Source organism: Lemur catta, chromosome 5 (assembly GCF_020740605.2).
Source record: "Lemur catta isolate mLemCat1 chromosome 5, mLemCat1.pri, whole genome shotgun sequence".
In the NCBI taxonomy this organism is placed as follows: Eukaryota; Metazoa; Chordata; class Mammalia; order Primates; family Lemuridae; genus Lemur; species Lemur catta.
The window spans coordinates 42,538,246-43,043,445 of NC_059132.1; the positions used below are offsets into that span (position 1 = coordinate 42,538,246).

Genomic DNA, 505,200 nt, shown 5'->3' on the forward strand with positions numbered 1-505,200 from the left:
AAAATATATATAACATGAAATTTACCATTTTAACCATATTTAAGTGTACAGTTTAGTGGCATTAAGTACGTTCACATGATTGTGTAACCATCACCACTATCCGTTTTCCAGAAGTTTTTTGTCATCCTTTACTGAAATTCTGTACCCATTCTTCCAACCCCCTGGCCCTGGTAACCACTATTCTACTTTATGTCTGTGAATTTGATTACATATTTTTTAATTCTTGTCCACAATGATTGCCCAAACCAATATATAACTGATATCTATGTGTCTATGGGGATAACCTGCTTTAAAATGACTGTAACCTAAGTGCATAATTGCCTTATTTTGAGAAATGGTAGATACTTCTTGTTAAGGATCTGAAACCATTCGATTTAGTCCCTGCTCCTAGCCATCACTAACCTTACATGCTCACCCTGAGTCAGGTCATTTTTCTCATTTAAAAAAGAATAATTCTAGAAGATTACTTTTAAGTGACAGGTGGTAAAATTGACTTTCTTGCATATGTGCCTGATACTCCGAACTTTTTATCAGTCTCTATTGAGAAAGGCAAAAAGAATCAATGACAGTTATTTAGTATTTTTAGTATTTCCTAGCTTGTCAGTATAATGTCATTATGAACACTAGGCAACCATGCAAAATAAGTACATTTAAACTTAGGAATTCAAGATGGCTTTTTAGTCATTTAGTGAGCAATAGGAATTTTGGGAATTTGAAGGAAAGTGTTACCTTCACCAGATGACCTGCTCTATACTGCTGTGGGTACATCACTGTGCTCAGGAGACTAAGAAACAGAGCAGGAGATGCAGCCCTGGAGGTGAGAGGCTTACCATTGGTATGCGTGCTTAGAAGCAGCAGCAGCAGCAAGTGGGCATGTGAGGTAGCCTGTTGTAAGGGCTGTAAAAGAAACACACTGTCCATGGCATTCAGAGAAGGGAGCAGCCACTTCCTGAGTGGATGTTAGGGAAAGGTCCTGAGGGAGGTGGTATTTATGGTAGGCTGAAGGCCATAAACCGTTTTAGGTAGCGCGCATGGAGAAGGGAGAGTCACATGACAGGGGCATTCCTGACGGAGCAGACCACCAGTGTTTAGGATTAGTGGGGGACAAATAGCTGTTGTTCTAGTTCCGTTCAGCTGGAGTGTGGGGTGTAGTCCCTGGGAGGAAACGGAGCACTTTGATAGGCCAAGTGGAGAAAACTTGTGCTTTAGAAAGGTAGATCTGGGAACGGTGGCTAAGGTAAATCAGAGAAGGTAATTATTTAAAAGGGAAGGTGGTTAAAGGCTGTTTTTAATTATCTAGGAGCATATCTGAGGGTGTCCGCATTATGTCAGTTGTGGTGAGAGTAGAAAGGCAGGCCAAATAATAGGTAATGTCAAGACAGGGGTCTTACCGACTGACTGAACGGAGGGGTGAAGGAGAGAGTGGCCATAAAGCCGCTAGGCTGTAATGCATACTGAATAGCAGTCAAAAGGTATCAACGCACGTATGATGAAAAGTAAGCCTTTCTCCTGCCTGTGTCCTTCAGCTGCTACCAGTTCTTATACATTTCCTTATACACGTGTGTATATGCATAACTTACATCTATATTCCTTTTCTAAAAAGTGTAAGCTACCATGTACTTTAATCAATATCTTATTTTTGTCATTTAACAATACATCCTGGTGATATACTATACCAATACATGTAGAGCTGCCTTATTCTTAATTTAGTCAGTCCCTAATTAATAAAAAATTGTTTGGCTTTTACAAATTGTTTAGTGAATATCCTTGTTTATGCATCATTTTGCACACATACAAACATGTTTATCTCTAGGTTTAAATTACTATTTGCTGAATTAAAAGATATGTGCATTTAAATATTGGTAGATATTGCCAGATTGCCTTCTATTAATATAAAGTTTTTACCAGCAATGCTTCTTTCTTAGATCCTTCCTAATAGTGTTATTAGATAATTTGATATTTCCCAATCTATAGATTAAAAAATAGTATCAATTGTCATTTTAGTTTGCATTTCTCTAATGAGTAAGATCGAGTATTTTCTCATAGCTTTGAAAGGCATCTGTATGTAATTCCTTTTGGGGGAACTTCTTGTCATTAGCTGATTCCCATTTCTCTGTTCAGAAGTTGGACTTTTATGGAATGCTTATGGTGGTTTCTTATAAATCATGATTCTGGAGTATTGGTAGATATATTAGAATCCACCATTTGGTGAATATATTAAGGCAACAGTCATCTATTTCTGTTTTTTTTTGTTTGTTTTAATCACGAGTGAATATTAACCTTTGTCAAATGCCTTTAGAGTGTCTGGGGGGCTGATTGTATGATTTTTCTCTTCTGATCATAGGGGTAAATTAGAGAAATAGATTTCCCGTCTTGAATTATCCCTGTATTACATGGGTGCCTGCCAGCTACCACCCCCTCTGGCCATGGAGTAGTGTTCCCTCAGGGGCTTCTGGGTTCTGTTTGTTAATGTTTTATTTGTGATTTCTACATACAGTTCATAAGTGGTGCTTATGAGCTTATGGTTTATCTTACTCATCACTGAAACAACTTTTCAAAGATTATCGATAACCTCCACGTGATTAAATTAATACCCCCCAACCTCATTTACAGTCTTCCATCCTTTTCATTTCTTTTGTGGCATTTCACACCCTGACCAGTGTTCTTATTTCATCTTCTTGAAATATTCTCCCTGCTTAGCTTCTGTGGTGCCAAGACCTGAGCTCTGTGTTCCTTGATGGCTCTTCCTCCTCTCAGCGCCTGTCTGTCTTCCCAGAGCCTCCCTCCATGGCCCCCCTACTTCCAGCATGCCATTGTCACTAGAGTGGGCCTCTCTCACACGTCGCTGACATGTCTATTCACGTGGCTGCAATCACTCAGTGTGTCTAAAACTCATTCTTTACCCCCCCCCAAGTGAATTTCTCCACTCGATTTGCAAAATAAGTACATTTAAACTTAGGAATTCCATTTATTGTAATCTCTAACATTTTCTTAATGATCCTGGCTCCCGCATGTGTTGAGTGCCTGCTGTGTGTCTGGCTCTGAGAAGCCAGGCAGCAAGTGGGACAGGTGGGAACAAAGGAGGCAGGCAGCAGATCCAGATTTCTTTTTCAAGCAACCTGAAGTGGCAGAGAAAAGGCCATAGTTTGGAGAGGTGAAGAGGTTGAGGGAAGCCAGAATTGTCTGAGGCGAGGAAGCAGTCAGGGTGAGAAGTGTCAGATGCAGGGACAGGAGCAGTGCCTGGGAGGTGGCTGAGGGAGTGTAAGCCTGAGCCTGGTGTGGCCACAGCCAGAGGAGCCGCCCAGAGGGAGCAGAGAAGGAAGATCCAAAGAGACTGGGGGTGAAACGCCAGGTGCAGGAATGTGAGTCCTGTGCTGCTGAAAAGGGTGAGGCTTTGTCCTTTAAAGAGAAGAGACATTTTCAGTCCTCTGAACGTTTTTCTTAATGTGTGCTGTATCTGTATGGGGAAAATCCCGTCCTCAGAGCTACTCTGGAGAGACTCTTAAGTCTGTAGGAGGGCATGGAGGACCGTCAGGGCTGGTCTTAGCACGTGGCAGACGCTCATGGTTATTCCTGGAGTATGAGACTGCAGCACCAGTGTGTTCTCCATTCGGGAGACTGCTTTTTATCTCTCCATGAGCAGTTTGACATCAGCAGCTTTAGGGCAGATAGAGAAGAAATTAATATCTCTCTAAGCGTCAGTCAAACCATGTAGGCCATGTTGGAATATTTTTCACAGTGATAGTGTCTCTGTGGGTAGCAGTGAGCTATGCACCCTGGTGAGCAGTTGCCCTCAGTGCTGGGGACGATGGTGTCGCCTGCACTCCGTGGAATTCCTCACAGTCTCTGTTGCTGCTCCTTTTCACAGGGCTCCTTCACTCCAGTTGTTTGCACTGATTGTTAAGATAAGTTCCTATGGGGAATGTGGTTCTTACATTTTTCTCTCTTCTTTCCATCCCTGGTCTCAGCTACCTGCCTGGAACATGTTTGGCTGTCCTTTTGCATAACAGCATTTCAAATATGATGGCTATAACATTCTTATGTCTCTGTTTTTGCTCCTGCTCTTCTGAATGCTTGATTAGCAGACACTTTACACTTTAATTTCTGTAGGTTTGCATTTGGTACATTTTACTGTGAATATTGAATTATTTTCAGTGAGGGCACATGACTACTTTTCTTCTTGTTCATAAATGGAATTATAATCTGTCCATGTTTTCCTATGGCAATTTATAGTGCTTATCATAAAGACATTAAGATTATACTTCTATTCAGAATATAAAGTGCTTTTTCCTACCTATGCTCTGTTACTCTCTATATAGAAGATAAATATATGTGTATGAGTGTATATGTGTATTGTATACATAATTATGTACAATAATGTATGTATAAAATATATGTATGATATATGTATAGAATATTATATATATAATTATGTGGATAATGTATTACATGCATAATTATATGTACTATATAATTATGTATATAACACATATGTGTTTGTACGTGTATGTGTGTGAGAGAGAATAGTTTCCACATCTTAAATAATTTCCAAATTCATTTTGATACCGCTAACTACGTCCTGTTTCCCCTCTAAACCCTAAGTACAAAAAGCCTAACCTCATCAGACCTAACTCAGGAAGAAAGGCTGCTCTTTTGGCCTCTTGGGTCTAGCCCTGTCTGCAGAGCACAGAGCATGGCTGTCACCCCATGGCTTGGTTCTGTTGAGGACTGCCTGTTAACTCTTCAGGTAAAGAGCCTGACAATGTCTTTTATTACTTGGGAAGCTAAATTTGGTTTTGGTGTCGATTCTTTCCAAAGCAAAGAAGAAAATTTCCTGGGTCTGGTAAAGTCCTTTAGCATGTGTTCATATTTGATTTTGTATGTTGAGCCCGAGGCATTCCTTTGCCTGACTTGGTTTCTCAGACAGCTTGGTGGAGAATCAGGCTGTAGACATTTGCTGTGGACTTTGTGTCAGAGGTGGGAGTGGGGTTAGTGAGGAAGGGAAGAGGAAGACAAGTGGGGGAATGGTACTAATTATCACCCTCTTCTGGTGCTTGTGATCACGACTGCTTGTAGAGGTGTCCTAAACCCTTCCCGCCACCTGTTCCTTCCTGGCTGCAGTATTGCCTCTCCTACCCTGATTTCCTTTTTGGCATTAAGAGTGGCCATTTTTTCATTGGCTACTTTCTTTTGCTCTCCCCCATCCCCAAAATTAGCCTGGCGCAAGCCCATTGAAGAGGCGTTCAGTCTCTGTTCCTCCACACTTTCTCGCACCTCATAGCTGTTCCCCCTTCCATAGAAAGAATCCTACGGAGTCGGCCTACTTTGTGTCAATGCCACCTCCTGAGAGGATGTTGCAGAATGCCACAAATTCTTTATCAAAAATAGCTGTGTTCATATGAATGGTTAGATATAAACCTCTTCCAGAAAAAAAAGTCACCATTAGTACCCATGAAGAATTCCTTAAGTTGCAGAGATCTTTAAACTAATTCCAGCCTCGTGTGTCTCCAATTCTTTTTTAAAGAGTTGATTCATCTTCATGGCCACACTTTGGAAAATTTAAAGCTGTTCACTCTACTGAAAGCAGAGAATACGGATGAGTAGAAAGGAGTCACAGAATACTCTGCTTATTAGAATATCAGACTTACCAATTGTAGGTATCTGTCGGGTTCTTCTATAGTATTTTCTTTCTTCCTCCTTTTTTCCTGTTTTCTTTCTTCCTCCTACCCTGCCTTGCTCCCAGAGCCCTCTTCATTTTTATCAGGGAGTGTCACTGCATCCAAGATGTTCTTTCCCATTGCTTATTGGCCGTGTCACAGTTATGACTGGGTGACGAAGATTTTCTCCTCTGGGTCTTACTTTCCATCTGTGCTAAACCCAGTGATTGTCTATTGTATCTTGTCCAACCATCTGTCCTGAGTTTTTGCTGTCTTCTCTTTTTGATGTTTCTAGTCAATAGTTAGGAGCAACTTCTTTTGATACCTTATTATGAGGGTAGGGTTACCCTTTGCTCTTGTGCCTTGTACTCTTCTCACTAAGTATGTTTTCTGACACTGTAGAGTTTGATGACAGCCATTCTAGGACACAGCCATGACCTGTGGTTTTGAATATATGTAGGGGGATTCTCCCATTCATCGAACAAATACACATGCTGTGCCGGGCACTGTTCTAGGTATTGGCAGTATGTGGAGGTAGCATGTGGGGACAGATAAAAGTCCCTGCTCTCATGCAGCTTACGTTCTTATTATGGAATTTAAGAACATCCTTTTAAAAGAGAATTAGAAAAATACTGCTTTATTGGGTTTTTAATATGTAGATGAGAGACAACAGCTACTGGTCAGTCTGTGCTATCACTTTACTGACTCTGATTTTAAGCAACCCAGTTATTGAATCTGTTTTCTCTATTATCAAAATGGTGCTAATTTTAGGATGTTGTAAGACATTTGTAGGTATAGATCAAGTCATTTATTCTGGGTTGAATTTCCAAGGTGTTTAACTCTCAACATTAAGATTGTAAAGGATATATTTCCTTAATTTGCTACATTTTCTTCACAATTGACATGCCTTTAGAGTAGGAGAATTTTTATGGTTGATTTAACAGCGATAATGAAATAGTTTTTAAAATGTAAGAAACTGTTAACAAAATATTTTGATGGCACATTTAACATATAATCTGAATCAAATTCCAGATTTAAGGTGAAACTGAAGGGATTATATTTAGGTTTTAATGCGTAGAAGTTTGAATATTCTATAGTTTCTACCACTGCCCTAAATTCTTACATCAGAAAAAATCCAAAGCAGAAGAAATATGCTACTCCTTTTTGCTCAGGGTCCTTCTAACTATACTGGCTAGTCAGAAAGTATAATATCTTCAAGATTGGTACTAACTGATGGTGTTTTTGTGTGTGAAATTGTTTTTAAAAAATTAAGAAATAGCTTGCTGCATATTACATTTCTTAAAACTACAGGAAAGTTGACTTTGGGTATATCTTTGGAATCTGGAACCTTCACTGGGAAGTCTTAAATCAGAGCTGTTTTAACCTCCATTTATCTGCTTTGTACCAATTATTATGGCAAATGACTTTGTGTGCGTTTGGGGGTATGGTAATACTTGACAATTAAGGCTTCCTCATGTAGATGTTTCTCTAGTGAAGTAGCATACTTTCTATACAAAGGTGGCAGGTTCTGTGAATGTGATAGCTCACTGACTGCCTTTAAATTACCATTGGGATTACAAATCCCATGGGATAAAATGTCATCAAGGTAATTTGGATGTGTACTTTATCAACACCTTAAAATGTACAATATATTTATTTCTAAATTTTTAAAGTTTGAAAACAAGAAAGCCTGGATTAAATAATATATTTTCAAGCCTAATGTGCTCATTAGGAATGTAGTTCAGTTTTTCTACTTGAACTATGCAAACTCTAGGTTGACATACTCCTGTTTGGATGACCTGTGGTTGGTTGATGAGATCAACCTTAGTTGGTAATATCCCCCTGGGGGTTGGTTTAAACAATTTTAGAATGGTAGCACTGTGCTAATCTTAGAAGGACAATTCCTTTCCAAATGACTTCTCAGAAGTATATACCATATACGAGAATCTACCTTTATCCTTCTTATTTTCATAAATTTCAGAAATAGGTATAGAAACCTATGAACCAGAAATATGGTATGATGTATGTTTACCATTAGGAAAAATGCTTTATTACCTACCAAGTGCTGAGCTATTTTGATTAATTCAATCTTGTTGATGTGATCTAATATAAGGAACTTGGTATTATCCAGCATAGGAAACTTCTGCTTAACCTTGATTCTTTCATTTTTCATTGGGATTTTAGTAGGGTACTGATTTTGAATAAGTTGAACATCTTTAATCTTTGTTCCAAAATCTAGTGCTGCTTAAAGCACTTCTCTGAAGGTGGGGTGCTAGAGGCTTGGACAGGAAGTGGGTGAAGATGCCCTAAGAGGCTGGTGGTGATCCCAACTCCCTATTCAATTTTCAGAAAAGAATCTTTTTGACTTTTAATAATTTGTAAGAAAATGAAGTTTGAGATCTCTCATGAAAAGTAACCATTTAGTCTCTCTCATACTGATAACAATGAGAGATTTATTTACCTTTTTACCCTTAGAATTAGATATTGAATATATTCGGTGAAGAATAAAATTTCTTTATGAATATCCATTTGTTAATTTTACAAATATGTGATAGTTGTATATACAAAGTCTAATAAGAAATTTTTCCTTCCTCCAAAGAGTGTATAGTTTATTGTGAGAGACTAATAAGTCAGCAACTACAACAAAAATCTTAATGTGGATGATCAATGTTAGATAGGTAAGACAGGTGCTGAGAGATTAGAGGGGAGGGTTACTTAACCTAGAAAAGTCAAGTCAGAGAAGGCTTTCTCAGAGGGGATTGTCAGGAGAACGAGTTAACCAGACAGAGAAGCTGGGAGAGCTTTCCTTGGCTGGAGGAACTATGCATGGACATGTGCTTCTGCATGGCTGATGTTTCAGGAGAGGTAGATGATGATAAGACATGAGGTTGGTCAGGTTTTCAGGAAATAAATTATGAAATTAAAAGACTTTAGGTCTTTCTGAGGAGTTTTAAGCAGAAAAGTGACCCTTTAAGACTTTTCTTTTAGATCATTTTGACAGCAGCTTGGAGAGCTAGTTAGAAGCACATGTGGTAATTGGTGGCAGAGAACAGTATTCATGGTATAGTTTGGTAATCTGGGTAAAGAATGATGGAGTCCTGAATTAGCAGCAAAGGATGATATGGAGAGATGGACAAATCCCAGAGAGATTTGGGATTTAGAAGCAATCAGGCCTGGCACCTGATTGGGTATGAGGAGTAAAGGGGAAGGAGGATAAAGGATGCCTTCCAGTTTGCTGGATTGAGTAATCAGGTGGTGGTTGGTAGTGTTTGCCCAGGTAGTAAATGTACGAGTTGGTTTTAGATCTGGGATGTATTGAGTTTAAGGTGCCTGAGGGACACCCAACTGGGGAAGTCCTGCATAGACAGGTACATGTGTAGACTGGAGCCCCTGAGGGATACTGGCATTGGAGATTTGAAGGGCCTTGGCACAGGACTGGAAATTGAAGGAAACTTACATTTGAAGGTATTAATAGATGGGGTCAAGAAAGGATATGTAGTAGAGGGAGAAGTGAAGAGGGCCAAAGATAGAATTCTGGGGTCACTGAGTAATAGGGATGATTAAAGGATATGAATCATTGAAGGAGACTGAGTAGGAGTGTTCAGAGAGGTGGGAAGAAGGCTGGAAGAGAGGCCATAGAAACTGAGGGAAAGCACAGTTTTGAAGACAGTGCAACCAATTGTGTCAATGGGTGCAGAGAGTCCAAGTCAGAAAAGCACTGAAAAGTGGCTATTGGATTGAGTGACTAGGAGGCCATTGGTGACACTGTTGGAAATAGCTCCAGTAGAGTGGTGGAACATACCTGGAGTTGACTGGGTTGAGCAGTGAATGGACGAGCAACTGAAAACAAGAAGTGCTCAGTGTTTATGTCTCAATGCCTTCTTGGGAAAGAAAGAGGTAAGGCCATGAAAGAGGGGCCATAGCTATAAAGAGAGGGTTGTCCAGAAAGGGGGTGCTTTTTCTTTAGTAGGAGAAATTTGAGCATGTTTAAGTGCTAAAGTGAATGAGTCATGAGGCATTGGCCTAAGCGAGAAGAAAACTTCCACTTGCATTGACACAGGATGCAAGGAAGAAAGAAGGGTGCCATGCAGTTAAGGGTGCATGTGTGCTAGGAGGAGAGGAGGTGGAGTCATTCTGTATACCTGTATTAAAAATAAGATAAGTTATTTAAAACCAAGACTGGGCCATGTAATTTTTGTGATCTAGAGACTAGATTTACTACATAGAAACTTGGATAATTTATACGTCCTTAAGCCTCAATGGAGGAAAAGTTATTATTTAATAATATCAAATTCATTTTTATTTAAAGAAGCATGGTAGAAGATGAATTAGAAACTCCATGTACCGGTTTTTTCTTTTTCCATCTGTCAGAGGGTTTGCTCAAATTATATTCCTGTCATTGGCATTTTGGAGTGGAGGACAACAGAACTGTTACAACATGAATTTTTAGAGCCAATTTTGACCACAGTGAAGTTGCTATGAAGGCTGAAGGTCAAGAGCATGATTGATTGGGTGATTAGAATTCCTTTTAAAACAAATTAGAGGTGGCAGGTCTGCCACAGGTGAGAGGTACTGCAAGGAAATGAATCTCATTAGCATATAAAACTTCTTAGATCATCAAAAAAGAAGTTTAATGTTTAAAATATAAACACATACACACACACACACACACACACACACACACACACACACACACACACGAGGAATGACCTGCATAGGAATTCCTGCTTGTGATTATTATACAACCTAATGTCTGGCCTGATTTTTCTGTGCAGTTATAAATAATACAGAGATATATTTTATTATTAATTAAGGAACTGGTATAGAGATATGTTTTATTATTAATTCAGGAACTGGTACCCTAAATGATAAGTGCATTTATTAGTTCCATTAGCCGCTTATTATATTTGCCTTTGTATTGGGGTTCTTCTAGATGATTGGATTTATGATTAGGAGGGCATTTTAGTTTGGGATCCCTGGCTTAGAAGGAGGCAGAGGGGGCAGGAAGGAACCAGGATCTGTGTTTAGGAAGGGAAAACAGGTGTAAGGGACAAAGAAAGGAGAAAGATGTATGTGGTGGTGTGTGTCTGTCAGTTTTGGAGAGCAGAGCAAGGCAGCAGTTTCTAGAGAACTAATATTTCTCAGGAACATAATACATGCCAGATGGCAAGCTATGACCTTTCACATATATTGCATCCTCACAATAATCTTGGCAAGGTAGATATTGACATTATATGTAGTTTCAAAGAAAGAAATGAAGGGAGGTGAGAAGATACCAAAAAAGAACTTTTAAAAGTAAAGAAAAATAGTGATGATGACTGTTGTTATTAAATTGAAATGAAAATTGCTGCAATGTAACTGCTGTGGTATTCTAATTTTTATTTTTTGGGGGGATTCAGTCTTAAGTGTTTGAGTCAAAAGGGTTAAAATTGGTTGTGAAGCTGGTTACATGGTGGCTAGCTGAACTCTATTTTTGTGCATCCTTGGAAATTTAATAATAAAACATTTTTAAAAGGATCAAACGAAGAAGTAAAATGCCTTGGTTATGATGAAAAGTGAAGGATTATTTATGAATAGCAGTGGGACTTTTTCTCTTCTTCCACTATCATATCTGTATGATAGCCTTAGCATAAGAACCTATTTTTGAGTCAAAATTATTAACATACCATTTAGGAAATAAAGACAATAAAATAAATTGCTTTCTATATGGTAATTTCAGCTTCACATAATGTGTGAAGACTCTGTTCAGAAATTTGGTGACTTCTTCATCTTCATTGGATTGCAGTGGGAGTTTTGTCAAAGTGAAGGAGCGTTTATGCTGGAAAGAAGCCCAGGGCTGGGAATGTTTCTTTGCAGAAAGTATATAGCTCCAAGGGGGCAGATCAGAGTCTAGTCAGTGAGCATCTTTGCATGTAAAACACTGTGGTGAAGACTGTAAGGAGGATAGGAAATAAGATAATGGCAATACCTATGGAGAGCTTACTCTGTGCCAGAATGCTCTAAATATACTTCACATATGTTTAATCTTTGCTGCAACTCTAGAAGGTAGGTACTATTCTTTCTTATTTTTTTAATTGTATACTTTATTTTAATTTTTTGTTACATAATATCTATACATATTTATGGGGTACATGGGATATTTTGTTACATGCACAGACTGTATAATGATTAAGTCAGGGTATTTAGGATATTCATCACCTCTAGTATTTATCATTTCTATGTGTTGAGAACATTTCAAGTCCTCTTTGCTAGCTATTTTGAAGTATACAATACATAGGTTGTTAACTGTAGTCACCCTATTCCAGTATCAAACATTAGAACTTATTCCTTCTATCTAACTGCGTGTTTGCACCCATTAACCAACCTCTCTTCATCCTCCATTTCCCCCAGTCATCTGGTATCTATCATTCTGCTTGCTACCTTCATGAGGTCAACTTTTTAAGCTCCTGCATATGATTGAGAACATGCAATATTTGTCTTTCTGTGCCTGGCTTATTTCACTTAACATAATGAACTCTAGTCCATCTACATTGCTGCAAATGACAAGATTTCATTTTTAATAGCTGCATAGTATTCCATTGTATATATACCACATTTTCTTTATCTATTCATCTGTTGATGGACACTTGAGTTGATTCCATATCTTGGCTATTGTGAGTAGTGCTGCAATAAACATGATAATTAATGCTGTTCAGCATTTTTTCATATAACTGTTGGCCATTGGTGTATTTGCTTTTGAGAAATGTCTATTCATGTCCTTTGCCCCTGTTGTTTGAGTTCCTTGTATATTCTGGATATTAGTCACTTGTTAGATGAGTAGTTTGCAAATATTTTCTCCCATTCAGAAGTTTGTCTATTCACTCTGTTGATTGTTTTCCTTGCTGAGTAGAAGCTTTTTAGTTTAATACAGTCCCATTTGTCTATTTTTGTTTTTGTTGCCTTTATTTTTGAGGTCTTAGCCATAAAATCTTTGCCTAGACCAATATCCTGAAGTGTTCCCTATGTTTTCTTCTGGTAGTTTTATAGTTTTGGGTCTTACATTTAAGTCTTTAATCTATCTTGAGATAATTTTTTGTAAATGGTGAGTGATAGGGGTCCAGTTTCATTTTTCTGCGTATGAATATCCAGTTTTCCTAGCACCATTATTGAAGAGGATGTACTTTCTCTAATATATGTTCTTAGCACTTTTGTTGAAAATCAGTTGGCTATAAATCTTTGGCTTTATTTCTGGGTTCTCTGTTTTGTTCCATTGGTTTATATGTCTATTTTTATATCAATGCCATGCTGTTTTGCTTATTATAGCCTTACAACATATTTTGAAGTCAGGTGGTGTGATGTCACCAGCTTTGTTCTTTTGCCTAGGATTGGTTTGGCTATTTGGGCTCTTTTGTTGGTTCCAAACAAATTTTAGGGTTTTTTTTTTTTTCTATTTCTGTGAAAAATGACATTGGTATTTTGATAGCAATTGCATTGAATTTGTAGATTGCTTTGGGTAGTGGGGTCATTTTAACAATACTATTTTTTCTGATCCAAGAGCATGGGATGTCTTTCCATTTGTTTGTATCTACTTCAATTTCTTGAGAGCTTGTTTGGAGGTTCTAGCAGGGGAGCACAGCTAATTGTATAACCTTGACCGAAGAATGGTCCTCTATTGGGGAAGGTTGTCTTCTTCAACTGAGCATGCAGCTTCAGGAAGGATGTACATGGAGCCATGAGGGAGGAAGGGGACACCTGTCGAGCCAGACGGATCAGCCGAATCAACCTTGGTGATCAGTGGGGAGACAGATGTCACAGTGAGATTGCCCTCACTTCTGCACTTCAATTTCTTTCATCAGTGTTCTGTAGTTTTCCTTGTAGAGGTCTTTTATCTCCTTGGTTAAATTTATTGTTTGGAAGTGTAGCATGTGAATATCTTCTCCCATTCTGTATGTTGTCTGTTTGCTTTAGTGGTAGTTTCCTTGGCTGTGCAGAAGCTTTTTAATTTGATCAGGTCCCATTTATTTATTGTTGTTGTTGCCGTGATTGCCTTTGGGATCTTCTTCATAAACTTTTTGCGTAGGCCAATGTCTATAAGAGTTCTTCCAACATTTTCCTCTAGAATTCTTATAGTTTCATGCCTTAGGTTTAAGTCTGTTATCCATTGTGAGTTGATTTTTGTGAGAGGTGAGAGGTGCGGATCCTGTTTCAGTCTTCTACATGTGGCTATCCAATTTTCCCAGCGCCATTTATTGAATAAGGATTCTTTTCCCCAGTATATGTTTTTGTCTGCTTTGTCAAAGATTAGATGGCTATATGCAGATGGTTTTATATCTGGGTTCTCAGTTGTGTTCCATTGGTCAATGTCTCTGTTCTTGTGCCAAAACCATGCTGTTTTAGTTTGAAGTCTGGCAAATTGATGCCTCCCAATTTGTTCTTTTTGCTTAAGATTGCTTTTGCTATACGGGGTCTTCTCTGGTTCCATACAAAGCATAGAATTATTTTTTCTAGATCTGTGAAAAATGATGTGGTATTTTAATAGGGATTGCTTTGAATCTGTAGATTGCTTTGGGTAGTATAGACATTTTAACAATGTTGATTCTATCAACTCATGAGCATGGTATGGTTTACATTTACCTGTTTACGTCCTCTGCTATTTCCTTTAAGATCATGTCATCTGCAAAGAGGAATATTTTGACTTCCTCTTTTATAATTTAGATGACTTTTATTGATTTCTCTTGCCTGATTGCTCTGGCTAAGATGTCCATTTCGTTGTTGAATATGAGAGATGAAAGTGGGCATTTTTGTCTTGATCTAGTTCTTAGAGGGAAAGCTTTCAGCTTTTCGCTATTCAGTATGATGTTAGTTGTGGGTTTGTCACAGAATGCCTTTATTATATTGAGGTATATTCTGTTCTTTCTGTGTCTAGCTTGTTGAAAGTTTTTATCATGAAGGGATGTTGAATTTTATCAAATGCCTTTTCTGTCCCTATTGAGATGATCATATGGTTTTTGTCTATCATTCTGTTGGTGTGATGTATCACATTTATTGCTTTGAGCATGTTTGAACCTTTCTTGTATCCCTTGTATTTATCCCACTTGAGAATGGTGTATTATCTTCTTAATGTGCTGTTGGATTCAGTTTGATAGTATTTTCTTGAGGATTTTGGCTTCTGTGTTCATCAGGGATATACTGGCTTGTAGTTTTCTTTTTTTGTTGCATCTTTTTGTGGTTTTGGTATCAGGGTAATGTTGACATCTTAGATAGATTTAGGGAGACTTCCCTCCTCTTTGATTCTGAAATAGTTTGAAGAGACTTGGTGTTAGTTCTTCTTTGTAAATTTGATAGAATTCAGCAGTGAAGCCATCCAGTCCTGGGTTTTGCTTTGGTGGAAGACTTTTTATTACTGATTCATTCTTGGTGTCCTTGATGGGCAGTTTTTTTCTTTCAGCACTTTGAATATATCATTCCATTCTTTCCTGGCCTGTAAGGGTTCTGATGAGAAATCCATTGTTATTCTGATGGTGGTTCCCATATAAGTGACTAGATGCTTTTCTCTTGCTGATGTTAGAATTCTTTCTTTGTGTTTGAATTTTGACAGTTTGACTATAATGTGCTATGTTGAAGAACTTTTTGGCTTATATCTATTTGGGGATTTATGAGCTTCCTATATCTGGATGTCTAAATTTCTTGCTATATTTTAGAATTTTTCAGCTATTATTTTGTTAAACAGGTCTTCTGTTCCTTTGGTTTTCTCTTTACCTTGTGGAACACTGAAAATTCAAGTATTTGGTTCCCTTATGATAACCCATATGTCATATAGCCTTTGTTCATTCTTTTTTATTATTTTTTCCATATTTTTGTCTATGTGGGTTATTTCCAAAGACCTGTCTTCAAGTTCTAGAATTCCTTCTTCTGCTTGATCTTGTCTGTTGTTGAAGCTCTCCAATGTATTTTTTATTTCATTTAATGAATTCTTCATTTCCAGGGTTTCTGTTTGGTTCTTTTTTGTGATATCTATCTGTTTGGTAAATTTCTTCTTCCTATCCTGATTGTTTTTCTGATATCTTTGTATTATTTATCTGTGTCCTCGTGTATCTCACTGAGCTTATTTAATATCATTATTTCGAATTATTTTTTTTGTCATTTCTTCGAAATTTCTTTTTCATTGGCATCTGTTGCTGGAAAATTACTGTGTTCCTTTGGCAGTGTCTTATTTCCTTGCTTTTCCATGTTTCTTGTGTTCTTACATCTATATCTGTGCATCTGGTGAAAGAATCTCTTATTCCAATTTTTTAGATTTTCTTTCCTAGAGGAGGACTTTTTCCTGAACATGTATGTATGGTGTTGGTGTGGTAGGGCACTTTGGCTTTGATTCTGGATGTGTGCAGTAGTATATAGTCTCTGTATATTTTCTTTGGCTATAAACAGTATCAGTGGTGTCTGTGATTTCCTCTGTGGCTTTGGATAAAATCATTAGTGTGGTAAAGTTGTGCTGGGGATCAGGACACCAAGGTCAGCCAGTCCTCAGGCACCGGTGGTGGCAGCGGTGGGCCAAGTGTGCCTTTCCTTGGTTCCCAGGGCAGTGTATGCTGGCACTGGTGTTGGTGGGTCCAAGCAGGCTGATTCTCGGGATCTCTAGATGGCTTGCTCAGGTGCCAGCAGGGGCAGTGGTAGGCTGAGTGGGTAGGCGGGTCCTTGGGCCTCTGTGCAGTAGGTGTGGTATGGGCAATGATAGTAGCAGTGGTGGGACAACCCTCTGGCTCTCAAGTGGTCTGTGCTGGTGTTGGCAGTGGCTATGAAGGGTTGGGCAGTCCAGTCCCTAGGCCTGGAGGTGATACATGTGGGTGAGTGTCAGCTGTGGTGGTAGCAGCAGGCTGAGTGGGCTCCCCTCAGGGCCCTGGGAGGTGTGTGCCAGTGCCAGTGGTGTTGGATGGGGTAAGGTGATCCTCAGGTCCCCAGTTGGCATGTTTGGGTGCTGGAGCATGGAGTCTTGTCCTCATGCTCCCTGATGGTGCGCACGGGCAGTGGCTGTGGTCGCTATGGGCAAGGTGATCCTCAGGCCCCAGGAGAAGTTTTGTGTGGAGGGAGCCTGCTCTCAGGGCATGTGCAAGTGTGCTGGGGTGCTGCTGCTGGGGAGGGTGGTATTGCTGTCTAGCAGTAGCAGTAGGCAGGTGGCTGGGGAGTATGTGCTTCAGCCCCAGGCAGCAGCCAACAACAATAGATGCTGGGTAGCCTGTCCTCAAGGTGTATGCAAATACTAGATGGTTTTGCTGTTGAGGGAGGCAGGTCACTGTCAGTGGCTTGTGCTTCAGCTCTGGTGGCAGCAGGCAGTAGCAGCAATAGCTGTGGGCAGGGAAGTCTGACCTCAGGGTGTATGCAAATGTGTGGTGGCACTGCTGCTGGGGGCGGTCAGGTCCCTGCCAGTGGCTCATGCTTTGGCTCTGGCAGCAGCTGCCAAGCAGTGGTGGTGGCCATGGGGGATGTCATTGGGTCGCCAGGGCTGCGGAGATGCAGGGGCTGTTGAGCCCAGGGTGGGATGCAGTCTGATGGGGGTGGGCTTTCAAAATGATATTGTGCTGTAGCTGTCAGGTCTGGGGTGGGGTGTAGGGCCCAGTGTGAGCTCCCTCTCTGGAGCATGCCTTCTCGTGGTTTCCAGGCAGCTGTGTATGTTGGTCTCAGCCCCCAGGGGGCCCACAAGGGTCAAGGGTCTCTCTTATGGCTAGGATTACAGAAGACTGTGCTGGGGACATGGACCACTGGGGATCTCTTACTTAACCTTTCCCTGCACCGGGGAGCCTCTCCACCCAGCAGGCTCCCTGTCCTTCCTTGTCCTGGGTGCTTCCTGTCACTTCTCTGTTGAATTCCAGTGTTGTCTTAGAAGATCTGTTGCTAGTGTGATTATCTACCTGCTATTTTGGTTCTTCTTTTTGGCGAGGCTAGTACCAGGTGTATCTAGTCAGCCATCCCGAAGGCCTTCCTAACTGTACATTTTTCTTTTCTTTTTAAAATTTTTTGTGGTAAAATGTAGAAATATAATAACTGTCATTTGGACCACTTTTTAGTGTACAGTTCACTGGTGTTGAGTACATTCATACTGCAACTACCATCCTTGTCTAGAACTTTCTTATCTTCCCAGATTGAAACTCTGTACCTATAAAACAATACCTTTCCATTCCTCCTTCCCCCAACCCTGCAACCACCGTTCCATTTTCTGACTCTATGAAGTTAACTACTCTAAGTACCTCATGAGTGGAACTGTACAGTATTTGTCCTTTTTGTCTGGCTTATTTCACCAAGCATGGTGTTTTCAGTGCCTGTGTCAGAATGTCCTTCATTTTTAAGACTGAATAATATTGCATTGTGTGTATCACCACGTTTTGTTTATCCATTCATCCGTTGATGGGCACTTAGGCTGCTTCTCCCTTTTGGTTATTTTGAATAATACTGCTATGAACATGGGTGTATAAATATCTCTTCATTGTGCTTTCCTTTCTTTTGGGTATATTTACAGAAGTGAAATCCTGGATCATGTGTTAATTCTATGTTTAATTTTTTAGGAACCTCCATACTATTTACCACAGTGGCTGTACCATTTTACATTCCCACCAGCAGTGCACAAGCGTTCCAGTTTCTCCACGTAGGAGGTAGGTACTATTTGTCTTTCAGTGTTACAGTGGAGGGAGGGAGACACGGAGAGGTTAAGTGAGCTCACACAGCTAATGTGCAGATCTCGATTTTAATATGCCAGCCCGACTTCAGAACCTTAACTCCTGTGACATACAGGTAAGGTGAGGCACAGAGTGTTTACGGGGCCTGATTAAAGGTCCCTGCCTAATAATGTCAGAGCTGAGATGCAAAGCCTGCCTTCAGAGTTTATGTTGTGAAGGACTTCTAGAGTCAGCCTTTTTTTTTTTTTTAAATAAAAGTGCTCTTTAAAAAAATATTAATCTTTGAACATTTTTATATGGCTTTTGCCTACCTTTTAAAATTTATGCTTTAAAGCATTCCTATTATTTAAAACGTTATCTTTAAAAATGTCTGCAATACATTTGATTTTCAAGTTTGTAAAATTTTTCCTTTAAATTTTTTGAGTAAATATACATTGATTCCAGTGGATAATTGTAAAACATCTGCACGGTACCATTCCCATCAGAAGTTTGCTTTCAAATGCAACCAAGCAACAGTATCTTAAGCTGGATTTAAATTGAGGGAAGTCTGGAGGGTATCTGGTAAATAGTGAGGACTTTTTGTATTCAGATAAAATGAATTTTCCAGCTTTATCAACAGAGGAGCAACCACTGAGAAGCTTATCCATTTCCCTGTATATGTTTTGTTAAGAGTGTGTGCGTTTTCCCTCAAAGATTCACAATAGGGCTGCACGGTGCTCTGAAAATAGTACCATCCCTAGGTGACACTGGCTCAGCTGGGCCATGTCACACGTGTTTCCAACACCTCTCACATTGCAAGGGAGCTGCCCCCTGAAAATACAGACTTAGGGGCCCCCTGGGCCGTGCATCATCAGAGTTGCTTATTAATGGGGAGGGGAAGTCTGGGTGTGCATGGTCCTCAGCTCCTCTTCCAGGGTTGCGGGTAGGTGGCTTATACAGTCCTCCGTCATAGCTGGGTGTTAGTTTTAGACAAATAATTTTTGTCCCAGAACATCAAGGGCCCACAATTATGCTTAGATGAACTCTCTGCTCTGGAAGATATCTTTGAATAATCTAATTCAGCGGTTCTCAGCCCTGGGCATACACTGCAGCTCACCTGGGAGCTTTAAAAAATAATGATGCCACAGTTCCGTCTCCAGAAATTCTGATGTGGCTGATCTGATGTGCTCCTAGACCACTGGGATTTTTAAAACGCTTCCAAGATGATTCTAATGTGTGGTCAAGGTGTAGAACCACTGTTCTAATTTCTTCTTAATACCTTGTTCTTTGGGCCCTAAGTAAGATTTTTACCATCACAAAAGATGCAAAAATGTTCTTTTCTCAGGGTGTCCTTATTACCTGAGATTGCTGGAAGTATTTCTCACATATTAAGGGAACCTCTATTATTTTGTTTATTTGTGGTGGAAAATTATTTTCATGTCTTTATGAAGTATGTCTTTATATTAATAAGATTTAGTGCTGGTTGCTATAGAAGATAGATTTAGTTGACTCTGCAGAACCTTGCGTTTAGGAAAACAGAGGGTTGGCTGTTTTTGCCTGCCTAGATTTCAGTGAAAGCTCCAGCTCACTTTCTGGGTTTTGATGGTACTTTCTTTTTGTAAACTGAAGCCTATGATGGATGACATTTGTGCTGATATTTCTTATAGTTCCTAAAGGCTTCTCATTTAGACCCTCACCTCCTCTGGTGTACATAGTACAGTGCCTTTTACCTCCTTGTGTATTAAAACATTTAGCCCTACCATTAAATTACGAAGTCTGGGTGCATCTGTGAGTAAACCACATGGTCAATATGAGGGTTCTTTGTTTTGTTGCAGTGCTTTGTCTAAGTCCCTCCTGGGCCCTTGGAGTTTTTTTAAAAAGACAGAGACCATATTTGGTATAGTCTTCTTTTCTATAATAGCAGCTGTGTTGGACTGTGGCTTTAAGGTTATTTGGTTAAAAGTTCTTCGAAGTTTGGAAATGCAATTTAGAGTTTGGGGGAAACAAGTGTTCTCCTGGCTTTGATTTTGTTTAAAAAAAATGCATATTTAGATGTAGTATGTAAAAATTTTTTTTTCATTATTTTTATTTATCTTTGAGAGGTCTGTCAGTAGTTGGAGCAGAAAGGATGTATGATCTGTGGTAGCTTTCCTGCTGTGTATCTCTTAGAGACCTCACTTAAGGGCAGAAAATGATTGAGTTACTCTGATAGATGAGGATAAGGACTTCTTACCTGTTCTAAAACCTTTTTTGATATAGGCAGAGGAAAGATATACATACATTCATGTGTGTGTCTTTGTGTGCATGTAGTATCAGTGATGTTATTATCTATTTATTTTCATATGTAGCTGCTGATTCAGAGTGACCTAGTAGACATTCTGTCTCACCTTTGACTTAGAAGGACTTAGAAGGAACATCTGTTGCTGGTCCTCCTTGGTTTTTTCAAAGAGAAACCTATTTGGGTTTGCTATGGCATTCCTGTTTAGATAATTTCATAACAGTTGTGGGGACTGGGAATATAGCTCTCTTCTTACCTTTGTGCATATTTTTCCCCTTAGTTAATTACCGAGGTGACAGGTGTGTGTAGAGGTGGGGGGTGGGGCAGGGGGCCCTGTTGGATGAGAGAGACAGATTGCTTAGACAACAGGCATGGGCATCTGGTCATTTCTGAAGTGGTAGAAAATGAAGGTTATGCTCCCCAAGGGGGACTTCCAGGGGCTCCTGGATCAGCTGGTATGACTTTTCTAGGCTCTACTCATTTATTTTCCCTGCTTTCTTCTCTGTAATTATTCCCTGTTTGTTGACCTCCAGCAGCTGGTAAATTATATATGTCACTAAGAAAAGTCAAGGGTTACAGAAAGGAGGCACTTAATTTTCTGATTCCTTAAGTTGGTTTTTTACATTCTAGAAGTTTGAAATGAAAATGGCGGATAACAGCAAGTTATCTTTAAACACCCGGCCCATTGCTTTTCAGAGGATGTTCTGCCAGCCCCTTCTCTTATCCCCACCCCACCCCAACTCCGAGTCTTTCAGAGCCGGTGTCATTTCTAAAGTAAACATTTTAGGAACCATTCCTTCTATTGAGGGCAGTTTTCATCTTCTTCATGTGGGAAGTATAGAGTTAAATATTATTTTAGGGTAGGGTAGGGAGGGGCAATTAATTTAAAATGATTGGTTTTTTTTGTAAAACAAACATTATTCTGGTTTTATTGAAAACGGTGATAAGTTGTTGGACTTCACAGAAGTAAAAGGTAGTGTCAGATGATTTTGGTGAACCATCTCCTCCATGGTGGGCATTCACCTGAGGACTCAAAGGTAAATACGACATGGTCACTACCCTCTGGGAGCTTCCCAAGGAGCTTTTTTATACTGTCGGCCATTTGTCTTCTTAGCCATGCCCTTTTCCACAGTTGTTGGTCAGGCCCCATCTACCCTCCTTGTCACTCACAGGCTCCAGGCAACAGTCTTCCCACAGCTTGGCACATTTTTCTACTTTGGAACTTTCCTCTAGAGCTTTTGTCCTCCAAGTGAGGTCCTAGGAACAGCAGAATCTCAGTTCCCACCCAGACCTGTTGTGGTGTTTAACAAGAACTCCAGGTGACTATGTCTGCAAAATGTGTTAAGATACCGGTTCTGTTTCAGCAAGTCTGGATGCGGCCTGAGATTCTGCATTTCTGACGGGCTCCCAGACAGTCCTGATGCTGCTCTGTGAACCACGCAGTGGGTAGCAAGGCTTTGCTCTGGAGGGCTCATATCTCTCTAGTGTCAGAGAGTAGCAAAACTGTTTGGGTTATCTGGTGATATGGGATGACGTAGCCTCACCAAATATCTTGGCCTCAGAGAATTGAAGTTTAAAAAAAAGTACCTGGTACCTATGTGCTAGCACAGTTCTCAGAACTTTACTAACACGCTGAATCCTCTCCCCAGTCTTAGGAGGTAGACACTGTTATTATCTCTCTTTCACAGATGGGGAGACAAGGCACAGAGAGGTTAAGTAGCTGGACCAAAGTCACGTGAACTGACGAGTGCAAGGGCAGGGGTCTGCACCCAGGCAGTGTGTCTCGGTACCCAAGCCGAGTCGGATCCCAGTTCTGAAATGAGAGTGTCTTGGTTTGGGCAGTGGAGTGGTTCTAGAAGGGAAGCTGAGTTCAGGAGTGTGAACAGTCTAAGGAAGGGTTGACAATAGGGAGTGGGGCTGTGCTGTTCATGTTCAAGGCACAGGGCTACGGGAGAAGAAAACACACAGGGCCCCAACTGCCGAGGCATGAGACAGTACAGACAGCAAACTTTTACTAAGCATTAATAAGGGTTGGATGCTGCGGTTTACATTCATTATTTCAATTAAACCTTATAATGATCCTATGGTGCAGGTGCACATTTTATAGAGAGGGAAACTGAAGTTCAGAGAGGTTAAGTAATTTTCCCCAGGTTGTACAGGGAGGAGAGCCATGTAACTTGAATTTTAAGACAGTACTGTCTGATTTCAGAACCTGTATCTGAAGCTTCTTTGCCCTGCTGCCTCCCTGGGCGAGGACTCAAAGGGGAAATTAAGGTATAGAAGAGAGATAAGAACTTGGTCATTAACACTAGAATATAAAGACCTCGTCTTTCCTCTTGAGCACAGGGATGAGGGTGAATGCACAAGAGCAGCACCTGAGACTGACTGATTAAAACTGGACGGGAGCTCCCAAAGGTCTCCCTGTAGAGGGCTGGTCCCTGGGTTGGGCACCGGGCTGGAATTGTGTGTGGGATTAAAGGGCCCCAAGGTGAAGTCAGTTTCCACCGGGTGGTTAACATTTGTTAGGACTGAGCACATGTCCTGACCTCCTGTGTCTTTATCCACACGTCAGCCAGGGAGAGCCCAGTGCTGCCCTCCCCTGACTCCTGTTTCTTAGACACACGCGTGTGTGGCTACACAGCTGTGCCCCAGCCCTCAGCTTCACTGGAAGTGGAAGGTTGCTTCTGCTTTCCTCCCGCATCTTTGTGATTATTGCATTTCTTGCCACAGACATTTCTCATTGCTCCCAATGTGAAAGTCTGGGCTCGTTACTTCACCCAAATGATTGTACAGCCCCGTGTGACCCCATATAAATTTTTTAAATGGATAACTAAACTGACAGCACATGAAGTGCCCTCAGGGAATCCTCTACCTCAGGATACTCGTAATGAAGGGAATTGACTGGGTTAGCAGATGGACACTGCTCATTTTTTGGCAACCACTGACAAGTACCCAACAGCTCCAGGTGGCTCTCTGTGAACTCCTCTGTGTGGCATGCCGTGGAATGCTGATGGCCTCTCTTCCTCCCTGGCCAAGATAGCAGACTGCACGGTCTGGTGTGGCCCCTTGGCTCTTTGTCCTTAAGATCAAAGGCATGCATGTCACTTTAAAATAAACGATTATCTTTTAATTATAGAATCATCGTAACAGTATTACAGAAAGCTTAGAAATAGAGAGGAAAAGACACCCACATTCCCCACTGTAAATCATGGTTATCAGTTTGTAAACATTTTTCCAATGACTTTTCATAGTTACATCTGTTGGTTTGTATCTGCATATGCCCTCGTTGCTGCATAACCTCCATAGGGACCGTTTTAAGGGTTGTGTAATCTCCTGCTGTGATCTACACCATTGATTATTTAACTCTGTTGTTGACATGTACATTTCTTCTACCTTTTCACCATTATTAATACCAGTGTGAGGTATACCTTTGTCCATATAGCTATTAATATTCCCATATTTTGAATTAGTTTCTTATGATAGAATCCCAGATGTGGCATTACTGGGTCAAAGAGTATGAACATTTTTATGGCTTTTAAAACATATTGCAAGATTGCTTTCCGGAAGAGTGGAGGCAGTTTATAATGCCATCAGAAAGGCATTTGTTTCCCAGGTGGCCAACTAGGGTTAGGGATGCAGCCTCTCACAGTAGGAGAGGAGGAGGAGCAGTGTGTGTGTGTTTGTAAGACTCATTGGTGCATATGTGTATTGATTTAAGCCCCATGACACCATGCATTGTCCTTGTTAATAGGGATGTACTAGGGGTCTAATGTCAATATAATAGTCATCCAATTTGGTGTTTAGTAGAGCAGTGTGCTCCATATGAAATAAAGCAAGTTATAGATGTTCCTGTTTCCCAGGAATTTGGACTTTCTAAAAAGTTGGCAAAGGTGAAGCGACAAAAACGTTCAGCTGTGTGACAGGTTCTTAGTGGCCTCCTACTTTTCAGGAATACCTAATAATTTGGAAATGAAGATGGAAGTCAAAGGAGGTTGATAGGAAATGCAGGGAGAGAGCATTGAAAGTACCTGGCATGTCTCAGGGCAGTGGCTAACCTGGACTGCGCAAGTGACTGCACCTCACCTGATAAGGACAGTCTTTTGGGTGCTGAATGAAGTGCTTGTATTGAGAAGGGTTTTGAGGTCTCACCTAGGCTCAGTTGGAAAGGTACTGCGGTTAATTAGCAATTTATTATAGATCTTTGTCATTGCAGTTTTCTTTGTTCATCTTTCCATTTGGATTGTAAACATTAAGTGCCTTTACAGTAGATCTGTGCTTTTTTAAATTATTAAGTTTTCTACCCGTTCCCTAAAGTTTTGTGTGTGATATATGTACATGGTAGTTTTGTGTCTCCTGATTGAATGATTGAGTAAATGAGGGAGACTCACTCATTGTCCCAAGCATTTTACCAAAGCCTTATGGTTAACTAACAGGAACCCCCAGTTCTTGTGCTCACACGTGAAACCTCCAGCAGACTTCGTAGAGTTTGTAAAGTAAGAGGAAATTTCAGCTGAAATTTAGGAAAGGTAATGCCACAAAAGACCTTTGACTCATCTGTATAAACTCCCAAATCATTTAATGGGACCTCCTTGTTTTACAGAGGAAAAAACTGAGCCAATTAAGGGTAAGTGTCTTCCCCAAGGTCACACAGATGGTGGGAATTCCAGGTTGGGTTGCTTGATTCCTGGTCTAGTGTCCTTTTCACTACACATGTTGGGAGAACTTGGGGTGCTTGTTTTTCTTACCCCTCCCCCACCGTATTCTCTACAGATATGTATATGAAGTTTTCTTTGCTCAGTGACCAGCCTTGTCCTGTCTTGTGACTTAATAGAAATGTGTTTAGAGATTGCGACCTCAATGTGGTAGTCACATGGTCCAGAGTGATAAAGGCCTGGAGATTTGTCTTGAGTGCCAAGAGACGGTGCAGGATCAAAATTCAACTCCATACAAAATTACAGCTTTTCATTATCTCCAGGTTTAAATGTAAACATTTTTTATTTTAAAGGGAGCAGGCACAGTGGTAGGCATGGTGCATGATTTGAGTGTATATTTGCCACAATTGTGATCTTAATAAAACTCCCATTAGGATCCATCTGCCTAGAGTAGAGATTTAAGGTTGTCAGGGGAGCACTAACTTTCTGTTTCTTGATTTCTCTTGTGTGACTGAAATCTAAACTTGAATATTGCATCAAAACTGTGTGGTTGTTTTTTCTTCCTTTCCTTCCATAACCCCCCACCCCCAATATGATGAGCGCATTTGGTTGTATAGTTGAAATTCTGAAGCTAACTGCATAAGCATGAGGGAAGCATTCATGGTGAATGTCAAATGAAACGACTGAGGAGACAAAGCAAGAAAGAGAAATAATAGTCTACTGGTTCTTTTAACAGCCATGTGATGTCTGCCCTGGGATTTGAATGATTTGTAGATGACTGGAACCTGCTCATTCCATGGTGGCTTGAGGCCCCTTGAAATTGATGTTAACCTCCTAAGCTGTCAGTAGTTACAGCTACTGGATAATCGGGTTTGGAATTTATGGATATTTACATTTCAGAAGGATTTTACTATGTTTCTATACCTTTGGATTAGAAATGTTTGTCCTTGATATGACTAAATTTTATGCATGGTACTAGAGTGTTTAAGCCCCTTAAACACTCCCACGTGTATCCCAGTGTGTAAGCTGCTTCCTTCCTGGAACAGCACAAAGATGATCTAGTTAATCCTACCAGTGGACAGGGTGATTTTTATCCATTTCCCCACTAAACTAGCTCCATATTGTCTTCTGTATAAATAACCTGACAATATTCCACACAATGACCGGGTAATATGGTTACACAGTAACAAGAAGTTAAGAGTCTTAATGACCTGCTATTGACAAGTATTTTGCTACAGCATGCTGAGGGAGGCACCTTTTGCCTTTGCTTGGTCTTGAAGGGATTAACATTTTTTCCATGATAAAGGAAATATAAGCTTCTGAAAAATTTAGAAAATATATAAAAATTGAAAGAGTAAACTTATCCAAAGCCCCTCCAACTGAGTAGTCTACTTATAACGTTTAAAATGTTCTTTCATTCTTTCTTTCTATATATAATTTTTATGTGGTTACAATCAGACTGTTTATGAAAATTTTGCATTTTAAAAATTAATCCATATTTTTTATTTGCTATTATGTAATTTCCTTTACAGGAGATTCATTTTTCATTGGACAGCATTTATGAAAATCTTCATTTGTTCTTTCCACATCTGGACGAGTGGCTCAGTCCTGTTCTCATCAGTGGGATGTCAGTGGGTGGTGACACTGCCCCATCAGTAATCATGACTAATAGGGCAGCTGTCTCTTCAGTCAGTAGTGACCAGGCCCCCTCTTTCATTTGAGAGTCATTGCTCTGAATTCTCCTGTATTTTCCCAGTTGTAAATTATCCTCTAGCAAGCTTTTTGTGCATGAAGGTTTGAATGTATTTAGGATTAGTTCTTTAGGGTATTTTCCCAGAGTAGAATTGCTGGCCAAAAAAGGATAAACATTTTGATATTTTGCATGTGTGCACACACACAGACACATATGCACACAATTTATGTTGTATTATGTCATGTATTAGTTTCCACAAGTTGATACTAGTAATGTTAAATATATGAAAGTAACCATCCACTCCACATAACATTGGGTATTATTGCTGTTTTAACTTTGTTGACCTGATAGGCAAAAAATGTCATCATTTTAAGTTTCTTTGCTTAGTAGTAAGTTTGAGCATTTCAGCACACATTTATTAGCTACTTGATTTACTGTCTTATGGATTACCTCATCTTGGCTTTAAAGTTGTAGTGGGTGAGAAGGGGTGGCACCTATCAGAACCTTGGTGGGCTGGTATCAGGCGGGCCACACTCTGGATAGCCTTGACTGAGACTATAGCTCTAACATCTGACAACATATTGAGTACTTTCTGGACCAAGCAGTGGCATGGTGCTAACAGCTGTGTAGTTCATTTGGGCTGCTATAGCAAAATATCATAAATTAGGTGATTTATCAGCAAGAGAAATAACTATGAGAAATAACTCATAGTTCTGATAGCTGAGAAGTCCAAGATGAAGTCACCAGCAGATTCAATGTCTGGTGAGAGTTTTCTGGTTTATAGAATCATAGAATCTTCTGAATGTTTATTATAGGTTTTATGTAATACAAATGTATTCATGAACAAACCAAATTTAGGTACATAAAGCTCTTTGACTACTAATGAACTTTTCACATATGTACAATGTCTGAAACTTATGAATAGCTAACGTGGGGCCATCTTCTGCAAGCAGTTCAGATTATGAATGAAACTGCAGGCCTTCTGATTGTGCCTTTAATTCAAAAGGATGGCAGTTTCATGCATAGCATTAATTTATTCCCAGAAATTAAAGTGTAAAAATTTCAATAAGAATTTCTTCAGGCTTTGCTTACTAGTAATCTATAGTAAGTCTCATAACATGCATTTGTGTAGTATTTTTTATATTTCAGAAGGCTTTTATCATACACTCTCACTTAAGCTTCATGACAACCTTGAGAAGTGGACTGGGAATTGTCGTTATTATCTGAGGACTTATTGTTTGATATTTGGGGACAATATTGCCAAGTTAGAAAAGACATTTGCAGTGGTGCAGAATATCAGAGTAAGACAGCAGAAAAAAAAGCATAGGAATATCAAAGCTTCAAAGATTTAGCTCAGCTGGGCATGGTGGCTCATGCCTGTAATCGCATTTTGGGAGGGTGAGAGGGGGAAGATCCCTTGAGGGCAGGAGTTCAAGATCAGCCTGGACAAATAGTGAGACCTTGTCTCTATCAAAAATTAAAAAATTAGCTTGGTGTGGTGGTGTGTGTGCCTGTGGTCCTAGCTACTTGGAAGGCTGAGATGGGAAGATTACTTGATCCCAGAAGTTGGAGGCTGCATGCAGTGAGCTATGAGCATGACATCATACTCCAGCCTGGGCAACAGAGTGAGACCCTGTCTCTGAAAAAAAACAAAAAGAACAAAGAAAACCAAAACAGCCCATCTCTGGGAATGTGCTCATTGAAAAGGGTTTTAAAAAGTAAGGTTACTTTGTTTTCAGGATATGCCAGAAAGTGCAGAGCTCTCAATTCTTGCCCTCTGTTCTGGGCTTTTGTTCCCTAAAGATTTGTCTCTTAGATTTTCAAGACCACAATGCCAATTTCAAGGAATCCAACCTGGACTCAGATAAAAATTTGAGTGTCCGCTGTGTGCAAGTACTGTAGTAAGTGCTGGAGACTCAGTGTTGAACAACAGTAACACAGTCCCTTTCATTAGGAGCTTACATCTGATCTGGTGCTTCCTGTTGGGGATTCGTGGTCAATAAGGTGGACATGCCCCTTCTCCCAGAAAACCTAGTGTCTGATGGGGGATACTGTAAGGTAGAAAGACAGCCCCAACACCTTGGGTTCCGTGTTATAATAGTTGCCAAGAAAGCACATAGGTGTGGCATCTAACCCAGATTTGAGAATTTTGGTATGGGGGTGTGCGTGTGTGTTTATTTGGAAGGTCGTGGTGTGCAAAGCAAACTAATCAGAAAAGTACAACCAACCAGCCCCCTAAAACAAACTTCATTGTTTACACAGATAATGGTTTATTGAAGGGTCAACAGATAATGTGTTTTTGAAAGATCATCTAAATCTGATGTTAGATATTCACCTGCCCCTTGTCTTCAGACTGGGATATGCCACAAAGTCTTTTACACAGGTATCAGGTTGTCTATCCACTGAGGGACACCCAGAGAGATGACCGTCAGCTAGTCCTGGTTTCCCAGTCACTTCTAACTTCCTGCTGGGTTTTATACATTGCTTTTTAGCTCATCCATGAATACCTATTGGATAAAGGCCAACTGATACAGGGCCATACTTAATCATTTTAGCTGATTCCCAGTTGTATTCACTGATTACACATCACAATGTTTACAATGCAGATCTGCATGTATTGCCATTTAATATGTGGTATGTGATTTTTTTTTTCCTTAGAGAGAGTCTTGCTCTGTCACCCTGGCTAGAGGGCAGTGGCATCATCACAGCTCATTGAAACCTCAAACTCCTGGGCTCAAGTGATCCTCCTGCCACAGCCTCCCAAGTAGCTGGGACTACAGATGTGTGTCACTATTCTTGGCTAATTTTTTCTATTTTTAGTAGAGATGGGATCTCACTCTTGCTCAGGCTGATCTCAAACTCCCAAGCTCAAACAATCCTCCTGCCTTGGCCTCCCAGAGTGCTAGGATTACAGGCATGAGCCACTGCACCTGGCCCATTTAATATGTGTTTTCCTTGGTAACTCGATTGGGTTTCCCCCAGTAGGCAATTTTTGTTAGGGAATTTTTTTAGACCTCTACTGTAAGTTGAGTTGAGCTATTCTGGGAAGTAGAATTGTACAATCCTTAATGGAGGAGGAGTGTTCAGGGAGAAGGAACAACCTAGGAAAAGCCTTAGATGCAAGAAAGCATGAGACAGTACTGAAAAAAGGGAAATGGTTTAGGCAAGTGGTTTATGTTGTAGGGGAGTGGTGATAGGTGAGTCTAGAGAGTAAGTAGTCATTGGTTCACTGGTTCTCAAATTTTGTTGCACAATGGAATCACCTGGGAATTAAAAAAATTAAATTAAAAAAATTAATGATGCTGGTTCCTACCCCCAGACATTGTGACTTAATTGGTATGGAGTATACCAGGGCATTGGGGATTGTAAATGCTTCCCAGATTATAATGCAAAATTTGGGGACCAAATTTTTAGCCAGTTTACTAAGGGTCTTATAAATTATGCTAAGGCATTTGAATTTTATACATAGATTTATGTCATCAAGGAACCACTGAAAGATTTTAGCCAGCTGATCTGTAAATTAGGAAGATAGTTCTGATTGCTTTGGGGAAAATGGATTGAGGAGTCTAAGATTGGAGGCAGTGAAACCAGTTAAGTGACTCTGAAGATAAAGGTGGCCTGATGGAGGGAATGGCAGTAGAGATGGAACAAGGTAGATGGATCCCTGAGATGCTGAAGAGATGGGCTCAGCAGAACTTGTGATGGGTGACATGGGTGTGATGGTGGGATGGGTGTTTGGGGCAGGGATGAGTTGAGTTGAGCTGGGTGGGAGCAGGAGCAAAGGGATGGTGGGGTAGGGATCGCCCTACCAGCCCTGCTGAACCATGGGCTATGCTGGTTTCTCCTTTCAAGAACTAGCTGGGGAAATCCATCAGCTCTTTGCTAAGTACTTACCTTACATGATAAACTGCCTGTAGTCTGTTTTCTGCTCAGGCAGAGGTGGTACCTTGTTCCTTCTCAGGTTGAGTGGGTGCTTTTCTCTAATGATTAATCATCTTGTACATTTTATTTGCGTGAGAGATCTATGATCTTATTTAAGGGGGATTCTCCTCACACTTATTATCCATGGAGGTCCTGATGGGTGAGGGGTTAGTGACCACTAGCTCAGTGGCTTCTAAACAACTTCAGCTCCCTTTTGCAAAGAATAAGGGGCAGTTACTCTTTCATATAGTTGAACTGAAAATTTATGTCACTTTTATCTGAATAGTTTTAGGGAAAATGTGAGGCCAATTTTATATAACAATCTGGAGTTTTTTGAGAAAGAAATACAACCTCTATAACAAAAGTTGAACTGTGTTCTATTTTAAGAAAATTTAACATACAAAAATCTGAATTTACAAAGCAATTACATTCTGGGTAGAGGTAATTGGTGGTTGATGATTTTGTCAGTGGATTCTTGACTTTGTGAAAAGATGTCCTTTAGGAATCTTGTAAAGTAAGGTTTCTATGTTCTTTAAGTGATTTAGATTTCAGGAATAATCTTTTGGAATAAGTATTAATAACAGCCTCTCTGGGTATTATATAACCTGCCATGCCCTATTAAGAGAATCCTGGACAAGCATTAGGAATGTTTAAGACAGCTTTGCCCCCACAGAATATGAGATAAAGTCAGACAAAGAGAATCTCCTTTACATATACACTGTTTGGCCTTTCTCCGTTATCGTGGCTTTAAAGTTTTCCCATCTTCTTCCTTGCATGCAGTGCCTGCAGAACCCCATAGTGAAATCAAAACACTGTGTGTAACATTTTGATCTGTTGCCATAAATGTGATTCTAAAGTCATAAATTATATGTAATAAAATTCACTGTAGATTTACCAAGGTAAATGAGTAAGTTTGGAAGCCAAAAATCACAAGGGAAAATGGGTCATTCATTTGATGGTGAAAAAAAGGAGCAAAGAGGAATTATCAAAACAAAGCCTGGCAAAAAACCCTACAATCTCACAAAAACAGCAAGACTTCAATATTAAATATTTGCAATGAAGTAATATCTTTCCCCTACCTTTCAAAGAAAGAATAATGGGATATCAGCAGTCAAACATATATTTCCCAAAAAACCAAAATATACTCTTGTCAGCATATTATTTTGAAAGTAATTTTTTTATTTGTTTTAGTTCTAAAGAGCAGATTGATTTTTTTTTTTTTTGAGAAGGAAGGAACATAGGACACCAGAATATCTAACATATTTGTGATGGGCTGGTTATAAATGCATGTTCAGAGGCAAATGACCATGATAAACTAACATCTAGGAAACCGCTCCATTTAAATGAAGTAATTTCCCTCCTGCTACCTTACGGGGCATCAACAAATGAGGCGTGCGTGAGGAAGAGAGCAGCATATTCTGCCTGGGCCCATTCTGTCATCTGGCAGGGGCTTCATTACAGAGAGGGATGCTGATGGCTATCCAGACGCTTAACTGGCAGCTCTGACTGACTAATGGAGCCATGTTCGTGTTGGCTGACATCTGGTTTTAGAAGTTATTTATAAAGAAAGGATCCTTGTAATCAAAACAGCCAGAGAGATTTTAAACATCAGATGTACTAGGAAAGATTCATGTGGGGTGACGGGCACAGTTGGAGAGATTAGCAACTTCTCTAAACACTTGTGTGTGCTGAGTATATTTTTACTGTGTGTAAATAGTACTTTCAAATAGCATGTTATAAGTAAACAAATTGAAACAAATCTACATTTTGGATGTTTTGAATATTATAAATGTGGAAGACTATTAAACTACCAAAACAACACATTAATAAGCAAAAAATATAATGAGACAACATGTCAAGAGCTTGGAAGTCTGTACTTCTCTCCTTGCAATGAGAAAAAAGCTGAGCAAATTGAAAATCAGTGACTCTTCTTAGACTCCACAGAGAACTGAGGTCACAGGGTAAACTGCTGTCCTGAGAAATGGAGAGACAGACGATACCGAGGATCACAGTTTACTAGAAACAGAAGTCCAGGAGCAGAACTCCATCCCTACCCCCACACTAGTAAGAGCAGCTAAACTGTGAATAAGGAATTGCTGGAAGCTCAGTGTGCACCAGCTTTGAGAGTTAAAGACTCTAAGAGCCCAGTGTCAGGGGAAGCCTCCAGGAGCCCCACTAGCCTCTCATAAAACTCCCCACCTGTTTCTGGCATTTTGAAAGAAACCCAGAGCATTCTGCTTTCCTTAACAAAAGGCTGCCCTCAAAAGAAGCTATTTATTTACCAAAGCCTAACTGCCTGGGTTTTACTGGGAGCCTAATTGCCCTGAGGGGTGGAAAATACACAACTCTAGCCCCCTCCAGCCTTAATGTCTCACCTAAGGGGGGAAAATAAAGCTGAGACCCACTTTTGAAGATCTCAGCTTAGGGGCACAGGCTTACTAAAAGACCAAGAACTAACCATAGGACTATAGCGGGCTTCCCCTCCCCTCACGGCTTACTTCCCCATCAGTCAGCCTCCTGTGTGGCAATAAGGGATTACACCTAAAAGAAGTGTAAGGCTTAGAGGAGATAAAACCAGGGACACTATGGGAAATTTTAGCCTCTGACACCTACAGTTATAGCAAATAGTAAACACAGCCTAAATCCTAGCCAAATAAATATAAATCCTCACACTAAAAGCCCATTTGCCTCAGTTTCTTTTATATAATACATCATGTCCAGTATTCAACAAAAATTACAAGACATTCCAAAAGGCAGAAAGCACAGTCTGAAGAGAGCGGGTATGAGACCCAAACTGAGATATAGCAGAGATTTTGAATTATCAGGCCAGGAATTTAAAATAACTGGAATTGATATGCTAAGGGCTCTGATGGAGAAGGTGGACAGCATGTAAGCACAGATGGGTAATGGAGGCAGAGAGATGGAAACTACAAAAACTCAAAAATTAGTGCTAGAAATGAAGAACACAGTAACAAATGAAGAATGCCTCTGGGCTCATCAGTAGACTGGACACAGCCAAGAAATCTGCAAGCTGGAAGATACATCCATACAAATTTCCCAAACTGAAAACCAAAGGGTAAAAAGGAATGAAAAAACCCACACAGACTATCCAAGAACCGTAGGGCACTTATTATAATAATACAAAAGGTGTGATATATGTGTAATGGGAATACCTCAAGGAGAGGAAAAATAGAAAGGAGCAGAAGAAACATTTGGAGTAATAAGGGCTGAGAATTTTCCAGAATTAATGGCACTAAACCACAGATCCAGGAAGCTCAGAGAACACTATGCAGGCAAATACCAAAAAAACCTACACTTAGATGTATCATATTAAAACTACAGAAAAATCCAAAACAAAAGGAAAATATTGAAGGAAGCCATACGAAAAATCACCTTACCTATAGGGCTACAAGGAGAATTACATCAGACTTCTCTTCAGAAACCATGTGAGCAAGAACGAACAAAATTGTAGAATTCTGTATATGGTGAAATTATCCTTTAAAAGTGAAGAAATAAAGACTTTCTCAAACAAACAAAAATTGAAGGAATATGTCACCAGATCTGCCTGTCAAGAAATGTTAAGAGAGACTGTTGAAAGAGAAAGAAAATGATACAGATCAGAACCCCAAATTTATATCAAGAAAGGAGGAGTGTTAGAGAAGGAATAAATGAAGGGGCTTCTTGGTCCCCTCCCCTGAGGCCCTGGTGCCATGCCCAGTACCTGGATGCCCCATTCATGCTAAGTAATATGGACATGTGGGTTGTTTCAGCTGTAGCCTCTACAGTTAAAGATACTGAAATGGACATAGCAGGTTGTCTGGCTTGTGGAAGGGAAGAGTGTATTCCAAAGAGACTGTGCAAAACTGTAATGAGGAATGAAAATAGGATGAAAGCTATCTTCTCTCAGCTTTTGAGATGTATTATGAGTTAGTGTAGTTAACAGGTCATGTGCAGCTGGGCCTCAGGTCATCCCTACTGGAGAGGTGACCCACATGGACAACTTAGCCAGCTTATTGTGTCGTATGCAAGGGGACGTTTTTATTTTAGTTTCATCATGCCAGCTAAGTTCTGGCATCATTTTGAGACTATTCAGAGTTTAAAGAAAAAGGAATTGAATATATTGACATTATGAGTTCTTAAAAGGTCAAAATCATTACAGCTTTTCAAACTGGAAATGAAAAGGCACTGAAGCATCCTGCAGGTTTTAATTTCTAATGAGGTAAATATTAATTGCCATAACCCAAATAAACAAGAAGACCTCTGGGATCCTCACCCCCTCTTTATTTTTTTGAAAGAGAAAAGGGTTGAGTCCAAAATTGAGAAAAGCACTACAGATTATTCCCACCCATGATCAGCCCATTTCTTGCTATGACCTCATGAGGAACCACTTTTAGGGAACTCCAGTCCCCTTTTCCAGTCCCTGGCTGTGCCTGGGCTTTTGGTCCTTTTAACGCAGGAAGCTGATTCTTGGTGATCTGAGCATCCTTGACCACAGTGAGCATTTTTCCTCTTTGGCTTTTTGACTGTTATTTTTTTTTCCTCCACTCTTTCTTTTTCTTTTTTCTTATTCTTTCCTTTTAAAATTTTGTTCTTTGTTTCTTCATTTCCTTTTTTTCTTATTTTCTCTTATTTTTTTCTCATTTTAAAATATTTTTGTTTTTCTCAGTTTTTTCTTAGGCTTTTATTGCTCTCACCTTTTTTCTTCATCTCATGTTTCCTTTATTTTCACTTTTTCTTATTTATTTTTTTCTTGATGTATATTTTTAAAAATTTAGGTTGGTAGTTAGCATTGCTAGTGCATTAGCAGGTCATATGCAGCAGGGCCTCACAGCCACCTCTGCTGGGGAGGAGACCACATGGACAGCTGCTGGCTCCTCGAGACATTACCCAGGGCAGTGTCCTTGAGGTGAGGCTGGCCCAGCACATCCTGACGGGGACCAAGGTGGCCATGAAGGTTCATAACAGGAGTCAGCAGAGCTCCTCCAGCCTCCAGACATGACCCCTTGAAGTCCAGAGCATGAAGCCCCTGAGTCACCCTAACATTGTGAACACTATTGGAGGTGACTGAAGCCCAGGCAACACTCTATGTTTGCTGTGGACTCTGCTAGTGGAGGAGAAGTTGTTCGATTACCTCCTGGTCCACGGCCACGTGAGAGAGAAAAAGGCTCGAGACAGATTCCACTGGTTAGCATCTGCTGTGCAGTACTGCCACCAGAAAGGGTTGTCCACAGGGACCTAAAGCCGGAGAGCCTGCTTTTGGACGCTGACCTGGACATCGAGGTTGTAGACTTTGGCTTCAGCAGTGAGTTCACCTTTAGAGACAAGCTAGACACCTTCTGTGGCAGCCCCTCTTATGCTGCCCTGTCACTCTTCCAGGACCAAAAGTACAGTTGCCCTGTGGTGGATGTGTGGAACCTGTGAGTCATTGTCTCTACCATGGTCACTGGGTCCCTGCCTTTTGTTGGAAAGAACGTTGGGGAGCTGTGAGAGTGGATATGGAGTGGAATATACTATATTCCTTTCTTCATGTTTAGAGGGTATGAAAACCTGTTCAAGAAATTTCTGATCCTCAACCCTAGTGAGTCAAGCACTTCTGTGGAAATCCTGAGGGACCCGTGGATAAACGTGGGCCACAAGGAGGAACCTGACATTGAGCTATTCCCTGACTATGAGGACCCCCTGGCTGAGTTGATACTGTCCACGGGGTACACAGCAGATGAGATTCAGGACTCATCTTTGAGCCAAAAGTAAGATGAAGCAGTGGCCAGCTCATAGATCCTGGGCTGCCACAGCACAGCTGGAAGTCCACACCATCACTGTGAAGCCCCTGCCTTCAGCTGGTCCCACCAACAGCTGCAGTCCTTCCTCATCTGCCAGCCCCAAACAGCAAGGTTGCCATTCTTACTCTTACTTTGTTTTCTAATGTAGGAAATCAGTGTCCTAGGGAGGATCAGGAGTCAGGGTGGAAGACCAGCAGAACAGCCCAAGTGTCTGCTAACCTCCTACCAAGCCTGGAGATGAAGACCACTCCCAGCCCAGCCCCCCAGCATGGCCTCCTGGGGCCTCCTCCTGTACCCACAGCACCGGCAGCAGTGGTGGAGCCCCAGCCAGAAACAGTTGCCCCCAGGGCATATCCTCCAAAGGAAACCTTCTTCATGGTTGGCAGCTCTGATTGGGACTAACAGAATTTGCTGGAAGATGTGATTCCCAGCCTTTCCCTCTAGCAACAGTCAGGGCCAGCAGGGGGCCACTGGGAGGGAGGTTCCTCATCTTCATCCACAGACACCTGTGTTTCAGGTGTGCTAGAAAGATCTGGCATGCAGCTCAAACAGTGGAGCCAATCAGACATCCTGTGTCTGTCCACCAGGACAAGAATGAAGGTGGGGAGATCAAGCTGAGCTCCCTGCACTTCACATGGAGCAGGAAGATCCTGAGCTCATGGAGCCTAAGCATGGGTGCAGGAGGTAAGCCAGGTCTGGGACAGAGATGGCTGATGTGGGAGCAGTGCAACAGACACATGCTACTGTGTGTGCATGGCCTGCCTCACCCAGAGGACTTTGTGCAGTGGAGGATGGAGGTTGCAGTCTGCCTTGTTCTCTCCATGGGTTCAAATTAAGAGGCTCTCTGGCACCTCATGGCATTCAAACCCATCATGGGGGAAAGAGCTGCTAGATTTAACTTTAAAGCACTGCCAGGAGTCACCTTGGGGCTAGGAGGGGAGGTGGCAGGTCCTAGCTGTAGGCCAGTCCCTATGCCCTGACCCAGGTGAAACTTAAGACACCAGGCTGTTTTTCCTGGGGCACTTCTCCCTCCCCTGCTATCTTCTCTTCCTCTGTGTTTGTGGGGAGGGGAGACTGCGGGAGGTGACTACTGATTTGAGTGGTTCTCCTTTATGTTTGTCTTAGAGAACACAGGAATGTCACTTCCCTCATTGGTTTGATAACAATGATGTTAACACTGACAATGACAATAGCATTTACTGTTGGTCAGAGATTTTCTATACCATTCCAGTTCATTTTAGCCACACATGCCCATCTAACAGATTGAGAAATGACACTGGAGGCGGTGAGTGGTCTGTTGAGAATCCCGGAGCTGCTGAGTGCAGAGCTCATGCTGTGAGCGTGTCATCTCACCCCAGCCTCCCTCGGTGCAGGCCTCTGGGCCTCTAGAGTCCTACTGTTGGCATCCTTCTGGGGTTGGTCATATTGTGTCTCTTAAATAGATAATTCAGTCATAGGAGGGATCAGACAGTTGACCGGTTTGTGTGTCACTTTTCAAGGCTTCCTGTGAAGTAATTTGTCTGTAGTCTCGTAAGTCCTTCTCTCCATGAGCAGTTCACAGTCCTGAAGTACAAATTCTGCCTCGAGACTGTGAAAGGAACATGAAGGTTCCAAAATGCTGGGAACACTGAGGGTGTGTGGAACCATATTTACTTGGCAGGATGGAGCCTTGCAGGCCCTTTCTTTGGTGCACAAGTTGACTGCATGATGTTGCAGCTCTAGGAGGAGCCTAACCCAGAGCTAACTTGGAGGGCGGGGGCTGGCAGAGTGGCCTCCCTGTGCTACCCTGCCTCATGTCAAAATCTTACGAGACAGGTAGCGAATGTGGAGTGATGCTTTCAGGATGAAAATCTCTTGCATGTTTAAAATTTAGTTATTAAACTGGAAGAGCCCCTTTTCCTATCCTAGTCATTTTTTATTAATATACAAATTAATTTATCTAAGTATAATAGTTAATATTTTGACTTCTAAAGAGATGTTAGAAGCTGGATGTGTCTATAATATGTTTTATTTGTCAGATGTGTTCATTGGGCAGCTATTATGTTCTTGCAGGGTGCTATACCTAGAAAGATGAGTAGAATATAATGCTTTGTCTTGAGCAGTAAACATACCAATGTAGTCTAAGATTCATTCACAAGTATTTATTCAGCACCTTCACTTGCTTAACATCAAGGAAATAATAAAGAAATACAGCAATACTGAGTAACATCACTTGTTCAATGTTATTTTGTTATAACGTTGATAAGAAAAAAATCAATTCCTGGCCAGGGCCACTATCTGCATGAAGTTTGCATGTTCTTTTCCCCATGTCTGCATGGATTTTGTCCAGGTACTTCAGTCTCCTCCTCTGCCATCCCAAAGATGTGCACTTTTGGTTCATTGGCGTTTCTATTAATACATTGTCAGTGTGTGTGAGTGTGCCCTGTGATGCAGTGGCATTCTGTCCAGCCGTGGTTCCTATCTGCTGCCCTGAGCTACTGGGATAGGCTCAGGCCACTAGACTAGAATAAAGGATAAATAATTATATTGTAAAATTATTTTTTCTGAAATGTATGTATAGTTCACATTAATTTCAGTGTTTAATATTAGAAGTTTGTTGGTCTTTATTTAGACATTTGGTGATGTTTTTGGTGACCAGAAATATACCTGAGGAATTTAGCTCTAGTTTATACCAATTAGCTTATGCTAAATTTGGTATGGTTGTATGTCATTTTGCTTAAAGTTACATGCAGTTTCCAAGAAAGAACCTATGGAAGACAGTAAGTGAGGACTTACTGTTTCTCTTCACTTTTACTTGTTGAGTGGTGGAGATAAGTACAGGGAAGGGGCTGTCAACCGAGCCTGGGGTGGAGGAGGTTGGTGGGAAGTGAGGTGATGGAAGGTGAGGCTTCTTACAGGAAGTGATGTCTGAGTGGGTGGATGATGGAAGTTAGCTGGCTAGGGAAGAGGGTGGGACTGGCCTTTAGAGACCTGGCACTAAGAGGACAGCAGAATGTGCATTTTAGGAGTGAGCAGGGCCTATGTGGGTGGTAACAGCACTCTTTTTACGTGGAACGATAGGGAAGAGGAAATAATTTCTGGCTGTGGGGAGCAAACAGAGGCAGATAGAACGCTTCATCCATTTTACTGAGTTGCCTAGAGTATAGACCCTAATCAAGACGATTTCAGATTTCAGATGCACAAACTCAGTGCTTTCCAGAAGATGTCCTGGACAGTGGTCCCCAACCTTTTTGGCACCAGAGACCAGTTTCATGGAAGACAGTTTATCCACGAATGGTGAGGGGGTCTGCAGGGGTGCGGGGTGGCGGAGCTCAGGTGGTGATGCGCAGCCCGGTTCCCAACAGGCTAGGACTGGTAACGGCCATGGCCCCGGGGGTTGGGGACCACAGCTGTAGGACACAAGATGCTTGGGATAAATGTCATTTGATAAATAGGTCCCAAGGTCTAGTTGGTTCAAAAAATGCAAATTCCATTTTGAATCTTAAAAGGGGTAAAGTCCATGGTTTTCTGGAAGTTTTGGACAGCTTTTCACCTAAGCATCTTGAGAACGAGTGCTCTGGGCACACTTGGGGCAATGCCGTGCCAGCGCTCATGTGACAGGGACGCTCCCTGGCTGGGAGAACAGGTCTGATTCTCCCTGAAGATCTGCTGCTCTCCTGAGACATCAGCACAGGCTCCAGGCAGCTGCCGGGAGGGGCTGCAGGTGTGTTAAGGATGGGAGACCAGAAATGGAGAGTGAAAGAGACTGTCTAGGCATCTGACCTTCAACTTACCCACTGCTCATCTGTTCTGTGCTGATGCTGTCAGCCCTTCTGCCCTGCAAAGTGCAGCTTCCTGTTATGGCTGAAAAGCGCTGGCTCCTTTCTTCCCTCACTTCTTTACATTCTTCTGACCTCTCAGGTTGGTACAGTGACTAGCAGGGATATTTAAATCAATACATGTTTTTATAGCTGGAATATTGGTGGGAGAAAGTAGGAATTCTTGATAGCTGTAGGAGATCTTAGGAAATAATTGATGTAGTTTGCTATCTCAAGACTTGAGAAAATTGTGCTTCCTAAGACTTATAGTTTTTAGAGTCAAAGGCAATGTCTTTGTTCATTTGAGCTGCTGTAACAGTACTCTAAACTGGGTGGCTTACGAACAACAGAAATTTATTTCTCACGGTTCTGGAGGCTGGGAAGTCCAAAGTCAAGGCATGAGCACATTAGGTGTCTGGTGAGGGCCTATTCCTCATTGATTGCACCTTCTAGCTGTGACCTCACATAATGCAAAGGGCAAGTGAGCTCCCTGGGTCCTCTTTAATAAAAGCATTAATCCTGTTTGTTAGAGTCCCCCCTTCATGGCCTCATCACTTGTCAAAAGGCCCACCTCCTAATACCATCACCTTGTGGGTTGGGATTTCAATTTATGAATTTTATGGGGACACAAACATTGAGACCACAGGAGGAAGCTAGTTAAATTTTTTAAAAAAGCTACATAAAATTTATCTGTCACCTATATTGGAAATGCCAGGGTTACTGTCGGGGCAGGTCATTCAGAAAGGATCTGACCACCTCTTGGCCATTAAAGGAATAAAACAGTATTAGATTTCTCCTGATTCCACAGAGCCTCTGTCTCAGGTCACCTGCATAAGGTGGTTATTTCCCCAGACACTCTCCTGGTGTCACTGTGTATCTCCTGAGTGTGAGTTTCAGTAAGTATTTGATTTATATTTTTCATGATGCTCATAGACTTTTAATATCCTGTATGTAAAAAGGCCATCTTGGATGATGTTGGATATGCACTGGGCTTGGTGTGTTCTTGCATTGTTTATAAAAGTAGCTTTTAAGGTGGGTCTAGAAGGAAGAGGAGGCCCTGGGTATGAGAAGAGGGGAGGAAAGAGTATGAGCAGAGGTGGAGGATGGAATATGGCATATGTTGGGGAGTTTCTTGTATACATTTATCTTTCCCTCTTGTTATAAGTGATGATGGCTTCTGTGCCTTGCAGGAGATGAGGTCAGGATGGTGCAAGGGTGAAGAGGTGAGAGCATTTAGACAGGGACATGTACAGAGAACAAGATTTTACGCTAAACTTTGTTGTATCTACTTCATCCCCATTTAGCATGTGTCTTCTGTGTTTAGGTTATGCCCTAGAATCATTTTTCATCCGTATAGAAATCTGTCCTATAAAATGTTTAACTTCTGAAAGGTTATGTTAGCTCTAAAATCAAATCTGGTGAAATGTGGGAACATTCAGTACTTCCCCCTCCTCCCTCATCTCCTAATTCCCTCATATTCAATGAGTGTCCTTAGGAAGTAAAGTAGTCTTTTCCTGTAATCATTAGTAAATATTAACTAGATACTTGCTCAGCTGCTTATACACGTATGTTTTGATACACAAAAAATAAAGGTATTCAGCCTTGGCACGATGGCTTGCCCCTGTAATCGTAGCACTTTGGAAGGCCGAGGTGGGAGAATCACTGAGGCTAGGAGTATGAGACCAGCCTGGGCAACATACCGAGACCCTGCCTCTACAAAAAAAAAAAAAAAAGTAAAATAAAATTAGCCAGGCATGGTAGCCTGCATCCATAGTCCTAGCCACTCAGGAGGCTGAGGGAATTGCTTGAACCTAGGAGTTCAAAGTTGCAGTGAGCTACGATTGTGTCACTGCACTCCATCCTGGGCAACAGCAAGACCCTGTCTCTAAATAAATAAATAAGTTTAAAAAATATAGAGCTATTCAAAATTTATGGTGTGGCAGAATGAAAATGTGTTGCATTATTTTCAATTATCTCTTGGTGCTGAAGCCTTGTGGTTTTCGTGTGTCCCATATAAGACCTGAGAAATTCATTAGTTTTGAAATTTTCATTTAAGGGGGAAGAAAATAGAGACCTTTGTGCACTTGAGTGAGTGAAAATTCAAACATCTCGTTCTGGCTTGCAATTTTAAGAGATGGGGGGATCGTGTCTTTAGTTTGGAAAGAAACTTTAGAATAAGTACAATATATTAACAAAACAAGAAAGTCTCAGAATACTACTTTCTTCTCCCTTTCTTCAGAGGGGGCTAATGACTTCGCATTCAGGGCTTTCTCCTTCATATTTCCCCTCTCTTTGCAGATGATGTCTCAAAGTTCTACCAAACACCCTCTCTGGTAGAGCTGTGTAGAAGTCACTCTAGTGCACCCATTGGAGCTGCTGGCTCATGTCTCCCTGGCTAGGGATCAGATACTATGGCTGATCCCCTCAGCTTATGTGCTGCCAGACTGTCCCCAGACATAGGGGACAGAGATCTCATTTAGGGTGGCACTTGAGCTTTTTCCAGAGTCAGACTGCTTGATGGTGTGGGGTGGAAGGGACTGGAGAGTTCTGGAAGGATCCTGGAGTGAAAATTTCATGGCGAGGTTTGTTGACATGTCCTCTAGGCTGAGGTGCAAGCCCTTCTGGCATGGACTTTCTTCTGAATATGTCTAGCACAGTGCCTGACACATAATGGTGTTCAATAAATAATATTTTTCTTCTTTTCCTTGCAAGTGAGGTACCAAAACAAACAAACAAAAAGCTAGAGGGAAATTTTAGAAGAGAGACAACTATGTACCTACCACTGAGGTAAGGATCAGAAATATTTTGTAGATAGAGTTGATTTGAGCTAAGAATTGAAGGATAGGTTCCTTTATTCACCAGATGCTATTGATTACCTATGAAATGTCTGGTATTGCTATAGAATGAGAAATAATGGTGACCAAAAACAAATGCAAGCATTTATAATCTGATGAGTTAGACAAACATTTATCAAATAGTCACATAAATATACATAAATTTGCATGGGAGGCAACCTAAATGTCTAATAGGAAAATGGTAAAATAAATTGTGTCATTTTGTTTTAATATTATGTAGCCATTGAAATTGTTTTAAAGAATTGTAAAATGATTTCAATAACACTGTATAGTTAAAAGTATGGAGTATAATCTAATCTCTCTTTGATAAAAACAATGCATGTTTACGTGTGCATAGGCAAGTTGGTTACATACCACACACTGAACAGTGGTTATTGCTCGTGATGAGATTAAGAAGCATAGAGCATGTTCTCATTAAAGAGTAGTGTTTTTTTTTTTTTTTTTTTTTTTTTACACCAGGGGGCAAATGGATTGTTTCCATTGATTGAATTTACTATTGGATGCTTTGCATGCTTTAAATGAGGAACTAAAACTTCAACTTATATTCTTTGTCTCTCTTTGGATTGTTTCATTTTGGTTTTGATGGAGCTAGAAGCAAGGTGAAGGTCCCCAAGGACTCTTCTTGTTGAGGGGTCTCGTGTGGTTCTGGTGAAGCCCTCTCATAGCAAGGCTGTGGCAGGTGTGATCTGAGGACACTAATTGTGCCTGCCTAAGCAGGGTTCATCTTCCTCTGGCTGCTGTTTGTCTTGTTTTGGTTTTTATCTGCTACATCTGAAGACGAAAACTTGTGTCCAAAGGGAAAGTTCTAGGAATGCTTCCAGGGATGACGGTGGAATTTGATTTCCAGGTGGGTGTTCCTGGGCATCTGATTAAACTCCTTTGTCAGCACTGAAACCCGGATTGTGTGGATTGGTTCCCTCATTCACAGGGGGAGCTCCTGTCTTCCACAGTCACTACCCAGAATGACTGTTTTGTTGGAAAGCTTTCTTTTGGAAGCTACAGATGTGTCATTATTTTTATCAATTTAACAAAAATTAAATATGTGTTCCAGGTTTTAGTTGTTTTTTATTAAGCATTTGTGCATTTTGAGGGAAAAATTAAAAATATTTATTTTGAAAATACTGATCATATAGGATATAGTTACTGGATAGAACAGGGCATATAATGTATTTGTTATAAGATGTTAAAATTTTAGGCCAGGTGCAGGGACTCATGCCTGTAATCCTAGCACTCTGGGAGACCCAGGCGGGAGGATCGCTTGAGATCAGGAGTTTGAGACCAGCCTCAGCAAGTACGAGACCCTATCTCTACTAAAAATCGAAAGAAATTAGCCAGACAACTGAAAATAGAAAAAAGTAGCTGGGTGTGGTGGCACAGGCCTGTAGTCCCAGCTACTCAGGAGGCTGAGGCAGTAGGACCGCTTAAGCCCAGGAGTTTGAGGTTCCTGTGAGCTAGGCTGATGCCACGGCACTCTAGCCCAGGCAACAGTGAGACTCTGTCTCAAAAAAAAAAAAAAGATGTTAAAATTTTAGAAGGTTGTTCTCTGATATAAAATATTTTCCCTCTCAAGAATGTTTTTCTTTCTTTATGCTTGATAACTTATTTAAAGACCCACTGACTCATTTAAAGTGAGATTTAAAGTAATTTAAATTGAGTCGTGTTGGAATGAGGATAATGATGCACACAGCCTGTCTTTTGTGCCATATCGGACTTACCCCTCCTTTCCAAATAGAGATACTAAGTGTTGTTGGCCTTATGGAGATGGGGGATATTTTTGCATTATAATTTGAGAGATGATACTGAAAAGACCTCCTACTTCTTTCCATATACCCCAAAATATACAAGTACAGATTTATGCTTTTAAGTCTTGAAGACTTTTCATCATGAATTTTGGTTAAACTGTGCATATATCTAGGATGGAAAGCAGCTACATCTAGAATCTCACCAGGGTTCCTGACACCAACTGAGAGGACAGAGTACAATGACCCAGTGGGGGAAGGACTGATCACTGCTGGGCCTAAGGGATGGGCTGGGGGAAGTTGGCTTCACTAAGGACTTTCTACAGCTGACCCTGATTCTGCAGTGACAGCTCCTACTGTCCAGGGCTGTGAAATTATTCAGAAGAGCCGGGAAAATGGTTGTACATTTCACCTGCTTGAAACTTGTTCACAGTTTATTTCTGGGATTTTTTTGAGCTTTGCCTTATCAATTAATGTATAATCTATCTACCCTTCTCTTCCCTTTCCTGCCAATCACTGTTCTTTTTTGCAGATGGTTGTGGGGAAGAGACTATAATATTTTTTACCAAAGTGTTTGTTACAATTCCATTCTGTTATTTTGTGAAACTGTGGATCCTCCCACCTCTCAACCATCACCCCTTCCCTTTCTCAATTCTTGTTCTGCTTCTTGCAAGTTATTTGAACATTTTGGTGAAATGAATTTCCACTTACCCACGTGCCAAGAGTACACATTCAGTGACCCAAACGTAGGTGTATGATAAACTATGCACAGTGTTAGAGAAAATCTAGCTGTTTACTACTACTACAACTCAATGAACTGACCAATGAACGTGAGCCTCTCCTTGACCTTTCTGGTGTCTGGTACCCCGGCTAGGAAGGTGTGTTCTAAGGTCACTGTGCATAGGAGGGAGAAGCAGATGGCTCTCCTTAGAGAACAGATCTTATGCCTCCTTTGTTATGTCCCTGCCTCCTGCCATTGTCATGTGAGAGACTTGCCGTCCTGCCACAGGAAGGAGTGTGTCAGCAAGCTCTGGCAAACATCTGGCTCCTTGTACTTCCTATGTACATACCCCACAGTTATAGATTTTAAGAAAGTTCACCATTTTTCAAAATCAGAGATGGCTTTCAATGTTAAAAATGTTTCTTTTTCGTTTTCTTTAGTGTTTTTAGTTACAAAGGAATAGTTGAACGTCACTTGGCTACTCCACAGATACACAGCATAGCAGTTCCTTTTGGATACCTCATCCTCTTGTAAACTGGCAGCTCTGGTGGATGCTTCTCAAATCCGTTTTCTTTTCCTCAGTCAGAAGAGCAAGGAATTTCTGACATACTGCATGCCAGAGCACTGAAGAAGCATAGCTCTTTCCAGCTTGAGTAGCACAGGTAAGGAATTGCCAGAGTGGTGCATTATGAATTTTGTTCCCTTGACACTGGATCCACCTAACAGGTGTGCTGAGTGCTGCCTTTTCTCTGCCCTCCAGTGGCAGGCAGGGACTGGCAGGGTCCCCTCTGCTCTGCCTGCCTCTGTCCACCCACCTGCGCAGGGGCTGGTGTCAGCTGCGTGCAGCCACCAAGCGTCAAGAGTACAAAAGGTCACTCAGTGGCCAAGGAGCCACAAGCATTTCTGGTAGTTTATTGTAGGCACAGTAATCTTCCTACAACTCAAGCCACAGGTTCTTAAACAAGTTCTAAATAGAATTACTTGCATACATTATCAAGCTAGCCATGAAAGAAATGGTTTATGTGTTTATGAAGGTGCCATGATTTATGTTTTTTTGGTGAAAATTTTAAAAGATTACTTAATTGTTAAGTACCACAGAAAGGGTGAAACCCAAATGACCAAATATTTGCAATTATATGCAGTACACATGATGGATAAACTAGTAAGAAAATAATCAACTCCCTAGTAGCAAAATGTCGAGAATAGGCAGTTAATAAAGGAAGTACCAAAGTTTAAAAAAATATAAAAATATTTTAAGCATCACAAATATTATGAATAAATATAAAAGCATATATTTATAAGCATCAGATTGACAGAGGTGGAAAAATCCCACAATACCCATGTTGGGGAGGAACTGGGCAAAGTGCCTTCACGCTTACTATTGGTGGGAGTGTTCACAGGGACAACGCTTACGTGTAGCTGTGTGGCGATGCATGATGACAATTTAGAATATGCACACTCATTTTCTGACACATGAATTTCCCACCTCTTAACTCATCCTGAGATAAACAAACCAAGCCCAAAGGAGGTCGGCCCGGATGGTTCAGTGCAGCGTCATTCATTTCACGTGCTGTTAACTGGAGAACTTACTCTGCCACCCGTTCCCTTCCATGCGTAACTCACTGGATTCTCAGCTATGTTTAGCCCCAGGGCAAGCCCCAGGTGCCCTGCTAGTGACCGTGCAGACATTTCTTTTGTTCTGGGTGGGAATATCCCATGGATGCTAGAGTGGGGCCCTGGCATTGGGTGAGGAGCAGCCACTTTGCGTTTCCCTGAACAAACCATTAACGTCCAGCACGTGGCAGTGGTGGCAGCTCCACAGAGGAAGCATCGCCCAGGTGGCTGCTGTCCCCAGGGCTCAGTGTGGCTGCTCTGAGATCCACCTGTAGGCCCTTATCCAGGGCAGGGCTGGTCTCTTCCACCCTGACTGGCACCAGCAGGGACTAGAGACTGGGATGACCTGAGGCTGCTGAGGAATCACAGGGTCCTCCTTTTTCTCCCTCCTCTGCCACCTTCGTCAGAGCTTTGGGTTCCAGGAACAGGAGCCTTGTCCCTCCACTCCCTTTAGACACATGGTCTGGGGCCTATTGTCCATTTGGGAGACCCGAGTGCCCTCACAGCAGCAGGGTTTGCTTGTGTGATTAATGGTGTCTCCACCCGCAAGTGTCATCTGATGCTCAGAGAGGTGTGTAGGCAGCATACAGCAGTCCTGTTGTGGATTTTCTTCTAGAGGCAACATTTGGAATTAGAAACCTATTTACATACACTTTGCATTAATTTGCATATCAGCCTCTGATAACTAACTCCAGATACTCTTCTATGAATTCAACTAATTAGTGCAGCTAACCAGTGTTGTAGCCCAACCCGGTTTGAAGGGCATTACACATGTGAATTACTGAATAGATTTGTAAAAACATAATCATGGTAATGGTGAATCAGCTTAGGCTGCTCACAGATGCAGCTGGCAATAGCTGTTGCTTAGCGCTGATTCCTTATGCTGAAGTGATATCTCACTTCACAAATTCCAGGGAAATTGTGCTTTTATACCTTTTGGCTGAATTAGCCCCCATCACCCTAGAAAACAAGGAAGGAAAAAGAAACTAACATTTATTTACTATCTTTCATTTTATATGCACCATGCTGATGCTAACATAGTTATTATTCCACATTTATTCTATTATTTAACAAGAAATCCACATTGTTTGTCAAATTGTTTAGGAAGAGTCAAAACACACAGAAAAGGTCATGTTGTGGATTTTGTAGATTATGTGAAGCTTGCCCTGAGGGTTTGCAGAGCAAGACCTGCAGCTCTGAGTTTACCTTTTCCTCCTTTTCTCCTTTCTTACCTGTTGTCCTGGAGTGACTAGACCTGCCTCACTGGAGCATTGAAAGTCCAAGGAGGGGGCAGCTCAGTCTTGTGTTGGTTCCCACTTGATGGGTTCCACTGGGCACTGATACTGAACTTCCGTGCTGACCACTAGTTGGTGCAGCTGACTTTAAAAAGCACTTGGGGAAATTTTACCCATTCAGAAATCAGGCAGTGGACAGGGGATCTATTTTCAAATAGTGAACCAGTACTTGAAATTCATGCTATTCTTTGAAGTCCTTGAAAATACTGATCTTAACAGTTCTTCAGTGACTAAATGCGTACCTTTTATTTTTATTGCTGTTAAAGCAGGTATTCATTTATACTAGATTGCAGTATAGGCCAGCATTAATGATGCCCACCTGTTTCCTTAATTAAATTCCAAGAAAATAAATTGGGAAGACTCTACATATTAGCTTTTTTTGTTCCTTTTTAAGGACATAGGAAAATATTTTAATTTTAGGAAGAGACTACTTACTCAGTCCCCCTTCTTATTATTCCTTCTTCTCCAATCCATTATGGGTCCTGTTGAGAATTTTGGTCTTGGGAATAATTTTATAGTCTTTCAGAGCAGTGGTATTTCCCCATAATTTTTGAACATGAATGATATAAAGATAGGAAGTTTTTTTTTTTTTTTTAAACATTGGTACCTTCTGTAGTTCCAGGGGGCTGAGGTAGAAGGATCACTTGAGGTCAGGAATTTGTGACCAGCATGGGCCATATAGTGAAACCCAGTCTCCAAAGAAAGCAAACCAAAACAAAACAACAGTGCTGCCTTGAATCAGCCTCTTTATTGGCAGTGTCATGTCATGAAAGATTGACAGCTTGAGATTCAGGAGACCTGTGTTTTCTGGCTGAGCTCTGTTCTGAAGAGCTCCCACATGGCAATAGGCAATCTCTGCCTCCATTTCCTTTGCTGATCCCTCTGGTCCCTGACATCTCTGAAACACACTAGTCTACACGTTTTCATTAGTTTTATTTTGTGGTTTGAATAAACCAATAACTGTGGCAGTGTATTTATGGTATCTTGGTGCCTCCTATTTTATTCCTGTTTGCTTTAAAGATATTATGGCCCATTGAGTTGGGAACCTTTTCCTAGTAAGAACACCTTGTAATTCCTTCTCTTGGTGAATAACTTTTACACTGCAGCCATAGGGTCTAGAACCTTCTGCTGTCAACCAGACTGCTAATATAGGAGACATTTACTTATTGTAGATGGGTCCAATTCTGTGCTAAAGAGCTCTTCTTTTCCCACAACTGTCCCAGACATGACCTCATCAACCTTCACCAGAGGGAAGTGGGAGTGCCCTGGCTGAGAAGTTACAGGGAGGGGAAGTCTCTTGTCTCTACTTCTTTCGAGAATGGTCCTATTCTGTGTGGTGGGTAGATTCTGAGGTAATGGAGTGCTGTGTTTAGTTGCTCTATGGCCTGATTGATTTCTAAACTCTCTGCTGAACATTTTTTCTGTATTAAAAAAAAAAAAAAGAAAAAATATATATATGGCTACCAACCAATTTATAAACAAGTTGGTAGAAGGTCATTCTTTTGTAATTTGAGGTAGACACATGTTGCAACATTTTAAAGTGAATGTAACATGCCAATTGGTAAAACAAGTCATGTGCTTTACCTTATTTAGTTTCTCCCAACGTCATAGTGATGGCTCAGAATTATGAATGCGATTGAAATCTAGAGTGAATGTGTCAGTGTCTTTGGAGTGACAATGCTCGTTGCCCTGCCATGGTTGATGTGCCTTTAAGCTTGCTTTCTTTTCCCCATAAAACTTGTGACACCAAACGCAATGCTTAGGCTCTTTTTCCTGATGCCAGCCAATCATTGAAATCTCTGGGCTCCAGCTGCGTGCCTTAGAATTGAGTTCTGACACTATCTGGACTTAGCACAGATCCCACAGGTTAAGTACTGAGTCCCACAAGACTGTCCCCAGTTCAGTCTGCAGTTGCAAGTCCCACTTTCCCACTTGTACTTCTCATCAATCAGGTATAAATCGAGGCTTACTTTGACCTTCTTTTCAGGTTTGATCATTTGCTAGAATGTTTCACAGAACTCAGGAAGGCACTTTACTTACTATTACCACTTTATTATAAAGGATCTAACTCAGGAACAGCCTAGAAGAAGAGGTGAGCAGGATGAGGTGTGTGTGGGGGGCCGTTATGCTTCCATGCCCTCTCCTGGCACGTCACCCTCTTAGTACTTGGATGCCTTCACCGGCCGGGTAGCTCTCTGAAACTCGTGGTGTAGGGTATTTTATTGAGGGTTAATTACATAGATATAATTCATTAAACTATTGGCTATTGGTGATTGCCTTATTCTCCAAACCTCTCTCCCCTTTCTGGAAGTCAGGTAGGGTTGAAAGTGACAAACCTTCTATTCTTGCCTTGGCCTTTTCTGGAGACCAGCGTCCATCCTGAAGCTGTCTAACTGCCCACTGAGGGTGGCCTTATTAGAACAAAACACACTCCTATTTTCCTGGAAATTCCAAGGGATTTAGGAGTTCTGTGTCAGGAAAAGGGGACAAATACTAAATTTTAGAAAAAAAGATACTCTTTTTACCCCTGTCACTCAAGATATTGCAAGGGTTTGAGGAGCTCCTTGTCAGGAAGCTGGGACACTGACCAAATATGTTTTATTATATTGCAATGTAATGTGGTATCCTCTGCTCTTCTAAATCTTACCTGTCCTCAGTTTTCTTCTTTGTGATTTCCCCTTCTTTGAGCATCTCTCAGACCTACCTTAGTGAGCACTGCCTTGCCATGTAGATTTTTGTTTTTCCAGTGTCATATCCGGAAACAGAGTTAAGTACCCTGAGAGAGGAGATCTATCTCACTCTGCTTTTGTTTTGTTAGCTCCATTTGGCTCCCTGTGATGTACGCAAAGAGGCAGCTCTGTTTCTCAAGCTGGGCCCCAGGTCCCCTGGGGGCATTTGGGGTGTTACTTTCCTTATAGCATAGTACAGGATAGTAGGATAACTATAGCACATCTTAATGAAGTTTTAATTTTACTCAAAGCTTTGGAAGAAATTATTTATATTAAAACATATACGGGAATATTATGGAGTGGAAAATAATTCACAAGCAGGTGGCCTTAATGAAATTTTATGTTCTTTAACAGACACCTTTGGATTATGCCTGTTTCCCCAGGGATAGTTTTGTTCACTCTACTGTGATGGGGTAGTTACATTTGAGTAGAAAAAATATACATGTATTTGAGTATACTCTGTAAAATCTAAAGGACTAAATGGTACTGTGGTAGACATTAAGTCATTAATTCTTGATTGATAATCTTATTCCCCATGTCTTTTGAGTCTTATTTCTCAGACGTTTTCAGATTTATACTTAGGTGGGCTTTAGTTAACAAATTTAATATTCTCTTATTTTGGTTGGCTGTCTTAATCATGGCCTTCTTCATCTTAATGTCACCTCCTACAGAATGTGTTTACTTGACTAATGAGTTATATAGTTTTAAAGTGCTGTGTATTTAGATATTCATAATGAGAGATTAATCAGAGCTATGGTTCATGTCCCTGGAAGCTTTCAAATGTCCCTGCATTCCGCATGTCTAGTCTGCTGAGTTACACCTCTTAGGATTCCCTGGCCTCAGATAAGGGCTTGAATAACAGTGTTCTTCTGGTGGCTGGGATTTTCTCCTGTCTGACCGTGTAAGTTAACTTACTTGAAGTCTTATTTACATTCATCTCTAGTTCCCTGGGTAATGTTGGGGCCAATAGTGGAAGAGCAAAGCTTAGATTTGAGTAAGGACATATGTAAGGGAGAACTGGAGATTAGCTGGCCTAATTTCACCTCAGCTGGAATGGTTACTGGGTCATAGTAGGGTAGAGTCAAAAAGGCATTAACATTGACAGAATTGGGCCAAAAGCAAGGTGTGGAAAATATAGCAGCCTGGTCAAGGCGAATTTCAGAGAGTATCTGCTGCTTGTTAGGGCCGACCCTCTATAGTCACTAACTTAATGGAAGTGTTGCTCTGGACCTGTTGCCTGACATTACCTGGGTCATTTGTGATCTCCAAGAGAACTTGAGTGAGGTTATGTGCATGGTCTGGTGAAAATCAGCTACGATTTCTTGAGCCCTAGTGTGCCGTGGCACAGCTGCTCTGCTAGTCACTGTAAACGCATTATTTAATTTAGTTTTCACAGAAACTCTGTGAAATAGATATTCCTGATTCCGTTTAGCTTTAGACAAGAAACTGAAGTCCTGAAAGGTAACTTGATTAGCTCTGGTCTCATGTTAAATTTGGGAAGTACCAGAGCTGAGATTCAAACCCAGGACCGAGTGACTATGGAGATATGCTCTCATCTTGCTCCAGTGAGGGACACTGAGCATTGAACATGCAGCCAGTGTTGGGCTGGGTGCTAGAAATACAAAGAAGAATTAAGCCACCCACACTCCAGGGGGATTGCATGTCATCTTCATTGGAATGCTAAGGAGGTTCCAAAATGACTTAATTGAAAGCACTGCATAAATGCATGACATTAGGCTGGCAGTGGTTTCCTGCCAATATATGGAGTGCTAAGAATCAATAGAAAGAAGTATATGGTTATAAAAAAGAAATGAGCAGAGCCATAGAAAGGCTAATTGAAAGCATAGAATGTTAAGAAACTAGCAGATTTATTTATGTGATGTTTGGAAGATGCTACTCTAGCAGTTTTTGGCTGATTTTGATGATTGATGATATACCTAAAGTAGCTGAGCTACTCAGCTTAACATCAGTTGCTATATTAAAACCGTGTTCACTCAGAGAGTCTTACTTTTAGTACACCTGAAGGTACATACCTATGCTATGTTGGGTATAAGCTGTCACAGAGTCAGAGAGGAAACAAATAAAACAAAGGCACTATGTGGTTTCAACGCCACTTACCAGTGCATTGCACATGGTGGTGTGCCCGGGAGGTTATGATGACACGTGAAGGGCAAATGGGGCAAGTACTTACTATAGAAGGATGATCAGAATCAAGATGCGGGATGAACTGTATTAAAAACACAGTGGCTCAGTATTAAGGAATAGAAAGAGCAGATACTAACAATTTGTTTTTATTGAGCAAAATGAATTATTTTTAGTTGAATTATTCGTAGCTGACTCAGCTCTTAGGTTCATAGGCCAAATCAAGAATATTATACTAATATTGATTTTCTTATATAATCTCTTGAATTTAATCCATACTTTTTCTTGGTATCGGTAACCTCTAAAGTATACCATTTTGCTTTCTGAATTGTCCTGAAGGTTTTCATCACCCAATATGTTTTTACTGTTTTAATAGGGTTATATCAGTAAAATTGTAAACTAAAAGATCTTGGGAGCAGTCAGTAATTAAGTGATAATATATATTTTGATCTTACTTGAGATAGATGGGAAGGGAGGAGAAAGAGATTTGTGTGTAGAACTTACCCATTGTGTGCCAGGCATTCTCCTAGATGCTTTATTTGTGTGACCTCATTTTGTCTGCATAGCATTTATATATCACTTTGCAGATAAGGAAATTGTGATTTTAAGAGGTTAAATGACTTGCTAGATAACACGAGGTCAGGATTTGAACCCAGGACTGTTTCTTGTAAAGCCCGTTCTTTTGCTGGAGTATGAGATAGTTTGAGATGACTGAACTGCAGCAGTGAGCAAGATTATAAAACATGAAGTGGGAACGCTGTAGTTTTGTTTTAGATTAACTTATTTTGAGCAATGCCATCATATTAAGTAGATATTTTCAAGAGAGTCCTGTAGAGACTCTAGAACATGTCTGAAAAAAGTCCCACCTTTCTGGGGAACAAGCCATTTACTGAGGCTATATTCACCTAGAACAAAGGCAGGTGTCTTTCTGAATTGCTGGTCTCTTAGTATAATTGATTGTTTAGATGTTCTTTTTGGCAGCTATTACTTTTGAAAATGTACTCTTTGGCCACTGTTTTGATTCTCTTGTCTGTCTGGCCTATTGGTAATTTGAGCAGTTCCTAGTCAGGTGTTAGATCAATAGTGTACCACGCAATTCTGTATTGACTTTGAACTCCGCTGTTGTGCATCTTGTTTGCACACCATGTACTGTATCTTCCTTGTTTGTTCCAGGCTTTCCAGACTTTACTCATCATTAAATACCCAGTTGGTGTCTTCCCTCTTCCATGAATGTCTTCCCTGGCATTCTCCCCTTGCTGTTCTTCCTCCTGAATCTCAGAGGGACTTGATGGCTGTTCTCTTATTAGTAACATGCTCTTTTAGAAATGTATTTATATTTTTCCCTGTGAATATGGTGGCCCTCTGGCTATATACATTTTAAAGTCTTTGAGCTCAGGGATGGTAATTTAAACAACAGTATTTGTGTGAAGTAGAACTTTTTTTTTTTTTTAAAGTCCTCTCACACATCATTTAGTGTAAGCAATTTTATTTTATTAAAACTACCTGGCAGCATAGAGGTAAAATAGTTTAATCATGAGTGTTGTTACAAAGGATGTCAGGAGTGTGGCACTCATACTTTGTTGGTGGGAGTCCTAACTGGTGCATTACCTCTTGGGAGATCCATTTGGTCCTGTCTGTTAAAATTTAAAGCACATAAACCATTTGACTAGTGATTCAACTTTTAGGAGTTTATCCTGAAAATGCTTCTATATGTATGCAAAGATACTTGTACAAATATGTCCTTTATAGAGTTATTCATTTTAGCAAAGTATTGGGAACAAGTTAAAGGTTTATCAATAGGGAAATGTCTAAATAAATGTGTGCTTTCATATGACGGAATGCTTTGCACCATTTGAAAGAATGAAGTACATCTGTATAGATCCGCATGCAATCCTGTACTACCATGGAGGGTCACCAATGCAAATTCTTAATTGACAAGAACAGAGACAGAGCAGTAGGCCAACACATATTTAAAATTCAGTATATGGGAGACGGGCATATATATACATTTGTGTATGTGCATGTACATGTGCACAATTGTATAACATAGAAACATGCCTGTAGGGAGGTTAAGGAGGCAGTGGAGTTTACTTTTTGCTGTTTACCTTTTCATAACACTTGAATTTTATTACCATATACATGACTTGTCTATGAAGAATATCTGATTAATGTTTTAAAGTCTAAAATACAGACTTGATATAGGTGCAGCCTGCCATGTCCTTGAACTTAGAGAGTGGGATGTCCAGCTTCCCAGCGGGAATCTTTGTACCGTCCACAACCAAAGAGAGAATTAAATATGGGTGATGTTGAGAAAGGCAAGAAGATTTTTGTTCAGAAGTATGCCCAGGGTCACACTGTGGAAAAGGGAAGCAAGCACAAGATGAGTCTGGGTCCAAATCCCCATTGTCTCTCTGGGTGGAGGACAGGTCAGGCTGTTGGATTCTCTTATACAGATGCCAATAAGAACAGAGACATCACCTGGGGAGAGGATATACTCATGGAGTATTTGGAGAATCCCAAGAAGTACATCCCTGGAACAAAAGTGATCTTTGCTGGAGTTAAGAAGGTAGAAAGGGCAGACTTGATAGCTTATCTCAAAAGAGTTACTAATGAGTAATAATTGGCCATTCCCTTATTTATTACAAAATGTCTCATGGTTTTTTTATGTGTACCATAATTTAATTGATCTCATACACCAGAATTCAGATCATAAGTGAGTGACAGAATATTTTTGTTGGACAGTCCTAATTTAACTAAGACTGGCTTGTGGTTAAAAGAATATGATCATTTTTTGAATTTTGATAGTAATTCCAGTTCAGTAAATGCTATTATTAGGTAGATAGTTAAGATCTCCCGCTCTTCTCCAGACAAGGGTTCCCTGCTTTGGTGCTGTTTCAAGCAATTGCTCCACCTGAAAGAAGGATAATGGGGGGCACTCCATTTTGGTGCTGCCCCATCCTTAATCCTATCTGGAGCAACTGCTACACTTGGGGAAGGTGCCAGCCCAGGCATGATAAGATTTAGAAAGTGACCTAGAGTAACCTAAGGGTAATTGTTATGCCATTAGCTTGAATCTGCATTGTGGTTCACACCGCCCCCCCACCAGGGGGGCTTTCTTAGAGAGAGCTCCTAGAGGCAGATGGAATTTTGAGGACACCTGTTGATGATTTGCTTACATCCCACACCTCTCTAGAGCTGCCTCCAGACTGGGCTAATAAAAGGAAACAATCTGAGAAGTCAGAGGGAGAGTGGGTGAGTTCCTTGGTCTGTCTCTCTACACTGGAGGAGACACACCTGTTTTGTTCTACAGTAAAGAGCTGCTCATGTGAAACTGCTTCCTGCCTGAGGTTATTCAGTTGCCTTGGCTTTGCTGGTGCATTTTCCACGCAAGGAGTCAGAGGACCAGGATAATAATCTGGACTTGACACTTTGCTGTGTCTGGTCATTCTTCGGCCAAGACCACACCAAGAACTGAGGGCAGACTCCCACCCTGACATTTTTGGTGCCATGACTCAGATTTCCCTGACACTCTCTGTTTTCCCCTTCTAAAGATAACGATTAGACTTGATTAGTAATGTTCAACTTTTCACAAAAATGGTAAATTGCCATCTCAAGACCTATTGAAGATTGGTTTTATATTTAGATTTATATATAATATGTGACTATATTTGAAATCCCTTCATTGTCTCAGAACCAAGCAAGACTCATTGGTGTTTTAATTTATGTTTGTTAGCCTGTTAAAGGTGAGGGCTAAAGATAAGGTAGCAATATCTACTTTATATTTTTGGTTTTAACTATGCCAGTCTAGTTCTCTATATCTACTAAAATGCTGCCTTTTACTTATTGGAAGGCACTTTAGTGTGGTGTGTGTATAATATCAAATAAAGAATATTTAACATTTAAAAAAATAAATGTACAGACTTAAAATAACCACATCTATAGCCGTAGCAACGGGTAGGTAGGATAACGCGTGTAACGAGTTCTCATTGTTCTGGGTGTACAGTGAGTATTCAGTAAATGACATGAGCAGCGGTCATGGTGGTAGCAATGTTAGAAGAGTGATTGTATGTCAGTGATTTTACACTGAGGAATCTCTAATGGCAGAGAATAGTGAATGTCCATCTGCTTCCTATCCTAACCTGGAGATCTGAGTAATCTTAAAGATGACGGTGTAAAGTGTGAAATATTTAGTAGGTCTTAGGCTTTGGTTTAAAAATGATTTTTTTTCTTTATTTTCCTCTAATATTTTCCTATTTGTTTTTAACATGAAATGATAATCTCCCCAGGGAATAAAAAATGTATTCAATGAAAATTTGTGGTCTTGGCAGATGAGCCATGTTTATCTTGTGGCAATGCGGAACCCCTGTCCACTGCCTCCTCTGTCTAGGTGCAGGCAGCCCTATTTTGAGAAGCAAGGCTTTCTAACTGCGAATGAAGTTTAGAATTTGATATTGCCTTTTGATGATTTCTATGATGATGATTCCTGTTAAGTTGATGGAACTGAATTTGGCTTCGAAGGCATGTCACCATTTGTTGACATTTGACCTGTGCAAGATCAGTTCTCTGACATCCATGACCAACTCTAGTAAGGAGTGGAGTCCTTCTCCACTTCAGTTCTGCCCCCATCTGGTCCTTTGTGACCCATTTTATAGCCCAGGCCCGAAAGAGGACAGGAGAGAGGGGAAATGGGAATAAGAAATGATTAAGTGCCAGGGAAAGATCCATAGTTAATCGCAGGGTGCTTTATGTTGACATTTCTTCTTCAGAATCCTGGAAGCTGTCTAGATTGATGAACTTTTTTTCATCTTTCTGTTTTGCACTTACATATAGATATTATTTTCTTGGCCCAATATTGAAATCTAGAGTTAATTTAATTACAGAGATATCATTCAGATAGAAACTATTTCAAGGTTTGTTTCGTCTGACCAAATATTTTTAGGTGAATATTAGCATGTTATTGAGAAATTAGTAATTAGTTGTAATGTAAATCATTTTTCTGTAGTACTTTATCACTGCTTTTAAGTGAAATCAAATTATATTGGGCGATTCAGTGTGTAAAAAGTGTTATGAATGAGTTTTTCACTATTTCTGGAGATTTAAGTTTTTGGAGAAATTGTGTGACCAGTAATCAAAGGCTGTAAAATACTTAACAAAGTGGAAAGTGAAAAATTGTTAACATTTGATATGTAAAGATAGACCTCATTTTCATTTAGTTATATTGTCAAAAAGTAAAACCTGTGCTTTTAACTCTGTTCTTTTTATACTTTTGGGGCAGATATTTTGCCTTTTATAGAGGAGAGCAGAGAGACAGGAATAGAGCGCCTTACCTGCTTACTGCCTTTCTAGTGCAGATGTAGAGGGGCAGTGGACCTGTTTCTTAAGCACAGAGCTCTTGGTAAAAGTTAATAGGAAAACTCGCAGAGGCATAAATGTACTTGAACATTCTCAGTTGTTTTTTTCCTATTGTGTTTTATTTTTATTTGTCAGATACTATATCCTTTAGGATTAAAACAAACCAAAAGGTAAAATTTTTTTTTTTTACTAAGAACACTCAGGGAGGAGTAAAAAACCTTAGTTCTAAATATATCACTTCAGGGTTATAAAATAAGACAGCCTTTTTCTCTGGAAGAACCAAGATGTGACAGTCAGGTGGTTTTTAAAAGTCTCAGGGACTTTATTTCATGCTCATGTAACTGGAAACTGTGAGTCTTTTCAAAGTGTTTCTAGAACCAAAGATATTTCTTCACATATGTGGGATCTCATAAATCTATGGGCAGATATTTTCAGAAGCCCAGATTTGTTTTTGAAATAAAATATGTGCATGTGTTTCTTCATTCACTGCAGGTATTTTCCCCAATTACTTTTTTACTCCTTCAAATCTTTTAATGTTTGTAAACATCAAAAGTTTTAAATTTTCATGTGGTCAAATTTATGTATGTTTCATTTGATTTAATTCATTTCTTTTGTATTTCTTTTGTAGAACAGTCATTCCTAACCCCCAATCAGTTAAAGAATTACCAATTTTTTTTTCTTTTAAAACATGTAAAAGAACTTTCTACAGTCTATTTTGGAACATGGCATGAGTTTTTTTACCCAAATACTTAATCAATTTCTTAACGCTATTTACATGTCCTTCTACATTGGTTTATGAGATCATATATATAATATGTATGTTTTATATAGCAAAGTCTGTTTTCTGTGTCAGTTCTTTTGCCAGTTTTCATTATTGCTGCTTTCCTGTTCTTCTTCTTTTTAAAAAATTCCTAATTCCTATTACCTGTTTAATTTTTCAAATGAATTTGGGGATCATTTTTGCAAGTTCTTCCCCTCACCTTCTCATCCCTCTGCAGAAATTTCCACTGTGAATTACATGAAAATAGTTTCAGTACAGCTGGCATTTTACACTACTCAGTCTTCCTATACAAGGTAAATCTCTATAAATTCTTTCGTGGTTTTTTATAAAGTTTTGTGATTTGCTTCAAATAGGCACCTTTATATATTTGTCATTATAAGGGATGTTTTTCATTATAACTTTATTTACTGTTGGTTATTGCTGGGATTTAAGAATACTATTGATTTTTTCAAATTCTTAAATTCATTCCCCTTACCAAGCTATTATTTGTTCTAATGGTTTCTCAGTCGATTCATTTGTGCTTTCTGGTGGACATACCATTATGTTGTGGCCAGCAATTGTGCTTTGCTTGCTTCCTTCCAGCAGTCATGTTCCATGACTTACAGTCTTATGTTCTTACATCTTCTAAAGTCCTCGAAACCTTAGAAATGATTGGGTGTGAAGTGTCTACTCTGTGTTGGGACTGACTGGAGACTCACCTAGAGATTGCTGGTTACTGTCAAGATAGGCTCTGGGCAGTCATAGCATTTAGCTGGTAATGATTAATGTTATCTTCTCATATTTTTGATAGAGTAACTAGAATTTTAGGGAAAACTTGTTAAAATAGTGGCCTTGAAAACTTATTTAAAGCAGATTTTAAAATAGATTATTGTATATTTTTATCCTTTTTGTATTTCTAGGTGGAAACTTGGTGAGAATGAGAAAGAGAAACTTAAAGAGTTAAAAAATAGGAACTCAGTGATTCTATAGTAAAACCCAAATTTTATGGATGATTGTTTTAATAGACCTGTAGGTTATATAGAATAAAATAGTGTGAATTTTTTCAGAGATTCAGGCAGAGTTATCGTTTTAAAAAAAAATATTCCTGTAACTTTCCTACTAATTAACTTGCTCTCATGATGTGCTGTTTTCTACCACCTGAATTGCGTATTGCGCTTTAGTTTTCACTCCTAACAGAAAGCTGAAACCATCTACCTGATTCCCCTCTGGTGTGTGTGCATCCTCCATTCTGTACCTTTCCTTGGATGCAGATACCTGTCTTCTTTCTTTTCCCCTCAGCAGTCTTTTGCACAGCCTTCCCAATGTCCTGTGTTCCTGAGTGGAATCCACGTGGAACGTGGCCTTGCCCACATCACTCCTGCTACAGTGACTTTCCTCATGCTCTTTCCTCTACTGCAAAACACCCTGCCTGCTTCCTACCCACCCAGCCCACCTGTGCAGGAGTTCACCTCTTTGATGGAGCATTCTCTGGTTACCTCAGGCACGAATTCCTGGATTCCCAGGGTGCTTTATGGTATTTATTTAGTGCTCTGTAGTTTGCATTCAGTATATTTGAGACACGTTGATAATTTGGCACAGTGTTTTCATGACTATATGGCATTCGCCATGAATGCCCAGTGCTTGGCACCACTTGTTTGTTGAGTGCAGGGCTGCCCGTGCTTTGGTGCTCGGTGCCCTGGAACATGCAGTTTTCCTGCGTTTTTTCTACTCCATTCCCAGATTACTAACCTTCCCTGAATATGCTGCTGTTCTCAAAAATACTGTCTTAACATTACTCATTATACATATAGTTATATCCTTTTCATTTTTTATTGAAATGGATCACGTATGGTAAAAATTAGGTGACACTGAAGTTTTTTTAAAATGGCTTTTTCATTAAAAAATTTTTTTTAATTACTCTAAAAATATACCAAAAAGACCAGAAAAATATGCAAGATGATAAAAATGCAAATGTGGCCAAAGCCAGAACTTTGTGACCAGTTATGTGGCTGTACTTCTGTCAATATTTTGCATCCTTTAATGAAACACTAGTGCCAATGTGTAACATTTTAGGAACTGTCATGTAACTGGGAAAGTTTTATCTCAGTAACAATCAATTATACCTAGCAAATATTCCTAACCAGCTCATAGATAACTATAGTATTTTTATCATGATTAATAATAGTAATGATAATGTCAAAAGTTAAATCAGATCAAGTTGGAAAATTTTTCAAGTTCATTATGCATATGGAAAAAAAAGTTCACAAACCAGGAGCCTACAAACAGATAGTGGTAAGGAGCTGCACTCACAGCAGTCATAGTACAGCTTATAAAGCGTAAATGAGGAAGTACATTAATCTCTGTTGTGATTGGCTATTATAAACTTATACTCCTTTTAGGGTAAATAGAGCTGTAAAATCTTATTTGTCTGTAGCTGATTGGTTTAATTTTATCGTGCTGACCAGGAAGAAAAGCATTATGGCCAGAGCCAGCATTTTGGGGAAATCAAGGTATGGGTGGTTGGCCTAAGGATACACCCAAACTGTGACTTCTGCTTGATTCTAACTTTAACAATGAAAACAGTGTTAATACCAGCTGAGCTGTTATTATATCCCTTTCACATTGACTCATCTCAGTAGGCCCAGGGTGATGTTGAATCTGCTTTGCTATTTAATGGTAAGGCCACATTTTGTGAAAAGGTGTGATAAGGTGACAAGTAGTCACCAATGAGATGTTTTTTCCACCTGCCCTTGCTTCTATCAGATACTCCAAATGCCCAGGAAGCAGGCTTTGTTACATGACTTGGAGTATCAGCATGTGTTCCAGGAGGAATGAGTGTGTGTACCTTAGAAATATCCCAGGCTCACTGATGATTTTTTGTTAGGTTAAGTAGAAAATCCTAACTAAGGTCTGCTCTTGATGAAAGACTTACCCTACTGCGTTATTATTCCTGAGGTCTCAGAATGCTTTAACAGGAATTTCCACTTTTTCCTCTCATCTCCATGATTTCTTGTAAATAAGTGAACCCATTTAGTTTGAAATGAATTTCCTTAAAAATCAATTTGAAATTCCTGTTTTTACCATTTTTAGCCTACATTTGGCTAATATTAGGGACCATTGGAGAACCAGCAAGAAAGATGCAAGTGGGTCTCAGGGAAATGGCTACAGTAAGCTCTCCTGTTCTTTCAGTAGAAACAAGTGGGATATGGTTGTGGGCATTGGGGTCATTCCCTGGTAGCTCCCTGTTGTTTCAAGTCAAGGCTAACCATCGTCTGTGCTTCCTGTCTGGCTGTTGCTATGGCTATAAATTAATTGGCTGTTAAGGGGAGGAGGAGCCATCTGCTTGGTGGCTTGAAAGGGAATAGGGGACAAAAAATGGATGGAGAAATATTTTTATTGACCCAATTTCATATGTGCATGTTGTTTTACTTTTATTTGCCTGCTATTGGCCGTGGGGAGAGATTTTTCTATCCCGTGATGGAAGTTGTTTTGGAAAGCTGTGAGGACCTTTTCCTGGGAGATGGTCGGTATTTGGCAGTTTGCTAGAGTGGTGTTCCCCCAACCTCGTGGACTGTGGTGACATTACTTTTTATTTTCATTTTCCCGTCTTGAGTATCTTCTACACTGACATCCATTTTTATTTTTTTTGTGGATTTTGTTACTGTCTTCAAACATGTAACCCCCACCCTAGCATTACATTTTATGTACTCCAAAAGTGAAAGAGTTATTTGAACAAAGGTAAACTATTGAAAAAAATTCTAAAAACACATCAGGGAAGTTTTCTTCCCTTAGCATCACATCACATCTTCAGACTGGCAAAATTTTCAATGCTGATATAGTCTTCTTTTTTTAAAGTTGATGCTGTAGCATTCCAAATGCAGTTTTTAAATTTAAATTACACCCATTTCAAGTGTATTGAGAATACAATAGAAAAGGAAAATAAAAGAGCCCTTGAATTCTTTTCATTTTCTGTGGAAATTTGGTTTTCTGTATGATATGCTATTTGACTGAAACGATTGTGTCCCTTTCCCATTGCCTTAGTTTTTAGGATACCAAATCTTGTGAATTAGCGATAAAGTAACTTCTTAGTTAGATGATCAAGAATGTCAGTTGTGTTTGGGAACCTTGATACCTATAGCTTTTATTATTTAAAGCATTTAAAATGAATGGGAAACCATTCACTCAACAGTATTTAGTGAATATACACACTGCTGCTATAATAATTAACAGAAACTTAGTGGCTTAAGACAACTTCTGTTTATTGTCTCACAGTTTCTGTAGGTGAGAAGTCCAGCCACAGCCTAGATGGGTTTTCTTTTTAGGGTCATACAAGGCTGAAACCAAGGTGTTAGTTGGGCTGCATTCTCATCTGGAAACTTGGGGTCCGACTCACATGATTGTTGGCAGAATTCAGTTCTTTGAGATTGCAGGATGGTAGTCCTCAGCTCCTAGAGGCTTCCCACAGTCTCCTCCCACCAGGACCCCTCCATAGGTAGTTCGTGTTGTAGCTCTTTGTTTTTTCAAGGCCAGCAGGACAATCTCTGCTGCTTCCAGTCTCTGAGCCCAGGGAAGACCCAAACCCTCTTATAAAGGGCTCCCTTGATTGGGTCATATCCACCCAGAAGAATCTCTCTTTTGCTTTACTCATAGTTAATTGATTAGGGACTTTAATTGCATCTACAAAATCCTTTCACCTTTGCCATATAATGTGACATAATCATGGGAGTGGTATCTGTCATATTCATACTCAAGGGATGGGGAGTATACAAGGATGGAGGTCACTGGGGATCCTCTTGGAATTCTGCCTGTGCATTGTGTTAGGCAGAGATTTAGGAGCTAAGAATATAGTAGATTTTTAAAAGATCACTCTTGCAACTATGTGGAAAACAAACTGCAGGGAAGTAAGGATGGGAACAGGGAGAGCAGTTAGGAGGCAATTGTAAAAATTCTCATGAGAGACATTGATGTCTTAGGTTAAGGTGTTAGCAGTGGAGATAAAATAAAGAAGTTAAAATCATGATATGTTTTGAAGATAGTGCTAACAAAATTGGCTCATGAATTCAATATGGAGTGTGGACAAAGAGAGAAACCAAGGGTGACTCCAGGGTTTCAGACTTGATCTACTACAAGAATAAGATGGGGAGGAGCAAATATGAGGGGATAGTACAAAATCAAGAGCTTAGTTTTGGATGTGTTAGGTTTTAAATGATTATTAGACATCCAAGTCTCTGATAGTTCAAGAAAGGTGAACACTGAGATCCTACCACTGAGATCACTAATGTGAGGTTATTGGTGATCTAGGCAGGAGCCGTTTTCTTGGTGTGGTGATAGGAAGAAATGCTTCATTGGAATGAGGCTGAGAGATCTCGAGCCGTTGAGTAATTAAAGATAGCAGTGTGGACCACTTTGGAGGAGTTTTTTGATAAAAGAGTAGAGATTAATGGGGTAGTAGTTGACAGGTGAGATCAAGAGAGGTAATTTCTAAAAGATGGAAATATTATAGCAATTTGTATGACTATATGAATAATCAGCAATAAGGCTTAAATAGTTCATTAGAAAAAAATAGTACAAAAGTCTGAGTCTAGCTCCACAGGCCACCAAGAAAGAAATAAGAGTTTATTAAAAATTTATAATTTTACCTTCTACTTCTTGGCCTTTTTGTGACTCTGTGATATTTCTGATTTTATTTTAATTATTTGACCAAATCATTCCATATGAATGGAAATCCTAGAGTCATTCTCTGGCTTCTGTGCAGATCCTGTTAATCCCGTGTGTTCTTTCATGGAGAAAAATCCATCTTCTTCCTTCATTTTTGCTTTCCATCTTGCAGTTAGGAGCTTATAAGTTAGGCTGACAGTGGCTGTGGTTATTTGCAGTTTGATTTATTTCCTTCTCTGCCTCATGAAGTTTTATTTATGATTCAAAAATAATTTCCTTGGATGTATTTTACTTAAAAAGGTAACTGATAATGAAATGTGAGTAGCCTTTAGCCACATTTTCCACAGAGTAGGAATGGAGTGGGAGAATGTTTACCATACCCATGTTTCACTTATCTGTACTCTTAGGAATCTGGAAATTCTGTGCCAATAACTGTGAGCAATTAAAAATGGTTTTTGTGTAGCCAAAGTAGGGGTCTCAGAGTCTATGCAGTCTACTCCTAGGAGCCAGCCTTGCAAAAGTGTGTGAAGATATCCTGCCCCATAGTCTGGGTTCTAGTCCTTTCTCTGTCACTGCAGGCTGTCCTTCACTTTCATTCATGATGAAAAAGATGAGAAGAATTTAGTGCACAGAAGTTCAACACTGGGTTTATATGTTCTGGAGTACTAAAAGAGTGTAAAGTTTCTAGTGACAAAATGTATATTTTTATATCCAACTGTTATACAATGTATGTATATTTTTATAACAACATCAAAAATATGTTAAACTGAAATGTAGACAGTTTTGTCAGCAGTAGCCCTGTCTCTAATCAGTAAAATAAATTGTGAATACTGCTATTAAATGTAAGGAGTTATTGATGGGAATTCATGAGGGGTAGAGCAGGGATAAGTGGTGTAGATTTTGATGCTGTCTTGTGTTTTTTCTTGTAAGGCTCTAGCTACCTTCTCTTGATGCATGGGTTTGTAGTAAGCCGTATACCTAGCAAAGACACCCACGAACCCCTCTGTATTAGAGTTCCTGGAATGTTCTATTGCTAGTTTTCATTTGGTATTTTAGCGATCTCATCTCCATTTTCTCTCACTCCCCCTCATCACTTGGGCAATCTTTAGACATTGCAGTCATGGTATTTGGGATATGTTTAATTTCTTCCCCTTACCTTTCACACTGAGTTGATCAGCTTATGTTCTATAACTATCTAGTTGGCTGTGTATCACCACTTTCCTATACAATGTCCATCTTGTCTCAGTTGTATTGTTGTTAGTATCAGCACTTGTATTTTTCCATTTCCATTTATTTTTAGAAACTAATATAAATAAACACACCAAGTATTCAAATAATTGCACAAATAAACAATGCTGGGCACAGTGAAACTGTTGATTATTATGCTCACTATGATAAAGGAACAGGATATGTGTGTTCATCAGGTGATGCATGAAAGTCCCCACTAGGCCTAGGAAAGGGTTTGAGGGTGTCTCATTTTAATGTTTGGAAGTGCCGATTGCATGGAAGTCATGCTGTCAAGTTGTGGAGTACCCATACATAGTGGCATTAAAACTTATAAGTTGAATCTTTTCTGGGTCTCAGTTTCCCCATCTTCAAGATGACCAAATTGCTCTATGATCTTTAAGATGCTTTCCAATGTGATAATGTGATTCTACTTGGGCTATTCAGATCCTTCCACAGAAACTGAGTGTTCTTGCTTGTGATGTGTAATTTGAACAAGTTTATTTTATCTCTTTTTTTTTTCTAACCCAGTCCATATAAGAAGCTGGGAATTATTGTTTATTTTTTGCCTTCCTCTTATATAATTGAAGGCAGCTTAAAACAGGATATAAAGTTATGATAAAATATAGAGTCCCAAGTAGGGAAATAGAAATGCAAGTGGAAAATAGGAGCCATATGAATGTATTGTAACCGTGTTGGCCATTAGGGGCCTGCACATGGTTTGTGGTGTGGGCAGGTCGAGAGTATTAGGGACACTGATGGAGGGAAGGAGTGAGCTCTGGTGCAAACCGGTGTTACGTGGGCCCTGTCTGTAGATTCTCATGGGAGGGAGAGGGCCTTTGTCTCCTCAGCTGTCTGCCCTGCAGATTCTTATGCCTGTCCTTCTAAGACTGTGGTGTCAGTTTTACCCCTTGAGAGTTTCAAAAATGAAGTTCACCTGCCTAGTCCCTGTAAAAGTAAAAAGTAACTTACCGCTCAAATACTAAACACAGGCATATGTGGTCCTTCTGCACAGTGATGACTGAGAATGAGCACCACTCTCTCCAGGCCGCTTTGCTGTGAGCTGCGTGACAGCTATGCCCTTTCATGCTTCTCTTCAGCGGCCTCCCTGCTTCTTTCTGGGTACGTCGTCAACTCAGATCTCGGTTCACCAAACGTCACAGAAGCCACTGCATTTGCTCAGAGTAAGCAGCCTGCAGGTTCAGTTCCTCTAAGGTTCAAGTCCTGATCCAGAAAGGGCCCTGCAGCTGCTGCTTGTGGAGAGTCTGGCTGATGTGTGCACGAGGACCGCGTACCCTGTGGGGAGGATTTGCTCACTGATACCATCACGTCACGGGAGTGGGGACGTGGAGACATGGAGACAGAGGTGGTAAGGGGCATACAGCAGGCATCACGGGCCCAGAGAAGAGGTAACGGGGATTTGTAACAGATCAGACAGATCTGAAGGAAAGCCCTGAGGTAGATAACACATGTTTTCACATTCAGGGTAGTTGCTACTGTTTCTCCTTATGTCTTGGGCAACCCGAGTCATTCTCTTAAATACACTGTACCTACCTAATCGGCTGGACTGAAAGGCCAGGTGCAGGCAGATGAACCTCTACTCAGCTTGGGTGGTTCAGAAGGAGGCCCTGTTATGTTAGAGTGAGTGGTCACAGAGGCGGCGTGTCTCCTTGAAGCTTTCATCTGTATGACAGGACACATTGCTCCACCTGATAAAAATCTATTCCACCAACCAGAAGCAGTGAAATGAGAGTGAGCAGGCTGGGCCTGGATAACTGAAATTAATCCATCGTCCAGATTCAGTGGAAAAATTATGGCCATTGGCGCTCAATCTGGTGTTCCAGTGCTTGTCAGCCCCACTTTTTGCTATGTAACCACAGAGCATCGTTTTCCTTTTCTATATGAGAAGTGACGCAAGAAATAATAATAAAATAATACTGTTATTATTTTTATTATCCATCTGTTCTTTTATCATACTTTTTGTTGGAGGTGTTAGTAAGAAGGTAAGTGGCTTTTAGAAATGTTCTTTGGTCTGCTATAGAGGTGAAACACCTTAAAGGCAAGCTGCTATTTTGATATTGGAAAATATCAGAAAGACACAGGACTGTATAGACTGTAAAAATGGTAGCTTACCCTAGAGTATATTTGACATGAGTGTCACCTCACCCCCAGGCAAATTAAGAGAGGCATCTTGATTATAGCAAAAGATCAACTCTAGGGCTCCGTTAAGTAGCAGTTTACCCACAGCTTCTCCGACATACGTGTGTAACACAAGGTGCATGTGCTCTTTGTTCAGAATAGGTAATAGAGATTTAAAGAGGAGCATAATTTCAGTTTAGTGTCTGAATTTTGTGTTTGAGAATACACAGACAATTAAATGCAGTAAAATAGCATAGGAAAGTGGCTTGAACTTTAAGAATGCTCCCTTTCCTCTGTTCTCTGACTTTATCCTGAGATTTTCACATTTATATTAATTATCTCCACAGCTCAAATTAGGTTATTCAATAGAACCTGAATTTCAAATAAATGTCAAAATAGAAAATAGGCCTATAATCTTTCACAGGCAGTTAGGAAGAAAATAGACTTGCTGAAGCATTTTTGTCATATGAAGCACAGACCTTATTTTTCAAATGCCTTGTCACCAGAATCACTAGAAAATCTCATTAAAAAACTCTTCAGGCCGGGCGCGGTGGCTCACGCCTGTAATCCTAGCCCTCTGGGAGGCTGAGGCGGGTGGGTCGCTCGAGGTCAGGAGTTCGAGACCAGCCTGAGCAAGACCCCGTCTCTACTAAAAATAGAAAGAAATTATCTGGCCAACTAAAAATATATATAGAAAAAATTAGCCGGGCATGGTGGCGCATGCCTGTAGTCCCAGCTACCCGGGAGGCTGAGGCAGTAGGATCGCTTAAGCCCAGGAGTTTGAGGTTGCTGTGAGCTAGGCTGATGCCACGGCACTCACTGTAGCCTGGGCAACAGAGCAAGACTTTGTCTCAAAAAAAAAAAAAAAAAAAAGACTCTTCAGAGGTACTGGGGATGTGGCAGGTTGTGGCGGTGGGGAGGAGTGCACGCAGGCCCAGCAGTGCCTCACGTGCCTGGGGGCCCTGTTCTCATGCCGACTCCTGGGAATGCCCTTCTCTCATTGGACGCAGCTTTCTCATCTGTAAAGCCAAGATGCTAAACTAGTTGATCTTTAGTGTTCTTTCCTGTGTTCTAGGTCTTTGTGTATACACATGAGGCACCACTCTGCATGTTTCACTCATCTGTTCTTGGACAAGACATGGGTAATCTGTTAGTCACTGAGGCCCATGGTACCTGTGCAGATAAAATTCACCATCGCCTCCAGCAATGGATTTTTGATTGTGTGTTTGTGTGTTTCTGTGCATCATTGGAGACATTACAGTTATTCTATGTGAATTACAAGTTTATGAAATATATAAAGTAGAGCTGCAGTGCTTTCCTCAGGGCCTGAGCCCTACTTTCCTGTCTCATTTTCATGCCCTGAGCATCCTCTGAGCCCCTTCCATGGAGCCCTAGGCTTTGAAAACAAGACATGCAGAGAGCTGTCGTGCTCCTGAGATATCGTTGTATTCTTGATCCAGTTCTTTGCCTACTTTTTACACCAACATTTTATTATGAAAATTTTCAGGCATACAGAAAAAATTGGAAAAATTTTACAGTGAAACTCCATATAGCCACCACCTGGATTCTACAGTTAGTGTGGTAACTATACTTGGTTTAACACATATTCACATATTCATCTGTCTATCCTCTATCCGTCTACCAGTCCATCTTTTTTCTTTTTGATAGATTTCAAAGTAAGTTGCAGACTTCCCCCTAAATGTAGATAACCAATTAGCTAGAGCTCAGTATTTGTATACAGTTCTTTTTTTAAAGTAAGATTTATATACAATGAAATACACAGATCTTACATATGTCATTCATTGAGTTCTGATGAAAGTATCTATCTGTGCAGTTCAAACTTGCTGTCAAGATACTCATCATTAACATCACCCCACGAAGTGCCCTCATGCCCCTCTCTGGTCAGCCTCCACCTACACCCTTCACAAAGCATTGTTCTGATTTTTTTTCCATCTAAAGATTAGTTTTATCTATTACTTTACATAAAAGAGAATCATACATACTCTTTTGTGACTGGTTTCTTTCACTTGTTATAATGTTTTTGAGGTTCATTCACATTGTGTGTATAGTAGTGTGTGTGTGTAATGGGATTCCATTATGAATATACCACTGTGTGTTTACCCTTCTCCTATTGATGGACATCTGGACTGTTTCCATTTTGGGGCTGTTATGAGTAAAGTTTCAATGAACATCCTTGTATAAGTCTTTTTCTTGCTGATGTTTTCTCTTGGTTAAATACCTAAAACTGGAATTGCTGGATCATAGGGTATGTTTAGCTTTACAAAACATTGCCTTCTCTTTAGGGACTGTAGCATTGTACATCGTCACCAACAAATGAGAGTTCTGGTTATTCTACATCTTAGCCAACTTTTGGTGTTGGTAGTCGTTTTAATTTTAGTGATTCTACTATAATAATAACAACAACAATAATAATGGTGGTAATAATTAATAGTGCTATTTCACTGGGTTTTATTTGCATTTCCCTGCTGACTAATGATGTCAGGCACTATTTCATGTGTTTATCAGCTATTTGTGTATCTTCTCTGGTGAAGTTTTCATTCAATTCCTGTGTTGATTTGTTTTCAACTGGGCTATTTGTCTTTTTATTATTGAGTTGTAGGAATTCTTTATATCTTCTAGTGGCCAGTTTTTGTCATATTCTTATTTTGCAAATATTTTCTGCCAGTCCGTGGCTCCCCTATTCATTTTCATAAAGGTGCCTGTTGAAGAATAGAAGATTTTAATTTTCAAAAAATCCACTTTATCAATAATTCTTTCATGATTATTGTTTTTATGTTCTAAGAACCTTTGTCTACTCCAAGGTGTGAAAGTATTCTCATATATTTTCTTAAAAGCTTCACATTTTGGTCACTTTTTTTTTTTTTTGAGCACAAAACCAGGTTTATTGAGGAGAGAAAGATAGGATTATAGAGGAAGAGCAAGATATGGGTTTACAGAGTAAGAGCAAGATACGTTTGCCACAGAATGGAGAATGGACCCCCTGTTGTAACAAAAGGGCTGGTCACTAGTTTTTATGTTTAGGTCTTTGCTAAGTCCTGAATTGACTCATGTGTGTGCTATGAGATAGGGCTCTGCCTTCTTTTGACCACTCCTCCAACATAATCTCTGCTGTTACTGCCCTGGCTGGCTGGTCATTCTTCAGATGTATATACATTGAGGAATACATTGTATTATTTTCTTCTTTATTTATTGAGTGCTTATTATGTGCAAGGGGCTTGAATAGGCATCAAGTATGTGGTGCTAAACAAAATATAAATCATGCCACTGTGCATCTGGTAGTCTAGTAAGGATAGACATTAAATAAATACAAATGCTTTTTTATTTATGTCTGGTAAAGTTCTATTTATTCTTTAAAACTTGCCTTCATTTAGTGTTTGACAGCCAGTCAATAGAATCTAGCATATCATCAGGCTAGAGAAGAAAAAAATCATATGATTATAGCAATTGACACAGAAAAAGCATTTGGCAAAGTCCAGTACTGATTTAAGATAAAAGCTCTCAGCAAACTAGGAATAGAGAGAAATTTCTTCAACTTCATAAAGAACATTTGTAAAAATCCTACAGTTAAGCTCATATTTAATGATGAAAGATGGAATGCGTTCCCTCTAAGATTGGAAAAAAGGCAAAGATGTCTGCTTTCACCACTCTTTCTCAGCATTATATTGGAAATTCTATCCGCTGCAATAAGGCAAGAAAAATAAATGGGGTTCAGATTCTAAAGGAAGAAAGAAAACTGTTTCTATTTGCACATGATATACTTGTCTACATAGAAAATCTCATCTGTCAAAAACAAAACACAAAACTCTCCTAAAACTAATAAGTGAGTTCTTCAGGGTCACGGGATATAAGATCAACACTTAAAAATCTGTAATATTTCTATGTATTAGCAATGAACATGTAGAAAACAAAATTAGAAACATAGTACCATTTATAATCACTCTCCTGAAAATGAAATACATAGGTATATATTTAACAAAACATGTTGAATCTGTATGTTGAAGATTATAAAAAGCTGATTAAAAAGAAAAGACCCAAATAAATGGAGAGATGTATTGTCCTCACAGTTTGGAAAACTCAGCGTAATAAAGATGTCAGTTCTCCCTAATTGACTTGTAGGTTTAATGCAATTCCTATGAAAATCCCAGCAAAGTTTTTTTTTTCACTTAAAAGTATGCTCGACGAAACAGTATTTTAATCCTTTAATACTTGCCTTTTTAGAAATATATATAAATATTTTAAAAAGCTTTTATTTTATACCAGTTCTTGATTTTCAGAAATATCGAGAAGATACTACAGAGAGTTTCCATGTATTCTACACCCAGTTTCTCTTTTTACTAATGTCTTAAACTTGTGTAGTACATTTGGTACAATTAATGAACCAGTATTGATATATCATTATTAAGTAAAGTCCATATTTTATCACATTGCCTTATTTTTTATAGAATGCCGTTGTTCTCCTCCAGGATCCCATCCAGGATACCACATTACATGTAGTCAGTAATCTTGTTTTGGCTGTGACTGTTTTTCAGATTTCTTTTGTTTTTGATGACCTTGACAGTTTTGAGAAGTATCTGTTTCAGGTATTTTGTAGAATGTCTCTCATTTGGGATTTATCTGTTCTTCTCATCTTTAGACTGGGTTATGTGTTTCTTTGGAGAAAGACCACAGTATTAAAGGGCCATTTTCATCACAACACTTCACAGTACCTACTGTGAATATAGCTTAATACTGTAGATGTTCATCTTGATCACATGGCAGGGCAGTGGTTGTCAGATTTGTCTACTGGTCAATGACTCTTTTTTCCCCTTTTTCCATACTGTGCTCATTGGAACCAGCAAGACTTTTTGTACACAAGCTTCTTCTAAGCTTTATATGAAAAGACACTGGTTCTAGAATAGCTTAAAATAATCTTGAATAAGAAGAATAAAGTCAGTGGAATCTCTCTACCTGATATTAACATCTGCTATAGCTATAATAACTAAGGCAATGTGGTATTGGTGGAGGGATTGACATAAAGATCAGTGGAACAGAATAGATAATCCAGAAATTCTCTATCCTAGAAAAAAATAGAAAGTTTTTGGGGACCTGTGGCTTGGCAAAGAGTCCTGACACCCAAAACACTATCTATGTAACAAAAACTTGATAGATTGGACCTCATAAAAATTAAAGACTTTTACCCTGAGAAAGACTTTGTTAAGAGGATGAAAAGATAGCTGTAGACTGGGAGAAATATTTGTAAACCACATATCTGATAAAGGACCACTATCTAGAATATATAGAAAGAATTCTCAAAACTCAACAGTAAAAAAAAGTACAACTTAAAATAGACTAAAAACATGAATGAATTTTTCACGAGAGGTACAGATGGCAAAAAAACACATAAAGAGATGTTCAACATCATCAGTAATTGGGGAAGTGAAAATTTAAACCACAGTGAGATATTGCTATACACCTTTCAGAATGATTATAATAAAAAATAACGCAAAGTGCTGGTGAGAATGCAGAGAAACTATATTGTTCATACATGGCTGGTGGGAAGTAAAATGATATAGCTGCTCTGGAAAACAGTTTGATACTTCCTAATAAAATTAAACATGCAAGTACCTTGTGACCCTGCAATTGCATTCTTGGGCATTTATCCCAGAGAAATAAAAACATATTTCCATAAAAAGTATACATGAGTGTTGGTAGGAGCTTTTTTCGTAATAGCTAATACCTGGAAACAACCCAGATGTCATTCAAAGGATGAATGGTTAAACAAACTGGAACATTTATACTGTGAATACTACTCACCAATAAAGTGAAACAAATTATTGATACACACAATAATATGGATGAATCTTCAGAGAATTATGCTGGTTAAAAAATCTAGTCCTAAGAGGTCCCATGTTGTGTAATTCCAGTTACATAAAATTCTTGAAATTATGGAAGTAGAGAACAGATTTACTGGTTACCAGGAGTAATGCATATGGTGGAGAGAGGATGGTAAATTTGGCTATAAAAGAGGGGCATGAGGAATCCTTGTGATGATGGAAGTTTTTTTTTTTTTTTTTTTTTTTTTTTAGGGATCTATCAATGATACTGTGTCAGTATCCTGGTTGTGATATTATGCTTTGGTTTTGCCAGATGTTATAACTGGGAGAAATTGGTTAAAGGTTCCATGGCATTGCTCTGTATTATTACAACTACATGTTAATCTATAATTACTCAAAAAGTTTAATTAAAAAAATTCCCTTAAAAGTTAATTCCTTTGGAGAGCTGGGTTGTCTTCAAGCCCATTTTATATTTATTCATTTAGTCGTTTATATACTCAACATTTAGTAAGTTCCTACTTTCTGCCAAATTCACTGACAGGTTCTGAAAATTCAAAAAGTGAGGCCAAGTCTGGATGTAAGTATTTGGGATTCAGAAGCACATGAGTGGTAGCCTATTACCCCAGGAGGATGTATAATTTCAGAGATCATCAAGGTTATATTTACTGTATTTATTCCTCATAGCTGTTGTCATCAGACTATGAGCTGGAGCATAGGGCTATTATTTATTCATCTTTGTTTTCCACCTACCTGCCTTTGTAGCTGGTGTATGTGGAGGCACTTAATGCAAATATGCTGAATGATTGATTGAATACATGAGTACAGGCTTTTACTTTTTATGAGGGCAGTGAGCCATCTGACCAAAGAAAGGAACTGGACAGGGAGATATAAAACTAATTTTTTTTTTTTGGATTGCAGGAGCGTATCTTTTCATAGTACTGTGACAGCTACTATTTGGTGGATCTGAAATTTAGCAGACCCAGAAAAACCAATGTCTACAAAAACCATTTTTGTGCCATATTTCTTGTAATAGCTTATAGAAGATTTTCAGATATACTTTGAGAGAATATTGACAGAAATTAACCGATACCCCCACAACTGCATTTGACTTCTTTCTCCATTACAAAAGGTCATTGCATAAAAGCATGGTAGGGGAAATCAGATGGAATGTCATAATTTCATAGTTAATTTCGTTATATGTTCTTCCAGTATTTTTTCTAGTATAAGACACACCTACACACATACACAATAAAGATGGTATCTTGATGTATGTATAATTTTTAGCTGCTTTTCTACATCATGACTGTTGCACAATATTAAAAAATATTCTTAATTTCTGTCTTACATCATTGCACTATATTTTATTTCACAAGCTCCCTAAGGGTTGGACACTCAAGCTGCTTCCAAATAGGTATAATCCCTATTTTCTTATTCTGCCATATTCACTTAGAGGCAGTGCACTTTTGCAATCTCTCTAAAAAGACAAGAATGTCATACCTACCAGACTAAATCTTTGGCGATAAGACTTTGAAAACAGCCTTTTTCCGCCTTTCCATTTGTATGGTAGGTCATCGACTGCCATGATGCTCCTTGAAGGTAACTTTGATTTCTGGGAAGGAGCCTTAAAAAAATAAAGCTCTCCTTTCAGAAGATTAGCATTGATTTTTGAAATCCAAAACCTAAAATAGTTAAAGTATATAATGCCCACTCTGCCTAAGTGTTTGCTTGCTACCGCATCAGTGCCCTGTGCTTGTGCTTTCCTTGTGAAGGAAGATACGGAGAACCCCACGTGATGAGGAAAGGAAAACGGAAGGCCTGTGCCCCGTTACCTCCAGTTGGCATGGCCTCTGCAGAGAAAGCCATCTCTGGGCCTCAGTTTCCTCATCTGTTAAATGCTTTGTGGTTGATCTAGCTCATCTTTAAGTTCCCTTTAACTGTACATTTTAAGTTTCTTTTGAAATGTAAATACTTGCTTGACTAGCCCTGAGAGGTGTCCTTTTTTCTGTTTTTTTTTAAATTTATTTTTTATTTTATTAAATTGACACATAATTGTACATATTTATGGGGTACAGTGAGATGTTTAGATACATACATATTGTGTAATGATCATTTTGATCGTCTCAAACATTCGTCCTTTGTGGTGAGAACATTCAAAATCGTCTCTTCTACATATTTGGAAATATGCCACACAATGTTGTTAACTATTAATATAATCACCCCTCTGCATAGTAGCACAGCAGAACTCATTTTTCCTGTCTAACTGTGACCCTGTGTGTGTTAACCATTCCTCTTTCCTCACTCTACCCTTTATTTCTGTGAGATCACTGTTTTTAGATCCTGCTATTTTGTCTTTCTTTCCTAGCTCACTTCACTTAACGTAATGTTCTCCAGGTTCATTTACGTTGCTGCAAATAACAGCATTTCATTCTTTTTAGAGGCTGAGTAGTATTCCATTGTGCATATATACCACACTTTCTTTGTTCATCTGTTAATGGATAGATGGGTTGATTTCATATCTTGGTAATTGTGAACAGTGCTGCAATGAACGAGAGTGCAGATACCTCTTAGACATACCAATTTCATATCTTTAGGGCATATGCTCAGTAGTGGTACTGCTGGATCATATGTTAGTTCTTTTTAAATTTTTTGAGGAATCTTCATACTTTTATCCATAGTGGCTATACTAATTTGCATTCCCACCGGTAGTGTAGAAGAGTTTCCCTTTTCTACGTCCTCACTAGCATTTGTTAATTTTTGTCTTTCTCATAATAGCCATTCTAACTGGGGTGAGGTGACATCTCATTGTGATTTTGAATTTGCTGATGACTAGTAATTTTGAGGATTTTTTCATAAACCTATTGGCCATTTGTATGTCTTCTTTTGAGAGATGTCTATTCAGGTTTTTTGTTCATTTTTAGTTGGATTATTTTGTTTTCTGCTAATGAGTTCCTTATGTGTTCTGGATTTTAACCCCTTTTCAGATGTATAGTGTGAAAATATTTTCTCTCCTTCTGTAGGAGAGAAAATAGGAGAAAATATTTTCTCTCCTTCTGTATTTTGCAGAGAGCTGTCCTGAGGTGTACAGAAAAGGGCTGTACAGAACAGCAGCCCAGGGAAGAAGAGAAAAATAGGCCTTTGAGTGCCTCCTCTTTGCTACTCATGGGTTTTTTTTTTTTAAGCGAATTCTTGTAACAATGGTCACAGACGTATATTTTAGTCTAAGTGATAAATTTTTTTCTCCAAATGTCAGTATGTTAACATCTCCTTCTTATCTACAGATTAATTTTCTAACCATGTCATCTTTCTGGAGCACAGCCCAGGACTCAGAATCTAAAGCCTCTAAGGATAAAACATGGCCATTTTAATCCTCCCATCCTACAACCAGGCACTGTATTCCTTAGGTCTTTACCCAGCTTTATTGAAACCTACTTAACATTCAGTTCTCATGAGCTTAATTATCTTGCTTCCCAGATAGCTTATAACAGCATGGAAGCCTCAGACTCAGAGAAGATGGCAGAGCTATTAGTACCACTGTTATAACAGTATTAGTAGTAGAATACCTGCTGGCCGAGTGAAATCAAAGAGACAAAAATGAAAAAAACACTGAAAAATGTATGATTGCACAGCAACAGATTTTCCTAAAGGATGACCATCGTTATTGAGGAAAGTTTATGTTTATAGCCTTGGTTTAATAGCATAGTAACATTTCAGTGTGTTTCTATACTAGTGGTTCTCAAACTGTAGCTGGCTTCAGAATCACCCTGAAGGGTTGTTAGGGAACAGACTGCTGGATCCCACCCCAGAGTTCCTGTTTCTTCAGTTGAGGGTAGGGCCTGAGAATCTGTATTTCTAACATCTTTTCTGGTGATGTTGATGTTGCTGGTTTGGGGACCATACTTTGAGAACTACTGTTGTATACAAAATTATTTTAAGTGTTGTTTAAAATAATAAGTTTAAATTTCCTGGGAGATAAAGCTCAATCCTTACGACATAATTATTTTTAAAGTATTTTTGTTTTGTATCATATTTCCTGTGGCCCCCTCTTTTGGGCTGTGCTTATGGTCATGGGATTATTTGGTTTTAAATAATTCTGTGAGCCATTTCCTCCCATGGAAGTCTACTCTCAGTTTTCTCAATGGAGAGAGACTCCAAATATTTGTGATTTTTCCATTTTTGAAGTCATTTTTATTTTCATTTTTCTTTATTCTTAATTTTATTTTGCTGCCTTTTTACTAGTTTAACCTAAAGCTTAATTTTACTTTTTTGAGATTATTAATTCTGTTTTCTCTGAGTGAGAAAACATACCTACACACTGTAAAATTCAAAAGGTTAAAAGGTCATATGGCAAAACATAAATTTCTCTCCCTCCTATCTCCCAGCCACCTAGTTCCCTTACTTGGAGGCATCTACTATTATCAATTTTTTGATATATACTACGTCTTCATTATTTATGGATTCTGTATTTGTGAATTTGCCTGCTCTCTAAAATCTATTTGTAACCTCAAAATCATTACTGTTGGTGCTTTCACTGTCATTTGCAGACATATGCAGAACAGTGGAAAAAAATGTGAGTTACCTGCTGTGCACATTCCCAGCTGAGGTTGAATAAGGCAACGCTTTGCTGTATTCAGCACTCATACTATAAACCAGTATCCTTTTTGTGGTCTATTTAGTGTCATGGTTTTTGAACTTTCTTGTTGGTGATTTTGCTGCTTAAAATGGCCCCCAAGTGTAGTACTGAAGTGCTGTATAGTGTTCCTAAGTGCAAGGCCGTGATGTGCCTTACAGAGAAAACATGTGTTAGAAACTTCATTCAGACATGAGGTATAGTGCGGTTGGCTGTGAGTTCAATTTTAGTGAGTCAACAATATGTATTAAATAAAATGTCTTTAAATAGAAACACACATAGGACAAGGTTATCTATTGATCAGTTGACAAAAATGTGACCAAAGGCTTATGAGAAAGTAACCCTGTATTTCCTCTATTTGATAACTTAATGATCACAGCAACTTTATGGAACATAACTACCTCATATAATGAGAATTGACTCTATGTACATGTGTTATTTCTTATACATTTTACAATTTTGATTAAATGCTTTCATGTACTAGCTAATTCTTACAACAGACCTACAAAAGTACAAACTGGAGGGCTAGTTTTTTTGTTGTTGTTGTTGTTTTGTTTTTTAACAGGATAATTTTAGCAGAGAGCACAATATGATAGGGCTGGTTGGGGCTGAACCGGGCTGATGGAACTCTGATATGTGGGTCTTTTCTTCTGCCATCTTGCCACTATGTTCAGAGTATGATTTTTCATGTACATAACAACCTTCTCTGTATTACGAATTAAAAAGTTGTTTGATTTCCATCCTTGTGAATGACTTGATAAATGAATTTCAGTGCTGTGCTTTGGTTTTTCAACTATATTATCATTATATCCACTATGGGAAGAGAATGGAGCTAAGGAAATGTCACTGTGAGTTAAATTAATGGTGTCTTTTCTCAGCTAAACAGCAATTTGGAAATATATAACGTAGATGTTTGTAATGGGTTTACTCCTTTTAACTTGGAAAAACATTCTTTTTAGGGACAAAAACATTGTCCCTGTCCTCCAGTAGCTTAAGGTCTAATGGATGTATTAGCATCCTAACTGATAATTTTAGTGAGTATTTTATGTGCCATGAGTGAAATGTGTATAGAAAAGAATTGGGAAGACCAAAAAAATGCCTCAGTTCTCCCTCAGAACAGTAAGGGGGCTACGACATGATTTTTATAGAGATCTATTATCCTGGAATTATGAATCATGTCAGTGGGAATATGTGTTTTAATTTGGAAAGAAATTTCAAAAAGAACTTATTAGGACTGTATCTATTGAAAAACGCTTACGAGAGGAGGATAGGCAATGGAAATAGCAAGGATGGACTAGAACTAGGTAAGAGTCAGAAGAGCTAGGTTTGAATCCTGTTGTTGCCATTTCAGTACTTTTGGTCAGTATGGATGATTTTGAACAAGTTAGTTTGTCTTTCATAATGACATGGTGAGGATCAAAAGAAAGAAAAGGCTTCTTAGAGAAGGTGATGTTACATTATCATTTGTAGGTAGAGAAATATTTCGTTCAGGCTGTTAGCCTCTACTTAATAATTGTGAGCCTAAAGACTGGCAAAGACTTTGTGTTTGTAATTTACTCTCTTCTACTATAGTCAAGATCTAGGATTTTATATGTAGCAACTTCATTTGGAGAATCTTAGATATAATCAGTTTCTTTAGAATATTTAGGAGAAAGGAATTTTTACCCTAGAGGCTATTTCTTCTATATAACAGTAATATTTCTAGTTGCATAAAATGTTTTTAATATGCAGTTTAGTGAGTTGATTTAAAGCAAGTTTTAATTTTACTTGCTGTAACCATTCTGCTTGCTAATTATTTCTGGGTGAAAACTTTATTCTTTTTCATTAGCTGAGTATTTTAAATTTTAAAACTGTTATGTACATGTGCATTAGTGAGATTATTATGCAATTCTTATAAATGCTGAATTTCATGGATAATTATGCAGTCATTTCCCAAATATGGAATATGTATATCTGTAGTTCAGTTAATACCTTTGTTAAAAGCAAAAATGAATGATGAGCAGTAGGGTTGATCTATGTTGAGATTAACAAGCAGTTTTGATGATTCACTTGACTTTGTTGAGATTCTGATGAACATGAATGATGATTTTGGCATTTTTGTTTTAGAGTGTGTGTGTGCATTGTGTTTTTTACATTCATTGAGAGGAATCTTTTCCCTGGTATGTTTGTTTAGGAAAGCATTCATTCTAATGGATATTGGTAACATGAACTTAATTTTAACTGATGATACTTTTTAAAAGTGAAAAGTAGCTGAAGAATGATTGGGAATCACTGCAATTCCAAGTGGTGTGACACCAAATACTTTCTCAAGGATATTTGTCTATTCTTGAATAATTAAATAATAGAATACCTTCAAATCTCTCATTCTTGGAAATATGGCATTTATTAGCAAAGAATGATATCGATAGTCATTTCTCAACTGGATTATAATGATGAAAAGGCATCTCTTCTGAATGGGAAGATAGCATTGTATATTCAGATAATTGTTTTTTGAATTGCTTCTCTCTCACTATGTATCTTCTCCCTTAGACTTAATTTCTTAAAAAGACATGATCTACACAAAAGGTAGCTATTACAAAAGAAGATTGGAGTGTCAAGGGATTTCTCAGGCTCTCTGATCCGTATGCCCTGGCACTGTCTCTCATAGGGCTTGCCCACTTTGTGTGGCTGCCAAGTTCTTGCATAATTGTCTTGAGAAGTGGCATACTCATTAATGCTATCATGGGCTTTTGGCAACCTGTGGAAGCCATGTGCCCGAGGCATCAAGTCCAGTGCCAAGTTCTTGCTGATAGTTATAAACCATGCCTTAAATACATTGTTGAGTCCACTGATGGATAGTCATTTGAGCTAAAAATTATTTACATTTATCCATGCGAGCCAAGAGCATCTGTGAATGGGAAGGGGCTGCTACTGTTTCTGAGCTGCAGACCCTCTTGTGTCTGGGAGCTGCAGCTTCTTACCTTGGGGGCTCTCCTTTTGTCACTTTTATGCTCCAGAATCAATGAGAAAAATACATCATGATGAATCATTTCAGAAAAGAGTTTATTCACTTCATGTCCTTGAAGGCTGTTAGAATGTCCAAGGCAGAAGCAAGGTCATTGTTTACCAGGACCAGGAGCTGGGTTTGCACAGTTTAATCTTTAAGAACGTTGTCCTATCTGACCAAGTTTCAACTGTGCTCTTGACTTTCTGTAATAAAGCCTGGTGACCAAAACCACTCCTTTGGTTCTGTAGCATTCTGTAGCCTAATCTTGTCAGTTTTTCTAAAAATGTCTTGAATATTGGCATTGATTCTTCTCAATTCAGAACATGCCCCTGCTACTTATGATATATTAATGGTTTACTTCTTCATTGTATTAAATTACATTTCCCTTTTGATCAATGCCACCTATCAAATAGTTGAAGTGAAACTGTTTTAATCGAGCCCAATTACCGTTCTGCCACATAATTGAAATTCTAATACATCTGGTAACATGCTTATGTTAATATATCAGAATTAAGGAAAATGCTATTTATGGAAGGTCCCAAAATCGTAGGACCATTTCCCGACATGTAGGTAACATGGTATGTGTTGTGGGAAAGAGTCCAAAAGGAGGCAGGAAAAGTAGTTTGGGATTGGGCTATAAAGAAATCTGGACTTAATATTGGGGACTCTTAAGTGTTTTCCAGCAGAGAAGTGACGTGATCGCCTGTGTATTTTATTAATAGGAGGGCCTCTTTGAGTCCACAGTATGGGCTGGAGGTGAAGGTAGAAAAGCCGAGGGAAGGGGCCAGATTGGGGACTAGCTGATGTGAAATAGTGGCAGTAGGACCAAGACAAACCTGAGCCCCAAACTCTTATTTGCAGTGCCAAAATCTGAAAAAGCTCTGAAAACTGAAGGCTTTTTATAAGTGTGGCGCCAAAATTCATTTGGCTGCAAAATCTGAACTGAATTGATCAGATGTGTGACTTGTTTCATTGCTGGTACTGCTCATGCCGATCTCTGCTGGTTCCTGATATTTTGTTGTTTTTTGTGTGACTTTGAATTGAATTGCACTATGAAAATGTGAAAACCAGTGAGAGGCAGCCTATAGGTAACAGTGAAAGGAAGAACTGGAGGATCTGTTATTTTCATTCACACAGGAAATAGTTATTATAAAACTGATTGTGGTGTGTTTGAGAGTAGCTTATAAATGTGAAACTCCACCATATACAACCTGAAGAAACAGAAAGGCAAGTTGTGCAGGTTTTACAATGACAGTGATGACCAAGAATGAGTAAGAAATAGGAAAACATTATGTAGCCAAAAAACGTGAAGATATTGGCAGGGCATTAATAGAGAGGATTGTACAGCAAAGAATTGAATTGTGTCCCTTACGGGTTTATTGATTATGGAATAACTTAGAATACACCATACACAACTGAATGTCAAAGGTGGGTGTGACTGTTCAGAGATTGGCTGCAGGAATTTAAGAATATCCATGGCATCTGAAGCTTTGTTCATCAGAAGCTAGCTGAAAACCTTATTGATGAATTGCTTTCTTATTTATATAAGAAAGTGTAGGTAGCCATAGAAATATTTTCTGACCAGTTCAGTGTTACTTTGTGCTAGTAACACAAGCTCACTAAAGAAAAACTGGACTAGGAGAAAAGTAAAATTTATTGTTCCTATATAACTGCTCCACAAAACCTCCTTTTCAACTTCTTGTGAAAAGTAATGTTTTTGGCATTCAGTTTCTCCACAGTATGACCCCTGTAATAAAGCCTGGTGACCAAAGAATTTTTTGTCCCCTGAAGAACAAGTCTGCACTTAGAAAACAAAACTGTATGCTTGCTGTAGTTAACATACTCCCAGGGTTCCAAGACCTTCGGAGAGAATTCAGCCTTAAAAATGCTATTTATGTAGTTGCTAATGCTTGAAATGAGGATGATAAATCAGTATTAACAAATGCTTGACACTGACCGTGGGCTACAGTGAAGTTTGAACATGGACCTGCAGAGAAGATATTGAAGGGTTTCATGTCACTAATGAAAAGATAATATCACACTTCTGTTCTTATACCAAAAGTCAGTCAGCCAGAATAGTAACTATGTTGAGGAAATGCTGAACTTTATAATGATGTACCTCTTGTACGTTTTTGAATGATGGAGAAAATTGCTGGAATGGTATTAAATTCACATAAGCATGAGGAGAGTAGCAGTAATGATGGTGGTCACATCATGAACACAGGTGAAAAGTCCCCATAAACTACACAGTGAAAAATGCGTCATCAGTTAATTACTGGCCTTTGAAAAATGTGTAGTGATAACAATAAGCAAGAGGTTACTCAATTCAGAAGCAACTACTTGGACAGAAACCCATGTTAAAGAGGCAGGAGACTGGAATAAGCCATCTGTCATAGGCCTGGTCTATCACTTGAAATGATGACCATGATGATAGTAACATCAATGTACCCATTTCTCTAAGATCCTGGAGCAACCCCATATAATAAGCTGCATGTATAGTATAGGTATTAGCTTAGTTTGAACTAAGTTTTAATGAATATTTTCCTTAGAAATAGGAAATATTTTATTCTTACTAAAATGTAATATAACATCTTAGCTTTAACATATATTAAAGACTTCTTTTATGGATATAATTGAGAAATAACTATTTGGTATAGAATCAGGTATTGTCAATTTCCTAGACAATCTAAATGTCTTAGACAAATAGTATTGAGTGATTGCCATCGTGCTCATGACAGTTGATTTACAGCTAGGAAAAAAATTTGGAAAGGCAAATAAGTTTTTTTTGTATGCCAGGCATTCTATCCACATTGTTATAAAAAACAATTGTTTAGCTGGTAATTGAACACAATTAATTAAACTACCTTTGGCAAAGTTATATTTACTTGGTATTTATTCTTGATATAATTATAAGTGGATTTAATACAGGTCATTAAAATGTCTAGAGCCCAACTTGACAGTTTTAAAATAACCTTTTCTTATAATAATTCAAGTATTTCAAAATGAAAAGTTTAAAATATAATAAATGTCTATTTAGAAAATTTATAAATATAAAAATGATTATGTTGGTACAAAAGTAATTGCAGTTTTGGACCATGACTTTTAAATCATTATAACTAGGCCCAAACACATTTTTATCAATGAAAATAGGAACCATTACAATCAACACATTTTTGCCAACAAGAAATAAGTGTGTTTATTCCTATAACGTAAAAATTTGTGCTTTGGGATTCGAGGAACTCTTGGAAAGCATTTTCTGCATCCTGCTGGTTGTGGAAGCGTTTTCCCTGCAAAAAGTTGTTGAGATGCTTGAAGAAGTGGTAGTGGGTTGGCCAGAGGTCAGGTGAATATGGCAGATGAGACAAAACTTTGTAGCCCAATTTATTCAACTTTTGATGGATTGGTTGTGTGACATGTAGTTGGGCATAGAAGAGAATTGGGCCCTTTCTGTTGACCAATGCCGGCTGCAGGCGTTGCAGTTTTCAGTGCATCTCATCGATTTGCTGCGCATACTTCTCAGATGCAATGGTTTCACCGGGACTCAGAAAGCTGGAGTGGATCAGACTGGTAGCAGACCACCAAACAGTGACTGTGACCTTTTTTTGGTGCAGATTTGGCTTTGGGAAGTGCTTTGGAGCTTCTTCTTGGTTCAGCCACTTAGCTGGTCATCGCTGGTTGTTGCATAAAATCCACTGTAAGTCACACGTCACAATCTGATCGAGAAATGGTTCGTTGTTGTGTACAAGAAAAGAAGACGACGCTTCAAAATGACAACTCTTTTGATTTTTCAGGCCGCTCATGAGGTACCCACTTATGGAGATTTTTCATCTTTCCAGTTTGCTTCAGAAGACAAACAACCATAGAATGGATGATGTTCTTTGGCAACTTCTCGTATAGTTGTGAGAGGATCAGCTCTGATGATTGCTCTCAGTTGGTCTTTGTCAACTTCCAATGGCCGCCACTGCATTCCTCATCTTCAAGGCTCTCATCTCCTTTGCAAAACTTCTTGAACCGCCACTGCACTGTACATTCGTTAGCAGTTCCTGGGCCAAATGTGGTGTTGCGAGTTGTCTCTGTTGCCTTATGACCTATTTTGAACTCAAATAAGAAAATTGCTCGAATTTGCTTTTGCTTTTTGTCTAACATCATTTCCATAGTCTAAAATAAATATAAATTCAGCAGCAAGTAATATGTCATTACCAAAAAAAGCGAGAAATGTGTATTAAAATGATGTATAACATAACCTCATTTATTGAAGAATGTATTCCTGTATCGAATGGCAGATTTCAACAATGCTAAAACTGCAATTACTTTTGCACCAACCTAATATAAAATAGAAAGTAAATACCAGGGATAATCACTATTAAATATTTTGGTTAGTTCTTCCCAGTGTTTCCAAATATAGTGTGCATGCATTTATAGGTAGGTGTATATTTATATAGTTAAGATCATATACATACAATTTTATATCCTATTTGTCACTTTATATAGTTATGTCATTAAAAAATCTTTGCAGCCGTTATATTTAATGGCTACATAATATTTTATTGTATGATTCTCCTATAATTTGCTTAATCATTCCCTTGTTGGACATTTATGTTGTTTGTAATTTTTTTCTATTATAAATAATACTGTAATGAAACTTCTTTGTGTTTAACTTCTATCTTCACTTACATTATCTCCTTGTGATAAATCCCTAGAAGGGTAATTACCCTGTCAAAGGGTATGAACAGTTTTAAGTCTCTTGGTAGTGCTGAATTACTTTCTAGGAAGGTTGTGCCAATAACACTCTCATAAGTAATACAGGAAAACGCCTGCTTATAGACATTTTCTTTGTATTCATACTAGTCAGCAGAAACAAAAACATACTCTTTACTTGCCCTTTTATGAGTAAAAGTTAATGGAAGCTGGCCATTACCGCACCATTATTTAGTAGAGTAAAATGTTTAACTGTTTGTTGACTGAACCAAGCTTCATTTTTCTTGATAGAAACTGTTTAAGTACTGCATCTGGAGGTCATGGAATGTGCTTGATCACTTTTGTAAGATGGTGACTGTTGGCCCTTTTCAGTAAGCTAATGGTGCTTTAGAGAACTCATCAGCCCAGTAGAGTTCATGTACTACTTAGTTTTTCCTTTACACACAAGAATGAGGGAGGTTGAAAGGACTGCTGAAACTGTTATAAAATTCATTCATTATAAAAACAAACATTTATTCAGTGTTTTAGTAAATTTATGTTGGTAAAGAAAGTTTACAGCATTTTCAATGTGGCCAAAAACCAAAACAACCAAAAGAATTCACGGCTAATCCAGGACCATATAACAGGTCCTTCAGATACCTTTTTTAATGTTCCTCCTTAAAGCAGTCTAATAGAGAAGTTGACTTGACCACAGCGCCCACTGTTTGGGCATGCTAGGCAGCTGAATCCCAACAGTAATGATAGATAATAATAATAGCTATCATTTTTGAGTACCTATTATGTTCCTTCAAGATACTATGTTATGTTTTTTACATTCATTGTTATTTAATGCTCTTACTACCAATGCAAAGTATGTTATTTTCATGTTGAGAAATGTAGGGAAAGTTCCAGAGAAACAGTAAGCAATTTACAGAGTCACAGAGCTTATAATAGGTGAGAGGGGGCCTGTCGATCAGGCCTGTTGGACTCCAGTGCCCGTGCCCTTCCCACTGCATCACACAGATCTCTGTGCAGTGGATGCGAAGAGTGGTCAAAAGAGTGGAGGGTGAGGCTCAGAAGGGTGGTGTTTTTATTGCTTAAAATTGCTTTTGCTATACGGGGTTTTCTCTGATTCCATACAAAGTGTATAATTATTTTTTCTAAATCTGTGAAAAATGATGTTGGTAATTTAATAGGGATTGCATTGAATCTGTAGATTACTTTGGGTAGCATAGACATTTTAAAAATGTTGATTCTTCCGATCCACGAGCATGGTATGGTTTTCCACCTATTTACATGTTCTGCAGTTTCCTTCCTCAGTGTTTCATAGTTCTCCCTATAGAGGTCCTTTACCTCTTTAGTTAAATATATTCCTAGATATTTTATTTTCTTTGTTGCTATTTTGAAGGGTATTGAGTCTTTAATTTGGTTCTCCGATTGACTGTTACTGGCATATATGAATGCCTCTGATTTGTGTGTATTGATTTTGTAACCTGAGACTTTACTGAATTCATTAATGAATTCCAGGAGTCTCTTGGTTGAATCCTTGGGGTTTTCCAGATGTAACATCAGCGAAGAGTGAGAGTTTGATCTCTTCTTTCCCTATTTGGACTACCTTGATTCTGCTTTCTTGCCTGATAGCTCTCTCAAGGACTTCCAATACTATGTTGAAAAGTAACGGGGACAGTGGGCAGCCTTGTCTGGTTCCGGTTCTGAGTGGGGATGCTTTCAATTTTTCCCCATTCAGTATGATGTTGGCTGTGGGTTTGTCATATATGGCTTGTATCATTTTTAGGTAGATCCCGTCTATGCCTATTTTGTTAAGCATTCTTATCATAAAAGGGTGTTGAATTTTGTCAAATGCTTTTTCTGCATCTATTGAGAGGATCATATGGTCTTTATTTTTGCCTCTATTTATGTGGTGAATTACATTTATAGATTTACGTATGTTGAACCACCCCTGCATCTCTGGGATGAAGCCCACTTGGTTGTGATGGATTATTTTTTTGATAAGCACTTGGATACGATTTGCTAGGATTTTATTGAGAATTTTTGCATCTGTATTCATAAGAGAAATTGGTCTATAGTTTTCTTTTTTTGTTGCATCCTTTCATGGTTTTGATATCAATGTTATATTGGCTTGGTAAAATGTGTTGGGGAGAATTCCATCCTTCTTGATATTGGAAAATAGTTTATGTAGGATGGGCACCAGTTCATGTTTGCATGTGTGGTAAAATTTGGGTGTGAACCCATCTGGACCAGGGCTTTTCTTTTTGGGAAGGTTTTTTATTGCTGTTTCGATTTCAGTTCTTGATATTGCTCTATTCAGGAATTCTATTTCTTACTGATTGAGCTTGGGAAGGCTATGTGTTTCTAAAAAATTATCCATTTCCTCCACATTTTCCAGTTTGTGTGTAAAAAGATTTTTGTAGAATTCATAGATGATATCGTGTATCTCTGTGGCATCGGTCATGATTTCTCCTTTCATGTTCCTGATGGAGGTTATCAGAGAGTTTTCTTTTCTGCTCTTGGTTAGTCTAGCCAGAGGTGTGTCTATTTTGTTTATCTTTTCAAAGAGCCAACTTTTTGTTTTATTAATTTCCCTTATGGTATTTTTGTTGTCCTTTTCATTTAATTCTGATTTGATCTTAATAATTTGTCGCCTTCTGCTGGGTTTAGGGTCAGTCTGTTCTTCTTTCTCCAGCTCTTTGAGTCTATTCATTAGGTTTTCTATTTGTAAGTTTTCTGTCTTTTTGATATAGGCATTTATGGAAAGGAATTTTCCTCTCAGGACTGCTTTAGCTGTGTCCCATAGATTTTGATAAGTTGTGTCTCCTTTGTCATTTAATTCAAAGAATCTTTTGATTTCTGACTTGATTTCTTCCTTTATAAAATAATTGTTCAGGAGAAGGTTGTTTAGCTTCCATGACTTTGAGTAGGAATGAGAGTTTCTGTTAGGGTTCATTGTTACTTTTATTCTGCTGTGATCTGAGAAGATGCATGGTATAATTTCTACTTTTTAAAATTTTTTAAGACATGCTTTATGTCCTAGGACATGGTCAATCTTAGAGAATGTCCCATGAGCTGATGAGAAGAATGTATATTCAGTGGACTTTGGGTAGAATGTCCTGTAGATGTCAGTCAGGCCCATTTGTTCTAGCATTCTATTTAAGTCCATTATTTCTTTGCTTATTTTCTGTTTGGAGGATCTGTCCTGGATTGTCAGTGGGGTGTTAAAGTCTCCAGCTATTACAGTATTGTTATCTATCATTTGGTTCAGATCAAGTAGAGTTTACTTTATGAATCTGGCGGCGCCTAAGTTGGGTGCATATATATTAAGTATAGTTATGTCTTCTTGTTGAATTGTGTCTTTCACCAGTATATAGTAACCATCTTTGTCTTTTATTAATTTTGTTGGTTTAAAAATTAAGTTATTGGAGATTAAAACTGCCACACCAGCTTTCTTTTGGCTACTGTTTGCTTGAAATATCAATTTCCATCCTTTTATTTTCAGTCTAAATGCATCTTTGCAGGTTAGGTGAGTTTCCTGAAGACAGCAGATACTTGGTTTGTGTTTTTGTATCCATTGGGCCAGTATATGTCTCTTGAGTGGGGAATTCAAGCCATTTACATTTATTGAGAGAACTCATAAGTGGGACAGATTTCTGTTCATCTTGTTGGGTAGAACTTCATTGCTATGTTTTCTCTCTTGAGTCATTGTGGTGGCTGGAATTTGATCTTTGGCTCTTGAGTAGTTTTACATTTGTGGGTCTTTCTTGTGCTGATCCGTATGTAACTCTCTTTTGAGTACTTCTTGGAGGGCTGGTCTTGTCTTGGTGAATTCCCTCAGTCCTTGTTTATCTGAGAATGTCTTAATTTCTCCTTCGTGTAGAAAACTTAGCTTAGTTGGGTACAAGATTCTAGGCTGGGCATTATTCTGTTTCAGAAGAGTGAGAATGGGGACCCAACCTCTTCTTGCTTGTAAGGTTTCAGTTGAGAAATCTGGCGTAATTCTAATGGGCTTTCCTTTGTATGTTACTTGTTTCTTTCTCCTTACAGCTCGAAGAAGGGTCTCTTTAGTGGGTATTTTGGTCAGTCTGATGACTGCATGGTGTGGTGTTTTCCTATTTGCTATGAATCTCCCAGGGGTTCTTTGAGCTTCTTGAACCTGTATATCTAGAGTTTTAGCAAGGCCTGGGAAATTTTCCTCAATTATGTCTTCAAATAGCTTATCCAGCCCTTGCTTATTATCTTCTTCACCCTCAGGAATGCCGATAACTCTCACGTTAGGCTTCTTCACATAATCCCACATTTCTTGTAGACTCTGATCTTTTTTCTTATTTCTTTGCTCTATCTCTATGACTGACTTATTTAATTGGATAGAGTTATCTTCAATTTCTGAGGTTCTTTCTTCTGTTTGATCTACCCTGCTCTTGAGACTTTCCACTGTGTTTTGTAGCTCCCTGAATAAATTCTTCATTTCTAGGAGTTCAGTTTGGTTTTTCTTCAATATTTCAATTTCCTTAGTGAATTTTTCTTCCAAATCCTGGATTTTTTTTGTGGTTTCTTTGTGTTGGTTATCCATTTTTTCTTGTATATTCAGCTTGTTTATAACCCATAATTGAAATTCTTCCTGTAACGTGTTGGTATTTTGAATCTGGTTTGTGTCAATTGGTAGAGAGCTGGTGTTTCTCTTTGGGGGTGAGATTTCCGTTTGATTCTTTGCGCACTCCATATTTTTCTGCTGAGCCCTTCCCCTCTGGATCTATTGTTAGATCTTTTCTTACAGCTTTAGTCTGGCTAGCAGCATGCCTTGTACTCTGTTCTTAGGCTGTGAAGCAATCTAGGTATGTTGCTTCCTTTATCAAGATGGGGAGACTGTTGTGTATTGTTTAGAGTTTTTTCTGTGTCAGTTTGGGGGCTGCTTCTGATGGGTCCAGCCTCAGGGGATTGGTTTGACCTAGGACCGGTTTGGTGAGTTAAGTCACTGTGTTGTGGACTTTCAGTTAGCAGGCAGGATTCACACTAGTTTCAGGCAGAAAGTCTCTCTCTCTCTCTCTTTTTTTTTCCTTCCTTTTCTTTGGTTCTTTGTCTAGAGGGGTGGTTTCTGCCTCTTTCCACAGGAAAGACACTGGCTAGGGGGAGGAGGCGGTGCCCTCGCTCGCTCAGTGCCCCAGCTGCTGCAGCTCCCACAGGCAATGGTCTGCCCTGTCCCAATGTCCCCAAGGTCCAGGCTCCACACTCTCACGTCTGGGGAAGCACTCAGTGTTCACACAAGGGCGGGGGGCCTAGAGAGGGTCCACGGACCAGCGGATGGAGCCGCCCAGGGAGCCGCCGGCACCCTATGGGTCTGCAGCAGCTAGGCTGTGGACCCCAAGATGGCGATCGCACACCCACAGATCGCCGGCGCTGGGGGAGAATGTTCAGAGTCCGGCAGGCACCAGAGCCAGGGGCCTGGCGAGCACAGAAGCCTGCAGTAGTTCCCCAGTAGAGGGCCGCCGAAGAAGAGAAAGAAGAAGAAGAAGAAAAAAAAAAAGATCTGTAATTCGGCGACCCTTCATGGCTTTTCGCCTTAGCATGGTTCTGCCCCTCTGCCTTTAAGCGCCAAGTTCCGGCGGAGATCCCCTAGAGTCTAAGCTGATTCCTGTTGATTTCACCTGTTCACAGAGCTCCACATCTCCTGTGGTGATTCTGCACCGACTTCAGGCAGATTCCTAATTGAGTGGGTGTGGAGGTCAGTGGGGAGAGGAAGCCGCTTTGCTGTGAGGCTGAACCCGCCTCACTCGTTGGTGAGGCGGGTACAGCCGTCCCACACTCTGCAGATTTTCTGGATCCTATTTCCCGCCCACCTCTGTTTTTTCTTGTTCTCTCTGTCCCACATTGATTCTCCCTGGGTTCACACCGCTGTTCTTGCGAGGGAGCGATCCTCTAGCGTTGTGGCAGGCTGAGATCTGTGCCTTCCTCTCTGGGAGCACGAATCCAGGACGTCACCTCCACTCTGCCATCTTCCAACTCCCAAACATGAGCTTTTGAATAAATGACTGGGGGGGGGTGCTTTCTAGTTCTTTAGTTTTGTTTATTGTTCTGAAGACTCCTTTATATAAAAGCTGAAATCCACATACTATGTTAGAAGCTAGTTTGTATATTCAGGCACAATCTCAGGAGTCAGCTTGATTGTTTTGGGATATACAATTCCCATTTTTCTTATATGAGTGTCTAGATCTGTCCTGTCTAATATGGCGGCCACTAGTCACATATGACTATTTAAATTAAAATTAAGTGAAATTAAATAAAACTAAAAATTAAGTTCCTCAATTGCACTGGCCACATTTCAAATGTCACATTTGACTCAGTAGACACATGTGGCTGGCTGGGGTGTCCACCATATTGGACAGTGCAGATACTTGACATTTCTAGTGTTTCAGAAAGTTCTCTTGGACAGCTTAGACCATTGTTTTTCGGTTAGAGTAAGCTCAGGCTTATTAAATAAGAATACTACTTGGCACAAAATAGATTGGAAAAGGCGTTCCAGTATCTGCTGGAAGTGTATCACTTAAGGTATGTTAGCTCTTCCTCTTCCTGCCATTTAGTTCCAACGTCAATTTTTTAGGAAAACCTTTTTCTGTCCTCCGTTCTGTCCTAAGTATAATGCTTTTGACACTTGAAGGAAATGAACATTAACCTCACTTAAAAATTTCACAATGTTAAAAGGTAATAATAAGTTCACCATATAATTTTGCTTTAAAAGTAATCACTGTACAGAGCTTCAGTTTGGGATGATGAAAAAGTCCTAGAGATGGATGGTGGCGATGGTTGTACAACAGAGTGAATGTACTTAGTGCCACCGAATGGTACACTTAAAAATGGTTAAAATGGGGCCAGGTGCAGTGGGTCATGCCTGTAATCCTAGCACTCTGGAAGGCCGAGGCGGGTGGATCGTTTGAGCTCAGGAGTTCGAGACCAGCCTGAGCAAGGGCGAGACCCCATCTCTACTAAAAAAAATAGAAAGAAATTAGCTGGACAACTAAAAATATATAGAAAAAATTAGCCGGGAATGGTGGCACATGCCTATACTCCCAGCTACTCGAGAGGCTGACGCAGAAGGATTGCTTGAGTCTAGGACTTTGAGGTTGCTGTGAGCTAGGCTGATGCCATGGCACTCTAGCCCGGGCAACAGAGTGAGGCTCTGTCTCAAAAAAAAAAACAATGGTTAAAATGGCAAATTTTATGCTACGTCTATTAGCCACACAAAAAATAATCATTCTGATTAGTAGGAAAAAGAGTGTCAGAATAAAATTGAGGAGTATATTGTATTTCTATTTTAGGAGGAACTCATGTTGAATTTGCCAGGAAGCAGATTCTGAGATGAAGGTTAGCATGCAGGTCACTTATTTTGTGGTGTTGATCTTGGCATCAGCATCTCTGGGCAAAGGGGGAGAAGGATTGGGCAGAGGGAAAGGTTGAGCTTCAGTGAAGTACCAAAGAAGATCGTAGCCAACTGCACGGAGAGCTGTTGTTGGCAGGGCCCATGGGCCAGGCTGTCCTGAGTTGTAACTCTGCATCCATAGTTGTGGCTGCCCCTGAAGGGTGTGTTACTTGGGGTAAGACAGTTTTCTTCAGGTGTGTCTATCCTCAAAAAAGACGTGAGGGGCATCTCCTGCAGCATTCTCACTGACCACATGGATGTGTCCTTCATTCCTGAAGGGGGATTGGGTGGTACAGCAAGTTACTCATGGTAACTGAACATGGAGTCAGAAATCTGTTTTCTAATGGCCCACATTATGTAGATAGAGGACCAGAAAGTAAGAGAGAAAGGGCTCTGGTGGTCTTAGGTAATTCATATAGCCACCAAAATCCAAGAATATAAGAAAGGGCAGCTTCTACTTGGATTTTGCATTTCTTTTTAAGTTTGGGTTAATTATTTATAATTTGTCTTTTTCTATTAATATGAGGTTATGTAATTGCTATAAGTTAAATATCATTTACAGAGTCATAATAATATTTTATGTCCTGTGATCTTGATTTGGTCAGAGTAGCCTCAAATACTGCGTGTCTGCATAAATTGGATGATGGAGTGAATTAGCCTGTACTTTACAGTGGGAGAAATACCACCCCATCTTCATTGCCGTCATCAACAATAGTAAGCAGTTTTTTATAGCACTCTCAGGTCCTTAGTCTAAGGCCAGTAGTATGATTTTGCTTCCTTCTGACTTTTATGGGAAAATTTATCAAGAAAACGAAAGTCAGCACAAACTTACCAGAATAGTCTTTTTAACAGAGTCTTGACTCATTCTAAGTATCTCAAAATGTCTTTGTACATTCTAAGGTAAAAAGGTAAAACATATGTTTTAGTAATATCAACTATATCTAGTATATTATTTTAAAGTCATGATTCAGTGAAAAGTACATAAAGTTCCTTATATAGCTAATGCATGACATTTTAATACTTATTTTATAGGACTAAAACATTTTTCCAGTAATTATTGATAGTCTTATTTACACTTTTGTTTTTGTGCCTTTTTTTGTCCATTTCTTATTTCTTTTATTGGGGAGCTTAAAGCAGCATGGAAAGAACACAGGATTTTAAAATGAGGAGACAAAGATTTGAGATCCATAGTTTTTATCTGTAGGAGCTGAGTTATGCCACTTAGGAACCAACATTTCTTTGTGAATTATGAATAATTTTGTACACCTCAGGAGGTATTGTAGGAATCAATAATAAAATGCATGTGAAAATATTTTGTAAAATGTGAAATGCTTTTGTTATTGGGATTATTTTTCCAAAAATAGCAACATTAACTTGATCAGAAGAAGTAGCACAATTGCCAGCTGCACTATTTGTTCCTATGAGAAACACTGACTTCAGATGATTTGTGGATCTAAAGGTGGGCCTAAAATCCGGTTAAGAAGGCCCTGAGAGCCAACGTGTGGTTTAAATTGACTATGATGAAGGTAGGCCAGGGAGGATAGATTGATCCAAGAAGGACAGATCAACTCCTGGAACTAAGCAGGGTTCAGATCAATGAACTTACCTCACAGCCACCAGCACCCATGGTTGGTGACTTCCCTGGACTCCTTGCAGAATATATATTAGTTTCTTATTTTGTTTTATTTTGTCTTTTAAATCTATGTCCTTTGAGTCTATCTAGAAAGTCTTTTAGTGACTGCTGCCTGCTGTTGGGTTGTTTCTGGATGACTGGCCACCAACTAACGTTCTCCCTGTGGCTGCTTGTGAGGCCCCAGAAACCACGTCAGCCATCCCCGTTCCTCCAGTGTTTCCCTACGCATACCAAATTACACGTTCTCTAAATCCACCTCCCTTTTCCTTTCCAAATTTCTTATATTTCTTCTAATTTTTATTTTCTACTAATAACAACTAAATGATTTCTCTTAATTTTATGTGTCATGCCATCCCTAGACTCCTATCTAATATTTATAACTTCTCATTCTAAACTATAGCATTCCTCTTTGAGAAAAAAAACACATTTACTTGGTGAATGTTAAGATTGTACAGAATGTTTTCCTTTGCAAATATTAAAGCTTTCATAGGGAGATGAGGGCCATCTGTTAAAACTTTCCTCAACTTACCTTGCTTTAGTAGTAGAAGTGTGTAAGACTTTTATCCATTCTCTCATTGGTACCCTCCTTTGTTTCCACGTACTCCATTCATTTCTTAACCCATCATGATCTGATGTCTGTCCTCACCCAGCCATTGAAATTGCCCTGTTGATGATCATCTTGTTAAATAGATCTCTTTTCTTTTTTGGTTTGGGGATGTGGATTGATGTTTTTTTCTTATTTATTTATTTTTAATTGAAAAATAAAAATTATACATATTTATCATGTACAACATGTTTTAAAATATGTATACATTATGGAATGGCCATTGAACTAACTAACGTGTGCATTACTTCACATACTTACCTTTTTCTTATGGTGAGAACACTTAAAACCTACTCTATTAGCAATTTTCAATAATACAGTAATATGTTGTTATTAACAATAGTCACCATGTTGTACAATAGATCTTTTGAACTTATTCCTCCTATCTAACTGAAATTTTGTATCCTTTGACCAACATCTTCCCAACCCCCCTCCCTACAAATCCCTGGTAGCCACTGTTCTACTGTCTGTTTCAATGAGTTCAACTTTTTTCGATTCCACCTATAAGTGAGATCAAGCAGTATTTGTCTTTCTGTGCCTGGCTTTTTCACTTAACAGCATGTCCTCTGGGTTCATCCATGTTGTCTCAAACGATAGGATTATCTTTTTAAAGGCTGAATAATATTCCATTGTATACATACACCACATTATCCTTATCTGTTCATCCACTGATGGACGCTTAGGTTGATTCCACATCTTGGCTGTTGTGAACAGTGCTGCAATGAACATGGGGGTGTAGACGGCTTTTTGACATGCTGCTTTCATTTCCTTTGTATATGTACCCAGAGAGGGATTAACTGGATCCTATGGTAGTTCTATTTTTAGTTTTTTGAGGAAACTCTATACTGTTTCATAATGGTTGTACTAATTTGCATTTTCACCAATAGTGTGTAAGAGTTCTCCTTTCTCAACATCTGGGCCAGCATTTGTTATTATTTCTCTTTTAGTAGTAGCCATTCTAACAGGGGTGAAGTGATATCTCACTGTGGCTTTGATTTGCATTTCTCTGATGACTAGTGATTTGAGGATTTTTTCATATACCTGTGGCCATTAATATGTCTTGTCTTCTTTTGAGAATTGTCTATATAGATCCTTTGCCCATTTTTTTTTTTTTGAGCTGAGTTCCTTATATATTTTGGGTATTAGCCCGTTATCAGATGTATGGCTCACAAATGTTTTCTCACATTTCATAGGTTGTCTCTTCGCTCAGTTGATTGTTTAAATAATTCTTTACTTTAGCTGCCCTTACCAAAAATGCTGCCCTTTTTATCTTGTTAGACCTTGCTGACCAATTTTCTTCCATCCTTTTCCCTTTCTTTCTTTTTTTCTTCTTCTCTCCTTTTCTACCTAGTGAAAATACAGTGCTAGGCTCTGAGTATACAAAGATTAATATAAGAGGGTGTGTGTGTGTATGTGTTCTGCTCTCAAGGACCACAAAGTCTAACAGGGTGACAGACAGTAGCAAATAGTAATAATACGGCTTGCTAAGCATTGTACATAGAATGGTATTTAATTTCACAAAAGGCCTTGATTTCCTACAAATCTCTTCCCCTGATACCTGTGATACTGTGCCCTTCAGTTCTCCTCTGTCTCACTCTTTATATACCCTGCCCTGAAATCTGATAATTTCCAAGTGCTCTGTCTTTTGCCCATTTCTATTTTTTTTGCTTATCCTACCATGCATTCTTATATACCCATGTGACATTAACTCATACCTCTATACAAATTACTTCCAAGGTCTACCTTTCTAGAACTAATCTCTTACCTCATTTCCAAACCATACCTTGAACTTCCTCATAGAAATTATAACAGGGCTATCTCATCCATACTAACTTCCTTATGTCTAAAGCTGTTTCTTTCTGCAACCACAAACACAGAGAAAATCATCTGAACAAACAAACAGACATCCATTCTGAGTTCCCTGTCTCAGTGAATGACTTTATTTTCTCTGTTATCTGGTCTCTAGAAATCTCTGGGTCACTTTTAACTCCTAATTCATCTTATCTCTTACACAGTTAAGAGAGTCAGTATCTTATGAACAGGATCTAGTTTAACCTTTTCACTATGAGATGGGTATTGTTGTCTCTATTTTACAGATGAGGAACTTTAGGTCCAGAAAGGTCAAACAATACATCCAAGGATGATATACAGTTCCTAAGAGGTTGACTTAGGATCAAACCTATATGGGTGTCTCTGCAAAGTCTGTCCTGTTGCCCATTATATTAATATTGTATTGATTCATCTCACAATTGGTCTCATTGTCTGTTTTATACCAATGCCAACATGCTTCATATCCATATTTGTACTTTTGCCACTTTGTGTGGCTCTACAGTCTACATATATTTGTAACAAGGATAATTTTATTAATAATATGGAAGAACTTTTCAGTGAGTTAAACTAAAACAGGGCTCAGCAAACTTTACCCATAAAGGACTAGATAGTAAGTCTTTTAGGCTTTATGGGCCATATAATCTCTGTGGACTAGTCAGTCCTGCCTTTGTAGTGAGAAAGCCACAACAAATGGTAAGTAAGCAAATGCTTATTACTGTGTCCCAAAAAACCTTATTTATAAAAACAGGCCATGGACAGATTTGGTCCTTGAGTCTTTTGTTAAATATTTATTTCATTTTCACCATCTAATGTGTTTTATTTTATTTATTTATTTATTGATACATTTGTTTATGTATTTAAAATGCATTGGTGTATAATCTAAATTATTCAGATAAAATAGAAGTTAAGGGAGGTGGGTGAAGAAATATAATTTGAATTTAACAGTCTTGGGCCTTTGAGAAATACAGTTGACCCTTGAACACCTTGGAGGTTCGGTGCTGAACCCCTACTCAGTTAAAAATTCATATATAACTTTTGGCTCCCCCCAAATTTAACTAGTTTGACTGAAAGCCTTATTGATAACATAAACAGTTGATCAACATATCTCATACATTATATGTATTATATCCTGTATCCTTATAATAAACTAGAGAAAATAAAATGTTATTAAAATCGTAAGGAAGGAAAATATATCTACTATACATTAAGTGGAAGTGGATCATCATAAAGGCCTTCATCTTCATTGTCTTCACATTGCATAGGCTCAGGATGAGGTGGAGGAGGAGAGGAGGGGTTGGTTTTGCCGTCTCCATGGTGGCAGAGGCGAAGGAGGTGGCAGGAGAGGCAGGAGAGGCAGGCACACCCAGGGTAAAATCTGCATATAAGTAGACCCACACTGTTCAAACCCGTGTTGTTCCAGGGTCAGCTGTACTTACTCAGGGTTCTGGACTTTACCTAATGGCTAAGCGTATGAATTTGTGCAAGTTACATGATCTGTTTGAGCTTTAGTTTCCTTTTCAATAAAATGGTAAAAATAATACTTACCTCACAGAGTTGGTGAAAGGATACAATGGAAGAGCACTGTACCAATAGACATATGACTGTTGTTGATGTTATCTTCCTGGGTCTTCTATACATTTCCAGATGAAATGTTTCTTATAGTGAAATTTGACAGAGGCAGAAGGAAAGGAATTCACTTCTCAGGTACAAGTGGGAAAGCACCCCTTGTCATTAATCTCTCTCTGTAAGAGATGATAATAGAAAGGAGAAATACTGGTTTGAGTGGGGAGAATGACAGTGGAGAATATAAGCAGGACTGGGCCGAGAGACCAAAGGACAAGAAAATGAGGACAAGAAAATTAAACGTTCACGGGCAAGCTGGGGATTGAGTGAGGCAAACAAGCAAGGGACCTGAGGAAGGGGCCCATCTGTGGGAGCAGAGCCTAGAAGTGGCTTCGGATGTGTGAGGAGCTGGAAACCGGGAAGGAAGAGTGTAGTCAGCAAGCCATGAATAGCTGCATCAAAAGCCCCTTTCCCTGAACGATTGTGAACTTTGTATAACAGCATATGCCTTTGGAAGGAAGAAGTGCTTTCTTGTGTTTTGCCAAGGGTGCTGAATTGGTTAGCTAAGAACCTAACAGTTTGACTTTGTGCTAAGATGTGTAAGGCTGCATATGCATATTTCAAGTTCATAGGCACTGCGGTGACAAGCCAGTGAACAATGTAGATGGGAAGACGTATTTCAGTTGCAGCTCAGCCAAAAGCCCTTTTGAAGCAGCTCTGACATAATAATGCTATAAATGAATAAATCCAGAGAGTTCCTGTGTGTCTTTGAAAACTTTTCACATGTTGACAATCTCAGACAAAGGTGCTATGCACAGGCTTCTACTGAGCAGTCACACACAAGTACAACAGTTTAACTTGGAGCTAGATATTCTCAGTTCCAATTTTGAATCAGGTGAGTTTTGCTGCTCACTAGGTATGCTTTTCATGGTTTCCTGGAGCGGTAGAATTCTCTTCTAATGCATCTTAATCTCATGAAGTTATGTATTTTCTTAGTATGGTTGTGTGGCCCTTGAAGTAAAATAACCACACAGTTGTATGCTTTAAAGTAGCCTCATAGATAAAAATTCCAAATTTTAGAAGATAGATTTGTGTGGTTTATGTTTATGAACTTAAATTATTTATGAACATTAGGATTTGACATCTAATGACTCATTACAGAGATTGCTGAGTGCATTTAAAACTGGCTTCTGTGGCAGTGTGGAGGACACAGTAGTAGTGTTCTGGAATCCTTTGTGTTGTCTTTTAACTCTTTGCCTCCTTACCGTAGAGCTTGGTCAGCTATACCTGAGTCCGGGTCACCTCGTCTGTGACATGAACAACTTAGACTAGATGAAAGCTGAGGTGACTTTCAGCTTTGAAATTTGGGGATCTTATTAAATTCTTGGCATTTTTCTTAACAAACCTGGGTCAGTACTCTGTCATCTGGCCGCTCTCTGTCCCTTCCCCAGTGAGTTTAGTCCTGCACCTGGTTTGTTGTGGGTGTGCGGTATTATAGAAATTTGCCATTTTACAAAACAAAGATGTAATTGAGAGGATGCTACAGTGCTATTAAGTTTAAATGACATGACCAGATGTGAGGATAGGAAAGGTTTGCATTTATAAAAATCGTTTCAGCTGTCTATTGGTATAGTCTATCACTTTGTATCACATTTCCTTAAGTTTTCTATTTCTAATTTTTAAAGTATTAAAGATAGCCACCATCTAAAGTGGTGTATTTTATTCAGAAAGTTTTTAAAATGGTATTAGTAGTGTCATTCTGTGATTTAATGAAGTAATCCAGCAGTCAGCGCCTGTCAAGGCTAAGCAGTACTCTGTACTTAGGAGGACGAAAGCAGAAGTGTGAAGGATGGCTATTTAACACATCTTCCGTTTTATTGTCCTTCAGAGGCCTGTATGTAATCACGTGCTCCCTTTAATTAATGAGGCCCTTAATGGGGTCCAACTAAGTCCTGTAATTTAGGTTATGCCTCTAAAGTCTTTGGTTCTAGAATATAGAAGTTGTCACATTTAAAGTTTTGTTCCATATCAGGAGTTCAGGACAATATGATAAAGGAAATTTTCTACAAAGCCAAGAATCTAAATGACAAAGGCAGGACAACTAGAGATTAGGAATCTAAAAGTGGCTTTCAAGAGTCTTTCAATTTAATGCAGTAAACGTGAAGCCTCTGTGGGTAGTTTTCTTTAATTGGATCTTACAGCTGTGTGGAGGTGGCCGTGGGAGAAACGTGTGTCAACAGGACAGTGAGGAGCTTGTGGGAGACACAGAGGACACACTTGGTTTCACAAAGTGAAACTTGACTTGTGCTTTGTATGTGTGCTCTCTCCAGAATCCGTGAGAAGTTTCTATGATGGTTGGTTCAGCTCTCAGGCAAGTCACCCGTGCATGTGTCTCCCTGGTGAGCAAGGCCAGTCCCGTCTCCAGAGGCCATCAGCATCAGGCCTGGGGCTCGAGGCCTGCTGCTTCTCAGCCTGCTGCCCAAGGAGCTCCCGGCCACGTGGTGGAGCTGCTGGGCAAGTCCTACCCTCAGGATGACCACACCAACCTCACCCGGAAGGTCCTCTCAAGGGTAGGTAGGAATCTGCACAACCAGCAGCATCACCCTCTGTGGCTGATCAAGGAGAGGGTGAAGGAGCACTTCTACAAGCAGTACGTGGGCCGCTTTGGGACCCCGCTGTTCTCGGTCTACGACAGCCTTTCTCCAGTGGTCACAACCTGGCAGAACTTTGACAGCCTGCTTATCCCAGCTGACCACCCCAGTAGGAAGAAGGGGGACAACTACTACCTGAATCGGATGCACATGCTGAGGGCGCACACGTCGGCGCACCAGTGGGACTTGCTGCATGCAGGGCTGGACGCCTTCCTGGTGGTGGGCGACGTCTACAGGCGCGACCAGATCGACTCCCAGCACTACCCTGTTTTCCACCAGCTGGAGGCCGTCCGGCTCTTCTCCAAGCACGAGGTGAGTCTTGAGACGTTTCTCACAGCTGAAGGACATCATGGGCATTTCATGTCCAGGTCACTAGCGTTTACCTCAGTAAAGTGAGCACATTCATCCTTGTTTGAACTTATTTTGCTTTGGTGAATCCATCTTTAATGATGTCCTTTGGACAGGCCTGCCTCAATATTTTTTGATGATTTGTTGTGTTAGTAACTGCAGAAATCAACAGGCTTTTGTTTTCAATCGTCTGTCCTTATCCTTTCTCTCAAAGCTGACCTGCCTTTCTCTGGGTCACTTCTCATGAATGGATAGTTAGTGGCTCAAATGCACCATTAATCCAGGATGGCTGACGAGACAACACTGAAACCTGTGGTCAGCTTATTCCAGCTCTCAGTTAGTAGAAGTTAATTATGTTTTCATGCTGTTAGAGATTAATAAATTTCTTACATATCTTAGGGGACTGGCGATTTATAGGCTTGGACTGTAAACTATGTTCTTGTCCCCGAGCTCTTTCCTTACCTTCCCCTGCTTTGCATGCTGGTGTGGGATGTCTTAATTGCTGCTATTCTTGAAGTGTATGTTTGAAGGCATAGAGTCTTTTTGATCAGAGAATCTGATATTCTGGCCATTTTCAAAAGCACTAGAGTCCTTGCATCTTTTAGATAATTGCATCTGATATATTATGTGCATCTTTTTTGGCAAATTATGAAAATCCCTAAAAGCTTGATTCCGTTTACTAAAAATTTGCAACACCACTTGCCCCTTATTTATGCATTTTTAAAACCGTGTCTGTTTTTATGTCAGAAACAAATGGCATTAAACTAGGCACAGGAAGTATTTCACTTTACTCCTTTAGCAATTCTTCCAAACATGTTCAGTGGAACAGGAGGAATTATTATTATCACAAAACTTCCTCCTGCAAACACAAGCTAAGTGGCTTGTTAGTATGAAAACATATAGTATAGGATCCTTAGGCTAATAAGTAACTGTTGTTTTGTTGTATTAAATAAGTCATATAGCAGGAGACAACTGAACAAGATTGTCCTCCTATTCTCTTCTTTTCTTCTGTTTGCCTTAGGTTGTGCTAGTATCCTATGACTCTATGATAATACAGTAATAGGTTAGTCTTACACAAAAATGCCATCCATGCTGAATCTCAGGGGAGCTTAGATGAACATTCTTACTCTTGGAATAACTGACTATTTTCTGAGTCAGAGATGATAACTATTTATAAGGATACAGATTTATTAGGAAACTAAAACAAGATGAACAAAGACAGGTCAAAGTCTAGGAAGTATGACCAAGTGATAGAATGTCACTTAAAATTAATGTGCAGGAAGAGCCGTGATGCCAGTAATGTGATATCCAGGTCATGGCAGCGGACAGGTGCTGAGCCAGCTTACCTCATTAAAGAATAAGAAAGGAACGCGCACACTGATTTGTAAGCCTGTGTGCCATGGAAGAGGCAATGAAGGCTGTGAGACGCACCTAGCATTTTAAGGGAAGGAAAGTCAAGGCTGCCACAGAAGTTGGGACATGGGAAGTGGATAGGAAGTTAGCCCTCACCTTGTTTCATATTAGCTTGGAGTCCAGTACAGTTTAGTGGTTAGCATAAATGGCTAATCTAATCTCATTATATTATTGTATATTCTGCCTTATAATTAAAAATTTATGCACACATGTAGCTATGTATCTAATCTTCTTATATGATAAGGTGCTTCTATGTTCATTGTGTCATTTATTCCCCTTAATAAAAATCTTGTGAGATAGATTATTTCCACTTCAACCATGAGGAATCTGAGGTCTCGGAAGGTTTAGTGACTTGTCCAAGGTTGCTTAAGCAGTTGGTAGCAGAGCTAAAACTGGGCTAGGTCTTGTGAATTCACTGCCCATTTTACTGTATTCAGCTTATTTCATGGAACTGTTTTGTAAACAGGACCAGCTTATGACCCAAGGGGAGCTTTTGTTCTAAGAATGGTGTGGGACAGGGGGAGAGGTAGTGTTTTCTGAATCCCTGGCCTCAACTAAAGTGTTGATGCTAAGTCTGACCTAATCTTAACTCTCAAGAAAATGTTTTTTTTCTTTCAGTTTATTCCCCTATGAATAGGATATTTTAGATAGTTGTAATCATGCTACAGATGTAATTTTAAAAATTATATTATCTTTTAAAGTTTTTCTGTTAAGCTTTTAAATTATTTTTTAATCACTATAAGGCATATATCAGCAAGTAGAAAAGTGAATGCAGAGGTACCGGGTAAGAGAAACAATTATAAACGTAGAAATGAATAAACTATAATAATATGTACATTTAACTATTGATTATGAAAAAACTCTTTTTTATTTTGAAAAGATAAAACAAAAACTCTAGCCAACAATAACAAGTTGGAGGGGGCAATCAATAGGTAATTTAAATCTCTTAAGGTTCTTATATGTGAGGAAAGGCTAGAAATGCTGAGTAACTTCAGATTTTGTTGAAAAAAAATGGATTGCAATACAATCTATACATTCCACATTGATGGAGTAGAAAAGTAAGAATGTATAAAAAGATCTCTTAACAGAAGTTGGGGAAGAAAAAGAAAGAAAAGAAAGTATGATAAATAGAAACCTCAAATTAAGAGTGTAGATATAAGTCCAAATAAATCAGTATCAGATTGGACATTTTTCAATTAGAGAAACCTGAAACAAAACCACACCAGAGGTTGAAAACAAAGGGCAGGAAAATGATATATCCAGCAAAAGAAAGTTGGTACAGCAATATTAATAATATTAGGTGAGATAGAATTTTTGGAAAAATGATAAGTAGGAATAAAGAGGGGATAATACATCAACCAAGAAACCCTATGAATTAAGAATTTTTATGCATTCAACATTATAGCCTTAATACATAAAGCAAAACGGAAGAGTTAAATGTTAAGTTTGACAAATTCGCAACCATGGTAGATTTTGAATGACCTCAATCAGAAACCAGTGAATTAGATAGAAAAACTAAGTAAAGATGTAGACAATCTGAAAAACATGATTAACAAGATTAATTTATATTTATTTTTATAATTTGGTAGCCATGTTTATTTACATGGCTTATATATTTATATGTGCGTATTTGTGCATGTGCATACACACACACAGACACACACAAAGTTCTATACCTCAGAGTCAGAAGTGTAAGTCACATGGAATATTTAACATAACTTATTCATTACTTGTTGACAGTTGAAGTCTAAACAAATATCAAAGAATCAATAACATAAATAGAACTATGCCTCCCTGACTACAATGTAGTTTATGTAGAAAGCAATAAGAAAGGATAATAAAAACTTTCCATATTCTCAGAAATTTAAAAATTTACAACCATAGATTCATTGATTAAAGGGAAATATTAATAATAAATTGCGAATTACTTATCACTGTCCACCAATGAAAATACTTCAAACTGACCAGATGTGGGGGAAAGTTCGTTTTAATATGGAGAAACTTGGTAGACCCCATTTAAACCGTATGATCACAGTTAACATTAAAAAAGTAAAACTGGTGGCATAAAGCTAAATGGGTACTTGTGGTACATTTAGCGTTAAATACATATATTTTAAAAATTTAAAATGAAAATTAGCAACTTAAGTGTTCAATTTAAGATGCTAAAAACAATTTTGTTCTAAAGTAGAAGGGAAGTAGGTATATAGTTTTTGAATATCCCCTAATCTTACCAAATGCATAGAGCAACTGGAATAGCAAATCAAAAAATACGCAGACGACATCTATAACACAGCTTGGTGACAAGGTCTCCCTAAAATCCTTAGAAATGGATGGTAAGTCACAGCTGACAGAAGTTCTACATTGTGTCGTAAACGAAGGTAGTATAAGGATGTAAAGGTGCCTGAGGAAAGGAGAGCTTCCTTAGAGTAATCTCAAAGAAAAAAAACTTCCCACAACCAAATTTACTGTTGAGACTTTGACATGAAGTACTTTAACAGTTCATCAGTGACTACTGTCGTCATAAAAAGAGGGACAACCAGACTTATGTGTCTCCTGATGGAAGGGTATAATACCAACTATAAAGTTTTTCCAGAAAAGTTGGACGTGAGTTTAATTCTCTAGATCCAACTACCATATTTGTAGAAGTGTGGAGTCCAGAGTAAGATATGAAACTATACCACAGAGATATAACAAGCCAAATCCAGGCTGTGGGAAATTCTGCAATAGGGCTTCTCAAACTGTGATTTGCAGAATGAAATAAAGAGAGGAATGAAAAGTAAGTACTGAGAAATGTTTAAGCAATGCTAAGTATGTAGACATGTTTAAGCCATCATATTCAAGTACATTATTAGTGGACTTCTTTTGTTGAACAGTGTATAGATGGGTTCAGGTGTTTTTAAATGCTCTTGGTTTGCCTGTGCGCAGTGTGTGTCATACTTGTGTGCAGTAGACCCATGTATCAGTTTGTGATCCACTGGAGTTTAAAATTGTCCCTTTGCCACAATTTGAGAACCACTGTTCTATAGGATAAATAATCTAATTTCTTTAAATAAATTGGAAGAAAAATAAAAGGAATGGAAATGACATCCATAGTTTAAAAGAAAGGTCAATTGATCACAATGTGCACATCTTATCAATATTTTTAAAGAAAAAAAAAACCCGTAACATCTGAGACCACTGGAAATTTGAACACTAACTGATTATTTGAAATGAAGGAGTTTATTTTTATTTTTTCAGGTATGATAATAGTATTATATTTTTATAAACTCTTTTTCTTTTAGAGATACACTTTGAAATACCTGTGTACAAAATGATGTGATATCAGAGATGTTCTTCAAAATAATGTGGGAAGGTGGATTAGGCATTTTGTGATGAACATAAGAGGATTAATAATTGTTAACTATTGAGGCTGGGTGTTGGATATGTGAGGAATCATCATTTCTATGTTTGCACATGTTTGAAAATTTCCTAATATAAGGTTAAAGAAAATGATTGAAGGAAAACGTTGGGATTCGTCAGTCGCTCAGCAAACATTGGCTGAGCATGTACTGGGAACCAAGACTGTACGAAGGTATCAGACAGTCATGAGATGGTCCCTGCTTTCCTTTGGAAGACAGCTATCAAGATTAAAAGAAAAAAAGGAGCCAGGAAAAATTAAAGATAAGAGCATTCATTGCATGCAGTAGAAAACCGAAAGCAATTAGCTCTGGAATTAATAGCCTTTCCTCTGTCAGTCCCAGATGATTTTACAAGTGAGTTACCAAATTGTGAAAGTCCTGTACAGTCTGTTTCAGAGAACAGAAAAAGAGAGACCTCTGAAGCTCATTTTATGAGGTTAGACATGTTAATATTCAAATTAGATAAAAAAGACCATCTTAGACATTTCATCTTTTTTTTATTTTATTTCAATGGATTCAGGGAGTACAAGTGTTTTTTGTTACATAGATGAATTGTATAATGCTGAAGTCAGGGCTTCATTGTACCCATCACCATACTAGTACACATTGTACCGGATAGGTAGATTTTTATCCCTCTGTTATCAGGAGCACTTATGTGGAAACTTCTCCCTTAGTTTTCAATGTTGATTATATCACTTTATGACCCATCACCAGAATAGTGTACATTGTACCCCATAGGTAGATTTTTATCCCTCTGATATTAGGGACACTTAAGTAGAAACTTCCCTTCTTAGTTTTCAATGTCCATTACACCACTCTATGAGTACATATATATCCCTCCTTTAGCTACCACTTATAAGTGAGAATATGTGGTATTTGTTTCTCCATTTCTGAGATACTTTACTTAGGATAATGTCTCCAGTTCCATCCAAGTTGCTATAAAAGACATTATTTCATTGCTTTTTATGTCTGAGTAGTATTCTATGGTGTGTATATACACACACATCCCACATTTTCTTCATTTACCCATCAGTTGATGGGCACTTAGGTTGATTCCATAGCCTTGCAATTGTGAATTGTGCTGTGATAAACATTGAGGTACAGGTGTCTTTTTAATAAAATGACTTCTTTTCCTTTCCCCAGTAGTGGGATTGCTGGATCGAATGATCTACTATTAGTTCTTTGAGGAATCTCCATACTGTTTTCCATAGAGGTTGTACTAATTTACATTCCTACCAACGGTGTATAAGCATTCCCTTTTCACCATATCATGCCAACATCTATTGTTTTTTGATTTTTTAATAATGGCTGTTCTGACAGGGGTAAGATGGTATCTCATTGTGGTTTTACTTTGCATTTCCCTGATGATTAGTGATGGTGAGCACTTTTTCTTATATTTTTTGGCCATCTGTTTATCTTTTGAAATAAATCTGTTCATGTCTTTTGCTCACTTTTTGATGGGGTTATTTTTTTTTCTTGCTGATTTGTTTGAATTCTTTGTATATTCTGGATATTAGCCCTTTATAGGATATATAGTTTGCGAATATTTTCTCCCATTGTGTGTTGTGTATTTACTCTGTTCATTATTTCCTTTGCTGTGCAGAAACTTTTTAGTTTAATTAAGTATGATTTATTTATTTTTGTTATTGCTGTATTTGCTTTTAGGTCTTAGTCATAAATTCTTTGCTCAGACCAATGTCCAGAAGAGTTTTGTCTACATTTTCTTCTAGAATTTGTGTGGTTTGTATGGTTTCAGGTCTTACATTAAAATCTTTAATTCATCTTGAGTTAATTTTTATTTATGGTGAGATATAGGGATCCAGTTTTATTATTCTGCATGTAGTTATTCAGTTTTCCCAGCACCGTTTATTGAATAGGGCTTCATTTCTGCATGTATGTTTTTGTCTGCTTTGTTGAAAATCAGTTTGTTGTAGCTATATGGGTGTATTTCTGGGTTCTCTGTTCTGTTTCATGGTCTATGTGTCTACTTTTTTATGAGTACAATGCTGTTTTGGTTACTATAGCCTTCCAGTATAATTTGAAGTCAGGTAATGTTTTTTTTTTTTTTTTAAGGATTGCTTTGGCTATTTGGACTTTTTTTTGTTCAATAAGAAGTTAAGAATTGTTTTTTTTTTTTTTAGATCTGTGAAAAATGATGTTGGTATTTTGATGGGAATTGCATTGAATCTGTAAATCACTTTGGGCAGTATGGACATTTTAACAATGTTGATTCTTTCAATCTATGAGCAAGGGATGTTTTTTCCATTTGTGTCACCTATGATTTCTTTCATCAGCATTTTGTAGTTCTCTTTGTAGATATCTTTCACCTCCTTGGTTAAGTATATTCCTAGGTATTATTTTGTTTATAGCTATTGTAAATGATATTGAGATTTTGATTTGACTCTCAGCTTGACTGTTAGTATATAGAAATGCTACTGATTTGTGTACATTACTTTTGTAACCTGAGACCTTACTGAATTTGTTTATCAATTCTTGAAGTCTTTTGGTGGAGTCTTTAGGGTTTGTAGATATAAGATTATGTTGTAAACAAACAGGGATGGCTGGACCTCTTCTTTCCCGATTTGTATGCCTTTTATTTTTTTTCTCTTGCCTGATTGCTCTGGCTAGACTTTCAGTATTGAGTTGAACAGAAGTGGTGGCAGTGGGCATGCTTGTCTTGTTCCAGTTCTTAGGGGAAATGCTTTCACCTTTCCCCATTCAGTATGAAGTTGGCTGTGGGTTTGTCATATATGGCTTTTATTATTTTGAAGTATGTTCCTTCTATGCCTACTTTGTTGAGGGTTTTTATCATGAAGGGGTGCTGGATTTTACTGAATGCTTTTTTTTTTGCATCTATTGAGATGGTTATATGGTTTTTGTTTTTACTTCTGTTTATGTGGTGAATTACATTTGTTGATTTGTGTATGTGGAACCATCCTTGCATCCCTGAGTGGAAATCTACTTGATCATGGTGAACTGTCTTTTTGATATGCTGTTGGATTTGGTTTGCTAGTATTTTGTTGAGGATTTTTGCCTCTCTGTTCAAGAGGGATATTGGTCTGTAGTTTCATTTTTTTTGTTATGTCCTTTCTTGACTTTGGTATCAGGGTAAAACTGGCTTTGTAGAATGAGTTAGGGAGGATTCCCTCCTTCTCAGTGTTATGGAACAGTTTTAGTAGGATAGGTGCTAGTTCTCGTTTGTAGGTCTGGTAGAATTTGGCTGTGAATCCATTTTGTCTGGGCCTTTTTTGTTGTTGGGTGATTTTTTTCATTAGTCTTTCAATCTCACTACTTGTTATTGGTCTGTTCAGGCTTTCTGTTTCTTCCCAATTCAAACTTGGGAGATTGTGTGTTTCTAAAAATTTATCCATTACCTCTAGTTTTTCTAGTGTATGTGCATAGAGGTTTTCATAGTAGTCATGGATGATATTTTGTACTGTATTGTTTGTGGGGGAAGTGTGGAGCCCCTTCCACACTGTCTCTTCCACATGCGTGGGCACCTTCCTTGTGTACCTCTGATCCTCCCAAGGCGTGTGCACCTTCCCTGTGTACCTCCAATCCTGCTGAGTGAGTTGCTCCACTTCTCTCTCCTTCACTTTGGGTTCCTCTCATCACCTCTCTGTTGGTTCCCAATGCTCTCTCTTAGATGATTGATCGATCTGAAGGTAAATATCTACTCACCAGTTTTGATTTTCTTTGTGAGAGTGGCATATGCAGGCTGCTTCTAGCCCACCATCTTGGCCCCTCTCTCCAGTTTCATTTTTATGAACATTGATCATTCTCTTTTTTAATGAACATATGTAGAATTATTAAATGAGTATTTGAAAATTTAATTCATTGCTTCACTATGTCCTGCTGCATTACTATTATATGTGTTTTACAGTATGCCATATTAACTGATACAAGGAGAAAAAGTATGTCATCATCTCAACAGATGTAGGAAAATACTTTGAAGGCATTTAAGTTTCATGACATTAATGACTCATGATAAAAACTTTTAGCAAACTAGGAGTAGAAGGGAATTTCCTTAACTTTATATATGAAATTTATTAAGCACTCACAGCAAACATCATAATAAATGATGAATTGTTCTAAACATTTCTATCAAAATTAGCCATAATTCAGGATTTCCTATCATCACTGTTCCTTTTTATCATTGTGTGGGATGTTCTAGCTTATGCAGTAAACCTGAAAGAGAAATGGGAGGTATAAGCATTGGAAAACATGAGATAAGGCTGCTTTATTTGCAGATGATATGATGGTGTACCTACAAATTTATAGAACATTCAGATCAGCTATTAGAACTAATAAGACAATTCAGCAAAGTTGTTGGGTGTTGATGGGGATAAGACCACTGGGGCTTAGGGACCCCATTTCTGAGGCCGTGGGAGGAGAGGAGGTGAAGGAATGCTGCCTGACCTGAGCAGGAGTCGGAGATAAGGGCAGAAGTTAACTGCCTAGTTGGGGGACATTCCAGCCATCTAGGAGTACAGCAAAGCAGTCTCCCACCTTAAAGCCTGAGAGGCCTCATGCCTAAAAAGCCGCAGAGTGGCTTGACATGAAAGCCACCCACGGCTGTAGAGGAAGATTGCAAAGTGTCAGCCTGGGATGTCAGGCTCCAATTCTTAAAACACCAGGTTGCATTCCTTCCCTCCCCTTTCTCAGTAGAACGCCTCGGTTAATGGGGAGCTCACCTCCCAGTAAGAAGGACTAATCTCTTTGTTCCTCAATCGGATGGGCCACAGCTGCTGAGTTCAGAGATACTATCTATACACACCTTAAGGCGTAGTTGTGCTTAGTAACGAGCTACGTGTTCCTGCTTCTATAGATAAAAGAGTAATTAGCTAAGGCATGTTGTGACTTTTAGGGGAGACTTGAAACTTCTACACATTGTAACTCATGAGCTTTTCACGTGAAATCATTGTAATCGATAGCATGAAAAAGAGAATAAAAGGGGGTGCTGGACTTCAGTCATGGGAATGCTGGTGGTCCCCTGACTTCCCCACACCCTTTCACCTTACTTTTTGTGTCCGTGTCTTTGTCTCTCCCATCTCTTGCAACATACACTACCCAGGGACCCAGTTATATTGGGGGTGTTGTGAATCCCTGATAGGGTGTAAGGGCAATACAGAAAAATTAATGTTTCTTACCTACAGGTAAAAACCAATTAGAAAAGGTAATAAAAAATTTCATTTGTAGTACTGACTAAATCTTTGAAGTACCTAGGTATAAATCTTGCGTAGGATGCTTTAGATACTTACGGATAAAATTATCAAATATTATTAAAAAATAGCAAAAGAGAAAAATGAGAGATTTACCATGTTTGTAGATTCATAGGTAGGAAAACAATATCATGAAGGTGGCAATTCTTCCAAAATTAATTTTATCTATAAATTCAGTGTAAATCTAATCAGAATTTCCACTGGGTGTTTTGGAAGAGTTGAGGGACTGATCTTATTCATAGGAAGAGCAGCAATGTAATAGGACATGCCTTAGAAGCTCTTAAGACTTATACTTCTATAGTTATTAAGATGGCTTAGTAATGGCACAACATTAATCAAATAGAGAACTTTGAAACAGCTCTACTCATATTAGGAAGCTTATTATAAACTAGAACTGATGTTAAATAAATAGGGAGATGATGGATTCTGCATTAATTGTTTGGAAACAATTATCTATATAGGAAAAAAATTGATCTCTACCTCACACCAAATGCAAAATTCAATTGTGGATTAACAATCCCTTTGTGAATAGGACATCTTTAAAACTTTCAGAAGAAAATAGAGAAGATTATCATTATCACTTTGGTATAATATAATATCTCAAACATGTGAATCCTTAAACAAGAAAAATCCATAAATGAAAAAGGTGTTAAAGGTGGCTATATTAAGGTAAAACCTCTGCCTGGTAAAAGGCTGCATGAACAGAGTTAAGAGATAAGCTACATGCTGGGTGGAGATGTTTGATTTTTGTATAGCTGACAGAAGATTGGGTTGATCATGTAAAAAAGTCTTAGGATGAAAAAAAGAATCCAGTAGGAAAACATCTGACCATACCAAGTATTTGCCAACACACGGAGGCATGGAATGCTCTGGAAAGTATCAAAACGCACACCTGAAATTCTACTCTCACATACGGACTTTAGAGGCATTCTTAAATGTTTTCCCTCTATCTTGAGATAGATGAGAAAGCTCATAGTATTATTAGTATTAGACAAAAAGGGGGAACACACCAAATTTCTACCACAAGTAGAACAGAGTAATGAATTTTGGTGTATTTACTGGTGACATGTGAGTGTCATGTGTCTGTGAAAATGAATAAATCATAACTATATGAATCAGCACGAATGAATATGAGAAGCAGTGTTGAGCAAGAAAAGAGAGCTATAGAAGCTTACATTGTATGATTAGATTTATGTAAAGTTGGAAAAATAGGCAAAATTAGCCATTATGTTATTTAGGGATTCATGTATATGCAGTTGTAAAGGAAAGCAAGGGAATAAGAACAAAAAATTTAGTTTTTACCTCTGTGAGGAGTGATGAAGGGTACAGGAGCAGGTAGGGGCATGAAGGGGCCTCCAGGTTTTTTGTACTGTTGTCTTTTCTGAAAATGGATGTGGGCGATGAGCATACGTGTGTGTGCTTTTATTATTTAAATATATACTTTTATGTATATGATTTATTGTGTATTTTTTTTTAAAGAAAGAAAAATTGGTCAAGAATAATAATGGCCTATTGATAGAAGAAGACACATGATTGGCTAAATTACCAAAATTTAATAACCTTGACAATCCCAAATGTTTAGAAGAACCTTACATCTTATACTCTTCTATTGGGCATGTCTATAGTTAGCACCACTTTGGAGAGTAATTTGGTAGTTTCCAATGAAAACAAAAATCGTATGTTCCATCATCTGGCATTTTTTTCTTTAAGTATTAAAATAAGGACTCAAATGTTCATCAAGAGGAACAAGGATAAATAAAATGGGCTCTATTTGTATATTGAACACTTTATAGCAATTATCATAAACAATCTATTCTAGAGGTACCTATGTCAACATGGATGAGGTTTCACTACAACGCTGAGGGAAACAAATATATTATGAATGATATCTTTTTTATGTGTATTTAAAATATGCCCAAGAATAAAATATGCCCAACAATGTGTGTTCTCATGTACTTGCTTGTGCCCTGTCTCTGTCTGTCACTGTATACACAAAATACAATTGAGTTAGATAGACATGTACATGGGTGTGGAATAGTAAACACCAAAATCAGGGTGGTGGTTATCTATGAAGTGGAAGAAGGGTGAATGGGATCAGGTATCACATCATTATTTGCAAATCATATAAAATGTTATGATTTTTAGGAGTATAGAAGGATTTCGAGACTAAAAAGTTTGAGAACCACTATGTAGCTTCAAAGCTAATTTTTATAAAACATTATTGAGACATTTATTTTGCCAAGAATGGCAGATTTCATATATTTGGCAGACCCACCAGAGGAAGCTCATACAAATCCTGTGTCTATTTAATCTGATTTTAAAATATTAATTGGAGCATGCATATGTGGACCCAGTGCTTGGAGAAACTCTAATTTCCTATTGTCCCTGAAGGTGCCTTGTCCTATTTCACCAGATGCACCGTGTGTACTCTCTGAAGATGTTCTGAGGAGTTGGTGGGAGACAGGCGTCCTGTAGTTTATTCTTCAGTCTTGGCTGCAGAGCCTCTGTTTTCTTAGTTTGTCTTCATTCTCCTTTGATAACATCCTCTGGGTCAGTTTCATGCAGGCTCTGTCTGTCATGTGCGCCCATATGTAGGCGGCACTTCCTCTCGAATTTAAGATGATTCATGATGAGCCTGCCTTCCTTTCTTCCTTTCTGTTTCTGTCTTCATTATTATTTTTAAATAACCATTTCCTAAATGCCTCTTCTTTTTTTCAATTTTATGTAAGAATGTGTGTATGTATTTTGTTCCTTGTCCTTCTGGCTAGTAGTTCTCAAACTTGAGTGTATTAACCAGTTCTGTTCCATGATGAAGTTTTTGTTGATCTTACAGGAAAATTGGAAATATAAGAGCAATGTAGGAAGTTTTATAAAGATATATATATTTATTTCAAAGGGCCCTCCTTTGTCCTGAGACGATTTCCTTGCTACTCTCTTGGGTGTTAGAATACAATTTCTTTTATGAAGTGATTGTGATAGTATTTTAAGCGAATGCCTGTTCTTAGCAAAATAACGCATTGCCCACCTTATTTTAGTCCCTTGAATTTTTAAACATTTTCACTGGTCTGTGAAATGCACAACTTTGGATCTTAATAAATGAAGACAGTTGTGGAGAAGTTATAAATATTATATAATTAATATATAATGCATGAATATTCACACAGAAACAAAAGGGAATGTTTTTATGAAAGCGATTGAGTGAAGGTGTTCAGAGAAGCAAGCTTTTGATATAATTTTGACCACAAAATATCACTGAAATTGTGCTTCATTAAGATGTCTGTGTTAAGCTCACATACCACCTCTTCTTTTTTTCTATGGTCATGGCTGTGCACCATTTTCTCTTCTAGGGGTGTGGTAAAGGGGCTCCTTCCACCGGTTGTGCTCATTGCCTGGAATGATTTAACCTAATGGAGTGAATATCCTTCATTTTGAACAACTCCTTTGGCATCCTTTGTGATTCATCCTTGTCAGGAAAACCGTTCTCATTTATCATTAGAAAAATTCCCTTTTGCTCCCTTTGCTATTCTCTCCCACTTTCCAGATGGTTCGTTGGAGCCCTCCTGTTCTTGGGCTTCTCTTTCCAACTTCCCCACTGTTATTCTTGTGGTGAGCCAAAGGTAGTCTCTTTATTCCTGCTTTCTGCTCCAAATCACTTTTCCGTCTTTCAGTGAATGACAGGGTTTTATTCTCCACCATGTTGTTACTGGGTTTCCTTAATAGACTCATGTGGAGGGGCTTTGTTGAAGGCATTTTGATTTGGCTTTGATAGATTATAGTCACTGTGTTTCCCTAATCTCTTCTTTAAATCTTTTAAAGCATTTCGCCTGTCAAAGACACACTTAAATTGAAACAGCTTTTCTATTCTTAAATTCTTTTTCTCTGCCCAAATGTTTACTTAGTTACATCTCTGGACAGTGAAGTGAAAGGCAACTGGTCACAGCCAGGAGTCCACGGTCTATTGGATTTGAGTAATACTCCATTATTGGAGCACAGAGGGGGACGTGGAGGACCATTTGGAGAGAGATCCCTTTTTCTGTGGCACAGGGCTTATGCAGATAATTAGTTCTTGCTTATGACAAGATAGAAAGTATTAGCCTCTTACCCCAGGACCTGTTACTGGCCTGTAGCAGTGTTGCCCATGACCCTTATTTGGCTTTTAGCAGCTCACTGCTTTGACAAGTTAGTTTGTGGATGCCTGGTGTCCCCAAGTGGTTAGTCGACTCATTTATGGTGCCACTGTATCTTCTTTGTGTATCCTCTTTCTGACCCAGGATCCTACACACAACAGTATTGGATAAATGTGGCACTCAGATGTCTCCCTCGTTCTGGACTGCCCACTTTCACTGCAAAGGATGGCTGTGGGGCAGTTTGCTGGTCAGCTTTTTCTGATTGGGCATTCTGAGAGCTATTTCTCACACTTCAGCCCTCCAGAGGAGTAGATGTGTTAGTTAGGGGTCTAGTCCTGAGACAGAAACCACACAGTAACTTGATCAGGGAAATATAAAGAATTACTAATGACAAAACAGGGATTGGGTAATGAGGGATTGGCTAGTAAGTAAAGAGAACTCTAAAGGGTACAGGACTAGCAGCTATAAGGAACAGGTGCTACCCCTAGGACTGATACGGATGGCTCAAAAAAGAGTCCCTTCCCTCTTTCCCCAGCTGTGGCTCACTGATTGGCTTAGAGGTGGTAGTGGTGCCACACTAGTGGAATTGCTTGATATGCACACTCTGGAATCTGCTTGAAATCTGACTTCCAGGGTGCTAAGGAAAGCTAATTTGGGAGATGTGTCTTGCAGGAAGTACTCTGCATTGAAAATGACCAAGAGGGGCTACTGGGGGAAGCTGCTGGCACTGGGGGAGCCACTAGGGAAACCAAGTGTTGTCGCCTACACTGCAGGGCTGGGTAAAAGGAGCCCAGGGGCCCAGCAAGAGTACCTTCCTTTGCAGTTTCTCTCCAGCCACCTCTTCTGACAGGTTAACATTGTGCCAACTGGCAAAGGAAGACTATTTCAAGGGCTCCACTCAAGTTTCACAGGTCAGGCAATGGATTGATTGATTTGTAGCAGAGAGGCAATAAATTGGTAATTGGCAAAGTCTGCTTGCTCCTTTTCCTGAAAGTCTAGAAGCCTTTAGGGAGATAGGCTATTATTTATCCAATACAATAAGTTGCTAGGAAAAGTCACATTTAGGAAGGTAAAAATATTTGTTAACTTTAATATTTCTGAATATCATTAAGTAGTGGGGAAGTTCTCTAGTTATTGGTTCCTAGTACGTGGAATGCATAAAGGATAGAGGATGTTCTGAAGGGTGAAAACTTGTGCTCTTGATGCAATCATAGCATCCAAAGAAAAATAGATGAATATCCTTTTCATCTCATTCCTCTAAGATCTCAGGAAAATTATTGCCATTTACATTCTACACTTGCTGTTGAAGGCTAAGAGGGCCTCATTAAGTTTTATCAAACCCATATAATTACAGTAACAGTGTTTTTTCTAGATGCCAAAGTGATGTGTGAAAGTAGCAAAAATATTTTCACAGTGCTATTATGCTCTTTTACAGTAGACTTCACACCTTGCTACCGACCACATTTCTTTGCCTGGTGCATATTACTGAATGCTACTCGTATGGATGGAATGGCATTATTTCACATTTTTAGCTTGGTAGGTGCAGGTGGGTGGTAGGTGAGAGGGAGTGTTCTTTACCAGCAGCCTCAGAGCCAGCTAGCAACCTGTGCAATTCACATCCTGTTAAATTATGTGTTCAGCTGCATAGGCCTCCTCACGGATGTAAAAGACTACACTCCTGCTGTTTCACTGATCATGCACTGTTGACCAGGTGCTTGCAGTGTCCTCTCCCTGAGGCTTTGTCCTGTCCTACTTTCTAATTTTTTTTTTTTTTTTTGACAGAGTCTTGCTCTGTCTCCAGGGCTAGAGTGCCATGGTGTCAGCCTAGCTCACAGCAACCTCAAACTTCTGGGATTAAGCAATCTTCCTGCCTCAGCCTCTCAAGTAGCTGGGACTACAGGCACGCAACACAACGCCCAGCTAATTTTTCTATTTTCAGTAGATATGGGGTCTCACTCTTGCTCAGGCTAGTCTCAAACTCCTGACCTCAAGCGATCCTCCCGCCTTGGCCTCCCAGAACGCTAGGATTACAGGCATGAGCCACTGTGCCTGGCCTTCCTACTTTCTAATGTCATCTTCCTGTCTCATCTGGGTATAGGCCTCTGTGAATTTGTAAACTTTTGTTAATTCAAATGAATTGGAAAGATAAAGATAAAATAGTTTTCTTAAGCTAGATACATCATCTAAACACAATGCTATTTTTCAGCTATATTTTTCAGTTTTATAGAAACTTTAATATATAATTTTATATGCAATCAATAGCATTCATCATAGCAATGATTTCTAACTTTTTTTGTTTACCATTTGATAATCCCATGAGAGATTTGGACACTCCCCACAAAAACACATACAGAAATACACACGTACACAAATAGAATTCTGTATATAGTTTAAGAGGTTTATAGGCTGTGTGATATTATGATATATATATTGGTTTTTGTCCACAGTTCCTGCCTCCTAACTCCCATAACCCTTGTTATAGTCTTTTGTTATAATGTTGGGTGTGTTAGGCCTTAGGGACAGGCCTGACAATCTCTTTGACCTTCTCTTGCTCCAAGGCAGGACTCGTAACACCCCCTCCACCTGTGCCTTTCTGACTGTGGGCCATAAAACCCTCATTCCAGAGAGGGTCCTGCCCCATATCCTGGAGATAACACGGTTGTTCATAAAAACCCAAGAGGACTGAGTTCAGAGAGCTTCCGGATAGCGGAACACAGGGAGGTACCCAGAGGGTGGCGTACCCGGGAGGGCAAGGAAGCTCCGTTCCCCTTATCATGTATCTTACCCTACACATCTCTTCATCTGTATCCTATGTATAATAAACTGGTAAATAAATAAACTGGTGTTTCCGTGAGTTCTCTGAGCCACTCCAGCAAATTAATTGAACCCAAAGAGTGGTTGTGAGAACCCCAACTTGAAGCCAGTCGATCAGAAGTTCCAGAGGCCTGGACTTGCAGCTGGTGTCTGAGGTGGGCAGAGCCCTCAGCCTGTGGGATCTGACACTGTCTCTAGGTAGACAGTGTCAGAATTGAATGAGAGGATACCCAGCTGGTGTCTGCTGCTTGGTGTGTGGGGAAAAAACCCCACATTTGGTCACAGAAGTCTTCTGTGTTGATGATAGTTGTGGTGTGAGAACAGAGGAAAAACACAGCTGTAGAATTTTTCCCTAAACAGGTTCCTAGATTAGATTATGAAATTTGAAGTCAGTGTCAAAGAGATAGTTTTATTCTCTATATGGATAATTCACACCATAAGTCTGCAATAACTTCTCTCTCTCTACTTCTGCTGCTTCTCTATAGTACTTTACTTAGATCACATTGCCATGCTGGGGTTATGTTTGGTGGTAGATTTTGTAAGTAGCAACACAAGCTAGGCTTGACTTAGACACAGGACAGCAGAGAATGCTGTCTAACTTGGGAATGACTGGATGTCAGCCACTGGGGTGACCTGAGGATCGGGAGCCAAGTGAGGAGGTCAAAGTCAGAGGCAGTGGAGGAACAGGAGGGTGAGTGGAATGTATTTGGGGAAGCCAGAGGAATAATTTCTGTCTAAGTCTGAAAGTCTCTCTCCTGCGGCAGGGAACATTCCTGAACCAAGAAATAGAAATAGGTGGTTTATATTTAGAAAGCTACCTGGAGATCAGGACAGAGCCGGGCAGCATGAATCTTGTGGGGAGCAGATCTTACCACACATCCAGTAAAAGTTGGCCTTTTGAGTCCTGCTACATGTTGGAATTTAGATAATTCATTGTATGAGTTGTTTAAGATTTGTGAGCTGTGCTTAAATCAAGCAGCGGAAGACTTACATTATATCAATGAAAAGAATAACTTTCTCAGCACAGGGATTCTGAGTGAGAGAATGAGTTCCCAGGAGACTTGGGTTTACCTTCTACAGGGTGATGTTCTTGGTATTTTAGGCTATGAACTCCTAGATAAGACCCATAAATTCAGTTGCCTTAACTCTTCCCCTTTTTCAGTGCAAAAAGAACTCAGTGACAACAATGATGTGTCATTTGGTAATTTGGTGGTAGAACTATGTAGAACATGTATCCATCTGCTTTGGGGGTAGTGGTATATATGATTTTATTTGAACTATGGTATCATAAATATGATTTTAAAATCTAATTAGATGTTGGTTCTATTGTGTATCAGTATATGCTTTAGGATTTATCAAACAACCCATAATAAATTCATTCATAATGATGTAGCTAGATTAACAATGATTTATTATTAAAAGGCTCTACCTGCATTTGAAATCCACAACCAACCCAGGATATCATTGAAGATCTACTGATAGTTTCCCTCTTAGGCATTGTGGTGATTCCAACTTTTCAAATGTGCTCCAGAGCTTAGGAGCTTTTTTGGTATTGTCTGTTTATCTTAGGCTTCTCCTGAGCAGGAGAACCCACAGGATATGTGAGAGATTTAAATGGCTCATGAGATGATAGAGGCTGAGAAGTCCAGACTCAGGAGAGCCATTGACATAGTTCCAGTCTCAATCTGGAGGCCTGAGAAACCGGAGAGCTGATGGTGTAAGTTCTTACCCAACTCTGAGTCTGAAGGCAGAAGAAGATGGATGTCCAAGCTCTGAGACAGTCAGGCAGAAAGAAATCCTTCTCACTCAGCCTTTTATTCTATTTAGATGTTAGATGGGTTAGCTGAGGCCCACCACACTGGGGAGGGCAATCTGCTTTACTTAGTCTGTAAACTCAAATGCTAATCTCATCCAGAAACACCCTCACGAACACACCCAGAAATAACATTTAGCCAAATATGAGGCCACCCTGTGACCCAGTCAACTTGACATGTAAAATTAACCATCACACCATTCGTGGGCATCCAGACTTCATAGCGGAGCAGTGAGAATCCCCAGTCAGTTCTAGCAACTCTTAATTTTATTGTGAGGATGCTGTATTTTGGTAACCCCTAGTATACCGCTTAGTCAATTGCTAATCAATAGCCTTTATTTATATATAAAAGTGTAAAAATATGGAATTATGCCTTGGACATAAACTTTTGGTTGTTAGCTCATAGATCCCTGTGGGCCTTGGGCATCATATGTTGAAAATGTTAGTTTTAGTAGCAGTGCCTGTTATTCTGGAAAAAACACCAGATTTTGAGCTGGTGAGAGGAGAGTCAAATCCTAGATCCACAACTCACTCTCTGGTGACCTTAGATAAGGAATTTAGGCTCAAAGTGGTTAAATAACATATTGAAAATGAGGGCAGTTTCCAAGTGGTGGTGAAAGAGCTTTGCATGCTGCCTGACATGTAGGAGGTGCCCAGCAAACGGCAGCTGTCCTACCTATCCCCTTATATTTGTCTTAGAAATAGATGTCCCCTCTTTTTGTGTTGTGCATAGACCTACCTGAATATTGTCAGTGTCAATCAGATATCTTATGGGTCATCCTTTTTAGTTCTGATCTACTTTTGTTTTTAAGCCACTGCCATCTTTTCTGTTTCTTCCTGTGGTTGACTGATTAGTTATATGTCTTCTGTCACCTTCCTTTAGAGTAGGTGATAGAATTTAGATGGGGCCTTGGTCCTGTTATATTTCACCCACTGGCATCAGGAATGAGCTGTTTAGCCACCTGAAGAAGAAAATGCAGTCTCTTTCTCTCTGTTTTATCTGTCATCATGGCCTGGGAAGAGGATGATGAGAGATCATAATTTTAAAGTCAGCAGCAGAATGGATGAAGTTTTCTCCTCCTTTAAACGGTGGTTGTCACGAGAACCAGTTGACACCAGGATGGGATCTATTTTGTTGCCATTGTTGCTTTTTGCCTTAACACATTCAGACGTTTAATCTCTCATGGAGTTTGTGTACAGCTTCGTGCAACTTCCTTGCTTTGACAGATTGAAGTTTCTGATGGTATCTCTGTATAGGCCAGAGCTTGGTGTTACCACTTCCTTCTCCCATTGGTACCCCTAGGAGAACCTGTAAGAGAAGAAAAGTGCTGAAAAGTATACTTGTCATGGTAATGGCAGGGTTATAAAAGCAGGCAAACTGATCAGATTTCCAAAATACCCAGAAGCATTTGGCAGTATTTTTGGGGAGCAGAGTGTTCAGGCGACTGCCTGATGGTATTCCACTGACACTGCCGCACAGTGCAGCCTCAGTGCATGCCGGGCACACAGCTGTGTGCAGTCCTGCGGGGTGGGACTTGCCGCCCTGAGGATTTTGTTGACCTGGTCTTTTGGTCATTAAGCAAACAATCGAGTGGCCTCTGTGATGTGTTCCACTTGAGTTCTCTGTCATGGAGGCTTGAGTGAGGGGAGATGTGGACAGGCCGTGGTTGTCCAGTGAGGACCTGTTTGGATTTGAAAGTGAAGGTCTAGCACGGGGTTCTCTGAGAAAGCTTAGACTGAAACCAGAGGAACTTGTCCTTTTGAAACTTGAGCTTCTCATCTAGTACAGCACCCTGACAGCCAATGTTTTGTTCAGCTGCCTGGCAGAGTTGTTTCTCAGCCACCAGTGTATTTCTGTAGCATCTTTCACCACAGAACATCGACGGTTTCAAATCTCTTCCCATTACTCCACTGGCACAAAGTCTCATTGCAAGGAGAGGAAATGAGATAAGCAGCAGGGAGAAAATAAAGTCTGCTTTTTGCAGTACAGAGCTTTAATGCATTCCCTCCCCTGTGCTAATCTCTCTAACTTGATTAATTGGCATGTGGTACATTACAGAAAATCCAGGGAATGACAAAGCCGGTTCAATATCAATTAGCTAAAACAGGAATGGACTTCCCACAGAGACCCTAGGACAGAGTTGTATTTAACTAGGCCCTTTCAGACACAAGTCTTCCCAAATGATGAACAGTAGAAGATCCCACATAGGGCCCAGTTGTTTAAAGAAATTAAAAACTGTAGAAATTAGCAGCTGAAATCCACTTGGATGAGTCTGCTATCCCTCTAATATGTCTGTCAATTCATCTCACTAAGACATCCCAATCCTTCCTCCAAAGTGATTTGAATACTTAATATTTGCTGAAATGCTTTAGTTGGATTTGAATAACGTAATTGAATTTGCTTGCTGCGTTTAGGGAAAATGAAGGCTTGGGAGTTCCTATAGTAAGACATGGAACGTGCTTATGTTTAGAAGTGATTCTTATTTCTTTGTGTATGAACCAAGAATTAATAAGCAACGGGCCTGCCAAATATATATGGCTGTATTCATCAGAGTTACAGGCTGTATCTGTCACTCTCCAGATGACTGGCTTGTCTCTGGGGCTCAGAGGTCATCTGCTTAGCGACAGGTTTTGGTTGAGCTGAGTTGATACAGATTGTCTTTGTGCTTAGATGCCACATGTTCTTGGGAACTGCATCCTAAATAGGATTGATGTGAAATAAGATCCTGACTAAGTGCTCTTACTTTTATTTACAGCTTAGTGAGAGAGACAGATAAATGAGCTACAAACTCTGCACAACGCAGTCAGCACAGTGAGAGATATGGCCAAGGCACAGAAGACAGAAATCTCTATCCCTGAAGATGCTAATAGAAGATGTCCCAAAGAATGCTGAGCAAAATGTTATAGTCACAGAAGCAGAGAAGAAGGGGTGCTGTGCTGTGTTTCAGGTAGTAGGAGTAGCAGGTTGAAGGTGCAAAGACATGCAGGAGTGTGAAGAGTCCCCAGAACGTGTATTGTGGGTGAAGTGATAGGAGATGGAGGTAAGGAGGGAGGCATGAACTGCTTTGTGAAAGGCTTCCTTTGGAACTTTTTTGGAATTTTAACTTTAGTTTTAAAAGAATGAGGAATCTTTAATACTTTTTAAGCATCAGAGTAAGGGAATCAGGTTGGCATTTTAGAAAAATAATTCTGCAAAGTAGCCCGTGGAATGGAGCAGGGTCAGGCAAGATTGGAGATGGAAAGACTAGTTAGGAGATCAGTGTTGTCATCTGGGAGAGAACCAATGCAGGCCAAGCCCAGGAAGTGGCAGGGATAGTGGATATTAAGGAGGTAGAATTTACTGGATTTAGTCCCTGCATGTGGGGAAATGAGGGAAAGGTAAAAGCAGGTAAAAGCAACTCCCAGGTTGCCTTCTCGGGCTGTTCACAGAGTTGGGGGTCTCAGGAAGAGAAGAATGTTTTGAGTTGGGCAGCAGAGTTGAGTCTGGGACCTGTTTAGGTTGGGATTTGCAAGTGGAGATGTGCAGTGGGCAGGTGCATATCTACCAGGGCCCTGGCCCAGTCCTTTAGAGTTGAGATAGAGGTTTATGATCCATCCGACAGTGGAAGGAAAGGGAAGCTGTGAAGAGTGACTAACTTAATTGTGGCTGTGAGAGGGGATGGTTGTAGCACGATCTGGAGTTAGAGGGAGTTGCGCTTGTTTGGTGGACTCTTTGTTTAAGGGGAAGAATTGACTATGGTCATTGAGAAGAAAGAGCCAGAAAGGAGATTACTGATACAGGAGAGATGGGATGATTCTAAAGAACTTTGAGGAGACAAAGTGGTAGGATAGGGTGTACCCAAGATGCAGGGAGAGGGGTTAGTAATGCTGGGAGCCTAGAATGTGACCGGAGGCAGGTGCTCTTTTCTTTTCATCACTGAAGTTGGAGTGAAGGATTGAAGCATGGCTGCAGCAAAGGCACCAATGTTTATGACTGGGAATAGAGGGCCAGAAGTTGGGGGGTTCTTACCTGATGGCTTCTGTATTCTCAGTAGGAAGAGGCCAAAGCCAATTTTTTTCCCAAGTGAAAGTAGTATGGGTGGGATAGACATTTTAAGGAGTGAGATACATGATTAGCATAGTCTCTGAAGTTAATTGGAGAGAACAGCTGATACTAATCTATCAGTATTAATACAGTTGGCATGTGCTTATAGAGACAGTTCTAAAGTGATCAAGTAATTAGGAAGACGAGTGCAACGCGTCTGCTGTGTGCACAGGTCCGTGAGCGTGGTCTGCTCTCTGCAGGTCTTGCTGTTGCTTCTCCAGAGCCCTTTCTGTGCTCTCAAGTTGGTTAAAAGTCACGGTCTCCTGTCTTCTCTGAGTGAGTTTGAAGTGTTGCTCTGGCTCTGAGTCTTTCTGTAGCATGCTGACTTCAATCAAAGGAGTATGTAGTCCCTACATTAAATTTTATAATAAACTCTTAATTTTAGAATAGTTCTAGGTTTTACAGAAAAATTCCAAAGACAGTGCAGGGAGTCCCCATATGCCCCAAATGCAGTTTCCCCTGTTATTACCTTATTACATTAGTATGGTGCACTTGTCACAATTAATGAACCTTTGTTTTTAAACATTATTACTTATATTCATTTCTGTTCCTTTATTTCTAAATCTTCTTGCTACAGACTTTCAGTTATCTTTTGCAGTGGGAGGAGCACTTCTTTATTAATATTTCAGAAACCTGAGATGAACCAGTAATTTGGACCATCTTCCTGCTTGTGTCTTTGGGATTGTCTTATCCTAAACCCTATATCTTGCTTTTTCAGAAATTATACAACTGAAAGGGGGAAAAAAGGCTACAGAGAAACATAAATACCAATTGGGATTTTATCAAGTTAATGTGGCCCTGGTGTCAGTTATATGTGCCTTCAATTTAAAAAGTATTATTATCCAGTAAATATAGTTTATTAGACACAAATCTTTTTAAAAATGGGGTTCATGAGGGATAAATAATGCAAAGAGTATTTTCTGGTGACTAAATCATGTGCCATTGCCAGTGATGAAGTAGTTCCCTATATTCTTTGCCTCTAGGTGGCACTGATTTTATGCTGGCCTATAATTTTTAAACTACTCAATTTGGAATAAAAGTCTCTTTTCTTCTGGTTAATATTATGTCTGTGTCCACTTGTGCATTCTGTTTTTACTTTACTCTCAGCAGAACACAGAACTGGGAACCCCTTTTAGTTCCTATAAGAGTTGAGTCACTGCAAAATCATTAATGAAACAGAATTTGCTGATGAATTTGCAAGTAAGGTTAAGGAGAGCATTCGTATCATGTAACCTAGCATGAAATCATTCTGAAAAATATCCTATTTTCTCCATGCACATTTTTCTGTTGCCAGTGGGTGTTGTACTGAGCCATTTTCCAAGGCAGAATTTCATTCTCTGGTACCCACGTCTCAGACCCAGGAAATTGCAAACTCTTATACAAAAAAACCCTCTTTGGCACTATCTTGTATTCCATGGGAACCTTTGGGGTTTCACTTCTCAACCATATCATTTTGTTGTTGTTCCCCAATAAAAACTCCCCTATGTCCTTAACTGCCAGAGAAGTCTCTTGTTACTCAGATTAACCTTTTTTCTCTCCTAATTAAGCTGCTAATTTTTTCCATCAGATTATTTCTAATAGAATCATACAGCTAAATAAACAATTTAAAAAATCAGTTTGCAGAAATATTTTATGACTTTAGGCATAGCATTCTTGGACAAATTCTTGGACAAAGCACATCAACTGACAATATTATTTGGGTGCTATTGAGTTTTCAAAGCTGCTGTTGCTCCTCTTCCCACTCCCCCTCCCCTCCACTGCCCTCTCCCTCTCCCTCCTCTTTGTCCTCCTCCTCTCCTCCTCTCCCTGCGCCTTTCCCTCCCTTTCTCCTCTTTGTTAAAATGCTGGTTTTCACAGCCTGAATTCCTACTTGTGACTGCCTTTCTTTTGTGCACTCAATCTGTCTACTTTTGTTTGACTGCATTACCCAGCAATATTTTTCTATTAGCATCATCTTGGATCATCTCCTCACCACTCATGTCACTTGTACTTGCATTTGGTATGTGCAGAGCTAGAATGCTGTATGGTCTATCCCATAGGACTTTAGCCTTTTGGTCTATTACCTCAGGCAAAGATTGACTTATGGACCTAGAATTAACTAAGTTGGTGATGTAATAGCTGACTGACTTACCAACTGCTTTAAAATTTCAAATGCAGTTGAAGTGACTTCATCGTGTTTGTTTTAATGTTATAATGCAAAAATGCCTTGTAGTTTGAAAATGTTATGTCTGTTTCTAACTTTCCTCTCCAAAATGTTGTCTTAACTCTGCTGCTAGAATACTGTCTTGCTCCAGTACTTACTTGGCTTGTTTTGGTTATTCAGAAAGTGAGCACTAATGCTTTTTTTCTCTGTGAGGTTAGGCTGGCCCCCAAAACTGTGCTTGGGGCCAGACACCTCAGGAAGGAACAGTAGATGGAATTATTTTGTCAGTGTTAGGATTAAGTTAGTATGTAATGAATATGTGTTCTTATGCACCCCACATACTTAAAATACCCTCACTGAGGGGATCCCCTTGAGGGATCTTGCCTGTTATGAGTTGCTAGCCACCACTTACTCGAGCCCTACTACTACTTAAGGGTTCATTTTGATTATTTTCTATGATATCTCATCTTTCAGAGTTTCATAAACTGAACAACAATATCACAAAACCCATGTATTTTCCTTCTGGAGGCTTTCTTCCGAACAACTCTTGGGCTTGAGCAGTATTTTTCTCCCTTATCATCTGTATGAAGATTATTTATTTTTCAATTCTCAAAACATTTCTTTCCTCCATTTCTGCTGTTTTCCTTTGGTTCTCTTCTGTTCCTTTAGTTTAGGAGGAAAGGCGCTGAGGTAACCAGTGTCTAATGCTGGTGTTATAATAGGTGCCTTAGGAAGGTCAGCTTCCCTGTTGCCTTTGGAAGTTCATGTGGCCTCTGATCCCACAGTGCCTTCATGTGAGTAACACGGAACGTTATCGTCACTCACGTTTTTTCCAAAGCAGTCCTCCTTGAATAACCCCAAAACTGTTCACATTGATGCAATTGCACATATGCTTAGTGCATTTGAAAGGCAAACCTGAATTTATCATGTCTGAGAAATTTATTGGCACTCGTGCAATAAAAATGATTTAATTAGGGTGAACTGTCATTATTTTATGCAGGGTGCCTAAAGCAGTATAGGCATGTGCACTCACTGTGCACTCATGAGCCACTGCAGCTCAACTCTGTGGATGTTTTATGTCCAGTTCTTAATCCCATCCATCTGACCCTGTCAATCCTTTTTATACCGAAGCCAAAGAGAATGGTAATGTATATGCCACCATGGAAATAATCACGGGGCCTGGAAGATGGAGTGGTGGATCAGAGATTTTGGTTTGAATTCAAGGTCCACCACTTATTATGTAACGGTGCATGTTACTTATCCTCTCTAAGCCTTAGGAAAATTGGTTCAAAAATGGGGAAATAATAAGGATTGTGTACATTAAATGAAACCATATAGTAGGTAAGATAAGTACCCAATAAAGTAGCGAACATAGCAAATGGTCTATAACTATAGACTATAACTACTACTGGCTATGGATAGCCAGTAGTAGTGCAAGCAGCAGCAAAGTTTGTTACAGGGTCATTTTATCAGTCTCAGGAACTCGGGGAAAGACAGGATTGGTGTTTACCATTAATGTGTAAGGGAGAATGAATGGTGAAACCCATCATAAATGATTATTTTTAAGTGTCTGAGTAAAAAAATGACTTCTTTGGGAACCACAGACCAGTCCTAAATAACTTCTTGAAATTCTGTTATCATCTAAGCCCCACTTTCACTTGGTCACTCATAGGATTTTGCATAGTTGTATATTCTTCTATTTGCTTTTTAAATGCATGTTTAAAATCTGGACCTTTTGGAAAAATCTTTTGGCTTAAAAATTTTTAATTTAATTGGCTTTGGCAATCCACTTTTATTCTTATGCCTGAGTAGAATTAATTTCTCAAACCTGATCTTTTCACATTTCTGAACTACTTTTCCTGGGTTCTGTAAGCAGTTGTAGTTGGGGTGGAATTTATGTTGTGGGTCATTTGGGTTTGTATAAGGACATTAAAGAAAATGTCAGAGAAATAGGAGTCCTAGTGGAAAACAAATGGCACAGACTATTGTGTGCAATTAATGGAAATCTAATTTAATTTCATCAATACTGTGATGTCTCTCAAACATAAAGCTAATGAGAGGCAGCCACTTAAAGGCCCCTGGAATCAGGGGCGAGGTCTATGTTTTGATCCTGGACTGCTGTCTGGTTGATGAAGTGATCCTACCCTCTCTGGGTCTTCACCTTCTGGGTTTCATCTCCTTGTTTGGCATTGGCTTAGATGATCTTCTAAAGTTCCAGCTCCAATATTATATTTCCATTAGAAATAATAGTTGGCTTTGTTCAGTAGGTCTCATTCTTCTGTGTTGTATTGTTTTATTATGCCACTTTCCTTTATTTCAGAGTTTTCAAAACTTTTCTTTTTCTTTTTTTTTTGATACAGAGTCTCACTCTGTTGCCCAGGCTAGAGTGCAGTGGCGTCAGCCTAGCTCACAGCAGCCTCAAATTCCTGGGCTGAAGCAATCCTCCTGCCTCAGCCTTCCAAGTAGCTGGGACTACAGGCTTGTGCCACCATGCCCGGCTAATTTTTTTCTATTTTTTTAGTAGAGACAGGGTCTTGCTCTTGCTCAGGCTGGTCTCGAACCTGACCTCAAGCCATCTTCCTGCCTTGGCCTCCCAGAGTGCTAGGATTACAAGCATGAGCCACCATGCCCTGCCAAAACTTTACCCTTTAGTGTATCTCACAGGTTTATTTTGGTCATACTCATATATTACATGTATTAGATCTTAATCATTTTTAAAAAATAGCTTTAAAGTGACTGACTTCTTTTGCTTGTTATTTTCCTAAGCTATAGTATCTGATCATGGTTTTGATTGTAGATTTATATATTTTTCCAGTACACATTGAAAGTAATACGTATCTATTAAAATATTAAGTTTTGTACCTCCCTAAATCTTCTCAATGGAATGTGTGCTACATTTTGGAAACATCAGTGGGTTTTGGATTTGTTGCATTATCTATACCCCCTTAATATTTTTGATATGTTTTATGTACCTACATGGATATATACATGTATATAAATAAAGATTACAATAAAACCATAAAGGTTTTATTGTTCACACAGGATTTTAGAATGTAAGCACTCAATTATAAAATGTCTAATTAGATGGTATATTATGGAAAATCTGTTTTTCTTTCATGTATATCTGACATGGAGTAGGGGGTGTTTATTTTCTTTTACAAGTATCACTTTGAAATATCCATGTTGTTATTAAAAAGTAACAGCAGTATAAAAAGATTTTTTTTCTTGGTGCTCATTAAATTTTCACATGACACTCATTTTGACATTTGAAGTTGTATAGGAACCACATTCCATTATCTAAAAAAGAGTGATCTGCATCTTTTAGAATAGACAGAGCAGGGCTGTCATCCATAGGCCTCCTTTTGTGTCTTTTGTTAGGTAAACCAGGGTTATCAGCAAGGTCCTAGCTAGTCCCCTTTTCTAGTTGAATGATCTTCAACATTGTACTGATTGTTTTTTTTTAATGTGTAACTGTGAGTAAATGCTTTTTATTATCAAACCAGATCAGATATCAGAAGATATCTCTTGGAACCTTTATGGTCCTGACTAGTTATTTATTTTTTATTTATTAGGGATGACACTTTCTACCTGGATCTACATTTTGACTGAGAGCACCTCATTCTTCTTTTCTCTGTATCACTACTAGTGAAATGTTCCCTTTCATTTCATCTTACTAGTTCACTTTTCTTTATTCTTCACTAGTTAACATGTTCTGGGAGTAGTTCCCATCCTAACACAAAACAGCTTTTTCTTTAAATGTAGGAATGTCAAAACACTATGTGCTTATAACAATTTCAGTCGGTCACTATATTTTTAAGCATCAGGAGATACTGACATTTGGATCCTTTCCCATTAACCCATTTTATTCTTCAAATAACATTGTTTTCTGTGTAACTTCAAATTGAAACTGCTTATTAAGGAAATGTATCAAATATATAAAGGCACCAAGAAGAAAAAATTATGGGTAATTTTGCCAACTAGAGCTGATATAATTTTTTTAATGTTATGGTTTTGTTTTAAATCTTGAGTTTTAATGTTAATATCATGGCCCATCAACATCTTACTAATGGAATAACTTTATTTCACATATAACTGTTCTATAAAGAAAAATTGTTATTGCTTGTTAATTTAATCTTTTGGATTTACTAAAGTCATTCTTAAAGAAGAATAATATTCATGAAATCTAGAATATAGGCTCTTTCCCAAGAACTCAATATTACATGTATATTATGTTTAAAAGGTATTGAGAAAGAGATTTTTAACAGATTCTAGTAATTAAAAGGTTATTGTTATCTTTCCATTAATTTCTTCAAGATATTAATTCCAGTGAAATTGCTCAAATTATTTTTAGAGTTGTCTTTAATTCTGCCATCATATATTGTCATTGATACTCAGACTTTATCACCTGAGAAATTTGGTTTTTGAATATAGTCAAAAATCATTTGGACACAAGGCTAGAATTTTGGGTGATTAAACTTGTTAATAATGTTTTTTTAAATTAAGAACAAAGTATAGGCCAGGTGCGGTGGCTCACACCTGTAATTCTAGCACTCTGGGAGGTGGAGGTGAGTAGATCATTTGATCTCAGGAGTTTGAGACCAGCCTGAGCAAGAAGCGAGACCTGGTCTCTACTAAAAATAGAAAGAAATTAGCTGGACAACTAAAAATATATAGAAAAAAAAATTAGCCGGGCATGATGGTACATGCCTCTAGTCCCAGCTACTCGGGAGGCTGAGGCAGAAGGATTGCTTCAGCCCTGGAGTTTGAGGTTGCTGTGAGCTAGGCTGATGCCACGGCACTCTAGCCCCGACAACAGAGTAAGACTCTGTCTCAAAAAAAAAAAAAAGAACAAAGTAAAAAAATATAAAGGATTTTTCACCCCCTGGGTGATTTATAATCTGATTCTGAAAGTAGTTTATAAACTTGAGAAGTCAAGTTCCAGAAACTTCAACTCCTATCACATACTAGGTATTCTGGCTAAAAAAGCCAACTAGACTCCTCATAAAATAATTTTGCTACAATTTTTAGGCTCACAGACAGTGAGAACACTCCCCAGGGAGAGGGGAAAAAAATGGAATGAACTGAGAGTTAGAAGCAGTAAGTAAGTACACGTAAAATGAGTGGGTTTCTGCAGCTGCTGTCATCGCAGGGCACCTGGGAGATCAGGGGTCAGGCTTTGTGGTGGGGGCCAGCTGGGGATGTCAAACCTGGGATACTCATCTTAAGCTTCTTGGAGAGAGGTACATTGGTCCCAGGACTGTTGGTGCTCTGGCTACACACAGCCTTTGAAGGAAAGCATCCTCATCCTAGGCCCTCGGGCTTCCCGCTGAGGGACACCCACCAATCTAAGATTACCAAATACAAACTATCCTATGTGAGAATTGCCAGAAATAACACCCAGTTTCTTCAGCTATTTGAATTCCTGGACACAGAGTATAATACAACTGTATGAAATGTTTAAAGAAGTAAAAAATAAAATCTCAAAAATATATAAGTAATAAAGATATCTTTTAAAAAAAGACTGTACATGAGCTATCAAGCAATTAAAAGACAAGGAGGAAACTTAAATGCACATTACTAAGTGAAAGAAGCCAATCTGAAAAGGCTGCACACTGTATAATTCCAATTATTTGACATTCTGGAAAAGGCAAAGCTTTGGAGACAGTAAAAAGATCAGTGGTTACCAGGGGTTAGTGGGGAGGGAGGGGTGAGTTGGCAGAACGCAGAAGGTTTTTAGGGCAGTGAAAACACTGTGGTGCTGCAATGGTGGATACATATTGTTGTACATTTGTTCAAACCCATAGACCCACAACTGCAAGAGTGAACCTTAATATAAACTATAGACTTGGAGTGATTGTAATGTGTCAGTGCAGGTCCATGGATTGTACCAAGTGTCTTGCTCTGGTGGGCGGTGTTGCCGGCGGGGGAAGCTGTGCCTGTGTGGGGTCGCTGAGTTCATGGGAGATCTCTGTACTTTCCTCTCAGTTTTGCTGTGAACCTAAACGTGCTCTTAAAACACTGAAGTGTTTATATAAAAAAAGACTATGCAGATTTGAGAAAGAACTAAATAGAACATGTAAAATTGAAAATATGTTTGAAATTGAAAAACGTATCTTTTTGATGGACTAGAATGCAATCCAGAATTATACATTATATTTAATTGTCATGTCTCCATCTCCTTTGTTAAACTGGAACAGTTCCTCAGTCTTTCTTTTTGTATCATGACTTTGGTACTTTTGAAGAGTACCAGGCAGATATTTTGTAGAATGTCCCTCAATTTGACATTATTTGATATTTTCTCATGGTCGAATTCATGTTATACATTTTTGACAGGAATGTTACAGAATTTATGTTGTGCCTTTATTAGTGCATTATATCATCACGCACATGGTATTGATATGTGTCATTTTTGGTTATGTTAACTGTGATCACTTGGTAAAGATGGTATCTATTAAATTTCTCTGCCATTAAGTTATTATTTTTCCCACTGTAATTAATAAGTTTTTTTTGTGAGAAGGTACTTTGAGACTATGTAAATATCCTGTTTCTCATCATTTTTTGCCTCACTAACTTTAGAATCCATTGATAATTATTGCCTGAAATCACCGTGGTGTTTGCCAAAAGGTTATTTTCTTTATCATTTCTTCTAATTGTACTAATTAGAATTTTACTATAAGGAAGACCTTCACCTTCTTCCTCATATATTTGTTTAATTATTTATATCAGTATGGCTTCATGGATATTTGTTTATTTTATGGGTTACTAAAAAAAAATCATTACTAAAATGAATTTGTTTTTTTGTTTTTGCTCAATTTGACCCAGATTTGGTCATTGGGAGCCTCTTCAAGTAGTCTCCTGTGTTCTCTGACATGTTGTCATCATTTTTGTCCCCATGGGATATCCCAGATTCATCTTTTACTTTCTCTACCCAAGCTTGGAATCAGTCATTTCTCTCTCTCTTTCTTTTTTTTAAGAGGCAGGGTCTCACTCTGTTGTCCAGGCTGGTCTTGAACACCTGGCCTTAAGCGATCCTCCCACTTCAGCCTCCGTAATTACTGGGATTATAGGCCTGGGCCACCATACCTGATTGGAATCAGTCAATTTATCTAAGAAACTCTGCTCCTTTTTATTAAAGAACGGTATTTAGAAGCCCAGACTTGTAGGCCTCCTCAGGAGACAGAGCTAGGAAATATATGTACATGTACTTCTGTTTCTGTATTGATCTATCTGTACGTGTGTTACTCAGTACGAATTCACGTGAGCACCTGTAATCTAGGCCAGTACCACGTGGCTCATTCTAGCCCTCCCCAGTGTCTTTGACAGTGACAGTGAGCAACCTGGTTCTTCTTAGCCACAATATATTTACTTTACTTGATCAGTCCTAGAAGGAACTTAAGGTAGTTTCAGAATTGTTAACACATTGCCGCGGTGGAAAAAAAATTACTAACTGGTATACAATATTTATAATAACTATTTTGTTTTTAACCTTAGAATATTTAGTTAAAATACTGTTTTTTGAAGTTACTTTGGTTAATTTTTTTCTTCTCCACCCTCTTCACTGTGGCTATGTCATTTATTTAGAATAAAGTTCTGTTCATTATTACTGTATGTATTCCATTGTAGGTTCTCCCCGCCTCTGGGTGGATTTTATTTTTGATGTTTTGGGTAGCTAAAATATTGACGGGACTTTTATAATTAGAACTGTACAAAAAGGTTTACTTAGAGAATTGTCACTACCCCTACTCTGCCATTCCTTATACTCCATTCCCATTCACCCCCCCCCCTTTTTTTTTGAGACAGAGTCTCACTCTGTCACCCTGGGTAGAGTGCCCTGGCAACTCCTGGGCTCAAGATCCTCCTGCTTCAGCCTCCTGAGTAGTTGGGACTACAGGCGCTGCACCATGACTCCCAGCTAATTTTGTTATTTCTAGTAGAGATGCAGTCTTGCACTTGCTGAGGCTGGTCCTGAACTCCTGAGCTCAAGCCATCCTCCCGCCTCCGCCTCCCAGTGTGTTAGGATTACAGGCGTGACCTACTGCGCCCGGCCTATTCACCCATTTTTTTCCACCGTATTTCCACTTACCTGCCTGTAGGTAATTTATTTCTTTTATTTCTGGCTTATCTTGTCTTCAATTTTTTGTTTTGTTTTTTTTTAAATTTTTGTTTTGCACAAATGAGAAGATTCATGTGTATTTTATTTTTTCCCCGTATTTTTTATATGAAAGGCAGCATGTAATATATGCCCTTGTGCACATTGCCTTTTTCACGTACCAATATATCTTGGAAATCATTCTGTATCAGTTTAGAGAGGTTGTCCTCATTCTTTATTACACCTGCACAGTTCTCTATTGTGTAGTTAGACCATAGTTTATTCAGCATCTCTCCATTACAAACAAGGCTACAATAAAAACCTTGTGCATGTGTATTATTGTTGGAGGTATATCTTCAGGGTAAATAGCTAGAAATGGAAGGACTGGATAAAGAGATAAACACAAATATTGTTTTGTTGGATATTATCAAATTTGTCTCCAAAAGGGTTCTATAAGTTTCCATTTCCATCAACAATGTCTGAGTGTACGTTTTTCCACGCCCCATCAATCATTTATGTTGTTTAGCTTTTTGATTTTTGCCATGTGATAGGTTAAAAATAATATGTCAGTGTTTTAATTTACATTTCTCTAAGTTTGAATACCTTTTCATATATTTAGGGGTCGTTTTCATGTCTTTTTTTGTGAATTGTCCGCATTTTTCCCATTTTTCTATTGAGTTTTTTTAACCTTTGTGAATTTTCAAAAGTTTCTTATATATTATCTCTTTGTGGTGTATTTTGCCTGAATTTTTTTGTTCTTTTTTTCCATTTCCAGGTGAAAGAGCCTGTTTTCTTTCCTTCTTTCTTTCTTTCTTTTTTTTTTTAATGATTTTTAGTTTTACTGTATTTTAATCAGATAGTGCAATTTATTATTTCTTCTTAATGGAATGAACATACTTATATTTTTATTGTGACCTTGTATGTGATCAATTTTTGTTAATGTTTTCTGGGTCCTTTAGAAGAAATTATATTTTTTATTATAAAAGGAGCAAGTTAAGTATGTATATATGTGCACAAGATTTCCTTTCTTAATTATGTGTTTTTAGGCCTTCTATCTTCATAGTTAATTTTGCACATTTGATCCTACACTAAAAATGGTGTATTAAAATCTCCTGTTTTTATTAGTGTGTTTCTATGTGTGTCTTTTGCTTCTCTTACGGTTCTTTCTACATAAGGGTGATTGTTGTCTTATTTGATGTGTAGACATTCATAAGTATTATACCTTCATTGTGATTTGAAACTTTTAGCGTTAATATGAGATCTTCTTTGTCCATGTTTATTGTTTTTTTGCTTGAATTCTACTTTGATTTCAAGAGTGCTATGCTTGTGTTTTTAATTGTTTCCATTTGCTTGTTGTACTCTCTCCATTCCTTTGTTTTTAACATTATTTTGGGTGTCTACAACATATAGTTTGGTCATGCTTTGTGGCCAGATTTAATGTTTTTTTTTTCTTCTAAGAGGTGAATTAAACCCATTCATATTATTGAATGACTTTCATATTTATTGATATTTATGTATATGTATGATCTCAATTCTTAGTATTTTGTAGTTATGTACCTGGTTATATTTGTAGTATTTCCTTAAACTTTCTGTTGCTATTTAGGTTATAGATTTATTTTAATGGTTGCTTTTATACTTAAAACCTTTAAATTTCCTTGCCCCACTATTTTCATATTTAACTTTGTACTGTCTAATTTGTCTGAAAGGTATTCTTTAGATATTACTGTCTATTGCCTGTACAATAATCAATGAGTGTATTCTACTTTCCTCTTTGCTTCTCCTTTCTTCCACTTTAAGTTACATTGTTTCTACTTTGTCAGAATATATAACAATTGTATAATATATTAGTCTTCCAACTAATTCTCAGCTTTGTGGTAGTATCACATCTACAGTTTTTGTGTATTAATATGTTCTCCATCAGTTTTTGCTGAAAATTTCCCAATTATTTGTTGTGTGAACAAAGCTTATGGTTTGGTAAATGCTTCAGAAAGAGTTCAGTAATGTAACATTCCCTATGCTTTTGTGTGTTTAAACTTTTTCCACACACTTGGTACTTACAGGACGACATTGATGGCTATAAAATTCTTAGTCCACACTTTTAAAAATTGAGTTGTTTGAAAATGTGGCTCCATTGTTGTCTTGTTTTCTGTGTTATTTTTGATAATTCTGGTGTTAGTCTGATAGCTTCAAATTTATTTGAGCTGGTTTGCCTAGAGGCTTTGAGAATATTTTCCCATTATCTTTGAAATTTTACTAGAATACGTTCTGTATTTGATCCTGCCAGGTTTATTTTCTCAAGTACCTATTTTATGTGGTATTCATTAGTTCTATTCCATTGTTTTGTTTTTCCTCTATTAGGGAGTCCAGTTATATAAATGTTATTCCTTCTTTGCCTGTGTTTCATTTCCACCACTTCCTCTCTGATTCTTCTTTCTTTGTTTCACTGTTCTCATCATTTTCCATTTTTATTCAGTATCTCCTGTTAAATCTTCATTGAGTCCATTATCCCTTGCATACTTTGTAATTTACACTTTACTTCTGAGATGATTTTATTTCTTTTATATTTTCCTGAGTTCAATCAATTCTATTTTCATTTCTTTGTTTTTTAATACATTTTTGTCCTTAATTTTGCATACTCAAGCAATTGTTTATATCCCTAAATGCTTGTTTGAACATATTTAATTTAGGTTTCAAGTATTAGTTTATGTTTTCCTTCTACCTCTTTTTTTTTTTTTTTTTTTTTTTTTCCGGGGAAGGAGTTGGACTTTTGTCAGTTGAAATCTTTTGAATTGGCTTTCTGATTTGGGGGTAATAATTTTCTATATTTTTATTACATTTTCTTCTGTTTTTGTTGGTTTTGGTTTCGTAGATTTTTTAGTTTTGTGGTACCCTCTTCTGACAGTGTAGCAAAGCACAGATTCTTTAATGGATTTTTTTTTTTTTTTTGGTGGGAGTTAGGGGGTGATTTAAATCCTCTAATTTTTTAGGTGTGTTTTATCATGTGCAACTCTACATTTTCTCCTTTGTTTCTTTCACTCCTTCCTACCCAGTTGCAAAGGTTGTCTTTCACCCCTTTCTTTTCCATTGTAACCATGCTTTTTGAAGACTATCACTTCAAATTGGCCATACTGTCACATTCCTTTTGTGTAATCCCTGCTCAGGTCTACTAGGATACTTTGTTAGGATTTTCACACTTCTGGTAACTTAGTCTTTCTGGTGGTGATTTTAGATCAACCTTAACATCTGACTTGTTCCCCTCTTCTCTCTTTCCCTTCGTTTTTCTCAGCTTGCCCTTGCTTGCCTCTAAGGCGTATAGTGGGGTGGGAGTGTAATAGTTCTCTCCCTGGGTTTTGGCTGGCCTGTCTACCTCCCTCCCTCCCTTCCTTTTTACATAAAGTTATTTTGAATTTTGGACATTCTCTATTTTCAAATTATGCTGAAGGTGTAGTGTTTAAGAGTTTTATTGGTTTTTTTCTAAATTATTTTTAGAGGAAGTATTAGAAGATGCAAACCTTGGAAGCTGTCACTGTCTTTAGCTCTTGTAAGAATAATTTGAGGCCAAGGATAGTAGAATCTTTTTCTAAAAACATTTTTGTTTGATTTTGGTGGACATTTAGAGGAGCTATCAGTCTAGAACTGCCTTAATTCATTTTCACAGCCTGATGCTGTTGCCCAGGAAATGTGGCATCTGACTGCAAGTCTACACAAGGAATGGTTTACCTTTGTGCTCATCCTTATCATGGGGATGAGTCCATTTTAGGGCTGTTTATCAAACACTCCAACTTGGTCAGACAGCAAGGCTTTCATTTTTGTCTCTCTTGCCGTGGTAAGTTGTCACAGCCTACGTTCATGTTTTCAGTTGATATGTTGGATAGGGCAGACCCTCTCAGTGTCTTTGTGCTGTTTTTTTTGTTTTCCTGGCTTCATGCTTCTTGTAGAGTTTTATTTAGTAATTCCTTTCTGTTATTTCCCTTCTTCAATGCTTTTAAGAATTTTTGTATTTTTTAATATTATTTATCAGGAGGTTTGTTTCTAATTATCCAAACCAACATTACTAGAAATGGTAGTTGATCCATTCTTGTAAAACATTTTTTATTTTCAACTTCATGGGATTTCACATGGGAAGAATGATAGATTCATTTGCTTAATTATCCATCTTGAGCTAATCTCCTAACAAGTAAAGATCTGCTATGTTGCTAATAATGAGGCTACTTTATTTCCGTAGTAAAGCAACTTATGACTAATAATAGCTGTGAGTAATAGTGATGATGAGGAAAAGTTATGTAGCCATTGAGATATTCCAGATACTCTGTATTTTTCATGCATTTTATTTGTAATAAAATCTACTAATTTACTATTTTTATTCCCATTTTTCAGATCATTCCCTGAGGCTTAGCCACAATATCATTTGCCTAAGTTTACATTGGTAGTAAGTTGCAGAAATATGTTTCAGGCTCCGTCTTGTGCTTTGGAGATACAGGGTTAGGAAATTCCATCATGTTTCCTGCCTTTCTGGACTTTATAGGACTTAATTCCTAGACAGTACTCTCTTAACTAGTCTCAGGTCACACTGTAAGGATACTGCAGGATGGTCAGGGATATGATTTTAGAGTCTGAAAGGCTGATTCACTAGTGTTTCTACTAGAATTGAGGATAATGTCTCTTGTTAGGAAATGAGTATAAGTTCATGCAAATGAAAAACAGAGAGATCGGCAAAGATCACAACAGTGTCTTTTAATTCCCTAAAGACCATCCATACCAAGTAGCATAGTGCTTTGTTCACAGTTGGTATTAAGTGAATGTTAATTTCATTATTATGTTTATTGACTGTAAGACATAATGAGTCTTATTCCCACATTATAACTTAGAATCAAAAAATTTTAGCATAATTAAGTTAATTCATGTAAATGTACCAAGATACTATTTTATTTATTTATGTCATTCCTTTTGGTTTACAGTTATTTGCCGGTATAAAGGATGGAGAAAGCCTGCAGCTCTTTGAACAAAGTTCTCGCTCTGCCCATAAACAAGAGACACACACCATGGAGGCCACGAAGCTTGTAGAGTTTGACCTTAAGCAAACGCTTACCAGGCTTGTGAGACACCTTTTCGGAGATGGTGGGTACTCAGATACAGGTTGGGTATCCCTTATCTGAAATACTTGGGACCAGAAGTGTTTTGGATTTTGGATTTTTCATATTTTGGAATATTTGCATATGTATAATGAGATATCTTAGGGATGGGACCCAATTCTAAACACAAGTTTCATTTATGTTTCATTGATAGCTTATACACATACCCTGAAGGTAATGTTATATAATATTTTAAATAATTTTGTGCATGAAACAAAGTTTTGACTGTGTTTTGGTTGCACCCCATCATATGAGGTCAGGTGTGGAATTTTTCACTTTTGGTGTCAGCTTGGCATTTTAAAAGTTTCAGATTTTGGAGCATTTTGGATTTTCAGATTAGAGATACTCAACCTGTACCTTTGTCTTTGGAGGCTTAACAATTACCATCTTCCAAATAATTAAGGCTGGTTGTGTGTAGAGTTTTTGATATAAGTTATAGTTTAATGTTTCCAGTTTTTAGTGGGGTAGAACTTATGGATTTCCTTCTCATTCCATTTCAGGAACAGGAGGATATAAAAATGGAATTAGGTAAAGAAAGAAAAACAATTACAACCTTTGATAAGAATAATAATGCATCAGGATCAGTGTCATCAATGGGGAGATAGTATAAAGGCTGATTAATATGTTATTATATCATCGTTAGATCAGACTTGATCAATGGGGCAAGGTTCTGAATCATATGAATGAACCCAGTGGAAAATTTTAGATGTTGACATACTGATTACTACCATCATCAGTTAAAATATTAACAGTATATTTCCTGTAGGAGGAACAATATTGTTAAGATGTGGGCTAGACATTTAGCCTCAATTATTTCTCCAAAGAAATTTCTTGTCGGTAATGCTACCTTTCCCTTTCTAAGTATTTCTAGCTTACTTGAGATAGTATTTTGTTTGTTTTTAGCAAAATGTAAAGAAAACATTAAGAGATTTTCCTAATTGTGACCTACATTTAAGAAATGCTAAAAAGACAGAAGCCTATTATGATTAGGATTCTCTTTCATTCTCTTACTCTTGTGACCTTTAAAAAAAACTGCTTTATTAAGATGTAATTGACATAAGCTATACTTATCTAAAGTGTACAATAATTTCACTTGCAATGAACTGAACATATTTACGCCATCTTATAAATTTTGACATATATAAACCATGAACTCACCACCTGAATCAAGCTAATGAACATATCCATTATCCCCAAAAGTTTTCTCCTACTTATTGGTAATCCCTCCTTCCTCCCCTTCCCCACATCTTACCCCAGGCAACCCGTGATTTGCTGTCACTATTAGTTAGTTTCCATTTTTCAGATTTTTGTAAGTGGAATCACATAATGTATGCCCTTTTTTGTCTGGCTTATTTTACTTGGCATTTATTTCGAGATTCATCCATGTCATAGTGTATATTAGTAGTTCATTCCTTTTTGGTGCTAGACAGTATTCCATTCCACAATTTGTTTATCCATTCACTCATTGATAAACACTTGGATAGTTTCCAGGTAACTGTTACAAGTAAAGCTTCTATGAAAATTCATGTATGAGTCTTTCTGTGGTCATAAGCTTTCTCTTGGGTAAACACCTAGGAATGGAATGATTATATCAAATGATAGGTGTATGTTTACCTTTCTAAGAAACTACTAAACTGGGTTCTGAAGTGGTTGTACCATTTTAGATTCCCGCCAGTAGTGTATGAAAATTCCAGTTGCTCTACATCTTCAGCAACACTCTATATAGTTAGCCATTCTAATTGTAGCCATTCTAACAGGAGTGCAGTGCTATAGCAAATATGCATTCAACATTCATAAAGACCTCCTGCAAGACAAAAAGCAACCTAACAGAGAAATGGGTGAACGTGAAGGTGACAAATGTTGTATTAAGAATGAATAAATGTATTAAGAATAAATATATGAAAAGATGCTTCCCTTTATTAGTTATCAGGGAAAAACAAATGAAAACCACCAGGACCTTTTTCATACAGGAAATGATTTTAAAAATTTATTTGTAAGTGTTGACAAAGATGTAGAGAAATAGGGTATGGTAAAGTTCTGGCTTTACGTAGGAGTTGGAGTTACCATTCACCCAGCTGTGCCTTCAGTACTCACTTCCCTCAATTCATCCGTTTTTTCATACCTACAATTTTCCCTATTCATGTGTAAACTCGAACATGTATTTAAAAGGATTCTTGGAATTTATCAAGCCTCTGCTGCTGTTTTTAGCAAGCTTTGTTAGACTATCTTGACTGCCATATTGTCAAATGCATAGTTTCATGTAATATTTAAGAATCCACTAAATAGTCCTGTATGTTCTTTATATACATACATTTTCAAAAGGAGCAAATCAATTTCAGAATAGTGTCTTTTTCTAAGAGGTGGGGAATGGTATTAGGGAGGAGTCAAAACCATGCTTCAAGTTTGTTTGTAATGTTTTATTTTTTAAAAATGAAGTTAAATATGACAAAATGGTAGGATTTGATAAAACTAAATAATGGGTGCATGGGTGGTTGCTGTTTTCTATTCCTGTCTCTAGGTTTGATATATTTGATATTAAAATGGTATAATATAATAGTGAAACAGGTTTCAAATAAATATTGCTGATGTGAAAATCCTATTATATCCAGTTTTTCTTTACCTTCGTGGTAAAAGAAAGGAATCGTGATATTTTTAACAGTATTATAATTTATTTAACACTGAATTACGGGGAGATGGATTGTGTTGTCAGGCCATTTTAGAGACAGGGTGGGATAGAAGGGATTCTGGTATTTTAAGGAGGAAATAGTGTTCTGTCTCTAGTAGCTTTGCAGAAAGATGCAGGCTCATCTGGATTTTTCCATTGTTAAACTATGGAGAGAATTCTTGTAGAGCCCTCCTTATTTATGTCTTCCTATTCATTTCCATAGTCCAGTGATTTGCTGTTTGAGGTTTAGAAACGAGATTTCACCAGGTTGCAGGCATCACAATATTGAATAAACAGGACATAATCCCTGTCTTCAAGGAGCATGGATATTAAATCCTCTTCTAGGGAGACATAAGATGTTCTGCAAGCACGTGGGAGAGGCACCTCCTCCAGGATCGGGCTTGTGCTCCAGGAAGATTCCTGGTATAGGACATCCAAGCTGACACCTGAAGAGTAAGTAGAAATTAGCCAGGTGTGAAGGGGTAGCTATGAGGACTAAGCAAGGGGACGGGGAGAAGAAAGGAGTGAAACATAACAAGGGAGGCAATGCAAATACTAGTTGTCCACAGCAGCATGATGCAGTACCGCATTAAGGAAAGAAAAGAAGGTGAAAGGAAGAAAAATGATCAACAACAGAATCTTATGACCGTTGGGAAATGTAGTGTGGAATCGGAAAAATTAAAATTAAGTTCTCTTTCATCCTCTTACTTTGAAGTCTTGAACAGGTCATTCAGTTTTTCAGGCCTCAGTTTTCTAGCTTCTAAAAGTTGAGATGATAGTTGTTTTACATGATACTAAAAAAAGGTAACATGTGAAATGTGCCTTGTAAGTAGAAAATATCAAATAAATATATAAATGTGAAAAATGAAGGAGGAAGGGAGGGCAGGGTAGGGAGGGAAGGGAAGTTAAAGCAACAAAAACAGGGAGAATGTGAGGAGAGAGTAATACAACCAAAGAGCAGTAGTTATGGTTGGTTTATCTTTATTGCATTAATGGAATGACATGTAGCTCTGAAACAGCCATATTGGTGTTGATAGTGGCTTTCACATCCTCACTGTGCACCATCAGGTATTGTGAAAAATAAATAATATGCTAGACCCTGCATGGATGATAAAAACTTTCCCAGGGTACTTGAAGATAAACATTTCTCTGAATATGATCCTAGACTTTTCTTTGTTATTATTTTTAATATTTGTATTTATATAGTTTTCAAAACCATGCAGTGAGGTGAAAGTTTCCAGGTGGCAGATTTCCTTATAAAAAACCATTTCTGTAATATGATTTTTCTAACTGTGATGCCTGTCTTGACATGGTGGGCATGCTCATGGCCAAGAATTAAGAATCTTACATTTTGACCAGGAGTTTGAGACCAGCCTGGACAACACAGTGAGACCTTTTCTCTATATAAAATTTAAAAATTTAGCCAGGTATGTTGGTATAAACCTGTGGTCCCAGCTACTTGGGAGGCTAAGATGGGAGGATCACCTGAGCCCAGGAGTTCGAGGTTGTAATTAGCTGTGATTGGGCCATTGCACTCTAGCCTGGGTAACAGAGCAAGACCCTATCTCAAAAAAAAAAAAAAAAAGAAAAGAATTTTATGTTGTGAAATAGCAATGAAGTAGTTGCAGCTTTTCTATATCAGACATATATTTGGCATACATTTGCTTTATTATTTAAAAAATACTATCTGCCTAGACTTAAGGTTTTCAGATTTTATTACAGATCAGTGTTACTATTTTATAAACCTTCAAATTCACTTTTTGTCTTTAAGACTTAGCAGAATCATGGAATAGAATTAAAGTAAAAAACTGCCCGCCTGAGGAATACAGTTGTTTATTTGCACCAAAGTCTGTCTGGGCAAAAAGACTTTTTTTCTTTCCTTTGAGCCACAGTCATTTTTAACCTTATGCACACAGTAGCCAGACACCCTGAAAGTGCCGAAAGGCACATGACCCACACATCCTTGCATCACCCCTGCTGCGTCTCTCACACGTATGTTGCTGTGAGCTGTTGCTGAAGGGGTGTGTGAACCCCGGTTTTGTTGTCCATGTTTGTAACGTCCTCTGTGCTGCTTCTCAGGGGAGATGCCATGGGAGGTGGGAAGGTGACCCAAACCCGGGCCCACTTTATGAACCAGCAGAGTGAGAGAGGCTGTATTACAGAAAACAGAAGGTGCTGTGTGTGCTTCCTTAGTGTCCACACCGAGTATTAACACCGCCCTCAAGATTCGCTGTTTCTGCTGAACTCTAAAGAAAAGTGCCTTGTTCCTATTTTAGGCATTTCAGAGGCACTATTTAATTGTGAGTTTTTTGGTTGTTGCTGCTTTATGTTTTTGCATTTATTTATTTATTTATTTTGCTAGCTTCTGAAAAATGTCTTGGTAAACCTATCTAGGTATCATCAACCTGTATGTCATTTAGATTAATAATACTAGTAATGATGATAATGGCAACAATGGAGATAATAGTTAACGATGTAAAACCTTGTGCCAAGCACTTTGACAAGGAGTTTTTTTTGTCTTGCATCTGTGATGTGGGTATTTATAATCTCCATTTTTCAGATGAGGGAACCTCGGCACAGAGAAATTAAGTGCCGTGTGAAGATCACATGGCAGGTAAGTATTGGAGGCAATTTGACTTCTGAGGCTGTATTAGAGGTTAGCTCTTTTGAAAAGATAGAAATAGTTTTAATAGTATTTCTGAGACTGCGAGTCTTATGAAAGCCATGATGTGTTTAAAAGAAAAGAACAAAACAACCATATGGCCTCTCTCTGCCTCTTTCCTTCCTGTTCTCCCCGTTCTCTGACTCATCGTAGCCAGCTTCTGGTAAAGCCTCCATTTGCTACATCATATCCGATTACACTTTAGGTACCAATGATCACTTACAAACCTTAAATTCACTCTTTCTGTAATAAATTTATGCATGGGAACTGCCTCTGCAGGCCTCAGAAATATTCAGTGAATATTTGTTTTTATGGTCTAGACTTTTCACCTTTTATTATTATTATTGAATTCCTCTGTTCCTGAAAAGCAAAATTAAAAATTAGAACACACTATTTCCTTGTGGCAATTTGTTATTGCAGTTGCTTTAGTTTCAGGTTTTTTCCCTCTCCAAATGTGGTTTATTATTTTCTGCTAACATTTCAATTGTAACAGCATCCTAAGGCTATTATAAGAGAGGTTATCATTTTAGAATTAGAAAGAAATAAACCCTTTAGACTATTTTTATGCTTGTGGATTTCATCATTTTTAATATTTCTCAACTGCTTTCTGTATATTTTGTACCATGTTTGGTAGATCGTTTCTTTCAGAGTAACTAAGGTGGGGATTTAGGATTTCTAACATTTTAATTTCTCTTTCTATCCTTTAGGGTTTACAGCCTTTCTTTGGCAAAATCTCTTTGCTAAACATTGGAGTTTCCCTTTCTAAAACATTGGCCTCATAGCACAGTTTAGATTAATTAGTGTGAGGAGAGATGGACTGTGATCCTCTGTTGTTGACTAGGTATGTCTCCATGGGGAGTCATGTCTCTTTTTTGCTTGTTTAAAAGGCGTGCTGTTCATTGAAATGCGCTGCCCAGCATCTCCTCCAAAGATCCAGGTCGATGGGACTGCAGGTAGCTCCAGTTGTCAGCTTCATGGGGGGTTGCCTCCGCTGCTGGGAACCTCCTCCCTGAGGGCATGCCCTTCCCAGGGCAGCCCACATCCACTGGTCCAATGCGGCAGGAATATGAAGGCCCTCCTGGGGCAATTCCGATGGGTTGTGGACTCCAGACCTCTGGCAAGGTTGGCTTTGTTGGGCCTGATTGCAGTTGGTTGACTTCTTCCTCTGCCCCAAGTTGCTACCACTATATTGATTCCCCCAAAATACTTGTCAACGTAACCTGCATAGGGACCTATATATGGGTCTCACCCAACGAAAACATTCTAGGACCCGGTGTTATGAGTGATGTCCTGGTCAGGAGTGAGATCACTTGGTCATGGTAATGAGGACATGTGTCTTCCATATCTTGTCATATTTTTCTGTCCAGGAAGCCCTGCTAATATAAATGAAGTGAAAGCGATTGAGAATAGCAATAGGTCTATAACTGTTACTCCTCCTTTGTTTCTAAAGCTGAATCACATTTAAATTAAGCATAACTCTTTAATAATTTTTAAATCAACTCTTTTGGGCTGGCTGGTGTTGTCTGACTTGGAGAGGGTTGTCTTTCTCAGCATACTCCTAGGACAGGGGTGGGGAACCTGTGGCCTTCTAGGTCCTTAAGTTTGGCCTTTTGACTGAAATCCAAATTTTACAGAACAAATTCTTTTATTTTTATCAATACATTTTTGTTCATCTTTTATATTTTTATTTTATTTTTAAAATGAATATATTTAAGATATCAAAGAATAAAATAAGTTTCAATGAAATAATCTTCCCAGATTGACTGGCACAATTAGAACATTAGTAAGCCATAAGGGCTAAATTGACGGCCGCTACACTCATGATTTAGTTCTAACTTCCCCCGCCTGACTGATGCCACTACTGCATGAGGCTGGTTGACGTAAGTTCAGGGGGGTTGAGTGCACCAGTCTGTTATCAGCTTTTGACAGTGGTGCACTGAATTTCTATTTGAAGTGGAATTTGTGAATAGTTGCACAGCTGGACAGTATTTTTTAAATTCTGTCTGCTTAACAGCCCATCATGTCAAAGAAGACCAAGAGAACTCTGAAGGAAGAAAACAGATTTTTTAATGAGGATTGGGAATTGCAATATTATCTTGTTTCTGCTAAAGATAAGATGATTTGCTTGCTTTGTGATACTGCAATATCAACATTAAAGAAATTCAGTGCTCATCAGCATTATAACACTCACAAGGGCCACAAATACTTTAAATGAGACGGAGAGGCACAGAAAGTTGTATTGTAGAAGTTAAAAGATGAAAAGCAAAAGCGAAGACAATTCTTTCAAGCAGTAATAAGACCTGGAAATAATGCCACTGAAGCAACTTATAAAGTAGCTTATGTACTCAGGGAAAAAAGGGAAGCCATTCAATGATGTAGAGATCATGAAAGAATGCATTGTGGAAGTTGTAGGATGCTTAGACCCCCGATAACATTTCAAAGTATAATACAAACAACTGCCTCTTTCAAGGAGAACCATAACTGACTGGCAACATGAATTAGCCTTCAATTTAACAGTATTCATGCAATACTTCAAAAGGAAAATATACAATATTCAATCACTTTGGATGAATCAACTGATACCACTGACCCAGTACAGGTTTTTATACTTCATGGTTTTATACTTAATAACAGAAGATTTTCTTTGCTACAAAGAGTTACTGGCTTTGGGCACTCTTGGGGACAGAACATGGGGAATAGATATCTTCAACAACCTTCAAGATAAATGTTGTCAAGTTGGACTGAATTTGGTAAATTTAGTGAGTTTGTGTACAGACTGTGCACCTTCCATGACAGAGAAACAGAAAGGGTTTATTGCACAAATAAAAAAAAAAGTATTAACCAATCCAGATGCTCTCATTCTTTCATTGTATCATCTATCAGCAAAATCTCTGTGCTAAAGCTATTTTAAGTGGCACTTTGCAGCAAGTTATAAATATTTTTCACTATATTTGTGCAAATGCAACATGCACCTTTAGTTTTGTAACATGCTAAAGTTAAACAATGAGGTATTCAGTGTGGATTTGCCATATCATTCTAAAGTGCATTGGCTATTGCAGGGACAGGTGTTAGCCAAAATTTCATCCCTGTGAGAACAGATAGTTAAATTTTATGAAGAACAGAATCAGCAATGTGTATTATTGAAAAGATGTCTTCTATAGGAATGTAGCATTTCTGTGTGATATCTCAAATCAAAATGACTTGAATATTTCTTTGCAAGGTAAAAATTAAGTCTATATATGATACATGGCAAAAAAAATCCAAGCATTTCGAAATAAAACTGTACTTTTTCAAAATACTTCTTCAAAAGGAAGTTTGGGATGAACGTTTTACCCAGTTAGCAACGGTCACTGATGAGCGGGATGATACATGCGAATCGTTTGAAGAATACCCAGCTGTTATAGACCTATTACTTGGAGAATACAATGAAAGGTTCACTGCCTTTGAGAATCATGACATTACACTCAAATTAGCATTTCAGCCTCACCTAGTTGATATCACCAAGGCACCTAAAGAACTACAGATGGAATTGATAGAGTTCTTAGTAGATGACATTATAAAGTCATTGCTTGATGCTAATAAGATCCAACTGAAATAAGGAAAAATGCAGTAGAATACCGATGCCTTCAGCAACATGCCTGAAAAATGCTTTGTTGCTTTTCAACCATTTATTGCTGTGAATGTACATTCTCTTGTCTAACCCAAATCATGAAGCCCTTAAGGTTACACATGACTGATACGCATTGAGAGGGTCACCTGAAGCTGCGGACCTTCATGCTATAACCAAATATTCAAATGCTTTCCAACAAAAAGCAGATGTAACAAAGCCATTAAAAGGTTAGTTAACTTTAAAATTAACAAATAGTTTTCATTTTTTAAAGTTAAGGACTTAGTAGTTAGATTTTTACACAATAATGTACATTTAAAGTATATCTAATTGAAGTTTCTTTAGTACAGCTAAATTAATGTGGCCTTCCAACATGAAAAGGTTCCCCATTCCTGTCCTAGGAAGTGAAGTAGCAGAGCCATCGCTGCATTCAAACAATGTTGCATTGCCTGTGCTCACCTCACGGTAGCTTGGATGCAGTTCCCACTAGGCTGCTCTTTCCAATAAAAATTAACCAAATTGTTCAGCCTCTCTAGGGTTGGGATCATTAACAATGAAATGGGGATGTGAAGTACCTTGCATTGTGCCAGTAGAAGTGCTCAATGAAAAAAGGACATCACCTTAGGAATCAGATGGAAAGAGACCTAAGACCCACTTTTCCTTAGATGTCTAGTGAATGGTGAAAATATGTACTGGAGCACGTATGTTCTTTTCACCTCCGAGGAATTGGTACAAGGGGACCTCTTTGGAGAAAGCTTGAGATAGCAATAATTGAATTGAACTGTATTACTTCTAAGGAGCCTGGAAAATTTCCTGATTCTGTGCAGTTGGGCAGAGGATTACAGACAGGTTCCCTACTCTAGGGAAACAATACATTGAAGTTATTTGAGGTTTTATGTTAATTAAAATAATTGGGCCTTAAGGTATAATGAAAACAGTACTGAAAATTTTAGGGATACTGTAATCAAAACAATTAATGTGTCAGGAACTATACCTATTATATGATATTTTTACTTGTGTTAATAAGTCTTTCAGGTAGTTGGTATACAGGCAACCTAGAAAATATTAAGATTTATGGGAGAGGGAAGGTTCTCTCTCTACTGCATAGGTTCATAGAAAGCTCAATTTCTTGAATCATTGCTGCCACTTCTTTTCTGGCCTGTCTCAAGCTCTACCAAGGGGTAGATAAATCAGGATAAAGTTAGTTATCTAAACTCTATTATCAACCAATTTAACTCCTTTTTGCACCCTTAACTTGAACTACTCACTTGATATAAAGACCTAACTGAATTGATACCCAAATCTGCTCCTTTTGCTTGTCCCTCCTGCAGCGGCTCAGACTCTGCAGTTATCATTTGCCACCTTAGCCAGGCCAAGCCTGGTAGCTATATTCTTTCTTAGTTTTGGTCAATTCACTGTACAAATCCCTTTTTCAGTTATTCCAGACCATTTTTCACTGTCGATTTTTTTGTTCCTTGTCAGAGAATATGCTCCGTTATTTCATTAAGAAAGCGTGGGTGACTGGGTGTGGATTTTGTGCTTACTTGGGTTCCTGATCCCATTTGTTTTGATTCCCGTTCCATCATCTCTCCAGAACTTCGTTTCCACAACTTAAAATGTATTCCAAACTATATCATCCCAAGACCAATCAGACACTATCATTTGCCTCCCCATCCTTAGCTGGAAACTTACTGTCCTTTTCTTTTCAGCCACGATTTATGAAATACACCCTGTAGTTGCTGCTCAACCCAGGTAGTGTTGATTATTAATACTTCTTCATACCTTTCTATTAAAGTTACAAATTTCCAAATAATGAAATCTAACATATTGGGAGAAAAATATTTATTATTGTGACTCTTTCTGCTTTTTTTTAAAACAATTTTATTGAATTATAAGTAGCTGAACATATTTAAAGTGTACAATTTATTTTTTGTCTTATTTTTTATTTTTTTAAATTCAATTTTCTTTCTAGCCATTTAAGCCACTGCATTTGAAAAAGTATACAATTTTACAACTTTTGACATAATTATGCTTACAAGAAACTATCACCACAATCAAGATAATGGACATATTCATCACCACAAAAAGTTTCTTGATGCTCCTCTGCTATCTCCCTCTGTGACCTCTTATGCCCCCTCTCCCCACCATACCATGCCACTAGTGATCTGCTTTCTCTTACTACAGATTGGTTTGCATTTTCTAGACTTATGCAGATTGAATCCTGTAGTATGTATTCTTCTTTTATCTGGCTTCTTTCCATCAGCATAATTATTTTGAGAGTTATTCATTTTGTAGCATGTTAGCAATACTTCATTCTTTTTTATTGCTGAGTTGTATTGATATTCCACAATATGTTTATCTATCCATCTCTTGATGGACATTTGGGTTATTTCCAGATTTTGGCCATTACAAATAAAGCTGCTATAAATATTTGTGTACAAGTCTTTATATGGACATGGACTTTTATTTCTTTTCCATTAATACCTAGGAATGGAATAGCTGAATGGAAGGTATATGTTTGACAGTTTAGAAATCTGTCAAACTGTTTTCCAAAATGCTTGCACCGTTTTACATTCCCACTAGCAACATATGAGAGTAGAAGTTGCTCCCCGTCTTTGCCAATTCTTAGTATGGTCAGTCATTTTAATTTTAGCCATTCTAATAGGTATATAATGCTATCTCATTGTGATTTTAATTTGTATTTTCTTAATGACTAATGGTGCTGAGCATGATGTATTTATTTGCCATCCATATAAATATTCTTTGGTGAAGTGTCCAAATCTTTTGCTCATTTGTTTCTTTTCAGTGAATTTTGAAACTTTATATATTTTGGATATAACTCTTTTGTGGGATGTGTGATTTGCAATAGTTTCTCCTAGTCTTTTCATTCTCTTAACAGGGTCTCTCAAAGAGCAGAAATTCTCTAATTTTGATGAAATTCAATTAACCATTTTTTTTATGGACTAGACTTTTGATTATATTTCTAAGAAATCTTTCCTATCCCAAGGGTCAAAGATTTTCCTACTATGTTTTCTTGTAGAAGTTTTATAGTTTTTAGTTTTATATTTAAATTTATGATTATTTTGAAAAATTTTATGGATGGTGTGAAGTATGGATTAGATTTTTTGTGTGTGTATGGATATCCAATTGTTCTATCATCATTTGTTGAAATGACCTTACATTCTTCACTGAAATGTGTTTGTACTTTTGTCTGAAATCAATTAACCATATATGTCTATTTTTGAACTCTCTATTCTGTTCCATTAACCTATTGCTTGTCTACCTTGATGCAATGATTCACTCTCTTTATTACAGTAGCTTCATAGTAAGTCTTGATGTCAGTTAAAATCTTCTAACTTTGTTCTCCTTTTCCAAAGTTGTTTTAATTGGATTATTTGCATTTAAGTTATTGGCGTGGTTGGATTTAATTATCATTTTGCAATTTTCTCTTAGTCACATTTTTTCATTGTTCTCATTTTCTTTTACTTTGCTTTGTTTAGATTAATTGTATATTTTTTATTATTCCATTTTCTCTCATTTGTTTGGCTTATTAACTATAACTTTTTGTTGCATTATTGTAACAGTTACTTTAGGGTTTATGGTTATCACAGTCCAACTTCAAATGCTATTATATCACTTATGTATAGTATAAGAACCTTATAAAAGTATACTTCCATTTCTCCTTTCCTGGCCTTTGTGCTATTGTTATTGTGTATTTTACTTCTATATATGTTCTCAACTCCTAAGTACATTGTGATTGTTTTTGCTTAAAAAGTTGATTAGCTTTTAAAGAGATTTAAATAATAGGAAAAGAGTCTTTATATTTACCTAAGCACTTACCATTTCTAGTGGTCTTCATCTGGTCTCCAACTGATACATTTTCCTTCTGCTTGAAGAACTCTCTTTAACATTTCTTGTAGTGCAGGCGTGATGGTGATGAATTCCTTCCACTTTTGTATGTCTGACAAAGCCTTTATCTTACCTGAATATTAATATTTGAGATATTTTCACTAGATGAAGAATTCGAGATTAACAGTTTTTTCCTTTTAGTTTTTAAAGATGTTATTCCTCTCTCTTCTCACTTGCACTGTTTCCTATGAGAAGTCTGCTCTCAGTCTTGCTTTTGCCTTTGTTCTTCTGTATATAGTATGTCTCTTCTCTCTGCTTTTGAAATTTTTTTCTTTGTCACTGATTTTAAGCAGTTTATGATTTATATAGGTATACTTTTCTTCGGTTTCTTATATTTGGGATTAGTTGAGCTTCTTGGATATATAAATTTATTTTTTTAATGAAATTTGGAAAATTTTGGCCAATTCTTTTGTTAGATATTTTCTATCACTCCCCTCCTTTACGGACTCCAGTTACATGTATATTTGGCCATTTGAATCTTTTCCACAGCTCACTGGTTCTCTTTTCATTTTTCTTGCGGTATATTTTTCCTTCTGTGTTTTATTTTGGATAGTTTCCATTGTTATACCTTCCAGTTTACCACCTTTTCTTTGGCAGTATCTCATTTGCTATTAATCCTATCTGGTGTATTTTTCATCTCATTCATTTACTTTAATTACGATCATTTTTTATATCTTCTGTGTTTCAACTTAATGTTTTCAGTTTTTCCTTTAGGTTTTTTAACGTATTGAATATCATTATAATACTCCTTTTTTTTTTTTTTGTGAGACAGGATCTCCTCTCTGTTGCCCAGGCTGGAGTGCAGTGCTGTAATCATAGCAACCTGAATCCCTGGGTTTAGGTGATCCTTCCACCTCAGCTTCTCAATTAGCTGGGCCTACAGGTACATGCCACCACACCTGGCTAATTTTTTAATTTTTGGAGAGATGGGGGTCTCACTGTGTTGCCCAGCCTGGTCTCAAACTCCTGGCCTCAAGCAATCCTCCCACTTCAGCCTCCCAAGGTACTGGGATTACAAGTGTGAGCTACTGCGCCCAACCTATAATATATATTTTAACGCCTTTTTTCCTATTAATTCTGTCATCTGTCATTTCTTGGTGAGTTGCCATTGATTTTTGTCTACTTTATGTTTTTTTTTTTCTCCTTTGCATGCTTGATGATTTACTACAAGATGCCAGACATTGCATTCCCAATAGTATCCGTGAGCTTTGTTCTGGGATTACTTAGAAACATTTTGATTTGGGGGGGGGCCTTCTTTTCAAGCCTTGTTAGGCAGGACCAGCATAGTATTTTAGTCTGGGGTTAGTTTCTCCACTACTCATACAAGACCCTTCTTAGTGCTGTACCTGTTAACCTGTGAAACATGAGGATTTATAGGAACTGGCACCGTTCCTGGTCCTGTGTGAGCTCCCAGCGTTATTCCCTCTAGTCCTCCACGTGGTCTGCTCCCTGGCCTCAGGCAGCTTCTTCATCACGCATGCGCGCTAATCAGGAGGGGTCCTCTGCAGACCTGGGGTCCCTTCCATGCAGATCTCTCCTCTCCTTTGCTCTGCTCTGTGAACTCCAGCTGCCCTGACTTGTCCAGACTCTCAGCTCAGGGAGGCTGCTGGGCTTGTCCTGTGTTCTCCCTCCCTCCTGGGTGATGTTAGGTCCCTCCCCTTAAGGACCAGTGTCCTTGGTTACCTGGTGTCTAGTGTTTTGAGTGGCATTATTTCATGCATTTTATCTTTTTTTTAGTTTTTCATATGGAGCGGTTCATTGTTCCATCTTGTCCAGATGTGGAAGTTTCTCTTTTTCATTTGATACTTTTGTCTGTTCCTTCTTTCGGGTACTTGCCCCTCAGTTTTCCATTACATCTCACTCTCCTCTTCTTATGTCTTCTCTTATGTTCTTATGCTTCTCTCATCACTTACTCTGTGCCTTTTTTTTTTCTTTTTTTGTGGTGCTACATAATGTTTGTGGCAGGAATTCTTTGGAACTGGGAGCTTGTGCTTTCCTTCTCAGAGCAGAATTTGATTGGAGGATGGATAAAATCCCTGAAGATGTATTTTTAACAAAACCAGAATTTTTATGAATTTTTTTAGAACACACCAGAGAGTTATGCTTTCCTGTATGTATTTCTTAGGCTATCAAAAACATACTTATTTTAAAGTCTCATATTGTTTCATAAAATTAATTTCATTTCAGGTGAACTAGTGTTTGCTGGTTTTATTGGCTGTCTCAGCACTGAATTTATGCATGTATTTTGGAATTTTGGTTTGTAGGGTCATATTCACTAGAAGGTTTTTGTTCTTCACCCTTTCTCTGTTTTTCTCCCTCCTGCCTCTCTCCCCCATGCCTTGCCCCTTTGCTGTTTCTCCCTGCAAGTGGTTTTGCAATTGGGTCTATCTAGTTCTCTAGCCCTGAAATCCAGAACGAGGTTTCATAGGGATCTGTCAGATGTACTAACCTGCACTGACCTAGGGCAGGAACATAGCCCATCGCATGCCCTTGGCTTGGATCCCTCCGCCTACAGCTCCTCAGAGCTACCGCCCTCGCCTGCATTTGGGTGACAATTTTTGTTACCCTTCTTGCACCAGCATAGAGCTTATCCTGTCCCGGCCTCTGACTTCATGTGTTTAGCCTCCCTCAGGGCTGAAGCCAGAGTCACCAGGCTGCAGAAGGCAGGCTCCTGGCTCCTCTCCTGGGCGTGCACTTCATCCTCTCTCCCTGGTCTTTCTGGCCTGTGGAGGTGTTTCTCTTACCTTTGAACTTAGACTATGCCTTTTTGGTTTTCTCCTTTTTATCATATCTGTCATTGGTGTGCATTAAGAACAGGGTGCCCTACAGGGCTATGTTGGTCTTGTGAATCCCCATGGTGTGGGAAGCTGAGTTAATGTCGTTTTCCACTGTCTGCTCCAGTGGAGGGCAGTGTGGGGCTTTGCTCTCCAACACCGTTGGTTCTGGTCTTGGCATTTACTCACTACTGTAAACCAGGATCAGATATGTAAGCTGTCTCAGGCACATTTGCTTCATCTGTAGAGTGGGAATAATAACGATTGCGGTGCAGTGTTCATGCCAGCCGTGCATCAGAGCAGGCTGAAGCGAGAGAAGGCGTGTGAAGTGCTCAGCACCGTGCCTGGCACATGGCAAATGAACGGCAAATGCCAGTAGTCTTAGGAACACAATTTAGCAATATTTATTTTTTTCATAGTTTATAAGAAGGTGAGAAATATTTTAGGTTAGGGGCTGAATTCCATGACATTCAATTAAAGAATCACCCATCTAGTGTTTTAAGTAGGTGCTGGGCACTGCACTAGGTTCTTGACATACTTTTTCTTACTGAATTGTCACAAAAACTCTGAGGTAAGTAGCATTCTTATTTTAAACAAAATTGAAGCAGTGAGAGGTTAAGTAACTTGCCTGAAGTCACTGGGCTAAAAGTGATAGAGCTGGGATTTGGTCCTAGGCCTGTGCTGGCTTTTTCCATCCATGATGCACCCCCGCCCCGGCTCTCTGTGAGCAGATTTCTGGAGGCTGCAGTGTGCGCCTTCTGCCTACAAGGCTTCTCTGTGTGCTCTGTAGGGATCCAAAGACAATTTCCTCTGAAGAATGGGTTGGGGACCAACAGGCCTGTGCTGTGGCTCCCCACCCCGGCCCCGGCCAGGCTGCTGTCCTTCTGCATCCAAATAGATGCTGCTTGACAAACAGCAGGGGCGTGGTCACTTACCGGAGTGCCTCTGACCCCAGCCCCAGAATTTAGCATGCGAGGCCCACTACATTGTGCTGCGCTCCATTTCTAACCTCATCGTGAGGCGGAGAAATGATAACAGCATCTTCAGATCCAAGCCCTAGTCAAAAGGGTTCCTATGTATTGGAGTCCCAGGGGAACAGCCCGAAGCAACACTGACACTTTGGTCTTTCCACCGAGCAGAAGACTAAGAGCTGTGGGATCTGTACCACCGCCAACGGTGGGGCAGATCGCGAGTTTTTTAGTTTTCCTCTGTTGCTTTGTGTCTTAGCAGAGGGAGCCATTGTGGCTGAGACGGTGCTAAAATCTTCTACTGTGTGCTTGGGAGGTCCCACACTAGAGAATTTTATTACCCCCTGTGATAGGGAAAACATGGTGTTTGCCATTAACTTTGTAGTGGGAACGATTTTATTCCACTTCGCAGCCTGCAGCACTGGACTCCAGGGTGCGTGGTTGTGTGGACACATACGGTATATATGGTACACTAAAGAGTCACAGTGGTGGCATTGCTAGGTTTTTAAGGCCCTAGATGGGGATGAAGTGTAAGTCATGAATGACTTTGTGCTGCTTGTGAGGTGGGCTTTGGAAATGAAATAGTGTTCATATTCCCACATGGATGCTTCAGGCCTTAAAAATGTCTCCTCTTCCTTATTCCTGCCAACCACATGGTTACTAGGTCCAGAAGACACTCAGATGCTCTTTTCCCCTGCTAGGGGAGAGACAAGAGATGATATAAACAGGCAGCAAAGGGTGAGAAGGCAGCAGGAACCTGGGAATCTTTTCCATGGTTGCTCAGCTGTTGCTTTTGCTAAATGGGAGCTGTGTAAGAGGGTCACGCTGGTGGTCTTTTATCAGCAGAGCCCTGGATCTTTATCTGGAACTCTATTACTAGTTAGTTGTATGGCCTTGGCCCCTGTGAAAAGCATTGAGTTAACGTTAGTGCAAAATGTTATACATACCTATAGAGGACAATTTGGCAATATTTATTAAAATTATAAAAGCATTTACTCTTTAACTCAACAGGTTATTGTTACAGCATTGCTTTCAACAGCAAACTCTTGAATATACTCCAAGTATGTATCAGTAAGGGACTTCTTATGTAAATGTAGGAGAGCCACATGGGGGAGACCCTTTGCAGAATTAAGAAAGGGAAAGAAGATATGCTCTGTGTATTGTGGAGAGAACTCCAGGCATACCATTAAGTGAAAAAAGTGTGGAGCTGAATAACGTGCATAGTATTCTGTTTTTTATATAAGAAAGGAGGGGAAATATTAATAGAAATTGATATTTGTTTTTGCTTATCATCTGGCAATGAAAAGGAAGCTCTAGAAGTTTACCGTAGGGTCCAGACAAGTGGGGTAAGGCACGGACGAGGTGCATGTGAGCTTCTTGCTGACGCCAGTTATATCGCGAGATGTGTCCTCTTGCAGTGTTTTGATTTGGAACCCTGTGAACATATTACCTATTCAAAACAAAATGTAAAAGAAAGCTATTAGGATAGAGTAATATTGAAAAATCAGAAAAAATGGCCTGCATGCTACTTGATGCATATTGAATTCAAAGTGTTCCTGATCTTGAACAGAAGCAGAGGAGATGGGATTGTCAGATGCCTTTGACGGTGGTGGATGGGTAATTTCCCTGGTTAGACTGTGGTCATCTAGGATGATCTCAGTTTTTTAAGAATTTATTTCCAGGCAGAGAGTACCCTCCTTTCTTTTCCTCTCCTCCTTCCTTTTCTTCCTGGGATACATAGTGTGTGCTGTTCCGAAAGCGCTGAGTGGCAACCCTGGTATCAGATCACTACATTCTACTAGTTCTCTGGTACCAGCTGAGGGAAAACCTATTGCAAAATTAGCACTAACCAGCAATGATTAATTACATATTTGTGTAGTCAATCTTAAAAATTATTTCCTTTTCTGGAGGGTAGCCTTGGTAAAATACAGAAAATCACTGGTATATGCTCTAGTTTGGGCCGTCAACTTTCAAAATTTAGATGCTACCACTTGTGGAAAGCAGTTTTGATAGCAAAGTCCCATCTTTAAATATAAGGGACAGGGGAAACAGGAAGAATTTCTTTAGTGAGTCAGTAAATCACGAAAATAATTTATGTATTTATTTTAATTGTTTTCTTTTTTCCCACTTGATTTGAAGCTTATAAATCATGGAAATTGAATGTGGTATTATGTTTATTAAGAATGAGATCTATTATGAAGGTGCGTTGGGGGTGGGATGGAATGGTATCTATTTACTATTTACAGTATGTCAGACAGACTGCTCAGGCACTGCAGCATTGCACAGTCAGGGAGTGGTAGGAAGAGAACACCAACCCTCCATGAACAGGCGTATCCCTGCACTGTGTCCCCGATTGGTCTTGCCAAGGGTGCAGAAGTTGGGAGATTGGTCCACAGAGCAGGCGAGATGCAGTGTTGCCTTTCTCGTGCCCCTGGTTCCCTGTAGCAGGTTGTGATAGCAACAAAGAAAATAAAATACCTACATACCTAGGAAAATACCTATATACCTAGATATTTAACCAAGGAGGTAAAAGATCTCTCTACAAAGAGAGCTACAAATCACTGAGGAAGGAAATTGCAGGTGATGTAAATGAATGGAAAAACACATCATGCTCATGGATTGGCAGAATCAACATTGTTAAAATGTCCATACTACTCAAAGTGATTCACAGATTCAATGCAATCCCCATCAAAATACCAATGCCATTTTTCGCAGATCTAGAGAAAATAATTCTACGCTTCGTTTGGAACCAGAAAAGAGCTAAATAGCCAAAGCAACTTTAAGCAAAAGGAATAAATCTAGAGGCATCACTTTACCAGACTTTAAATTATACCTCAAGGTTATAGTAACCAAAACAGCATGGTACTGGCACAAAAATAGAGACATAGACCAATGGAATGGAACAGAGAACCCAGAAATAAAACCATCCACATGTTGTCATCCGATCTTTGGCAAAGTAGACAGCAATATACACTGGGGAAAAGAATCCATATTCAGTAAATGGTCCTGGGAAAATTGGATAGCCACATGTAGAAGACTGAAACAGGATCCATATGTCTCACCACCCACAAAAATTAATTCAACATGGGTAACAGACTTAAATCTAAGAATTGAAACCATAAGAATTCTAGAAGAAAATGTTGGAAGAACTCTTCTACATATTGGCCTAGGGAAAGAATTTATGAACAAGACCCCAGTGATAATCACAGCAACAACAAAAATAAATAAGTAAGACTTGATTAAATTAAAAAGCTTCAGCACAGCCAAGGAAACAATAAACAGAGCAAAAAGATGACCTACAGAATGGGAGAAAATATTCACATGTTATACATCCAATAAAGGGCTGATAACCAGAATCTACAAAGAACTCAAATCAGCAAGGGAAAAAAAAAAAAACCATTAAAAAGTTATGCAAAAGACATGAACAGAAGCTTTTCAGAAGAAGATAGACTAATGGTCAATAAATATATGAAAAAATGCTCTACAGCACTAATCCATTAGAGAAATTCAAATCAAAACCACAAGGAGAGAGCAGCGATAATGGCTTTTATCAAAAAGTCCCAAAACAATAGATGCTGGTATGGATGTGGAGAGAAAGGAACATTTATGCACTGTTGGTGGGACTGCAAACTAGTACAATCTCTATGGAAAATAGTATGGAGATTCCTCAAAGAACTAAAAGTAGACCTGCCATTTGATCCAGCAATCCCACTGCTGGGTATTTACTGAAAGGAGAAAAAATCATTTTATCAAAAAGAGACTTGCACCAGAATGTTTATTGCAGCACAATTCACAATTGCAAAGATGTGCAATCAACTCAAGTGCCCATCAATTCATGAATGGATTAATAAAATGTGGCGTATGCATACCATGGAGTACTACTTGGCCATAAAAAATGAATTAATACCTTTTGCAACAATCTGGATGGAACTGGAGACCATTTTCCTAAATGAAGTATTTAAGAATGGAAAAACAAACCCCACATGTACTCACTATTAAATTGAAACTAAAGGATCATATAGATTTTAAAAGGAAACTTAGCAAAGGGTCTGAGGGAGTGAAAAGGATTAAAAACTTTCCCGTCTCATTAGGCACAACTTTTGCTAATCTGTGTATTCTGTCTTAGTTTCTTTGATATTATCAATGGGTTCTATTCCATAAATCATTAGTATTTATCATCTTCATGGATTCTGAAAAACTTTGGCTAACTTTCTTGCCTTTCTGTGTTTTGCTCTGTGTAGTTTTCAGTGTGGAGCAATTACTTTCATTGCGACCCAAAGATACACCTGCAGGATGACTGAGGAAGAGGAAACCGAGGGCCATGGTGGCCGAGGTCTTCAACCACAAAAGAGCAAGCATTGATAAAACACATTTTATCTTAAAATATCATTTTATCTTAAGAATTTGTTCAATATTACAGAAATTTTCAATGTGAAATTATAATTTTTTTTCTAGTTATAAAAGTGGTAAAACAAAAGCCCTTTGGTGAAAGAAGATTCCTGGAGAAGGGCATAGACCATCACATCACTTTTCATTTCCATCCTTGTGTTATGCTGGCACCAGTGGCACCAGCAGCTCAGAGGGATGTGTGTAAATCGGGCCCTGTCTCTGTGAAGGTCTGGCTTCCCACGAGACCATATGCAGTAGGCATTTAGTTAGGGCATAATAAACATTGATCATGGAATAACTTTAATCAACATGTATGATTACACTGTGTTCTGAGCACTTAGGTAATGTTTAATTATATGATGGTAAAATCATGATGTTAACCCTGAGTACTCTTCCTGCTTTTGATAAAAAATCCAAGCCAAGTCTTAAAAGCCACGTATGCAGAATTTGTTCTTCTAAACTGTTTTTGTAAAATGATTTTTGTTTACCTGCCAGAAGTTATAAAAAACAATGATAAAAATTGTTTTGTCTGCCAATCCTTGTTCACTCAATTATATGTCCCATGGCATCACACATTTCTGTTTGTTAGCCTGATTGTCTCTGGTGCTTTTTCTAAAAATATTGATGGGGAAATATTTGTCCCAAAGATGGGCAAGCACACGAATGTGCGAATACCTTCTCATAATGCAGCTGTAAATAATCAACTGCTTTGCACATATGAGCTTCCATACAGAAAAGTCTGGACTACCCAGGGCTCTTACGGACATTTCCCCAGTGGCCTGCACAACAGGGCCAGCTTTTTTTCCAGGTAGAAAAAGTCTTCATGAGATCTGTTCAGTAATAAAAAGGAATGAACTATTGATATATACAACAAATGGATGAATCTTATAGAACAATTATGCTGAGTGAAAGAAGCCAGACCAAAAAAAGTATACATTGTGTGATTCCATTTTTATAAAATTCTGGCAAATGCAAACTCATCTGTAGTGACAGAAGAAATCAGTGGTTTCCCAGCGATGTGGGAGCCAGGAGAAGAGGTAAAGGTAGTGGGCAGGGGGGTAAGGTTTACAAAGAGGTCCATGAAACTTTGACGGGTGGTGGATGTGTTATTCATAGTCTGGATTATGGTGACAGTTTTGTGGGTGTATACATATGTCAAAATTTATCAAATTGTACGTGTTACATATGTGCAGTTTAATGTTTGTTATGCCACAGAGATAATAAAAGGGGGAAATACTGTATTACTGTTGTAAATAGAAGTCAGTTGACACTTGCCATAGACAGCAGGTAACAAGGAAAATAAATGCAATTAAAGCAGAACAATGAAAGAAAAAATTTATCTCCTGTGGAATTCGGGGCAGCATCTGATTTTTGATTCTTGAAATATCTTTTATGGTGGGCAGGCAATTGTGTTTTAATTGTCAAGAACAGGGGTTTTGGAGTTGGGCAGACCTGGGTTTGACCCAGTTATCTTCTAGCTGTGTGACTTTGGGCAAGACACTTGTGCTAATAGTTTTTCCCTATCTGTAAAATGGAATGGTAGAGGCATAGTAAGATGGAGGCAATTTTTGCTGTTATTTTTATTCATTGCACATTCTGATTTCCACAAGATTTAAAATGCAGGTAGTCTTGAGTGAGAAAATACAGTATTTTAAATTCACAGGGGGTCATGTTACCATGGAGAATTGGAATCTTTAGCAAAGTGTTACCTGAAAGAAGATGAGAAAGATCACCACATGAAGGGCAGAGAACACAGGGAGGGGAACATGGGTGTTTTGTCAAATGCCCACCTTTTTCTGTGCTCCTCACAGTAGGCATCATGCTTCTAGGTGACCCTCTGCTTTTAGTGACTTCAGCTCTTTGCAGGCTTTAATTGTTTTGAATTCTTTAGCGTTTTCCTTTGTTTAATAATAATTTCATTGTTCAAAAGTGCTATATTTATGATTACTTATTGAGAAGTCTATTCTGGCATTTAGCACGTACTTTTTGTGCATGTTTATTTAGACAGAAGTGTAGCATTTATCTGTAGGAAAAATGTTTGACTCTTTAAATGCTTTATTTAAATTTGATAGACTTTATTTTATTTAACTTTTTATTAGCTTTTATAGCTTAATTTTTAGAAATTAATATATATACTTATGGAAATAAAAGTTGATCAGTTTATCCTAAATTGGTCATATTATTGATATGCAAGTTTGGAGGACAATATAGTGAAAATATAGTTTAACTCTGAAATGATGTTATTTTCGCTTATAGAAACTAACAGAATTACCTGCTTTCTCATGATCTTGCCTTAATTTTTTCCTCTGCCAAGTGGCTGCAGGGATTTGACAGATGATTGATTTGGTTTTAGAGGGTCCTGGAATTACACAGTGTTTCTCATATTGGAAAAGACATGCCCAGTTTTTCACGAGTTTTAAGATTTATCACCTTACCTTAATGTGTTACAAATTAGTTTGTTTGCTATTTATTTTACTCAGAATGTAGTAATTGGTGTCATTAGTGGAAGGGCAAATTTGATCACCAGAAAGGGTAGACTGCCTTTTAACACTGTTTGTTTTTTCTTTGGCAACTCTACAGGGCTGGAGATAAGATGGGTCGACTGCTACTTTCCTTTTACTCATCCTTCCTTCGAGATGGAGATCAACTTCCATGGAGAATGGCTAGAAGTTCTTGGCTGTGGGGTGATGGAACAACAGCTGGTCAATTCAGGTAGACAAGAATCCCGTATTTTATTGGCAGGCTCTCTAAAGAACACTCTCTTCTCATGCAGTCTCAATTGCAGTCTTACAGGTATTTACATACTTCTACAGGGGCAGCATCGCCATCTTTCCCTTCTCAGAGTCTCCTCTAGATTTATCTCTGACACTGAACTCTGAAAGAAGTTATTTCTCAAATTTCTTTAGACGTCTTCCTTGTCAGTACTTTGGTGCTGGATTTGTACTTTGTGATGTTGTATTTATTGATATGTTGCTTTGTAATGCCCCAAAGGCATCTGATGCATGTCATAGCAGTGTAATTTGTCTACAAAACTATTTAAGAATGAAGCCAATGCACAATCATTTTTTGTTCTTATTGCATGTAGTATACTGCCCCAAATTTAGCAGGTATTTCACAAATATACGACACACATAAAACACTTAGGTCCGTAATGCTTAGTCGATCATCTCCTTGGTGTAGGCCATGCCACCTGACTGAGGGAAGCTGGCAGATGAGGGTGATGATTAAATTCTGCCCACATCTACAGGTACTTGAGAAAGGTCTTTTTGGCTCTTTTTTGCAGGACCATTGCTTAATAAAAATAATTGCTTCTACACTTAGTTTCACAGCCGTGAGTTTTTTTTTTTTAAACTCACTATCTGAATTTAATTAAAAAAATGTTTTTTAAAGGATAAATCCTCCAGGGGAAATTGATAAGGATTGGGTGTTTGAGCTCACTGCATAGGCAACAAGCGCTAAGTGGAGAGGAACTGATGTGGATTGTTCTAGAGAATCATCCCACCTTGTTCTTGTAGAAGGACATTTGCTATGTGGCCTTGGGGGGCAGCTCTGACTCAGGGTTGGTCATGGGGCCCCCTGCTGCAGAATGGAGAAGAGAGGTCCTTCTTGGTGACTAAGAAACATGGACAGACCATGGGTAAGGGTGTAATATCTGGTTACGGGGTTGGAGAATGAGGATGTGATGAGAGTGGAGAGAGGCAGGATGCATGAAGTGCAGCAGCTTGTGTTACCTGGGCTTGGAAACTGGAGGCCTGGCCTTTCCTTCTTACTCTTGGGTGCCTTCCGTCTGCAGGGGCCTGGACCCAACAGGCTCCCAGATTCCTCTCCATTCCGCTGAGGAAGGCATGGGGGAACGGCCAGCATGTTGCTAGAAGCTTCATGGACAGTTTTCAAATATTGGAAGCGCTCTCTCAGGAGAAAGGGAGCGCGGAGGTTGAAATCAGGGCCTGAACGCATGAGTTGTGAGATCTGGGCTTGGGTGTCTAGAAACCCAGGAGTTTTTGCCACAACTGTCAATTAACAGCTGTGTATTTTCAGACACGATGCTTAACCCTGTGAGCCTTGGCTTTCTCATGGTTAAGATGGGTACAACCATAACATCCTCAAAGTTCCTTTATGAGGATTAACTGAGGTGATACATGCAAAGGGTGTCGCCCACAGGAAACAATCAATAAAAATTAATTGCTGATGTTACATTTAACATTTTTCTAGTAGCTAGAGCCATGGGAAATGTTCAAACAGAAGCTGTCCTGCTTGTCATAGAAACAATTTCTTACCAAGTGAAATTAGTTACTTCTTTAATCTGTAGTAATCTCTGTATCTGTGATTCTAGACTGAGTGAGTGATTTTAGAGGGAAAAAGAAAAGCAAAAGTAGTAAGAAACAGGAAGAAAAGGAAAATCAGCCAAACAGATGTATATGCATCTCAGCAGAAAACACAAAATCCTGGGAGCAAATATGGAAGATTTAATCTCTCCTTGAGTAGGAGCTGTTTTGTTAGTTTTATTTTGTTTGTTCTCAAAAGATTTGAATGAATCCCAGGCTTCCTTCCAGGAGTGCCTGGTGCCAAGGGGCCAGAGCTAAGAAAGCAAATCAGAGGATGATCAGCTTACCTATCGGTTGTCACTTGGAATCGTGCTTCTTTGTATGATTTCCAATACCCTTGATGGGTTTTTATGAGATTTATTTGTATAGTAATTGGCTGAATATAGTTATCTGAAACAGGTTTCCAAGTCATTATTGAACATTAATGAGACTGCTGTTCTATAATTAGATCAGCTATGTTAGGTATTCCTGAATGGAATGGCAAAGTGAAAAAAAAGTTACAAAAAAAAAAAAGACACCTAAGATTCAAATATGTTTGAGAGATTCACAGTGATGGTAGGATGTGCTTCAAGGTTTTGGGAAGTTGTATGTGCAAAATTTAAATTAAATATCTTACAAGAGAGGGAATCTAAAGAAATGGAAGAAGAGGTAATATTATAAAAGAAATTCTGTGTAGACTTTGCTATGTGAACTTGATGTTATTATGGCAAAGTTCTGCTCTGTGTTCTCAGACTCAAATGTGTTCTGTTGTCTGTAGTTAGTTTTTAAACTGTGTGCCTGGCAGTCACTAACCACAGACATTATTTGCCAGTATAGCTGATCTTCTGTTTCTGAGTTCCTGTGGCATAAAGACTGGCTATGTCTACTTCACCCCTCTAGTTTAGTTTTGTCATTATCACTCTTTTCTCCTACGTTGCCTCCCACCCTCCCTTCGTCTTTTCTCCCCTCCCTGTCTCTCTCCTTACCCCTATATAATTGATGGTTGTAGATTCTCCTTCTTTAAGGTTCTTACAGAGGATGAGGTAAGCGCTGACATACCCCAAAACCGAAGAAGCTGCTGAAGCAATGATAGTTGCAGACAGCAGTTGAGCCCCCAGCATGTGCCAGCATCTAGCAGAGCAAGCTTTATACGCTTGCTTTCATTTTGCCTTGATAATAAGGCTGTAAGGCAGCTGCTATTGTTACTTCCATTTTACAAAGGTGATCCAGAGCAAATAGCTAGATAGTGCCAGTGAAAATCGCCCAGGTCTTTCTGACAACGGTTAACTAATATGCTGTGGTACCCAAATAGTAAATTGCATGATTTTGAAGCTGCTAAAAATTCATTTCAAATAATTCATTCTGCATAATGTAGAATGAAGAACTGCAACAAAATGAAACAAACAGCAAACAAAATTTTATTTGTTCTGTAGTTACATCTAAGAAAGGGCTATGCCACCACCTATATTACCTCCTATGATAGAATGCATTTAATTAAAGCATGAAATTAGGTTGTTAATTTGAACAGTCATTGAAAACATTTTATTGTACATTTAAGTGACCATGGCATATATGTGTTTGTGGGCATAGAAAATGGCTCTTTTAAATGGCTTATAGAATTTTGCTTTATTTCTTCTTCCTTAAGTTATGGTGTCTTCACCATTGCTTCTGGACTCCTTAGATTTAGTAAATTTTAATGTGAGTAGTGACCGTTTTCATGAGGATTTGATTGTTTTTTCCTCAGGAAAGTGTTTTGAGGACAGTGCTGAATCACGTCCCCAAGTACTACACACTTACTTCCCACCCGGTTGACTCAGACTGCTTATGCCTTTTCATATGGTAAATGGAGCACAAACATCTGAAACCGTCACCAGGGGCAGCTGTGGGCTGTGATCCATTTATTGAGCCCCTGTGACGGTGCATCAGCCCAGGGGGATAAGAAGCTCTATAGTAGAAAATAACTTTTTAAAGACAAAACCTCCTTCCTTACCTTTTCATTAAATTTTAAAAACTGACTCCTTTGGGAAAACCTTGTAAATGAGTAAATGAATAGTTTCTGGTTTTAAACAATTGTTGTTTGTTTGTTAAATATTTCCTGAAGCCCTTCTAAGGCTATAGAAAAGCAAATAAGCATTATCCCTGCTTTTGAGAATATCACAGCACACAGAGATATAAAAACAAGTGAGTACAGTACCATGTAGTAAGTATTCATAATAGAGGTACACTGGACAAGAGTGTGGGGGGAGGGGAGGGATTAGAGAAGATTGTGCCGGGGCCGTGTCTCATTATGTTCAGAATGGCATATTGATGACAGGTGTTTGAAATGTGCATCCAGAGTAAGTTAAGTTCCTGTTAATATTTGCAAGGAGGGATGTGCTTTGCCTTTGCTTGGATGCCCAGTTGATATACCCAATGCTTCTTTTCCCATATAAATGCGAATCTATTTCTAGTCTATTCTTCTCTTTGGTAGTCGATCTCTATAGCCTGTACGCACACTTACATGGTTCAGTGTGATTGATCTAAGTTGCTGAACTTGTAGATAGCGTGGACCAATGCTGTACCAGGCATGGTGTTATATACAAGTAGACGTGCTATTTATATAGTTAGTGTCTTTTGTGTGGAAGGCACTGTGCTTGACAAAGAGGAAGCTGCAAAAGTGGATTAAGGTATGCCTTCTCCCTGTGAAAACTTATGGTGGTTTGTTCTGTGTAGTAGGGCAGGTAAGATTATATCAGTATAGCATGGTCTTATGTATCAATATAAATGCCATTTGTGAGCATGAGCTTTGTGACATGAACAGAGGGAACTATGTCCATCAACTGGATCCCCCCTGGAGGTTTCACAGAGGAGGTGGCCTTTGAACTGGGCCTTAAACATTGATTCTCAGATATGTGACTAGCAGTCACTTGGAGAGTATATTTAAAATGTCTGCTCATGGAACAGCAGAGTCTGCAGGTCTGGGCCGGAGACTATAATTTGTGTTTTAAACAAATACCCTAGATAATTCTTGTGAATGACCCACACTCAGACCATACTTTGGAAACACTGTCTTGAGGATAGATAGAATATTTTCCTCAATTTTATTGGTGTATAATTAAAGTATAATGTACTAAACATATTTAAAATGTACCATTTGATCATTTTTTGACATAAATATACACCAGTGAAAACATCATCACAATCAAATAAGCATATTCATTGCCAACTAATGCTTTCCCATACCCTTTTCTGTAGTCTCTTCCTCCATCCTTGTCTTCAGGCAACCATGAGCTACCTGCTATCATCATAGATCAGTGTGGATTTTCTAGTGTTTTATATAAGTGGAATCATACAGTATTTATTCATTATATCTAGCTTCTTTCACTCAGCATATACTGATTTTGAGATTTATCTATGCTGTGTGTATCAGTCGATGTTGTTTGTATCAATTTGTTCCTTTTTATTTTGAGTGGTGTTCCATTGTATAAACATACTCCAACTTATTTATCCATTCACTTGTTGATGGATATTTGGGTTGTTTCCAGTTTTTGGCTATTAAATATAAAGCTGTTATGAATGTTGTGTTAAAGTCTTTGTGTGGACATACGTTTCCATCTCTTTTGAGAAAAAAAACCTATGAGTGGAATGTTCTGCACTTGTCAGTCACATCAAGGTAATTGTGTAGTGTCGTTCACCTCTGCTTTCTGTGTTTGCTGATTCTTTTTTTTGGTCTTAGTACTGTGTTAGTTGCTCTTATGGACTTGTCTATTTTTCCCTTTTATTCTGTCAAATTTTCTTTGTCTGTTGAAGCCACATTATTAGGTGCATACATTTTTGTAGCTGTTTTCCAAAGTAGTTGCTCCTTTTATCATTTTGAAATATCCATCTTTGTCTCTGGTAATTTTTTTTGATGTCTGTTTTATTTATATTAAAATATCCATCCCAGCATTATCTTCCTCCCTCCCCAGTTACTTTTATATTGCTGCGTATATTACGTCTACATACACTGAAAACCTCACCATTGCATGTTACACTTTTCCCTTTAAACAGTCATATGCGTTTTAAAAAACTTAAGAAGAAAGTAGTATTATTTTTTATTTACTTAGCTATTTACTTTTTCTCTTGTTTTTTCTTCATTCCTGAAATCCATGTTTCCATATTTCTTTTCCTTTCAGTATGAAAAACTTCCCTTAACATTTCTTATAGATCATGTCTGCTGGTGATGAATTTTTTAGTGTTCTTTTATGTGAGAATATCTTTATTTCCTTTTATCATGAAAGACATTTTTTGTCAAATATAGAATTCTGGATTGATGGATCTTTTTTTTCTCAGTGACTTAAAGATATTCTTCTATTGTCTTCTGTCTCTATGGGTTCTAAAGAGAAATCCATAATCATTTCAATCATTGTTCACCTGTATGTACTGTTTTTCTTTTTTTAAAAAAATTATTTATTATTATTATCATTATTGTTATTTTTACTGTGCTGTCTTTAGCCACTTTCAAGGTTTTTTTCCCCCTTATCTCTGGTTTTCAGCAAGGTGATGTTGATACGTCTCAGTATGGTTTTCTTTACGGTTCTCTAACATTCATGATAGATCTTTTGATTTTTGTCCCAGGAGACTCTGAAACTCTGGTCACTTTTTCCTTCTTTTTCTCCCTGTTTTTCAGATTGGGTAATTTCTGGTCCTCCCTCTTCATGTTCATTGATTCTGCTGTTTGTCATCTCCATTCTGCTGCCTTGATCATAAAATACATTTTTTTCCCCAAAGCTTTTTTTTGTTTGTTTTAAAATTTGCATTTGGTTCTGTTTTTCTGCTGAGAATTCCTACATTTGCATTCCTATGAAGGGTGTTTTTCTTTACTTCATAGAGCAAAGTTATACTAATTGCTTTAAAGTACAAGTTGAGTATCCCCTTATCTGAAATGCATGGGACCAGAAGTGTTTCAGATTTTGGATTTTTGTTTTTTAATATTTGTGTTATACTTACTGGTTGAGCATCTCTAATCCGAAAATCTGAAATACAAAATGCTCCAATGTGCATTTCTTTTGAACATCATGTCAGTGCTTAGAAAGTTCCAGATTTTGGAGCATTTTGGATTTTAGGTTTTTGGATTAGGAATGCTGAACTTGTATCTGTCTGATAGGTCCAATGTCTGGATCATTTCGAAATTGACTTCTCTTGAGAAGTGGTCACATTTTCCTGGTTCTTTGTCAGGTAATTTTGAGTTATATGCTGCACATTGTGAATGGGGAGTTGTGTACACTCTGGGTCTACTTATTGTGTCTGTCCTGTACACTTCAGGAGTTAGTCCAAAGCTTGTGTGGCTGGTTCAGATTGCAGTTTAGTTCTCTCAACTTCTTCTGTGCTGGTTTAAGTCTGTGCTGTCCATGTGTCACTCTAGGGTTAGGCTGATACTTGTGCAGGTTCATACATAGAATTGGGTCATTCCTTCTGGGCTCTCTGCACTGCAGGATTTTACCCTCAGACTCTCCATCTCACAGAATCGCCTTACCTATGTACAGAAAGGCAGGTTTCTCTTTGAGTTTGCTCTGCAGCTAGCACCCACCTTTGGTGGGTGAGGAAAACAACCAGGAATTTCACCCCATGTGAGTTACTTACTTTTGTAAGTTTTGACTCTCCTTCATAATTCCATGGTCACCTATATAAAATGTTAAAAATCTTTATGTATATATATAATTATCAGATATATCTATATGTAGAAATCATATACATTTGATAAAAATAGAGTCACACTTTCAGTATTTTTTGTATTATGGCTTTTTTCTCACAAAAAATATGACCTGAATGTCTTCTCGTATTACCAAATATCCACCCACAGCATAATTGTTAATGGCTGCATAGTCATTGTGGATGGATCTTTTTGGCTACCCCATATTGATGGGCAGTTGACAATAAAGTCTTTATACATGTGTCCTTGTACACTTGCCTTAGTATTTCCCTGGGATAAGTTTATAAAAGTGGAATTACTTTTTCCTCCCAAGGTTTATGATGCAGATTGCCATAGGCACATTGGAGAAAAGTACCTGTAGTATTTGAAAGTATTACTATTTATTTTCTCACATACTCACTAACACTGAACACTATCAATCTCTTTACTCTTTACATTTAAGAGGAAAAAAATTTTGTACTGGTGTGTTTTTTGTTGTTTTGTTGTTTGTATTTTAGAGTTGGGGTCTTGCTGTGTTGCCTAGGATAGACTAAACTCCTGGGCTCAAGTGATCCTCCTGCCTCAGCCTCCTGAGTAGCTGGGACTATAGGCAAGGGCCACCACACCCAGCTTGCACTAGGATTATTTTAATTTACTTTTTTCTGGTTACTAGGTTAGTTGAATACATTTCCACAAGTTATTGGCTCAGTTTGTTTTCTAATGGCACTTGAAAGGATGCTAGGATATATTCTGCATGTTTTCTTTTTATTCTCCCACCCCAAATTGTAACCTTACTCTCATCTTTGTTGAAGTTGCCTATATATCCCTTCCTGTCAGTATTTTCACTCTTTCCCTCCCTACCTCTCTTGAGCAATCACTGTTGTGAATTTTATATTACTACCTTGATTTTCATTGTAGCTTTACTGTGTATATCGTCAAACAAGTTAACTTTCACCTGCTTTTATATTTTAATAAGTGGAGTCACACTATAAATCCTTTTGTGACTTTAGTTTTTCATTCATCATTGTGCAGTTCATCTGTGTTGTCATTTGCAGAGTTTTAATTCATTTGTTTTTCACTGCTTAAATTGTATTGGATGAATATGCCATAATTCACTCATCCATTCTTTAATGGATATTTGATTGTTTCCAGTTTTTGTGCTATTACAAATGCTACTGCTGAACCTTCTTGGGTAATACATCTGAATGTATAGATGTAAGAGTTTCTTTAAGGTATATTTTATCTAGCAGTAGAATTGCTAAGTTAGTACTTACAAGCATCTTCAGCTTTATTGAATATCACCAAATTATTTCCGAAAATGGTTGGCCCAGTTTACATTGCCTGAGCCTTTGTATGAAAGTTCTTGTTGCTCTGTGTCCTCTTTAACTTGACATTGTTCAGCTTATTTTGGCAATCTGGTGAGTTTAAAATAGTATCTCACTGTGGTTTTCATTTGCATTTACCTGATTACTATTAAGATTGAACACATTTTTATATATTTGACATTTATAGTTTTTATTTTGTTTATTTTTCAGGTAGGGCTCATTTTTATGTTTTTCTTAACTGATTGGTAGGAATTCTACATACATATTGGATAGGATACTAATCATTTGTTGTTTCTGTGTATTAACAATTATATTTTCCAGGTTTGTGGCATTTCTTTCCTTTTTTTTAAGTTGCTCTTTCATAAATGGAATATATATATATATTTCTTGAGCAGCTTTAGGTTTCTTTATATAATAACATTCTCTAGAAAAGTCACTTCGTCAGGGAATGTGAGTAGGTGTAAGTTGACAAGTTCGTGATGATAACCCTTTTGCTTGTCATGCTTGATTCTGGTAGCTTCAGTCTCTGATGTTATTGCTATATCATTCATATTTTCAGCATTGAGATTCTAAATATTTAATGACTTTCAAGCATCTACCCTCTCTTTTCTAGTGTTCTGTCAGATTTGGTCCCACCTTCCATGACAGTTTCTCTTGGCTGGGAGGGTGTACTTTTGGATGTGCTTGTTTGACTAGGAAGTGTAGCTCAGAGCTTGCCTGGGGATCCCATTTATGCCATTTGCACAGAATTGGATTTATTTCCTGGTATATTTTTTAGTTCTCCCTAATCCTGCTTCTAATGCATGCCACCCCTCCAATATTACAATTACTACAATAAAAGTAAAGGCTTTGGCAACTTGATTCAAGTTGTGGTATGTGTCTACATTTCTGATGTTTTTGCAGCTGTTGTGATATGTGTTGTATACTGTCTGTGGCATAATTTCCATACATAGCAAACTTCTGGAAAGCAGAGATTCTGTTCTGTATGTTCTTCTCAATGTCTAAGGTCTTGTATATTTGGCAGCTATATGTAGCAACTGCCATTTAATTTCCTAGTCCTTTGCCATCATTGTGGACTTAATTTTCCATTTTCAACTGTTTTTTTTCCTGTTGTCTTCCCCCATTCTTAAAACAGTAACCTCAATAACACAACCCATACATTAGCTTTTGACACTTAGAAGCTGGTGGGGTAGTTTTTGAGTGCCCAAATAAGAGATGTGGATTGGAAAGAAATGGAAATTTGGCAAGTTTGGACTGCTGAAAGTGGTCACTTCTTTCATTAGACTCCATTATTGTTCCCAGTTCCTTACCCCTCCCTGTGGCCATACACTTTGTCCTGTGACTTTGAAGCACTTTCTACTGTGAGAGGAATATACTACTTTGCTGTATTGATTGGGGCCTGGCCCTGTGACTGTTTGGCTAAAGGGATATTAGCAGATGTGATAGGAAAAGAGGCTTGAAATGTACTTGGCAGTTGATTTTGCCCATTTGCTTCTGTCATTATGAGGTGAACATGCTGTGTGTGGGTTGCTGGTTCCAGAAGAGGAAGAAGCATGTGGAGTGGGCCTAAACCAACCCTGAGGCCTGAAGCCCAGCCACGCTGGACCGACTGAGCCCTCGCCTCGCAGACGTGTGGTTGTTGTTGCGTGCCACTGATACTCAGCTATAGCTGAGCTCACCAAGGGCTCAGAGTATCCATAAGATTCTCTCTTCCAGTATCATTTCACAGAAAATTCAGATGAATTCACTTATCCCTTTCAAGTATTTCCTCTCACCTCCCTTTCTAGTTTAGCAGGAGAGATGTTTGAGAAGAGTTTGACTTTTTCTACTGTCCTCCCTCTGTAGAGAAGCAATTGAAATAGTTTTTGTGTATTGAAGTGTGTTGTGATGGTTCTGTAAACCAGACAGGGATTGGGGGTGGCATTTATCTGGAAAGTCCTCCCCATGGGAGGTTTTTGAAATGCCACTGACTTATGGAAGATCCTGTGTGTGTGCATGTGTGTAAGCGTTCCCAGAATAACATTTTTAAAGTTTTAGAGCCAGGTATCGGAATTTAATCAGTCTTAAGTAGAAGACTCTAGAATCACTAGAATATAAGCATCATGAGGGCAGGGAATTTTTTTTGTTTTGGTCACTGTTATATTCCTAGTTCCTAGAACAATGCCAAGCACATAGTAGGTACTCTCTATACATATATAAAATGAGCAGATGGGTACATGAGTGGGTAGAACCCCTCAACTCCTCATTCCAATGTTTATTATTCTTTCTCCAGGTTCATAGAAACAACAAACTTTGGGGGGAAACAACCTAATTTTTCAGGCTTGCTCATGGCTCTTTCTGCCTCAGCTCTTCAGTACAATTCCTAGTTAATAAGGATGGTGCAGTGGGAGCCCTTGGGCCTTGGAGCTAAGATCTGACCCCAGTCAGGCCTGGCCACTAGCTGGGCTGGAGATCTTAGACAAGTCCTGTGGGTTTCAGTTTCTTCATCTGTAAAGTAAGGGTCCCAAATTATGTAATTTCCAGATTTTCTTTTAGCTCTCAAATCTATGATTCCAGCCTCCTAAACAACCCAGAAATTCTTATTATTAATAAACGCCACAGGAGATTGTGTTTTGTTTTATAGCACCACATGGAAAATTGCATAGCAGCAGGACTTGCGTATATATGGTTGGTTAATCAGGGATTTTTTTCCCCCTTAAAAAAATTCCCAGACCTTAAAAAAAAAAAAAGAGGATGCTCATATAATTGAATTTTATTTAAAGTATTTATGAAACTCTTGCTTCATGGGATCACTGCAGCTTTGCAGGCAGGTAGTGATGTGCTCTCAATGGCTCAATTTTATTTTCTCCCTTGCAAAAAGGCAATTTAGAAGTTTAGGAATTATTTATGGTACTGTGGGGATAAACACAATCTGCTAAGTTATTTTTCTTGTATCATTTTTTTCAAGGTTCATTCCTGTATTTTAGGCTGGAAGCAATGTCTTCATGAAATGGCCATGTTGTCAATGTTCAGGGATAAAATGAGGTAATGTCATGTGGCAAAATTTATGCCAGCTTTTTAAGTGGTGAGTTTTAATTGACATAATTTAGGAGTTGGATGGTATTAGGTGATTCTCAGAAAAAAGGTTTGCTAGTCACCCAAGTGTGGAAAATGATGGGTTGAAAAGTTTGACAGTTTTCTTTATTGGAGAGCATCTCTGAGCTAGGAAGAAGTAGCTCTGCGTGAGAGATGGCATGTGCAGCACTTCTTAAGCTTATCTGACCACAGAATCTCTTTATAAAAAGATCTCTTTTGTCCAACGTATCCTAAGAAGGACACTTAGGAACATGCTTATCCATTGGTTGCTGGGATTGACAATAAACTAGGAGGCTGATAGAAATGTATTTTGGGGAAGTAGCAACAAACTATAATAAGATACTCTTAAAATTTGGCCTTGAGGTATGCCTTCAATCTGAAGGGGAACAGCAGATATTAACGTAAGTAATTTAGAGCATCCATTTAGCATTTTAGACTATTTGTCTATGGAACCTTGGAATTTGAGGGCTTATAGACCTTAAAGATGATAGCAAGGAAAAGCTCCCAATCTATTATGTGTATTTGATAATTCCATTTATTAGATCCAGCCTTCCATCTCTTCTTCCATTCTTTCAGCAAACCTTTACTACTTATCTGTGTGACAGCAACCATGCATAGGTGCTGCAGATAGAAGTGGTTTCTGCCTGTGAGGGACTCACGGTCCAGTGGTAGACTGACAGGTAAGCCACTGTGTCCAGGGAGCTGTGGTGACAGTGCGGGGGGAAGTGGCTCCTGAGAGACTGTGCAAGGCTCCATCTGAGATGTAGTGCTTGGGCTGAGCAATAAAGGTTGAGCAGGTTACACAATGGGCAGAGTAATGAGATTTTTAAAGTAAATTTTGTTGTGTATATTTAAGGTATACAACATGGTGTTATAAGATATATATAGTAATATGATTACTGTAGTGGAACAAATTAACATATCCGTCATCTCACATAGTCATCCATTTTCACCCCTGTGCCATGACAGCATAGTCTACTCTTTTGCTTGCGCACAGAGATGCAGGGAGTGAGAGGCAGCGCTGTGTATCTGGGAAGACTGATTCATGTGGATTGCCAGAACACACCAGAAGCCAGTGATTTAAGTCAAGCAGGTGGGAACCTAGATAGGGTCAGTTCCGGAAGGGCTTGGAATGCAAATGAAAGACCTTAAATCTCATGTTTCTGGTAGTAGTGAGAGATTGAAAGATTTTAAGTAGGAGAATGGCCTGATATGATGAGTGTTTGGGAAATTGGCGTTACTGTGGAGAGAGTGAGTGGAAGAAATACAAGTTCAAAGGCAAGTAAACAGTCTAGACTCTAAATGATGAGAGCAAGAGCTGAAGCAACAGTAGTGGGGAGAGAGGATACCCCAATTGCTGTGCCTTTTTAGAGTTATCACCAGGCTTTGTGTGCAAGGGGGATACATTCCTGGCATGAGGAAGAGGTCATGGGCTGAGGGATCAGTTAATTCTGGCTGCAACTCTCCCAGGCACACTCAACACACAGAACCTTTAGACAATGCCCAGCCACTGGTATACCCTCCAGAGAACTGTAGGTGAATTCCACCACCAGCTCCCCCTCCCATTCTGTACTTTAAGTTGCCCAAGCCGTAATAACTAGCATAACCTTTCTCAGCATGGAGGCCTTGTTTTAGGACCTTATTCAGAGAAGTGCAATCTGTTAGGTGAAAGCACTGGTTACCTGGGCGGGCAAAGTGTTCATCAGGTGTTTACTGAGGCAGGGGTAGGGGTGGTGGGTGGCATTTGTGAGAAAGGTAGATGCTTGGCAAGTGAAGATGAATGAGGCAGAGGCCCTGTCCTTGAGGCATTAATGGTGTGCTGAGGGACCCAGTCACACAGAGAGACCCATAGCAGACACCTTGTTGTGCTAGGTGGCAAGTGGGGCTGTGGGAGTCAGGGAGGTTGTCCCAGAAAGGTTACCTTGAAGAGCTGTTATTTTACCTTGATCTTGAAGAATGTGTAGCACTTTGCCAGGACAAGAGGCAGGTAGGGCTTCTAGGCAGAGGATACAACACATTCAAAGATACGGAGTTCCAAAAGATCTGGAATGTTTGAAGACAGGGAATTTCAATGTGATTGGGGTAGCGTAGGGGGCGATGAGAGAGTGATGGTGGGAGCTAGATCGAGAGAAGCCTGGAGTGTGAAGGGCTTTGCGTGCAAAGCTAAGGAGTACGGACTCACAGCTATGGTTATTGACCCAAAGCAGGGACTTACTGGGGAGGATAAGGGAACCACAGAGTGGAAGGAGGGAGGCAGCCCCTTCACATTTATTGTATAAATTTATTTTCTAGGTAGCACATTCATTTGGCGGGTAGTGTGTGTGTGTGTGTATATACACTCTTCCTTCCATTGCTTTCCCATCTTTTTTTTTTGTATCCTTCAAGTTTTTTTTAACTAATGCAAATACAAATATATATTCTTTTTTCTTCCTTCTTAAAACCCAAGTGGTACATGATATGATTTTATATCTTTTTTGTTCACTTACAGTATATTTTAGAGATGTTTGAATGCTAGAGAGCATGTTCATTTCTATTCACAGCTGCATGGTTTGCCATTGTGGATATGAACCATAATCTCTTTAACCAGTGCCCAATTTATAAGCATTTTGTGTTGTATCCAATCTTTTGCTACAATGTTTCAGTGAATAACTGTACATATGTCACATATCATATGTGAGTATATCTGTGGGATTCATTTCTTGAAGTATAATTGGTAGGTCAAACGGTATATGCACTTATAATTTTTATAGACATCATACCTGTTAAGTATTTCTAGGTGAAGCAGCCATATCTGATATGTGAATTGAATGGGGGAGAGAGGTGAGCAAAAGGGAGGTCAAGGATGGTGCTAAGTTTAGACTCAGTAACTAATGACACCATTTCACAAGTTGGAGACAGAGAAGGCTGTGTAGGTTGCACCCGAGCTTTGGACCTGTTACGTCTGAAGTATCTGTAAGACATCTAGGTGGTACTATGGAGATGGTTGGACGTCAAAGACTGGAGAGTGTAAGAGGGCTCTGTAAGGGATTTTGGATTCATCATTGCAGTTAAAAGTCATGAAATTAGGGTAATATAGGAGAAAATCATCATAGAGAAAGAAGAGAAGAGCTAAGAAATACAAAGTTTCAGAAAAATAGACATTCTGTTGGGTTCCTCTATCTATTGAATTCACTTGAATTCATCGGTATAAAGGGAGAGTTCTCACATGGTTCAAGTCTTTATTCATTCGTTCATGCATTTATTTATTCAATGTTTACTGAATACCTAGGACTACAGATTGAGTATCCCTTGTCCGAAATGCTTGGTATAAAAAGTGGTTCAATTTTGTATTTTTTTTTTCAGATTTTGGAATATTTGTGTTATACTTATCAATTTGGTATTCCTAATCTGAAAATCTAAAATTAAAAGTTTTCCAGTGAGCATTTCCTTTGAGTGTCACATTGGCCCTCAAGATGTTTTGGATTTTGGAGCATCTCGGATTTCATATTTTTGGATTAGGGATACTCACGTATACCAACTAATAATAGAAATACTGCCATCCCTAGGTATAAGTGGGGACTGGTACCAGGCCTCCCAAATATACCAAAATCTGCACATACCCAAGTCCTGTTGTCAGCGCTGTGGCACCTGTGTGTATGAAAAGCTTGCCTTCTGTGAGGTTACACGTCCTGTGAATACTGCATTTTTGATCTGTGTTTGGTTGAAAAAAGTTCATGTAGAAGTAGACTGGCACGGTTCGAGCCCGTGTTGTTCAAATGTCCACTGTGTAAGGCTAGAGATGGCCCCTGCTTTCCTGGAGCTCCCAGTTAGGCGGGCCATGAGGACAGGTGAATGTTCAATGGCAGAGTGGTGTGATGCCTGCTGTGAGGAGAGCGGTACATTGTACTGTGGGGACAGTGGGAGGTGGCATCTAGTGGGACTTGGGGGAAGTTTTCAGAAAGCTTCCTAATCTGAGTGCAGTTAGTGGTGACAGGGCGCAGGGAGGGACATGTGCCATGGGCCAGCGCTGGGCAAGGTTGGTAAGGGGCCAGGAGGGAAGCGTCTGAGGGTGGCCAGCCCTCTGGGCTCTGTTGTGCCCACTCCACTGTTACCTTATAGTGTGAGAGCAGCCATAGCCGTAGGTGAGCAAATGAGTGTGGCTGGGTCCCGATGACTCTTTACCTGTGGATACTGACAATTGCACAGAATTCTCATGTGTCATGAAGTAGTATTCTTATTTTGACATTTTTCAATGATTTGAAAATGTAAAATTCATTCTTAGCTTGTAGGCCATACAAAAACAGAGTTGGGGGCTAGACTTGGCCTCCAGGCTACAGTGTGCTGCCTTCAGCAGCAGCATGTGCGGAGGTTGAGTGACAAGAGAACACATAGGGGCTTCTGTAATGTCCTTTTCTTACTAGTCTCCTTGCCTCCAGGGTCTCCCTGTTCCCATCCACCCCAAATGCAATCACTGGGTACATCTGCCTGGCCTCCTCTTTCATGTTTCTGTGTTGTTCTGAAAAGCCCTCAGTGGTTCTCCAGGAAGGTATTCAGGGTCCTCCCCTCACTCTGCTTTGTTTGCTGCAACTTCCTTTCAGGGGGGTTTGGGGAAAATTCTATTCCATTGACAGTAACATCGTATTTTAGACATGACTGGGGGTACTATGAACACTGACGGGCTTTCTCAGCCACTGCTCATTCCTGCGTATGCATACATAGTTTGCCTGCATTCTCAGCTTTTTCTATATTTCCTGGGAAAGTTACTTTTGGATTAATTTACATATAAAAGTCCTATATTTTCATCTTATTTTTATCCTGCTACCTCAGGTGTAGGGAAATAAATGAAAAAGTCTTCAAATGTTGACTTCTAAGGCTTTATTACCTCAGACAGCTTCATTATGTTTGTGGAAATCTAGTGTGCTTTGAAGGAATTAATCTAGCTTTACTTGCAATCTGTATGTGTTTACATAGAATGAACAAACATTGCATTACGTTTCATGAAAATTCAATTATTCCTGTCTCCAGGAAACATGTTCTGCTTAGTATTTAATTCCCAAGTAAGTCAGGGTGATGGCTCTTGAACTGTTGTAGGAATTGGGGATTTTGAGTTCACTGGACATTCTATAATCAGTGGAGGAATGGCCAGTGGAGACTGTTCATCACTACAGCCTTGAGTCTGTATCTGAGGTTACCGGGGACTTTGGGGACATCTGTCTCTGTGGCATGGGGCTAATATAAAATCCTCTCTAGACGCTTTTAAGAATTAAAAGCAGCAACATTAAGGATGCTGTTCCACATGATTAATATTTTATTTTGGAATTCATTCTTATATATGGTTTATTTATTCAGCAGGCATTTTTTGAGATCCTCCTGTGAACAAAGCACAATAAGAGATGGAAAGGGTAACAATCGGCTGGTATTCATTTTCTGTTTTGGTTGGTTGGACCCTACTTAACCAGTAAGGATTGGTTAAATGTTGGTTGTTTCTTGAAACATTTCCTGATTCTGTACACAATTCCAGCAACTCCCACTGTATATTGTTATTGCAATTAAGCAGTTATTTTATAGCAACATCTGTCACATGTCACCACCATATCTTTTATAGTTATATGATAGTTACTAAACTTACCCTTTTCTCCCGCAAGACTCTAACCTCCTTGAAGGTAGGAACCATACTTAATTCATTCTTGTTAGTGGTTGTGATATTAAAACATATCAAGGAAATGGTAAGCAGGGTTTTCTGTGGGCAGATATATGGGTGAAATGGCCTGGGGTGGACAGCTGCCGAGGGGGACAATTTGAGTCAGGCTGAGGACGTGGGTTACTTACAGTCTTTGGGGATGAGGTGTAGTTGGGTGTAGCACAGTACTAAGAGTTGAGTGTTGATCAGAAAGCTAGCTTGGGGGCTGGATCAGTAGGCACGGAGGCCATGCTTAAGGGTTTGGTGTGGGGCACCACTGAAACTTTCTGAACAGAAACCATGTGACGAGACCCACGTGGCCTCTCAGATCCTTCCTGCCCTGGCCTTCGCCTGCCTCCCTCTCTCTTTCTCTCCGACTCTTGCCTGGAGGTACTCCATGCCCCGAGGAGCTCTTGAATATGCCACGTTCACTCTGTTCCGTGTTTCCCGATGGGATCCTGGGCCTTCCTCACGCCTATTTGTCAAACTGTGCTATAGTTTGCTTTTTGCTCTGCCTTTGCACAATTCACACTCTATTTAAGGAAGGAGGTCAGGTTTCTTTATTTCTTTGTCACCAGGGCTTCACACATGCCTAAGTTTTAGTAGGTACTCCGTAGATATTTATTGAATCCCTGGATGGGTAAATGCATTTTGGCACAAAACCTCCACTTCTGGACTGAAAGATAGATTGGAAGGAGCAGAGATGGGAGGCAGTGAGATCGGCCAGGAGCCTTGCACCTAAGAGAGAAACATGTTTGAATTACAGCTGTGGCAGTAGAAATTCAAAGGAGGACATAGATTCTGGAGACCTGGGGAAGTAGAACTGACAAGACCCATTGAGCATTGGATAAAACGGATGCTGTGAAGGGTCAAGGGAAGCAGAAATGTTAAAAACAGGAGCTGGAAGCCTATGCGATCATGTCACTCTCTAGATGTTTTGTGGAGGGGCGGAGGAAGCTATTCCTTGTAGAGTTGATTGAAAAATCAGCTTAACTGAGGATTAACTGCCTTGCTTTGGAAAACTCTACCTCCAAAGGTTGCACATAAGAATAAATCGGGGAGCACCAAAGCATTCTTTGCTTAATTATTTAATTCATTTACAGATTTATTTACAATGCAATTCTACAAAGGCTATGAGATAGTGACATCTATAGACATAGATATATCTGGATAAAACAAAAACTGAGGGGCAAAGGGAAAATAAGAATGGGAAAATAATAAAGCTGGGTTAAGGTTGCAACAAAGAAATACACATTTCTTTCAATTGCGACAAACATAGATTTGGCTTTCAGCTGCCCAATGGTGAAAGGAAGGAAGGAAACATAATTAATTAATGCCATCTACAGTGTCTGTAAGATAAAAACATGCTCTTTTCTTTTTAGGGAAAGCACAATATTCTTGACACAGAAAGCTGGGGAAAAAATTCCCCCTCATCTGAGGCAGAGTGTGTTTAAAAACAACAGTTGAATTTCAAAATGTGCTTTCTGATATTTCTTAGTCTTTTCTTACTAGTCTAATAGGATTTGATTTGCTCTGTTTAACATGAAGTTAATTGAGAAAGATCTCTATAATCCAAATCCACAAATTATTTTCAAACCCCATTTTTTATCTTTTACTGATTGCTCCATTGGTGAGTAATACTTACAGCTCCTGTGCACATGGCGGGTTGCCGGGTGCCCCAGATGGTACCAAGGTGTGTAGGAATTTCTGAAGGAGTTCACAGTGCCAGTGGGTAGTCTAGGAATAAACACATGGAAAGTATGTTAAATGCAAGAGTTGAATAATGAGCTGACTACATAGGAGAGCCAGCGAAGCTGTGTCTGATTCACGGCCCTGTGCTTAGATGTTAGATGGGGTCTGTGAATTTAGAAGGTGGCAAGACCAGTGTGGGCTGGAGGGACTCAGGGAGGTTTGAGAAGGAGGAATGATTTTTTTTTTTTAATGAGAACATCAATACTGCTATTACCTCGTTTATACACCAAATTGGAAATTGAGTCATTAGTCGATCCTTTCAACAAACTTTGAATTTTTATACAGTCTTTAGAAACATCAAGTTCCTGATTTTTTATTTTTTATTTTTGCAAAGCGGTATGCCCAGTAGTTTTATCAGTACCATTTGGGTTCTTAAATATTTGGGGCCCTCCTTTTTTTTTGACCCATGGACATAGTTTTCTGCTTTCACTCCTAAATATTGAACTATCAAATAGTTCTTACATCCTAATTTATGTTCTTTTATTTCAAACTATAGTGTTCGGAAAACATGAACATTTATTTTTCAAGGAATGATCATTTAACAGTCAACTCTGTCATGATAATCTCTGTATAGTCTTTAGACTCTCATTGCCCTGAGGGTAAAGTCCCAAATCCTTAGTGACTGTGTCCTTGGAGGCAGTGCCTACTCTGCTCTGGTCCTGATCACTTCTCTAGCCATACGGGCCCACCTTCTCCCTGGCACTTAGCATTCCTGCTGCTCAGGCCTTTCAGTTGTCCCTTCCTTTTGCTGGGGCTGCCTGCGCAAATCCGACGACCCTTAGGGACACTCCCAGGGCACCTGCATCTCTCCTCCATGGCAAGCATCACTACTGTAATGAACTGACTGTGATTATGTCTCTATTTAATATCTCTAATTCTAGCCTCCCCTTCCCAAGACTGTAAGTACCATGAGGACAAGGACCTTGTTGGTCGTTTACCACTGACCCCCAGCATTTAGCACAATGCCTGGCACAGAGCTGGTAATCACATGTACTTGGTTTTGAACAATGGTGTCATTATGAGGAGCTTTCCTATTCCAGTCTTCATTCAAACTGTCTTGGTTATTGCTTATTTGTTATTTATTTCTTACCCTGCAGATGGTTACCAAGCAGCTTTTTGATTTTTAAATCTTTGCAGAATATTCCAAAAAGCCCCTCCAAAGATGACACAAACCTCTATTTATTGCCTTTCAAAATATATACACTTTTAGTGCCAAGGGAAAATTTTTGAAGCTTGAGTTTGTGTTAGTCTCCAGGGAGCCATCGGGGGAAGGCCAGATTGTGAGAGTGTTCGTGGAGTAATGTCTGATGTAGTTTACTGAGCGATTTCAAAGCAGAGTAATGGAGGTAATCTTAGAAATTCTAAGCAGCAGTGTTGTAAAAGCACAGAGAGTGTTGCTTTCATTTCATTGACCTGAAATCAGGTCGTTTCCCCCATCCTACTTCTAATTTGTTTTTATTACCTTAATATTCTGTGTCATAGAGGGTCCAAACATCTTTAGAATAAAACTCTTTGGAGATCTATAAACTGCTGTTTTTTAATTTTATTGCTCTTAATTATAGGGCACTGAAAATGTGAAAAACAGAGATAATGTAGGATAGTAGAAAGAGCTTTATACTCAGCATCAGGAGATCTGGACAATAGTTTTACAACTAACTGATTAATCCTTGGCTGACTGTGTGGCCGAACAGGAATCCTTTGACATCTTTGAGCCTCAGTTTCTCACCTACAGAAGGAAACTATTGGAGGTGGTATTTAAGAGAGTTTATAGTCTCAGTTGACATTTGCCTCCATGCATTGCTTCATTTGTTCATTTCACAAATATTTATTGCACTCCTACTGTGTGCCAGATACTCTCCTAGGTGCTTGAGATATAGCAGCGTGCCAACAAATTAATATTCCTGCCTTCCTGGGGCTTGCATTCAGGAAGCACTTGAAGGGTTTGGTGTTTATGCAATCCCAGTTTATTACAGGCTCCATTGGATTGGCAGTTGTGGCCAGAGAAGATGCTGAGTGAAGGGATGGGCGGGGGCATTCAAGGCAGGACTTGAGAAGTGAAGCTCCATCCTTCTTTGGTCAGTGGGAATGGTCCCCACAGGGCATTTCCCATGGCCCCTGAAGGGTCAGCAGGGAGGACAGGATGATCCCCTTCCCTTTCCCTGTCCCTGTCCATCCTCACTTCTGGTGGATGTGCCACCAGCACGGCAGCAGGGAAAGGGAGGCTGAGGGTCGCCCACTTACCTTGCCATAGTGAGAGTCTTCCCTGCCGTGGGAGTTAGCTTCCAGTAGTGACATTCCAAATGCTCACGGTCTTCTACTGTCTGCAAGACAAAGTACAAATACATGTTTTTCCTGCCAGGCTCTAAGCCACCTTCCTCCCTTTCCCCTACACGTGTCCACAGCAGAAGCTGACTCATTATCTGTACCTGCCAATACCCACTGGCCCTGTCAGAGGACATGTGTGTGGAATGGCAGTGCCATCAGAGCCTGGAACCCTCTCACCTGACGCTTGACTACTAGGATCGGGGATTGTTTCTCCCTCCTGGAACCTCCACAATCCCTGCTGCACTGTCCACCCTTGGAGGTAAGGGCTGGCTGACTTTCACTGATCTTATCTTCTGTGCCTAACACAATGCCTGGCACATACCTGCTCCACTGAAATTGTTTGTTGTGCAGACTATTGCCATAATCTCCTGCGATATTTATCATATTTTACCTTTTGGTGTGGTTATTTCAGAATTTTTTTAAACCTTCTAGATTTGAGCTGCTTGGGAGCAGGGCCTGTGTTTTATTTATTTTTTAATCCCCTTGAAGCACCTGGTTCCTGGCCTCCATGAATATTTAATGGCCTGAAATAAATAGAATTTAATTCCTGGATAGTTGAATTTGAAAGGTGGAAATAAGCATATGGTTTTTGTTTTGGTTTCTCTGGGGTAAACTGAGTCAAAGAAAAATAAACAACTTATGAGCTGATGTATCATCCAGGGCTAAAAATCAAGGGATGTAACTGAGAGATCAGAGAGAAATTCAGCAATAAAAGCATTATAATTTTGAAAAGCTTCCAAATCTCTCCTTTCAGAAGTGTTTCCTACCTTTCACACGCAGATCTGTCATACAAATTATGCTTTGTTTGCTGGAAAGCCTCCGAAGCTGAGCGGGTTTGCTTTGGCATTGGTGGAGGCCATGACTGAGGGAGATGAGACATTGGATTGCTCTTGTGTGGCGTCCTCATGGCTGTTGTGGTTCTTCTGCTCAGCCCTCTCCTGCGAGGGACTCGATCAGCTCCAGGGCGCAGCTTGTGTGTCTGCTCTGACGGCCAAGTCCCTTTGGCTACCTTCCCCTTGGCTCTGCTTTGGCCTCACTCTGCCTTCTGCTCCTCGGGTCTGTCTAGGTTTAGTCCTTTATCATCATTTATAGCGAGGCCTGCCCACGGCTGGAAATGCAGCCCTGGCTTGGCCAGAAAGGGGTCTGGGTAAGAACAGGTTGTACTGTGTCTAAAAGACCCGAGGCCCTGCCAGTGCTAAGGAAGCCAGAAGCCCGGGCGGGGAAGGCTGGCCATCCTGCCCAGGGCTGAGGACCACTGTAGCCCAAGAAGGGGCACACTCTACAGCCGCTCGGCCAGCCAGATCAAGAGCCTCCATAGTCTAAAACATAAAACAGCCCATGAATCCACACATGGAAAGAGCATGCGGTGATCTGGATCCACACCCCCAACTGCTAATAATAGTGAATTATTAAGAGCATAAAATGAGGATCTTGTTTTCCACATAGAGATCAGAACCATCAGCCCTTGGGCAGTTACGTAACCCACCTGGCACATGTGGGTGATATTGAGGCTGGCACTTGTGACCTGCTAAGCGAGGACATTTTTATTGTTTCTTCTACTTCCTCAAAATATATGTTGTTTCTTATTTCTAGGAATGGCAGGGAGTAAAGGATTATTTATTTCCCTTGATATTTTTCATTTCAAGAATCAACATGGGCAGATTTATAGTGTTCACAAACGTGCTGGTAGCAATTTGATTGCAGAAAGAATGAAATTTTGCTCAGACAAGTGCAAATTTGTCTGTTGTGGTGAGAAGGGCCATGCCTGCATAAATGGTGCAATTCTCTCCTGACAATAAATTTTAACAGGGATGGTGGTAGTAGTTTTTATTCTTCTTTTGTTCTTTCAGTCACATTAGATTAAAAATTAAAGCATAAAGTATATTAATTTGACTAAATGGATCTGTTACTACAAGATGCATTGCTTTGTAAAATGTTTACATTGATTCCTCACCCACAATGTTGACCAGAACCAGTGACACTGGGCCATGTGGGCAGCACTGAGGGAAATATAATTCCTCTGAGAGCAGTCAAGAAATCTGTTTCTTGGACCTACATTACTTCCAAGAAAAGCAAATTAGTTTCATACATTTCTAGAAATGGTGACTCCTGGATACTTCAGAAACAAATTTGAATTTAGGCAATCTAATTAACCTTTAGCTGCAAATGTTGGTATTTTCACAACTCTTTTAGATAGAGATAGTTGTTAATGGTTGCTTTAAACTTATTTCAGATCCTGTATCTCTAAAAAAAACCAATCTTTGATTTTTTTATTTGACCCCAAGTATTCTGTGATATTGCTTTTATATCTGATCTTCTTGTATTGCTCTAGCTGCAGTTTTGTTGGAGCTTCTTTCCTCTTTTGTGCTCTTGGCTCACGGTGACCAGGCCACCTTCGCAGGTGGGAGTGGGAAGTCCAGCTGCATGCTGCCCAGGTAGGTGCGCCAGAGCACGTGGCCGCGGCATGATGCAGAGAAGCCATGTCACTGCCTTTTCTTCTTCCTTTACTCCTTTTTTAAAAGACTTTTTTCTTTTTATTAAAGTTTATTCACATGCTAGTTTGAGGAGTCAATAGTTCTGCAAGGTTTAGTACCAAACCCCAGCAATCCCCCAGACACCCTCCTCCACTCCCCTCCTTCCCACGTCCTCCTCCCCAGGGGCCGCCAGTTTCAACTCCTGTGGCTGAGTCTTTGCGTCACTCCTTGTGTCTCTAAGTGGCATGCTCATATGGGTGCTTCTTGATTTGTTTACATTTCAAATTTGCTCTTTTGATTATGTAGTATGAAATATGAGGACTTAGCCATTTCTTCTTTACCCTAGCACCAAAACAACCAGAGGCACCTTTTTCAGCCCCCTAACTTCTCTGCAGGGTCAGTGCATTTTGGGATAGATCAGTATTCTGCATTGGGGTATGTTGACTGATGCTGTTATTCACAAGTGAAATATTTAGTAGACTGTGATGACCTTTTCTCTGTCACAAAACCTTTTTGTTAGCCTTTTTTGGTTTGCTTAGTTTTTCTTTTCCTTTTCCTTTTTCTTTTTTTCTTTTCAGACAGAGTCTTGCTCCGTTGCCCGCCTGGGCTAGAGGGCTGTGGTGTCAGCCTAGCTCACAGCAACCTCAAACTCCTGGGCTCAAGCGATCCTCCTGCTTCAGTCTCCCAAGTAGCTGGGACTACAGGCGCACATCACTGCTCTCAGCTAATTTCTTCTATTTTTGTAGAGACGGGGTCTTGCTCTTGCTCAAGCTGGTCTCAAACTCCTGACCTCAAGTGATTGTCCCGCCTTGGCTTCCCAGAGTGCTAGGATTACAGGCGTGAGCCACCGTGCCCAGCCTGTTTGCTTAGTTTTCTGTATACTTTTCGATAATGCAAAATCACACTCTGCAAATTATGCAAACCTACTCGCAGTACATTCATATACATTGTTCTATTTGTTTGATCTTTCAGAGACATCTGTTCTAGAGCCTTCTGACCTGCTCCTATCTGGGCAGGCTTATCTCTACACTTGGCGCTAAGCTATCATCTTGGGGTCTCTCTTTGCCATACTCTTGGAAATGCTTTTTACTGCTGTTTTGTGTAGGTATACTGCTTCTTATGTCTTCCTGTGTATTATATTATTCAGGGGTTCAGTTGGAGGAGACAGAAACCACACTAGCTGTTTTAAACAGAAAGGAGCTTAAAACAGAGATTAGGTGCCTTCCCGATTATTGGAAGGGCCAGGGGAGTGGGTCTGAGACTAGTTTCAGTGATGGCCCAGAACCACACAGCTGCGCTGACCTGCCAGGGCTGCTGCGTTTTCTACTGCCTTAAGATGGGAAGGAGTCAGGAGGCCACCTCTGTGACTGCTTACTTCAAGAACATTCTGCTATAGCTGCAGTCCAAGGATCAAAACCTTGCACTGCAGCTACTGTCTCTTGATACCCATGAAGCTGGTGACTGGCGCCTGGAACACTTAACAGAAAAATCCAGTAGTCCCCTGCTGTGCTGACCAGCAGAGCAAGGCAAAGCTGTAGAGGGATGGCCTCCACTTCTGTTTCCCAAGTCTTGCTTCAGCGCATCTAATTGGAAGAACATAATTTACTCAAGGAACCCAATTGTCAGGAAGACTGGGTAGTGTTTTGCTTTCCAGGCTTTGCGGTACAGAAAGGCAGAGAGAAGTGGAAGTGAATACTGCGTACTGTTCCACTCTGCACACCACACTGGGGATGTGTGTGTGTGTGTGTGTGTGTGTGTGTACGTGCTCTTGTTTTGATGGACCTCATCCCCTAGTCCAGTGCCTTTCTGAGAAAGGATGCATAGGAAGTAATTTTCTTGAGTCCTTGCACATCTGAAAGTAATTTAGTCTGTCTTGACGTTTGCACAGTAATTTGTCGGGGTATAACTTTTTTTGTGAAAATCTTTTTCCTTTAGAATGTTCAACATTGATGTATACATTCCAGTGTTCCTGTTTAGAATTCTGAAAACATTTCAATTTCTGATCATTTCTTTGTAACCAGTTTTTTTCCTAGGAACTTAAAAAAAAAATTTAACAGCTTTATTGAGGAAAAATTTACATAACATAAAATTTACCCACTGTAAGTATACAATTCAAGGATTATTTAGTAAATTTATGGAGTTTTGCAGCCATCACCACAATTCACTTTTAAGAACATTTCCATTACCCCAAAAAGTTTCCTCATGCCCAATTGCAGCCATTGTTACCCTTTCTCCCAACCCCCAAGCTCCAAACCCAGGCAACCACTGCTCTACTTTCTTCTCTATAGATTTTTTTTCTAGACATCTTACATAAATGTAATCATACAATATGTAGTCTTTTGTATTTGTATTTTTTTCACTCAGCATGTTTTCCAGCTCATCATATTAGCATGCTGTGGTAGTTTGTTCTTTATATTGTTGAATAGTATTGTACACATTTTATTTATCCATTTACCAGTTGACATGTGTTTAGATTGTTTTCAGTTTTCATCTGTAATGAATAATGCTGTATGAACATTCATGTACAAGGTCTTTGTGTGGACATATGATTTCATTTCTCTTGGGTAGATACCCAGGAAATGGATTTGCTGGGTTGTTTGGAAAACTTATGATTGACTTTTTAAGAAACTGCAAATTGTTTTCTAAACTGACGGCACCATTTTATGTGCCCACCAACAATGTATGAGGATTCTAGTTTCTCTGTATCTTCACTAACATTTTGTGTTACCTGACTTTTTGAGATAGCCGTTCCAGTAGGCGTGTAGAGGTATGTCCTGAGAGTTTTAATTTATATTTTCCTTGTGAATACTGATATTAAGCATCTTTTTAGATGCTTATTAGACAATTTTATGTCTTTTCTGGTGAAATGTCTGTTCACATGTTTTGCCCATTTTTGATTGGACTGTCTCATTTTATAGTTTTAAGAGTTCTTTATATGTATTCTGGATATGAGGTCTTTATTATATGAATGACTTGTATATATTTGTTCCTAGTCTGTGGCTTGTCTTTTTATCAGTAGTGTCTTTTGAAGTACGATAGTTTTAAATTTTGATGAAATCCAATTTATCTTTTTTTTTTCCTTATATGTATCATGCTTTTGGTTGGTACCTAAGAATTCTTTGACTAACGTAAGTCAGAATGATTTTCTCCTGTATTTTTTTCTAGAAGTTTGTTTTATCTCTTGTGTTTAGGTGTATGATCCATTTTGATTTAAATTTTGTTTATGTTATAAGGAAAGATTCTAAATTCATCTTTTTGAATGTATATTTCCATTTGCCCTGGAACCGTTTGTTGAGAAGACTATTCCTCTCATGTTGAATTGTCTTGGTATCTTTGCTGAACATCTATAAACAGTACCACACAGTCTTGATTATTATAGCTTTATAGCATATTTTAAAGTTGGGTAGTATAAATTCTGAAACTTTGTTCTTTTTTAAAAATTCTTTTGGCTCTTCTAACTCCTTTGTGTATGTGTTTTGTTTTGTTTTGTTTTGTTTTTTTGAGACAGTCTTGCTTTGTTGCCCGGGCTAGAGTGCCATGGCATCAACCTAGCTCACAGCAACCTGAAACTCCTGGGCTCAAGCGATCCTCCTGCCTCAGCCTCTGGAGTAGCTGGGACTACAGGCATGAGCCACCATGCCCAGCTAATTTTTTCTATTTTTAGTTGCCTAGCTAATTTTTTTTTTCTATTTTTTAGTAGAGATGGGATCTCGAACTTGCTCAGGCTAGTCTTGAACTCCTGAGCTCAAGCGACCCTCCCTCCTTAGCCTTCAGAGTGCTGGGATTACAGGCGTGAGCGCCCTGCCTTCTGTGTGTTTCAATACAAATTTTAGAATCAGCTTGTCAATTTTGTTTTTAAAAGCCCATTGGGATTTGTCGCGCCTGCCTCGCCAGCAAGGAAGACGCGGCAACAGGAGTTCTTCTACAGTGCTTTATTGGGGATCCCTCTAAGCTTCAAGATGCGGAAGACCCTGAGCACAAGCTCTCACACAGTAATATACCCTCAGGGAAACAGGAAGTAACAGAGATAGGTCAAAGTCAATCATAAGCGGTCACCAATAGGCCAAGCCAGAAAACCTCATATGCATACTTATATAACAGATCTACAGACGTACTACGCGTGCGCCACACTTGTTTACCTCAGCCAGGCCACCGGAAATCGGCGCCATCTTGCAATGGCGTCCGCGCTCCCCACATCTCCCCCTACTTTATTATTTAAGAAGGCCTGCCAGACTGGAAACCGCCTCGTCTCGTGCAATGAGCGAACTCGGAGACGTGCAGAGGCCGGTTATAAAGGCGGCCGTGGGTAAGGCCTCTGTCTTAGGCTACGCGGGCTGCCTCCCGGCCTGGCACCAACTGGTGTGCCTCCAGGCGCGGGACCCACGCATTCCCGTCATGGAGGTACCTTACAGCCAAGAGAGGGGGGAGAGCAGGCAAGTCGCGGAACGCCTATAACCTGGCCATCCACACGTGGGGGTCCTGGCCGAGTTGCAGTGCGGCAAAGGCTTGTTGCAGCAACATTTGGTTGCGCCGATTGCGACGCGCCATACGGGTAAGGGCCACAAATCCTATCAGGGCCACAGTCGCGAGCAAGGCTAACAAACAGCCCATTCCCGCCCGCTCTTTCACATGGTTAGCCACTTGCCACACCCAATCCGACAGTCCTTGGGCAAAGTCCACGTCGACTCGCGTAGAGTTGACGTGAACTATACTAGCCTGCAGCTGTTCCATCAGAGTCTCAAACTCATTGGACCATGCACCCAACAACTGCTGTGACAGGGTTCGTGATAGGTTAGCTGCCCGGGAAGCGTTCTGAAAAGGGATAGAGGTGACACACATGCCAGGCAGGCGCCACTCGCATCCGAGCTGCATGACCTGCATCAACAAGTCCACTTGTTCTTGAACCAAGTCCACTCTTTGGTTGAGAATCATGATGCCTCCTTTCAGCTGAGCGTTGACGTTTGATTGGGTCGCCAGGGTGGTCGCCACCCCCGACGATAAGTTGTTCAAGGCGGTGGCCTTCTGCACCGAAGTGGTGAGCGCAACTGCAGCCGTCGCCGTGGCAGCCACCGCGGCCGCTACGGCGGCAACTATGGCTGCGGTGATGCCAAAGTCGCGTCGCTGCCGATACAGCATCGTGGCCGAGGGCGCCTCCACAGGGATATCAAACGGGAGGAAAGGTAGTTCTAGAGACTCGTTGGTGGTAAAAAAGCGGGGAAAAACTGTGGCGTCATGCCGGACGGGCATCGGCAGAGGGAAGACATCCATCAGGGCCCAGCGCGCTTCCGGTACCGCCGTCGCCGTCGTTAGGACTCCCGCCAGCATCAGCATCTGCAGTGACGCCATCCTGGCCCGCCGGACGCTCGTCCTCCTCAGCCGTGGTGTGCACCGAGCGGGTCAAGCGCGTCGGAACCCAAATAGGGCCCTCGTGATCCTGCGGGAAAACACAAACAGCTCCCCTGGACCTGGCTATAACCGGATCCGGGCCTCTCCACTGGCTCGTTAAGACGTCCTTCCATTTTACCGCCTCGCGGTGAGCCACCGGGGGGGACGTGTGTCTCTCTGCCGCAGAGCGGCCGGACACATCCAAAGTCAAAAAATTTAAGGTAAAAAGGGCAAGGGAAATGGTACCTTTAGGGGACCTCTGTATGGCCTCCAGGGCATCTCCCCCTTTCTGTTTTTGCAGACAAGCCTTGAGCGTGCCATGGGCACGCTCCACAATGCCTTGTGCCTGAGGATTGTAGGGGAGGCCAGTGAGGTGTTTGACTCCGAGGCGAGCACAAAATTGTTGGAAAACTCTGGAGGTATAAGCGGGGCCATTGTCTGTTTTAATAGTACTTGGCTTGCCCCAGGCAGCCCAAGCCTCCAAGCAATGGATGATGACATGACTGGCTTTTTCCCCCGTTAGTGGCGTGGCGTGGAGGACACCAGAACAGGTATCTATGGAGACATGAACAAACTGAGTTTTTCCCAGAGAGGGAATATGAGTGACGTCCATTTGCCACAATTGTAATGGTCGCAGACCCCTGGGATTTACTCCCGTATGCGCGACATTGCGAAAAGGAGCACAAGCGTGGCACTGCAAGACAATCTCACGCGCCTCGGCACGCGAGATGTGAAATCGGAGACGCAAGGTCTCAGCTGGCACATGGTAAAGTGTATGAAAATCTTTGGTGGCAGCAAGGTTATCAGCCACCCAAAGAGTGCGGGTGGCCTGGTCTGCCATTGCATTTCCCGCCGCCATGGGTCCAGGCAGGAGGGAGTGTGCTCTGATATGCTGAATAGAGAATGGGTTGGTCCTACTCAGGATGATGCTTCTGAGGTCCGTGAATAAGGAGAAAACTGTACTTTTAGGAAGGATATAAGGGGAAGTTTCCAAAACCTTCACTGCGTTAACCACGTAGCAAGAGTCTGAGATGATATTAATGGGATCGGTGATGGTGCTGAGAACCAGGCCAACTATTGCACACTCCACCAGCTGAGGGGAGGCGTAAGGGAATTGCTTAGTAAACACCTGGTCCCGGACAACATAACTCGCAATGCCTGTTTTAGAGCCATCAGTATAGACATCCAGGGCATTAGGCAGTGGGTGTGCCGAAGTCACCTTCGGGAAAATGAGGTCATTTCTCATAGCAAAGTGTAATAGGGGATGTTTGGGGTAATGATTGTCAATGCCTCCTGGGAAAGCGCACCGCAGCACTGCCCATGCATCAAGAGTGGCACATAAGGTGTCTATCTGGTTAGAAGTGTATGGACAGATGAGGCTCTCTGGGTAGCGCCCGAAGTGGGAGAGAGCCATGTGAAGGCCCTTTAATGCGAGGTCAGCTACACAGGTCGGGTAGTGACCAATCACCTTTCCCGGAGAGGCTTGAGGATGTACCCAGAGAAGGGGACCATCCTGCCAAAGCACTGCTGTAGGAAGTGTAGGAGAGGGGAGCAGGCAGAGAAGAAAAGGGTCCTGGTGACGAATGCGTACCAGATGCGCACTCTTAATGGCTTCCTCAACCCTATGCAAGACCTTTAGGGCTTCCGGAGTCAAGGTTCTAGGGGATGTGATATGAGGGTCTCCCTCAAGAATCTGAAATAAAGGCTTTAGTTCAGCGGTGGTAAGACCCAGAAAAGGCCGAAGCCAATTGATGTCTCCTAATAATCGCTGGAAATCATTTAAAGTTCTCAAAGCATCTCTTCGAATGGACAGCCTTTGAGGTACAATTTTATCGGGAAGGATGCTACTGCCAAGAAATGAGCCCACCGCCCCTTCCTGCACTTTATCGGGAGCTATGGACAGCCCCCTTTCCTTTAACTGAGCGTGAAGGAAGGCAAAGACCTGAAGCAACAACTGGGCATCCCGATGGCATAGTAGAATGTCATCCATGTAATGGATGATTCTTACCTTAGGGTACCTCTGTCGAACAGGCTGGAGAGCCGCGCTCACGTAAATCTGGCATAGAGTGGGACTGTTAGCCATGCCCTGAGGCAGGACCCGCCAGTGGTACCTTTCATCAGGCTGCTCATGGTTCGTGGAAGGGAGTGTAAATGCAAATCTAACTTTGTCAGACGAATGAAGGGGAATAGAAAAGAAACAGTCTTTGATATCCAAAATGATCAGGTTCCAATGCTTGGGCAAGGCAGAAAGAAGAGGCAACCCTCGCTGGACAGGCCCCATAAGGCGCATCTGGGCGTTGACCGCCCTTAAGTCCTGCAGTAAGCGCCATTTTCCGGACCTTTTCTTAATCACAAAAATAGGGGTATTCCAAGGCGAATGAGAGGGTTCAAGGTGCCCAAGAGTGAGCTGCTCCTGCACCAACTCACGGGCTGCAAGCAATTTGTCGGAGGGCAATGGCCACTGAGACACCCACACCGGGTCCTCCGAAACCCAGGGAATGGGCAAGGCAGCCTCAGCGGCCCCTAGGAAAAACCCAGTCCCTGTCTACCGGGATTGTGACTAGGCCTAAGTGGTGTTGTCCTGCCTTGCAAACTCTTTCCTAATCCTTTACCTGGGACCCATCCCATGTTACTCATCATGCCTTGGCTCTGAGCAGAATACTCATTTGTCAGCTTAAGGTCTAACTGTCTCAGGACGTCTCTGCCCCAGAGATTCACTGGCAAGGGGAGAACAAAAGGCTTAAAACTACCCCTACTGCCTTCGGGATCACTCCAAGATAGAGTTCGGGCACTCACGGCTGGGGCCGAAGCGTAGCCCAGGCCTTGTAAAGTAGTCTCTGAGCGGGTGAGCGGCCAGCCTTTAGGCCACCATCGCTCAGATATGATGCTAGTGTCCGCTCCCGTATCCAGCAAACCCTCAAATTTTATTCCCTGAACAGTCAATACAAGGGTCGGACGGGTGTTTAAATCCAAAGACAAAAATGTACAAGTGCCTCCGGACGACCCGAACGCCTTACTACCACGTGGCTCCTGCTTGCTGGGGAACCAAGCGTGAAGGCTAGGGAGGAGCAGAAGCTGAGCAAATCGGTCTCCGGGGTGGATAGAGATAATTCCCCGAGGTGATGAGCACATGACCTTTATTGGCCCCTGGAAGTCTGAGTCTATAACCCCCGGGTGGACAATCAGCCCTTTTAAGGTAGCCGATGACCTCCCAAGCACTAATCCCACAGTATGATTGGGCAGAGGTCCTTTAAAGTCTGAAGGGATAGGTTGACATCCTAACCCAGGTGTCAAAACTGTGAGGGTGGTGGCACGGAGGTCCAATCCTGCGGAACCGGGGGTGGCCCTCCTAGGTTCCCCCCCGGTAACGCCGGATTCAAGGAGGGACGAGTCCCCGGGGTCAGCAGAGATGGGCCCGGGGGCCCCTGGGGGCTGTCCTGTGCCAGCATTGCCCCATATGTTTGCGGGCCCTGGGGTCGTGGGCCCCGCCTCCCGTTTTTTGGTGGTGCAGCCGCGCTGCCGCTAGGCCCACGGGAGATGGGCCGGCCGTCCTTATCTTTAACGGATCGGCACTCTGCGGCCCAGTGCCGGCCTTTCTGGCACACGGGGCAAATCCCCGGCTGTGAAGATGATTGCTTCACCTTACTTGGCGCTAGGCACTGTCTTTTTAAGTGACCGGGCTTGCCGCAGTTGTAGCAACAGCGTTGTTGCTGGGCTTGTGCTGCTATGACCGCGGCCGCCAGGCCTTGATTAGTCAGAGGACCCCCAATCTCCCTGCAAGCCTTCAGCCATGCATTTAATCCTTTACTTTTCCATGGCGTAATAGCATTCCGACATTCCGAAGTGGCCTGCTCAAAAACCAGTTGCTCAACCAACGGCAAGGCCGTGTCTACGTCCTCAAAAATCTTTCCTGCGGCATCCATCATGCGAGCCACAAAATCCGAAAACGGCTCTGCCGGAGCCTGGACAATTTTTGTCAGATTGCCACGCACCTCCCCCCGTTTGGGCAAACACTTCCAAGCCTTAATGGCTATCTGATTTACCTGGACATACACCTCCTCCGGGTAGGCCGTTTGGTTATTGGCCCACTGCCCCTGTCCAGTGAGCATGTCAAAAGTCCACGCTGCTCTGCCGCCTCCCTGGGCTGCATTCGCACGGGCCTGCGCGGCACACCCGTCATGATACATGGACTTCCAGTCTAGATATTGGCCCGTGGTTAGCGCCGCGCGCACCACCTGCTGCCAATCCGTGGGCGTTAGGGCACTAGCGGCAAGCCTCTCCAGCAGTACTAAAGTGTAGGCTGCGCTATGCCCCCAGTTGCGGACCGCCTCTGCAAGGTCCTTTAATTCCTTATGGTCCACGGGTTGCCAATATCTCTGCTGATTATTGTCCACATACACAGGGAAAGCAAATCCTAGCTCTCTCCGTGCTTCTGGGGGGAGGAGAGATGCTCCACCTCCCGGTGTGGGCCCATTGAGGGGCGCTGTAGGTGGGGGCAGGGAATACGGGGGAGGCCAGGTCTCTATATCGAGCCTGGGCGGGGCCTGCCTTCTCGGCTGGGCCACATCCTGTTTTTTGAGTTCCCGTACTTCTTTTCTCAACTGCTGAAAAGAAAGGGTGGCTTCTTCCCCTTCCGAGGCGGACGATTCATCTTCCGCCTCGGACAAATGCAAATTCTCAAATTCTGGCAACAGCGGGTCGTCACCCGTTCGCTGGTTCTCTACTTGACCTGACTGATCATCATTAAGCATTGCAACTCCTCCCCCTCTCCCTCCTTCTGAGAGCTGAGACTGCACTTCCGCAAGCTGTTCTGCCGCGCTCCGCGAACCCTGCGGATCGCACTTTAGGCAATCCATAACTAACCTATGAAGTATCAAGACGCCAGGCCTTAAATCTAACGCCTCGCGTAGATCATGGCCCACCTTCCTCCAAGATGGTATTGTGAGCGAGCCGGAAGCTAGGAACCAAGGGGACACCCGGTCCACCTCCCTCAACAATCTCTTTAAGTCATGATCGTCAACATGAATCTTATTTTCAGCAAGCAGGGTTTTCAGAGGCCACAGAAACCGGCGTAGTGGTATGTTGCCCATGTCTCTCTTGGGGGCGGGGAAATTGGCCGTCCCACACTGTAGTTCTGAACTCACCTCACAAGAGGTCGTCTCCGCTGGTGCCCTGGTGGTACAGTTCCCGGGTTTCGGCACCACTTGTCGCGCCCGCCTCGCCAGCAAGGAAGACGCGGCAACAGGAGTTCTTCTACAGTGCTTTATTGGGGATCCCTCTAAGCTTCAAGATGCGGAAGACCCTGAGCACAAGCTCTCACACAGTAATATACCCTCAGGGAAACAGGAAGTAACAGAGATAGGTCAAAGTCAATCACAAGCGGTCACCAATAGGCCAAGCCAGAAAACCTCATATGCATACTTATATAACAGATCTACAGACGTACTACGCATGCGCCACACTTGTTTACCTCAGCCAGGCCACCGGAAATCGGCGCCATCTTGCAATGGCGTCCGCGCTCCCCACAGGGATTTTGATAGGAATTCCATTGAATTGGTAGATCATCTTGGGGGGAAATTGGCGTCGTAACAGTACTGAGTTAACATGGAATGTTTCCACATTTATTCAGATCAGAGGTTGGCAAACTTAAAGGGCTAGGTAGTAACTGTTTTATTCCATAGGCCATGCAGTCTCTATGACAGCTACTCAGCTCTGCTCTTGTAGAGGGAAAGGAGCATGGACAATGAGCAAAGCTGGATTCCAGTAACACTTTATGTACAAAAAATGGAGGCTGGACCCTGGACCTCTGACTTCATCATCTTTAATTTCTCTCAGCAGTGTTTTATAGTTTTCAGCATACCAATCTTGCACTTATTTTACAGAATTTATTTCTAAATATCTTATTCTTTTTAATGCTACTGTGAACAGAATTGCTTTTAAAATTTCATTTTCAGATTCTTCATTCCTGGTACATAGAAATATGGTTGATTTTTATATATTGATCTTGTTTCCTGTGACCTTGCTAAACTTGTTTATTAGTTCTAGAAGGTTTTGTGGATTCCTGGGGCTTTTTAGGAACCTTTTTTTGTCCTTGTGTTCTGAAACCTCACATTGTATACCTTGGTGTGGATCTACTTTCATCCATTGTGTGAGCTGACTTTCTTGTTATCTGTAAGAAAACTAACCAAGGAATTCCTTTCATGAGTGTAGGGGGTTTGTTTTATAGCCTTGTGTTTGTACAGAAAAAGAAAGAGCACAGATAATGTTATTATGCCTCTACTGAAAATATCATAGGAAAAATTTACAACAATAATAGGTGTGATAAAACTTTAATAATATAGATTATCTGTAGATTTCATTTCTTGTGCCTGTGGCATAAATACATCAACAGCATTATGAGCAGATTTGTTTTCTATAAAAAAAAAGCTGGATTGAGGCACATAGCACATGCCATTTTTCTGTTGCTTCTGTGCACGAAAACTGCTTTAGTGATTCTGCATGGTAGAGTCCCATAACAGCCTGTTTCAACCCTAAATTACTTTTCATTTTAATTTCCTTTGGTTTACATTACTGATTTCCTCTCTTCCCTCCCCCCAGTAATAGCCTTCTTAAAGGGAAGGAATAGAAAAGTCTTTGCTGTGATAATGCAGTCATGCTAATATCTTCAGGCACAGGAAGTTTCATAAGGGGTTATCCTAGTGTAGGTAATTCACGCCAGGCACTGTGGGATAAATGAAGATTTAGCCTTTGACCTTAAGCATACACATCTGGTTGCATTTATCCATCTTTCTGTAAAGGAGTGTGATAGTAAACTAGGCCATAGAGATCTCTTGGAGGTTTGGTGATTGTTTTAGTGAATGTTGTTCATTTATTCATTTGTTAACTTATTAATCAATTTATTCATTTATTCAGCAATATTTATTGAACACCTGTTGTGTGCTGTTTCCTAGAAATGCAAAGGAAAGTTAGCCCTGTTACGGGGCCAGGGTTCCATTTGGGATAGACAGAAATAGTTTCTTAGGCTGCTACCCGCCTGAGCTTAAGGAGCAGGCTGTGACTCAGCAGAGCAGCTGGGTTGGTCAGCAGCTGGTTTCACCACATGTGCAGGCCTCACACTCCCAAGTGTGGACAATCATGACCTTGACTGGCTGTCAGGCCAATGGCAAGTACATGAGGGCAGTCAGGGTGGAGTCATTGGAATTCCTGGCCTGTCTTCCAGCCTATCCCCTGTTCCTCCTCACTATCCAGGATATGTTAGGGGAAAAGAGCTTCTGCCAGAGTCATGCTTTGCTGAACCTACCAGATTGCTTTGTCATTTTGTCAATTTTCTATTTCAAACACCCTCCCTACCTTTATTTAACTGTCATTGATGGGAACATTACTTAATAGTGCTCAACTTTTCGTCAGCCTATTAGATATCTATTTTCCTCTTTTATTTATAAGCTCTTATAATACTGGGATCATATGTAATATTTTCCTGTAACTGTGAAATCAGCAGCAGACCAGTATCCGTTTTACCTTTTTATAATACTTGAAAAATTTCATAATGCACAGCAACCCCAACCCAGGGGAAAGTATCTCTTTATAGACTTAAAGAAGAAAGAAAAAGAAAAACATTGACTTCTTTGAAGTGGTCAAAGATTTCATCATGTGTTTACATGATTTAGCTTTAACAGACTGAAAATAGCAAAATGGCCATCTTTCTACAAAAAAGCTGATCTATCTTTTCAAGTGTCCTTGAAGACACAACTAGAGGAGTCATGCAGACTGCAGTATGAGGCCATTAGGTTAGATGTAAGGAAGACTTTCTAGCCTGTGGAGATTGGGGAGGTTGAACTGACTCACTAAAGTATGTTGAACTTTTTTAAAACTTAGTGAGTAGATTTTCTTCTCCTCGACGTATTTTAAGTATAGCCTTCTTGAAAGGAGTAGATTTATGGAACATCTCTGGGCAAACCCATTCTAACACCAAGTGTTTCTCAAATCTATTTATTTAAAAGAGGAGAAAAAAAATCAACTACTTAATTTTTTGTAGTTGTGGTAGGATGCAGACTGAACATGTGTTCATCTTCAGTGACTATGTCAGTTAAGCCTGTGTCATTTGAAAAAGTAAACACAATGAGAAGAATGAGAGAACAGTTAGCAGGGTGGTTGGTGTTGTTTTGTGTGTGCTTTGTTTGTTTGTTTCTCCATTTTATGTTAACTAACATTCATTTAAAGTTAACTTAGTCTGAGCACCCTGCTAGTCTTATCTGCATATTACAGCTTATTCATAATTTTGCACTGGCTTCTAACTAAAACTAGACGAGCTTAGTACCTTGCTGCTGTGGCAGAGCTGTTATACTAGCTTTACACTACATCCCCAATTGATTTATTGAACACCTGTTGTGTGCTGTTTCCTAGAAATGCAAAGGAAAGTTAGCCCTGTTACGGGGCCAGGGTTCCATTTGGGATAGACAGAAATAGTTTCTTAGGCTGCTACCCGCCTGAGCTTAAGGAGCAGGCTGTGACTCAGCAGAGCCTGAGTCTGAGCCTGAGCCTTCATACTGTTTTTATTTAGGACTCATTAACGACCCCTGCTAAGTCTTTCCATTTATGTGTTTCATTCCCGTTAACTCTGCACAGATGGACACACCTCTAATTCTCAATCCAGTGGTACCTTCTGTAGCTATTTCAGCCTAAGAGCACCTGTGAAAACCAGTTCTTTAGCCTTTTGTATCTGTCAGAAATTGACAAGCACTAGCAGACATCTTTTTTTCTCTTATAGATATAAAAGTCCATTTATTAGAAGTTTTTTGGTATATCATTAGCTTTTTTAGTTTTTCAGTTTTAACATGTATGTACCATAAAGGCCATATTCTTTTTTTAAAAAAAATACTATTAACTCCTCCTATCCAGATTCTTCTCGGTTCTACATACAATGCTTCCATTGTAGAGGAATCAAGCTTATCTTTATTTTTAACATACCTCAATAACCCTACAGTCGGTAACCCTTAGCAGGTCATATCTGCCCCTTTTTTCTGACCCTTGCATACGTCGGAAGCCTCATTCCTCACACACGACTCCTGCATGGTTCTTTCCTTTTGGTCATGATGGATAATGTGCAGCTCTCTGGGTCCAGCTTCTCTCTTGCCCCTGTAACTGTACACACGCCACTCCCTCTGTCTATAGTCTCGCCCCCTCCGCCTTAATTTCTACTCAACCTTCAAACCATCCAGCTCTCCAAACCCTTACTAGTGCCCATTAAATTTCTCAAAGAATGATGTGTAACATTTCTACTTTTGTGTAAAACCTCCAACCTTCTCTTTGTTCCTCATAGAGACCACCTTCAGTTCATGCTGGAGATGCTGTCTCCCTGGTTTGCAAACTGATATTGCCAGTAAAACTCTCTTTTCTACTATCTAGACATCCATATGTTCCTTTGGACGACACTCTCCCGTTTCCACCACTGGATTTTGAGCTCTTTAAAGGCAAGAAGTGTGTCTTAGTCAACCTTGTATCCCTCGGATTAGCTCTGAAAACACAATCAACAAATGCCTGGGGTAAGAAGGTAAGGTAGTATGTTATATGCCACACTGGAGGTTTATGTGATTGTTATTCCCTGGTTTGTTTCAGTTTTACATCAACCCAGAGGATGTGAGACTTTGTAATAGCCCTGATGATGCCTACTTATCCAGGCAGTGGACAGTCTCAGGCCTGCTGGGAAAGCGACTCAGCCATTAATGCAGTGATTTTCAAACCTGGGGACTTGATAAAAATGCACATCCTCCCAGAGATTCAGATTCAGGCTGCATGTGGAGCGTCTGGTATCTGCAGTCTGAAGTGGCACCTCTAGTGATTCTGGTGCAGGAGCTTGTTAGCCACCCTCCGAGAAGCGCTGGGTTTGGGAATGGAGCCCACTTGGAGTCAGCGGCCTGTGCTGGCTCCTCTGTGGGTTCTTTGAACCCATGAGCACATGGACACCTCAGCCATATGCTGCACGGACTTCTCTCTTTACTAGCACAGCCTGTGACCTTCTTGGCAGGAATGGTAAGAGGCACATACTCTTCAGTTCATGCAACAGATGTGTTCCTGAAAAGTTGAATACAAATTAAAGTTTTATAAAGGAACAAGGGGATACCCGCAGTGAATTCTTTTATAAGTTGAATAATCATTCCCTGATTTATTGGTTGTTAAGGCCTACATTTTTAAAAAATTAGTTTGTTTAAATTAAATTAAAAGTTTCTAAATTCTAAGTTTAAATTTTTTTGTCTATATAAATTTAATAATTGATTCTTTTCCCTAGGTGGTCACCATTGTTAACCAGTCCTTAAATGCATATTTTAAGGTTTAAGTAACAACATTTTACTGCAATTGAAGAATTACTTTGGAAGTTTCAGAAGCCCTAATTCAGGGGCCATTCCATTTCTGAGAAGTTCTTCATGATCATTGCCGAGTAGGTTCTCATTGTAACATCTGAGAGTCTACACACTTGTGAGCTAGTAACATTGGCCCATGAAGAAATTTTAGATGATGAAATAAGATACAATTGTTCTGAAATGTTAATAACATTCTTCAGTGATCTGCTTTCTCGATCATCTTTGCTAGATCCTTTTCCTTTGCCAGCTCCTCAGAATGTGGGTTTTTGAACAGCCTCATTCCCACACATGCGTGCCTCTAGCTGAACAAGCTAAGGTTTTTCAGGAGCTTCTGTTCCGCACTATGAAGGCATCTGACAAATCATTTAAGCACCTCATGGCCAAGTTTTCTCATTGTAAGTTAATGAGAGTGGGAGTTACCATCCACTTTTCTTTTATAGGCTGGTATTCTGGGCTCAATGAGAAAGAAAACAAGAAAAAAGGTATCTTTGTTATATATAAAATAGTAGCTAAAAAATGATTGTGAGTTCCCCTTTCCCCTTTCCTCTTACTAAGCACAGACCACCACATTTCCCTCCTACTCTCAGAGGCGCTGCCTAGTTTTTAGAGTGTGCTTCCCGGTGTGGGATTAGTATCCATGCTGGGTAGCACTTTCTCTGCACTCTCACTTGGGTGGGTTTCATCCTAACTCCTTGTTCAGAGGGCAGCCTTCTCAAGGGCAATGTGCCTGTCTTAACCCTCCAGGTACCTCTAGTACCTAGCAAAGAGAAGGTACTAAAAACATGGGCATGGTAATCCTTACATTAGTTAATAACATGAATTGAACTGTAATAACTTGGTCAGTTTATTTGGAAAGATGTGGTTTCTGCTGGTTTCATGTAGTTAAGAGCAGAGCTGCAGAGTCAAACTGCTAGGTTCTTAGTAATGCTCTGTTGCTTGCCATCTGGAGCAAGTTGAACAAGTTATTTAGCCTCCTTGTGCCTCAGTTTCCTTGTCTGGTAAGATGGGGATGATAATACTAATGTTTATCTCTTAGAGTTCTGGAGAAGATTGCATATGTAAACCATTTAGAATAGTTGTTGGCACATGATTGCCTTTTGATAAATGTTAGTTTGATAATGATAGTAATAGTCAATATTATTATTGGTATTGATATTAATATATTAATATTTCTTTGGAATTCTGTGTTCCCTCATTGGTAAAATAAATGAGGATGGTCTAAAAGATTATTTCTAAGACCTTATGCCTTTACCATTTTATGGCTTTACGACTTTAGGTGTGCCCTTTGATGACTGTAGGTGTTCACTGCCTTCAGAAAGCAATCAGAAGGGAGTGATGAGCCATGCTTCAAAATATTTATATTTTTAATAGTAAAATTCATAATGTCATTCAATAGACTATATATTGGTGCAATGATTATCATCCATTTTCCTGACTGAGAGACTGAGGCCAGTAGTAAAAACCTACAGCCACCAAAGCAGAGCGGGAAGGGACCTGATAGAGCATCTTGTCCATTCTCAGCAGAAAGTCTGTGATATTCTCCACTCAGGAGTCTGGTGATATGTTACACACATCAAGATAAACTCTTTTAAGAGCTTCGATGTCATGGAAATCCTTTGTGTCAGCAACATCAAAGCCCATGATTTTCTAGGTGGCATTTCTCATCTTATAGTGCACTGCAAAGTAATATTTCTAGGGTGTGAAAAATTGCATATCTGTAGTACCAGGGTTACTTTAAAATTTCAGAGCATGCCAAACAGATCTTTTTCCCCTTGACTGGTAAGAGGGAACAAAATAACCATATAATGAAAGGAAAAGACGATTTGTTTGATGGTAAGGCAATGTTGTATCTTATTAGAATAATTGAATTCTCATTCATATTCTCATCAAGTGCTTCATATTTAAAGAGATAACTACTTAAGAAGAATCCATAATATTATGGAAAGAATACTTATTTCTTGAAATATAATTTGACCAGAAATCTTTAAATCTGTTTCAAAGAGGGCCATTTCAGTGAGAAAATGTAATGATGCCATTCTGAATACCAGGGTTTGATCTTTCATCTTTTCCTATGTCTGCAGAATGGGTTACAGAGTCCCTGCATAACTGGCAATCCATTCCATTTCCTAATAATTAGCAAATTATTCGCTTTCCATAAGAGTAGGATGCCTGTGATGCTATAGTCAGTTTCTGGTCTTATACAGGAAAATGATAGACAAGAATGAAAAGATGATTTCATTTGTCTTTGTAGGGTGATGTGTGGGGGACGTACCTGTGTAGACCATGTCCTTTCTGAAGGATGAAAGGTTTCTGTATCTGGAATTTGTATCTGTGTGATGTAGATGTGAATAGGACTTGGCATCCCATAACCCCCTTTTCCAGCTGTTGTGTAACAGAAAAGATTTGACAGTATGTCTTCCTGCCAGTCTCAGTCTGCTGGAATCTAGTCCTTTCACCCTGAAAAGGGTCCAAGACTGACGTGCGTCCCTCACACAAATGTCTAGACAGAACCAGTCTTTAACCATTGCTGCTTACACTGACTATTTCTTGGGGACACTCGGTGCCAGGCCCACAGTCAGCTGCCCAACCGTGTCCTCTGTTGTTTTCCTACATGCGACCATCACCACATCGCTGGCTCGCAGAGGCGCCTCTCCTGTGCACAGCTGTGCTGCCCTGAGCCCACTCTGTTCATGCCAATTCATGGTGGAACCACTCTTCCTTCCCATTGTGCAGAGCCCCAGGCACACCTCATATCCCTGCTGAGTGTCCCTTGGTTGGGGGGAGGGTGCAGTAGCTAATCCCTCCTTTGAATACCTTCTTGTCCTTCTCCCTAGACAAGCGCTCAGGGCTGAGAAAACCCCTTCTCCCCACTCCAGCATGTCAGATCCAGCAGCTAGCTGCTAACTGCTGCTCCAGCAACTCGCAGACCATCTGCCAGCCCTGGAATTCGGTCATGTAGAATGTTCTGTACGCTGGTCCTGGCGTCCCTTATTGGAACTGGGTTTCTATCAGTGATTGGACTCAATTCAAGGGTAAATTGACGATGTCCTATGAAAAAAATAAAAGGTGATGGGAAAATATGTGGTCTTTGCTTCTAAAAATATGAAGTTTGGGTTTGGAGGAGGAAATATGTAAGATAAACAGGGCTTTCACAATTTTTCTTTTTCTTTTAAAGGAACTAGTTTCCAGAATTTGATTCTACAGATTGTTCTTCAACATAGCTTAATGGATAACTTTGTGGGTTTAGAATTTAGAGGGCCTGCATTTGAATAATGGTTTTGTCAGTTGTGTGACCTTACACAAGATACTTACCTCTCTGAGCCTCATTCTTCTATCTCAACAATAAGGATAATATTGGTACTGACCTTGAAGAATTGCAAAAATTAAAGAATGATATGTGTGGATCACTTGGAACAGTTTCTGACACAGAACAAAAGTGAATGATTATTAGACTTTCATATATTATTATCTAGTATATTGTTATCACTATTCTATTACAAACATCTTTCCAAAAGGAATTAATTTTTAATAAAGAAGCAGAATTTCTTTAATACAGTCAGTCCTCGATATCCACAGGGTCCACATCCACAGATTCAGCCTACCCAGGATTGAAAATATTTGAAAAAGAAAATCAAGAACACAACAATTAAAAATAGTACAAGTAAAAAAAATACAGTATAACAACTATTTAAATAGCCTTTACATTGTGTTAGGTATTAAAGTAATCTAGAGATAATTTAAAGTATGCAGGAGGATGTGCGTAGGTTAAATGCTAATATTACATCATTTTATATCAGGGACTTGAACATCCTTGGATTTTGGTATCCGAGGGGCATGCTGGAACCAAGCCCTTGTGGGTACCAAGGGATGACTGTATACCGCTTAATTTCTAAGCTAAACTTGTATTTACAATTGTATTAATATAAATGTTGTGTCATCATTTACATAATCGAAAAAAGGATAAAAGTAATGTTGAGATTGATTTATTTTCTTCTCTATAATTTTTTATTATCATAACTAATAAGTACATACGAGCTCAAAAGTGGATTTGTTGTGTAGAGTTTGTCTTGTTTAGTTTTGTATGGGTCTGGGTTTGCCCAAACTGAACTCAGAAACAAAGTTGGGAACTAACTAGGTGCTATGATTGCTAAAACTTCGAAAAAAGAATGGAATTTTCTGACTTTTCTGGAAAACAGACCAATCAATAAGATCTTCTAGGTGTCACTGTCCTAGATGAATGTGAGAGGAAGACAAGAGACTCTATTTTTTATCTTTTTAATGTGTGTTCATGATGCAAAATTGAGCACCTGGACCTCTCTCACTTTGCTGTAAAATAACCTCAGGTAGTCTTGGTACAGAAATATTCTATTTATAACAGCCAGTCTATTGTTAATCTGGTTCTCGTCCTCTTCCCTTGCCCCTTTCTTCCTGCTCTTACTGATCAGTAAAAGCTTTCTAAGCCAGAGAATAAGAGTTAACATAGGTGAACCCCATTGCAGGGTTTCCGACGCTGAGAGACTGACCTAGAAGCAGCAGTAGAGGGCGCTCGGCCCCTCATTTCATCCTAATGGAGTCTGCACCAAACATCTTTCATTTGAGGAGCTAAAAATGAATTGTACATATTAATTAAGCCTTGCTAAGGCCTTGCTCAGTGATCCAGTGCTAAGTGCCTAAAATAAGCAGATCTTATTTTAATCTTGGGGAAACTGGGTATAAGAGGGAATTTCCTAAGACTCCATAGGATGAGTCAGAAATTCAGTAAAAACCCAGGAATCCTTACTTTTCTATACTCTGGCTAATATCCCAAACATCCATTCATTTAGGAAGAACCAAAGGAAAACCCCAGGAGTTTTAATTTCCTCTTGGACAGTTCCTTTAGTGAAGTGTATATGAGATGTATGCTTCAAATAAATTAGTTACCCACAACATCGTGCCACCTATTTTAAAATTAATCCTTTTGGTACATGGTTATTCCAGTGGCTCTTTGCTTTCAACCAACAAAGACCCTTGAGAAAAGGAAAATGAAAAATAAATAGCATTCCTGGAATCCTATTGCCTACTAGGACTGCCAAACTCGTGTGATCTTGTTCGCTCATATCATGTGGTGATTAGAGCAGGGCTTCAATCAGCGGGATGATTCCCCAAGGCAGGGTCTTGTCCCACCAGTGCACATGGCGCGCCCCGCCTGACACCCGGGCGACTTGAGAATTGAGCCCGGGGAAGCTGCAGTGTGGTGCAGCAGATGCGCACTGGTGGTTGCCATGGAGATCGCTAATACTGCTGAAACTCAAAGAAAGGGCACTTGCCGCAGCTCAGGAGCCTGCCTGAAAATGAATGAGAAACAAGCGGAATTCAGAATAGCCGCTCAGCTTCTTGTCCCACATGGAGTTTTAATTTCCTTTTCTTTCCTCTTCGTCTTCCTTTTTCAAAGAATAGATTGAAACAGGGCTATATTATACATGCTCAGGCCCTCCGACCTCTTCGCCGCCTGACATATCCCTGGAATAGATGTATATTAATGACGATGCATGACTAATAGGATTGGGGTTGGGGGCTGGGGTGAGGCGTGTGGTGGCCCTTCTGGAGCTTGTGGGCCTCTTGTCACAGGGGTTTAGTAGGCACCTTGGGATTTGTCTGCAGCATATGTGCTGCTGTTAATGATTGAAAAATTACCACAACAATTAGTCATGGATCGCTGAAGGCAGGGCCCCCAAATGTGATGGACAATGTGATTAAATCCATGTATGTGACAATTAACTCTCCTGCAGGTTTATCCACCAAGGAAGGTGCCCTAGGGGTGAGAGCAAAGTGGAATGAGAAGGAGGAAAAAATGGGATAACAAAAAGGAGTAGGAGAGCATAATGCTGCAGAAGGGATCTGATACAGCTGGCACTATTGGTTTTAATCTGATCCTGAATTAATCACGGTTTGATTAATCCTGGTTTTATTACACCTTTCTATTGCCCATTTATTTATAACTCCTTTAATTTTATGGAGGCATGACTGATTAAATTCTGCCCATTCCATGTTTTTTAAATTTTAAAATCAGGTCACTCTATTTAATGTGATGTTCTAGGTGGTCCAAGGTGCAATTATCTCATAAGAGCTAAGCAGGCACCAGCCATAGCATGTCGTGAATTCCCTTATGGATCACAGCTGAGTAACCCAGAATAAATATTTGTTTGCTCAATATTCTGCCTAAGTAAAAAGAAACCTTGTGATGTCAATCTGCTTGTTTATTTGGGTGGAAGAAATAAGAATACACCTCCCTAATTTTGTTAAATAGAAGGATCACAAATTCAGTACACATATGTCACACACAAAATTTTGTGCACAAGAAAAAAATGTGTTAACATTTGGATGAACTATCTGCAAACATACATTCGTAGCATAAAACGGTGATGCTTGCAATCCATAGATATGTTCATATGTGGAATTATTTTTAACCAGTATGTACTGTTCTTATTTTAGATGTTGCTTTTGGTGTTATCCACATTTGCATACAAAACACTGCATTTAAATAATGCCAAGGAGGTTGTGACACAAACCAGCACAAGCCAAAGCCTCATGCTTTGTAACTCACGTACCTTGAGTATACTGTGTGCATTAAGAATGCCTGTTCCTAATTTATGAGAGGACATCTAAAGCTTTAGAAAACACTAAATTTTATACTCACGTACACACACACACTTTTTTCTTCTTTCAGCATTCCTCAGGGTTATTCTGTTGCTCTTATTTAAAGTGAATTTGGTAGAAGACTCAGGCTTTTTTATTTGCAAACTAAATTGGATTATGTTTGTTACTTGCATTTTAGCCTGACATAGAAAGATAAAGGATTTGTTTGTGATGTGGGCAGCAGCATCTTTCAAAATCATAGCAAAATAAAATAATCAGCACCAAAATCTCACTGCATAGGTGGCACAGAACGGATGCTGCCCTATTAGAATCCTCTAGACACTTGCATCCCTAACTGCTGATTGTACCACTTTTTAGAGCACCAACCAAGAAGCCCAGTCTAGCTGTGGATGATTTAGGAACCTCAGGATCCCCCCTGTTATCAGATTTCTGCTCTCCATGTCAGCCTACCAATAACCAGCCCTTCAGTTCTGCCAGGGATTAACATGAAGGTGGGAAAACACTTTATTTGTGAAATGTCCTTTATACCCATCAAACTAAAGGAACTGCCTACTTCTTAAGCCACTATACCATTTCTGAATTCTCTAATGGCAGATACCACTATCTATTTGTGTTAATTTCTGCTGGAGCTTTAATGTCCAGGACCAGCCAACACTGTTTGTTCATTTGCTTGTTCATTAATGCATTATTTCGTTCATTATTTACTGAGCAAGTGATATATACTGGGCAGTGTACTCGGTATTTGAAGTGGAGATGAAAGTGGAAGATAGGGAGACCGACTGGATATGGACATTATGGAATGTCTTTGGAATTACAGAATGAACTTACCCAAATGTAGATGATGTAGCTTCCTACACCCACAGGCTTATATTGTATAAACTATTGCTTCTAGGCTACAAACCTGTACAGCATATTACTATACTGAGTACTGTAGGCAGTTGTAACACAATGGTTAGTATTTGTGTATCTGAACATACCTAAACACAGAAAAGGTACTTTAAAAATATGGTATTATCATCTTACATACATACATATACACCATTGTATGTATATAGTCTGTCATTTACTGAAATGTTGTTATTCAGTGTATGACAGTATCTAGAAAGGACCATATACATGGTGGAAATTGGTAAGTGCCACAGCAGGAAAACTGTGAAAGGATGTGATTGTTTGCAGATGGGAGAAATGACTTCTCCATGGGTACTGGGGAAGATTTGGTGGCTTTTGACTTAGTCTCAATTCACTCAAAGGCAACGGTTCAAAGACCAGATTTCTTGAACAGTTCTCAAGAAGTGTTGAGTTGGATGTGTAGGCTTGAAGAGAAGGATATTCTAGGCATGTGCAAGAATGTGGGTATAGTACTACTTTGGACATAACAAAGGAACAGAATTTGATTTGAATGTATGATGTAGAAACATTTGTTTGGAGCCAGGTTATGGAGGACCTTAAATGCTCAGTCAAGGAATTTGGACTTCATTTTATAGTCAGTGAGTTGAGAGATAATAAAAGAGGATGGACAAGAGGTTGTTTCATGAGGCGTGGCTATTTCAGCCCAGGTGTCTCCCCTGCCTACCATCCTCCAAAGGCTTCCCATGAAGCTTCAGGTAGAATCCCCACTTCCAGGTCCTGCATAGCTAGCACCTGCCTCCTGCTCTGCTTGCGTAAGCCATCGTCTGCTTCCCTGCCTCCCTGTGGTCATGCTGTTTTCTGTTCCTGAGCAGACTGACCTTGTTTTGGCCTGAGTCTCTGCTTTTATTGGTCTCTGTATTGGGCTTTTCATGGCTACCTCTTCTCGTTACTCAGGTGCAGCTCGGAGAATCCTTCTACTGTTTGCCTATCTCCCAACCTCCAGTTCTCTCTACAGATTGGCCCCACGTGGCTCACTGTCATAGACGTTGGTGGTTGCTCCTTGATTTTGTTTTCTCCCTGATTTGCTCATGTAGCCATTCTGACCATTGGTATCGCAGGGGAAGGTGCTCCTATCCCTTGGCCAGGGGCAGATCCTGATCAGTTAAATCCAGTCATAGTAATTCTCTTCTTGATGGTAATTGGTTTAGTCGGGGGCATGTGACCAGCAAGGGACCAATAAGACATGAGGCAGTCAACCAGGGGCTTCTGGGAAAAGTGTCCTCACTTCTGAGAGAGTGTGCGGGAAGAGGTGGTCTCCTCTTCATCCCCTGGAAGTTGAGGATCAGGAGGTGATGTCAGGGTCTACTGCCTAAGGACAAAGCCAACACTCAGAGGAAGGCAGCCCCAGGAGAACTGTGAAGAGCCAGAGTCCTGAGGGCACATGCCCAGAACCTGCTCCAGATATCTAGATTTCTTGTTTTGTGACATATTGTTTCCTTCTCAAGTCCCTTTGCATCGAATTTTCTATTACCTGGGTTGAAAGCAATCTAATTGATGTATTTTCTTGTATATCAATCTGTTTTATTTTCTTCCTGACATTTATCAATCTGTGAATCATCCTATTTATTTTCATGTTTATTATCTATTTCCTTACTAGCAGTTAAGCTTTATTTGGGCAAGAACTTATCCGTTTTGTTGACTGTTGAATCCACAACTCCTAGAACTGTGTGAGGTATGTTAGTGGGTGATCAATAAATATTTATTGGATGAATGAATGAAACAATGGAGGGAGGGAGGGAGGGAGGGAGAGAGGTAGATTAATGTGGCCTTGTATAAAGTATCACGGAGAGGTGTTGAAGAGGGCTGGTGGAAGGCTATTGCTGTTGCAGAGACGTTCCTAAGGAGGCACCGAGAGCCTGCCCCACAGTTGTGGCAGTGGAGTGAGGGCAGGGCCAGACAAGAGGGATGTGACAGACCTAAGCAGGACTTGGAAGTGCGGCCAGAGGGAGAACAGGAGGAGGAGTGGGCTTAACTCCTGAGGCTGCCCTGAGGGTTATTGGGAAGAGTGGGGGATGGAAGGGGAAGAACAGTTACAATACTGGAAAACAAGGAAGTGAATTTTGGAAATGTAGGCTATTAAGTATCAGTTAAGCGTAAGTGGGGAGCTCTAGCTGGTAGTTGAAAATGCAAGAATGAAGACAGACTACTTTTATAATCAGAAGAAAGTATCCTCCTCTTTCTTTATAACAATAATCAGGCCTGGCAATTAATACTTCTCTTTCCTAGTTATTATGCATGACTCAAAAGCAGGATCCATATCCAGTTGAATTTTTTATGGCCAAAGCCCGTGTTCTGTACGCCTCTTGTAATGCTTTGTATATATTAGTCATTAAATATGAAGTGCCCAATTTTGAATCAAAAGTGTAGTTTATTAATCTTAAACAAGAAGCAGTACAATTAATCAAAGTATGAGCCTAAACTATTGACACAGTTTTGGTATCTTAATGGTAGCTTGTTTGTGCCAGCAGTGAAGAAGCCTGGAGAGCGAGTGGTGATGAAATCATGAAAGACATTTTCTTCAGCTTGTTGAGAATTGAATATTTTTCCTTGCAAGAAGTGGCCCGAAGCGTAGAAGAAGTGGTAGTCAGTTGGTGCAAGGTCTGGTGAATACGGTGGATGACAAAGAGTTTCCAAGTACAGCTTCTGTAGTTTGAGCAGCGTTGTTTGTGCAACATGTGGTCCAACATTGTATTCCAAGAGGACAAGCCTGTCTCTGTTGACCGATCTCAGCTGCTTAATCACAAACATCGTCATCATTTTGTCCAAATGGTTGCAGTAGACATCCACCGTAATCGGGTGACCAGGTTTCATAAAGCTGGACCACCAAACAGACACCATGAGCTTTTTTTGATGAATATTCGGTTTTGGACTATGTTGTGGCACTTCATCAATATCTAATCATTGTGCTAAATGCTTGTGATTGTCAAAAAGAATCCATTTTTTATCACGTTAACAATACAGTATAGAAATGGTTCACCTTTATGTCATGACAGCAAAAAAAGGCAAGTTTCGAGACAGTTTCTGTTCTGATGCTCATTTAATTCATGCAGAACCCATCCATCCAGCTTCTTTACCTTGCTGATTTGTTTTGAATGGTCCAATATTGTCAGAGTAGTAATGTCAAACTTTGCTGCTAATTCATGCATAGTTGAGATGGGTTTGCTTCCCCTACAGCTTTCAGCTCATCATTATCCACCTTTGTCTCAGATTGCCCACGTGGCTCATTTTCAAGATTAAAATCACTATAAAGGAACTTTTCAAACCATCGAGGTACTATGTGTTCATTAGCCACATCCTTCCCAAACACTTTGTTGATATCTCAAGCTGTCTACGCTGCTTTGGTTCCATGAAGGAACTCATATTCGAAAATAACATGAACATTTGACTTCTCCATGGTTTCACAAAAATTGCTCTAAAAAAATCTGAAAGATGATCACAAGCCAAAACGTGCATTTGAAAGACTGAGGATGTACCTTAACAATAAAAATAAAACAAGAAATGACAATGTGAAATGTCAGAGATATCAACTGTCAAACTTAGTACTTAAAGAAATCAGACATTTCATACTTTGTAACCTTAATAATAAATAATTCCTTAATTAAAACAAAACCCAAAACAAATAAAGACCTTGACTGTCCTTAGGTCTAACAGGGCTAAACAGAACCAGTCCTAAGAATACTTAGGTATTCAGAGATTAGGCAGGACCTGGTTTCTGTGCAGTCTCAACCCATAGCAGACCTGCTTCAGGTATTCCCTATCTCTTTACCCTGTCTTATTTTCTTCTTGACATCTACTTTCCTAAAATACCACTTTTATTTGTTTGATCCATGAGAATAGGTCACTTGTCTTGTCTCACTGGGAGAGATAGCACAGCGATTAGAAACCTGGGCTCTGGAATCAGACTGCCTGAGGTTGAATCCTGTCTTACTAGCTGGATGACCTTGGATAAATTACTTGACCTCTCTGAGCCTCAATTTACTAAATATTGTAAGTTAATTAATTTTATTTGTGTGTATGTAATTAAGTAATATCTTTTGAGGATTAAGTGAATAAATTTATATAAAATACTTAGGCAGTGCTTGACACATATAAAGCGTGATGTCAGTATCAACCCGGCACACGAGGGCATTCAATCAATATGTGTAGAATCTAAATGAAAGAGTGCAGATGAATGCGGATGCAACAGAGGCTGCAGATCACATCATTAGCCTAACCTATGACCAGATACTGTTTGACTTATCTGTCCTTTGGTAGCTTTTTCTAATTCTAGATAAAATTCTAGAATGTTAGAGATAGAAATAGTTCTCCAAATGCTGATAATATATCTTTCACTTATATGGTGCTTTTACAGATTATCTCGGCCTGACAGCCAACCTTGGGTATAGACAGGGAATATCATTTCCAGTTCATGAAACAGGAAGCTTAGTCACAGAGGTTAAATGTCCTTAATAACTAATGGCAGAAGCATGAGTAGAACATGAGTCTGCTGTTTCCCAGCTCCTAGGTGGAGCTGCCCATCTATTAATCCCAGGCTGTGCTACCAATCAAAGAATAAATGCCCAGAGGCATAAGCAAGATAAAAGTGTTCAAACCACCATAATTCTCTCAGGTCAACTGAGTGCCCCCAACTTGCAAGCAGAAAACAATCAACACCACCGTTAAAATGGTTGGATTGGGTGGTCACGTGAGGCATTTCATCCAGGGTCGCTTCCCTAGCTGCCCCCTAAGTTGATGCTAGTTTGGGCTGTCTCATGACCTAACCTGAACGGCCATGAGTGGCCAGGTGGCTGTGGTTTGTTCATTCCCTTTTGGTGGCAGTGCTTCCCAGAATTGTCCCCATTCTCCTGCTGAGCTGAGGAGAGGGCGCTCAGGCCCATGGGTAAGACAGAGCACCAAATGCTTGGTGCAAAGGCACATATTTTTAGAAGCCTCCTGTCTTTTTTTGACTACAAAATATAGAAATTATTTATATCATCATATATTCATGTTTATTTTAATATGTAAAATCACTTAAATTATTTGTTATGTAGTAAAGTTATGGCTTTCAGGAATTCCATCAAGTTGAACCAGTGGATCTGCTTCCTGGACATCCTTGCATTGCCTGTAGTCACTCATACCCAGGTTAAAAGTCTGGTCATCTGGGGCACGTTTGGTTCTCTGTATGCAGATCTTTTCACTTGCCATCCTTTTGCTCAGAAATCCTCGTTGGGCTATAGCATTTAGCATGTTGCCCACAAAATGTGTTAGGTGTGTATGCTCCTTGTTGTTGGAGTTGTTATGTTCTACTCATTCTATTCAAAATCTGTTATATTCTGTTCCAGGACATACCACCATGAGAGAGGCAACATGACATAGAGTACTTTTAAGGCGTCTGGACCAGGAATTGAGTTCTCATTTCCTCCAGTGTCCTTGTATATGATCAGAGGACAGTCTTTTCCTGAAAACCCAGGTAGCAGGAGGGTCTCCAGATATCCATCTAGTTTTATCTTCAGCAGGATAAAACCATTTCTGATATGCAGTTGTTTATCTTTTTAATTTTATCTTTCTGATTCCCAACTTGTATTTTTGCATAATGTATCTATAGAGCTTATAACAAATGCTGTTACAGCTCAAGTCTCTGCGTAATAAAACAATTGCCAAAGCCTTGTACCGTGACCTAGTTCAGGTGGTATGGTATATATAAAATTCCAGGATAGTTTAAAAAAATCATTCCAATTTGAACTGTAGTATTAGCTACATTACAACTTAATTTTTAAGGTTAAGTAACAACTTTAAAACAGTTAAGTCAAAACCTGTATAGCCACACCTGAATATACCAGTCTCAGGGGGACATCAGCCAGCCATGTTAATGCACTTCATTCTAGTGTAGCCCTCTGCTCCTTAGGAGAGGGAAAGGGGCAGGATGAGTGGAAGACTTAGGGACCAGCAGCCTCGTTCTCTCACGCCCGTGTCTGTGGATCCTCCACCTCCCCACTGTAGTAAGCACACATATGCTGACACAGACATATGCACACATACTCTATCGTGTTTTCTTGTCCTTGCACGTCAAGCCTCAGCTCCCCGACCTAAAAAGAGGACCAGGCTAAATAAGGGCAAGAATGGTTTGTGCAGAACTGAAGAGGGCCTGTAGCTGGGCCCTCCGAAGACAACTCCCTCCTTTGACAGATAAAATGACTGAAATGGCATTTCCCAGCAGCTCTGGCACGTGTCTTCTGAGCCCCAGTTTGGTGCCCCTTCCTTCCAGGAGAGGGGCTCAAGCACTTGGGGGATAGGCACTGCCAAGGGCTCATAGCTTATGCCTGCTCTGCTGGAAGTGGGTTTTTTAAAGTTATTTTCAGGTTTTGCATTTGATTTATTTCACTTCTGAAGAGGAAATATCTCAGGTTTTTAACCCACCAATATGCAAACCTCTGTTAAACAGAGTGTATAAGCCATCAGATTATCATTCCCTGATGGCTGGAGTCCTGGGTCAGAGGAGAGATGGTTACGAAATATTTCCTTGGAATGGGGGATGCTGGGGCAGCTGTGACTGCTTGTCATGGCTGTAGTGCTGCCAAGACTTGGCTGAAACTCCTCACTCCCCTCCGCTCTTCCCCTTCCTTCCATCCGAGCTCAGTACCTTCATTTATCTAACAACAGACGAGAGTACATAGTATATGTTACATCTGTATATCTACAAGCTGTCTAATAAAATTTCCCCAGAGGCCCCTGTGAGTAAAATGGCGAAATGTGGGCTGGAGAGAGGAATAATGCATTTAGTTATATTTGCATTTACTTGATCAGATCTTTCCAAAGTGTAGATTATTGGCTTAATGTTAACCTAGAGGAATATCTGTGGAGTGATGCAGAGCCCTGTCCTCAGACTTGTTTGGTTCATGACTTTTATCAATGACTTTGACGAAGACTTGTTTATCAAATTGGCAGTTGACAGAAGGCTGAGAGGGATAGCTCATGCGATTAGCGACTTGATTTTGAGTCAAGAAAATCTTGAAAGTCTAAAAGGATGTGCCAGAGATAACAGGGTGAAAATAGTAAAGTTAAATATAAAGTCTTCAAATTGGGTTTAAAAAATTAATTACCCAACTCCAGAGTGGGGAGAAGTGGAGAATATAATTTGTTACAAATTCAATATGAGTTAACTTATGATAAGGCTATTGAAAAATGTAGGCAATATTTTAGAAATATATATGCAGTTCAAGAAAAGTAGTAACACGGAGCAGACCCCATCTAGATTATTGTATCCGGTGTTTCTTTTCTCTTCCTTACCTGAGATATGCTAAAATTCGAAGAATACCAAATAACATGCCTGTGTTAATAATGAGTTAAGTGAAAATATTCTAACTGCAAGTTGAGATAGGTTGAGATATGTAACTTTTGAGTAAACTCTTTGAAATGGAAATGACTGTTTCAAACACATTTTGGGAAATGGTTAAAAATCTATAGCAAGCCCTTCCCTGTGCTTTCTCCTTTCTGGCTTTCTGGCCCTCTGTCGTCCACCCTCGAATGGAAACCTGTGCTACCACTACCACTTAAAACAAAACGACCAAATAGATGTCTTCTTTTCTGACTGAGTTGACTGAAATCTTTTTCTTTCCCTCTCCCTCCCAGGTTTAACTGCATGGTGAATTGAGAGTGTTTTAACGGTTCTTTCTGTAAAACAGGGCTCTATAGGATGCACAGAAGACTTTAAAAATGAAAACAACATTGAGTGTGCGCATGCATTTGTCCATATGCCTTTGTGTTCATGCTTGTCTGTTGGTTGAATCCATTTTGCAAAATTAAAAATGAAAGCAGTCTTTACAACTCTCTTTGCAGTGTTCACTGGCAGCAGGAAAAGGCAGTCAGTCCTTTATGTGCATCTTACACCTCCCTTTCAATTCCCCATCTCTTCCCCCTGGAAAGAAATATTCTGGCACAAGCATCTTCTGCTCTCAGTTCAGAACGGGTACCACCTGCCTCCAGAGCCCAGGGGAACCCTCTGTGTGTTCCTGCCCAGGCACACCACATGGAAACCTGGACACAGTGCCAGGTGGACGTGCTAATAGGCAGGGGAGGGGGAGGGGGCATGTTGGAGCACTTTGAAGCTTTTAGCCACAGCCACCTCCTATTTATTAGCTAGTTAAGGCTGCCCGTGGTGTTGAGAAGGGAGAATTAAAGGTGTGGTGCATTGCAAGCTGTCAGTTTGACACAGAGCAAGTTGTAGTTACTACCACAGTTTCTTTTCCTTCTTCATCTTTGGGTCCTCCTGAGTTCATTATTCTTAGGCTTGGGAAGTGGAGAAGCTGTCTCCAACCATTTTTCTCCAGTAGTTCAAGATCTGTACCCATTAAATTGACTCTTAAAAGAAAACAGAAATTTGATGTAATTTCCCAAAAAAGTTCCCTTGTCTTTCAGAATCACAGTCTTGTTGGTTGCTTGCTTTTGTCATGTATAGCTTCGAGAGAACTTCCTTTTAAATTTCTCACTGGTCGTTTGAGCTCGTCCAGCCATTTTTCCCTGGGAATTTGGGATGTCTGTTAGTACACATTCTGGCAGGGGTGCTCAGGGAGGGTTGGAATGGCAGGCTCTTGAAAAGACTCCCCTGCTTCCAAATCCACTCTCCCCAGCTGCTCCAGCATGCCTGCCCTCTCACACTCGCAGCTGCAGTCCTCAGGGATGGCTCCTTGTTCCTCTGTAAGGATCCGTGGTTGTGCCTAAAGGCTGTCCTTGTGATGTCTTCTCAGCATGAGTGAGTTCATCAGACGCTTTCCTGTGGGGGGGTCTTGCCAGAGCAGGGGCTGAGCCTCATGAAATGGTGACGGGGAAGCCAAGGAAACACATACCATCTTCCCTAGAAACCTCAGTTGTTTATCAGTAAAGTGAACAGTAATATCTGTCTCAGGGGAACCCTACCTTAAATCTTTTTTGGAGTAAAAAACACATTTAAGAAAGTCTAGGAAATACAGTTCCCCTCCATTTTTGTATTTTTGAAATCAATATTTGTCTTACAATCCATATCATCTTCCAGTTACTTTGGCAGAATTATTTTTCCCCCCAATGGTAAATAAAATAATGCAGCATCTTATAATCAGTGACTTCTGAGATTTGATGAAATAAGGTTTAACTGACCAGGGCCATTGCTGGATTAAATGAAGTACGATTAGGCATGTAGAACTCTACAAATGCCCGTTTAGCTTTGCTGCGCCTGGGCCCTTTCCCCTGTGATTCGTTAGTGGAGAGCATAAGCATGGCTAGGGGCTTGGAATCCTGCCTCCTCACTTGATGTCTAGGCCTGCCCATATCCTCCTTGCTTCCTTCCAGGTATTGAGCACCTGTGTGGCCAGTGGTGTGCTAGGTACAGGTCCCTGGGGGTGAAGGGATATCGCCCCCAGGGAGTCCAGAGTCTAGTGGAGAGAGAGCACAGCACACACACTTATAAATTACTGTGATGAGTGATCCAAGCAAGCACAGAGAAAAAGCACCCAGCTCAGGTGGGGTGGGCATGAGTGGGCAAAGCTTCACAGAAGGAGCTGCTCAGGCTGAGTCCCTTGAGATGATGATGGGTTAGCTAGGGAAGTTCAGAGTTGGCACTTTGAAGAAATTACAGTCAGGAAAATCATGCTCTCCTCTTGACTCCCTGGTTTCCTTTCCCTGACCCAGCCTTGATGTTCCCATCGCTGTGGTGGAAGGAATCACGCAAGCTCAGACTGACCACTGCCGTTGGGCTCACCTCAAGCCATAGTCATGTCTTTCTGCCTCTGCCCTGGGACTTCTAGCTCCGTGGGTACTTGCCAGGCCCCTGACAAGAGCATCCTTGCAGTGCAGCCCTCGACTATGCAGGGAGGTGTGGGAGCTGGTGGATCAGTTCCCCAAATGCCCATGTTTTTTTCAAGTTGACAATTCCTAAGAATGTTCTGTGTGGTGGATTTGAGACCCCACCGGTTTCACAGTAGCAACCTCAAAGCACATTTTTACTTTAGCTTTTCTCCTTTTGTCACTCTCCCTGCTCCTTTACTCCAATCAGTTCCCCAAAAGACCCACTTGCAACAAAGTCCTTGTCTCAGCCTCTGCTCTCATTAGCAACCCAAACTAATTCACTACTGAAATTTTTTCCATAGTAATTACTTAAAGCTTGAATTGAGGAGATTTGGAATATGCTGTAAAACTGTCTCAACAAAGTGGCCCCAAGAGATGGAGATGGAGAAGATGAGTAGGTGAAGAAAGGCATTAAGGCAAAGATGACCAAGAGCTAACTAGACAGCAGGCACATTTGCGCACATGCTTGTAAGCATGTGTGGTTCATGCAGGAAAATACTATTTGGGTAGATACACCATGCAAGCTACCAAGGCCAGAATAGTCCAGGTGAGAAAGGAGATGTAGAAGCTTAAAATGCCCAGTAAAACTTTCAGGGAAACCCATAAATAAATGATTTAATTGTTGGATGGTTGAAGAAGAACATGTAGAGAGCAATGTTCAAAAAATAATCATGATAGTGAGTTGAATTTATGAGGCTGTGAAGGAAGTATATTAGTAATTAATAGAAATAATTTGGTATTGGTTATGTGGCATTGGCGTGTTACCAACCAGAAGTTCAAAGGAAATCATGATCTCCCTCTTTATGTATTTACATCTAATCAGAATTGTATTGTGATTAGATTTTAGCTTGCGGCGTGGTCCAGCAGAACTCGCAGTAAGGATGGAAATGTTTTGTGTCTGTGTGGTCTGAAAGGGTAGCCACTAACTACACGGGGCTACTGAGCTTGTATTGCACATGAGTGCAACTGAGAAACTAGATTTTTTTAATATTACTTAGTTTCAATTAGCTTAAATAGCCAAATATAGCTACTGGCTGCTTTATTGGACAATTCAAAGCATAAGGAAAGGATCCAAAATATCAAAGTCTCATGTCACCTCTAGAGAAACCCGGGGACAGTCCATGGTCCCAGAGCCAAAAAGAATAGTTTTATTCAGAGCACACCAGAGGGTCCTCGTATCCCAGGAATCACAGGAGTGGCATGGAGGGTGTCGGAGGGAAGGTCTGCCGGCTTCCTTGAAGGCTACAGTGAGTTTCCAGAGGGTGTTGGTCATTGCTGAGAGAGTGGTATCTTTCTTAAAGGGTACACCGAGGGCCAGGTAGAAGGGGGCAAAGCTGCTCACGCTTCTGAGGGGTCCTGGACTCCTGGCAGCTGTGTTCCTGTTGATTTTCAGGGCTCCCTGTGAAAAAGCCACCTTAGCCTTCAGAGACTCCTGGTGTTCTGGAAACTAGACGTGGCCCTGGAGGAGCCTGCCCCAGCCTTGCCCTCCACGCTCACTTACTTGGTGGAGAGAATAGAGGCTATTTCTCCGCGGAGGGAGAACACACACCCGTTCCTTGCTACTATTGAATCAGCTGGAGCTGTTGGGTACGCGTGTGACCCTAGCACATGTACCATTTTCTTCTGCAGAAATCTTGTTTCATGGGTAAGTCAGTGAGCTTGGAGTTGCTACTCTTTTAATATAGCAGTGAAGCTTTGTGTCTTAATTTCCTCCTTTGTAAAATGGGCATACTTGCTCATGAGATTGTTTAACATAAAACATGAGATAATGAATGCAAAAGCAGTTTGTAAATGTGAAGTGTTATTTTGTTGGCTGACTCGATAGAACTTAATTAAAGCATATCTTGGTCAGCATTTTTGCCTTTGCTCAGGCTTAGATTGCTTAAAGACTATAATGGAAAATATGAAAACGCTCACATGACATGGTTCTTAATGTCATCCTCGTACTGTTGAGGTTTGCACCAGGGGACTGGGTGTGAAATCCTGGGGGTGATGACTGTGGGGCTACCACCTAGCTCTCGCACAGGGCTCAGCACATTTTCTCTGTGAAGAGCCAAGTGGTGAATATTTTAGGCTTTGTAGGCTTCTGTTGCCTCTTCTTCTATCTGTTTGACCTTTTGAGAAATGTGAAAACATTTTCTGCTTGTGGCCATCCAAAACAGGCCCTTGGTCATATTTGGCCCACAGCTCAAGTTTGCCACCCACTGCTCTAGAGCTGCTCTGTCCTCTGTGGTGGCCACTGACCACACGGCCATGTCAATTCAAGTTGATGAAAATTAAGTACAATTGACAGTTCAGTTCCTCAGTCACGTTGGCCACGTTGTGAGTGTCCAGAAGCCACCTGTGGCTGGCGGCTACAAACTGGGCAGCACAGACAGAATATTTTCCATGCGTGGGCAGTTCTGTCAGGTAACCCTGCTCCGGAGTCAGGTAGAATCCTAACTTTGCCACTAGCTAGTCTTGTGGACTTACACCAGTTATTTATTATTCCTGAACCTCTGTTCCCTCAGCTATAAAATGGAAATTACAGCATTACCTCTCTCAAGGATGTGGTAAGGATTTAATGAATATAAAGGGCTTAGCACAGGGCCATTTACACTCAGTAAATATTAGCTATTAATATAGAAACAGATACATTTTGGTTACTGCTAGTTCTAGTAAAGCTTAACTTTTTAAAATTTTGTATTTTACAGGACATCTGTGAAGTAAGAGACTATGTTTTCATTTTAGTCTCAGTAGTTGACCTGTGAAAGCAAAGTGTTTCTCTAAGTCCTGAACCCCATTACCACACAGAATGGGTACGTTCTTCTTGTCTGTCATTTCTAAGACTTGTTTTCATTTTAACTTTCTATTCAGGTGAATTCTCACCCTGTGGTAATGTCATGAAAAAAATCCATGGTAAATATTTGTTCAGCTTAGTGGTGAGAGTGGAGATAAAGGTTATCTCACAAGAGAGAATGCTCTGCAATCAGAATTGCAGAGTAAATTGTTGCTTTACTTTTGCTTATGAAGGAGGTGTAGCCAACACTATATTGATTAGCTGCTCCTTCAGTGCTAGTATATTTTGTTGCTGACAACCAGACTTCTTTTATGTATTGTAATGAGCCAAATGTGATGTCAGGAGGTCATCATGTTGGGTCATGGGCCTCTTAAGCTTGGCGTTGCTTTCCTTCCCCCGACCCCATGGGCAGCTGTCAGCCGTGGGTCCGTCATGGGAATGTGCGCATAGGCTACGAAGAGCAAACTCTTATGCCTTTTGATGCAAAGAAATCATGGTCTTTAAATGCTGATATTATCAGCTGATAATGGCAACATTATTAGCAATCTCAAATGAACCTTTGATCAATTGAATTGTATGATTTATATACTCATTTTTTTCCCCACGCTGTGTACATCATACTATTAGAATCCAAGAAGCATCCCATCACTGACAGAAATGAAAATGGTTGGATACTGGCTGCTTGTATCCAGGAGTATTGGTGATTATTTCAAAGTTACAAAGTTAGGTTTATAGAAAAAGGTAATACCCAGCTGAAATAACGCTGCTTATAAAGAGAAGGCCTTTCGTTTGTCTCTCAATTTGTACACCCAGGTGTTCTGTTATTTCCCCTCTGACATGTGCCTGGGCCTCTGGGTTCACCGCGTAGATGGATTCCTCGCCATCATGAGCCAGTGGGACTGAGGGGGCCCCACTGGAGATGTTCCTGCCTCAGGGGCAGCGGGTGGTGTGGGGAGGCGAAGTACTAGCAGGTGAGAGCCCGAGAGCAGCTGCTCGTGCAGGCGCAGCTGTGCAGATGCCAGCATTTCAGGAGCGAGCGATCTACACTGACAGGCTCATGGAAGCAAGTTAAGTGCAATAACCCAGTGACTCTACATCTTGGAACAGAGCTAGTAAGAACCAGTCTCTAATAACCATTGACAAAAACAGAATCAGAGTGGTAATAGACCCAACTGGCACTGTATTTCCCAATGCATAGTGAGCGCTCAGCAACCCTGTGCCAGGTACCAAGGTCAAAAACATACCTCAGTGATCTTGAATACCTACAACAACCCTATATATTCGGCACTGTTGTTGCTATTCCCATTTCACCCTTGACAGAGCAGATGGAGGCTTAGAGAAGGTAACTTGCCTGAAGCCTCACGTTTTCATCAGTAGCAAAGCCAGCTTCAACCTTAGCTGGTCTGTTGGCAGGTCTTGTGGTCTCACCCACACACGTGGGCTCTCTTCTTTCTCTGCCACTCACTGCCTTCTGACACAGGTACGTGGCTTTAACACTCTGGGCCCCCTCTGGGAAATGAGTGGTTTGACTAGACTGCTCTAAAGTCCCTTTGGTCATTGCCATACTATGGTTTTTTTAGATCGTTACCTCCCCTCAGCACCTTTACTCGTTTACATCAGTTGAGCTCCACAAGGACACAGGTCATGTTTTTGTGGCACGTGGCCAGGCTCAGTACGTACTCATGGGTAAACTGAACCTGTATCGGTCCGTGTTGGCAGGAGCACGGGAACTGGCCTCTGGGGCAGTTGCTTATGCTGGAGAATATTCTCTCCTTGAAGCAGTACCCTTCGTTGGAGGGTAATTTCTTTTGGATTTTATTCTTCATCAGAAAGTAGGTGTTATGGTCAGCTGTGTCCTCCAACAAATGTCATTCCTTGTATGTCCGGAGTTAATCTTTTGCTTTTGCATTAGGCCTTGACCCTTTCTTTACCTCTGTCCCTCTGAATCTTTTTCCTATCTCCATTCCAACCTTCCCCTAAACAACAGTGATTGAAATGCTCAAGCTTTAAGGAAAAAAGTACAGACATTCGTGAGCGATAATGTTCAGAAGGCTGTCTTTGGTCAGACTGTAATTTGTTTCCTTGTAAAGAACTTTCTCACTGGTTCTACATATGTTAAGTACCCAGGCTCCCACCAGTTCCAGCAGGGCTTAAGGATTTAGTAGGGTTGATGTCTACTATTGCACTTCCGAAATGTTTCTAACCTGATGTAATTAAATTTAATTCCATGGACAGAATTATTTGCTCTGTAACATTTGACAATACATAAAGTCATCATTACAGTTTGTTCTTATTCACATGTTCATGCCTCAGAGAGATGAATGCTTTTGCAGCACAGTGAAGAACAGTGCTGAAGAAACGTAGATTTTTGTTTGTTTGCCATAGATCCCTTTGTTGAAAGAGAGTAAGTTTAATGGAGCATAAGAGTTTCATTGTAGACAGGTTGAATTTGAGGCACTTCTTGAAATCTCATGTCTTTGCAGAGCCTCAGCCATTGTTTGTGTGAAAATCATCAACCCCGACTGCTCTTGCAGCCTCTGGCTCTTCCTTAGCTGTCACACGTTTCACCCTCTGCATGTCTAAATCTGAGCCCATCACTTCTTCCTGCTTTCCCCAGACATACACACCCCTTTCTTTTCCTGGTGTTCTGATTTCTTTTAATGTTTTCATTCAATTCATGTAGTAAGCATTTATTGAGCTCTTATTATGTACCAGGAACTTTTTTAGGTACTACGTGTGTATCAGTGACTAAAACAAAGTAAAACTCCACCTTTCCAGAGCTTACAGTCTCCTGGGGGTAGCAATCAGGAAGGCAAATGAATAAATTACATTGTCTAGTGGCGTAAGATTGCAGATGATAGAGTGCAAAATGACGCAGGGAGGGAGGGTAGGAAGCTCTGAGTGTAGGGTCAGGGTATTTCAGTTTTGTACAATCAGCAGACGCCTCACTGGGAAGGTGACATTTGAGGTTCCACTGGTATCCTGACATTCGAATGTGTCCTTTGAGTCTCCATCTCCAGTCAGTTGACAGATCCCGTCAGTGCAGCCCGTGTGATGTGGCGCTCCCGTCTCATTGCTTCTCTCCATTCTCAGTGCCGTGGCTCCCACTCAGGCCCACCGCCCTTTCCTTTGCAGCCATCTTAGTTCCACATGGCTCTACCAGGGCTAGTCTCTTTTAAATCTGATATTTTGGTTATTCATTGATGGCATATAGAAATGTTTTTGCATTTTATGTATAGTAAACTTGTATCTGAATACATAGGTTATGAAAGTTTTATAAATTTTAATAGATTTCCATTATTTTCTTGGGAGTTGAGAAGTATACAATAAGGTCATGCACGTCATGGTAATATTTTATTAAGGTATTATTTATGTAAAATAATACTCCTCCATTTCAACTGTGCAATTTGATTTGGATAAGTATATATAGTCACATAGCCACCACAGTCAAGATAAAGTTCCCTGAAACTAAAAAGCTTCCTCGTGGCTTTTTCAGTTGTCCCCTCTCTCCATCCCAGCCCCAAGCAATCAATGATTTGCTTTCTGTCACTAAAGTTTGTCTTTTCTAGAATTTCCTATAAATGGACTCATATGATACATAGACTTTTGTGTTTGCTTTCTTTTTCAAAGTATTTTTGAGATTTATTCATGTTGTTAATGTTTCCTTCTCTATAATTGCTTAGTAGTATTCCATATCACAATTTGTTTATCCATTCTTCAGATGATGGGCATCTGGATTGTTGCAATTCGGGGCCATTATGTGTAATACTGCTGTTCATTCATGTACACATCTTTGCGTGAATATAGGTGTTCGTTTCTCTTGCATAAATACTTAGAACTGGGAGTAAAGGGTCATGTAGAGCTGTATGTTTAATTTTATTAAATACTGTTATATTATTTTCCAAAGTGATTGTACCACTTTGTATTCCTGTATTCTTTAGTCAACCCTAATTTCTGTTTCCATCATAATCCTACCTTCTTTCTCATTAGTGCCTTTAACACTCACCACTTTTGTCCTTACCCAGTGTCATGGGGCCAATATTACTCTTATAACACCGCAAAAGTAAGTATAAATCACAGGGAATTCTATTAAAGTGATATTGCATCAGATTAGCAGAATTTTCTTAACATCCACCTCATGGGCTTGTTGTAAAGATTTAATAGGATAGTATCTTGACTTTCCTAGCTCAAGAGATGAGTTGGGATAGACCCTGAGAAAGTAAAATGGTGAAATGTATTATGTAAACATTTATACAATATTACTATTTACTGCTGGTTTTGTTTAAATGGGCATTTCCTCACAGCTCTGTTTTAAGCACAGATTTTAAATTCTACCAGCAATATAATCATATCAGCAAATATTTATTGAGTATCTACTATGTATTAAGCATTGTGATAGGTCTATAAATGCCAATGTTGGCAGTTGGCATATTTTCTATGAATTTTAATGTATTTTCTTGTCAATATGTATTTATCAAGCCCCTACCATGTTCTGGGCCAAGTATTAGGCAGTGAATGTATGAAAACGAATACGCCAAGGATCTTACAGTCCAGGAGTGCTGGTTAGCGAGGTTGGCATGGTGGCCAGTAATCCCTGCATGGCAGTGTTGAATGCGGCAGGAACTAAGGCACAGAGGCAGCTCCCAGGGGCGCCAGGTGGATCAGGCTGGGGTTGCCAGAAGAAGCTTCCTGGAAGAGTAACACTGGGAGAATTTTGAAGGCCAAGAGTGAGGAGAGGGTGTTTCAGAGCCTGTTGATTCTTCTGATCCACCAGCATGGTATGGTTTTCCACCTGTTTACATGCTCTGCAATTTCCTTCCTCGGTGTTTCATAGTTCTCCCTGTAGAGGTCCTTAACCTCCTTAGTTAAATATATTCCTAGGTACTTTATTTTCTTTGTTGCTATTGTGAAGGGTGTTGAGTCCTTAATTTGGTTCTCAGTTTGACTGTTATTGGCATACATGAATGCCTCTGATTTGTGTGTATTGATTTTGTATCCTGAGACTTTACTGAATTCATTTATCAATTCTAGGAGTCTCTTGGTTGAATCCTTGGGGTTTTCTAGATGTAATATCATATCATCAGCAAAGAGTGAGAGTTTGATCTCTTCTGTCTCTATTTGGACACCCTTGATTCTGCTCTCTTGCCTGATTGCTCTCGCAAGGACTTCCAGTGCTATGTTGAAAAGCAATGGGAACAGTGGGCAGCCTTGTCTGGTTCCAGTTCTCAGTGGGAATGCTTTCAATTTTTCCCAATTCAGTATGATGTTGTCTGTCGGTTTATCATATATGGCTTGTATCATTTTTAGATAGGCCCCGTCTATGCCTATTTTGTTAAGCATTCTTATCATAAAAGGGTGTTGAATTTTGTCAAATGCTTTTTTTTTGCATCTATTGAGAGGATCATATGGTCTTTATTTTTGTTTCTATTTATGTGTCTCTATTTTTGTTTCTATTTAAATCTATTTATAGATTTGCATATGTTGAACCATCCCTGCATCTCGGGTTGAAGCCCACTTGGTTATGATGGATTATTTTCTTGATAAGCACTTGGATTCGATTTACAAGGATTTTGAGAATTTTTGCATCTATATTCATAAGGGATATTGGTCTATAGTTTTCTTTTTTTGTTTCATCCTTTCCTTTTTTTGGTATCAAAGTTATGTTGGCTTCATAAAATGTGTTGGTGAGAATTCCATCCTTCTCAATGTTGTAGAATAATTTTTGGTGCAAGCTTTTGCTCATTTGTTTAGTGACTATAGCCAGGTTGTGCTGCCTTAGACTCAGCAGATCTCACTCCTGCCCTGCCACCCACCACCTTAAGGTTTTCAACTTTAAAAGTGTTCCTTTGTGGGATGGAGCTGATGTTTGCCTCTAATCTTCCTATAATATAATCCCAATGGCTTGCAAAAGCACCTACACTTTTTTTTTTTTTTTTTGGACTTTTTCCTCTGGAGGATATACTCAAAAGTTTAAGTAGTTAGTGACTACTGTTTGAGTCAGGTTTGGTTTTACAAAGTAAAATGCTAGATTTTAGAACCATAACCTTTTGAAAAGAAAGAAGAAACCTTTATGATCATACAGTCCAGCCACTCTTGATTTTACAAACAAGGCTAGAAAGTTCAAGAAGCCTGCTGAAGTTGCACAGCTGAAGGGCTGGGATCCCAGTCTGTGTTGGCTCCACACTGCCTTGTTTCTCAGTGAGTTCACACACTTGAAGCTCTGCTACATTAGGTGCCCTTCATGTGTGCTCATCCCCATTGCTGATAGGAGCAAAGTAGTTTGGTCTACACTGGAGAGATGTGTATGTTTGTGGAGTGTGGTCCTCTACCTGATGGGCAAACCCCATTGGTAGGTTCATGCTTGCTAATCCTGTTCTCTCTTTTCCCACTAACATCTTTTCTACTTTGAGTGTTCTCTCCTGTTGTATCGTTGATGTTTATCCTTTATCTTTCCTGTGTCTCCCTTGCCACGTCGCCTATGCAAGTTCACATGTTTGATGAATGAACTTTCAAACATAGTCTGTACCAAGAGGCTTTATTAGTTTCCTTTCTCTCTCCCCCTTTCCCCCCAGAGCTAGTTCAAGGTGTCCTAATGGTCTAAAATGTCAAAAGAAAACTAGATGAGGAAAAAGTAACAGAAAATAACTCTATTACAAGCTTCCTTATGGTTCAGATTCATCTTTCTTTGTGACCCTGTTAAACAAATGAACATGTTGGCCCATTTAAGGGGGTAATTGCTCTTCTCCTCAGAACAAAGTCCCTAAAATGACTAGCTGTGTGAGGTTGTGCATTCTGGTGACAAAGGTCGGCCAGAGTGAAGAACTTTGTTGTTTTCCTTCCCTCCTTCTCATTGCTTTGTTTTCTACCCTTTTAAATAATGCAGTCTTTTTCCAACTCTAGAAACTGTGGAGGTCAAAAATGTGACTCAGGTTAAACCCAGTGAATATTGTAGCCACCTTAAATTAGGATGCACATTTTTTGCTTCTGAGCCAAAGTAGTGTTGCCAGCTGGAATATGTAAATTTGTCATCATTTTCTACCTTTGCTTCATCTTTTATTTCCTTTTGTATATTGTCATACTTCTTAAATTTTATTGTTTTCCTCTGTTATTCTCTCCCCTTGGTAAGCCCCTGTGCTCCCAGTGGAACCAGAAGAAATTGTACATGGGGCTTTGATATTTTGCCAACTGTTTCCTATAATTAAAAGTGAATTGGAAATGGGAACACTGCCTGTGTTCTGACGATGATTCTGGGGTCTAGTCTAATAGAAACATGAAAAAGTACAAAAAAAGAATCTAGAGGTAGGAAGAGAAAATGGAAGCATGTTCTTTAGGCTAAAGGGTTCCTGATAGAACATAAGCTCTTAAGCTTTTGGGTTATTTATTCCAAATTTGCTCTTTTCTTTGGGTCAGAGATCATCAGTTAAGTTTTATCCAAAATTAAACCAATAATGCTGAGGTGGTAGTTCACGCAGCTTATGATTGGCTTGATCCACACTAATTATCTTCCCAGTGGAAGTAATCAAGAGCACAGACCATAATAGGACAATTTGGAGTCCAAGGGAGATTTTTATTTAAGTTCTTATGCTCTAACAGGAGTAGTAAGTAAATTACAACTTGCATATCAGACCTAATTGACTGGTTGCTGGAGAACAGGGCTGGTAGATTGTCGATCCTATTAAAATGTTGCAGTATTGTGAGCCCCGGCCCCCATCCCAGCAGCTAACCAGCCCCTTACTATCTGCATATGGCAGGAAACTCATCTCATTAAAGTCATTCCAATTACTATGCCCTGGCTTTCCATTGTGATCTCATGCAATCCCCCCTCCCCATTCTTCTAACTTTCTGCCCAATTACTTTGGCCATATGAAACAATATATGTCCTTTTCTTCTTATCTTTTTTTGAGGAGGGGTTAATGTTGTATTTGATATTCAGATTTTGAATATACTGCATATTTCTCTGGTTGCTCTAGCAGGGCATGTTGCTCAAGTGGTTCTCTTGTCACTTCAGTGTTTTTAGATGACAACTCCGGTGTTGGAATTAAAGGAGTCAGTATAAGATTATTAAAGGGAAACTTTATGGGATGTTCATGATTAAGAATATTTTGTCAGCAAGGTAGAGAGAAGTTTTGAGAAATTAGTGAATTTGCCATACCTAAAAGCTGGACATCTGTGTACAGCATGTAAGAGAGGGTGTGTGTGTGTGTGTGTGTGTGTGTGTGTGTGTGTGTGTGTGTGTGTGTGTCTGTGTGTGTATTAGTTTGCTTGGGCTGTCATAATAAATACTACAGGCTGGGGTGCTTAAATGGCAGAAATTTATTTTCTCTTAGTTCTGGAGATTAGAAGTTTGAAATCATGGTGTTCGCAGGGTTGGTTTCTCCTTTGGCCTCTCCCCTTGGCTTGCAGATGGTCACTTTCTCCCTGTGTCCACACAAGGAGGATCTCTTGAGCCCAGGAGTTTGAGGTTGCAGTGAATTATGATGATACCACTGCATTCTAGTCCCAGCAACAGAGCAAGACCCTGTCTCAAAAAAAAAAACTAAGAATAACCTCCTTATAGATGGTATTTATAGAAGTATTGAGACTTAAATGTGTGTAAGATTTTGGAAGCTCCGAATCCCTACTTGTAAGAATGGTAGCATCATTATCATTATTGTATCATATAAAATATAACAGTAAATATAATGATTATTATAATATAAAACTGATAACACTTGAAATGACTGAGTCCACATGGGGAAAGAAGGCATTTGAATTTGATTCTTGTTTGCAGAGTCCCAGAGCAACTAGTCCGTATAGAGAAGGGAATCCGAGTGTTGGGAAAGGCCAGTGGCCAGCAGCACTGCAACTCTGCTGAGTTCTGCGCAGGTCTAAAGTAGTGGATCTTTTTGCCAGGCCTGTTGAGAATGGAAATTTCAATATGGGACAAAGGACAAACTGCACAGTATCTGAAATGATTGGCTGTCATGGATTAAATGTCAGAAAAATGAGTAAAAGGAACATTGGGTGTTTATTTTATTAATAATAGAAATCAAAATGTTTCACCAATGAAACATCATTTCACACCTTCAGTTAAAAGCCTGTATTAACTATTATCGTGGTAAATAAGGTATTGAATAATACTACTGGAAAATGAATGCCAGTAGTATCATTCAAACTTCTTATAGTTCCCTAAATATATATTAAATGTTTTCCTCAGTGTTCTGATTGAGAGCTATAGATGTTGGTAATTTTAATGTCTTTAGTTTCATTTTAAGTAGAATTTTAGGAAATGCTTATTTTAAAAATGTAATCCCTTAATTTATTCTGCTCTACCCTAAATAAGTAATTTGTTAACCTTTCATTGTAATAGGAGGAGGAATATTTGAAGGCAATTAAGTGTTTTACATTATCATTCATTGTGAATTAACAAATAGTTTTCATCCCTCTTTCCCCAAACTGCTATAATTTAGGGATTGGGTAGCTAGTTACATAGCTCGAGAGCCAGTTTTGAGAGGGATCTATGTTTCCTCCAAACCCATCTGCTTTAGCTGCCTATGCTGGGGACCTGGGTGGGGTGGGGACTCTCTGGGGTATTCGGGGCTTACATATTTGTTGAGTTAGGCAATTTGATGCTACTTGTACTTTCACTGAAAGGAATCTAGGACAAATCTTAAAGGATAAGAAATGATTTAAAAGTTTTTTTCATTTTTCAAAGTTCTAAATTGGAAACCCAACCTCCTCTGATGATAAAACAGGTCTAGATTATCTTCAAAGATATGATTATTTGGGTGATGGAGTTTTCAGGCTCTTTATTTTCTCCCCTTGTCTTTGTCACCAGGCTTTTAGCTCCTTCTTTCCGAGTCGTTGTTCAAGAGCATCAGCGGGGGAAAAGGAATGCCGAGGTGAATCAGATTGGCCAAGTTAACTATTTGACCACGAGAAGTCTGATGGAGCTCATTTTACTTATCATAAAGCTGAAGTTGTTTAGATCTTTTTACTCTCGATTTTAAGTTGCTTGAGGAAGGAATCTGTTCATTGCTGTGTCCCTAACACCAGCAAAGTGACTGTGCTCACCAGGTACTAAGTAGATGCTGGCTCAGTTGAATTAGATTTATGCTCCATGTATTTTTTGTTTTTAGTTTCCACAGAGAGTACAGTTGACTTTGTCTTGCCTGTGACTGACTCCTCCAGACTTGCTCAAAGCAGCTATCACTTTACGAGCAGCATTTAGTCACTTTTTAGATTGATTCTGTCTCTTTTCGGCAGGATGGCAGCACGAGGAGAAGACAAAGATTGCTGAGTTAAGAAAAGGAATTCCTCAATTGAACTGGGAGGACCTACAACATAAGTAAACCAGGATGCTAGAAATTGAAATGTGGCAGTTGCATTTTCACTGAGGCAAGCAGTGCCTTTTTCTTACTGAAGGAGTCTTGGGTCAGGCATGCATTCATAAAGGCTGCGTCCAACTTTGTGGCGGTTCTTTAACCTGCTTTGGCCACAGTATACCCCAAGGAACCTGGGAGATTGGAGCAAACACCTTGTGTTCAGAGTGAAGTGTCTTGGAAGTAGAAAGAAGGGAAGCAAGTCAGATAGTGTGGTACTTCCCTGGTGGGTTCATTAGGGTTCATGAGATGAAGACTGCACTTTAGTGTCCTTCAGCCCAGGAACATGAGTGAATTAGGGCAACCTGAGGAAAGGGAGAGAATGGAGTCAGAAGGCTCGGTTTCTATTCTCAGATCTACCACTAATTGGGCCTGTGACCTTGGAGCAAATCATTTAATCTCTCTGAGCCCCAACATGCTCATCCATGAGCGAGTTAAGTGGATTGATAGCTAAAGATTGGGCTCTTAAATTCTATGCATTTAGAAAAATCAGTTCCCTTAAGTTCTCCATGGAACTCTCACTGTTTGCTATAGTTTAAACTTTGGGATCATTTTCTCCCAATTTGCTTCCGTTTGGCTTGTTGATGTCATTGCATGCAGAAATAGAATACTGGTACAAAGCCATTTATCTAGTTCTGTGTGCCAGAATATCTTTGATGAGATCATAAGTTGTTCTTTTACTTTTTAAAACTAAATCTGACTCAAATAGTAGTCACTAACTACTTTAACTTCAGGGACAGCAATGGCCTACATTTCCTGTTCCTTTTGTTAGTTTTCAACTTTCCTGTGTCGCTGCTTCCTTTTCAGTGCTCTCTCTCTTCCTCCTATGTAAATTAATACAAGGGGCATCCAGATTTTGGCAGAAGCAAATGCCAGTTGTACCAAGCTGATGTAGCAATTCTAGGGGCAGTGTCCTTTGCAAGTGTGCTGTTTTATGAAGATATAATTTTTACATGATCCTTTGCATCAGCAGTTTTGCCACTTGACATCATTTAAAAAGTCTATTGAGTATCTGATCCAGTCCTTTGTTATTTAATTGTGCTGCCTCCCTCCCTCCCTGGGAAACTTTATTTTTTCTAGCTTGTAAAAATGTGTGTGGTACACTGAGAAATTCTGTTGACTCAGATAGTGCATTTTCTTCAGCATCTTGAGAAAGGGCTGACGTGGAGGCTGGGAAAGTGCTGGTGGAATGCAGCTTCTCTCCAGGCTGCCGATAGCGGCTATGGCTCTGCCGAAGCAGAATGTAGACCAGGTAAGACTGAAGGAGGAAGATACCACGTTAGGAAGTGTCTGTCCCAGACAGCCCAAGGGAAATCAAGGCCAGCCTAAGCAGCAGAAGGTGGGCAAACCAAGGTGCTTCAGATGGAGGCTTGCAGGGGAGAAGCCTGTGCGGTTTGCTTCCAGTGCTTTTTCATCGGAACATGGTAAAGTGCAGGCCTGCCTGGCAGACGTGGTGGCTAAGGAAGATGCCATGGTTAAGGGCACAGACTCTGGAGTTAGGCAGACCGGGTTTTAATTTCTAAGGAAGACAGGGTGCTTTGGTTGTAAGCTGTAGAAACCAATTTTGGCTAACTTAAATTTTATAAAAAGGAAGAGGCGAGGGGATATATTAAAAGGACACGGCAATTCACTGAACTGGTAAAAGAGTTGAAAGGATGAAGGACAGGACGCAGGTAGCTCTGGTATCTAGGACAGCCGCTTCAAGGTGGCGTCATCAGAATGACTCGGAAAAAAACATTTTCTATCTTTGTGACATTTCATTCAAAATCTAAATCCCCGAGAGAGAGAGATAACTGGTCTGGCCTTTCTCTTTTGGAGGTGGAGTGGGAAGGAGGATAAATAGACACAAGATGTGGTCACCCAAAGAAAACTGGGCTGTGCTTATCAAAAGAGGGGATTAGGGTTGCTGAACAGGCCAAACCAACAGATAAATATGATATAAATGAATATTGCCACGTGGCATCTTAGTGTCTAAACCTCAAAGACTTTAGATAATACCTGGAGTGCCTCAGCCTTGTACCAAGAAAACTGAGGGCCATGAATCTGATGAAGAGACATATGCTCACGGGGAGGCATTGGAAAAGATATCGCCTATAAAGCTCTTAGCATATGCCTTGTGATAAATACATTTCCTTATTACAATCGTTAACTGGTAGGCGACCACACATCTCAGTTTTCCTGCGACAGTTTGTCATTCTTTAAACAAAGTATCATTGTTACAGGTTGCATTAAAATATGCCCACATGGGCTTGATAGACTTGCTTTGTACTTTCTGCTTGCCGGGGTGCCCTCCAGTCGCATGTGAGATGCACATGCGGTGGACCGAGTTCTCAGTGCTGTCTAAATCTGCCCGGCAGTGAGTTTCTTCTCTTCTCCCAAGCCTTTCAAGGTACAGCTGAACCAACACCTTCTTGAAGGACAGCATGCAAGTGCTCTTGATAAAAGAGTGTGCTGAGATACCGGTAGCCGGAACAGTTAACTCCTCCCAATCCAGCATGGTGTGGGACGAGTATTTGATACCTGCCAACCTTGTTGTCTGTCAGCCAGCTATGCTTCCAGGGTGCAGGAGCTGCTGGCTTTTGGTCAGATGAAGCTGTGAGAACTATAGCAAATTATAGCAGAAATCTATGTGGAGAGAGGCCCAGCAGTTCTGTGACAGAACCTATAGATGCAGAGAATAGTTGGCATGCCCTTGCTACAGAGGCTAGTCACATTTTATAGGGTATACATATGAAGCTATTCATTTATTTTACTTTTTGGTAATTTATTTACTTTTTAATAAACTCTTTTGGTAGCAATTACTCTCTCCCCAAAAGTACGTTTTTAAGGAAAAATGAATTACTGGACTTGTCAAGAAAGTTGGTATTGAATGTGTCAATATTAACCATTCCCATAAAAATATCATTGGCCATATTTCTAAAAGAAATAAATCTGTTGAAGAAGCCTTTAATATTATCTTAAAAATTCCAAAGATAAGAGTTATAATGTAGCACTTTTACATATTGTTTTTGAAAAATGGCTTTTTGTTTAGATCAAATAATTGTCATTATAAGATAATTTTTAATAGCCAATAAACAACAGATGTTGGCAGGAATGTGGAGAAAAGGGAACTCATATACTGTTGATGGGAATGTTAATTAGTACAACCTCTATGGAAAACAGTATGGAGATTTCTCAAAGAACTAAAAATAGAACTAGCATTCCAGTCAGCAGTTTCACAACTGAGTACCTACCCAAAGGAATAGAAATCAATATATCAAAAAGATATCTGCACTTGTATGTTTCTTGCACATTTATAATAATTCACAATAGCAGAGATATGGAATCGACCTAAGCGTCCATCAGTGGATGAATGGATAAAGAAACTGTGGTATATATACACAAGGGAATACTACTCAACCATAAAAAAGAATGAAATCCTGTCTTTTGCAACAACATGGATGGAGCTGGAGGCCATTATCTTAAGTGAAGCAGTCTAGACAGAGATAGACAAATACCACATGTTCTCACTTACAAGTGGGATCTAAATAATATATACACACCTCTATTCTGAGTAGAAGTAGAAAGATAATTTCTTTAAATATATCGGGCCTGAAATATTTATACATTCCAATAAAAAAATTGGGAATTTTCCATTTGGTAGGACTTGCTCTGAGCATATCACATACCCTCAGGTGTTTTCAAAAATCAAAATAGTGTGATCTTCACGGAAGAGCCCACTGAAAGTATCAACAATTTCCGTTTGCACAAAATGCAACTTCAAAGAAGATTGTAGGAAATTTCATAATTATGAATACCAAGGTCATATTGAAAATATATACTTTTAGAGAAATACAGGAGACAGAATTAAGAACATACAGTTATGAAACTGATCAAAGTATGTAAATATATACCAAAACTAATTATTGTTTATTTTACTTTTAAATGTTCATAAAATTAATATAAAGATTTTTTTCTGTTTTCCTTAATGTACATGGAATTTTTTAAAGAAATAATTTAGTTTTGGAAATGGCTTCTGAATAAAAGTGACTATAGATCCATCAATGTAAGAAAACTAATTTGTTAGTCAATAAATATTTCAAAAATAATATAATTTTAATTTTAATATTTATAGCACCCACTTTCACTCTCAAAAGTGTCTTGGAGTAAATGATAAATTATGTGGATATTTTATTCATTAATAGCTTTGGTGAAACTTTAGGTTTAAAAAACATGGTGGGATTCAGAATGTTGGGGTCAGATCCTAAGGGTTTGGTAGCCTAGAAATTCACTGACTTGGGGGTTCCTTGCATCATCGGCTTGAAACTCAAAGTCTGGCTGTGCCTTAGCTGTTGTGCTCCACCCTGTCCCCCTTCCATAAGTGATCAGCTCCTCTCCGTCCTGGACAACGGACTGTCTAGGAATGGTCCCCTGATCATGGGAAGCAATCATAATTTCTGTCCAGGACTTTGGATTTAAGACAAGAAATAGCACTGTCTCTCCTCAATGGCTGAAGCTGTAGGATGTGATGCTTGTTAGCATTTAGTGGCCGTGTATTGAGGAGATAGCCGGCCTGCAGATAGAAAAAGAAGAAAGCAGATGAAGAATGAGAGGCAGAGTATGTAGCTTTCCTGGGTAGTTTTTGCTGAGGCACCCCTTAGTTTCCTCCAGCCATTTTAAAATTTAGAAACATATTTATTAGCCTTTAGCTATTGGTAAATTCAAGTTTACTTGCTGTCATTGGCAACCAGACCTCCTGAGTTTAAAGCAGATTACGAATAAGACATCAATGCAAGTGGAGGAAACAGAATGTCAACTTTATTTTCCCTAAACTAAGGCGACCACATGGCTTTGCATCAGGAGTGCCTGCTGTCCCTTCCTTCCTGCCACTGCCTCCCCTGCCCTGCAGCCCAACCGAGAGGATGGTGGGGTCTGCACGACAGACGTAGTCTCTCATCTGTCTGAGCTGGAGAGCATGGGGAAAAAAACAAATTCACACTGTTTGAGGTCTTTTAATAGATTAGCTCCACCTCATACAGAAATATGGACCTATCAGGTTACTTACTTCTCCTACAGGGGCTCGGTAAAGGGCAGGGAGAGAGTCTCTCTGATAGAAGTTTCTCTGCAGATGGAAACAAAAGGCCAACAGAAAGGAGGCGCCTCACCACAAGTCCAAACTAAAGCCTGAACCTAGACTCCCAAGATGGGTAAACACCCCACAATTGGTCCTATATATGCAACATTTAAATGGGGACAACTAGAGAGCATGGGGCTGGGTGCCAGCCTTCTTAACAACCACGTTATTTTCTGTTTACGATTCTGTGAGCTCCCTTCTTATGTGTTGGTTGGGATCACCAAATAAGTTTCCGTGGTTTGTGTCTAGCTCCTCCTACCACTGCCTGAGATTCCTGATGTGTGTCACTCCTGAAAACTAGCATTTATGAATGTCAGTGGCATTGCTAATGATGCTTGGGGCCTGGCAAAGATCTGCTTTGCGGGGACAGAGCTCATTTAGCTAATAGAGGTGGTAACTGGTGAGAAAAGCCATCTGCTGCCGTGGTTGATCATTGAGGCATCAGTGAAAACAGCTAGATGGAGGATCACTCTGAAAGTTTGTAACAATAAGATAGCAGGGGAAATCTGACTGTAACAATGACTCTTCAGTGTTGCTCATGGCAATCCAGAGTTTTCCACAGAGAGAGGCTAAAAGGCTAACTATATATTTAAAGACTGTCCCCCTTTCCTGGATGTGTGTCTACTGTGAATTGCTTTGATTTTTCAACACAGGATGACTTTTTTCCATTTTTGCACATTTGAGTGCATGCACACTGCTGTTTGGAGTTTCAGATCTTTCGAAAAACTGATTCACACAGACACCTAACCTCTTTAACCCCTTTCTGCCACCTACCTTCCCTGTGAATACAGTGCTCACAACATTTCAAAGACAGAGGTTTTAGAATTTGGCAGCAAAAATGTGATGGCTCGTAGCACATTAACAGTGTGGCTGGCAATAGCAATCACTTAAATCTGCCGTGCCCGACTGACTTTCCCATTGTTAACTTTGGTCACACTGGCTAACATTTACTTGGGAATCAGGCACACAACTTAAATTTTTATGCTCACAACCCATTTGGGGTTGAGGTATTATCTCCTACATATGTTGTACCTGTTCATAAAAAGGAAGCTATTTTTTTAAAAAGGCTGATGTTTAGCTCTTCTTGACTTGTAATGGCTAAAAAGCAGTTTGAATGAAGCATGTTCCTTTTCATGTCCTTTCAGCTATTAAGTTTTAGTACTTTCATTTATGTTTGGAAAAGCAGTTAAAAGTGAAAGTTCCCAGACAAGAGTAAGTAATTGGTGGGCTGGGGTAGAAGGCTGGGGCTCGGGATGGTTTTAAGAGAATGTAGGGAAGACAGAGAAATTCATCGTCAATGGTTATAGCTTTCAAGGGAGGCAGAAATCGTACCTTGAGCTTAATTTCTAAATTAGGCTCCTTTTCCAGTGGCCCAGCCCGCCTCCCGCCTAATAGGTCAGCCTCTGTGACCTGCTGGGGTAAAGCCGGTGCGTCCTGATGGCACGTGGAGAGACGACTGAGGAGAGAGCAGAGGGACACAGGAAAGCAGAAAGCAGGGGAGAAAAACTTCCAGCCTCACTTTCTTAGGGATTTTACAGCAGGGAGTTATTATTTTGGTAGAATTATAGGACTATATTTATAAATGTTGAGCCTACTAAAATCTGACCATCTAAATGTGTGTGTAGCCAGAGCACATGCCCTCCTGGATAAGGTTATTTTTTTTTTTTCTTCCCAATTTCAGAGTGTCTGGTAAGCAAATGATAAAGAGTTCTGGGTTTCTAGGTGCAGGTAGAAAATGTGAACAAGGTCTGAGGCTTTATCAAAGCAGTTTATACTTTTATGTCTCACAATCAGTTATCAGTTCCTTTACTTTTTACCTAGCATTGCAATATATATTGCATATTCTAATGGAGAGTTTTTAACTCTTTGAGGAGATAAAAGACAAAAATGTGAAATGTCTTGAAAACAGTTAAGTGAGTGATATAAACCACGAGGACAGTGTGCACTGATGGGAATTTTTGCCCAGAGTGTGGGTGGTCCACGTGTTGAGATCTGGCATAAGTTTGGATGCCGCATCTAAAAGGGGATCATCCCAAAGATGAATTCCTCTCAACAGAATCTCTTGTAGTCTTTATCCTACTGTATTTTTTGCCAGCATTAGAATCTATAAGGTGAGCAGATAATTTAGCAAGAAATGACCCTCAAGTGAGTGAGTGCTGGGCAGTAGGGAATCTGCGGATCGTCAGGGGAAGGTCCTATTGAGGAAGTGGGAACAGGGTGGCCTGGCGGGGCAGAGGGGCGGGTGTGAGCAGCGGGGGAGGGCGTGAGCCCAGGGGCAGAGGGCAGAAGTGAGACCTGAGTCTGAATTGGGGGCCCTGAAAAGTAAAATTAGGAAATTGGCTCTGGTGGAAACTGAGAGCATGTGAGTTCCGAGGCACGGTTTGAGTGATTTCGGTAAGCAACCGGAAGGGAGCCAGGCAGCACATTGGACTGGGAAGCTGTCCCACACTGTGAGGTGGGGAGAGCTTGAATCATAGTGCTATCATTGGAAATGAGGGGGCACTAAGATATTGAGAAGACTTTTGGAGGAAGAAATGACAGTATTTGGTGATAAATATAAGGAAGGAGTCAGCAAACGTTTTCTGTAAAGGGCCAAATAGTAAATATTTTGAGTTTTATGGGGAAGTCTCCAGTCGGTCTTTGTCAGTACTCAGGTCTGCCGCTGCATAGCGACAGCAGCAGGGCAATGCGTGGATGAGTGGGTGTGGCCGCATTTGTCCCAAGGACTGTAGTTTACCAACCCCTGATAGAAGGAATGAAGAAAAACGTTTTTATTCTTAGGGAATAGAATTGGTCTTTGGGTAAAGGGCGGTGATCTCTTAACCAGGGTTTTATTTCACCCAATCAGAATTGCCATGAACACTTTATCCTGAGATACTAAACCTGCAGCTTTGCCCAGTTCCATCTGTGCCCGCATTCCTTGATGTGCAACTCCAGGATGCCCCACCGGGGCCTACGGCTGGACCTCTGATGAGTGGCTCCTAGCTTACGTCACATGGCTGATGAAAATGTCGCACAGAAATCTCAGTGAACACATGGGAGAAGTGAGCTGATCGTGGTGGAATACACGTTGGCCCAGGTTTTTACAATTCCCGTGCAGCTTGGAAAATGAGGAGCAAACTTGACAGGTGCAGGTGCAGGGAAATGGGTTCTTAAGGATAAGGCAAGAGGTCCCAGTCACTTGTGGGTGGCTTACTTTTCCAGGGAGTAGATGATGAGTGAGAAAAGGATGTCAGGAGGGTACTAAGTCAAGCTTGATGCTGGAGCCGGAGAGCTAAGGGACATCGGCAGGTAGGCTGGGCACCAGGACTGCAGTCTCCTTACTAAATGGGTGGTTTCTTTATGTGGATACCTGCTGGAGTGTGCTGTTTTTTAAAAAACAGGTTACTGGGAAGAGCTTTATGCACAACATCTAAATATACCAAGACATAACATATGTATACTCCTCTATGTGTTTATATATACACATCATTTCTGGTTTATTTTCCTGTTACTCAAAATACATTATGTCACCCAATTTTGTTTTCTCATTTAACGTGGAGCTCTGTATGGTCGTGTTAACTGTAATTTTAGCTTTATATTTTGTGAGGCCTGCCAGTGTGGGGCTGGAGATTAAGGAGAATATCATCTAGATAGACGGCAAAAAGGCAGTGCCACCAGATTTTTACAGGGGAGCCAAAGGCTAGGGGTTGGGTTTTTTGTTTGTTTGCATGTTTGTTTTTTGTTCCTTTAAAAAAAATAAATTTGCCTCTTTTTATTTTTTTAATTTGGTGACTCTGGGGATATCCGTCGAGTGAAATGTTCCATTGTCCTGCCCTCAGGCATGGCAGAGTAGGGGAAGCTCCACTGGTTCCTTTGCCGTCTCCCTGCAGGGCACCGTCCTGCGCAGCCTCCTTCCGTGGAGCCCTGTCAGAGCTGTGAAGCTGAAGCAGCTTCTCTCCTAAGACCTCAAGGAGCGTTTCTCTGAACCTTTCTGTTGCCACGGCCTGTCCTTCCCCCACGGCCTCAAAAGTCACGTGCCCAGGGCCTTGCACATCGTAGGTACACAGTGCTTGTTGAATGGGCGAAATGATTGTGAGCTGTTTGAATGCAGAGTCTGTGTCTTACTCACTTGATAATCCCCATGCCCAGTAGGGAGCCTAGCACGCTAATCAGTGTTTGTGGAACGAGAAGTGAGTACGTAAATGATGAACAAGCGGGTGAGCCTGACCACACAGGTAGCAGAATGGGTTGCAGCTTGGTTCCTGGGCCCCACCACCATCCTGTCGTCCTCTCGGGGATTCACTGCCAGGGGAGCTGAACTCGAAAAAGTAGTAACCAGATGGGAAATGAGCTACTGCTTATTCATGGCTGGGCAAATGTCCAGGAACCCCCTCTGTCTAATTTGGGCATGTTGGTGTGCAAAGTTGGAGCCCACCATTGGGGCTTATGTGGTATCTCCTCCACTTTCTCCTTCATCAGGGCTTGTGGGGACATGAGGACCAGAGCCACAGTGTCCCCCCCTGCCATGCTCTCCCCTGAGATCAGAAGGTACTGAGGGTCCCTTCACTCTGAAGACACAGTGAGGGGGATGTGAAGACACAGTGACGGTGCAAGTATCCGGGACCCCCACCCCAAACAGGCCCGAATTTGAGTCAAATCAGCAAACGGTAGGAAAAGGAGAGAGGCAGAAGCAATAACAAGAAAGACTAATAGGTGCCAGGATGAAGATTTTGTACATGAGAAGAGATTTAAGAAATCTTGAGATTTTCCTGCAAGAGAAAATGAGAAGAATGAAAGCACTTGTGCTGGTGAGAAATAACCTATAAATTATACTTAAATAACTTCCTGAATAAACATAAATCATGTAGTTACATAAAATCATTTTAATTTCATTATGTTAATATTAATACGTTTTAATTTTCAGGTGCAAATGCCTGAAGGCCTCAAGGCTCTTAAACACACAATAATCAAAAAGCTAATTAATCACAAATGGGCAAGTTTCCCAACTAACTCAAGGAACAGTTACAATTAAGAACTAATAGCCTTCATACAAAGTAGAATAAAAATACACAAGTAGACAAGAAACTTCATTACAAGCCATAAAAACCAAAGAGAAAAACAGAAGAGTCTCATTTCGTAAGCTAGGTAATGTCTCCAAATGTATTTGGGGAAAAACTGAGGAAAAGGGTAGTTTCAGAGACCTATGTCCCCAGTTGGGCATTTTCTCTGTTTTCTTTATTAAACCTGTGAATCTTGACCTGTGCATCTATTATATTAACTATTTCTTCTAGCACTGAGAGATCTGGAAGTCTAATAAGCACCCCTTTTATTTCTCCAAGAGCCTGCTGAGAACCCTAAACAGAATAGGGGCGGGTTCGGGGACCTGTATGGTGAAACAAGAGACTTCTCCCCACAGGTGCACATTCATTGATCAGAACTTTTTGCACGTATTGATTCAACAAGTTTCAGATCCATCTAAGTGAACAATGGAGGTTATTTTCCCTCTTTTGTAAGTATGTCATAAGAGACTAGCCAAGTGCTTTGCTATAATCAAAATATGCTTTATCTATGGCATTTTTTGGCTTACTCACACGTAATACAACCACAGGAGACAATAAGAATGGGATGTTAGTCAGCACTTTTTTAGTTTCAAGAGTCAAAAACCCAAGTAAAGCAAAAAAAAAAAAAAAATGGGATTTCAATTGCTCGCATAAATAGAAATCCAAGGGGTGGGCTCTCTTCTGATGCAGCTGAATCCAGGCCACACAGCTAATTAGAGGTAGAGTCATACTAGAATTTACTTCAGGTCCTCTGACTCCCAGGGCAATTCTGTTTCCATTACACAGTGCTACCTTCTGCTACCTCAATCAATATTGGCTGAATTAAAAACAAAATGAAACAAGAAGGGCATGTCTTCTCCTTGGGGTCACTAATAATTTATTCTGATTTTACCTCTCAAGACTTGCATAGTTCATATGCCTGAAGGAAATTAGCAGAGGCTTTTGGGCTTGTTCATGAAGGAACAAATCATTGCTATCTACCTACTTTTATTCTACTTTGTGTCCTGAGCTAAGGTACATGATTTGTCCACCTGTTTATTCTGAAAACATCATTTAGTACTTCCTAGGTTACAGCTGCTGTGTTAGGCATTTGAGATGCAAATGTGATGACAACATTAACAACTGGAGATAAAAGACAAGTCAAGCAGAAGGCCTAGGAAGCGTAAAGAACATGAATATCTTCATTTGTTCAGTCTTGTAATCAAATAATATTATTAAGCACATGGTAGTTGCCTGGAACCATGGCAGATGTCATTGGTAGGCATAAAATAGAACATAGTGGGGAACTGCAGATAGTTTAATATTGCAGAGGCACAGTACAAGTGGGAGGATATGGGAGCTGAGGGAAAAAGTAAGCTGACGTCAAATCATTAGACGTGTTGGGGGCCCTAGATAGGTTTGACACAAGGAAGTGTCTTGACCTAGTTTTCATCCTAGGAGCTCCAGTTGCAGGTGTGTCAGTTGCGTTGGAGCCGGTGACTGACTGCAGGCTGGAAAACCAGATGGAGGCTTGGGAACACTTCCCAGGAGAGAGGATGGACAGTACCAGGCGGCGGTGGTGGCAGTAGGGAAGGAGAGAAGCTAGGTTCAAGAGAGAATTCAGAAGTCCAAATTAGCAAGTCCTAGTGACTCATTTAATGTGAGGAGTGAGGGAAGGAATGGAGTCCAGATGGATTCTGGGCATCTGAGTGAACAGTGAGATCATTAACTGAGACTGGAACTCTGGGGAAAGGAGCAGAATTCTGTTTGTGTTGTGTTCACATAACTAGTGCAGTACCTGGCACATAGCAGAGGCTCAATAAATATTTTCGAGTGAATACCGGAATATTGCGGAAAGCACAATAGGTTTCCAGGAAGTACCGGCAAGGGAATTCATCCTGATCCAGAAGGTCATGGAAGGCCTACCGAAGGCAGTGAAATTTGGCTGGAGGCTGAAGGGCGATTTGGAGTGAACCAGGGAAGATAGAAGTGTTTAATACGTTTGTATGCGACTCTGAACTTCTGTCTAGGCCCCGCCCCCTCTCCACTCCTGGCTTTGCCTCTTGGCCTTCTGTCCCCAGCCTCTTCTGTGTCTAGGGAGGTGGGTTGGCCAGGATGATAGGAATGATGATGTCACAGTAACTACTGTTTATTAAGCAGTTCAGTTTAGCAACCTCTTTCAGCAGCCCTCGGCCATAGAAGGTGAACACTAAGTCCTTAGGGCTTGTCACTCTCTAAGTTGGCACTTAGGCTCTAGTCAGGGTCTTGCCAGGTGCCCAAAGTGGGGAAGGTTTTATACACCATTATATTATATACCATTGCAAGAGTTCAAGAAAAAAAGATTTTATAAGGTACATTTTAGATTAAAAATTTTTGATCCAGTCAAATGTGCTGTTTTATCATTCGGTTACCTGTGTTCTCCTATGGTACATAGAAAGTTTGAGGTGCTTACAGGAAAACACACAATACAGTAAGGTAGAAAAAAATAGAAAATTAATATAAAAATCAGGATAGGAAAAAACATAAGATAAAGTGAATCTAGGGATGTCCCAGATGTGTTGTGGTTCTTCAAAAAATTCCGTGTCTTAACAACTTCACAAATATTCAGCCAAATTCTTAAATGAAGCACAAATAATCTACCAACCATCTAGTTAAAGCAAGTTTGTGAATTGTAATAAAATTCCTTCCAACCAAGTATGCATTTCTAATGAAAGGAAATGTACTTTAGAGAAACATTAAAAATACAAAATTCTTGATTATCTCAGAAATGTGGGTAGCCTTGTCTTGCACTGTCATTCTATAATAGTAATTGGGAATTGCCTAATTTAATCCATTATTTAGAGAGGCTTGGCTACATTTAAAAGTCTAAACATCTATAAAAATCTATTCTAAAGTCTAAAAGTTTTTCAGTATGAGTTTAAAATTCAGACATTTTGGGCCCAGGAAATTTACCCCACAATTGGCTGAAACTATTCTTGCTGAAACACGAAGTAATCATGCTTTTAGTTTGCAAAATAACTGCTGCTCTGAGCAGCTCTACCTAGTAAAGAGTATTTTCGCTAAAATTGGCAACAACTCTCTTTCCAAATGTTCTAGTACAGTCTTACACTGACATCCCTGCGAGTACAGTCATGAAATTCAAATTGTGCATTGTTAATCCTCCCCAAAATGACATCTGTGGCTTTAATTAAGGATATACATATTATAATATCTGTGGAGATAGGAAATAATTTGCAAATAGTAAAATTTAAATTGGTACATCTGACAGTAACGATAAAAACTTTGTTGTAGTTTCAGAAATAAGGTGAGGCAGCAGCGCTGCTCAGGAATGGCAAAGAAGCCTGCTTGCAGTTCCACGAGACTCGTCAATAGGAATTCCTCATGGAGGGTAATCCCCACATGGAAAGAAAACTCTAGGTCCCAGACTCAGACAATGACTGTAGTGTAGTCATTTCCTGGGTGTGTTGCCAGTTTTAGAAAAAGAAAATGTAACTTGTGCTATAAACCTGACTCAGCATTTGATTTTTTCTGTGTGTTTTCTACATTGACAACTTTTTAGGACTTTAGCAAGATTTTACACCAGGTATATCTTAAACTTAATGTATAGTTTAGCATGTCATTGTAAAATAAAAATAGTAGCAGAAAAATATTTTAAAGTGAGTTTATGTTTAGTAACTTAGGTTCATATTGATCACATTTGTCACAGTTGTCAACTTTGAGATGCATAGCCACACATGTGTAATTCTGTTTGCTGTCTGCATTAGGGTAATTAAGCATGAGCAGCTGCAACAGAAAAAAAGATTCAAAACCTCAGTCACGTAGCACAAAAAGTGACGTCTTGCTCTTACAAATGCTATGAGTCGACAGGGGCTGGCTTCTCCATCAGACTACTCAGCATAGCAGGCCAGGCCTGTTCCAGACCGTAGCGGTGCTATCCAAACACTGGTTCTGGGTCAGGGAAGAGAAGCTTGGAGCTGTCATACCAGCTCTCAAATGCCTCAGCCCAGAAGGGACACCTGTCACTTTCACATATGTTTTATTGGCTGGAACTAGTCAGAAGCGCCCATGTAACTGTAGAAGTACCAGAAAGTATAGCACAAGGAACACTTGTTGAACAGTATGTTCTCTGCCATGCCATCTTGGAAGGAATTGCAACAATAACTGTAACAACAACCAAAAAGGTTTTCAATAATGCAGGTTTTCTCTAATTTTTAAATGGATTTTAAATACAAATGTTATTTGATTACTGTGTATAGTTGACACAACCACTGAAACAGTGGTTTAATGAAAGCTGTAGAGACCTGGGCACCTACCTACCTGATTATGGTGCTATTCTGCATTAGCTAATTTTGTAAATTTGTATTTGTCACTTAAACTCTTTCACCTATTTTCTCATTTGTAAAGTAACTAGACCATGTCCAAGATGCCTTATAACTCCAGCTCTAGCAGTAGGTATAATGTTCCCCTCAGTAGGCTCTGCATTGAAAGAGCCTATGATTGGACTATGTATGTTTGTAATATAACTTTGCAGTTTTTGATTAATTAACAGTGTGATATGTCCACTCGGGAACCCCAAATTTAAACTTACAACTCTGATTTCAGTGGTACAGTTGCTGCTCTGAATCTTTTGAATTCAGCAAAGATTTGTCCACTGCTATGTATAAGCATTTTGCAAGATGTTTGGGATATAAAAATGAGTAGATCAGGTAGGATGTTGTTCTGGAGAAATTAGTATTCTATCACTGGAGACAGAAATGTAGATGGATGAATTCTTTATGCTTTGGGAGATACTGTGATAGCAGTGCACATAAGCATAGCTGAACGTGAGTCTCTGGACTTGGCACAGCGTGGGAAGTGGGAAGGGCTGTCTGAGCTGAGTTTCAAAGAATGAATATGAATAAGTTTGGAAAAAAGAACAAAGGCATAAGAGAGCTTGGTCAATGGGGAAATGCATCAAGCATTTTGTTAATGCTAGAGCCAAACTTTCCAATATGGTAGCCACTGGCCACATGTGGCTATCAGGCACTTGAAATGTGACTGGTTAAAATTGAGATTTGCTTTGAGTCTAAAATATACATCAGGTTTCAAAGTCTTAGTTCAAAAAAAGGACTATAAAATGTCTCATAATTTTCCATGATTACATGGTGAAATGAATATTTTAGATATATAGTATTAGGTTAAGTAAAGGATATTAAAAAAATCAATTTCTCCTGTTTCTTTTCACTTTTTTAATGTAGCTACTAGAAAATTTAAAATTACACACATGACTTGCATTGTATTTCTGTTGGGCTGGACATAACTTGTACAGGAAGATATGGCAGAAGTTGATGATGTGGAGGGTGGCAGAAATCAGGGTGCAGGGAGTTTAGGGTGTTGTCTAAGCAAATCCCTTTTAGGGTGTTTAAACTGATGAATTTTAAATATGGGAGTCACAAGGTCCTATCTGTATTTTAGCCAGCTCTGGGCTGTAAAGGGTGATGGTGTGCCAGAGTCTAGAAGGGAAGAGGGATACTGGTCAGAGGCTGCTATGTTATCTGGGGAACAAATATAAGGGGTTGCATAAGGGCAGTGGCAGTAACTATGGTGATCAGGAGGAAGAGTTTGGAGCAAGAAGGAGTCAAGGGTGACTTGGGTTTCTATCTTGGGTGACAGATGACTCAAAATACAAAAACTGAGATTTTGAGTTTTGGAGAAGTAGGCAATGTATTGGGGAAGCTAATAGTTGCATTTCAGAAATGTCAGCATGACTTGGTTGTGGCATATTCAAAAGGAAAGAGGTGAGCTGAAGATATATATTTGAAGTGTGTGTATGAGCTATGACTTGTCTAAGCAAAACCAAAGGAGGTGTGTTGGTATTGGTGTCCGAAGCAGCAAGCTTGCTAGAAGATCGCCTTTAGGAGGCAGCTTTGGATTTGGTGGCTGGGGGCTTTTGTCAACATTTGTGAAAGTAACTTTAATAGAATGGTGTGGTAGAAGCCAGATTGCAGTTAAATTTCATTGTACTGAGGAGTAGACAAGAGTTGAGGGAGTGGAAACAATGAGTGTAGACTACTCTTTCGAGAAGCTTATCCAGAAGAAAGAAGTAGAATAAACTGGAAGGGGCACAGGTCAAGGAGGATTTTGTTGTGATGGGAGAGTTTTAAACATGTCGATTGGTTGAAGAAAGAGGTCATGATTTTAGACATTCTGCTGGGTGTAGAACAAAAATAATGCTGTTAATTTTCCTATCAATTCTGTATTCCCAAAAATGCCAAGGAAGAAGATGCATCTGATAAAAGAGCAGTTCTGTATTCCAAGTATCCTTCTTTTTCACTATGCTGTTAATGACAATATGACTCTCTGAGCCCAGTCCTCTATGCAATCAAAAAAATAGTAAAATAAAATAAGGGTCCCTTTGTATTATCAGATTTAGTTGTCTGGTTGTAGATACCATCACAGTGTTTGTTCCATTGTGTCTCACTGGATGAATTGAGGTGTGGTCTGTGGTCTTCATATTGAGTATATTGAGAAAGTGGACAGAGTGTCTATTCATAATTTTACTATGTTGCTTTGAATAGGCAAATGAGTTTAGAAGAGATAATTCAAGCTCAGAAGTTTTAGCTGTGACCTTTTTCCTTAAAATTTGACTTTGCTTCCTGTAAAATCAGGTAAGATTGGGGTCCCCCTGCTGAATAGTCCTGGTCATTTCCCTACAATGCCAGGCTATTAGCAGTTTTCAGGGGCAGTACACAATAGTACTTCCTCTTGACCCAAAATAGACTATGCTGGAGGAACCCCCTGTACCCTAGGGTGCACAAAACCTGAGGATCATAAATTTAGTTCAAAGATTGGCCATCATGTTGGGTTGATTTTTAAAAAATGAAGAATGTTATTACTTCTTAATAATGTTCATGAGGTCTCAGTACAGGCATTTAAAAAGAGGCTGGTGACCAGATATTCACAATTTCCTTCTAGATTTTGGCTTTTGCGGGGACATGTGGTTCAAAGCTCCCCAGTTAGGCAAGGGCTTGTGTCTTGCTTTCTATGAACTTGCATGGTTTTTTCTTTGTATTTGGTAGTGTGTGAAGGAAGTGACCTGTCCTGTTCCTGTCCTTATACAGGACACATTTTAAAAATTATTATTAAAAAAGATATCAAGCATTCCAGAAAATATAGAGAAAAATATAATAGATACCCTGTTCACATCACCAGCCTACGAAAGGAGACATTACAGACACAACCGAAGCCTGCTGTGTAGCCCTCCTTGCCCCTGGCCGCACTGTATGGAAGCCCTGTTTGTCCACTTTCTTGCCAACATTTTTCACTGTCAAACTGAAATGTTTGCCAATCTGATGAGTGAAAAATATATGAAGCCATATATTTCAAATTATCCTTGAAGTTCCTGAGAATAGGTAACACATGGAGAATAAATTCTCAGAGAAATATAGTCCCCGAAGGAAGGAGAATATTGATTAAAAGTTCATGATAAATTTATTAAAATTGAAAATGAGAGAATATCGACATGTATGTATGTATGTCAGTGAATCGGAATATTTTGAATGCCCTTATGGATTTTGATTGGTCGCTGAATGATAGATTAGGCTGCTGACCCCAAAAGAATCAGGGTAGGCTGCTTTTGACAGGTGTTATTTAACAACGAGAAGGATAGCCCTGCACCTGCCTCTCTCCTGGTAAGATCCCACTACAGAGGAGCTCTGGTTCTCAGAAGCTTTTTTATATACTGGTAGGAGTTCTTCAAAATCCTTCATCTCCCTTTTTAATTATTTTTGTTTTTCTCTTTTGCTGGCCTCTCTTTTGTAACTTTTAAAATACAAATTTCTGAAATGACTGAATCCTAGAGACTTGAAGAAGATCCTGAAGATTTCTTTTGAGTGTTTATCTAAGATTTGGGTTTTGGTGCTGACAGGCGGTGGGAAATTGTCTGTACATTGACATTTGATAATATTCTGTATTTAGAGTATGTTGGCAGTTGACACTGGAGTTGAGAAGGCATGTTCAATGTATGATATTGTTCTTGTCCTACCAAAAACAAAGTGGGGATATTCCATAAAACCACTTGACTATGAATTTATAAAGGGAAAGGCAGAGTCCCTTTATTCCCTGTTGTAACCCTGTGTACTTGGTGTAGTTTTTTGTTTGTTTGTTTCTTGGGTTTTGTGTGTGTGTGTGTGTGTGTGTGTGTGTGTGTGTGTGTGTGTGTGTGAGAGAGAGAGACAGAGAGAGAGAGAGAGAGAGAGAGAGGGAGAGAGAGATAGGGTCTTGCTATGTCACCCAGGCCAATCTTGCAGGCCACTATGCCTGGCTATTATTTTTTATTTTTTAGCCTCTAGTGGTCCTCCTGTCTCAGCTTATAGGTGTGAGCTACTGCACTTGGTGAATCATGTAGTGTTGGCATGTACCTAGGTGGTGCTCACTAAACAGGTGGGCCACTATTGGGTGAATGCACACCAGAGTTACCTTTATTCTCCACCTCTAATAGAAAGCCACTGCTTGCTTGAACAAAGAATTATAAAGCTGGAAAAGCTCTTCTGGGTGTTCTGACCAAGACCCAAGGCTCTGGCTAAGCAAGGAACTAACTAAAATTCTGATACAGACAAGACTGGGTGATTGTCAGTCTTAAATTACAGGGATTTCCGGAACTCATGATTGCACAACCTCCCTGGGTGTCCTGTTTCAGTGTGCAGTTCATTAGACAGTCAAGGATTTTTTTTCTTATATTTTAACCAAATTCTTGCTTATTGAACCTTTGTACAGTTGAGGGACATCATCTTAATAACTATTTATAAGTGATTGAATCTCTACAGATCTCCTCCAGAGTGTAAATTAAAAGCTTGTAATTAGTGAACAAAATCATTTTTATAGGACGAGGATAAAGTGGCATTGACCCTCAGAGTTTGGTACTATTCTCTTGTTATGCAACTCTTCAGTGACTCCAGAGTCCTCTGTGTACTGGAATGTTAGGGCTGATTAACAGTCGGGATAGTCTAGGCAATTGCTGTGCTAACAGATAAACACCTTGAAATTTAAGTGGCTTAATTCATTGAAACTTTATTTCTCAGTCTGAGAGAAACCAATATGGAGTCCTCCATCCACAGACAAAACATCTGGAACATGTGGCCACCAAGACCCCCATAGCAAATGAAGAGGGAGCTGGAGGATCTCCCTAGGCCAGACCTGGAAGGGGCTCACATCCTGTCTGCTTAGATGCCTTTAGCAAGAGTAAGGTCACGTGGTCCCAGTCTCTGCAAGGGGATTGGGACCTCTGAATCCAGAGAGAGGAGAATGAAGCAGGGTGTGGTTTTCACATAACATTTTCTCTCACGTAGGTTATTCTTACTGGCCCAGGTGTGACTTGGCAAAGTTTGTATGATGAAAGGGACAGTCTACATCATTGTTCCCCAGGTAAACTCTACCAGTTTGGTTTGCCTCATTAACACATTTTGTTAGGGAAGTTTCCCATGCTTGGAATGGCGGAAATATGTTTTTGATGTTGACAACCGTTATCTTATTTTTGTTCATCTCTATTCCAATGCCCTTTCAGTCCCTCTTCATTTTCTCTCCTAGATTCCATAGCCATGTCTAAAAGATACATTGGATTTGCTTGGGAAGAGTGAGCTATTTTCTTGACTAAAGGGATGGATTTTTGGGAAGTTTTAATATTGGAAAGAAATGAACAAGAACAAAGAAATTGAACCCATTTAACCCACATTCTTCTATTTCCTTTTTCTTTCCTCATCATTTCTACTCACTTTGATATTATATACTATTCTAATTTAGGCCAGGAGTAAAATATTTAAATATTTCAAGTCTTTATTTGTTAGCTAGAGGCATAAGGATACAAGACCAGCTAAGAGGCAGAGGGAAGCAGAAAGGAAAAGAGAACTCAGTGAGGCCATTTGGAATGAGGGGAGGGGAGGGGGAAGGTTGGTGTAAAACGCGTTTGTAGCCATTGCATTCAATGAGCTGGACTCAGTAGAGGTAAACTTCTAGAATAGTTTTATTTTTCACACCACTGCCTTCGACGAGTTCTATCAAATTTTTCCTAATCCAGAGTGAAATTTCAAGGGATCCTGTGGCTTTCCTGGTTATTTTCCAGGCCAGTCCAGTCTAATGGCAAAGCTTCCATCTTCCATTTAACTTAAAGCTTTTCCCCCTCCCTCAGCTCAGGACACAGCCCAGGCAGGGAAGGCTGAAGTGTGGTGAGAGTGGAGCAGGGAGCAAGGGAAAGGGGGCAGCAGGGAGGAGCAGAGTGAGGCAGGGGCTGCAAAGGGCTTCTTGCGCTGTGGAGTGGGATTCTGACATTGCTGCCTTCTAGGTGTGACCAGTGTCCGGATGCTGACATCTTTTTTCCTTGTGGGGGTGCTTTGTGGGTTCCTTGGATATTCTCCACTAGTGACTTTTGATTGGAGGCCCAGGAATGGAAGATGTCACTTCTGGCTGATGATTGGGTTCCTCCCCCAGGTGCCTGTGCTCGGTGGTGTACCTACAGGCTCTTGCTGCTGAGGCAGCTCGTGCCCTGCGTCACACCTCGTGAGCAGGATGCCTTCCTTAGGGCGCTCAGACAGCACTGTGTGCTCAGTCCCGTGCAGGCTATGGCACACTCACAGCTCTTCTCTACTGTCTAGCACAGACTATTTTTTGTCAGCTCCACTAGTGTAGCCTTTTTTATTTTGTCTTCACCCTGTAGAGTTTGTCAAGTGTGGGTGAGGGGTGGTGTCTAGGTCCCCCAAATCCAAGGAGACACATGTCAAGTTCTCCAGATGGCTCCCTGAATCCCCTCACTTCTTTGAAGGGGGAGCTACTCCCTCTTTTCCCTGGGAGGGAGGAAAAGGCAATTCTTATTATTTGCGGAGTTATCTAGTGATAACTCTTCAAAGGGGTCATTTCTCCAAGAACATGATTGTTTTACTGAATAGCACAGAAATGAGTGATGCGCAAACCAGTCTCATCGTCTCATAGTGTATCCTGCATCCATCTCTCTCAGCCTTTGGGACCTCTAATGACAATAGAAGATGTTCTACTTAGCATTCTAGTTCGTATTCACATCTTTTGAGACAACAGTGGCACCTACAGAAAGGAGATGTTAAGACGGGCATCCCACAAGACACGCAGGGAGAGCCCTGTGAGAGAGGGAGGTTGGAAGAGGAAGTGCCCTGGATTCCAAGGACAACAGGACATATGTGGGAAAGAGGAATTGGGAGGCCACTGAGTGCCAGACTGCAGAGAAAGCCGGTGGTGTGGGGGCCCTTTGTTTGAAGGGCAGAGGGAGCTACAGGGAATCCTGGAATCCCTCGAGCTGAAGAAAGGCACTGTGAGAGCACATGAGAAGATTTATTAGTATATAATATGAACTGTTTGTTCACAGTGAAGGGTCAGGGACAAATCACAAGTTAAAACAGAACATGCTCACTGCTACTTTGTAGGTTTGCATCTACACAGAACCGTGTGATGATGATTTCCAGTCCCTCTATAGTCCTTCCTTTGTACCAGGCCATCTTCTGAGCCCTGTACCTGTAATGGCTCATTTAAGCCTAACAGTAGCTCCATGAGGTAGGTGCTATTAATTAAACTTGCTTTACAGTTGGGGAAGTTGAGTCAGAGATTAACTCATCCAAGGTTACCAGCTAGTAAATAGTGCAGCCAGGATTAGTCCGGCTCCAGAGTCAGTACTCTTAACCTGCCTGCTCTTCAGACAGGTTAGGAGTGTGTGATTAAGCTAACTGTGTATTTATGCCCATAGGATAGGAAAAGGTGCAACTTACTCAGAGCTCAGTTTCCCTCGGAGGAAGCAAACAAGCCCCCATCAGTCACAGGCGCTTTCTGTAGGGGCCTGAGATCCCCGCGCACCACTGAAGAGCAGGCGCTGCCTGGGGGGTGGGGGGGGACTCTGAGTAGGGAACGGCCAATCCACAGGTCTTGGGGGATGGGGCTGGCCTTCCTTCTTCCTGGGGCATGCGTCTCCTCTGGAATTTCTGGAAAAGCACTGGCTGCGACAGCAATGGCCTCTGCTTGTCAAGAGACTTATCTCTACTCAGCTTCCGTACTCTCAGTAAGCAGAGCCCCCACGAGAAGACCCTCTTGCCTATGTGTACAGAGATGCTGCCCGGATTGAGAAAATGGGTCTACTCCTTGCCCAGCTCCTCTTCTCACTCAGGTTCTGAGAGCCCGGAAATGACCAGAAAGGGTAAGCAGGGCACAGGGGCGGAGAGGAGCTCAGCCTGACATTGGGGAAAAGGCACGAGAATCTCTTCATTCGGGGATCCCACCAGCACTAGTCACCATGTTAAAAACTCGTTTATGAATAATGCGTCTTGGTGGGGAAGAAGTAGTTGGATGTGATGGGAGCAGTGTCTGCTGGGAAAGGAAGACTGGATACAGGGTGTGAGGGGAAAGAAGTTATGGGATGGTGTGCTAACATCCCCTGCCAGAGGAGTTGCCATGGTGCTGGAGAGAGCGTCTCAACTCTATTTACTTAGAAGAACTACAGACACCCCTGTTAGGAAGGGTTTTTACCAGACTACCATGAAGGGGTGGGGTGGGGCAGGATTTGCCATTTATAGATGTGTAGATTCTGCACTTCTTTTTTTAAAGTGAATTTTTTTGGAATAATTGTAGATTCATACACAGTTGTATGAACTAATACAGAGAGATCCTCTGTATCCAGTGTCCCCCACTGCTAATGTTTTGCCAAAATATAGTACAGTGTCACATCAGGTTATCGGCGTGATACAATCCATTGATCTTATGCAGATTCCCTCAGTTTTACTTGAATTCATGTTTGTGTGTGTGTATTTGGTGCTGTGCAGTGTTGTCATGTGCAGGTTTGTGTGCTCACTACCGAAGTCCACATGCAGAGCAGTTCCATCACCACAGGGATCCTTCACCTTGTCCTTCACGAACCATTAAGTTGCGTCTATCAATAGATCGTTCCTTTTAATTGCCGAGTAGTATTCCATGGTGTGTGTGTGTCACAGTCCATTTAATCATTCACTGGTTAAAGGACATCTAGGACACTTGCTTTTGACCTCTTGGGTCATAGGTGGATTGGCCTTCTAGTGGTTGGTTGACTTTTTTCATTTTCTTACCAAATCCACAGACTAAATAATCTGGATTGATGTATATCATATGTTAATATAAAAATTTGATACATATTTTTTCTTGTCTTTTTTTCTTCTTTCTTTCTCTTTTTTTTTTTCGAGACAGGGTCTGGCTCTGTTGCCTGGGCTGGAGTACAGGGGTGCAGTCATAGCTCACTGCAACCTCAAACGCCTGGGCTCAAATGCTCCTCCCACTTCAGCCTCTTACGTAGCTAGGATTACAGGCACATGCCGCTATGCCCAGCTAATTTGTTTTTATTTCTTGTAAGACAGGGTCTCACCATATTACCCAGGCTGGTCTTAAACACCTGGCCTCAAGTGATTCTCCTGCGCCAGCCTCCCAAAGTGCTGGGATTATAGGCATGAGCAACTGTACCCAGGCTGGTATATTTTTAATACTATTAATGATTTATTGTTGTTATAGTTAAATTACTATTATTAATATATTCCTGGCTTTCCTACAGTGGGAAACCAATAGCTGGTATTTGTAATGTTGCCGGCTGTGTGTCTACATTCCATTAAACAGTAAATGAACAGGGCCCCTTCAGGACTGCATTAGGACATGATCCATGTATTTGCAGGTTTTGCTGTAAGTAGTTGCGCACAACTGAGAGGCTTAGGCCTTGGAGAATTCCAGGGTGATGTTGACCACATGCCTCCAATTAACCCCTGATTACTGTGGCTTCATAAGGGATGTGCCCTCTAGTAGTAAACACTTTGTTAGAGTTAAGTCCTTTAAAGAAATCTGTGTGAGTACCAGTGGGAGGAACAGAAACCAGCAGGTTAATGTTTAAAAATAAAGAGGAAAAAGAGGTTCACAGAGCTTCCCAAGAAGGTTTTGGTTACTTGTCCTTAAGATATCTGGGAATAGATTGGCTTAAGCTATATAGCTTTTGCTTGGAAATTTTGTGTGTTAAAATTAACTTGGCTTCAGCTAAGGAGTTATAGAAGCCAATGAATTTTGTGTTTAGGCTAATATTAAAGGATGCCTTTTCTCTTGGTGTAGATAGTTGCCAAAACAGATGGTCTAATAGGAAAGACCACAAATACATAACTCAATAAATTTTAGACTACTAGAGCAAACCGAGGGAGAAAACAGAAGTTTTTACAAGGTGCTGCAATTGATTTGTTTTCTTTTTGGAAAAGTCAAACAATATTTCTACAGCAGCGAAACAACCCAATTAATATCTGCCTCACAAGATTCAAATGATCATATTATCCAGCGTTTCCATACTGACACTTATCCATACTGATAAGTGAGATTATGCTCCAGGGTGACAGCTACAGCCCAAAAGTTAGACGTTAGAGACAGGAGTTTCCCAAATTCCTCTCAGCACTCAAGTGGAAGAAAGAGTTGTCTCTCATTTGCTTTTCTTTTGGGAGTGAGATGTAGTTTGATTTTTTTTGTTTGTTTTTAAATGTCATCTTTTAATTATATTTTGTATAATGATGAAGAGAGATGCAATTTTGTTATAATAATAAATCTTAAAAAGCTCAGTGACTCCTTTACTTACTGCTTAGAACAACTCCCACTAGTACAGAGTGTTTCATTAATTGTCATTACTTGGGAATTATGGAATTAGACTGGCTGACGTTCCTTTTATCATTCATATATTTAAGTGACAGTGGCATTACTTACTCTAAATTAAGCTCTTTTCCTGGTTAAAAATATTATAACAGTGTGACAAGATCTAGAGCACTATTAACTTTTATTTTGGAAAGTAATTTTTCTAGTGGAGATATGGAAGCAACTATTATTCCGGGTTTCTTAACAGAAGGAGCAGATAAGTACATCTAACTTAATACTTCAGGAATTTCAGCAGTGGGTTAAAATGTTTAATCAGTGGGTTTTCATGTTCTCCACACTTAGAAAGGAATAAGACATTCTTCTTAATGTACACAGTATTTTATAGATACCTGTAAAACTGACTCGGGGCCGTGGCCACAGTGTTTTTCCTCCTGGCAGCTCTTGGAGTTTATTCGCAGGCAGCAAGGGGCTGGGCCCTTGCCCTCTCGAGTTGGAGCTGACTCTGTAACCGGTGTTGTGTGGTGAGTGGAATCCGAGCGATAAAGGGTTAAAGGCACCTGTCAGAAGGACCATGATGACCCTGCCAGCCACAGGCAGGTCTCCTAAGGTCACAGTGTTCCTGTCATTTGGCTCAGGGGATTTACTGAATCTATTTCCATTTCTACTCCATTCTTCCTGAAAGACTTCTCTTTACTGTAGTGAACACACTAAATTCTAGTTAGCTTTCTGCTTGTGGCCCAATTTCAATAACTGTTGTTATTAAGGAACCTAATGATAAATTTGAAGTAAATGGAAACATTTTCCAACACTAACAACTCTGTGCAGTGTTGGACAGTGTTTGCTCAAACTCCTGTTACAGGCATGACTCATCTCATGAAAATTGGTGTATGAAAAATCCACATTTAGTTGAAAGTGATTTTTAAATTAATGATCATCTTAATGCATTTATGATATGATTCAGTTTTTTCAAAGTCTCACCTGCAGATGTGGGGGATATATTGTTACCTGAAGCTCTGTATACAATTCAGGCAGTTAAAAAACCCAATTTATGTGCACACACTCACTTCTTAATGTAAAGACAGAAATAACAATTTTCCTTTTATGTTGCCTGAGTGAGTTTTCTCTAACACAGATGACCTTATGTGTTGTGAAAGTGGTTATTATTAGAATGAACTATAAAATGTCAATTTAGAAAAAATAAAATAAAATAAAAATAAAAAACCAAACCACAGAAAACAAATAATCAAACAAAAACAATTTCTAACTTGAAAATGGAAAATGTCCAAAGCTAGTAAATGATTAGAAAGTCTGACTTTTGCTGAATGAAAACTGTTATTTGCAATGAGGTTCTTAATAGCACTTAATTTTCTTGAGTTCTGGGATCTTAGGTTGAAATTTGAGAGAAAGGGGATACTATATTGGGGGCTAGTCAGAAGGAGGTGGTGTATGAGTGAGTCATTGGTTGATCATATGCATGTCAACATATTTAGCCTTTAACTCTTAATAAACGGTAAGCAAGGCATAACCAATTCCCTTCACATTTTCAAAAGGTTCTCAATTACCCTATACTAGAGCCAATTTGGTCAACTCAACATAATTTCATGTTTTTGCCTTCATATGTTTGCTTTTGTCCCTCTTGTTGGAAGATCTTTTACCTTTTAAAACCCTACATGTCCTTTAAGATCATACTTGACTGACCTTTTAATAGCATCCTTGTTCAGCCTGCCTTAAAGTGACCCCGCTTCCTCTGTTGCCCCATAGAACCTAATTTCTATCACTCATGGAACTGACTGCATGTGCATTTATAGGTCTTTCTCTCTCTGCTTTGAATGTATACGTCCCTTGAGAGCATGAACTATGGAGCTACACATGCCTGGGTTCACAGCCCAGACCTAGCACTTATTAGCTGTTGGTTGGCTAACTCAATGTCATTCCCGACCTTATTTGTCCTTGGACATGTCCCACTCAAGAGTTTGAGAAGCCAGACAGTCATGTTCTTCATATCCCTTACATACAGGGTTGGCCAAGCAATCCAACACTGGGCAGTGAAATGTAAGAAGTTTGGGAACTTTGGGAAAGCTTTTATTTCCCTATAAAAACAACAGATATGTAAGTAAAGCTCACTGGAAGTGTTCTGCTTTTCTTCTGCCTTGTGTATTACTAGAGATGGACCAGCCATTCTGCAATCATGAGATCACTGTAATAATGATGGAAACTAACCTGCTAGGAAACCTGAAGCAGAAAGACAAAAAGAGCAAAGGTGTTTAATGGTATCCTTGGACTGCTATGCTGAACCTGGAAATGCCCACCTCCAGAATCCTTGTTAGGGAAATTAAATATCTATTATCTAGACCACCTTTAATAGGGTTTTCTGTTGCTTGCAGCCAAAAGTATTTCTAGATAGTTGTGTAATCATGGGCAAATTAAACTCTCCAAACTTTCGTTTTCTCATCTATAAAATGAAGCTAGTAGTAGTGATATAACAGAGTCAATGTGAGGATTAATGAGGTCACATGTTCGGACTTATGGTAAGCAAGTAATTGTTTCTTTCTTTCTCCTTCCCTTATATGATATAGTTTACCAGAAAGCATCTACCACATTGTTTGGTACAAATATAAGACTCAGGAAGTATCTGTTGCATGAGTAAATGAATATTAGAATAAAGCAGTTGAGTAGACATTGTGAGATAAGCCACTCTAATGGCCTCCCACAGACTTGTTAATGGCTGAATAGGCAGTCTTTCTCCATCTCTTGAATTTGACTTGGCCCTGTGACTTGCTTTGGCCAGTCAGGGGAGTGGCACACAGGATGCAAACAGATGCTTGAAATGTGTTTACACTCTGGGACTTGCCCTCTTGATACAATTAAAACCCTGCAAACTTTGGGGTCTTCTTCATGAATTCTTTGCCTAAGCCAATGTCTCTAAGAGTTTTTCCAAAATTTTCTTCTAGAATTCTTATAGTTTTATGCCTTAGGTTTAAGTCTGTTATCCACCGTGAGTTGATTTTTGTGAGAGGTGAAAAGTACAGATCCTGTTTCAGCCTTCTACATGTGGCTATCCAATTTTCCCAGCACCATTTATTGAATAAGGATTCTTTTACCCAGTGCATGTTTTTGTCTGCTTTGTCAAAGATTAGATGGCTATATGAGGATGGTTTTATATCTGGATTCTCAGTTCTGTTCCGTTGGTCTATGTCTAGTAACAGTACCATGCAGTTTTAGTTACTATAGCCTTGTAGTATAGCTTGAAGTCTGGTAAATTGATCCCTCCCAATTTGTTCTTTTTGCTTAAGATTGCTTTTGCTATACGGGATCTTCTCTGGTTCCATAGGAAACATGGAATTATTTTTTCTAGATCTGTGAAAAATGATATTTTCTTTGTTGCTATTGTGAAGGGTATTGAGTCTTTGATTTGGTTCTCAGTTTGACTGTTGTTGTATAGGAATGCTACTGATTTCTGTACATTGATTTTGTAACCTGAGACTTTGCTGAATTTGTTTTTCAATTCCAGTAGTCTCGTGGCAGAATCTTTGGGGTTTTCTAGATGTAAGATCGTATCATTAGCAAAGAACTATAGTTTGAGCTCTTTTGCTCCCATTTGGATGCCCTTGATTTCCTTCTCTTATCTGATTGCTCTGGCTAGGACTTCAGCACTATGTTGAATAGAAGAGGTGATAGAGAGCAACCTTGTCTGGTTCCAGTGGGAACACTTTCAATTTTTCCCCCTTCAGTATGACGTGGGCTGTGGGTTTGTCATATATGGCTTTTATCATTTTTAGGTAAGTCCCATGTATGCCTATTTTGTTAAGCTTTCTTATCATAAAACGGTGCTGAATTTTGTCAAATGCTTTTTCTACGTCTATTGAGAGGATCATGTGATCTTTGTTTTTGTTTCTATTTATGTGGTGAATTATATTTATAGATTTGTGTGTGTTGAACCATCCCTGTATCTCTGGGATGAAGCCCCCTTGGTCATGATGGGCTTATAGCTAGAATCTAGATAAAACTTAGGAAAATCAGCAAGAAAAAATCAAACAGCCCTATCAAAAAGTGGGCAAAGGACATGAACAGAAACTTTTAAAAAGAAGATAGACTAATGGCCAGCAAACATGTGAAAAATGCTCAACATCTCTAATCATCAGGGAAATGCAAATCAAAACCACAATGAAATATCACTTATCTCCAGTGAGAATGGCCTTTATAAAAAATCCCGAAATGATAAATGTTGATGTGGATGCAGAGAGAAAGGAACACTCACACACTGCTGGTGGGACTGCAAACTAGTACAACCTCTGTGGAAAGTAATATGGAGATACCTCAAAGAGTTACAAGTAGAACTATCATTTGATCCAGCAATCCCATTACTGGGCATCTACCCAAAGGAAGAAAAGACATTCTATAAAAAAGACATCTGTACTAGAATGTCTATAGCAGCACAATTCACAGTTGCAAAGATGTGGAAACAAACCAGGTGCCCGTCAATACGTAGGTGTATTAATAAAATGTGGTATATGTATACCATGGAGTTCTATTCAGCCACAAAAAACAGTGGTGATCTAGCACCTCTTGTATTATTCTGGATAGAGCTGGACCCCATTCTACTAAGTGAAATATTACAATAATGGAAAAATAAGCACCACATGTACTCAGCATCAAATTGTTATTAACTGATCAATGCTTAAGTGCACATATAGTAATAACATTCATTAGGTGTCAGGCAGATGGGAGTGGGGAGGAGGGGATGGGTATATACACACCTAATGGGTGTGGTGCACACCATCTGGGGTTGGGCATGCTTGAAGCTCTGACTTGGGCAGGACAAAGGCAATATATGTAACCTAAACATTTATACCCCCGTAATATGCTGAAATAAAAAAAAATTAAAGAATAAATGCAAAAAAATAAATAAATAAAACCCTGCAACTACCATGTAAATGAACCCAAGCTAGCTTGTTGGATGATGTGAGAGAACCAGAGTAGCCCAGCCAACAGGCTGCAAAACACCAGACATGTGAGTGCCAGCTGACCACAATATGCATGAGTAAACCCAGTTGAGAACTGAATAACTTTCCACTTGAGCCCAAAGTGCCAACCAATATGGAGCTAAATGAATTATTTAATTAATTTATTTTTTAGAGATAGAGTTTTGCTGTGTCACCCAGTCTGGGGAGCAGCGGTGGGATCACAGCTCACTGTAACCTTGAACTCCTAGGCTCAAGCGATCCTCCTACCTCAGCCTCTGGAGCAGCTGGGACTACAGGTGTGCTACTATGCATGGCAAGTTTTTTTTTTTTTTTTAGAGACAGGGTCTTGCTATGTTGCCCAACTGGTCTCAAACTCCTGGCCTCAAGCGATCATCCCACCTTGGCCTCCCAGAATAGTTGTTTTGAACCATCAAGTTTTGAGGTAGTTTGTTTTGCAGCAAAAAATAAATGATGAAAGGGTGGTTTGGGGGACCTCTGAAATGAATAGATGGGCATGAGGAGTCTCCAGATACGATAACTGGGAAAGGACAACATATCACTTTTGTAGTGTTCAGCTGTGCGTCCAGAACCTGAATCCAATCATGAAGAAAAATTAATCTCAAATTGAAGAACATTCTGTAAAACAGCTGGCCAGGATTCTCCAAAATGTGAATGTCTTGTAAGACAAAGGAAAGCTAAGGAATGGTCTTAGATTGATAAAAACTAAAGAGGCAAGATATCTAAATGCAATATGTGATCCTAGACTGGATTCTGAACTGGAGGGAAAAAGTGTTGCAAGGATATTACTGGGACAATTGACAAAATTTGAATATGGATTACAGATTAAGTAAGAGTATTGCATCAATGTGAAATTTTCTGAATTTGATTACTATGTATACATAAGAGAATATCTTTGTTCTTAGGAAATCTGCACAGAAGTATTAAGGGATAAAGGAACATGTATGCAGTCTACTCTCAGATGGCTCAATAAATTATAATATGTAATAAAATGTAATACATATTTATTGATATATTTATAAATATATCAATAAATTGATATAATATATATATTTATAAATAATATATAAATACAATTCATGCATATGTTATAAATATCAATATTTATGTCAATAAATAAACAGTATATTATTTATAAGTATATTAATAAATATAGAATATAATAAATAACAAAACAATTATATTTATATTACTTATATATTTACAGTTATAAATATAATAAAATAAAAATAATAACTTATACAGCCACTGTCACATGCTTTTGTCTGAGGAATGTTTTTGCAAGTATATGAAGTTTTTATAGAGTATACTAACTCTTCTGAAGATTGTACCTTTTGGTGTGCTCAGATAAAATGAGAGTTACATGTGGGGCCCGTGAGGCTTATAAGAGTGAAACCAAAGTCATCATCACTAATTCTCAGCCCATAATATCAAGGCACTGCCACCTTTGCTGCCATATTTGTTCTCCTTCTAGGGTGGTTACCACTGGGAGTTTAGGGTTGCTGTACTTTGACTTTTGATTGGTGCCTCTTACTTGTTGACATCATCGATTTCTTTTTCCCTGTCATTGGAGCACATGGATTGAGACACATGTTTGTCAGGTCCCTTCCTGAAAGTAGTTTATTACCAGGCATACCTGTGTTAACCTCATTTCTGGCTCAAGTCATATGATACCAACTAACTCCTCAGGTAGAGATGTCTACAGTATTCATGTAGGCCTGCACTTTTGAGTTGTTGGACATATTGAAGAAACTGTGAAAGTAAATCATAACCTCATTAACATTCTCAGTTCCATGTCTCGTGCTACCAGAAGTTCTAGTGCAGAAGTTACAGGGCTGGTTCTGGGGGGCCCAGGCTCTTTGCACTCACCCCATCCCCTTTCCTCAGCACACTGGCTTCCAACTCCCAGCTTTTTGCCTTCTGGTCCCATGTTGGCTTCTGTAGCTCCAGGCCTCATATTCTTGAGTGGTAGTATCGAATGTGGAAAGAAAGAAAGGAAGAGTTCTGAAGTGCCTTTTATCCAAAAGGAAACTCTCACCACGGAGCATCATAGCAGAGTTACACATACATCTCATTGGCCATGCCCTCCCCTAGACCAACCACTGGAAAATCGGGGCCCAGTTCCTAGGGCTGGTGCATCACTCTCCAAGCTGCTAAGGAAAGGAGATGGCTGCGTGGAAGAGTGTCCACCAACACCATCCACCACACCTGATTCAAGGCTACAGGAGCATGAGGATGAAAATTCCTATGTCATAGGTCCCTAAGGGAAGCTGGGGACATCTGTAAGGAGGATTCTCACTGGGCAGAACTATTGGGAATTACTTCATTGCATCATGTACTGTTGACTAGCATATGCTGCACAAACTGCTGTTTTCTTTTTTAAACTACAGAAAACCAAAATCCAGGACCCAAGAAGGAAAAGGGATAGTCCAGAGTGAGTTTTTAAAGACGGGTGTGAAAGTTTTTTGGTGTGAGTTTATGACAGTGCCCTCTAGCTCAGACTGTATTAAAGACCACTGCTGTTAAGGCCTATAGACTCTGATCCAGTCTGCTCCGTACCATGGAAAGCTTTCTTTTAAAAGAGAGGTCTGCCTTTGGATTAGGAGAAGGACTTCTTGACAGAGTACTTGGGGCCAAGGATATATACAGCTAGAGAAATTTTTCAAGCAGGAAATTGATCTTTGGGCACAGCTTGAAAAGTCAATCATCCAGTGGCAAGTCTCTGAGGAATCAGTTCAAGAACTGCAGCTAGAAAGCAGGGGATCAAGGACTACGTCCGTGGTAGGAAGCAAAGAAATCAGGATTTGCGGAGCTGTGCTGGCCTTTCTAGCCCTGCCTCTGGACATGCAAAGTCTCGCTGGAAGACTGGTGCTTTTATTCCTGTGTGGCCATCATTGTAACTAATGATGAAGGGACGTGGAAGATTTTGTCCAATACCACTGCTAAATACTAGCCCTGTCAGTTCTCTCAGTAGGTCTGTGTGTGTGTTACAGTTAAATGCAGTGTGAAAGGCATTTTTGGAGTGAAGAAACCCAGCATTCAGAAAAGAAATCTACTGATATATTTGAGCATCTCCTTATGCAAGCCATTTTACTGGCTTTCATGAGATAATGATAGTCAGGAAATTGGCAATTACAAAGTAGAAAGTGCACAGATGTAAGTAGAGCTTTCTGATGTTTTGAAATACTTTGAACATAGCCCCTCTATCTTAATTTTTCAGCATGAATCCGAGGAAGCTTTCACTGGATTTGTATACTTGATGTCAAAACACATGGATTTGAGTCCCATTGTCTATGTGATCTTTCTTAAACAGTGTTCATTTTTGAAACATAGATGATACCAGTCTGACGTTTTCCATAGTATCATTGTGAAGATCAAAATCAAGATAATATAGGTGAAATTCTTTGTAATTGTGTTCTATAAAATATTAATGTTAATTGCTAAGTTTCAGTGTTATTTGTAGCAGTTATTTTGGGAACATATGAGTTAATTAAGTTAAAGAATTCCTAGAAATTAGCCCCTTTTGACAAGGAAGGAAAAATATACTTTATATAATATAAAACCTTATTTTTCAACATGGAATTGTTTAGACTTTTCACTTGTCCCTTGGGTTTGTAACAAAACAGTCTATGAGGAGAAACCTCAGGATGCAGGGGCTGTTTACATTTACACAGTTCAGTCACTAGGGAAGAAAATAAAATAGAAAGATGAAATATTGAAGCAGAAGAAGCAATCAGATCCTAACCCTCAGGGAGTGTGCGACCCCGTGCCTGTTGTCACCCTGTATACAGTAGAGTTCAGTTAACGGTGACGAAGGTAGGGTGAGTGAATAGAGTATTCATTTTTTCCTACTATTGCTTTTTTGTGTTCCAGTTCTCTCCTTTCTGAGATGTCTTTTCAGAAATGGCATCTCTAATATTACTTCTGTTAAAATATCACCTTATCCATTCTCCAGACAGTGCGCATTGCACTCATCACGTATCTATACCCTAATGGACACGCTTGAAGCTCAGACTCGGGGGGATGGGGGAGCATGGGCAATATATATAACCTGAACTTTTGTACCCCCATGATAAGCTGAAATAAAAAAATAAAATAAAATAAAATAAATTAAATTAAAATAACTTTTTAAAATAGAGAAATGTTTTACAAATAGGGAGAATTAAAAAAAATATCACCTTATAATATGATAGATAAAATCTCTCACAGATAAAAAATTTTAAAAAGTCATTACTTGTATTGAAAACTTTAAGTATGAAATCTTCATAGTACTATCCATTTAAAGAAGCAAGTAAACTAAAAAGTAGAAAAATCTTGAAACGTTTCCTTCCATATCATTGCATCATTCCTTTGCAACTGTTTACTGAGCACTAGCTATGTGCCAGACAGAGACATCCAGCCACTCGAGATGCATCAGTGACTAAAACCAGCAAAGATCCTGCCCTCTTGGATTATAGGCTAGCAAGGGAGTCTGATGATAAACAACAGATGAAATAGATAAGAAAGGCTGTAGCATATTAAAAGATGATTTTTCTGAAGAAAAGAGTGCAGAGTAAGGGTGTTTGGGAGGGTAGGTTGATGAAGAGGTTTACGATTTTAAGGGTGGCCAGGGAGGCCTCATTGAGAAGGGGACATTCGAGCAGGGACCTGAAACAGTTGGAGGGGAGACCATTTCCACTAGACCTTGCTGCCCAATAAGGGATGTGACGTTGAGTGTACCCACCTGTTCAAGGCTTGAAGGAGACCAGGTGGCCAGAGGAGAGACAGCAGTTGGCAGATATCTTTTGTTATGTTGTTAAATGTTAAATTATTTTGCAGTAGTTTATATTTTATTGGGAGATACTCAAAATAGAACTTTAGCTAACTACTTCTAAACTGAGCCAAATCATAGACTGTTAAGAGCTAGAAGGAACTTGAGACACTGTAATATTGATGTTCTTTTTTTTATGGGGGAAGAAGCTGATGTCCACTGAAATAATTGGTCACATAATGACTCAATTAGTAGTTCTCAGTGTTTTCAGAGACAGACAGATGAGAAGAAAAAATTATTGTTTTCCTTTCAGAAAGTAAAGAACATATGGAAATTTTCTTCAAATTTTGTAGTTGTTTAGTCCTTCTGAAATTTTATCTTTCATAAAATAATTATACAAAATTTGCCATTTTAGCCATTTTTAAATGTACACTTCAGTGTTATTAATAACTTTCACAATGTTGCATAACCATCACCACTATTTCCAAACATTTTCATCACCTCAAACAGAAACTCTATAACCATTAAGCAGTGTCTCTCCCTTCTCTCCCTCCAAACCCTAGTGACCTCTAATCTACTTGTACTCTTCATGAATTTTTCTATTCTAGATATTTCCTGTAAGTGGAATCACGCATTTTGTGCCTAGCTTCTTTCACTTCACATACTGTTTTCAAGGTTTGTTTGTGCTATAGCATGTATCAGAACTTCATTTCTGTTTAGGCCTGAGTAATATTCCATTGTATATAAACAATACATTTTGTTTATGCATTCATCTGTTGACAGATACTTGAATTGTTTCCACCTTTTGGCTATTATGAGTAGTGCTGCTATGAACATTGGTGTGCAATTGTCTGAGTTTCTTTAATCAATTCTTGTTGGTATGTGTATACATACATACAGACGTATATTTATATAGACACATATATACAGACATATGTGTGTGTATGCACGTGTTTGTGTGTGTATGTGTATATATATATATATATATATACATATATATATATATATATATATATAGAGAGAGAGAGAGAGAAACAAAATTGCTGGGTCATATGTTAAAAGCATGTTCAACTTTCTGAGGAACTGCCAAACTGTTTAGCACAGCAGCTGCACTCTCTTACATTCTCAACAGCAGTGCACACGGGGTTCAGTTTCTCCACATCCTTCCAATACTTTTTATGATTATTATTATAGCCATTCTAGTAGGTGTAAAGTGGTATCTCATTGTGGTTTTAGTTGCATTTCTCTAATGACTAATGACGTTGAGCTTGTTGGCCATTTGTATATTTTCCTTGGAGAAATGTCTATTCAAGTCTTTTGCCCATTTTTTAACTAAGTTGATTGTTTGTTGTTGAGTTGTAGAAGTTCGTTATATATCTTGGACAGTAAACCCTAATCAGTTATGTGATTTGCTAATCTTTTCTTCCGTTCTGTGAGTTGTCTTTTCACCCTCTTGATAGTGGTTTTTGATATACAAAAATTTTTAATTTTGATTAAGTCCAATTCATCTATTTTTTCTTTATCACCTGTACTTTTGGTATCATCTGAAGATTTTCTCCTATGTTTTCTTCTGAGAATTTTATGGTTTTAGCTCTTAAATTTACATCTTTATCCAATTTGAATTAATTTTTGTATAAGATGTAAGGTAAGGGTTCAACTTTATTCTTTTGCATGTGGACATCCAGTATTCCTAGCAGCATTTATTCAAGAGACTTTTTCTTCATTGACTGGTCTTGGTACTTTTGTCAAAAATCAATTGACCATTGATGTGAGGATTCATTTCTGGGATCTCTATTCTATTCCATGGTTCTACATGTCAATCCTTATGCTAGTATCACACCTTTTACTATGGCTTTGTAATAAGTTTTGAAATTGGTAAGTGTGAGTCCTTCAACTTTGTTTTTCATTTTCGATATTGTTTTGGCTATTCCCTTAAAAGTACATACAGTTTTTAGGATGGATTTTTCCATTTCTGCAAAATATGCCATTGGCATATTTTGATAGGGATTCTATTGAATGGATATATTTCTTTAAATAGTATTGTCATCTTAACATTGTCTTCCAATCCATGAACACAGTGTATCTTTCCATTTATTAGTATCTTCTTTAATTTCTGTCAGTAACATTTTATAGTTTTTTGTGTACAAGTCTTTCTCATCCTTGGTTACATTTATTCTTAAGTACTTTGTTCTTTTTGATGTTTTTGTGAATGGAATTGTTTTCTTAATTTCCTTTTCAGATTGTTCATTTTTAATGTATAGAAATGCAACTGATTTTTGTGTGTTGATTTTGTATCTGCACCGTTACTGAATTTGTCTATTACTTCACTTTTTTTTTTCATGGATTCTTTAGTGTTTTCTACATATAAAATCATATCATCTCTAAATAAAGATAATTTTACTTCTTCTTTTCCAATTGGGAAGTCTTTTATTTATTTTTCCTAATTTCTCTGGATAGAACGTTCAGTCCTATATTGCATAGAAGTGGTGATGGTGAGCATTCTTGTCTTGTTCCTGATCTTAGGTGAAAAGCTTTCAACTTTTCACCACTGAGTATGATATTCACTGTGGGTTTTTCATATGTAGTCTTTATTTTGATGAGGAAGTTCCCATGTACTCCTAGTTTATAGAGTATTTTTATCATGAAAGGGTGTTGCGTTTTGTTAAATGCTTTCACTGCATCAATTGAGATCATCATGGGTTTTTTTATCCTTTATGCTATTAATGTGGTACATTACATTGATTGATTTTTATATTTTGAACCATCTTTGCCTGCATTCCTGGGATAAATCCCATTTGATCATGGCATATAATCCTTTTAATATGCTGCTGAATCTGGTTTGCTACGAATTTGTTGAGGATTTTTACATCTATGTTCATAAGGGATATTGGTATGTGGTTTTCTTTTGTTCTTTTTTAAAGCCTCTTCTTAGGTCTGTGGTTTTCTTGTAGTGAGCCCCTCTGAAATTAATTTTACTTTAAAACTCTATTATCTTTCATTTAGTTCATCTTTCTTCATCCTTATATTATAATTTCTGAAAAAATATGAGTGTTTGCTGGGAATTTCTTTTCTTTTTTTAAATAAGTGAGCCAAGAGTACACTCTGCCATTTATTAGCGCGGTGAGGGTTAAGAAGGCAGAACTATATAAGGAGGCCAAGAAAACAGAACATGAGTATGTTGATACTCTGACACCTTTACCTCCTCATTCATAGCACCAAGCACAGCAAAAATAAAATTAAATATTATATTTCATGTCTGAAAAACTGTTGTGTTTGGGCTTCTACTTGTAGCCTGGTATAAAATGTGTTCTGAAGCAAGGATTTTACTCAGTCTCCAAAAGGTTAAATAGGTCGTTGATCGAGAATTGCAGATAAAAGAGTAAATGTCCTTCCAAGTTTCTCGGGAGAGAATGGGAGTAATCTTCTCACTGCAGGAACGTCTTTGAATAGACAGTTAGGTCTGACTTCATTGTAAGCACCACTTGCTTTCCAAGTTATCTAAACCTTCAGAAAGTGTTAGTCTAAAAAGCTAATTTTCTTGGAAGTTGAAGGATAATTACTCAAATGCATGACACTGTTTGAAATTTAATTTTTTTTCCCAAAATTACTCACCTTCTAGCATTGAGTGACATAGTTTAATAGTATAATGTACCCTTTTTTCCTGTGACTGAAGATCATTGCAAACCTGGAGATAAAGACCTATAGGCTGCCCTTGCCTTGGGATGACTCAAGTACTTGGCTGCTTGTGTATAGACCCCAGTTTCATATTCAACCCCTGGCCATTCTTACCCTTCCCCAGACCTTACCCCGTGTCGCCATGATCCCTTTGGAGATGTCCCTTGCCTGCAGTCTTCACGTTGGCGGTACAGACAGGAGGCTGTGTGTAGATCCTCTGTGCTTGGGGCTCTCCTTCGCAAGTGCTTCTCTCTCTGCAGCTGCAGAGGCAGAGCCTAGAGAGCCAGCTGCTGCTTAGAAGGACTACCCTCTGGGGTCAGAATCTTTTAGGCTCTGTATCTCTCCTTTGACACTGATGACTTCTCGCTATCTTCTTTTCTATTACATTTGCTTCCTCTTCCTCCTCCAATTCCTCCTCCTCTTTTTTAAACTTGCCCATTTCTGGACTCTTCTCTTACATTCTTTTGCTTCTATATGGAAGCTGACCTTCTTAGAAACATTTTCAGCAAAACTAATAAGTATAAATTTTTTTCCTGCGTGGGATGCTCAATCATGTACAGAATTACATTAATCAAAATACCTAACTGCTTCCCATTCTGAATACCCTGTTTAAGTGAGGATGTTCCTCTGCAGTCAGTTTTCTGCTTTGGTGGCTCTAGTTTACTGGAACCCTCTAGTTTTGGAATGAGGGGAAAAAATACTGCCTTAAAGCCTTGTCAGCCCTTGAGCACCAGGCAACAAATTGCAGCTGAGGAGTGCCAAAGACCTGGAAATTATACCTACCTTGGCTAGCAATATCTAAGTGTCTATTTATTTATGGCTCACTTTCTTCCATAAAGAACTTGAAGTGCCTTATAAAAGTGCATACAAGAGAATAAAATAAATAGTTGAGATAATCAGGGCAAAGAGGAAATACGGATAAGAAAATAAAATTGGGGTAAGAGTCACACCAAGAAATGTACCCCAAACACTTGTGTAGTTGTAGAGGTGACCTGCAAACTTGCCTCTAAGCTTTCATGGGCCAAAGTAAAACGTGAATTATGATCAATTATGTAACATATCCTTAAAATTAAAAACAATCCAGTTGTTCAGGAAAAGGAAGTCTTTTCTGTTCTTAAGACCCAGAGGCATTTTCTTAAATCTGAGATCAACTTATTTCCTGAAGCCTGCTATGGAAGGCCACATGACAGAGTGACCAACATCCTTAACAGGAATTCCTGGTGTTGTCTTAACAATGCAATGGGCCAATGATACAATGCAGGGGTGCAATTCAGATGAAGCAAATCTCGATGGGACCAAAATGAAGTGTTTTAAAGGTAAAATTTGATACAGCTCAGCAAATAGACACCACATCCTTTCTTGCAACCCTCCATAAAATTGATTGCAAACTTTTTGGTCAGAATGATTGTGAAAGTCAAAGGTTGTAGGCAGTGGCAGAAAGCTGGAGTCCAGTTGTTCTCTGTTCCTGGTGAAGTTCTGGTCCAGAAGCTTTGACACACAAGGTGGTTGGGATTTTAGGTGCCTGATGGAATGACCCACCGTTCACCATAACACTGGATCCTCTCAGGTAGAGCCAGTCTCCTGTCTTCAGAAAGGGGTCTGCCTGTGTCCACTGACAGCCTCATGGGACCAAGGCTCCTGAGTCGTGCATAACCCTAGCACAACGAGAAACATCTCAGCATAGTCCTGCCAGTCATCCACTTAGGCCAGTGCACATTTCCAATACAACAGCTCTAGACTTTGAGCAGTGTAGCTTTCTAGTGAGGCTTCTGAGAAAAGTACCTGGAAATTGTATGTGAAGGTAACTGACTGTTTTGATCTTATGAATGGAATCATTGGATATTAGCCAATCTGAATAATGACTTTAATTTTAGACTGATGTTAACCTTTGTGGCAATGATTGAATGGCAGAACCAACTATCTATTGTGGCCATTTCCAATGCAAGAAACTGAACGCCTGTCCTCAGCATTACTCCCAGTGTGTACCCCATCTCCTCGCACGGGTGGCCAGGCTCCCCTTGCTGTCGCTTGCCAAGGTGGTTTCCGGCTGGCAATGCTCCTCCTGCTTGCTCTTAGTCTGTTCCATTCGGAAGTCGGGCCACGTCAGGTTGATAGGCAGGTCTTCCTTGACTTGGGGACATATCACAGCTGAGTCCAGACTGCCATCACCGTGGCAACTGGTGGCTCCCTTTCCTGAGTCACGTTTCTGGACCATGCCCCATGACCGTGTTGGGTCTGGCTCCTGGAGGCCTGCTGTGCTCTGTAGCTCCCTGGCTCAGCTCGGAAGAAGGCAGTAAAAGGGGAACTTCACTATTTTGCCGTAACTTTGTGATGATTTGACTTTGGACTTATACCTTTATTTCTTACTGTTTTTGATATTTCTATTCTGACAAATGTCATAGTGTATAGATTCGCTTTTTAAATGGTATTTATTTCTTTTAATTTTGTTACTTCTAAGCATTTTGTGATTGTTTATATTTCCTGTCTGTGAAATTGTTATTAGATGTCCAGAAAGCAATGAATTAAGCATTTATCTATCTCATTTTTTCTCTCCTTCCCTACTCCTTTATCTTCCCAACCCCCAATTGTAAACATTGTGCAAATTTTGTGTTTCAGAACTCCGGCTCTTTTTTCGTTTTTCCTCAGAGACTTCACTCGTTCTCCTTGTTGTGATCCTCAGCTTTGTACTGTGACAGTGACTCAAAGAATCTACCACATGGGAAGTGCTCGTTTGTCTCATTAGTACCAGTGTATGTCTAAAAACCATTTATTAGTAATTAGTGACATATATAACATTGTGTTGAGATTGTTGTCTCAGAACTCTCAGGTTTAGATGTGGAGAGAGAGACTCATAAATGTGGTAGTTGCTGATGAAAGCGTGTTGGTGAGAGGAGAGAAGGTGGCAAACTGAAGTCATCCTTGAGAGTCAGGGAGAATCCCACAGTCAGAGTATTTCAGCCAGTCTTTAGAGGATGGTGGGTGTTCATGTTAGGAAGATGGACAAGTTTAAGAAAAACATGCTGTGTCATGACAAGGACATTTCATGTTTAGAGGCCTGTCAGTAATTTGGGGTGGTAGGCCAGGCGCTGGGTACTGTCGGTCGGGGTTTATGTTTTGTTCCCCAGCCTGATGATGCTCAGGCTGTAGTCTGCAGATTCCTAGGGTTCTACAGATGAATTCTTATAGTGCATATGAGTTTGCTATGGAGCTTCTTAATTTTGTGGGCTTAAAAAAATTATAAGCATATTCTACATCGTTCAAATCATTGCTACCTCGGAGTGGTGCTGGTCCACAAACTGTTTGTTTCCAGTTCATAGTGGGATAACCGTGGATGCTTGGGAGTAAGCATTTAGAAACGTACCACAGTTTGACTTGATTTTCCCATCGCATCCAAGGGTAGGATTTTTTTTAAGTCAGCTTATTGAGGTAGTATTTACACACAATGAAATTCATACTTTTAAAACATAGTTAGAAGAGTTTTAAAGTCATATAACCACCCCATAATCCAAATATAGAAACTTTCCATTGACCCAGAAAGTTCCCTCATATCCTACCCTAGCCAGCCACTGAACTGTTATCTGTCTATAGTTCCACTTTTTCTAGAATGTCATATAAGTAGAATTTGGTTGTAGATAGCCTTTGGTGACTATTTCCTTTTGCTAAGCCTAATGCTTTTGAGATTCATTTGTTTTGCTGTATATATAATTTATTTATTTTTATTGCTGGGTAATATTCCACTGTATGGATGTACCACAATTTTTCCATTAACCAGTTGATGGACATTTGGGTTGTTTCTGGGCTGGGGCTATGTTGAATAAAGCTGTTATGAACATTTGTGCATTGGACTTTCAGTGTACATATGTTTCCATATCTTAGGTGAATACCTGGGAATGAATTGCTGTGTCATATGCTAAATGTATGTTTAACTCAGGGTTTCTCTGTTGATGTTTTGGTTTAGATAATTCTTTGTTGTGGGGGACTGTCCTGTCCATTATGGGATGTTTAGCAACATCCTTGGCTTCTACCCACTAAATGTCAGGATATTCTTGGCCCCTGTTTTGACAACCAAAAATGTCTCCAGGCCTTGGTAAGTATCTACCTTGGTGACTAAAATTTCCCCTAGTTGAGAACCATTGGTTTATTGTAAGAAACTACCAAACTGTCTTCCAAAGTGGCTTGATCATTTTGTATTCCTACTCAGTAATTTATGAGTTCTCATGTGTCATATCTTAATTTTTATTCATTTCCATGTATTTTCTAATTTCCCTTGTGATCACTTCTTTGACTAATGGATTATTCAGAAGTATGTTGCTGAACTTCCCAATATTTGAGAGATTTTTCTACTGTTGAATTCTGATTTATTTGCATTTTGAGCATAGAATATTGTTCGTATATTTTCCATCATTTTAAATATTTGAAATTTGTTTTGTATTCCAGAATATGGTGATGAATGACCCATGTACACTTGAAAGGAATATGCATTCTGTTATTGAGCAGATTGTCATCTGCATAATCTTATATGTGACAAATTGTCAGCCTATGATGTAGTGGAAATTTTTAAAAAGTTCTTCATCAAAGACCAGTGCCTCTCGATCTTTCTGTAGAGTATAGCCCGATGCCTGTGTTTCCAGTCAGCTTTATGATTGTTTTGATGCCAGGTGAAGACTGAAGGTGCTAGTATTTAACTTATAATGAAGTCTTTTTCCTCCTGAATTCTGAGCATCTAATCTTGTGGCTCCATGAGTGTTCAGCCAGAATGAATGGGATCTGTGAAACAATTATAAGTTCTTTACATTTTAGAAAGACATTACATGCAAAATAAAAACAAGGACAAGAAGTTAAACATGGCTTGAGAGGAACCCCATCTGTGTCTCCAGATGCCTGTGCTATACCCCGTCCCTTTGCTATTGAAGAGATTCCCTAATTCTGGAATTTCCTATCACCTTTCTCCACATTTTGGATTTGGATTAGTGTCCTTACCTACTTCTCCTGCCCTAGGTAATAAGTTATCTCATACTCAGTGCCCTAAAACAACACAAACCTTTTATATCACAATTATGTCCTTGCATCAGGAGTCCGGGAAGGGATTGACAGGGTCCTCTGCTCAGGATCTTACCAGGGTGACATCAAGGTGTCGGCAGGGCTACCTTTTCACTGGAGCCGGGTCTGCTTCTCAGCTTATTTAGGCTGTTGGAAGCACTCCTCTGGTTGTAGGAGTGAGGTTCCCGTTTTCTTGCTGGCTGCTGGGGCCTCTCTCAGCTCCTTTGTGCCTTCCTGAGGGCCGAGCCACGGGGCCCTTCCAACATGGCGGCCCACTCCTCACAGCCAGCGAGGGAACCTCTCTCCAGTCTGCCTGGGTGGAGTCGTATATAAAGTAAACCCATCACAGCCATGAAGTCTCATCCTACTCACAGGTCCCACCCACGCTTAACGGGAGGGGTTTACACAGTACATGTGCTGGGGGGAAGGCATCTTGGGGCCAACCCAGCCTGCCACGGTATCCTGCTCATCCTTTAGTGTCCAGTTGTAATTATGTTTCTTTCACGAGCTCATTTCATAAGCTTTCCAGCAGTATGAATTTCTCCCTTGCCTTTCTCCGTTCTGAAGTTTGTATCTTCTCGCTTAACACCTAACGTATATAAAATGAACCCTTAGAATTCATGGTGTTGACATAATCTGAACAGGACACCATACCTTTGGAGTAAGAGGTGCACAGTATGCACCTCACCTTGGTTTGCGTGCTCTCCACACATTGCTGAGGTAGCTCTTACTAAGAAGCAACATCATGGTGTTTTAAGAAAGCTGAGGTTCTTAAAGGCCTGCCACACACTTCCAGAATGTTAACAGTCCACTATGGCTTGTTTTGAACATATCTCCTTATCTAGTCAGCCAGTTAGGGACAGAAACTGTCTTTTCTCTCCCCTCTGTAATCTGCACATAGTAGGCTAAATGTCTGAATCAGGGCAAGCAAAGATGACAGAAAAATCATAACTCGGAGATGGGAATGAGGGCTTAAGAAAGCCTGGAATTTAATCAGAAATGAAAGACAGACATATGACTTCAGAGAGCTTCCATGAGGGAAGTCAGGCGTGTGGGGAGGAAGGAACATGTAAGCCAGGGCACCCTCTTGCGCGTCTTTGTAGCAGCTCCCCAGTGCTTGGCCCCTGGTGGGCATCTACTCAACGTTACTGGTAACTGTCAGGGCCTGGTATGTGCCTGTCTCATCTTTATACTTTTTTACACAATTGTTTTGTTTTGTTTTGTTTTGTCTCCTAATTGTAGCTGGTGCTCAGGACCGAATTGGTTGGGCTTTCGGTTTAGGATTAGAAAGGCTGGCCATGATCCTCTACGACATTCCTGACATCCGCCTCTTCTGGAGCGAGGACGAGCGCTTCCTGAAGCAGTTCCGCGTGGCCGATGTTAACCAGAAGGTGAAATTTCAGGTAAAATGACTTGCAAGATTTCAGTAAATAATAATAAAAGTGGTTATCAAGGATTGAGAGAATCCTGTCCTTGAAAAGAAAACTGTTGAATTTTTAAGATAATGTGAATTTGAAAAGAAGTTCTTAAATAGAGATCCATGAACACACAGGGGCCCATAAACCTTCAGAAATTGTCTGCAGGAGAAAAGAGATTTGTTGTTCTTATTAGTCTAAACAGAGAACCAACTTTGGGCTTTGCTAATATCATTATGAAATATCTATCTTTGTCATTGATGATACTTGTCTCTTAATGTTTGTTTGTTTTGTTTTGTTTTTGATACCAATATAGACACTGGCTTTGCAACGTGTGTCATTTTGCTTTCATTCTGTGTCCTTGCATTAATGGCATATCTCTTACAAAGCGCATGCAGTTGGGTCTGATTTTAGCCCAGATTTAAAGTCTCTGTCTTCTAATTGGACCATTGAACATACTTATGTTTAATGTAATTACTTACATTCTTGGGCGTAATTCTGTCATCTTTTTATTTTTTTCCCGTTTTCCTCAATTATTCTGTATTTTTTTATTCCTTTGTGTGGAAATTGAGATTTGTTGTTTTTATTTTTGTTTTGTGTTATATTTTATTTCCTCCATTGCTACTTAGTTTTGCCACTTTGTATGATTTTTAAGTGGTTACTTTAGATTAAAATGTACATAATTCATTTTACTATATCATGAATAAATATTATACAACTTTGTGAAATATTTAGCAACCTTATAATAGTGTAATTCTATTATTCCTCTTGTTTTTTTGTATTATTGTCATATTTTATTTTCCATATATTATAATCCCAAAGTATATTGTTATATTTGCTTCAGTCAGTTGTCTTTTAAAGAAATTAAAACTATATCGTTTCATATTTCCTTTGATATTTACCTCACTGACCATCATTTCTTTTTGCAGATCTTGGTTTTTCTCTGTGCTCATGTCTCTTGAGTCTGAAGAACTTTCTTTTGTTATAGTGCAGGATGAATTTTCTTAGCTTTTGTTTGTCTGAATGCCTTTGTTTCACCTTTATTTTTCTTACAAATATTTCCATGTGTATAGGTGTCTAGGTTGCCAGGTCTTTTTTTTGCTTTTTTCTTTCAGCATTTTAAACATGTCATTTCATTGCTTTTATCGTTTTTTCCCTGGTTTTCAGCAATTTGACCTATATATGATTTTCTGTCTTCTCCTGCTGATTTTCTGTTGGGTTAATGTCTTTCAGGCATTTTGGAAAATTCTCATATAATATCTCTTCCAACAATTCTACTCCATTCATTTTTCAGACTGCAATTGCATACATGTTAGACCATTTGGCCCTATGCTATAGAACTCTGATGCTTAGGTTTTGTTTTGTTTTTTATTACTGATTGATTTTTTTTTTCTGTGTGCTTTATTTTCAGTAATTTTTACTGTCTTCTCTTTGGATTTACTAACTTTTCTTTCTGTTGTGTCTCATTAACCATTAAGCCTATCTAATGAATTAATCATACTAGATATCATATTTATCCATTCTAGAATTTACATTTGCTTCCTTTTCAGAGTTTTCTCTGATGAACAATACAGTTGCTACCACAGTTAAGTGGCTTAAATTCAGTTTTAAGTGTACTCACAACAGTCTTTTCTTATGAGACACAGACATAGTTAGGAATAGATTTTTGGAGATCAAAATTCATTTTTGGTGAAATGCCATTTTCTTCCTCTTTACTACCTTCCAGTTTGAAAGCCAATTTATGCAATGTATACTAAAATATAATTTATATGATTGTCTTTGTGTAAGAAACTTAAGAACTTCTGATGGGACAGTTAGGATTTGTATACATATTTAGTATATGTTTATAAAATATTTCATAAATTATGAATCTTAGCAAACTATTACCTGATTATTCACTTATAATTGGTATCTAATCTGGGTTAGTTTCCTGTTGCTTATGTAGCAAATTACCACAAACCTAAGATCTTAAAACAACATTTATTTATTATTTTATAGTTCTAAAGGTCAGAAATCCAAAATCAGTCTGACTGGGCTAAAGTCAAATATCAGCAAGGCTGGTCCTTCTGAAGATCTGGGGGAGAATCGTTTTCTTGCCTTCACCAGCTTCTGGGGGCTGCCCTCCGGCCTTGCCTCATAGCCTGGCATCGTATCACCTTCTCGCTCGCTCTCCTCTTTTCTTTTGTCACGTTGCTTTCTCTTTGACTTTTTGCTTGCCTTCTGTCTGGCCTTTTGCCCCCTCTTACAAGGACTTGTATGATTGTATCAGGCCTACCTGGATAATCCAGGATAATTTCTTCATCTTAAAATAGTTTTTAAAAAGCGTTCCTTTAATACTTTTATACAGGGGGGCACTGCAGACTGCGTGCGAAGGCAGAGGTGCATGCCCCACGTTTAGAAGTCCTATGGCTGAGTCCATGTTCCCTCTCTGGGTGGGTGAAAGAGTGAGGAAAATTTAAGGAGCAATAGTAATGAACCTACCTGGCCTATTTTTGTTTCCTTATCATTTGGTCTGGGTTTCCCTGGTAAGCATCGAGACCTGGGAGCAGTTGGAAACACATTTAAGAATCAAGCAATCTGGGCTCTGGTCCTTGCCCTGTGCCTGTAGGTGTAAAATTTAGTATTCTTATACAAAAGGAAATGTAAAAGGTAACATATTTACAGGTTACAGGGATTAGGACACGGGAGGAATCTTGGGTTAGAACTGAGGGGCAATTCTCAGCCTATCACAGTCTGCCTTCTAACTGCAAAGATTCACTTCTGTCCCATGTGTAAAATATGTTCAGCCTATGCCAAGGTCCCCAAAAGTCTCAACCCATTACAAGATCAACTCAAAGTCTAAATTGTCATCTAAATATCATCAGCCCCAAAGTGTCAATCTCATCATTTAGTTATCTAAATCTGGTATGGGGAGACTGTAGGTATAATTCATCCTGGGGCAAAATTCCTTATCATCTATGCACCTGAAACAAGTTATCTGCTCTCAAAATACAACGAGTAGAATAGGTGTTGGAGAGTAGTCAGACATTCCCATTCGAAAAGGAAGAAGATGAAAGGGAAAAAAGGAATCAGTGGTCCCAGGAAATTTCAGAATCCAACCATTAGGTTTCAAGGCCTGGGAATAATCCTCTGTGGCTTTCAGCTTCACCCCCCCAGACCTGTCATTCTGCTGTCTGGGATATTTTTCCTTTTTCATTAAGGGTCCTTGTATTTGCATCTAAGTTGCTATATCAGCCTGGGTTTTGACTGTAGAATTTTGGGAGGCAGATAGCCTTCTTTCATTTATTTTCTTTCTTTCTTTCTTTCTTTCTTTCTTTCTTTCTTTCTTTCTTTCTTTCTTTCTTTCTTTCTTTCTTTCTTTCTTTCTTCCTTCCTTCCTTCCTTCCTTCCTTCCTTCCTTCCTTCCTTCCTTCCTTCCTTCCTTCCTTCCTTCCTTCTTTCCTTTCCTTTCCTTTCCTTTCCTTTCCTTTCCTTTCCTTTCCTTTCCTTTCCTTTCCTTTCCTTTCCTTTGTTTTCTTTCCTTCCTCCCTCCTTCCCTTCCTTCCTTCCCTCCTTCCTTCATCCCTTTCAACCCAAACTGGTGGTGTTTCTGATGATACACCATTCTCAAGAACCTCATAGGTCTCCCATGTATGTCACGAGGAGGCTCCTCTGCAGATCTTTCTTGAGTAATTCATAGTTATTTTGGGCTTCTGTTGAGATGCATGAGAGGATCCATGAATCACATGCTTGATTTCTTCAAATAGCTCTCTGTGTCACTAAATACACTGATCTTTTGATTCTTCCAAGGTACTAACAAAGGGTGGTACAGCCGCACTCTTGGCTTTCTTTCCAGAACACACTTTATTCACAGTGAATCTCCTAATTTTTGTCTCTTTTGCAATCTGGATGGGCTAAGAATTTTCAAAATTTTAATCCTGTTTCCTTTTTTCTTAACAGTTCTTCTCTCAATCTGTTTGTGCTCTTTTGTATTTTACAATGAACAGCAAGAATAAACCAGACTGCATTTTCAATTCTTTGCTTAGAAAACTCCTCAGGTAAATATCCAAGTTCATTGCTTACAAGCTCTGCTTTTCATAGCTAATTCAGCTAGGCTTTCTGGCACTACGTAATAAGGATCCCCTTCCCTTCAGTTTCCATTAACATGTTCCTTGTTTCCTTGCAAGCCCTCACCAGCAGGGCTTGTGACACCCATGTTTCTACCATCTGTATGTTAATGATGATTTGGGTATCTGCAGACGGTATAGGTTTTCTCTACCATGCTCCTCACTCTTCCTTGCTCATCAGTCTGTAACATCCATATTTCTGCAACAGTCCATTTAAGGCAAACTAGCCTTTTGTATCATGGTGCTCAAAATTCTCTACCCGTTAACCAGCTCCAAGGCCACTTGTACATTGTTATGTATTTGTTACAAGCAGCACCTCAGTTCCAGATACCAAAGTATGTATTAGTTTCTTGGCACTGCTGTAACCAATTACCACAAACTTCACTGGCTTAAAACAATGTAGACTTATTACCTTATAGTTCTGGAGGGCAGAAATCCAGTACCAGTCTGACTGGCCTACAGTGAAGGTGTCAGCAGGGCTGGTTCCTTTGGAAGGCTGTCGGGGAGAATCTGTTTGCTTGCCTCTGCCAGCTTCTGGCGGCTGTGCTCAGCCCTGGGCTCCTGACTCTCCACCATTGCCTTTCCCCACCACTTCCCTCCGTGAACACATCACCTTCTCTCTGAATTTTCACTGCCCTCTTACAAGGACTCTTGTGATTACCTGGAGCCGACCAGGATAATTCAGGATAATCTGCCCATCTTAAGAGCCTTTCTTAATTATATCTATAAAGATCTTTTTGAATGTAAGGGTAATATTGCACAAGATCCGTGGGTTAGGATATGGACATCTTTTGGTGGAGGACTTTATTTAGCCTATCACTTATACCTTTTCATATTCTATTTCTTCATGGCAAATTGCTTGCCTTCATCTGTAATTTGTTGTTAGAGATAAGTAACACAGATAGTATTAAAGTGTTAGCCATTTTTAACTATGTAGAGTGTTCATATTTAAATATAAGAGGGAACTAAGAGACCCCTTTTGTCACTTAATATTGTTGACCTGTCTTAAGAAGAATATTTGAAGTGATCATAATCCCATGCAAGCTCTTTCCACGCCATGGGGAGGGGCAACCTGGGGGAAAGGCCTGCGGCAGCAGGAAGCTTGCAGCTTCTCTGGCCAGGAAAATTCCGAGAGCCCTTTGGGATCTACCATATAGCAGGCAGAAATGTCTCTTCCTTGGTCTCCCTTCAGGCCCTCCTGAGTTATATTAGGATCTCTTGGCTTCTGTGGGAGCTTCCTCGGCATAGTCTCCATGATTTGGGTTTTGTAAATCCTTGTGTCTCATTGTCAAGAATGCTGTCCTGGGTGCTAGCAAGTCTCTGATCGAGAGCATCCCTAGCCCTCATCTGCGCAACTCTGTCCCCGAATACCTTGAAACCCATTGTTTAAATCTAGTCAGAAGGAAATTCAAGTTATAATGTGATTTTAATTTTTGGTTTTCATTTCAGCGTATTTTGAGTTAAGTGCTTTGCCTACTATCACTCTCTTTAACCAGCCTGGATCAGTGCTTGAGATACACGTTTGAACAGTACGGAGTTTTGTCATGCAAATGTCATCTTGTTCTGTACAAGAGACCTTCATTCACCACGGCAGCTTCCCGTGCTGTGTTCATTCTGGGTGTTTGGGCCTTCGTGTGTATACTCCTGCCAACATCCCTAAAGTAAAATTTGCTGTTTCAGTACATTGAATGATATTTAGTGATCTAACTTTTATTCATTCTTTAAATGTTTCTAAATAGTCCAAAATTATGTATTCAATGCTTAGTCCTACACAGAATAATACTTGTTATTGAAAATAACTCAACATTGCACATTTTTAGGTACATATTTTATTTAAAAGTTACTGTAACTTGGGAGGCTAAAGCGGAAGGATCCCCTGAGCCGCGGAGTTTGAGACCAGCCAGGGCAACATAGCAAGACCCTATCTCTAAAATACAATGAAAAAAAATTAGCCAGGGATGGTGGCATGTGCCTGTAGTCCCAGCTACTTGGGAGACAGAGGCAGGAGGGTCCCTTGAGCCCAGGAGTTCACGGCTGCAGTGAGCTATGATTGCACCACTGCACTGTAGCCTGGGCAATAGAGTGAAACCCCATCTTTAATAAAAAAAGTTATTTTTTTTCATGTCCATACTGTTTCACAAAGTCAGTCCTCATTTGGTGAAATGATTTCGGCAATGTTGGTAGTTATCTTCTCTCCCAGTTGAGGGGTTTTGCTGGCCCTTTTCTGTGGCCACAGACTAAAATATTCCTAATCCTGGATGCTATCTCAGATACTTGTCATTGCAACAGGAATAGATGGGAACAGGTGGGTAGTGGCTACAGCCCTACCATACCTCACTCTATTCAAGCTAGTCATAGTAATCATAGTGAGTAGTTAACTTTCCGTTTGGCCTCGCTCTTTGTCAAGCACCATCCCAAGGCCTTTACACACCCCAACTTAATTTTCTCAGTAGCCCTCTGAGTTTGGTGCTGTTATTCTCCACATTTCACACGTGAAGAAACTGTAGCTGAGTGGTCATCTCAGTAGCAGCATTAGCACAGTGTGTTGTTTATTCAGGGCTTCAGGGAGGCAATTCCTAAAGTTTAACCTGAGTATAAAATTCATAGGTGGATTATTAGAGCCAGAGGATTTAATTTTTTTAAAATAAATCCAACAATCGGAATACAGTTTACAGAAAATAAAGCATGGAGTTTAAATGATCTAATTTATGAACTTACTGGTAACAAGCTATGAATGTTAATACTTCTCATATTTCAATGTGCAAATCACCTGTGGATCTTGTTAAAATGCAGATTCTATTGGTCCTCTTGATTTTGTCAGAGGTAGTAGCTCTTTAACCACTTTCTTGAGTTATTTTATAAAGTTCTATTTTTCTGTCACTTCTGGGAGTAGGGTTTGTGACTTTTATTAACCAATAAGTAATTTCACCAGATTCTCAAATTACTTGCATAAAGATGAGTAAAATAGTCTTTTTTGCTTTTGAAATTTATTTTGTATACTTGGTTATTTTCTCAGTATCACTTCTTATTTTGTGTTATTTGTTCATTATGATACATGTGTGTATCTCATAATTACACATATTAATTATATATATAATTGATGACATAAATGAAACAAAAACAGGTTTGGCTAGTTTAAGTCTTAAATATTCCTATGACTAGTGTGTATTTAGGTAAACTTTGGTGCTTTATAAAGTTATTTTTAACTGCTTCCATTTTTCTTCTTCTTTTGAGTAAAAATTAACATTTTGCTTAAAGGGTCAACTATTTCTTTCTCTCATTTTTTTTGTTTTTCCTTAATTTCAGGATATTATGGGGGCACATGTAATTATTTTCTAATTCAAACATATACAGAAGTAGAAAAAATAGTATCAGTGAATCTCCTTGAGCCTCTTGTCATATTCAATAAGTATCAAATTATAAAAAAAAATACAGATTCTCATCTGGTGTATCTGAGGTGAGGCCTGAGATCTGCATTTCTAGCAAACTCCCGGGTGATGCCACTGCTGCTGGCCCAGGGACCACACCTTGAATCATAGTAATGACGGACAGAATTATTCAGCGTTTCAGGGCCTCAGCTCCATCATCTGTAAAATGAGATGGTCTGACCAGGAGGTTAAACTCACTTCCTCCTCCATTGGACTCTCATTTTAAGTTGAGTATAACTATTACAATAAGCAGGTCTATAATTTGATAGCTTTTGCACTTAATTTTGAAACTCTCTTCTTTCTTCTTGCCCTAAATTTTGTCACCATGAATTTCAAACAGAGCTGCAATACTGTTAAACTTTTTTTTTGATGAACTGCTGAAGCTTTTCTTCCTTCCTTCCTTGTGTGTATTTGTCAAGGTGCAGGGACTATGTGAATAAACTCATACAGTTTAAATGCACTTTTAAAAAAATTATACTTAAGTCAGGATTTGCTGGTACACTTGAAGTAATTTGTCAAGGGAAAGTGTTAGTATTTAAATCAGAAAAGAAATAGAACTAGAGATGATGAAAGAAAAAAACAGAAAGGGCAAAGAATTTGGAAGCATCGGCAGGACAGTGGCTGTGAAAGGTCTTGTATCAACTCAGTCATCTGTGAGGTCAGTCATGCCTGGGCTCCTGGAGGAGACTCTGGGCCAGAATTTATGTTTCCCTTTGTGTGGCAGCAAGCATCAGTGGTGAGGGCTGCATTCTGTGAGGCCTGGGAGTTTCTTATAGCCAGGATTGGCTCTTTTTCCTTATTTATGTATGCCTTCCAGCAATCACAATTCAATACACCACTCGTCTGTATATTAATTTGTTGCATACCTTATAATACCTGCCATTTGTTGAATGCTATGTGCAATTCATTGGCTAAATACTTTGCTTATGTTAAAGTTTTTATGTACCACAATGGATGGGGTGGGTACTACAAATCCACTTTATAGATTATGAAACTGAGGCTTGGCACCACCAAGTAACTTGACCATACTAACTCTACTAGTAAGTGACAGAGCCAGGGTTTTAACCCAAGCTGACTCCAGAAACCTCCTAGTTTTGAACTAGTAAGCTCTTATTGTTGCCTATGCCAAGATGCTGTGTTAGATACTGGAGTTGGTAAGGTGAGATTGACAGTTCTTGGCTTCAAGTTGTTTCCAATCTAGAGGATGAGACAGAGTTCTCAAGGGACACTTACAAAATAATATGGAACAGTGATGGAACTATATATAAGTGAATGTAGAATTTCATGGATACTGACCAGTGAATGTGGAGGTCAAATTTTCTTCTTCCTTTCTTTAATCCTTTTTTGCTAGTTAATTCTCTAAGTCCTTCCATGTCTCTCCAGAATTGTATTAGGGCTTGAACCTGTGATTACTTAAACTAATCTCCGTAGCTTGGAATAGCTCCTAGAGCAGGTTTTGCTATCATTATCATAAATGTTCTGATAGAAACTTAATGCAGGATTTTGCAGTGTTTCCTCATTCTATTCCCAAATAAAACCAGCTGTGAATCCCATCAGCTACATTGTTTTGCAGTGAGGTTAATGGATCTCAAATTTTTTACTATTTCCATGTGCATTTTCCCCATTCATCTCCCCCAAAAGTACATTAATTATTTTCTTTTGCTGGAAAAGAGGTTATTATCCCAGAAGAAACTAATAGAAAGGGATAGAGGAAGAAATGGGGGAGATGACTAACCACAGAACCTTTTATCTGTGTTCAGTAAGCATTGTTGACTTACACATAAGGAGAAATGCAGTGATCAGAAAATAGACACGTTTGTACTGGGAATCGTTACAGGGCTTATACGGGAAGCACTTACAGTGGAGCCTGTCACACTATAAGTATTTAATCCATGTTCACTGTTATTTATATTTTCACCACTGTTGCTACTACTGTCACTGTCACCACCACCACCATAGCTACTGTTAAACATATACTGTTTTGAGGGCAGAAGCCACAGTCCTCATGATTTTTGGTCTTTTGTACCCTCAGTTCTCATCTTCAGCTTGCTTTGCTAACATGGATGTTATGTAACCAAAGCCTTTGACATTAGGACATTCCATTGTCCTATAGTCTATTGAGTCCTACAGATTGTGGCCCCATGTTTGTATTGGAGCCTCTGTCATCAGAGGCCTGTGGATTTATGACTGCTTTTCATTTTTGTGAAAACAGAAGCTCTTGGGATATGTTTTAAGTATTTAGAGTATTGCAATCACAAATTTCTTTCATGTTTATTAAGGCACTTTTGAGAAGAATGAGGTCCTCAACATCTGGCATAGTTTTCTTGTAGTGTAGATCAGAAGGATGTGTGTTATGTGATCTTAATATGTATACATATTCAATATTCTTCTTGCATTTTCTCTGCTATCAACCTTATGGCAATGTATAAGAACTTTCTATTTATAGATAACATATTAAACCTTAAATCTTACCAACATCTATAAAATTTGACAAATTATGTGTAATATATTTTAGGAATTTTCTATCTGACTGGAAGAAGTTTTGGTATTTCTGTCTCTGGAGTCAGAGAGATATTTTTATATACCATATAGAATCAATTAAATGGAATACTAATAGTTGATGGGTTATAAAGTTAAAAGTCATAGTTTTAGGAAGAACTCGTCAGAATAAGGACCAGAAACAAATACAAGTTTGAAGGAACTATTAGTAACAGAGGAAGAAAGGTCATGTCAATTGAGTGATGGTGGGCGATTAAATGTTTGTTTTTTCCCCTGGGTGTGGGTATGGGGAGTAATGGTTACAGAGGAGGCAGGTGTGCCTTTGGCTTAAGCCAAGAGAAGACCCAACTAAAACTGGCCTCAGTTAGAACAGTAGCAGCAAACCCTCAGTGATGCCAGGGCTCTGGAACCCTGAACACTCTGGTCTCAGGCTTGTGCCCTCAGGATTGAAGTATAGTGGCAGAAGCACCATGCAGAAGGTCCAGAAGTAGAAAATGGAGCAGCCTTGTTTCTTTTTTGTAAGTGTGAGGAAGTTTTCCAGACGTCCTCAGCAGACAGACTTCCCTCCCGCCTCATTTTTAGGGTAGAGTATTCTGTGAGGTTAGCCTGTTATTTTCTGATATCTGTACAGAGCTCTTGTCAATAAGGCCTACACTTTTGCATCATTTCACAACTAACACCACCACGTGTACAATTAGGCCCTGTCAATAATGATATCTCTTATCACTGCAGCCATCTTTATGAATAGACAGTCACTTATGAAATGGAATGATAGGGGTTACTGCAAAAACTGTTCCAGCCTAAAATCTTTACCTTCTGCTGACTAGTGATTGAAATATCCCCTTAGAGTTTGCTTCCTTTAGTTCAATGCTTTGATCCCAGGTCAAACGTAAAATGTTCCTTTTGCCTAGAACTGGCTATGCCTGCTTTTCACAGGACACCTGGATGGGATGAGTGGACAGGATGTGGCTGTGGAACAATTTTGTCTGTTTGAAATTGAGTATAGAAAGCAGGGTCATCATGGCACATTCAACTAAGTTAACTATATTTGGCCAAAAGGACAAAGGTCTGAAATATGAACTTCAAGGTCATGCAACTCACAAATGAGATCCTCAGAATTATCAAAGAGCTAACAAATGTCGATCAGAACTAATTCAAGTGGAAAATTCAGCACTCATATTAATATCCTAGGGACCAATTAAATCAAAGTAATTTACCTTACTAAGAATAATTAGTTGAGAAAGGTAAGTATAGTTGTTCTGTGACTTTGATTTGCCTCATCCTGTACAAAAGAACGAACAAATCTCTTCATTGTTTCAATCAGAGGCTCATTCTGCTCATTTATTAGAACGATAAGAGGAGCATGTGGGTTCATCTGAGATGTTAGGACTTTAGGGCTGCCACTGTTTAGACAGAGAAATAAGAATCACTTTGTGCTTACATTATTGCAGGGCTTTTCAAACTCTGTGCATTTATGTTGGCATTTTCTGTGTATAATCTTGTGATCTTGAAATTGAAGAATGTGGTTAAAGAAGCAGTAATTTATATAGTAGATAGCTTAATTATTCTTTCTATCACTTGACTAAATAATGAATTCAATGTTTTCTTTCAGTGTGAGGGAAGAATTTATTTTCTAAAAGACCTCCCTATGAGATTTATAAAGTAGGATTATAATTCGCTACCAAGGATAGTGAATGATAAATGGAGGACCCTTATAAGAGTCCATATGGCAGAGCTCAAACTGCAGGTTAACTGCTATTTGAAAAGCTATTTTTATATCTGTTTTTATTCCTTTTTAAGTGATGATGTATTCTAAACATATATTTTTAAAATTGATTTGCTAATCACAGCGTAGAACTGTATGCCTACCACCTCACTATCTCCGTCAAGTCAGAGGATTTTCCCACAGATTCTCTTAAAGAGTAAAAGCATTGTAAATGCGTCTGAATGCCTCTGCCTCCCTGACGACATTCTTCTTCCTCTTCTCCCCGGAGGTCACCACTCACTGCAGTTTGACGTTTATCGTTCTCATGTTATTACTACATTGTATGTGTCCAAAAAAATTCATGAGATTGCTTCAAAATGTATATTCCATGGTCGAAGTAGCTAAAAAATAGAAATAGAGAGAAATTTTGTAAGAAATTTGATAAGGAGATTCTAAAATTTATATGGAAATGCAGAGGGCCGAGAGTAGCCAAATAACTGAGGTGAAGAATTTGCTTAATCTAATGTCAACTCTTTTTAAAAGCTATAGTAATTGTGAGAATGCACAAGAGATGCAAGGATGGGCCATCGTGCAGTAAGGAGCCCAGAAACACACCTGTGCCTTGTGCCAGATTCATTAACAACGCCAGCACCACAGAGCAGAGACAAGAGGGAAAAGTCTTCTGTGCAAATGGAACAGGGATAACTGGGTCTCCAAATGGAAAAAAATGAAACGTGACCCCATATTCCTGATTGTTCAAAAGTGAATTCTAGGGGGCTGTAGAACTAAATGTGAAGGGCAATTTATTAGCTTGCTGCCTTTGAAAAAGTCATTTTACCATGAGTGATTCTTTCATTCTTATTGGAGTAAATTGAATTGAGGAGATTGAACTAAATGAACTATGGTAACGTAAAATTAGAACCTAATTAAATGTCTGATCTTCAAAGTTTTGAAATGAATATTTATTTAAAGAGGTTGCTGTAAGTTTTTTGTAAAGTATTTTATCAAATTAGGAATGTTTCCTTCTATTTTGGATTTGTTAGGAATTTTTATTATACATGAATGCTAAAATTTATCAAACTTTTCCATGTATTTTGATGTGATCTCCTGGGTTTTTGGCTTTGTTCTACGAATGTAGTGACATTTAGTGATTGGTTTTTGAATGTCAAACCAATCTTCTATTCCTAAAATAACATAACTTGGTTGTAAAATGTTATCTTTTTGTATATTTGTGGATTTTATTTGTTTGTGATTTCTAAATCTGTGTTTAGGAATGAGACAGGCCTGTGATTTTCTGTGTTTGTTATGTTCTTCTCAGGTTTTGATGTTAACATTATGATACCCTCATAAAACTAGTTTGGAAGTATTTCCTTTTTTCTAGTCTCTGGAAGAGTATTTTGAAGATTGATGTTCTTAAGTGATCGAATCTTAACACTTAAGATTTGTTTCTTAACTGTTTCATCAAATTTACCAGTGAAGTCATGTGAAGCTGGAGTTTTCTTTGTGGGAAATGTTTAAATCAGATTAAATTTCTTAATAGTTATTTGGCAATTCATATTTTCTGTTTTATTTCATGTCAGCTTGATAAATTATATTTTTTCTAGGAATTTGTACATTTAATTAATTTTCAAATGTGTTGGCATAAAGTAGTTTATAATATTCTCTTAATATCCTGTTTAAAAAACAAAATTTATTTTAAATTAGTAATTGAGCACATTTACTAACATTTTATCAAATTTTGTGCTCACTTTTTTTTGTTTGAGTATTTTTTCTATGAGGGATTATATGTGGTAAATTCTTTGGTCTTTGTATATCTGAAAATGTCTTCATGTTGTCCTCATTCTTGAATGGTAATTTAGCCAGGGTATAAAATTGTAGAAAGGCGATCATTCTCCCTTAGCACTTTGAAGATACTACTGGCCTCTGTTCTGCAGAGGTCTGACATTAAGCAAATTGTTGTTTCTTTGTAGGTAATAATGCCTTTCCTTTTGGGTAATGTTTATGACTTTATGTTTACATTTGATGTCCTCCAGTTTTAACATGCTGCATCTTGGTGTCTTTCTATCTACTTGTTATCCATTTGAATATCTTTGGAGAAATGTCTATTTAAATTCTTTGCCTGGTTTTAAATTAAGTTGTTTGTTTTTTGTTGTTTTTAAATATTTTAAAAAGGAAATCATTTGCACATTTGGCCATTGTATTGCTATAAACAAATTACCAGCAATACAGGCCACATTATTAAGCATCATGGTTGAAAACTTTATATAAACACATTTAGACCATTGCTGGCCACAAGATAATTGGTATTATTTGTATTTGATTTTATGGGGGGTTCATTCTTTATTATCTGTTATTTTTCTAGGTACAGTCTATTTTCTGAGTATAGCCTAGTGCCATCTCTCTAGGTGTTATATGTTAAGGTTATATGTGAGGTTCAGACAGTAGTTGGAGGATAAAGAGGTGATTCTAGCAGTCTTTTAAAATTATTCGTATGTTTATACATGCATATGAGATAGCAGCCAGTTCTGCCCCAATATTATCTTTGAGTATATGGTGGGAAAGAACTGATCTGGAATTTAAAGACCTTGAAACTATTTAGCTAGTCACTAGCTGTTTTGCCGTGGCTCACTTACCTAATCACTTGTCATTAAGCTTTCTCACTGGTAAATAAGTTTAGCTGCACACTCTCATCAGATACTCTCAGAGGCCGTTCCTTACTCTTTGATGCTATGACAGTGAGTAGGATTTCCCTGTCTTGTCTGCTGCCCGTCTCAGATCGCATTGTTACTCCTGACATTCATTTTGACTTAATCTTGCCAACTTAAAAAAAATGTTTATAAAAAGAAATTATGAGGATTCTTGGGCCCTTATCCTGCAGGAAAAGTCCTGCCAGATGGTGGAAATACTTCAACACAGATTTTGGGTTTAAGAGCAAGAGGAGCGAAAAGGAGATGGTAATACGACATCAGGGAAGGAGGACCAAAACTCTGACTGTGGAGATCACTTCCTTGAACTGCTGTTTACTGAGGAGCCTCAGGAGCAGTGCCCGTCAGTGGGGCCTCCTTCCTTCAGCTCCTCCTGCAGGTTTAGGAACACGAATCATTGTTCACCCTGGGCGTTTGCACTGGCTGTCCCTGCAGTGGTATAGCTGGTGTTCAAGACTGTACATGTTGAAGAACCCCTTCCTCTGTTGGCTTCTGATGCTATGAAGTGAGTGGGATTGCTGTTTCTTCCAAGAACACAAGCCTCTCTCTGTGCTTCTGTCTGTGTGTGCCGCTGTCCTTCCACAGTCCTCTGTCCCTCTCGCTGTCTTTTTCTGTGTGACTTTTTTTCACTCTATCTCTGTCACTCTTATGCGGTTCCTATTCAAGCTAGCTTGTCAACATAGCAAGGAGGAAATGGTCCCAGGCTGCATGAAATCCACAAAGGGAGTTATTTCCATGCTGTTTATTGAGACTATAGTTGATGTGTGTGAAATTTGACAGAATTTATCCCAAACACAGGAACATAATCGATTATTCATTCAGAAAACATTTCTGAGCGTCTGCTCTTATGCCAGGCACTGTGCTCGACAGTGGGATACAGAGTGTAGTTCCTTGCACTACACTGTGTGGTGAGGGGGGACATTCATGTGTATAAAGGTGGCAGGGCCCCAGGGGTCCGCACTGAGTGGGAGGCAGTCAGCCCAATAATGGGAAGGAATGCGAACCATGAGCAAAGGAAGGTCTGCAGGCCTCACGATACAGCCACAGTCTCCTGTGCAGTTGAGGGGTTTATAGCAGAGTGCGCTAAGGTAGGGTGGGAAAGTGGGCACGGGCAAAGGTAAGACATGAAACTTAGGCTCTGAATTTTCTCTCTAAGGCAATTAGCAAGATATCAAATTTCATGATCCGATTTCCATTTTAGACAGACCCCAGTGCTGATGATGCAGAGATAGATGACAGCTGCGAGACTAGGCATCCACTCAGGGTCTAGCACAGAAGAAATGATGTGATCCCAAATAGGGCAGCAGTAGTGAGACCACAAGGTGGGTTTAGGCTCAAGAAATTTTATGAGACAATGTTGAAAGATCTTGGATAATGATGTGAGGCAGAGGGACAGTGACCATATAGTTTATCATCCAAATTGGGAATCTGGCTGCCAAGGGGGACAGCTGAAAACTATGCTGCATCTATAGGTGCAGACTGAGACTGGCCTGGCAGACAGGGTGTTGAACTACAGTGGGTACAGACAAGCGGGAACGAAGATGATTCACAGGTGTCTGGCTTGGGAGTCCGTATCTCGGAAACAGGCCTGGAGAAGATGCGGAGTCCAATCTTGGTCAAGTGAGTACAAGAGTGTAAAAACTTAAACAACTTTGTTGTTATTGTTATTGTCATAGTCTTTGTTTTGTTTAATTGGCATAGTCAAGTCCTCAATTGAGCGTATGGTTGTAGGTGTGGCTGGGCCCAAGTGACAACTCAGGCCAAGGCAGAAATGAGAAGTTGGCACCCTGGTGTTTATTGTGGAGGATGGGTCAGAGCTGACCCCTGCTGAGAGGGTGGCCCAGGGCAGGCTAAGTCTGGGTGTGTGCATGTTATTACCAAGGGAGCGGTAGTTGGGGGCATGGACTGGTGCTGGGAAATTGCTGTGAAGAGGACAGAGTGCAAAGGCCAACACATAAGATAAGGGCAAGCTTCCTCCAGAAGAGAACTACATTAACAGATGGGTGTGGGGAGGAGAGGGAGGAGCCATAGGCTCAGAGGTACAATTCTCCTTTGGTGGCTGCTCAATTTGCTGGACTGTCTGCTGTGACACTTTAAAGATGCTTCAAGCTCTTGAACCTTGCGTAAGGACAGTTATGTAAATGTAAATCATCATCGAAAGCCAAGCTCATATTATTAAAAAGAAAAAGAAAAAAAATCACAGTTGTGCTAAACTTCTGGAGATCTCTTCTCCCAAATGTTTGTGTATGTTAAGCAGAAAATATTTCTTCCTTGACCAAGGACTGAAAAATGAAAAAAAAAAAAATTAGAATAAAATATTCTAGTAAATGCTAGCCACATTTGAATAATTGGAAGATCTTCCTAATGTGTTTATTTTGGTGGAAATGAGAAAAGAGGTTGATATTGAAAGTTGACTTGCATTATTTGAAGTTTCAACAATCTTGAATATTATGGAATGTCCTCTGCATTCTGGTGCATTGATAAAAAATCTGAAATCTTCTCTTTATTCCACTCTTCTGGACTTAAATTTGCATCTTTAACACTGTATTACCATAACTTTTGCATCTTCTAAGGGTAATTCAGTTGCCCTCTTCCACATGATTCTTATTTCTAGTTTTGTATGAGGTTTTTTTTCTTTCATTCTCACCCAGTTTCCCAATTAGCACCTTGTTAACTACACATCTGCTGCACAGAAAATTGTATTATGCTTTCTTTAGCTGTTGCCTCTTCCCTCTATTTATAACTTCTTTTTGGAATTCTGGTTACACTAATGTTAGAGCCATCTCATTCTGTCCTCCATGTCTTAAACCCTTTTTCATTCATCTCTCTCTCTCTCTCCCCCCGCCCTGCTACATTCCAGATAATTTTTACACTGTCAGTTTCTTCATTGGCTCTAACCTGTCCCTTGAATTGTTATATTAATTACAATGTTTTTCTTTTGCAAAGAAGTATTAATATGTTTGTTTGTATCTTGTACAAATTTTTAAAACTTCTGTTATTTCCTTGGACATACATGTAACTATTTTATGTTCTATATCTGATAATTATAGTTTTTACAAGCAAAAATGGAAGAAAAGAAAATTGTATTATGCCATTTAAGCTTTTTAAAGAAAAACATAGGAGAATGGAAAACACACTCTGTTAATTGGTTATCTGCCCCGACACAATTGTGTAGGCATTTGCAGCTCCAAACCACAGAAGCCAAGCCTGGTGGGTGGACTGTTCTCTCCCTTTTTTCTGCACATCTCTTTATGGGAGAGGCACGGAGCCACTTCCATTACTGGGCCACTCTGAAATAATCTCCATTAATTATCTCATCCTGGGATTAGCTTTATTTCTTGATATAGAAGAAATAAATAGATTTTGTGGCTGTTTCGTTTTCAGATTTTTCATGAAGACATGGCAACTTTACACTCAAATGGTTATTCATTTATTTTACTTTCTTTCACATACTGCATCTATTAAAGCCAAATATGAAGCCATTAGTATGTAAATTGACCTGAGTGCTGAACAAATGAGGTAGAGCCTCAAACGTTATTTATTGACTAATTAGTATTACCGTAATCAGAGGAGAGCCTATAGAAATGTGTAACACTATGCACAGTAGGCCTGCGTGAACGTAAGCAGATGTTAATTTCATTTTGATCTGACTTAATTCATTTCTCTTCTGTGACATATGGGTTAATATTTAATTTCAAAATGATATCAATGCTTACTTAGCTATTAAATAATAATAGATAATTTAGTGGAAAAGATTGTTGCATCATTATAAAAAAGAAAGCCTCTACCCTCCAAAATATCAGAAGTTGAAAACAAGGCACAGTGAGACCTTAATTAGGTTTCTTCAAGTTTGGCAATTTCAGAGATGGCTCTCTGGAACATGAACACCCTCTTGCCACTCTCCTCACCTCATCTGTCACCTCCTGACCGCCCTTGTTTGTCATGTAGTGTCTCTAGCACCTGGCTGGGTTTCTCCCCACCAGTCTGGGGCAATGCCCAGGTGCTGCAGTTACTTGGCCTTCTGTAAACCAGAAAAAACCTGCCTGACTTCACAAACCTTCACAGCCGTGCCTGGCTTCTCCAGCCACCATTCTTTCGTTGCAAATTCCCTCTCATGCCACAGTCCTCTGTTCTCATACCCCCACTCCCCCATTCCTACCAAGCCCTCTCTGGCCCCCACTGTGCCCTGTGTCTTGCCCAGTCTACCTACACTCCCCAAGCCTCACTTCCTGCCCAGGCCAAGGCCGCGGTCAGCTGTGTCCACTGTTCACTCCGCAGCTCCCTCAGCACCCCACCCTTGTATTTCTGCAGTCTGTGTGTCCCCTATCCTATGTCCACCTCCACATTTATCTTTTCCGTGTTTGGACATGTTTTCAGGTTGAACATGCTAAGAAAAAATAGTAAGAAAGCTGACTGCCCCCCCTACAATTCTATGATATCCCCTTTGGAGTTCCAAGTTTGTGCCACAGCCTCCCTGCCAACCCCCAACCCCAGCCCTCAGCAAATAACCTCATTTTATCATTGGAAAAGACTAAGGTTGTCTGACATGAAATCCCTCATCTTCCCTCTTCTCCACTTTGATTTTTTTCAAGATAGGTCTATCCTGGACCCACCCAGTCAGAATCTTTGGTGATGGAATCTAGAAATCTGCTTTGTAAAATGTTCCCAGTGATTCTTCTGTGCCTTAAAATTTGAGAACCTCTAACCAACACCTGCAGTAACCACCTACCTGGTTCCCCCAACCCCCTTCCATTTCCCACCATTATCCACATGGCATGAAGTTACGGGCTTGTTCTAACATTTTCAGTTGTTCCCCGTTGCTTAAGGAATAGATCCTGAGCTCCTTAGCATGTTATCTAAACTATTTGTTCACTAAGTGTCCCTTCCTATCCAGTCTCTCACCCCTGCCTCCTTCAAACCCTCTTTTTGACAGTCACAGAGGACTTCTGTTCCCTGAAGTCAATTATTTATTGATTCAGTAACTCTTCGTTGAGCATCTGGTGTGACCCAGACTGTGCTCAGCCATTGAGTTTATAACCAAATCATCATCCCTGCCCTCACTGAGATTATAGCTGTGCCTCTGTTCAGTTACTCCTAGAAACCTCCCTTCTTCCCCAGGTCTCGCGCTGAAAACAAGAGCTAACTTTTGTTGAGTGCTTACCATGGGCCAGCCCTCTCTTCCTCCCTCCTTTCTTTTATTTACATACACACATGCACACACGTAAACACACACATACATATATATGTGTAAATTTATTTACTCTCATCCGAATGTCATTGCAATCCCCATAATACAGTGAAAGCAAGTGAAAGGTGGAGTCTTAGAGCTGGTGAGGGTGGGCTGGATCCCTGGCCTTCTGACTCCTGAGCTCTTACTTTTCTTCTCTGTGCTCCACTGCCCCTCCTTTAGGCCATGATCAGACATTACATCTGTTCTTTCATCCTGCTGTCCCTATTGCCCTTTGTTTATTCAACAAATATCCAACGATATTTAAGGGCCTTCTGCATACTTGGCTTCATTATAGTGCTTTCCAGGTTGCACCATGGTTGGTCCTGTTTTCTCTCTGCCTTTGGATGTGGGAGACCCTTAAAGTATAGTGGATCAAATTTGTACTCCTTTTACATTCGGCGCCCAGCACTGGTTTTTTTCTCTGTCACGAGCACAGTGTATCTGGGTCATATCAGTATTCAGTAATATTTAGTGAATGGTATCAGTGAAGTAGACCATTTTCAGTTAAAGTGTATTTTCTGTAGTCTATGACTTAAAGTATTTGCTCACCAAAATAATGGTGAAAATAGGAGAAATGTTCAGCCTGCTATGCAGTAAGACTGGCAAACTTTTTCAAAGGGACACTTCAACAGCAGCAGTTGTATTTAGGTAGTGAACATGCTAATTGCATGTGCTTCTCAGATGCTTTGTTAGAATCATTAGAACAGTCTCTTGAAAAAATAGGTCTAATGTATGGAGCAGTAATATTTGAAATAGTAGAAGGCTGAAAACAACCTACACCTCCATCAAGAAGAGACTGGTTAAATAAATTATGCAACACTTGTAAAAGAAATGTTATGTTGCAATGAAAAAGAGTAAGATATGTGCAAAAATTAAAGACAGCAGCTATACTATGCTCCCACTTGTATTTAAAAAATCATAAAGAGCACACACACCTGAGTGTTCAAAGAAAACCCCTAGAGGAATACAACAGAAACTTTTAGCAGTGGTTGCATTTGGGGAGAGGAACTAGTAGTCTAGGTTAGGAGTGCGATATCTCTTTCATTTCATACCCTGTTATAACATTTGATTTATTTGCTATGTGCATGTAGTACATTTTTGGCCATTTTATACTTGATAAGATTTTCTTTGCAATTTTTAATTTTCTTATAAATTCAAACTTACAGAAGAGAAGCAAGAATAGTATAAGGAACAATAGTACAATGCCCTTTACCCAGATTGTGTGTGTGCGCACACAGTAGATTCTCACTGCCTGCAGTAGTTATGTTTTATAAACCTGCCCTTAATACTGAACTGCAGTTCCTAGAAGAAATTTAGGGTTAGGTTCCTTGGAGCCTCTAGTCACAACATTTTCATCAAACCGATCAATTAATAACCTTGTTTTATGTGTGTTTCTGTTTAGTGGCACGTTATTTAATATATAGTTGTCCCTGTGTATACTCTGGGGGATTAGTCTAAGACGCTGGCAGATACCAGACTCCAGACATACTCAGGTCCCTCAATTGGCCCTGTGGAACCCACTAATAAGAAATGTTGGTCCTGTATATTCTCGGATTTCACATCCTGAGAAAACTGTATTTTCCATCCTAGTTTGGCTAAAAAAAAAAAAAAAAATCCCCCTGTAAGTGAACCAGTAAAGTTCTAACCCATGTTGTTCAATGGTCAACTATATATTGTTGGTTCATTAACATTGAACTCAGGCACTGTAATTCATGCCTGAAGAAAGCTTATCGGACACACACACGTATTTTCTCCATAAGGCACATCACAGCCTTCTTGTACTCAGGGATACTAGGGAACACTTCAGCGCTATGCCTGGGGCTCATTTTAAACAGTGAACCCAGCAACTTAAAGCACAAAATTCCAATGTGGCACTAAATCGAAATAAAACAAGAAGGCAAACTGTCACCTTGTTCAGCCTTGGCTGGGAACATGTACATTCTGCAACTCAAATTTTTCACTACTCTGCAGAGTGCAGCAAGCATTGATTTTGGGGTTACAGATAAATTTTAGGAATAGATGAATTCGTAAATTCAGAATCTGAGAATAATGGGGATGTGTGTGTGTGTGTGTGTGTGTGTGTGTGTGTGTGTACACCCCTCCCCCACCAAATATTTGAGAGCAAATAGGAGACACATGCCCTTTCCTTCTAAATGCCTCATGTGTTTTCTAAGAACAAGAACCGTTTCTTATATAACCACAGTAAAATTAATACATCAGGAAATTTCCTCTTAATTCAATATCTAATTCAAAGTCCATATTCCAATTTTGTCAGCTTTCCCAATAATGTCCACTCTTGCTGTTTTCTTCCTGGCCAAGGTCCCATATAGTTTTATACATTACACTTCATTGTCATAGTTCTTTGGTCTCCTTTAATCTGGAATAGTTTTTCAGCCTTTCTTTGTGTGTCCTGACTGTGATGTTTTTGAAGAATACAGGCCAGTTGCATAGTAGAATGGGCTTCCATTTAAATTGGTGGAAGTTTCCTCATGACATAAAATTCTATTATTTACTTTTATTCTGTTGATTAGATTCAGATTGTGCATTTTCAGCAGGAATGCCACAGAAGTGATGTTTTGTCCTTTTCAGTGCACTGTGTTGAGAGGAGCGTGACGTCGGTTTGCCCCCATATTGGTGCTGAGAGCTTTGACCACTGGGTTAAGGTGATGCCTACCATGTTTCTCTACCACAAAATTATTCTTTTCTCTTTATAACTAATAGGGAATTTATTTATGGAGTGATACTCTGAATCTCTTGAGTCACATCAAACTGCACTCACCAGTTTTAGCATCCATTCATGTCATCTGCAAATTGATACTTATAATTGACATTCTGCTATGAGGAAGAGCTTCCCTTTCTCCCCCAGTTATTTATTTATTTATTCATTCAGTTATTTATATCAGGAGGACTTATGGCCAAATAAATAACAAATAAATAGAATTTTATTCAATGAGTTGCAATCCATTACTATCATTTTTTATTTTGAACCTCTTATTTTTTCAGGTTTGGCTAGTGAGAGCCCCTTCAGGCTGCCTCCTATGTCCTTTTGATGTGTCTCCACAGTTCTTAGACAACTTTTATATTTTCTGAGGTCATTGGAAATGCTCTATATCTTGTTGGGGGCTGAGTTATAAGAGTATTTGCATGAGCCTGATGTGATGGCATGCACTGTAGTCCCAGCTACACGGGAGGCTAAGGTGGGAGGATTGTTTGAGCTCAGGTGTCTGAGGCTGCAGTGCACTATGATCACATCTGTGAATAGCCACTGTGCTCCAGCCTGGGCAACATAGCAAGACCCCATATCTTAAAAAAAAAAAAAGTATATACAGGTATAAAAACCCATGGAAATGTACACTTTAATCTGTACATTTCATTTTAGGTAAATTTTACTCAAAAAGAGACAGTAAAAAAATACTGAACTATGGTCAGGAAGGTCTTTTTTTAATAATGGTATAGGTTAATGATTCTGAAACTACCTTCTGCTTATTCTAGCTTGAGCAAAAGAATAAATACAGTGAGTATAATGGGTGACAGTTTTCTCACTGTTTGAGAAGAGAATTGTAGATATGGAAAAAAGAAAAGCAAGAATAAATTCTAGTTGTTAGACTAGAATCAGAAGTTTTAATATAAACTCATGGGTTTTTACATTAAAAATATGAGAGAGAGAGTAAGAGTATGTATATATTTCCCCCTTCCTAGCTCTACCCACTGTGAGGGCCTGGAAACGATGATACAACAGTGAGCAGCCCTGGCACCTAGATCCTGGTTTCTAAATGCTATTCTTCAGTAAGACGAGGCAGGGCTCCTTGTTAAAGAGACTGAAGCCATGACCAGGGCAGGGAAAATAGGAGATAATCCCCAGTTATCTTGTTGAACTTGATAGGATTTTGCGATATTTTTCTATTTCTCCCTTCACAATCCTTTCTGAAGGATTTAATTACATTCACTTTTCCCATTAAACTGCTTACTAAATGTACAGGGAGCAAGACCGTGGAGTCTCTGGTAGGCACAGATCCAGAAAGTAGGATGTTGCAGTATCTACCAGTGGCTCCGGACCAGAAAATCCTTCGTTTGCCGGTGTATCTTTCATAGTGTCCTCTTGCAGATGTTAGTCTTAGTTCCTGTGTCCTGAAATTTGATAATATTTTAATTCCATTTGGATAATTATGAAAAGTAGTTAAGTCCTCTGGTGTCCGTGCCAGAACCTAGTTTTTGGCCAGGGCCCAGCCCGCTGCTCCCTAACCACCCACAGCAGGTCGGACGATGGCCCATTCTCACTGGGCGCCACCCCCCTGGGGAGGGAACGGGACTCAGCCAACTTCCCTTCAGGGCCTGCGCCTCCCCCCACATGCCAGTGGCCACAGAGAAGCCCTGGTATGTGGGGCCTGGGAGGAGGGAGAAGGGTGGACTCTAGTATCTTTTTATTAATAACTTTAATAACTTTATTAATAACTTTAACATTTTATTAATAAAATTTAAAAAAGAAATATAAAGATAAATAAGCAAAAAGAAAATAGTGGTAAGACATGAGCTCTGGAGCCCGACTGCCTGAATTCAGATGCCACACCTGTAGGGTGTGGTTTTCGTGAAGATTAATGAGTTTAAATAAATGTAAAATCCTTAGCACAGTGCCTGACATATAGAACTGCAAAATAAATCTTAAATACTATAGCTATAAATATTTATATTAGTGAATTAAATAAATACCTGTATTTAAATGAGTACATTAAGATCTTACATATAAAACCTTCTTCTCCTGCCCTGTTAAGTACTATATGTATCTAAAGGTAAGAATGAATGTATCAAAATACTTTTTTTGAAAGCTCTTACCTTTTACTAAATGACTGCCCATATTATGAGATTGTAATGCCTATTCTCTGGGTTTAGCAGAAGGACCAAGTTATTTTTCCCCAAAACCAGTATTTTTCTTTGTCCATTAGAACATGCTATACATATATGGAGGAGATGTGTGTGCCTAACAGTTTGTGACCAGCACTTTGTATCTTACTGAGTCACTGATGCTTTGTCTATGGTTATTTTCTGTAAAGAAATAAGCAATCACCATGGCAATGCTGTCCATCATCGATGATGCAAATAAGACACATCTCTGCAAATCTACTTAAAAATTAGCTTTTTTTTTTTTTTTAGTATTGCCATTTGGGATCGAGTATTCATCCTATTTTGCTTTCTTTTTTTCCCTGCCTTTAGTTTTATCTGCTTTTCTTTGTCAGAACATGGGGCTCATAGAAAAAAAGGGTAGAGTTGAAGTTGAAGACAGTTTGATTCCCTGGATTGTGTTACCCCCATTTTTTATTTGAAGAAACTGAGGCTCCAAGATGTGTTTACTATGCTGTAGTCTAGTTGACCAGAAAGACGGCCACACAGAAACACAGTCCCCTATCCTAATAGCATCACCCTCTCCAAAGCCCAGATACCCAGAGGGCCACGATGTGGCTCTGTAGCCACATGTACATCAGTTCCTCTATGTGCGAAGTGGGTATAATACTTCCCCTACTTACACCACAGGAGTATGAGGCCTTGCCCGAGAAGTTGCTCTGTGTGCAGGGACAGTACTGGGTGGGGCCCTCCAGGTGTGAACTATGGGCCTGGTTCTGGAGATGGCCATGCATGAGATGAAGGTTGGGAAAGCCATTCGCAGGGAGAGGGCTCACCTGTCCCGTTCCAAGAAGCCCTCTTCTCTTCTACATAGGATACTGGTTTCTATCTCTGTTACCATCTGTACATATAAAGTATCTACCTGCCAATATGCACAATTGGTAGAAAACATGGGTTGCCAAAAACCACATTCATTTAGTATGAAGGATAAACAGGCATTACAAAAGTTGTCCATTTATTGGTTTTGGAAGGTTATCCCTCTGTGTGCATAAAATTAAGTCAAGGATTTGGAATTCACAGCAGCATGGCAGAGTTTACAGGAAGCCAAAAAAGACCATGGTTGTTGTTTTGAAGGTTTGCAGCCCTAAAAGTGTGCAAAGTGACAGGAGACAGGGAGCCATTTTTGCAACTGGATTTGCAGCATCAATTATTCACCATCTGTTTATTGAGAGCCTGGCATGTGCCCAGCACTGGGGATGGCTCCTGCATTAGAAAGCACCCAGCGTAGCTGGGGAGAGAAAACCAATGCACAAGAAACAGTTCCAGAACATTTAGTGCTCGCTTGACTAGGAGTTCAAAAGGAAGTTAAAAACAAAAAACACACACAGAGAAATGAGGGTAGGCCATAGTGGACAGAGAGTAGATTTCTGAAAGCCTTTATAGGGTTTATATTTTGCTTTTTCTTGAAATAACAGAATCAGTCATATGTCTAGCTTGCTAGTGCTACAGCTGCAGAAGCAGCCAGTTTGTTGCTGAAGATGGTCCCACAGGGCACCATAACTCTCAGCATCTTGCTCAGGCGGCTTCTAGCCAGGTGTGTACGAGGTGTTGGGTGTGCTTATTTGCTCTGAGCTCTGGAACCGTCCTCCAGCTGACAGTGGCTTGTTGAAACTGCTGTTAATGCTAAAGAGGGAGAGAAAAGAAAGAAGGGCATTGTGAGGTGTCCTGCTTGTGCGCATTGGGGACATGGAGTGGTTTCTTCGCAGGAGCCAGGCTCTCATTTCCTGATGTGCTCTTAAAAATTATCATAGTAAGATACTTCCAGTTCAGCATCAGAACCAGATGCTAATATTATTCCTACAAATCATGACTAACCTTTATTAAGCACTTATGTCCCTACAGTACATATTGTCTGTAATCTTTACGATAACACCATGAAGAAAGTACTATGAGTATCCCCATTTTGCAGATGAGGAAACAGATTTATAAAGTTTAGAAATTTGGCATAAATTATACAGCTGTCACGTTGGAACCATATGAAATTGTGTTTTGGGGTGTCAAAAAACAGTTATCAATTTCATGTGGGCAATCTGACAATTTCTGACGGAAACTTTGCTGTCAGATGACTCTTTAGAGTGTGTGTGTTTACTAAGTTATATTGAAGTAAAGCTCTCCACAGCTGGGCTAACTTTTAATCAGATTTCACCAGATGAAAAAACTAACCTTTTCCAAAGTTAATTTTATTTTTTATTTTTATTTTTTGCACTATCAGCAAAATAGGACGGTCCTTTACATTAAAAGTGTGAGATAAGGAACAGTAAAGTTTATGATGTCATTGCTGAAGCAACAGGGTTCAGCCTTGCAGATTCCGTGATGTCATGTGTTGGTTTATTTTTGACTGCTTGAGTGTTGTCAAAGCAGAGTAAGCTGCAAAGCTCGCACAGAGGCATTTGAGGTATATGAAATGAGCGCTTAGCCAAGGCCTAATGGGCTTTAAGAAATAAATGTGCTGCCATGTCTGCTAATTTCCAGCCCTCACTCGTCATTAGACCAGTGACACTGTACAGAAACAAACATCTTACCAATGAATGGGTGCCCCCCATGCCCAATACATAATTCCCAAACTTAAAACAAAAAAGTAATTGTTGAAAGAAAATGGTCAGTGTGCCAAATACATTACTGTTCTTCCTTAGCAATTAGAATCTGTAAAATGAATGAAATTAGAATAAAGAAGATTTCTATCTCGGTTACATTCACAGACGAGTCTCAGACCTCTGGGAATTAAGCTCAAGTTTATTGACTGCCTCCTCTGTGTGCAGCCGGGTAAGAGGCACGTTGCAGAACTTGTGGAAGAATCATACATGCTTAAGTATGCCCCCTTGATGCCTCAGTTTCCCCATTTATAAAATGAATAAAGACAGTCCTACTTCCAAGGGATTTCATTTCATTAAGCTGTATGGCAGCTCAAAATTTTTCAGAGAAGCATAGATGCCATTTAAATTATTAATAAATCAAATTATTCAGTAACAGTAATCTCATAGTAGTTTGTTTGACTGTTTAACAGATCCTTATATCTTCCAAGCACTGTGCTAAGCACTTTATGTAAAAAGCTATTATGTAGATACTGTTAATATCCCCATTTACCAGAGGAGGAAACTGAGACCCAGAAAAGTTACATAACAGGCCCACAGCCACATGACTGACAATAAGTAGCAAAGCCGGGTTTGAACCCTGCGGTCTGGTCTGTCCCAGGCACAGGTGAGTGTCTGTTTTCACTGGAGAAGTCTGTGTTGGGTGGGTTCTCCTTTGTGTCCCTAAATGTGATGCATTTTGCATTTATTTCCTGAGAAAATTACTGCTATTGCCTATGGGTTTAATGGCTTTATCATCCAAGTTGTGGTGGAATTCAAAAGCAGGAGAGACTTTTCCAGGAGATATCTCTGTTTCTGTTATAGAACAGCCACCAGTTATAGTTTCCACCTCCTCCCCCCAGCACACACACGGAGACACACACACACTCACGCGGAGCGTGCAGAGGAGGGCCCTGCAGGCTGAGTTCTTGCCTCACCAGGTTAGAAGTGGGAGCAGAGAAGCCCCTCCCGCTGGTTGTTGATACCACTCCCTTATCAGAATTCTACTTTCTCTCTTCCTTTTACTTTTATAAACCCATTCATCCAAGCGGCAAGACAGAGTAGAATCCACCTGTACGTACTCTGAAAGAATTGGGTAATTTTTGCATCACCCCCTCCACCACCATCAAAACAAACAAGCAAACCAGCAAACCTCTTGGTTTGATTTTTCAACAAACCTCAGCCATCCATTTTCCAACCATATCTTCAAATGATGATCCTCTACATAGGAATTTCATATATTTTAAAAAAGGCCTTTTTAAAATAAACCCCTCCTCCCTCCTCTCCTCCCTCCTTTCCTCCCTCTTTTCCTTTTCTCTCTCTCTCTCTCTCCTTCTTCCCTCCCCCCTCCCGTGTGTGCGTGTGTGTATATGTATGGATTTTAAATGTACTCCTTGGAGAAAGATCATTTTAGATTCTGTCAGTGGCACATTTCCTTGATGGCTATTTTATCATTGACATGTTTTTTTTAACCTTCCATAGATATGTATCTGCCCCCAAATAGCATTTAATGAAGAGATCTTTGAAATAAATCTCTGAAAACAAAAACTACTTTATTCATCATCTGCATGGAGAGCAGCCAGGGAAGCTCATCTGTGAAATGCATAATTAGAAACCAGAGGATGGTGTTTGTGCATTTGCCTGAGAGTGGGGAGATATCGATGGTGTTAATAAAATCCTGATTTTCAGTTCCTTCTTCTCTGATCAGAATAAGAATTAGGTTGCTCAGAAACTAAATGACAAAAGGCAGCATAGGGAAGAAAAATGCATTATTTTTATTATTGTAATATCCTTCTTCCCATGTTCTTTTTCATACAAAAACATAGTGTTAGAGACCTTTAGGAATAACTATGTATAAAGATAAAGCAGAATTATGTGGGAAAAATAAAAATATACTTTTCTGCAGACTAAAAATAAAAATCTTCCATATTTATTTTTTATTTTAAAATATTTAATTGACAGAAATGGGATATATTCAACATGTACAATGTGATGATTTATATATGCATACATTGTGTAATGATCACCACAATCAAATTAATTAACACATCCATCGCCACTCAGTTAACATGTTTGTCTGTGTGAGAGTGTGTGGTGAGAACACTTAAAATTTGCTCTTTTATCAAATTTCAAGTAAACAATACAGTACTATTAATATTAACTATAGTCACCATACTGTATATTAGATCCCCAGAACTTATTCATCTTATAACTGAACGTTTGTACCCTTTGATCAACATCTCTCCACTTCTGTTCACCCCACCCAACCAATATTCTATTCCTGTTAGTTCAATTTTTTTAAGATTCCACATATAATCATGTAGTATTTGTCTTTGTGTGTCTGATTTATTTCACTTAGCATAATGTCCTCCACGTTCATCCATGTTGTCACAAATGGCAGGATTTCCTTCTTTTTTATGGCTGAATAACATTCCAGTGTATATATACACTATATTTTCATTATCCATTCCTCCACTGATGACACTTAGGTTATTTCTACATCTTAGCTATTGTGAATAATGCTGCAATGATGCAATGAACATGGAGGTGCAGATACCACTTCTAGGTACTGATTTCATTTCTTTAGATGTATACCCAGCTGAGGGACTACTGGATCGTATGGTAGTTACATTTTTAATTTTCTGAGGAAGCTCCGCACTGTTTTCCATAATGTCTGTACCAATTTACATTCTCACCAACAGTGTACAAGTGTTCCCTTTTCTGCACACCCTGGCCAACACTTGTTATCTTTTTCTTGTCTTTTTGATAACAACCATCCTAACAGGTGTGAAGTGATATTTCATGTGGCTTTGATTTGCATTTCCTTGATCATTAGTGAAGCAGAGCACCTTTTTATATACCTCTTGACCATTTGTAAAATGATCTTTTCTTTGGAAAAATATCGCTTCAGGTCCTTGGCCCATTTTTTAATTGACTAACTTGTTTTTTACTTGTTTGCTTGTTTGCTATTTAGTTGTGTGAATTTCTTGTAGAATTTGTATATTAACTCCTTATGAGATATATGGCTTGCAAATATATTCTACCAATCCATAGGTTGCCTTTTTGTCTTGTTGATTATTTCCTTTGCTGTGCAGAAGCTTTTTAGTTTGATGTAGTCTCACTTACTTCTTTTTGCTTTTGTAATCTGTACTTTTGATGTTATATACAAAATCTCATCACCAAGACCAATGTTAAGAAGCTTTCTTCAAGGAGGTTTATGGTTTTAGATCTTACATTTCAGTCTTTAACCCATTTTGAGTTGATTTTTGCATATTATGTAAGATAAGCATCAAAGTTTATTCTTTGGCATGTGGATACTCAGTTGTCCCAATATTTATTAAAGAGACTATCCTTTCCTCATTTTGTATCCTTGGCACCCTTGTCAAAGATTAGTTCACTGTGTATGCATGGGTTTATTTCTGGGTTCTCTATTCTGTTCCATTGGTCTGTATGTCTGTTTTTATGCCAGTGACACATACTGTTTTGATTACTATAGCTTTGTAATGTATTATAATTTGAAATCACGTAGTGTGATGACTCCAGCTTTGTTCTTTTTGTTCTAGAATACTTTAAAGGGCTATTTGTGTTCTTTCATGGTTTCTTACAAATTTTAGGATTTTTTTTTATTTCTGTGAAAAATACCATTGGAATTTTGACAGAGATTACGTTGAATCTAGAAATCACTTTGGGTAGTATAGACAGTTTAACAATATTAATTCTTTGAATCCATAAACACAGTACATCTTTCTGTTTATTTGTGTCTTCTTCAAATTTCTTAATCAATGTCTTGAAGTTCAAATGTACAGATCTTTCACCTCTGTGGTTAAATTTACTCCTAAGTATTCTTTTTGATGCTATTGTAAATGGAATTTTTTTCTTGATTTTTTTTTGATAGTTCATTGTTAATATATAGAAAAGCAGCTGATTTTTGTATGTTGATTTTGTATCCTGTGACTTTACTGAATTTGTTTATTGGTTCTAACAGTTTTTTGGTGTAGTCCTTTGGATTTTCCGTATATAAGATCGTGTCATCTGCAAACAGAGACAATTTAACTTTGTTTCCAATTTGGTTGCTTTTTCTTTCTTTTTCTTGCCTAATTGCTCTGGGTAAGGCCTCTAATACCATGTTGAATAGAAGTGGCAAGAGTGCACACCTTAATCTTGTTCGTAATCTTAAAGGAAAAGCTCTTGCTTTTCACTGTTGATTGTGATATTAGCTGTGGGCTTCTTATATATGGCCTTTATTGCCTTGAGATTCATTCCTTTTATACCTAATTTATTGAATGTTTTTATTATAAAAGGATATTGAATTTTGTCTGATGCTTCTTCTGAATTTTTTGAGATGATCATATAATTTTTATCTTTCATTCTGTTAATGTGGTGTATCACATTTATCAGTTTGTGTACATTGACCTAAACTTGCATCCCAGGGAGAATTCCTATTTAATCATGATGGATGATCCTTTTAATATGCTGTTGGATTTTCATTGCTAATATTTTGTTGAGGACTTTTGCATCCATGTTCATCAGGGATATTAACCTGTAATTTCCTTATCTAACTTTGGTATATAAAGTAAAACTGATCTCATAAAATGAGTTTGGAAGTATTCCTTCCTTTTCAGTTTTTTGGAAGAGTTTGAGAAAGATTGGTGTTAATTCTTCTTTAAGTTCTTGGTAGCCATATTTCTGTTTTAAAGACTGTTGATACTTAGGATTGGCTTTTGGTGTATTAAAGTCCCTGTAATTCCAATATGACTAAGCCATATTTTTAGAAGTCTTGTTATGTTCTGTATAAACTACCAAGGTTGAGGAATGGGATTAATCAAAATATGTGGCTAATTGGGAGCTATATGACTTGATCACATGACTCATCTTCAAATGACTGCTAAGTAGAACAAAATACTTTCACTATAAAAACTATATTAAATTAGTATTTAATCAATTCATTAATATCTGGGAACACTTAGGAATGTATTACAATGGAAAGAGTGGGTTAATGTCTGTCACCTACTTGGTAGCTCTTTGACCTTTGTCAATTCATTTAACCTTTTGGGGCCTAACCTTCTTCATCTATAAAATGAGAATGCAATGATTCCCAATTCACAAAGATTGTACTGAGTAATATGTCAAAATACCCTCTGTGTTTAAGATTATTTTTTATTATCTTGCTATTGTAGAAGTGTTAGAGTTATGGTTAATAAAATTTCAGATTAATAGAATTATAGCAACAGGATTTTTTAAATTGAGATTTTAGGTTAGTGAGGAAAAGGTAGTATCATAAGCTAATAGATTTCTATAAATGGAATACTGTTTTCAAAAATACAAGGTTTGCACATATTTGATTTGATTTAGAAAATCTGTATTGCTCAACCCATAATGACAAGTTTTCATTCCTCTTGCTCCAGAACCTATCTTTTCCACCACAGCATATTCCATGCTATGTTTCTGGCAAAGAAGATTTCAAGACTGATTTGGGGTCATGGCTTTTCTTAATTACAGATTCACAAAGCCCAATAGTATTTTAAAGATCCTGAGAAGTCTTAAGCAAGAAACCTGAAACTAGCATTTCCCAAACTTAACCATGAAAAACCCTTTTAAAGAGAGCATCTGTTAACATTCTTTTGGTCTAATGTCCGGTACTGCCTGGAGTTCATGAGCTCTGGAGGTGGACTGCTGTGCTCAAATCTCCGTTGCGTGACCTTGGGATAATTACTTAACTCTGAGTCTCAATATTCTCATTTGTAAAAAGAGGACAGTGATATTCATTTCATACGGCTGTTAAATGAGATAATATGTTTGTAAATGGGATATTGTATGTGAATTATGAGATAACATTTTAAGACATGTAAAACGCTGATTTGGTGAGGGGGAGGGCGGACTGGAAGCATTTGGGGGCCAGTCCTCTTTGGCTTGTTATTTCCTGGTGAAGAGGATAGCTGGTTTCCCCCCTTACCGTGAAGCATGGGCCTGAGTTACTCCCGGGACAGGCTTGTTCCCTCCCACTGTTAGTATCTGAACTTAGGGTCACCTATTCAAATGTGCATATGGCCAGGCAGGGGATGCAGACAAGCTAAGGGCCCAGTGCGAAGGGTATGGGGAAGCAGTGAGAGTCGTGGGCAGTCAGGCGTTGCCAAGCCCCTTCTCCGTGGGACCACTGCTGTGGCCTCCTGGAAGTCCAAGCCCAGTGCTGCCACTTCTACTTTTGAAAAGATAAGTTAGAAATCTAGATGATGTTAAAAATTTCCTAATTTTCGAATATAGACAAATTGTTAAGATTAAAACACAAAGCAACACTCTGGCCCCTGAGTTGACAGTTTTGCAACATCTACATTAAAAAGCAAAGTTGTTGGCGCCTCTGCTAATGAGATCGTGGATGCTACCTTCTCCCTCCCCTGCCATCTTGCCCACCCTTTAGCTTTGCTGTGACCCCTGCCCTTTCGCCTTGCTAAGAAGAAAGAAAACTCGTGTCTTCTGTTCAACTAATGGGTTCCACTGGCTGTGCCTACCGGATCTCTCTTCACATCACAGGACTCTTTCCTCTGAGTGCCTCCTGCCCCGTAGTCACCACGTATTTCATTGCCCACTAGGCACCAGATTCTGTAGGTTCTTGCACGTGCAATTCTTATGTTTGTTTTTCACTTTGTTGCCCTGGCTACAGTGCAGTGGCATCATCATAGCTCACTTCAACCTCAAACTCCTGGACTCAAGTGATCCTCTTGCCTCGGCCTCCCAAGTAACTGGGACTACAGGCGCATGCCACCACACCCAGCTAATTTTTCTATTTTTTAGTAGAAACAGGGTCTCGCTCTTGCTCAGGCTGGTCTCGAACTCCTGACCTCAAGCAATCTTCCCGCCTCGGCCTCCCAGAGTGCTAGGATTACAGCCGTGAGCCACAGTGCCCGGCCTCACATGCGGTTCCCCATGGGGATACAACTGCCTGATGCTGTAATCCCTGGGCAACCTCGTAGGGCCCTCAGGGTCACTAGGTCAGGTTTCTCAGATTGGGGTGTTTCTGCATGCTAAGGCCACGCCTGCCTGCCTCTTTCTCTAGGTTTTTCTTTATATTCACACCATTTATGTGGCAATCAGCTCCTCAGGGGACCATTTTCCAGGAGTAATATTCCATCAGTTGGAGCCTTTCTTGATGATATCTCCTGACAGTTTTAGGTTAGTCTTTACCATGTTGCTCCTTTAGACGTACACAGAAAACTGGCCCTCCCTGTCGGATCTCCATCGTGATTGGTGTATTTGTAAGCTTCCCGAGCAGCCGCATTCTATTTGTCTTTATCATCCCTGGGCATGTCACAGAGCCCGCCACGTAGCAAGGGGCGGTAAGGAGCCCAGAGGTGGAGCCAGCTGCCCGGTTCCCTGCCCCACCCCAGCTCAGCTGCTTCCTGTCTAATCCTGGGCAAGTTTCTCACCCTTGCTGTGCCTCAGTCTACTCATCTGTAACAAGGGGTTGGAGTGAGGATTGACGGAAAGTGCTAGGACAGCATGTGGCACATAGTAAGAGCTCCATAATATTGACTCTATTAGTGGTAGGATTAATATTCACATGGCAGGGGCCTCTGCTTATCAGAGGACTGAGCTCAGGAAACTGCTTTGTCTTTGGCAGTAATCTTCCCTTAAACAAGATAAGAATCATCTTTTATTTTGAAAACAGCAAAAACCCTGTGGCTTCGCTTGCGGTATTATGTTTTTCAGAGCCTGCTCGATGTGCAGGCTGAATGCGGTCCCTCTGCAGCTGTGCTGGACTGCAGCAGTCGCACTGCAGCAACTCCTTAAGCGCTAGATGAAGCATTTGGAACCTGCTGTATCTGGGCTTGCCGGTGGTATCCTGTTAACAGTCTGGATGCTGAGATTGGATACACATAATCAGCAAAGTGTTTTGAAAATAGATGCTAAATATATAACCTTTTGGTAAATTGCTTCCAGGAAGATATTTTATTTTTCTCCATTTTATGGATAAATATGTATCAACTAGCTTTTTGTGCATAGATGCAGAACACATTTAAAAAATTGAATATTCCATACATATAAATGAGTTGCTATATTATAGTGATTACAGGCACAAACTTTGATGCAAAGCAGACAGGGTTCCCATCCCAGCTCCACCCTGAGCAACTATGTGACTTTAAGAAATCTCTTAACTGCAAGTTACAGTTTCTCCATCTATAAACTGAGAAACCAATAGCAGTACTTACCTCCTAAGGTTGTTTTGGAATATTATATGTCAACATGTATGTAACGTCCTCTGCTCAGTACCGGGCACCCTATAAGTGCTCAGCACATGTTAGGTAATCTGTTTAAAGGTGATGGTGCTACTGACCTGGATCTCAGTGTGAGCAAATGTGACAGTGAAGAATGATGCCTGTGGCCTCTCACAGAGTGCGATGAACACACCACACTAGGCTAGAGCAGTGGTTCCCCCGGCCCTGTGTGCCTTGGAGTTCTCTTTGGAGATTCAGAAGAGATTGAAGCCAGGCAATGTCCCTAGAGCTTTAGATCCAGTTGGTGAGGGGCATGGGCACCTAGACAGCCCAGTTGAGAGCCCCTTGTCTGAGAACAATGGTTCACAGTTATTGAGGTCATAGCTACAGACTGTACCTTGGGACTTGGCACGTGGCATTCTGAGATCCACGCCTACCTCTGAGACAAATTTTCCCAGCATATAATTTCCTGATATGGATTTGTGTAGATGGGACTACTGCAGTATTCACATTCATGTTTTGCCGCTAAACCCCATGTATGTAGTAGTACTCATCCCATTAGATTTTATATTAGTCTGTGAAAGTATAGCTCTGTAAACTGTACTTACCTGGTAGGCACTTTGATTTTTTGAGGAGAGATAAGATTTTGTTTCACTTTTGCAAATAGCCTATCCTGTCATGTTATAAGCATTTCTAGACATTTCTCTTTCACTAAAATTTAAGCTCCTGTTGAAGAATATCTATGTCTTATTTGTTTTAATTTATTAATAGCTAACTCACTGCTTTGCACATTGTAAGCATGGAATGAAATTTCTGGAGAATTGGATTAGCCATGAGAAATTACTAGCCAGTCATGACGATTAGCTGTGAAAATGTATTCTGATGTCATTAAACTATCCATATCAACCTCATGTTTTTTTTAAAAAAGCATAGATCTAAGAGAGCAAGCACAAATGCAACATTGTACTTAACAGTGAATCCAGACTTCCGTTTACTGAAACTTTGGGAATAGGTAAGGGAATTCTTTAGTGTCAGTGCCATTGAGATTTGCATGAGAAAACCCTACCCTTTCATCTTTTTTGACAAAATTATAAATAATTTCCTGGACTTGGGGAGAATACCATACTTAAATAAAATTTAGATGTCACAAAGTCACAGTAAAAGACTCCAGGCCAACTAGCAGCAGGAAGGAGGGAAAACCTAATCACTGAGTGATCTTAGACTAGGTGATCAGTTTTTTTGTCTTCAAGAGTTGATTGAATATGACAAGAAATCGTACGTTATCTCTACAAGTTACATCAACTTCTCTGAGCAGCCGCTCCGTTAGCCTGTGTGGGGAAGACCGCAGATGCACGGATGTGACACAGATGTGACTTCTCTCACGAGGTTTGCTCCTGGCCTCGACTCCTCATCATGGTCAACCCGGTGCCTGCCGGCCGTGTGCACGTGGATGACCTATTGTGTTCCAAATTGAACGTGCTAGCGTAGTTCATCAGTGCCACAGCATGTGGAGCCTGATGGAACCTCAGATATCATCTCCTGGGGCTTGCAGATGGAATATCGTTGCTGGATCCATTTTTTTCTTGCCCCAAGGACCCTCCCCTCTCTCCCACTCCTGACATTTCTATAGTCATCAGGCTCCCATAGCCTCTCCTTTACAGACAGCCTGACGGGTCGTCATTGCTCTTTGGATTCCCATAGTACTGCATTTGTACTTCACTCCCTAAATTAGTTTTTACCAATATTTAAATTAAATATTTATTAATAAATTAGCCTATCATTGCCCCCCAACAGTTTGTAAATTTCTTGTGAAAAAGAGTATCTTATCAATCTCAGTGTTCCTTGTGTGCCCTTCATGTTTCTTTGCACATAGTATTCAATAAATATTTGTTGAATGAATAAAAGAAAAAGAAAGACTGTCTAAGTTGGTTTGATGCCAAACTTTTGCAGATAATACATTTTGTGGACATTCATATTTTAATATTCCTGCTCTAGCCTTTTTAAATGTGCCAATTTTGCCTTGATTGGCTCAACTCTTTAAGAGATCCAGCCTCTACTATCATTTGTAATATTTTAAGTCCATTGAAAACAATGGTACAATCTAACAGTGGAAAAGTCGCCAACCTGCCAGCCCTAAAAGAGACTGAGCCTCCACACCGGCCTCTTTCTTTGTTTTTTGTACTTATCTAGTGCCTTTGCTAGACAGCATTTGCCAGTCACCTGAAGGGATCCCATATTTCAAGCACCCACAGTCAGTAGCCAGTAAGAATGGGCAGAGCGCTGACGCCATTTCTGATGTTGACCTGTCCTGCTCTGTGTCTGCCTGCACCTCCCCCAGCAAGGAAACGTTTCCTATGAATTCACAACATGGTCAGTACTCCTTGCCTGCCCCCAGGCCCCCAGGGGGAGAAGCCCAGAAAGGAGAATGCGGGGGTGGGTGCATGGGCCTCCTGAAGGTTAACAGCTGACAGCTCGAGGGACCACCCGTCACGCGTCCTGCGCACGCCCAGCCTCTGTGGGCCGTCAGCGGATCTGCAGCTCTCCCCAGCCCACTGCCTCGGCTCGCACGTCTTCCCTCTGGCCCTTCCCTTCCTCCCATCTCGCTCTCTGCCGTCTCTGCTCGTCACAGTCCAAGACAGAGTGAGCCACCTGCATGAGCACCACGGGGTTCTGGTCCGTCAGCAGCACGCAGAGCACGTGAGCAGGGCGCACAGCACAGAGGGAAGCACCCGACAGGAGCCACTAGCAAGTGCACCCACTCCGGGCAGGTCTGAGGTTCTACGGCTCACGCTGAAGTCGCTTCTCTTGGAAGGTTCGCCCATCGCACCTCCACGAAGGAGCTGCGCCTCCTGCCCTCCCAGCCTCTGCCAGCGCCTTTCAGCAGAGGTGCTCCTCTGTGCCCAGCATCACAGTCACCTTCACAATTCAGGGACAGCGTGATACGGGTAAGAGAGTGGATGCAGCAGAGAAAAGCTAGAGAAAATTATTGCAGACACAACCCTCCAACTGAAATGACGAGCCAGAATTCATCTTTTTATGCCCACCCTATTCAACCTCACTCTCCAAAAAATAACTAAATAAAAGAAACTCAGACCCTTGGAAAACTCTGCCAAGAGAAAATTACCTCCTGTTTGGTTTGTGGAATTCAGGCTCTTCACACTTTGCATGAGAACAAAGGCTGTCTCCATTTTACCTGTCAAGGGTAACAGCGAGCACAGCAAACCACTGAATCCTTAGGTTATTTGGGGAGGTGGTTATTGAAAAATAGCCTGCAGGAAGATGTTTGATTCCAATTTATTCAGGCTCAGGCTAAATTTCCTGACATTGCAGGGCAGGGGAGAAGCCATGGGGACGGGAGGACAGCGGAAGAATCTTGTGCTGATGAGAGGACAGGGCTCTGTCCTGGCTCAGTGCTATTTATCAAGTGCAATTCATGGTGGCCCCATGAGGTAGCAGGTGGCCAGACACATGGTGACTAAATCCCTGGCTGAGGTCCCGTGGAAGGAGTGGTTGCCATGTGGCAGGTACAAGTGACAAGCCCCCCCAGTCCTGTCCCATCAGCCTAGAAGTCTCCATCCGTCTTGACCCAGTCCTTCCACTTTCCTTGTCTGGCTGGACTCTTCCAACACCACTGAGTTTTATTTGAGAATGGAATAGATAGAAACCTGAAGGCTTGTAGGTCTGGTGTCCTTTCTTGCAGGAATGGGGGTCTTCAGTGTAGGATGTCTTACTTGGAGAGTGTTTCTGTGAGAAGTACAAAAGAAGGAGGTATAGTGGGTCCCTTTGAAGTTTCCTAAATGAGCAGAGGATTTGTGCCTGAAGCAACTTTATTATTCCCTGAGTGACTTATAAACACCCTTTTTTCATTTCTTTGTTTAGATTTATGTTGAGAATTGGTTTTCCTGGATTTTATTTCCATCGTTTATTAGAATCTGGTGTGATAACAAGGATAGCAACCACAGGCTCTTCTTGGCAAATCTTCCTTCCCTCCTTGCTGTATCAGTCAGGTCTAGGGAGGGACAGAAGCCATACCAGTGTTTGTTTGTTTGTCTTTTAATACAGAGAATTAAATCTAAAGAAGTGTTAGCCTTCGGGGAGGTGAGTAAAGAGTCAAAAAGGAGAACAGGAAGGTGTCATGGTGGCAGCAACTGCAGAAAGCAGCTCCCCCACCCCCACCCCATGGCTGAGGGAACAAAGGAAGAGGTTGGAATTAATGAAACTTAAAAGCTTGGTGGGGGGGGGGGGAGGTCTCTCAGAGCTAAGGCCAGACCTCTGAAGAGGAAGAAGAGCAGGTGTCTCAGAGCTCAGGGGAGGGAGCAGGGGACTGGGACCCAACTCCCAGGAAGGGGGCCAGCAGCTGTGCTGGCTCTCTGGGGAGGTGTACGATGGGGCTGGTTCTGCAGATGTTGTAAAGCTGCAGAGTGAGTTCAGCTGCTGCTACTGGTCAGACTGGCATTGGCAGCAGGTATTAATAGGAGTAGTGTTGCTGGGGCCCCTGGCAAGAACAGGAAGGGAGGAGCCAGCCCTTCTCTCTCCTCGTCTGGCCTGCAGCTTCCCGCCAGTTGGCAGAGCCTGACCTGGAGCCCCGACCAAGCAGAGGTGCAGTTTGCAGAGCCCAGCCACACAGGGCAGAGTGCAGGAAGGTGGCTTTGGAGCTGAGAGGCAGCGGTGTAATAACTGCGTTAGCCTAGAGCAAGTCTGAAAGTCCCTTCTGTCTTGTAATTCTGAGCCGAGAGCATTTTCTTCATGTTTCTTCCTGTCCAGCTCTGTGCTTCCCCCTTCAGCTCTCCAGAAAAAGTCTAAAAGACCCTCAGCATTTCCAAGTTTCCATTTTATAATCCCTTCATTCCTTCTGCTGAATGATCTATCCCTTAATCCTTTGATGTAGGTACCTGTGGGGGAAATGACGTCTCAGCTGGAACTCCAGTCATGTGCTCTTCCCAGCAGGTTTCTCTTCTGTCAGCGTTTCTCTGGTGACCCTTCTCCCTGGTCCCCGCTTGCCTGGTCCCCAGCCAGATCAAGGCTGGTGAAACCCGGAATCATGCAGAGAGCTGCCAGGCTTTCTAATTCAAGTCCACAAACATCGCTTTATTCCATTGTGTGCAATGCACTGTGCTACTAGAAAGAGGGAGAAAATGTCTCTGTCCTTGATACACTTTTAATCAGGTGACACAGATATGCAGACTCTTCCCTGGATTACAGACCATAATGATAAGTGCCACAACATCAGGAGGTGAGAGAAGCAGCTGGATCTGAGTTCAACTGTGGTTTGGCCACATACGAATGAGCAATAAAATAGTAAACACATGTGTATTTACTATGTGCATCACCTGTACTAACGCCTTGGGCCCTCTCGGTGACCCTAAGGGAATACTGGAATGGTCCTGCTTTTGCACATGGGGAACTGAGCGATTAAGGAACTGCCCAAGGACAAAAAAAGTAGCAAGTAGCAGGGCTGAGTTGTAGCCACTGAGTGGCCTTCCTTGTAGGCTTCATTTGTGGTAAGCACTAAATGGTAGCTGATATTATGTTGTTAATCTGATGAATTCTTTTTTTAAAAAGCTTATGAAACACAGAGAAAGGGGTAGTTAATCCTTCCTTACCTTGTATGGGGTTTTGTGATTTATAAGGGTTTTTAATATATGTTTTCCCACTTAAATTTCATAATAACTCGATGAGGTAAGGGCATCAGTCCTATTTTACAGAGGAGGCTAACATGGGAGCAGAGGGTGCTAAGAGGCAGGAGAGGCCTCACGGCCACTGTGGGTTCAGGGAGGTCTTCGGGAAGAGGGGCTGTGCTGTGACTGATGGATGAGCGGGGGATTTGGGAGTCACACGCGCCTGTGCTCAGACCCCGCCTCCACGCTCCCTCGTTAACCGTTGCCCCTGAGCACAGGAGCTTCTGCACGTCCCTTTCCCCAGCCACCAAACCGGGACAACACCATGTGCCGGCTCCACTGTGGGTGTGGGTAAGCCCGAGTTGAAAACTTTTTTGTCATATACAGGTAACCAGCATTATAGAATAGTTTTTGGTGAAAAGAGGAAATCCCTAAATTTGGCTTCATGGTTAATCCTGTGTATAGAACCATTTTTATTCCTTTTGCATAAGGGAAATTAATCATTGATAGGCTTGAAATGTTACCTCTTGATTAGTGATTTTGCATGCTCATAGCCTCAGTGACACTCTGTAGGGGTTATTTGATGAAACTCTAAAAAGCTACTTTTCCAAATTCCAAATAGTTAAAAATTCTTAAACTAGCAAGAAGCCTAGGGTCATTTTGAGAGGCAGGAATTGTGATTTGAGTGGGAGAGAGACTTGGGGTACCCTAGAAGCCGGGAGGTGAATGCCTCCGCCGAATGCCCCTGCTCGGTTCTGTTCTGGCCTCTGAAAGACAGGATGGCTGGCACCCGGGAACCAGTGGGATCCAAAGTTTGGGTTGCACTTGGTCTTTTTAGTTTGAAATTTAGGATGGACAAACCCCACTAATAATCTTCCTGAGGTTTCTCCTGCCTAACTTGGTTAAGTCCGCATCTCTCAGATGTCCTTGACAGTGGCTCAGGTTTTCCAAAGTACCCCTGGTGACACCCTGCGGGGCAGTTCTGATCAGACAGTGCTGAGCACCTGCCTTTGCAGGTGAGGAAACCGGGCACAGAGAGCTGGCTGTGTGTACCTGGCCAGGGAGAAGCAGCCTGGCCCTGGAACTGCTGCCCTGGGCAGTGAGCAGCTGCTCCAGAAAATACTCAGTACCATCTTCCTCTCCCTGCCAAGTTTGGCGTTTGACCCAACAGGTAGCTAAAAACTTGTGAATATTCACCTATGTTTTGCTATTTGAATGACTGATCTTACTGAGACTTTTACTTACTAGATGGAAGGGTGTGGCTGTCTCTGGGAAGGGGAGAGTAATCAGATTTGCAAAGACAGATGGGTCTGCTTCTGCTCCTGGCACATATGTGACACATTTTGCATTTGTCACATCTTAGGCTGCCCTTCCCCTCTGGTCTGTGAGCTCTCAGGAAGTAGGGAGGGAGTGAGTGGCTGGAGCAGCTGTCGCAGGCAAGACACGTAGCAGGCACCTGATGTTCTGTTCTCTGGCTCTGATGCTGCGGAAGTTCTGCAGGCTCCTGCCTGAGCTCGGGGCTGGGTGTCTCCGCCAGAACCCCGTGTTCACACTCCTCTTACTTCTAACTACAGCATCACATTGGCCCTCTGTGAACTTCAGTAGAGACTTTATTGGACTCACTTGAATTTTGTACAAAAGAAAGTAATGCTTCACATTTTTCTCTAATGTGGGGAAGTTGAACTCATTGTCTTTTTTGTTGAGATAGACTCTAATATTAACAGCTAGAATTTTATTTTAAATATAGAAAAACCAATTTTTTACAAAATGCAATAACTGTAGCCAGTGTTTTCCTCTGTTACATAATTTCTCTACGTAATGACTAAACATAGATATTCTTTTTCTCTTTAATTTTCTTGTTTATCTAATAATTTGATATTTGGGAAAGTACGGTGTGTTTAAATTACACAGCGTAATAACACAATGGGCACCCAGGAGGCTCCCACGCAGCCTTGATGACACCACCAGCCCTCGTGCCTGCTTGTGTTGTCCTCCCGTCCCGTCCGCTTCCTCAGCCCAGCCTTCCCCAGAGCAGCCAGGATGTTTTCTCTTAAAAATTTAGGTGTTCACGTTTAGCTCTTCTGTTCCCTCTCCACTTCTACCCTATGATTGAGAGTTGATATTAGGCTATTTTCTAGAAATATCAAATCAATAAATGTGTTCAGAAGTAATTAACTTAGCCTAACCCTCTTTTCTTGGCTATTTCTGTCACCAAATGGGATCAAGAACAAAGCTTCGGACAGACAGGGTGAATGTCTGCCTACTGCTGGGGGTGGGCGTGGGTCATTACAGAGAAACAACTGAAACAATGTTAATTCTTTGTCACTGTGGAGGTCAGGAAGAAATAATGGAACATACAGGATCAAGGGATCTGGCCCCAAAGGACCACTAGCCAGGGGTGTGGGGAAGGGGTAGCATGAAGAAGAGAGGAAGAAGGTCAAGTCCAAGGGGTCCACTCTGTGAAAGGCCTTCCTTCTGTGGGATTCTCACGTTTGATCTTTACTCCAGTTCTGAGCAAGCCATTGGAAATCACGTTTTGAGTTCTTTAGTTTCACTTTGTTTTGTTCATTTTCCTCTGCACGCTAGAGTAGTCAGAAGGCCAGATCTGTATGAATTCAGGCAAATTCAAGTGACTTTCTCTAGCTGGCCCTGTTTTACCTCGAGTCACATACCGTCCCTCTCAGGACAGGGGCCTGAAGAAGAAACTGCAAGCCAGCTCTTAGAGTTCATGCTCTAAGCAGATACAATTTTGAGGTTAAATTCAGGGTTGGGGGCTCACAGACCTAGTTTCCCATTGTGTACTTTTTCACCTAGCACCTCACTCATTTTAAATGAAGCAAATGGAAAGGACATATCTGTCTCACAGTATAATAAATATGATCATCTAGGAAAAATTATAAGCACAAAACCACGTGTGAGTTCACTTGAAGTAATGATGTTGTAAGGCTGTGTGGACACGGGCAAGAGTTACACGGCCGGGCAAACCTTCTACAGACATCTCACCTCTGAGAGGGAGGAGGAGAGTGGCAGTAATGCTGCCTCCGAAAAGGCTAAATTGCTTAATCTAAGAAAATGAGTTTAAGAGACGAAGACTTTGATAAGTTCTCCATTTTTAGAAACCCTTATTTCTTCCATCAATGTATTTATTTATTCATTTTTTGTTTTCATAAAAACTTTATTGAGATGTCATCCACACACTATATGATCCACCCATTTAAGGTCTGCAGTTTGGTGGGTTTTTTTAGTATATTCACAGTGATGAGCAATCATCTCCACGATCAATTTTAGAACATTTTCATCACCCCATGAGACAGTTATTTTCGGCATTTTAATCCTGTGTAAATGCTTGGCCAGGTGTTCACATGCAGCAAAACAGGCCTCTGGGCGCAGGCCGGCACCCCCTCTGCAAGTCCTTCCGTAACCAAAGGCACATGCAATTTCTTTTTTAAACAAAGATTTCTGAGGCTCGTTTTTTTTCTTTTTCTTAAGTTAAAAGCCATTACATTCAGGCAGGGGCCTTGAAGCCTTGCTCCAGGTCCCTGAGGTCCCTTGCAGAGTATGAGGCCGCGTGTGACGGCTGGGCTCCCCAGGCTCCTGTTTACCTAGAGTAGCACAGTGTGTCTGCATTTTTCAAATATATGACTTGTTTTAAATAAAGTATTCTAGAGCTTTAGAGTAAATTTGAGAGTATTCAAAAAGATTTGAAAAGCTGCTCTGTCTTCAAGAAGTTCATTAGATAGTTGGAGTACCATGATATAGAAATATTAAAAGTTAATTGAACACGAGGTTACCAACATGATTGTTCCACATGATTTCATTATAGAAAAATTTCTTGTTTTCTGTGGATCTTCAAAAAGAACTGAAATTGTATCAAAATTGAAGCACAAATATGGGAAATATCCTATTAAAGTTTAGAAGACTGTTTAGAACTTGATGAATCTCATGTGGTTTCTTGGTGAAGTAACAGAACAAAAGCTTCCTGAGTAGGAACTGTGCTTACCTCTGACCAACACAGTGTGCTCCTGGCACTCGGTGAAATTAAGTGGGAATAAAAACAAAATGTTGGAACAAAGTGAAAAAATCTGTAATATCAAAGCAGCATGGAATCATGAGTTAAAACAACCTGAATTCCTAAAGTACCAAACCTGCCAGCCAAATTTGATAGGTGTTTTTTTATTACCAAGCGAATAGATGAAATTAAAGTAAGGGCTATCAAACATTTCATGTAAAACAAAGTAATTGATAGGGTATACTATTTTTATAGGTAAAACTGATTTTTAAGTTAATTTAGATAAGAACACAATCACATGGAGTGTAAGCAGACTGAAAGTGCTTATAAATCAAGGTAATTAATCTAAAAGCTAACTGAATCCTTTGAAAGGGAAATGTCCTAGAAGGCACCCTAGGGATAAATGTTAGATTTGGTCTTATTTACGTAATTGTTAATGAGGCTGAATAGACTGCTTCTGGAAACAGTAGTAGAAATTAAGCTGTTTCCTATGAGGCTATTATGGGCTGAATGTTTGTATCCCCCCCCCTCCCCAAAATTGATATATTGAAATCTTAACCTCCAATGTGTTGGGTATTAGGAAGTAGGGCCCTTGGGAGGTGATTAGGTGACGAAGGTGGAGCCCTCAGGAATGGCATCAGCACCCTTACAAGAAGAATCAGTTGCGCTTGCTCTCATGCCTTCTGTCTCTTTCCCCTGCTTCCCCCGCCCTCCTTCCCTCTCTCCCCTCTCCTTGCTGCTGCCATCTGTAAACCAGGAAGAAGGCCCTCCAGCACCTGACCATGCTAGCACCCTAAACTGGGGCTCCAGAACTAAAAGAAAGAAATGTATGTTGTTCAGCCACCTAGTCTATGGTATTTTTGTTATAAGAGCCCAGGCTAAGACAGAGCCCTTAATTTTAAATGGGAGGCCTTAAAGCAAAGGGGTTAACAGCACAACCTGGCCTTACTAGACCTGCGTTTGATCTCAGCTCTGCCAGTTAGTGGCTGTTTGACCTTAGACAGATTGGTTAAGGTCTCTAAGCTTCAGCTTCCTCACGGACACAGTGGGAATAGCCATGGTGGCTATCGCATAGGATTGTGCCGTGCGTTAACGAGATGCTGCGTATGAAGCACCCCATGAATGGCAACCATTGTTAATCATGTAATCACAATAAAAATAAAAGGAATGTGTGATCTCATCTAGAAAGAAAAGCAGTGCTCATAGGAGCTGCAAAGTTATCCTCTGACTAAACTTAACCATGGGTAAAAGCTGACTGATTCCGTGAAGTAGGAAGTATGTGGAAAAAAAGTAAAATTAAAAAAAACAAAAACAACTGACTGAAAGTCACCTTGACAATCTCAGAACTCTGTGGAGAACTTGTAGAGGAAAGAGAGACCCTCCCCTGTTTGACATCTGTCAAAATAATTTCTGAGCCAAAAAAAAATAATAGTAACTTAGCCTAAAGGGAAGAAAACCATACCAGAGACTGACTTAACAATGATTGACTAGTACAGAAAAATTTGCATAATGGAGGTTGATAATCTGTTATCCTGTGTCAGTAACACTGAAAAAAAGAGAAGAGAGTATTAAGTTAGGGGAAGATTTTGACGTAGGAAGAAACTTCGCTGGAATAAAGGTGCTGCAGTACAGGGCTGTGTTATTGTACCAGCTGACAATGTGGGATTATCTTCTTTCAGAATGTTTGGGAACAGAGTCATGGAGGCTGAAGAATTTGTATTTAATCTTGGAACGTTAAGAAGGGAGCCTCTGAGGATTTTAACCTTGGAACGGACATGGAGACATTTGTCGTTCAGATTTGGGGGGTAAACCTGCAGCAGGGGCCAGTTAGGATGGAATAGTATGGTCAAACCACTTTTGAGACCACCCTTTCCAGTCCCCGAGGCAAGTTTATAATTTATAACTGGGTCGTGGACAACCATCAAACTTGTGTATCTGCTGAACTGTTCAAACCTGTGTTTTGGCTTGAACACTGTTACAGGTGTGCTTTCTGAAGGTTATTTCTTGTCATCTTCACTGCGGTGTGGGGAAGCAGGTGCGGTCTCCGTTTTATAGGTGAAGAAACCACAAGGCACGTTGCCCTCAGCAATCAGTCAAGCCCACAGCACACCGAGCAAGGCCAAGGCCAAGGCCAAGGCCTGACTGAATGAGCTGGTAAGAATACAATGAGATTCAAGATTTAGACAGCTTACTGCTCACATTGGCTCAGAAGGAGGAGTAGCCAAAGGTGCCAGCTCCCACACATCACAAAAGGACGATGCTGAAACAAAGGGAAGGTATATTATTAATAGTTTGTTAGGGCTGTCGTAGACAGGTACCACAGACAGGGTGCCTTAAACAGCAGAACTTTAGTGTCTCAGTTCTGGAGGCTGAAGTCTGAGATCAAGGCACTGGCAGGGTTGGTTCCTTCTGAGGCTCTGCCCCACACCTCCCTTCTACCTTCCGGTATTTGCTGGCGAGCTTGGGCATTCCTTGGCTTACAGAAACATTATCCCCATCTCTGGCTTCATCTTCACGTGGCAATCCCCCTGTGCGTGTGTCTGTGTCCAAATTTCCTCCTTTTTATAAGGACAATAGTCATATTGGATTAGGGCCCACCCAAAGGACTTCATTTTACCTTGATTACCTTAGTAGAGACCCTTTCTCCAAGTAAGGTCATATTCGGACACGTTGGGGGTGAGGACTCCAACGTGTCTTTATTGGGGGAGCACAGTTGAATCTGACAGAACAGGTGATTGCAGTGCAAGCCGTGAGCTATCCTGCTGCAGGGGAGCCAGTTACAGGCTGCAGCTAGGAGCTTCTATGTTCTGTACCTCTATTCTGAGGAGGGTGAAGCAGGAAGCTTCATACCTTTCAGAACCCAGGAGGTGACGAGAAACTGCTTCGTGATAGCCTTGCAGGGAAATATGGAGGTGAGTAGGAGATGGCTCGCAGGCCGGAACACAGGAGGATCACGAGATGCGCATGAGCTGCAGTTGAGGTCTTTGTGTGGCTTAGGTGGATACGTGCAAGACTGCCAGGGAGGCCTGGCGCAGCCATTCCTCTGTGTCGTGCAGCTGGTAAGACAGAGACAGAGTCCAGGCCAGGTCTGCTTCACTCCAGTGTATGCCTGTTGAGGCTTGCTATCCCCCTGGGCACACCAAATTCTCTTGTCAGCTGGTTGCTGACATTTTGTTGAGATCTGGGAGTCATAGGACAGTTTCCCCAGAAAGTAGACTCTGAGATGGGTATTCCTCTTAGCCTGTGTAGTGTTCTTATAAAAAAATACCTGAGTCTGGATAATTTATAAAGAAAAAATATTTGGTTCATGATTGTGATGATTGGAAAGTTCAAGATTGGGCATCTGCCTCTCGTGAAGCTCAGGCTGCTTCCACTCGTGGCAAAAGGCGTGTGCAGAGATCACGGCTAGAGGGGAGGAGAGAGCGGGCGGAGGGGCCAGGCACAGTGAGACTCACCCCAAGAGGGCATTAATCTATTCACGGGGAATCCGCCCCCGTACTCCACATACCTCCCATCAGGGCCCACTGCCCACATGGGGATCAGATTTCAACGTGAGTTTTGGAGGGGACAAATATCCAAACTATAGTGGAGATGAATGTGACAGGAGCTTATTTTCAGGTGCTCTTGGGATCAACACTTGTGCAAGGGAAGGGACGACAGTGGGATTGGGCAGGGGAGGAGTCGGGCTGTGATGCCCTCATGGCCAAGGCCTCAGGGACCCCAGGCAGATCTGACACCAGGAGGCCTTCAGAGTTGTCTGAGCTGCAGGAAGAGGTTTCTTAGTATAGCCCATAAAAGTCAGACTTTTTTAATTTAAGTCAGTGTAACTGCAATGTAAGTAGTTACCACAAGAAAATGATGCCTTCACGTTTAGTTCTGTTATTATAAAATATATATTCTTTACAGTGTAGAGGTATACAAAGTATATGTGCATATGTGTGTATATCATTGTTAGTAAAGTATGATTTGGGTATTTTTTTTAACTCTCTTAGGATAGTCATCTCAGCTGTCTATATTTGAACTACATGACACAATTTTGAGTCTAGGTCATAGACAGGGTCCTTATTCTGACTCACTGAATGACTTTTACTGGGTTTGTGAATCCTAGATGTTCCATGCAAAAATCTGTGTTTGCAAAAATATGGGCTTTTCTCAAATAAGGATTTTAATCTTTCATCATATTCTCAGAGAGGTCTGTGACCTCCTCCCCAGCAAAGTTAAGAAACATTGTGCAAAGAAATAGAGTCAAGTTGACGTTGCTTCGTAGGCTGCACTTTTCTGCTCCAAACACAGCAGTGATAGATCAAAATCTTAAAAGATAAAATGAAGAAGTCATAATTAAGTCCCCCATTCCACTAAAAAAGATACATCACCATGGAAAAGAGACCCACACAAAGCAAAGCATTAAACTGCAGACATTGGGCTCCAGGATCACGAGCAGGAGGGGGCGACCAGCGGCTTGGCTCTGATGGGGTGTCAGGGCTGAAATAGCCCTGTGTGATGTGCTGGGCCAGAGCACAGGCTCTGCTTGAAAGCAGGGGCAGGATGGTGGTCGTGTCCCCTAATCCAGAAAGGAGGCCCAGTATCATTGCTTGCTGTATCCTAGCATATGGGAGGCTTCGACCCTAGGAAGAGAGCAGGACAGAGACAAGGCTCCTTCTCAGGGACTAAGTGCTCCTATTTCATCAGCAACAATAGCACCATGAGCAGGAACCCAGACCAGCACATCAACCCCATTCTGATCTAGCAGTTCAAGTAGAGGAACCACAAAAATCTCTAAGCAGGGGGTGATGAGCGAGAGAACATTTGCAGTTACCTCGCTCACAGGATGAGCCTGCACATGCAAATTCCAAACCACGTGAAGAACTCTGACCTTAGAGTGTAGCCATCCACATCAACAATCAGAATCTGAATTCACTGGATATTAAAGTCAAAAAACAATCTTAAAAAAAAGTCTTATTTAGAAAATGTCATATCCTTACCTCAGAGCAATCAATGGAGAAATAATAATCGTAAAAACTAAAAACAACAAATTCTAAATAAGAGGCAAAAACAGGCAGAAATGAAGTATAAGTAGATATGGGAAAAAATGATCTCAGAATATCAGAAATAAGTAATAGATTCATTGAAATAAAGAAGGAAAAAAAAAAAAGATGAGACTAGACTCAGCTGAAGGGACAATTAGTAGTTAAGAAGACATTACTGAAGAATTCACCCAGAATGCTACACAAACACATAAAGATAAAAACCTAAAATAGGTCAGCTAAGAGAAATGGAAGGTAGATTCAGAAGCTCCACAATATGTATTACTGCCGTTCCAGAAGAGAATGAAAGGAACAGCAGAGAATAGTAGTTGGAATTTTTCAGAATTGGTACGAGATGTGAGCCGTCTGATTGAAAGCATACCCTGAGTACTGAGCAGAATAAATAAAGATAAATGCCGACCTGGCCTCGTTAGAGTCAAATTGCGGAGCCTCAGGGATAAAGATGCACAGCTTCCAAACTGCCAGGAAGAAAAGACATACTGCGTATGAAGCAATAGCACTGGCTGACAGCAGACTTGTCATCATTACTAATACGTACCAGGAAAATATTGTCAAAGTGCTGGGGGAAGACAGCCATGAATCTACAATTTTGTGCCCTACCAAATTATTTAAGTGTAAGGGGTTTCACACATGTCAATACTGAGTTTGCCTCCCACAAACTTTCATTGAAAAAAACTATTGAAGGATATTCATCTGAGAGACCAACAGTGAAAAAGAAAGAAGGGTGTCAGGCCTGGGAAAGGCCCATCTTCCCCCACCGGTAGGTTAACAAAGTATTCCCATGGTTTCATGGTTGCTGATAGAATGACAAGAGACTCCTGCCTCAGAGACAAAGGACTTTGCTGCCCACAGCACAGAGGCAGCTTGAGTTCAGGCTGCTGCACACGCTGGGCTGGTAGCACCACTGAAAACCCTTGCACTTGGGAACTGGAGTCCAATATTTTGTCTATTTGTGTTTGTTTTCCTCCCAGTCTTTTAGAGGGGCTATTAGTAAACCTGCCCAATCTTTGTCCCTAAGGAAGACATTATCTTTACCATTCTGGTGAGGAAAGAAATCTGCTTTCTGCCATAGGGGGAGGAACTACCTCTTTCTTCCAGCACTATTTGGTATCCAAGTTGTCACACGTCGTGAGGGAATTCCATGGAACATTGTCTCTCAAAGAAGACGTGGAATGCAGGAAGCAAATATAGATTTAAAAAAAAAATCAACTTGACTTTAACATTGTTTTGTGTGTGATTATTTTTAAAAATAAAACTCTAGACAACACGGATGAGGAAGATGGATAGTTGGAAACAGGGCCTGTTAAAGAAAACAAACTTTCCTATCTTATTTAGCAGCTAAAATAAAGACACTAAATAACTTTATACTTTGGAGCAATTTATTAAAGGATAGTAAATATATATATTCTTAAAGAATAGAAAATACCATTTATAGCTTCTTACACTGAAGAAGGAAAGATATGAGGATATTTTTTAAAAAATCCATCAATCCAATAAAAGGAAGAAAAAGAGAAAATTTATGACAAGAAAAGGACCAATTAGCAGAAAGCACAAATGAAGATTGTAGAAATAAAAAATATCAATAATCACAGTGAATATGTACATTAAACTGACCTATTGAAAATTTGAAGCCACTCCAATCATTGTGACCTTGTTCCAGCATCTCAAGAAGAAGAAAGGGTCAAGGGCAAAAAGCCATCCTCACCAAGGTGTCAATTTTTTTTTCTGAGCAGAATTGCCACAACATGGCATTGATGGAACTGAGGTTGTGTCCATACCTGGACTGGCTGAGGGGCACAAGTAACCATGACTCGATCATCCAGTCATGACTTTCATTCCCTACAACTGAGGAGGGGTCTACTTTCCCTAAGATACGACTGCTATCTGAACAAAACCTGGAGTTCTTTGAGCTAGGGAGAGCAACTGTGAGGTGGGGAAGGATGCAGGTTTGCCCAGTACTCCACTCCTATCACACTGAAAAGAAACAGCATGGTAGACAGCTGATGTCTCCAAATTTACTCAACTCATGCACTGCAAATCAAGAAGAGCTCTAGACTCACTCCTATTTTACAAAGACTTCCTGAAACAGAGATTGCATAATTCCTTCCAGGAACCTTTTACTGGGACTGACGAATCTTATTTCTTGGGATATTCATTTATCCTGCATTTGAACTTTTCAAAATTCATTTAAAAATATGAATTGACACATGTGGTTGGGCTTTTGTGGCAAAGTTCAGAATGTTCTGAAACATATAATTGTTAATTTTTTTAAGAAAAGGGAATCTATTCAAAATGTAGTTGAATAAACATTTGTTGCACTATGAAATACTGATGAACAGCAAAAAAATGAAGCTGTTGGATTTTAAATGAAATTCAGCTTGTTTAAGAAAAACTTTTAAAAAAAGAAAAATTAAAATCAAAGAGATTGAAAAAATATTTACCAAGAAAATACTAAAACAAAGCTGGTGTAACAAGTTCTAATTTGGGTCAAATAGCCTACTAGAGATTAGCAAGGATACAAATACTGCTATTAAGGAGAAATCCACCAAGAAAATATTATAAACTTGTGTACACCTAACATACAGCTTCAAAAAATATAGGTCATTACATATGAAATGTCCAATTTTGAATCAAAAGTGTAGTTTATTATATCTCAAACAAGAAGCAGTACAATTAATCAAAGTATGTGCCTCAACTATGGACACAGTTTTGCCATCTTAATGGTAGCTTGTTTATACCAGCAGCAAAGAAGCCTGGAGGGCAAGTGGCAATGAAATCAAGAAAGGCATTTTCCACAGCTTGTTGAGAATTGAATATTTTTCCTTGCAAGAAGTGAGCCAATGCCGGGAAGAAATGGGAGTCAGTTGGTGCAAGGTCTGGTGAATATGGTGGATGACAGAGAGTTTCCAAGTCCAGCCTCTGTTGTTTGTTTGTGTGACATGTGGTCGAGTGTTGTCTTTCAAAAGGATTGGGCTGTCTCTACTGACCAATCTTGGCTGCTTAATCACAAGCATCCTCATCATTTCATCCATTTGGTTGCAGTAGACACCTGCTGTAATCGACTGACCAGGTTTCCTGAAGCTGTAGTGGATAACACTAGTGCTGGACCACCAAACAGACACCATTAGCTTTTTTGGATGAATATGCAGTTGTCGACTGGGTTTCAACACTTCATGTTTATCCAACCCTTGTGCCAAATGCTTGCGATTGTCAAAAAGAATCCATTTTTCATCCCATGTAACAATGCAGTGTAGAAATGGTTCACCTTTATATCATGACAGCAAAGAAAGGCAAGCTTCAAGATGATTTCTCTTCTGTTGCTCATTCAATTCATGTGGAACCCATCTATCCAGCTTCTTTACCTTGCCAATTTGTTTCAAGTGGCCCAATATTGTTGGAAACATCAAACCTTACAGCTAATTCATGTGTAGGTTGAGATGGATTCGCTTCCCATACAGTTTTCAGCTCATCATTATCCACCTTTCAGCTCATCATTATCCACCTTGATCTCAGGTTGCCCGCGTGGGTCACCCATTTTCAAGATTAAAATCACCAGAATGGAACTTCTCTAACCATCCATGTACTGTGTGTTCATCAGCCATATCCTTCCCAAACACTTTCTTGATATTTCGAGCTGTCTATGCTGGATTGGTTCCACGGCAGAACTCATATTTGAAAATAACACGAATTTTTGACTTATCCATGGTTTCACAAAAATTGCTCAAAAAAAATTTTTGAAAGATAATCACAAACCAAAACATGCATTTGCAAGACTGAATAAATAAAAAAATAAAACAAGTAGTGTCAACATGAAATGTCAGAGATATCAACTGTCAAACTTAGTACTTAAGGATATAGGACATTTCATACTTAATAACCTAATACATGAAGCAAAACTGATAGAATTATTGTGATAAATTTATAAAATGACAATAATTATAGGGTTTTTATTATCTTATTAGAAACTGATAGATCAAGAAGATCAAGCATATAAAATATTAAATTTGGGATCACAAATTTTTGCCTATTGTATTCCTATTCATTTAGTTCATAGCTTTTTCTTATATACCGTCTTTATTAGATACGTAATGTGCCAGAGCACTGGTGATAGGAGATATCCTTATCTTACTCTTGACTTTAATTTGAGCACTCCTAAAATTTTAGCAGTAAGTATAATGTTTGCTGTAGGTTTTTGATAAATACCTAGTTAGGTTAAGGAAGTTGCCTTCTATTTCTAGTTTGCCAAGATTTTTAAAAATAATTAGTAATACATTTATCAATACTTCCTTCCTATGAAATAATCACAGTGTTTTTTTCTTTATATGTTGATTAATAGGTTATTTTTTGGTTTCAAATTATTACCATAATTCTGGAATAACAGCTACTTGATCATTTTGCAACATTATGTTAATATGCTACTGATTTGTGTTTGCTAAAGTTATGTTTAGGTTTTTTTTTATGTAGATTGTACATAAAATTGAAATTGGTGAAATTGGTCTAAAATTTTGTCTTGAATTGTACTGTGCTTGTCCAATTCTGACTTCAAGTTTAGAGTAGCCTCATAAAATTAGTTGAGTTTCCCTCCTTTTCTGTTTCATGAAACAATTTACATATAAAAGGCACTACCTTTACCTTAAACATTTCATAAAGTTATACTGTGAACCATTGGTCCAATATTAACTCTCTATCTGTAGTTTTGATGACCTTTTCAATTCTTTTATTTTCTGATATACAATTTAAGCTCTAGCCCTTTTCGATTTAGGAAAAAAAAAACCATAAAACAAAAATTGAGAGGATCAACAAAAGAACTAATGAATACAGTCAGCTCTCAGTATCTTCTGTATCCACAGGTTCCATATCTAAAGATTCAACCAACTGTGGATCAAAAATATTTGGGAAAAAAAATAACAACAATAAAAAATAATAAAAATTTTAAATACTGCATAATAATGATTTACATAGCTTTTACATTGTATTAGGGTATGATGAGTAATCTTGAGATGACTTAAAGTATACAGGAGGATGTTCCTGGGCTATATGCAAATACTACATAAGGGACTTGAGCATCTGAGGATTTTGGTATCCTCTGGAGTCCTAGAACCAACCCCCCTCAGATACTGAGGAACGACTGTATGTGGTTATCTGATAAAACTAATAAAGTAGGCATTCCTCTGTTTAAATCCAAATAAGAAATGAAACACAAATAGTCTTTAGATATAATGTAAGGTCCCTTCCAATTCTAAAATTCCATGATTTTACAATTGCGGATTATCAAGTTTCTACCAGGTTTCTTTGCCTTTTTGTCATCCCACATGGTTGCTAAACACTAGATAAGCCAGTATGGGAGAAGGTCTCTGCGTCTCACTTACCTGGTGTGCTCATTAGCCAATCTGGTTAAAGGAGATAAAACAGCTGAGTTGTTTGACTCGAATGTAGTCATTGCTCACGCAAGGCAGCGCCATTATGTGCCCCTACTGAGCACCTGCAGTGTAACAGGGACTGTGCTGTGTGAGATCACAGAGTCCAGAGGTGAAAAAAGATACACACCCTACCATCAAATATCATAACATCCAGGGTAGACAGACATAAAGCAGTCATACAAACAATGACGATGACGAAGAGCACTATGCAAGAGAAGGGAAGATGCTGCATCAAGTGACTGATGGAGCCTGGGAAGGTGAAATGAACATGGTGGCTGAGGGCCAGAACTGGGGAGAGGGGGGGACGGGAAATGGTGTGTGGAAGGAGTAGCTTCGTGTGTTCAAGACACCCAGTAAGCTGGGCTGACCTGAGCCAGAAGAACATCGGAAAGAGGTAGAAGTTTTTAGGAACTGTGGGCTTTACCTAGGAGCAATGGGAAGCCACTGGATGGGTTTGGACACCACCACTGGTTAAGCACTGGAAATCCTGCATCTCAGTAACAGTGGATCTGTAGTTATTTTTTCAAAACAAAATTACATTTCTCCTGCTCAAAAAAGCAAGGGCCACTAGTAGGTATCCCACATCTGATACCTAACCAGTTAGTGGAGTAAATGCTCTCTTTAGTTAAGCCATGACTTTAAACTTATTACATTTGTTAGCTTGAAGTAGGTTTGCAATGTAATACATTGTCTGTGTTTTCCTTTTTAACTCCATGGCTTTTAAAAATGTATTTACTATAAAGCATATTTTGGAAACATCTTGGGGGGATATATTCTGGCTGACTGCATTATTATCATGTGGACTGTTGTCCATGAACTGCAGACACAGAGACTTGGTTAGGGCACCTTCTCCCATTTCTCTGTCACCTTCCTCATCAGAGCTCAAAAAGTGTGGTACGTCAGCTTGGATTAATTGAAGAGGGAATTTCATGCTAATTCTTAGCAATCCCAGTCTCTTATCTAATCTCCCTAAATTTCTGTGTTCCTTAAGGGACAAAAGGAAGAGCAACTTGTATAACCACCAAACTTCTATCATCTCCTGTTGTTACATTAACCCACAGGTTATTTATCACGGCATTGTGACTTTGCTATAGGAGAGAAAACACAGGATGTTTTTCAGGAGCCGAGGTATTTTGTCAAGAGCACCTAAATGGTAGCTTTATCATGTTTGTTTGAAATGTGTGCTCTAAAGTGATGCATTTGTTTGACAACTTTATTGATATTTCAAGTTGAATAATCATTTATATTTGAGTATTTAGTTCTCCAGAGATTTTGCCATTTAAAAGTTTTGTACTTTTTCTGATCAATGGTTCACCAAAGGTTCATAGTGATATCAGACTTGGCATAAATCAATTGGAAATTTGCCCTTCTAAAAAATTTATAGCTTTATTAGATATCCCCTTAGAATTTCACAGTTATATAATGACACATTTTTCTTGTGGCAGTAACTTATAGACCAAAACATATATATATATGTGTGTGTGTGTGTATATATATGTATATATATGGAGAAACAAAGATTTATTTATATATATTATATATGTGAAAACCATAAACAAATGCAGAAACTTCTAAGCATATCTAATTTTAAATGTCTATCCAATATAATGGTGAACAACTGAGCTAATAAACTGGAAAAATGGAATAAAGTGGGAGAAATGACTACATTTGTGTTTATCAGATCCTTAGTGGCATAACTTGAAAAATAACTCCCTAAATGACTACTTATCAGTCATTTAATAATTAGAAATACTAACAAATAATGGCATTACTAATTGAAATATCAAATTTGATAGGCTCTTACTTATTTCTCTACTAAAATGGCTTCCTGAAAGTATCACAAGAAGTTAATGAATTGCATGTCAATTAAATTTGAACTTTTCTAGTGTTCAAATGGAAAAAATTAAAAAATATATTCAAGTTGCTTTGCACTAAATTGACCATTAATGGTGATAAAATTTAATATATGATAATGTTACACTGAAAGTGGTAAGAATCTGTAATATGCATTATGGAATTTGCTAATTTTAATATTGATTTAAGTTCATTTTGTTCCTGAAAATTCAAATGCTGAAATAATATTTTATCAGCATTTCCTAATTAGCCAAGTGAAACTTCTTATGAAAAATTTAAACATTCTCATCCGACTAACACGTCCATCCATCTTTTCTTCTCTTGTTTTGTTAGCCTCTTAGCAAATATCCTGCCGTGATAAATGACATCGCATTCTGGTTGCCCTCTGAGAATTATGCAGAGAATGATTTCTATGACTTAGTCCGGACGATTGGAGGAGACCTGGTGGAAAAGGTTGATCTTATAGACAAGTTTGAACATCCAAAGTAAGTGAAAAGTTTTCTGATTTTATCCTTTACTGTCTCTGTGTGACAAATGTCATATGGAAGCATATGATAAAATTTTGCTGAAACCAAATTCGTCTGAGATGAAATGTCTTCTGAATTTGTAGTGAATGTGTAGCTTATCAAAAAACTCTTTTATATCAGCCCTCTCTAAAAATCTTTTATTAATAAAACACATTTTCAATCTTTCCTGCCTTAGTAAAGAATGTATGTGAAACAAATGTTTTAAAGATCTTGAAATTTTTCAGTATTGTTTGTTGAAGTGGTGCCTTACCATAGCGTATGATGTTCCAGGTGCAGTGGAGATGAGGTAGAGTGGTTTGTGGAATAAACGCTGTTGTGTTAGTCTCTCAGTGTATATTTATTAAGCACTTACCACACGGCAAGATCTATATTACTGGGACCTAGGAATTAAGTATGTTCCAAATGGACTTAGCTCTCTGCTTTCTTAGAGTTTACAGGCATGTGGGAAAGGCAGATATTAAGTACATAATTCCACGTTTGTAGTGAGTATTATGAGGGAAAAATGCATTGGGTGTAATTAAAGAACTCATTTCAGTTGGGGAGTCGGAGCAGGCCGCTGTGCACCCTGTAAGCTGACAGTGGGAGTGTGACGGGTGAGGAGCAAGGGCAGGGAGCATCCCAGAGAGCACGGGCAATGCCAGGGAGACAGCAAGCACACGGTGGCTCCAGGAACTAGGGGGAAGGGGTGTGAAGTGATGGTTTTGGGTAGAAGTGTGTTTACAGGCTGAGGCAAGGCCAGAACTTGCAGTCTGAGACTTGGAATTTTATCCAGACTGCAGTTGGGAGCTACAGAAGAATAGGAGCAGAGAGATGAGTGACATGATCTAATTTATGTTTCTGACTTGTCACCTATAAATGGACCCCTTTGACTCCCAGCTGTTAGAGAAGGTGCAGTCCCCAAACCTTGTATAACTCACATCTGCATTCTCCCTTGCTCTCCTGGTTGTCAGGGCGTGTGGCTTCCACATTCTATGCTGTCATTCAAATCTCCACCATTTTCCTTCTTTATTTCTTAAAGTCTTTCTTCTTTTGATAAAGATGTTCAGTGCTCACTGCCAGTTCTTTTGCCTCAGTTTCCCCAGTCATCTGGATGACTAAAGTTCATTCTCTAGAAGGAGAATGCTCAAGGACTGGTGGAAGCAATATTCCCGGAGCATGTTCAAAACTGTTTATTTGTTTATGCTTGAATGGCAGCCAGGTTGGATGTGGCTTGCCCTTTCTTTGATTGAGGACCTTAGTGTGGCTCCAAATCCTCTGGAGTTTAATTTGATATAAAGAAATCTGATGCCAGACTTGCTTGATCTTTTTGCTTTTTGTCCTAAAGGATTCTTTCTTTATCTTTTTTTCTTTTTTTGAGACAAAGACTCGCTCTGTTGCCCTGTGTAGAGTGCAGTAGCATCATCATAGCTCGCTGTAACTTCAAACTTCTGGGCTCAAGCGATTCTTCTGCCTAAGCCTCCCCCAAGTAGCTGGGTCTACAGGCATGCGGCTACCATGCCCAGCTAATTTTTCTTTTTCTTTTCTTTTTTTTTTTTTTAGTAGAGATGGGGTTTCGCTCTTGCTCAGGCTGGTCTCAAACTCTTGAGCTCAAACAGTCCTCCCACCTTGGTCTCCCAGAGTGCCAGGATTACCGGTGTGAGCCTGGCACCCGGCCTCTTTATCTTTAAAGTTTAATAACCTTATTGGGACCCACCTTGTGTTAACCTGTTCTCCCTGGTGTATATCATTGTCTCTCACGGGTCAGATTTGACTGCTTTTATTTTAGGAAAGTTTTCTTGAATTGTATCTTTAGGGATTTGTTCTGACCCATTGTTCTGTTCTGTTTAATTCTTCAGGGATCTCAGTTAATTTAATTCTTCAGGATCTCTAACTTCTGTACCTATTATTTTTCTCTCTAATATTTTAAAACCCTTTATTTCGACTTCACTTGGTATGCTCTGCTCATTGTTACCTTCTCTGTCCCTCACTGTGTTTTCTGCTCTTTCTTTTCCCTGGTGCACATTCCATCTCCATCTGCAGCTACTTTGTTTTTCACCCTTTTCTAAGTTCTGCAAGCTCACATTTTAGCTCCTCCTGTTTTCTTGCCATCTTTTCTGAGTTATTTCTGCTTTGTGAACTTCCTTCGTAGAGAAGTTGCTTCACTTGGTTTTTAAAATTCATTGTAAAATATTTAGCCAGAAATTTCATATGCTCCAGTGGCAACATTTTTCTGTGACTTTTCTGTTTATAAGTTTTTCTGCCATTTTCCTCATTTTTTTTCCTTAACTCGTTTTTAATAGCTCTATCAATGGTGTACATATGATTGCCTTTTTGTCGCTCATATTTGAATGGGTTGGGTTTCCTGAATCAGCTATTTGCACAAGATTGGGGGTGAGGTCTGGGGTTGGCACAGCAGGAGGGGCTGGGGCAGTCATTCAGCCTTTTCACACCCTTGAGGCTTTTTCTCCACTGCCAAGAAACCAACTCTTTCTTTAAATATGATTCATCTCTTTGGTTCTTTGTATAGGTGTGCCTCCCACCCCAAATCTAAACTTGTTAGAAACAGAAAATTTTACCATTGCTTACTCCAGTATCAACACTTGGTGATAGGGACTTTGCACTTGTAACCCTAGCTCTGGATAAAAACATATTTTTGTTAGAGTTCTCTGAAATATGCCACTCTGTGTATTTCTTCTCTTCACTTTCTCCCATTTGGCCTCTACTTGATTTCAGCTGCTGTTGGCAGCCTTTAAATATATTTTGGAGCTTACAGATGATATCTGTCTCCTAACTTTATGGAAAATAGAATTGGGTAGCCTGGATCCTTGATGCTATGGGGTGCCAATTCAGCCCTGGACTTTCATGTGAGAGAGAAATTTGCAGAGTTTCCATGTTGATACCAAAAGTCTGGTTACTTATTTCTGAAGAGGAGGAAAAATATTGGAGCAAGACTGATTGCTGAGTACTAACTGATATGCCAAAGGCATATGACTTGTAATTTTTTCCCATTCTTTTTCAATACAAGTTAAGTATCCCTTATCCAAAATACTTGGGACCAGAAGTATTTCAGAGTTTGGATTTTTTTGAATTTTGGAATATTTGAATATATGTGATGAGATATCTTGGGGATAGGACCCAAGTATAAACATGAAATTTATTCATGTTTCATACATTTCCTTATACAAATAGCCTAAATATAATTTCGTATAATATTCTTAACAATTTTGTACATGAAATGAAATTTGTGTACATTGAAACATCAGAAAGCAAAGTTGTCATGGCAGTGCTCAGAAAGTTTCGGATTTTGGAGCATTTCAGATTTTGGATTTTCAGATTAGGGATGCTCAACCTACAGAAAACTCTCTGGAATCAAGGATTCCGAATTCCGTTCTGAATTTTTGACTTCACAGTCTCTTGCTCTCTGATGTGGCCTTAGCTCCACCCCTGCCTCTCCCACCACCCGTGTTAAAGTTGACATGAGTAGCCCTTTTGTGTTGGAGATTCTCAGAACCTATAAGGTTACAAAGAGAGGCTAAAAAACTAGATGAAAACCTAGGAAGCTGAGAGAGATTTCTGCTGTGCTGGATGTGAGGAGACATGTGGCTCAGTGTAAGTGGTAAATACTGAATCTTTCTGACTTGTGGTGATCAAGGTAAATGCTGAGTGGGCATGGTAATTGGAGAGGTTTGCAGTGGGAGAGGAGTAGAGTCTGGGTCCTGTGAACCCAGGACAGATCAGACAACAGGTAGTTCATTTACAAAAAAAAAAAAAAAAATCACTGGATTTTATTAGAAATACTCAACCAAAAACACTTCTCACTGACGCTGATCTCACCATCTCTTAAATAAGTATTGTACAAATATTTAAAGATTATCATTTTGGAGCTATGCCAAATAATTAGCCTGCCCAAGGCATGTACCCCTCTTAATAGGGGGCTTGGAGATTGAGTAAGGTTCCCTCGGCAGAGATTGCTAATTATCTCTCAATATCCATCCCCCTTCCCATTTTTGTGGTAATATAACCCTGATTTTTTAGCTAAGCAACTTTCTACCCAACTAAAAGTCTCACTTAGAGTTTCCACTACTCCTAGCCTGCTACAGCTAGCTGGCCAAGTTTGGCCCATAATTTATAAGTAGAAGTGTTTAGTGGTGTTTCTAGAAGTTTCTTTAAAAGTTGAGTTGAGGCTGTTCTTTTTCCTTCCTGCTACTTGTTTGTGAATGTGATGGCTGGTACTCTGGCAGCCACTTTGGACCATGCTGTAACCTTGGCAGTGGAAGCTGTCTGGAGTGGAGCAACAGCGTAGAAGTAGCCTGTGTTTCTGATTCTGTGAAGCATCAGTTCAGCCTTGTTATTAATAGCCAAAGCTAAACCTAGCTATTACGCCCCTGAGAAACATACCTGAGGAAAAAAACACATTATTTAGAAACGATGGCTTACTGTACAATGATTCTCAATAATTATCTAGGGCGGACAGGGGTTGGCCAGATCGTGAATATTTTTGACTTTGTGGTCATATGTTCTCTTTCACAACTACTCACCTCTGCAGTTGCAAAAGCAGTGACAGACAAATGTAAATGAATGACCCTAGCTATGTTCCAATAAAATTTTAATTACAAAATCAGGTGGAAGCCTGAATTTGGCCCATGTGCTATAGTTTCCTAACCCCTGATATAGGGGAGGGACATACATGGGATGTTTTAAAGACCCAGCTCATAGACTCTAAAACCTCCCCCAGGAGCTCCTCCTTCCTTCTCCCTAAGTCCCTGACTTGGGTGGTGGGAAGTGAATGGTCTCTTAACCTCGAATCTTGACCCCAAGTTTCATTTTATTCTCTAAACACGTAAGTGAAATATTGCCAGATAGTGCCAAAGAGGTCTGACCCTTTCTTTGCCTAACATCAAAGCACAGCTCAGTGTGACATATGCTAGGACTGAGTAAAAGACAAAGGATACTCTCTGAAATAAACAAGTAGTTGAACATGTTGTTATTTTGTAACAAGAATAGATCCCAAATGTTTCAGGGAGACATAAACTGTTGAATATGAACCTAATTTCCTAATATTAGACAAATGTAGAAATTTTTTTCTTGATTACCAATCACAGTTTGTGCCCTGAAGAAGCATAGATGTTCAGGTTAGAAGAAGATGGCATTCTGTTCCAGCTAGTCGTTTAGAACCTTCTCCCGGAGGATCTTTGCCACTTAATGTGCAGAAGAGTTCTTGTAGTTCAAAAACATATAATGTTAACAAAAAATATAACAGTGGTTACCTCTGGGGAGGGGAGCCGGATCACCATGTGTCCTTTGGTACCTTTGCAATATTGTGCTACATTCATGTATTGACTGATGAGAAAACTTAAGAAGGCGAATCATGTATGTTGTCATGTGAACCTGAGAGCCCTTCAACACGTTTGTGAATACATTGATCATCTTTGGTCTCTAAGTTCATGCAACTTAAGGAATTATGGTAGAGTGTTTATTTTCTTCTATATCACAATATCAAAATATTTCTTAGCCGGGGGTATGAGAAAAGAGTAAAGAGGAACATGGGGAAGCTCAACCATTGTTTTCAGTGTGGACACTTCATTTGGAGATGCCAGCCAGTTATTTATGGATTGCAGAGATGGACTATAAAATGAAGTGGACCTAAATAGGACAGATTTGGTTTGGATTTAAGATAGACCTTTTGAGAGTTAGAATTGGAACATTAAAAAAGTATTTGATTTGACTACAAGAAGGAGGTGATGGTAGAAAATGTCCCAAGTGTCTGCAGCAGGGGCTGCCTGGTGAGGGTGGGTACACTGATGCCCCCAAATCAGTTCTCTTCACAGGCTCCCTCCTTGTTCCTGGGGCTGCTGCTTACCTGCCACGTCCTGTTCACACAGTCATAGACAGGGTTTCTTTAATCCATGACCTGGCAGTCAGGGCTGGGATGCCAGAGGTGAGCACCCTGAACTATAGGTCACTAAAGGTGAGTCTCAACTCTCCTCATCCCTACTTGATCTTCCTAACAGTTATATTCTCTTCTGCAACCCATCACTTACAGTTTCTAAAGATTTGGCATCAGTGGGTATACCAAAACACTTGTCACAATGTTGAACAGAATTCTCAGGAGGGTCACCATGAGAGGCACCTGCTCAGTGTGGCCCACATGGCTTCCAAACGGACGTGAATCATGGTTATTGACCTGGTCACAGCTCTCCACTGTGTGGTGCTGGGAGCAGCATTTGATAGGACAGTTCACATGAATTCTCCTTTCTTCCCCCTTCCCTCCAGTCTCCCTCCCTTCTTTCTTTTTTCATATGTTCACTTGTTCTTGCTTTGTCAAATTGCAGCCAATAAAAATGCCAGTGAGATTCACCCATATCCTTTAATGGAGAATGCCTTATGTTTCTTATGAAAAATGTCTCCTAAAATTGTGCTTGATTTTTATATTATGACCAGTGGTGAGAAGGGATGGAAGGATGTCATGGGGAAGGTGTTCTTGTGGGGTCTCTTGTAGTCCCAAGGAACAGGTTTAAACTAAGTTTGCTCTTCCGCGGTGTGTCCACCTATGGCTGCTACTCTGTCCCATTTTATTTTCTCACACTCTCTCTCACTCCACCTTCCCCGCATGTAGCTTCTGCCCTTCCTTACCTTGCACACAGCTGAGAATACCTTACCCAGCTCCTGAGTCCACATGACCTGGTGTCCAGCAATCAGCACCAACTCCAAGTCTTGGCTGATTCTGACGATTGACCCAGCTCAACTTTTCTGGCCAGATCAGAGGCCCTAGGCAGCCAGCGATGGGCTCCACTTGAGTCCGATGCCTACTTTTGGTCTAATTAGCCACGAGGGTCAGGTGGATGGGCCAGTGGGTTTACCACTTACCCAGATCCTTCTTTATTTTCTCCTTAACCTGAACTAAGTAGGTTCTAATTCAGGCACTACCATTTTTAAACTTCCTTGAACTTCACACAAAGAGGTGTGCCACAGATAAATTTACCAACTGCTTCTTGAGCTCTTGTTATGGGAAACATCAGGGCTAATTGCTGTGGGAGCATAAGGATGTTGAGGCAAGATCCCAGTTTTTATGGAGCTCATAACATGCGCAAAGCGAAGTAGCAATAAAAAGCATTAGGTGACAAGGAGGTTGGTTAAGCCTAATGAGTGGCCTGCACAGTTTCCTGCACATAACTGATGCCCAGGAAACTTTCATTGAGTGAAATGAGAGGTACATACCTAGGGCTGTAGATCTGAAGGGGAAAGGCCTGAGAAGGTTTGCCAAGGAGACAGGATAGCCAGCTCTGTAGGTTTGTCTTTCTTCTGCTACCTGTGAATGAGACGTACATAATCCTGAGTTTAGTTAATGTGAGTAAGCTTTAGTATTAATAGAAACCCTCAGTTTCCACAAACGTTGCCAAGACAGACTCACTCACAGTGGGCACTTTAAGATAAAGGGGCTTTACTTAAGGCTACACCTGGATCAGAACATGAAAGCTCTGAGGAACTGAGGCAGGTTTAAGGGCCAGAGACCCTCTGCATCCAGGTGCCTCCGGCTCTGTCCCTCTCCTTCCTTCTCCTGGCCTGCTGTATCCTCCACTTCCCCACCCACATGCACACATCAATATCTCTGCCTCTTTCTGCGTTGCCTACAGCCTTTTCTGGCCAGTCCTTTCCATTTTCTTGGTACAAATTCCAGAAGGAACTAGCCTAATTGAGCTAACTACCATCATGCATTTTGGGCAGAGCCCTTTGCTGCCTCCCGGGGTTGGGAGCAGTCTGTGGATGGAGCACTGTTAGGTTAAAAATTCATTGTTAGGCCAGGCACAGTGGCCTATGCCTATAATCCCAGCACTGTGGGAGGCCAAAGCAGAAAGATCACTTGAGGCCAGGAGTTTGAGACCAGCCAGAGCAACATAGCCCAGACCCAGTCCCTACAAAAAAAAAAAAAAATTACTGGGGCATGGTTATGTTCACCTGTAGTCCCGGCTACTTGGAAGGCTGAGGCAGTAGGATCACTTGAGCCCAGGAGTTTGAGGTTGCTGTGAGCTATGATGGTATTAAGAGGTAGGGTCTTTGGGGAAGTGATAAAGTCCTGAGGGCTCTGCTCTTGGGAATTAATGCCCGTATAAAAGAGGCTTCAGAATGGCTGGCCCCTTCCATCTCTTCCACCATGGGAGGACACACTGTTCATACCTCTTGTCCTTTTCACTCCTGTCATGTGAGGACTGATATGAGGAGCCATCTAGGAAGCAGAGAGCGAGTCTTCACCAGGCACCAGATGTGCTCGCACCTTGATCTTGGACTTTCCAACCTCCAGAACTGCAAGAAATCAATTTCTATCATTTATCATTTACTTAGTCTAAGATATTTTGTTATAGCAATAGGAATGGACAAAGACAGTAGCTCATTTTCATCTTCCCACAATGTTTATATTATTGGAAGGAAGCTCACTGCATAATGCTTGGTAGATGGTTAATTAATCCTTCTTTATTCCTTAGAGAAGCTTTTATTAAATGACTAGAAATAGTTATGGCATAAGAAGTAGAGGCAATGTCGTTTAGTGGACAGAGCTCAGAATTTAGAATCAGAATCCATTGGCTGAGTCCAGACTTGCCACATCCTGGATGTGTGATGTTGGGACCTTGTGAGCCCCCGTGTCCTCCTTTGCCACCGGGAGGAATGATATCATCCGTAATGGTACCTATGAAAATTAGAGGATGCTATATATGTGAAATGCTTTGAAAACTATATAGAATTCTAAATTTTTTTTAGCTATTAGAGTAAAAAACCCAATAATTTTCATAATCAATCAAACTTATTCTTTAAGATAAAGAATAACCTCAGTAGAGCTGGGAGCTTGGATTTGGCAGCCAACTACATGTAACTGAGAAGTTCTGGTAATGAAGGGAAGCAGAATGAGACTTTGTATGAAATTGTCATTCTGAAATGATGCATGTTCTTCCCGCAATTTAATGAGTAAACTTTAATCAGAAAAAATAAAAATACTTTGTAAAGTGATATAGATGCTGGTCAGCGCAGCTGTGTAACCAGTCTGGGTGTTCTCTGGGTCCTGTGTTGGGACAATGCCAGGGACAGTGGCAGATAGGCCGGCATCTCCAGTTTGCAAAGCATGCCTGGTCTTACTTCTTTTGACAGAGCCAAATAAGTGCATTTATCTGAACTTAAAGATTGCCCAAAATGAAAAGCCAATGACAGCTAATCTTGGGAGAGCAGTGGGTACAGGGAGCTTGTCAGAAGTTGTGTCCCCTTGAAATTGACAGCGTGCAGTACCAATGAGAGGGCCAGAGGCAGCCAGGCCTGCTTAGAACTCTCCTTGCGACTTTCCTTTTCTTTTGCTTTTCACTGCAGTGCTGGTGGCGTGGGTACGAGAACTTTTATTGTGGTGGTTCAGACAGCCCAGAAAGCAATTCTCAGGAGCTATTTTTAGCCTGGATATCTGTGTTCCCTTCCCTTCTTCCCCAAGCTTTCTTTTTACAGGTTTCCACAAGAGGTGCAGCTCATCCTTGGCATACAACAGCCCTGTTTGCCACCAGCATTAGACAAATTAAATCACAGTTAGTTCAGTCCCCAAACACTTTGTTCCGCCCCATCCCCTGCATGTCACCGTTTGCCCAAGGATTCTTTGGGATTACCTCCAGCACTGCCCTGGCCGGGCCCCAGGAGTGGCTTCTCCGTGTAGAGCAAGGCAGAGGCAGAGAGACTGCTGCATGACAGCGAGGCAAGGAGAGAGAGGCCAGGCGCTTAACGACCCGTGTCTTCAGTGATCTGCTGCAGTACGTCACGCCTTCGTGAAAATTAAGGATGAAGCCACCCATTCCTTTTTGACTTTCAGTTAGCAGTTTCCAGGTTCTTTGGATATTGTCTTCACTTGGCATCCGTGAACCTTTTTTTTTAGCGTGGAGATAAGACACTCTCTTTCTAAGATGCGAGATTAGAGTAACTCACATCCTTTGATGTTTCTCTGCCCCAGCCCCTGATGGTAGTGATCACATTAAAGCAAGTTAAAAGCACACCAAGAACAACCTACAAGGGCCACAGAATCACTGCCAGAAATGGGATGGGGGGTGTGCATCCCCTCATCATCAATTTGGGTAATTATGAGTGAGACTCTGAATTGTTTGGGGTCTTTGAATTTATTATCCTAGTTCACAAGACCAATTCTTTCCCCAGCTACCACCCAGATTTGATGTCCACAGCCAGCAGTGGGAGTCCACCCACCCCACCTTCTCCCTGTGTGCGTTCTTGAGTTCTTCCCACCTCATAGGTGGCTCGGCCTTACATACCCTGGCCCTTGCAGTTAATGATCCTGTCTCGGGAACCAAGAGATTTATGAATTCAGATACAGCCTGACCCTGCACAACCTCCAAGGAACAGTTATCCTAACTGTAGATTTTGGAGTTAAGTCTCTAAGGTGGGCCTGTGATGTATGAGGAACACGTAGGTGAGACCTATGGGAGTCAGTCTTCAAAAATCCACATTTCTAAACGGCAGAGGTGGGCCTGGCAGGTGTGGGCCTCCCCTTGCCGCTCTTTCCTGAGCGAGAAACAAGCTGGGCTTCAGCATCACACAGGCCAGGGCTACAGCTCGCACGGCGGTGCAGGGGCAGCTCCCTGTCTCTTGGGCTATCATTTGCTTTAGGCTGGGCATAACTGAGGCTCAGGTAACAGCCAGGAGGGTGCACCAAAGAAGCCAGGGGGCAGGCACACGGGGGATGAGAGGTCAGCTCCAAAGGTGGGGGCGACTGATGGCCGATGATCTAAATAGCAGCCAAGATCCAGGTGTCTGTCTTGTGAGGGATGTTTGGGAGAAGGCCAAGTGGTCAGTGGACACTGTGGACCGCTGTGGCAGGGCAGACAAGTGGTCCCAGAGAAACTGACTTGGGGGCCAGCAATCCCATCAGTAGAGGAGTGGAGTCCTAGGCACAACTTAGTTACAGAGGAATGTGGAGACCACTTTCCAGGGCCACGAGACCCCGAAGCTGCAACAGAGTCATCCGCAGGACTGCCTGGTGCTCCGCTGGTGGGCTGCTGGCCAGGGCTCCGGATCGTCTGCTTCTGAGGGTTGGCATTGGGCTTGGAGTCAGAACGAGGCTGAATCTAAGGCGTGGGAGTGGTGGGGATGGTTGGGATGGTTAAATTAGAATTGCAGCAGTCCAGCAGATCTTTAAAGGGGCTTCCATTTTGTTTTATTTTGTTTTTAGTGTATTCAAAAGTCTGTATCTTCACAGTGACCTACTTATGCATGTGTTGTTTGGAGCCAGGGAAGGTGCTGTCATGATTGGAATTTAATTGGGTGCCTCGTGAGGAAAAAGCTAGGTAGAATGTTCTGGGAGAGTCACAAGAAAAAGAGAAAGACACCTCAAGGCAACATAGTACAAGTAAGGGAATTCCTACTTTTTAGCAGGAGCCGCCTGAGACAAGGAAAAGGGACTAGTCAGACACTCAGGAAATGATTCCACAAACCCAGACACCCCTGTCCTGGGGGTGCAGATAAGAGTTATAACGTTCATTCTCGGGTAGCACGTCACCACCGCCTGCTCCCACGGAGCTCCCTTCTCCTGCAGCCTCTGCTTAAGTATTTCCGGAAGTCCCAGAGGGTATCTACAGCAAGTGTGCTTCCACTGGATGTGACAGTGACTCCCCTGGGACACAGCATTGAGGCTTCAAGGCCCTCGAGGTATCCTGCGGTATTTCAGGTCTGTGCAGAGCTATGCCTTCCCTCCTGGTGTCAACTTGTCACCCGGGACACAAGCAACTCAGCTTTGATCCCCAACCTTCTCCCCACCTTGCAAACACCCACACCCCCAATCCTCCTTAGGCTTTCACCTCCAAGTAAACACATGCCAGTAAAGCCTTGGAGATTTCACTTCAGACCCAACCAAATCTCAGTTTAGACTAAAATCTTTTCCATGGGAGCACCATTCAGAAATGAGAACAGAATCAACAAAATGCTAACTTGTCTACTAATCTTTTGTGAACATAACTGTAGTCGTGCATCACTTGATGATGGGGACACATTCTGAGAAATTTGCCATTGGGAGATTTCGTCCTCATGCAAATGTCGTAGAGTGTCCATACAGACACCTATTAATAGGTGGTATAACCTACTACACACCTAGGCTGTGTGGTATAGCCCAGGGGTGGGGAACCTGTGGCCTTCTAGGTCCTTAATGTGGCCTTTTGACTGAATCCAAATTTTACAAAACAAATACTTTTATTTTTATTAATACATTTTTGTTCATCTTTTATATTTTTATTTAATTTTTAAAATGAACACATTGAAAATACTGAACAACAGAATAAGTTTCAATGAAGTAATCCTTCTAGATTGACTGGCACAGAACATTAGCAAGCCATAAGGGCTAAATTGGTGGCTGCTATGCTCATGATATAATTCTAACTTCCCCCGCCTAATTGGTGCCACTACCTCACAAGGCTGGTTGGCGAGAGTTTATGGGGGTCAAATACGTCAGTCTGTTATCAGCTTTTGACAATAGTGCACTGTGTTTCTGTTTGAAGTAGAATTTGTGAATAGTTGCACAGACAGTATTTTTTAATTCTGTCTGCTTTAACAGCCCATCATGTCAAAGAAGACCAAGAGAATGCTGAAGGAAGAAAAAAGATGTTTTAAAGAGGATTGGGAATTGCAATATTGTCTTGTTTCTGCTAAAGATAAGATGATTTGCTTGCTTTGTGATACTGCAATATCAACATTAAAGAAATTCAATGCTCATCAGCATTATAACACTCATAAGGACCACATATATTTTAAATTGGAGAGGTACGAAAGGTTATATTGCAGAAATTAAAAGATGAAAAGCAAAAACAAAGACAATTCTTTCAAGCAGTAATAAGACCTGGAAATAATGCCACAGAAGCAACTTAAAAAGTAGCTTATATACTTGGGAAAAAAAGGGAAGCCAATCAGTGGTGTAGAAATTGTGAAAGAATGCATTGTTCAAGTTATAGGATGCTTAGATCTCAACAATGTTTCAGAGTACAAACAACTGCCTTTTTCAAGAACCATAACTGATCAGTAGCATGAATTAGCCTCCAATTTACCAGAACAACCTTATGCAATACTTCAAAAGGAAAATATACATTATTCAGTCACTTTGGATGAATCAACTGGTCCTGCTGACTTGGAACAGGCTTTATACTTCACTCAGGTCATAACAGAAGATTTACTTTGCTATGAAGAGTTTCTTGCTTTGGGCACTCTTGGGAGCAGAACACAAGGAATAGATATCTTCAACAACTTTCAAGATAAATGTTGTGAAGTTGGACTGAATTTGGTAGATTTAGTGAGTATATGTACAGACAGTGTACATTCCATGGCAGGAAAACATAAAGCGTTTAAAAAAAGTATTAACAGATCCAGATGCTCTCATTTCTTTTCATTGTATCTTACATCAGCAAAATCTCTGTGCTAAGGCTACTTACTAGTTTAAGTGACACTTTGCAACAAGTAATAAGTATTGTTAGCTATATTTGTGCAAATGCAACATGGCATCATCAGTTTCATAACATGCTACAGTTGAACAATGTGGTATTCAGTGTGGATCTGCTGTATCATTCTAAAATGTGTTGGCTATCACAGGGACAGGTGTTAACCAAAATTTTATCTCTGCAAGAATAGACAGTTAAATTTTATGAATAACAGAATCAGTAATATGGATTGTTGAAAGAAGATTTCTATAGGAATTCAGCATTTCTGTGTGGTATCATGTCAAATCAAAATGACTTGAGTATTTCCTTGTAAGGTAAAACTAAGTCTGTATATGGTATATGGCAAAAAAAAAAAAAAAAAAATCCAAGCATTTCCAAAAAAAGCTATCTTTTTTCAAAACACTTCTTCAAAAGGAAATTACAGATGAACATTTTCCCCAGTTAGTAAAGGTCATTGATGAGCAGGATGATATATGTGAATCATTTGAAGAATATGCAGCTGTTATAGACCTATTAATTGGAGAATACAGTGAGAGGTTCACTGCCTTTGAGAATCATGACATCACACTCAAATTAGCATTTCAGCCTCACCTAGTTGATATCACCAAGGCACCTAAAGAACTACAGATGCAATTGATTGAGCTCTTAGTAGATGACGTTTTAAAGTCATTGTTTCATGCTAAGAAAGATCTAATTGAAACATGTAAAAATGCAGTTGAATCCCCACACCTTTGGCAACATGCCCAAAAAATGCTTTCTTGCTTTTCAACCACTTATCGCTATGAATCTACATTTTCCTACCTAACCTAAATCAAGATGCCCTTAAGGTCACAAATGACTGATACCCATCTATAGGGTCAACTGAAACTGTGGACCTCCATGCTACAACCAAACATTCAAATGCTTTCCAACAAAAAGCAGACTAAACAAAGTCATGAAAAGATTAGTTACCTTTAAAATTAACAAATGTTTTTCATTTTTGAAATTATTAAGTACATAGTAGTTGTACTTTTACAAAATAATGTACATTTGTAAGTATATCTAATTTAGGTTGCTTGAACGTGGGCTTATTTGATTATAGCTAAATTAATGTGGCTTTCCAACATGAAAAGATTCCTGGTCCTTGGTATAATCCATCACTCCTAGGGTACAAACCTGTACAGCATGATACTGTAGCAACAATTGTAACACCAACAATTGTAACACAATGTTAAGTTTTGTGTATCCAAACATATCCAAACATAGTATGTGATACACTACCATACAACTGGTAGCACAGTAGGTTTGTTTACACCAGCATCACCACAAACATGTGAATAACGTGTTATGCCATGACATTACGATGACTACAATGTCATTACCTGACTGGAATTCTTCAGCTCCATTATAATCTTATGGGACCATCGTCACATGTGCAGTCTATTGCCGACTGAAACATTGTTATGTGGCACATGATTGCATTTTACAAGATGAGCCTTATATGTGTTACATTTCTCAGGAATGAAAGAACACCCCACAATAATTCTTGGATTCTGTGTTTGATAGATATGGCTACTTTTGTTTGCCTCCACTTACCCCACTCCCCCTGAAGGAAAATGAGAAGATGAGAAAGGAAACTAGTAGTGAAAATTAAGCAAGTGGAATATTTGAAAAAGAACAGCTGTGGTCTAGACATTTACATAGAATTTTAGTAGAATAATCGCTTATCCCAGCATTCATTAAATATGGTAATTCCTCGTAGCAGATCATCTATCCAGCAATGTACATGGTATGCAATTGAATTTCTGCAGTGATGATGGAATCTCTGTTACAGCAGTTGCCACTCTGCATTGTATTTATGTCTTTTCATCATTGCACTGTGAATTTCTGTCGAGTACTGGGTCTTTAGCTTTCTACCGTATTTGGGATATAGAGTATAGTAAGTACTCAGTACACATTTTTGATGAATGAGTGATAAAGGAATTCTACCAACAACATATGTTGTATCATTTTTTTCCTCAGGATGTAACTGACTTAACTTACTACACAGGCCAAGAACTTACCTCAATTGGCAACATTTTCCAGTTGGGTGACTAGAACTCTTTAGTGTCAATCATGATGGTTTCTTAAAAGGAAGAGACAGTGGAGTGAGGAATACGCCTTAGAAACAGAACTTGAGTATGCAATAAGTTGGGTTCTGAGCAAACTGCTGGTTTAATAATAATTTGGTTCAGGCCAAATGTTCAGATACAAAAAAGAATAGAAAGGAAAAAAAGAAAAGTGCTTCTAACAAGGCTGGTCATATCCCATACAAAGTACATTTAAAACTCTGAGTTTCCAGGACCAGAAAACTGTAGGAAGTGTGCAAATTATTAATCTTTACCTGGGAAACCCTTTTCTGTTTGGAAGGACAGAACTTACAGGGTTGTATATAAATTCAAGGAGTCAAGTTATAATATGTGTGTGTGTTTGTCACAGACAAGGAGCAAGGAGAAATTTTGAAGGAAAGCAACGTGAGAGGAAGAACAAAGCTTGACTGTACCGGGAAGGCAGAGAAAGTTTGTGTCTGTTGAACGTGGAGTTTCCAAACCGCTATGTACCTAAGCCATCCTGTGTAGTGTAATAGCAGTAGTGGACCCCTGACATGGGCTGTCAGCATCCTTTTCTAGAAGCAGCTTCTTCCCCAACAGATGGCTGATAGGGGAGCCTCCATGCTGCCAGAGCGGGACTCCATGCCTTTGGCCCAGTTGATTAATCCGAGGATGGGCACCTAGCAAAGCTTGGCAAGTAAGGCCTCTTCTCTGTAATATTTGGATGGAAAACCAAAGACAGCTTAGGTTAAGTGGCTGAAGCTGTGAGTACGCAGGAGACGTCTCTGTTTCCCATCATGGGGGCATTGTGGTGAGCAGAGGGAGAGAGGAGGAAGCAGGCACACAGAGATGAGAGTTGGAGAGGAAGTACGTGTGTGTGTCTCAGTCCCTGGTTCCCTCGTGTTCTGGGGCCCACCTGCACCCCGCCCTTCCCAGGGCTCAGTGGTCCAGTCCTTCCTTGGATTCTATAAGCCAATGTTGTTTAAGCTGGTTTGATGTGAGTCTCCATCACTTGAGACCAGACGAGTTCTCAGACACGTGTAATTGCCAGCTTTGGCACTGAACGAGGGCAAGGAGGAAGAGGTAGCAGGCTGTCGTGATCAACTTCCTTGTGACAGAACACTGGAGCACCACAGGGATGAGGCTGAGGTTGGCCCTGGGGTGCCGAACGTTATCAGTATGAGTTAAAAAGGGTTCCTTTCCTTATAGCTAGAATAGCTACAGATCAGTGCTGTGCTGGGTTGTGATTCATTCCTCCCAGTGAACACGTGCTGAATGCTCACCACGGTGAGGCACTATGCTGTCTGTGACGTTTGTGGTCAGCAGATGGAAAAATGATTTTTGGAAAATGAGTGCTTGTCCTCAGGGAGCTCACAGTCTGACAGGGGAGATATCCCGTAGATATTTGCAATCCATTGTGGAAAAATGTCTTAAAAGAGAAATGCACCACCATGATTTCAAACATAGATAGCACCTTACTTTGCCTTAAATACTCAAGAAATGTTTACAGATCATGGTTCAGCTGAATCTTGAAAGACAAAGAGGAATCTGAAATGGAAGAAGCAGCATGAACAGAGACAGAGAGATGTGAGAGTCGTTTGGTGTGACTGGCGGGAGGCATGGAAGAGTCGGGGAAATGGCACTGAAGAGTTCAGAGGGGCTGGATCTTAAAGGCCTGTGTTCCCTTCTAAAGATGTGATTATCTGGTAGAAAATGTGGAAAGTCAGTGAACTAATTCAACCATGTGGAAAGTCAGTGAACTAATTCAACCATTCGCAGTTTTTAAATGGTTGTGTCTTTTTCCTGTGGAGCCCCTGTGGGCGGGGGTGAGGTTGGAGGCTGGGAAACAGGTCAAGGCATATCATCATAGTCAGTCGGAGTGACAGCAGATGAGAGTCTGAGCTGAGACCGTGCCGGGGGCCTTGGATGAACCTGAGTGATAGAAAAGGCATTTTGGAGTGAAATCTATTGGAAAGGTGGGCGGGTTCCAGGGAGAGACCATGTAGATGAAGGAAGCAGACAATTCCCAGAGTTCTGACTTGCGTGCCCAAGAGGGTGGTGTTGGAATCGAGGTAGGGATTATGTAAGGGAGGAGATTTTGTGATTACCTTTGGACTTCCTGAATTCGAGGCGGGATGCAGGGGAATGTTGCCCTGAGGGCTGATGAGTGAGTGGCCAGAATTAGATGGAGCCTGTACTTGGCATTTGGAGCTCCCGGTGTGACCCAGGTGCCCAGTGAATGTCTGGAGCAGGGAAGAGTAAGAGGAAAGAACCCAGGGAGCACCAACGTGTGAGGGCTGGTGGGGAGAGCGAGTGAGGAGCTAAGAAGGATGCCATGAGAGCGGAGGTCAAGGAAAAGAGGCTGGAAAGCACTGGAAAGCCACCGAAGATCATCTCCTGCAGCAACGCGACTGTAGAGTCAGGCAAAGAACAGGCCCAGACTGCATGGATTTGGCAATTAGAAGTCTTCAGTAGTGAGTTGAGTGAGAGAAAATACTTTGGACAATCATATTTCTTCACATTTCCCCTCTGTTGTGCCTTTACTTATATTTACTCCACAAATGTTAATAATTAGAGAATACTTGATTTAATGGATTCATGCAAAGGGCTGATGTCTTAGGGAGCAAACAAAATGCCCTGACTCTGGAAACTAGACCTGCTTCCTCGTGGTTATGGATCTGGGAATAGGCATTTGGAAAAATACTCTAGGGAAGTCTCACTTTGCTGTCGTTTACCTGTTTTTATTTTCCCTCCTAGTATAGCTCATTGAAAGGATAGATAAGACAGCTGAAAGCTCTCTCCTATAGGCCCTGAGAAGGAGGAATTATGCAGATGTGATGATTAGAGATCAGAGTTCCCCAGCAGTGGGTGGCCCACTTAAGACAGCCTCATTAAATTCACTTCATAAAGTGGAGCCAATGTAGCTAACTTAAGAAAGGATATGGCATGCAAATTAAGACCTGAAAATATGAATGGAATTTGAAGGATGCTTTGATCAGCATTTCTTAAAATGGCACACAGAGGAAAAAAACTCCTTAAAGTTGCATATACTTACCTTCAGTGTTTCATGGCAGGAGAATCTATTCACCTGCTGCATAGAGTTGCCTCCTCCGAAGAATGAATCAACTTCTTGGCAACCAAAGTTCAATATAATACAAAGTATGCACAATTTTGAAATTAGACCTGACCTCCACTTCCCTCTCAAACCAAAAACAGCCTCCCCAAAATGAGAGAATGAAAGCTAGGAAAGGAAGGTGTGAGGGACATATTGCAGGAAAAACAGAGAAGAGTTGATTATATTTAGAATGGTTTTTTTTTTTTCATAACCCAGATTGAATCAATGAATACTTGTGCATTCAACATCTTAGTGTTAGAATTTCTACTGCAAGAGAATCTATTTAAATATGAATCCCAAATAATGTTATATCATGTCTGATACGGGAATGTATCTGGCAATATTAAACAGATCAAATTCTTGAGAAGACTGGTCTGAATAGAAGCTATTCTTGGCATAGTTTAAGTAAAGGAGATCAATATAGATATTCAAGATGGAAAAATCCTAATAGTTAATAGAAAACCAAAATTCAAGGTCCCTCTAACCTTCAAAGCAGAGCTATTTCAAGTGCTTCTCAAGAAACAAAAGTCTCAGAGATTTTAGTCAGAGTCCCCCAAGGCAGTTGCTGCTCCCAGCATCCTTTCTGCCAGGCGGCTTCCTTCCTCCACGCCTGGAAACCCAAGGTGTGGGCTTGCCCTCTGCCTGCGGGCAGCTGCGCTTGCCCATGGCTGTACCAGTGGAGGTCTGAAGCTCGAGCCTATAATCTGTGACTAGATTTGTGTATTTGTATGTTGTAATTGTACTAACTACTTTAAATAATACTTTTACTTAGCCTTCATGCTTCTTCTAATAAAAGGATTTTTTTATTCCAGTTGATGCTATATTGTAAAAATGGCAAGGCAGTTATTATACTCATAATTGCAAATTTGTTTAATTAAAATTACATTCAACTGTTCTGACACACTTTTAAGCAACTGTGAAAAATAGCTATTATGATCTGTTGGTATGCTCCCTTGAGTGGCTAATAATTTTAGTTAGATGATGGTTTTTATAGTTCTTTTTAATAGTAAATATGAAAATTAAAGTTAGAGTAAAACAATCTGTAATTCCAAAACTTTATCAGTTGGGCCTTTGCATTATGTTTTTAAAACCGGTTTCCCACCCCCCAATAAAAATAAAGAAACTCTACCTGTTAGAACATCAACACGGTGTATTCTGTGGAAAATACATCCACACAGCTCGTAGCCGGCGTCGGGAGGAGACACCTGCACGGGCGGGACTCGCCGGGTTGTGTTCCCCTCTGAGGCCAGACTCACACTCAGGGTGTGCTGCCAGTCCCGGCACAGCGTTCTCCATTCAGACACTGCCACTACAGAGGGCCACTCCAAACTTCTTAATTTTTTTTATTTTTTGGTTCTTTTTTCTTTTTTTAAAATAAGGTGAAAGTCACATGACATAAACTTAACCATTTTCAAGTGAGCAATTCAGTACATTCACAGTATTGTGCAGCTACCACCACTATCCAGTTAAACATTTTCATTGCCCCAAAGAAACCCCATACCTACTGAGCAGTTCCCTCCTTCCTCCCTCCCTCTCTTCCTTCTTTCCTCCCTTTCTTCCCTCCCCCTTCCTTCCCACTCATGCTCCTCCCTTGCTGTCTTTCTTGTCATCCTAATGAGTATGAAGTGGTATCTCATTGTGGTTTTCATTTGCATTTCCCTAGTGACTAAACAATGTTGAGCATCTTTTCATGTGCTTGGTGGCCATTTACATATCTTCTTTGGAGAAATACCTGTTCAAGCCCTTTGTCCACTTTTCAATCCAATTGTGTTTTTTTGTTGAGCTGTAAGAGTTCTTTGTATATTCTGAAAGCTAGACCCTTATCACTCTAAACTTTTTATTGCCTCCTAACTTTTTGAAGATAAAGAATTCTTTTTGTCTTTCTTTCTTCCCTCCCTCCATTCCTCCCTTGCTTCCTTCCTCTTTTCTCTCCTTCCTTTGCCTCTTACATACTGAAAGTATTGGATTTTGTTATTAGAAAGTAATTGATTTTTATTTTAGAAAAGTATAAGGAATAAAATTTAGATTCCTGATATTTCTACCTCCCAGAGATCATTTGTTTTTCTTTTTTAGAGATGGGATCTTGCTATGTTGCCCAGGCTGGACTCAAGCTCCTGGGCTCAAGCAATCCTCCCACCTTGGTCTCCCAAGTAGTTGGGACTACAGGCTTGTGCCACCAAACCTAGCTTACCAGAGATAATTTTTATATCCTTTTTCTAGTCTTTTTTTTAAATGTGTAGGATAAACATGTATACACATATAATAAGAGAATTCTTAGTAATTGTCACATACTATTTTAATATTTTAATGCTTTTTTGACATGGAGAAGTTATTTGCATCTATTTATCACAGCAATTTTTTTTGTAACTAGTGAAATAGACTCTTTCCATGTATTTATTAATGATTTGTATTCCTTACTTAGTTGTTCAAATCTTTTGGCCCACTTTTTTCTGTTAGTTTTATAAACAATAAAATATCTCATATCAATTATTATAAACTAATTATATACCCAGAATACTAGTCCTCTTTCTCATATTTGTTACAAATTATTTTAGGTTGTTATCTGCCTTGTATCATCCTTTGTGGTGTTTGGGGCAGAAAACTATTTTATATTTTTTGTATTGTCATATCTAACATTTTTTCATTGATTTCTTCCATTGCTTTTACATGTAAAAAGTCCTTATCTATCAAAAGCATCAAAAGGTCATATAAATATTTACTTACATCATCCCTTGTAGCGTATCATTAAATTTTTTTTCTAGTTTCATCTGGAATGTATTATGGTGTTGTGAGACGAAAGGATCGAACTTTCATTTTCCTAAACAGTTAACCAACTTTCCTGATACCATTTAGAAGATGGATAGTTTGCAATAAATTAATCTGTTACAAAAGACATGAAACCGGTTATTTTGCTCGATTTTTTTTAGAAATACTTTAAATACAAGCTGTATATGAAGCAGGTCATCTGTGGTTGGGTTTACCTACATTCCTGTTCTTACCAAAAGATAGCCATACTCTCATTTCAGACCAGAGTAGCCCATGTGCCAACCCCTGGCGCCTGGTTTGGAGGCTACAGTATAGCTGTGGACAACCAGAATGCAAAGCCTCAGTGTGTGCTTTGGACCAGGGAAAGCCTGCCATGGTCAGATTGATGAAGTTCCTGAGATCGTACCGTGATTCTTGGAGTTCACGTAGCCTGCAGTGGCTACACATACAGTTTTTGTCATATTCCCTCTTATCCCTTAATGTGTCCTGGAAGGAATGGAGCATGTCATTGCTCAGGACTGTGAAGCCTCTGTAGAGTAGCGGCTATAGCATAGGCTTTGGAGACCACCCTGAGTTCAAGTCCTGGCTTTGTCACTTCCTGGCTGTGGGACATTGAGAAAGTTGCCTTACCTTTCTAAGTCTCCGTTTCTTTATCTTTAAAATGGGTTTAACAGAGAACCTACCTTAAAAAGTTGTTTGCAGTGCCTGGCACATAATAAGTATACAATAAGCGTTAACGACTGTTGGTGGTGGTGATAATATCTTAGTGGTGCGTTTCTTCTGGCAGAAACTAATTGTAATTAAGTACAAGCATTAAATACAAACCAAGGACTACAAAGCTGCTAATTAGCAAACTGCCTTTTATGTTTACTGTACTTAAGCTCATTCTCAAAAAAGGCATCCAGTCGCTGATGATAATTTATTCCAGACAATAAAATCACTTTCTCAAGGCCTAATTGTTTTGGATAGAAAGAGGAAAAACGAATAAAGCAGGTTGAGGATATGACAAGGGAATAAAACTGTGGTGGGGTTTAATGTCTGAGAAAGGAATTTTTTTGTCACCTCAAGGAAAGGATTGCAATATACTTTTTTTTCTCCTCTTTTTCTTTTATTTTTTAAGAGACTAGGGGTCTTGCCATGTTGCCCAGGCTGGACTCTGGCTCCTGGGCTCAAGTGATCCTCCTGCCTCAGCCTCCGCAGTAGCTGGGACTACAGGTGTGAGCCACCTCACCTAGCTGTTTCTTTTTCTAAGCACAGTAAGTGCGGTAGGATATAGATAGCAGTATGCTGCTGAGAGGAAAGTAAGGTAAAGGAAACGGGAAAGATGCCCCATGCAGGAAGCGACAGGATTGGAATGTGCAGCCAGCTGTTGGGTGACACGTGCAGCCTGGCCCCACCCTGCGTCTTTGCTTCTCCAGGTGTCGGTTCAGGCCCAGAGCCCACCCCTAGAGTCTAAATCGCAGAGGGAGCCTGCAGAAGGCACATGGCACTTTGTATTCTGAGTTGGAATTCAGTGAGCTTCTGATTCGATGATGTAAGTGAATGCCAAGTGGGTGTTGTCATTGTTCATGAAATAAAGGAATATCAGTCATTTTTTTAGAAGATGATCCTCTTTTGTCATCATCTATTAGTGTTTTAAAACCGACGTTGTGGTAAAATAATTTCCAAAACACATCAGCTGCTAGACATCTGTTTTAAAATAGCATTGCTGTACCAGTTTACAAAAAAAGCAGTTGTGCTTCTTTTGGGCTAGGGTTTTAAAGAAGAGTGATTTTTTTTTTTTTAACCAGCATTTCTGTTTGGAGATAGCTAATGAACATTCCAAAATTTAAAATCATATATGAAATTATAACACTAGCTGTAGCTAAGAAAATGGGCAACATTTATAAGGAAGACTAAGAGTAAAAAAGTCTCTGTGAAGAAGTGTCATCCATATGATCGTGAGGTTGAGATCATTTGATGACAGAACCCTGAGTTTTCACAGATAAGGCCTAATGGCGCACTGGTCACCAGTCACCATTTGGAGTGTCTACCCAGCTCCCAGTGATTCCACCTTTTCTAGGAACTGCTCCTCGTGCCCAGGCTAGAGCAATGCGTCCTGGCAGCCGTTTTGTGCAGTGAGGCATTATGATATATTTTTGTCCATGGTTCCTGGCTCATAATTCCCATCACTCTGGTTACAGTAAACAGAATCTCTCTCTCGGACCTTCTCCTGCCCTTCTTTCACCTGCCCATGGCAGGACTCTAATCTGACTCTGGGTCATGAGACCCTCATTGCAGAGCGGATCCTGCCCTGTACCCTGGAGGAAGGAGTGCGGCACAGAGAGGCCAAGAAGAATCTGAACAGACAGGGCTTGCTGGGTTTAGATCATAACCTTTTTGTCCAGTCACATTTCGACATGATTGACAACCTATCCAATGAAGTCTCTATAAATTTACAATTGGAAATGGCAGATTCTGTCTGTCCTTCCACAGAAGTACTTTAAAGCAGCAAGGCAAAGGATGGCCATCTGCAGAGAAGAGAGCCAAGCAGTTGCACAGGGGGAAGGGAGTAGGGAGACGAGAGTCCAGAGGGCGTTCCAGTCCCCATTTCTGTGCCTTCACAGGGCTGGAAGGCGTGCCTCACCTGGTTCCCCTGGCCCCTGAAACAAGTTCCCCTTCCCAGTCAAGCCAGCAGGAGTAGATTTCCATTGCTCGTCCCCAGGAGTCCAGCAGAGGTGTCCGGGAATACAAGTGTGCTGCTTCTGTTCCTGAGAGCCCCTTTGTTAGCCCAACTGCCCACCTAGTCAGTGAGTTCCCCTTCCTGACCCTGCGCTGCCAGAAGCAGCTCGCCTGGCAGTCAGGGCTCAGGTAGTGAGTACAACGAACCATAGGGACTCACAGGTAGAAGAGCCCCTGCAGGCACCTGATGGCAGGGAGACGTCCATAGAACATACTGGTAAGAACCAAAACCTCTTTGTCAAAGCTTTGCATGAACACTCTCAGTTAAAGGGAGCTTCCGGCTGGTGCACAGAGACTGGGATCCCGAGCCTAACAGATGCACACAGCTGTCCAGGCTGCAGTGGCATAAGACAGTCCACCAGCGTGGCAGACTCACAGAGAAGAGCGACCCTGAGCAGGTCGTGGAACATGCCAATTGCCAAGTCAGACTAGCACTTTTCAGCCATTCCTGGGGAGAAGGCCTTTGATACCAGCATCTTCCTCCCCCGTATACCAGTCTAGTTAGTTGTGTCTGATGGTGTCTGAATTAACTGTGTAAAAATAAAAGCAAAGCTTTCTCAAGGACAAGGTTCACTGGCTCCAGCACCATGCCTGGTCTTTTGCACACTTGACCTCGACATGCCTTTGCCACACCCTACCTGGTTTTATTCACAAGGCCGCTAAGGTAAAGCCGCTTGTCCAAGGAGACACAGCCTGTAGGAGACAGAGCTAGCATCAACCTCAGCAGTCCGAGTCCAGGACCCTGTTCTCACCAAGTCTCTATGTTGCTTCCAGCATAGCAGTTTAATCGCTGCAGGGCCTATTTTGTGTTATTTATAGGGACCCACCTTGAAGGCTTCTGTATTAGTTTGCCAAGGCTGCAGAACAGATACCACAGATTACATGGCTTAAACAACAGAAATGTGTTTCCGCACAGTTCTGGAGGCTGGAAGTCCCAGATCAAGGTGTCGGCAGGGTGGGTTTCTCCTGAGACCTCTCTCCTTGGGTTGCAGATGGCCATCTTCTCCCTGTGTCCTCACATGGTCTTCTCTCTGTGTGTGTCTGTGTCCCCATCTCCTCCTCTCATAAGGCACCAGTCTGACTGGATCAGGGTCCCCCCTGATGACCTCTTAATCACCTCATTAGAGGCCGTACCTGTACCCCAATACAGCCGCATTCTGAGGTAGTGGGGGTCAGGGCTTCAACCTATGAATTTGGTGGGACACAACTCAGCCCATAGCAGCCCCTCTAGGAATCTTTACGGACAGCTCTTGATTTCAGTCTCAGTCTAACGTCCAAGGTGGGGTGAAACCAAGGAGAGCCCTCTTGGAGCAGTGAGCCCTGCCTGGGCGCGCCATGCCTTATGCAGGGAGATGGTGCCGTCTGGCCGCTCTCTGATCCTGTGTTCTGCTACAGTCCTTTAAAATAATAATGTGCTTCACTCTTCTAAGTTACCATGCAAAGAGCTACTTCAGGTACTAAGGGGGTACTAAGCTGTTAGGGGAGACAAAGTCACCCGTCTCTCAGAGCAGGCCTACAGGGGACTGGCCTCTCTCAGGAGAGGGTGCCTGGCTGGCACTCCAGGACGCTTGTGGCCATGCCCCCTGCACTGGGCTCAGCCAGCATGCTGCCTGGGCACCTGAGGCTGCCTCCCTCGATGAGCCCTACCACTCCCGACAACACGTTCTGTTTGAGGCATGTCCAGCCTCCTCAGGAGAGAGAATCTGATTGGTCTAGAGCGTCACCACCAGGATAGGGCCTCTGTTGGGCAGAGCTCAGGCCACTCATGGCTGATGCCCGGCACCCATCCTTAGTCCAGTCAAATCCCTGGTGATGGGGTCATGTACCCCAAGCATGGTGACTTACACAGGGGCCATGGGAGTGGCAGGCACTCCAAGGCTTCCCATAACAGCACTCATAGCTGGCAGGTAGCTTGTACAGCCTGTCCACTGCAAGATAAAATCTGCATCTTAAAGGTATTTCTCTAAAATGCATGTACAATAAAATCGATTAATGTAGTAGAAAGAGACCTGTGTTCCAACCCCAGGTTCTCTCTCACTGGGACAAGTCGCAGCCTCTCTGAGCCGCTGGTGTGACAACACTTAAACACAGTATTGAATGTCTGAAATGAGATGAAGTGCTTAAACATACATGTATTTTTTTAAAGCAAAATGATGGGATTTTTCATTTTAACATGCGTTTCTTCAGCCTTCTTTTGTTGGCTAGCGTATTCACAGTGCCAGCGCCCCCTGACCCATCTTCGTATTTGAGATCCTGCCGTGGGAGTTGCCATTTAACCAGAAGCCAGATTGTTCTCAGTGATTATTTGAAATTTGCATATGAAATGTTATGTTTACACCCTGCACTTAACACACTCCTAAAGATACATGCTCATCTGGGAATTCTGTCAGATATATGCAGAATACCTTTGGGGATTTTCAGGAATAGGAAGTTGATTTCTCTTGCTTAAGTAGAGGAATGTGTTGTCATTGGGCCTTTTGCATAAATGCCTGTGGGGAACGCTGTGGGGCCTGGGAAAGGCCATTTTGGGTTGTAAACTGGGGGCTCAGACCTACCTTCTTCTCCTCTGTCATCCACGTTTGGCTCTTTCTCTGCAAATGGTTCAGCTAAGAACAGTGCCAAGGGAGGGCCCTGGAAGTTCAGAGCCTTGAAAAGTTATTGTATCCTACTTGCAGCGCTTCCTTGACTGCCCAGCAAGGTTCTGCTTCTACACCAGTCATCGCTTACTGCTGAAGACGGGCCGGTGCCCCTGTGTTGCGGTGTATGTAGCAGCCACTCTGCAGGTCCTGGGCACCAGGCTGGAGCCTGGAGGTCTTTGAAGTGTCAGCCGCTTCACTCTGCTCACTTCAGAGCGTTAGTGCCCCAACTGGGTCCCATACTTTCCCTGAGATACGTTGTCTCTTTAATAAATTCTCAAGTCATCTGGTGAGTTTCTGAATAATTTTTTTTTTTAAGCCAGGCTTCATCTTGCCATGTCTGCTCCATTACTGGACTAAGGTTTTAAAGGTTGTATCCACAAGATAATGTTTAACTTTTTCCAGGGTGTGTGTCTTTCAGATCTCTTTTTCCTTTAATCCCGTGAGGGTGTGTGCACCCCGCACACACGTGTGCACATGTTGCTGAGTACTATCCTGGGTGAGCTCTGTGCCCTGTGCTGGCACGGGGGGAGGACCGGGGCTCAGAGAGTCTGACTTGCTCGTCTGACATCTCCCAGCTGTTCAGTAGTCATGGCAGGCCCTAAAGGAGGCGCAGCACCTTTGACTTGGCTTCATATTGTGCCAAACTACCAAGTTAAATGTAAGAGTTGGCCATTCCCCCATGCCCTCTTCGTTGAAGCACCAGAGTTTTATTTCTTCCAGGTCAGTATAACAGACGGAAGCCTGGCCTGTTCCCATAGCTGTTATGCTAACAGCAGAGGTTTGATGACAAAGCCCCACTGCCCTGCTCCTGGTGTGGACTGGAAACAAGGCCCACGTCTGCTCCTACTGGGAGGGGAAGGACTGTGAGAATAATGAACAGCTGTTTCGGATGAGTGTCCTTATTTTCAAAGCACCGTTCGTTTCCCTGGTGTGTGCTTACTCACTGTGGTGTGTCGTCACACAGAGGCAAGGTGCTCTAACTGATCCCGTTCAACAGACGTATCTGTCGGACGTCCACTCTATACAGTGAGCTGCCCATTGTACTTCGTGTGTCCACAGTTCTAAGCAAGGCACCTTCCTGGGCTGTAGTCCCTTGATGCCAAGTGCAAGTAGTGAAAGTCAGGATCGGTGTCAGCCCGGTGAGCTAACACGGAAGAAGCTTGCTTACCCCAAATGGCTATCTGTGAGTTACTGCACACGCCAAGCACCGGGTATCAAAGGTAACCAGGTGTCAAAGCTCTCATATACAGGCCACTGGACAAACTCCTTCAAGACGCAACTCGAGGCTACTTTCTCTAGATAACTTTTCATAGCACACCTGTCCTCCAAGGAGAGCCATTCATCCTGGGTGTTCATTGTGCCTATATGTAGGTCCATCAAGAAGCCAGTAAGTTTTGACACTTACTGTTTTTATGTCTCTCCCGGGAGACTAAAAACCCCGTGGGGGTAGGAAATCTGTTGATGTATTATCTTTGCTGCTTACCTATTGGACAATTAGAATATTCATTGAAGGAATAAAATCACCTTAGCCATGGACTTACACTAACACTACATACACATATGTGCCTATATGAATGTTTGTGTGTCTATACATGCATATATGTCTATATATTCGTGTATTATAACACATATATACATTTATATGTACACATATATGTAATACATATCTTAGACACCTGTAGCTTATTTGGGAGGAAATCAGTTTATTACAGTAGAGCACTATAAATATACAGTGATAGACGTTCACTCGGGCTGTACTGACCCAGGACACTCCCTGGGAAGTGCTCTTCTGAATGCTGTAAATCCTTGATATGACTTTTTTTAAAGTTACTTGTCTGTTGTTTAAAGCCAGTGGTCCCCAACCTTTTTGGCACCAGTGACCGGTTTCATGGAAGACAATTTTTCCACAGACCAGGGGGCGGGAGGCGGAGCTCAGGCGGTGATGCCAGCGATGGGAAGTGGCTGTAAGTACAGATCAAGTGTCACTTGCTCACCTGCCGCTCCCCTCCTGCTGTGTGCCCCCACCGCCTTTCCTAGGTTTCATGGAAGATAGTTTTTCCACGGACTTGGGGAGGGGACAGAGCTCGGCAGCCAGATCCCTAACATGCTGCAGATGAGTACCGGTCCACAGCCTGGGGGGTGGGGACTGCAGGTTTAAGCTTTCTGGACTGATGAGAGCTTATTCCAAGGTAAAACTGATACTCTGAAAAAAAAAATCTCAATTTTAAAACCTTTTGCAATGTCTTAAGTTATTCTCTCCCCATCTAAGGCAGTAATTAAGACTTGACATTATAGCATACCCTATCTTTCCCATTGCGTGTGGAACCTAACCTAGCACCTCGGGTAGAAGAATGGAAGATGATTTTTTTAAATGTCAAAAGAAAATTGAACTTCCTCATGTGCGTCTCACCCCAGCTTCTGAGACAGACCTTGAATGCTGCTCTCCAGTACTGGATAAGGGAATAATGTGTGCAGCTGTACACAACTTAAAGGGAGGGCATGTTTGAAATGCTTTGTGCTGCCTGCGTGCTCATCATTGTAAGGATTCAGCCTGCTCTTAGGGCAGGCACAGAAAGACAGGAACTATGGATAAACTCACGGGATGCAGCAAACTCTCCACGGCCCATTTTATGTCTTAAAAGATTCCGCTGGGTCCGGTTGCCCCTGCACTGACAGCCGTGGTGAGGCGTGTGCGCCCAGCGGTGGCTGGGTCCGGGCTTGCCACACACAGCACCTGCACACGGACACAGCCTCATCACAGAGAGATGAGACTGAAGAAAATGATATTAACGCTCAGAGCGTGAGCTTCAGCGAAAAGCTTGATTAGTAACTTATTTTTAAAGAAATATTTACTTGAGCTTAATTAAAGAAATAGATTCGTTCTAAAAAAATTCTCTAACTCCCTTCTGATCTATCTTCACACTCAAAAATTTTCTTTCAGAAGGGGGAGCAAATGAGTGTGGGTGAGCCGAAGAACTGGAATAATGATCTGGCTTTGATCACAAGTCCTTGTTACAGTGTCCCTCTGAAAATGATTTCTAATCAGTGAGCACTAACTACCGCAGCACGGTGAGGAGCAATCACCTTACACATGTTTCACTCTGTGCTGTGATTACGAACAAGGTGTGACATCAGAAGGGCATAAGATGAATATAAGGAGGGAAAATCTCAAATAGGGGCCCAAATGCACAGGCTGGTGGGGTATGTAATAACCTCGGGTAGTGACATCCACATTTGTTCATTCACTCGGTCAACATCTCCTTCCCCTTTGGGGCATCAGTGATGGCATTAGCAGGGGTGTTAAGGTAACTCATCACGTGCTGCCGTCATACACAAACACAGGGTGCCTGGGCGTGAAAGCACGAGCTTGGATTCGGAGGTGCTCTGTACCATAGGTGGGTTTGGGCCCCCAGCCCCCCACCTCCTCACTGGGTTTCCCAGTGGTCAGAGCCAATTCCCCGCAGGCACTGCTGGGCCCACAGCCTACCAGCCTGAGCAGTGTTGAACCTGGGCTTCATGAGTCCAAGATGAGACACCAGGGGCCTGAAAAAGGGAACAGAAGACTTGGAATAATTCTACCAGTGAAAGAAAAACTTGAGGAGAGGCTACGGTCAAGTGCAGGATCATTGAGAAGGTAACACTTGGTCCCTGTAGAGGAGCAGGGGGTCCCCAGCCCGAAGTGCTTGCTGGGCATTTTACTGTATCCAGGAGAAAGAGTTTCCAAACCGCTAAGGACTGGATGAAAGTGAAGTGAACACACTGCACCGTGAGAGGCTGACATGCCTGTCGTAATGCGGTCCTACTGTGCGCACCACCCAGGAGAGGCAGTTATCTTCATTTGTCGTTAAGACAAAGGACCCTCCCCCCATGCCGTCACCACTTAGCCACAGCATGGCCACCCTGGGCATGTTCCTTCCTTCTCAGAGAGGTACCAATTGTGTGTTTGGTTCCTTTAAATCCTTATCTCCAAACAGCTGAAGGAATGCCAGCAGATCTACTCAGGTGACCTTAAAAACTCACTTGGCATCTTTAGCTGCATGATTCCTTTGAGAACACTCTTGCTAGGTAAATATTCCCCCCAGAAAAAAGCTTGGACACTCCAAGTTTGGCCTACCTGTTCTAAACGCAATGTCCTCGCTTGCTTGCTCATCTTGCCATGTTCCTAAGGCTCAGTCTGCGTTCCTAGTCCTGGAAGGTGGTGATGCAGTTTTTAAAAGTCTTATCCACTGCAGAGGATTGAGAGAAGGTAGAATGAGTGGCAGGCTTATCGGAGCAGTCGTTATCTGGGTATGTTTACAAATGGGAATAGCAGCACACTCAGGATCACCAAGGACTCACCTAAACGTAACCTAGAACGTGGACTAAACAAACTCCCACAGTCAACTCGGTCCTTATGACTCTGAGGAAGTGATATTTCAGCACAGACGAGTGCCCTGTTGAACATCTTGTGTTAAAGGCCGACTAACCCACTTGGATAAGAATATCTTCCCCACTTTCAAGGATGCTTAAATTCTTAGGTTATGTATCCTGCAAAGCCTCCACCCCTCAGTTAATATCAGCCACCTTAGGAACAGCAAATAGCAGCATTCTGCCTCTGGTGTAAAATTAAGGACTGGACAAGAGTGCATTTACCTGCTTACAAGCAAAATTAAAACAGCCAGAATGTACTTTAAGTGTCTAAGGAGGAATTTGGCCAAGGCTCTGGGCCAGTGTGCCTGTTATTATTTTAGATTTATTCAATTAGAGTCACAAGCAAAGTAAATTGAGCTGTGTGGTTGATTTGAATATTACCTTGGAAGAGAGTATAAAGAGATTAACAAACCCTAAGGGACAAGGGATGAATGCCAGACTCCTCCTCTGTCCCCATGCTCAGTCAGGCCAGGTTTCACAGATTCGTTTGGGAGTGATGAGAATGAAAGCAGGAGAGCAGATACGCCTTTTATTCAAGGCCATGTAGCCATTTTCCCGCTTCACCATCCCCTGAAACTTCCTGTGTGTGTGTGAACAGCAAAAAGAAAGCTGGCACAGTGGAGGCTGTCAGGTTTAAGAAGGGGGCTGCCTTAAGAACCGGGGGGCTCGGCTCCAGTTGAAGCCTGCCTTTGTCTTGGCAAATGTGTTGTCTGGCACAGTCGGCTGCCTTCAGCTGACCTGGTGCTTCGGCAGATTGGCACGGGTGAAATATTAAAATTAACTGCACGGGCCGCATATGTCTCCGGAGGCTGTAGGATAAATAAGCCGTGCATCTCAACAAAGAGCATTTCAGCTCCACCATTCTTAGTGCTGTGTGGCAATTGGTTGTCTCACACTCCCTTCAAAGAGTGAGGCATTTTTACATGTTTTTACTCACAGTTTAACAGAGGTAGATGCCAGGAGGCCATCCTGTTTCCAGGACCGAGCATGTATTTTTCGATGTAAGTCTCTTATGCTTTCGCAGATTGAGGTGATGATAATGATTTTTCCAGTAGAATAAGAGGCTAGACCTGAGAGGACGGGGGGGCAGCAGGGAGATACAGGGTAAGAATGGTAAGGTTTGCTGAGGGTCACTGTGTGTCCTTAGTTATGACTTCTGAGTGACATTCTGATTCCCATGGCCTCTCACTGCCTTCAGAGTACATCTAGCACTGCCCCTAACACCCAGGCCACAATCCTGCGACGAGAATGAGTTTGGAGAAGAACGTCTGCAGGCTGTCTGCGTGGCTGTGGCAGTAACCAGCCGTGTGCCCTCGGGCAAGTCGCTTAACCTCCTGAACCCGCTTCCCACCTGTGCAGTGAGGGCTGCGATCTCATGGTGTCGTGGTCCACTCCAGCCTCGCGCGTCTGCAGTCTGTGCCCCACGTTCTAGAGGAGGGGTTTTAAAAAGAACAGCTAATAGGGTTTGGATTACGAATCTCTTTACTGTAATTGTCCCTTTGTTTCCACAAGGGCGTTGGTCCTGGGACCCCCGTCAGATACTAAAATCCACAGATGCTCAAGTCCTTGATATAAAATGGTGTAGCATTTGCATACGACCTACGCACTTCCTCCCGTGGACTTTAAATCGTCTCTAGATTGTTTATGATACCTAATACAATGTAAATGCTACATAAATGATTGTTATGCTGTATCATTTAGATAAGGGCAAGAAAAAAGTCTGTACGTGTTCAGTACAGACCCCACTATCCATTTTTTCCCCAATATTTTCGATCCATGTTTGGTTGAATCCATGGACGTGCCACCCACTGATAAGGAGGGCCGACTGTATTTTGTAAAGGTTCTTCAGAGAGGATCCAGGGAGGTGAGAAGAACCCTCATGTTTCCTTTGCTTGTCGTTGGCCCTGACTGGTTTGAGACTTGGGAGCAGAATGAAAACAGTGACCCAAACGTTGTTTGGTTTGGTTTTGCTTGCGGTGTCCCCGCCAACAGTGAGGGGAGGGCTGTTTGCTGTTGCTCACTGCTCTGCCAGGGAAGTTCTTCACCTTCCTCCTGTTTCAAGCAGGGAGGCGGACTGTAGGCGCCCCTGCCTTTTCCTGCTTCCTCCCTCCCTTCCTTCCTGGTGGGGACCAATGTCTTATTCATCTCTGTCCTCTTAGCGTAGTGTTTGGCACATGGCAGATAATCAAATGTGTTTGTTTACTGCCTTGGTCCAAAAACTAGACTGAGAAGATGAGAAGAAAGACATGGAATTAAAATAGAATTTAACATGATCAGTCGTGTCCTCAAATGGGAGGTGCATTTCCTGCATAGGTGTTGGCGAGAGTTAGCTAAAAAGTTTTGGCAATTGATTAATCACCTGTCATTTCTGTATCATCATGGAAAATGTATGGCTTATTCTATCAAACTCACCCAAATCACTGTTTTCTTCATTCAGAAAGTGGGAGAAGCTTGTCCTTTATACACCAAGCACCATACCTTGAATTCAACAGAACAAAAACAGCATGACATCAAAATAAAGCATAACAATGGGGAAGGAATTAGGATTCAATGCAGGTGAAATGCAAACATGTGCTTTAACTTCCACACACCCGCTGACCCGAACCACCTTCTAGATTCCACCATCTTTCTCGTCTCCCTCAGTTAGCACATAACCTAATGGTTAAGACCATGAAATCTGGGGCCAAACTGCCTGGGTTTGAATCCTAGCTCTGTACTGACTTGCTGTTATTTTAAGCTCTCTGTGCCTCGATTTCCTGATCTATAAAATGAAAGTAATAATAGTTTCTGCTGCATTCAGATAGTTGTGTGAATCAAATAAATTAAAATACATTAAGTGCCAGGCACTCTGCCTTCTGGTCTCAGATAGTTATATTTCTCACTGTAAACAAACATACTGTTGTTTGGTTTGTACACAGTCTACAAGACCTAAGGTAATTTCAGAGATTTTTCCTTCAATGAAGTTATGTACTCCAAACAGGAGTGAATTCTCCAAGTTAAATGCCATGTCCTGACGTCGTGTAGCGCCAGCCAGCCTCCTTTGCCACGTTGCTAATGTCACTGCCTCTTCAAACTTCAGAAACAAGACTGGCTCCTTAAGTGGAGCCCTCAGTCTCTGCTCTCAGTTGCTGGCAAGAATACAACTCCCCCATCTCCATGTCACCTCTGCCCCCATCACACTCCCCTGAGGCAGTGTGTTTCTCTCCCTACCTGGAGTGCTGTATGTCAGGGCTCTCTGTGCGCTGAGTGGGGCCCAGAGAGGACCTCCCCCTCCCTGTGGCTCGAGACCCATTCATTGCAGGGTGAAGGGAGGGAACCAGGGTGTTTGGATCCAGGGTTTCTGGGTGAGTATCCTTCCTTGTTTCCTGTCTTATGAGCCCTGAGTTCCTTCGCCTCCTTCCTGATGCTTGCTCTTTTCTCTTTTGCGTGTGTGCACGCACTCTCTCTCTCTCTCTCTCTCCTTCGAAGAATTTAAATCCAAAGGCTAGATTTTTTTTTACCCTGTTCTCTTCATTTGAAATATATTATTCAAGTACACCACTATTTTTTATTTTCTTTATAGCAATTTTTAGTTATCTAAAAATTTTTGTTTATCTTTTTAGAGACAGGGTCACACTCTGGCACCCAGGCTAGAGTACAGTGTTGTGGTCATAGCTCACTGTATCCTCAAACTCCTGGGCTCAAGCAATCCTCATGCCTCAGCTTCCTGAGTAGCTGGGACCACAGGCACATACTGCCATGCTCGGCTAACTTTAAAAAAAAAAAAAAAAAAATTATAGAGACAGGGTCTTTCCGTGTTGCCCAGGCTGGTCTCCAACTCCTGGCCTCAAGCAATCCTCCTGCCTCTGCCTCCCCAAGTGCTGGGATTACAGGCATGAGCCACCACACCTGGCCCAAAATATTTAGTATCTGCCTGTCTTCACTAGCAAACACACTCCATGGAGACAAGAATTTTGTGTGTAGTGCTCACGTTCTATCCCCAGAGCCCAGACCATGCCTGGTGGGCACTCAGTAAACAGCTGTTGAATGAATAAAGCCTATATAAAACAACATTGTCCTATATATTCCTAATGTCTGTGGGTCAACAGTTAAGGCTGAGATTTAGGAGCCCTTCATTATTCTGTTTCAACAGTCTTATTACAAAATGTCTCTAAAAAATCATCCAAGCACACCATGTCCCAATTTGTCAGAGGGTTAATTTTTATAATTATGATAGTGCCTGGTAAATCTCCCTGAATTAATGAGTCTTGCAGAGTTCTGGCTGATGTGAAAAGGTATATAGTTAGCATCTGTTTGTTCTGTGCATATTTCTCTCATCCATGCTGTACATATATTTTAAGGAACATTTCTTTGGGTGCTGTGTTTTTTTCTATTTATGTCTTCACCATAAAAATATAAATAGATCATTTATCTCCGGTATTCTTAAAGTAGCTTACATCATTTTACTCTTTTAAACTTTTACATAACCAAAGTTTCTGTCCCCAGTACACATTGTTTGGAAGATTTGAGTGGTTAGGAGCAACCCTGGGAACTCTGAGGCCAGCTTCTAGTGACCCTTGAGGTTTACGTGCCAAGCTAGGGGCCGAGTGTGCTGGCCTCTGGGGGCTCCAGTCCTAGCAACACCACGGGGGATACCTGTGCTGTTCACCCCGCCTGGCACCAGGCCAGATATTATGCTTAACATACAACATCTCATTTAAACTGATTACAACTCTGTAAAGTGAATGCCGTGGCTGTTAGCATTTTATAGATGAGAAAACCAAGACATAGAGAACTTAAGTAACTTGCCCAAAGTCCATATACATAGTAAAGGACAAAGCTAGGTGGAACCCAGCCCGTGTGATTCTAGAGCCTGTGTTCTCATCCACAGGGCTATACAGGGCAGATCGGTTCTGATGGGGATCCACAGACCAAGTCTGGCAGGGGCAGTCTAGGGTAACTCACCAGATGAAAGCAATGACGGTCTCTGATTGAGGCCTAAAATTGTCCTGCTTGTTTTCTTTGTTGTCAAAAGACCTAAGACTTTTTCTGAGAAGGGGATTCTTAGATCTCCCACAAGTATCTTGATCGTTGGGAAAGGTTATAGTTGACAGTCATGTTCTTGGGCAAGCAAGGGACAGGGCCCCACTGGTGAGCCCATCCCATTCCCTTCCCTGTTAGGAACCCTTTCATCTTCAGGTCCGAGGGTTTTTTGGGAGAGTTCATGGAGCAAAAGTGTGAGGGCCCTCAGGACGGGGTGTGGAATGGAGCGTGGTAGTGGCAGTGGGCTGAGAGCACCTTAGTCCTCAGGGTCTAATGCTGTTAACCTGGTGCTGATTCAAAGTGGACACATCTAACCATGACAGCCCCCGTGGGAAGAGGCCCCGTATTCCCCTGGAAAGGTAGTGTGCTCTGATGAAGAGGGTTGGACTTTAGGGTCAGGCACTGCTGAGTTCACTTTCTGATTTTATTTTTTACTGGTTTTACAAGCTTCAACCAATTATTTCCCCTCTCCCGGTACCTCAGTTGCCTTACCAGTAAGATACAAGGTCAACAGACTTTTGACTAAGGATGGCAGATCGAACACAAACATTAACCTCAGTTGCCTCTCAAGATGCTATTATAGTAACAGTAAAGGTTCTTTTTTTTTCAGGCATAAATTAATTAAGGACTAAGTAAAGGGGAGAGAACACATCAGCAACACGATTTTGGAAGCTGAAAAGCAGATAGAGAAGTAGACTAGCTGCCTTATGCAGACCCAAGAGAGCTGAAATCCAAGTCGGCAATAGGGACAGTCAGGAAGCAACATGACCTAAACTTATAAAACACGCAGAGATCCAGGAATTCGTAGTACAGTTTCCTGTGGCAGGAGGGCTAAAGATGGGGTCACACAGGACTGTGAGTTGAAAATGTGTTTGAGAAGCCAAACTCCAGATTTTCGCACGATTCTGTGTAGCAAAAGGACTGCTGTGTCCAATAACCAACAAACCTTCCTCTTGGTGAAGTCTGGAGATTTGTTCTCTGTGTTCCCACCAAAATGAGAAGCCAAAACCAAATCCATGAAATAAGGCGTGCAGCACAGAGAAAGGCAAAGGCCATCCCAAAGCCACAGCTAAGCAGTGGTTATCAGAGGGTGATCTGTTCAGATTGGACCAGATCAGAAGGCTCCACGGGATACTTCAGGAGGATAAAATAATTGAATACCTAATAAAAATCATCACCACTTAAATTTATTGAGTGTTCACTGTGTGTCATGTGTTAAGCATACATGTGTTAATTCTAGTAGTAGCCCTACTAGGTAAATAATCATTATCTTCCTTTTATAAATGAGGGAGTTGAGTCACTCGGTGCTTAACATTAATAATTTGTTGAAAATTATGTAGCCAGTAAGTGGCGAGACTGAAACCGGGACCCAGGCGATGCACATTCACACCCACCGCGCCACACCACACCTCCCATCGCCCAACGACGGGAGAAACAAAGCGGATGACAAGTGCACACAGGTCCTAAAGCCGGGGAGAACAAGATGTTGCTCAGGAAAGGAAAGGTAGTCACAGTCTACCCTGCGGCTCAGTAGTGACCCGAACACCTCACAGTGTGAAGTCTCCACATAGCCACGCTGGGAAGATGGAACAGTGGGCTGGGAGGGTGAGGAGCGGAAGAGCTACGTGCTTTTCTTCTGCGGCGGAGAGGTAATATGCAATGCCTGGAATGAAAAACCAACCAGCCAAGAAGAAGCATTAGAAATGTCTCATGTAGAGATACAGAGATAACTACCCCAAGAACCAGCTAGAAGAGCTGAAAACAGGTTGCCCCTGGGCTGGCTGAGATGACGGTGGCAGGATGGGGGACAGAGGCTGCTGTCTTTCAGAATAAGTCCTGACAAGGATTTGGCCCTTCCAATCTGTGCAAATAGAACTTTGATAAAATGAAAGCTAAATTTTAGAAAGGAATAAATACCTTGCAGTACTGTTATAAAATAAATCTGTTTTATCTTCCCAGGAACTCAGTAAATGTTAGTTTTCCTCTTTCCTTTTTCTTTCAAAGGACAGGTTCCTTTCCCGGGCAGAAGTGAAAGGCTGGCGCACGACTCTGCCCGCTGCCCGCTCGCCTCCCTCACAATGGCCCGCTGCCCTTCAGCTTTCATTTCTCGCTCATTAACTTCCAGGGGAGGGGAGAAAAGTAGGGGATTCTGTCAACAGAGAACTTTGATGAGTGCTTGTTAGCGTCCGAGGCCTTGCTGGGCACCTGGACGGAGGCCCAGCGAATGGCTAGATGGAGGGTGTAGCGCTGTGGGTAGTGAGCCTCCAGCAGCACCGTGAAGGGGCAGCAAAAGCGTCTGCCTGCGTCTCGAGGCGCTGGCACCAGTGCCCTCCCGGCTGGGGAACAGGGGAGCTCCCCCAGATGGTCTGTAAGGAAATATGGTGTCCAAGATCCTAAGGGTTTCTGTTCAGGCACCTCCAACTAGGGCAAGAGGCCAGTACCTTGAAAGGCAGAATTTGGGGTTTGTGTGTGTGAGGGAGAGAGAGACAAAGTGTGTGTATTTATAAAGCATGCCATATGCCATTTGTTCAGTGCAATATGCCATTTTATTTTTACATCTGACTTCAAAGATAAAGCCTATTAGTAAATCCAGTCATACATATATGCATATATATTTATATTAATATCAAGTGTTTATGTGTAGATAAATTGATTTTAAAATGCTTTTCATTCCTGGCAGAACCCCAGACATTAATGAACCTGGATCCTCTTATTGGAGTATCTCTCATCTTATTATTTTATAGTAGTTCTTCCTGTTACAGGGTAATTATAAATTTGGTTTTAAAGAAAGAAATATTGATTTACTATAATCTTCTGCTCAGTGACGTGTTCTATGCAAAGTGTACGACTCCAAAAAAATTGGAGAAGAATTGCTTTAGTGATTCAAATCCACTGACGTTTCTTGTGTCCCTACTGCATGGACAGCACTGGCTGGCTGGTTGGGCGCAGCGATGACTAAGGCAGGCTCCACCCTCAGCGTTTTACAGTTCACTGTGGAGAGGGAAACTGTAGGACCTAAGTGACAGCAACACGAGTCTGGCAAGAATGGCATATGAGGGGGATAAGCAGGCCCCTCCTGGGGGCACAGAGGGGAAGAGATCTCACTTCAGGGGTCAGAAGGAGATTGAAATGAATTGAGTCTTGGGGATTTGCACTACTGTAATTATAAAATCAGCACATTTCCAGCCTCCTTTCATTCATTCATTTACTCGTTAACCTACTGTGGTTGCCTCCTATGTGTCAGGTGCACCTCTGGACACTGAGGGTGCACTGTGAACAAAACAGCGCCCCCTCTTCGTGGAGTGCACAAAACAGGGTACTGGAAAAGGGTGGGCTGCATCTCCTTTGCTCTGACTCCACCTTGCTTTCCATGGCCATTCAGAAGTTTCCGGTGTAATGCACCTGTGACATTAACCTTCAGCGAGGCTGGTCAGTTCTTGGCGGTCTCGGGTCTGGCTGGCACGGGTGTTGGATGTAAATGCAGTAGCAGTGGCTCCCGGGGTTCTCTGGCTGCAGCCAGGGCATCACTAGCAGAGTGAGCAGTGTTTCTAAGTTGGCAAAAGCTCCTGCTCTGGCCCTTTGGCTGTGGAATCTGAGTGACATTAGGGTCCTGAGGCCTTAGGGGAGCCGCAGGAAGAGACCTTCTGTGAAAGCCAGGGCTGCCCAGCCCAGCTGGGTCACAGGCAGGGTGGATCTGCTTTGGGGAGTTGTGACATCCTTCCCTGGGCCGTCCTACCTACTGCATCCACACGTGTCCTGACAGATCCTGGGGTCAGCCTACTCTTCCCCAGTCTCTCCGTTACGTTGTTAGCCAATAACAATCTCAAGAGAGATTAAATCAGAATTTTAAAATGTTTTCCTGCAGATGATGTTTAAAATATTTATCCCCAAAAGAAAGACGTTGTTAGACTGATACATCCTTTGTGAATAATAGCTTGGACTGTATTAGTTGCCCCTAGGGTTAGGGTACTTTTTTCTTAGGATTAACCGAAGGTTCAGTGAGGACATTATAACACCTAAAAGCTTTTAAGACCCAAAGACCTGCAAGTCCGTGAGGGTGGAATTCCAGGCATTATAAAGACCATGTAGGAGGTATTTGCATATTCCCTGTGCCCACCTCCTGTCAATGGGTCCATTTCAGCATCTGTCCTTTCAGGGAGTGCTGCTCCTTGAATTACAATTGATCCTTGAACAGCACGGGTTTGAACTGTGCAGGCCACTTCTATGTGGGTTTCTTCCACCTCTGCCACCCCCAAGACAGCAAGACCAGCCCCTCCTCTTGCTCCTCCCCTCAGCCTGGGTAGGGCTCAAAGTGAAGATGACAAGAACGAAGACCTTTATGATGATCCACTTCCACTTAATAGGAAATACATTTTCTCCTCCTTATGATTTTCTTAGTAACATTTTCTTTTCTCTAGCTCACTTTATTGTATGTGTATATAATGTATATGCATATAATGCATATAAAAAATATGTGTTAACCAACTGTGTAATCAGTAAGGCTATGAGTCAAGAGTAGGCTATGAGTAGTTAAGTTTTGGGGGAGTCGAAAGTTATATAAGGATTTTCAACTGCATGGAGGGGTTGGCACCCCTAACCCTGGTGTTGTTCAAGGGTCAACTGTATATGCTTTTCTCTTACTGTGTCTTTCTAGCCAAATTTTGTCTTTCTTAAACCCTATAGAGCCTGCGCTTTCAGCATGGGATCTGAGCAAGTTCTCTTTCCTTGTTTGAGTAATAACCCTTTTCAACTTGATTGATTTTTTTCCCCATTCATTTTTATGTCCAGGATCCTGCCTCTCACTATAGTGAAAAGCTGTATGAGTTTCCTGTCACTGCTGTAACAAATTGCCACAAACTTGGTGGCTTGAAGAAACACACATTAATCATTTTTCAGCTGTGGAGGTCAGACATCTGAAATCAGTTTCACTGGGCTGAAATCAGTGTGTTGGCCGGGCTGGTTCCTTCTGGAGACCCTAAGGTGGGATCCATGTACTCACCCGTCCTGGTTTCTAGAGGCCACCTGCACATCCCGTGGCTCGTGGCCCCTTCCCCACAGCACTCCGGCCTCAGCCTCTGGCGTCACATTGCCCCCTCGGACTCTGGCCGTCCCACCTCCCTCTTAGAAGGACTCTTGTGATTCTATTGTGCCCACCCAAATAATCCACATCTCCCCATCTAAGATCCTGAATTAGAGTTACAAAGTCCCTTTTGCCATGTAAGGTCACAGGTTCCAGGGAACTGGTTGTAAGTGGCTTTGTGGGATCATTCTTTTGTCTACCACAGGAGCTAATTAAATGTTTTTAAAAATCAGCTGGTTGTTTCTTTTCCCCTTCTCTGTCCCTAAGTATTTATGGACCAGGTTTTCAAGATGCATGACTTCTTCGTTATAAACTAAGAAATTTTAGAAAATTTCTATTAGTTCTTTAAAACAGTTGAGAAATGATTAAGTTATCTTTGCAGTGACTGTGGGTCATTATTCTGAAAACTGGAGTTGAACTCCATGTGTATTGGATATCATCCTAGGAGTTGTTAACACTCTAGGAAAACCAATATCTCTATTTTTCTTTGAAACTCTCATCTATCTCCAAATAAAATAGAAGACAAGGAAGAGGATAGTCCCTTTGTCATTGCCTTTGCCATTGTCTTTGTTGGTGCTGTTGTTGTGATTCTCGCCTTGCCTTCTACCTCCCCCACTCAGGAGCTCCGCCCTGTGCCAGCAGCTTCCCTGGTCTTCCCCGTGGGAGCCTGGACCCCTCTCACCCACCTCCTCTCCAGCTGGCTCCGGCCGCTCACCCACCGCAGTCACCACAGGGAGCCTCGCTTGTTGGAGGTGTTCAGACATAAGAGGAAATAAGCTGAGTGAATGCTGTGCTTGAGCTCCAGTGCCCAGTCCACTTTTGTGTTCTAATTATGTAAAAGTTATGTTCTAATTCTTGCCCACCTCCCAGCACGGTGACATTTGTTAAACAAACCCTACACCATGTATCTCCTTAACCGTGTTCTATCTTTTAAGCATCCATATGGTGTGTCCCAATGAGAATGAAAAACTTGTGAATTGCCAACCATAGTATGTGTATCATGGTAGTCCAATCAGTGTCACGTGATTGGCTCTGGACAGACACTTTAATATTACATAGATACATTACAGATACTCAAATGTTACATATTTTTACATGTCCTTATATCATACATATACATGTGGCACATATGTACATTGTGTATATGATTATACATATGATAGTATGTATAATAATATGGAAAATATATAATACGGAAAGCCTTGAGGATTCTTTCAACTGTTATCTTTTTATCCCCTTTTGGTGAGGTGTATATTTAAGAAAACAAACATAACAGGGAGTTCAGCTGCCTTTATTATTGTTCAGCTGCCAACTCCCGCAAGGTATAGAAGACTGATCCCTGTATCTTTTAAGAGAGAAGCCTTTATCTAAATAAGGGCCTATGAGTTTAAATCCCTCTGGACGAACCCAGCTAAGGTGCATTGAAGGCATCTCTTCCACTTTGCTGCACTGATTAGATGGACCAATCAGGCTTAGATAGAAAATGGCATGGAAGATCAGGTGCAGGAAATCATTTAAATATCTGCCCTCCTGTTATAAGATTACAAAAATCTAGTTATGAGACCCAGAGATTTTCACTGTTAAGATGCAGGAAGGTGGTGACTATGAAACTGGTCCTGGGGGTCTAATGTTCTAGCATCCTCTGCCCTTGCTAAGTGAGGTTCTGGCTTCAGAGGGGCCTTGGTTTGTTAGTGCTCCACTGGGATTTACGTGCATTTAGCTATGTAGAGCTCAGATTGCATTAATGGTTCTTAAAAGCAGAGAATAATGAAGGGGAGGACAGAGTCATTTTCAAAAATTGATGTTCAATTTTGTAAGTCTCAGTTTTCAATAAAAGTTTACATTATGGTCAGTGGTTTATAAGGAGCAGTATTGAGTCGTGGTTAAGAGTGTGGGCTCAGACTGCCTTGGTTCAAATCTTGGTGCTACCACTTACCAGCCATGTTGCTTTAGACAAGTTGCTTAACTTCAATTTCCACATCTGTGGAATGGGGAATAATAATAAATAATGCCCTTTTCATAGTTGTAAATATTATAAATAAGATAACATATTAAAAGCTCTTAGTGCCTGGCACAAAGTAATTGCTCAATATATGTTGGTGGTTGTTAGTTTTATTAAATTATTATTATTACTTGCCAGAGATTGGAAGCATTATCACATCTTTCCAAGATTTTCATCTCTAATAGTTAAACCCAAAAAACATATGGGTGCTCAATGGGGTGACCATTGAGCTACTCCAGTGTGTCCCTCTGGGGTCTCAGACAGTCATGGGTGTGTACCAGCTTACACTGCAGTGTGCACAGTGTGCCCTAACTGCACTGGCTGTGTGCAGTCCTTACCGACTTGCCCGCGGCCTCTGTAGGAGCTGTGCACTGCACAGCATGGGATTGCCACAGCCCCGATGCCCTTTATACTGTATAGACTGGGGGGAAGTTACCAAGAATTTACCATCAAATAACTTAATTTCTCCAGAATGAGATAGATTTTTAGCAAAATATATGACTGGATTTCTGTCATAGAAATTTTCAAGGAGATTAATTTTAGGGGAAGTTGAGCATTTTTCCCCCAAATAAAACCAAGTTATTAGATAATTTAAATTCATGTCAAATTGCATAATCATCCTTTCTGTAGACACTGATAGTAAAAATATTTGATATGTGCTCATATTCAATTTCAGATTTTGGTTATATTTTATCTGAATTACTATCTCCTTAGCTGCAGGTAGCCCAACACGAATACTCACCCCTGTGTTTTATGATGGTTCCCTGTAGTGCTTCGCAGTGTATTGGGAGACATTTATGGCAACTTCCCATGTTGGACTCCAGTTGTTTCTTTACCGTGATCCTTCTTAGCAGTGCCTGATATGATTGGCAATATGGAAAGAAATTTAAAGTCATATGTGACCCATTGCGGTTAGTGCAATCTTAGGCCTTAGCTGTTCCCAGCTTATCTTTCCTTGTTCGGATGGTTAATTATGGGTTCATCAGTGTTAGAGCTGAGAGAAAGATCTTGGAGATCATCTAGTATTACTGTCTCATTTTAAGTCCAGAGAAAGACTTTTCCAGACAAGACTAACACAGGTAGTGCAAGAGCCAGGACTAGACTGGTCGATTCATTTGGTAACTACATGACGAGAGCTCATATTACTCTACATAAGGACAAATAAACAGGCCCTGCCATCCCTTTGAGGAACTCAGAGTTTAGTGAGGTAACAGTCAAGTGAGGAGGTAATTACAGAACTGTCTTCTAATTCTCAGCCATCACTTATGCCCCACACTGGAAGGCCCCATGTCGGGGTGATATGAATAGTAGATAGCATGTTAGTATCATGTTATCATAATAGAAGATATGAGTGGTAGACAGTGTTTTGGTTTCTTACCCATCCCCATGATTGTAAAATGGGCAACTTTTGCTTTTGATGCCTGTCTTCCCATTTATACATTCATTTGTTTTTCTATCTATGAGTCATTCATTAAAAAACATTTTTGAGTGCCTGAGCTATGCTAGATACCAGAGTCACTTAAATCCTGCATACTATGGGGGAAATCATGGTCCTTGCCTTCAAGTAATGTATAGTCTAGTTGAAGGAGACAGGCATATAAAGAACAAGGTACAGAGATATTCTAAAGGAACTGTACTGTACATACGACAAGGTACGCGGAAGACAGAGTTTCATTCCTGCTAAAGCCGCCTGCGGTTTCACAGACACCCCATAGTTAACGGAGTGGACTTTGAAACACAGCTTCTTGGGGGTATTTACATTGTAAAGTAGGTTGGAAATGCTGCTTTGCTACCTTCCTTGCCCCTCCCTCTTTCACTTTCCTTCTTCTTAGGTTGGAGGAATGTGTCATTTCTGAAAGCAGTCCTGCGGGTAGACCTAGGTTTGGGCTCCGTGCTGGAGCACGAAGACAATGCCAGTCACCATCCTGCACTCTCTGGTCCACGGTCTGGTTGCTCCCTTCATCCATTAGTTCATTCATTCATCCATTCGTTCATGCAGTTGCATGTCCACTGCGTGCCAGGCCCTGTGGGCACCAGGGAAGGCAAAGGCAGACGTGACTGATGCTCTCAAAGAGTGATTGTCTGGACTAGAAGGGAAATTAACTTTCATCAGATAATCACACATGTGAGGGGCAGCTGGGGTAAGTGTCAGCAGCGTGGTGCTCTAAGCAGAGTGAGCAGTGGGGTCAAGGTTGAGTGTGAGGTGGGGGAAGAGTATTCAAATCTAAGAGCTGCCTAAGCAAGGCCCCTGGCAGGAAGAAGCCTGATGTGTCAGAGGCCCAGAAAGAAGCCCTGTGTGGCTGGACAAGGGGGCACATGGTGATGAGGCCAGACCATGCTGGGCTCGTAGGCATGCAGGGCTCTCTCACTGTACCCAAAAGCAACAGGAAGCCCTGAAATGTTTTAAGCATGGGATGTGACACGATCAGGGCTGCTTTTCAGACCTGTTACTCTAGCTGCTCTGTGAAGGGGGTTGAAGCAGGGAGACGTGGGGCTGTGGGACCGGGAGGAGGTTGTTGCTATGCAGGAGGTGACGCTGCTCCGACTGAGGGTGTGGTAGGGGGATGGAGGCAAGTCCACAGATCCTAAGATAAATATAATCTAAAATTTCCAGAACTCACTGGTTAGGGGAACACGAGGGATGAGGGGTGACACTGAGTATGGCTCATGGAACTAGGTGGACAGTGCTGCCATTGTTGACAAAAAGGACACAGTGGTTGAGATTTAGGTCTGAACACGACCTTGAAGTTTCCCAGAGATGCTGAGGTAAATATGTTGCACAGATAGTCTGGAACAGTCTGGAGCTCACAGGAGACATAGGGACTGGCGTCTGTATTCGTGGGTAATCTTCACTGAGAATGTGTCTGAAACTGAAGGGATGGAGAAGACAGACTAGACAGTATGGAGCAAGAAGAGCCAAGGGCAAGGCCTCCAAGCCTCGAGGACCGGAGCGTTCAGCAGGCAGGCAGAGGACAGTGAACCTGCAGGGGACACGGGAGAGCAGGGCAGTGAGCGAGAGCCAGGGCATGTGGACGATGGGAGCTGGGCAGAGCGGTTTCAGGATGGCAGGGTAGCCACGTCAGCCAAGGCTGCCGGCAGACTAATGAAATAACATACAAAGAGCCATTGTGTTTAGCAACACGGGGGTCATCGGTGACTATAGTGAGAGACGATCACTCTTGGGCGGCAGGAGCAGGGTTGCAGTGGGTTGAGAAAAAAGTGGGAGGAGAAGAAATGAAGATAGTGAGTAGAGACAAGGGAAGGAAAGGGGCAAGGTTGTGGTTGGAGAGGGTGTGTGGGTCAAGGGATGTTTTGTAAAAAATGTAATGAATTTCAGTGTGTTCAAAAGTCATGGAAGCGGAAGCCAAGTGCCCGTCAATACATAAGTGGATTAATAAACTGTGGTGTGTGTATACCATAGGGTACTACTCAACCACACACAAAAAAAATGATGAACTGATACCTGCTGTATTAACCGGGTTGTAACTGGAGACCATTCTTCTAAGTGAAGTATCACAAGAATGAAAAAACAAGCACTACCTGTAGTCACCATTAAATTGGAAATAATTGATCAACACTTACGTGCACATATGGAAATAACATTCGCTGGAAATCAAGCGGGGGTGGGGAAAAGGGCATGGGTAAATTCACACTTATCAGGTATAATGCACACTATCGGGGGGATGGGCACACTTATAACTTTGACTTAAACAGTAAAAAAGCAGTTTATATAACCAAAACGTTTGTACCCCTGTAATATTCGGCAATAAAAAATAAAGAAGAAGAAAAAAAAACCAAAAATATAAAACAAAAGTCATGGAAGGATGCAGTGGTGTAGGAGGGTTGACTCCATGGAGAGAGGGACAGAGGAGGTCCCCAGTGGTGCAGTGTCCCTGAGAAGGCCAGAGGCAGGTGAACAGGGGTGACCGCAGACCAGACAAGAAGATATTTTACATTGAGTGAAAAAGAAAAGAAAAAATTTTTTTATTGTTTAGCTTAGATTTTCATTTTGGGCATACTGCTGACATGGATCTAGGGCACTGTAATTTTTATTGACTTCTTACCACGGGTTATCCACCTAACATTTTTAAATTCAAAAAGTTGTTTTTTAAAATCATCTTCTCTGTCAGCCCTTTTATTACAGACTGTACTTTTCATCTGTTATGTCTCCCCATGCTTACAATGCATCGCACACACTCGCGTTATTGCTGTTCTGCATGCATGTTATTACTTTAGATTTGCAGGGACCTCCCTGTGAATAGCAGAATACAATTTATGGAATCTGACAATTATTCTCAGAAGACCTCTATGCCATAAGTTAAACTCAGTCCAAGCAGTGTGGAAGTAGTCAGCCACACTGCCGACTTCCAGAGCTTCACGCTGCCACTTGCACTTGGAGCCTCCCCGATCCTTCTCTGGGGGAAGCCCTGGAGGATGGCAGCACCTACCAAGGCCACTCCCCTTGCTGGCTTTACCGTTTGAATTAACTTGGCAACAGGTGTCTCTAGATTCATCCAAATGTATACAAAGACACACACTTCTACTTTCAGTTATTTATCAAAACTATAATTTCCTAATAAAGGTATGCAAAATAGTCATCTTTCATGTCCTGTGAAAAGCTAGCAGCATGTAATTGGCGTGTACAATAGTCAAGAGGGCAGATTCTCAGGTCAGACCACCTGGGTTTGCATGCTGGGCCTGCCACTTGCTGGCCATGTGTGACCTTGGGCAGGTTACAACTTCTTTGTGCCTCATTTGACTTCTCTATAAAATAGGCATTTATTACTCTCCATGTCATGTGATTATTGTACGGATCAGAGCTAATTCAATAAAGCTCTCAGAACAATGCCTGACACATAATAAATAATAAATTCTGTTTATCATCTCAGATGCAGCGATGGTGCTTCAGGCATCTGTTATCGTCTGCTGCCTCCACTTGCTGGCAGTTTCATTTGGGAAACCCTTTTTGTTTTAGTCACATACAACTCTAAAAGTAGGTTTTTCTATGCCTAGGTTTTCACAGTGTCTAAATTAATATAGTCCACAGTAATAAGATTTTATAGTATGTGAATGTGTACATATTCTCCCATATATGTAATAACCAATATCTATTCCCTTTGCATTACAAACAAGCCCCCACCCCACCCCCAGGCACCGAATGGCCCTGTGAGGTGGGGAGTGTCTTAGCCAGTTTGGCACGAATAAACCCACTTTCTTTTTCAGCTGTTTTGAACATTTAGCAGTGGCATCAGATGACTGAACTTCCAAAAAAATTCTTCCTAAAAATCTGTTTGGACAGGATCATTTGCTGTAAAGATCTGGCATTGTTCTAAGCCGCTCTGTGCTCCCCTGATTGAAAAGCCCTGACACTGATGTTGCGGAGGGCTTGCCTTTGGGCCACCAGCAGACAGCTTTCTGTGGTGTCTTGTACTGTTAATGACTCAGACAATGCTTCTCGATGAGATCAGAAGCAATCCACCAAAGAAAACGTGGAGAGAACTTGAGAGCTTAAAAGAGGGGAGAGGAGAGATGTGAGAAAACCTAAAAAAAGACAAAAGTTGGTGTGGAAGAAGGGGTGGCGCAGGCTCCATGGCGGATTTGTCATTCGTCCCAGCCCAGCTATTTAGAATCTTTTTTCCAGTGGGAAGAGATGGAGAAAAATCCTGCCCAAAAGACCAGAGAAGATGTCTCTGAAATGATGTGAGGGAGCCAAAGACAGACACGGAGCTGAGCTGGGCCAGGTTGTGCCCCGCAGGTCCCGGCGAGAGGCTCATCCAGTGCGATTGTTTGCTCCCGGGTCACATCAGGATGGAGGCTGCCAAGTGCCGTGTCCTGCGGGCACTTAAATGTCCCCACGGTGGATGGCTCCATTCATAACCCATGGTCGTGGCCCCCCTTGACCTCCCTCCATCCTCCCCAGCCCCTCCACCCTCGTCCCTTCCCCGGGGCCCTCCCGAGCGGTGCCCTGCTGCTGGCAGCCCTGCAGTGGAAGTGAACCCTGAACACAAATTAAGTGGCAGCTTTGGGGTTTTAAAGAAAAAGGAACACTTTTTCATTTTAGAATGGAAAACTTAATGTCTCCTGTGTCAATGCACTCTATGTTTCCTGAAATTGTTTCATCTCTATGCTAATTTTATGCTGAAAATAGGAATTCCCCTGTGCTGGAGAGGAGACAAAGGGCTGGGAATTCAGACTGTCTGAGTGGCTGAGAGTCCAGTGGGCCCCCCAACTCAATCCCACTCAGAAAATGCCCTCAAGGCAGCTAGAGTTACGCTGAGGGTCCCACTAGGGGAGTCAGGGCTTCACCTGCCACCCGGGACCCACTCCCAGGCCTTGGGCTTGGAGTCCTGGCCTGGAGTCTGCGCTCGGTCTCGCACCAGCGCTTTTCCTGGTAGATCCAGATCTCAGTATTGACTTCCCTTGATTTCTTCCACTTCGGTTTTGAATGAATAATTAATCCATTAAAAGCACCATCTCAAAAGCACAAAGTAGCCTATAATTCCGTGACTGTAAGTTCTTTGAATAAGAAGTGTGGACAGTGTGTTATGTTTGCCTCTAGGCTGGTCTGTCTCTCTTAGTGGAACATGAGATGTTGAGGACGAGAATCTCATCCTAGTCATCTCTGTATCTTGAGAGCACTGGCACGGGCCCTTCCTCGGCGTAGGTAGTCTGTGCACGTTGCATTAATAACTGTGACCCCTGGAGATTCCTGTGGGTCTGTCTTCCAGTAGTGGCTCAGGGCATTTGCACAGAGAAGAGATTGGAAGGGTCTAGTTGTCACTGCAGTTTCACTGGTTCACAAAGAGACTTTATTTTTATCAATTTGGTCCTGACAATTCCCTTCGCCTAGTTTCCTATATGTTTCCGTACACAATGATGCTGGTTTGTTGTTGTTGTTGTTGTTGTTGTTGTTGTTTTATTTGTTTTAAAGAGAGAATTCATGATGAAAAGAGAGTATACTTGTTTCAGGGCCAGAATTAGGCCCCCTGGGAGGAAAATTATGAAAGGTTGATTTCAGCTCCATACAAAGAGCTTTAGGGACACACTGTTTGTGAAGGACTGAATGTATTTAAGCAGACCTTTGTGGTCACATAGGACCATTGTCCTGGAGGATGCCCAGCCCAAGGCTCAGCTGGCCAGGGTGTTGACTGACGGCATACCTTCGAGACCCCTCCCAGCCTTGCCATGTGGAGCCTCAGCTGACGTGGCGGTAGGAAGATGGAGCAGGGTGTTGGCTCCGGTGAATTCAGGGCAGTGGTTCCCGGGCTCCCCGTAGGGGTGGCTGGAGCTGGCAGCCCAACAGTGTTGCCTGAGTCCATGGGACACAGCTTCTAGAATGCTCAGAGAATGCAGACTGGGAGGCGTGCAGGGGCTGTGATGCAGCCCATCCTCAATCGGAAAGCACCTCTTGGAGATTTAGTATTCACATGCTCCAGAGGAATTAGAGGGGGGACTGTCAAGGGGACACGAGACATGGTGTGTGTGGATGAGGAGCTTTCTAGCTGCCCAGTGGTGAGGGCGTAAGCTCTGTGTTTCACTGTATTCATTTTCCCCTTATATTGGAATGTCTGAGCCAGAACTGCATAGCCCAGGGCAGGCATTTTAGTGACCTGGAGTAAAGAAAAGTACATTATAAACAGTTTCTGGAAACATAAGGGGCTGAAATGCATTTAGCCGCATTGGAAAAGATAATGGAAATTGTGTTTCTTTCTTTCTTTTAACTAACTCCTTTGAGGGTTAAGCACATAGTGTTGCCTTTTTAAATCTTTCACAAAGCAGACCCTGGCAGAACTCAGATGGGTGAGAAGTGGTCACTAGCCAGCTACTGGGTGGCATCTTGGCAGGAGGTAAGAGCTTCCTGCTTCCTTCCTATGGCAATTCCACTCTTCCTTGAGTGGAAGGAGTTGGTGATGTGGCCAGATGTCAAGAGAGGTTTGGAGAGGAGGTGGCTGTAATTGTAGAGACACTGGCACTGAAGAGACCCAGAGAAGGGAAGTACATCTGTCACCTTGGTAGGATCTGGAAGCAGGAAGGGAGGGTTCATAGCCACAGAAGGCCTAGGGTGCTGTACTTGAAAAGATTATGGTGTTTGCTGGTTAATTGAACCCAACTAACCCCAAAATAATGAGTACCTCGTATGTGCTCTGTATTAGGAATGGTGGTCTATACAAGCAAATACCCAGTAACTTCCTTAACTGAGAATATTTCTTTTTTCTTCTTTCTTCTTCTTCTTCTTCTTCTTCTTTTTTTTTTTTTCCTTCACTTTTGAGACAGGGTCTTGCTCTGTCACCCTGGGTGGAGTGCAGTGGCAACATCATAGCTTACTGCAACCTCCAACTCCTGGGCTCAAGCCATCCTCCTGTTTCAGCCTCCTGAATAGCTGGGACTACAGACATGTAACACCACACGCAGCTAATCTATCTTTCTTTCTTTCTTTCTCTCTCCTCTCTCTCTTTCTTTCTTTCTTTTTTTTTTTTTTTTTTTAAGAGATGAGGTCTCACTATGTTGTCTATGTTGGTCTCGAAGTCCTGGCCTCAAGCAAGTGAGCCTCCTGCCTCTTCCTCCTAACGTGCTAGGATTACAGGCATGAGCCATCATGTCCAGCCTATTTCTTAACTAAAAGGAACATCAGTAAGAGTCACCAGTGCTTTTTGTTTGTTTGTATCTTTTGCTTTTTATCTAGAGCAAGGCACACAAATGTGCTCAGTAAACATTTGCTGGTTAATGACCACTGCAGGTCCCCCAATGCTTGGAGTTGGAAGAGGTACCACCTATATGCCCCCATGAGTTCCTATCAGGAGCGCAGTCAGCATAATTGTATAAGGAACAGTGTTGAGTCTGCTCCTATGCGGTGCCTGGAGCCCCAGGAAACCTGCCAGCTGCGAGGAGAGAGAGCAGTTCAGTGCTATGTACCAGGCATAGGCAGTGCTAGACACTGGAGATACAAAGACAGATAAGAAACAAAATAATTAAAATGTGATTAAGAACATATCCAACAAAATCAACATTTGGGGGAGAAAGGAGAAATCATTTGACATTAAAGATAACCCCTTACAAAAAAAAAAAAAAAACTATCAGTACCGAATGTAGAGCCAGCCAGCTAAATCCGTAGAATTATGGAACATCAGAGCTAGATAAGCCCTTAGATCAATCTGTCCAAACATGTTATTTTACAGATGGGGAAATGGAAACCCAAGGAGGTAAAGGTATCAGCAACATCTCGTTTACATTTCTTTCTGGCTGCGTTTACAGTGGGGAAATGCACCTTAACTTTAGTGGGTTGAAAAGACAGATGCTGTTTCCTCTAAAAATATTTTGGCTGCTGGTGACCGACTCTTAGAGCAAGAGAAACACTTTCTAACGCGGCTGTGGGATGCAGTCTGTGGTGTGTGGGTTTCCTGAGCACCGAGCTGTTCACATGCTCCTGCTTCGCTGCTGGTGCCCACGCGCCGTTGCTGCCCACCGTCAGGGCGGCTCTCGGCGCTGTTCCTCTGCCCGGCCCCTCAGAGGGCTCTGTACACTGACAGTAAACAGTAGGTCTGAAAACAGATGAGAGGTTTTTACATTTGGCTTTTTTCCCTCAAGGGATGATGTGGGGTTTAGTAGCTTCAGTTATGTCAATTTTACTTATAAATGGTGGTGACTTGCTTATAATGCAAGGCTTATTTTCTGTTTGATGTGTATTTCATAAGAAGCCACGTAAGCAAATATTTAGTTGTTGTCACTCTTGTAACTGCTGGACAGCGGCAGTAGAGTAACTGACCTTGTCCCGATTCCAGCTTGGGCATGACTGCCCTCGAGGACGCGCGGTGGGTCCCCGCACACTGGTGGGGTTGTCCAGTGTCCACGCGATACTGAAATACTCGTCGATTGGTCGTTGCAGTCATACGGCCAAAGAAACTGGAGGGAAAAAGAATCCTGAAAATTTGTTTCACTAAATGAATTGATTTTTAGATGCTTTCACTTGCTTGATTCAGGAAAAACATTTATTCTGTTATTCTCTGTGTGGAAAGAGCTGAGGCACAAACGGACGGCTTTGAAGGCGTATCCCAGTCTGAATCTGGGTTTTACCTCTGCTGCTACGTAACCTTGAGCAAGCTACTTAACTTCTCTGGCCCCCAAGGGTTTCACTTGTAACGATGGTAATACTACATACTGTTTTCAAGAAGGTTATATTTTAATAGTCAATGTAAGGTACCCAGCACAGTGCCTGGAAAAAAAAAGTTAATTCCCCTCCTTCTAAGAAAGGGTAATCCCAAGGTGGGACAGGAGCCGCTTCTTGCCCCCAGGCGGGCTGCGTCACCCCAGCTTATGTGCCCTTGTCTTCTGAAGTCAGTGCTTGAGCGACACGTACTCAGCGTCCACCAGCAGGTCCCACGAGAGACGGCGCAGGAAGCTGGTCGCTACAGTGCCACAGGAAGCTTGTGGGGATCTTCTCCATTTACCCACTCAGTGCCCTGCATAAACCCATTGTGAGAAATGTCTGATGAGTTAAGTGCCAAGTGTTAGCTCACCCCAAGGTGCAGGCAGATTTCACCGTAAGACCTGTGTGACTGACCACTTCTCCTCCCCCTGCGGCTGGGCTGGGCTCCCCAGCTTGCTGTCGTGCTGCTCTCTTCCCTGACCTCAGTGGTCCTGCGCTTCCCGGCATTTCCCTCACCATCCTGCAGAGTGTTAGGAGAGGGGTTTTGACGCTGTTACGTGGCATTTTAGGCCCAACTCTCGAGTTCCCAAATCCTGCCCTCCAGTCACTCCGGCCCCTGATGAACTCCCAAGAGTCGAACAAAGAGTGAAACAAGGGTACCACCTCTGTACCCCCGAGAGCACCACTGCCCCAGTCTACAGGTGGGTTCTGGACTGAGTGGAGAAGTTGGGGGAGAAGAGGCTGAGTTGGCTTACGCAGACGTTCTGCCTCCTTCTAAACCCACATCTTCAGATCTCTCTACCTGCTTGTAGGGCTCATGAACCTTGGAAGGGGAATGTGGAAGATGAGGGCAGAGTGAGTCTTGCTTGAGAAAACTGTCAGTGACATCCTATCCCTTATGTCACTTCTTCATTTTTCTTCGTATACTAATATTATTTTATTGTATATTTTCTTTCATAAGCCTCTTTAAATTTTTTGTAGAATGAGGCAAGATATAAACACCTATATACAGATTAAAGGTAGCCTGTTAATGATCTGGGCACCCAAGCAGGGGTGATTACGCCCCAAATGCACACGTGTACAAAGGGCGTTCAGTGAACGAGGCTGGCCATGGCCGGTTTAGTCCTTGGTCAAGTCATAGTTAGATTTCTCCACTCAAACAACATAAATCAATGCTGACTAATTAATTTGCATTTAACAAGCAGTACGCCCACTAATCATAGATATCATCCTTCAGGAAATCATCTGTTTACAGGGCTGTGTCCCCTACTCAACGTTTAGCTTCTAGAGAGCAGAGACCATGTCTTACTGTTCCTTATACATATCGTACTCAGCCCACGACTCATGAACAATAAATCACAAGGGATGACTGGATAAGTGAGAATTTTTTAATGGGGAGATTATTCAGAATGAGATGTAAACTATCATAATATTTTAGAAGGAATGGCATTTTGGACAAGTTATTACTTGTATGTACGTTCAGAAACACAAACTGTTCCCCTAACCAAATGCTACTGAGTAAGAGCCTGTTCTCGTGGGGAGATAAACATGATTTCTCATTAGCATGCACAGCACTGAAGCCCAGTTACATTTTTTTAATAAACACACTTTTTAAGTGTTTCTATGCAGCATATTCTCTCAAAAAGCTTATCTGATTTACATCATTCATTTTCCTAGCAGGCCTGTACCACTGACCGTGCACAGTTCCAGCTGGGACGCTTTGCGATTAGTAATTCTTAATGAAGACTGAAATCAGGTGGCTTTACTGAATTTGCATGTACCTGAAAGCTTTTTTATTTTTAGTGTCTTTATTGTGCTCACTCCAGACTGTATATTCAGAAGCCTGCAGTCTATGCCTGACTATATAAAAGATTGGAATGTTCACACACTATAATAAATAATGAGTGTCAGTGAACTCATTATGGTAAATCCTTAGGTAATTACTTTCTGCCTTAGTTGGGGGACTTATGGTAGCAAAAGCTAAAATTATTCCATCTCCAGACAAACCCTGAGGTGGCTGTTAGAGTTAAATATAATTCATTTGCAGCATGTTTATTATAGTTAAATTTAACTAATTTAGGGCCTGTTGCTGGCCAACAGCTGAGGAGGAGGAAGTTTCAGTGCCCATGAGTTCCTCAGAAAGAAAAATGAGGCTCCACGGCCGAGCTGTCAGAATATGACGTAAGAGTAACTCCCACTCTGTCTCCGCTCTTCCTGTCCCCAGCGCTGGATGGGTTTGTTGCTGAAAGTGGTTGGCTAATGAGCTATTCAGGCATCAGATTAATGTGGTGTAGCAAGAGGAATCTCAGCATTCGACCGGGGTTGTGCACAGTTCTCTTCCCTGTTTGTGCTGGAACTTCCTGAAGTAACAGAAAGAACCATTATAGCCAAGGTCATTGTGACATGAACGGATTTCTTAGCAGATTGTGAGGCTCCCTCCTCCCACCGCCCACCCCCCAACATCGTAGCTCCAATTTGGGTGTTAGCCTGGAAGAGTGTTTGCTCTGGAAAAAAATGTAAAAGGACATCTTCAAAGAACCAAGCACATGTTTACAGAGGGTGGTTTAACCTTGTAAAGATGTTTCCGTTGAACACCTTTTAGGCAGATTTTGCCTCGTGATAGCTCTTCTGAGTTAGATGGCTGACTCTGCCAAAGACGTCCGGGGACACCTGTAGGGGAAATTACAGCGTTGAGAGGTGATGGCTTCTGCACCATCAGCTTGTGTCCAAGAACAACAGCCAAGAATCACTGTAGGTGGACTGTTCCCCTGAAGACAGGGACCGGGCCAGGAGAGGAAACAACATTCCGATCGTCGTGAGGAACGTGGGGAACATTGTCCTACTTTTCCACAAAAATGTCACGTTTCTGCTCTGGAAATATGTGCACTGTTTTAATTGCTTAAGAGAAGGTAGCAGCTGGGCAAAGTCCAGAGAAGGATGAGTAGAGGAAACGGAACGGGAGGCAGCAGGTATTAATAGCTGTCGGGAACATGGAGGTAGACAGCAGCAAAGCCCCTTCAGCAGGAAGACGTGGGTAAAAAGGAGACAGCACTGAAGCCTGTGGCGTCGGCAGCAGGTTCCGTGGGGTCTCCTTCTCCAAATCCAGAGTGCAGAGCCAGCAGGCTGGGCAACCGACCTGGGCCCAGCGGCCACCCTGACACTCCGTCTGGGACGGCCGCCCAGCCTCGCTGTCCCCTGCTCAGTTCCTCACCATTGCATCCCAGGGCGACGCAGCTCACAAATGGCAGCGCTTTCTGACTCGGAAGCTAGTGTTCTTCCCACTGCACCATAGTTTCTTCCCCAGAGCCCAGACTTTTCTGAAAACCCCCCTTTTCAGTTTTGCTGTAACAAATTTTGGCTGTAGAGATGGTTTGTGACTTTAATGGGCAAACTGTGATATAAAAAGTAAACTGTATGGGTTATATAATTTCAGGGACAGGTTACCTTTTCCAGAAATTTTGTCTCAAAGTAAAGATTTAATTGAGACTATGAAAATTCAGGAAAAAATAATAAAGCTTTTCTACACTTCCCTCCTCCCCTTGCAAGCCCCCCTTAAAAATAGCATCTAAAGTTTCATTGTAGCTGAGTCACTGCTTGGTGTGATCCAGGGCTAGGCTGCAATAGGACCTGTCAGAATGAGGCCACAGTGATTCATGATGAAGCTAAGTTCAGTTGCCACTGACAACATGTGTTCTTCTCTGTTCTTTTCCTGGAGTTTGGAGACACCATATTTTGCCTTTGGAGTAGCAACACCTTTGCACAGTGAGAGTAATGGGATGAGATGGGCCACTGCAGTTAATGCACCTCTGAGCTCTCCTGCTGTGACACACAGAATTCCTGGCCATTTGTAGGGGGAAAGGTCTGAGTAATTAACATAACCAAAGACCTGTGGAGCCTATAGCTGTGAAGGAAATTTGTCTCATCTCCCTTTGCAGTGCAGCCCCTCAGTTTACCAACCAAGTGCTGTGCTTCCCGTGGAGGCGGGGCAAATGATCTGCTCAAGCAGATTCAGTCTTTACCCTAAAAGAACTTGGGGAAACACAGACTAATTAAACAAGGACCCTGTGCTTCCCATGTTGGTCCTAGTCATGTGTGTCGGTTTCCAAAGCAGTGTGCGCCTTAAGGGCAGAAGCCATGTCTGGTTTTGCCGGGTACCCGATGCCAGTTTTCGTAGAGCCGAAGTGAACGGGCACTGCCTGCAGCACCTGCGTCCCCACTTCTGCTGTCACAAGGACTCAGACGAGACAACATTCCTTCGTCCCCTTCCTAGGGCACCACAGTAACAAAGCCACAAATCTGGGCCTGTCCACCCTGGTGCAAGTGTCCAGGAAATTGAGAAGAGATCCGTGTTAGCAAGGATGCAATCACAGTGGTTTTATTTTTAAAATGGGACTTGGGCAGTAACACATTCTATGCTCCCTGGCATTTGTACAGAATCCAGCTAAACTTATGCTAGTTGAACTCGTGCCAGCTGTGTGGAAGTGAGGGACAGATAAAAGAAACATGAGGACTTTCCAAGAAATGAAGCTTCTCCGCTGCCATGCCAAGGATGCTTGTTTCTGGTAAACTCAAAACTTATAGGAAATGTAAAGCAGAGCTTCCCGAACAGGGTGCCTTAGTGCACAGGTTTATACACACAGGAATGCCAGCATACCAATCTCCACGGCTCTTTGGACACCTATGTATTTCTGGAGTATGGGCTTTAGGTATGAGTATACATGCAGGCATGTAATACGTATAACGTATCTGTACATCTGAGGATACTGGAAGGTTATACAAGAAGATGTTAACTGTGCTCATCTCTGGATGGTAGGATTATGGTATCCTTTAATCATTTACTTGTTTATTTTAACTTTTAAACTAGTACTGGTGTGTGGACTGTTAGGAACTGGGCTGCACAGCAGGAGGTGAGCAGTGGGCCAGTGAGTGAAGCCTCATCTGTGTTTGCAGGCGCTCCCCATCACTGGCATCACTGCCTGGTGCCCCTCCTGTCAGATCAGCAGCGGCATTAGATTCTCATAGGAGAGCGAACCCTGCTGTAAACTGCTCGTGTGAGGGGTCTCGATTGTGGCTCCTTATGAGAATCCACTGCCTAATGATCTGAGGTGGAGCAGAGGCGGTGGTACGAGTGCTGGGGAGCGGCTGCAAATACAGATCATCTTTAGCAGAGAGGTTTGACTGCACAATAAATGTGATGCGCTTGTATCCTCCCAACCCCGCTTCCCCCCACCAATCTGTGGAAAAATTATCTTCCATGAAACCTGTCCCTGGTGCCAAAAAGGTTGGGGACCACTGAGCAATCTTTCAACCCAACCAAATACTAACTGAAATGTTGAAGTGAGAGGTATCAAGGTTTGGTGATCCAGCCAAAGGTTTATGTATATGTTACATTTAAACACTGACTTAGAAACCATTTGCCCTGAGGGTATGTCCTTTTTTTTTCTTTTTTGTCAGTTTGAAAATGACTATTTTCAGTCAGTGCATGCTTGTCTGAAAAAAAAAAGAAGAAAAGAAAAGGGAAAGCAGATGTCAGAAATCAGAGAAATTATTGCATCTTGATGGATTCACACCATTTTTTTTTTTGCCTCTAAACCTATTAATAATATCGGTAACAGCCCAAACAGCCAGTTTTTTCATTTATAGATATCTCTGAAGTTACCTTCCTGTTAAGGATGTATTTGATAGAAATATTAAGAGAAAGCCCTTCTGGTGGGATGTTAGTTTACAGTAAAGCAGCGGTCCCCAAACTTCTTGGCAGCAGGGACCGATTTCATGGAAGACGATGTTTCCACAGACTGGGGATGAAGGTGGAGTCATGGGGTGGTGGGGTGCGGAGCTCAGGTGGTGATGCGTTGCCCGTTTCCTAACCGGCCACGGACCGGTAATGGGCTGCAGCCTAGGGGTTGGGGACCACAGCAGTGAAGACACTGACGGGGGGGCCCTGGGAGGGCAATGACCCAAGCAGAAGCAGTAGACTGGAAGTGGGAAATTGTTGTTTCCCAGCAACTATAGACAAGGAGTGATGAAATGATATTTGTATTTGACAGCATCTTACATTTTCAAAATGTTTACAGTCATTCAAATTTGTTTGTTTCACAACAATTCTGCAAATGCCTAATTTCTTTCTGCTTGGGCCCAGATCCTTAAGGGGGCTGTGGGGTGATGTTTGCCTTCTTCTCACTTAGGAATGCCTATAGCCTAAATGAGATCAATATCATTTAGTTCTTCTGGGAGAAGTACTATTTTTGCATCTTGCAAACATTATAAAATACTTCCATATTTGGAACTGTGGCATTTTGTGCTCAGAGGGATTTTTAAAAGAAATTGTCTGGTCTGGTTCCTTCATTATACAAATAAAAAATTGAAACCCACACAGGCAAAAGAAAACACCCAAAGTCACAAGAAGTGGTCAGTAGCAGGGCAGGGGCCAGAGCCCAGTTCTCTTTTTACTGCTTCTAATAACTTTGTACTTTTTACCTAAGATTTCCCAATGATTATGGGGAACTAAAAGAAAATGTTTTTTAATCTTCATTTTTTAAGGGGGAAAAGAAATTAAAAAATACAGTGCCTTCCACAACAGAGATTCAGTAAATATTTGGTGAAGAAGATATTTGATAAACTTGCATATATTTACCTCTTGGCTCAATAAAAAAATACATCATATTCATAGATAGGTAGGTAGATAGATAGACACTGGGCAATATGTAGCTGTCAGTCCACACTAGGATTTGATTATTGCGTATCCCAGTCTATGTGCTCTGTTCAAAGAAACTCTGGAGAGGAGTGGCAGAATTTTGGAAGACAGAGAAAATATCCTTCTTTTCAATGGAAACCTACCAGAATTGTTGCAATGAGAAAGCCATACACATCTATATGCATGTGTTTTGATATCTTTGCTTAGTAATTCTTTGCTTAGTCATGAAATACGTTACTGACCATTCCACATGCACCAAATATAGTGTGAAAAGAGTCCTGTTAAATTAAGATAAATCATGGAAAAAAAGTACAGTAAGAACATTACCCAGTAATTAAATAGTCTGTCTTTGTCTTAGATTTGTGCTTCCAAGTTTCTCATGTTTCGTTTTGAAAGAGTAACTTAGAAAACATTAAGAGAAATTCCAATATATGCCTGGAAGAGCTGATCTTTACCAAAATTGAGTAAAAATTTCAGAGATAAATAAAATAAACCTGGACTAATTCCTAAATAACCTAACAGAAAGTACATTGGTTTCATCATGTTTTCCACTGGTCAGCATTTCCAGTAGGAAGCTGACTTTTGTTTTCTTTTGCATATCCACAGAATATGTTTCTCTAATCACCTTTCCCACATATTAAACAACATCTTGGTCATAATTGTGGCATATGCTGCATTGAACCTAGGGTGAAAATCATTCTTTTTCCCCCACCTAAGGGAAATTTCACTTTTTTATTGAATAAAGGAGGCAAAGTATAAATTAAAATAAAGATAACTACTATTAAATTTGGTTAGGTTCATGTAAAAAATAGCAGTCAAAACAACCTGACTCAAGTTTGAGACAGAGAAGTTTAATTTAGTGCAATCCATTTAAGTATGCAAGAAGCTTTTTTTAATGGCATTTAAATATGTTGGCTTCAGTTACGAAAAAAACACACTTGAACCGAGCATTAGATGAATGAAGGGTTTCTGTACTTGTCTTTTATGTATGATTTCGTTTGGTTCTTCTCTTTCTCTCCTGTATTCTCAGATTAGGCCTTAACCTTTAATTGGATTTTATATGCATTAAATACAAACAATATACGTATTAGACTGGATGCATATTTAGAAATTGGGATTTATATAATCTTCCATTTTCAAATTACGAGGCTGACAATATATTTTGTTGCACTTGCCTATAGTGTCCTAGTTTGGGATCTGCTTTAATTTGCAATAACATCCTAATAAAACTATTGCAGAGAGCAGAGCTAGCCACAAGGACATTTACAGTGTCACATAAAGGTAGCATGTATGCCACATGCCTTGTAATAATATATTAAATGACTGCAGATGGGATTTTATATGGAAAAAGCTCAAAGCAGTTAAAAGAATTCTATATATCATAGAATTTTAAGAGTCATATTTCTGAATGTGAAAGTTTCATTTTCTTTAATTATCTATTGAATGCTCCCAATCTTACTAGTGCTTAGTCTATACTTTTATTCTATATTGGTAAGAGAAAATCTTAGTTGTCAATCTTAAGTGTATGCCCCATCTTACAACTACACGGTTCCCTCTCTCATTCTGCTATTGTCCCATGGTATTTACTGCTTTCTGCAGTCAATAGAGACAGGCTTGAGCCAACTTAAATGTTGTCTCAATATTTACCTAGTACAAAGAAAATTCCATTTGAGAAAACCACAGAGTATAGTCATTCCTGGAACAACCAAGAGATGGTTATTACTGTTGGAAAGAATTTTTTTAAAAAATCTATCTCAATTCAGAGGCATATGTATGTTTAAAGTGCCCACACATCTAAGATTGTTCTTGATTAATTTCATGAAATGTTATTTTTAATTAAAAACATTTTAAATATTTTAAATTTTAAATAAACCAAAAATGGTTAATTTTTATATAACCAAAGATGATTAACTTTTACATAAATTTGTGAATCAGAACAAATTCTTTGTCAAACCATGTGTCTTGCTTTCTTTTTTATATGGGTGTGGTATTAATGTTGAAAATCAAAACAACCATAATTAAAACGGATTGGTCTGTAAGGGAACCGTAAAGTAGGCAAGGTTTGTGTTCAGCTTTCTTTCGTCTCTTCCCAGCTCTCTTTCAACAAGTTCTTTCCACCTTCCTCTCCTGCAAGGTACAAATGCCCCTGCCTCTGCCTTGCTCCTCCCACCGTAATATGTTACAAACTTGGCAATGAGCCAACAGAATCAAATTCTATTAGCCAGACTTCTCTGACAATAGAACCTTTAGGTATTCTGTTCCAAACAGTTTCTAACAGAGCCGTAGCACCAAGACACCTGTGTGGGAACCAGTCCTGCAGGTGCCAGGTGAATCCCTGTTAGTGACAGTGACTAATAATGCTGCTTTAGAAAATTAACCTGGCTTCAGTAAGACAGAGAAGAACAGGTACCCAATGCACCCAAAGCCAAGCAAGGGGCTACTGCCAAAGCCTAGAGTCAGTGTTCTTCCCCTGTGAGCTTGTAAGAGAGAGTGTTCATTTCTCACACTCCTAATTTTGTCTTGCAGTTACTTGAAATGTTCACATGTCTGTTTGCCCACTTGATAGTGAAATTCCTGAGGGCAGAATTCTGTCTTATGCTGGCACAAAGGAGGCTTGCAGGTGGGCGTGGAATGAACGAGTGAGTGAATCAGTCCGCCCGGCAATCAGCTAGTCCCGGTGGCAACAAGGATAGTATGAATTCAAATGGCGACTTCGAGAATTGCAAGAAATGGATGGATGTGGAAAACAGGGAGGTAAAACCAAGAGAAAAGTAGGAGAGACAAGGATTCGAAGTCTCCAAGGTTTTGAGCGGAGCAAAGGGGAGAACCCGGGTGGCGGTGGTGGAAGTGGAGGACCCCGCGGGAGAAATCTCATGAGGGAGGTCGACGGATAAACAGTGCGTCAGAATCTTTTTCTCAGAGAAGCAGTCTCTGAAATGTGGCTGTTTCTACCCTTTAAAGTCACCTCCCCTTTACCATGCCCCACTCAATTTCCTGGAGGTCTGATTTCAGATAAATCACTTTCCAACAGAAAAAAACAATTTTATAGACGTAGCAGATGTACATGTTTTGAAGGACATTTCTATCAGCTCTGGAAGGTCATCATCGTTTGTAGACTTGGGAGGAAGGGAGGCTGGAGGGGAGGTGGGAGATCTGAGGCCGGGGTCTTGCGGAGACCTCTCCCTCCTGCAGGAGGCCAGGACCAGCCCCTCAGGCCTACGCCATCTTCAGAGGCAGGAAGTTCCCACCGGAAGACACAATTCTACAGTCTGTGTTGTGAGTTCTGCACCCCAAGCCACTACTGCAGATAGCCTCTTGGTTTCTAAACAAATGACATGCGAGAGAGCAGAGTCAACCTCGTTTCACATGCAGCCACCCTTTGCAGCACCCTTTGCACGCTGCCCGGGCACAGTGTGCACTGTCTCGTCCCTGCGTCCTTCCGCAGCGCCCAGGACGGGCTGACTCAGCTGAGTGGCGTGGAAGTTAGGAAGGAGGGACCCTGATATGTGCACTCTCAAATCTGTGAGTTACAAAGGGAATATGGCAAATAATTCATTGTCTATTTTCAGCCCCTCTTTCTCCAAAGTTTTGGAATGAACTCTCTAAACTTCCCAAGGAGTTCTCGGAAAATTCTACCAGATGACGGAGTGCGAGGGTGCCTGCCGGGTGCTTCCTGCAGCTTTGCCCGCTGCCTGTCTGCCAGCCCCGTGAAGCAGGCTGCAGTCTGGTCTCAATCCAGTAACGGCGCCCCTTGGATCAGGAGGAATGTCTGAAACACATTGATTTGTGGTCAGAATAGTAAGCTAAGCTCTAGGAACATCCTGCCAGAGGCTTGTCCTTAGGAAATAGTCTCACACTTTTTTTTTTTTTTTTTTTTTTGCTGGTGAAGCGATGACATGCTGCAACTGACCTTCTGCTGAAGGCCAGAAAACAGAGGTGACAAAGCAAGCCTCTTCCTTTCTAATGTTTCCTTCAGGCTATGCTTTTTAGGGGTGATACCCTCTGTATTCTGAGAGACCATGTCTGTGCAAGACATTATAACTAGGTCCTCAGAATAAGTGATACCAGCCTCTGGAATGTAATTGTGACCAAAATGTGCCCTGGGGTCACCAGCCTCCTCTCACCCTTTCCTTTAAAATCCAAACAAAAACATTAAGCCCCGCCCTGTTGAGTGTTTCTGCAGACTGCCTGCAGGTGGTTATGTAGGTAGCTGACATCTCCACGTCAGGATCGCTTAACCCCCTCTTTCTCCAGCATACCTTAAACATACAGTAGCTTTCAAAAGATTGGAAATAATGGAAAGGAAAGGAAAATTGAATTTCCTCGTCGCAGTTGTGCCAGTTTATCGGTGATTTGTCCCCATAAAGAACCTCTTACTGGCCACCCTTACCCTATTGCTAGGGTAACACCAGGACACAGCTGTTGCTTTAGAGGAAAGCTTCTATCATTCCTGGCTGCTCCTGAGTGCCTGGTCTCCCCAAAACTGTGGTCTCTTTGGCCTGACTCCGAGGAAACCCCCACATCGGTTTCCTTCGTAACAGTCCCCCACAGTGAGATCCTTTTACTTAGTTACATAGAGCAGGGTAGTTTCCTCTGTTTCAACTTCCCAGTTCCTGAAAGCCTGACTTCTCATAAATAAAAAATTCATTGAATTGTTCTTCTTTAAAGTATAGAGTTGTTCTCTAAAGCCAAATTTCATCCTCCAACCGAATATGGAAACAGCTGCAGCCAGGTATATGCTAATAGCAATTTTTCCTTCCTGCTACGTAATGATAATTTTTTAAAATAATAATTTGATTTCAAAAAACTGTGGTGTAGCTCTGATGCTGTTGGGGTCTTGGCAAAGGCGTTAGAAACAACGGCTGTGCTCAGGGCACTTCTGTGCGTGGACATTGTGTAAATGCAGACACAGTTGTATCTTAGTCTATGGCTTTAAGTAAAGGTGCCCAAACACCAAGATGCGTAACCAGGAAGACAAGACCAAGCGATGGCCGTAGTAGCCGTGGGTTAGACGTCACCACCCACGCCACTCACTTAGCCACGCGTCACCCGCGTTGTTTATGCACAGGGTCAAATAGAAAGGATTTTCTTCTCTAGAGACAATGGAGACAAACACAAGGAAAGTGCTAGATGAGAATTATGGTAAACTGTAATAAAAAAAGAAAATCGGTGCTCTCATATTTCCCACACAGCTGCCCCCTCTGTCCTGCCATCATCACCACAAGGCTTATATGTAAGGCGGTTCATTGCTACCTGTTTATTATGCTACTTCTAGAAAATTCAGCAAGTCCCATAGTCCTGCCACCTAATCCGTAACATGTGGTCAATATATCCGTACATTTCCTTCTATTAGGTTGGCGCAAAAGTAATTGCGGTTTCGGACCACAAATTTTAAATCATTATAACTAGGCTCAAGCACATCTTTATTAATCAAAATAGGAACTGTTACAATCAACACATGTTAGCCAACGAGAAATAAGTTTGTTTATTCCTGTAGCATAAAAATTTTGTTTTCAAGGCTGGGCACGGTGGCTCACGCCTGTAATCCTAGCACTCTGGGAGGCCGAGGCAGGTGGATCACTCGAGGTCAGGAGTTCGAGACCAGCCTGAGCAAGAGCGAGACCCCGTCTCTACTAAAAATAGAAACAAATTATCTGGCCAACTAAAAATATATATAGAAAAAATTAGCTGGGCATGGTGGCGCATGCCTGTAGTCCCAGCTACTCGGGAGGCTGAGGCAGTAGGATCGCTTAACTCCAGGAGTTTGAGGTTGCTGTGAGCTAGGCTGACGCCATGGTACTCACTCTAGCCCGGGCAACAAAGGGAGACTCTGTCTCAAAAAAAAAAAAAAAAAAAAATTTTTGTTTCCAAGCACATCTTTTTTCTTTTGCAAAGTTGCATTTAAAATGTATACGAGATTTTTTGTGGGGTTTTTGGCTTCTACGAAGTAATATTATAGTAGCTCAAAACAATCAGTGAAAAAAATTTCTCGTTCCAATAGAAAAATGAGCAGCAGTTCAATAAAAACAGTTCACTAAACCGTTTATCTATATTTATAGCCAGAAAACAAATTTTAAAAGTTCAGCCTCACCAGTGATCAAAGAAATGCAATTTAAAATAATGATTCCATTTTTCATCTACAGTTAAAAATGCAAAAACAATACCTATTTCTGATGAGGAAGTAGTGATATGATCAGTGTCCCACAAGGCTGGGTCGTGCATAATCTCCAGGGGTGTATATTGGCAATATTAAGCCTGGAAGTGTCCATATCCTTGATCCAGTAATTCTACTTTTAAAAATCTGAGCTGAGGGATTTATCTGAGAAAGGTTCAGAGACATCTGCGTGATTATTTATTAGAGTGAGAATTTAGAAACAACCTGAATGTTACCTATTGAGAAACAAATTATGGTTTATTCGTCTGAACAATAAACAATTTTGAAGATATTTAAAACAGTTTAAAGAATAGTAGCACACCTTGAAAAAGTTCACAGTAGAACAATAGGCTTAGAGGGGAAAGAGCAGAATATCTGTTCTTCACATTTTATAAATATTTACGTTGTAGCCATAAAGGACAGTGCGACAGCAAGTACAGTTTTCACAGCGGTTGTCCCTGGCTCCTAGGACTACAGGTGATTTTTACTGTCTTTATACATTCCCATAGTTCCCAAATTATTTTCAATGAATGAGTATTTCACTTGTGTGCAGGGTCCGGGGGAAATTACTTAAAAAAGAGGAAAACTGTTCTCCCTTGTAGCAGCCTGTGAAGCATCTTAACGGAGCAGGGTGGGAAGATCCCCAGGATACACAAGCCCCTCTTCCCCCTCTGACTCGGTTGATCCATCTGCTAACAAACTGCTGACTATTTTCTCAAGAGATCAAAGAAATAAGCGGGCTCTAAGCAGGAGCCTTCATGAAAGTCTTCTCAGCTTCCTCACAGCTGTTGTTCCTTCCCAGCCCCTCCCTCCCCGGGCTCCCTCCCTCAGTCCTTTGGTGCTTTGCCTGAAGCTGGTGGCTACATTTGTTCAGTGGTTGAAGTCATTCTTTTATAAATAATTTGTGAAGTGATTTAGGGCTTTCTAACAACAGCCTACAGTTTGCTCTAATAAACTAATGCGGTGAAGAGTTGGGCTTCAGACTGCTCGTGACAGACCAGTATACAATTTTACTCTGCCCTGGTCAGCGTGTGGTTTGGGTTCTGCTAAAAGGACACTTCTGATATTACCTCGATTTATGCAGCATTTTTACTTTCCAGAACTTTCAGTAGCCAAATGCCCAAAGAAAAACATACAAATGTAAATTATAGTATATCAACTTGATAGAATATTACCTTGCCATTTAAAATTACGACTAGGTTGCAACATCAAAAGGTGTTGCAAAAGAAAAACAGGAAACAAATTAATACCTATATATGGTTACAACAATGTAAAAATATATTCATGTTGAAGAGAAAATAGAGGAAGCATGGAAAAATGAAAATTTAATGGCTGACAAAATTTTTTTAAGAGTTCAGCAATAAATACTGAGCATTCACCATATGCCAGACACTGTGCTAGATCTGTGTACTTTGTCTCTCTCTCTCTTATTTTGAGATAGAGTCTCACTCTGTCGGCCCAGATAGAGTGCAGTGGCATAATCGTAGCTCACTGCAACCTCAAACTTCTGGGCTCAAGTGATTCTCTTGCCTCAGCCTCTCAGGTAGCTGGAACTACCAGTGCACCAGTACGCCTGGCTAATTTTTCTATTTTTAGTAGAGACAGGGTCTTGCTCTTGCTCGGGCTGGTCTCAAACTCCTGAGCTCAAGCCATCCTCCTGTTTCCACCTCCCAGAGTGCTAGGATTACAGGCGTGAGCCACCAAGCCTGACTGTGTGTATTTTTTAACATGTAGTTTTGTAATATGTTAAATTTTCAAGAAGTATAAGGCACGGGTGATAGAATTCAGTTTCAAAGATGTTACTATGAGCAGCTTGACTTTATCCAAAGGGGACACTTGATATATGATTCTTCTCCAATATGTTCAATCCTCAGTGAAGCAGATGGGGCTTTCCCCCTCTGCCTTGCATGTTATTCTTTCATCCATGCATTCAACAGATACCAAGCCCTGCTGTGTTGTGTGCCAGGTTCTGTTCAGATGTGGATGATTACACAGCTACTAGGAAAACAAGGTGTTATTCTCATGGAGCGTCCAGGCTCTTGGGAAAGACACACACTCAATAAGTGAACAAGTTCAATTGCAGTGCGATTTCAAGTAGGAAGAAAAGTAAAGAAGAGTTCAGGGGATAGAAAGTGATGGGAAGAGCATAGCTTATTTTGAGGAGAATCAGGGAAGACCTCTGAGAAAGCAGGGACGTGAAGGAGCAAGCCCTGTAAAGTCTGGGGAGGCAGCAGGAACAGTACGTGCAAAGGCACTGGGGCAGGAGTGAATCTGGCATTTTGTGGGAGGAAACACATTCAGAGAGGTGGGCAGGGGCTGGGAAATGTAGGGCTTTGTGGTCCATGAGAAAGGAACTGTTCTAAGTGTGATGGCAAATTTTATGGGGCACAGCAGATATTCTCATTTGGCAAACATCCGACTTCTTGAGAGACTGGACTGTCAGAGAAGAGGGGAAGGAGAGGGCCGCTAGAGGCTTTCAACAGTCTGGATGGAAGCTGCAGCTGAAAAACATCCCCTTCAAGACAGAAACCAAGGGACAGGGACGTTCTCATGAATCCCCAAGGATCAAGGAAATTAAACCTGCATGTCATTCTCTGAGGATTTCTTGCCAACTGAGTTGATTTCGTTTGTTTTCATTGTCACTGCCCTCCTGTGTTAACAAACGCTGCACTTTGTTTCCAAGGGACATTTCCATCGCCCTTAGCCTAGATTAAGCCAACCACATAAATGAAAAGTTCCAACAGGAAGCTAGCTTCACCACTCCAAGCTGCCTAGTACTTCCAGTCAGGAAGCATCTTTCCTTTCTCCTTCTTAAATACCATCTTGAAACGTCCCGGTACCTGTCACCTAAAGGAGACATCTGATACACTGAGAGGTGGAATGGATTTTGAAAGGACAATTTAGGGAGCTAATCTAAGCCATCAAATGTTTCTCTTGCTAACAGGAGCCTAATTCCATTGTATCTGTGAAACGACTGTATTAAGACAGGTTTCTGTGACTCCCAGTACTCTGTTTAAACTTCTGAAGTCATTCAAATTGCTGGTTCGCCAGCCAGAGAAAAGTGTGCAAGTCCTTACCCATAGAAATTTAAAAAAATAAATAAGTGGAGCCAGAGAATTTCTTTTTATAACTTCTGTTCTTGAAGTGAAGAAACTCAGGATCCTTGAACCTGAACACCATGGAACTCGTGGAGGCTGGTGATGTCAGTGGGTAAGGGTGGTCACGTGGGGGCTGCGAGCCAGCTGGCAGGAGGTCTTCACAGCCCAGGAAGGAGGCAGATCCACCCAAAACGCAGGCTGCAAGCCAAAGGGAAGGGGTCCTGCCATTTGGGGACAAAACCAATCAACCTGCCGTTTCAGGGAAGGATTTTCCCCCTGGTACGTATAATTGCTTTTGCACAAAGCGGTCATTATCGGTGAGCTAGGTACAGAAGCCGAGACTCCCCCATGGCTGTCCTGTGAGCCCCTCCCTCTCTTTCCCCAGCCTGAAGTGTCGAATAGATTTGGGTCTGGAGATCCACTGGCTGCTTCCAAACTGCCCTATCCAATCCTTTCAGCCCACCCTGAATTGTAGCAACTGAGATGAACAGTTAGGCTTCTTTTGCAAGTCACCATTGCAGTGGCCGGCTTTAATCCAGAGGTGACCAGTGTGTTAGGTGACTGCCGTGAGTGAGGGACATTTCCAGGGGCCTGGCCGACTCTGCTGGGCAGAACAGGAAGAACTTGATCCAGAGACCAGTTTAAGCCAGAGTGACTCTGGGCTGGAGAAGGCATTTTAGATTCTACCTGGAGTTGATAAGGCATCCAAGGTTTTAGGCCTCGGGGCTGGACACGAGGGTAAGAGGAACACGTCACACCCTTTCTTGGACTGGCTGCCACCGGCCCCACCTGGGACCAGGGCTGAGGTCACATACAGAGGCTTCCTGGAAGAGGCTCACTGGGCCTCTTCCTATTCACGTCTAGTCAACCTTGACAATGTCTCTGACTCTTTTAAGGTGAGAAAACGCTCCTTATATTAGCAAGAAGAAGAGACTTTAATTTTTAAAGGATATTATTTATGTTGAAGAACTTTAGAGCACAGTGTCTACATCGCCACTAGCAGGATACTCGGGTCACTTTCTGCTACCTCGGCATTGCAGTGTGAAGGGTGCAGGTGACACCTGGGCTGGATTTGCAGCAGCCCAAGGAGGACTGGCGACAGTCAGACTTCCTGTTTCTCCTGCATCCCCTGGTGCAGCGCCTGGGCCGTGCTGGGCACCCGGTGGATTTCTGCAGAAGTCACGCAGGATGGGTACTGTGCATGGCAACAGTCCTTGTTTCCATGAACTCCTCAGACTGTTCAAAATTGATCTCAACCTCAGCTTTCAAAGTAGTAACGAGCCCTTGGTGTACCCTTTGGCAAGCCACATATACTCCCTTGGCCTCAGGTTTCCTTTTCTGTCCATCAGAAAATACTGGCTAAGTCCTCACTCTGCACCACACACTGGCCTGGGCACTGCAAAGTCATCTTCAGAACTGACTTTGAAAGTGGGATTTTTGAAAACTTTAGGTTGAAGTAAAATATACAGGCAGAAGCTACTGGGCTTCAAAAATGTACGCTTCATGGTAAGAAATTTTAATCTGTTTACTGGGGGAATGCTAAATTATTTTTATAATATACAAAAAAAAATGTAATAGATGCTGGCATGAAAACATATATATACTAATATGTTGAATTGATGTCTTGTGAACATGTGGAATATGGTGTGTTTGTTGCTATTTTGCACTCATATCCTTGTATGTTGGTCCAGATGTTTAAAAGGTGTCATAATGGCCAAATCAGTGCTGCTGTCTGCCAGGCCCACCAGCTTGCTGCCAACCCTTCCAAGCTTCGAGGGGTGATTCCCCAGCTCTTTACCCAGCCCTCCTCTGTTTTATTTTGTTTTTTGGCCACCAGAAATGAGGATCTTCATGGATTCAGGTTAATCAATAGTATACTTCCTCTTTCTCATCCCATTGTTTTGTGTTAGACCCTGTATTAGGGAATTCACATTTCATCTGTTTTGCAAAATAAATATTGACGACAAGTTATTATTGTACTCTCTTGGCACCGTAACATCCTGTTAGTTTACTTTTACACATAGCAAATCCAGGCTGGCATTCATCTTTAATGATCTCAGGATAAATGGTTTTAAGGTTAAACAGCCACAGAGACAACTGTCACACGTTGTCAGCTGAAATGGATGAAAGAGAAAAATGTGGCATCTGAAAAGCAACTTGCAAGATGATCTAAATATTTTATTTTACTTTCGGAAAGCCCTCACCAGATCTGCCCGCTCACCACGAATCCTGGGGCGGCCTGATGACTTATGGGGAATCCACGGCTTAGCTTTTATGTAGCGAGGAGGAGGTGAACAACGGCTTCCGAAAGAGGGGCTGCTGAGCAGGATATTAATGGGCAAGGTGGCCAATGTGTTCGCGTCGTTCCTGCAGAAGTTTTGCAGTGCTCTAGGGAATCATTTATCCTTAGCAGTTACAAGGTAGCCTGTTTTCAAATAAACCTAGAGTGAAAATCTATTGCTGTGTAACAAACTACCTCGAAACCTTGTGACATAAAACACTGATTTTATTATACTCGTGTGTCCTTGTCTCTGTTCTGTGATGTTGGGGGTCTTGTCTGGGAAGACTCAAAGACTGGGAGTGGCCCAATGGCTGGGCTGGAATGAGACATCCTCACTCATACATCTGGCGGTAGGCACTGGCTACGCGCTAGGGCTTTCTGGGAGTTCGGCTGGAGTACATATGACCTCTCCAATGGTGGCCTCTGGACTGTTAGACTCCTTATATGGTAGCTGACGGTTTCAAGAACGAGTCCCGATAAACATTTGGAAGCTATACACTTTTGGTCACCCGGCCTCGACAGTCACATAGCATCACTTGCAATGCCCTCTATTAGTGGGGATAGTCGTAAAAGCCCATCCATTTCCAATGAGAGAGGAAATAGCAGGCACCTTCCAAAGGGATGATTGTCAAAGTCATGTGGGAAGATCACGTAGGATGGAAGATACCATTGCCGTCATGTTTGAGAGATTGTGCCATGCTCCACGTGGAGATTTCTGTAGGAAATAAACAAGTTGGGTTCTCTGACTAAAACATATCTGAAAATCTGATTGTAGGAATATAGCTAATCTATAGTTTTTCTTCTAGTAGCTAAGGTCAATGTATGCTAGGCTTAGTACCTGCACAGTAGACCTGAATGCCAAGTTCACAATGGGTAAGTAATCCAAGTGTTTCCTAGCTACTTGGAAATTGAAATTTAACCAAAAAAGTTACTGCCCCTCTGAATCAATTGCATTGTGTACCTTAGATCTAAGCTAGCTTATTCCCTGAATATTAGGAGGTTACAGTCATTAGAAATTGGCCAGGCGTGGTGGCTCACGCCTATAATCCTAGCTTTCTGGGAGGCCAAGGCAGGAGGATAGCTGCAGCTCAGGGGTTCAACACCAGCCTGAGTACAGTGAGACCCCGTCTCTAGAGACAAGAAACAAAAAAAAAGGACAAAAAAGATACACAAAACCCAGCCGGGCGTTGTGGCGCGCACCTGTAGTCCCAGCTACACGGGAGGCTGAGGCAGGAGGATCACTCACAGCCCAGGACGTGGAGCTTGCCGTGACTACAATCACTGCGCTCTACCCAGGGCACCGAGTGACACTCTGTCTCAAGAACAACAAAAAAAAATGATGGGAAATGTGTATTCCTTTATATAAAAATTGGTTAAAATTTGACTTTATACTCTATTAAAATAAGTTTTTTGATTAACTATTTTCTTTGGAGGGATTTTTGTTTTTTCATTTTTTTAATCTATTTTGCCATGATAAATAAACCAGATAAGAGGCTGAATGTGAATATTCAGTATATACCTTCTATTAGGCGTGTGTGTGCCTTTTTCTCCATATTCTAAAGGAGTTGCCAATGTACAGAGCTTATGAGTTCTCCTTTAACAGAGGAGGATTCTCATGTGAAATGCCACATAAGTTTTTATACTTTTATATCTTGTGTCAATTCTATTTTTTTGCTCTTAAGCAGTTTCTTCTTTTCATTCTCATGGAAGTTAAGGTGATGACATTGCACTTACTCAAAAGTTCTGTGCCCATATAGCCTTCACTGGCATTTGTCCTGAGCCATTTCATTGAGTTCAAATCCCAGAATGAGCGAAAAATAGCTTAGATTCCAAAGTGACCTGAGCACTGTGCTAAGAATGAGTCCTGCTTTCTGGGAAGTTCCACAGCATCGCCATTTGTAGCAGGACCACTGAGAGCCAGCCCCTGGGCCCACGGTGGTGTGCTCATTCCCAGTCTCATCTCTGCCTTCCAGAGGACATGACTTTGCCACAGGCCTACCGTTCGTGTGCTGCAGGTGTTACGTGATGATGGTGTTTAAAATCTAGTGGACGCAAAGGCACCATTTATTGAACACTTCCTCTGTGCTGGGCACTGAGTCATAACTACATTATTTTAGTTGGTCTTGACAGTAATCCTTTAAGGTAGCTTTTATTATCTCAGTTTTACAGATAAGAAATTGAAGTTCTGGGAGGATGAGTAACTTGTAGAAGGTCACACCGTACGTAAGTAATGGAGCCAGCTTCTCCAACTACTCTCAGCTGATTATAGAGATTAAATTAGAAGCAGTTCTTCCTTTCTTGGAAAAGTAAAGCTAATGGGAAACCCAGAAGCCATAAAAGAAAAGAATGATGAATTTATCCACATAAAGATTTAAAGCTTCTACTCAACAAACTGTACCAAAAAATTAGATCAAGGATATATAATGAATTGGGAGTGGGGGAGGTGGGGAAGGACAACTGGCAGGATGTGATAAAAGGTCAATTTTCTCAATATCACAAAGAACTCTTAGCAGTCGGCACACATGAGAAATACAGACTGCTGTGAACATAGGAAAGGGTACTCAGCCTCACTCGTAATTAGAGAAACACAAATTATTAACCTCGAGTTACGCTTTTTCAGCTGTAGGATTGGCAAAGATCATAGAAGTTGATCGTATGCAGTGCCATCAGGTGTGTGGGACAGTGGGCACTCTCCATCTGTGTTCTCTGTGGACGTGCAAATTGGTGCAGCTCCTCTGGAAGGCAGATTCTCAACGTATTTCAGAACTGAAAATATACATACTCTTTGACCCAGAACTTACTTACCCACAAATTTCTTAATACAGGTATTCAAAGATGCATGTACTGTATATGCACTGCAGTGTTGCATGTAATACCAGAAACTGTTCATCAACAGAAGAATGATTAAATTGTGGAATGTTTGTAATGTGGAATACTAGTAGTCGTTATAAAGTGGCATTGTATACCAATAAGAAGACAAAGATGTATGGAAAGAACCAAGTTATGCAACATTCTATAGATTATCCCATTTTCTGTTTGTATAAACATGTTAACTTTTTTATGCATAGAAAATATCTTTAAAAATGCAAAGGAAATTATTAACAATTATTACCTCTGCACCTGAGGACTGGAATGGGAGGTCTCTTCTAATTTTCAGTGTATACACAGACAATTTAAAATTTTTACTATGAATATATATTATTTTTACAATAAGGTGCTAACTTTTAAAAATACAGTGTGGAAGACATTCATTTATTAGGGACCCATTTGCAAGAAGCAGCCCATGTAAATGAATCATCCCTTGTTGACAGATAGAACTTATCCAACCATAGAGAACAGATATCAATGACTTAATAAGCAATAAAGATAATAAAAAAATTTAGCAAAACCAACTAGAATCTCTTGGGAGTGAGTTTCTCTGGCTAGATGCGCTTTTCAACCTAACAGAAATAGGAAAAAATAGGTTTTTTTAGAAGGACACTTTCTGAGATCTTGTCCAATTCTGTGTATATGTTAATCCCTTTTTGTTTTCTGCATACCAAAGTGATTTGTTCATTGTCAAAATTTGGAAAGTACCAATAATTTCACATGGGCTCTATTTTTAACAGGCTGCAAATTTAGACACGTAACAATTGCAAGTTTATGTCTATGCAAAGAGAGCAAATTGATGGCTAAATTGATGATTGATTAGAATGAATTTTGAAATTTTTTTGAGTTGAGTTGTATAAGAGGTGAAGGCAACAGACTGAGGGGTGGAGAATCAGACAATGTGTAAGAGAAGGTGAGAGAGGAAGTAAAGCCATCCTTTGAAAAGTACTCAAATTTCCAGCTGAGGCAGAGTCACACCCACCACTGAAGGGAATCCTAGGCCAGCATTGTGTAGAACTTTGGAGATGAACATACTTCTAACTCCTTCATTTTACACATGAGAGATTTGGGTGCCGTTTATTAATTAAATTTTAAGATATCAAGTATTCAGTGCAGTTCTCTTTGTACTTCCTGATACTGTCTCTGCAAGAAGGAATATTTGCCTAGGACATTCCTCATTATTCACTTGAGAAATAGGTGTGGACTTCAACAAACAAAGGCAAAGTCATGAGCTGATTCGTCTTTGAAGTGGTTTCAGGTCATCATTTTAATACCTTGTTCACACAGAACCTGTTTTACATTCATTTCCAGACTTCAAATATCTCATTTCAGGGTGAAGTTTAGCTGTGTGACATTAGAGCCCTCTGAACCATCTTTGGTTTGGTGCAAAGTGAGAGGTCTGGAAAGAATATCAAGCTAAATCCTCAGCTTAAAAGCAGCACTTATTTTTTTTTTAATTAAAAAAACACCCAATATTATTTGAATTTTCTTAACAGATTTGTGTCATGCTCTTTAGTTACAGCTCTGAACGTAGAAAATGAAATCTGGATTGAAGTAGAGAGCAAAGACAAAAGCCAAATACCAATGTCTGATTCTCACTGGCCATGAGACGGGGGACAAGGGACAAGAAGGGAAAACATCGCAGCCAAGAGCTCTTATTTTGGAAATGTCTTGTTTATGAGGAAACCCTTCTGGGATGTGGGGTCCTGGGGGTGAGGTGAGTCATTAGGATCAGGATCTTTAAGCAACATCCCCCATATCAGTGGTCTGGGCCATCCTGCAGCAGGGTCACCGGGCCACCAGGAGCCTCGGGTCCCGTCTGCCGGGTTCCTGGGACTGACCCATGGGGTGTGGAGCCACTCAATTAGTGCATCAGTCAGAACCTGCCAGGCTTCTGTGGCAGGAACAACCTGAAAATCTCTGTGATTTAACTCAACAGAAGTGTATTTGTCACTTCAGCCGTGTGTGGATGGGGCACGCTCTGTGTCCCTCTTACACACGGGCCTGGCCTATGAGGGTCCTACTCAGTTTTTCCTGGGGCTGCTGGCGTTGCTGGGAAGGAAGCCATGTCAGCTGATCAGAACCAGATATCTGCCTCCCCCGCTGCAAAGGGGCGAGCATGGCAGGCCTGCCACGTACCTGGGAGGAGAGGGAAGTGGCTTGGGGAGCCACGAAGTCTTTTCCACAAGGGTAGAAGTCAAAGGCACTGGCTTCCACACCCCACTGCGCTGTACAGCGACTCAGACTGCTGGGAACCACCACGTGTCACAGTACACTTAGTTGCATAGGGTCTGTGGATCCTAGGAGGTCCTTTCACAAGCCCACCGCATGGCAGTAGCTCCTTGTGGGTGGTGTTGGGTATGACAGGGTTACTTCTCAGGGAGTCTGCTGCTCAGAATTGCTCAGACTTCTCTAACCCATCTCTTGGTCTCTCTCGTTAGCTTCCTTCCTAGCCTGCTATGTCATTCCGTCCCCTTTAAGTCTACTTATGCTAAGGGATGCTTGCTTCCTGTTTCAAAAGCTCAGCTTTGGTTACATCACTCCCTCACACAGAAATTTTTGGAGGTTTCCCATTGTCTATAGTTTTGCAACTCAAACTAGTCCACAGACCAGCGGCATCAGCATTGACTGAGGTCTTATTAAAATGCAGTTACCAAGTTACTCTCAGGAGTCAGAATCTGCATGTTAACAAGATCCCAGGAGATTTATGTGCACATCAAAGTTTGAAAAGCATGTATCCATAGTGTTGTTTCTCTAATTTGGCAGCACAGTTGAATTACCTAGAAAGCATTAAAAATTTCTAATTCCTGGCTTCCAGATCTGGAGTGATGTCTTGCACCAAGATTCTCTAACGCTCCCAGGTGACTATTGTGCATCGGAGTTTGAGAACCACTGCTGTTCAGGAACTCAAGTGACATTCCCAACCACCCTTCAAGTGCCCCCCCAAAACCTTCCCAGTGCCAGCCATCCTTCACTCTAACTATATTGGACTGACCTCTGGTCCCCAAATTCACCCTATGCTTTGTTCGTTTGTTTGTTTTTAGAGGTGAGGTGTCACTGTTGCCCAGGATGGAGTGCAGTGACACAGTCATTGCTCACTGCAGCCTCGAACTCCTGTGCTCAAATGATCCTCCCGCCTCAGCCGACTACCTGGGACTACAGGCATGAGCCACCATGCACAGCTAATCTTTTTATTTTTCTAGTGACAGGGTCTCACTATGTTACCCAGGCTGGTCTTGAACTCCTGGCCTCAAGCAACCCTCCTGCCCCAGCCTCCTGAGTTGCTGGGATTACAGGTTCTATGCTTTTATAGGAAGTGTTTTATCGTATTACCAGAAGTCACCAGACATTTTCTCTTCTGATGACTGGAAAGGGCTCAGGACCACCACATCCAAATGTTGCTTTGAAAATGCCGTGACTGCAAGTCACAGAGATACAGATACACTCAGATGCTAATTTGTACATTTTGTATTTTCCTGGTTAATAAAATTTAAGGCTTGATTTCCCCAGATGACAGCCTAAGGATGCCTTACTATGTTACTGTGTTTCCTTTCTTCTTTCATTCTTTACTGAACATCAAAAATATGGTAGATAATTGGAAGAACGTGCTTGGTTTTGTTTAGTTAATTTTGAGGGTTATAAACTGAGGGGCTTTTAAAAATCTCTTTGCCACAACAGCCGTAGTAATCTGCTTCTAATTTCTCTCACTGCTTCAATTCAACTTGTGACCTGTGACACATATTTGAGAGACACTTGGTTTTGGAGACAGAAATCAAGGTGCTTGGCCTCTTTAATACTTTCCTAATGGAATGAGGTTGCCACACGTGGGCCTGCGGTTCACAAGTGGAGCCCTGACCTTTTGGAGAGAGCACCTCTGTCGCCACGGCGCCTGTTGCCTTGGGACCTTGCTCATGAGGATATTGCTTTCTTTCCCAAATGACCTCAGACAAATGTTAACTACTTTCCTTTATGTTTTTATTTGAGCAAGGTGTTAATTTCCAACAAGAGTTTTATGAGCACCGCAAGCAGCAGATGCTTTTTCATGTGAACGTTAAATAAGATTCAAGGTATGAAAAGCCTACTGCGAAGGGCCCAGAGGATCTGCGGGATTTGGTGGGCCACAGCAGACAAATGGCCTGCCAGTCTGTGAGCCGCTGGCACCGGGAGCGCAGGGTCGGCTAGCTCGTGGGGATTACCTGGCTCTGCCCCTCGCAGTCCTTGGAGAGTTAGGGCCCCGTGTACGCATCTCGCTGCAAAAGCCATTGGTCAAACACATGGAAATCCAGTCTTAGTGGTGTCTGCCTGAGCCACTGTAAGTCACCTCTCCTGTGGGGCTGCCACTGCACGTTGCCTCTGCACAGCCTGCAGACATGGGGCATGTGCCACGCAGATCGAGAGTCCCATTATGTCAATATGAATCTGAACATGAAAGTGTGCCCCCGTGTCTCTGCTGGGCTCCTGCTGGGGCCAGAGACTCCACAATAGTGACTTCAGCCAAGAGCCGAATAGAGGACTCTACTGAAACGTCTGAAACCACGTACCAGGCTCCCTCACAAACAGTTGTTTCGGGGCTGATATCAGGGACCCACAAGTTTCGTGCTGGCAGTACTCCTGCATTTTGTTATCTCCAGCACCAGCCCCAGCCCTATCCGTAAACAAATAGTAGAGATGAAGGAGAAATAGGCATGAAGACGAACTAAGTTAAAAGCAGGGCGTGGTTACCTTTATGTCAACTCTAAGATAATGTTAGTAAATAAAATGGCTAATTGAAGTTCTCTGTGTTCTAATAAGAACTTTTTATTACTAAGTTATTTTGTGTTTTAGTGGGTTACTCATGGCATGTGGTTGAGTTGTGTTTGTCTTCGTTACTCATTGTTATTAACATGTGCAGCAAATATTAAAGTAAATCTTAGGAGCAATAACATAGGGAGAAAATAGATGGGTGACTTGTCAGATACCAAATGTAGCAGTGTGTGCATAGATGTGTTCTCACGCCATTGTCAAATTTATATTGGCTCTTTTTTAACCTCATTTAGCCTTTCTCTGGCTTCTGTTTTATTGTGCTGCTGTTCTTGACATCCTCCCCAAATTGGAATTTTCTTGTGACTTCTACAGGTATCCAAAAAGCTAGGACTGTGAAAGCCAATTTTGTATATCCTTTTTAAATGTTTCGTTCGGAGTGAGCAAATGACCAACAAAAAGGAAAAAAGCACTTTAGCATGCTTCTCCCTGTTAGAAATTGTTTTCTGCTTTTTAACCTGGGTACCAGAAAATTAAGTATTTCAAACGGTTCCTTTAACAGACTATGTACTCAACCAGATTTCTAGTAGCATTTGTTTAAATGTTAAAATAGAAAAAGTAAGCTTTTTGAGGCAGTGGCATCTATTTTGATCAGCCTCAGTTAATGGGAATGTTCTATGAAGTGTGTATTCTGACTAGTACAAAATTTTTATTAATGAGCATTAATACTAAACCCTTTAGTTTCTATTCTTATTGTTTATCTTTGTATAGTGATATGTGTATTTTTGCCGTACTTGGAATAGATAAAATAATAGCTTTAATCTTTCTTTGATAATGAAAATGTTTTTCTCATGGGCTATAATCATGAATGTTTCTAGGATTTGGTAAAAAGGAAATGTATACTCTTTCTTTGATAATCAAATTGTTTTTCTAATGAGCTGTAATCATGAATGTTTGTAGAATTTGGTGAAAAGGAAATGTATAATCTAATGAATTAGTATATGTCAATTTTTCTTATTGTAAGACTTTAGAAGGTTTAGGAGTTCTGGGCTAAAGTTAGACTGCCCCTAAGTCATATGTAGGAAGTTTTGTTTTGTTTAAAAATGCTCCATCTGGCATCCCCTAAAATTGAAATAAGGCAGCAAAATAAAGCTTGTCTGAAGATTCTGGCCCCTTGGGTTTTATAGTTAAGTAGGGTTTTTGGTGAATTTATTTCGGTTTTCCCTTCCCTTTCATGTTTTGCCATGTCCCCAAACATTTAGGGTGAAGAGAATGAGGAGGGGAGGCCCAGGCTGGAATGTTCCTAGAAGGGTCCTGAGGACGTACCCTCTGGGATGTCACTGTCTTCATAGTCTCCCCTTGGGGACACCAGAAAAGTTCACGTAAAGGCCCTCGGGCGGAACTCCCACATGCACGGGTTTGGCTTCATGGACATCAGCTCTTCAGGGTCTGTGGCTTCAAAGTGCAACAGAGTCTTCTTTAGCTCAAAAACTTCTGTAGGTAAAATTTTATATGGAAACAAATTATTTTCCTTAAATCCTCATTAAATAAAGTTCAGACAGTTGTCAAAAGCAAATATAGCTGTCGAGTCTTATGCATTATATGTTATAGTTCCAAAGAATGGTTAGTCTCTGGTAGCCCCAGGAATGGGAGATTTTCATACTGTGTTATGATCCTGAAGCCACAAACTTAGCTGAAGTCAGACATCATCAGTTCTGTTCAACACCTTTTCGTGGTCTGCTTATTATTTGCAAGGTGCTGAAAGGACCCTGCCCTCATGTTGCTTGAGGTCCAGCACGGTGTTTTGTGAAATAAGGTTTATGGGCTCCTGCTGGTCTCTGGTGGGCTAACTAGTGGGTCTGTTGGCAGCCTGATAATTTTAGAGGACATATGATATGTAAGATTAGTTGTGATGTTTTCAGATATCACATTGTATTTCTAATAATAGCTAGGTTTATACAGCAGGGAAACATTTTATCACACAACTCTGGGTGTGAGAAATGTAACCTTCTTTTATTTGTCTAAATTTGATTTCATCTATTTCCTACTGTCTCCTTTCCCTCTACCACACACACCCCAGGTTGGACAAGGGTCTTGAGAACATTTGGGAAAAGGCATTCTCAGCCTCACCGTCCTGGTCATAACATGTCTATGCCCTTGTGTGAGAGTCCCTTGAAGGCATTCAGCATCTCTGCTTCTGTGTAAAGCTGGGCACAGGGGCCTTTCACTCGGGCTCCAGAGGCTTCCGCTCTTGATGTGCAGTCGCTGTATCCTGGAGCCCTCCCACGGAGGCCCTGCCAGGAGGTGCTGCCCAGGCCCGGGCTCCTGGTTTCCCCTTGTCAGCAACCTCTAAACCTCTGTTACCTTCCTGGCTTGTGCCTCCTAAACTGCCTGTAATCTAGCTATTTCTCCTCCCTCTCTGCCCCCCTGCCTCCCTCTTCCTCCTCCCCTGGGCAGTCCTTTGGTGGATTCTCCTTCCTGCAGATGGTGGGGAAGGGGCGGTGCCCTAACACTGGTCAGCTTTGTCTTCATGATGATTGTCATTGTCTGTGCAGCTGTAACAAAATACCATAGACTCGGTGCCTTATACACAACAGAAATTTATTTCTCCAGTTCTGGTGCTGAGAAATCCAAGATCAAGGTGCCAGCAGATTTGGTATCTGGTGAGGACTCACTTGTTGTTCATAGATGGCCGTCTTCTCGATGTGTCCTCACTCGGCAGAAGGGGCGAGGGATCTCTGCAGGGTCCCTTTTATAAGGGCACTAATCCTATTCATGAGGGTGGAGCCTCATGACCTAATCACCTCCCAAAGTCCCCACCTACTAATTCCAACACTTAGAGGGTTCGGATTTCAACATATGAATTTTGGAGAGACGTAAACATTCAGTCCATTGCAATGATAAAATATTAAGTATTGCCCATATGGTACAAGGACTGCCTAGGACACTTTTCAGCTAACATTTAGTTAAAAGGGTATAATTCTCTGCAAATGTATTTTGTCTCACTCACATGTTAATATTTACATTTGCTAAATTTGCCTTTTTCATCAGTGATTGGATCAAAGGTTCAGGTTGTTCATTGAAGTCCCAAAAAGGTGGAAATAATACATAAATCCTAGAACACAAATCACATGCAAATGGTAATAGTTAACAAGCTTCTAATGTGACTGTGGATTGCGTATCTGCAAGTGTGATGATTTTTCAAAAGCAGCCAAAAAAGAAAGATACAAATAGGAAGTGTGATAAGGAACATCAGAAAATTTGAACTGTTCATCGGGGAGGCATTCGACTCTAGCCCTTGGTGATGGTCTGTCATGGAATTCCGTTAAGTAGTTTCCTCATCTGTAAATGGAGATGGGAATAGAACTCACCTCAGAATTGTTGTGAGGAATAAACGAGTTAACATATGTATTGATAGAAAGTCTCTGAACACATTTATGTATTGTCTGTTATTGTAGATATTATTATTATTAACATAAAGTACAGTGATATCTCTCTATAAACCTATCAGGTTTTTCCAGAATGAATTAGAATAACAGTGCTTTGTTACAGAAGTGGTCAGTGTTCATTTTTGTTATCCAGTGTTCCTGTACCTTTTTAAAAATCACCAAATAATATCAGCCCATGCATCTGACAAATGCCCATAAAGTAGACCTCGGATGCCGGGAAACCCTGGTCTGGCCTCAGACGCTCTGAGCTTTAGCTGGAGCAGGTGAGCAGTAAGAGCACGGGGTACTTTCCTCCTGTTAAAATTGAAGTGCCGAGGGCCTCTGTCTTGAAAAACAGGGGAACATCTTTACCCTCCCTGTCCTCCTTCCTGGCTTGCTTCCATGATTTTTAGAACCCCGCTGCTCTATGCCAAAGGAGTCACGTGGGCCAGGGCTGTAGACTTGTCCTGTAGGGCAGTGGCCCCCAGCCTTTTTGGCACCATGGACTGAGGGTGGGGGTGGGGTGTCATGGTGTGGGGGAGGTGGTGCCGAGCTCAGGGGGTGATCCGAGGCCCGTTTCCTAACAGGCCGCAGACCGGTACTGGCCGCAGCTTTAAGGGACCTGCTGCGGCTGCTCTCCTCCCCGGCGTGTGTGGCGGGAGCTCCTTTGCAGGTTCTGCTGGTGGCGCTGCCTTTGCAGTTGCTGATTTCCCTGAGCAGCTTGCCGTGGTCTTCCTCCCTCCTGCAGGCTCCTCACCCACAGTGGCAGCTCCTGGCTGCATTGCTGACGCCCACTCTCCCCTGACCCGTGGATCCGCTGGCCTGGGTGATGCCTGCCCTGGGGTTAAACGTGGTGTCCTGACTCACCTCTGAACGGCTGCAGCCTTCCCCAGGCCACCTGGTGTGGGCCTCAGTGTCACCTGTCCAGCTTCTTCCTGGCTCCCTTTCAGCCTTTCCCCTTTGGGCCTGGATGGGCAGCCTGGGGCAAGTCCTCACTGCCTCCTGTTTGAGCTACTTCTGCCCGAATCCCAACCAGTGTCCCTTCGCCTGTCGCCTACTGTGTTTCATCCTGAACCCGGCTGTCCAGCCAACCCTCCTGGAGGGCAGACCTGACACCTGCCTGCTGGGACGGGCACAGCGCCTCTCCGCTCTCCCCACGGAACCCGGCGGCTTTGTCATTCACTCAAGGCCCTTTTGGTCCCATCGTAGTCTCAGTGTTACTTCCCTCTGTTTCCCTACTTGCCTGGCCTCTCTTGAGCCATTTGGAACATTCCATTTCTTGACGGCCCTCCACGAAGCCATCCTCGAGCGTATGCTTGTCCCCTGCGTCTCCCCGTCTCTCGCTGCCGATCTCAGTGCTGCCGCCACACAAGGCCACTCCTCGCCCAGTCGTCCGCTCTCCCTGCCCGCTCTGAACCGCCACCACACTTCGCCGCTGTCCTCTCGCCGATGAGCGTTGCGTGTCTGCTGTGTTCGGCAGTGACATATTTGCTTTCCTCCCTAGTCAGATGGCAGCACTCTGGGGGCAGGGGCTGTGTCTTAGTTGCCGTCATGTCCCTCCCGTGTAGTAGGCTGATGATCAATAGTTCTTGAATTAAACTTGGCCCGTGCTGTCCCCATTACTTCAGGTCCCCTCCCTATGCCACGGCGGCGATGCTGGCTTCTTACAGACTAGAGGCCCCCTGGGCCTGGCTGGCAGCCTGTGCCCCTTGCCCTGTGTGGGGTCCTGACAGTCACCCCAGGAGGGTACATTGACTGTTGGGTTTGCAACAAGGAAGACTATTAGCTTGCCTTTGAATGAGGCCTTTGGCTACTAACCAGGACAAGACAGTTGCTACTCACTGGCCATATTCTAACTTTCTGTGCCATTCCTCCTTGCTTATGGCTGAGAAATGCATTCAGCAACTCCTCCTTCTATATTAATTCTATTACTATGTCTCCAGCCCAGAAATTTGCCCGTGTCACTGGATGAAACACGCAGAACAGCCTCTAGACAAGGCTTTTGTAAGACTTTGAAGCAGTATGAGAAATTGCGGTCTCTCCATCCATTTATAAGGCTCCCGTTGTTTCCATGTCACAGTCAGCAACGCTTTAATAAAGCCTGAGCAGGTACAGCTTAGCTTTCTCCCATGTGCCTTGACGGGCCAAAATGTTTTGTTTACGTTTTAACAGAGGCACAGCCAGCCCAGAGCCTGTAAGTGCTTGCTTGCTCCTGCCCACTTCTATCCTTTTGTATGTGCTTTTCCCGCTTTCTTTCATCAGAGATCTGCTGGATGTCATCACCTGGTTGCCGTATTTGCGGGAAGAAATGAGTGTGTCTGTGCAGCGTCCCGCCGGTCCCTGTCTGGAGGCAGCAGCATGGGCCCACCCCGAGCCGTGCTGGCGATGCAGGTTTCACTCATAAAAACAGCTTCTCATTACCAGTTGGGGAACAGCCATTATTCCAATATTACATGGATTTGAAAAACAAATTCTGCACCTGAGAACGAAGTGGCACCAGGACCTCCAACAAGCCGCTCAGCGTCAGGAAACCTCAATGCTAGCTCGGGCTTCTCTGCTTATGAACACATTGCAGCTGGGTCAGAGACAATGTAGGGAACTCCTTGTAGCCTGGGCCCACAGACTTGCTCAGAGTCACCCAGAATCCTTGGGAGGAAAACTGAGACCAGAACCCAGGACTCTGGGCAGCATCAGGCTCCTTCTGTGCATCACTCTCAAGCACTAGTGTCCTTGTGCACAGACCATGAGTCATACTTTTTCTGCCTCCCGAGGAAGAGGAGGGCAAATAAGAGAGCACACGCCAAGGTCTGCTAAGAATCCTGAAGCTCTGCACTGCTCATGTGGGGCAGCTCGTGTCCTTCCTTCCGTGTACCCGTCCCCCAGGGCGCCCCTTGCGGAGACCCTGCCTCGTCTGTCTCTCATTAGCCTCGGGGCCCAGAGAGGGGCACAGTCCCTGCCCTCAGCTGCCTCCAGTCCCAGACAGAAGGCAGGAATTTAACCAGCAGTAGGTTGCAGCTGTAGGAGCCCAGGAAAGAAAGGTGTTGACTGCTAATTTCTTATTGCCACGACAAATGCTGTGGGATTCTAGGGCGTGCCTCCCCGGGAAGGACAAATGCTGTGGGATTCTAGGGAGTGCCTCCCCAGGAAGGACAAATGCTGTGGGATTCTGGGGAGTGCCTCTCTGGGAAGGCGCACTGGAACTGAACCTTGAGGCATGAGCAAGAATTCCCCAGGGGGAGCAGGTGGGGAGGAGGTTGTGGGAAGAAGGAAGTGTGTAGGCCTGGGAGGTGAGTTGTGTTTCTAGAGCAGCAAGCAGTCTGGCATGGTGGTAAAAGGCCCAGGTAGAAGATCTTGGTACCAACATTGTCCTGGAGGTAATGAGTAGTCATTGTGGAAAATAACAGCTTAATTTTATTAGAAACTTCTGTCCATTAGATTTGACCAGGAGGTGGATGTGCTTATGGTTGGAGCCTAAATCTACAGTTGCATTGGATTGGTTTTCTTTTTTTTTTTTTGGTCTAATTTCGCTCTTTGTCAGGATGTGAGATCCAAGGGGATCCATCACTGGCCAGCTCATGGCCATTAATCAGCAGGTCCTAAGTGGTCAGTGAGCTTCAGCTTGTCCTGTGGCCTCCTAGGGTGTGGGAATCCACAGCTGTGACCGCAGGCAGCTGTCCTGCAGGGAAAGGGTTGCAAAGGGGCTGAGTCACTGGAAGTGCCTCAGCGCAATCCGGCAGAGATCCGCGCGTGCCACTGAAACGCAAAACCCCTGCACAGGCCACTCAAGGAGGCTTCCAGCTGACGCTGAGTTCAGGGCAACACCCCAGATCTTTCTGTGCCTCTCCCCACCACACACCCTTCCCCTTCTTAAGATGGGTGTATCATTTAGCTCCAGAACCAGGGTGCTTGCCTTTGTCTGTGTTAATGGGACACCTCCTCTCTTGCCGTGCATGACAAGAAACAAGTCTTGAAGAAACTCCATGTCTGAAGCAAGGAATTCCATGGTCATTTATGCTTGCTTAGGAATCTCCTTTTATGAGGAGAAACATTTTCCTTTTCTCCAAGGGCTCTCTTGCTCCCGGTGGGCCGGAAGGTTGGGTGGTGGGAGGTGTGAGTGGTATAGAAGATGGTGGTGAGGCCAGAGATGCCCACAGCGGACCCCACGCCCAGGATGCACGGAGGCCTGGCAGGTGGGGCCCGAGTAGGGCTAGGAGTACTCTCCTTGGTGGCTTTTCTACCCTGGTCACAAGTGTCCCCACAACTGGGCGAAGGAGGATGGAGACTGTGGCAGCATTAACTGGCTTGGAGATGTCTCTGGTCCCTGTTTACACTCCAGAAGTGCATGTGTGTGTGTGTGACTCATTCTGATGTCGTCTAGGTGGAGGGAAGACGCAGGGCGGAGCCCAGGGGCATGTCCAGCCATGATTTCCCACCTGCCACCTTTGTTAGCCGAGCAGGTTTTCAAGCTGTTGGTGAGTGTTCATATTAACCAGCACTTCTCAGCTTGCCCAGGACGAGGGGAGATCCCCATCCTGGCATTCTCCCGTGGGCTCTTAACTGCCTTTGCCATCGTGCGCACGTCGCTCACGTGGCTGTTTTCATTTAAAACCCTTGGTCGCCGCCGGTCGGCATGGGCCTCTCTGCTGAGAGGAGCAGCTGTGCTGGTGGGGCAGCCCTTCCACGGCAGCTTTCTGATGGTCGAGCAAGAAGGGGGCACTTTGGCTTTCAGAGCCTCCCAGTGTAATCCTATTTAGGTTTAGCGCCACCAGCAACCTCATATGTGGTGTAGACAGATTAACACTGCTGTACAATGCTGTGTAGTCAAAGCCATGTCACTTGGTTAAATGATTCACTGTGAATCACTAAGAAATGAAAAGGCTATTTAGTGTCCCAGAAAAAGTCGATCACATTGCTAAATGGGACCGTTTATAGGGTGAATTTCAGAGTCAATTAGAACTTCGGGCCAAGATAGAGTAACAGGGCCTGGATTTACCCTCCCATCTTAAACATCTGAAAACGAGGCAGAATATATGCAACAATGGTTTCCATACACGGGACATAAAGTAGTGCAGCATGGTGGCCCCTGAGCGTGAGGACAGCGGAGGCCAGCCTGTGAGTGCCCCGGCTTACTGCCTGGAGAGGGTGGAGAGACCTGACAAACATTCCCTCTGCCAGGTGACCAAGGTCAGCATCCATGGAGATGTCACGTTGGTGGTATGTACCCCTGATGTGATGTGATCTGTCTTCAAAACCTCATAACCCCGGTAGGATCATGAGGGGAGAAAACCAGACAAGTCCCAGTTGAAGGGTGTTATGCAAAGTACCCAGCCAAGACTCCTGAGCACAGTCAACGTCATCCAAAACAAGGGCAGTCTGAGAACCTGTCACAGCCAGCAGCGCCTGGGGAGACGTGAAGACTAGATGCAGTGTGGTACCCGGAGTGGGACCCTGGAACAGGAAAGGACAGTAGGGGAGGCTAAGGGAATCCGAGCGAAGTGTAGACTTTAGCTGAAGTAATGTGCTGACGCTGGTTCCCTGCTGTGACGATGTACCAGACTCGTGAGATGTTAACAACAGGGGACACTGGATGCAGGCAGTGGGGACTCTACTGTCCTTCCAATTTCTCTGTAAATCTAAAACTCTTCTAAAAGAAAAAGTATGTTAAAAAATAATGACATAAACTTACAATTAACATAATTAAAACAGAGGTAACAAATATTCAAAACATTTTTTAAAAGTATTCACCTCACCAGGTTATTTTAAATGTTGACAAGGCACCAAAACGAGACGTCCAGAACGGCTGGAGTAGCTGTGTCTCTCCCTCCTTCCTTCTCCTTCCCGCCCTCACTGGGACAGCCATTCCTGATGTCACAAGTGATGTTAGTGGCTCCATAGCATTCACACAAGATAGGACATTTAGATGTAGAAACCCGAATTAATTACAAAAATAAATCAGGCCAACAAATGCCTTAAGCTCGAGCGACCTCTTGAGACGAACAGTCTCTCAGGGACCCTTCTGGCTCCCAGGCCCCCCCGTCTCCTGTGAGTGGCGCGGAGGGTGGCAGTGTCCACAGTGGGGGGCTGGGGACCTGGCACGGGCCTCCACAGCTCTGCACCCCCTTTACAGCCACGGCCCCTGCTGAGCACCCGCTGTCCACCCTCCATTTCGTCAGCAGCTCTGGGGCGCGTGCTGTTCCGTCTCGCAGAGGGGACAGCTGGGCTTGGAGGGGCCGTTCCCTCCCCACTCAGGCTGCTAGGGCAGCAGAGCCGGGTGAAACCGAGGCGTAGCTGGCAGTAAAGGCCACAGTCTTTCCACCGCAGCCCTTGCCTCTCCCCCAGCCCCCCGCCCACCCGTCCCTGTCCTTGCCGTCTTTGCTTAGTAATCCCGACCCCGAGTGGGCTGGGGGGGCAGCTCCTGCACTCACTCTGCCATCGCTGCTCCCCATCGGGCGTGCAGTGGGACTCTGTCACTGCTAATGCTTCCTCCAGAAGCACACGCAACAGATGCCCTTACCTGTGCCTATACCTGTACCTAAAGTGGAGCACACAAAAAATGTCCCTTTGTGACTCTCACTGTCACCATTGTGGTAACTTCCATCTGAGAAACTCTCTCGAAGTAATAGAAAGAGCCAGTTGCAACATATAACGTGCTCCCCGCTTATCCTGGCCTTTGCCGCCAGTGGGCAATCACAGGCCTTCAGCGGTCGTGGCATCTGCCGTCATGGTAGGGCTGCAGAGTTGGGATTTTTTTTTAATGGTATTCTCTTCTACATCACTTGGGAATGGACACATTTGACAGGGAAGAAAGCAAGTGATACACAGTGTAGGTGACAATACACTGTATCCAGAGATGGCAGCATTTTGGTTATAAAACATCAATGTCAATGTTATATCTGAGCAAAGTAATGCAGTACGCAGTTCTATTTCGACTTCCAAACCAGACGAATACAAAGGGATTATGCAGGTGATTTGGAAAAATACCGCTCATTTTGGCAAATGCTAAAACTGTGTAAATTCTAGTTATTATAACAGTGAAATAAATTTTATTTTGGTATATTCTTTTATAGGACATATTTGCTCACCTTACAAACGGACTATAGGTCTGGAGACGTTGACGGGGAAGTAAATTTAATTAACAGCACATTTATTTGTCACTGTAAATGACACTCTCCCTCCCTGGTAGCACATCAAATGTACACACGCTGCTGATTGGCTGGCCAGTCCCGCTGCGCCCACAGGGACGTGTTACATGCATTTTCAAGGTAGCAAGAACTGCTGAGTGGTGCTGCTCCCAGAGCAGCTTTCACAGGAGCCCTGGCATGTTTGCATGGGCCGTTGCAGACGCGGGGGTGGCGCTTTGCCCCGTAGGCCCAGGGTGATTTGGCCCAGGTGTGGCGTGGCCCCTGCCCCGCCGAGTGGCAGCCCCAGAGGGCAGAGCAGAAGAGCATATTGCTGCCTTCCTCCCCCGTGTTTTCCAAAGTCATGAAATGTAGTCCATGTGTTTAAATCTCTTCCTTGGCTGATTGCCTTGTGCAGTTGATACATACAGTACAACAAAATAAAAATTAAAAAAATCTGTCTGGGAGCAAACGTGAATGGGAGAAAATGCTGCAGCTCTGTGTTGAGAGCGTATGTGAGCGTATAAACCCCACTGTGTGTGTGCGTGTGTGTCTGAGCTGTGCTTTCACAGTGCCATTTGTAAAATATTTATCATAGTTTCACTGATGAGGCTCATGAGGAGCCTTTGTTACTGAAAAGGAGCCAAAGCACTTTGCTAACTTAGGAGGCCATTGTTGGGGTCCAAGAGTGAGGACCAAGGCGGACGATAAGAACCCAGGAAAGGCAAGTAGGTCTGTTAACGTTAGCAACAATATGCAACCACCTCCAGCAAAGGCACCAGCAAAGGGCAGGGGTCTGGAAGGATCATCTGTGGGCTTCATCTTTTGCTGTCCCCACATGTGTGGCCATGGGCTGGGGAGTCCGGCCCTCTTGCTCAGAGTCCATTAATGTGGTGTCCTTCTTAGATCTCTGGCTGCCGCTCCTAAATCTTCCTGTGTAGCCTAAAACCAGAATGAGAATGAACTTATTAAGTCACAAAAGACAGAACCTTTTGAAGATAATGCCTTGGTAAGGCGCATCGTAAGAATTATAAAGGACAGAGCCAACAAAGTCAGGAAGACTTTTGGAAGCCTCTACTAGGTGTCTCTAATACCTTTTGTTTCTAGGGGAGATTGCTGAAGAAATGAGTACCCTGGAAGGAGTTGACCCAAGGAAAAGGAGATGAGAGTAATAACAGTTTGCTTTCATTGACCCCTTTACCCGTGCCAGATGCTGTTCTAAGTGCCTTAAATGTCTCAATTCATCTAATCCTTACAAACCATTGTTATAATGTTGGAGCCCTTTAGGCCTCAGAAGACATCATCTCTCTCTCTCTGACCTCCTGCTCTCCTTTCACCTGCTCCTTTTGCTCCCCAAGGCAGGCCTCCAATCTTCCCCTGCCTTTCTCTGATCTACCTTGTCTGATTGTGGATCAGAAGACCCCCATTTCAGGAGGGTCCTGCCCCAACCCTGGAGGAAGGAAGGCCACGCAGAGAGGCCAAGAAGAGTCTGAACAGGCAGGCCTTGCTGGGTTTCCCCTCTATGTCTATTAGTGTTAGATCACACTCCTTTTGTCCAATCACACGTCGACATTTTTGTCCATGCTTCCGCATGCCTATCCAATGAAGTCTCCAAGAAAGCCTCGAGAGGCCATTATCACTGCCATTTTACATTTGAGAAAACTGAGGTTCACACTGGTTAAATATCTTGCCCAGGGTTCACACAGCTAGTAACTGTCAGAGCCAGGATTTGACTCCAAGGGTCTGACGGTAAAGCCTACACATTTAAAACATTTTCAGCACATGGCCTGTTATATTTCATCTGTATCCTTACCCACCCCCTTCCCAACATCCTCTTTCTTTTAAGTATGCGGGTCAATGGCATTTAGTATACTCACAGACTTGTGCATGCATCACCACAATCAATTGTAGAACATTTTCATTACCCAAAAAAGAAACCAGGGAACCCATAGCCATCACCCCGACTCCTACAATCTCTTTTCCCCTTTGCCCCAGCCCTAGGCAGCCACTAATCTACTTTCTGTTTCTGTAGACTTGCCTGTTCTGGACATTTCATATGTAAGGAATCATATAACACGTGGTCTCCTATGACTGGCTTCTTTCACTTAGCTTAACGCTTTCGTGGTTCATTTTATTGTAGTATGTATCAATACGTCATTTCTTTTTATTGCTGAATAATATTTCATTGTATAAATATACTATATTTTATTTATCTGTTCATCATTTGATGGACATTTGGGTTGCTTCTACATTTTAGCTATTATGAATAATGCTGCTGTGGACACTGTGTATAAGTTTTTCTGTAGACACATGTTTTTAGTTCTCTTGGGTATATACCTAGGACTGGAATTTCTGAGTTATCACATGGTGACGCTATTTTTAACCATGTGCAGAACTGCCAAACTCTTTTCCAAAGTGGCTGCACCATTTTATATTCGCCTTTTTTCCACCCGGTTTGTAGCCCCAGTTCTCCTGAGTAGCTAATGGAAGATTGAAGCTGTTCCTTCTCAGCCTGTGAAATCCGACTCTCAGCCCAAAGCTGTGTGGCTCACTATTTTGGATTTGAAAATAAAATATTTTTATGAAACTCTGGTTTATTAAATTCAGGTTAAGTGTTTTGTAAGAACAGGGAAATATCTAGAATCTTCCTGTTAATACTAAATCTTTGGTTCTTCTGAACCAATGTATTTCTCACCAGTCTCCCCATGGAAGATCACAAGATTGTTCCTAATCCCACTTTGAGCTTGAATGCTCGCAACTTGTGCAGAGCAAATCATAATTTGTATCATACTCAGGCTCTGAGGTTTGTCTCTGGCCTCGCTCCCTCTCTTGCTGACTCAGTTATACTTGTCTGAAGGAAAGGCCTGCCTGTAGTTGACAGAAACCACTTAGAGGCTAACGTGGGATTTTGAAAGCAGAAGACCTTTTTCTGGAAAACCCAGGCAAGGCAGTTATGAAGATACGCTCAGTGTCCTTGTATGTGAACATTCTCTCAGGCTTCAACGCAGAGACAAGCTTTATGTGGCCTTTAGCAGAAGTTCTGGGGATATGGCCAGCCAAGAGCTGTTGCTGTCACTGGTTTGTCATTGATGTAACGCTAACAGAGCATACCTCTTTCCAAGACAAATAATTCCACGTGTAGGTTCTGCAGCATCAATCAGCCCATTTTATATATTTCAGCCCATTCAGAAATAATCTTGTAAGGTACAATTTGTTTGCTTTTACATGAAACAGCATCTAATGTGGCTTCCTTTCAGTGTGACACAAACCCACTGTGGACTCTCTCAGTTATACCACAGAAATTGTTATAACCACAATGTCTCATCTTCCAGAAGGAAGCTTGAGAGTCACTTTTAAAACTTGGCATTTGCTTTCCTATTAAAACTGATGTTTAAATGGTAGTTAGGCTCCTGTCTAGCATGCGGTGTAGGCAGATTGCCCCACTGTCACAGTGCACGACGGGAAAAATTATACTGCTGTGATACCAGCAATTATGATAAAAGCAATTACATTAAACACGTTTAGAACTGGTTTTTAAATTTTTATCTTGATATTGGTTTTTAAATTTTTATCTTGATTTGGGCACTTAAGAAAAAGGAAAGGATAAAAAACATTGGAGACATTTACAGTGATTCTGAGACTCCTGAGTTCTGGGGCTTACGTAGTCTTATCATTGGGTCTTCATCTCAGTAGCATCACTCTAACACTTAGGGGCCATTGCTAAAGCTTTACGGCTCACTAGAAAATAAAACAAACGAACAAACAAATCGATTTTAAAGATGTTTTGGAAGAGAGAACCTTCAGAAGGCAGACAAATATTAGAGAGAATATGTCTTTAGGATCTTCATGCAGCATTGACTGAGTACCCAGGCCATCCGTGCTGGGCGCCAGAGCAGCAGTTCCCAAACTGCGAGTTTTCTAGACCCCTTTTACACTCTTAATAGTCTCAAAACTATTAAATTCAAATGGCCTCAAGATCTCCTTTATATTGTTACAAATTGTTATTGAGGACCCCAGAGAGTTTTTGTTTATGTGGGGTTATATCTTCTGATCTTGACTATATTAAGAATTAAAACTGTAACTTTAAAAATATTTTATTAATTCATTTAAACATATCAATAATAAAACCTTTGCATGTTAATGTAAATAACATGATTTTATGAAAAATAACGTTGAAAATTTTCCTTTAAAAAGTGGCATGATTTACATTTTTCAAATCTCTTTCGTGTCTGGTGTAACAGGAGACAGCTGGCATCTTCTATCAGCTCTGTACTCAGTCTGTTGCACTAAGGTGCTTTGGTTGAAGTATAAGAGGAAAATCCAGCCTTACCACAGATACGTTATTAAAAATGGAGAAGTGTCTTAATAGCCTTTTGAGGAAAATTATGCATAGTTTTTGATATTACACCAGAACTGGATGAATAGAAGGTTTTTATAATGTTAGTTCAGTGAAATATGAAAGAATATCAATGAACTTTTTTTAACTTGTTACATTAAAATTGGTTAGTCTTTCTTGCAATGTGAATGGATCTTTACTCTTACATGACTTGTGACATCATGCATCATTCAATTGGAAATATTGGTTCACTGAGTTACGTAACTGTTTTAAATGTTGACACATTTTATACCCAAAATCAAAAAATCACATTCATTAACATTTTCACCAATCCTATCAGACATGTCTTAATTATTGGAAGCATTGGTGGATACACATTTTCCAAAATTCAGATTTTTACTTGAACATTTGAATTTTATCACTGGCAAAAAAAATACTGTCTGTTCTTGAAGTGGCAGGCACACTACTTTTTTTTTTTTTTTTCTTGAGACTGAGTCTCACTCTGTTGCCCCAGGTAGAGTGCAGTGGCATCATGATAGCTCACTGCAACCTCAAACTCCTTACCTCAAGGGATCCTCCTCCCTCAGCCTCTCAAGTAGCAGGGACTGCAGATGTGTGCCACCATGCCCAGCTAATTTTTTCTATTTTTGGTAGAGATGGAGCCTCACTCTTGCTCTGGCTGGTCTCAAACTCCTGAGCTCAAGCAACCCTCCCGCCTCAGCTTCCCAGAGTGCTGGGATTATAGGTGCAAGCCACTGCATCCAGCCTCTACATTTATTACTGAGAAAATCTCTGCCATCATTGGTCTGTCAGTGCCTCTCTCATGTAAAAAAAGGTGTTCCATGAAAAGAGTTGCTGGCTTAGCTCGTAACTCAATCACAGATGTGCTTTTCCTTGAGGTAACCTTGTACTTCAGTGTGTAGCAAAAATGCTCTGTATTTCCTGCTTAATCACACAGAATATAAAAAAGTCATGTACTCGAGGGTTGAGATTTAATAAAGGTACTTTTTACTGCTTTTTTAGGGACTTTTTAAAATATTCTTTTTCTCCAGTTTTACTGAGTGAAATTTAAATTATCGTTTTTTTTCCCTACAAGTATGAGATGGTAAAAAACGCAGTGGCTACCAGCATACATCGGTGCCACTACCTCCACCCGGGCTAAGGCATTAGGAGTTTCACGCCCGTTGCTTTTGCACCAGCAGTGTAAGAGTCGGCACTGTGAAAAGGGCAAAGGAAGCCTAATGTTACGGAAATGCTTTGACCTTGTGAATCCCTGGAAGGGTCTTGGGGACTCCCATGGCCTGCAGAACCCTCTTTGAAAAACTCCCTACTAGATATACAGTTTGACATAGACAAGACTTTCTTCTTATATGGGAGGAAGACAGAAAATAAACAAAAAAGGCTGTGACCAAGATAAAGCAGCGCAGCCTGACAGAGTGGCTATTTCAGATTGGACGGTCGAGAAAGGCTCTGCAGAGGCACTGACAGTTAAACTAACAGCAAGTAGAGCGGGACAGCCAGCTCAGGCTGCAGGGCACGAGCACCCGGGGAGTGTTCAGGGACAGCAAGAGGGACAGGGGCGCTGGCATCGTGAGGAGAGTACATGGCAGGAGAGAAGGTCAGTGGGCGTTCAAGGGCCACACCACTGGGGCCTGAGGAATCCAGGTGGGAGCTGGATTTTATTCTAAGTGTGCTGAGGATGGCCTTGGAGGGATGTGATCTGAAGTGAAAGGTGACGTCCTCTCTGTAGTGCCCCCAGGGGATGGCGCCTTGGCTCCCACTCCACCTCCCTTCTCCAGGTGTGCATAGCTGGAGCTGAAACTCTAACCCCTGGTTGTAAAGTTGTAAATATAAGTGACAGAAATGTCTTTTTTTCCTTTGAGTAGATGCCCGGTAATGGGATTGCTGGATCCAATGGTAGTTCTACTTGTATCTCTTTGAGGTGTCTCCATATTGCTTTCTACAGAGGTTGTACTAGTTTGCAGTCCCACCATCAGGGTATGAGTGTTCCTGTCTCTCCTCATCCACGCCAACATTTATTGTTTTGGGACTTTTTGATAAAGGCCATTCTCACTGTAGATAAGTGATATCTCATTGTGGTTTTGATTTGCATTTCTCTGATGATTAGAGATGTTGAGCATTTTTTCATATGTTTGTTGGCCATTAGTCTGTCTTCTTTTGAAAAGTTTCTGTTTGTGTCCTGTGCCCACTTTTTGATAGGGTTGTTTGATTTTTTCTTGCTGATTTTCCTGAGTTCTATACAGATTCTAGTTATCAGCCCTTTATCGGATGTGTAGCATGCAAATATCTTCTCCCAAAGACATTCTATAAAAAAGACATCTGCACTTGAATGTTTATAGCAGCACAATTCACAATTACAAAGATGTAGAAACAACCCAAATGCCCACCTGACTGGATTAATAAAATGTGGTATACGTATACCATGGAGTTCTGCTCAACCACAAAAAAACAGTGGTGATCTGGCGCCTCTTGTATTATCCTGGATGGAGCTGGAGCCCATTCTACTAAGTGAAGTATCACAAGAATGGAAAAACAAGCTCTACATGTACTCACCATCAAATTGGTATGAACTGATCAACACTTAAGTGCACATATAGTAGTAACATTCATCAGGTGTCGGGCAGATGGAGTGAGGGGGAGGAGGGGATGGGTATATTCACACCTAATGGGTGCGGTGTGCGCCGTCTGGGGGATGGACACACTTGAAGCTTGACTCTGGTGGGGCAAAGGCAATATATGTAACCTAAACATTTGTACCCCCGTAATATGCTTAAATAAAAAGAAATATATATCTAAGTGACAAGAAAGCCTCAGAAGATTACATACAGTGCAATACTTGTTTTATAAAGTAAAAGAAAAAACTTAGAAAAATCTCATAGTTGTGATAAAGCTAAATAGAAAGGAAGTCCAGGGAACAATAAATGAGGATTCCGAACAGTGATTACCTGGGAGAGGGGGTTGGGAGGACGGGTTGGGGAACGGCCACAGGTAGACAAGGTCCTGGCCAAGGCTGCGGCACTGGTGGCGAGTTGTCGTCTTGGGGCTGGTCATCCTCTTACTGAGAACGGCGGATGAGTGAAAGCAATAGGCCAGGCGCAGGCCAGTCATGGGGGTGTCGGGAGCCACGGATGGTGACCCAGGTGTGTGCTCCTGGGTTTAACAGAAAAACAGAGTGAGGGTGGAAAAGAAACAAGTCTGATACCTACAGCTATTTCGTTTCTTCATGTACCCAGACCCACTTCCCAGCTTGTTCAGCCCTTAGCCGCGCAAGTATCAAGTGTAGCATCGTAAGACCCCGGGTCAGGAGGAAGGGCTGCCGGACCAGCCGCGACCTGGGACGCGGAACGAGCCCTCCAGCCTCAGGGTCTCCGTCCGCCCGGGAGTGAGAGCGGGATCCTCCCCGGGGCCCGCGCGCGAGCAGTGGGATCCCCTCCTGTTTACGGGGCGCTTCTACCCGTCTGTTCTTTCTTTATGTGACTGGGGAAAACACAGAATTTTTATTTTGTATTTTGCTTGTGAGGAATAGGTTGTTGAATCTGTTCTTAAGAATGTTTGAATTAAATTCTCTTTGCCTGAGGATGGTATTTTTATCTTATATGATTGTTCTTTGAACAAGCAGTAAGAAAACAAAATGAAATTGGGAGGCGCCGCGCTTTCTTCCTGGAAAGAGGCTTCGGGGCTCTGGGCCAAACTGTGGCTTGAAATGAATTTGAGAAGCGGCCGCAGCAGGCGGCCTGTGTTGTGAGGGGCCTGCTGGTGACAGGCACATCCCCGGGGGACAGCGGAGCACCCTGTAGGCACCGCAGAGCGGTGGCCACGCCGGGCTGCCTGCGCGGGGCCGCTGGAGGAAGGGTGGGCTCGGCGGGAAAGGAGGGGCCACGCCGGCGGGTGGGACAGGAGACAAGAGTTGGAACTCTCCGTGTGCTTTTCCCCACACTGCGGGGTCCCAGCCCTCTCTGACAGGGGCTTAGCGTCTGCCGGATTAGGCAGCTTCCACACCTTAGGGACTTCTCCTGAGCCAGTGGCTGACACAGGGCTGTCAGCCGTCAGAGCCTGAGGGGCAGCCACCAGCACCCTCCTCACCAGATTCAAGAGGGGCGAGTGACCGTGGGTCCCATGCTGAAGAGGAGCTGCCAGGGACAAAGGAGCAAGCGTAAGGTTTACGTGCAGGAATGACAGGGGACTCCATTGCCGTCACCGTCACTTCCCCTTGTCACCATCAGGAAAATCACAAATGTAGTGATGCCGTCGCGGCCTGAGTGTTGGGATTGCCTGTGTCCACTGGCGTCCAGAAGGCAAGCTCTGAGTTGCTGGGCTGGTCCACAGCCAAGGAGGAGAGTCTCTCGGGGACAAAGGCCACAGCTTAGCGGAGCAGGGAAGATGGGGACTCCTCCAGTGCAGCGGGAGCGTGGTGCTCTACGGGGGCAGCCAGGGCCCTGAGCCTGCTGCTGCTCTGTCCTCTGTGACATCCCTGACACACGTTCCACTCACCCCCCTCAGCCCTCGCACACAGCAGCCCCGTGTTCTAGAGCAACTCTAGAGCTCAGTGTAGGGAGCTCTTCTCTACACTGAGCCAACCCTGCCTCCCTGTGATGTCCACAGGTCGATCCGAATTCAGGTGTCTGCGGTAGCACCAGAGCCGGCTGCCCCTTTTCAGAATTCGTACTGGGTCTGCCTTGTGCCCTGCACCATGCTCGGCAGCAGACGAAACAGACATAGATCTTTCTTTCTGGGAGACTAAAACGTAGTGGGGGAGATGCCTGTAAACAAATTAGAGCACAGATGTGTAAAGTGTAGTTTCTGTAGCAATCACTTTGTTCTAATAGAAAGTGAGGTTCACCGTTCACGAGGTCCACAGCCTGTGCTGGGGTTGGCGCGATGACTTAAATTGCGGGCACGGTGGTGTGTGCAGCAGGTTGAGGGGGTGGGTGGGGAGAAAACTGGGAAGGGGCTTTGGAGGCAGCTCGGGCGGGGGGTTACGTGCCAGGCTAGGGAGTTGGAACTGAGTGTGATCATCACTGGGAGGTAAGAAGAGCTTTGAACAGGGAGGGAGGCGAGATCTGAGCTTTGAGGCAATTGCTACAAAACAGTGCCGGGGCCTGGCCCTGCAGCGTGGCTGCCCAGGTGCCAGTCCTGTCCACCAGCTGCGGGAAGAGTGGCCTGGCCTCTCCGTGACTCGGTTTCCACATCTGTGAAGCAGCATGATAATAGTGTGTACTCGTGAAGAAGGAGTGAGTAGACACATGTAAAGGTTTGGGAACTACGCCTGGCTGTGGAAACGTGCTATGAAAGTGTTGCCTGGCACTGTGATTGCCACCGCTGTCGTCGTTGTCATTTTAGGAACATGAACTGGGAGGAAGGAGGGAAGTCTGAGTAGGGAAGTGGCCGTCGCAGGGGGGCGCACCAGCGTCTGCAGACCGGCCCTTGACAGACTTGGGGTGCTGCCGGCTGCCCCACCACGGCACCTGCACTAGGTTGTCTCACGCAAATGGAAATGTGGCTCTTTTTCTCCTTTTTAAAATCTTTTTTAATCCTCACTTGGGATTAACCACCTCCCGGAAACCCTTCACCAGGGCGTACAATGGTGCGTGTCTGTGTGCGTGCTGAGGGCCGAGCTTCCCACGTGCAGACTCGGGGAAGGCATTTCAGCGCCTTGCTCGCTCTCCAGCAGGCTGGGGGCACGTGCTGGTGGCTGGAGCCCACCCCATGGTGACCATCTTGAAGACTCGGCAGCAGCGTGGGGAGTATTTCGGTTATAATGTTAAACAAAATAAAACCTGGAACTGTGCATACATGAGGGTCGTAAGGATGTAAAAATGCAGGGAGACTGTGCAGAGGTGCCCCTGCTGTTCGAGCAGAGACGAAGGGCCAGGGGGGTGCTAGTTGTCAGGGAGCCAGGCCCAGCCTGCAGGGCCCTCCGCCCCCTCTGGCCCCAGAATGTGCCGTCCTCTCCACACATGGACATTTCTAGCCAGTGGCTCCTGCACCAGCTCTCGGAGACAGTGAGCCCTTCCAGAGTGAGCCTCCCCGGTAATTGGACATGGGTGAGGTAGCGTCCTTAGGCTGTCACGTTACTGGTCTCAGTCCAAACAAGCACAATTCAAATGCCAGCTTTACCACTGTCCCCTGCAAATGGTGTGACCTTGGGTAAGATACTTGCCTCATTGAGCCTCACTTTTACCTCTGTAGGAGGTACTGCCTCTGTAATGCCTCCTCCAGTGGGCTGTTACCAGTAGGAGAAGCTGGGATGCAGACACTATTGATGAAACATTAATGACCAATTTGCAAACATTGGGTGCCTGGCTCTCAGGAAGCTGCTCAGTAAATGGTAGTAGCTGCTGCTGCTGCTGGAGTTGGGTGAGGTTATTATTACTATTATTAGTTTTATTTGGTGGTTTAGATGGTTCGATGCAGCCTCCTCCGTGAGGCTGGGCCCCATTCTTCTGCCAAGAGTTTTCTCCCTCTCCCTGGTCTCCTGGAACATTGTGTTTGTCTGTTTCATAGCATCTGCTGCTTTCTCCATGGCAGCGGTGTCATTTATGTTTATTATCACTTTTCAGAGGCAGGGTGCCGAGTGGCCAGAACACAGGAAAGGCCGGGTCAGGGACTTTCCGCTTAAGTAAAGACCAGAAATGCTAGGCTGGTGGATTTCCGGTAACTGAAGAAAACACAGTCACTGGTCTCCGTGGGGTCAGGACTTGGCCCTGTGGGTGGCAGCCCTGCCCAGCCCTCCCTGCAGCTGCTGCGTGTCCCTATCCTCCCACTGAGGCAATGCTTGGAACCTGGCGGTGCCCAATTAAGTCCAGATAAAATGAGTCTGAGCAGCTCACAGATTGAGGTACCACAAGGATTACCTTTCCACGTACATTTCCCTCCAGTGCATTGTGACAGCCCAGAAAACTTCCTCAAGCTCCTGTCACATCCTGCTCAGTGCCATGTGTCCTCAGCACTTAGAAATGTAGGGCAAGGGATGCCAGGAGGGTGATTACTGAATGAGCTTCCTGTCTCGAGGCAAAGGTCGATTTGTCGGTGTAGTCAGGAGGGCCACCCGGTGAAGGATGCCGTCAGAGGGGCGTGATGGGTGAGAGTGTGCTGGGGGCTTGGCTTACCTCCGTGCGCATTTAGTGGGTGCTAAATAATTGAAAGAATAAAGTGAGAGATGGGCGGATGGTTCCTTGATGAACCAGTGATGAACTAAGGGGGTCCGAGAACATTTGCAAATTAGTCGTTACTGTTTAATCCACAGTGCTGCATCCTTTGTTCATTTTGAATGGTAGCAGGAGTCTCCAGTCACAGGGGTACAGTTTCATGAGAAACACAAATGGAGGAGTTAGGCCAGGCTTGCCATGCCACCCAATAATTTGGGCTTATTTCAAAAAAGTCTAATAGCTGGGAATGGCCTCGTTTGGCTTGCTAATGTGCTTAGAAGGGATGTGAGTGCTTTCACTCTGTGACATTTGGAGGTAAATTATGGATTTTAGAGCATTACAGCTTTATTGTTTTTGTTTTTTGTTTTGCTTTGCCTATTTTTGAATTGAGGTTTGCTAAAGCTAAAATGACTGTTTATTCATGATGGGGAGGGGATGAGGAGGTATAGGGAATAATTCTGCTCATCTAGAAAGAATGCCTTCTTCAAAATGATTTTTGCTGTTGGCAAAACTGAGAACATACTCACATGATTCTCTGCCTGCAGTAAGTGACAGGAAAAACACATTGTGCTCCGTGGATAGCTATAACTGGCAGCGAATTGGTTTAAATCATAAAGAAAGGCTCAGTATACACAGCTCCCTCGACTTCAGGAGAACCTAGCTGGAGGACAGAAATGCAGGCCTGGTTTAGAGTACTAGGAATGGCAGGCCCAGCTGGAGCCTCCCCTGATTGGGTTTCCCCAGAAAACCAGGGACTTGCCCAGCGTGAGCTGTGGGTTTGGCTGAAATCTTCCACTCACAGCCACTGCCCTGGGCCTCCCTCGGTGGCCTTGAATTGTAGGGATTGCCAAGCCTGCTGTGTTGAGGCCTCGCTGACCCCTGAAGCCCTGTGGGAGCTCACCACTCTTCTTTCATTGGCTTTGGAAGGTGGTGGAAGGTGGAGATGTCCCTTGTCTCTAGCACTGGCTGGTGCACTTTTGACAGTGGCGTGTCCCACGGCGTGCAGGACACCTGCTACCCACGAAGTTGGCAGGAGATTCCGATGGCTTTCGGCATCCGCAGTGCTCACTCATGCTGCAGATGGCTGTTACTTCCATTTTTCACAACTTAGCTGAAAAGGGCACTTAAGCAAAGTAGGCATTTAGTGCCAGGCGGAATCAATCTTCCTGCTGCAAGAAAGAGCCAGGCCCCGGGCAGCTGGTATTTGGAGTCAGTTTTGAGTGTATGTTGACTCACCTTCCTCTCGCGGTAACGGAAATGAAGAGCTTGTGCTGATGAATGAGGTGTCCCCAGAGCCCCGTCAGTCTCTGGTGGTGCCCACTTGGGCCCAGTGACTGTCCCAGCCCTGCCATGGGCACAGCAGAGGAGAGGCTCAGAGCCTGCCCCTGGGCAGGGGCATGGACCTCCCAGAGGCTACGGGCAGAGGATGTTGGGCGGGGTCATGGGCAAAGGCAGCAGTGGGTAGACACACAGCCCCAGCTTCTGGGGAGCTTGTCCAGAAAAGTTGGCCTGCATCCGGCCACGTGTGCTTTCCAAAGGTAAGGTTTGTGCTCATGTATTTTTCTCTTGGGAAACTTTTAGGCTATTTCACAATGCTTTGTCCTCCTCTGTACTCAGAGTTCTGCTTCTGTCCTTCTTGGCCTCTCTCTTTCCCCTGGAGGGATGGACATACAGGTTACCCACAATGCCTGTGGCCTCATTTTTTTTGAGCACAGGCTTCCCTGCTTTGGTTTTGTTTTTTGTGTGTTTGCTTTTGGGCACATGTTTCAAGTATAAAGTGACTCACTGTGCTCCTTCATTGAGCCCCAGAGCACCTGTCTGTTTCCCAGAGGTGACCTGTGACACACCATGGACATTGTGGACCAGGTCACTCCTCACTGTGGGGCTGTCCTGTACATCGCAGGACGTTTAGCAGCATCCCTGGCCTCTGCTCTCCGGATACCAGGAGCAGTCCCCCTGCACCCAGTTGTGACAACCAAAAATATCTTCAGACATCTCCCAGTGTCCCCTGGGGAGCAAAATGTCCCCAGTTAAAAACCACTTGTCTACCGGAATCACGCCAACGCAGCCCACCCATTTTAAAGATAAGCCAATCTACATGGTGGGATGAGTCGTTCTTAGTTATTAGACTCTCTTTATTATTTGTTCATTTATTCACCTGCCTGTTTACACACTGACCCATCCACTGTCCACCCAGCCAACCACCCAGCTATCCACCACGCTGGGCAATGGTGCCTTTGGAGCTAGACATACTCGGAACGTGAGCTTTTTGCAGGGAGAGAGCGAATAAAGACAGAGGAGATAATTACTGAGGAAGCAGGGTATGAGCCAAGGCAGTAAACTGTTGGGGGGAAATACCTGGGAGGAAGATAGATGCTTCCTTGTTTTTTCTTTTTATTTCTCTCATGCCCCCACCCCCCGACCAGAGGGAAGGAAGAATGGAAAAGAGGGAGGACGATGTTTTGGTGGTAAGAAAAGATTTCCTCACATAACCCCAAGATCTGTTTATGTAGAAAAAAGGATTTACTAGATTACAAAGAAATCTTTGTCCAACTAGAATTGTTTTTCTCAGAGTTATTTTCCAAAGATACACTGTAGGGCAGTAATTCACTGTCATCAGTTCCCATGTCCTCCTAGCACAGGGCCAGAAGAGAGGAATTAAGGCTCCTTCTAAGAGCTTCTATTCCAACTGACAAAAATATTCATCACAAAGGACAGATTATACAGGAGTCGGTGAATCTTTTAGAGGTCATGGCTAAGTCTTCACTTACTCGCTCTTATTAAATGGTTCCTTTGTTAGTAGCAGCACTGTCTCCCCTGACCGTTGCAATACTAACTGCCGATTTTATCGTGTGCTCATTGTGTATCAAGTACTGTTCTAAGAGCTTTGCATGGATTAACTCAGTTAGTCCTCTCAGCCCTATCTGGTCTTTTAAAGATGAAGTAACTGAAACACAGCAAGGTTAAGTGACTTGCCCAATGTCACACTGCTACTAAGTGGAAGAGCTTGGGAAGCAGGGACCCTAAGGAGTACACACGCATTTGTCTGGGGAACACACTGAGGCCGGGATGCATGCGTGTGCCTCCATGCCACCCGGAGGGGCCAGGGCTCCTCAAGAAACTCAGCTGATCTGTGACACCAGACAAGGTAACAAACCATGGTCATTTAAGAGAATCTGGGAATTGGGTTCTTTAGAACAGGCACGAAGACACTGGGGGAATAAGACCGTGTACTGGACTGACCCCAGGATGCCGCCGGGAGGAAGACGAACTCCCTTCCTCCCTTCCCATTGCTCCTTCCTTCCTCTCTCCCCCGCGTCTTCTTCTTTCTCTTTATCTCCCCCTCTCCATGTAGCGCTCCAGGCTCGCCCCTCTGCGGGGCTGCATCCTGGCGGCACGGGAGTGGGACCCCACATCCTCCACCCCGCCGCCCGTCCGTCTTGGTGCGTCTCACTGTCTGCGCTCACGCCACGGGCTCCGGCCCTGGGGATTAGGAAGTTGGGCATTTTTCACACACAGGAATGTGGTTTTAATGACCACTTTATCTGTCGTACCCGTCGATCTCCTGCACAGTCCCCTGTGAGCAGCTGCAGGCCATGGGAGGGCAGGAGCTGGGTGTGTTGTATTCGCGGAGCTCAAAGGCCCTCTGCAGTGAAAGTCGGTCCTACGCCTGTGCAGGTTTAGGTTTGCAGCACACTGTTTGATCTCTGTCTGTCTTCTCTGACATCCTTTCTCATTAAAAATCGAAGATCAGAAAAATAGTGTCCCTTGGTCTCTCTCGGGGCCCCAACATTTGTCAGCCGTGGCTGGGACGCTTTCCTTTCTGTGTCCTAACGTGATGGAGCCCACGGTGTCTGGTCTGGGCCACAGGTGACCAGCTGTCTCAGACCCTCCTGCAGCCCGTGCTGGGACAGCCTCTGCGTGGAGCCCCAGCCTGGCCCCCCAGGCCCTCTTTCTCCTTCTTCCTGTCCTGTGCTCCTCCCTGGGGTCCTGCCAACCCCATTGCTGAGACGGGATTTCCAGGCGGCCCCTCCAGTGCTCTTTGTGTGGCTTCTCACATGCGTGTCCTCCCTCCCTGGATTGAAAGTCAGTTAAGTACAATAATACAGCAAATATTGCTCAGCACAGATCATGTACCAGTCACTGTGCGAGATGCTGGGGACGCAAAAGTGAACGAACAGTCTTTGGAAGTGACAGGGTGTCAACAAATGGCTCTAGTTGTAGGAGACAGGAGTGTAATGAGAGAGGTGAATGTCCAGCTGTTTGGGGGAGCACACACCAGCTCCCCTGTGCCCAGCCTCCTAGGAGGCGGGACTGGACGGGCTGGGGCTGGACAGAGGCCTGCAGTCCGGCCCGCACACAGGGAGCGCTCAACTCTGTTAGCCGTCGTTACCCTCCTCTCTCTTCCCACCTGCCCCAGCCTCCAACATCAGACCACACAGACCGTGTTCAGAAATGCCTCCTAAGTAAAACACAACAAATGAATAAATGAATATCAGCCCTGGAGAGAGAATTAGTGGAGTTGGAGAGAAGAGCAGACATCCTTGACAGGAGGGGTGCAGTCAGGAGGGAGAGCCGGGGAGGAAGAGACTGGGTCCCCGCCCCGATCCATCAGCCAGACCCCTCCGGCCCCAGTCACTAGACCCTTGATGGCCCCTAGTGAGTCTCCTCATTGCTTCCCTTTTACTTTTTTTTCTCCAGAAATAGGACCTTTTCCTACCCTTTTAAATTTTTTAGTCAGGAATGATCCAAAGCCTGTTCTTCCCTTCACTCTCCCTTCAGTTCCGAGCACTTCCACAGCAGTCGTGGGGTTCTCCCCGTGTGCCAGACACTGCACCAGGCTCCGAACATGCCGCCATGAGCGGGACCCCCACCCCCACCCCCGGTGCGGGCTGCCGGGCACCCTGGCCTCCCACGCCGCCGCCAACCGTGCGGCGGGAAAGCGAAAGGCTGGGCTTGGATTCCCTTTTCCCAGGATGAGGTTTTGTGTGATTTTAACTTATTTGCAGATAATTAACCCTAGGGTCAAAAACTCCTACCCTTCTGCCTCTGCGGAGATTGAAATCAGATTTTTGAAGAGAAGCAATTGCTGTGTAGAATTAAAATCTTCTTGCCGTCATGACATGGGGAGGAAATCACAGTAGCGCTTTCTGCTATGTAATTAAAAAACCAAAAAAGCAAAGATGAATGAAATACCCACAAGTGAAAATGGGATTTGGTTTTCAACAGAGGAAATTAGAGTTCTATCAGCTACGTGTGGAGTGTGCCCTGAATCTCTTCTAAGCAGAGCAGGAGGTCACGTGGCATTTTCTTTAATCTGTGCAATGCCACGGCCAAGAAAGCGAATTTTTACTCTGAAGAGATAGGACTTTTTCCCATCCTAACCAAAATACCAAAACCATTTCATAGACCCAGCTGGGGTCTTATCTATTTTGTTTTCCGCCCTCTCCACTGCCACGCTGACGTTAGTAGTCACACTGATTCTCCAGTCTTTAACCACATTTGCCCAAGAATATGTGAAAATTAGTAGCCCAGAGCTGGGCTTGGTTGTCAGAACCGTGGAGTTCATGACTTACTCACCCATGTGGTTTTTCCTTGATATTACAAAAGCGAACCAGAGAGCCCACAGCTGCTGCACACGGATAGCTCCTCTGACCTTGGGGAACACTGGCTCTGAAGTCAGAGAGACCTGGGTTCTGCTCCCAGCGTAGCTCCTTGCTCTGTAACTCCAAGAGATCAGCTCACCTCTCTGAGCTTTGTTTTCTGCATGTATGGAATAGGGCTTGGAATATTCTCATCGTTAGAATTATTGTAAGAATTAAACCAATGGGTATATGAATGTCTACTGTATAATAAGTCCACAAGAAAATACCAGCTATTATAATCACCATTGCTGTAGTAAGAAATAATCCTGGAACTCAAGAGTGCCAAATCGGTATTAAAGCTAAGGAATTTGGGATTGCCAAAACCTACCGTGGACAATGGCTATCACTTCTTAACAAGTTCCAGTCACAGAATTATACAGAAATATAGTCCCACATCATTCTTAGGAGAATTCTAGACAGCTGGGCTGGAGCAGAAGCCCCGTCCTAAAGGCCTAAGCAACCTCTTCCACCCCCAGACCAATGTGCAGGCCCATACGGCTGGACTGCAGGGCCTGATCCACAGTCTCCTGCCGGGGGAGCCCTGGCCAGCTCTCCTCCCTTGGGCAAAGAGCCAGTCCTCTTCAGGACTCCAAACACATGGGAGAAAAAGCAGGCCTTGGACTTCCGATCTCTGCTCTGTGAGAAAGAGCAGGGAGGGCGTCAGGAGGAGCCTCTGTGGGCATTGTCTGAAACACGGTGGTCCCGTGCACTCAGCGGGTCCTGGAATCTGACCCATCAGATCAGAATCCCTTGCCTGAGGGGGAGCGAGGAAATGATGATAATGATGACAGAACATAACACTCAGTACAGCGAGATGATACAGACAGTCCCCGGGTTACAGACAAGCTGACTTACAGCATTGCGTACTTACAACGTGCTCCCCGTGAGGATAACTTATAGTTAAATAATCAAGGTAATGACTCAGGCACGAGTTTCTTCCATACGCGTAAATGAACCCACATGTGGGCACAGCACCTTCACACCAGCGCTCATTTCATAGAGGGACAAGCAGCTGATGGAAACACAGGATGGGAGGAGTCAGAAGACCCGGAGCCAAGAAAGTTCATGACAAGAGACTTAGCTGAAGCTTCCATCTCACTAAAACAGAATGTGCTAAACTTGAGGAGCGCGATCCTAACACCGAGTGGTCTACGAAGGTGCAGTTAGGGGGACCTCAGCCGCCGCGAGGCCATTCGCCAGGGAATAGGGAAGAGGCTGCGCAGACAACCCCGGGTCCCCTTTCCGAGAAACCGGTTTGGGCAGTGAGCTCCTCCTCCAGCAGCAGAGTCAAAGCCTGGTCCTCTGGCTCCGCTCCGCGCTCTCCCGCCCCGTCCTCGCCACCTTCCCATCACTGTCAGCTGCCTTCCTGCCTCAGAAGTGCCCCTGCCAGCAAGCAAGACACTGATGCAACATCGGGTGAACGTTCACCTTTCATACTCTTTTTTGAAATTTCTCCTGTCTCTTCTCTAAACTTTTTGAGTTTGTTTTTATGTTGTTTGGTTGAATTAAAAGAAAGAGCACAGTGGTTTCTATAACTTAGTATTACAGTACAGGGCATCATTATCATTGTTATTGTTGCAGCGTCACACTGTATTATTGTTACCACATAGGAGCCATTATTGTATTCTTGCTGCTATTGTTATTATTACGGCATATGTGCTGTTTGTCAGGGATGGGACTTATGTACAATCCCAACCTATGTTCTTGGGAACATATCATGTCTGTAACCCAAGGACTGCCTGTGTTATAAATGCCTCATGTAAATTACCTTATTTAATCTTCATAATCTTTGATATAGGTATTATATTATGAACATCCTCTACATAGGGAAATTGACACAAAATGAGGATAGGTAATCAGAGCCTGGAGAGTTTCTGTGTAAATTAGAAACAAAGAGAGATGATAGAGTGGCAGATAGGAAACTGTATCTATTTATAGTAGAGTATACTATAATCTAGCTGCAGATACATAATTCTCCTCCTCCTCCTAATTGTTGCCTCTAAAAAGACCAACCTAATAAACTAAGCAGGCTTCTAGAAGATTCAGTCCACATTTATTGCAAGACATGTCACTTGGTTATTTTATAGATTATATTAAAATGCAAAAAGCATCATTATTAGTTATTAATTTTAAAACATAAGCTAGAAACTTATATTTTCAGTTTTGCCTCAAGGGCTTTTTTACTATGTGTACCCTTGGCTGTTTATTATAGAATTATTGTCTGTCTACCGATCTGTCTATGAATGACTCGCAGCTAAGTTAAGTAACTGGCTCAAGGTCACAGAGCTAATAAGTACAGAACTATCATCTGATTCCAGATTCTCGATTCTGTCAACTGCCATTTCCACATCTTTCTCCCCTTGTCCTGCACGTGACGTGGGCAGCTCACCAGGTGCCAGTGGACTAGACCATGAAAAGTGCAGGAACCTCAGTGATTAAGGGTTCCGGGCTTTGGAATGAGACAGCTCTGGGCCAGCTACAGGCTCCACAGGTTCCGTCGCCTCCTGCTCCCCAGTTGGCCTCAGCGGCCCCCCGTGTCTCTTGGGGCTGTTGTGAGTATTACATGAACTAAAAATGTAAAGTGTCAGCACAAAAGTGGTCCTTGTGGTGACCGTTAATAGTACGTCATACACCCCTGGCTGTTTTCTCTCAGGAATTGTTTTTCCTTTGCCCACTAGCACAACAGTTTGAAGTCTGAGAGGCCGTTGGAAAGCTCTGAATATTTCCTATGAATGACTGCAGTCAGTGACAGCAATATCAAAGCCCCAGCTTCACTGTTTGGCCTGCTGAACCCACCCTGTGTGGCTGGCCCTGTCTGCAACACCATGTCCTGTGTTGTCCCGGGTTGACTTGCCAAAAATTGTAAGGAAGGTTGGGTGTCCCGACAGCCGTTGATCTTCTCCTTTTAAGAAACTATTCTCAAGAAGACTGGAAAGATAAAGGCGGAACGGCATCGGATTAGTTACTTATTGCTGAGTAGTGAAGTATCCCAAAAGCAGAGTGGCCAAACACCGCAGACACTTCTCTCACAGCGTGTGTGGTCAGGGACGGCAGAGGGAGCAGCTTGGTGGGCCGATCTGGCCCTGCGTCCCTCACGAGGTTGCAGCCCAGTTGTCAGCTGGAGCCATCGGCACTGGGCTCCGCCGGAGCTGGAGGACCCACTTGTGAGCTCACGCGCTTGGCTGTGCCGGGAGAGCTCAGTTCCCCCCTGGCTGTCGGTCACTGGCCTCAGCTCCTCACCAGCCGGCCCCTCCACAGGCCCCGGGGCAGCGGGATTCCACATGCCAGGGACCCGAGAGAAAGCGGGGCAGAGGCCACAGTGTCCTTCCTAGCCCAGGCTTGGCAGTGACACACTGTCACTTCTGCCGCACAGACCAACCCTGGTCTGGCGTGGGGGGGACCACGCAGGGCAGGGAGACCAAGAGCTCCGGCCACCACAGCTGGTGCATTCTCATCTCCGAGGACTGAGATCATTCTCCTCTGCCTCCTCCACTTCTCACAACTTTCGCCTCTAAAAAGACCAACCCAATAGGGCAGGCAGCCTTCTGGAAGAAAACTCAGTCCACATTTATTCTAAGACATGTCACCTGTTTATTCTGTGGATTATATTACAGTGCAAAGAGCCCAACTGAGCATGTTAGCGTAAAAACCTAAGCTAGAAACTTGTGTTTTCAGTTTAACTTCAAAGTTTTTTTTTTTTTTTGTTACCTATATGTACCTGGGCTATTTATTATAGAAATGGCTACAGGTTTACCTACAGACCAGCACAAATTCAACTTTTTTAGAAATTTAAAACCATCAAAGATGGTTAGAACACTCCTTTAAAAAAAAAAAAAATCTAAAAGGGAGAGTCATCCAAGAATGATGTTGCATACGGGACAAACCAGTTCACTGCGTCCGCGCTGTCAGGCGGGATGACCCGCAGCCGGCCTCACTCCTTTCTCTTCTGTCTCTGCCGTTCCTGGCAGTACGTGTGGCTGTTCCTTCCCTCCGTCTGCACTAAGCCAGATTATTTTGGATGAAGACATTGATTTAAACTTATGCTACTTTCCCTTTGCCCTATGAATTAACGTCAGGAAATGAAATCAAACTTCATAGGCTCCATACGTTAGCAACACAGCTGAGCTAGCATGAAAGGAGACCACATAGTGACTTCCATCAAAAGTAAAACTGAGCAGCCAAAACCTCACAGAAATACACTCAGAACCACTCAAAGGGGTCCTAAAAGGCAGTTGGGGAAACAAGAAATAGAATATCCTCCAGAAATAAGATCCATGGGAAGGTAAGCAAGCCCCCTCCCCCCTTTCTGAAAGACTGTGAAAGACAGATGGTCCTCATCCATACCTCCTTATCTCTGGCCGAGAGATGGCCATGCAGCCTCATTCCACCCAACCAGAATCAGCAGAGGTTTCTGGGTGGGGTTTACTGCAGGTGCTTTGCCTGGCATACCCCTTGGGCCTTTCACCATGCTGACCTGTGCACTGCTGACGTGGGGGCCAGAGGTGGAGCAGCTGTCCTGTGTCCATGAGAGAACACACACGAAGACAGCAGACTGCTTGCTGGAAGGGTGGCACGGAAAGAAGGAGCCCAGATCCCTCATGGCACCATTCATAGTTGATTTGGTCTGCACACCTCCAGAAGGTTCTCGGTGTGTCAGTTCTCCGTTGCTGCATGCAGCTGATCTCGTCAGCACTGACAGAATGTGCCAGAGCTCTGAAGAGATGGAATATGCTGCTCTGTTTCAAACAGTAAGAGGAAGTGGGATCCCAAAAGATACATGAATAGAACGGGATCCTTGGATGTGTATTACTACAACCTAAGTGAGGTCGATGAATGAGAGTTTCCAAGTGTGCTCAAGGTTTCGCAGGAGTGAAGCAGCAAGGAGAGCAGGGTTTTCCTGTTTACTGGAGACAAAGCTACCTACGTAATTATAAGGAATGTTTTTATTGCCAGAAACATCTAACTTTTATAAAAGCTTAAAGTAATTTTTTATCATTATTTCTGCAAAATGTTTTTATTAAGGAAACACCATATGGTAACAGCAAGAAGAGTTGGTTACAAGTCACGAAGCTAGTCACAGATTTCTTTCCAACAGTTAAATTCAAAAAACTTATCACGGAACCAACATTTAGAAAAAAATACAAGTTTCAAGACTCCTGAAAGCATAAAACTTTCATCCGAATTGTGTGTTTATTGTTGGGTTTTTTTCTCTTTCTAGAATACGAAACAAAGTCTTATAAGACCTAGGAGTTATATTCAAAATACATAACAACCAGCACGGCCTGGCACTGACAGGTCAGGGCAGACGTGAGCCCTGCAGCGTTGCAACGTGACACAACCTCCCTCGGGCTTCATCTTCACACCCGCCCTCCTTGCCCACCTGCCCTGGTCTCTGGCAACCACCAATCAACTTCCCATCTCTATAGTTTTGTCCCTTGAAGAAGATTATATACATGAAACCATACTGTATGTGACCTTTCAAGATGGACTTTTTGCACTCTGCACAATGCTCTTGAGATCTATCCAAGTGACTGCATATTTCAAAAATAAATAATCCTGACTTCTAGCTCAGCCATCTGCAACTTTGGCAAAGTTGGAGCACTGGCCTGTTGTTTGACTGATTCTTCCCTGGATGGCAATAATAAAACCAAAGCAAAGCGGTGGGTTGTTTTTTGCATTTGAAAGAAATTAAAGATTGCTTAGGAGGAGAAACTATGTCCTGTGGTACCTCCGGGTCCCGGAGGGTCTGTGTGCAGGAGGTGGACCAGCTAGGAGGGAAACATCTGCAAGGCAGACGTGTGTTTCTCAGGCCAGCAGTGACCACTTCGTGTATAGCAAAATTCTGGAGTATTAGTAAAAGAGAATCTCCCTTCTAGATCTTCTATAGTCCTGCTTTGGATCCAGGATGGCAGTGGGTGAGTGGATTTCCCTCCTCAGAACAGGAGTCAGGTGGGGGGGGCTCCCAGTTGTGCCGCATGGTCACGTGGCCTTTGTAAGCAGAGGCAGGGGAGGGAGCTGGGTCTAGATCCAGATCTCTCTCTTCTTGGGGCCTGTTATGTCCCAGTCTCCTGCTAAATGCATGACTTCCATCATTTTATTTAGTCCTCTCAGCAACTCTGTTTTTTTTTTTCCCTTAGACAGAGTCTCACTCTGTTGCCCAGGCTAGAGTGCCATGGCATCAGCCTAGCTCACAGCAACCTCAAACTCCTGGGCTCAAGCAATCCTCCTGCCTCAGCCTCCCAAGTAGCTGGGACTATAGGCATGCACCACCACGCCCTGCTAATTTTAAAGTCCTCTCAGCAACTCTACAAGACAAATGCTGTCACTGACCCCATTCTACAGGCAAAGCAATTAAGGCTTAGAAAAATTAATACCTGCAAGGTCATATTGCAAACCTAGGACTTGAAGCAAGGTTTAAGGGCCTCCAGAGGCCATTCTACTAACCACTGCATTATTTTAGTCCAAAGTGAACCATGGGCTGAAGTCCCTGCGTACACCGGCATCCATCCCCTAGGCACTGGTAGAGAGTGGGTCTTGGGGGCACTAGACATCTGGAGATTTCCCTAAATCACAAATCAGGATCCTTCAAAACCTTTTAACCTAAGGTTTTGATAAAATACACACATGAAAGTTTCAGCTATTACTTACAAGTAAGGAAACTCTTAGAAATAAGTATTTCGGAAGCCTCGTGGTAGAAGGGCCTGCCTTGGTGGTTTTTTGACATGCCTGCAACCTGTGAGGCCGTTTTAATTTTTCCTAATGAGGTAAGCAAATAGTAATGATTTCCTAAGACAGTGGAAGCAGAGCCTTGCAAGGGACGTTCCTAGTCAAAATAAAGTACCCAGTGACTTGGCCTGTGCACCTGCAGATTGGTGGCTGCAGCATGAAGCAAAGCAGTGAAATGTTTTTGTAAATCTCTCTCCCTTGCTGCTTTTCTCTTGCCTTTTTTTTTTTTTTTTTTTTGAAAGAGCAAAATCCTTCAGCTTGGTTTGGGCAGCCCCACTGAGGACATTTACGAGCCTCCCGCCCAGGACTGTCACAGAGCCACGAAGGCCCCCGTTTCCGGTTCCTCCTGCTCACCCGCAGTCAAAGAGCAGCGTGGCCGCACTTCCCCTGGGCAAGCCCTCCGGGAGACCTGCCTTTATCCCCAGCAACACGTGGCGCGGGGCAAAGTGAAGGTGCAGACGCAGCTTGTTCGTCTCTAACCTGTCGGGAGTAGCGCGGCGACCGGAGACTGTCGCCCCAGAATCTGTGTCGCATTTCATTCCTGGGCTCCTCCTTTGCAGACAGTGCCTTTGAGAAGATAACTGTGGGCACACTCTGCCCCTCGTGGTGTGTTCGTCTTGCCAGGAGCTGCACTGAAGCTGAATATGAGCAACAACCTACTGGATTAACTAAACGGGATGAACTGGCTTCTGACCACAACACTGCTGAAGCCGGCGGGTCCTGTCAGAGTCTGTCCCCAGCCCCGGCCTCCCAGGAGACACCTGCCCCCCGCCCACACCCACACCAGCCTCTGCGCACGCCCCGAAGGTGTCCCGAGAACGCTGGTGTACCGATTCCTTGCTCTGTTATGACCAAAGTTCACCTGAAGTTTGAAGAGGAAGAGTTTGACCAAATACTAGGAAGATCAGATTCTCATTTTCAACTTTTATTCCTCCATCTGGCTCTGTACTGGGGTGACAGTTCCACAGAGAGTGACCACGTACTGACGACACAGATGGAGGACACAGGAGCGGAGGGCACGCGTAACGCAGCAGCTTCCGCCGTGACGCTGTCCTTCCCGCCCTTCCACGCGTCGGCTGGTGTCTCTGGGTCTCCTGTTGGTTCTTCCACGCTGCGCGCAGGACGCGGGTGCGGGCAGCTGGGGGAGTCCCCAGGCTGTGGCTCAGCCGACACCATCAGTGAGCCCGACTCCTGCCTGCAGCTGCGTTGTACCTCGGCTCCCCCAGTGCCACCCGCCGGGGTCTGCAAGCCCCTGCATGGCTGCACACGGACAGCCAGCAGCACCGGCGACTTCTCTTCAGTTATCAGTGCCTCTGTGTGACAGGCTCCTGGGATGTTCCTGGGTCTCCGTTTCGGACCCTGCCCTCTCTTCTGCGGGAGACAGAAAGTTTCCGTGTCGATTTGGCCTCGGGAAAGACAGACCAGGGTCTTTCCGTTCTAAGATTAATGGATATCTTGGAGCCAGCTCTTCTCCACAGTTCCCTTGAAACTCTCACCCAGGATGGCTTGTGCCCACGGCCTTTCCTACTGTCTCTTACCAGGCTGCTCGCACGCAGCGGGGCTCACAGCGGGGGTGCCCCTTTCCCACAGATCCAAGTCGGGGCCCAGGTTTGCTCCCTCCCACAACTTTGCAGTTAATCGTCACACTTTCCTCCCATCTCTTATTTTGTCACCTTCTTCCTGCATTGCTTCTCTTCCCAGATTTCTTATCCTTTTGATTCTAAACATAGTTTCTATAAAAGGACAAAGTCAGTCTAAGAGATGAGGGTGAGGAGAGGGACGACAATTCTGGAGAATTCTAGTAGGTTGTTTTTATTAGGTATACTGTCTTTTATTTTTTCCGCATTATACATACTACCTTGTAAGCACTGACTTCGAAGAGAATCTTGCTGGTGGAAAGCTTATAGAAGTGTTCAAGGCTTTTTTTTTTGGTTTGGGTTTTTTTTTTTTTTTTTTTGTCCATACAAAGTTTCCTCCTATTTTTTATCTGGCAGAATTATTTAGTTTTCTTGGTTTGATGGGTGGTTTGCTTCTTCTCACCCTCCCACAGCCCGACCACCACTTCTGTCCTACTTGCCCCTTGCCTTTCGAGTGTCTGCGAGAAAGAGGAGACGTTCGAGGGCATCGCAAATAAGGAAAAGGGATCAGTAACGTTGCTCTGAACACGTAAACTCCCTAACCCATACGAGTGTCTTTAAATAGAAAACAGAAGTCATAGTGTTTGAAGCAATTCTTCGATCTAGAAGGAAAGACTCAGGTGTCCAGGGCCCTGCTGAGAATTGGGGTCACAGTGCCCCTGCGAGATGTGTGTGTTTGCTCCATGGCCAGCGGCTTGACCTGCAGGTGTGTGTGTCAAGGGGAGGAGGGAACGAGGGGAGTCTATATGAGGCTCACGGGGCAGGGGCAGGATATATGGGCCCACTAGATCAATAACATTATCAATTTTTACTGCTTTGTAAGCTATGTCTGATATTTGAGTTTTGAAAATTTCTCCCAGCTGTCATCTCGAGCCCTCTTGAGAACCTTTAGGGATGCAAATATCTTACTAAATGGCAACTTAAACTCCCTTTTGAACCTTTCGCTTTTCTCATCTCAAAAATTCCCTTGATGGGACTGCCTTAAGTTGATGACTTTCATTCTTCAAACTGCTACATGGGAACCATGGAGACCTTCTTCCTCCACCCCAGCCCTGAGACTGGAATGCACAGCGCACCCTGTTGTGGGGACATTGGCCGTGAGTTCCAGAGGGCACCAGATGACGCCAAGATCTTTCTACAGCGGCTGAAAGGCCACAGTGTTTGTATTGATTTACAGGAGCACTTCCTAGTTTTGTTGTCCCTTTGCAACTGTAAAAAACAGCTTGAATATTAGAAGGTGAAAGCCATGCTTTATAATAACCTTATGAAAGTTTTATGCTAGCATTTGATCAGTAACAAGCCTGGCTTAGAATAAACCCATGTTCCTTCAAATACTGTTGTTGAGGCTCATACTGGCACCAAATTTTTTTTTTATTATTAAATCTTATCTCTCAGAATCCTAGTGCTAAAAAGTTTTATTTTGTTTTGTTTTTGTAGAGACAGGGTCTCGCTCACTATGTTATATTGCCCAGGCTGGTCTCAAACACCTGGCCTTAAGTGATCCTCTCGCCTTGGCCTCCCAAACTGCTGGGATTACACACGTGAGCCCCCGCACCTGGCCTGAAATTGTTTTCATGTTAGGGTGGCTTCGTAAGGGAGATCATTGTGGGCAGGTGCCACAGTCTGGAGGAGTTGGGACAGAGGGTGAGAAAGTGCTTGGAAAGCACTTTCAGTGAAAACATGCTGAATTTAAAGTTAGCTGTTTCACTGTCCTTGGAGGAAATGAAAACTAAAGGCGTTCTATCAACAGGCATTTAACAACTGTCTGTTACTTACACTATTACGCAGTAATCGTTTCCATTCATTAAGTGCTCGTTACAAACTAGGCACATTTTATGTATGTGTCACCGCTCACTGTGCGTTTCCCCTCAGCACCCAGCCCCTTCCCTCTTGTGCGGCCGCTCTACAGTTTGGGACATTGACCCCTTCCACCAGGTCTAAGCCAGCCAGGCACAGCACTTCCTAGTGACGGCTTTGGTGTAGGAATGGGCGGGCGGTCACCCAGCTGGACCGGTGGTTGGGAGGGGAGGTGTGAGATATCTGAAGCTCAGGAATGAGTTCTCCTCATTCTTGAGGGAGAAGCTCAGGGAGGATGAGAAGCCTGGACCCACTGATACAGGTCTAGGGACGAAGCTGCCATGCATAGGAGGGCACAGGTGAAAAGGAGGCAGGGAAACAAAGCCAGAGCCACTGTGGGAGGACAACCCTGTCACCTGCCCTCCTCTTACTGAAATGAGTTTGACCCAATGCAGTTCTCCATGCTTTGTGGCTATTTGAATTGGGAATTCTATTACCCACAGCCAGCAGTATGTTGGCGTTAGTGCCAAACAGCATGTTAGCAAATCACCCATTACAGCAGTCCTCTGAGATAGGTCCTGTTAGAGTCTGTGTTACAGAGGAGAAAGGAGAAGCTTTGACGGGTTCAGTAAGTTCTGCAGGTCACAGGACCAGTAAGCAGTGGAGCTGGGGTGCGGACCCAGTTCTGTCTGATTCCCAGGCCTGCCTTTCCTGCCCAGCACTTTCCATCTATTCCCATATCCTGACCAGCTTGTCATCGGGAAGGCGCTCGACTTTGCGGGAGGCAGGAGGAAGCCCACCGAGCTCACATTGCTCTGCCTTTGAGCCACGGTGGATAAAGGCCAGAGCACAGGGCAAGTGCTTCGTGGCTTCTGCAATGTGCCTCAGAGCTCGGGGCAGTCATGATTGGCGCGTGGCCGCAGAAACCTCACAGGAGGCAGCACATTAAATCTTTTAGTCCTTTTTATTGCCAAATGTAATACATGTGCATAAAAGTGCATAAAACATAAATATACAATATAATACACAATTATAAGGAAAATGCCCCAGTCAAGATCTGTTTGTATTGGGCAATTACATCTCAGTGGTGCCTGGGCATGGTGGCTCACACCTGTAATCCTAGCACTCTGGGAGGCTAAGGCAGGAGGATCGCTTGAGGTCAGGAGTTGGAGACCAGCCTGAGCAAGAGCAAGACCCCATGTCTACCAAAAATAGAAAAATTTAGCCAGGCATGGTGGCTCACACCTGTAGTCCCAGCTACTCCAGAGGCTGAGGCAGGAGGGTGAGGCAGTAGGATTGCCTGAGCCCAGGAGTTTGAGGTTGCTGTGAGCTAGGCTGACACCATGGCACTCTACCCAGGGTGACAGAGTGAGACTCTGTCTCAAAAAAAAAAAAAAAAGTCAGTGGCAAAGGAAACAGTGGAGATCGGTCATCCTAGGCATTCTCTCAGCCTAGTTACATCATACCCATCTGCAGCACCGGGCTCTTTAGGAAGAGTAATGATGTTCATACACTGATCTAGACCATTTATGTCATAATGAGTATCCATGGATGTACCCACAAAATGGTATCCTAGAATGGAGCCATTGAAAAAATAAAACTGACGTTCTGAGTTAGGACCATGGCAGCAATGAAGCTGCTCTTAGCCCTGTTCCACTCTCTGACCCCCATGTTGCAAGATTCTCAGGGAAAATGGCCTCTAAAGAGATTTCCTGGAAACCCCAAAGAATAGAGTTTTTCCCAAGGCCCTTAGAGGGGATAACCATTGTGCCTCGGTGGCCTCGCCAGCCCTCCCCTCCTGGTGGCGGGGTGCTCGCCGTTCGCAGGGCCGTCGTAAGCAGACACACTTCGTGGTGTGTCCCTGTGCTTTAATGATCTCTCTGTTTTTCAGGAGATATCCTACCTAGATAAATACCAGTTTCTGTTTGTGTGTATCTCCTCTTGTAATTGATTCTTTATTATCTCTTTTCAAAGACAATAGAATCGAAAGGTCTGTTTGCAGAAAGCACAGACTGTGCATTTGCACAAATGAGAGAATGCACAGATCGGTGCCCCCTCGGCACCTTGCGCAGCACAGCGAGCCCCCGAGCCCGCGTGGCGCAGAGTCGGGAGAACCTCGGGAGGGCTCACCGTTGACAGGAACCCCAAAAGCCTGTGAGGAGGCAGCAAGCCTCCAACAGTGTGCCTGTAATCATGAGATGGATTAATAAGGATTAATGAGGACGTTCCCTCTCCAATTCATATTTTAACCCTTCTTTAGAGTCTTCAATTAAAAAGATAAAAAAATATCTTCTAGCCCTGATGACTCCTTTCATTATTTTAATTACTAGAGTAATCTATTTGATGCCTTACATTCCCAGGCAGCCAGCAGATAATTATCTTTCTACGCTACTGAGACCAGCCCAACGCCACACAGTCTTTCTGCTAGGAGCAGTCAGAGCTTGCCCTTGTGAACAAAGACAGTGACATGATTGCCGAGTGGTCCTCAGATGGTGCATGGAGGAGGAAATTTGAAACAGAGAGACAGAGCTTGTGTGTGTGTGTGTGTGTGTGTGTGTGTGCGCGCACGCAGGCATGCTATTCTTCCATAATGATGGTATCCAATTTATGTGTTTGACAATAGCAAGTGTTTGTCTGTTTGCCACACATTCATTTGCACTTTGAGTAAACTCCAGATAGTGGCTTTCTGTCCCCCTTGTCATTGAGGTCTTGCCACTCAGAGTCCCTCAGCCAAGTAGGGTGGTAGAGTGCTCTTAGAGTTTTCAAACCAAAGTTCTCTGCAGACAGCACCTACTGGGGCCTGGGGCTTCAGTGAGTGAACAGTGGCCCAGCCTCCAGTTTGCAGCAGGATTTGGCTGGTGAGACTAGGGGCTTAGTCAGAGGAGGTGGGACAGATAGCCGGCTGGGGTTGGAGGGGCCCAGGCTGAGCTCCCTTAGGGCAGTGGTCAGATGTTACTCATCTTCATCCCCTCAGTGCCCATAACAGTGATCAGTATCAACATCTGTTAATAATTATTAAACCCTTGCTATTTGCCGGGTTCAGAGACCACAACAGAGAACAAAAAGGAGAAAGCATGCTGCACATGCATAGCTTACAAGTGGGGAGAGACAGATAGTAAAATAAATGGGTAACATACGTAGGATTTTTAGATTGTAACGGGGGAGGGTATGCAGTTTTCAATTCGGTGATTGGGGAAGTCTTTACAGAGATGGTGACGGTTGAGCAGAGACGTGCAGGAGAGGAGGGAATGAGCCCTGTGGAAACCTGGGAAATGAGCATTCCAGGCAGAGGGAACAGCAGTTGCGAAGGCTCTAAGGCAACACACAGCGGGGGACAGGGGGTACAGTGGGCACCAACCCAGAGAGGCCATCTAGTTAGAGTAGGGCGAGTGATGGACATTGTAGGAGATAAAATCAGAAACAACAGGTAGGCTGGCCTTCCACTCGGAATGAAGCGGGGAGGCCCTAAGAGATTTTCAGCAGAGGTGACGTGATGCACCGTGTTTGGGCAGCATTACTGTGGCTGCTGTAAGGAGGAAGGGTGGAAGCGGGGAGACCAGCTGGACCACTGCAGTAGTTCAGACAAGAGATGTAGCATTTGGGTGGCAGCGATGGGGGTGGTGAGAAGTGCTCAGATTCAGGATATGTTTTGAAAATAGAGCCTGTAAGATTTGCTTCTGGGTCAGAGGTGGGGTGTGAAGTGCCATACTGTGCATCTGCCATATGCTATTGGCACACAAGCCAAGCCCAGTATGACCTGGGAGGGCATTATACAGGCATGAGTGCCAGGTATCTGGACACCACAATGGGTGGAGGTGAATGGATGCCCAAGAGGTGCCCACCAGCCCCCACAACGAGGCTCAGAGAGGTTCAGTCACTTGCCGAAATTGCACCTGTGATCTTGAGGGTCAAAAGGGCAAAGTTGGCATACAGTCACCAACAGCCTTCATTTTGTTGATAAATAATCTTTTCTCATTGATTGCTGAAATATATTGAATTATCAACCCATTTTTTAGATGCTTAAGGTGCCTCTCTTTTTTAAATTATTGAGTTTAGAGATAAATTGATATTAAAATCTGTATCCAAAGCTTCTATTTTCTTTAATTCTAAGCGCATTCCTTTCTTAAATGGTCTTTGCTTCATCCTGGACCACTTGTTTAAGTTTTAATTTTTTAATTTTTAATTTTTATGGATACATAATAGTTGTACATATTTATGGGGTACATGTGATATTTTGATATAAGCTTACAATATGTAATGACCAAATCTGGGTAATTAATTTTTTTAATTTCAGAGTATTATGGGGGTACAAATGCTTTGGTTACATAAGTTGCCTTTGTATCACCTGACAAGTGTGCCCATCCCCCAGGCAACATGTACCGCATCCATTAGGTGTGGATTTACCCATCCCCTTCTCCCACTCCCACCGGCCCGACCCCTGATGAATGTTACTACTATATGTGCACATTAGTGTTGATCACTTAGTACCAATTTAATGCTAAGTACATGTGATGTTTGTTTTTGCATTCTTGTGATATTTCACTTAGAAGAATGGGCTCCAGCTCCATTCTGGATAATAAAATAGGTAATTCATCTTTTTTGTGGCTAAGTAGTACTCCATGGTATATATTTACCACATTTTGTTAATCCACTCATGTATTGATGGGCACTTGGGTTGTTTGCACATCTTTGCAATTGTGAATTGTGCTATTATAAACATTTGAGTGCAGCTATAAACATTCAAAAGTATTTGAGGACATTCTTTTTATGGAATGACTTTTTTTCCTTTGGGTACATACCCAGTAATGGGATTGCTGGATCAAATGGTAGTTCTACTTTTAGCTCTTTGAGGTATCTCCATATTACTTTCCACAGAGGTTGCACTAGTTTGCAGTGCCCCCAGCAGTGTACGAATGTTCCTATCTCTCCACATCCACGCCAACATTTGTTGTTTGGGGATTTTTTGATAAAAGCTGTTCTCACTGGAGTTAAGTGATATCTCATTATGGTTTTGATTTGCATTTCCCTGATGATTAGAGATGTTGAGCATTTTTTCATATGTTTCTTAGCCATTAGTCTATCTTCTTTTGAAAAGTTTCTGTTCATGTCCTTTGCCCACTTTTTCATGGGGTTGTTTGATTTTTTTCTTGCTGATTTTCCTGAGTTCCGTATAGCCCTTTATCAGATGTGTAACATGCGAATACTTTCTCCCATTCTGTAGGTTGTCTGTTTGCTCTCGTGATAGTTTCCTTGTTTTTAATTTGATCAGGTCCCATTTATTTATTTTCATTGTTGCTGTGATTGCTTTTGAGGTCTTCTTCATAAATTCTTTCCTAGGCCAATGTCTATAAGAGTTTTTCCAACATTTTCTTCTAGAATTCTTATGGTTTCATGCCTTAGGTTTAAGTCTGTTATCTACCGTGAGTTGATTTTTGTGAGAGGTGAGAGGTGCAGATCCTGTTTAAGATCAAGAGTTTATCCAAAATGACTTTAACAAATAATATCCATCAAAATCTGTCCCCAAGCCAGTTCAACCCCCATCCCAAGAAAACTCCCGTGGGATCCCTCTCTCCTGCCCTCACCCTCCTACCGGCTCCCCCCTCTACTCCTCAGCTTCCCCCTCCCCTCTGCTGTAGGAGGGAGAATCTGTGCCTCCCGGAGCTTGGGCCTTCCCCCTCCACCCTTTCCCTCAGGCATTCTGGAGCCCTTCGTCACTGTTGGCTGAGGGAGAAAATGACACCTCCCATTCTGAGCAAAAGCTAGAAAAAAGTGTGTTGGAGATTCATATCTAGTGGAAAAGATGGCATGTTTGGTACAAGGGTCACAGCAGGCTTAAATGCAGAAAATAATCTCGAAAGCTTTGGGGCCTTCAGGCCTTGTGGCTAACGTGCTCTAGGATCTTGACCATTTTTCTCATCAAGAATGGTAAGGGCCAGGCATGGCCATAGGCAAAAATGAGGGATAAGCGTCAAAATTGGTAGTAAAAAGCCAGCATCGATTATCTATGCACACCAGGCAGTTTGCTAAGTGTATTGCATGCAATATGTCATTTTGTCCTAATAACATGACTGAGGCTGAGAGAGGTTGAGAAACTTGTTCAAAGACACACTACTAGTCATTGACCAAGCCTGGAGCAAAAATAAGTTAGTTCGACTCCTGCTAGCCAGTCCTGAACACTCTCCATTCCCTCATCTGGCCAGTACAAATGAAGGGTTATGCTGCGTGTGGGCAAACGCTGCAGGTCTTTCTGATTTGCACACGTTTAGCCTGGAACAGTAACAGATTGGGTTTGTTGACATGTCAGGGAGACCAATAAATGGCATCCGTCTTTCTTCGCTGAGTTCAGATATAATTAAGTAGAGACAGGACTCAGACAGATGAAGATCAAATATAGCGTTAGTACTGATCCGGCGCAATGAGAGCCACAGTCAGGCTCCAGAACTTGCCTTCCCTGAAACCATCGCTCCTTCCACTCCGTAGGGGATGGGCACACGTCCAGAGGATGGCCCAGCTCCTCCGCCCCCCCAGCCTCACCCTACTGGAGGGGAGGCCCCGGCAGGGGGCGAGGCACGGGAGAATGCCTTGAAGAACAAACAGAAGGCTGTGGGACTCCAACTGCAGGGGTGAAGGGAGCGGGTAATGGAGTGATGAAGTGGCCAGAGTCAGACTGCAGGGACTTCTCTGTCTTTCCCAAGAGTGGTGGCAGGCTGGCTAAGCATTTGAAGCAGGGCGGGACGCGATCAGATTTGTGTTTCTAAAAGATCACGCCAGCTGTGGTGGGGACAACGGATTGGAGGAGGGCCACACAGGGTGGGGAGAACCAGAACCCAGAGGACTGCGGTGGCTCCCAAGCCCGCTGCCGGCCTGGACGAAGGTGCGGTGGTGGAGGCCGCCCAGAGGCCTAGGCACTGCCTCCCGCTGTCGGCTCCCGCTGGGGACTGACGCAGACTAGGTGGGGTCCACACAGCTGCCAGTCCTTGAGAAGACCAGCCGGGCGTGCCCAGGCCCCAGACCCTGGCCCGAGCCTTCTGAGCTGAAGGCCCCTGTGGAAGGTGTTTTCTCTTCAAGGTTCATTGCCAGCATGAAAACTTCTTCCTTCTGGCATATTTTGCAGTTTATGAAACAAAAAGGGCTCCTCATCCCAAAGCTCTCACCCAAAGGTACAGCTGCCGGCAGGCTGCCAGGCCGACTTCCTCCTGCACTGGCGAAGGTGTGTTTGTTGCTAATGAGAGGACAGGAAACACTCCAGGCCCACGTTGTAGGCTGACTCTGCTCAATGCTACCACGCACGCAATCCAGCCAGCCAGGCAGAGCAGCTCTGGGGCTGTGCTGAGATGACTCCTTGCTGGCATTCCGCTGGGTAAGGAGTGTGTTCATTTGCCATTTACCAGGTACCTTCGCCCTCCTGTGGGCCCAGCATTGCACCACTGGAAACACAACAGTGAGAGAGCAGCAGACGCCTGCCCGCCCAGGGCCAGTGGGGGCTGCAGGTTGGGGGCACAGGTGGGCATCAGATCATCATGACACAGTGGCACGGCAGTGCCAGGGAAGCCAGGGGAATCTTTTCCAGGGATGACCTTCCCAGCAGAAACCTGAGGAATAAGCAGGAATTAGTGAAATGCAAGGTTGAGGGGGAGTGGTGTATAGAGAAAGGAGAAGAATAACATTCTCAGCAGCCGTGAACAAGCCCTCGTGGGAGTGACAACCGGGCACTCCTTTCTCCTGGGGCCCAGACCCAGCCCTGCACCAGCTGCAGCACCTGGCAAGCACAGCACCAACTGGACGTAGCCCCTACCATGCCCCTGGATCACACCAGGCTGCAGTGGGCCCGGAAGTGAGGCAGACACTGGCAGGAAGCGTGGCTGAGAAGGAGAGGCAAGAGATAACTGAGAATCAGAGCTGAGGCCCAGGCAAGAGCAAATTTCTTTAAGATGGGTGAGAGTCAGGCTTATCTAAATGTTGCTGGCAGGGAAGGGAAGGGTCCCAGAAGAGAGGAAGGGTCATGGCACACAAGGGCCCCAAGAGTTTGAAAGCAGTAGAACACAGGTTGCCAAGGCAGGCTTAGCCTCAGTTGGGAACGGGGACAGAAGAGGAAGAAAAGCATTGGTGTGAGTTGGTGGCAGGGCGTTGAAGAGGTTACCTGGTGGCTTCTTATTTCTGCCTGTAAAAGAATGTTAGGTCATTTTAAAGGATGACTATTAATAGGCTCTCTTTCAACTTCTCAACTCATTTCTAATTATCTCTCCTGGTCATCTCCTTCTTTTAGGATTTCTAAGTCTTTTCTCACCACCATTTCAGATATTGCTTTGCTAGGCACCCAATTAACTCAACCTAGAGCTTTATGCTTCATTTTTCCATGCGAAGGAATACACGAATACAATAAGTTAGATGGGTTTTGAGGGGCTGGGCTGGAATCCTAACACCATATACTGTGCAACATTGCTTCCAAGTGGGAGCATGCATTCTAGGTCCAAACTCAGTCTTATAAATAATGTTTTGGAACATAAACTCTCCATAAAGGCCCCTCCCTCGAGTGATTTTAACTATTTCAGGAAATCATAGAAGTTGAACCTCCTTGGTTTGTTAATCTCGAGAGGAAAGCCAAGAGTCACCACTGAGTTGACTCAAGCTCAATGACCTAGACTTTCTGTCTTTTAGTTTATTAGGCAAATGGAATCTTCCTGAGGGGAAGCCTGGGGGTCACGTGCTGCTGTCCGGGGCACTTGCTAGTGGATGAAATAATAAAAATGAGGCAATTATCAGCAAGCAATAGATAACTTTCTCCTACTGAGCAAAAATGAAGCTTAAGAATGAGCCATTACGTGAACTGCCTTCAACTCTGTCCTCACCCACATTTATTCTGGCGACAAATCCTTTCAGAGAGTCAGTAGTCTAATTCCAATCATGGATCCTTTCCAAGCTTCTAGAATGGAATATCTCCCCCTGTGCCCAACTCAGAGAATGAGGTAGGTGAATAAATGTTTCTCTGCCCATTTCTGGCTCCCGGGGTCGGCCGGGGGGACGCCCACGCTGGCCGGGGCACCCCCCGCCCCAGGCCGTGCACAGGAAGACAGGTCCTCCCCAAGGACACTTAGTCCCCACGCCCTTGTTTCATGGCTCTGATTCCACCCAGTGACCTGGGACATGTCAAGCACTAAGTCATTGCTCATTCATGATAAGCCATTGTTATCACAGAAAAACGCCCCCATTTTATTTTATTTTATTTTATTTGTTTGAGACAGGGTCTCTGTTGCCCAGGCTGGAGTGCAGAGGCATCGTGATAGCTGACTGCAACTCGAAACTCCTGGGCTCAAGCAATCCTCCTGTGTCGGTTTCTTCCTTTTTAAAAATGATCTCTTCTGCCCCACTTTGTGCCTGAGTGCCCTGTTAAACATTTCTTTTTTACGGCACAGTGGTACATTTCTCCCACTTCTCATCCTGTCAATGCTGGGAGATTAAAAAATTAAAGTCCCCCAACCAGTCCTGCCCTGGCCTCTCTTTGCCCGGTGCCCTGGGTGCATCATGTGCCCGGTGGTGGCCTTGCGAAGGGTCAGGCTCACTTCACATCTCTGCCGTGCTGTGCAAAGATCCCAAGAAGGGAAAGATCGGAGATTTATACGAAACACTCAAGCTTCTTCCCTCTGCCCTCCTCCTCCAGGAAGATGTCATAACCGATACATCAGGGCGTCCGGCTCTGTGTTTGTCCCCCGCTCCCATCAGAAATTTGTGCCGAATTAGAGCTAAATCATGGGATGCATTTAATTATTAAATAAAGGCTACTGGCCAAATAAGGTTGTGGTGGATGCTTTCTAATTGCGGTCTGTTAGATTTTAATTACTCGTGGTAAGTTGTGAAAGCTAATCCACCATGTGTCTTTGCACACTCCTGCCCTCTTTAATCACAAAGAAAATGTTCTTAGCTGCTGGCAGGATGGGCCTCGTTGTCAGCGCAGAGCAACTTGATCTTACATGACAGTGACTCAGCAACTTGCCGAATCCAATTAGCAGTTTTGTAGCTTCTTACTCAGAATGGATATAGCAAAGTCTGGCTTCAAACAGCCAGACAGCCAGGCCTCCCAGCCCTGATGGGCCTGTGTGCTGCCAGCATGATCCCGGCCTGCCGGGGACAGGACAGACGAGGGCGTCATGGTGAGGTAGAGACGCACTCTCGCTGGATCCCAGCTCTTTTTCTGTCCTTACCAGAGATCAGCACGGAAGAGCTTGGAGACTCACAGAGCCGAGGGGCCAGAGCTCTGGTGGTTCCGCAGTCCTGCTGAAGGGACAGAGGCCCAGAGGTGTTAGGCACTTACTCAGGATTATGCAGGGGAGGCCCACGATGCAGGAACCCAAACCTCCTGGCGCCCCACACCTTGCTCCTCCCCCCACCACCCCTTGTCTCTCCCCCAGAGCCGCGTCTTAGGAAGGGGGCAGTGTGGTGTCCTGGAGAGGGTCCTGCAGACTGTGCCCCACTGTAGGGCCAGGTGACCAAGTCACACAACCCTCTGGCTCTGTTTCCTGATCGTTACCATGAACGTAATACTATGTAAGAGAGTTTGAGAAGTATATGAGATAGCCGTACAAAAGTGCCCAAAACAAAGTCGAAACTCTTGTTTCAGGCACCTAAAAGTCGCTTCAATCTTGATCTGGGGGCTTTGAGGCAGAGAGAGGGAAAGGGAGAATGAGAGAGGAAAAGAGAACACGTGTTGTGTGCAAATATTATGAATCAAAGTCCCTTCCATAAACACGGCAGAAGGGTGGTGGCCAGAGGGGACTCTGCTTTGGACACCAGTTTATTTGGGTAGATAACAGAGAGAAAGGGTGCCCTCTTGGACATTTTTGCTTGAGGGCCCAGAACTTATATTTAGTCCTCGGTTCCAGCTATAGAGCTCTGCTCCGTGTCTGCCAACAAGCTATTAGAGCCTTCTGCAGCTTCCTCCTTGGACACTTGCCTGGGAGTGTGCTTTTGTCACTGGAATAGCCCTATATCTATACCTACGGGCTAAGGTGAATGAGTGTCTTTTAATTGTAGAATGATCGGCTGTGGCACGGAGCCACCAGTAACCCAGCCTTTCTATTGCCACCCGTCACATCCCCATGTCACATGCATAGACAGTTCATGTCTTTGTCCTCTCTGTTGAAAAGGGAACAGCACATCTGTCTTCTCTCTGCTCTGTTTTGATTTTTCCTGTGGCCCGAAGTTGCTGCAGAAAGTGATTTAAAGAAGCAAAACTGGCCAGGTTGTATCTTCCAAATCAAGTACAGTCAACATAGTCTTTCAGAGCGAGAGTCACCAGCCGTAAAGTGTTTCACAGTTTTAATGAGAAGTGGCAATCCAGGCTGAACCGGCACCGTGGTGGTGGTGACAGGGGCCCTGCCTGGGTACTGTGCACTTGCGGGCGCTCACAGGCCAGGGAGGGTGTGAGGACGCCGGAACAGTGTTTGGCACATAGTGCCCACATCATAGTTCACATTAATGCTCTTGTTTATTTTTTCCTTTTTAAGTAACTATAGGGACACATAACTTTTTATTAGTTTAAATAAATATATGTACTACTCATTAAATTAACTAACAAAGCATATAATGTTAGTAATTATTATAGTAACTGCTGTCTTTTATTGAGTATTGATTTTATGCCAAGCACTGTTAGGATCTCATACACGTATATCTATAAAGTATGTTTTATTAGTCTCACTTAAGGGTGTCAGAACTGAGGTTAGAGGGATTCAGTGACTTGCCAGAGTGAAATCACGCAGTCTGTGCTGAGATCAGAGCCTGCGCCCCAGCCCTTCTGCTGTCTTGCTTCACAGTGTGTTCTAGCCGGCAGTCGGCTGGGCGTCTGGTAGCCTGGGACCCATGGCAGTGGCCGAGACTTGGGGCCATTCTGGGAATACCGTCTAAGATGGAGGCTATCCCTGGAAAACCGAGACATCGAAACCACAGCTTATGGCAGTCAGTCCTGCTGGAGGGTGAACCTCGTTTTCACTGTTATTGTCGCTAGCTTCTTTCGTTCACTTCCTCTCTGAGCTCAGTTTCCTTCTCCTGGAATATACCTTTCATACATCTTTCTTTAAAGGTATGTGAGTTGCCAGCTTTCTCATCTTGTCCCATTTAGTCTCAAAATGTTTTTATTTTACCATTGTTCTAGAGTAACAGTTTAGCTGGGTATAACTGATATAAGATGACATCTTGTTGGTATTATTACTCCATGACCTCCTGACCTCTTTGTAGCTACTGAGAAGTCTCCTATGTCTTTGTTGTTGCTTTGTAAATTCTCTATTTTTCCTCTCTAGTTATTTTCAGAGTCATCTCTTTGTCTTGGGCATTCTGCAGTCTTATTACAATGTGGTTAATGCAGGTGTTTTTCATTTATCTCATTCAGGACTTACTATGCTTCCTGAGTCTGAGGATTTCATTAATTCTGAAAACTTCTCAGTCATTGTCTGTTTAGATAGTGCCTCTTTTTGTTCTTTTTATATTCTTTTTCTGATACTCATATTCTAACCTACATGTTTCTTACCTCTTTTATGGGTTTTATTTCTGTACTTCTCTCTATTGCATTCTAAACAGTTCCTCAGATTGTCTTCTAGGTTACTAATTCTCCATTCAGCTATATCTAATCTGTTGTTTAACTCTTCCACTTATTTTAAAATTATAACTATATTTTTATTTCTATACATTTTTATGTAGGTCTTTTTCAGACCTGCTGTTCTTTTTTCATTATGTTCTTTCATATGGTTCTTTTATATCTTTAAAAATTTAAATATTTTTTTGATTGTTTTTGTATCTGAAATCCTTGAAGTACTAATCCTCTGTCTTTCGTGTCTAGTGACTCTGGCTCACAATGGGTTATTTCCTCGTATGTTCTGTAATTTGGGGCCATGAGGTTATGTTCATTGCAGCATCCCCTGAGGCGATCCCCTATGGCAAGCCTTTTCCCCAGGGCTATTTCTGCATTTTCTTCTGCCGGCTGTTCTAGGGTTAGTATCTTCCCAAGACCAATTTTGTGTAATTTCTCAGCTGGAGCGTCTGGGGCAGTGAACATTTTGAACCCTAAATCCAGTTGAGACACAGACCTAGGATTCTAATTCTCAGGATAGGCTTCTTCTTTTCTGAATCCAGACAGAGATGATTCTTTTTCTCTAATCTGTGCCAATGGTGTATATTTTTCTAGTCTACAGTTACATCAAGGATGCAGCCCTTTAGATACCCACATTGGGCAGGAATCTCAGTTCTAACTTCTTGCTTCATGTGGGCCAAAGCCTTCGTCTTCTATTCTCAGGTGGACATTAAATCTAAACTCCAGGTTACGACAACTGACACTGCTCTCTACTCCAGGCAGCACTGGCTCGTACTGCTGTAGTTTGTGTTCTTTATGTTTTGCACCTGGAGATGTTCCCTTTGCTTTCTTATTATCTCCTCAGCAATCTACTTTTTTAGAAAGTCATTGTTCTTATATGTTATTAGGCATATCTAAATATGTATATAGCAGTAGGATCTTTATCTTACTCTGCTATCACTCTGGAACCTTCCTAAGTCATACTATTTTATTATGAACTAATTGCCATCCAGAGGACAAAATGTAGTAGGGAAAGGAATAGACATACTCTTTGATCGCCTGTTCCAGCAATCTGTCCTAAACACACACTCTGCCCAACCTGCACTCATTGCTTTGCCCAGTAAAAATATCAGCACGAAGCAAGGAGGCCTGGAGATGTTAGACCACACCAGCAGCTTCTTCAAGGTATAACAGTGTTTCACATGCCCCTCGAGCCCATAATTGAAATGTCTTGACACTTTGCCTTTGAAATTAACCCCTGGGCAGTCTTATTAAATTTTGCCTAAGCATTTGTAATGGATAGACTTCAACTTGAGAAAATTGATTATGTTTCTCTCCAGTGCACCAGAAATGTAAGACTGCCATCTTTTTTTTTTCTTTTGAAGTAAGAAAATACCAAAAGGAGAACTTCTTTTCATGAAGTTTGAAAGTGGACAACTGCAACTCCATATTATTGTGAAATGGTTTCTTGACTCTGACTTTTACTTTATTAGTACTTTTTTCCAAGTTGCTGACAGTGCTTCACTCACATGACTTCAATTTTTCTCGACAGCCGGAGTAGTTAGGAACAAATAGCATTACTTCTGTTTTACTGAGACCTGGAGACCTCCAAAGATTTATCCAAGTGGCAAAGAGAGCCAGCCCACCAAAAAAGCTGTGTACTTGAACCTACCCCACGCCCTCTTGCCCCAAGCAAAATTGCTTTTTCATGGAAGTACATTTTAAAACTATTCCCTCAAGTTTCATCAAGTCTTATGAAACCTACTAGTGCTTTGAAATAGGGATATAGTTGAGATATTGGCCACTAACATCATTTGATTGTTCCCCAGCCAGAAAGAATTAAGAGCGTATCTTTGGAGGCATCTGGACACCTAAATTGGAATCCCACCTCTGTCACCTAATACTTGGATGACCTTGGGAAAGGCACTTTTAACCTCTTTGAGCTACAATTTTCTCACCTACAAAATAGGGGAAACAATTCCTCTTATGATAAAACTGTAGTAACAATTAAATGATATAAAGCATGTAAGTTTAGCCCAGTGGCTTGGTGATATGCTAAATGACCCAGAAATCATGGCCATTATTAATCACAAATTTCACTGTATGAAGCCCCACCCAAGAAATTCTCTTAGAATATTATGCTGGCATAAGTTTTGCTTCCCTGAAGAACTGTGGTGGTTTCTCCTCATGGGCCATTCGAATCATGAAATTCATCAAGCTTTCCCTTTGCCTGGGCTGCAAATTCCAAACCAAGTTGATAGCTCCACTGGTTTAGCTAATGACCTACAGATCTGTGTTCTTTGTTTTCCAGATCTGGCCTCCTGGCTTCATCACCTTTATATTTTCCCTCACTCTGGTTTTTTATTTTATTCATTTTCTCTATAAATTATGGGAATAAAATGAGATATATTAAAGTACCTAGCACTTAATACATAACAGCTCATTCTTCCCTTTAAAGTTTTTTTTCTTTCTTCTTTAACCTTTTCTTCCATTTTACTCCCTATATTTTCTCTGCTAATCAATATTTACTAATGATTCTATTTTTTTTCCTTTTGTGATAAAAACACAATTATACATCTAGAAGCATCCTGGAATTTCTTGGTGAATACTGTTACTGCAATGTCCCTGTATAAAAGCAGTTGATGTTGACTGCAGTGGACATTAATCAACTAAACAGAATGTGCTTGCACAAAAAATTAAGCAGAGTTTAGTGACAAGGAAGTGAGCAAAGTCCTAGCCAGGCCATATTCTAGCTGTGGCCTTCACTAAGTCACTTCATCTTTCTGGACCTGTTCCCTGCTCTGCAAAAGGAGACGACAGTTGTCCACCTCTCAGGGTTGCTATGTGAGATCAGTGGGTACAAGGGTTCTGGAAGCTGCATTACTTTATAATTGTTAATTGTCCTTATTGTTGCTACTATTAGTAACAAGATGGCTTCAATTTTACAAACACTGTGTCATGGCAAGGCCCAGAGCTTTCTACAATTTTATCTGCATTTGGAATTTGAAAGTTGTTTTCCTATATAAGTGCACAAGGTTCTCGGACAAGTTTGCATTAGTGTGGTTTCTCGTTAGCGCTTCAGGTGAATAGGTGGTGTGGGATAACTGAGTCCCTCCATAGAAGGTGAAAACACATCCATGAGAACTGTGCCCTAACTGTGGCACAGCTGTAAAATGTAAACACAAATGAGCCAGCCTGAATTCAAGTAGACACTATCCCCTCCCAACGTGTTGAAGGCCTGTAATGCAGCCAGTTCTAAAAAGCTGTCTGGAATTCTTTTTATTTTTTATTTTTTTTAAGAATTTTTACAGCACCAATGATAAGCCATATCAGGAAATGTATCTTGTTACTTTATGGATATGCTTTCTTTTAATACATATGGAATATTATTCAATTAGATTACTTTGTCTCACTATTTTTAGCGTGAATTGTTATTGGGCCATTTGCAAAAAAATGCAGTGTCCCTTTTATCATGATAAATTTAAATAGTCACTTGCAATTACAAAGCGCTTTAAAAACCAGTTAACTCTCAATAACACTGGGAGGCAGTTGGAGTCCCCACTGTAAAACAGGGAAATTGAGGCTTAGAGCCGTTAAGGGACTTGTGCCAAGTCACTTGTGTCAGAAAGAGGAGCTCTAAGCTGGGCATCCGGCATCCGGCCTGGGCCTGGCTGCTTTCTGCTGGGTTGTGCTGCTTTTATGCTCCGCAAGAGCAAGCATCTCTTTTTCTGTAGAAGAATGGTTTCCCCCAAAGGAGCTTCAATCATGTCCTAAGCAAGTTTCCCTCGGATTTGTAAATTCTGAGATGAATTCGGGCAAGTAGCTGCCTCTGGAAGCTTCACTTTTTCCTATTGTAGAAGATGGAGTGGTTTTTAAGTTGCCCCTGGAGCCTTAGGGATTCTGAGAGAGGCCGGGGAGGGGCTGCCTTGGGTGGGCAGAGGGCTAGTGCGTGGGGTCCTCATGCCCCTTGCACCAGAGCAGCTTTGCTTTGAGCTGTGCTGCATCCACTGTGTACTTTAGGGGGTACAAATTGAAAGGGCAGAGAGATTGGGGTTCTGTTTCTTAAAAAAAAAAAAGACCTAAACCAGGAGACCCTCACGTGATGGTGCTCTGAGTAGTTAACCTGGATGGAGCTTCACGCGAGCTTCCCCTGCCTGATGCCACACGCAGGACGGCCGTAGATGAGAAAACCCAGACCTGGAGAAGGTGAGCGATCTACTCAGATCCTGTCACTCAGAGGAGGAGAAGTTAGGATGCGGACAGGTCACAGGGCCTTCACACATGCCATCCTCTTTGCCTGGGCCACTGCCGGCCGCCCCTCTGACCTCCTTTAACCTATTCAGTTCCTACTCTCTGTCGGCCTCAGCGCACTGATTCTTCCACAGGGAACCATCTCTGACCTTTAAGTTAATGGCCCTTTGTATGGCCTTGTGGCACCAAGTGCCTTTTCTCCATTTCTTTAGCACAGGGGTAATTTACAGTTCTTTGTAATTCTTTAATTAATGCCTGTCTCCTATGGTAGACTATAAACTCCAGAAGGATCAGGTCATGTCTTGTTTGTTTTCTTTTATTCCACCATTAAATCCTTAGTACCTGGCTGAATACATGGCATACAGTGAGTGGTCACTCTTCATTTGCTGAGTGAATTAATGGAATTGGATGGATGGGTGGATGGATGGATGGGTGGATGGATGGGTGGGTGGATGGATGGGTGGGTGGATGGATGGGTGGATGGGTGGGTGGATGGATGGATGGGTGGATGGATGGGTGGATGGATGGGTGGATGGGTGGGTGGATGGATGGATGGGTGGATGGATGGATGGGTGGATGGATGGGTGGGTGGATGGATGGGTGGATGGATGGGTGGGTGGATGGATGGGTGGATGGATGGATGGGTGGATGGATGGGTGGATGGATGGATGGGTGGATGGGTGGGTGGATGGATGGATGGGTGGATGGATGGGTGGATGGGTGGGTGGATGGATGGATGGGTGGATGGATGGGTGGATGGATGGGTGGGTGGATGGATGGGTGGGTGGATGGATGGGTGGATGGGTGGGTGGATGGATGGATGGGTGGATGGATGGGTGGGTAGGTGGATGGATGGGTGGGTGGATGGATGGGTGGATGGGTGGGTGGGTGGATGGGTGGGTGGATGGATGGATGGGTGGATGGATGGGTGGGTGGGTGGATGGATGGGTGGGTGGATGGATGGATGGATGTCTGAATGTCTGACCCTGGAGGCAGTGATGCTAAACATTGCACATGCTGCCTCCAAGGTCCCTCCCCTCTCTGATCACTAGTGTCCTAACATTCCCTAGCCGGGTCCGTCATGCTGTTTTGCTGCTGCTAGTTAGTTGAAGAGTCGGAAGGGCTGCTGTCGGGCAGAAAGACTGGAGAGAATCCACCGCCAACAAAGAGAAACACAGAAGGCACTTGTCAGCTCAATGTAAAGGGCAGCTCCCTCTCAGCCCGCACCATCGAAGCTGGAACAGGCTGCCCCAGCAGTAACCCCGCATCAGGCCTCGGACCCTCAAGCATGGACCAGAGATCCTTAGGGCCCCTTATCTTGGATTCATGTTACTTTTATGAAGAATCCTTAATCAAGATATCACTACTATACTCCAGCCCAGAATATTATGGAGAGAGGAAGCTCATCTGCCAGCCAAATCTCTATTTTGTCCTTTTTCCCTTCGATCTCTCCTTCACTAGTTGTCAAGAGTTGGCACTATTAATTAGACTCAGAGAGTCCCTCCCCAAAGGTATTTGCAGAATATCAATGTCATCGGAAATGTTTATAAATTTCTCTTTGCTAATGTTTAATTCCTTCATAATTAACTGACACTGAGTCTTAAAGTAATTAACCTATTTCATCTATTAGTCACTAAAGAAATAAAAGCTATACAATATAACACAGACATGAGTAATTCTACTTATGAGTAATAGGGGTTGAGGCTGGACCTATAGCATACCCCTTGGGTAGGTGGCTGTTAATGGCGTATTGGTGACATGCTGTGCTGTAACATCTCAGTAATCCTCTACTGTTTGCAGGGAATGAGATCTGAACCTAACTGAGAGCCAGCCTGTGTGTGCTTCCCAAGGCAAGGTCCTCCTAACCTTTCAGAGGATTCCTGTAGGGACCTGATCCTGGTCCCAGATGTTTTGGTTGCTTGGTCAGTGATGGATTTTTGGCTTTGTCTTCTTAGCCAGAAATAGAAGACCCTCCTCTGTGACCCCAACCCACTCTGCAGCCTCCCAGCGCACCGTTTCTGTATACCCAGGCCAGCCCCTCTGAACCACGCACCTCTCCTTGCACTGGTCCGTGCATGCCTCATCTGTGCCCGTTGAGAAATGGCCTTTCCTCTTTGTCATCTATCCATGTACCAAATTCATGTCTCATCTTTCCAACCCTACTTCAGTTGCCACCAGTCTGAGGAACTGTTCTGATCGCTCCTGGGCAGGGTGAGCACCTTTGTGTAGGTGCCATGACAAAAGCCAGCTTCATGCTGTGATTGTGTACAACCTGTCCCTCTCCCAGTAGATCATGTGTCCTCTCAAGAGGTCCTTGCTGGGCCATTTATAACTGGAACATACACTCAGCCAGTCTTTGTTGAAATGGAAGGGAAAAAATAGTAAAAGCCCCTGCTGCCGGTATTGCTGGTGTTGTTTTGCCAGCTAGAATGCATTCCTTGCCCTTCACCTGTCAAAATCCTACTTGTACTCTAAGATCTAAAGCTAACCTCATCTCCTCTGCCAGTCTTTTCTGACCTCCAAGCTGTTGACAGTCCATGCCATTTATTTAACATTTGGCATAATAGCTTCGTCCTGCTGGCTATCTTTTCATGTGTGAATGTCCTAACCTCCAAGTGAGTTATAGCCTAATACTTTTTTCTATAACTTTGGGCTACTTTTCCCCCCAACATTGCTACTGTGTCACGCACAGAACAGCCACTCCCTGAATATTCATGTGTCGATCAAGCAATCAGTACACCTGTTTGTATCTCCCGCAGTGTCTACCTCAGCACGGAATAAATAATTGCTGATCAACTGATTGAGATCAATTGATTGGGTTGGAAATGTAGCACCTCACCTGCCACAAATCTTCAGCTTTGTGACCTGACTCATCCACCAGAGTCCACACAGTTGGGAAGCTGCCTGTAACAGCACGGAATTAAAGTTAGCTCTGTTGACTTTGGACAGACTAAGCCAGAGAGAAAAATATCATCTCTTCCAAATTCTCCACACAATGGAAAAGCACAGAGCTTTGGAAATCTGTGCAAAATGAGACATTGCATCTTGTTAGAAATATAAGAGGATGGTTTGGAAAACAATGGAATAGTTGAAAAGAATTTGTCAAATATGGTCAGACCCAGCCATAGCATTATAAGTGGGGATATCTAAAAAAGTCCTTTATTTAAAAAGTAGCCAGCTTAGCTGTTAAAGCTGACGGAATCATGGAGGTGTTTGTCCAGGGAGGCAGAACCGAATCACGTCACACTCATCACGAGTATCCTGCCATGTGTGTGTCGATGATCTGTTGTTTGTTTTCAATATAATGTGAGTTCTCAACTTCCATTTCTAGTAATAGTCAACTAGGTTATTTGGGCAAACCCTCCTCCTTGAATTGTTTTTTATTGTGGTAAAATGTATATAACATAAAATTTGCCACTTTCTCCATTTTCAGCTGAACAGTTTTGTGGCGTTAAGTACATGCACATTGCTATGCGACCATCACCACCGTCTGCAGAACTTTCTCATCTTCCCAGACTGAAACCTTGTCCCCACTAAACACCTCCCCATCTCCCCCAACCCTGGCAACCGCCATTCTGCTTCCTATCCCTGTGAATTCGACTCCCCCAGCTACTTCATGTGAGTGAAATCATCCACTGTTTGTCGTTTCGTGTCTGGCTTGTTTCACTGAGCATGTTTTCAGGGTCCATCTGTGTTGTAGGGTGTGTCATATCGATGATCCGTTTTTATAGATGAGGAAGTTGAAGCTCAGGTAATTCATCTAAGGTCATTCAGGCCTTTCTATGTGGGCCAAAGTAGAGCCTCTATAATCTTTATCTACATAAACATAATGCAAGAAAAATAAGAGATTCCACTAGGTTTCCCCAGAGCAGCTATCTTCATGTGCACACGCGTGTAAAGACCGGGAGCCCCAGGCCTGTCCCCGGGGGCAAGGGCACGGACTCCTGCTCTCGAGGCGGCTGGCAGGAGACACTCAGGAGTACCAGGAGAAGTCACGGGGGCAAGGGGAATAAACAACCTGGCCATGCTTTGGAACTTCCCTGAGGACCGGGCAGGTGTTTGATGGTAAAAAGCATTTCTTGCCTGCAAAGTGTGTGTCTGTAAGGAGGTCTGGTGGTGCTGGCGTGTGGCTGACCAGAGCCAGGCTTTCCCTCTCCCTGCCTGGGCTCCGCCTCCGCCAAGGGTTGTCTCTCCCTAGGCAGTAACTGCAGAGGAAGCATCTGCACTGGTTTCCTGTGACTGACTGCAAGGAACAGAAGTCCCTCTGGGGGGAAATCGCAGGCCCGGCAGCGGCAGCAGTGAGGCAACTCCGGTGTCGGCTGGCTGTGAGCTGGGGGGACGCCGCTCGGAATGGCCCCTGGGGGGCGCCAGGCTGCAGACAGCCGTTCGGAGGAGGAGAGGGAGAAGCTGTCGGTGGTGCAGCGCGTGTGCGGAGAAGCGCTAGGGCGTCTAGAGTGTCTGCTACGGCCTGAGAGCCACTGCCCGCAGGTGGCTTTCCCGCTGGCCCTGCCGGGCTGTGCTCTACCCTCACTAACCCAGCCGCTTCCCTCTCAATTTGGTCACTCACGTCATGGGGACGCCCTGTGCCTCTGTCTCAGCCCTTCGCCTTCGCCCTGGTCAGGCTCCGTAGGTGCCGGCTGACCGCGGGCACGTGTCCTGCACGTGGCTGCTTCCTGCACAACCTCCTCGGTCCTCCCAGCTGACTCTGGGGACTCTAGAGCAGGCCCGAGCCTCAGAGACCAGCCCTCTCAGGGGTGAAGAGAAAGCCCAGCGGAATGACTCAGCCAAACTCCCGTCGTCATCGCTGGGGGCTTGGCCTGGACCCGGGTCTTCTGCCCCCCAGGCCTGTGTCCTCGCCTGCCATCAACCCCATGACGCCGTCTTGCTTGGAGAACCCCAGAGCAGTTCGTTACCAAAAGCAACAGGGAGCCACCAGGCCCTGAGTCCCACTATCAGAATTTCATTTTCTCCTCTTACCTTTTGGACTTTTTTTTTTTTTAATATAGGGAAAGTAAAAGGAAAAAAATGATTTCCTTAGTTTCCAGACCACTTGTTTAAATCGTGCCCATTTCTGAGCCATAATTCATCACTCTCCCTGCCTCCCATTCCTCACTTCGCTTTTGCAGCCAAAGCTGACTAAGGCGTCCGTGCTCTGTAGGAAGGCAGCTCTTCCCGTCCTCCGTCTGCGGTCAGAGTCCAAACCCATAAAGGGAGGGCAAAAGAAACACCTGGGAAACACAAGCCCCCGTCCCCCAAGCCGCACTCTGCTCTCCGTAATCCACGGCGGCATACAAGGAGGATGGGCACAGAGCACCCACTCTGGGCGGCAGCCTCTGTATTAGCACCCTGCGGACCCCCACACTCGGTCCCCGCACCCTGGGAAGCCAGTGCCGTTCGCCGCACTCTACACACGAGGTCACGAGGCACAAGGGGTTATGCACACCGCCCCAATCTCACAGATAGCACAGGGCAAAGCAGGGACTGGAACCGGGTCTCCCGAACTGCCTAGTTGGGCTCCTCCACTCCACCATGCCCTTCAGTTCTGTATTTCAGGAGTGGTTGCGGAATTAGTCCCCCTCCCACACTATCTCCCACCCGAGTCCAACCCCACCCGTGAAAGCCCTGCACGGATCCACCCTCCCAGCCGTGCACACTGCGCCTGCCGTGGGCAGCTGCAGACGGTGTGTGCACTAGACGGGCAGGAGACGGATGAGCGAGAGCCGGGGAAGCCCAGTGTTTGTTACTCTGAAAATGGAACCTGCCCCGTGACAGCATCTTCTCTCCCGCTGAGTAATCCCTACATGAATAGGCGGCATCTGCAAGGACTACTGGTCCTACGTGATCTATTCTGGGAGGTGTCAAGTGCACCATCCAAGAACATGAAGTCGCTGCTCTGTCACAGATGGAAGAGCAGACTACTGTGGATGTTGCAGGAGCTGGGTTTTGGCTGGATCCCCTGGAAAGATTTTATTTCAAGTTCAGAGCCCATTTAGTTGCCAGGGTAAACCAAGTGCTTGTATCATAGAAGTATTTCACCCCTCGCTAGCACTCTGACCCATTGTTCCTTCCTTCCAGTGAGACTTGACAGCCCTGAGTTCTTTTAGAAAATCCGTCACTGGCACGCTGTGCACGGGAGCGCAGTTTGCTCCCAGCAGCAGTGTTGGTGCTTGTTAGTGTTATCATTGAGCTGGTCAGGAAGAAAAACAAGAAAGAACTGGGAAGGGACTCCTTTTAAACATTTATTGTGACTAAACATAATTGTGACTAATTGCTAATCCAGATTTGACTATACTCAGCACCTACGCATGTTTGTCTTTGGTCCAAGGCAAGGGCTTTGGGAAGAGGAAGTGTCAAAACACAGGCTCCCTCCCTGCTGGTACGTTCCACTGTCCAGCCCAGCTCTCCTGGAGGGCTGCCCCTCCAGTTCTGGGTCTCAGTTTCCATATGAGCAGCTGGACTTGGACAGGATGGTAGAGTTGAGTAGGCCTTGGCAGTCACACTGGAGCAAGGAACAGGATCCAAGCGAAAGTAAGTTTCAGAGAAAGTTGGAGTCATGTTTCCAGTTTCAAGAGCCAGGCTGAATCTCTCAGAGGGAAGCTGGCGTGAGGCCGGGTGGGAAGGTGAGGGGGGGGCCCAGGCACAGTTGTGTGCCGTGACGTGGTTCACCACTTGCCAATCGTAGGGGAATGTGGGCGATCTTATGTCCTGGGCTCTCCCCACTAGAGGTGAGCCCCTAACAGGCAGGATGATCCGAATTGCTCTGGTGGGCCCAGCAGTGCCAGTGCTCTGCTGGACAAACAGCACGTGGAAATGCACTCAAGGGCAGGTCTTGGGGTGGCGTGAGGTCACGTGTGGGGTATGGCATGGCTGACTTCACTGCCCAGCGAGTACAAGCCCCCTCCTGCTCTCGTGGGTGTGGCGGGGAATGGTTCTCTGCTCAGCGCCCTGCCTGGCTGCTGCGGGACCTTGGATGTCGCTGTCCCCGGGTGTGAGCTGGTCAAGGGCAGATACTGGGTTCCCTCCATGCACTTTTCTGTGTCCAGTTCAGTGCCTGGAACATGCTGGGTGTTGAATGACTAAAGAAATCTATGAATGTGAGAGTTGAAGCCCTGGAAGCTCAAATATTCTAAGATTCTTACACCAGAATCTCTAAAATAATCTCAAGCTCTAGCTAATGACCAGCTCATTTTAGCCAATGTCCCAATCCAGTGAAATTCCAGCACCAAAAAAAATGTTTCAGACTCTCTCTCCAAACTCATTACAATGGGATTTGACCTCTCAAACTCAGTAATGGGCAATTTGTTTACTTTGCCTGTGAGTAGAGGCTGTGAGGTACATAAGAGAACTTTTGTTTGCCTTTAAAACTCCAGATTGTCAATGCAGCATGTTGTCTTCTTCAGGGAAGGCATCTTATCCTGAAGGCTGTGCCCGGCGCCCTCACCCTGCTTTCTGGCCCTCGCAGCCCTCATTTTCCCAGCCTGCTGCCTGGCTTCGCAGCCCATCTGCTGGCCACTCTAGCAGCAGGAAAGACCTTATCAGAGCACCTCTGCCCCAAGGGCAGCCCCCTCCACGTCACAGGCCAACCCCCCCACCAGGTGTGCCCTGTTAGTGGAAGGGCAGAGCCAGGAAGAACATGGGCTTGGTCGTCTTTCTCTTGAACAGGGTGAGTAAAAGCAGGTACCCTTCTCAACGGTCTCCAAACCTTGTCCTTCTTAGAGGAAGGTGGAGTGACAAGAAGCAGTCGGAGACAATGAAAGGGAACAGGTGAGGTGTTTGCTGGAGCAGTCCTGTGTGCTGGCTAACAGCTCGGGTCTCAAACCCGGATTTCCTCCATTTTGGTTTTGTTTTTTTAATTGAGGTAAAATTTACATAACAACCATTTCTAGGTGTACAATGCAGTGGCATTTAGTACGTGGACAGTGTGCAGCCATCACCTCTATCTAGTTTCAAAACACTTCATCACCCCAAAGGAAAACCCCACACCCACCAAGCAGTCACTCCGGGTTGCCCTCTCCCCCAGCCCCTGGCAGCCACCAGTGTGCTTTCTGTCTCCATAGACTCCCCTCTGCCGGGGATTTTATATAATGGAATCAGACAGTACGTGATCTCTTGTGCCTGGTTTTCTTCACCTACGTTTTTGAGGTTCCACGTTGCATCTGGTATCCGTCTAGTACTTCATTCCTTTTTATAGCTGAATAATATTCTATTGTATGGATCTCCCACATTTTGTTTATCCACTCATCTGTTGATGGACATTTCCACCTTTTGTCAATTGTGAGTTGTGGTGCTGTGAAAATTGTTGGACAAGTTTTTGTTTGAACACCTCCTGTCTGGTCTTTAGGGCATATATCTAGGAGTAGAGTTGCTGGATCATATGGTAATTCTGTGTTTAACTTTTTGAGGAACTACCAAACTGTTTTCCACAGTGGCTTGTACTAGTTTACATTCCCACCAGATTGCTGGTTTTGAATCCAGCTCTGCCACTTATTAGCTGTGAGTATGAGCAAGTTACTTATGTTGTCTGTGCCTCAGTTGCCTCATCTTTATAATGGGACAGCAATGCTGTCTACCCAGTGGGTCTGTGATGCTTACATGAGTTAATGTATGTAAAGGGTTTAGAACATATCTGGTACATAGCAGGTGCTACATAAATGTTTGCTGCTGCAGCTGTTATTTAGGGATAGTGGGAGTCATGGCAGATGAAAGACTGAAAAGATTTTGGGCTAAAAGAGGCTGCATTGGGTGGTATAAAAGAACCAAAAGCACTCTAATCCAAACACATGGAGTTTGTCGCTGAGGGCATCCCACCCTTTGAGGAATCCATCTTCTTACCTATTTACTGATAAGCTGTGAGATCCTTCTGCTCCATGTTCCTGTGGTTTCCATGGCTGGACCACTCTTCAGGAATGAGGAGACCTGGGTCCTCCCCCCTTGACCACCTGCCAGCTCTACTTCCTTCAGTTCTCCAACATGCAAAAGCAGAACAGGAGTATGTCCTGTCATCAGAAGCTCCAAACAGAAGTTTCTAGGAAACCAATGAAAAGAAACTTTGTCTCTCTTCTTTGGTGTTAGAAAGAGGCAAACCTGGTTGATTTTCAGTTTATCCTACTGAATTCAACAGAATCACCAAATATTCTGACAAATATTATTTCTCTTGATTTATAAAAATTAATGCATATATTTATGATTCATTTACACCTCACTCATCAAAATGCTTTGTATAAGCTGTTTGAGGTCCAAGAATACTTACAGTGGCCTTTTGAAGTACATAGTCCTAGGAAGACAGATTTTTCCCCCATTTGTTTTTGATTGGCAGTAAGTTGTAGAGTTGCCATACCACCAACTCTTCTGCTAGGAGGTACCTGAGTGAACCAGTGAAAAAAAGGTAATGTAATGACAGTTGCCACAATGGTCCTTTCACCTCACACACATATAGCACTTTATAATTTGCAGAGCCCTGTCACTTTCCAAACAGGTCCTGATTTCTCCACATCTTCTTCAAAACTTGTTATTTTCCATTTTTTTATGGCCATTTTAGTGAGTGTGAAGTGGTGTCTCATAGTGGTTTGGATTTGCATTTCCCTAACAGCTGAGGAGGAACATCCTTTCATGTGCTTATTGGTCTTTTGTCTATCTTCTTTAGAGAAATGCCTATTCTAATCTTTTGCACATTTTTTATAGGGTTATTGGTCATTTCATTGCTCAGTTGTAAGAGTTCTTTATATATTCTAGATACAGGTCCCTTATCAGGTATATGACTTGCAAATATTTTCTCCCATTCTGTAGTTTGTCTTTTCACTTTCTTGATGGTGTCCATTGAATTACAAAAATTTCCAACTTTGATGAAGTCCACATTTATTGATTTATTTTTTTTTCTTTTGTCTGCTGTGATTTTGGTGTCATTTCTAAGGAGGTTTTGACCCAGGGTCATGAAGATTTATTCCTCTGTTTTCTAAGAATGATACAGTTTTAGGTCTTACATTTAGATGTATGATCTATTTTTTGTTAATTTTCATGTGTGGTGTGAGGTAGGGATTTGATTTCATTCTTTTGCATTTGAACATCCAGTTGTCTCAGCACCACTTAATGAAAAGATATTTCCCCCTTGGGTGGTCTTGGTGCCCTTGTCAAAAACCAATTAACTGTAAATGGGGCAATTGTGGTTTGAGTGGAAGGAGTCAGCACTTGGTGGCAGCAGGGGACTTGGATGCACACATCAGCTCCGACTCCTGGAGAGCCCCTATTTCCTTCTCTATACCGGTTTTCCTGTCTCGCTGGCATGTTGGTATCTGGAAGGCCTGGGTGAGTGTGGTGTCTGGGGCACTCACGTCAGAGCAGAGAGTGAGAGAAAGAGCCACACTGCTTTGAGGGAGGCCCTCAGGGCAGTTTGGGCAGCAGAGCCATTGGCCTGAGCTGGGCTGAAAGAAGGGGATGGGGAGAAGTTTTGTTTTCTCCCTTCATCTAGAGCAGGGCTCCACGTGCTGTCAGGATGCCCCAGGAAGCCCCCTAAGGAAACCTTCCTCCCCCAGCCTGGCTTGGTTGTTGTAGCACCTCAGTGGTAGCTTATTCCTGTGGCTTGATCCAAGCAGGGACCGTGTACTTGGCTGAAATGCACAGCACGCTGCATCTTAGGAGCTTATCTTTCCCAAAAGTGGGCTCCAGGCAGGAGGGAGGACGAAAGCAGGACAAAGATGACCAAGCCAGGCTGGGGAAGAGAGAGGAGGAGACACTGGAGGGGGAGGTGAAGGAGATTAGGGAGGCGAGGACTCTGGCATTAAAACTGAGGTGGGGCGGGGGGAGTGGAAGGAGGCGGAACTGCAGTGAGAGCAATCCATGGAGCATCCAAAGGCTCCAGACTCAGGGGGCAATGGTGTGGACTAGCAGTTCTTCCAGGGACGTGACGGGGTGGCCTGGGTGCCAGCCCCAGTAGAAGGCCACTTGTCCAAGGCCCTGGCATTACTAAAGGCACAGTCCTGCCTCACCTGCTGGAGAGCATGTGTCCTCTCCCTGGTTAGGCCAAGGGCTGGGTGACGTGATCCCAGAGGGGTCTGCCTGGGACCGCTGGGTTTCGCTTTCCCCCCCGAGGTGAGGAAGGACTTGGGTTGACTGTGCTGCCGCTGGAGGCTGGAAGAGAGGAGCTCACGTGGCTCTGAAGTTGAACAGGCCCCGTCATTATATGGAAGAGAAGTGTGAGTGCCCAGAGAGGGGAGGTGTCGGACCCCCAGCCGCACAGCCAGTGAGAGGCAGCTCAGGCGGAGGGTCAGGTCTGCCAGCTCATGGCCAGGGGTCTTTCTGATGAGACCCACTGACCAGTGTGTCTTAGCCACTGTCATGCAATTAGAAAGCGCTACTGCTGTCATTTCCTTGCATTCCAGAGTGACTCAGCTGTTCCATGAAAGCCAAGTCAACACCACCATGGCACAGCAGGTGGCTAAAGCGATGGTCCACATAGCACATGTGTGGCATGTGTGGTCTTTGTCCTTCCCGTGGCTGACGGGTGCCGAGGGAGTGATGCCCTCAGCCCTGTCTCAGGCCTTGCTGACACTGCAACGTGCCATACAAACATGCCTGTTTTCTGTGACACAGAAAGCGTGGAGGCACACTCGAGTTGGCACCTGGCCCTGTCTGCTTGTCAGAATTACCTGGCGAGCCTGGGACTGGCTCAGAGCCCAGGTCCCACCTCCCACCTGCTGAAGCCGACTCTCCGGGCCTTGGCCTAGGAAATCAAATTTGTCAGCTTCCTTCCCTAGGGACTTTGATACATCCAGTCCAGTGGTGTATCCGTTTGTCAAGGTAATGTTTCCGTAACTACCGCCTTCCCCCTGGAGCACGGAGAAGATGCAGGTGGTCAGTGGCAAGTGGTACCCGGATGCCATGTCACTTCCCCACCACGGGGGGGAGGGCTGTCAGGGCGAGCCGTGCTGCCCTCGCCGGCACTGGCCCTGTCGTCCCACACTCACCTGCGTTCTCTTGCACTCTCCAGGACGCACAAGACCAGCCACTGTTACCGCATCACCTACCGCCACATGGAGCGGACGCTGTCCCAGAGGGAGGTCAGGCAAGTCCACCAGGCTGTGCAGGAGGCCGCGGTGCAGCTGCTGGGTGTGGAGGGCAGGTTCTGATGTCACCATTTCACCCGGGCTGCGCCCCCCCCCCACCGGGGCTCCAGGATCTGCTGAAAGAGAAAAAGAAATGGTTTGTGAACTGGGGCATCGGTCATCTTTTGATAAATGGGTCAGTTTTAGGACTTTCGGAAAATAAAAGATCGCTCTTGAGAAACTGTTGACATAGCATTTGTCTTTTATTTGGAGGAAGGAGGGAAAGGAGCGATGATACGAGTTCACTGCTATTCCTCCTGGAAAGGCTGTGCCCCCCCGGCGTTGGCGCTCTGCGGTTAATTGGTCCCTCGGTTCCATTAAGCACCAGGCGTGATTTCTTGCCTGACAGCCTCCTCCACCCGTGCAGTGATTGAAGCCACACAGAGGGACATCAGAAACTCAGATACAATGCAGGAAGCCTTTTGAATCAGCTTCCATTCCTTCCTCCCTTCTCTTCTTTTTCTGTTTGCAAAGGGCAGGCTTCAAAGAGGGCACTAATGAAATGCCGGGGCTCCCCTTGAAAGTGCAGGGGTTGCATCTTTGAGCCGGGGCACGATATCTATCTGCTTTTCATAAATTCGTGGCTGGGAGTCAGGCCTCTGGCCCCAGGACTTGGGCTTGGCTGCCTTTGCCCCGCTGGAGCAGGAAGAAAGGGGAGAGAGTGGCCCCAGAGTCTTGGAGGCACACAGAGAACCAGGTCTTCAAACTCCCTTCGAGTTTTGTGTCCCAGCAGGAGGCCTCCACTTGCAGCAGGCGACCTTTGAGGAGGAGTATGGGGCTTTGATGTTCCCCCTTTTCCAGCCCGGGCACTTTGTAGTCTGCCTGCTTCATTCATGACCAGTTTTAATAATCAGATTCCATCCCTGGCGTGATGCTGGAGGCGGCTGGAGGGCTGTGAGTGCCGGGATAAATATTTGATGAGGAGTGGCCATTATCAGCCAGCGGCATGGGGGTGGGCAGCTGCTTTCCAAAGGGAAGGAGTAGCTTTAATGTCATTGTACTGTGTGATTAATTTGGTCTTTTCCCTTGGATTTTCAAGGGAATTAAGGAAGCTATACCCCAAGTCCCACACCCAAGTCTGGAACCAAATCACTGTCCGCGGCCCTGGGGCCCACGGGCCTGGCGCAATCCCCCCAAGTGGATGGATCTGACTGGGAATGCACGATGTGGTCAGTGATTTCTTCTTTGGAAGTGTTTGCCAGAAAACCATTTCTGATCCAGCCTTGGGCTGCACCTCCAGACATCCCTTCCTCCCCGCGACTGGCTGGGCATTCATCATTCCACCTTAAGAAAGCAAGCTGGGTGAGTGCAATGCAGCCACCATGCTGCTCCCCATGGCTTGCACCTCAGCAGATACTTGTCAGATACAGTCATGCATCACTTAACAGGGGCATGCTCTAAGAAATGCATCTTTAGGTGATTTCATTGTTATGTGAACATCACAGAGTGTTCTTACACAAACCTAGATGGCGTCGCCTACTGCACACCTAGGCCATATGGAACAGCCTGTTGCTTCTCAGCTGCAGACCCGGATAGCAGGTGACTGCACTGAACGCTGCGGGCGGCTGTGACACAGGGGTGAGTATCCGTGCATCTGAGCACAGGTAAACACGGACACGGTGCAGTGAAAACTCAGTCTTATGAGACCAATGTCGTATATGTGGTCTGTTGACCAAAATGTCATTATGCAGCGCATGACTGTACTTGTGCCGAGCCCTGTACTGGGGCCTGGGGTAGGGCTGACATTCAGAAGGGTTCACAGAGGCCCTTCTTGAACATTCTCTCAATGAGACGTAATAGACTGTTATCTAAATTTTACAAATGAGAGAACAGAGGCCCGAAGAAGTCACAGGGCGTGGCCAGGTACAAAACGAGGAGGTGGCAGGCCTCACGCTCAAGCCCCTACCTTCAGGTTCAGAGTGTCTGTGCGAACAGAAGCGGGCAGGCTGGAGGGTCTGCACCTCTCTCCTGCTCCCGGGCTGCTGTGTTTCCGTGAGGACCCAGCTGTGAGGGCTCGTGCAGACCCTCTCGGGGTCCACCGTGACTGAGAGGCACTCAGGCCAGAAGCGGGCCCGCCCTGCCCCTAGGGAGCCCAGGGAAGGTCCAGCTCTTGACTTTTTCATGTGACTCCCCCAAGAGGATACATAATGAAAAAGGAGAAAACAGTGAAAGAAAGGTAAGTTACTCCACCAGATGAACAGTCACTTTGCACACAGCTCCCGTATGGAATGGAGCGTGGTGACCAATAACAGCACCATTGCTGTGACCCTCCGGGAGGCTCCATTCCCACGTTTGTCAAATGGGAATAATCATAGTGCTTGTCCAGAGGTCTGTGAGGACTGAGACCTCACCTGCACTGGGCTTGGCACAGAACCCGGCACCCAGCCCGCCATCGGTAAGGGACACCTGCCCTGACTGGTATTCAGGGAGGAAAGATGGAAGCATGAACCATTAGAACCGGGACAGATCCCCTGAGTCGGTACGTGAGGACACTGAAGTCCAGAGGGGCAAAAGGCAAAATGACTTAGCCTAGGTCACAATGACAGTGATGTGTTGTGGAGCTGGGCCCAGAACCAGGGTTTCCAGAGCGCTGTTTCTAACACGGCATTGAGTCTGACGTCCCAAACGTATCTTTAGGCCTCTTCACAGCCTCATCACTCAGGAGGGTCCCTGAGGCTGCGGCACCCAGGCAAAGCTGGGGGTCTTCTGAAAGAGCCCAGGAGTTGGCCTGCCTTGTGATGCGGTGGCCACAGGGAGCAGCATCCCCGGCACCCCTGTTGTCAGGTGCTTGGAGACGTGGTGGTGTGAGGGGACAGCCTTACGGAGAGTTCCCTCCTTGTAAGGATGCTCTAAAAGCCCACATCCTGCAGCCGAGGACCAAGCGTCCTTCTAGCACATGTGTCATCTGTCCATATGACAGGCCTCTAAAGATACCAGCCACATAGAGGCCAGCAGGCACTGGAGATAAATTCTGTGACCAACTGGAGCCTCGGGAAGAGCGGAGGGCCCTGAGGGCTCAGCAGCCCCTGTGCCTCTGGCCCCCCTGCCGCCTCTCCTCCTGCTCAGAGGCCTGGTGGGCTGCGTCCCCTGTGCCCTGCAGCTCTCAGCCCCCGGGCCCAGGCAGTGCAGCAGTCAGGAGATGGCAACGAGGCCCCTCCACACTGAGGTTCTTCTCTTTTTTTTAATACATAACAGAAGACAAGTGAGCAAACTCGAAAGAATATATGGCAGCCCCCAAATGCCCCCACAGTGGGCTCCGTTTACCCAGACACCCCAGTGGGCACACGTGTGTCCTTGGCTCTCACTCCGGGAGTTCCTGCTCCCCACTGACCATCACCCCTTGAACAGCACTCAGCGGCTGCCAGCCAGAGCCGTGTGTGCTCTGCCCATCTGCGGGTGGTGGGAGGGCACCACGTCACTAACAGCAGTAATGGTGGCGTGACAGTGGCTGACATCTGTGGTGTGCAGGTGTGGCGCTCTGCATTTACTCCGCCCCTTAGAGAGTGGGGGCCACTGGTCTCCATGCCAGCGACAGAGCCGGCCCAGCCCAGCCCAGTCCACATGCATCGTCTCGCGCCGTCCTCACCAGCCCATGGGCCCCTCCTCCCCATTCTCCAGGTGAGAGATTAATATGCTCAAGGAGACACTGCAGAGTCAACACTTAAGAAGGCCTCTCTGACACCCACATCTGTACCCTTAACCCCCCTCCCCGACTCCCCCCCATGCACCTGCCGATGCACGCCCACAGCCTGGGCTAGAAATTCATTCTTGACCCTGGCAAAGGCGAATGGGCCACCACCGTGACCCATTCGGTGACATCTCCACATCTCCAGCATGGGCCTTCACCCTGCAGGACAGTGGCAGCAGCCACAGATGAGCCACAGGACCCTCCAGGAAGGTGTAGGCCATGGGACGTGGGCCCTTGGGACCAGCTCTGGGTTCTGTGTCGAAATCATTAGAAGCCTGTTTTTATCCTCAGATGTTCAAAGTGGCTTTATTCTTGCAACATAGTGGCCTTGGGACAGCAAATCAGATGAAGGGCACAGTCTGAGCTGGGAGGGTCAGCTCCTGAGTGACACAGGAAACTCAGAAGCTGCACACCCTCAGGACCCTACGAGGGCGACCTGTGTCCCCAGGAGGGTGTATCCTAGCGCCCAGAGGGGGGCCGAGAGGGGTGGGAGGGATGCGCTCACTCCTGCTCCGCAGTCACCCAAGAGTGTGCTGGTTCTGGATTCTCTAAGTGGCTTCTGTACCCAGAAATGCCTCATTGCTTTAAAAGAAAATGGCAAAACAAACCAACAGAGCCAGTGTCCTGTTCAAAGGGAGGGGTACAGACGGATTTCCAGCGATGTGCATGAGACCATCCTGCTCTGTCCTCTCTCTAGCCCGTGTCTGAGCTGGGGGGCTGTGCTCAGGGGGAGACGGGAGCGGGAACGCCCCACCCGGCACTGGAGCAAGCCCGAGGCCCAGTCGGGGTCTAAACCCGGCTCTGCCGGGGATGAGTCATTAGCAGCCCTGAGCCTTCCTTTCCGCGACTCTGAAACGGAGGCAGTAGTTTGCCCTTCCTACCCCGGCGCCAGCGTGAATAGCTGAGCAAGGAGTGAGACAATGATGTGTGTAAAACTCTTAGGCATCTCATCTGAGCCTCAGAAAAGCTCTGGAAGGTAGCCACCTGTCTACTGAGGAGCTAAGAACACGAGGCCCGAGGACCAGGCCCAGGGTCTTGGGCTCATGAGCTGGAGAGCTGGGCTTTACGGCCCCTTCTCTGTGACACTGAAGCGCGTGGTCTGCCACCCGCACCCGTGTCTGCCGAGAGCCGAGACGGGGATGCTGCGAGCAGCGCTTTGCCCTCCGCGGCCTCCCCCCAGATGAAGCCAGCCTGTGTGTGTCTGTCCACGCCGGGCAGAAGCCTTAGGGACAGCCTGGAGTGCTCAGGCACCACAGTGGTGGCGGGGACATTGCGTTCAGCAGGAGAAATCAGCGCGGGCGCTTGAGACTGGTTAACCCACAAGGATCGGTCTGGAAAGGAATTGGTGTGTCATCCTCCAGAGCAGCACGTCCCGGCCCGTGTGGCTGCACCGTGGCTAACAGAACGTCACGGGCAGGACACAGGCACGCCCGGGGCTGCGTGCAGATCGTGGCTTGCCCCCTCTCTCCCAGGCTAGAGAGGATCTCAGAAAACACTTCACAAAAAAGATTTATAAATGACCAGTAACATGAAAAGATGCTCAACATTATTAGTCATCAGAGAAATGCATTTATGAAACTATAGAAGACACAAAACTAATCTACAGTGGCCAAAAGCAGACCCGAGGTGCCTGGAACTGGAAGGGGACTTACTGAAAAGGGGCACAAGGGAAGCTTTTGGGTGATGGAAATGTTCGGTATCTCGATAGGAGTGTGGGGTGCACGGGTGAATGCCTTTGTCCAGATTCATCAAACTGTAGCCTTTAAGATCTTTGCCTTTCGCTGTATGTAAATTATACCACAATAAAAAGAAAGAAAAATGGCTCCTGCTTCTTCGCACAGCCGAGTGAGCCCTGCAGCTCCAAAGCGAGAGGGCAGGTGGCGCCGAGGGGGCAGGGCTTCCACAGGAGCTGCTCAGCAGGTGGGTCCGAAGGACTCTGGGGACAAGGTCAGCCTTGAGTTGATGGAGCACCTGGGGCGTGCAGCCCTCTCCAGAAGGGTGACAGCCACATGGGTGAGACCACAGGGTGGAGCTGGCAGTGTCTGAGTGCAGGCCCAGGCCAGCAAAGGACAAAGGGAGAGAGGCAAGGGGCACTGTGGGCCCCAGCGACCCATAGGGTGGACGCAATGGCAGAGAGAGGAGGGGAAGGGCAGGAACCAGCCAGCGCTGCTGATAGCAAAGCCCCAAAGTCCCTTTGAGCTGGAGCAGCAGGCGGCGTCGGGCTCATAACAAGGCGCCTCCCGCGTCTGACCCCTGCCCGGTGACCACACAGCAAAGCCAGGGCAGGTGCCTGTGGCTTCCTGGTGCCACAGAGACCCCTCCCCACCCCAGGAGAGTCAGCAGGAGCCTCTCCCTCCTGCTCTCAGGCCGCCAGCCCTGCCCAGCCCGGTTCCGCTCAGGTGGGGGTAGGGGACCAGCACCCGCTCTCAAACCAAAGCCCCTCACCCCCAGGTGACACAGCTGAGCTGGACAGGGCAGCGACCAGCCACCCCCAACTGGGTGACGCGATGGCACTGATGAGGGTTAAAGACCCTCGGGCATCAGGCTTGAACTGTGGCTCTGCCGCTAACCAACTGGGAGCACTTGAGGAGTTTCTGGACCTCTGTGACTCAGTTTCCCTATTTGTAAAATGAAGGTGCTAATCACAGGCATGGGATTGTAGTGAGGCTAAAATGATCTAGGGCATGGGGGCCCATCAAAGGAAGTCTTAATTGTCACAAGGGAATTCTGGAAAATCAGAGTAACTTCTCTAATCCCTTCCTCTCACATTGTCCCTGTGCAAAGCCCTGGTCTCAGGCAGCCCAAAGGGACTTCCTCCACCCCTCTCTCCCTGCCGCTCTCCACCCCTCTCTCCCTGCCTCTCTCCACCCCTCTCTCCACCCCTCTCTCCACCCCTCTCTCCCTGCCTCTCTCCACCCCTCTCTCCACCCCTCTCTCCACCCCTCTCTCCCTGCCTCTCTCCACCCCTCTCTCCCTGCCTCTCTCCACCCCTCTCTCCACCCCTCTCTCCCTGCCTCTCTCCCTGCCTCTCTCCACCCCTCTCTCCCTGCCTCTCTCCACCCCTCTCTCCCTGCCTCTCTCCACCCCTCTCTCCACCCCTCTCTCCCTGCCTCTCTCCCTGCCTCTCTCCACCCCTCTCTCCCTGCCTCTCTCCACCCCTCTCTCCACCCCTCTCTCCCTGCTGCTCTCCACCCCTCTCTCCACCCCTCTCTCCACCCCTCTCTCCACCCCTCTCCACCCCTCTCTCCACCCCTCTCCCTGCCTCTCTCCACCCCTCTCTCCACCCCTCTCTCCACCCCTCTCTCCACCCCTCTCCCTGCCTCTCTCCACCCCTCTCTCCACCCCTCTCTCCCTGCCTCTCTCCACCACTCTCTCCACCCCTCTCTCCCTGCCTCTCTCCACCCCTCTCTCCACCCCTCTCCCTGCCTCTCTCCACCCCTCTCTCCACCCCTCTCCCTGCCGCTCTCCACCCCTCTCTCCACCCCTCTCCCTGCCTCTCTCCACCCCTCTCTCCACCCCTCTCTCCCTGCCTCTCTCCACCCCTCTCTCCACCCCTCTCCCTGCCTCTCTCCACCCCTCTCTCCACCCCTCTCTCCCTGCCTCTCTCCACCCCTCTCTCCACCCCTCTCTCCCTGCCTCTCTCCACCCCTCTCCCTGCCTCTCTCCACCCCTCTCCCTGCCTCTCTCCACCCCTCTCTCCACCCCTCTCCCTGCCTCTCTCCACCCCTCTCTCCACCCCTCTCTCCCTGCCTCTCTCCACCCCTCTCTCCACCCCTCTCTCCCTGCCTCTCTCCACCCCTCTCCCTGCCTCTCTCCACCCCTCTCCCTGCCTCTCTCCACCCCTCTCTCCACCCCTCTCTCCCTGCCGCTCTCCCGCCTCCCCTGTCCACCTGCGTCCTGCCCCGCCCACCTGGGGAAGGCTGCGCTGGCCGCATTAGTCCAGACCTAGATGGTGGGAATGAGGCCACAGCCCCAGTCAGAGGGAAGCCCTTTGGGCCCGGCCACCTGGCCACCCCGTTAGAGGAGAGAAGCAGCACCTGGCCAATCGCTGCTCCCCGGCCAGGGCAGCAGGCCACGCTCCTGTCACCGTGCATTAATCACCTCCACGGCCAGGCACTCACGGGCTGCAGGGCCTCTTACATGGCGAGAACGAGCTTGCAGAGCTTCTCTGTCCCCTAGAGACCGGCACCGCAGAACCCCAGAAGGGCCGCTTCCCTGCCTCGCGCTGGCGTGGGGCTGACTGGCTCCGCCCAGGTCAGGCTGTGCTAGCCCAGCCTGGGCCCAGCCCCGGCGCCCCACCGACTGGCCTGTCCTGAGCCAGTCTCGGCGGCGTGCTGGGGACTCGCCCCAGGCCAGCATAGGGTCTGTGAGCGCTTGAAGGTCAAGTCCCGTGTGGGCGTCAGAGCTTGAGAAATGCTGTTTAATAGGTCACCTCGTTTGGGGGTGAACACAGGCAAAGTGGTTATGATCTGGAGCTTGGAGTCGGTACTTCAAGTCCCAATGTGGTGTCTGTCCTTGGGCACACCCCACACCCCGAGCCACAGCCACAGGATGAGACGCTGGGTGGTTGTGAGAATTAAATGGCACAATGTGTGCAAAGCTGTTAGCACTGGGATTGGTAAGTCGACAATGAAAAGGAGAAAGAAAATCTACTTGCGGGTTTACAGAGGGCCCCAACTCCAACGGAAGGGATTGTGAGATTGGGGAAGTTTCTGGACAAACATGGTACTAGGAGGTATCCCAGAATGTCTGAACTCAAAAGAACCTTAGAGATCATTTTGTCCAGAGGCCTCATTTAGAGATGAATTGCTGAGGCCCATTGAAGTAAAGTGACTTTCCGTATTATTTGGATAGTTTCAGCTACATAGTATCAGAATACCCAGCCTAGACTGGCCTAAAAAATCATCTCCTAGAGTGAGAGGTGTGGAGGGGCCAGGGCTGGTTCAATGGTCCAGCGCTGTCACTGAGACTCCAGGCTCTTCCAGCCTCCCTGCTTGGCCAGCTGCCGTGTTGGCCCATCCTCCCCTCGCGGTTGCAGTGTGGCTGCAGGAGCACCAACAGTGCATCCTCCTAAGACAGCCTCCAGGAGCCGGAAGGCAGAAGGCAAGCAGCCTAGTTTCTCCTCACAGGTTTCTTTTTTATCACAGGGAAAATACTCCTCCTTCCCCTCTGGTCCCGTTACACGCCAGCCTGGCCCCATTTCCAGATGCCGGGCCGCTCCTGGGCTGCCTCCTCGCTGAGCCAGGCCTTGCGAACCGAGTGCGGGGAAGGGCAGGGGGAGCAGGACTTGTCCTGGCAGCGGACTAGTCAAGCTTAAGTTGGAGCCCAAACGGGACACGGTGTGTGTAGGACAGGCCAGGGCACACTTTCCTTGGTTTTGTTCCTCAGAGCCCCCAGACAGGGCGGGTGGGCGGTGTGGTCAGCCCAGTCTGCCGGTGGGCGCCCGTGAGCTCCGGGCTGGGCTCAGCCCTCCAGGCCTTTCTGCGGGGGTGTCTGTGGAGGAGGGTGGGCGGCACCTGTTGTGGAGCGATCAGTCGGAGACGCTGCCAGTCACGACGAGAGAGGGTGCCCTCCAGAGCTGGCACTTGGCGAGGCGCGTTTACTCACTGCCGGGGCCTTGCCTGGGAGTGTGCTCAGGCTCTTCGCAGATGCGGTTGGTTTATGTCTGGGACTCCTGGTGGGGTAGGTGGAAAGGTTCCTCCCGGCGGTGAGAGGAGCCGGTGCCCGGAGAGCTGGAGAGACGGCGCAGAATCACACGAGACCCCACAGTGGCTTTCTGTATTTGTCGTCAGGAACAGTGTGTGTCACCAGGAATTAAAATGCTAAGCCCTTTGTCACTTTGTCAAGCTAAATGTCAAGAAAGCAATGATGGGTGACCCAAAGTCTTGGAGACCGGCACAGCCAGGCCAGCTGGGAGACGGTGGCTGGGGCACAGGTGTTAGAGGAGTGATGGCGACACTTGTGCCAGGAGGGCAGGGGTCGTGCTGCTCTGGATGCCGGGTGCCGTGTTAGCAAGGAGGGAAGAGCTCAGTGCTCTGTGGAGCGGGCCGGGAGGCAGGTGGGGATGGTTGGGAGCAGCCAGACTGAGGTGCGGGCTGGGCTGTGGTCCCCTGGGGGACAGCGTGGGGATGAAGGGGTGCTGGCCCAGAGGAGACAGAAAGGCCTGGTGACGGGAGGCCGGGGGATGAGGGCGAGGGCAGAGGTGAGGGGTGCGTGGCAGCGGCATCCCCAAGACAGGGGACACCGCAGGAGAAAGTGTCTGGAGAGAGACGGGGAGGGTTGCAGGATCTCCTGTCACTGGTCACGCCACTGGTCCTGGGAAACCGACTGTGCCGCAGCCATCTAGAACAGCGGTCCCCAACCTTTTTGGCACCAGGGACCTTTTGGTTTCATGGAAGACAGCTTTTCCGCGGACGGGTGTGGGGGTTGGGAGAGGCGGAGCTCAGGCGGTGACACACGGCCCTGTTCTCCTAACAGGCCACGGGCCAGTACCGGGCCGAGGCCCGGGGGGTTGGGACCGCAGACCCGGAAGAAATGGATCCTTGCCCTGCTCATTGCCGCTTTCCCTCGTAGGCGGGTGAGAGTCAGGACACTACAGCGGGAGGAAGCTAAGAAGCTTCTCTCCACCCTCCGTGGTAGAGACGGGTCACTGACGGTCACTTGCTACTGGGGGCAGAACCGGGACCAGACGCAGAGCCCCAGACGCCCAGCCAAGGACGTGCTGCCAATGCTTCCGTGACTTCTTTCCACCCGGAAACACATGACCGATTTCTCTCCCCAAGGACCCCATGTTTTAAAAGATCTTCATCCACCAAACAACTGCATTTATTAAGTAATAATTTATTCATTTTTCCCATTTTTAAAATTAATCAAAGATACACATAACTGCCAGCCAGAGTCTCTGATCAGCAGGCAATAACCCTTATTACCACCCTGGGTTGATTTAATTCCTGCCAAAAACAAAGAAACCTGACATTTTAGGTAGCCTGAACAGCTTCATTGTGGGAAAGTGGAGGTTTTCCATTACACTTTGTGAAATATTCAAAATACCTCCCAGACCCTGGTCAATAATTCATGGCGCCCTTGGCCTCCAGGGACCCCTGTTGGGAACCACAGCACCATGTGATTCAGGAAATAAGATGCAAAGAGAATCTCACTGTCCTCCAGTCCCACCTGTAAACTGCTAAAGGATGTGTAGCCCAGACTAAGCCCCTGCCAGCCAGGAGCCTTGCACAAACCACTCAATCTCCCTGAGCCTCAGTTTTCCCACCAGTAAGATGGGAATCAGATATTAGGGTTCTTAGTTGCAAGCAACAGAAATAAACACTGCACATATTAAGTAGAAAATAATGTATTAAATGCATGCTGGGGAAAATTAAATTTAAATTTAATTTAATTTAAAGATTAAAATTAAAAGGATGTTGGGTAATTCTTCAATGAGTTAAATATAGAATTTCCATATAACCCACTCTTAGGTATATACTCAAAAGAATTGAAAACAGGTGTTCAAACAAAAACTCGCACATAAATATTCATAGCGGCTCTATTCACAATCACCAAAAGCTGGAAACCACCCAACGTCTGCCCGTGGATGAGCGGATAAACAAAACGTGGTGTGTACGTACAACGGCACGTTAGTCGGCCGTTGCAAGGCTGCAGCACTGACACATGCCGCGACGCGGATGAACCTTGAACACAGCACGCTGAGTGAACGCAGCCAGACCACACAATGTGGGATTCCCTTCATATGACGTATCCACAGTAGGCAAACCCATAGCGACAGAATGCGAATTAGCGGTTGCCAGGGACTCTGAGGGAAGGGAGGAATGGAAACTGCTTAGTGGGTATGGAGTTTCCATTTGGGGTGACAAAGAAATTCTAGAATAGTAGTGATGGCCGCACAGCACTGAGAAAGTACTTAATGCCACTGGATTGTACACTTGGAAATGGCTAAAATAGTAACTTTTTTATTGTGTGTATTTTATAACAATAATTTAAAATGTACATATAGTAAACTGCAAAAAGAAGGATACTGGGCAAGCCATAGAGTGGCTGGGCATGCTGGGCCCCACCTGTGACCAGTCCTTGGGGACACTGCCATGTGGCCATGCAGACGGGTCACCAGGTGCTGCACTGCATGGCTGGCCCGGAGTTGCCACCATCTGCAGCCATCCCAGATGCCTGAGAGAGGTCCCTGGGGTTCCCGGGACGTGGAAAATGCACCTGACCGGGGGTGGCTGGGTTATGTCCCACCCCCTGCTGCAAGGAAGGCTGAGGAAGCGAGTCCCTGGCACTTTACCTTCTACCGTGGGGGCCAGGCCCTGCCTCCCATCGAGACACGGGAGGTAGAAATCTCCCGAACACAGGAGGCGGCAGAGAGGTGGTTCGGCACGAGGAGTGTGCCCGGAGCTACTGCCTACTTCAGAGACAGGAGAGAACACGTCTAGGGAGCCCGGCCCGTGGGGATGTGCAGGAAAAGCCGGCGCTCTTGGCCCCTCCTGCGAATGCTAAGACAGGCAGATCACAAAGCCAGTATTGCTCCTTCAAGGGCTCTTCGTGTATGGCAGCCTTCCCCTGTCCTCCTCGAACACTCCCCACCACACGCAGACTCATTATTCAAACACAATTGCCCTCTCACCTTTCTGATCTAGAGGTTTCTAAACTTTGAACAAGATAATAATAGCAGCTGGTCGTTTGTCTAGCGGACACTAATCCTTGCCTTTGGCTTTCTGTGATTTGCTTTGCAGTTTAACGCAGGGCCTGGCTGTTGTCCACTTAGAAGCCCAGTAACAGTGAGACGGTGCCCAGCAGCAGGCTGGAGCCGTGGGGACCTTGTCTGCCCTCCACGCTGGGTGACAAAGCCCCTGTCTGCTGTCAGGGCACAGTCCCAACCTTACCCGTCACAGCACCTCCCTGGGGGGAGGGGGGGTGCGGAAGAAACATCACATCCTATGGAAAGCTTTGCCTCCAGTCTCCGATACAGACAATTCCAGAAGGAAATGGAAACAAAATAGGATCAGAGTTAGGTTTTTTTAAAGGTTTTATTTTGATATAATTTTAAACTTTCCAAACAGTTGCAAAAATAGTACAAGGAACTCCCATATCCCCTTTACCCAGATTCACCAATTGTTTAACATTTTACCCATTTGCATTGTCACTATCTCCCCTTCCCCAACTTCTCCTTCCCCTTCCCCTCCATTTCGCCTCCAAATACTTCAGTGTGTATTTCCTAAGAACAAAGACTATCGTGCACACAACCACAATGTAACTATCAAAATCTGGAAATTTAACATTCATACAATATTATTACCTAATTCTCATTCCATAATCAAAGTTCATCAATTGCCCCAATAATGTCCACTGTAGCTATTTGGGCTTTTCAAGATGTTCATTTCTAGTTTAATTCCACTGTGGTCGGAGAACAAGCTCCCCAAAACATCAACCTTTTGAGATTTACTATGCCTTATTTTATGGTCCCTCCCTCCCTCCCCTCAGCACTCCAGCTGGCTCCTTCTAGAAGGTTCCCTTGACTCTCCCCCACTCAGGTGCAGCCAAGAATTCAGCTGACGACCTGGGGGAATTTGTGCACAGATTTTAGGAAGGCTTCCCTTCCAGATCCCTTCTCCATTTTCCAGCCATTTAGGAAACCCTTCCCCATCCTCTGAGCCCTCAAGGCGGTGAGAGAGGCTGCACTGTGAGCCTGCTCTTCCCGCATCAGCCCCGGTGGATGCCAGACAAGCGCCTATGCCTTGCAGAGCCTGCCCACCCCCAGTTTCTGCCTGCTCTTAACCACTCTTCAGTGCCTTCCACCAGTTCTTTAAACATTTTTTTTGCCAGAATTTATATACCAACACACACACACACACACACACACACACACACACACACACACACACAATTTAGGAATACATCTTGTTTTACACCCAATTCCATAATAGAGCAAACTCGACCCTGATATGATGACTTTTAATTCAGGTTGGATTTATGAACTAAAATAAAATCTTAAGACCCCCCCGGCTGACTGAATAGGCCCCCTCTTGGCCCAGGGAACCCCAAAAGTGCCCTGGCCAAGTTGCTGGCCAGGAGAAGGGAGATCAGACATGGCTCATTGTGCCCCCTTCCCTTGTTAGAGATTTGCTTTGTAACTCATCAACAGGCCTTGGGCTTTACAAGATGAAGTTTAAACCTTATCTGCAGGCCATCAATTTACTCAACAGGTCACTTGAGTTTTGTAAATGTCCAGTGGCTTGTTTCTGATTAACAGACATCCTTATCTTAAAACATTCTAAGCTTTAGACAAAGCTTTATTTCTTTAACCAATTACAAATCGAAGCATCTTTAAACCCACATATAACCTGTAAGCACCCCTGCTTGAGATGTATTGCCTTTTTGGGACAGACCATATCTCCATGAACATATAAAACCAGCCTGTGACCCAGCTACCACAGGAACATTTTCTCAGAATCTCTTGAGGCCATGTGCTCTGGGTTGGTTACACACATTTGGCTCAGAATCGAGCTCTTTAAATTATTTTACAGAGTTTGGGTCTTTTTCCATTAACAGATCCATCTGATTCAATTTACTTATCTGGTTTAATTATTTCGTGATCTCTCCTTAACACTGCATGAAGAGGTCCTTTGGAGATTTAATAAAAATAACAAGAATTCAGTGAGATGAATCCAAACACATATATGAAATGAACCAGATACCATATGCTTAAACCTATGAATATGTCAACCAGCAATTCACTAGCGCATAAATATGCAAATGAGGAAACTTTGTTGAAACACTTCAGCTTGTATTTTATAAAACAGTGTTTAAATATTGGACACAATTTAGTAATATTCTAGACAAACAGTCGACCTAGTTTGGATGGTATATTAGTTTGGTAGAGTTCACGTAAAGAAATGCCACAGACTGGGTGACTTAACAGAAGTTTATTGTCTCACTGTTCTGGAGCCTGCAAATCCAAGATCCAACTGTCAAGAGGGTTGGTCTCTCCCGAGGCCTCTCTCCTTGGCTGGTAGGTGGCCGTCCTGTGTCCTCACATGGTCTTGCCTCTGTGCGTCTGTGTCCTCACCTCCTCTCAGAAGGATGCCAGTCAGACTGGATTAGGGTCCACCCATACAACCCCATTTTAACAGAATCACCTCTGTAAAGACCCTGTCTCCAAATACAGTCATACTCTGAGGTACTGGGGATTAGGACTTCAACAATGGATCTGGGGGAACACAATTCAGCTCATAACGGATGGCCAGTCTCTGCAGCCTTCCTGCCTTTGGTCTATGAACTCATATCACCTAACGAAGAGTGGAGTGGACTCGACCATAGGAAGAGTGGGAGCCAGGCCCTAGAGAGGCCAAACGGGCAAGAAAACCCATTCAGAGACGCTGGAGACTCTTGGGGGTGCTCCCCACTCTCCATGTCCTGCTGATTCCTGTACTCCAGGAGTGTGAGAAGGAAACAGCGCCTGACAGGTGTGTAGGACGCACACACACTTGCTTCCACGTGACATCACTTTGGACCTGCTCATTCTTAATCTGACCAACATCTGCTTTACTCTTTTTTACTAGTTAAAAATCTTAGCAATTGCGGACATACCAATCAAATGGCACAAAAGAACTTACAATGAAAAGACACCAATATTCCATCATTAAAAAAATATTGAGGTGTATTTAATGTGGCATTTGAATGAACTCTTTTCTACCCAGCTTTATTGAGGTATAATTGACAATTAAAAATTGTACATATTTACTGTGAAGGTGATGTTTTGATGAATGTATACCTTGTGAAATGATTGCCACAATCAAGCTAATTAATATCCATCACCTCACATACTTATCATTTTTTGTGGTGAGAAACATTAAAGATCTCACCTCTTAGTAATTTTCAAATGTACATTATTATTAACTATAGTCACCATGATGTATTGTACGATAGATCTCTAGAACTTGTTCTTCCTAACTAAACCTTGTACCCTTTGACCAGCATCTCTCTCTTTCCCACCCCATCCCCTACCCACCCCCGCTGGTAATCACCATTCTACTCTCTGCTTCTTGAGTTCAACTTTTTACAGTCCACGTGTGAGACCATATAGTATTTGTCTCTCTGCATCTGGCTTACTTTACTTAACACAATGACCTCCAGTTCCATCCATGTTGCTGCAAATGACAGGATTTCATTCTTTTTTAAGGCCAAACAGCATTCCATTGTGAATATACACCGCATTTTCTTTATCCATTCATCCCTTGATAGACACTTAGGGAGTGCAGGTATCTCTTTGACATACTGATTTCATTTCCTTTTGGTATATACCCAGAAGTAGGATTGCTACAGCATATGGTAATTCTATGTTTAATTCATTGAGGAACCGCCACACTGTTTTCCATGGTGGCTGTACTAATTTACATTCTCACCAACAGTGTACGAGGGCTTTCTTTTCTCTACATCCTCACCAACGCCTACCTTTTATCTTTTTGATAACAACCATTCTAACAGGTGTGATGTGATATCTCATTGTGATTTTAACTTTCAGTTCCCTGATGATTAGTGATGTTGAGCATTTTTTCATATAGCTGTTGGCCATTTGTATGTTTTGTTTTGAGAAATGTCCATTCCGGTTCTTTGTCCACTTTTAATTGGGTTATTTGTTTCTCAACTATTCAGTTGAGTTCTTTATATATTTTGGATATTAACCCCATATAGGATATATGGTTTACAATATTTTCTCCTATTCCGAAGGCTGTGTTTTCATTCTGTTGATTGTTTCCTTTGTGTGCAGAAAGATTTTTAGTTTGATGCAATCTCATTTGTCTATTTTTGCTTTTGTCGATTGTGCTTTTGGGATCATATCTAAAAAATTATTGCCAAGGCCAATAGACAAGGTCAAGAAGCTTCCCCCCACCACGTTTTCTCAAAATGGATTAAAGACTTAAATGTAAAATCTGAGACTGTAAAACCATATTCCATCATTTTAATCAGTCCTGGCAAATATTTACAACTCGGGTGCCCTCCCTGCCCTCCTCATGCTTGCCTGGAAAGACCTTCCCCCGGATGTCTGCATCTCTCTACTTACCATGCACCTGCACCCTAACAGCCTCAAGCAAAGACCAACCAGCGCCGATGGGTGTCGCTCTCCATTCGTGACCACAGCTCAGTGGCCAGCCCCACTGCAGCGTGTCAGTCAGCAGGTTCCTCCCTCTCCCGGACACCATTTCACCCTCCTCTCTCCTTAAGACTCCAATGCCCCTTCGTCCAGCCCCCACACAGGAGCAGGCCGCCATTCTCGTTCACCCAGTGTGGACGCGATCAGAAGAGAGTGTGTTCATGCTCCCGCCGCCCTGCCCACACCCCAACCTGCCTCACCTACTGTTTCTTAGCCAGGTCGCCCACACTTCTACCTGGGCTTGTGTTCCCTCTCACCCATTCAAGGACTTCACTGGGCACTTCAGTAAGACTGATGTGTCCACATTTCGAAACTGCTCACCCTAGAGAGGGTGAGGCCATGTCGGATGCGACGGGAATTTCTTGAGCAGCCCCCGCCCCCCTCCCCCGGGGCTGCTAGGGAAGCCTGACTGGGGACCCCAGACACCAGAGGTACATAAAGCAGCCACTTTGAGCAAAAAGCCATACTTGATGGTTTAGTTATACGCTAAAATGAAAAAAAACCCACAAAACCCCAACCTCCTTTTTATGCTTAATTTTAGTTTTAGTGACCTTCTTTGATGGAAACAAAAGACAGAAATTCTCTGCTGTAGTGTTGAAGGTGTATCAGATTTCCCAGATGTGGTCTTGGGTGCATTTCAACTTCTTAGAACTCATGGTTGTTCTAAGAAGAATAAGCTCATCTGCTTGTGGCCCACACAATGTCCAATGCCACTTTACACTCCCACCCTTGGTGACACAAAATGTGAGAACACGCAGTGCCACTTGCAGGCTAATGTAAGAGATGTGTGTTCCCCTGCTACAGGTGAGCCTGCATTTGGCTGCACCAAGGCGGAGGAGTAGAGCTCGCTTGGAGCAGACAATCCCAGGGGACCCATCAGAAGGCCGTGCTCTTTGGTTTGCAGAGGGATGCCCCGTGCCACAGGTGGCTAAACGGCTTCTGTGAAAAGTCTAGGTCGGTGCAAGGTTAGATTAGGTCATTCAGAGTGTTCTGATTGGGAGTTTACCACATGCTGAGTGCAGTCCTAGCCTAGGTGTGTGAATGTGACATTGCTGTCAACAAGGATGGCACAGCCCTGCCCTCAGGGTGCTTACGTTCTAGTGAGAAGGCAGCACGAGGTCAGAGAGACAAATAAGTATGTACAAACTGTAATGGGAGCCATGAAGAAAATGAGCACAGCCCTGAACCAGAGTGACAGGGGTCCCACTGTAGATGCATTGGTCAGGAAAGTGTCTCTGAAGGTTGACATTGAAGCTGAGACCCGAAGGAGGGGAAGGTGCCAGTTGAATGGACAACATCATCCCGGCCAAGGACAGAGCCTGTGCAAAGGCACCAAGATGAGGCAGAGATGGGGCGATTGGGAAACTGAGGACTTGTTGCTGCATACTCCAGAAGTGAGGAATGCTGCGTCCCCCATATGGCAGAAGGCAGAAGGACAAAAGGGACAAACTCCCTCTGTCAAACCTTTTTATAAGGACACCTAATCCTCCAAGAGGGAGGACCCCTCATGCCCCATCACCTCCTAAGGGCCCCACCTCTCAGCACCACCACATTGACAACACCTGATTTTAGAGAAGACACATTCAACCCATGGCATCTTGCCCTGGTCCTCCAAAATTCTTGTCCTTCTCACATGCGAAATATGTTTATTCTGTCCCAATAGCCCCCAAAGTCTTAACTTGTTCTAGCATCAACTTAAAGTCTAAACTCCAGAGTCTCATCTACATCAAATATGGGCGAGACTCAAGGCATGATTCATTCTAAGGCAAATTTTCCTCCCGCAGTGAGCTGTAAAATCAAACCAGTTAACGTTTCCACAGGACAGACGTTTCCATTCCAAAAGGGAGAAATGGGAAAGCAGAGGGAACAGATCCCAAGTCCAAAACCCAAGAGGGCAAACAACATGACATCTTAAGGCGTTAAGTCTTCTTTTACTCCATGTTCTGCCGTCCAAACTCACTGGGGGAGGGGGTGCTGGGGCCCGGGGCTTAGCTGGGCTCCCACACAGCAGCTCCCAGAGGTTGGGGTTGGGTGGCCATGGCTGTCCCAGGCTGGCGTTGCGCTCTGGTGTGAGCCCCGGAGTGTGAAGGCCAGAGAACCTGCAGTTCTGACCACCAAGGGCAGGAGAAGAAAGGTTTCCCAGCTCCAGGAAAGAGGGAAAAATTCACCCTGCCACCAGCCTTTTGTTCCATCTGGGGCCCCAGCTGATCAGAGGGCACCTGCCCACGTTGAGGGTGAGTCTTCCCCGCTCAGTTCGTTGACTCCCAAACCAGTCTCTGGAGACAGCCCCACAGACAGCCCTGGGCAGCTCAGCCAGCATTCTAATCAAAGGCACAACACTGGGCTTCCCTTTCAGCAGAAGAGGGACAGCTCAGTGCCTGCTGAGGACTGGGAATAACGCTGTAGCAGCTTTCTGAGGATCCCTTGATCCCGTCAAGGTGACACCCCAAATCAGCCATCGCGCAAGCACTAATCCCACCCTGAGGGCTCCGCCCTCCTGCCCCAATTACCTCCTGAAGGCCCCGCCTCTTAATGCCACCACCTTGGGGGTAGGATTGTAACACACAGATTTGGGGGAACACAAACATTCAGTCCATTGCAAATGCCTTATGCTTACAGCTATTACACAATTATCAACCCAAAGTAAATTGAAGACATAACCGCAAAGCCTCCCCACCCTCTACTGACCCCAGTTTGAGAGACCATAGACAAAAGAATGGCAGTGTTTGCCTGTGGCCATACCACCCTGAATGCACCTGGTCTTGTCTGATCTGGGAAGCTAAGCAGGGTTGGACCTGGTTAGTACTTGGATGGGAGACCTGTAGTGTCCTTTCCATTCTAGCATATAGTTATTTTCTTTTTTTTAATTAAAAAAAAAGTGTTTATATTTTTAAAGGCAGGGTCTTGTTATACTGCTCAGGCTGGGGTGCAGTGGCTATTCACAGGTGGGATCATTGTTCACTGCAGGCTTGAACTGCTGGACTCAAAGCGATCCTCCCCCCTCAGCCTCCCCAGCAGCTGGGACGACAGGAGTGCACACTGCACCTGCTAACATGCAAGGATTCTCTGAGTCTGCAGTGGTGACAGACAAGGGCAGACTGGTGCAGCGAGGATAAGAAGATCAATAGGAAAATAGTTATCTGAAGAGCAAAAGTTTGCATGGGAGGCAGCATTAAAAAAATAATAGGTGATAAAAAGTAGCATTTTATCCAAAGAAACTAAAACAAGGGGGGTAGAAAAAAGAGCCGTTTTACTGTCCTGGTGAAAAGAAATCATTTTTCACATTTGAAAAAGCTCCAGTTTTCATCTTTTTTGACTCACTTGGCCCCATACCTAATAGTCTTAGTTAAAAAAAAATGGTAAGAGATTCTTCTAAATAATTACAACATTGATTTATATTTGAAGAAGCTAAGGGTGCTATTCATTTTATTAATTACACAAGCAGAAGAGAACTCATGCTCAAAGCTACTCATAACATAAGGACTAGTGCTATTTTGTGCATTCCCTTCTAGACCCTTCTCCTGTGCATATATTTTTTACTTACTATAATACTGTAAATCTTTTAAAACTTAAGATTATAAGCTGTGTTTTTCTCTGTTGCCAGATACTGGTGGTTATAATTTCATTGACTGCATAATAATATATTGCCTGGATATACCACAATTTACACAATCATCCTCCTATTATTTTATATGTAAGCTGCTATTGGTCACCGCTATAAAAAGTGCTGCAGTGAACATCATCACGCATCCAGCTTTCACTGTCCTGTAGATTGGTTTGTTTGGGCTAGATTCCCCAGGGGGATTTTCTAGTTCAAAGGGTACTATTTTATTTCAAAATGTTTCTGATGATATAAACAGAGACTTGAGAATATAGAAAGAAAGGCAGATGTGCAACAGATAGTAATGAGCAAATTGAACAATCCTGAGGGAAAGCGGGGCTGTGTCACCCAGGCATAGAGCGTGCTCTGCGCACAGCGTGTTTGGCGCTGATCTTCCCAAACCTTCCTTGATGGCCCCAGGCAAAGCTGCTGGGAGCGGAGCACGAAGAGCAGTTTGGCAGGGCGGGGCTCTGCTCCAGTCCGCGTGCAGACAGAGTTACCAAGGAGACCTTTGCATTTCCCCTCTTTTCCAGGTTAACAGTCCTGCATCTGAGCTGGTTGGTTGGATAGAATTAGCTCAAAATAGGGAGAAAAAAGAAAATGGCTTTAAAAGACAATTTAACTGTTAACCGCAGGAATGGGCGCCAAGCACAACACAGAGAACATTCTGGTCCATTCCTTTTTCTGTATGACTTCATGGTTTGATCTTTTCTCTGAGACGAATTTATTCCCATTTTTCTTTAATATAATAGAACCACCAGCGTGTTCCATTGCACCTAATTACACCCAGGCTGTGCAGCGTCCAATGTCCCTGCCACACAAGCCCACCCCGGCCCCAGTGGGAAACGCGCTAAGGTGTAATCGGGTGGTTATTACGGTCATGTAGAAACTGCGAATGAGAGGTCTCAATCAATCCCTGGCATGACTCTCTCGCTGCCAGACTTATTGTGGGGCTTTCAGGGCCTGGGCACACTTTGCTCCTACCTGTGCACCCCCACTAGCTTTTCTCAGCTGGAGAGACCAGCCTCATGGGGGCGGGTGGGCTGCTGCCATTTGGTGGGCCTAACTTTGCAAGACCAGAATTCGGGATGCTGCTGCTGCCTGCTGAGTGCGTTGGCTGCAGTGTGCAGGGACAGCTTCTTTGCAGCTTTGGGCTCACGAGACACAGAATAGCAGAATTTCCCACGTAGTGATGGGTAGCAAGTGTGACTCACAGCCCACAAACTGGGTGTGCAAAAATATGTACCTTTTCACATTTTCTAGAATGCATTTTCTAACTCTGAACTTCCATTCCAGCAGATTAAAAAAACCTAATAAGGGTGGTTCCCAGGGTCTCCCCCGTCCCTAGCACGGGGCTAGAATTAAGGGGTTTAACAAAGTACTTGGCCAGGGCAGCGTCCTCCTGGTCTTTGGTCACTGTTACACACAGGATGCCACTGAGCTGCCCATGACAGGCGTCTGGGGACTGCTGCTCCCAAGGCCACACCAGGAGCAAAGAATTC

General features: G+C 42.0%; 2 protein-coding genes across 2 annotated transcripts; both read left to right on the plus strand.

Moving 5' to 3' along the window:
• The first annotated feature begins 55,790 nt into the window (after window positions 1–55,790).
• Window positions 55,791–56,116, plus strand: LOC123638197 (cytochrome c-like). The gene has a single exon (XM_045551631.1). It carries the CDS (start codon window positions 55,796–55,798, stop codon window positions 56,114–56,116), a length of 321 nt encoding a protein of 106 aa, XP_045407587.1. The 5' UTR covers window positions 55,791–55,795.
• Window positions 56,117–102,114: 45,998 nt separating this feature from the next.
• FARS2 (phenylalanyl-tRNA synthetase 2, mitochondrial) lies at window positions 102,115–483,432 on the plus strand. The gene is made up of 6 exons (XM_045551632.1): window positions 102,115–102,775; window positions 140,873–141,032; window positions 164,601–164,732; window positions 279,256–279,416; window positions 337,057–337,208; window positions 483,130–483,432. The coding sequence occupies exons 1-6, from the start codon at window positions 102,161–102,163 to the stop codon at window positions 483,266–483,268; spliced, it is 1,359 nt and encodes a 452-aa protein (XP_045407588.1). The 5' UTR covers window positions 102,115–102,160; the 3' UTR covers window positions 483,269–483,432.
• Window positions 483,433–505,200: the final 21,768 nt, after the last annotated feature.

Bases quoted from the DNA above. Each gene is read 5' to 3' on its own strand.
- LOC123638197 (XM_045551631.1), top strand. From the start codon at position 55,796: ATGGGTGATGTTGAGAAAGGCAAGAAGATTTTTGTTCAGAAGTATGCC.
- FARS2 (XM_045551632.1), top strand. From the start codon at position 102,161: ATGATGGTTGGTTCAGCTCTCAGGCAAGTCACCCGTGCATGTGTCTCC. The intron at 141,033-164,600 runs GTGGGTACTCAG...GCAACTCTACAG, and splicing joins GAGACACCTTTTCGGAGATG to GGCTGGAGATAAGATGGGTC. The intron at 337,209-483,129 runs GTAAGTGAAAAG...TGCACTCTCCAG, and splicing joins GACAAGTTTGAACATCCAAA to GACGCACAAGACCAGCCACT.